General features: G+C 47.0%; 26 protein-coding genes and 1 pseudogene across 36 annotated transcripts; 11 read left to right on the top strand and 16 right to left on the bottom strand.

Moving 5' to 3' along the window:
- Positions 1–5,570: 5,570 nt before the first annotated feature.
- Positions 5,571–10,329, bottom strand: LOC134506600 (transmembrane emp24 domain-containing protein 10-like). Its single transcript, XM_063316843.1, has 5 exons — positions 9,843–10,329; positions 9,541–9,661; positions 8,655–8,728; positions 7,680–7,806; positions 5,571–6,029 (listed from the first exon to the last, which is right to left on the bottom strand). The coding sequence occupies exons 1-5, from the start codon at positions 10,041–10,043 to the stop codon at positions 5,908–5,910; spliced, it is 645 nt and encodes a 214-aa protein (XP_063172913.1). The 5' UTR covers positions 10,044–10,329; the 3' UTR covers positions 5,571–5,907.
- A 1,319-nt stretch (positions 10,330–11,648) lies between these two features.
- DPP3 (dipeptidyl peptidase 3) lies at positions 11,649–36,750 on the bottom strand. The gene is made up of 18 exons (XM_063316657.1): positions 36,692–36,750; positions 33,464–33,742; positions 32,327–32,416; positions 31,959–32,096; positions 31,757–31,831; positions 30,461–30,551; positions 28,345–28,472; positions 26,354–26,484; positions 25,237–25,295; positions 24,812–25,006; positions 23,357–23,469; positions 22,501–22,593; positions 20,855–20,917; positions 19,145–19,269; positions 18,071–18,191; positions 16,368–16,547; positions 13,828–13,990; positions 11,649–12,078 (listed from the first exon to the last, which is right to left on the bottom strand). Exons 2-18 carry the CDS (start codon positions 33,731–33,733, stop codon positions 11,933–11,935), a joined length of 2,181 nt encoding a protein of 726 aa, XP_063172727.1. The 5' UTR covers positions 33,734–33,742; positions 36,692–36,750; the 3' UTR covers positions 11,649–11,932.
- A 3,053-nt stretch (positions 36,751–39,803) lies between these two features.
- Positions 39,804–55,546, bottom strand: PELI3 (pellino E3 ubiquitin protein ligase family member 3). Its single transcript, XM_063317015.1, has 7 exons — positions 55,423–55,546; positions 48,804–48,956; positions 47,574–47,703; positions 46,463–46,564; positions 43,835–44,032; positions 41,350–41,538; positions 39,804–40,511 (listed from the first exon to the last, which is right to left on the bottom strand). The coding sequence occupies exons 2-7, from the start codon at positions 48,953–48,955 to the stop codon at positions 39,945–39,947; spliced, it is 1,338 nt and encodes a 445-aa protein (XP_063173085.1). The 5' UTR covers position 48,956; positions 55,423–55,546; the 3' UTR covers positions 39,804–39,944.
- A 4,304-nt stretch (positions 55,547–59,850) lies between these two features.
- Positions 59,851–80,996, top strand: LOC134506781 (actin-related protein 2-B-like). The gene is made up of 9 exons (XM_063317114.1): positions 59,851–59,996; positions 71,248–71,358; positions 72,595–72,810; positions 73,814–73,886; positions 74,675–74,811; positions 75,685–75,834; positions 76,427–76,572; positions 78,329–78,461; positions 80,076–80,996. Exons 1-9 carry the CDS (start codon positions 59,949–59,951, stop codon positions 80,244–80,246), a joined length of 1,185 nt encoding a protein of 394 aa, XP_063173184.1. The 5' UTR covers positions 59,851–59,948; the 3' UTR covers positions 80,247–80,996.
- Positions 80,997–82,488: 1,492 nt separating this feature from the next.
- Positions 82,489–92,220, bottom strand: DRAP1 (DR1 associated protein 1). The gene is made up of 7 exons (XM_063317115.1): positions 92,080–92,220; positions 87,592–87,664; positions 86,645–86,738; positions 84,973–85,092; positions 84,192–84,282; positions 83,703–83,788; positions 82,489–82,679 (listed from the first exon to the last, which is right to left on the bottom strand). Exons 1-7 carry the CDS (start codon positions 92,119–92,121, stop codon positions 82,529–82,531), a joined length of 657 nt encoding a protein of 218 aa, XP_063173185.1. The 5' UTR covers positions 92,122–92,220; the 3' UTR covers positions 82,489–82,528.
- A 4,383-nt stretch (positions 92,221–96,603) lies between these two features.
- Positions 96,604–101,903, top strand: C17H11orf68 (chromosome 17 C11orf68 homolog). The gene is made up of 2 exons (XM_063317018.1): positions 96,604–96,873; positions 100,517–101,903. The coding sequence occupies exon 2, from the start codon at positions 100,532–100,534 to the stop codon at positions 101,267–101,269; it is 738 nt and encodes a 245-aa protein (XP_063173088.1). The 5' UTR covers positions 96,604–96,873; positions 100,517–100,531; the 3' UTR covers positions 101,270–101,903.
- Positions 101,904–103,230: 1,327 nt separating this feature from the next.
- Positions 103,231–128,118, bottom strand: RELA (RELA proto-oncogene, NF-kB subunit). Of its 2 annotated transcripts, none has more exons than XM_063317062.1 (11): positions 128,026–128,118; positions 120,917–120,958; positions 115,769–115,920; positions 115,188–115,336; positions 114,943–115,034; positions 113,639–113,773; positions 111,793–111,897; positions 110,765–110,977; positions 109,560–109,640; positions 107,332–107,409; positions 103,231–105,280 (listed from the first exon to the last, which is right to left on the bottom strand). In XM_063317062.1, exons 1-11 carry the CDS (start codon positions 128,078–128,080, stop codon positions 104,697–104,699), a joined length of 1,686 nt encoding a protein of 561 aa, XP_063173132.1. In that variant the 5' UTR covers positions 128,081–128,118; the 3' UTR covers positions 103,231–104,696. The 2 variants fall into 2 exon arrangements, with proteins under 2 accessions (XP_063173132.1, XP_063173133.1); XM_063317063.1 differs by having other exon boundaries at positions 107,332–107,406.
- A 1,047-nt stretch (positions 128,119–129,165) lies between these two features.
- KAT5 (lysine acetyltransferase 5) lies at positions 129,166–142,665 on the top strand. 4 transcript variants are annotated; one of them, XM_063316679.1, is made up of 14 exons: positions 129,166–129,314; positions 129,397–129,463; positions 130,680–130,748; positions 131,554–131,690; positions 132,030–132,209; positions 134,042–134,122; positions 134,624–134,698; positions 134,815–135,063; positions 135,674–135,763; positions 137,412–137,552; positions 138,191–138,284; positions 139,809–139,968; positions 140,963–141,044; positions 141,962–142,665. In XM_063316679.1, exons 1-14 carry the CDS (start codon positions 129,303–129,305, stop codon positions 142,094–142,096), a joined length of 1,572 nt encoding a protein of 523 aa, XP_063172749.1. In that variant the 5' UTR covers positions 129,166–129,302; the 3' UTR covers positions 142,097–142,665. The 4 variants fall into 4 exon arrangements, with proteins under 4 accessions (XP_063172749.1, XP_063172748.1, XP_063172751.1 ...); XM_063316678.1 differs by having other exon boundaries at positions 134,812–135,063; XM_063316681.1 differs by lacking the exon at positions 132,030–132,209.
- A 488-nt stretch (positions 142,666–143,153) lies between these two features.
- RNASEH2C (ribonuclease H2 subunit C) lies at positions 143,154–147,154 on the bottom strand. Its single transcript, XM_063316960.1, has 4 exons — positions 146,976–147,154; positions 144,435–144,547; positions 144,198–144,317; positions 143,154–143,603 (listed from the first exon to the last, which is right to left on the bottom strand). Exons 1-4 carry the CDS (start codon positions 147,139–147,141, stop codon positions 143,580–143,582), a joined length of 423 nt encoding a protein of 140 aa, XP_063173030.1. The 5' UTR covers positions 147,142–147,154; the 3' UTR covers positions 143,154–143,579.
- A 1,660-nt stretch (positions 147,155–148,814) lies between these two features.
- Positions 148,815–154,570, bottom strand: AP5B1 (adaptor related protein complex 5 subunit beta 1). The gene is made up of 3 exons (XM_063317058.1): positions 154,114–154,570; positions 153,845–154,005; positions 148,815–151,467 (listed from the first exon to the last, which is right to left on the bottom strand). Exons 1-3 carry the CDS (start codon positions 154,388–154,390, stop codon positions 148,897–148,899), a joined length of 3,009 nt encoding a protein of 1,002 aa, XP_063173128.1. The 5' UTR covers positions 154,391–154,570; the 3' UTR covers positions 148,815–148,896.
- Positions 151,338–394,121, bottom strand: CAPN1 (calpain 1). Of its 2 annotated transcripts, XR_010068829.1 has the most exons (24): positions 394,062–394,121; positions 390,519–390,605; positions 384,119–384,415; positions 383,780–383,849; positions 380,146–380,264; positions 379,477–379,610; positions 378,471–378,639; positions 377,904–377,987; positions 377,277–377,362; positions 376,621–376,695; positions 376,155–376,315; positions 375,160–375,335; positions 375,058–375,069; positions 373,998–374,209; positions 372,719–372,758; positions 371,293–371,358; positions 370,789–370,846; positions 370,038–370,102; positions 368,892–368,960; positions 367,498–367,576; positions 366,382–366,498; positions 365,450–365,508; positions 363,348–364,469; positions 151,338–151,347 (listed from the first exon to the last, which is right to left on the bottom strand). XR_010068829.1 is itself a non-coding variant. In XM_063317059.1 (23 exons), the coding sequence occupies exons 3-23, from the start codon at positions 384,383–384,385 to the stop codon at positions 364,443–364,445; spliced, it is 2,145 nt and encodes a 714-aa protein (XP_063173129.1). In that variant the 5' UTR covers positions 384,386–384,415; positions 390,519–390,605; positions 394,062–394,121; the 3' UTR covers positions 362,592–364,442. The 2 variants fall into 2 exon arrangements, 1 of the variants encoding a protein (XP_063173129.1); XM_063317059.1 differs by lacking the exon at positions 151,338–151,347 and having other exon boundaries at positions 362,592–364,469.
- Positions 171,990–181,948, top strand: OVOL1 (ovo like transcriptional repressor 1). Its single transcript, XM_063316817.1, has 4 exons — positions 171,990–172,087; positions 177,682–177,872; positions 179,591–179,777; positions 181,617–181,948. The coding sequence occupies exons 1-4, from the start codon at positions 171,991–171,993 to the stop codon at positions 181,919–181,921; spliced, it is 780 nt and encodes a 259-aa protein (XP_063172887.1). The 5' UTR covers position 171,990; the 3' UTR covers positions 181,922–181,948.
- LOC134506422 (solute carrier family 22 member 6-A-like) lies at positions 190,008–206,181 on the top strand. Its single transcript, XM_063316627.1, has 10 exons — positions 190,008–190,409; positions 193,510–193,613; positions 195,882–196,036; positions 197,104–197,272; positions 197,814–197,937; positions 200,516–200,631; positions 201,589–201,803; positions 202,504–202,612; positions 203,958–204,161; positions 205,123–206,181. The coding sequence occupies exons 1-10, from the start codon at positions 190,008–190,010 to the stop codon at positions 205,208–205,210; spliced, it is 1,686 nt and encodes a 561-aa protein (XP_063172697.1). The 3' UTR covers positions 205,211–206,181.
- LOC134506412 (solute carrier family 22 member 6-A-like) lies at positions 208,418–221,323 on the top strand. Its single transcript, XM_063316609.1, has 10 exons — positions 208,418–208,831; positions 210,175–210,278; positions 211,719–211,873; positions 212,773–212,941; positions 214,434–214,557; positions 215,865–215,980; positions 216,072–216,286; positions 218,057–218,165; positions 220,173–220,376; positions 221,170–221,323. Exons 1-10 carry the CDS (start codon positions 208,451–208,453, stop codon positions 221,258–221,260), a joined length of 1,668 nt encoding a protein of 555 aa, XP_063172679.1. The 5' UTR covers positions 208,418–208,450; the 3' UTR covers positions 221,261–221,323.
- On the top strand, positions 228,501–240,711 carry LOC134506656 (solute carrier family 22 member 6-A-like). The gene is made up of 10 exons (XM_063316916.1): positions 228,501–228,980; positions 230,408–230,511; positions 230,844–230,998; positions 231,766–231,934; positions 233,195–233,318; positions 233,764–233,879; positions 234,797–235,011; positions 236,150–236,258; positions 238,951–239,154; positions 240,487–240,711. The coding sequence occupies exons 1-10, from the start codon at positions 228,576–228,578 to the stop codon at positions 240,569–240,571; spliced, it is 1,686 nt and encodes a 561-aa protein (XP_063172986.1). The 5' UTR covers positions 228,501–228,575; the 3' UTR covers positions 240,572–240,711.
- On the top strand, positions 244,441–255,985 carry LOC134506748 (solute carrier family 22 member 6-A-like). The gene is made up of 10 exons (XM_063317065.1): positions 244,441–244,839; positions 246,078–246,181; positions 247,734–247,888; positions 249,173–249,341; positions 250,897–251,020; positions 251,386–251,501; positions 252,258–252,472; positions 254,093–254,201; positions 254,890–255,093; positions 255,730–255,985. The coding sequence occupies exons 1-10, from the start codon at positions 244,441–244,443 to the stop codon at positions 255,935–255,937; spliced, it is 1,803 nt and encodes a 600-aa protein (XP_063173135.1). The 3' UTR covers positions 255,938–255,985.
- Positions 258,987–271,058, top strand: SLC22A6 (solute carrier family 22 member 6). 2 transcript variants are annotated; one of them, XM_063317067.1, is made up of 10 exons: positions 258,987–259,604; positions 260,916–261,019; positions 261,671–261,825; positions 262,755–262,923; positions 264,474–264,597; positions 265,071–265,186; positions 265,339–265,553; positions 266,636–266,744; positions 268,635–268,838; positions 270,922–271,058. In XM_063317067.1, exons 1-10 carry the CDS (start codon positions 259,203–259,205, stop codon positions 271,016–271,018), a joined length of 1,695 nt encoding a protein of 564 aa, XP_063173137.1. In that variant the 5' UTR covers positions 258,987–259,202; the 3' UTR covers positions 271,019–271,058. The 2 variants fall into 2 exon arrangements, with proteins under 2 accessions (XP_063173137.1, XP_063173136.1); XM_063317066.1 differs by lacking the exon at positions 270,922–271,058 and having other exon boundaries at positions 268,635–268,887.
- LOC134506455 (muscarinic acetylcholine receptor M1-like) lies at positions 278,338–279,892 on the top strand. Its single transcript, XM_063316661.1, has one exon. The coding sequence runs from the start codon at positions 278,361–278,363 to the stop codon at positions 279,861–279,863; it is 1,503 nt and encodes a 500-aa protein (XP_063172731.1). The 5' UTR covers positions 278,338–278,360; the 3' UTR covers positions 279,864–279,892.
- On the bottom strand, positions 284,373–310,395 carry DPF2 (double PHD fingers 2). 4 transcript variants are annotated; one of them, XM_063317071.1, is made up of 12 exons: positions 310,250–310,395; positions 305,261–305,421; positions 304,705–304,812; positions 301,624–301,787; positions 298,763–298,855; positions 297,454–297,532; positions 296,432–296,473; positions 291,662–291,799; positions 290,801–290,929; positions 290,512–290,624; positions 289,627–289,708; positions 284,373–287,369 (listed from the first exon to the last, which is right to left on the bottom strand). In XM_063317071.1, the coding sequence occupies exons 1-12, from the start codon at positions 310,279–310,281 to the stop codon at positions 287,293–287,295; spliced, it is 1,218 nt and encodes a 405-aa protein (XP_063173141.1). In that variant the 5' UTR covers positions 310,282–310,395; the 3' UTR covers positions 284,373–287,292. The 4 variants fall into 4 exon arrangements, with proteins under 4 accessions (XP_063173141.1, XP_063173138.1, XP_063173140.1 ...); XM_063317068.1 differs by having other exon boundaries at positions 310,099–310,302; XM_063317070.1 differs by lacking the exon at positions 310,250–310,395 and adding an exon at positions 310,032–310,117.
- On the bottom strand, positions 318,213–319,514 carry CDC42EP2 (CDC42 effector protein 2). Its single transcript, XM_063317073.1, has 2 exons — positions 319,316–319,514; positions 318,213–319,172 (listed from the first exon to the last, which is right to left on the bottom strand). Exon 2 carries the CDS (start codon positions 319,159–319,161, stop codon positions 318,460–318,462), a length of 702 nt encoding a protein of 233 aa, XP_063173143.1. The 5' UTR covers positions 319,162–319,172; positions 319,316–319,514; the 3' UTR covers positions 318,213–318,459.
- On the bottom strand, positions 335,030–357,771 carry POLA2 (DNA polymerase alpha 2, accessory subunit). The gene is made up of 18 exons (XM_063317078.1): positions 357,632–357,771; positions 356,332–356,456; positions 355,042–355,127; positions 354,474–354,531; positions 353,548–353,654; positions 352,701–352,882; positions 351,420–351,508; positions 349,561–349,716; positions 349,067–349,129; positions 348,586–348,628; positions 347,547–347,671; positions 346,566–346,604; positions 345,653–345,726; positions 344,508–344,613; positions 340,528–340,634; positions 338,249–338,308; positions 336,801–336,927; positions 335,030–335,271 (listed from the first exon to the last, which is right to left on the bottom strand). Exons 1-18 carry the CDS (start codon positions 357,726–357,728, stop codon positions 335,125–335,127), a joined length of 1,791 nt encoding a protein of 596 aa, XP_063173148.1. The 5' UTR covers positions 357,729–357,771; the 3' UTR covers positions 335,030–335,124.
- On the bottom strand, positions 358,548–359,537 carry LOC134506482 (mucosal pentraxin-like; annotated as a pseudogene).
- A 3,309-nt stretch (positions 394,122–397,430) lies between the features above and the next one.
- Positions 397,431–404,491, bottom strand: SPDYC (speedy/RINGO cell cycle regulator family member C). Its single transcript, XM_063316968.1, has 6 exons — positions 404,267–404,491; positions 403,244–403,302; positions 401,719–401,804; positions 400,573–400,744; positions 399,277–399,559; positions 397,431–398,261 (listed from the first exon to the last, which is right to left on the bottom strand). Exons 1-6 carry the CDS (start codon positions 404,487–404,489, stop codon positions 398,200–398,202), a joined length of 885 nt encoding a protein of 294 aa, XP_063173038.1. The 5' UTR covers positions 404,490–404,491; the 3' UTR covers positions 397,431–398,199.
- Positions 404,492–408,054: 3,563 nt separating this feature from the next.
- On the top strand, positions 408,055–428,634 carry SYVN1 (synoviolin 1). Of its 2 annotated transcripts, XM_063317061.1 has the most exons (17): positions 408,055–408,072; positions 412,377–412,533; positions 412,970–413,062; positions 414,717–414,869; positions 415,127–415,175; positions 416,840–416,943; positions 418,939–419,065; positions 419,289–419,388; positions 419,522–419,587; positions 420,651–420,767; positions 421,359–421,522; positions 421,884–422,036; positions 422,111–422,230; positions 423,028–423,214; positions 423,454–423,590; positions 425,014–425,169; positions 428,185–428,634. In XM_063317061.1, exons 2-16 carry the CDS (start codon positions 412,402–412,404, stop codon positions 425,160–425,162), a joined length of 1,851 nt encoding a protein of 616 aa, XP_063173131.1. In that variant the 5' UTR covers positions 408,055–408,072; positions 412,377–412,401; the 3' UTR covers positions 425,163–425,169; positions 428,185–428,634. The 2 variants fall into 2 exon arrangements, with proteins under 2 accessions (XP_063173131.1, XP_063173130.1); XM_063317060.1 differs by lacking the exon at positions 428,185–428,634 and having other exon boundaries at positions 408,056–408,072; positions 425,014–427,265.
- SLAMF8 (SLAM family member 8) lies at positions 428,553–441,440 on the bottom strand. Its single transcript, XM_063317074.1, has 3 exons — positions 441,119–441,440; positions 430,136–430,444; positions 428,553–429,795 (listed from the first exon to the last, which is right to left on the bottom strand). The coding sequence occupies exons 1-3, from the start codon at positions 441,432–441,434 to the stop codon at positions 429,719–429,721; spliced, it is 702 nt and encodes a 233-aa protein (XP_063173144.1). The 5' UTR covers positions 441,435–441,440; the 3' UTR covers positions 428,553–429,718.
- A 22,824-nt stretch (positions 441,441–464,264) lies between these two features.
- LOC134506857 (V-set and immunoglobulin domain-containing protein 8-like) lies at positions 464,265–474,191 on the bottom strand. Its single transcript, XM_063317221.1, has 7 exons — positions 474,183–474,191; positions 473,173–473,373; positions 472,439–472,640; positions 471,027–471,188; positions 470,557–470,679; positions 467,148–467,394; positions 464,265–464,721 (listed from the first exon to the last, which is right to left on the bottom strand). The coding sequence occupies exons 1-7, from the start codon at positions 474,189–474,191 to the stop codon at positions 464,265–464,267; spliced, it is 1,401 nt and encodes a 466-aa protein (XP_063173291.1).
- Positions 474,192–526,183: 51,992 nt separating this feature from the next.
- LOC134506856 (V-set and immunoglobulin domain-containing protein 8-like) lies at positions 526,184–543,161 on the bottom strand. Its single transcript, XM_063317220.1, has 8 exons — positions 543,082–543,161; positions 540,884–540,972; positions 536,426–536,604; positions 535,692–535,893; positions 533,453–533,614; positions 532,788–532,910; positions 531,719–531,965; positions 526,184–526,654 (listed from the first exon to the last, which is right to left on the bottom strand). The coding sequence occupies exons 1-8, from the start codon at positions 543,159–543,161 to the stop codon at positions 526,189–526,191; spliced, it is 1,548 nt and encodes a 515-aa protein (XP_063173290.1). The 3' UTR covers positions 526,184–526,188.
- Between the last annotated feature and the right edge of the window lie 3,078 nt (positions 543,162–546,239).

Here is a 546,239-nt window from a genome sequence, read left to right as displayed (position 1 = left end):
TGAGCCAAAGAGGGATTATTACTCTGATCACGTGGCCGTGTGGTTTGGGGTTTCCCGACATTTATGGGGGGAGCGGTGTAGTCCTTCATACACATGGGTGGCACTTCGGCACCCATGATCCATAGCTAGCAATGGGTAGCAGCTTAAAAAAATGAAGAAAAAGCGTGCGATAAATCAACTACATCCGCCAGCCCTTCTTCAGGATACCCCCGGGACCCACAGAACCAGCCGTACAAAAACCTTAACCCAAGTCAAAGCAAGCCCAACTTAACACGTTGTGTGGATGCATCTGCTAGGTCTGCCTCGGTGAACCCAGCTGCTCTGTCTTTATGGCCAATTCCTCAATGTTGGAAGAAGAAAGAACACGGAAGGGGACTTCTGTCCATGGGCAGAGTGCCTTCTCCCTCCTTCTGGGGAAAGGCATGTTGCCAGGGTGCTGCACGCCAGACACAATAGTTAATGGTGTCTGGATGCCTCACCTGAATTGTAAGGGGGGGGAAAGAAAAAGCATTCCACCCCAGCCCGTACAGGGATGTTTAGGCGGGTTCCAAGTCAGTGCCTGGCATCTCTTGGTACAAGTGAGAAGCTGAAATCAAAAGTTTTTTTCCTTTAGACAATGAATTGCGGGAAAAGGAGGGGGAAAGGGGGAGAACCCTGAAATGCTTTTAAGAGGTTTTGGCGCAAAACCCCATTTGGGCTTTGAAAGAGCTGGATCCATGTCCTAAATCAAGTATTCTTCATAAGTCCTACATGGGAGTGTATTGAGAATTCCTGCTATTGGGATTATAAGAGCCAGAAACCTCACACATGTATAGCCGATTTCCCCAGCTTTCCCCTTCCAGAGATGGGAACAACTCATCTCCCATTGCTGTCTCGTCCCCAGTAGCAAATACCAACCCTGGTTGGGAATGACGTGAGTGGTAGTCCCAGCACAGTGGTCTAACCAGAGGGGAATCAGTTGGAACTGCTCCTTCAACGCCTCGTTGGTCATCCACTCTTCCCAACATGATATGATAGGCCCTTATTTATTTTTCAGCTTCAACAGCTCATATTCACGTCTTCATATAAATAGGCCTCAGGGCCACAAAACTATAGATTGCTCCATCAGCCACAGGATGGGACCACTGAGAGCCAAGGCTTACCCATGACAATTGGCTGAGTTCACACTTAGCCATAAACCTGTCAGGATCAGGCAAGCATTTGTACTCAGAGCAACCACTTGCCCTTACCTGCCAGTTTTGTTAATATGGTCTAATTACGGGTAAGAGATTACATCTCACGTTGTATTTATACCTGTATGGGAAAAACAAGCAATGCGCGGAAGTGGAAGACAATAGAATAGGAAGGACAAGAGACCTCTTCCAGAAAATTAGAAACATCAGAGGTAAATTCCAGGCAAAAATGGGTATGATCAAAAACAAAGACGGCAAGGACCTAACAGAAGAAGAAGAGATCAAGAAAAGGTGACAAGTATATACGGAAGACCTGTATAGGAAGGATAACAATATCAGGGATAGCTTTGACGGTGTGGTCAGTGAGCTAGAGCCTGACATCCTGAAGAGTGAGGTTGAATGGGCCTTAAGAAGCGTTATTAGCAATGCAGCAGGAGATGACGGCATCCAAGCTGAACTGTTCAAAATCTTGCAAGATGATGCTGTCAAAGTAATGCATGCTATATGCCAGCAAATTTGGAAAACACAAGAATGGCCATCAGATTGGAAAAAATCAACTTATATCCCCATACCAAAACAGGGAAACACTAAAGAATGTTCAAACTATCGAACAGTGGCACTCATTTCACATGCCAGGAAGGTAATGCTCAAGATCCTGCAAGGTAGACTTCAGCAATTCATGGAGCGAGAATTGCCAGATGCACAAGCTGGGTTTAGAAAAGGCAGAGGAACTAGGGACCAAATTGCCAATATCCGCTGGATCATGGAAAAAGCCAGGGAGTTTCAGAAAAACATTTATTTCTGTTTTATTGACTATTCTAAAGCCTTTGCCTGTGTGGACCATAACAAATTGTGGCAAGTTCTTAGCGGTATGGGGATACCAAGTCATCTTGTCTGCCTCCTGAAGAATCTGTATAACGACCAAGTAGCAACAGTAAGAACAGACCACGGAACAACGGACTGGTTTAAGATTGGGAAAGGAGTACGGCAGGGCTGTATACTCTCACCCTACCTATTCAACTTGTACGCAGAACACATTGTGCAACATGCTGGGCTTGAGGAATTCAAGGCTGGAGTTAAAATCGCTGGAAGAAACATTAACAATCTCAGATATGCAGATGATACCACTTTGATGGCTGAAAGCGAAGAGGAACTGAGGAGCCTTATGACGACGGTGAAAGAAGAAAGTGCAAAAGCTGGCTTGCAGCTAAACCTCAAAAAAACCAAGATTATGGCAACCAGCTTGATAACTGGCAAATAGAGGGAGAAAATGTAGAAGCAGTGAAAGACTTTGTATTTCTAGGTGCGAAGATGACTGCAGATGCTGACTGCAGTCAGGAAATCAGAAGATGCTTAATCCTTGGGAGAAGAGCAATGACCAATCTCGATAAAATAGTTAAGAGCAGAGACATCACACTGACAACAAAGTTAACATAGTCAAAGCAATGGTGTTCCCCCTAGTGACATATGGCTGCGAGAGCTGGACCATAAGGAAGGCTGAGAGAAGGAAGATTGATGCTTTTGAACTGTGGTGTTGGAGGAAAATTCTGAGTGCCTTGGACTGCCAGAAGATCAAACCAGTCCATCCTCCAGGAAATTAAGCCAGACTGCTCACTTGAGGGAATGATATTAAAGGCAAAACTGAAGTTCTTTGGCCACCTAATGAGAAGACAGGAGACCCTGGAGAAGATGCTGATGCTGGGGAGAGTGGAGGGCAAAAGGAAGAGGGGCCAACCAAGGGCAAGATGGACGGATGACATTCTAGAGGTGATGGATTCGTCCCTGGGGGAGCTGGGGGTGTTGACGACCGGCAGGAAGCTCTGGCGTGGGCTGGTCCATGAAGTCACAAAGAGTCGGAAGCGACTAAACGAATAAACATGGGAAAAATGGGAAACCATCTTTCGTTTCTTCTCTTTTATAGTTCCTTCTTTGTTCTTTAGCTATCTTTTCTTGCGTTTCTATATTTTTTATACTGTATTGTTAACTATATATGTTGAAACTGAATAAAATTCTTAATAATAATAATAATAATAATAATAATAATAATAATAAAGAACCTTCGATGTGTGTCAAGTCAGACGCAAAGGGGGGTGGAAATGGAGACATTCCAACACTCAGATAGCCGGTTCAGCGTGGGAACCAAGGACATTGCACAGATGGAAACGGCAGAGTCTGGCAGGGAGGGGATGCAAAGCGGAGTTGGGCACGTGGGGCAGAAAGCTTTGGTTAGAGTGCACCAAACTTGCATTCGCAACTTTCCAGTAGACGCATGCTTCTTTCCAAAATAAAAGAACTCTAGTAACTTTTGATGGGTTGCTAGTAGTTACTGTAGTTGGGATTATAGAGCAGCAGTCTTTACACGAAGCTGCGAATCCCCAGACCGCTTATGTCGACCTTACTTGGAGGAACACCTTTACAGAGGAGCCGCACTCTGAGGAAGGCTGATACCCAGGATCACCATACCTTCCCCCATGGGAAGCGGGTGCCCCAGGAGCAAACACGATGGAGGATGTCACCCTATCAACCTCGAAGTCAACGGGGGCAGAGGTCCGTTCAACAGGCAGAGCTGCAGCTGAGCGGGCAGGGCCAGAAACATTGGCGGCGACGGAGCGAGGCCAAGAGGCAGATGCCACAAAGCCGATTAGATCTTTAAAATTTGCAGACAAGGGCGCACACAGGAGGTGGACTAGAGGTGGTGATGGGTTGTCATCAGAGTCCCCGGAACCCCCGAGCAATACCTGCCAACCACCTCCAAAACTGAAACCATGTTGGTCCGTCGGCACAAGCGGCGGGATCAAAGATGAAACAGCCTAAGGAGCGACTGCTGGACGGGGCTCGCTTGCTAGCCGCTTGTCCACGCTGGAGACCCAAAGACGGGGAAGGAGATGGCATCCGTCGGGCAGCAGGTGTCTGCCATGCAAGAGGCCATAAAGGGGTTGCTTGGGAAGTTGGAAAGCGGAGTAACAGAGCAATGGTCTGAAAGGACCCAAACCACATCGGAAGGAGGCAGGCCTTTCTGGAACCAGCCCCAGCGAGGAGGAAGCTCCTGTGTAGACCGGGGCTCCAGTTTTGCAAGCGGGGCACCAGTGCGAGGCACCCAGGGCGGTCCAGAGATCCCATGGGCTGGCGCGCCCCAGGAGCTGAAGGTTAAATTCGACAGGGACCCTGAGCAGTTGGCTCCTCTCATCATCCACGTGCAGGGGTTCATGGAGGAATTTGAAGGCTCCTTCCCCGACGGAGCAAAAGTGTGGTACTGTTGGCCTACCTCAAAGGGGAGGCGTCAGACTGGGTACTTGGGATGTGCAATGCAGATTCCCAAGCTGACAAACTTTAATGATTTCATGGCTGCGCATAGAGAGCGTTTCAGAGACACCCTGTTGAGAATGAAAGCCAAGATTGGGCTGCGAGGCATCAAACAGGGCAGCCGGTCGGTCTCACAGTACGCGTCGGAGTTCAGACGGCCGGCCGGCCAGCTCCTAGATTGGCCGGAATCAGTTAAAGTGGAATATTTTCAAATGGGTTTGAGACACAAGATTTTAGAGATGGCTTTCAGCCAGGGGGACCCGAAGACCTTAAAAGAGTGGATTTACCTTGCCGGGGCAGGAGAGAACTTGAGACTCCAACTGCGTCTTGTGAAACAGATGCAAACGTGCACGGCAGCCGGTCCCACCGGAGAAGGAAGTCCAGAGGTAAAGAGGGGCATCGTGCCACCGACTGTCGCCAAGCACCTTCTCGCCAAGCACCCTCGCAGGCACAGGGCCGACCCAAAGAAAGCAAATCTAAAGCGCTAAGCTCTAAAAACAAGGGGTCAGCGGCAGTCTTCACAAAAGCTGTGCTTCCTAAACCAGGAAGCCATCAAGCCACGATTTTCCCTGGGTTCACACAAGGTCCTAAAGCAGAATCAAACCAAGTGGCATTACCACTTAGGGAGATGCGTGAACCCAGCCACCTTGTGGGTTAACTAATAGTTCTATTTCTCCTCCCCAAAACTAACATTTCTGCCCTTGATGAACTTTCTAATAATTTGTCTATCTTTGCTTCTACTTGGAAACCACTTTTGGACTTTCTGCTTGAAACTGAAAAAAAGTATTGATTTTGGGGTTTGATGACTAGAATTGTATAAGAATATAGAAACAATGTGTTTATTACAGTTAAAAATAGAGTAAGAGGTTACTGTATTTTTATGTTTTTATCTATACTGAAGGTGGTCTGAAGTCACTCTTTTTTGTTTCTTTTTATTTCTGCACTTTTAAGCTTGCTTTTTTCCTTGCTTTCTTTAACCTCTATCTATTCTTGTGTATTCTGCTTTTATTCTGAAATTTAATGAAGTTTAAATTAAAAAAGGGATTTTCTTTCCAACTCAAGTTTCAAAGGAGTTCCCCCCCAACAGCCGCCACATCTAGGAACCAAGATTTATTACTTCCAAAGGTTATCCAGTGTGCTCAAATTACATTAATGACAGTCAGATTAAATGCCTGTCTTCCAAACCCACCACCAAGATGCAGAGATGGTGAGAAAACCACCAGAATTGGTCTGAGAGAGGAAAAAAACACACACCCAAGCAGGGACGGGGGCTGTTTGCCAATTGGTCTGTGGCCAGAAAGAGATCCAGTCCGATTCCCGTGTCGCCCCATTGAGATTTTGGGGCCAATTAGGAGACAGAGCGGTTGTCCCAAGAACTTGGCACAATCAGGCGAGGAGACCAGGAAGGGTGGGATCCTGGAACGGCTCTCCGTCACTCGATTAGTTTCTTGGCCTTGAAAAACCGTCTTAGATAGAACACCTGCCAAGCTGCTAAGCCAACCAGGCAGAGCATGGAGAAGATACTGAAGTAGAAAACACGAACACTGGTGGATTCTGCAAAGAGAAAGGGGACGAAGGATCAACAGCCTGGCGGTGGCAGAGTTGCCAAGACCTCCATCCAACTTCTGGTCCTGAACGTAGCCAACTAGATTCACACATTATGCTAAACCATTGTTGGCGTCGCCACTGTTTCTTGACAACCCCAACTACAAAACTCACCCGACTTGCTAAGTCTAACTATAGTCAACCATCTGTGGGTGTGCTTAGTTTATAATCAGATCAGTTATAAGCCAAGGGGAATCCTGGGAGTTGAAGTCCACGTATTTTAAAGTTGCCAAGGTTGACAAACACTGCTTTATGCAGTGTGCAAAACTTATTATTTTTCATTGTGTTTGAGATTCTTTTGGTGGTTTAGCATGTTACGCAAACCCAGGCCACTCGGTTAATTCCTATGCAAAACAAAACGGGTGAATTCAGGAACGGCGTTAACTGTGCTGCATGAATGCAATCGAGATAGCTCTGCAGTATGTCTGAAGCCAGTCCATGGTTTAACAATATCTGGAGTGTGCAACACACTTGTGAGTTCTCCTTGGCCTGCAATAGTACCGCAACAGGAACAGCAACAACGGCAACAACAGAAATAGCTCAGGAGGCACAAAATGAGCTGATTAAGACTTGGCATTCATTTGTCAATAAGGCTGTGGTTTTTTGCAGGGAAAGAATGTTATCCCTGCAATTTCTGCCAATTATCACCCTGTATGGTAAGCATTAATTAAGTCCATTTTAGAGCAGAAAAGGACATGCCTTCTGATTCCCACACAGCCTTTCACTAAACCTGTTCCCGTATTTCTTCTGTATTTAGCCTGGCCTCTCATTTATTGTTCTGAATATTATTTTCTAGGCTGTTCTTGGCAGGTATTAAATAAATTCAGCATAGGTAAAGGTAAAGGTTTCCCTTGACATTAAGTCCAGTCGTGTCCGACTCTAGGGGGCGGTGCTCATCTCCATTTCAAAGCCGAAGAGCCGGCGTTTGTCTGTAGACACTTCCTCCAGGGTCATGTGGCCGGCATGACTAAACAAAGCAGTACCTATTAATCTACTCACATTTGCATGTTTTTGAACTGCTAGGTTGGCAGGAGCTGGGACTAGCAACGGGAGCTCACCCCGTCACGCGGATTTGAACCGCCGACCTTCCAATCGGCAAGCTCAGCAGCTCAGCGGTTTAACCCGCAGCGCCACCGTGTCCCTTACCAAATTCAGCATAGTAACATCAAATAATCAGAAGCAAGAGTCCAAGGGGGAATTAGAGTCCTAGAGTGGGAAGGGATCTTGGAAGATCATCTAGTCCCACCCCTGCTCACTGCAGGATCCGACAGCGCATCACAACCGAGTCCCTGTTGTGAGATGGGCAGCCGTATGAATCATTTAAATCAATCCCTCTGACAGGGGACCATCTAGCCCCTATTTGAAGGAGAACTGGCTGACAGCTCATATTGACAGCGCCTGATGTCTAATCTGGATCTCTTTGCTGTTTAACCTCAAGTTTACGAGCTAAGTTTTGGTTTGATTGGGAGTTCAGAAGAACTAGAGAAGGCGGAAGTAAAGGGTGAGTGATGGGAATGATGGTGCATATCGCTATTTTTCTTGAGGCCAGTTGTCCACAGAGCAGGGGTAAATCCCCCAATTAGAAAGCCTGGCGCTCACCATTGGTATCACGCATTTCCTCTTCCCGTTGTTTCATGAAGGCAAAATCTCGGACGATGGATTCTGAAAGGTCCTCCAGCCGCCGGAGGTCTATTTCCAACGGTTTCAGCTTCTCCGCCTTTGCAACCTGGCAGAAAGGGTGGGAGGACCATAGAGTTCGGTGGGGAAGAGGGCCGAGTGACATCACGTCTGCAATGACGTCACCCCGCTTGTGATGCCATCCTGGTTTCTCCCAGATGCCCACAGGGAGAAGTTAAGCTAAACAGCGCCACCATTAATGGCTGTCGTCACACAATGCCCCTAACCAAGTTACAAGTCCTGAAAGAGCGTTTCCGCAATATGGTGAATGATGGGTTGTTTTTTCCACAGACAAGCTTGTACAGGTAGTCCTTGCTTAATGACCACAATTGGGACTAGAATTTTGGTTGCTAAGTGAAGCAGTCATTAAGCAAATCCAACCTGATTTTATGACCTTTTTGCAGTGGTCATTAAGCAAATCACCATGGGTGTCAAGCAAACCATGTGGTCGTTAAGCAAATCACGTGGTTCCCCATTGATTTTGCTTGCCAGAAGACAGCCAGGAAGGTTGAAAATGCTAATCATGTTACCACATGATGCTGTGATGGTTATGTGAACTGTTTGCCAAGCGCCCAAATCATGATCACGTGACCACGGGGAATGCTGAAATGGTCGTTAAGTGTGAAGACCAGTTGTACGTCAGTTTTTCCAGCACTGTCGTAAGTCTGAACCATCACTAAACAAACGGTTGTTAAGTGAGGACTACCTGTACTGTGAATCCAGGCTGTTACGTTATTTTATGGTGAGCTGCATTGCGCAAACCCAGAAAATGAGTTAATTGGGTAACCATGCTAAATGTGTTGTTTGAATGCAGCTTTAGAGAACAGTGTACCTCTGAACCTGCCACAGCATGGTCTGAACTTATTCAGAGCTGCACCCAGCAAAAAAACGACTTACATTTTCATAATTCATTGCTTCTACCCCGTGTTTAACATTGAGGGTGACCAGTTGGTCTGGGAGCCGGAAATTCCCTGGAAAAGATAAAAAGTGGAGGGGGGTTGTGTGAAGTAAACCACAGAGTAATCCAGTTAGTTACAGGCAAGGTTAATCCCTCACCCTAAGCCCTGGTTTGTTCGATTGAAATGGCTGGGTTCACACAACATACTAATTTGCAAGTCATGGTTTCTAAATTATAATATTTGGTTTTACTAAACACAGCAAACCCAAACTAAGGAAACCTACTGCAGCTTAGTATGATAAGTGAGGTTAGGTAAATATAATTAATAACAACAACAACAACAACAATGGGGTTCAGTTTTCTGAAACTTCTTTCAGTCCTGAAGCAAAATATGGAACTGAGAAAAAAAGAAGTCTAATCACATTGAATCAAATCGAATTATCCAGTTGTATCCGACCCTTGGCGATTCCCTAAGACACACAAAGCGCCTTTTGTCCACACAAGCAACGATATTTTCAGAGATCAAGGTTAGCTTACTGACCATGTCGGTTAAGCGCTTAAGATTTGCCATTGCACAACATATGAATTTGACTTTTAATCTTCGCTTCGGGGCCATTTAGGGGGCTGCACGATTCACCGTCTCTGCTTCAACTGACAATTCAACCTATCACACTGCAGGAACTCCGACATTTTTCAAAAACTCAACAAAGCGGCTCCAAAGGTTGGTACTTGGGAGTAAGCAACAACGCTTCCCTCCCTAGACCCGTCTCTTACGCCCTCTCTTCCCAAACTAAGACCCATCTGCCCAACTGCGGGCAGGCCCTGGAAGGGGACGGTGGGACCTGTGGTCACGCACCTGAGCAACCGGGCCCCCCTGCCCCTTACCTGGCTGTCCGTAGCTCTGAAAGCAGACCTCGTAGATTTCGTAATCTTCCGTGGTGAAGGCGAATTTCCCCTTCTTGGCCTCCTCCCTGGAGTACAGCAGGTGTCCCGCAGAGTCGGTCACCTGCGGGCAGGAAGAGGGAGAAACCTGAGCAGCTCTGAGCATGTCCAGAGTGCGGAAACACCTGCAAGGAGGGTTCCGACGGCGCGCAGTTTGCCAGGGGGGACCGGCCTCCCCTGATTTTTAACGCCCCCTTGCAAAAGGGTCGGAGAGCCCCGCGGGGGCGGGCGGCGGGGCCTCCCACCTTCAAGTCCGTCCGGATGCCCGGCGCAACCGCTTCGGAGACTTCGTACTCCCCGGTGACCATCACGTCCCGGTGCAGCTCCTCTTTGAGGCACTTGCGGCTCTGCGGGGGCAGGTGGAAGGAGAGCCCCCGGCAGCGGCCGGCGGAGAGGGCCAGCAGCAGCGCGGCCAGGGGGCCCAAGAAGAGGGCGGGCGCCCACATGGCAGCGGCGCGGCGGGGGGCCTCGCCTGCCCGCGGCGGCCTGGGGGTGCTGCCGCTCCGGGGGGCGGACCTCGCCCAGCGCCCAGGCGGGCGGGCGGGCTGGCTGCCTGGCTCGTCCGCCCCTCCTCCGGGTCTCCTCCCCGCCGAGGATCGCCCCCTCGGAGCGCAGCCGACAGCCGACGGCCCTCTCCGAGCTCCCGGGGCGCGCGCTCCGGGCCCGGGGCGCGCGCCTCGTTGCCTCCTGCGCCGCTCCGCCCGCGAGCGACGTGGCGCTCCCTGCAGGCTCCTTCCGGTCGGGGGCGGGGCCGGGAGGAGGACCGCCCCCCAGCCAAGCGGTGGTGGTGGAGGACGAGGGTTGGCGGGTTGCGGGGGGCGGGGACGGAATCCGTCTCCATCGGAGCGGAGCGCGCCCGGGTTTTGGATAGGGAGGGCCGCGGCGGGCGAAAGAAGGGCGCGCACGCTGGTGTTGGACCCCCCCGAGTTGAAACCAAGGGGTGCAAAGCGCAGGGAAAGGGGGTGCCTCACTCCCCCGCGTTGGAAAGCAGCCGCTCGACCCTTGTTTCTTCCTGCGCGTCCTGGTATAGCTTCACTTTAGGGTACCATTCTCGATCGCTATTGGACATCCCCAAACTTAAGGCAGTGTTTCTCAACCTTGGCCACTCGAAGCTGGGTGGACTTCAACTCCCAGAATTCCCCAGCCAGCAAGGCTGGCTGGGGAATTCTGGGAGTTGAAGTCCACTAGTCTTAAGGTTGCTACTTCTCAACCAGGGTTGCATGGCACCCTCGGGTTCCGCAAGAGGTCCCTAGGAGATCATTTCTTTAAAAAATTATTTCAAATTCGGGCAAGAGGTAACTTTCATTCTTTATTTTCAGTTTAAGAACACTTAGCCATGCACAGGCCTAGCCATGAAACAAATGCAATAATTTTGTAACTTCTGGCCTATATTTGAGCCTGAATGCGCAGGGGTTCCCCGAGGCCTGAAAAATATTTCAAGGGTTCCTCCAGGGTCCAAAAGTTGAGAAAGGTTGTTACCCTGATTTAGCCCCTGGGCGAAGATAGGAGCTGCCTTCAGATGTCCATGTGAACCTGGGTAGGGTCCATCTGTTTTCTGCATTCTCACAGTTCAGCTCAGTCTGAACTGGGCTTGTGCGAGCTGCTTGGCCGTACCCACACACACACACACACCCAGAGAAAATCCATTCTAACCCAGGTTAAAATTAACCAAGCATAGGGGGTTGTGTGATGTGGCGAACCCATCCAGGGAAGGGAAGTCCTTGCAGTTGAGACGCAAAGAGAAAAAGCATTCGGGGCGAACTCTGTCCGCTGTCTGGGACAGGAAGAAGAAGAGAGGTTGGATTTATGCATCTTGCCTAGATCCACTGCACACGTTATAGCAATTTCCGCAACAGAGGCATGCAAATCAGGGCCAAATTTCGCCCCCTTGCCTGCCGCTCCCCTTCCCTTCATTTTCAAGCCTTCCCCGTGGGTTGCCACCATGCCCCAAATTTCCAACCACTGGAATCTTGGCTGGGCATGAATTCTGCCCCCTTCACACCCACTGCGAGGTGGTGGTGGTGGGACCAGTCAAACAGTAGCCAGCAAACTTTTAGAAAATTTACGTTTATTGGATTCCTAGCATGATGGTTCTCCCCACAGGTTTGATCACTGGCATGTGAGTTCCCCATTTCTGGGGGTGATGGGGGGAGAACAGACCTGCAGGAGGGCTCACTGGGGAGGGGGAGACCGGGGCCCGCCCACCCTATAGCCCAGCGTTTCTCAACCGTGGCGGCTTTAAGATCGGTGGACTTCAACTGTGCTGGCTGGGGAATTCTGGGAGTTAAGCCCACCAATCTTAAAGTTGCCACGGTTGAGAAACACTGCTGTTGCCTTAAGTTTCCCAGAAATGAGCATCTGCATGAATCAGCTCCAGCAGCTCCCGTTCTAGGACCTCAGCATCTTCGGAAAAGCGGTCACGGAAGGATCGGATCAGCCCCGCTGCGCTGGCTTCGTATTGAATAAGCCGGACTTCACCTCCTGGGGGAGGAAGGCAAGAGTGAGCTAGCAAACTTCACAAAAGCATCCTGCCCTTTCCGATGTCTCCGACCGGATTTTATCCCCCGGGTTGGAAACCTCCTGTTTGTCGGTTGTAGCTGGTCGCTCCAAATTATTGGGAGCCCAGGGCTCGCCCTGAAACTAAGCCACTTCCTGATTTTCACAAAATACACTCCGCCGTTACGAAGAAGAACACCAGGGAGTAGAAGGAGGACCACTGGGTCAGTCTGGGACCAAATCGTGGTAGACTGTTCTTTTGAGAGGCGTAATCAGAAACTCATACTTTGGGATGTGGGAGAAAAAGACAATGGAGTTGGTTGTACCAGCCCTTTAAGATATGCCATGTCAAGAAACCCACACTGCAGCAATTCAAGGAATGCTCCTCTACAGATAGTCCTCGCTTAACAACCATTCGTTTAGTGACGGTTTGGACTTACAACAGTGCTGGGAAAAAAAACACCTGTGACCAGTCCTCACACTTAGGACCGTCGCAGCGTCCCCATGGTCATGTGATCACAATTTGGGCGCTTGGCGACAGGTTCACATTTGTGACGGTTGCAGCGTCCCGTGGTCACATGATCGCGATTTTTGACCTTCCCGGCCAGCTTCTGGCAAGCAAAATCAGTGGGGAACCATGTGATTTGCTTAACAACCACATGGTTTGCTTAACAACCGCCACAAAAGGTCATAAAATCAGGTCAGATTCACTTATGACCGTATTGCTTAGCAACCAAAATTATGGCCCCAATTGTGGTCATTAAGCGAGGACTACCTGTATCGTACTAGGGAAGTATTTCTGAACCTTAGCAGCTCTAAGATGGGTGGACTTCAGCTCCTTCATGCTGGCTGGGGAATTCTGGCAGTTGAAGTCCACCCATCTTAAGAGTTGCCACAGTTGAGAAACACTGTAGTAGGGTATGATAACTTGAAAGCCTGACCAAGCTCTCAATCTTTAAACGAAAGCAGGATGGAATTCTCTGGAATTTCTTCTTTTTTCCTGTTTCTGTCATGAGTAAGGATGGCGAGCAGGGGGCTCTCACCCAGACTGTCAAGCGCATGCGTAGCACTGAGGAAGTGTTCAGCCATTCAAAGAGACACAGATCGGGACCCGCCTTAACCTTTGGGGTTTATATGGCTGGGTTTTCCCACGCTTTCTCAGTTTGTTAGGATTCTTGTTAAGTACTACTAATAAATATTAGAGACCAAGTCCTCGCCTCAGTGTGTTTCCTGGTAATCAGGACAGTTTCTTTCCATTTCTGGACTGTGTAATCCCTTCCTCCAAGTGTCATGAGTACTGATGGCGAGCAGGAGGGGGCCCCTATCCAGGGGGGAAAAGGCAGGCGTAGTACTGAGGAGTTGAGCAGCCATTCAAAGAGACAGAGATCAGACCCGCCTTAACCTTTGGGGTTTATCCGTCTGGGTTTTTCCCACGCTTCTTCGGTTTGTTAGGATTTTCTGTCTAATGTAGCAGTAATAAAGCACTAGAGACCTATTCCTTGTCTCAGCGTGGTTCCTGGCTGTTAGGACACCAAGCTCCTCCAGAGCAGATCTTTGATCCCTCCCTGAGGTCAGCCCTAAATTCCTTTACAGGACAGACAGGATCAAAAAAAAAATCCCTGGAACGTCCTGGGAAGAGCTTTGAGTAAAATCAGTGGAGCTGCACAAGTAAAATCAGTGGAACTGCACAACCGAGAAGCTCGTAAACCAGGTTAAGGGTCCCGGCCTTCTTACCCTCCAGCCGGGTGTTGGCTTGCACAAACAGCTTGCGGGCTTCCTTGCGCAAAAGCACCGTCTCACGCAGGCTTAGAAAGCGTTCTGGTTTGTCATCCGTCACTGCCGAATAGGTTTTGTAAAGCTTCCGTCCCCCTTCGACGTCTGCGGTGGATTTCAGCACCTGGGAAGACGGGCACACTCTTGCTAAAGTTACAATGGCGCACAACTTTTCATCTGTTGGAAATCTCCCCTCATTTCTCCTGCTGTGCTTCCTTTTTTTTAAAAATAATAATTTTTATTAAAGTTTACAAATACAAAGATAAAAAACCAATGCAAACTAAGAAAAACATAAAAAGAAAAAATAAGTGCAGAGGGAAAAAAATGATTTTTTTTGAAGGATATACAGATAGTCCTCGGCTTACAACCATTAGTTTAGTGACCGTTCAAAGTTACAACAGCACTGAAAAAGTCCTCACACTTATGACTGTCACAACAACCCTGTGGACACGTGATCAAAATTCAAGGCACTTGACAATCGGCATGTGTTTACGGCAGTTGCAGCGTCCCAGGGTCACATGATCGCCATTTGCAACCTTCCCAGCCGGCTTCCAACAAGCAGTCAATGGGGCCAGATTCGTTTAACATGATTCACTTAACGACCACGATGATTTGCTGAACGACCACGGCAAAAAAGTTCGTAAAACCAGGTGTGACTCACTTAATGAGTGCCTTGCTTAGCAATGGAAGTTCCAGTTCCAATTGTGGTTGTAAGTCGAGGACTGCCTGTATAATGAAGTGCCTCCAGACTACAAACAACTTCAGTAACGTATCACCTCCTCTAGTATTTCAGTAAAAAAAACCTCTTCTTCCCATATCTTGTCTCTTGTCACTAAACAATTATAGAATCTCATCATTCAGCAAAAGTCCATTAAGAGTTACCAGAAATAACACACAGATTTTAACCTTAATCAAATAAATCAGTTTTCTTTTACTTTTAGCACAGCAAGACATCACTTTCTCTAAAAATACAAGCAAAAAAAAAAAATCCTGTTCTTCCAGTATCTTATCCGTTAACAAATCTTTAAAGCCTTCTCATTCAGCCCTAGTTGGTTTCTCAGCTCTTATTCCAGCTTGCTCTTCTGAATGTGATCTTAAACTGGATTCCTAAAATAGGGAATTCATCGTGTCATGAAGAACATTGGCTCTACCAGCCTTGGGGCTCAGCAAAAGAGATAAATCTTATACGTAAACAGAAAGAAACTTATGAGTCTGTTACCTATGTTTGAAAAGTCTGCATGTTCTAAAAAGAGAGGACAAGGTGAACTAGGTTTTGTGGCAAAGTTCAGGCCTGAATTAATTCTACATTTTAATTAATGGCTATTCTATGGATCTTTTTGTTTTTGATTTGGTTCTTTTGCCCCTGTTTAATTTATTTTAATCACCCCCAATATACATAGGTTCTTTTAAACTTTATAACCTCTATTGGATTTTTTTGTTCTGGTGGTGGGGTAGTTGTTGGTATCTCAGTGCTAAAAAATCATTTAAAAAATAAAACTCATCTTGTTTTTCTGTATCCAAGATTGTTTCCTTACTATTTCATCAATTCAGCTACAAGGTTTAATGCTCAGTCAACTAAAGATGAGTTGATAACCGGAGAAACCGGTTCAAATAGTGCTAGTAATTCAAAGAGCCAAGAGTTAATGGTACGGATCTATTTCTTTTAAGGATATCTGTATCTGTAAATAACACTTTGTTCCTAAGTTTTATTTGTATCAGAGAAATATGTGAATAAAAATAAAACCCAATCTGCTAGGCTGGGATGATGGAAACTGTAGTCCATCTGGAGAAGGCCTAGGTTGTATCATTTATCCCATCCTATTCCCTTGTTTATAATAGGAGCAGAACAGGGCTTACACACTGCACAAAACCATGGTTTAATCCTTGTGTACTGAACAGACCATAGTTGGCTGGGTTCACAAGAGATGTTGATGTGAGTTTAACCCATTCGGTGAAAGACCTAGTGGCCATATTCACACAACAGGCTAACCTTGCTTAGTTTAAACCGGGGTTACTTTGGGGTGACGTGGGCTTGCTCTGCAAACCCGGCCTATTTGCTTTCTTGAGGACTTCTGCCAAACCAGAAAATGGATTAACACAATAACTGGGCTATCTGTGTGGCCGGAACACAGCCACAATGTTGGAAACCATGGTTTCAAGCCCTAGTGACTGGTTCCTGTTAGTGCCTTCCTGCATTTGGGCATTTGTCGCTGTTGCCGCCTGTAATGGGATGCGAGAATAACCCTGAGGGACAGGAGGAAAAGCTGAAACCAAGACAACGGTTGGATAAGAGAAATCTGAGTCTGGGCCAGAACTGCAATCTGAGAAAGCATCTTGACTTGACCCTCCCTAGGTCTGTTGCAGATAAAGGCAGGGAGTGGGGAAGCACCTTCAGACTGGTAAGATTCTGTTCCTTTAAACCTCTAACAAAAGTTGTTTTTGTGTTCCTAACTTCGGCTTCCAAGCCTGGTCGACCTCAAAGGGCCGACAACTTCGCTTACTTGCAGCTTCCGGAGGAAACGTTCCAGAGCGGGTTTTCCCACTGAGGTGATCTTGGTACGGTCCAGCAAGACAACCGCGTTGGGCTTGCCGTCTGTCCCTGTGGTGTGGTGCAGGGACACCAGCCCCTCGCCAGCCTCCAGCAGCACTCTTAAAATGACAAAGCGGGCCTGCATATGAGCCTGGGAAAGAGACAAGGGGACGTGAGGAGGGAAGGCACCGTCGTAACGGGGGCAAAGACACCTTGCACCCTCTCCTATCTGCAAGGACGTAAAAGACAATCAGCATGTGATTTCCCAGAGATCAAAGCAAAATGCCAGCTCTTCTGTAGCGATTCAACAGCTGGTTCAGGGAGTTACATACAGTGTTCCTCAATTTTGGCAACTTAAGATGTGTGGACTTCAACTCCAGAATTCCCCAGCCGTACATTTGTTCTGCCCAAATTTCTACAGGTAGTCCTCGCTTAACAACCATTTGTTTAGTGATGGTTCAGACTTACAACAGTGCTGGAAAAACCAACTTGCGACCGGTCCTTGTAGTTACGACCGTCACAGTGTCCCTACTGTCATATGATCATGATTTGAGCGCTTGGCAACTGGTTCACATTTATGACCACTGCAGCATCCCATGGTCATGTGATCACCATTTTCAATCTTCCCAGCCAGCTCCTGGCAAGCAAAATCAACAGGGAACCATGTGATTCGTTTAATGACCACATGGTTCACTTAATGTCTGCAGTGATTTGCTTACTGACCGCTGCAAAAAAGGTCATAAAATCAGGTAGGATTTGCTTAATGACCACTTTGCATAGCAACCGAAATTCCGGTCCCAATTGTCATTAAATGAGGACTACCTGTATATCAATGTGCCGGATCTTGTTTGCAAACCAACATACTCGCCAACAGCTTTGAGTAGCACGCCACTTCCTGTACTCTGAAATGTACGGGGGCCCAGAGCAAAAGGGAAAAAGGATCAAGGGAATTTAAATCTGCTGCTTTCATGTCAGTTGAATTAAAAGCGCAGCTAACTGAATCACTCCTTGTGCATTTATTAATTTCCTTTTCTGCAGGTTGAGCATCCCTGGAGGCAATACAACCTTGGCCAGAGCAGTTGCAAAATGGGCTATAAAAGATGTTCCTTAAAAAAAAAAAACAGATCAGTCCTTTGTAGAGGGGCGAGTAAATTTTGGAAATACACAATAATAAAACCATAAATCAGGAAGTGATAAAGCCAACATTTAACAAAAGAACAACAAGAATAAACAAACAATAAATGCAGAAAGTAAAACAAAACAGTATAAACCACAATGTAACATTGTGTAAACAAATTATATTATATAATTATATTTGTATTAATTTAATAAATGCCCAAGGAACACGGATTTATTGTGCTTAATCACTGTCACTATATTTTACTCATTTATAAATAAACACAACATTTATATTATTTACAAATAAAACATAACAACAATAACAAACTATCATTAGTGAATGTTTCGGACCTTTGCAGCAGCGACTAGTCAACTTTGGAAACATCAATAAGAAATCAGTACATCAACGTTACAGAATAACATTTATAACAGTTCTGCGTGCAAATAAATACATTAAATAATAGAATTAACAATAATAAAGTCAACATTTTCATCCTTTGCAAACAGGGCACACTGAAAAGCCAGGAAAATACGGTTCCTAAACCAGACACTCACCTGCCGCCACGTCCCAGATTCGGGCGTGTAGAATTCCAGAGCCAGCAACCCTGCCCGGACCATGTTCAGCCAGTTAATATAAATCACATTTTCAGCATCCTCCCCTTTCAGTTCAAAGATCCTGACAAAGAAGAAAGGATAATCATGACTCCAGCCAGAAGGAAAGAAAAAAAAAAGATAAACACACAGAACGGGGATGAATGAAAGTCTTATTCCCATTTTAAAGACAGGTAACACTGAGGCCAAACTCTTCCAAAATTGCATGGGTAGCTAGCTATGGACTGCAGTTTGTTAAATCAATCCCAAATGCTGAGTTTGCATTAGCAGCTGGCCCAATCCAAGGGCTTCAGGGATAACGTTTCAGCCCGTCTGAAGAGTCTGCTGGAGAGCTGAGATGGGAAAAAGCCCAAATATCTTAGATATTCAGGAGAGTCATTTCTATTCCTCCTAAACCCTCCACCCTGAGCTTGCAGCGCACACAGACCCTGAATTCCCCCATGCTAACCCACCCTGTGTGTGAATACAGTTTGGCCCAACCCCAAAAGAAGTCACACAGATGAAGGGTGAGATTAGATATGCAGATCATGGTGGAACAAAAACAAAAAATCATAAAATTAGACAGCTGGGCATTGGAAACTGGTTGCCAAGAAAAGGAATGGGTTCTCCCACCCCTTGCTGGAGGCATTCAAGGAAAGGCTAGGCAGCTATCTGCCGCGGTGGGGTGGGGGCTTTTTAATCTGGATTCCCGCCGAGCAGAGGGATGGACTAGATAGCCTCAAGGAGAACTTACAACTCTGCCATTTATAGTGTCCCACGTGTGAATCCCAACTGCAGTTTGTTCCATCAACTGCAGCTGCGACCAGGCAGAGAAATGTTCAATCTTGAAAGCAAGATGAAATCTTGGGATCTTTTCCCCCCATGGAAAACTGACGGGCCCAGATTTTCACGGAGCAAATGGTCTTGCTCGGACCTTAGAACCCACCTCTTCTTGCCCCACAATGAAGCTTTCCAGCAGCTAAGAGGGTCCCCTTGTTCTCCTGTCCTCCGCCCCCTCCAAAGCCCGTCGTAGCTCACCGTAAGACATCTTTGTTCAAACAGAGGTAGAGACCAACACACTCCGCCCGACACTCTTCGTAACTTGACGCCACGCTTGAGAACTTGCTGTCCCAGGTCTCCCCACCTTGGTACCAACTCCGAATCTGGACCGGGGTGGGGCAGAGAAAACATTAAGGAAGGTCCACCATGACTGGGTTCACCCATCACTCAAAGAAGGCTTAGGTTTACCCTGACACACTTAGCCACATCAGATGTGATCTATGGGCTTGCATTCATCTACAGATAGTCCTCGCTTAACAACCGTTCATTTAACAAGTCTGAAGTTATGACAGCCTCGGAAAAGGTACTTTATGATCTGTGCTCGCACTTACGACCGTCACAAACCGTCACCCCATCTTGTGGTCACGTGATTGCCATTTCAGCACTTGGCAGCCAGCTCGCATTTACGACCAGTTGCAGCGTCCTGCGATCTCGTGATCCTGATTTGCAACCTTTCCTGCTGGTTTCCAGCAAAAATGTCCATCGGGGAAGGTGGATTCGCTTAACAACTGCAGCAATTTGCTTAACGACTTGGGATTCACTTAATGACTGTCCATAAAATGGTCGTAAAATCAAGTCTGGTCACATGGTGGCTCCCTTAACAACTGCACCACTTAACAACCAATTTTGTGGTCCCTATTGTGGTTGTTAAGTAAGGACTACCTGTAATGTATTACACTTGGCTAGCTTTTCTTCTTTGAGGGGGTGGCTTAGAATGGTCCTTAGTTTATGGAGCACACGAGTCAATTAAATTAAGCATGTTAGGCAAATACAGCCAGTTGGCTGAATAAGCTAGAATCGTGTTGCACCAATTCAGCCAGAACAAGCTGGGTCTGCGCAACATCTGGTGCCCTTCAGCCGGGAGGGACTTCAACTCCCACAATCCTTAGCCAGCATGGCCACTTCCCTTCTGAACGGCCCCCCGTTGTGGAAGGCCGTGCCAAGCCACAAAACCTGTTTATAAACCATGCTGGCTTGATTTATAAAGCTAAATCAAACGCACAAAGTGTTTTGATTCCAGCTCTGCTTTGGCTAGGTGAAGCATGCAGGCTGGGTTCACACAACAGGCCAGACTAGACTACCATGGGGTTTGGGTAGTTTGCGATTCAGCAGGGGGTAGGGACCCAGCCCTGTCTCAGCATGTTGGATGAGCAAGGCCGTCACACCAAGTCCCCAGACAACTTTTTTTTCTTTGGACGGTCGCACGAGCACAGCAGCTGTTTCTCAACCTGGGTTTAGGGTGTTGTGTGAATGAGGCCCTAAAGACGCCAATATTTTGGAGTGATCTCATATTATGAGTTCTGCATTTTAAAAAATCCACAGAAGGAAAGAGAGTAATACTGGTATGAAATAGCATTGTAACTTCTTCTGCTAGTCATAATGATAGTCTAAACCCTATTTATTCTCTCTCCTCCCTCCCTCCCTCCCTCCCTCCCTCCCTCCCTCCGTTTCTGACTTTACTTTACTATCCATATGGTCTAGAAATGTACTTTTCCCTTCAAAAGAGATGCCACTGAGAATCTGCAGTATGTTCTATTAAGTTCTGGGCTCCGATGGGACACTTACAGAAGCTCCGAAAATATTATGATAGGGCCATGTTGTTTTTTTTTCAAGGGGGGATAAAGGAATACGTTGCTTCAAAAATGACCCACAGCATGTAAATCCCTTTCTCCAGCCAAAAGGCCTCACCAATTCTCCTGTCTCTGGGTTGATCACTGCAGTCTGGTCAAAGTTGAAAGTTCCTGAGTCATCCTATGTAGGAAGAGAGAAAAAGGCCATTAAAACCCCCATCTGATGCAAAATGCCTTGGAATGTCAAATCAACACGTGGCTTCTGAAGATTTCTAACCCACCGGTCAAGGCCTGCACCCTCCTCGCAGGAAGACAGCAAGGGGAGCATCCCACACCCACTTCCCCAAAGCCCCAATATTGATCAATCAATTGAACATCAATTGAATTTTGCTTTTATTGTATTTTAATCTGTAGTTATTTTAATTTTATTGTAAACCCACCCAGAGTCGCTCTTAGTGAGATGGACAGTGATGAAATACAAAAAATAAATAAATAATCATAATTATCTTAAAATGGCACCTGCCACCCTCCTCTCTCTTTTGATTATACCATTTTGCATCATCATTGCATCTTTATTGTGGCATTTTATAAGCCACCCAGAATCGTAAGAGATTGGGGTGGTCTATAAATCTCATACAAAATAAAATAAGAATCCCTCCCCTCAGTGGTTTGCAATCAAGCTAAAATGACAGTTTGATTAGAAAGAAACAGCAATGAGAAACACAATATAATCTAAAACAATAGTGTGCTATATACAGGTAGTCCTCGCTTAACAACCATTCGTTTAGTGATGGTTTGGACTTATGACAGCGCTGGGAAAAGTGACTTGGAACTGGTTCTCGCACCTACAACCGTTGCAGTGTTCCCCACAGTCACGTGATCGTGATTTGGGGCACTTGGCAACCAGTTCGCATTTACGACTGTCACAGTATCCCGCAGTCATGCAATCACCATTTTTCAACCTTTCCAACCAGCTTTCGTCAAGCAAAATCAAGGGGAAACTGTATGATTTGCTTAACAAGCACATGGTTCGCTTAATGACCGCTGCAAAAAGGTCGTAAAATCGGGTTGGATTTGCTTAACAACCGCATCACTTAGCAACCAAAATTCCAGTCTCAGTTGTGGTTGTTTAGCAAGGACTACCTGTAATAAATTGAGACATGCAAATCAACATTTCTGGAGCAGGGAGCAACCGCTGAGGCCGTTGCAAAGAGAAAAAGCATGCTTCGAACATACCCTAGGAAAGAATGGTTAAATCTGACTTTACATATGGATCCATTCAAGAAAAACTGGACATGTTCAAATAATTTTCTTAGCAACAAGACAGGATTTTTTCCCCCACATTCCCAACCCTAATATCCCAAAGAGGTCTCTCATCCAAATACTCACCATATCTGACCCTGCTTAGCTTCCAGGCAGGCCCGGACAAATTTGAGACACACTCTTAAAAATGCAGGCTATTGTGCAAAGCATCCTCTTTTGGGGGATGCGGTTCAGCAGTTTGAGTGGAGCAGGGGGAAATGGTGGTTGAAGCCTCCCCCCAGCTACACCGGCTCCCTGGGCCCACAGATGCTCTCTCTTCACCCAGCCTACCTCGCAGGGATGTTGTTTGAGAGAGAAAAACTGGGGAAGGGAGGACCTGCACAGGCTTACAGGGGTGGTCCCTGAGCTTCTGAAAGAAAGTCAGCTCCAAGCCTAAAAATAAAAGCAATCGTAATTTTGGGGTGGGGTTAGGCTTGGCGTTGAGAGAAAGGACGGCCTGACCTGGACAAACAGTTTCCCGCTGCCGTGTCCGAGAAGCTCATGGAGGCCAACTTGGACTTCGAAAGAGGGGCCTTTCCACTGGATGTAGAGATCCTGCAAAATACACCGCACCGTTAGCGAAGGAGGCCTCGTTTCCTTTCCTTTTTTTTCCAGTAAATTTAATTAAGCTTCAAGAAAAGGATAAAAACTACAAAAAACCCCACACACGCAAAACTACAAAGAAAGAGAAAAACTAAAAAAGCGCAGAAACACAAGAGAATGTTTTTTAATTTACAGAAAGGAGAGGCTTCCGACTTTCAACAAGGATACACAAAATTTCCACAATCTTACTCCATATTAAACCAAAACGCCCCATTATTTCTGCAAGTCATTCCACTTCACCACATAATAAAAATCACCAAGTACAGTTACTCCTCCCCTTATATTGAAATAAAGGGGAAAAAATCATATAAACCTCCTAGACATCTTTCTCCCCTCCAAAAGATAAAACGTATTGAATTCTTCCCTTCCTACCACTATTCTATACGCTTCTGTCTGCTATAATAAGAATCAGATTAAAAAGCACGTAAGTTGTCTGCTATCGTACAATTTTAATAATCCCAATCTTAATAAACCCAAAAAAGACAATTCAAAACAGTAATCCCGTATCGTTAAAAGGGAATAACATCGATCAGATCCTTAAAGCAAACCAAATAAACGTTCTTTAACCCTAATTAGGGCCTGGTTTCCTTGCCCGATTCTCCACCCATAGCTCGAAATGATTCCTTCTTTCCCGGCTGGTCTTCCTTACATTCAAGCCCTCCTCCCGCTTGGCCCCCCTTTCTCCATCTTGTCCCCGCAAAAAAGCAGGCCATACTTTGTCCTCCTCGGCCAGGAAAGTAAGCTTCTCCTTTTGAGTGGCGTAAGCGACTGCCAGCACATTTCCCAGCGAGACATTTTTGAAGCCGTCTGTCTGGCGGATGTCGTCATCTGGGAAGGAGGAGAAAGGGATGGACTACTGCCACCATCGTCCCCAGACAAGCCAGGCCGTGCTGGCTGAGAAGGGAGAAAAGGGCGTCTTCCTGCCAAAAAGCACTTGCATTTTCAGCCAGCGAAATCTAGCAGGGGTGTGTGGACATCTTGATTACGGAAGCAACCCATTTTCCAGCTTGGCATTCCTACCCTGGACTGTGCGCTCACCAAACAGGCTGAGATTGCACCCCAGGCTCAGCCATCCCCAGATAAAACAATCCACCATTGCACCACCCAGGTTAAAAACCAACCAAGCTGAAGGTGTTGTACGAATGCAGCCCTTGAGGAACGCTGGGACGCTAGAACACAAGCAGGGAACTTAGGACCTTCCTAGATGGAACGTGGGAGTCCAAAATATCTGAAAAAGTCACCTTTTCCTCTAGGAAAAGAAATGGTGCAGCTATGGTGGCTGATGTTTCTTTTAAAAGCAACCCAGATTTTGGCTGGGCTGTTTGAACAAAGCACAGTGCCCAAAGGGAAGTCAAACCAAATGCCTCTAGCTGCTGGTTCTAAAACAAGAGGACTGTGCAATTCCTCCATGGGGAGGAAAGAGCTACTCTGCACATGCCTAGAGGCATTCATTGTTTCTATGCCAGAACTTCAGTTTCATCGCTGCAGTGAAGCTCCCAAATTGAAACATGGCTCGTATTAAGGTTGGATAAGAGGAGGCTGAGCCCGCAGCTGCATAATGGGTGGAGAAAGAGGCTCAAAAGGGACCCTCCCTCGTTTCTCAGGCTGTAAAGCAGACGGTGGGAGATCTGTACTTTCAGATTTGCAAGATTGATGTCAGCCTTCCCAGGTAGACCAGGGAAGACCCTAATAGACCAGATGAGCTAATTCTACTTTATTGTAAGGCTACATTGACAGAATCTTGGAAGTCTGAAAGTACAATTCTCCCCCCCCCACATCTCCTTTACAGCCCGAGAAACGAGGGAGGGTCCCTCCTGAGCCTCTTTCTCCTCCCATTATGCAGCCGAGGGCTAAGCCACCTCTTATCTGACCGTTCCCTTGGCAGCGTCTCTTGGCCCCGTCTCCCAAGGTCTTTCCCACCATTACAGGTGCAGAGCTAAAACTGGGGAAATTCACGTTCAAATCTGCATTCAGCCATGTAGGCTCTTCAGCGACTCTGGGCCAGTTGCAATCTCTCGGGCCGGCCTACCTCACAGGGTTGTGGTCTGGGGATAAGATTGAAGGTGAAAGCATTGCATTCTGCAAGCTCCTCTAGCAAAGACAAGACTCAGTCTAACTAACAAAGAAGTAAAGGGGACGTAACCCAAGTCGGGGCTCAGCGCGGCCTTACAATTTGGGATGTTGATGCCCGCAGGAATCCCACTTCCAGCAAAGGTCAGCACATCCAGGGAGGTGAAATCGGGCTTCAGGAAGTGGTCCTTCTCGAAGGCGCGGGGCCAGGGAAGCTCTTCCAGCAGGTGTTCGGCCTGGGCCACCAGCTGGGCAAACTTGGCGCTCATGGCTTTGTTCACAACCGCTACGAAACCTGAAAAAGGGAGACACCAGATTAGCCAACGGCTTGGACTCCCCACATTTGCAGATCCGATAATTTATGGAAAGCCGAGCCACAGCTCTGGCTGCAAAGAGTGTTGATTCCCCCGCTGGGTTCTTCTTTGGAGACAGTCAAGGACGGTGCTTGGCCATCTCCAACCTTCCCCTGTCGAGTCCCCGTTAACGGCCCAGATTCAAACATGCTCAGGGGGCAAAGCGGGGTACCTTCGAACTCCCCACGGGAACCGTACGGATCTCGGTAGCTTTCGATGAAACCGATGTAGCTGCAAAGGCAAATTCGACAACACAGATCACCATACGAATACACATGCTACGTTTTAATTCAATTTAATTTACTTCATTTTCAGGGTTGCTACAGCCGCCTCTGTCACATCCTGATTCTTGTACGTGAAGGTCGTGGACTTGGGATATCAGTCCCCAAACTTCAGCGATAGTCAGAAGTTAAATCAACTCCTCTCTGCGATTCACAAAGGCCTTGGTGTTTGCAACCACGTGCAACACTAAGCTCTGGCTTGTTTAATCTGAGTTTTGATGAACACAGGTAGTCCTCGACTTACGACCACCATTGGAACTGGAACTTCTGTTGCTAAGCAAGGCGGTGGTTAAGGGAGTCACGACCTTTTTGCCGTGGTCATTAAGCGAGCCACTGTGGTCATTGAGTGAATCTGGCTTCCCCCACCAATTTTGCTTGTTGGAAGCTGGCTGGGAAGGCTGCAAATGGTGATCACATGACCCTGGAACGCTGCAACCGTCGTGTGAGCCGGTTGCCAGGTGCCTGAATTTTTATCACATGACTGCGGGGATGGCCGTTAAGTGCGAGGACTGCTGGCAAGTCACTTTTTCCAGTACCGCTGTAACTTCGAACGGTCGCTAAACGAATGGTCATAAGTCAAGGACTACCTGTAAGCTACAATTGGCTGGGTTCAGACAAAACACTAAGCTTAAGTAAGTCAAATGGAGTTCAGGGTTTTTGAATGGCATGCCACAAGGAGACAGAGCCAGAACAAAATGGGTAGAGCCTGGATGTCCACACCCCTTCTCTTTCACAGGCATACCTCATTTTTATTGCACTTGGCTTTATTGTGCTTTGCAGATATTGCGTTCCAGATATTCTGGAACCGAACCTGCAATATCTCCGAGGTACGCCTGTATCTGACAGCCAGTTCCAGCCGATGCCAAGTAAGCAATTTAAGATGCTTGGGGTGAACGATAAATTCACAAGCTGATCTGAGATTCAGAGAATTAAGCCGTTCGACTGTCTCCTCCGGATGAAGGACAACATCGATTTCTGGGGCCAACCTCAACAGGGCCCAAAACTCACCTTTCCACGATGGGGCTTTTGTCGCGAATCCAGCAGCGAGACCCTTCTTTGTGAGCAGGGATGGACCCCTGCTTGAAGCTGGCTATGTAGTGCTCCAACATCTCCATCTGAATGGGGCTGGCAGTATGTTTCTGGTGGGGAAACAGCAAAGGGTGTAGAGCACTGTTTCTCAACCTCAGCCACTTTAAGATGCGTGGACTTCAACTCCCAGAATTCCCCAGCCAGCCATGAATCCTGGGAGTTGAAGTCCACACATCTTAAAGTGGCTGAGGTTGAGAAACACTGGTGCACAGCATCCGTGCTAAATCTGCCTTGCTAAATAACTCAGAAACCAAGTCAACTCAAAACCAATTCATAAAACAAAAACCAAGTCATTCAAGAACAAGAAAGGGAATTCACAGCTGGGGAAGATATATAAAGACAGGCAGGCAGACACTTTCCCAGCTGTGAATTCCCTTTGTTGTTCTTGAACGGCTTATGTTACACACACATGTGTTGAGTTATGCATTATATATGTCTTATATATGTTCCTTATTATATGTCTTATTTATATACCAAGACTTTGGCGAGGGAGACTTTGGCCCCTTGCTTCATCAAGCCCGCCATTTTTCATCTTTACCTTTTATTGATTTTATTGTAATTTCTTTGTTTGATTGTTGAGCTGCCCAGAGTTGTAGAGAGTCGGGTGGGATACAAGTTTAATACATTATTAGTAAAGGTAAAGGTTTCCCTTGACATGAAGTCCAGTCGTGTACGACTCTAGGGGGCGGTGCTCATCTCCGTTTCAAAGCCGAAGAGCCGGCGTCTGTCCAAAGACACTTCCACCATGGTCGTGTGGCCGGCATGACTAAACAGAACGCCGTTACCTGCCCGCCAAAGCAGTACCTATTAATCTACTCACATTTGCATGTTTTCGAACTGCTAGGTTGGCAGAAGCTGGGACTAGCAACGGGAGCTCACCCCATCATGCGGATTCAAACCGCCGACCTTCCGATCGGCAAGCTCAGCAGTTTAACCTGCAGCGCCACCACATCCCCCATACATTATTACCTTATTACTATATAAGATACATAATATGTGTGTGTATATGTACACATGTTTAGGCATATACACACACATTTATGAGCAGTGCCTGAAATGAATCAATGGTAGGATATCATAAGCAGGAGGTCATTCTACGCAGCAAGTGCCACCAGTGGGCTTGTTTCTGCATGACCACCAAACAAACTGATCTAATTGAAAAATCTGCAGGAATGGAGTCAGCCAGCAGAAGCTGGAATGCAGCAAGGTTAGCCAACTCCAGAATTCCCCAGGTGAGGAATTCTGGGAGTTGTAGTCTTAAGACATCCCTGGATCACCAGGTTAGAGAATTCTAGGAGCAGGAATCCCAAGATAGCCTTAGAGAACATTATTATTATAACAAATCTACACTGCATCTTGTTGGGGAAGACCCTTGACTTCTATTTCTGCCTCAACTGCCAACAGGGGTTGCATTCACACAACACAGCCTGGTGAATCAGCCAATCGCAATTTGAATAGCTGTATTTGCACACGTGCCAAACTGGGTCACTGTTGACCCCTGTCAGTTGGTTGACTTTGCACGTTCAGTGACCCCAGCCTGTTTGGCTAGTCCGCAGTTCCAAATATTGGGCCGATGGCAAAGAGGGTTAATTCAGGGACCCGAGGAAACATGTGTGAACGCAGCCACTCTGCGGCACGGCCCTGCTGAAGCCGAGGTGCCTCCAGATAAAAGATCTGAATACAGCTCCTCTCTCCTTGGCTTAAGAAAAGGGCAGAAGAATTCATGGAAAGCTTGCCCTGTTTGCATTTTTTAAAATACGGGAGGGGAGGATCTGCTTTTGCTTTGCAGGCCTCAAAGGTGGCAGAAGGACACGTAAGCCTCCAAGATCTTCGCCCGAGCCCTTCCGTTCGTAAGGCAGCTGGTAATGCAGGCCAAGAAAAAGCTTCTTCCACCCCAACAAGCTTCTCACCTGTGCCTTCTCCACGTTCTCCACAACCCTCTGCAGAATTGGACCGTAATCGCCTCGCGTCACGGTAAAAATGCAGCCGTCAAACTGGAAGCCCTTCAGTTTGGCAGTTGTCTCATCAAGCTGGGGTTCTGAAGAAGAAAGGGAGAGAATTCGGCCTTTTAAAAGATGTGCTGGCCCTCTGTGGCTTGTTTCCGGCAAAATTACAGGGGGGAGATGGGCGGGGATAAAAACATGATGGATAAATAAATAAATACAATTAAACACTCTGAGATTTCAAAACCGTAATATATATTAGACAACCTCGTGACCCGTCGGCTCATCCTTTGAGAGAAAGGCAGTGAAGTCTGATGGGACCAGAATGAACATTAAATTTTAGGCTGACCATATTTTTTTTACCCCAATGCTGGACAGCCCTGTGATCATCTAAGCAGAGTACATATCAGGGTTTCTCAAGCAGGGTTATGGAAGAGGTCACCAGGAGTTCCCTGGGCCATCACGATTTATTTGAAAAATTATTTCAAATTCAGGCAACTTCACATTAAAGAGGTAAGTTCCATTCTTTATTTTTAGTTTAAGGACACTGTTAATGCCTATATCCAGGCCTATCCATGAAACGAATATAATAATTTGGTAACTTCTGGCCTAGATTTGAGCCTGAAGGGGCAGGGGTTCCCCGAGCGAGGCCTGAAAAATATTTCAAGGGTTCCTCCAGGGTCAAAAGGTTGAGAAGGGCTGGTAGACATCATAAACAGAAAAACAACTGTAGTGGCAAATTAACACCAATCATGTCAATATTTACTTACCTAAACAGAGAAACAAAATGACCACGGGCCGGCAAAAAAGCAGTGGGAGCAGGAGTGACTTCCTGCCGGCTTCCCCATGGACTTTGCTTGGGGGAAGCTGGCAGGGAGCATCGGAAATCACGATCACATGACCATGGGAATGCTGCAATGGTCACAACTTTGCGAATAAAACTGGTCTGAACATCATGGAAATTTCAATTCCACAGGAGTAACGGGTCCCAGATTTTTTATGCATTCTTTAAGCTAGCCGGTTTTAGGTACCTTGATTCAAAAATTGTTGGGGTACAATGCACCGTTTGGGCTGACTTGAGGGCACAGACAGACAAAAAGATTAACACAGTGTGAGTTTTAGTGGTAGATAGAGATTTTTAAAACTGGATGCATTTATTATTTGGCAACCCGGTTTATAATTTGGCAACCACCCATACGTTCTGGGTGGTAAAGAGCAGCATGAAAATGTTGTAAATAAACAGATGGGGATGAGGAATGAGAGCTATCTTATCGTTAACTAATTACGGTCTTCTGGATTAGTTATAAAATTTATATCCTGTCCTTCTTTCCAGCATGTAATTGAGGCTCCTCCATCTAGGCTGGTGGACTGGAATATTTTATCATGGAAAAGCTTCCTCATTCATGTTTTTTTTTAATTTATAAAATTTACACCTTCCTTTCTTCCAGCTTTATTATTCATTTATACTATACCATTTATTCATACCATTTATATCTTGTCTTTGTTCCAGCATGTAGCTGAGTTCCTCCATCTAGGCCTTGACTGGATAAACTCCAGATTTCATAAAGTAGCCATATCTTCTGCCCTGAAATGATTCCTCCCACCCCTCACCCCCCAAAATATCTGATCACCTGGAGTCCATTCTGAATTGCCCCAGGTGACTCAGCCAACAGCAGTTTGTAAAGCCATGATAAAAATATAAGTTTATTTTGAGAAAGGCACCACAAAAGACGTATTAAGTAGCATGATCCAAAAGGCTCACAGCATTACATATTAACGTCTTAGGGCAGTGTTTCTCAGCCTTGGTCACTTTAAGCTGTGTGGACTTCAACTCCCAGAATTCCCCAGCCAGCTAAGCTGGCTAGGGAATTCTGGGAGTTGAAATCCACACAGCTTAAAGTGACCAGGGAGTTGAAGTCCACACAGCTTAAAGTGACCAAGGCTGAGAAACACTGTCTTAGGGGCATGTTCTTAATGTTAATTAATGCCATTAATGCTCCTTAAGGGTCATCATTGGGCCCAGACAAGGAGGGCTAAGAAAGAGAAAGCAGACGGGGGGGCAGGGAGATTGTCCAGCCATTACCATCCTGAAGCACCGAAGCCAGACGGACTTGGTAGTTCATTTTCCCTCCCGCCTCTGTCTTAAAAAGCCTGGTGTTGTATGCGCTGATGTTCTGCAGAAGAAAGAAAAGGCATCGGAAAGACATACAGGAAAAATCAGGAAGGATTTCTGTCGTCCATCAGGTCGGAACCCATCTGCCCATTGAGTTCAATACTTCTTGGTCTGGCTGGAAGCAGCATCCTACAAAGTTTCCTCAACTGGAGATTTCGGGGAACTGAGCCTGGAATTCTCACCTTGGGCCAGCCATCCATCCTTGATTGCAAACCTTCTCCCTAATTTTCCCTACAATAACCCTGTGAGGTAGGTTGGGTTGAGAGAGGGAGGGCTGTCCCCAACTCACCCAGGGATTATTAATGGCTGAGGATGGACTTTAACCTGGGTCTCCCCACTCCTAGTCCATTGCCTTAACCACCATACCACGGTGGCTTTCCAAGGTGTTTCTACCTTTATACAGATTTAGCAAACAAACTTACATAACACACTAGCCTTGGTTAGTGTTAATCATTAATTAATCAATTAATGCTGGGTCTTACTAGTTACTGGGTTTGGTAATGATTTAACACTGTGTCAAAGTTGAACATATTGTCTGAATGCAGTTACTAACTGCCAGCCTTAACCTTGTTACATCTAAGAACCGACTCTGCCCTCCACGGTAGAAAACATTGAGTCACACGGTAGCATCTCCTGACCCAGCTTTCTCCAGCTAGGACATCAATTCCCAGAATTCTCAGCAACAGCCAAGCTGGCTGGGAAATTCTGGGGGCCGAAGTCCGTCCGTCCGTCCGTCCGTATCTATCTATCTATCTATCTATCTATCTATCTATCTATCTATCTATCTATCTATCTATTTTTTAGCCCGCCTTTTATTATTTTTTTTATAAATAACTCAAGGCAGTGAACATACCTAATACTCCTTCCTCCTCCTATTTTTCCACAGCACCAACCCCGTGATGTGGCTTGGGCTGAGAGAGTGGTCACCCAGCCGGCTTTCATGCCTAAGGCGGAACTAGAACTCACAGCCTCCTGGATTCTAGCCAGGTGCCCTAACCACTATAACTGGAAGGCAGTATCAGCTCCCAGAATTCTCAGCAATGGTCTTCCTGGCAGAGGGATTCTGGGAGTTGAAGTATTGGAGGACAGCCAGATTGGAGGAGGCTGGCCCCAATCCACTCATCCTTTCCTGTCTCTCCTTCAGTAATTCTACCCTCCTCCCCAAATGGTACAGTCCAACCCAGAGCAAGAGAATTCTCACAGCACCTGAGAATCCAGGAATTTCTGAGCCAGCTTTGCATCTTCCATGGTACAATTTGCAGAGAAGTACGTGGAAATCCCCTAAAGATAAGGAAGAGAGGGGAGAGGTACCCCCATAGCAATAGGCTTGGATGTCAGAGCCCCATCCCACCACCCAAATGGTTGATTCCCCTTACAAATGGGTCTGGGGTGGGCACAAGGACAATACCTCACCACTGAGCCCTAAATGCCTCCGAAGGGGGTCCAGGGAGAACATCAGGTTTCCGCAGCTGTCCCACAAAGCTGCCATCTCTTCTGGGTTTTGCAAAAACGCCTGGCTTGCCCACACCAGCTGCTTCAGTTTCTCCTAGAAAAATTAAAAGAACAAAAACCATAAATCGAAATAAAAAGGGGGAAAAAATCGAAATAAAATGCTCAGAAATGCCGGGAACCTAGTGGGTGGGGCCACAGTTGAGACTCCGCCCCCTCCCTCGACAGCTCGGCCAATGAGGCCAAAGGAGCTTTCCAATTGGTTGGAAGGCAGAAGGTAAAAGGCTGCTGATCGATCTGGCCATGCATTCTTCTCTTGGCACTCACCTGGGGAAGGCTGGGGACAAATTTGGTATCCCCAAAGGATTTGTAGTTGCCCATGTTGGCATAGACGGCTGCTGCGTAAACCAGAAATGCCTGCAGGGGAGAATGCCATCGAGAATCCCTTTACTTTTCACAAAACCACAGCTGCATCAACAGACAGAAGGAAAAGAAAGACACCACAGAGGACAGCGATGGAAAAATAACACCTGAAAATTAAACTTTTATTTCGTTTACTCATGAATAAAGGCCAGGCCTTGCAGCCTGACTCCCTAGAATGCTGGCTGGGGAATTCTGGGAGTTGGAGTCCACACATCTTAAACTGGCAAGGATGAGAAACACTGAATTAGTAGGTACTACAGTGGGTCTCCTTAGTAGTAGTTTAGTGCTAGCAGCTTTATATATTCATATTTTTCTCGTGCCTTGGAGTCAGTCTTGATTCCCGGCGATTACAGGGACAAGTCCATGCAGTTTTCTAGGCAACATTTTCAAAGTGGTTTGCCTTTCTTTCCAGGACTGAGAGCAAGGGACTGGCCCAAATCCAAGGCAGGATTAGAACTCAGAGTCCCCTGATTTCTAGTCCAGCACCTTTAACCACTATAGGCAGTCCTCAACTTATGACCACAATTGGGACCAGAACTGCCGTTGCTAAGCAGTGTGGTTGTTAAGTGAGTTGCACCCAATTTTACAGCCATTTTTGTCATGGTCATTAGGCGAATCACCACAGTTAAGCAAATCATGCAGTTATTAAGCGAATCTGGCTTCCCCCATTGACTTTGCTTGTTGGAAGCCCTCTGGGAAGGTTGCAAATGGCTATCACATGACCCCAGGATGCTGCAACCGTCATAAATACCTGCCAGTTGCCAAATGCCTGAATTTTGATCATGCAACCACAGGGAATGTTGCAACGGTCGTAAGTGTGAGGACTGGTCGTAAGTCACCTTTTCAGCACTGTCGTAACTTTGGATGGTCGTTTAAACAAACAGTCATAGTCGAGGACTACCTGTACACCAAGCTAGCTTCCTGCTTTATTTAGTGTGTGCTTGTAAGTGCACCACAGGTAAATCAGGATGACATATAACGCAAATCATGGCTTACTGCACTAGCCACCCTGCAGACAAGCCAAACCCCGATCTCCAATACCTGATACTCTTCATCTGTGAGACCGAGAGAACGGGCCACCTCTTCTAACTGACTCGGGTCCTGGGCTCGGAAGATGCGGGAGAGGAGAACGTAGATTGTGGGTGATTCCGGGGAAGTTTGCAACAGGACCACAAGTCCACCATACCAGCAAGCTCGCGACAAGTAGTGAGCATAGCGTTTTTCTTCTGATGACAACAGCTCAAACGCTTCAGCGCAATCCAGGGTCGCAATCCCAATGTCGTTGGGCAGAACGTAGTGTGAGTCCACCATTCCGCCGGCCTGCAAAAAACAGCATGACCGTACGTCCTTTATTCTAAAGAATGGTCCTTTATTTCAGAAAGCTGTCCTTTGGGTTTATTTCTGGGTTGGATTTATTTCTGCAAACCTCACTTCATCCTTGATTTTGGTCCTTGAACAAACGGTACCACTTCACGCACACTCTTTCCCATTCAGGTGAAAAATACGGAAATTGAATTCTCTTTTTAAAATAACTTTACACATGCTGTTTGGCTTCAGACATTTTTATTAGAACATGTGTTCTTCTCAAGTTTTTCTTGGCTTGGCCCTCGAATTTTCCTTTGCAAAGTAAAGTTATAAACGTCAACCATTAAGTTTCTTTATCCTGATGAACCTCTTTCAGATTTTCCCCATTTGTCCTTTATTCTTTCCCGAGAAAAACACAGTCACTGGACCCTTTAGCCGCGTGGATTTCCCAGCTGGCACCCTGGTTTTGGATTACTGGCACCCAAGCACAGCAACCCTTTCTGCAGCGATGGTAGGATGGAAGCAACCTGTCCTCATGCAAAGCCTTGTATGGGGGCACAATCTCTCCCCAATGCTCCAATTCCATCCAAATTTTGCACACTCTGGGTAGGCAAGACCCGGTTTTTCCAATGCCACCAAACACCCGAGCATGCAAAAAATGTGCACCCACCCCGGGAAACTGGCCAGCGATCTTCTGCTGCAAAATCAATTCCTACCTGTGTTCTGTTACTCCCTCCCCACCCCCAGCCCCTCACCTGTTTCTTGCTATGCTCAGCTTCCTGCCACACCCACAATTCTCCCTCATTCATCTCTTTCAAACAGTCAGCCCCGCCCCCGAGGGTCCTGCAGCCAATCCTGCGGGCCCTGCAGGAAAAGTGACAGCCAGAGACCAGGACCTGCCTTTTTCTTCACACTGCAATTGAGGATGAATTTCTCCCTGGGTCTGTCACATCACATCTCCGCTGAAGTGCATAAAACATGCTTTTTTTAAAAAAACAGCTGTTTTTAATGATTTTCGGCATTTCTAACCTGCTTTTCATTCAAACACAATCCTGGCTCAATTTACAGGAGAGAAAAACATTGTCCTTCGTACCCTAAAACCCAAAAGTAAAATAAAAGTTTCCATGATGAAAGGAGTAAGCATTTATTAAGAGCAGACCTGGCTTTTCCTAGCCTCCTTAGGTTATTCATCAGCCAGTGTCAATGTAATGGGCCCTTGCCAGGCTAAAAATAAGAATGATGAGGCAGGATAAAGAGACAGCAAGCTTCAAATATGGAAAATACAATTCAAGGGGAAGCAAGTTCATTATTTCATGGGGCTTAATCTGCCAAAGAAAGATTTGGGTATGAAAGCAGCCACTCAGCCTTGCAGAACAGGGAGGGGGACTGCATCTTGTCTGGGCCGGACTGCAAATCCCATCCTGTAAACCCTACACAGGACTGCAAATCCCATAATCCAATATTCACCCTCGCTTAGAAGTAATACATAGAGGAGCCCTGGATTGAAGGCAAATGCAGATCTACCAGGTTGCCACTTGGCAAAGCAGAGGAACTGACTTGCATTAGATTTTTTTTAAAAGCTTATTGCTAAAAGGGCAAACTGTGTGTTGTTCCTCTCGGCAGCCATCATGGAAACTGAGGAAGGAAAGGGGGCGTGGTCTCTTTTGCACCAGGCTGCAGCCTCACCCTAACCCTGCAGTTCCTCAGGGCTTCCAAGAGAATTAGTCTCTGCCCCATGGAGCCTACAGTCTAACACAGCATTTCTCAACCTCAGCAACTTTAAGCTGTGTGGACTTCAACTCCCAGAATTCCCCAGCCAGCATGCTAGGGAATCAAGCTGCATGGGTGGCTGGGGAATTCTGGAAGTTGAAGTCCACACAGCTTAAAGTTGATGAAGTTGAGAAATACTAGTCTAGCCAATGACCCAGGGAAACAGCCTTAAGGAAGAGAAGTCAGACTGAAATAAATGAGTAATGTTGGGCAACCAGGGATTTTTAAGATGACGAGGGATGGGTGGGGAGGGACAGTGTTAATCCAACCTCCTCCTTTCTTCTCCCTGCATCCAAGGCCAAGGCCACCCCCCCCAACTTTTTCCTTTGAAGTCAACAGCCCAAGAAATGGGAGCATGTCAAGGACCCCCGATATAATTCTCAGGGTTATATCTTAACCAATGTACTTTATTTAGCGTCTTATAACTCCTTTGAGGTTTTCACTTTTTAGATCCTAGGTTTTACATTCATAATAAATATAAATATATTTATTTTTCTTACACCCTTATATTTGTATGCTTCTTTTTAATGGCCATACCCCACCCCCTTCTGCTGGTCGATGACTGTACTGTAAAGATTGATTTGAATGCAATTTACAGCTTCAGATCCAAAGTCTTCAATGTTGCTGCCTTTCGTTCTCTTTCTGTCTCTCCCATTCACCTCCCTTCAAAGCCTATTAAATGCAGAGATTTCTTCCATGAAAACTGGCCTGTTGGCCAGGCACTGCCCCTCCTAATCTACGCCAGCATCTGGGGAGGGTGCAGAGCACCTTGAAGACTCAGCAGAGCACCCAAAGCAGGGGTCCAGCCCCCTGAATTCTCATGCCAAGTAACATGGCGGTGTAAGGGGGATCTGTGAATAAGAGAGAGTTTTGTCCCCCCATGGAGGAAGGGGAATTATTATTATTATTATATTATTATTATTTTATTTTTATCCTGCCTTTTTAATATATAATTCAAGGGGCGAACATACCTAATCCTCCTGCCTCCCATTTTCTCCACCACAACAACCCTGCGAGGTGAGTCAGGCTGAGAGAGGGGGACTAGCCCAAAGTCACCCAGCCGGCTTTCCTGACTAAGGGTGAACTCACACACTCCTGGTTTCTAGCTCAGCACCTTCAGGGCTGCACCAAACCGGTCCTCTGTGAAGGAAAGAAGGAAGGAGGGGCCAGTCTATCCTTAACAGTCCCAAGTACCTCCAATTCTTCCTGAATTCAAGCAGCGACTCCCAGGTATAAAATCTTTTGCTCTGGATCTGGAAAAGAGGAAAAAAAACCAAATCCACTAAAATTGTACCTTTTTATCTGAAGAGGGGCAATCATTCAGGGGCCGTTTTCATGGCTTGCTATGAGGACGGGCAGAGCCCTGCTTTGCACGCAGAAGGTCCTACACCTTCATTCCGTCCCGGGCATTTCCAGGTACGGGCCGGGGAAGGGGGGAACCGCCTTTCCAAAATCCTGGAAACCCGCTGGCAGACGGGGCTGGCAATGCTAAATTAAGCGCTTCGGTGGCAACCAGCTTCCTCTATGGGCAATCGCTCCTTCGTTCAAAATCATGAGGACCAGAACCTTCCTTTTTAAGCGGGGTGGGCTGCCCCCAGAGGGCTCCAGGCGACGGCCCTCCTGAATCTTGGGCGACCGGCAAGCAGCCGGTGCGGGCAGCGATGATGCCCCGACGCAGCTCCCGGCCAGACCCGGAGGGGCCGTGCACGTGCGCCCCCTCCCAAGAGGCTCCCGCCCCCCGCGCCGAGCCCACGTGCCCGCCCGGAGAGCCGCCAAGTTGCTCGAGACTCCGCTGAACCGCCCCCTCCTCACCTGCACCTCGCCTCTGGCGCGACGTCCAACTTCCTGCCACGCCCCTTCTCGCTTCCTCCATTCATCTCTCCGATCGGGCGGACTCGCCCCCGTGACTCATCCGGCCAATGAGGATTATACCTGCGTTGCTGGGAGACCGAAGACCCGCCTCTTCGCTTTTCCCCTTGGCTCAATCCTTCCTTCCTTCCTTCCCTTCTCCCTCTCCCTCTCCCTCTCCCTCTCCCTTTCTTTTCTCTCCCTCTCTTTTCCCTTTCTTTCCCTCCCTCCCTCCCTCCCTTTCTTTCCTTCTTTCCCTCCATCCCTCTTTCTTCCTTTCCTTCCTTCTTTCTTTCCCTATATCCCTCCCTCCCTCCTTTCCTTTCCTTTCCTTTCCTTTCCTCTCCTCTCCCTCCCTCTTTCTTTTCTCTCTTTCTCTCTTTCTCTTTGCTCTCTTTCTTTTCTGTCCATCCCTCTCTCTCTCCCTCCCTTTCTTTCTTTTCTCTCCCTCCCTCCTTTTCTCTCCTTTCCTTCCTCCCTTCCTCCCTTTCCCCCACTCCCATTCTGGCTTTTCTTCCTTTTCCTCCTTTCCTTTCTCCCTTCCATTTCATTCTCTCCTTCCTTGATTTTCCATCCTCCTTGTCTCTTTCTCTGTCAGATTTGCAGAGGGAAAGCAGTCTCTTGCCACAGATCCACCAGGGTCTGGGGATGCCCCAATCTACAGATGTTTTCTGGTTTGGGGGCCTCATCAAAGCTGCAAACGTATGTGGGAAGTTGTGAGTAAGTGTGCCCTTGAGACTTCATGGGTTTTTCACTAATACTGAGAATCATTTGAGACAGCAATCGCGAAGAGGAGAGGATGAAGCAGCAAGGGAGATCCCTGTTGCGTTTTCCGCTTCCTTGGGGTTTAATAATGCGGGAAGCTGTGGGGGCCGCAGACCTCGGAGACGGGAGGGTGCCGAGGCGACTCCTCCGTGGCCCCCTCTGGGCCTCCTCACTGGCTGCGTTCACCCAATAACCAAGTCAACAGAAGCCCCAGCAGAGCTTTCACACAACACCCAACTGCTGGTTAATTTCAATCTCCAGTTAGTTTTTTTCTTTGTAGCATCATGTGTGGTGCAAATGCAACCTCTCCGCTGAGGTTATGATTTAACTGTTTTGCAAGCTTGAAAAAAGGGTTAATCCGGAAGTGTGAAGCAGAGGAAGTGGGTTGGGTGGATGCAAAGAGAAAGTGCAAGAATCATACCACGTGCGTGAGGATTTCTCCCTAATGTCCTCCTTTTTGGGGTGGGAAAACACATTAGAAGGTAAATTCTTCCCTCTCAGTTGGAAGAGAATAGGGGGAGGAACACAAAGGGAGAAGAACCTTATTTCAGGTGATGATTAAAAGAAAAAAAAAAGGCTATTTTGGTGCAGTGGTGAAGGTGCTCAACTAGAAACCAGGAGATGGTGAGTTTTAGGCATGAAAGCCAGCTGGGCCAGTCCCTCTCTCTCAGCCCAACCCACCTCACAGGGTTGTCATTGTGGGGGAGACAGGAGGAGAGATCATTATACATGCCATCTTGAGTTGTACAAAATACAGGTAGTCCTCACTTAACAACCACTCATTTAGTGACAGTTCAGGCTTACAATGGTGCTGGAAAAACTGACTTACAACCGGTCCTCACACTTACGACCATCACAGCATCCCTGCGGTCATGTGATCATGATTTGGGAGCTTGGCGACTGGTTCACATTTATGACCATCGCAGTGTCCCGTGGTCACGTGATCACCATTTTCAAACTTCTCAACTGGCTTCTGGCAAGCAAAATCAGTGGGGAACTGCATGATTCTCTTAACGAGCATGTGGTTCACTTAATGCCCACGGTGATTTGCTTAATGACCGCTGCAAAAAAGGTCATAAAATTGGGTCGGATTTGCTTAATGACTGCTTCACTTAGCAACCAAAATTCCAGTCCCAGTTGTGGTTGTTAAGCAATGACTACCTGTAAAGGCAGGAGAAAAATCTCATACAGTAATTAAATAAGAGAATCCACAGAAGTATGATTGATATATATGTATGTTAGCAACAGCAAAGCTCTCCTGGGCCCCCACAGATCCTAACATGGATCTAGGCTGGGTTCACACAACACCCTAAACCTGGGTTGAATAAATCACAACAGCAGTGTGCATATAACCTACAATGCCCAAGCAACGAATTTAGATTAGAGCTTCCTCTGGCAATTCATGTCCTATTCGAAGATAACAGCTGGGTTTTCGTATCCCCTGAACCGAAAATGACTTGGTCCCATTTCAGTCCTGGCTGTCTGTCATGTGTGAACCAAGCCTCAGGGCCAACTCTACTGGTCCCTTGCCCTCTGCTTCTTGGCAGCAGTGAAGACTGGTTCTAGATGGTAAGGGAAAGAAATTGGCCATTGGGATGGGCAAGGATGGGGAGGGACATAGAGGAGAATCTGTCTCCCCAAATTTGGATCCAGCCCCCCTCCCCAGAATACTTTGATTGGAAGAGATGGGGTTGCCTTCCAGCTGATGCAGATCCTGGTACAATCGGATTAAGATACAGAGGGGTCAACGGTGGCCGAAACTGTTCTCAGATGTTGCGCCTTTATTTTCCAACCGTCTCCCCGCCTGGCGGGCCGTGCTGCCCCCCTCCCCAGCTCAGTCGAGCGGCCCCTGGAAAATGAGCCGGACGAAACCCTGCTGGCCCGTCAGCCAGGTGCCGCAGAAGGGGCAGGCCGCGTGGAAGGCGTGTGTGCCGTGGGGCAGGGGGATCTGTGACCAGTACTGGACAGTCTTGGCAGAACAGACATGGCCGCAGGGGCAGAAGGCATGGGTGGGGCGTCCGGCGTCCAGGTACAACCCTGCCTCGCAGCCCAACCAGAGAGGCACGTATGGGCCCAACCGCCGACACATGGGGCACTCGCGCTCCAGGCCCCCTTTCTCCTTACGACAGCCCCAGTTGTGGAAGCCGTGGACATGGCCGCAGTTGACGTAGACCCAGGGCTGCTGTTTCTCCACCACCCCCCGCTGGGCCAGGCTGGGGAAGGCCAGGGTGCTGAAGCCCACCGGGCACTGGGGCCGGGCGGCGTTGATCTCTTGGCGCAGCACCTCGAGCTGCTGCAGGGTTGGGGTGCGCAGGAGGCCCTCCGAGGTCCGCCACAGCAGCGTGGCGCCACAGAGATCGATCAGGGAACCGTCCTGGAGCACGTTTGACTCCAATTCCACCTGGCGCAGAGAAAGAGGGATTAGGTTGGGCCATGCCAAAACTTGTCCTTTGATTCCCCAAAGGGTTGCAAGTAGAGGCGTGTGCTGGGTTCCCGCCACACTTGTAACCTGGATTAACGGAACACCAGGGCTAACTTTGCAGAATATATTTGAGTGGCTCAGTCAACTAACCCAGTGGACTAAGCTTGCATGCACACTACACCGTAATAATAATATTTGCAATCTTCATAAGAACCCTAACAACATTTTAATCACTGACCTTTAGCAGGCAGTGCAAAGGCAGACCTGGTTTTAGTGTTTTATACAAATGCAGCCAATGTTATGAAAATGAGCCATGGGATTTTTTTTTCTCCCTTTCTCTTTCTCTCTTTCTACCTTGGCTCCTGTTAGCTTCTGGATGGTTTAGCATGTGGGCTCAGCTCTTCAGATGGATTCCTGGAGCATTAGTGATTGGGTTCACACAACAGCTGGAGCAGGTTTGAAATCAGATCGGGTGGGGAGTTTTCAGTTCAGGGTATCCTGGGAATCTGGCTTGTTTGTGTGAATTGGGCCAACACATTAAGGCAGGATATGTTAACTTAGGGTAGCAGAGCAAGTCAGGTCAACACAGCAATTGTGTTTTGTTAAGCTGGGTTTAATTTTTAAGTTTTGTTAAGCTGGGTTTATGTTTTAAGTTAAGTTTTGTTAAGCTAGGTTTAAGTTTTATGTTAAGTTTTGTTAAGCTGGGCTTAGCATCTCATGTTTCTCCTGAGCCTTATGTCTGGAGAAATGTTATTGCTCTGCCCTTGGGTTTTAGTTCCTCTCTTGGATGTTCCTCTCCGTAGCGTTGCCAACCTACCAGCTTTCCCCGCTGCTGTGCTGAGCGACTGTCACGCAGAGCGTAGACGTTCCCGCACACCGAGATCTCCCGCCAGACCCCTGGGGTGGAGTCTTCGCTAAAGCCACCGTTGGGGTGCATCACGAGCACGCCGTTTGTGGTCAACCCATCCATGAGCCCATCCGGAGTCCTCCACTTGGCAGCCCTCTCCTGCCGACGAGAGAAGAGACATCAAAGTCCTGTTTCAGCATCCAGGTTGGTAACTGCTCCACTGCTCAGGATGGGCTCCTAGCACAAACCCGTCTAGGGCAAAGACAGCCCGGCCATTTCTAACTAAGGAATCATGGTTGGTTCCCAGCCACCTTGTTGCTGGATCATAGGAAAGTTGTTGGAAAGAAAATTTTAAAAATCGCCATCCTAACATACATGGCAATACAGGTAGTCCTCACTTAACAACCATTTGTTTGGCGATGGTTCAGACTTACGACGGCACTGAAAAAAGGAACTTGCAACTGGTCCTCACATTTATGACCATTGCACCTTCCCACAGCCACGTGATCACCTTGTTCAACCTTTCCAGCTGACTTCTGGCAAGCAAAACCAATGGGGAACTGCGTGATTTGCTTAACGACCACAGGGTTCATTTAACAACCGTGATTTGCTTAATGACTGCTGCAAGAAAGGTTGTAAAGTCGGGTCGAATTCACTTAGGAACTGAAATTCTGGTCCCAATTGTGGTCATTTAAGCAAGAACTACCTGTATTTTGGTTCTAAATGGGGAAGTCGTTCAGTTGCTGGTCAGTTTCAAAGGCAACGAGTGCGCCATTGGGAGACCAGAAAGAATAGGTTAGGGACGGATCCTCTCAGAGAAAATCTATCTAGGTAGTCGCAAGGAGTCGAAAATGACTTGATGGCGCATAATCCATCAATCAAATAAATTGCTGGAATTCTTATAGCCCAATCTCACTCTTTGCAATAAACCTCTTTAAAGAAAACTTTGCAGGACTCATGCTTGGAAAAGAATCATTTTTGTTATTTGAAACAAAAAGGCAATGTAGTGGATATGGGATCCTGCAGGTTTCCACCCCCACCCAACTTTTGAAAAGTGCCTTTTAATTATTATATTTTTAATCGTTCAATCGTGTCCAATTCTCGGAGACCGCCTGGGCAAGTCCCTGCAGTTTTCTTGGCAAGGTTTTTCCAAAGTGGTTTGCCATTGCCTCCTCCCTAGGGCTGAGAGGGAGTGACTGGCCCAAGGTCACCCAGCTGGCTTCGTGCCTAAGGCGGGACTAGAACTCATGTCTCCCAGTTTCTAGCCTGGTGCCTTCACAACACCAAACTGGCTCTCTCTTCAATTGAACAGATGAATGATAATTTAGGAAGCCCACTGCAGGCATCAAAGTCTGCAATTAATTTAGGGCAGCAATGTCTTTGGGTCCCACAAAGATCCCACGTCCCAGGGGATGTAATTAACCTTTTAGGCCCTTTATGACTGGCCATGCCTGGCTGTGAGAGCCATTTTGTGAACATGCCCCCGACATTCCCATATGCCCCTCTCCACCAAAGCAGCCACTTCCCCCAGTGTAAATGCATTATTTCCAATCAAAAAACTCATTCTCTCCCTCATTTTGCAACTGATTACAAACAGAATTTACACAAAATGCTTTCAATGGTTAAGAAATCAGCTGTTTTCTTAGTTTGCACCAATGTGCAGTTTGCTAACCCTGACCAAAGTTTGCAGTCATCAAGCTTCTCCAGGAGAACAAACGCATCTGCTAGATCTTGACCTGTGTGTGTGAATGCAGTACAAACCTTTAATGAAAATCTTAAACAGGCCTCAAAACCCCCGCCGCAAAAGCGAACCAAACAAGCAATAACAGAAAATATTAGCAAATGCAGGTGTTAGACTGGTTTGGCTGATAGATTTGACCAGGTTGGTGGCTGACCAGTTTAATGGCTAAACCTGTGGTAGGTGTAAGGACATGTACTGTGGTAACCCAAAAAAGGAATCCATTTAGGTACAGGTAGTCCTCGCTTAACGACCACAATTCAGTTGCTAAGTGAAGCGGTCATTCAGCAAATCTGACCTGATGTTACGATCTTTTTTGCAATGGTTGTTAAGCGAATAATTGTACCCGTTAAGTGAACCACGTGGTTGTTAAGCAAATAATGCAGTTCCCCATTGATTTTACTTGCCAGAAGCCGGCTGGGAAGGTCGAAAATGGCGATCACGTGACACTGCAACAGTCATAAACACGAACCGGTTGCTAAGCGCCCATATCGTGATCATGTAACCATGGGGATACTGCAACGGTTGTAAGTGTGAGGACCAGTCATGAGTCGGCTTTTCCAGCACCGTCGTAAGTCTGAACCATCACTAATCGAATGGTTGTTAAGTGAAGACTACCTATACCAGGCTTAATGCATTGTGTGAATGCGACTATGCCAACATGCGTGCACATGTGCGCACGCGCACACACACACAACTACTTGGTGACTCACTCACTCCAAGGAAAATGTTGCGGGAAGCATCAAAGCCAGCAGCGTAAATTCGGGCAGTATATGGAGGGTTCCTCTCGCAGATGACGCGGCAGGCAAAGCGCGAAATTGTACTTTGGGCCGACTGTCCGTCAACGGATGAGTTGGTCCCCGGTGTTGTGTCAGTCACCACAAAATCAATCATGCTCTCAGTAGACCGTCCAATCTGGCAAGAGAGAGATGGTGTGGAGAGATGCTATTAAAAGACTGAAATTTAAACACGAGGTGGACGTTCCTCCTGTTCCCTTAACACTGGCTTTATCTGCGCTCAGATGGATTTTTATTTCTGTCCTTAAATTATTTCTCTGGCTGCCCAGCTCGCTGCAATGGCTCTGGGCGGCGTACAAAGTTAAAAGCAACCATTTAACGCCCCCAGGCCATAAATATCCAAGGTCCCAAACAGCAGTTCCAACTTATAATCAAACCATTCCAATTCAAACGGTTCCAGCTTATAATAAAATGTTAACTGACAGAGCTCACTTAAAAAGAGAGCCAGTTTGGTCTAGTGCTTAAGGCAACAGGCTAGAAACCAGGAGAAGGTGAGTTCTAGTCCCGCCTTAGGCACGAAAGCCGGCTGGGTGACCTTGGGCCAGTCCCTCTCTCTCAGCCCAGCCCACCTCACAGGGTGGTGGTTGTGGGGAAAAGAGGAGGAGGAAGGCGTATTAGGTATGTTCACCGCCTTGAGTTATTTATAAAGATAATAAAGGTGGGATAGAAAATAAACAAATAAATAATAAATAAATAAACATCCTGTCATGAGTGAGGATGGCGAGCAGGGGGCTCCCATCCAGACTGTCAAGCGCATGCGTAGCACTGATGAATTGGTCAGCCATTCAAAGAGACACAGATCGGGACCGCCTTAACCCTTGGGGGTTATATGTCTGGGTTTTTCCCACGCTTCTTGAGTTTGTTAGGATTCCTGTTAAGTACTAGCAATAAATATTAGAGACCAGTTCCTTGTCTCAGCGTGTTTCCTGGTGGTTAGGACATCAATCCTAACAAACTGAAGAAGCGTGGGAAAAACCCAGACATATAAACCCCAAAGGTTAAGGCGGTCCCGATCTGTGTCTCTTTGAATGGCTGCCCAATTCCTCAGTGCTACGCATGCGCTTGACAGTCTGGATGGGGGCCCCCTGCTCGCCATCCTTACTCATGACACATCCTGGCCTAAACACTTAAAGAAATCACCATCTGCAAGATCCTGTTGTATCACTGAAGAGACCAGCCACTGGCGTTTTTCAGGTTCACAGTAAGGCAGTTGGAAAGAATTTCTTTAAGATTAAAGATGGTTTTGTTAAAATAAAATAAAAATTTGTTTAAGGCAGCTGAGAAGAAGTTAAAGAAGTCCCCATCTTAATGTACTTGAGGATACAGTGATGCTTGGCCTGGAAGTAATTCAGTTGGTAGAATTCTTTTTCTAACCAAAAACCAAATACTTTTATTGATCGGTTTTCAAACAGACATGCATTCAGCAATATAAAATCAAAATTAATGATTGACCATACGCAAAAAGAAAGAAAAAGTTTAAACAGCAAGAAAACATAAAAAATCACACAAACAAGCAAAAACTGTAATTACAACTTCATTAATTCATTCATTCATTCATTCGTTCATTATATTTATATAACCCAGGTTCATCTAAATGCTGGGATTCATGGCACGCTATTCCAGTCTTCTCAATCAATCTTGTTAAAGAGTGCTTGGAGAAGAATTACTTTCAGTATAGCCAGAGATTAGAAAGCCAGACAGTTGTTTTCGACACGCACGCACACCGACGCAATAGTTAGATGTGCATAACAAGCTTAATTTAATTAATGAACCATCCCACTTTTCTGGATCTGAACAATAAACAAACTTGAAACTAATTGAGCTGCATCTGTGTAACATGCTAAGCTGCAAAGGGGGGATTCCTTATCAGACCAATATTACAGAGGGCTGAGGAAGCCTCAGAAGGATCACAAATTACATTATAGGGAGGTAGGGTGGAAACAAGGTACACCCCCATCACTGCCGACCATCAAGTCAGCTCAGAAGGATCACCATGCCCATGGAGATGTATGTGGTTTTTTGGGGGAAAAAATATATAAGTGGCTTGCGGTTGCCTTTTTCTGGGATGGCTCCAGTCTAACTTACAGGGTTGCATCTCCTGGTGGTCCCCCATCCAAGTATTAACAAAGACTAATTTGCGAGCTAATAATTGGATGCTTTATTCTCCACCATCCTTGAAGCAATTCTGCAGTGAAGTCTGAAAAAAAAATACATTCCCACTAGAGCAGAACATTACTTTAGTCCAGTGTTTCTCAACCTTGGCAACTTTAAGATAGGTGGACTTCAACTCCCAGAATTCCCCAGCCAGCATGGCTGGCTGGGGAATTCTGGGAGTTGAAGTCCATGTATCTTAAAGCTGCCAGGCTGAGAAACACTGCTTTAGCTGAAAGAGCCGGGAAAATAGATCTGTTCCTGCACACCATCTTCCAGCTTGTGGGTCTTCCCCAAAGATCTGCACAAACGGCTTCCCCCTTGGGCTGTCCCCCATCAGCTTATCTTCAGAGGCCCAGCAGAGTTGCCCCCTTCCTCTGCTCGGCCTGATAAATACCTGGAACATGTCGGTCTCGCTGTCTTGAGTATATTCGACAATTACCGAATGGCTGCGGGAAAGCGTGTAGGAGATGCTGTGTTGACCTCTGTCGCTCAGTGCCTGTTGGACCAGACAGGTAAAAAATGATCAATTCTCCCCCGTTGCAGCCGAGAGATTCACTCTCAAACCGTTGACTTCCATGGCTAAGCTAAACTACCTCCTTGGTTCAGACCAAGGACCATGGCATTCAAATTCTGCACAGTCTGGAAGGAGCTTCTGTTTTGTGAGAAAAATAAGTTTTCGGATGAATGGTCCCATTTAAACCAAACTGAAATGTCAAGATATATGGGAACAACCTTGGAGGCTAGTTCACACCAGCTTCTGCACCTTCTGCTAACTTTTATCAGGACATTCCCATAGCAAGCCACGAATCCCTCTATTCAAGAAGTTTGCTCCCTCCCTTCTTCCCTAAGACGATGGCTTTCTTCAGAGTAGACAAGTAGGACAGAAAGTAATTGAAATCTATTGCTTATGAATATGTATATATGCCAGCATCATCACATGAACATGGATGCTCACATTTCCTTTTCTGTAATGTATAAATATCAGTGATTTTCTTTTGTCTGCAAGGGAGGCACCCACCATCTTGGTGAGGACCCCTCCAGAGCGCACTGCCTTGATTATTTGCGCTTTGTGTCCTGTGTTGATTCCACGGTTTCATTCACAAAGATGCCCTTAAGGCAAAGTTTCCAACTTGGAAGTTTGAATGCAGGCCTGTTGGTGCTCTCACAAAATGGCCCCCACAGTGGGCCAGGCCAGGCAGTGAAACCCAAGGCAAAATGGCAGATACTCCCCACCATCTTTTCTCCCTCCCCTGCTTTTGTCAGGGCAGGTTTCAGAACAAAGCCCTAAGTTTTAGCTACTCCCCTCGTTCTGATCCCCATTCCCAAATTCCACATTCAGAGCAATGGCGGTGGCTCCAGATGGGGGAAGAAAGGAACTTTGTGTGTGCTCAGAGGCACTCTTCTCACCTGGCCCGCGGTTTAAACGGCGGCACATTTATACCTAGCAGTCCCGTTCCTCGGATGGGGGTGACCATTCGGAAACCGGGAAGGGTCTTTAGACTTACTTTGGACATCAGTGGTGTGGAGATATGGTGGATGACATCCGGTTTAACCCCATTGGCTTTGGGCCGCTTGTACAGGGCCAGACGACTGCGGTGGCGGCCCTTGTCTCCATTAGCCAAGGAGCCATTGTACCTGCGTTGGAAGAGACCCAGGTGACAAGGGTTACGTTCCTGGGCCAAATTGAACACAGCAACAACTTTAATGGTGTGTGGGAAAGACCCTGGGATTCGGAGCAAAGAGACGCAGCAAAGGGAACGGTCAGATAAGAGGCGGCTTAGCCCTCTGCTGCATAATGGGAAGAGAAAGAGACTCAGAAGGGACCCTCCCTCGTTTCTCGGGCTGCAAAGGAGTCGGGGGGGGGGAGAATTGTACTTTCAGACTTGCAAGTTTCTCTCAGTGTAGCCTTACAATAAGGTAGAATTAGCTCATCTGGTTGTGTTTCCTGTCTGGTCCACCTGGGAAGGCTGACATAATGGTATGTGAGAAGGACCTTGGAAGACGGGGCAAAGAGATGCTGCCTAGGGAATGGTCAGATAAGGGAGGGCAGAGCCCGCAGCTGCATAATGGGAGGGGAAAGAGGCTCAGGAGGGACCCTCCCTCGTTTCTCGGGGTGTAAAGGAGACGGAGGGAGAATTGTACTTTCAGACTTGCAAGATTCTATTAATGTAGACTTACAATAAAATAGAATTAGTTCATCCAGTTGTGATTCCTATCTGGTTTACTCCAGTGAGGCTGACATCAATCTTGCAAGTCTGAAAGTACATTTCTCCCCCCATCCAACAACAGTGAGAATTAAAACAGTATAACGAACATTAGAAGGCTCATAATCCTCATAAACCAAGACCAAACCATAGATTAAGGCTTTCAGGGAACCTAACACAACAAAATTTCTGGTCCTGTTATCTGGATTTGGAGTTAAGCCAGCCAAAGCCTTCTTTCTCTCCTGGGCTGTGAAAATCTGGATCTCTGGCTGTCGAAGTAGGTTTTAGGTCCCTCTGTCTCCAGCTGGGAATAGCGCATCTATCTGGACGGGGTGGTCACTGCGAATCACAGCAGCAGGGTTTGTGCGACACGCTGAGCACGACCCACCCCACTCTTTTGCAAAGGAGAGATGGTGAGGCGGGGAAGCAAACTGAAATCCAGCCTGGTCCAACTTGCAGAGTTTCCGCTCACACACGCCCCCTCGCCAATCTTCCAGAACTGAGGTGTCTAGAAGAAATGTCTTCACTTACCCTAGGACAATCAACTCCCCGTACTTCACCGGTTTTTTGGTTAACAGGATACTGTCCCCTGCTGAAGGGTAAAAGCGTCCATTCTGGGGACATGCCCGACGGAGGTCAAGGGAATGAGAACTCACCGCTTCAGGACTTCCTTCTAGCACCATCCTGCAAGGAAAAGCAGAGGGTTGTGTGAATCCAGACTGGAACGCAGCTTTGCCAACAAGAGGTCCTGGGGCAGTGGGGAACTACCTTTCTTTCTCTTAAATTCTTCTTCTTCTTGTTATGGTTTTGCAATGTCCAATTTGGCCCAGAGGAAAGAAGAAAAGCAATAAACAAGAAGGAACATTTGATTATCCCAGGGACACGTGGTTTAAAAACTCTCTCAGAATTCTTGGCAGATTCATGGGCACCTCAAAGCGGACTTGGTAATCATACAAAAGTGATGTGCCATTGTTTTCTTCCAAGGTGGTTTTTGATAATATATTCCCGGTTGAGCCTGTGGTCCTGGCTATTCCTGTTGGTCTCCCATCCATATAGGACCCAAGGCCAATCTGGTTCAGCTCCAGGAGACAACCTGGATGTTTGCTACTGTCTTCTTTTGTGATGTGTTTTTGGGCTTCCCAATCCAGCTGCTTTTTCTGGTGGTCTTCCATTCAAACATTAACCAGGTGTGGCCTGGCTTCACGTTTCACACTTAGCCAAGGCCAGTCTTTTAGGTCATATAGGTAGCCTTCATTTAACAATCACAACTGGGCCTGGAATTTCGGTTGCTAAGCAAAGTGGTCATTAAGTGAATCTGACCCAATTTTACGACCTTTTTTGCAGTGGTCATTAAGTGAATCAACACGGGTGTTAAGCGAACCACATGGTTGTTAAGTGAATCACACGATTCCCCATTGATTTTGCTTGCCAGAAGCCAGCCGGGAAGGTAGACAATGGCAATCATATGACCACAGGACGCTGCGACGGTCATAAATGTGAACTGGTTGCCAATGGCCCAGATCACGATCATGTGACCGTGGGGACGCTACAACTGTCATAAGTGTGAGGACCGGTCGTAAGTAGTTCTTTCCAGCACCATCATAAGTCTGAACCATTACTAAACGAAATGTTGTTAAGTGAGGACTACCTGTATGCACTTCTATCTTAACACAGCCCAAGATGTAGTTTTCCCTTGAACAACTACACTCCTAGGAGGTAGGCTGAGAGGGAGGAATTTCCCAGGAATCCCTCAGGAAGCTTCCATGGGGGGTGGATTTGAACTGGGGTCTTTCTGCTCCAAGTCCATCACCTTCTCCACTAGACCAGAATCTGAATGCAATTGGTAGGAAGTCTAAATCCAAACATCTATCTGTTGAACTGGACTGAAATCATTTACTAGCCGGGAAAGGGGTTTCAGAGAGCCCAGCCCAGTCTGGCGCTCTAGACGTGCCCAGAAGCTCACAATATCATCACCCAGCCTTGTTTTGGCTCAGTTCCTCCCTTCTAGGCATGGCTTTGTTGTTTTGCTATATTGAACCTTCCCCCCCACCCACCCACCCACCCCAAGGATTGTAAACACATTTAGCATCTCCGGTATCGAAGGGTTCTTCCCAGTCCTGAAAGTTGCCATGGCGACAGCCCTAAACTACCTCCGCACTGTTACTACGGCAGCATTTCAGATATTTAATGCCTCCCTGTTGCCAAGGCAACACTCTCTTTTCCATCCTGGTCCCCACCAGGAAAGGAAGAGGGAGAGGCTTCAAAAAAAACAAAAAAAATCAAAAAAAAAATCCAACTACCTCCTATTCCAGATCCTGGTTTTAGTTCACAAAACATTGCACCCTCGTTGCTGGGTTCGCACAATCTGCTTAACCTAGATCAGAGAAAGATCTAGCAGCCACATTCACACAAACTAACCCTGAAGAGTTCGAACCTTGGCGTTTTGTTTCGTTTTTTCCCTGTCTTAGAGCATTGTGCGAACGAGCCTGCTTGGTCTGCTTGTGCTTTAGGATGGGTTCCATTCTGGAAAACGGATTAATTCAGGCACAAAATTGCGGGTTGTGTGAACACAGCCGCGGTGGGCCCTCCAAACAGGCACAGGGGCTGGAAATCAACGTTTATTAACCGCAAAAGAATTTTCATTTTGCTCCCCCCCCCCCACCAGCCTGGAACGCAACGAAAACATGGTGAAAGTAGATGTCTTTTCAGCACTCAGTGATCTTAGTCACCCACACCTCTCTGCCCAGATTGCAGAATACGCAGAGTTGCAGCACCCTTATTTTGAAAAAAACAAAAACAAAAACCACAAAGCAACTGAACCAGACCTTCATTGTTTGCTTGCTGGGATATTGAACTTGATTTTTTCTTATTATCCTATATTTATAGATCCCCGCATTGGGACCCAGGCCTTTCCTTAACATTACACACACACACAGACGTCAACTTTGCAGCTGCAAAATTGCTCCCTGACCACAACTGCAACACCACAGCTGGGTTGCCCCAAGGCAAAAACACAAAGATCCTCCCCCCCAACCCCACAATTTGGACTTTTTTCTTTCCCATTCAAGCCTCCATTGGACAGAGACCCCCATTCTGGCTTACGGTGCCAATGGCAAGTCAATTATTCAAAAGGCTAACCTCAACCCCCCCCCCCCGAAGATTTCAACAGCAAAGCTACGTCTCTACCAGGTTCCTGAAAAGCAGAGGATTCTTGTAATAATATCCAAATTAGAGAATCCCCAATCTTTGGTGGTGGGAGGAGGACATTTGTGGGCACTGTCACAAAATGGCTGCAGGGGGGACATGCTGGTTCACCAGATGGCAGCCATGTATTGTATTTTAATGATGATTTATTCTGGTTTTATTCTGGTTTTATTGTAAACCGCCCAGAGTCACTCTTTGAGTGAGATGGGCAGTAACTAAATTTGAAATCCACTTAAATAAATATGTAAATAAATAAATATTTTAATTTTTGAAGGAAGCTTGTGGGGCCCAAAGCCATAATGCTGGAAGGTGGTGTTTTTAAAAAAATAAAAAAAATAATTGAAAGATGCAAAATGTCAGAGAGGAGTCTAGCTTTGTGGGCATCCAAGAAGGTTGGTGCCCTGGGGCACCCCATTGGAGACCCCAACTCTAAAGTATTGCTGAAACAGATTGAGGAAGATAGAAGGCTCTGAGGAAAGAGCAAGGCTGACCTTAATTGAAATTGTGCAGCCCTTAGTTCCAATTTCAGTGTCTTAATGTGAAGTTCTGAATTTTGGAAGTTTTTGATTTTTTAAAAGAAATCTGGACAGTGACAGCCTCTATGTCAACTTTTTAAGATCCATTTTATGTTTTGGAGCTACAGCCTCAAAAACAGAGCCAAACAGAAGGGGCTAGGAAGGATTAAGTTTTAAACGGGGGGCTTTAAGCAAACCTCCCCATCCAGATGTGTGGACTTCAACCCCCAGGATGCTCAGCAACAGCCATCCTAGCTGGGAATTCTGGGAGATGAAGTCCACACATCTGGGGAAATCTGGGGGATGAATACACATCTGGAGGATGGTCAAGTTGGGGAAGTTGGTTCAAAAGATAAGCCAAAGGACCTATCATCATGTACATACCAATAATTCCAACACTGAGGTTCTAACATCAGATTTTTAAGTGTGTTCATATATTGTGCTTAAACCATGGTTTGTTTAGGCATGGTTGTTGAATAAAGCACAACTGATCCAGTCCTCACAATACACATAAACTAGGATTTATAATCCACAATAACTAGGGTTCCAGCCATCCGGCCGAACAAAAGCATCACATTACCACACATCATGCAAATCACACCAATAACTCCAGCCAAAAAAAAAAAAATCCAGATTAACAGCAACTGATTCCTAGTGGTATTTTCCAAACAAGAAAAGCAAAAGCTGGCTGGGTTGCCGTGACCTATTTAACAATAGTTTACTTAATCGTGGTTTATAAGACTAATCTAGCATTCTGGCTTTGGACTATATACTGCACCATCAACTAACCACATCAGCTGGTTTCACACAACCCCTTAGCCCAGGGGTTCCTGAATATAGCAGTACTTCTCTGGCTCCCCCCCAGAAAACTATTAATTGTGTGTATATGTGTGTGTGTGTGTGTGTAAGATGTAGTTTGAGGGGAAGGTATACATTTTTTAAAATATTTGCTGTGTATTGAAAATATGAATTATACAGAACATACATAATACAAAGCAATTTGAAAAAAAAAGACAAGAATTTCGTGGCCCACTAGATAGAAGCCCATGGCACACCGGTGTGCAGTGGCGTGCTAGTTAAGAATGACTGTCAGACTACAGCAAGGATGGGCTGGCATGTGGTTTAGGGTGCTGTGTGAACACAGCCAGCAAGAGATTAGACAGGAATCTAACATCAGCTGCAGCACAAGCATGTTATCCTGCATGCATTTTCACTTCCAATTTTACATGCCACTCCAAGCCCCAAATTTCCCAAACTATCACAAAAGATGAAGAAAAGAAGAAGAAAAAAAATCCTTGATTTCAAACTGCCGCCTTTTAACAATCCAAGCCAACTATCTACCCGTGAGAAGTTACACAACATGAACTACAAAAACACAGTTTTATTTATTTTTTTAATTGTCTGATTGGCTGGTTTTCCTGCCGTCCAGTTCAAGGTGAGAATTCACTCCCTTTTCCTCCCTCCAAATCAGTTTAGGCTCAGATAACTTTTTTCTCCTTTTTTAGGATCGGGAACTAGCTCCGATTTTGGTGCACTGGATGTTTGTGGGAATTCGGACAATTGGGAACGGGGGACCCGCAAGATGATTGTATATTAGAAACCTCCCAGATGAAACTGTCCAGAAAAGTCTGGCTGAAAGGACTTTTAAAAGTATTTTCTACATAGCAAAGGAAAAGTGATGCCCCAAGCTATTAATTTAGGTAGAGAAATCTAGTTTGCATGGATGCATAGGTTAGGGTTCATGGGGAAAATCTTTCTGTGTGGTCGCTAGGAGTTGAAAACGACTTGACGGCGCCCAATCAATCAATCAATCAATCAAGTAGGTGATAAAGTAACCGTGAAAATGAGAGCATCCTGCAGCATGTGCAGAATATATTTCCAAGGAGCCTAAATGCTTCAAGAGTGATTCTCTGTTCTTTCTAAACAAAATAGAGCAGAAACACCCCCCCCTTTTTTTTGAGTTGGCTTTGCTGCTGAAAAAGCAAATCTGATTAGCATTTGGATGGGGGACCAACAGGTAAAGCCCGATGGGGAAGTCAAACAAACACAAAAGCAGTCCTGGAAAAAAATAAGATAAACCGGTTTCATATTGTTGCCAAAAACCAACCAACCAACAAAACACCCACCCTGTATGGACATATCCACCAGGAAGGGGTCCTTAAAAAAGGGGAGGGTGCCAGCAATAGATAGGTGGGTGGGATCTGGCTGAAGGTGCAAGGTTTAAGAAGTGAAGGTGCTAATCTGATTATCCTGGGATGCGAAGAGGCTGCCTCTCCGGATCAGAACTGAGCTGGCTGGTCAACCCGTGGGCATGTTTATTACAGTCCTGGATTCTGTGGCTGCAGTCACAACAGCCGCTGAACCGGGTCAGGGGATCACGTAACAGGTGCATCCCCACGACCTGCCAAGTTTGGTTTGGTTGGGTTTAAGCGGACTTCGCAAACCCAGCCCATTTGCTGAGCGGAGCCTCTGATGTCTTGTGCAAGTCAGAAAATGGATGGCTCGACTCACCAAGTTAGGCAGGTTGTGGGAACGCAGCCGGTGGGACTTTTAAGGGAAGCATCGAGCTCTTGGGAACGGGAGGGGGCTATTGGGACCGGGGGGGGGCGGGGGAAAACCGAATTAGGAGAACAACCCTTTACGATTAACCCAGGCGTCCTTTTCTCCGCCTGCCACCGCCAGAAGTAAACACAGACAGATCGATGTGTGGGAAATCAGTTTGAGGATGGGGGAGGGACGAAGAACCCGGGTGGGGACCGAAATTGGGGGTTCAGAAATATTGGGTGGGTGGGGGAAGCATTAAGGCTCACCCGGGCAGATTGGGGTGTCGGGATTCTGAATCAGAGGCATGAAAAGGCAGCCAGATATATTGTAGGCGAATTCGAAAACAGAAGAAATTCAGTCATCGACTCACCGGATTCCGTTTTGGGGGGCGGGGTGGAATTGGTGTTAGGATTAGTAATCCTTGGCAAACCAGGAGAGTTTGAGGGTGGGCAGTTGGAATCAAGGGGAGCAGGCAGCAATCCGAAAGCCGCCTTGGCCGTCTAAAGAGAAGCAACAGCAACGACCCCCCCCATCCAGACTGGAGGGCAGGGGGTAAAGAACGGGGGGAGGTTAGGAAAATGCCCCCCCCAGGTCAGATTTGGCGATGGGGAAGCAAAGGGGCCAAGTGGCGGCCCAGCAGAGCTCTAATGGGTGGGTTAGGTGAACCTCTGCAGAAAGAGGTAGATTTGGGGCGGGGGGGGCGGCTGCAGAGGGACGGGTCGCCCAGAATTGCAGAAAGTCCGGGATTAGAAGGCCCCCTCCTTGCGAGCCCCCTCCTCTGGCCCCTTTCCTCCCCAACAGGGTAGGGGGTCTGCCTCCCCCGCTTCCCCCGCCTCCCCCCCCGCGCGCCTCCCAGCCCCCTTTTCTCCCCTGCGGCGGGTTCTCACTCAGCATCCGCCACTCGCGCAGGATGGAGAGCCCACCATCGAGCCCGGTCGCCGCGGCTGGTTCTCCAACGCCGGGCGGGATCACAGATTCATCGCCTCCCCCCGCCCTGCCACGCTCCGCTCCCGGCGATGCGAGTCTGCAATCCACGCAGCCGCCGCGCCCCCCCCCCCCATCCACCCCCGCTCCATGAAGCCAGGGAGGAAAGGGGGGATCCTGCCGCCATCCCGCTCCCCATCCAGAGGGGGAAAGGGGCTGGTCGGCTTTCCTGGCGACGAGGGGGGGAATCCATCCATCCATCATCTATCTATCTATCTATCTATCTATCTATCTATCTATCTATCTATCTATCTATCTATCTATCTATCTATCTATCTATCTATCTATCTCCCCCTTCTATGGATGGAGGGATGGAGGGATGGATAGAAAGATAGACAGACAGCCTTCTTTGGAGATAAATAAATATACATGGATGTGTGTGTATACAGAGACATACACACACATATTTTTAATGTTATTGGAATACATAGCATGGCAGTCAAAAAATGTATGTTTCTGGAGGAGGGGGTATTTCATTTCCTTTTAAAAAGATCCCTCCTCTGTGCTTTTCTCCTTCCCAAGCAGTCAAAGCAGCTGATGCTTAATACTCCCAAGAGGAACAAAATGATAAATTCGCTGGATTGGCATCTACCAAAGACTGAGCAACGGGCATTAGGATCCAGGGTTAGGATTTTTAAGGTGGATTTGCACAGTGGGGTGACCTCCCTCCCCTGCAATATTTGGTTAGTTGCATGTAGAACTTGACTTCATGATGGTTGGTTAGTTAGTTAGTTCCCAGAATTCCCAAGCCCTTGCCTGGGGGGGGGGGATTATGGGAACTCAGTTCAAATCCTTCTCCTTTACTGTAGAAATGGGAAGGAAGTTTGGGGTGCAGCCAGAATGGAAAATGGGGTGGATAGATCTAAACTGCCAACCCTGAAATCAAGAATGTAGGATTAATTCTTGATTTGTGAAGAACATGGAGTTGGGAAGGAAGACTGATGATAGGAAGGTTAGATTAGGATTGAAGATGGAAGGCAGGGTGGCAGTGTTTGTAAAACTTGTGGGTCAGCTTGGGGGGTTTCTAGACACCTCCCTGTTGTCTTTCTGGCAACAAGACAGAAGCCTCCTCCTCCTCCTCCTCCTCCTCCATCTGGCTCACAGCCCTGGCTCTCCTGGTGGCCTCCCATCCAAACCTTAATCAGCTCTCCCTCTGGTATTCCTGATCAGCCTAGGTCAGTTTTGCCCAGATTGGAAGATCAGCTCTAACTAGAGCGTGACTCAATTCTTCCTGGTCACTTCAAATCAAATCAAACCAAAACATGGTCATGCTCACGGAACAGAATGTCCTGCTGGCTTCACGGACACAGAACACTTGGCAACGCCACGGAAGGAAGACGTCTGACTTCCCTGCATTGTGCTTAGGCGAGGTGGCGCGCTTTTCTTCGTTCCCTCCCACGCTGCCCGGATCATGCTTGCTAGTGTAGAATCGGTGTACAACAAGCATAGATCCCCCCCCACCCCCCACCCCCCAGCAAGCATTTTGACGGTCTTCTTTTTCAAAATCTAGCTACGTTCACCTGAGTTGCATCCAAAGCAGCGGAAACAGGCTGGGCCAAGGTTGCTTTGGCCAAGAGCTCACGCACTGGTGTGAAGAGGGCTGTGGTTCTCACGAATTCACGTCCTCCGTGGCAGGTCAGGCAAACCTTGTCCAAAGGCAGAGCGGCTGATTCAGACTAGCGACCGAATGCCCCAGTTCCACCTTTCCGTTCCCATCTTGCTTCCGTCTGCCTCTGTTGTCTCATGGCAGGGCCGACCCCGTTAAAGTGCAAGCTGTGGAAAGGCTTGGGTCCTTCACGCTTTTGCGTTCTGGACTTAAACCGCGCAGGGCCAAAGGAATTATATTGGAGGTTGCGGATGACGACGCCGAGGCCGCATCTGGCGAGGAATCCAACCTATCTCTACTAATAGGAACTCGGGTGCCTTACCCGGGAGATAAATTTGAGTTCTTGCAAGATGCTCTATTATTATCATCCCGTTTCTTGCAAGATGTAACGTAGGCATAAAGGAAAGTGCGATGCAATTTCAGCCAAACCTAACACCCAGCACGCTACCGGTACAAGCCGATTCAGCAATGCAACCCCAGTTTAGCAGGCGCTGGCCTGGCTCGCGAGAGGATGCTGAGTTTAATTCTCCAGGTGCTGGATTTGCCAAGTCCTGCAGAGCGAGGACCAAGGATGTCTTCTCCTCCACATTGATTCTGGCTGGCCTGTCGGTTCTCCAAAGGGGATATAGGTAGTCCTTGCTTAACGACCACAATTGGGACCAGAATTTTGGCTGCTCAGTGAAGCAGTCATTAAGTGAATTCAACCCAATTTTACAACCACTTTGTGGCGGTCGTTAAGTGAATCACACAGTTACCCATGGATTTTGCCTGCTGGAAGCCAGCTGGGAAGGTTGAAAATGGCAATCACGGGACCATGGGACGCTGCAACGGTCGTAAATGCAAACTGGTTGCCAAGCACCTGAATCACAATCATGTGACTGTGGGGACACTGCGATGGTCATAAGTGTGAGGACCAGTTGTAAGTTGGTTTTTCCAGCACTGTCATAAGTCCAAACCATCACTAAATTAATGGTCATTAATCAAGGACTACCTGTACTCCAGGCTCTGCCAGTCCAGAAGGCGAGGGGACGGTGGCATGAAAGCAATGGAATATGCCTCCCTGTGAACCCTTCAAGGTAGGCCAGGTCAAGAAGCAGCCACTGGAGGAATTCCAGGAATGCTACTTTATTGGTATGACAAAGTAGGGTATGATAACAGAAGGGTATGACAGAATTTTGAAAGTCTGTCCATGTTTTTCTTGACTCATATTATTCAGGATCAAGATGGGGTTATTTTGAGATTTTTTCTCATGCTTCCTTCAATGTCTGGATTGTGTCATTTTTTGTGTCCAAATCCCTCTTTAATGGCCCATTCCTACTTTGCCCCCTTAACAGCTCTCTCGTGCCTTCCCCGAGGTCGGCTCTCAATGGGGGCTGTTTTAAAAGTTAGCAAGGTCTGCCAAGAGTCATGATGTCTTTAGGGCATTTTTTTCAAATGTGGTTTTTGTGAAACAGGCAGTGATATGGAATTGCAGCAGTACTGTGCAGGAACAGTGGGATTAAATAAATAAGAGAGCATTGAGGATGTATGCGGCGCCCAAGCAAATTGGCCTCATTCTGAACAGGATGGCCCAGTTCGCACATTCCTCTTAATTAATTAATTAATCATTAATAAATGAATGAATCCATTCTGGGGGGTTTTCACCCTGGTCCAGACAGACTGACTGGGTTTGCCTAACAAGGCAGGCATGACAGGTTGGGGATTTGGGGTTCAAGCGAATCCCGAAGCCCTGCCTGTGTGAATTAAGCCATTCTGTTAAACTATTATATAATTTATTTATATTTACTTATATTTATTTATATTTCAAATCTCGTCACCGCCCATCTCACTCAAAGCGCGGCTCTGGGCGGTTTACAGTAAAACTAAAAATAATTACAGATTAAAATACAATAAAAACAGTACTTCTTCAATATACATATAAATTTACCTCTTCTGTGACCACTGTCTTTTGTTAACCTGGGCTTAGCATGTTGAGTGCACACAGCCCGGTTGCTCTAAGGACTGTTTAAGTTTCAAACATGCTTATGGATTGACCTGGATTGCGAAAAAGCTCAACTCCAGGCCCCTCAATTTTAATTACACCGTTGTAAGCTGCCTGAGTATTTATGCAGACCGAAAAGGAAGCTGTAAATGCAAGGGTCAAGGCACCCACAATGTCAAACCCGTGTTTTATTATAGGTGAGGAGGCACCTTCCGCAGACAGATCTGGCTTTGTCCTATGTTAGGATAGGACCGAGACTTTTCTTCCCTCCCCTGAGAAGCTAGTTTGGTTGTTTTTTTTAAGCGCAGGGAGTTATTGTGTTATTTCACTGGACTTGCCCGATTGTGAAAAATGCCTCCTCTTCAGGGGCCGGTAAAGAGGCATCTGCGTCCAAGTCAAGGCCGGGCGACAAGGTTCCTGCAACCGGATTCCAACCTCGCCTACCCCGCAGGGCTGTCGTGGGCGGAAGAAAGAACCCTTTGGCTAGGATGGAACGGATCCATCGGTCATTCTGGCTGCGGTGCCCTGCATGGGGGGCCAGCCAAGGAGGAAGCCCACCCGCCCATCAGCTCCAGGAGTCTGAATGGAGGGCGCCCTTTCCCGGGAAGGGATGCCCAATGGTCACAGTCGGCGGCCCCTCGGCCCTTCCCCGCTGACCTTCCAGCCCAGGATGTTGCATCACGGCCGGGGCTGCTGGCGCGTCCCCGCAGCTCCGGCGCTCAGCCCAACCTAGCCCAGCCCAGCCCAGCCCAGCCTGGAATCCGAGCGGCGCCGCTTCCTGCTCGCCCGAGGCGGAAGAGAAGGCACAGCCGCGGCCGCCGCCCAGCCCCGAACCCGCCGCCATGGACAGCCGGGGTCGGCGGGTGGTGGTCTGCGACAACGGCACCGGGGTGAGCAGCCGCGCGTCCGGGGCGCTCGGGGCGCGGGGCGAGCGCGGCTGGGTTCCCACGACCCGCGGAGGGCTGCGTGGGCGCGAGCGGCGGAGGACCCGCGTTGGTGATCCCGAATGTTAGCACGCAGGTTAAGCGGGTGGCGGGAATGCAGGCTTCAGGGCCGGCCTCCTGCCGGACCTGAAGAGGATGGCCGTGATTTTCTGCCCTCCGCTATCTTTACAACGACCCTGCGGAGTACGTTGGGCAGAAAGGGAGGGAGTTTGTGCATAAACCTGGTGCCTTGTTCATCAGAGTTAGTGTGGAGCTCGTGATTGGTAGTTGCACAAACCATGGTTCGTCTTGTGTGGAGCAGACCCTGATTTATTAGGCTTATATGGGGACTAAAGGGGAAAGATTCGAGGTATCTTAGATGATAGCTCAGTCACTGTGAGGTGAGTAAAATATGAATTTGTTTTAATCTGTTCAATCGTGTCCAATTCTTGGAGACTGCCTGGATAAGTCCCTGAAGTTTTCTTGGCAAGTTTTTTTTGGAAGTGGTTTGCCATTGCCTCCTTCCTGGGGCTGGGAGAGAGTGGCTGGCCCAAAGTCACCCAGCTGGCTTGGTGCTCAAGGCAGGACTAGAACTCACGGCCTCCCGGTTTCTAGCCTGGTGCCTTAACCACAACACCAGACTGGCTCTCAAACTGTGATTCATGTGATCTGTGGACTAGGTCAAACGTTGGTCCTGAGATGCTCAGGGAACTTCAGAACTAAGTGGGGGCTTGAACCCAGGCCCAACATGCCTGTCTCATTCAACCCTTGCCAGGGCCAGCAGTATTGCAAGGACGATGGTCCTTTGTGTGTGCCCTCCTCACAAAAACGTTGTTGAAAACCTGCAACCAAATAATCACGTACACAGATTGCTTTGGAAACTGGCTGGGTAAACTGTCCAGTTATAAGAGATTCATCTGGAAGAATCAACAAGAGTGCCTCTGCGGAAGTGCAGAGCGTCAGCGAGACATGGCAGTCAGCCTCTGGTAGTTTGCAGAAAGACCAGTATCTGGGCAGATTATAAATAGGTCCTACCAGCAAGAAAATGTATGCTGGACACATCGCATGTCGGGTGCTTCGACATCCGTTTTGTTGTGGTTAAATCGTTGTATTGCACAAGCGAGTGCTGCAACACTCCGGTTGTGCCAATGCTCACCAGCGTGAGCAATGCGCCCCAAAGGGCCACACACGGCATTCTGATGCCAGGTTGTGAATTCATCCCAACCGGGAAAGCATTTTCCCCTCCCTGGATTCATATCAGCCAGGTCAGCCCAACACAATGGCTTGCCTAATGTGCGAACCTCATGCTCGGGTGCAAGGGGGTTACTGGAGCAATTAAATATATCTCTAAGTTTTGCACAAGCAAATCTGCACTTTCAGTGCTGGGAAGGCAGGATCTGTGGGTGACTTGGCCTCCCCCTCATGTCCTCTCAGCTTCCCAACACACTTTGTGCCTGAACCCACTTCCTGAACACAGCTTAGATCAGGGTTTCTCAACCAGGGTTGTGTGGTGCCCTCAGGTTCTGCAAGAGGTCAGTTGGGGTTCCCTGGGAGATCACGGTTTATTTAAAACATTATTCCCAAATCAGGCAACTTCACCTTAAAGAGGCAGGTTTCATTCTTTATTTTCAGTTTATGCATGTTAATGCATCTTTACAGGCCTACCCAAGAAACAAATATAATAATTTTGTGACTTCTGGCCTGTGTTTGAGCCTGAACGTGCAGGGGTTTCCTGAGGCCTGGGAAAAATGGCAAGGGTTCCTCCAGGGCCAAAACGTTGAAAAAGGCTGGCTTAGAGAATCAAGTCATGATCGTGCCCAGAGATTGGGGCATAGCTTCTTCTGTCTCCAATCTTTTCTGGGGGGAAAAAAAGAGGAGAAAGGGCCTTGCAAGGAATTTGGAAACGTCCTTCTAACTGAGGCAGAGACTCAGTTTTTTTTCACATGATGCATTAAACCCAGATTAGGGTTTTGTTTGCATGTGTGAGATGGTGCTGTGCAGCAGCTCAATAATATTTGAGGCTGTTCTTTTTTGCCTGCCTGCCTGCTGCTGAATCAGGCCCTTTTTGCAAAATTGGTTTTCTTCCAGAGGAAAATCAGAAACGTATTTATATTCATTCAAAACGCTGATCCAACTTAGTGTTTCTCAGCCTTGGCAGCTTGATGTGTGGACTTCAACTCCCAGAATTCCCCAACCAGCCCTGCTGGCTGGGGAATTCTGGGAGTTGAAGTCCACCCATCTTCAAGCTGCCGAGGTTGAGAAACACTGATCCAACCGATTCTTCCTCTTTTATCCAGACAGGCAGTAGCTGTCCAAGATTTCAGGAAGTTTTTTCCCACCCCTCAGCTTGACCTAGAAAAGCCAAGGACTGTATCTGCAACACAAGAGTGGTCATTCCTTTAAAGTCAAGATCCTAGTCCTCAAGGCTGCCTTATAGTGTGGTGGTCAGTCCCTCCCACCCAGTACAAGAGACAGTCCCAGGTCCAATATCTTTTCTTCTAAGCACCTGATTCTTTTTAGCTGGACTTGCTAAGAACTGAGTCCAACCCTGCTTTAGGCAAAAAAAAAAAAAGATTTTAAGACTGTTGCTCTGCACTTCCGCTCTGCAGTTCTTGAGTCCCGCTTAGACCTGCGTCCTCTCTGTCTCGTAGCTTCCCAAAGGCTTCCAACCTTTGCTACGACACTGTCATTTTAAAACTTCAGCCCAACATTAAATCCTTTGAGATCCCCGACTTAGCAGACTAGCTGTATTGCCTTTTCATGAAACGGAAACAAGATCTGGATTTTGACCTGTCCACTCCCTCGTTGTGGTTGAGTGCTTCATTCCTCCTCCCCTTACAGGCCACTCAAGAGGCCTTTACAGGCGGTCCCTGCTTAACAACCATTCATTTAGTGACAGTTCGGACTTATGATAGTGCTGAAGAAACCGACTTACAACTGGTCCTCACACTTATGACCGTTGCAGTGTCCCTGCAGTCATGTGATCATGATTCCTGCACTTGGAATCCACCACTGCGGTCAAGAGATTGCCATTTTTTACCTTGCTGCTGGCTTCTGGCAAGCAAAATCAGTGGGGAACTGCGTGATTCGCTCAACGACCACATGGTTTGCTAAACGCCCATGGTGATTTGCTTAATGACTGCCACAAAAGGTCATAAAATGGGTCGGATTTGCTTAATGACCGCTTTGCTTAGCAACTGAAATTCCGGTCCCAATTGTGGTCGTTAAGTGAGGACTACCTGTACTGGGAACAATGAGGGCTAGTATCTTATTTCTCCCCCTGGAAACCATGCACGTGCTCAGTGGATGCCTTCTCCCTGCCGCCCAGTTTTAAGATGACGGGAAAGGCTTGGCAGCTTTTTGATTCTTCTTCCCCTGTTTTAATACAGGCTTAAACTTGGGGGGCTGGCTGCTCCCCGGCTTTCCTCAAGTCCCGCCCCCAGCTCCTGCCTTTCATCTTGGGCCCCTCCCCCTGTAAAGGTATAGCCTTTTAACTAAGGAGCTGCAAACTGCCAGTCAAGATTCCTCATTTCATTTCCTGTTTCTCTACTTCCTACGTTTTTTGGGTGGGAAGAGCTGCGCGGCTGCAGGTCTGACGTGCGGCGCAGGGTTGCAGCTGTTTGGACCAGCCGGCAAAGTTGCGGCTTTGAAAGAGGAACGCACAACTGAAATCAGGACATTTCCTTTTGGGAAGGATGGATAAAGCATTGGAAAAAAGTCATGGAACTTTGGTTTTAGATGTGATAAACACAGTGAGATTATTGTATGCACAGAGATGGAAAGATCTGGCAAGATCTACAATGGGGAAATGGTTGGTGAAGATGAGATGGCTAAATTGACCTGTTTCATTAGAGAAAAGAGGGTATCTGTGTTTATTGATGACTGGAAGCCCCTTATGGACTTTTTGCATAAAACAGAAAAAAATGAACTTATGATTTATGGTTTTGATGATTAGATGGGATAGATTATAGAAAGAAAAGAGTCATGATGTAATTTTAGAGAAAGCGGTAAATTTACAATTGTACTTATAACTGCTGTAAAGAAGATCGGAAGCCACTTCTTTATATCTTCTTTTTCTTTTCTATTTTTCTTCTTTCTGTTTTTCTTTTCTTTTTGCACTTTAGCTTTCTCTTTTATTTCCTCCTTTTTCCTTTTTCTTTCTTATTCTCTTTTAGTTTGTGTTAATTTTTACTCTTGTTTTTAAAACTTTAAATAAAATTATATTTAAAAAAAAAGAAACAGCAGGCAACGTTGCATTTGGAAGAAGGGGTCCAGCTGCTCGATCTTTTCCTTCCTTCCTTCCTTCCTTCCTTCCTTCCTTCCTTCCTTCCTTCCTTCCTTCCTTCCTTCCTTCCTTCCTTCCTTTCTTTCTTTCTTTCTTTCTCTTTCTTTCTTTCTTTCTTTCCATCTTTCTGTCTTTCTTTCGTCTCTCTCTTTCTGTTTGTCTTTCTGTCTCTTCTTCCTTACAGTCCCTCCCTCCCCCTCCCATTTTTCCTCTCTCCCCTCCCCTCCCCTTCCTTCCTTCCTTCCTTCCTTCCCATTCCCCTCCCCTCCTCCCTCCCTCCCATTCCCCTCCCCTCCCCTCCCCTTCCCCTCCCCTCCCCTCCCCTCCCCTCCCCTCCCCTCCCCTCCCCTCCCCTCCCCTCCCCTCCCCTCCCCTCCCCTCCCCTTCCCCTTCCCCTTCCCTCCCCTCCCCTCCCCTCCCCTCCCTCCCTCCCTCCCTCCCTCCCTTCCCATTCCCCTCCCTCCCTCCCTTCCCATTCTCCTCCCTCCCTCCCTCCCTTCCTTCCCATTCCCCTCCCCTCTCCTCCTTCCTTCCTTCCTCCCTCCCTCCCTCCGTTCCTTCCCTGCCCCCTCCCCTCCAATTCTCCATCCATCCATCCATCAGCACACACCAAGCTGCCCCCATTTCACCCTGCTTCCATGAGAATAACTTGGCCCTGATCTGCACTGCCCTGGCCACACTCTTGGCCCAATTAAATTGCTGGCTCCTGCACAATACACAGCCGTAACAGTTTCCCCTGAGGTACTAGTTTTCTATCTGCAGGGATATACGTTGGAAAGAGGATCCTTCTGTCATTGGAGTGGGGTCTTGATGGGGTGAGAACCTCTGGATATTTATACACTCAATACAGAAATTGTGTTTCTGCAACAAACTAGGCCTGAGGGGCGCTGATCAGGGTTTGTTTTTCTAACAGGGGACTTGGCTGGTCAGTCCCATCTGATGGTCCCCTTCCCAGAGAATGTGTTAAATCAGCAACTCACTCAAAAGTGCTGCTGCAACCACAAACTCAGATAAATTCTTGTCCCTAATGCATTTGGGCCATTTTAGGTTTCTTGGTTTAGAGGCTAGATTCCCACCTCCCGGTTTAGACTTTTGGCTTGGTTGCAGTTGGTTAATTACAGGAGACCTGGTTAAATTGTGGCTAGTGAGTTTGTGATTTGGTGTGTTGGAAGAACTTACCAGCTTTGGCATATTATGTGAATTTCATAATAGGTGTCCGAACAGCCAGGAACCACGCTGAGGCAAGGAGCAGGTCTCTAGTGTTTATTACTGCTACATAAACAGAATCCTAACAAACTGAAGAAGCGTGGGAAAAACCCAGACAGATAAACCCCAAAGGTCAAGGCGGGTCTGATCTGTGTCTCTTTGAATGGCTGCTCAACTCCTCAGTACTACGCCTGCGTTTTCCCCCCTGGATAGAGGCCCCCTCCTGCTCGCCATCAGTACTCATGACATCGCCCTCCCCTCCAGATTCACATTCCATTTCAGCCCCCTCCCTTCCAGAGGTCTGATAAGAGTCCATCTCTCCTTCCAAGCTCCCATGGGAACTGGGCAACGATGGAAAGTCTTCAAAGGAAAACTCCTCCAAGGACGAATCAGTGCTGCTCTCCAGGTCTGATAACTCTTCTGGCCCAGGTGGCTGCTGCTGGAAAATAGCTACATAATTAGAAGAGTCGTCCCCCCTCCCCCCTGGGAAATGCCAGCCCGAGGTGGAGGGCTGTGGTTCCTCCCCCCCCTCTGTAACTGGTGTCAAGGCTTCAGGTGGGGGTGGAAACTGCAAACTTACGAACTCCTCTGCTTGGGATTCCTCTGCTTGCTCAGCCAAGTGAGGAATCTCTGGTAGAGTGCGAGGCTTGGGTTTGTGAGGGAAAAGCTGATGGAATCGATGAACCAGTGTTGGTGCATGCACATCTCTGGCATTCTCCCACGTGCGCTCTTCCTCAGGGTACCCTTTCCAGTGTATGAAATATTGGATGCCCCTTCCCCTCCTCCTAGAGTCCAGAATTTCCTTGACTTCGTATTCTTCCTCCCCCTCTACAATTACTGGAGGTGGGGGCATTTGCGATCGCAAGGTACTTGGGGGAGGGTCTTTGGCTAGCAAGGCTCTGTGAAAGACTGGATGGATTTTCATGGATGCTGGCAGCTTTAAGCGATAAGCCACTGGATTTATCTGCTGTACCACAGTGAAAGGGCCCACAAACTTAGAGTCCAACTTCTTGGAGGGTCTGGTAGAGGTCAAAAACTTGGTAGAGAGCCACACTTTGTCTCCTACCGCAATCGCTGGCCCCTCTTGTCTGTGAGCATCTGCAGCTCTCTTGTAAGCACCCTTTGCCCTGTTTAGCTGCTCCTTTAACAACTCCTGTGAGGCTTGTTGCTCTTTAAGAAAATCAGCCATGGCTGGAACAGTTCCCTGCTGGGAGGAGGTGGGCAACACCCAAGGGTTAACCCCGTAGAGTGCTTGGAAAGGAGACATCTTGGTAGAGGATTGCACAGAGTTGTTATAAGTAAGTTCTGCCATGGGGAGCAGGGCTGGCCAATTGTCTTGCTGATAAGTGGTGTAACACCTGAGATACTGCTGTAACCATTGGTTAATTTTCTCAGCTTGCCCGTTACTAGCCGGATGATGTGATGATGACAGGTGGATCTGGACCCCTAATGACTGGAAAAGGGCCCTCCAGAACCTGGAAGTGAACTGAGGGCCTCTGTCACTCACCAAGTGATTCACCATGCCTCTATAACTAAAAACATGGTCCATGAACAACTGCGCTGTGGCTTGCGCAGATGGGAGGCCCTTGCAAGGAATAAAATGCACCATTTTAGTGAAAAGGTCCACCACCACTAGTATGGAAGTCAGCCCCTGGACTGGGGGTAAATCAGTGGTGAAATCCATGGAGATCGTATCCCAAGGCCTACTGGGGGTGGGTAGGGGTTGCAAGAGTCCTGTGGGCTTCCCTGGGAGAGGCTTTGCTCGTCTACAGGTATGACAAGAAGCCACGTAGCCCTTTATGTCTGCAGTCATCTTAGGCCACCAGTAGTCTCTCAGAGCTCTATGGAGAGTTTTGAAAACACCTCCGTGGCCTGCCGTTTGATGGTCATGGCAAAGTCTCAGTACTTCTTCCCTCAATGAGGGGGGAATGTATAATCGCCCGCTATGCCAGAGGATTCCTGCCTCCACATTGAATGGCGAGGCAGTGTCTTGCGGGTCCCTCTGGAGGTCATCCATCCTGGCCCTGGCATACGGGTCCCGTTGCTGCTGAGCTCTGACTCTTGTAAATAGGTCCTCTGCTTGTCTGCCTGCTGCTAAAATCTCTGTCTGGTTCCCCCTCATAGACTGCTGAAAGTTGTGAGGTTGTAATATAGTAACCTGTACCTCCTGGTGAGTAGCGGGAGTTGCCTGAATGGATCGAGACAGGGCATCTGCCAAACAGTTCTGCACCCCGGGAACATAAGAAATAACAAAATTGAAACGGGAGAAAAACTGGCTCCATCTGATTTGGCATGGGGTGAGGGATCTGGCGTTTTGTAGAAGCTGTAAATTCTTGTGATCGGTGCAAACTTTCACAGGAAAGGTTGTGTCCTTACTCATGACAGGTTGCACCTTCTAGCCAGTGCCTCCACTCTTGAAATGCTGCTTTAATTGCCAGCAACTCCTTGTTAAAAACATCATAGTTTCTCTCTTCTGGCGAGAGCAGGCATGAAAAAAAGGCACAGGGAAGCAATGTATTCTCGGTTTTGTTTGTATATTGCAATAACACCGCCCCAATGGCAATATCGGAAGCATCTGAATGCATTATGAATTGCTTCGTGGGATCAGGGTGTTTTAACAGCGGCTGGGATGCAAAGAGTTGCTTGAATTCTCGGAATGCTGCTTGCTCCCTCTCCCCCCAAATGAATTTTGATCCTTTCTTCAAAAGCTGTGTGAGGGGTTTAGCCCTCTCACTAAATCTTTTTACGAACTTCCTGTAAAAATTGCAGAACCCTAGGAACCTTTGTACATCTTTCACATTTCAGGGGGGTTGCCAAGAGAGAATTGCCTGGACCTTAGAAGGATCCATGGATATGCCTTCTGTTGATATTTTATAGCCCAGGAAATGTAATTCAGTTAAATCGAAGGCACATTTCTCTAGCTTGGCAAACAGCTTGTTCTCTCTCAGTCTTTGTAAGACATTACGTGCATGGGTTACATGAGTTGTAGCATCCTCAGAGAATATTAATATGTCATCTAGATAAATGACCAGATAGTTATCTAGTAAATCAGAAAATTTGATTCATAAATCGGGAAAATATGGCTCCTGCATTAGACAAGCCAAAGGGCAAAACAAGGTACTCAAATTTACCAAACCTGGTGTTGAAGGCAGTCAGATATTCATGCCCCTCTTTCATCCAGATCAAATTGTACACATTCCTGAGGTCCAACCTAGTAAAAATGCGTGCTTTCTGTAAGCGATCCAGCAGATCAGATGTTAGCGGCATGGGATAATTTTCTTTTATTGTGAGTTTATTGAGGGAACTGAAATTGTGGACCACTCTCATGGGTGCCTCCTGGTTTGCCGGTGCCAACAGGTTAGGCTTCTTTGGTACGAAGAAGGTAGGAGCAGACGCTGGGGAAGTAGATGGTCGGATGAAACCCTTTTGGAGATTAGAATCCAAGTAATCTTTTAAGGTGGCTAGTTCCTTGGGGGACATGGGATATTGTTTCCTTGCTGGAATCCTGGCTCCTGGTATCAACTCAATGGTGCAATCACAGTCCCTATGAGGGGGTAGTGCTGTGGCCTCTTGTTCGCTGAAAACGTCTGCGAAATCCGCATACTTGGCTGGCAACTGGACCCCCCCTGCTTCCGTGACTGTGTTGGTTGCTGGAGAGAGGAGAGCGGCTTGAATCTTGTGGTGCTGGCATTCCTTAGCTGGGAAGGAGATTGCTCCCGTAGTCCAGTTCAACAATGGGTTGTGGATCTTCAGCCAAGGTGTGCCCAGGACTACAGGCACATTAAGTGATGCCGTAACATAAAGTTGGATCCACTCAGTGTGGTCTCCCGTTGTTAGTTGCAAGGGTTCTGTGAACCTTCTAATCGGCCCTGCCTTGAGGGGCTGGCCGTCAATGGTCTCCACTTCTGTGGACGTGGCAATTCTATGGTTGGGATGTTGAGGTTTTGTACAGTCTGTACATCAATAAAATTGGTGGAAGCTCCGGAATCCACGAGGGCCTCTAGCTTGACCTGGTGCTCTGGGTTTATGCGCATTCTGACTGGTAAGTAGTAAAAGGATTGCCTGGAATGCTCGGAATGAGCCCTTCTTAATTGATTGATGGTCTCCCTGCTGAGCTCTGTGGAGGGAGACCGACGGAGTTTCCCTGGTTGGAAGCAGAGGCGGAGGTGGCTCTTGTTTCAGCTGCTTGCCCTGGGGCTCTTACGGAATTTGCTTGGCTTCTCGCTGGGCAAGCTCTCACCATGTGCCCCTGGACTCCGCAGTAGAAACAGAGGGCTCTCTCTCTCCTTCTCTGCCTCTCAGCCTCGGAAGTAAGCCTCCTGCTCGCCCCGATCTGCATCGGCTCCTCTGGTCCTGAGTAAGGAGATGCTGCGGAGAGAGCTGGAAATCCTGGAAGCGTCCTGAGGCCCTGCCTCTCCCCGGCTGCATCTGTCTGAGCTCTTCTAGCCTGGCATCTATGACCACAGACAACTGATATAAAGCTTCTAACGTAGCTGGTGTTCCCTGGCGCACTAATCCATTCTTAATTTCTTCATCCAGCCCCTGTTTGAATTGGTCTTTCAAGGCACTCTCATTCCAGTCCAGATCTCCTGCTAACAGCTTGAAATCAGCAATGTAGATTCCCACTCTCTTGTTGCCTTGCTTGAGCTTCCGAATTTCCCGGCTGGCCGTGACCTCTCTGATCGGGTCGTCAAAGTGTGCTCGGAACCCTGCCAGAAATTTCTGGTAGTCGTTGAGAATCGGGTCGTTGTTCTCCACCATGGGAATAGCCCATTTGGCTGCTGGGCCCTTTAGCAGACTTAGAATGAAGGTGACTCTGGTTCTGTCTGTGGGGAACTCTGCCGGTCTGCTGTCGAAAAACATTGTGCACTGTGTGAGAAAGGTCCTCAACTGTCCTGCTTCTCCTCCAAACTTCTCTGGTAGACTGCCCTGGGATCTCAAGACTACTGGAGGAGCTGCTGCCGCTGCTGCTGGCACCGGTTGTGGGTTAATCGGAGCTGGTTGTTGTAACTGCTGTAGCATGGCAGCTTGTAATGTGTTGATCTGGAGATCTACCTGTTGTTGGTCTTGTTGCAGGGCTGCTGCCAATTGTTGGATGGCGAGCCGAATTTCCTGGTTTTCCAAAGACATTTTCCAAATGTCTCTCCTTTATTTTTGTTTGTTCCTCCCTCTTTCGATGGGAGTAGTGGAGTTTGTTAGGATTGATGTCCTAACAGCCAGGAACCACGCTGAGACGAGGAGCAGGTCTCTAGTGTTTATTACTGCTACATAAGACAGAAAATCCTAACAAACTGAAGAAGCGTGGGAAAACCCAGACAGATAAACCCCAAAGGTCAAGGCGGGTCTGATCTGTGTCTCTTTGAATGGCTGCTTAATTCCTCAGTACTACGCCTGCGTTTCCCCCCCTGGATAGGGGCCCCCTCCTGCTCGCCATCAGCACTCATGACAATAGGACATATTTATTGGGGGAAATATATTATGTGAACCCAGCAAAAACACTTTGCGATCCCTGCTTATGTTATATAAACCTAGTCCTTAGCTTCTTGTTCTTTCTCTTTACCTCTCTTTTCTTCTGATTTTATTGTGGAGAAAAAAAATATCCCTTTAACCATCTAGAATGATCAACTGTCGATAATGTGAATCGCCTCTGCCCATTCGTTCCTCTTGCCATTTCCTCATCTTGCAGGGCCAAAATAAATTTGACTCATGTTCTCCCCATCTTTGCAGTTTGTGAAATGTGGCTACGCCGGTTCGAATTTTCCTGAGCACATTTTCCCAGCTCTGGTGGGACGTCCTATTATTCGGTCCAGCGTTAAGGTTGGCAACATTGAGATCAAGGTGAGTGATACTTAAAAAAGGGGGCAGTCGGGGGGGGGACGTGATTACTTTTCAAACTGCCAAATTGTGCTTTGCGACTTGTGCCCAAAGTGGGCGATTTAATAGCACTTGTGTTATTTATTTTATTCTGCGTTATTTCGCAACTGGCCCCCCGGAGCAACTGGCCCACCGTAAGGCTGTATAAATGCTTTCAGTTTATTACTCAAAATTGGGTGTAATTTGGCTGATGTGTGAGTGGTTTTGGTTTTATTCCCAGTTACTTATGTTTCCTGGTCATGGACCATAATAATCTGATTATCTACCTATACTGTATATCTACCCACTGATTACCTATGTGACAGCCCTTCGAGGTAGGCCAGGTCATAAAATAGACTCCCCCCTACACTGGGACTCTATCAGTGTAGGCCAGTTTTTCTCAACCTTGGCAACTTTAAGATACGTGGACCAACTCCCAGAATTCCCCATCCAGCACACTCCCAAGCACAGATCCCAACATGCTGGCTGGGGAATTCTGGGAGTTGATGTCCACACCTCTTAAAGTTGCCACAGTTGAGAAATGCTGGTGTAGGCTATAGTAACAGAAAGTTGAAAGCCTGACAGTGTTTTCCCTTTCCCTCCCTTTAATACCAAAGAGAGTTAAGGCTGAGTCAGTTCTTTCTACAGGTAGTCCTCAGTTAACAACCATTCATTCAGTGATGGTTCGGACTTATGATGGTGCTGAAAAAACTGACTTACAACCTGTCCTCGCATTTATGACCATCACAGCATCCTGTGGTCACGTGATCGCCATTTTTGACCTTCCTGGCCGGCTTCTGGCGGGCAAAATCAGTGGGGAACTCCATGATTCGCTTAATGACCTTGTGGTTTGCTTAATGCCTGCGGTGATTTGCTTAGCAACCACCACAAAAAGGTTGTAAAATCAGGTCGTATTTGCTTAATGACCGCTTTGCTTAGCAACTGAAATTCTGGTCCTAATTGTGGTTGTTAAGCGAGGACTACCTATAATATCTTCTTCTTGCCCTGGGCTTAAATTAGGTTTTTGTAAGTCCTGTTGCCTCGTTCCTCCAAGATTACTTCTTTGGTTCTCTGCACTCCCTACTTATTGTACTTATCTATCTCATTCTGCCCACATGCGATGTGGGTTCTGCTGTCTGTGTGTGTGCGCACGCCCCATTCGTTCATGCGGGCATTGTTGTAACCTGGAAAACAGACCCACGTGGGTTTCATCCCTGGCAGGACCTCATGGTGGGCGATGATGCCAGCAAGCTGCGTTCCATGTTGGAGGTGAACTATCCCATGGAGAACGGGATTGTGCGCAGCTGGGATGACATGAAATATTTGTGGGACTACACCTTTGGGCCCGAGAAACTCAACGTTGACCCCCGCAACTGTAAGATTCTGCTCACAGAGCCGCCCATGAATCCCACCAAGAACCGAGAAAAGATCATTGAGGTACGCAGAACTGGAGGGGACCATCTTAGAGAAAGACCCAAGCAAGGTTATTTGGATAAATTACGGTCTTTATTCCAGCCCAGCCACCGTTTTTATGATTTTTTAAAAAATCTGTTCAATCGTGTCCGATTCTCAGAGACTGCCTGGACAAGTCCCTGCAGCTTTCTTGGCAAGGTTTTTTGGAAGTGGTTTGCCATTGCCTCCTTCCTGGGGCTGGGAGAGAGTGGCTGGCCCAGGGTCACCCAGCTGGCTTTGTGCCTAAGGCAGGACTAGAACTCACATCTCCTGGTTTCTAGCCTGTTGCCTTCACCACTAGACCAAACTGGCTGTTTTTATGATGCGTGGACTTTTATTATCCAAAGATTTTATTATCCATTTTGTTATCTGCAGAAAAATGTACGACCTAAAATGTTTGTAGGTTAACCAACAAAAGGCGACTTTATATATATCTCACCCTATTTTACATAGTTGCTAATGAATGCACCCTGGAAACCTTTTTTTTTAAATGCATGTTACCTGTTTTTCATTTTTGATCCTATAAATTTACAGTATATGTTCAACTCTTGAACATATACATTTAGACCCCAGGGCAGGTTTTGTAAAATCTAACTGTCCCCAAGGTCAGCTCTTCTTTTCAATGTAATTACCCCTGTTTAGATGTCACTTCTAGAAGTGCACCTTTTTTTTCAGACGTGCTATTTTGATAGGTTTTGATTAGGGAAAGAGAAATGCAACAAGACTTGATTTCATGGTAGTATCTGTGAAGTCTGGTGGGAGCAGATGAGGCCCAACTTTATTCCCTGTAGAATCTGTCTTACACCCTTATTTCATACTTTGTGAATAAAGAACAATCAACAATTCCTGTTTTGATGGGAAAGGATAACCTGGTGGGGTTGTTATTGGCAGCTGCTGAAAGGTTTATTCACGGTTATAAATGACTGTAAAAGATGAATGTGGCTTATTGAGGGAATGCTACCGTCTTGTCTTTCCCCATACAATCCAGGTTATGTTTGAAACATACCAGTTTGATGGTGTCTATATTGCAATCCAAGCCGTCTTGACTCTTTATGCTCAAGGTAAGCCAACTTTGTGGGAAGGCAGAGAGTTAAGCAATTAGCCACAATTCTCGGAGCTGCACCCACAATCATACCCAATCCAGAGTCCCCCATGAGGGGGAGATGGGTGGTGAATAAATTTATAAATAAATAAATAAAATCTGGTGACTGAATTAACCCATTTTCTGGTTTCACACAATACCTGGAACCCATAAACTTGGGTTCACACAACAGGCTAAGCTGCAAAGCAACTAATTAAACTTGCAGTCAGGTTGGTCGAGCCAAACCCCTTGTTGAATAAGTTGTGCGGATGGAGGCCAATGATTTTTCAGTCTGTTTCTAATGAAGCATGTTGGAAAACTTTATAAACTGTTATTTGCAAGCCGCCCAGAGTCACTTTTATACTGAGAGGGGTGGTGTATAAATTTAATAACAAAGTAAAAATAAATAAAGACCTACCTATGAAAGGATTATAATGAACTGGCAGAGGGGGGAAATTTGGACTTGGTTATCATATGCGTGTGCATTCACAAGTGTGCTAACAACAAATAAAATCCTGGCCAATCTATGGCTGAGTTTGCACCCCACAACTTGGTTTGTTCTCCTTTTGGTGTATTTTTGAAGCAGATGGAGCTTGGTGGCTGTGTTCACATGACACTTAACCCGGTTAGGGAAAGAACTGGCTTAATTCAGTAACCAGAGAAAAGTGTTGTGTGAATTCAGCTGGTTTATTTTTTTAGGAGAAGGCAGGAACCCTTTGGATAGCTGAGACACATTGCTCTGTGCTTTTAACATTCTCCGCTTTGTAGGTCTGCTGACCGGGGTGGTGGTGGACTCTGGGGACGGGGTCACTCACATCTGCCCCGTCTACGAGGGCTTTTCATTGCCCCACCTCACCCGCCGGCTGGATATCGCAGGGCGCGACATCACACGCTACCTCATCAAGGTGAGCGCTGGTCACCTTTCTGATCTCCCCCCAGATCCATCACACAACTCCCTTGCAGGGTTGCAAAGTTTTTCAGAGCACAAAAAGCAGTAAGAATTAATAAGCAAGGACAGTGAAGGCGTGTGGGGGGGGGACTGAAAGTGAAAGTGAAAGCCAAGGGGAAGTGAAAGGAAGACACAGAGGTTGGAAGGGAAGGAAGGGAAAGTGAGAGGGACCTAAGGAAAGGGAGGAAAGTGATGTACTGTATTTACATTTATAAATGTAGTGGCGATTTTGCTATTAAGCTCAATCATTTATATTTTCTTTTTTTGATATCATGAAAACGACTCCATCTACTCTGCCTGGTATCTCTTACTAATGTTATATTGAGCATTAATTATACAGCTTCTGTCATTATCTGTCCATCTATAGATAAATCTTTTTTTGGAAATATGTCTTTGTTTTAAATACCAATTTTTTAAAAATTTCCATGCATTTTCCCACTTTTAGTGAGCATTCTACCAACGTGCACACATTTATCTAGTTTTTAGCTACAGTATTTATGTATAATTTACAAATTGTAAGTGAAATTACAAATCGTTCACTTCATTTTTTTTTCTTTCGGATGTAACGACCATGGCCTTTGGTACCTTCTGGTTCTTCTTGTTGCATCATACAATCCATCAAACATTTGCTGAAAATTAGACCGTTCTCAACCAACGACATGGCACTGTCTGCATACAAAAGTACGCGGACAATGCAATTTTTTTTTTGGCGCTGGCGTACAAGACTGACTGGAAGGCAGAATCCAAGGCTGTGTTTGGACGGCTGTGAAAGCGACGCCCAGAAAATCGAAATGTGCAATTCTGTAGCGTTGTCTTTCTGTTCCGCCAGCTCTTGTTACTTCGCGGCTACGCCTTCAACCACTCGGCTGATTTTGAGACGGTCAGGATGATGAAAGAGAAGCTGTGTTATGTTGGCTACAACATTGACCAGGAACAGCAGTTAGCCCGCGAGACAACAGTGCTGGTGGAATCCTATACGGTAATTGCTTTTCTTCTAATCATTAAGGAGTACAATTTGATGCTGGCTTCCCTTTGCAGTGCAAAGATTAGCTTGTCCATCATTGGAATCGGTCCTGGAGTCAGTCTTGACTCCTGGTGACAAGTCCCTGCAGTTTTCTTGGCATCAGTTCTAGAAGTGTTTTGTCCTGGCCTCGTTCTTCCTAGGGGCGAGAGATTGACTGGCCCCGTATCACCCAGCTGGTCTTGTGCCTAAGGCAGGACCAGAATTCACGGTCCCAGGTTCCAGCCCGGTGACTTACCCCAGGGAGAAACTCACACTTATGACGGTTGCAGCGTTCCGGTGTCATGTGATCACCATCTGCAACCTTCCCAGCCGGCTTCCAACAAGCAAAGTCAACGGGGGAAGCCGGATACGCTTAATGACCACAGCAGAAAAGGTTGTAAAATTGGGTGTGACCCACTGAATAACCGCCCTGCTTAGCAACGGAAGTTCCAGTCCCAATTGTGGTTGTAAGTCGAGGACTGCCTGTAAAGACAAGAAGCATGTTGGATGTTCTCTCCAATCTTTCATTGGGGTGGTGACCATCCTTTTCTTCTTCTTCCCCCTGCAGCTGCCAGACGGGCGTGTGATCAAAGTTGGGGGGGAACGCTTTGAAGCCCCCGAAGCGCTGTTTCAGCCTCACCTCATCAACGTGGAAGGGGTGGGAATGGCTGAGCTTCTCTTCAGCACCATCCAAGCTTCTGCTGTGGACACTCGGTAAGAGGCATCAACTTGGGATGGTCTGAAGAGCCTCTGAAGCTAAGGGAGAGCCAATTCTGGCTTCAGGGACCCCCACGTTTGCAGAGCTCTTTAAAAAAGACAAAACTGGCGGTGGGGGGGGGAAGAAAGGGGGAAACCCAGTATTGTAGGAAACTAAGCAGAGTTGGGGGCCATGTATATGTGGGAAGCTGATATAGGACAGAATGGAGTCCAAGCATCTTAGAATGAAACATACTTCATGCTGCAACCTTTTTGATATCGGGTATTGTAATGGTATGTGGGAAAGACCTTGGGAGACGGGGCAAAGAGATGCTGCCTAGGGAACGGTCAGATAAGAGGCGGCTTAGCCCTCAGCTGCATAATGGAAGGAGAAAGAGGCTCAGAAGGGACCCTCCCTCGTTTCTCAGGCTGCAGAGGAGATGGGGGGGATTATACTTTCAGACTTGCAAGATTCTGTCAATGTTGCTTTACAATAAAGTAGAATTAGTTCATCTGGTTGGGATTCCTGTCCGATTTACCCCACAAGGCTGACTGTTATATTTTTTTAGGGGCAGATGGGGTGGGGTAGGGGGAACAAATGAACAGGGGTGGACCTGCTGGTGAGTTTTATTAGTGGAAGCCTCAAGTGCTTTCTGCATCTCAGGTTTATTACTTTTATGATTTGTTAAAACAGTGATTCTAAAAGTGTGGTCCGAGGACCCTCTGGGGTCCCCCAAGACCCTCTCAGGGGTCCACAGAATCAAAACTATTTGCCAGATATTGAAGATATTTGCAAAAATTTAAAACAACGTCCCTTTTCTCATTATTAATTTTTATTTGTTAAAAAAATAAGGTTTTTTCTATGAAAAGTATTTTATTTATGTTAAGATCTAACGAGTTTAATACTGTTATTTTTACGTGGTTCAATTAATAAATATTCTATGAATGCATCAATTCTAATTTTTAAATATCAATAACTATAACCCATACAAACAAAGGTTCTTTTGGGGTCCTCCCTAATTTTTAAAAGTGGGTAGGGATCCCAAGAGAAAAAAGGTGAAGAAACACTGTGTTAAAGTGTATGAAATGAAAAAAAACCCTGCCATAATCAGCTAATACAAAACAACTGATTTCATTAAGCTTTATTAAAACAATAACATGGCTGTCATAACTGAAATCTTTTATAGTTTGTGTATTGAAAATTCTACTCTCCTGATCCCAAGACCCGGAGAAGATGCTGAATTATCCCTGTGCCATGAACCCCCTTGCGAATCAGTCATTGAATTAGTTTCTTAAGGTGATGGCTATGCTATTACAGGTAGTCCTTGCTTAACGACCACAACTGAGACCAGAATTTCAGTCGCTAAGCAAAGCAGTCATTAAGCGAATCCAACCCGATTTAACAACCTTTATGTGGTTGGTCATTAAGCAAACCACGTGGTTGTTAAGTGAATCGTGCGGTTCCCCACTGATTTTGTTTGCCAGAAGCTGGCCGGGAAGGGAAAAAATGGCGATCATGTGACCACGGGATGCCGCAACGGTCATAAGTGTCAGCACTGGTTATAAGTCAGTTTTTTCAGCACCGTCATAAGTCTGAACCATCATTAAATGAATGGTCATTAAGTGATGACTACCTGTAAATGCTGGGAGAGTTACTGAATGAAGCCTGTCTGGTTTATTTCCATTAAATTAACCACGTTTTCTCCTGTCCTTAAGTGGCTGCAGCATCTGATCATTCTCCTCTACCCACCCACCCCGCCCCATCTTTTCACAGGGCAGAGTTTTATAAACATATTGTTCTTTCGGGAGGCTCCACCATGTACCCCGGACTGCCATCCCGCCTGGAGCGTGAGATCAAACAGCTGTATCTAGAACGGGTGCTAAACGGGGATGTGCAAAAACTGTCGGTAAGTGGACAATGCAGATTGGAAAGGGTAGGGCTGAGGTCCAGTCTGCGAGGCGCTGACCTCTCCTGGCATTTTAAACAGTGTCAGGCAGAACAAAAACCCCTCTCTCCCTCCCCTCACTTTCACACTAAGTTTGATGGAAAAGAATGGGCTTTTTGACTTGCCATTTAAAGGGGGAGCAAATGTTGCTGTGCGAGGTCCTTGTCAGCCCCACCAGGTAGACCAGACTATGAAATCAATTCCACAGGATAGCTAAAATTACTTTTATTGAGATTGGCTATACTGGTAGTCCTCGACTTATGATCACAATTGGGACCTGAACTTCCATCACTAAGCGATGTGGTTGTTAAGTGAATTGCACCCGATTTTATGACCTTCTTTGCTGCGGTCATTAAGTGAAACATATGGCTGTTCAGCAAATCCAGCTTCCCCCACTGACTTTGCTTGTTGGAGGATGGCTGGGAAGGTCGCAAATGGCGATCATGTGACCCCAGGATGCTGCAACCGTTGAAAGTGTGAGCCGGTTGCCAAGCATCTGAATTTTGATCATGTGACCATGGGGACACTGTGACAGTTGTAAGTGCAAGGACCGGTCACAAGTAACTTTTTTCAGCACCGTCATAACTTCAAACAGTCATTAAATGAATGGTCGTAAGTTGAGGACTACCTGTAATAACAGAATCTGGCAACGTACTGATTGTGCCGGACCTCCTTCCCCTTCTTATTCTCCGGTGACTCAGGGAGGTGTCTGCCTGAGCTGCTCCCAAACAGTATCTTGTTTCCCAGGACTTTTGCCTAGATAACAGTTCTTGCATATTTCCATCCAGATCACCTTCCTTACTCTTCACAGTTCTTGCCCTTGTTTAAGCCACAGAACAGCCAAGAAGTGCATGGTGTGTGTGTGAATGCCGCATCTCTCCTTGCGCAATTTTTTCTCTCCAGCCCATTCCCGTCTCCCTGGCTTCCCACCCTCCTATTCAATCCCAAGGGGGACCCCTTAGGAGAAAATCCATTGCTTGGGGTTTTTCAGATGGGGAAACCAGATGAGCGCTGAGTTTCTCAGGCAGAGATCCCCGTTCTGTCAACAACCCAGAGTTGCCCACTTGGAGGCTGAGAAAAACAGGCCAAAAGGGCCCTTTCACAACGAGAAGGGTGGGAGGGGGGAAAAAAAGGCAGATTTCAATTGTCCTGCATGTGTACGAAGAGGGGAATTTCACCTTTCTGTTGGCAGAGAGTAAAGTTGAGACCCACCTAACTGGGCTTAAGTAATGTTTCTTTAATGCCAGCCTTGGTGGAAAAAGAGAATCTCAGAGGCCGCAAGAGGAATTTCACAGCCTCCTTTCTTGCGTCTTCATTAAGGGGGAATCTCTTGGGATTTTTCGAAATGCTTCTTCCTGGTGGTCAGGCCACCTGGGCTGGATTTCACGGGGCACCAGGTCTAGACTCTAGGTCCCAAAGTTGGGGAGGGACAACTTGACCAGGTGAATAGCTGACTCGTTCAAGCATCTTGTGGAACCAGCCTCAAAATACGATTCCCTTCCAATTTAAGTTCCCTGGACATCCTCTTGTTTATTCAAAGTAATGCTAGCTGTCTTGTCCCCCACCCCTTTTCAGAAATTCAAGATTCGCATCGAGGACCCCCCACGCCGAAAACACATGGTATTCCTGGGGGGAGCCGTCCTCGCTGACATCATGAAAGACAAGGAGAGCTTCTGGCTGCAACGGTCCGACTACCTGGAAAAGGGGACCCGGATTCTTGAGATGCTCGGAGTGCCAATGCGATAGGACAGGAAGATGGCTCCTCATCCTGGTCTTTCCTTGGACCTTAATGCCCAATTCCAATCCCCTTTCCCTTCTCCTTTCTTTCTTCTTCAGCAATCGTAACGCCGAGTATTTTTTTAAGGGGGTGTTGCAGCCTGACAGCCTGTTTTTGGCTCTTTCCTTCCCCTTTTAAGCTGCTAGTCCTCTGCAAGGGGACAGGGAGAACGGTCCCAAGGAAGCGCTAAATCACCCTCCCTTGAAATTTCAAAGGCTTGCTTTTCTCCAATGCAGCTCAGGCTGTCAACCTTGGCTCCGGGAATTCATTTCTATCCTGTCCTTTAGAGAAAAACAAATTTTTAGGCCTTGCAGACAGGAGAGAAATGAACACACTCCTGTATTTTCACCTAACAACTCAGGGATGCTGGGGATATACTGGTCAGTTTTTTTTCCTCCAAAATAATTCTCCTTTCCCCTCGCCAAGCCCCTTTTTTATCTTCCTCCACTTCAAAGACCAAAAAAAGTTGCTTTTGGCTCAGGACCAAAGATAAACCAGTTCTGCTTGCTTGCAAGGCGTAAGTTCTGCCTTTTTTCTGGATCAGGGTAACTTTCTGAAGAAAGACCTTTGGAAGGGGGGTGTATCGGCAGCAAACCAGCTATGAAAGATAATTTGAGCCCGCCCTGAGAGAGATCTGTGCCCTTCACAAAAGATTGTGTTGCTTGAAATGTAATTCATCCCCTCCCCAGCTTCATTTTTTAAATAAAAAATTAACATTCCTTTGTTTTTTTTTAATCAGATAGAATGTAGAAGAAACAACTATACAGGTAGTCCTCGCTTAATGACTATGAGTTTAGTGAGTTTTTAGACTTATGACAGTGCTAAAACCCCTGACTTATGGCTGGTCCTCGCACTTACAACCGTTGCAGTGTCCCTGCAGTCACACGATCATGGCACTTGGCAACCTGTTTGCGTTTACAACCGTTGCAGCCTCCCAGTCACGCGATCACCATTTTTGACCTTCCCAGCCAGAAAGCAAAATCAATGGGAAACTGTGTGATTCACTTAACGACTGATGCAAAAATGACCGTAAAATTGGGTCAGATTCGCTTAATGGCCATATCGCTTAGCGACCAATTCGTCCAAATTGTGGTCATTAAGCGAGGACTACCTGTAGAACAACGCCAATGAATAAAAGCTCAACCAGCAGATGTTTTTAACAAGGCACTTTTTCTGACCTTACTGATCCATTTGGATGCCAAGAAACAGTCCAGCTAGCAAAGATGGGGTGCATGAAAGCTGTAACGTAGATGTATTTGCAGCATCTATGCAGCTGGCTTAGTTTTCAGGTAGCAAAGTGAGCCGGTTGGGTAAGTTTATGATTCAGTGTATTTGTGAACTTGGAAAAGGGGTTGAACCAGGAACCAGGTTGAACTTGTGCTGATGGAGCCATTATTTGCTAGACCCGCCGGGGAAAACAGCTCCAAGTGGATTTTTGTGGGCTAGACTCCTTGATAAAAAGAGAGGCAGCGTTTTGGCAGAACAACTGGCAACCATCTTGAGCCTGAAAAATTGCTTTCATACTCCTTGTTCTCATTTCTCCCAGCGAAGAAACGAAATAGCCGTTTCTGCGGAGGGTGAAAAGAAATTAAAGATTCCCCCCTGCCCCCCAGGATTTCAACTTGTTTTGAAACCTTGACCACGGCTTCTAAAAGAGGGGAGAAGCATTTGCTTTGAAAGTTCCCAGAAAGCTGACAGCCTAGACCCGTGTTTCTCAACTTTAAGACGTGTGGACTTCAACTCCCAGAATTCCCCAGCCAGCCTTGAATTCTGGGAGCTGAAGTCCACACGTCTTAAAGTTGCCAAGGTTGGGAAACACGGGCTTAGAAGAAGTGTTCCTTTTTCGGTAACAAACTATTTTGCTTCTGTTTTTCATCTCCCCGCCCTCACCTTTTTCTAAAGCTCTCAAAATTGAAATGAGATGCAGCCAGATGGGCAGTTTGGTTCCTTTTTGTCTTTCTATCAACAGGATGCAATATATATATCTATTTGAAAAGAACCCCCCCCGCCCTTTTAATGAACAGACTAGATGCTGGAATGGGAAAATTGGTGGTGGGGGAGATGGAATTGGGGATCTCAGTGCGATTCCTTGTGCCATTTCAAGGTGCAAAGGGAGGGGGGAAAAAACCGCACAATTGCCTGTAAGACTTTTCTCTTTTTTAATAAATTTAAGAACAATCCTTCCAAACCCTGTATTATCCCCTCCCTCCCACCCTCCCTCCAATGGCAGCAGTGAAAACGGAACTGGGGGTTAAGAATCATAGTCGTCCTCTTCATCGGCCCGGACCGGAGCCAGCAACACGGGTGGTAGTGCGACTGGGACAGCTCCTGTTGGTGCCGGTACAGGCAAGGGGACAGCGGATACTGGCGGGGGGGCAAAATGTAGATAGGGTGCTGGGGCTCTGCAGGAGGGAGAGAAAGAGGCAAGGATCAGCCACGCTTTAGGCAGCAGGCCACCATGCTCAAAATGAGTATCTCTCTGCGTGTGTGATTAAAACATTAAGAACATCTGGTTCCACAAGGCCAGGAAGTGGGTTTAGTTGGTCAGCAATGTTAAGGATGTTGTGTCAACCGAAGCACAGAGGGTCTTGTCCAGATTTTCAGTGGTGGGTCTTCTCCCGCTCGCCAGCCCTTTCAGGTTGACCAGACTTGGAAACCAAAGTTATGAAGACTAAAACTAATTTTATTACAGGTAGTCCTCACTTAACGACCGTTCATTTAGCAATCGTCCGGAGTTGCGACGGCGCTGAAAAACCCGACGTACGACTGTTCCTCGCACTTACAGCTGTCGCCGCGTCCCCCGCCGTCACGTGATCACGATTCAGGTGCTTGGCAACGGTTGTGCATTTACGATGGTTGCAGCGTCCCACAGTCACGGGATCGTCACTTTTGACTTTCCCAGCCAGCTTCCGATAAGCAAAATCAATAGGGAGCCACATGATTTGCTTAACGACCACGTGGTTCACATAACAACTGTGTGATTTGCCTAACGGCAGCCACAAAAATGGTTGTAAAATCGGGTCTGGATTTCCCTTAACAACTGCATCGCTTAGCGACCTAAATTCAGGTCCCGATTATGGTTGTTAAGAGAGGACTACCTGATACAGGGTTATATTAACAGTACAGGTTTAGAGTAACAGAACCCTGAAAGTCTGAACGTGCTTTCCCCTCTCCCTGCCATTATCTACAAGAGAATGAGGGAGGGCCAAGTCTGAGACGCTTGCTCAAATTACATTTCTGGCCCAGACTCAGATTTCTCTTATCTGACCGTTGTCTTGGTTTCAGCTCTTCCTCCAGTCCCTCAGCCCATTTCACGCTACAGGGAAAGACTGGCCAGCCATCGTTATTTCTTCTGGCTGCAAATGCCCACGGTTCTTCCAAAACCAGCAGCACGAAAGCGGAGAAAAATAAGAAAGCTCACTTACGTAGAGAGATGCGTAGCCGGTTGCGTAGAGGGGATGGTCTGGAAGACTTCCTCTTCTCCGTTGCTCTCGCTGTCTTCTGAGTCATCCTGTCAACAGAGAAGGAAGACAGGCTTGGCGTCAGCTCGACCTGGCTTTGCAAAGTGGTGGGCTGAAATTCCCAGAATTCCCAGGCTGTGTGGCTGCTGAGAATTCTGGGAAATGTTTGGTGCAGCTCAAAATCCCCAGACTAGGGATGGCTGTTCTGGAGCATCGCCAAATCAGGGAATTGTGAGGAACGAAGAAAGGGAAGATTAACAGGAACCAAGCTGATGGTGGTTAGCTCCTTCCTGGGTTTCTCCCTCATCAACCCAAGCAAAGAGAGCCAGAGCATTATGGGAAAAAAGGCAGGATGCTCTTGGCATCCCCAGTCTGATGCCAGAACAAGTCTCCCACCTGCATCATGCAAGACCTGGTCACCCACTCCTAGCCCAGGCTTTTCTGCCAACTCACATCTTGCTCTGAGTCTGTGCCGGATTGCTTTGGATCCTTTCCCTTTCCTGCCGTGCCGCCATTCCTTCGCCCGCTGCCAGGTTTCCGGCCCCTGCACCAGAAGAGGGGAAAAAAAAAAGATTTTATAAAAGGGTGGGCCGGTGGTTTGGTTTTGATTATCATGGCTAATAGGATGGCTTTCCACTCCAGTTTAATAGTGGGTCCCTACTTTTACAGGTAGTCCTCACTTAACAACCATTTGTTTAGTGATGGTCTGGACTTACAACGGTGTTGAAAAAAACGACTTACAACTGGTCCTCATGCTTACGACCGTCACAGTGTCCCTGCGGTCACGTGATCACAGTTTGGGCGCTTGGCAACCGGTTTGCATTTATGACCATTGCAGCATCCCGTGGTCACGTGGTTGCCATTTTTGACCTTCCCAGCCGGCTTCCGGCAAGCAAAATCAATGGGGAGCTATGTGATTCACTTAACGACCATGTGGTTCGCTTAACGCCTGCCACAAAAAAGGTCATAAAATCGGGTCAGATTTGCTTAATGACTGCTTTGCTTGGCAACTGAAATTCCGGTCTCAATTGTGGTCATTAAGCAAGGACTACCTGTAACAAGAAACAGGCCAATTCAGTAACAATTCGCATCCAAAGGTTTCGTGCAGATCCATCGGCCTTCCGGCCGCACGCTCCGGTTTAATTTCCCCAACTAGCTTGAGGCAATTCTGGAGGGTTCTGGCTTCGCAGATCTTTCTACCATCCCTTGCTACGTGTTGCCTTTCGTTATATACCTCCTGGAAATCTTCTCTCCTTCCATGTGGTTCTCCTCGGCATCACCTTGCATGTCAGGAACCGAAGCAACGAGATCCTTCAGGAAGTCAAACTGTTGCTCCTGTTCGATGCACTGCTTCCTGCAAAATTCACACGGTTGGGTTACCTGGACAGGCTGACCCAGCTGGCAGAGTGAGAAAGCTTCCTTTCACTTTTAAATCTGGAGAGGTATGCTCCTGATTTCGGGGGGTGGGGGGGGGTGGCGGCTTGCGGTATACCCGGGAAACCATTTGTATAAAAGCAGGTCCAAAATCCCTGATCTAATTTTTTTTTTTTTTACAGTAATTTTATTAAGCACTGCAATTAAAAAGATAAAAAGTAATACAAACTGAAAAAAGTAAAAAAAAAAAGTGCAGAAAGTGCAGAAAAGAAAAAATAGAAAGAAAAACAGGAAAGAAAAAGTAAGAATATAGTAAAGAAAAAGAAAAGAAATATATAAAGAAATGACTTCCCCCTTCACAAGTATAAACCATTTTAGCAACTTAACAGTTCTCTTAAAATGCAACAAATGATCTCTCCCTCCCATATCCCACCTCTTGTCTATAAACAAATCCTTAAAGCCTTGTTCAGTCCTGATTGTCAGCAAAGGTCCATTAAGGGTTACCAGAGATAACAACATGCCTGTTTTAACCTCGATCAAATAAACCAACTTATATTCCTTCCTTTTACTTTTAAAAATCTTGATCTTTGATCCTTTCAAATAATGTCCTAGAACTTGATCTCTTTTCATTTTTAATTTGTCCCTTCTGACAAAATGCTTCAAAGCTTTAACAAGTCTCTCCAAACCACGGATTTATAGCTGTGCCCTCAATACAAAACAAGGATCTAGTCCTCGTGGTTAATTCAAACAGGGACCTCCAAAGCCAACCTGCAGAAAGTCAGAGCTTGCTCCAAAGTTGACGTGAGCAGGAGATCCAGGTTGAAGTCATGAGTTTAGTCTGGCATGCAAAAGTTATAGGCTCTATAGCCATCCAGAGGTATTGGACTACTGCTTCCATCATCCCTAGCAATACAGGTTTGAGAGGGCCTGCGGTTAGCCTTACAGGTAGTCCTCGCTTAATGACCATTCATTTAGTGACAGTTCTGACTTACAACGGTGCTGAACAACCAAAACCAGTCCTTGCACTTACAACCACTGTAGCATCCCTGCAGTCACATGATCATGATTTGGGCGCTTTGCAACCAGTTTACAACCGTTGCAGTGTCCTGCGGTCACGTGACTGCCATTTTCAATCTTCCCAGCCAGCTTCCAGCAAGCAAAATCAATGGGGAACTGCATGATCCGCTTAAGGACCTCTTGGTCCACTTAACGGCCCCCGTGAGTCGCTTAACAACCGCCACAAAAGAGGTCGTAAAATCGGGCTAGATTCGCTTAATGACTGCTTTGCTTAGCAACCAAAATTCCGGTCCCAATTGTGGGTGTTAAGCAAGGACTGCCTGTATTCTTAATTCTGGAGATGGATTCTGAGGAAAAAAGGCCCCCATTGCCTTGCTCTGCAGCTAAGCAGCGTCCTTCCCCCAAAGCCTCAGACAAGATTCTAGTCCTCATGGTTATGAAGGGCTGATGCCGAATATGTCAATCCACTGAGCTCAGCAGGGCCTACAACGATGGGCCCTGCAGCCAATACTTACAGGTGAGACGTTGTCATGGTCTTGGCGTTTCTGGACTGGGTGACGTGGCAGGCCGTCTTCAGTAACGATTCCAGGAACAGCTCCAATCCTCGCGCTGTGGCTGAGTTAAGGGCGAGAGCAAGGCCGACCCCATTCCCCATTCCGATCGAGGTGCAGGATTTGAATCGCACGAGACGCTGCTTTGACGCCCCTTTCATCCCTCCCATGCTGTCTGCTCTGGCTGGCACCAGCCGCAGCCTGTCCCATCTCCTTGATCTTTCCAAGCAGGAGATGCTGGGCACACCTGCCTGCAAAGCCGGGCCTCTGCCCGAGCCACGCAGCCTCCCTTGCAGCAGCAGATCAGCCTCTGATGCAGGCCATCCCAATGGCTGCATTTACCTTGGTGCAAAAGGAACGCCCAGGCGCCTCTGCGTTCAAGTCCCCCCGATTTTAGTTTGGCTCTGCGGTGGGGTGGGGTGGGGTGACTAGGGCCTTAACTGTACAGCATGAACTAGGAAGCAAAATCCACACAGCCTGCCTTTAAAGCGGTGTTTCTCAGCCACTTTAAGCTGCGTGGACTTCAACTCCCAGAATTCCAAGAATGCACTTTCAGTTTGGTTTCCTTAGCGTTTCGCAAAAACAAAACAAAACAGGAGCCTGGAAGCACCTTTCTTGATTTTAAGACAGATTAGCAAAAGGCACAAGAACCTGCTGGCTGGGGGAATTCTGGGAGTTGAAGTCGACACAGCTTAAAGTATGCTGGCTGGGGGAATTCTGGGAGTTGAAGTCCACACAGCTTAAAGTATGCTGGCTGGGGGAATTCTGGGAGTTGAAGTCCGCACAGCTTGAAGTGGCCAAGGTTGAGAAACACTGGTCTAACCAGGTTCTCCTCCTACAATGTCTGCAGTCCCACAAGAGGGAAGACATCTTGTCACCCCACCCCACCCCAGGCAGGACACAAAAGATACAAATGATCACGGGGACCGCTGCAGCCACCTTGCCAATTTCTTCATCAGTTTGCATGATTTTCTTGATCCGAGCCTTTAAAATATTGGGGGGTGGGGGGGAGTGAGGGATGGGGAGACGGGAGGGAAATGTTTTAATGACTGGCCTACAATAACCTAGCTTCAGAACATGCTAAGCCGCAATGCCCGGTTTAGTCCAAAATTTAGCTTCAGGCAACATGTCAAGCCAAACCACAACAGAGCTTCACCCAGCCAACGCATCAAGTACAGGACGTCTAATTCTAGATCTAATTCAGAAATACTTGATATTTATACAGTGCAGAGGTGAGCCGGTAGATCTCGCAACAACTTGTGAGGGTTTGCAAGAAGCTAAAGGGAAAAAAAAGTTTGCTCAAACGCAGCTGATTTTCTATCGGAGCTTTGCTTCTCCATCAGGGGTTGGGGAAATTTGTTTTGACTACAGGAACGAATTCCACAGCCTGAGAAAGTTTAAACCCCTGCTGAGTTAAAAGATGCAGGAGTCCAACACCAATCAGCCCCAGCTAGCAGGCCCCACAGCTGTGGATGATGGGTGCTGCAGTGCAAAACACTTGCATATTTATGGCTTGCTGGTCCAGTGATTTGAATCACAGGTAGTCCTCGACTTATGACCACAACTGGGACTGGAAGTTCCATTGCTAAGCGATGCGGTCAATTTTACAACCTGTTGCTGTGGTCGTTAAGTGAATCATGCAGTTGTTAAGCGAATCTGGCTTCCCCCATTGACTTTGCTTGTTGGAAGCTTGCTGGGAAGGTCGCAAATGGCGATCATTTGAGCCTGGGATGTCGCAACCTTCGTAAACACATGCTGGTCGCCGAGTGCCTGAATTTTGATTGTGTGACTGACGGTCGTGTCACTTTTTCAGCACCGTCGTAACTTCGAACCATTGTTAAACAAATGGTCGTAAGTCGAGGACTACCTGGAAAGACCTTCATGTCCATTACTGCAGTTGTTATAACCTTACAAAACAGCAATGTGCTACCCTACTGCCCCCCACCCCCACTTATAAGGGAGAAACCAAGGCCAAGCGACAAAGCTTTCCAGTGGCTTTCTGGCCCAAGTATGTTTGTCAGTTTGTTAACTCAGCCGCTTAGCCACTTCCTTATAAAACCTGTCATGTTTCTACAGCCAAGTTTTGAACAGTACTGGGGGTGGGTAGAGAGAAGTTCTCAAACTGAACCAGGGATGAAGCCCAGCCCAGATGTTTGTCAATATGAAGCCTTTGAGCAGTGTTTCTCAACCTCAGCAACTTTAAGGTGTCTGGACTTCAACTCCCAGAATTCCCTAGCCAGCCATGCTGGCTGGGGAATTCTGGGAGTTGAAGTCCACCCCTCTTAAAGTTGCGAAGGTTGAGAAACACTGCCTTTGAGCATATGCAGGATGCAATTTCCGACTGCCACGCTCAGATCAGGGCTAAGGAACGGGCCTACATCCAAAGCAATTTTTGGTGCCAGCGATGGAGCAAGCAGGAACTCGCCAAGTAAAAAGATAAAAGACACACTACAACTGGATAAAAAATCCACACCCCACTGAAAAGGCCTGTTTTTCTATCAGCCCAACCAGGTTGTCTTTGTTTGTCTAGAATCCTTGCTTGTTGAGGATGAGACTCACGATCCTTGTGGACCCAGGAACACAAAGAGATCCAGGGGCAGGTCCTGGCAATCCAGAGATCGTTCAACTATCCCAGAAACACTGGCCACTGGCCATGCTGGCTGGAGACTAAACCATGATCTGGTTAGCGGTGGTTTGTCAGAAAAGCTCCATTCGATGCACAGCCAATCCACCGAGCCAGGCTTAGAATCCAGCAAGTCACATTGTGGCTTAGTGTAGCGTGTGAACTCAGTTATAGGTTGGGAAAACAACTCCTTGTGAAAAGAAAGATGATTCTTTTGCTTTGGAGAAAGAGCGGAGCTTACAGATCAAGCTTCCATTTTGCAAACAGACAAGGTTGCCCACTTCCCATTTCTCCAGGTAAAAAAGATTTGTTTCAAGAGAGGAGAAACTTTTTTCATAAACTGTGATCTGTGCATCCAGCCAACCAGGCCAAGGTCAACAGACCATAATTTAATCATAGCTTAGCACAACGTGAGAATCCAGCTAGAGCAGGGTCTCTCAACCAGGGTTCTTGGGAGATCACAATTTGTTTAAAAAATTATTTCAAATTCAGGCAACTTCTCATTAAAGAGGCAAGTTTCATTCTTTATTTTTAGTTTACGAACACTGTTAATGCATCGATACAAGCCTACCCATGAAACGAACATAATAATTTGGTAACTTCTGGCCTGTATTTGAGCCTGAATGTCCAGGGGTTCCTGGAAAGTATTTCAAGGGTTCCTCCAGGGTCAAAAGGTTGAGAAAGGCTGAGCTAGAAATACTCACACACACTTTTCTCTGATCATTTAACACAAATCACAATCCTCTGGAAATCAGGGTCCACATTCCTCCACCCAGTCTGTTCCCAAGGCAATCGAAAGCATTTTCACCCTGCCAACCAGCTGTTTGAAACAGCAATGGTGGTCCATCATCTTTGCCATACACAAAATTGGAAACCCAGCTACATCTGTCAACAGCAGAGCCAATTAATATTTCTATTCATTTATTTAATAAGATGCCAAGCAACAACAGATTCTCACCCAAACAGCTCCCTGCCTTTTTGCATAACCTAGTGGTTATTTAACTCCCTGCCCCCCAGCAAGCAGAAATAAAATGCATGTTTTCAATTTACAAGGATACAAGGAGACCCTTTCTAAAGAAAGAAGAAACCTGGTCAAAAGGAAGCTTCATTTGTTTATATATAAAGAAAAGCAGAAACACTGGCAAGGGCACATGAGCTGAGAATAATATCAGCTAGGAAAGAAATCCATAAAAGCTAATAATGAAAATGTTTTCAGTGTACAAAAACAGGAAAACAGTTAAAATGGGATAAGGCTGTTCACTGATGTGGGAAGAGTATTTATTTTAATGCGATGTGTAAAGGGACAAAGGCAGATGAAGAAACAGAAAGAGAAAGAACAGCTTGTCTTAAGAAGAGCCCTGCATCTAAAGGCCCATGGGTTAACCTAGGTTTGTTGACTTAACCACAGCTGGGTGGATGGCACAATACACTGTGATGAACCATGATTTACAAACCTAATTTCTAGCTGGGCACAAAGGCTAAGCCACAAACGAACCACACTATGGCCTAGTACAGGCTGTGAACCCAAGTGATTAGTTTTTGTAATAACCCAGAGCTAAAACAAATCATAGTTTAATATACAGTCATTACGACGTCCTATGGATGGGAAATATGTCTTCCCAATTGGGGAAATGGGACATAAAATGAGGTCCCCCTTTTAAGCTACTTGAAATAAAAATACAGTAGGTCACAAGGATGTCAGCAACGAACGAGAAATGGGCATTTGGATTCGTGGGACAGAAGGATCAAACAAAAATGCCAGCATTATCCGACGGGAGAAATGTCAGGAGTACCACCAAAATAATTTAGCATCCAAATAAAAATATTAGTGTAATGGCATTTAGGCGGGGACTGGAAAGAAATCAGCCCAAGCCACGTGTATAAAATGATCAAATTTATCTAAGACCTTAAGCAGTGCTGGACAACAGTCCTTATTAGCTCTCCCAGCCATCTCAGGCTGCAACACCCATAATCCCCAGCCAACCCCACCCATTAGCCTGCTGTCTAGGAAATGACAGCGGTTGCCATCCAGCACATCTGGAGGCTGCCAAACTGGGCACCGCCCCTTGCTCTGCGCTACCCCCGAAGCCATAAACCATAGTTTGCTGACAAGGCCAATAGAATCAATAAACCAAGTTAAGGTTTTGCAGGAGATGTCAGGCCCATTAATGGGGGCACCGAATGCTCAGCCTGGCCTGGAGGCGGGGAGCCAGGTGTATCCCCCCCCACACTTCCAAGAGAGTCTCCAACATCTGTTTCTACAAGGAGAACAGAGGGAGGGAGCCAGTAAACAGCTGTGGCAAGAAAGATGGTTGCAATGAATCATGCCAAGGCTGGGGAGGAGGATGGGCAGAAGAGTTCATCGGGAAGCTCCATCGGGAAGGGGCATCGCTGCCTGCTTAGGGAGGGGGCGCGTCATCCTGGAGAAGCGGAGAAGCCGAAGGCTTTTGGCAGGCGAGGGAAGCCCCGCGGGATCCGCTGCGAAAGGGGCATCGTGGAAAGGGGAGGAAGGGGCTGCAAAAGGGGGGAGGGGCTGCAAAAGGGGAGGAGGGGCTGCAAAAAGGAGTAAGGGGGCTGCAAAAGGGAGGAGGGGGCTGCAAAAGCGGGGGAGGGTCTCCCTGGCTGCACTCAGCCGCCCAGCCTTTTCCTGCCCCTCCCGGTCGGGGCGGGGGCGCGCAAGGCAGCCGGGGCGCGCCACCCGGCCCGGGGCGCGCTCGCCGGGGCTCCGGTGTCCCCGGGTGGGGGCGTCCGATCGGGGCCCCGGCCGGGCTCTCACCGGAGGGAAGCGCGCGTTGTACTTCTTCTTCTTGCTCGGCATCTCTCCCGTGGCGCCGGCGGCTGCCGCGCCTGCTCCGCCCGGGCCTGTCGCGAGCCGCGCACCGGACGAGGCTCCAGCAGCGGCGGCGGCCTGGGGAGGAGCCGCCCCGGTCGGACTGGCCGCCGCCGCCGCCGCGCGGTCCTAGCGCCGCCCGGCTCCCGCCGCAGGAAGGCGGCGAGAAGGGGCGGGGCGGGTGCGCGCGCCCGAGTCCCATTCATCCGCAGACTGGCAAAGAGCGCGGATTTGGGGGCGGGGGGGATGCCTCCTCTAGGCGTGTGCAGAGTGCCTAGGAAGTCCCAGGAGCGCTGGTATCTGGCGTCAGCTGGTTCCTGCCAGCCCAGATCCTCAGCCTTGGGAAGTTGAAGACGGTGGACCTCAACTCCCAGGATTCCCCAGCCAGCCATACTGGCTGTTGGGTTTGCACAATAGGTGTAACTTGATTATGGGAGTAAAGCTTGCCTGGGTCTTTGCAATCCTTGGAACCATCTATTCATCCAAAAGGCTGGTTTGGATAGTGGGCGATGCTGAAAAAAAAACTAACCAGGTGAAAATGCAGCGACATTGGTATGTCCTATAGATGCAGCTGTTAGGAGTACAAGTAGTCCTCACTTAACCACCAGAACTGGGACTGGAATTTTGGTTGCTAAGCAAAGTGGTCATTAAGTGAATTTGACCTGATTCTACAACCTTTTTTGTGGTGGTCGTTAAGTGAATCACCATGGGCATTAAGCGAACCACACGGTTGTTAAGCGAATCACACGGTTCCCCATTGATTTTGCTTGCCAGAAGCTGGCCAGGAAGGTCAAAAATGGCGATCACATGACCACAGGACTCTGCCATGGTCATAAATGCAAACTGGTTTCCAGGCACCCAAACCATGATCACATGACTGTGGGGATGCTGTAAGTGTGAGGACTGGTCGTTAAGTCAGTTTTTCCAGCACCATCATAAGTCTGAACTGTCACTAAATGGATGGTTGTTAAATGAGGACTACTGTGATCTGTGCAACTGTGATCATTGCAGAAAACTTGGAGAAGGGAAGAAATGATTCTCACATGAAATATTGAGACTTACAGACCTTTACATTGATTAACATATGACACTGATCGTTCAGCAATCATCCCGCAGCTGGAAAATGTCCCAAATCATGCTATTTTCATTAATTTATTGGGTTTATATCTTCCTTTCTATTTCCTTTACACTTTGGGTGCTCATGATGGTCAAGTGAATCAGTCATAGCTATGAAGTTTGGTTACTGCTGTCAGATTGGTAGGAGGAGAGATGAATTAGTCTGTGGTAGCAAAAAAAAAAAATGGGTATGATCAAAAACAAAGATGGCACGGACCTAACAGAAGAAGGAGAGATCAAGAAAAGGTGGCAGGAATATACGGAAGACCTGTATAGGAAGGATAACAATATCGGGGATAGCTTTGACGGTTTGGTCAGTGAGCTAGAGCCAGACATCCTGAAGAGTGAGGTTGAGTGGGCCTTGAGAAGCATTGCTAATAACAAGGCAGCAGGAGATGACGGCATCCCAGCTGAACTGTTCAAAATCTTGCAAGATGATGCTGTCAAGGTAATGCATGCTATATGCCAGCAAATTTGGAAAACACAAGAATGGCCATCAGACTGGAAAAAATCAACTTATATCCCCATACCAAAAAAGGGAAACACTAAAGAATGTTCGAACTATCAAACAGTGGCACTCATTTCACATGCCAGTAAGGTAACGCTCAAGATCCTGCAAGGTAGACTTCAGCAATTCATGGAGCGAGAATTGCCAGATGTACAAGCTGGGTTTAGAAAAGGCAGAGGAACTAGGGACCAAATTGCCAATATCCGCTGGATCATGGAAAAAGCCAGGGAGTTTCAGAAAAACATCTATTTCTGTTTTATTGACTATTCTAAAGCCTTTGACTGTGTGGACCAGAACAAATTGTGGCAAGTTCTTAGCGGTATGGGGATACCAAGTCATCTTGTCTGCCTCCTGAAGAATCTGTATAACGACCAAGTAGCAACAGTAAGAACAGACCACGGAACAACGGACTGGTTTAAGATTGGGAAAGGAGTACGGCAGGGCTGTATCCTCTCACCCTACCTATTCAACTTGTACGCAGAACACATCATGCGACATGCTGGGCTTGAGGAATCCAAGGCTGGAGTTAAAATCGCTGGAAGAAACAGCAACAATCTCAGATATGCAGATGATACCACTTTGATGGCTGAAAGTGAAGAGGAACTGAGGAGCCTTATGATGAAGGTGAAAGAAGAAAGTGCAAAAGCTGGCTTGCAGCTAAACCTCAAAAAAACCAAGATTATGACAACCAGCTTGATTGATAACTGGCAAATAGAGGGAGAAAATGTAGAAGCAGTGAAAGACTTTGTATTTCTGGGTGCGAAGATTACTACGGATGCTGACCGCAGTCAGGAAATCAGAAAACGCTTAATCCTTGGGAGAAGAGCAATGACAAATCTTGATAAAATAGTTAAGAGCAGAGACATCACACTGACAACAAAGGTCCGCATAGTTAAAGCAATGGTGTTCCCCGTAGTAACATATGGCTGCGAGAGCTGGACCATAAGGAAGGCTGAGCGAAGGAAGATCGATGCTTTTGAACTGTGGTGTTGGAGGACAATTCTGAGAGTGCCTTGGACTGCCAGAAGATCAAACCAGTCCATCCTCCAGGAAATAAAGCCAGACTGCTCACTTGAGGGAATGGTATTAAAGGCAAAACTGAAATACTTTGGCCACATAATGAGAAGACAGGACACCCTGGAGAAGATGCTGATGCTGGGGAGAGTGGAGGGCAAAAGGAAGAGGGGCTGACCAAGGGCAAGGTGGAGGGATGATATTCTAGAGGTGACGGACTCGTCCCTGGGGGAGCTGGGGGTGTTGACGACCGACAGGAAGCTCTGGCGTGGGCTGGTCCATGAAGTCACGAAGAGTTGGAAGCGACTAAACGAATAAACAACAAAAGCAAAAAATCAGGAGTCTGACAGCACCTTTTCTGACTGACCAATTTCATTTAATTTTAATACATTTTATCTTACATTTTAATACATTTTATTTAATAAAATTGGTCAGTTGGAAAAGATGCTATTGGATCCCTTGTGAGATAGATAGACAGACATCGATTTGCTGTCAATGTTACAGAATTGACATGCACAATGACACAATACACAATGTCCTTCTGGAGCCAAATGTCTGAGATTCACTTCTGAGTAAATACAGGTTCTCTGAAAGGAAAGAAAAAGCACCAAATTGTAGCCACCACTCTTGAGGGAAAAAAAAGGAAAAAATAACTTTGTGACTCCCACCATGAGGCACATTTAAAGTATTTTTTAAAAATGTAGCGGCAGCATTGACTGGGGGAAACAGATTTACCACAACCTCACAGAGCAGTCTTTTTAAAGTGCAGATTGCAATTTAAATGGATGCTATTCTGATGTCACAAAATGAGGTGCACATAAATTGTGGAGCCACTTTAAAAAATCTGCTATATTCAGCATTATTTTCCTGTTACAAGCAGTCTCTGTGAGAGCTCTACAACAACCTTACAAGATAGCGCAGTCCTGCTGCATCTGTAATATAGCATGCAAAAAAGGATCAGTAATAAGATTTGGACCCTTGATTGGTTAAAAGCCATGAAAAGTATTTGCACAATATATTATGCTTAGCTGGTTTTAACTAGGTTAGATATTTGGGGAGTACTTAATGTGTTGTGCCAATTGAACTTAATATAGTGTGATGTGTGAATCGAGGAAATTAGATGATTTAATAACCAAGTCGAACATACTGTGTGAAGCTGGGGTAGTGAGAATATGCTATTATAATAGAATTGTCCAGTATTTTAGGCATATTTTATTATTTATTTCAGGAAGATATGTTATATCCTCTTTTGCTGACTGTCCAGGATAGAGAAAGAGGTGGTGCAGGGTTTTATCTACATAATTTGTTTTCAAGAGTTAAGACCAGCGTTTCCCAACCATGGCAACTTTAAGTGGCCGGGGAATTCTGGGAGTTGAAGTCCACACTTCTTAGAGTTGCTATACTTGGGAAACAGCGAGCTAGACCATCGCGACCCAGCCCTTCCAATCATTTCCGCTGTGAAACGGAAGTGCCTCCCCCTCTTCCCGTGGAAAGCGCAGGCGGGATGCGTGGGCTACTCCGTAGGGCGTGTCAAATCCTAGAGCGGCAATGCTCCGCGCGCCCCTAGAGACTCGTGAGCAAAATGGCGGCTTCCCGCCATTGACTGGCTTCACGGGCCTTCTTCCCGTTCTTTTATGGCCGAAGATGATAATTCTTAATTATGCGAATTAATTAATAATGAGAACCACCAACAAAGTAACGCTTAGACGAAATAGAAGTAATAAAATAGAGGCGAGGTAGCAAACGCGGATACCCTGCCTCATTTCCGCTCCTTAGGCCTTCTGGTCCCTCTCTAATTCGTTCCCCCGGCCACTTCCGGGGTGTGCCGCGTCCTCCCCAGGCCGTTGCGACGGTAACGTAAGGCGGAGTTGTGAAAGACGAAGCTGCGGCCGGGCTGGGGGCGCGGAGGGGGTCTGACCCCCGCTGTTCGGTTCCCCTCCAGCCGTGAGCCGCCCTGAAAATGGAAGGGGGTCTCACCAGCACGTATAAATGGGTCCTCACGAATGGCGACCGTCGTAATCCCGCCCGTTCGGTAACTCTGCCGTAAAGCTGTGGAGTCTCCTGACCGCTTTGCTTGCGTTGCCTTACCACGGCCTTGCAAGGTAGGACGGTAGCATCTCCGCCCTTGCTGTACTTTTATTCTTGGATTACTCCGCTAGTCCCGAGCAGCAGAAAGAGAGCGAAGGTGGCTTGTCTGAGGGAGCATAAATAAGGGAGACTTTATCTTTGCATGTTTTGAAACGCACTTTAAGGACGTGACGTGATTCCAAGCTGGTGCCTGGGAGGCTTTAGGAGTCATTACTACTACTACTATTATTAATATTATGTTATATTATAATATTTATTTATATTATTATTGTTATTATTAGGAGACTAGCCATTGTTGTTATTATCATTATTATTGAAGACTTTAGGTATTATTAGGAGACTAGGCATTACTACTATTATTATTGGGAAACTTTATTATTACTAATAACTATTATAGAAAGACTACTACTATTATTGGGAGACTAGGCATTACTACTATTATTATTGGGAAACTTTATTATTACTAATAACTATTATAGAAAGACTACTACTATTATTGGGAGACTAGGCATTATTACTATTATTACTGGGAGACTTTAGGCATTATCACTATTATTATTTTTGGGAAACTTCAGGCATTACCACTACTATTATTGGGAGACTTGAGGCATTATTGTTACTATATTATTATTATTATTATTATTATTATTATTATTATTTAATTATATTCTGCTTTATGGGAGAACAGTTTCCACAGAGCAACTAACAAACCATATTAGGTGCTGTCGAGTTCAGCTTGGATTGTGTACACTCTTTGGAGTGTAAGTTGCTATCCTGACCTTGTTTGGTTAGCAGTTTATGGGTGTAACAAACAATGTAACTAAATGAGAAGAAGAAGAAATATGACAAATTCTTTAAAAGCAAACAAGCAGCAAATGTCTAGGGTCTTCCCCGTGACATTTTGGGCACTAATGTCCCAGTTGAAGGGGAGGAAGGAAAAAACCAACTGTAGAATAGTCACTGAGTTTCTTGCCTCGATCTGCAGTCGTCCCTAAGAAGGACACAAATGTTTCCTCCTGTGTCGCTTGGGAAAAGGTGAGGCTTCTAAAGAAGTTGTGCAGTTTGTGCTTGGTGAACTTAGGGATGAGCTTCCAGGGATTAAATCTTTCTGTGTTTGCTCACAGCTTAAAAAAACCAACTCCAATTTAAGATTTAATCTGGTGACTTCAAAGACACGTCCGTACAGTTTTCTTTTTCTTTAAAATATTTATATGGCTGCCCATCTTAAAACCAGAACTCTGGGCAGCTCGCAACCAGATCATAAAACAATATCACGCAAAGAATGAAAACAAACAATAAAAAAAACAAAGCAGAAAAACCTGTTGCCACAGCCAGACTGCATGCAACCCAGAACGCTTTCCTCTGGTTGCAGATTCGCCCTATCCCAGCACTTGGGGGAAAAGCCAGCTCTTCCTGGCTTCCCGGAAGGCTAAAAGAGTAAGGGGGCTGCCAGATCTCAAGGGAAGGGTGTTCCATAGGGCAGGGGCTGCCATGGGAAAGGCATGCTTCCTAGGTCCTGCAAGATGGCAGCATTTAAGTGGAGGGACCTGGAGTGTGCCTACTCTATCTGACGTAGTGGGGCAGGCAGATACCCTCAGGGTATCTCTTCATTGGCAGCTTGTCACTGCTTGCTATGGGATGATTTTTCCCCAATACTTCCTGTCTAAGACACAGCTCCGGAATTTCCTGGTGGTTCCCAGGAAATACCTCCTCTGGCCCTGTTTACCTGTTTGAGATTAGAGAAAGTTGACTAACATCAGCTCATTGCAGCTACAGTTAATAATTAAATATTTGGGTATTGAAAAACTAATCGAAGACAATATTTGTAGCTCCGGGTTGAACTCTGAAGTCCTTGGTGCTCTCTGAGCCTTGTTGTTTTCTTGCAGACATTTCTTTGCCAGGCTAGGCAACATCTTCAGTGTGATTTTTTTTTTCACACTGAAGATGTTGCCTGGTCTGGCAATGAAACGTCTGCAAGAAAACAAGAAGGCTCAGAAGAGCACCAAGGACTCCACATTTGAAAAACTGAACATCCTCCCCAGGGCCGGAAGGTAGTGTGCAGAACTAGGTGGGTGGGAGGAAAGGCCAACTGAAGCAGGCCTCTCTAAATTTTGAAGAACTCTTTGTATTTAATTGTTCTGCCCTTTGCAGTAGTAAGCACGAGCCAATTCACTTGAATGGTACCCATTTTCCTATAATGTTGTTCCCCCCACACTGCCACACACGCACTTCAAGCTTTCTGTTAAATCACGCCAGTCTCAGTTCCATAAGAAGTTAACTGCTGGTACAGGTAGCCCTCGACTTGCGACCGTTCAAAGTTACGACAGTGCTGGAAAAAGTGACTTGTGACCAGTCCTCACACTTATGACCATTGCAGCGTTCCTGCGGTCACATGATCATGATTCAGGTGCTTGGCAAACGGCATGTATTTACGGTGGTTGCGGTGTCCCGGGGTCACGTGATCGCCATTTGCAACCTTCCCAGCCAGCTCCTGACAAGCAAAATCAACGGGGAAACACATGATTCACTTAACAACCGCGGCAAAAAAGGTCATAAAGTCAGGCCCTATTCACTTAATGACTTTGTCGCTTAGTGATGGAAGTTCTGGTCCCAGTTGTGGTTGTGAGTCAAGGATTACCTGTATTTAAGTAAACGTTGCAGGTCTTCAAAAAGTATATAACCAAAACAAAGGTTTACTCCAAACCTTTGTATTATTTATTTATTTACTATCCCGCCTTTATTATTTTTATAAATAACTCAAGGCGGCGAACATACCTGATACTCCTTCGTCCTCCTATTTTCCCCATAACAGCAAGCCTGTGAGGTGAGTTGGGCTGAGAGAGGGGGACTGGCCCAAGGTCACCCAGGCTGGCTTTCATGCCTAAGGTGGGACTAGAACTCACAGACTCCTGGTTTCTAGCCTGTAACCTTAACCACTAGACCAAAAGAAAAACTTCAGAAATGTTTTTACAACAGCTTTCTGCAGATAGGGGTCTTCTAGATGTGTTGGAACTGCAATTTCCATTATTCCAGCCAGTAAGGCTGATTCACAAGCTTCTGTTTTCTTTCCTTGAAACTGCGCCCCCTGCCCCCCCAAAATCCTGTATTACAGTTCCTTGTGGGTGCCCTGCAATTTTGAGCAACTTAAGAAATCCAGTTCCTACCCCATAATTCCATACTGGGCCACAATCACAGATTGATTTTGGCCAGGAATGCAACATTAAGGCAATCCTCTCCAGCAGAGGCCCTTGAGATATTTTTCTCTCTTCGCCGGAGAATTGCTGTTCAGCACAGTTCCCAGGGGAAGATGGTCCCAGCATGCCCCCTGGCTTTCAGTCTTTAGAACAGGATGAGGGGGGCGGAGCTACCAGCCTGATAACACACATTTTTTTGTAGCTCCTGCCCATCTAATTATATTAATAGATTTTTAGCAATTTTTATCAGATTTTTTTCTTGAATTCAACTCACGTTTTGGGTGAGACAAATGCGAAGGCAAAAACACAGATAAATCTGTGTGGACTCTGTGTGGCTTTAAAACAGGGCTGGGCAGAATGCTGTGGAAACCAAGGGTAAAGACCGGGTGCCAATTTGGACTTGGCTACCAGCTGTGGCCTGTTAGTGGATTTATTCCCTCCTGGTTTGACTCTTTCCCATCAGGTGCCTTGCCCAACCATGGCTAGCCAGCATGACGAGGCTGGGAAGGATGGGGCCTTTGCGTCGGAGGATTTGGCCGCTGAAGCCATGGCGGCAGACATGGATTCCTGGGTGGTCTTCGATGCCCGCAAGACTCCCAGGGCCGAGTTTGAGGAGTGGCTGCAAACCTACCAGCCGTCCCACGTCTCTCGCTTTGGCAACCCAGAGTGCAACCTGGAGCCAGTGGGCTGGATTGCCGTCTACGGCCCCGGTTTCTGTCCAGAGGGCGGCGACGTCATCGGGCTTCAGGAGGACTGGGAACGGCTGCAGCTCAGTGGGCGCCACGTGACTTTTGAGTCCGTCAAGGAGCTGGCCCTCAACCGGCGGGTCCTGACGGGCAAGTGGCTGATGCACCTGGACAGCGGCTTCAAGGTAGACCATGCGTGGTGCGGCATTGCCCGGGCGGTCCTCGAAGGGCGCATCGGGGTGGCCAAGGTGAGCCCCTGCTGCCCTGACTCGGCACGCAAACACGTGATCTGCGTGTACACGGATGACTTCACCGACGAGGAGCAGGTGCTGGCAGCCGACTCTGTGATCCGGGCCACGGGGGTCAAGTGCCTCCTGTCTTACAAGCCGGATGCTTATACCTACCTGGGCATCTACCGCGACAATCGCTGGCATCTCTGTCCCACCATCTACGAAAGCAAGTTTGATTTGGAGTGTGTTCCCCGCCGCTCCCGTGTCATCAACAAGGTGAGCAACGCCGAAGTGACTTAAACTCCTGCTTCTGAACGCGTGACATTCCTGGAGGGAACAGCCCCAGTGCTGGGAACTACATATCCCACCGTGCCGTGCTCGCTCGACCCCCTTTTCTCCCAGAGGACACACAAGAAGGTAGAATGGCCCAACGCAGGCAGGCTGGATCTGAGCTCGTGTCGAGGGCGTTTCTGCCCTCAGCCGTTGTGGGGCTCTTAATTCTTGTTGAGAAGCTTCCAAGTCCATCCTTGTGGCGCGACGTGAGTGGCATCTGCATTTGCCAATCAACTGCTAAACTGTGCGCTGCACTTCCTTGGAGGAACCGATAGGCTTTGAAACTGTTTGGCTTTTGATCACAGAAGGTGCCCAATGGAAGATCCCTGCCGATCTTTTTTCTGCAGAATGCTTCACCAACAGCAGGAGGAGCGACTTGCTGCAGCGTCCGATTTCTGCCATCTAGGAAGGCGGGGGGTTATCAGAAACCGAATACAGTGGCCGAGAGGGAAGAACGGTGCTTAGACTTTTCGTAGGTGAAACGGAAACCCTCGGCCACAGACGGAGTCTAGTTTTCCTTACCAGCCTTTGCTCAAAATAATTGGACTTTATTTTTGTGGCTCTTGGCTGCGTTCACCTGTAACTAGGCTGAAAATAAAAGGCATTTTTTCCTCTCTTTGTTCTGAGGGTTTACTTTCTGGAGTTTGGAGATGCATCCAGATTGCAGGAGTTTTTGGGAAGTTCTTGATTCTCGAGTGTCAAAGTCCAGCGCGCTCTGGCTGTTTCAGGAGCAGAGAGAACAGATGGGCCCAAATATTTTGCAGGGAGGGAAGGGAGGTGGATAAGCTTTCTTGACTTAAGCTTTTGCCATTGGTCGTGGGCTGCAGTGGGTAAAACTTTGCAAGAGTGTTGAAGTGGAAACGTGGTCTCTGACTGTCACCTCTGCTGTATGTAGGCAGGTAGTTCTAGAGCAGTGTTTCGTAAGCTTGGCAACTTTAAGATGTCTGGACTTCAACTCCCAGGATGCCCGAGCTAGCCTTTAACATCTTAAAGTCCAGACATCTTAAAGTTGCCAAGCTTGAGAAACATCACTCTGTGCTTCCACATTGATCACACCTTGCCTATAATTTGTATATAGGCTTGCCTTTTCTCCATAAAACGCTACTTCCGGGGTCACACATTCCCCTCTACAGTAATGAGGTTGCATGTGCGAACCCAACCAACCTCCTTCAAAACATTTTGGACAGATATACTCTGCAACTGCAATCTCTACGGTAGAGGTGTGTGAGCTGTTGGCTCTTTTCAACATTAAAGGTGGGTTGGGAGCAGCAGAGCAGAGATCCAGATTTTAATGTGGAATTTGGCTTGGTTACTTTATGTGGTTACTTTAGGGTTCTACGTGTTGTCTGAATGCAGGCACTTGTGTTACCTTTGGGCTAGAACGTTGTGCATCATTTATAACTGCAGAGATCTACTACAGGAGTCCTTGCTTAACAACCACGATTGGGACCGGAATTTTGGTTGCTAAGTGAAGCAGCCTTTAAGCAAATCCAGTCTGATTTTATGACCTTGTGGTGGTCATTAAGCAAATCAATCCAATTTTACAATCTTTTTGCAGCGGTCATTAAGCGAATCACTGTGGGCGTTAAAACCAACCATGTGGTGGTTAAGCAAATCACGCAGCTCGCCACTGATTTTGTTTGCCAGAAGCTGGCTGAGAAGGTTGAAAATGGTGATCCCATGACCATGGGACACTGCAATGGTCATAAATGTGACCCGGTTGCCATGCACCCAAATTGTGATCACCTGACCGCAGGGATGCTGCAACGGTCATAAGTGTGAGGACCAGTTGTAAGTTGCTTTTTTAGCACTGTCATAAGTCTGAACCATCACTAAACGGTTGTTATGTGAGGACTGCCTGTAGAGGCAAGGGTTGACTAAGTAAGACTTTGGAGAATCCCCATTCAGAATCAAAATATACACCTTAATACATTGCAATGGTGAGGCTTTAGTTTATTAGAACCTGCTACAGTGAGGAGAAAACAAAGGAGGAACGGTCAGTTTACATTGCCCAAAAGGAAAGAAATGCACTTGAAAAAGTAAAAGGTTAATTAAGCTTTACAGGTCCACTCTCCCTTTTTTTTCCCTTTTAAATGTAGCATACTGTTTATAAAAAGAAATAAGGCAGCAGGGTTGTGACACAGCTCCTCCCTTTGTACCCTGTGGGACAGATGAGGGGAACATTAGCCCCGTCTGAATCCACAGCTAAGCGGGGGGGATGTATGTGGTTACCCTCCATCTGGCCTAAACCGACTTTTCTCTGCAACTCCCCCTAACTGGGTTTTTGCTCAAGCGCATGAAGGCAGGCAGGAAAAAGCTGCTTATCCCCTGTTCTGATGTCAGCCACACTCACAATGCACTACGCCTCGATAATTTTTGCGTGGCTTTGGGTGCCGTATTAACCCAGCCAGCATGGTGAGCTGATGCTTCCACACGCTGGGTGAACTCCACAAACCCAGGTTCCGGTTAACCAAGTTCTGTGCATTATTAGGTGAATGAAATCCCCCTGGTTTTTCTTACTAGGAAGGAGGAGAACAGAAGCCTGAACATTTCAGCATCAGCCAGCAGAAAGGTGTGAAGACTTGGTTCACTTCTGCGTCCTTCACTCTCTGGACTGGCCTTGTGGCTGATCTCAAGCACAAGTGCACCCTCAGACAGACCCACTCCAGCCGGAAAGCCCAGCAAGAACCATTTTCTCCCCGCTAGCGGAAGGATCCTGTCTTAAGCCTTTGCTTAAAAATGGAATCCCTAGTCCGGGGGGGGGAGAATCCAGGGATTTGCTCTGGCATGTCTTCTTGCAGACGGAGCTGTGACAACGCAAAACTGTTGCAAAAAAAGGCACCCCAATAAACTTTCTGTGTCTTAAAAAAAAAAAAAAAGTAACAGGCACTTCATCAGTGCAATAGCTGACGGCCGCCTTGTTAAAGGCACAGGAATTCTACACAATCTTTTAAAAAGTTGGCCAACTTAGGCCACGCGAGCAGGAAGGAGGCAAGCTGGCGGCAACACAGTGGGGTATTACCTGCTTGTTTTGCACAAATCTACAGCATTTAAAAAAAAAAAGTCTTCAAACACCATGAAGTTTTAGCTTCTTAAAAAACAACTGCGGCATTTTGATAGGGTAGCAAGAAGAGGATCTGCCAGGTCAGGAGGCAGAAAACAGTCAAAGCCAGGCCACGCTCACCTCCCACGGGCGTGCAGCTAGTGCCAGGAAGAGGTGGCACGGAGGGGGGGAACAGAACAGAGGCCAAGCCCCCGCTTTGAAGGCTGCCCCTCCACACCACGTCCCAAAGAACAGCTGGAAGCACAGTGGGCCGAGAGCCCGCAGCGAGTCTCGATTGAAAGGGCAAGTGGGCCCCTTGGAGTTCGGGCCCCTGAGTCCAGAGGGGCCAGCTTACGAGTTGAGAAGCGAGTTCAAATCCAGATCCACCATGGACGAAAAGCTGTCCTCGGCGGGAAGGGCCCCCAGAAGGCCATTGAGGAAGCTGTTGTGGGTCGAACTGCCGCCCCCCCCGCTGTCCCCGGGCTCCCCTCCTGCCCTCCGCTGGCTGACCAGGCGGGTGATGGACTCTGGGTATGTCAGCAGAGTCCCCTGGCTGTCCGGCCCGGCTGCGGGGCCCGCTCCCTCGCTGAGCAGCTGCCGGAACTCGGTGGTGTTGATGCTGTCCAGGCTGCTGTAGGGGGCGTCGTCCAAGATGCCCCCCAGCGCATCCCCGCCTTCGAAGTGGAGGTGCAGGAAGGCGTCCGCAATGGTGGTTTCCGTGTCCAAGGCGGAGGGCTGGACCTGCGAGGAGACGCCCAGGCACGACAGCTCCTCCATGTTGACCGTGCTGAAGCTGGAGATCACAGCCTGTGGTGGCGGCGGGGTGGGGTGGCTGGGCCCGACGAAGAAGCTGGTGGGAGTCTGAGTCACGACCTGGGGCTTCTGGGCCTGCAGCAGAGCCGACTGCCCTGATGCGCCTAGGAGGCCTGGCACAGCTGGAGAGAAGAAACCACGTCTTAATACGGAAACTGGGCTGGGGCCAAAGCTAATGAGAGGCTAAAGCAGCTTTCTCCAAGTCTGAGATGATTAGAGCCGTGTTTCTCAGCTGTGGCCCCTCAAAGAGGGGTGGACTTCAACTCCCAGAATTCCCCAGCCAGCGATGCTGGCTGGGGAATTCTGGGAGTTGAAGTCCACCCCTCTTCGAGGGGCCACGGCTGAGAAACACTGGATTAGAGTTTCAGATCCTACAGGAGCAATGGCTGAAACGTGCTGGGGGTGCTTAAACCTGGGGAAAAGCAGCAACGGAGGAAACGAAGCCCATTTGGGCTCTCTCGTGGCAGGAAAAGAGAACTGGAACCAGGTGGGGGGAGAGAACAAGGAAGCAAATCCTAGAATAGCGTCTTGAAAACAGAACAAGCTACCCCTCTCTTGGAAGGCACCCAGAGAGAGGAAGTCCCCCCACCAGCCAGTCATTCCTTCCGCTGTTTTTCAGGCGTGTGCGCACGTGCGCCCTAAATCAGCCCCGACTCCTGGCGTCTCACTGGACAGGTCCCTGCGGTTTTCTGGACCGCATTTTTTGGAACGGGCCAAAAGGCCTTGCCTCCTTCCTAGGGCAGAGAGAGAGGGACTGGCCCGGGGTCACCCAGCCGGCTTTGTGTCTAAGACAGGACTAGAACTCACAGCCTCCCAGTTTCTAGCCTGGTGCCTTAACCGCTACACCAGACTGCCTCTCAAATTACGATTAACTCTGGCTTAATGTGATCTGTGAACCAGGTCAAACGTTGGTCCTGAGATGACAGCAAACTGGCTCTCTTGTTCCATGCGGAGAAGACGTAACGCCCCCCCCCCAAAAAAAAACAGATGGAAAAGGTGCCTTGGAGGAATGTTCACCAGCTTGGCACCCCCCCCCCCCGCAACCAAACAAGCTTGAGATCAAGACCCACTTTCTCCAAGGCAACTAAATTGGCTACTGGACCCAGAATCCAGTAACTCAGGACCCTTCTGCCATTAAAATGAGTTTGGGGGTTAAGCCTTTCTGTTTCAGGGGTGCCTAAAAGCATTGCAAGGGTTATCTTAGGAGGATGAAAGGAGACAGCTTGTAGGGCATTTCTTGTGGGGGACCCCGTTTCTGCTCTGGAGTGAGCAGGGGAACACAGGATTCCAGGAGAAAAATTGACCTGGAGTTAGGTAACTCAGATATATTTATTTTATTTTATTAATTTAATTTAATTTATCTAATTTGTCCCCGCCCATCTCCTCCCGCTGGGGGACTCTGGGCGGTTTACAATAATCAATTAAAACAACAATAATAAAATCCACAATATAAAATTACAATAATAAATAATATAAATAGGAGTAAAAAATAAAAAGTCCAAGTGGCGAAAGAATCTAAAGCAGTCCAAGTGTGGGAGGAGTGATCTATAGCAGCCATCCCCATGTAGATCTATTCCCCTCTCCGCCCCAGGCGAGGTGGCAGAATATAGGTAGTCCTCACTTAACAACCAAAACTGGGACCAGAATTTAGGTTGCTAAGCAATGTGGTTAACTGAATCCAACCCAATTTCACTTTTTTGCAGCGGTCGTTAAGCGAATCACTCTGGCCATTAAGTGAACCACATGGTCGTTAAGCAAACCACACAGTTCCCCATTGATTCTGCTAGGAAGGTCAAAAGTGGTGATTGCATGACCATGGGACGCTGCGACAGTTGTAAATGCGAACTGGTTGCCAAGCGCCTGAATTGCAATCGTGACCGCGGGAGACGCTGTGATGGTTGTAAGTGCGAGGACCGGTCGCAAGTCGGTTTCCCCACCACTGTCGTGAGTCTGAACTGTCGCTAAACGAATGGTCGTAAAGCAAGGACTACTTGTACAGTAAGGAAGAAGAGGGGCTGGATATCACCAAACCATTTGAAAGAAAGAGGAGAATCTTAGGCTGCTTCTCCACACTTGCCTCCCTAAACCAAGCGGCTGGTTTACAGAGTTTTGCAAACTCTTCCGGACGTCTTCTGCACAGACAGAAAACGTCTGGGAACGGGGAGGAACTTACCACCGGTATTGGGCCGTGCTACTCCACGCTTCGGAACAGCAATGCAGCGTGGAATTTGGGCTTCTGACGCTCCTGCTGCTGAGGAAGGAAGGCACAACAGGTAACTGCGCGTCTCAGCTTCAGAGGTGCCTACCTTTTTGAGAAAGTGTTCTTCCAAAGAGCAGTTCTGGTGGTTCTGAAGTAAAACGGAGGGCTTTTTTTTTTTTTTTTGAAACCGCTGTTCCTTTGATTTGTTTTGGGCTGAACGGGCAAAAATCTGGAATTCTTCAAGGAGTTCTCACGGCCTCTGTTTTGTTGCTTCCTTTTAACACCGTTGCTAAAGCTTTAACAGCAGCATTCTGGCCACGCTACTCCTGAAATCAGTGAGGTCATCGTGCGGCTGTGTTTATTCCTCCCCACGCTAACCTTGGTCGGTTTTAACCTCGGTTCCTCAGCCTATTGTACGAGCCCAACCCTTCAGGATAGTTTATGGTTCCACGTATTGTGCCAATATGAACACTGGCTTAATGCAGTAACCAGTTTACTCAAACCCAGCCTCTCTGTCCAAAGTGTGCTCTGGGGTTCTAGAATGCAGACAGACAGATAATAAATTAATTCAGTAACCAAGCTGAATCCATGATGTCAATTCTCTGTTGCGGCGTCTGCCCTCTGGAGCCATATGCCCCCTGAGGTTTGTATGGCCTGGGAAATTCAGGGTGGGTGTTGAGCCCAATGGTTATTCTTTGGTGCATTACACATCTTTTCCCCCAGACGTACATGAGTTCTTTATTTTATTGTGCTTGCTTTTTTGAGCATAAGCCACCCAGAGTTGCCTGCACTCAGGCAGCCTCTCGGTTTAATTAATAAATCGTACATACATTTGAAAAAAGCTCCGTTCCTGGGTTGACAAGGGCAGCTCGCCCATCCTTATGAAGGCCTTTCAGTGCACAGGCTGAACACCCTGTTTGGAAGGGAATTCTGAATATTCTGGAGCTCCGGACTGAATGGTTTATCCCAAGATTGGCAGGAGGCCTTTGCCCCATTGAGCTGAATATTGCCTACTCCTAAGCAGGGTGGGATTTTCCAGTCCAGAAGATGACTTCCCATCCCTTGCTGCCCGATTGTTTTAACTGGATGCAGGAGGAGACAGATCAGAACTCGCAGGGAGCCTTGGAGATGACCTTGGAGAAGGCGTCCAGAAACCGTTAGGACAACAGGGGCTGAAGCATGTGTTAAGTCTGGAAAAAGGGGGTTATGAGACTGGGTCCCCCCAATTCCCTGGGGCACAAGAGGGAGGGAGGGGAAAACGCACGCCGACCTGCCAGATTCATCCCATCCGGTCTGTCCTGCCTGCCATCTTTTATTGGTTCTGTTGTAATTTGTTTGATGGCTGTCAAGTCTCTCAAGTCGGGCAGCATGCAAGCTTAACAAATCATTGTTATGGTTGGTCACACAGTCAGCCAGATGTTTAGCCTGGATTTGGCATTTTTGTCCCCTAGCGAGTCCTTTCCAAGAACCTGGGATAGGCAGACGGTGTTAAAGGTGTCATCTCAGGATGTCAGCTGTTCCAAGTGAAGCTGCCTTTTGCAACTGACGGAGGGTGATTGTGTCAAGGCCAATGGTGTTCCAGTGGTGCTCCAGCTGTTTTGGGGTTGCACCCAAGGCGCCTATGACTATCAGTATTACCTTTGCCTTCTTTTGCCACAGTTGTTCTATTTGCAGGGCTTGGTATTTTGTGATTTTTCTCCAGTTCTTTCTCTTCTGCCGTCTCCAGGGACCGCAATGTCCACTGTCCTGACTTTTTTGCCTTTCTTATCGACAATTGTTAAGTCTGGGGTGTTGTGTGGCTATTATTATTATTATTATTATTATTTATTATTATACTAAAGCAGAGTTCTAGTTTTTGCGCAGAGTCAGTTTCCTGATCTGGTCTACCTTGGGCTGACAGAACCTGTGAGTGTTCCCCAGTGTCGTAAGAAAGCAGGCCTCCCTGTCCAGCAGAAAAGGACCAGTCGCTGCCCTTCAGAGGTTGGAATGGCGCTTCCACAATTTTAGACAATGGGACATGCTGCCTGAGTGGATGGGCTTTGTAGTCCAAGCACCCTGAAGTTTGCCTGCTCGCCTGCTCAACCCCAGCCAACTCAAAGGGGGCTCTCCTCACCTCCCACGTTAGCTCTTTCAACTGAGGCTGCCCCCTCTACCCCCTTCTCCCCGCAACCGGTTTCTTTCTGCTTCAGCCACCTTTTTACCTGCAAAAGGTGTCTTCTGCACAAAGCTCTTGAAAGTCCCAAGAGTCCGTTTGCGTTTCTCCTCAATTCGATGGAAGTCGCCTGCCAAGGGGAGAAACGAAAGAAAAAAAAGGTTGAGGACAATTTAGTTTGGGAAGGGGTGGGGATAGAAAAGATTTCTCTTAATTATCCTGCACTCGGCAGAAACTCAAAGGGTTGGGAACCTACCGTATATACTCACAGATAAGCCAAGAATTTTAGGTGCCAAAATACACCCCCAAAATTGGGCTTGGCTTATCTGGGAGTATATATGGTAAGTCGTCATACCTGCAGTCCTGTCTCCCAGCTCCTGCAAAGCATTATCCTAAATACAAATAATCTTTTTCTGGGACAAGGGCCACACTTTGAGTGGCATGCCAAGATAGCGGGAGTATATTTGGAAAAGTGGCCTAGCTCAGGACAAATGTAAATTCATTTCCACTTAAATTCAATAGAATTAAATAACTCATATAGCCCCAGCCATAAATGAAATAACTTTGTCCGTCTGTCACGTTCAAAATAATTACACTGGCTGCTTCTCAAAGGGAGGGAGGGGGCGGTTAAGTGGCTCACCTGGGGCCATCACTCCTTAGCTTGTAGGTCCTGGTTGAGATTGTAAATTGGCTCCTTTTTTTAAAAAAAAAAATCTACTTTTCTTTTTAATTCTGCATTTGGGAGCTAAGAGGTATTTATTGAAAGTGCAATTTTATATAAAAAAGGGCCACCAGAACCCATACATGACATTATTTTTTTCTTTCCAGCTGTTGGGGGAGGGGATAATTCAATTCCAAAACTTGTTTTAAGCCAAATGAGATAAAACAAATCATTTTTATAAATCAAATGGACCATCCAATTGTACATCTTTGTACGATCTGCACGTTTCTGCTTATACACAGGAATGTTATTTCCCTCAAATTGTTTTAGATGCCCCAGTCGACGTCCGTATCAGATCGGACTGATTTTCCTAATCAAATTAAAATCAAATCAACAATTCAGAATGGACTTGCCCTGATTAGGGCACTCCTCCTGTGAAGCAGCTGTCTTTTTATTCCCCCCACCAGTGGCGACAGACAAAAGAGATTTTTCTCTGATGTTCCCAGCGGCAAATAAATTTTTTAAAGAAGGGCTTGGAGAAAGGGGGATGCCAACGCGCTCGACTGCTGTTGGCTGAGAAGCCAGAAAAATACCTTCGTCGGGGAGGTAACGAAACTCCATGGAGCCGCTGACTTCCTTGTCGGACGGACGGCGCAGCTGCATCTGGACCGTCACAGGCTCACGGAGGGCCTGATCCCCGTACGGCGGAGTCTTGAAGACGATGGCCACCTGGCGGTGGACGTCGGCTTGAGAGAAGCTGCCTTTCGCTTCCCAGGAATCCTTGAAGAAGCGGACTTCGATGTCCTCTGGAACAGAAGCCGAGATGTTGGGAAGGGATCGACACTTTCTGTTCCGAAGGCACAAAAGGGGACATGGCAAGGGGTAGCCCCCTCCCTGAACTGACAAAACGCTTTCAAAACATGTTCCTGGGCGTCGGAGAACAGAAACGCAGGAGAAAGAAAATGCCCACGTGCATACTTCCTACCCAAATAAAACCTAGCATTTGGAAGACATTTAAAGAACAGGCAGTCCTCGCTTAACGACCATTCGTTTAGTGATGGTTCGGACTTAACGAAGGTGCTAAAAAAACTTACAATTGGTCCTCACATTTACAACCGTTGCAGCGTCCCCGCGGTCATGTGATCACAATTTGGGTGCTTGGCAACCGGTTCATTTATGACCACTGCAGCATCCCGTGGTCACGTGATCACCATTTTCAACCTTCCCAGCCAGCTTCTGGCAAGCAAAATCGATGGGGAACCACGTGATTCGCTTAATGCTCACATGGTTTGCTTAACGACCGCAGCAAAAAAAGTCGTAAAATTGGGTCAGATTTACTTAATGACCACTTTGCTTAACTACTGAAATTCCGGTCCCAATTGTGGTCATTAAGCGAGGACTAACGTAATGCTTTTTTTGTATTATTATTATTTTTTTTATAATCATATTTTCACTTCAACCTTCGCTTTAGCATAACGCTGATTACAGGTGTGCACATGCATTCCTTTCCCTTTCTTTGTTTTTGCTTTTTTTGGTGGTGGTTTGTTTGATCTAATTCCTAAAAAACTAAAAGCTGCCAGCGAGGGACAAAATTTTCCAGGGGTGTTGGGAGACGTGCTACCTTTCTGCACTTTGTCACAGAGAAGGAAGATTTCATCTCCTCCCAGGCAAGTTCCCGAATTGCGGTTCACACGGCAGATCTTCAGCTCAGCGGTATTGGGGGCGCCTGCAGAATGGGGAACAAGAAAAAAAAATCCGTTAGTGGTGCAGAATTAATTGACCAAGTGGCTGCCCTGGTATCTCTTTTGCCATGGTACGATCAAAATATTCAAGCCTGTTTTTCCTGTCTGTGGGAGGCTTTTAAAGGATGAAGGGATACTGTAAATCAGTGTTTTTCAAACTTGGCAACTCTAAGATGGGTGGACTTCAACTCCCAGAATTCCCTAGCCAGCATGGCATGGCTGGCTAGGGAATTCTGGGAGTTGTAGTCCACCCAACTTAAAGTTGCCAAGTTTGAAAAACATTGCCGTAAAGGAATGCTGAATGTTGTTGAACTCTACAACTGTTGGTAAAAAAAAAAAAAAAGGCAGGTTTTTCTTTTTGGAGGGGTTAAGAGGGCAATATGGGACTTTTAAGACACCCCCTCGTTAAGCCTTCCAAATGGCAAAAAGGGAGAGGGAATTTTGTCCTGACCCACTCCAGTAATATCACCGGGAACACATCCTATTGCTTCCCGTATTACAGGAACTGCACCCAGCAGAGGGTGAGTTTAGATGACCTTTAGGATCCTATTTTCACTAACGCTTAGTGAAGGAAAGGAAATGCTGAGCTGGACCTAGAGGAGGAAAGCAAGCTGCTACCCGTTCATGTGAAAACAGGCACTGCTGAAGGCAACGAGGCATGCTTCCAAGGAAGTATATATTTATGCAGTAAATAATCTGGTGTGTGCCTCATCGAAAACCACGGGATGGGATTTTATTTGTTTTAGAAGGTTACTCAGCCACCTGACTGCACAATGGCACTGCCAAAGTGGTTTGCGTGACAGAAATAGAAGAAAACCACACACCAGCGCTGATGGCTCGACTTCCGGCCAACTCAAGGCAGGGAAACCTCAACTGTGCCAAGGAACAAAAGCCACAATTGACAAACCCTTTAAAGGTAGAGTTTTTCAAGAGAATGCCCTCCAGGTATGTGAACTACGATGCCTGTCTTCCAGGTCATGCTGGGTGGGGAAGATGGGCCCTGTGGTGGTTACACCCCCTCCAGAAGGCACCAGATGGGGGAAATACCTTTCGGTAGGGAGTCTACCAGTTCAGACCAATCCGAAGGGCAGGTATGCAAAATGCAGGCTAAAATGAGGCTGGGATTTGGGGCTCAGGATGTCGTCCCAAGGTGGGCGACTCTCAAGCCACACGTGCCTCATTTGGGGTCCCCGGCGTCATGCCACCAAAATTCAGCCAAAGTCAAGCAGCTGAATTTCAGACCAGTTCGGGGTGGGTAGAGTTTTCAAGCCTTCCCACTCCAATCCCCGACTTTAAACACCAAACAAAAGCGCCAGAAACTCTGGTCGAGGTCGCAGCTCCCAACCCTTCAAAAATTTCCCACCCTATGTTAATAGGCTGGTTTTTTTTAAGTGTTCCTTCCTCCATATCCTGCAAGCACAGCCACTGACGGCTTCTTAACCTAGGTTTAGGCTATTAGGTCAACCCAGTGAAATGATGGTGACTGAACTAGAGTCCCTCCCACATCAGATGGGAATGATACGCCACCAAATTTAAGTCAGGATCCGTTTTGAATTCTTGGTTGATGGCCTCCATGAGGACTAGAACCTTTAAGACTGAATAAAATGGAAGTCGTCCCAGAGACCAAGCTGCCCCTAAACAAAACCAGTCATCTCTCAGGATTGGACCTGCAACTCAACCTCTTTCCCCAGACCGAGTGATGCCCCAGTTGTAGCCAACACTCACGATTGTCGTAGATTGGCTGGGAAACCACCAGAGGCAGCTGAATCAAGTGCCCCGTGCCCATATCCCGAATCCAGACCTGGAAACAGAGTCGAACTGCATTCAGGTCATAGTCTCCTTTTAGCTCCTCCATTGGCACTGAGCGAGGAAGAGGAAAGAAAAAAAAATGAAAACAAGGTTTTAGAAGACATTAAGAATTAAGCTGTTGACCCCTGGACTGGGGAGACCCAAGGTCCAGTCCACATTCAATCACGGAACCCACTGAGGAATGGGGGAATTGTCTCCTTCACCCTCTTCCCGGCCCTAATTTGCAGGATGGTTATTGTGCGGATCAAATGGGTACCGTACCCGTCACGCAGTTCCCCATTGGTTTTGCTGGCCGAAAGCCAGCCGGGAAGGTCGAAAATGGGGATCACGAGACCATGGGACATTCTGACAATCATAAATACAAACCAGCTGCCAAGTGCCTGAATTGCAAACAGGTGATGTGGGGACCTGGCAATGGTCCTAAGTGCAAGGATGGTTTTTTCAGTGCCGTTGTAAGTCCGAACCATCACTAAAGGAATAGTCATTAAGCGAGGACTACTTGTACCCACCCCTGGTGGATGGCAGAGACTGATATGCCACTGGTCAAAATTCGAATAATCTTTTTTTTCTTTTAAAACAAAGAGGCAAGGATGCCTTCGAAGCCAGATCTTCCAGACTTGCTTTGTCTATGACATAAATTTCCAAGCTTCTTTTCTATCCCTTCTTTTTCTTTTTCTGACCTGTTTGTACTATTTCACCGTTCCCTTCAATGAGATCGTGTGCCAAATGGGTGTATAACACTGAAATCGGACAGCTGGAGAAAAGGTGGTCTATACTGTTGATGTTTCTTTGGTTAATAGGGCACTAGAAAAAAAAAGAGCTGGATTTGATGCCTGGCACCTCCCACTGGAAAACAGGTACGGAAGGAACATTCTAGCGCAGGGGACTGGTGAAGTACTGAGGTGGCTCCATCGTCATTCACATCTGCTCTTCGCCCAATATTTCTTCTCTTTTGGCGTTGTACTTTTCCAGAGTTTTAAAGTTTCATAATAACGACAGTTGTTTTATACACATTTATTGTTCTTTAGCTCTGTTGCGCGCCGCCCAGTCACTTCTTTGTGAGATGGGCAGCTGTGTAAATTCGACGAACAAAAAAAGCAAAATAGGTTCCCTGCGGCCAGCCAGAGCAGGAGATGTCGGTCCCTCTGAACCAAGGACAGGAGCTGCTACGAGGCCGTTTCCCAGTTTTAGGGCTCCCCCGCCAGCTCGGCCTTCCTTACCGTTGAATGGGTTGTTCCCAGTCTCGATCCGCTTAGCCACGGCCTTGTCCAAATCCCGTTTCCGCACACACTGGATGCCCAGGTTCTGGAAGCTGGGGGGAAGCGTGGGAAACAAGGCATGAATGCCCTGCTCGGGGAGGAAAAGGGGCCACAAGGTGATGTCCTTCCAAGGCGGACCTCCCCAAGTCTGCCTCATCCTCACCCAGCTGTCCAGAGAAAGCTGCAAAGCAGCCCCAGGGACTCACCTGTGAATGGAGCGCTCCGGAGACAACTCGGCCTCGTAGTAGCCTTCTTTGCAATCTTTCCCCACCAGGTCATGGGGGTGAGGCCGATGTGGGGCCTCCTTGGTCACCAGGGAGATGCGGACCTTCCCCGGACCCTGATAGTTGTGAATCTGGGGGCAGAGGACGGGAAGTGTGGGGCAGGGGCCAGCCAAGCGCGTCTCCGGGCCACCCCCCAACTCCCCCAAAGTCTGTTTGGGGAAGGAAAGCTTTGGAAAAGGAGGGGGGGCCATGGCTTTGTGGGGCGCATTCACCAAATGGCTGCCCCATCTGCACCGTCACGGTGAGCACGGCCAGATTGTAAGTGCCCCCCCCGCCCCAGGTCAGAAGGCAGAAAGGATGCCCAGGACGTTCTCCGCCACCCGCGTCTTCAGGGCGCGCATGCTGTGAGGTCACAGCAAGGATCCGTCGGGCCAGGGCAGCCCCAGAGAGGGCTGGATTTTAAAGCGGATGCGATGCGAAGCGAAGCTTCTGGGAAACCAGGGTCTCTCTGGGCAGGCGAGGAGAGGAGAGTCCTCTCCCCGCCAGGGCTGTGGGAGACTGACCTTGATGGTGGGGTGCGTCTTGGTGGTGTCGGTGCTGCGCTCCCCGGGAATGGAGCCAGCCAGGCGGCCCTCGCACTGGTAGCGAAAGCGCATCCCTCGCTGCTTGGGCTGCTCGATTATCTCCACCATGGGGTTGCTGCTGGGGGCAGGTTCTGGAGGGGGAGAGGGATGGGAGAGGAAGGAAGGAAGGGAGGTAGAAAGGAAGGGAAAGAGAGAGAGAGAGAGAGAAAGAAAGGAGGGAGGGAGGGAAGGGGGAGAGGGAAAGGGAGAGGGAAGGAAGGAACGAAAGAGAAAAAGAGGGAAGGAAGAAAGGAAGGAAAAGAGAGAGAGAAGGAGAAAAGGAAGGAAGGAAGGAGGGAGGGGGAGGGGGAGGGAGGGAGGAAAGAAAGGAAAGAAAAAGAAAAGGAAGGAAGGAAGGAAAAGAAAGAGAAGGAAGGAAGAGAGAGAAAGAGAAAGAGAAGAAGGAAGGAAGGAAGGAAGGAAGGAAAAGAGAGAGAGAAGAAGAGAAAGAGAAGGAAGGAAAAGAGGAGGGAGGGAGGAAAGAAAGGAAAGAAAAAGAAAAGGAAGGAAGGAAGGAAGGAAGAGAAAGAGAAGGAAGGGAGAGAGAGAAAGAGAAAGAGAAGAAGGAAGGAAGGAAGGAAAAGAGAGAGAAGAGGGAAGGAAGGAGTATTAACACTCTATGAGGCCCCCCCTTTTCCAGACCAACAAACAGAACTCCGAACAAAAGCAATTATTACATATTTACATACATCTAGTTGTCCTCAGTGCCAGGAGACCAAACGGATTTGGCTTGTCTGGTGGTCTTAAATGCCCCATGGGCGAACAGTCCCGGCTCTGCCAGAAGCCCCGGCCAATGACAGTCAGAAACCCGAACCGAGGAGCATGGCCCAGCCGACGGCTGGCATTCTGGCACACCGGCCTTTGTACGATGAGGGGGCGGTTAGGAGAAAAAAACCACTGCGCGTGGGTACAAATTGCCACTTACTCCAGGTGACTACGGAAGAGCCACGATAATGCCTTGGCCCAGGGAAGAGGGAGTGAAACAGTGCCGCTGAGAATGGGCAGAGTACTTTCCTGTGCCTCAGAGCAGATTTCACCCGTCTAGAAAGCCAGAATCCAGGGAGGTCGGCCAGCGAGTCCTGGCAGCCTGAAGCCCCAAGATCTCTTGGCACCGATTGCCAAAACCCGGCAATGAAGCCGAAGCCTCTTTGAAATGGGGAACCAACACAAATCTCCACATGCATCGGATCATCACCCCCATCATGCCCAGCCTTGCGGATGGGAACCGTAGTCCGACCCACCCAGCGGGCTCAAGATTGCCCAAAGTCCCCCCATTTATGAAAAAACGGTGATGAAAGCATCATCGCTGCGCTAATTTCTTTTCAAACATCAGGACATAAATCTGCGTGGAATTAAAAGGTGTAAAAAGTCCAACAAGGTGCTAAGAATATTCAGAGATACGTATCAAAACTATCCAACAATTTATCAACATAAACACGTATATACACAGGTTATATTTCACCAAGAAATATATCACTCCAAATTTTTCAAACAGAGTCCTCCCCACCATTTTTTGGGGGGCTACAGACTCATCATCCCCAAATTCCTTTGGCTCCAAAGAAAAATAAACCATGCAAACATGTTCTGCTCTATAGGTAGTCCTCAGTTAACAACCACAACTGGCCCTGGAATTTTGGTTGCTAAGCGAATCCAACCTGATATTGAACTTTTTTGCAGCAGTCGTTAAGTGAACCACATGGTCATTAAGCGAATCACACAACTCCCCATGGATTTTCCTTGTGGGAAGGTTGAAAATGCCAGCCATGTGACCATGGGATGCTGCAACAGTCGTACATGTGAACCGGTTGCCAAGTGCCTGAATTGCAATCATGTGACCGTGTGGATGTGGTGATGGCCATAAGTGTGAGGACAGGTCATAAGTCAGTTTTCCCAGCATTGTTGTAAGCCTGAACCATCGCTAAACGAATCATCGTTAAGCGAAGACTGCCTGTTTTGTTATTTATTGAGGTTTCTTTTGGATGGCATTTTTATGTGGCATCACCCACATGGAGTTTCATCAGCAACGTATCCATCCATCAAATAAATAACAAACACATCATGTCACGTCAGTTCCTGTGAATTCCCCAATGTAGAGGGTGAGATAGATGAAGATTTGTGGGGGAAAAAAATTAAGGAGAGAGGGAGAAAGGAAAGAAGAATTTCCCCTAATAAATAAAAAACAGTGTTCCGTCAGGGTGGGGCATGCAAGGAATGTCTACTTGGCCCAGTCCGTGACACCCCTCCCTTCCTTCGCCACTCAAGCACCAGACAGGACACAATGGCATGGTTTTCTAAGGCGGCCAGGCCTCTCTCCCGCTTGAAAACTGGGGATTTCCTCAATCCAACCTTTGAGCAATATGGGAATTTTTCTTTCTCTCTAACAACCTGCCATTAAATCACCAACTCAAGCCTCGGTCCAGCTAGGCTGTGCTGCAAGGGCACCAGCCACATGCTCTTTCTGTTTGCTTTGCTTGGAAGCCAAAAAAAGGAAGTATTGAATCACCCGGGCTGAAAAAAAATAAAACACTAAAAAGCACTCCTGCCAAAGGGAAATCCCCAAGATCTGCTGGATTCACAGCACAAATGGCCATGAATGAGAGACACAGAAACATTTCCTGGCAGGTAGCGGGTGGCCTCTCCACCACTGGAGCTTTTTAAGGATTGACAGGACAGCCACGTCTCAAAGGTGGTTTAATTGGTTTTCCTGCACCTTGCAGAAGGTTGGACTAGATCAGTGTTTTTCAACCTTGGCAACTTTGTGTGGAATTCAAATAAAATGTTTATATTCACCCGGGCAATTCTTTAGGCAGGCAGTGCAATACAGCAACCAGCCTTTAAGACCGACAATGAAAAGACTGAAACGGTGGGGAGCTTCTGCCTTTGAGGATCTACTCTCAAACTTGAAGGAACCAGTTGCCAAGAAATATGCCGCAGGGTAGAGTAGCAATGAAGACTTTGGAAAGGACATCAGATGCCAGGATGTGTCTACAGGTAGTCCTCACTTAACAACCATTCATTTAGTGATGGTTTGGACTTATGACGGTGCTAAAAAATTGACTTACGACCGGTCCTCACACTTATGACCATCACAATGTCCCCGCGGTCACGTTATCATGATTTGGGTGCTTGGCAACTGGTTCACATTTATGGCCAGTGTCCTGTGGTCATGTGATCACCAGTTTTGACCTTCCCAGCTGGGGAACCGCGTGATTTGCTTAACAACCATGTGGTCCGCTTAACGCCCATGGTGATTCACTTAATGATCGCTGCAGAAAAGGTCGTAAAATCAGGTTGAATTTGCTTAATGACTGCTTCACTTAGCATCTGAAATTCTGGTCCAGTTGTGGTCGTTAAGCAAGGACTACCTGTACATCTACAAAGATCAGAATCGTGCAAGCTGTGGTATTCCCTGTGATACTCTATGGAAGTGAAAGTTGGACTTTGAAGAAGCAGGATAGGAAGAGTATTGATACTGTTGAACTTTGTTATTGGAGAAAACTCCTGAGAACACCATGGACAGCCAAGAAAACAAATTGATGACTCATTGAACAAATCAACCCAAAGTTTTCACTCCAGGCGCGAACAACCAGGCTCAAATTATCTTACTTCGGACACATTATGCAAAAACCTAGATCTTTGGAGAAGCCCACAATGCTGAAAAGATGGAAGGAATCCCGGGAGTTGAAGTCCACACGTCTTAAAGTTGCCAAGGTGGAGAAACACTGATCTATGGGGTGTCTAAGAGTCGACACCAATTTGATGGCACTTAATCAACCAAAAACAATCTTGTCTTTCACCTCAGTGACCTCACTTAGCAGGATTTATGGTAGCTGCAAAATTCCGTAAAATGTCAACCCTGCCCAAATAGCATGCAAATAAATGTCCTTACTGGCATAATAATGCAAGAGAAGGTTATGCTGTTGAGCCACATCATTTGGAATGCTCATTATCGAGCTCAGAAAAAGAGGCCCTATTTTGTTAGGGTTCTCCAGCAACTGGGATGCTGCTGTTCCTGGGTATGCAGAACACACTAAACTAAAAAAACACACACGTTATGGCTTAATATGGTGCACAAACCCAGCCACCAAACAAGAATCTGTAGCATTTTTTCCCAACCAATTCTACAACTATGTGGACTAGAAACTTGTACTTTTTGCACAAATCAAATCCAGCTGAACAGACGTGGTAAGCTGGCGTCTAAATCCTCACTCAGGTGGGCTTTGCATGTCATGCCAACCCTATAAATAGTATGTATTATAGGAGGACAGCCTATAAACAATAGTGGAACAAACCATAGTTTGGCATGCTGTGCAAATGAACCATAGAAAACCTCAGTTTCTATACAGTTTCTTATCCCCCTTTTAAAGCATCGATTAGCCACAAGGAGATTCTGCTGTGAGTTTTTTTTTTTCCTTGAACCTCTCACCATTTAACTTCATCAGATGACTGCAATCGAGCTCCAAATGAAAATTTCCAAGTTCTGGCTGTGCCTGAATTATAATCAAACCCCAAACCAACTTGCACTGAATTAAACTACAATTTATTTGCAACTATGCAAATTACACAATAATTGCATAACTTTGCAAAAAACGAAAAAATAATACAATTATATGATTTGCTTTAGTGCCCTCCACAAAAAAGTCAACCACGTAATCATTAAGTGAATCAGAAGCTGGCCAGGAAGGTAAAAAATGGTGATCACATGACTGTGGGACGCTGCAATGGTCCTAAGTGTGAGAACCAGTCACATGTGGGTTTTTCAGCACTTTTGTAAGTCCGAACCATCACTAAATGAATGGTTGTTAAATGAGGGCTACCTGTATAGATTTAGAAGGCCACCTGACTCTGAAATGACTCTGGGCACAAATTTAAATTCACTGAGGTTTACTTTTTAGCAAGCAGCTGCTCCCAACAAGTCAGACTAAAACTCCTATCATGCCACATTAACACCCCCACCACCCCCAAAATTCAGTATTGCCTGTCAAATGCTTTTGGTGACTGACATTTTAAAGGTATATTTAATAATGAATAGGCCTTATTTGGAGGAGGTTTTTTTTTTTTACAGAACAGCTGGGATGTGCAACTTACCGTGAAGCCCCCAGTTTGGTGGAAAAAGCAAAGGCAGAAGATCTGAAAGGAGAAGGGGAAAAAAAGAACAGTTAGTGCCCAAAGTGTTTTCCATGCTTGGTTTGGCCACACTTTCTCTAAACCATAATCGGTTGAATTAAGCCACAATTGCCGTGTTTACAAGTCCCACGACACCACAATTTGTGTTAAGCATGGAGCTTTCCATGATCCCAGAGGGGCATTTCTTGGCCTGATTTCAACAGGTTTGAGGTGAAACAGGCCCTTTGCCAAAGAAGTACCGGCCTTCCCTTTCAAAAAATAAAACAGGAATGCTAGTCCTCATGGTTGTAAATGTGGAACACAGGAATGCCTTTTGCCAAGACAGGCTATCACTCCATTAGTATGTTTTGCATGACTAACAACAATTGCATCTCCTGAGTTCACGTATCGCCAGAACGTTTGCAAAAAAAAATTCCCAGTTTCTTTGACTTTGGGCCATAATATCCACTCCTTCTGCCCCACTATACGGATCTCAAGAGGGCAGAAGTTTCTTTAAGGGATGTTTCTTTAGCCCATTTACCTATCCTGCATTCCCCAATCTCACAAGGCAGCAGCGATGGCTCCCTTTCAGTTCGGCTTCATTTCCTTTGCACAACGTCCCTGCAGTGTAGGCCACCCTGAGAGATGCCAGTTGAGCTCCGAATCACCCATCAAAACAGACAGGGATTTAAGCTAATCAACGAGCGGCTTGGAGGCTGCAAATACGTTTGCTTAACTTGCTTTGTCGGGGAGAGATGAATGCCAGTTTACGCCCCACTCCACCTTTCCGGAAGCAAACAGGAGGCAAGAGGAAACACAGGCCATGTAATGCAGAATGCGAGACCCTGGGCAAGGGGATTTTGAAAGATCAGAAGCAGAAGAGTCGGCGCTGAGCCGAAAAAGAGGAAGTTCAAGAGAAACTGCGCTTCCAAGTATTTCATATATTGACGAGATGGGTCAGACGTGAAGGGAAATTAAAAAACATAGCAGCATGAATGTCTTAAAAAGATTCTCCACCACCACCCCACAAGCTGAGCCAATTTGCTGCCCCAATTTCACTTTTGGAGATTGCCATTATTAATTTGCTTCTGCAGATGCTTTGACACATCTGCAGCAGTGTTTTTCAAACTTGGCAACTTTAAGATGGGTGGACATGCTGGGTGGGGAATTCTAGGAATCGAAGTCCACGCATCTTAAAGTTGCCACGGTTGAAAAACGCTGTCTTAGATACACACCACTCAACAGCTTTGCAAATTTCTGATTTTGTTCTGTTTGCAGAAATGGACTCTTGGCATCAGAGATACTGCCCAGGATGCTGAAGGGTTCAGATTATTTATTTACCCTTCTTTGTAAGTTGGGAAAGAGCTGTTCAAAACAAACACTTGAGTTTGGTAGCGAGATAGGTCAGAAACACACTTTTTCTTTCTTACAGTCACAGGTAAACGGAGACTGTAGACCTTCGTGGGTTTGCGGGGAGAAGGGAAGGGGCCCACATTAAAATGTGCTCAACGGCCCACTGGATGGCATCACGGCAGAAGAGATGGGCTGATGGCGAGGACGAGATCTTCGCCATCATGCGAAGCAACTGTCACAAATGGGAGAAGGTGGTCACCAGACAGAATAAAGTGCACCACTGGTGACCACGGGTCTGCTGAAGCCACAAATTCAAGGAATTTTTAAGAAGCCAAGGCCTGTCTCCAGCTGTCCTGCAGCTGGGCTAACATTAAGCAGACCCATTTAAATCACCAATGTCACCACTGGAATAATTCTGATGTTTCCTGCCCAACAGCATGATGTTTTCCCAGCGGGATCCCCTCCGTAAGCCCGTGCCAAGTCTCCCCACATTTTCCTAAGAAGGCCAGGAAGCTTTGGGGTATTTTGCCCCCTTTCCTCGTCAAAGATCAGCAGTGGTGCTGCACGGCTCGCTCCCTGATCTGTCTAAAGCAGCGTTTCCCAGTCTGGGCAACTGTGAAATGTCTGGACTTCAACTCCCAGAATCCCCCAGGCAGCTAAGACTCTTGGGAGCCGAAGTCCAAAAACTGTGATCTGGATGGATCGGGGAGTGGAGATCCTCCACCCCAGGTTGAGAAACACTGATCTAGAATGACCTCGGAGTGTATATATCTGACTGAAATAGGTGATCTGGTTGAAAGGAGGTGAAATGTTCAACTCTGAATTTCGGGTCACCCCACAGAACGATCCATCAGTTCTCACAAACGCTGTGCTCCAAGATCACAAGAAACCTAACCTGGGTGGGTCTCTGCTGGGATTAAGATCCTACTGGTAGTAAACTCAATGTCTCAGCCTGCAGTTCAGAAGAACGTTATGCCGGTACTTAAATTCCTTTACCTGTTCTGCATCCTGGGAAAAAATTGGGAATTCTTTGAGACAGGGACCTTGCTCTGGCTGTCAATACCACAATAGGGCATTGCTGGGTGTGGAATGTCTCACGCAAACACAAATCAACTGGGGGATCTTAACATTGCAGAACTGCACCAAAAAGGGTTCTCCAGAGATCGGTTTTAACACACGCAAAGTGCAATTCTTCAATGCAAGGTAATACTTGAGTTTAGTTACTTCATTTCAAACTGTCATGCTATCGAACAGCCACCCTTGTACATTTGCCCAGCGATGGTATTCCATTTAAATCCAATTTAAACTTGGCCCAGGCCCACTCACTGGCCCAGCCTACTTAATCTGGGTCGTGAACTAATCCATTTTTCTGGATTTATACAAGACTTGGACCTATCCATTAGCCTGAGCAGCTGCAGGCACAAACCAGCCCAGATTAAACTAACCAAGTGTGCATGTGTCAGGGAAAACACAGTTGCTAAATCAATTAACAGACTCAGTTTATGGATGTTGGGTGAACCCATCCCATCCTGCCAAACTCAAAGACTTCAAAAGAACAAGATGTTGAAGTAGTTCAAAACTCAAAGAGAATCAAAGTAAAACAAAGTATTGAAAAAGATCCCTCAATCAAAGCCCTGACAGTTTAGAACAGTGTTTCTCAGTCTCAGCGCCTTTACGATGTGGGGACTTCAACTCCCAGAAGTCCACACATCTCAGTTACCAAGGGTGAGAAACACTGATTCAGAAGAATGAGGAGGGGGCCATAAATTGAAGATGGAGTGGGGGGGAATATTCTGCTGATTATTCACCCCAATGGTATCTGAGCGTGTGAGCGTGTTAAATAACCAGGATTGGAATCTCTCTGTTGAAATGTTTGATTCTGTCAACAAGCAGGCTCCAGAATTAAGCCAACTTTAGCTCTCGAATTCTGTCCCCCAGCTCTGCCAACCCTGAAACTGGATCCCTCCAACCTTTTTTTCCAATCTGCATTTTCCCCAAGCATGTTACGCCAGGCTTTTGAACTTTCCGTCCTAATTCTCTGGCAACTGAAACCTGGGGCTTTGCTTTATATCAAGGGGCATTAAACGCAGATCAAATCTCTTTTTTTTTTTTGCAAGTTGGTTTTTTTAGCAATGGGGGAAAAGTGACGCCAAGGGGTCATGACGTACGTAGACCTCTCCCTATCCTGGAGACCAAAATTCACCCCAGTTTCAAGCCACCAACTTCCAAACAAACTAAAGGATGTTGACATCTTAATTCTGAACACCAAATTTGCTTTTCCTCCACCTCCACGTCCTCTCCCCACGGTTCCTCTGGTTTTGGAAATTTCAGCAGACCTTGTTCCCACTGGGCTGGGAAGCTGTTGAGGACTAGAAACTGGTTCCAGTCAATGATCTTTGCAAAGCTGACTTGCACACCTGGCTGGGCTATCGTCCACATTCCTGAGATTTCGTAGCCACAGATACCAGATACACACCCCATCATAACAACAATTAGTCCCTTAAACCACCCAAGCTGGCAGACTGGCAGCACAGCTAAGTCTTTTTAAAACATTAACAGAAATTCCGTGGTGGTGGTTTGACAAGGAACTGAGAGAGTACGGTGACTTTAGCCAAACACTTGAGGACTAGAAACTGATTCTAGCCAATGATGGTTGCAGAGCCAAAGCCCACACTTGGCTTGGCTACTTTCCACATTCCTAAGGTTTCCTAGCACGGTCTGGTTCACCAGACACGCTAAAACGAAACCTAAGTTCCACGGCACACCGTACTGGGAATGCCCCCCCACCTGGGAATGCCCCCCCACCTTACACACACAGACACACTTTATGTCTTGTCTAGGAAGTGGTGCAAATTCAACAGTTTCAGACCCAGTGGCAAGAAATTTTGGACTTCACCAAATTCCAACGTTCTCTGCCAAAAATCCAACAGGCTTTTCCAACCAGACAGCTAGTTGGTGGGCTAGAAAGAATTTTCATCACCCTCAATTTGCCGGTCCCCTGAAGGAATCATTGAGTGAGTTTCAGCTGGTCGGTCTCTCTGCCTATCCTACCTCGCTGGGCTGTTGTAAGAATAAAGTGCACCTGTTAGCAAGGTGCCTTCTTTGCACTCCACCTAGAAAAGGTGGTGCATGAATGTCTTCTGTTGAATACTTTGGGTTTTTTTTTTTTTTTGGAAGGAATGTTGTTTGTATTCCTAACTCCCAGGCCTTGCTCCGTATCTGGCGTACTAACAGGCGATGTGTAAAAACATTTCCATTTTGTCTCTCTGCTGCTGTTCTGAAAACTTGGCTGTTCTCTTGCTAGTTTTGCATAAAGCTGGATTTTTAAGGCAGCAATTTATTGCACTGTCATTACTTTGACCTTACTTAGTTACCAATTTAATTTGTTTTACTTCCTAGCTCACCCCATTATTGATGGAATGAGGTCATAAGGTAGATGTTTTTTATTAGAGGCACCACATAAGCATTTGTGTGTGTTGAGGGAAAGCTTTGATTTTAATCTGGGTTTAAAAGGAATCTGCTTCAATCCCCTCCTTTCTGAGGAATATGTTCAATATCATTTTAATTCTTATTATTGCATTTTAGCCCAGAATCGTTGAGCGCTGGGCAGCATACAAATTTAATCTATTGTTGTTGTTGTTGTTGTTGTTAAATTGCATAATCAGCAGTACAAAAATGAATTAAACCATGATGAATGAGGGCTGATACAAACTTGTAGAAAGATGGGACATCATTACTACTGTACATAGATAGATAGATTTTAACTACATATAAGGCACCCAGAATCACTGAGGAGTTGAGAATAGACTCCAACTTCTTTAGGCATTGTCCTAAGCAATTGAGACCAGTAACACAAAAGGAGTTAAAAGAAAAATCACACGTATTCACAGATGTACAGAGACCCAAACCTCAGCAATCACACAGGCCTGAGAGGAATAGAACCCCCATGGTCAGTGTTAGTCTACCTGTTCCAGATCATAATCTGCCATGTAAACCACCATAAACAAAGGGCATGCTCCTTAAGGTGATTTGCAGGCCTGCTTCCTGCTAAGCTGGCTGACTGCCATCATCCGAGGCAGAAAATCAGTCTTCTGGCTTCCTCCTATTTTTTTTATTTTTTTATAGATGTACTCTCTCTCTTTTTATCCAAGCAAGCTCCGAAGGACTCAGAACAGAAAAGAACTCACTGAGGATATAGAAACCTCCTTGCTACAAAAAAATAATAGAAAATAGAAAAGCATGACCTCATGCAATAATGAAACCACGGGATCGAACTAGTAAAACAAAGACATGTTTTGGCCACGCACTTTTACTAACACATTTGCCACTCCAACATACTTGGTTTCTAAAGAGCCAGCAGCTCGAAGGGAATGAAAAGCCGATTCAGACAGCCCAAAGGAAAATTGAAGTTGTAGACAAAGTGAGAAAATACAAGAGTTTCAAACAAGGAAATAGCGAAGACCGAATCTTTGAAAATGCACAGATGCTGTCTGGAGGAAGCCAGACATCTACCACATTTTCAATGCCGAGACCAAGCTGGGTTAAGCAAGGAGGGGTGTGTGTGTGTGTGTGTGTGTGTGTGTGTGTGTGTGGGTGAATCACTCCAGCCTGATTTGAGGGTATTCTTACCTAATATTTTTCATGCGTTACTTCCAAGAGCCACCAAGCCGACGTAGGCCAAGTTAAAATAACAACAAACAACACCACAACCGAACATCGTAAAATCTTCTCAGAAACAGCCCAGTCTGGAATGTTGGACAACTCCCAGAATTCCTAGCCAGTGTGCCCAGTCTTCTGGAAATTCCGGGACTTGCACTTTTGCAGCGCACCTGCGCAGCATCCATTAAGGAAGGTGCATAAAAACCACAGAGAAGCTTACACCGGTTAGAGCTGTGAGAAAATCTTTTGAAGCAATCGAAAAGGCCAAGGCGAGTCAGAGACCCCCCGACATTGTCACATGGTGTCCCTGCCTGATCCTGCTTCACACCCAGCTCCCCAAGGCCTGGTGTCCCCGATTCTCTCCCAAACAAAAATGGAAATAAATTTGCTCCCAATAATGCTCTTCTTGTAAATAAAAGAGGAGAGCCTATCTTTTAAGGCCTCAACCATGGCAGCTTGAAGATGTGTGGACTTCAACTCCCAGAATTCCCCTAGCTGGCTGGGGAATTCTGGGAGTTGAAGTCCACACATCTTCAAGCTGCCACGGTTGAGGAACACAGTGTTTGGGAATACCTGTGGATGTCTGAGAAAGTGATGGAGGGAATAAAAACCTGTTCGTTGATCATTTGCCTCTTTTCTGGAGGGGGGCGATAAAGGAGGGAAGCAAGATGGAGGGATATATGGGGGAGAAGGATAAGGGGAAGAGACATTGACAGAAGCCCTTCATTAAAGCAGAGGCTAGGGACAGCTTGGAGATGTGTGGACTTCATCTCCCAGAATTCCCCAGCCAGCAAGCTGGCTGGGGAATTCTGGGAGATGAAGTCCACACATCTCCAAGCGGCCCAGGTTGAAAAACACGACTCTGGAGTGAAGGACGAAGAACAGAGGGAAGGGGGGCACTGAAATAAATTACGTGCTCAAAATGGGGGGGGGTCTGATGGGGGAACAAGGGGGGAGCGGAGAAGGGGGGGCTAAGAGAGGCCTCCCTCGCAGCTACAGGTGCCCTTTGGGGCCAAAAAGGGAGGGGCGCCGCGTCCTGAGCCAACGGGGCGGGGCGGGGGCCGGGGCCGGGCACTCACCGTCCATCGCGGTCGAGGGCAGCGCGGCCGGCATCTGGGGCAGCGGGTCCCCCATGGCAGCGCCCGGGCGGGGGTCCCGCGGCCTGCGGCGGCAACGCGCAAGCGGCTGCGCGGGCTGGGCAGGGGCGGCCGCCGCCCTGCAGCGCCCGGGGGGACGGGGCGGCCTCGCTCTCTCTCGCCCGGCCGCGGGAAGAGGCGACGGAGGCCGCGGGAAGAGGCGGCGGCGGCGGAACGTCGCGGCCACAGCGTAGCGGCCCGAAGGAAACACCCTGCCCACGTGACGCGCCGCCTGCTGGGAAGGCCCCGCCCCCTGTGCGAATCGCCGGGGCGGGCGGGCGCGCGGGCTTATTGATGTATTTAATTTCCCTCCCGCCTTTTTTTTAATAAACAACTCGAGGCGGGGAGCGTGCCTCTCGCTCCTTCCTCCTGCTTTTTCCCCCGCCACAACAACCCCGCGAGGTGGGCTGGGCTGAGAGAGAGGAGGACTGGCCCGAGGTCACCCAGCCGGCTTCCGTGCCTGAGGCGGGACTCGAACTCGCAGCCTTCTGGTTTCTAGCCCGTTGCCCTAACCACTAGGCAAAACTGGAGCTTTTTTTTGCCCCCCAGCCCGGGGGAAAGCGCGGCCCGCGGCGGCGACCCCGAGTCCGGGTCGGATCCCGGCAGAGCTGGCTGGCTTCGCACGGCGAGGCTGAAGCCGCTCCTTAGCGCCCCTAGTCGGGTCCAGCCTGTAGCGGCCGCCCATAAGGTCTCCTCCCAGGGCGTATGAAGGGCTGCTTCAGTCCTGCGAGGCAGCCGGTCTCCCTATTCTTTCGTTCTCCGTTCAGACGAAGCGTCCTGTGAGACCTGCAGGCTTGCTGCGTTTTTCTCCCCCGAGCCTCCCTCGCAGCTCTGGGGTTCAGCCTGGCAAAGCGCAGCAGCCCCTCGGGTTAACTGCCTGCCCGGCCTTGCGGTCTGCAGCTGCCCTGGAATAGATCGATAAATTATTAATTATACACCGGCGGATCAATTGTGGTACTGGCGCAAACACGCTAGGAATACCAACATCCGGGTCTCACTGTCAGGTGCCGTACCCCTGATTTCCGGTTGGGTAGCCGGCCCTTCCTGGCGAGCTAGGCTTCCTCCTCTCCATGGTCGGCGCGCCCTGACATCGCTTTATGTTGGGCCTCCAGAAACCGGAAATAGGACTCAACGGATACAGGAAATAGTGGTTCCGCTCCCCGGAAGTAGTTTCGGCAGATGCCGGAAGAGAAGGCCCCGGCAAACGGCGAGAGCCCAAGATGGCGGAGGTGGTGAGTGCGGAGCGGAGGGAAGGGTAGCGAGTCGGACGGATCCTGTGCCCTTGGGTTCCCGCCTAATCTCTCCTTTTTGCAGGAGGAAGTGACCGAAGGGTGTCGCCTCCCTGTGTTGCGCCGTAACCAAGAAAACGAGGACGAGTGGCGTGAGTAAGGGGGCGGGCTTAAGGCGGGAGAGGCGCGGCTTAAGGATGGGTGGGTGGGGCCACGGGACGGTGGGAGGGGCTTTTACGGGAGGGCGGGGCCACGCGAGAGGGGGTAAGTTGGGGCTGCGAGTCCCATTCAGATTTAAGGGACCGGGGTAGGAAGTGTTTAAGGGTGGAACGCTTAATGGCGGGGGGGGGCAGTCAAAAAAGTGGGCCCCACAAGCAGGAGGCTCGCACTAGAGAGTCACCAAGATCAAGATAAGAAAAAAGGTAGTGTAGCACAGTGGTCAGAGCACACTTCTCCCTCGGTCATTATTATTTAAATTTATTGCCTGCCCAACTCCAGTGGGGATTGTGCAATAAAGTCCATCATCCCCAGTCAGCATTGCCAGGGTGCATAGCCTATAGCAGTGTTTCTCAACCCCCGCGACTTTAAGCGGTGCGGACTTCAGCTCCCAGAATACTGGGAGTTGAAGTCCGCACCGCTTAAAGTCGCAGGGCCAGATTGACTGAAGACTATCAGATAAAACAGGAACAAGGGGTTTCAGATCTCTCACCCAGCCATTAGACTTGGGTGGCTTAGGGGCCAGGGTTTAGTCCAGCTGACTTCACCAAGTGGTGATTTTCAGTGGAAAGGGATAGGGAGAAACCAAGGATTTAGTGCCTGAGGATCTCCCAACCCTTTCTGACTCGGTAGCCACATCGAACTATGATTCTTTGCCGCGAAGTTTTAAAATGGCAAGTTAAACAAGCATTCTTGAAGTACTAATCTTTCTTTATCCATCTTTGGCTTCCTCTTGCGCAGAGCAGTATTAACTGTCCTCTTTTCACCAGGTCTTGTCAAGAAAAGCTGTCCACTTGATCATTTGGGTTAAATGTCTTAATGGTTCAGCACTTTGTGTGTAGATTTGTACTAGCATGGAACAGACTCAAGTTGAGTCTATGCATACATTGCAGCAAATTATTTGTGATCCTCAGTTGCTGTTTTACATCTTGTCACTTTCCCTCTTAGCCTCTGTTTCAGGCTTGTCTCTTTGTAGTGAACCGTAGTGATCCAAACCAGCTGGATCTCTTAAGCCTGAACTCTGCATGTCCTGACTGTAAAGTGCTTTCTGGGATTCTTCAGAGTTTTGTAAACAATAAGAACCCTGTAAGAGAGATCTCTTTTTTCCCAAAATAATATGCTTTTCAATTTTTCTTCTTTTTGTTTTGACAGCATTGGCTGAAATCCTGAGTGTCAAAGACATCAGTGGCCGAAAACTTTTCTATGTTCACTATATTGACTGTGAGTAGGCTAAGCCAGAGGTGGATCCATTGGATGGCTGGGAAGGAAAATTTTGTCCCGGGCTTTTCCAGAATGAGATGACAGAAGTGGGAGAACGTTTGGGAGAGCGGAGGGCCAGTAGGATCATATCTGGAGCACGAGAAACTGAAGACAAGATGATTTATAATGCTGTGTCAGTCCATTCTTGTCTCAAAAGGGTCTGGTCTGCGGTATATACTTCAGGTTCACAGTAACACCCGTCGCCTTAGCCGGGGTTCCATGAATTCACTTGTTGTAGCAAATAGTCATCTCACCTTCAGCTGCAGTTTGAAAGCATTGGGCGTGGCCCTGATGCTGGAGACGAGAACTTGCCCAGTCCTCATTGGGAGCTGGGCAGGAATATGCTCCAGTGGTTGAGAATGTTGGCTTGCTGTCAAGGCCAGTTAAGACATGTCAGTTCTGGTGCCTAGACCAGCCTTTCCCAGCTGAGCCCCTCTCCAGCTGACTGGCAGTCATGCGAATGGCTGTCCCACAGACCTGGAGGGCTGGGGGTGAGTATCTGGGTTCTTGCATCTTGGTCTCTCCTTGCTGTGGGTGTGCTGTTAAAGTATAATAACTAAGAGCGGGCCCCTGCCAGCTACTGTGAGAAGCACAGAAAGGTTTGGGGAATGGAAAGGAAAAAAAACAAGGTCTTAATAAGCGTCTTGCTGGAGATTTGCTATTTATCGTTCTCTAGGTAGAACTTTGGATTTTTTCCCCACTTTACCCCTGCGCGCCTTTTTCTAAAGGGGGAGAAACATCCCTCTGCCTTGCCTTCACCATACAGTTAACAAGCGTCTGGACGAATGGGTGACTCACGACCGGCTGGACTTGAAGAAGATCCAGTTCCCCAAGAAGGAGGCCAAGACTCCGACCAAGAACGGCCTGCCGGGATCACGGCCCAGCTCCCCGGAACGTGACGTGGTACGATGAGCCGGCCTTTGGGGAGGGGGAGAGGTTTGCGGGAAGGAGTCTTCGGGAGCACTAACCCGGGGAAGCCAGCGCCTTTAGCCATCTCGGGGGCCGATGTTCCACCCCAGTTTCCCAGGCTGTAACAAACCCAGGACCGTGAAGTTTCTGTGCTATAAGGATGGGGGAGTTTAGAAACACTGGTGGTTCTCTTCTGCTTTTCCCCCGCCGAGATCTCTGACTGCAGCTTTGCCTGCAGTATGTGGAGATGGTAGCCTCCCCGTATGCTCCCCCAGAGCAGGACGTGCGTCCTTTCCCCACATGTTGGTAATGCCCGTCTTCCTCCCTACTCAGAGGAAGACCTTGGATCTGTCTCTACAACCAGCCACAACTCCATCCAGCGGTAAAACCCTACCCATCCCGGTGCAGATAACCCTCCGTTTTAACCTACCTAAAGAGAGGGAGGCCGTCCCTGGCTCGCCCGATCACCCCCTCTCCTCCAGCTCCTGCGTCCAGCCAAACCATCGCTCCACGGTACAAACTGGCACTCGGCCGCCACGGCGCGCTCCTTTTACGTCTTGTCTACCTGGCCCGTTCTCAAGAGGCTGCACCAGCTGGGCGGGGTTGAGTTAGGTCTGGGCTGGCGAGGGAGGCCTCCGGGGAATGCCCAGGGGCATTGCGGCCTTTCCTCGAGGGCCCCCTCTTCCCTCCTGAGTCAACCCAGGGCAGGGCAGACCCCTTCCCTCCCCATAACGGAAGAAAACGAGACTAAGAGACAAGGCCTGGCTAAGCCTGGTATTAAGTTTAAGCCACATGTGGAACATGCTTGACCCAGCCTGAGCTCTGATTAAAGAGTTGATGGTCGTAAAACTATGCTCAGAGGAGGCCTCTCGGCTTTGGGTCTTAGATTTGGGAATGGCCTCCTCTAAAACGGTGTCATAGACGGTCACTTCTTCCATTCTTCACTGAAGACCCTCAGTATTTAGTCCAGTTTGAAACTGGTTTAACTGCCGTAGCTTCCACCAGGAATCCTGGGCTCTGCACAGAAACCAGTGCGGCTTAGTGGCTAAAGCGTTGGACCAGAAATGGGTAGACCCAGCTTCTGTCTGTTCTCAGCCCTGGAAGCTCTCTGAGTGACTTGGGGACACTCGCACTCTTTCAGTCTCACCTACCTCGCAGGATTGTTGGGTGGAAAATTTAAGGAAGAGGTGATATATGTAGGCGTTGAATTAAGGACAGGGAGACCCGGCGTCTTAGTCCCTCCTCAGCCACAGAGGAGACTTTTGGTCAGGCCTTCCCTCTCAGCCCAAGAGTCAGGATGGTTCAGTGGGGAAGGGGCTGTGCTAAGAGATGGAGAACCAGGTTCTAGTCCTCCCCCCAATCACAGAAGCTCCTGGAATAACTTTGATCCAGTCACTTTCTTTTATCCCAAACTGCTTCACAGAGTTGTGGGGGAAGATGGGAGGAACGGACACTACTTGTGCATTTTTGAGCTCCCAAAAGGAAGATGGGAAATAAATCTAATAGATATGATTGGAAATCCCTGCTCTGGGGACCCGATTCCTTGAGGCCTGAACCAGTTAGAAACTGGTTCACAGTCCCCAGGCCATCCAGCACTGAACAACACCTTGAACTTGGCTCCAAGTAAGGCGACGGTGTCCCATTCTGAGTGGGCCTGGTACTCCTTGTTTCTCTACCCAAAGCATCTGCGACTCCTGTAAAGTACCTCTTGGCCTTGTTTGGAGAAGGAGACAGTTGTCCCGTATAAAACAGCTTTCAGAGCCTAAGCGACATCTGATCAATCCAAATTGTGGTTGTAGAAGGACTGATGTCTTAAACGTGGCCCGGGGCAGAATCAGAGTCCCTGTCACTCTTCCTGAGGCTTTAGATCAGTGTTTCTCAACCTCAGCAACTTCAAGAGGTGTGGACTTTGACTCCCAGCTGGCTGGGGAATTCTGGGAGTTGAAGTCCACACCGCTTGAAGTTGCTGAGGTTGAAAAATGCTGCTTTAGATCCTAAGAGAGGTGGGGCGCAGTCTCCTTCCCGGAGTTCTTGGCACTCTCTGAGCTTGGCTGTTTGCAAACGCCACAGTTCAACCCCGGCCTACGGATCTTCTGTTGGAATCTCTTTTTTTTCTCTCCAAAGAGATCCATCCAACCAAAGGACTCGTATGACCCCTCTTCTCCTCCCCGACCTTCTTCTCTCGGGCCGTAGTTGCAGGGGCCTGGCGTGACCAACCCCTCCCGCCAGTCATGGGCCGGGTTTCCCCATCTTTTGCGAGGCAACCTTGCTGGTAGAAATTGGGGAGGGGAGGAGGAGGGGGTGCAGGCCACCCTCTAGACCTCATTCGGTCTGGTGTTTTCCAGAAGCGGAAGGTGGAGGTGGTTTCCCCAGCAACCCCCATCCCTGCTCCAACTGAGACAACGCAGGCCTCCGTTTTTCCCCAGGTAAGCAGAAGCCAGCTTTTCACTGGGGTGCACAGAAAGGAATAACTCGGTGTCGCTTGGTTAACCGGGCAGTGCGCCCAAGCGGAAGAGGGCGATTGCTCGATTCAGGGGGCATTTGGAAATCCATCCTTGGGGGACAAAGAGAGTATTTTGCTTTGGGAAGCTGATCCCTTAGGCGAGGAGTGCAGTCTTTCTCAACAGGGCACCCTCCAGATATGTTGACCTGTGTATGTGCTCGCCACAAATCTGGGGAATTCTAGTCTGACCCACATGGAGAACATCCGCTGGGGGAAAGCTGAGCTAAAGGGCAGCTCTCAAGGTGTCTCGTGGCGGTTGTTCCGGATAGCTTCCCCTCCTGTTGCTCCTCTGCTGTGTACCTCCTGGCTTTCAGAGCCGTTTCTGGCCCTGTGGGAGGACCCCAAACCCTTTTGCATTAAAGTGCCCCCTCCAAGTGGCCGACTACCCCCCCGTGATTCCTTCTGTGGCCCCTTTCTTTTCCAGAATGGCTCCGCACGCCGAGCTGTGGCCGCCCAGCCAGGCCGGAAGAGGAAATCCAACTGCCTCGGGACGGATGAGGTACACACCAGGGCCGGGAAGCTGGCGGTGCCCATCTCCCTCTCCAGTGCCGCTTCGGAGGAGGGAACCCGTCTCTTCTTCGAGCCAAAATGTTCCCCCTTGATTCTCGCAAGCAGGATTCCCAGGACAGCTCGGATGGCATCCCCTCGGCACCCCGCATGACAGGCAGCTTGGTCTCGGACCGCAGCCACGATGACATCGTCACCCGCATGAAGAACATCGAGTGCATTGAGCTGGGGCGCCACCGCCTGAAGCCGTGGTACTTCTCCCCGTACCCGCAGGAGCTCACCGCCCTCCCTGTTGTCTACCTCTGCGAGTTCTGCCTTAAGTACGTCAAGAGCCTCAAGTGCCTCCAGAGGCACCTGGTGAGTGCCGTGCCTTTCTCCCCCATTCTGCACGGGAGGCCCAGCAGCCAAGCCTGAGATCCCAGAGGTCTCGATCCCCTCTTACGTCCTTCCCTCCCTTGCTGCTCCTCCGGATCATATGAAGGATCCGCTCTCCTGTCATCCCTGGCCCATGCAACTGCTTTTTCAGGCAAGAAGGGGTGGATAAACAACAGGCATGGGGTGACATCAGGTAGCCTGTCTCACTGCATTTCAGGGTGTGCCTGTGTGTGTAAAATGCATTCAGTGATGCAGACCTCTTTGAACAGATGATGCATTTTGTTAAGATGGAAAACTCTTAAAAGACCCCCTCCATCTCCCTGTTCCCATTTTCCCACCTTGCTTTGATTCCCAAAATCCTCAGGATTCTGAATGCTGTTTAGTCCACACATACACAACCCACCTCCTCTGGCCAAAAGGCACATCTCAGAATTCAGATGATGCTATTCCATGGCTAGAAAGCCCCCCCCCCCCAATGTGACCATGCTGAAGCAGTTCCCCATCCCCTCACACCAGACAAGCATATTGACCCCTCAGGGCTTTTCTTTTCTTCATGGGAAAGGCACTGAGTCTGTGATGATCTTGTCTGCAGATGAAGTGTGACCTGAGGCACCCTCCAGGCAACGAAATCTACCGCAAGGGGACCATCTCCTTCTTTGAGATTGACGGCCGGAAGAACAAGGCAAGAGAAACGCCCTGGGTGCTGTTTTTCATCTTCCCCAGTCTGGAATCTGCCGGGGACTACATTTCCCAGAGTTCCTTGTGGATCCACGGATGGGGAAGACTGTTCTCAGCCATATTAATCAAGCCACTTTCTGTGTGCGTTTCCGTTCTGTGTGTTCCGTTACGCAGCTCTGGTCTTTCCTTGATAGCGTCAAGGCCAGCTTTCTCCAACCTGACAGAGCCCACCAGATATCCGTTCCACGCCCCTCATCCAGTGGTTTTGGGTGATGGGAGCTGAAGTCCAAAACATGAAGAGGATGTCAGCTTGGGGAAGGCTGATCTAGTCTAAGATCATCTATTCTGACTAGCATCTGTTCTGCTCCGATTCCCTGTTCCTTAACCCAAGTGGGCAAGCTGGGGGCTTTGCGATCTTCCGCTGAGAAAGTAGACGACCTGAATCTACATGGAAAAACAGTTATTCTGCTCCTGAATGATAATCCTTGTCAGCTGCAGACTTTCCTCAGAATAACAATAACAAAATGTTCCAATAAATGTGTTGAAGTAGTAAGGGGAAAGGAAAAACAAAACACCTTTGAGATCCTCCTTGTTGCCTTAAAAAAAATATCAAAGCTGCCAGCTGTTCAGGTTTTAAACTTGACCATCAAAAGTTCCATTTGAAGTGGGCTGAGCCCTGGCCATGTCCCACCACCATTCAGTGCTGGAGAAAAGGCATTTCCAGTTTTTCTTTGTAAAACAATTTTCTTGGGGCAAGAACCTCTCCACATTTCCCCCAAGTTTACTAGAATGTCTAGCTCAGCCTTTCTCAACCTTTGGACCCTGGAGGACCCCTTGAAATATTTTTCAGGCCTCCGGGAGCCCCTGCACACTCAGGCGCAAATATAGGCAGAAGTTACAAAATTACGATATTTGCATCATGGGCAGGCCTGTCTATATGCATTCACAGTGTTCTTAAACTGAAAATACAGAATGAAACTTACCTCTTTCATGTGAAGTTGCCTGAATTTGAAATAATGTTTTAAATAAATCGTGATCTCCCAGGGAACCCCTAGGGACCCCTCGCGGGACCCTGGTTGAGAAACCCTGCTCTAGATGCAAGAAGAGAAAAGGGGAATTAGTTTGATCCTGACAATTGCAGTGATGCTGAATTCCCCCCCCCACCCCTTTTTGGGTAGGCTAGTATCTTTTTATCCCAAGGTGGCAAGGCAGGTGGTGTGCCTGTTGACGCCGAGGTGGAAAAAGTAGGCTTTCTGTGTGTTTAAGGTGCAGCAACAACATTCAGAACTCTGATTTAACAGCGGTATTTTCTCCTCCACTCCCTCCCCCCCACCACATTTCTTCGGTCACTTAACAAGAAGAGCGTCGTTCAGTGCTTTTTCTCAAAACGGGCTGCGGTGAGGGGGCTCTAGAGCAGTGTTTCTCAACCGTGGCAGCTTTAAGATGGGGGGACTTCAACTCCCAGAATTCCCCAGCCAGCCATGCACCACAGAGGTGCACGAAGCTGTGAAGACTTTCCTAATCCAGGTTTCAGATTTGAAACATACAAGGTTACTAGTGTTGTATCGTTCTCAGTGCCATGAATTAATCCTAACTGAGCTTCAATGATGTATTCATCCTCTGGCCCTTTCGTTCTTTCTGCTCTCTTCCAGAGCTATTCTCAGAACCTTTGTCTTCTTGCAAAATGCTTCCTCGATCACAAAACCCTCTACTATGACACAGATCCTTTTCTCTTCTACGTCATGACCGAATATGACAGCAAAGGCTTTCACATCGTCGGCTATTTCTCCAAGGTGTGGCTTTGCTCGATTCAAAAATGCATTTTCTGCTTCAGTGGCACCGTTCCCTCTCTGTCTGAGTAGGAAAGGGGATCAAAATTCTAAGGGTGGAAAGTTTACCACCTGTATCTCAATATTAAGCCTTGCTTGGGGTTGTTTTCCTTGCTTTCAGCCTCTGAAATCAGGGCGGCAAAGAATTTGAGATGTATGTACTTTTTTGACGACAAAACTGACACAAAGGGGTAGTGGCAGAGGGGTAGTATTCAAGCGGGTTGCAAGGCAGGGATACTTCACTCAGCACTGCATCTGGGAGCTCAAGAATTCCTTTGCAGCCATAGGGGCTAGAAACTTGGATTCAAAGCAAAGAAGCTTTAAACTCTTGGGGGGTCAGACTAGAAGATCTCCAAGGTCCCTTCCAACCCTATGATTCTATGAAAACCGAGGGCAAGCCAGCGCTAAATTCTAGATGACTTGTGAAATTGGCAGGAGTTGAAGTCACCCCTTCTTTGAAACTCTTGACAGTCAGGATGAAAGCGCAAGATGAAGTGAGGGAATTGGCTGACCAGCTGATCTGCGCGTGCCAAAAATCTTGGGAAGGGCTGAATGCAGGGGGCTCGGGCCTTACATGCGGCTTGTCTTGTTCTTCCTTGCAGGAAAAGGAGTCCACTGAAGACTACAACGTGGCCTGCATTCTGACATTACCCCCTTATCAGAGACGGGGCTACGGCAAACTGCTGATTGAATTCAGTAAGTGGCCCTTCCTGGTTTGAATTAAACAGGTTTTAAGCTCTACTTTTTTTCCTTGTCACCGTCCTGGTGACTTGCTCTGGCTTTGTTCACAGCCGCACTCGATGGCCCCTTTTCCCCCAGACCTTGAGGTCCAGGGGCTCGTGTTCAGAAAAGTTGCAAAGGCACCCAATTTAAATTGTCCCAGGCAGCTTCATGGCTTTTGGCGTCCAGAGTTTCAAGCTGAGCTTTTCTTTTAAGAATGTGCCACCTATTTTTTTTCCTATAGGGCTCTCCAGGCTAAGCCAGGGGAGCATTTGTTAATTCAGTTGCTTTAAAACAAAACCACTTTAGGAGAGGCAACCCTATTCCTTCTCTGTTTCCAGTTTTCTAATCTCCTTCATTTCATCCAGGATGACTGCACATAGTCCTCACTTAACTGCAGTAGGGATCGGAAAATTGGTGTTGAGCGGTGCAGTCTTTAAGGGAATCACTATGTGACCCGACCCGATTTTACGACCATTTTTACGACAGTCGTTAAGCAAATCACCTCAGTCATTAAGTGAATCCAGCTTCCCCGGTGGATGTTTTTTGCCGGAAACTGGCAAAAAAGGTCACAAATTGTGATCATGTGAGCGCAGGATGGTGCAAGTGGTCGTAAATGCAAGCCAGCTGCCAAGTGCCCAAATTGCAATCATGTGACTGTGGGGGTGGTACAGCAGTTTGTGATGGTTGTAAGTGCGAGTGCAGGCCGTAAAGCCCTTTTTCTGAGGCCATCATAACTTTGGACCGTCATTAAACAAGCAGTCGTTAAGCGAGGACTAGCTGTAGTTAGTTAACTTGAGTGCTATACTGAATTTCACTACGGTGGAAAGCAAAATGAAGGCTCTTTAGAGCTGCTTCCTCCCTGGGGGAGAGGGACAATAGATTCCCCCCCTCAAAAAACCCCAAACCCTACTTTTTGTACCTGGAATCCACCCTGAACTGCATTCACCAGGCAAAGCTGCCGTCAAGTGTATTGGTTACACAAGAGCAGCATTTATTCCCAAGAGCAAGCAGTTCTTGAGATGCAGACCTGTTATCTCAGGAAGCCGTCCTTCCATCAAAGTGGATTATTACCCAGAATTGGGATTTGTTTTGTTTTTTTTCAGCCACTCAGAAGTGAGGAGGGATGAGACGGAGTGCAGCTTTCATGCAGCTTTTAACTCCCAGGACTTGGGGAAAAGCTGGCAAGCACCCCTCCGCATTTGGACACGCTTGTTGCACCTTCTGCAATAGCAGGAGAAATGGGCTGTCCTCCGTTTGTTGAACTGCAGCCCCCATCAGCTCCAGCCAGCGTGGCTAGTGCCCAGGGAAGCAGAGAGCCAAGGGGGTCGCCCTTCCTTCTGCCTGTCATAATGGATTTAAAAACCACTAGGTTGGACGTTGAAACCAACAGTCCTTCCACCCGCAAGCTGACTTCAGCCTGTCCCCCCAGCACTCCGGATCACTTCCTTGAAATCCTGGGCGGCTCCAGCTGAACTCTGCTTTCTCTTTCCTCTCCAGGTTACGAGCTGTCCAAGGTGGAAGGGAAGACCGGCACTCCCGAGAAACCCCTCTCAGACCTGGGACTCTTGTCGTACCGTAGCTACTGGTCACAGACCATCCTTGAGATCCTCATGAACCTCAAACTGGAGAACGGGGAGCGCCCGCAGATCACCATCAAGTGAGGGCTAAGTAACAGGCCGTGTGGAGCTATCGGGAGGACTGTTTTGAGAGGGCGACAATCCGCAGGCGCCCCTCCTGAGGCCTTCCCAGACTGTTGGCAAATTGCCGTGTTGGTGACCCAAGGGAGAGATGAAACTTGGAAGAGATGCTCAAGAGAGGGTTGGACCAGATGGCCTCTCTACAGGTAGTCCTCGCTTAACAACCATTCGTTTAGTGACAGCTCGGACTTACGACAGTGCTGAAAAAAGCAACTTACACTTATGACTGTCGCAGCGTCCCCACAGTCATGTGATTATGGTTTGGGCGCCTGGCAACCAGTTCACATTTATGACCTTCGCAGTGTCCTGTGGTCATGTGATCGCCATTTTTGACCTTCCTGGCTGGCTTCTGGCAAGCAAAATAATTAGGGAACTGTGTGGTTTGCTTAATGCCCGCAGCGATTTGCTTAACTGCTGCTGCAAAAAAAGGTCGTAAAATTGGGTTGGATTTGCTTAACGACCGCTTTGCTTAGCTTAGCAATTCTGGTCCCAATTGTGGTTGTTAAGCGAGGACTACATGTAGTAGTCCAACTCTGATCTTATTCAGTCTGATCTGTTGTTTCAACGCAGTGATTGTTTGGTTGCAGTTTGGGCAAAAACAGTTTAATTCTTCCCTTCTCACATTTGCGTGTGGAAAGGGGCATTTTGCCCCAAAATACAAGCAGCGTAATTGCCTAGAAATCTAGACCTCCAATATTCATTGGAGATGGTTCTGGGTTTTTCCATTGCAGCTTTCCCAAACCTCGTATCCTCCAGCTGCGCTGGGCTTCTACAGTTCCCAGACAGAAAAGGCTATGTTGGCTGGGAATTCTGGGAGGATGAACATGTAGCATTCTGGGAGCTTTACATTGTGGAATTCTGGGAATTTTAAGTGGCTTCTATGCGTGGTGGCTTTTCTTTCTGCTCGGCTGGTGTTCCAATTGTATTTCCCCCACCCCTCCTCCTCCTCTCCAGCGAGATCAGCGAAATCACAAGTATCAAGAAAGAAGACGTAATCTCTACACTTCAGTACCTGAACCTCATCAATTACTACAAGGTAAATCAACTGCTCTGGGGCCTAGTTTGGGGGGAAGCGAGAATCGTTTGCACTGATTCCAAACGTGGGGTTTCTTTGCCGTTCTTGAAGGGACATAAGACAGGCTAAATTTTTTTAAAAGGGGGGTGGCGACGGTGAGGAAGGACCTGAAAGTGGGATCACTGTGCCGAAGGTATGGGAAGCTTAGCACCCCTTTACCTTTGTTTTTTTCAAATGATAAATAGTCCAATTTTTTTGCAGCAGGCCAAATAATAATAATAAAAATAGCAGCAGCCACCGTCGCCAGTTTGGAGTAGTGGTTAAGGCACTGGTCTGGAAACTGGGAGACTGATTTCTAGTCCTGCCTTAGGCACGAAGCCAGCTGGGTAACCTTGGGCCAGTCACTCTCTCTCAGCCCTGGGAAGGAGGCAATGGCAAACCACTTCCGAAAAACCTTGCCAAGAAATCTGCAGGGGCTCGTCCAGGCAGTTGCCAGAAGTCAAAAATGACTTGAAAGCACAAAATGATGATGATGATGATGTCAGTTGCAAAGCTGCCTTTTATTGTAAACTGCCCAGAGTCCCCGTTGGGGGAGATGGGCAGTGATACAAATTTAAATAAATAAAAAATAAATAAAAGGCAGCTTTACTTGGGACAGCTTTCATCCTGCGATGATACCTTTAACACCATCAAACATGGGAAGGACTCGATGGGTGGATAAAAATGCCAAATCCAGTCTAAACTTCTGGCTGACTGTGCGACCAACCAACCTAATTTTTATTATTATGTGCCACCCAACTCCCAGGGACTCTGGTGGCTGTTCTGCCTAGCTTAATCCTGTTTCGCTAGCTGTGAGAGGCAGAGATCTCCGGGCAGGGCATATTTGTCCTGAGAACTTAGGACGTGTGTCTGCTTAAACGCCCCCATCTCCTCTCCAGGGCCAATATATTTTGACGCTGTCGGAGGACATCGTCGACGGACACGAACGGGCCATGCTCAAGCGAATCCTACGCATCGATTCCAAGTGTTTACATTTTACCCCAAAGGACTGGAGCAAGAGGGGGAAGTGGTGAATTCGAAGGCCGGGCCTCTTGACTGGCCAAGGGGCGTCCCCGGGCCTCAGTGTACAGCGGTAGCAGGATCGGGCCGGGCACCCCGGACTCTGAAACAGCCCGCGCGTCTCGGATGGCCTTCCCGATGCGGGACTCTGGCGAGCCTTTGTGTACAGTAGTTGAAAAGCACAGCCGGCGTGGGCTCGCACCGCTCAAATATTTATACGTTCAAACATTCCCAGACGCACCCAAAAGGCCGAGGTGTCTAGGCGGGGCAGAGTCCCACGGTGCTCATGTACAGGAGGGGAGCAGATCGCGTGGCGTCCTCCGTCGGAGCAGCCGGACAGAACAGCTTCCCTCCAGCAGCTGACTCTGGGTCGGAGAAACCCGGGGGGGGGGGGGTTCAGGGGAACCCTCCCAACCACGCCTCCAGCTTGGAAGAGAAGGAGTGAGGTCTTCCTTTTGGCTTTTCCATCCAGGAAAAGCCATGAGAGCCAAGGAGAAAAACGAATCCACCCTTTGCAAAAACGAACCACAGCTCACCTGATGTCTCTGATCAGAATAAATGAACAAAGGTTTTTTTTAAGGAACCCCCCCCCCAACTTTGCATTTATTTGTCATGTAACTCCTTCCTTCTTTGCTTCCTCTGCTTCTGTCTCCTTCCTTCCTCTTTTTGCTTCTGTCTTCCTCCCTTCCCTTCTGTCTCCTTCCTCCCTCCCTTCCCTCCATTCCTTCCCTCCCTCCATTCCTTCCTTCCTCTCTCTCCTTCTGTCTCCTTCCTTCCTTCCCTCCCTCCCTCCCTCCCTCCCAGCAGGGATGCTTGGTTTGGGAAGCAGGACCACAGAAAGCAGATTTGCAAGGCCGGCCACAGCCATATCTACCAAAAGGGTTCAATAGCTTTTTTCCGGGTCGTGGCAAAAACCTCAAATTTTCAAGGGAAAGGTTTGAAGTTACAAAATGAAAGAGCTGTGGAATGGCACTAATTTCTCACGAAGAGTTTTCAGCAGCCTGCCCCCCCCCACCCCACCATTCTAGGCCTAAAAGTTCATTGGGGAGCATAAAGTAAGAGCGTCACTAGTTTCAAAATTATCAGAGGTTTAATTATTTTTTTAAAAAACGCAGGTAGTAGCAGGAAACACCTAGGGGACATTCCAGACAGGGTTTTGTCTGTCTGCAGTTGGAAGCAAGATGTGCTCAAACTTTGGTAGGAACTGTGCCCACAGAAGCAAAAAAATTTTTTTTAAAAAACTTAATGTTTAATTTCTAAGCCATTTAATGTTTAATTTCTAATCAAACCAAGATTCATGGAAAGCCACAATTTTTCCAAGTGGCTGTATTATAGCGTAAACTGCAAATTAAGCTTGGAAGGAAACAGAGTAAGCAAAAGGGCAGCACGGGGTGGGGGCGAAGTGTGTTCCATGCTCTTCTTCCCCCAAGTCCACATTTTAAGTTGGAGCCCAATCTATTTTCTACAGGATACGTTCAGGCAACGCTGTGATCTTCCTCACTCGGTCACAGGGGCATGGATCTGCAAGCAGAACCACAGAAATCAATGCATTAACTCTGCAGCAAAATTTGTATCCCACTCCCACCCCCCCGGCTATAGAAACAAGCCAGATGCAAAAGAAGTGCCAAAATGTATAGTCTTTGGAATAGGAATGGACTCCCATCATCCTAATGTAGGACTCAAGGTGAATCTGCAGCAGATGCCTGGTGGACAAACGCCTTCAAGCTTCTAGCCCTCAGTGACACAGATCAGCCTTTGCTGCTTGTTTCCTGAACTAACTTTTACCTTAAAACCAGCACTCCCCCCACAAAACCATTTTGTCTCTCCAAGTGCGTGTTTTTTAACTACGCTGCCAAACCAGTTAAGTCAAAGCCAGAAAATAACCCCACATAGCTTAATGTGGATTGTGAAACCAGTCTTTGATTCTGTCTCAATCCTGTCAGGATGGCACCCTGCTTTACAGTCCAGGGTCAAACTCTGAACCGGTTTAATGAAGCCTGGGTACCTTCTAGCCAGCATGGACTTCCACTCCCAGAATTCTCAGGTAGACTGAGGAATCCTGGGAGTGGTAGTCTACAGGAGCCCCGCTTTGTGCTGAACTCAACTAACACTCACCCCTTGTGCAATTTCTGGCCAAGCCAGAGCCATGATGATTTCATCACTGTTAGTTGGTGCTCGTTCCAGGTTCCATATCATCAGGGAATCAAAGGTTGATTTCACACTCACTTCCCGTTCCTGGGTACAGGGGAGGAGCGAAGGGGATGCTGTTATTGGCGGGGAGCTATTTGCCCACTCCATGGGGATCTATTGGTGGGGATCTATTTGCCCGCTCAACCCCGGTGTGGAACTCACCTTGGGTGTTAGGACTAAGGTGGCCTCTTCCAGCACTAATCCGACATGCCCTTTGGGAAGACGGCTTTGCTTGCCCTTCAGGCTTCTGCCACGGAAGGACACGGAGGCCTCTCCTGGACAAGGATGATAGGTAGGAGAGAAACCCCCGTGATGAAGCTCAAACAGGCTGTGGCCACATTCACAGGACCCGCTATTTTATTCCACAGCTGTTCACAATAACCGCAATAAAATCCACATACTACTGAAGCTTTTGTCTGTTTGATACTTTGTAACCTTCAGCTGGGCAAAACGGTGCATCACAGGCCAACGATTTTTGAACCAGGATATCTCAAATGGGCTAACTTACAGAATGCATCCAAAATCCAGGACCCTGGCCAACTATGAACAAGTCTCTCTCTCTCAGCTCAGTCTATCTCACAGTTGTTATTGGGGAAAATGGCAGAAGGGAACACTGTTTATCCAGGACCCATGACTCCCATGGAATTTGGCAATTTTATGAAACATTTTATGACATAATACAAAATGTCATAAAGCACTTCCTGTGGTCAGCTCCTGATGTTCGACTGCGCTACACAGTTCAAATTTGGCTACTTTCAGGGCAGATACATCTCTGAATATCTCCCTGAATTTTTAAGAACTTTTCCAGTACATTAGAAGCTCTGCCGCTGCTGAAGGCATTGAGGAATCCGGTAGGAAATATCTCTGAAACAACCCAACAGGTCACAGGGTGTCTAATAAAATCGACAGAATCAAAACATCCGTGGCAGAATAGAAATAACAGACCTGCTAATTAAATTGCAAAAAACACCCAAGATAGGAATCATCCTAAGAATAATTGTAATAATACAATGAAAATCAATCCAGTTGGTGAACTTACCATGCTCTGGATTCGGACCACACACAATGACTCAGAAACTAAATAAACCGGATCCGCCAGATGAGTGAAATCACAAAAAATAAACCAAGGTTAACCTGCAACCATTCAGTGTGTTGTGTGAATGCAGCTGCTCCAGTGACCTTCAACTCTGATGGTCCTATGCTTTCTGCTGGCCACCAGATTTTTTTTTAAATGGGGTTACAAAGGGTCAAACCGATGACCTTCTGCATTCACTCCGTCCTGGGAACCCCACTAGATTTTAATTCCAAGGGGACAAATGCCTTTGAACCAGGGACCAGTTTGCAACAAGTGGGCATGCCAAAGGGTCACGTGGGAGAAGGTGGGTCACTTGACAGTATCAGTGCAATGGCCTCATGATGCAAATGCTCTTACGTACTTGTGCTGGGTGTTACGACATGAGTACATAAATGCAGCACTGACGTGACACCATCACTGGGCACCTTCTGGGCCCTTCGTGGTTTGCTGTGGACACAGTAACCAATTGGTTACGATATAAATTTAAATGGGATTAAACTAAACCAGATAGGGACGCAGTGGCGCTGCGGGTTAAACCGCTGAGCTGCTGAGCTTGCCGATCGGAAGGTCGGCGGTTCGAATCCGCGTGACGGGGTGAGCTCCCGTTGCTAGTCCCAGCTCCTGCCAACCTAGCAGTTCGAAAACATGCAAATGTGAGTAGATTAATAGGTACCGCTTCGGCGGGCAGGTGATGGTGTTTCCTTTAGTCATGACCTCGGAGGAAGTGTCTTTGGAGACGGAGATGAGCACCATCCCCTAGAGTCGGACACACCTGGACTTAATGTCAAGGAAACCTTTACCTAAACTAAACCAGGCTGTAGAACAGTTCTCATATTTTTCCCCTCTTAAAAAAAAAAAAAAGCAATCCAGTGGCAATTGGGGGGACTTGGAGCCACTCCCCAAACGTTTTGAGGACACCAGAGGCCCCAGTAAAATTTAAATTAAACCTAAAACCTGCCTTCAAAGAAAAGGTTCTCCCATTAATGAGTTTTTCTCACACCTTGAGACTCCTGGGTCTGGTTCACACAACACACTAATCCCAAATTCACCAAAGACAATGGTGGATTCACACATAAAGGTTGGTGTCCAAACAGCCTGGATTCGCACTTGAGATGGGGGGGAAAAAACGCAGGGGTAGGAACAGTGAATGGCCGCCTTTTTAAATCAGGACTGAGTAGTGGGTTTCTAGACCAGTGTTTCTCAACCGTGGCAACTTTAAGATGGGTGGACTTCAACTCCCAGGATTCCAGGATAGGTGGCCAGGGAATCCTGGGAGTTGAAGTCCACCCATCTTAAAGCTGCCACGGTTGAGAAACTCTGTTCTCGATCCTGACATCATCCTTAGCAGCTATCTTATAATATCGGGGAAAGACTGGATCGCGCCCTTTTCGCCCTCGGCGATAAGCCGGGGAGGATGGGGGTTGCAGTCTCCCTGAGCTGGAGGGGGTTGCAAATTCTCCAAGCTGGAGGCCGCCCGCTGGCGCGAGGCTCCTCCCGGGCATCTTCCCGCGCCCCGCGCTCGACTCGTTCCCGCTGGGCGCAACGGGGGCCCCTCGCGCGCAAAGGAGAAGCGGGGGTGGGGGGGACAGGATCGCAGCCCCGCCTCTGCGCCCCGCGCGCGGACCTACCGTCGGCCGCCCCCGGAGTGCGGCGGACGGCGGGCGCGAAGTAGCGCGCCACCGCGGCGGCGCCGTCGTGCCGGACGGAGCAGGGGAGCAGGTGGAGCGGCGCCCGGGGCGCCCCCGGCAGCGAAGCCAGCGCCAGCCGCGCCGCGCTGCGGTGCTCGCCTGCCATGGAGAGCGTGGCGCGCGCGGCTTCGCGCCGCCCGCCGCGGCCCCGCCCCGGCCTGGGACGCTCCCCCGGGTCGGCGCCGCCCCGTCCCTCCCCGCTTCCCTCCCTCCCCCCTCCCCCCTCCGCTTTCCGTGGCTGGGTGCGCGGCGCGGGGCTTGCGTTGCGCGCGGGCTTTGCGCGGCAAGCGCCGCGGAGCGGAGCGCACGGTTCGCTCCGGGGAACCGAAGCTGGGCCGGCTGAGACTAGCTGGGGGGCCTGCAGTGGCTGGATGGGGGGTGGCTGGGGGTGGCCGGCTGGGGGGCCAGCAGAGGCTGGATGGGGGGTGGCTGGGGGGGCCGGCTGAGACTAGCTGGGGGGGCCTGCGGGGGCTGGCTGGGGTTATCTGGGGGTGGCCGGCTGGGGGGCCAGCAGAGGCTGGATGGGGGGTGGCTGGGGGGGGCAGCTGAGGCTAGCTGGGGGGCCTGCAGAGGCTGGCTGGGGCTACCTGGGGGTGGCCGGCTGGGGGGCCAGCAGAGGCTGGATGGGGCTGGGGGGCCTGCAGAGGCTGGCTGGGGCTACCTGGGGGTGGCCGGCTGGGGGGCCAGCAGAGGCTGGATGGGGGGTGGCTGGGGGGGGCAGCTGAGGCTAGCTGGGGGGCCTGCAGAGGCTGGCTGGGGCTACCTGGGGGTGGCCGGCTGGGGGGCCAGCAGAGGCTGGCTGGGGGGGCCAGCTAGGGTTGAAGACCTGCCCAGGCACCGTGGCAGCTTTGCCCCTGCAAGGCCCTTTCTGGAAGAGATGCGCGCGTCACGTTCAGCCAGGGAGTGTTTCTGACAGAGTTGGGCCAAGCCAGCTGGGGATCCCCAAGCTGGCCAACCGCAGTTTTGCTTTGTGGTTGAAGCCGACCCAGCTTCTCGGTGCGGCAAAGAACGGTTTGGGATCTAATCCTGGGATGGTATTTGGGCCAGTCTCTCCCGCTAAGCCGAAGAGCTTGAGCAGGGTGGGGGGTGGGGTGCAATGGGGAGACTGGGGTTCTAGACCACCTTCATCCAGGAAAGCTCCCTGGCCGACTGCGTTGCTCGCTCTCTCTCGGTCTACCTCGCAAAGTTGTTGTGGGGGAAAATGGTGGGAGGGAGCACTAGCATTGCCTTGAGCAATAGAAGGAACCCCATCTGTTTTTCAAACTTAAGATGTGTGGACTTCAACTCCCAGAACTCCTCAGCCAGCCATGCTGGCTGAGGAACTCTGGGAGTTGAAGTCCACACATCTTAAAACAGCCCAAGTTTGAAAACCATGGCTCTAGGTCAACAAATAGCTTTCCTTGGAACTTATACAGACATGAGTTTGCACAACACATTAATCTGAGAGAGAAATGGGTGGTTTGTGATTCAGCATGTGGTGGGAACGCAGCCCCTATCTATCTTAGCATGTTCTGAATCAGGCCATCCCATTAAGCCACATGGTTAGTTGGTTTGGCCGTTTCATGTCACTCCATTTCCCATTTGCCTATGTCCAATCTTGGTGGTTTCCCAATCAATCAATAATATTTATTCGGTCAACGGCCAGCAAAATGTAAAAAGGACAAATTTTGGTGGTTCCCCAAAGCTAAACCGGGCCTCCCAAAACACCTCCGCCTTCTCTGTCCGGTTTGCCACACTGGAGTTGCAAAAGACAAATTTTATTGCAAACATTTCTGAGGATTTTAGCGTACCATCCAAAAGCGGGTGATGTGGGGTTGTGTCCCCACCACTGCTCCCTTCCCCACCCGGCAGTGTTGCGTGGTCAGCTGGCCTTCACCAGGCTCTGCAGATAGTGATTCAGCGAGGGCAGTAGCTTCCAATTGTCAGTGCGAATGCTCACCCGGGCTGCATCTTCCACACTCTGCACCTGTAACAGGATGTGGTACCGAGGTGGTAAAGTCAGGGCGATGCCATAGCTGTTTGCTTGCTCAGTCAGGATAAATCTGCGAAACTGGTCATGCACCAGGCCCTCTAAGGATCGAGGTGGGAGCGGCCAGACGGTGAGGCTCTCTGCATGGGCTTCTTCGGCGTCAGGGTGCATGCGCTGCCAGAGTGCATCGAAAAGGTGGTGAAGTTTCTCGGAAGACCAGGCAGGGACTGGCAGAGGCAAGAAAAGGTCGGGGAAGGCCACCTCGAGGGTTTCTAGCTGACTCAAGCGGGTGAGTCCATCTTGTGTCGTATAAAGGGCAGAAGTGGTCAGCCGCGTTGGGTACGGGCAACGTGGCTGCAGCGTCAGCCTCACTGTTGGGGACGGGCGATGCGCGGAAAGGCACGGAACGCAGAGCTCGGGCACCGGCTCGTAATGGGGGCTGGCGCACGTGAAACGAAGCACCACGCAGAGGAGGAGGTCGTAGGGAGGCGTGCCAGGCCCCGCATGGACCAGCTGGTACGCCAAACTGAGCCGTGAGGGAGACCGGGTTGCCAGCAGCCACTGGCAGTACCCGTCCACCTCCTGCTCGGCGGGAGGCTCTGGAGGGGTGTCCCCCGAAATCTCGACCCGCTGCAGCCTCAGAGGGGCAGGCTCCACCGGGTGGACCGTCAGGGCGGCCACAAAGCTCTCGCTGTCGGCTACGATGGACGAGGAGAGCGTCCGAGTCTTGACAGGACCTTCTGGGGCCAGCACGGCTCTTAATTTTTCACTGGAAAGGTTGGTGAGCAGCGTATGATAAAAGCAAGCTCGGTCCTGGACATCCACGTCCGTGTGGCCGAGGGAGATGGCATGCAGGAGGGCCGCCAGCTGGGACAGAGCAGGCGACGGGTGAAGTACCATCAGGTTACGGCAAACGCTCAGAAGGATCTGCCCGGAGCGCCAGTCCCCAAGTTTGCCCGAGGCAACCAGTTGAGCCAAGAACTGCATGGTGCTCCCTTGAGGAACATCCTTCTCCTTTGCCAGCCGGGCCAAAATCTTGAGGTGCCAACCCAGGTCTTTCTCTTGCAAGGGGATGCTCACAACAAATTCTTGCAGGGCTCGGGCAAGGGTCCTAGCCCAGTTGGACTCTTCCAGCATCTTCCATGACTCGTCCAACAGATTGATGATGTTAGGGGCCAAGGTGCAGTTCTGACGGTACAGATCCAGCAGGCACTGGATCAATTCTGCCATGGGCTGTGCCCGCGAGCCAAAATACTGGGCAAAAATAAAGGCCGCTCGAAAAAAAAGCCGAGTGGCGTCCAGTCCTCCCCCTCTGGTGACTAGCCCTCCGAGGGCCAGGACGTGGTCCAGAAGGTAACCCGCCCCACGTTCAGCACTGGGTCCCTCGCTTTCTATGCACACGAGGGACAGTAAATTCATCCGGGCCAAGACGGTACCCTGATCTTGGAAGAACCCGGGGAAAAGACCCGACGTTGTGCGGGGCGTGAGCAGAACCGGCAGCCTCTCGTCGGTTCCCGAGACCAGCGGGCGGTTTTCAGGGAAGTGCAAAAGACAATCCAGGTGGAAAAGTTTCACAGGGTCAGGGAGAGCCGGGTGCTGCGCCAACCCCACCAGGTGGCGCAGGAGGAAGGACTCGTCCTCGGAGGTGAAGAGGCTGTCGGTGAAGAGAGATTTCAGCAGCAAGACAGCGTGCTCGAGAGTCACACTGGCCGTGCCAAAGAGACGCACCAGCTGGGCTTTGAAAATAGCGGGCGACTGGGTGCGCACCACGCTCACTGCCTGAGCCAGACGCCACAAGAGATGGCTCTGAGCGGCCGGGGTCAGGAGGTAGCTGCTGTCCAGTAGGGCCGAGAGAACCAATTTCAACTCCTTGAGGTCCGCAGGGCAGGGCAAGAGAACCAGCTGCTCGATGCAAGCTGGCGAGAGCTTGCCCACTTCCTTCGTAGCCTCCCACATCAAGTCCCCGTTGCTCGCGAGAAGTTCCCCGAGGCACCCTTGTCCGCTCCGGGCCAGGAGCAGGACCGCATTGCGCAGCGCCTCGCTGTACAGCAGGGTGTAACCCTGGTGGAGCCCCGATATCTCCTGTTGTTGCAAAGAGCGTAGGATCTCCAGGCGGTGCAGAAGGAACCCGGAGTAGCAGCATTCCAGTTCTCGCAGGCACTCGCAAGCTGCGGCCCGGACGGGCCGCTCGGTGGCCCCTCCGCGGCCGTCATTCAGGTCGGAAACCAGGTGGAGCAGAATGGAGAGCAATTCATGCGAGGTTGGGCAGTCCTCACCGAGGCCGTCGGTGGCCACCAGCACTGTCTCGGCGGCGAAGAGCAGGTTGCACCGGAGGCTGACGTGCTTGGGGGAGAGGTTCAGCTGGGCAAAGAGGGCGAGGAGGGACGCTGCAGCTTCCTGACCCGTCTTGGCATCGGGGCACATCAGGGTGGGGTATTCTAAGAATAAAGCCAGCATTGAGAGCTGCAAGACAGAAGGAATGTTATCTGGGGACGATAGTGGGGAATAACAGGATCAGGTGGTGCTGCAAAACATCGGTTGTGATTTTATTTGAGACGGAGGGAAGCAAAAGGCAGCCTTAGAAAATATTAAGATATTTATTTCGGCATACCTGAAAAACTGGGGGCTCTCTACTTTCTGGGAAGGGTCAAAAATGCCTCCCTTTTCCAAAACAAAACTAAACTGTTTTTTCATCCACCTTCCAAAAGAGCTCAGTCCAAACTTTTCCTTTCTCCAGAAATTCTGACTCTGCTCCGCCACAAACAAATCGGGCAAATTCTGCAGGTCTTTCTTTTAAAAACCGTTTTCAAAACACGGCCCTGTTGGAACTCAACCTGAATTGATCCCCAACCAAGCCAGTTGAAAACCTTGGATCTGCTTTTTGGCCTGGAAGATGAGAATATATCAAAGTACAGGTAGTCTTCGCTTAAAAACATTCATTTAGTGATGGTTCAGACTTACAACGGTGCTGGGAATACTGACTTGCTACCGGTCCTCACGCAACTGTCACAGCATCCCTGCGGTCACGTGATCACGATTTGGGCGCTTGGCAACCAGTTCACATTTATGACAGTTGTAGCATCCTGTGGTCACATGATCACCATTTTCAACCTTCCCGGCCAGCTTCTGGCAAGCAAAATCAATGGGGAACCACATGATTCGCTTAAAGACCATGTGGTTCACTTAACGCCCATGGTGATTTGCTAAACGACTGCTGCAAATGAGGTTGTAAAATTGGGTCAGATTTGCTTAATGGCCACTTTGCTTAGCAACTGAAATTCTGGTCCCAATTGTAGTCATTAAGTGAGGACCACCTGTTTGTGTTTTCAAAATCTGTATCAAGCCTTGGGAGAAACTGGAAAATGCACATAGTGTGTTTTTAAAGCCTTAGCATGGTTAGTTTCTTAGAAGGACCCAGCTCTGCCTGCAAATCATAAAGAACTTCCAGCCATCAAGGTTTTTATTATATTGCTTGTATTACGCATTATAGTGTTTTACAGTTTTATTGTAAACCGCCCAGAGTCCCTTTTGGGAGATGGGCGGTGATAAATTTGATTAATAAATAAATAAACAAACAAATGCCTCTGTGGTAGAGGCAGATAGTTGTGCTTAATAGATTGGAAAATTAGTTGGCAACGATTAGTATCTATAAAAATATTATACAAAAAAATCACTTCAAAGTTTTCCGTGTTTCTATGTAAAAACTCTTAACAAACATTATAAAACAACAAGTTTTCCGTGTTTGTGCAGCTGCTAGTACAGATTCAACCAGGGTTTCTCAACCAGGGTTCCACGAGATGTCCCTAGGGGTTCACGATTTATTTAAAAAATTATTTCCAATTTGGGCAACTTCACATTAGAGAGGTAAGTTTCATTCTTTATTGTCAGTTTGAGAGCACTGTTAATGCATACAGACAGGCCTAAACATAAAACAAATAAAATAATTGTGTAACGTCTGGCCTGTATTGGGTTCCCCAAGGCCTGAAAAATATTTCAAGGGTTCCTCCAGGGTCAAAAAGTTGAAAAAGGCTGGATTAGTGCACGGACATGCAGATTTGGAATTCCTTCCTCTGGAGGTATGATTTTTAAAAAAAAATATCATTGAATGCCCCCTTCTAACAACAGATCAGAAGCCAAATCAGTCAATGCCAGGAAAAAAGTTAATTTTTAAATGCCATAAGCCCTTCCATTAACACTGTCATTTAAAATGTGCTTTTATCAACTGATCACATCAGATGGATTCACACTCAGGGTAAAGCCATCTGACTTAGTCTGCAAAGCACTAAGCCAACTGATCGACAAAGGAACCATAATGGTTCTAAAAGGGCCCATTATACTCAGGGACTGACTGAGAACTTCTGCCATCTAGATTTTTTTTTTACTCTTACCGTATTTATAATTGGCTGGATTTTAACTCCATTTTTATTGTAAACCGCCCAGAGTCCCTCCTTTGCCAGGGAGATGGGCAGTGATAAAAAAAATTGATAAATAGATAAATAAATAAAGCACTGAAGTTTATAAACCATGGCTTAGAGTTCTGTGTCAGCCCAGGCAACTTTCATTTGTTCAACAAGCCCTAATTAAATGAATCATAGCTTAGTGCAGTGTTTCTCAACCTGGGCAACTTTGAGATGGGTGGACTTCAACTCCCAGACTTCCCCAGCCAGCATGGCTGGCTGGGGAATTCTGGGAGTCCAAGCCCACCCATCTTAAAGTTGCCCAGGTTGAGAAACATTGACATGAGAAAAATGCAAGGGCCCAGCTGTAAACAACTGGATCTCTTCCCATAGTCCAGTTCCGGTTCCTACATTTGCAACCTAAATCCAGGGTGTAGCTGTACCTTGATCGGCTCCCCCAGTCTTTCGCTCCGTAGTTCATTCAACAGGTCGGCCGCAAAGGAGTCCCCGGCCCCGTGGGACAGGAGGAACGCCGTGGGGGACAAGCGGAAAGCATCAACGGTGCCAGCCCAGTTCTCCCCTCCTCTGGACCCCATGGTGAAGACTGGGAGACACAAAGACAGTGATAAGATATGGTAACGGAGAGGAATTTTTAATCCTGGCTAAATCCCCAGATGGGAATCAATTTCGATCCGATCCAGCTGATGCCAACCTGGGGATGCCACGGTGTTCCACCTCCACCTGTCGCCTCCTCTCAACACGATTGGATGGCCTAGAGAGGTCCCTCCCCCAATAGGATGCCCTGCTTCGGATTGAGAGAAAAAAAACCTTATTCTGGATTGCGCAAGAAAGAGAATCGACGTCCGCGCGTGCGCGCCGCGGAGAGGAGCCGGACCCCTCCTGGCGCCCGCGGGCGCCACGGGCTTCTCCGGCGCTGCCAAGCCGGTTCTGGGGGGCCCAAAAGGGGCAAAGGGCGGGCACGGCCGCATCCCCCCCTCCCCGCGCGCTACTCCGGATTCAGACCCCTCCCTCGCTTCTCTGGAGCCCCCCACACTCGGGGGGGCCCCCCGAGGCTCTCCAAACGCCCCGCGCGCCCTTGCAATGCAGCGCCCGGGCCGGGAAGACCCCCGAGGCGCGCGGCCGCTCCCCGGGCGCTCGATGCGCAAAGGCGAGGCGGCTGCCCCGCCCCCGGGGCCCCGCGGACGCGCGCCCCCCGCCGCCCCGACCTCTCCGCCGCTCGGTGCCAGCCCGGCCCGGCGCCGCTTCCGCCTTCCCTTCGCGGCGATTCCGCGGCGGCCGCCAGAGGGCGCGCGAGGAGCGGCGGCGACCGGCCCCGCCGGATTTCCCACGCTGGAGTGAATTCGGATTTTAAAAAATAAAGAAAGAGCGGAGGAGCAGAGAGGTTCCCGCCGCATCAGTTACACCTCGGCTTGCCAAGGCATGGTTTTTTGGCATGAACGCCGCCCTACCAAACATAAACCAGAGTTTATGAATAATTGCTTTCTTGTTGCGTGTATATCCTAAATGCCAGGTGCCCCCACAACCATCATCCCAAACTCAAGCCTCTTTCTGCAACGTGGAGAAACGTGGGCAAACTTTGCACAGCCTTTCTCAACCTTTCGACCCCGGAGGAGATCTTGACATATTTTTCATGCCTCGGGGAGCTCCTGCATGTTCAGGCTCAGATATAGGCCAGAAGTTACCAAATTATTATATGCGTTTCATGGACAGGCCTGTATAGATGCATTCATGGTGTTCTTAAGCTAAAAATAAAGAATGAAACTTAGCTCTTTAAGGTGAAGTTGCCCGAATTGGAAATCATTTTTTAAATAAATCGTGATCTCCCAGGGGACCCCTCGGGACCTCTTGTGGAACCCAAGGGTGCCACGGAATCCTGGTTGAGAAATCCTGCTGTAGCGTGTCGCACAAACCCACTGGTGGTTTATGCCAGAAACGGTGGTGATTTAGCGCCGAGCGTGCAGCTGATCTGGAAGCATTCTGAAGGCAAATGTCTACCAGAAGCCAGCTGTTGTGAAGAAGGATTATTACTGATATCATCAGCATTTGATGGTAGTTACAGACATATCTGTAGTTTTGAATAGCATGGTTTATTATTTACGGTTTTATGGATGGATTTTATGACCTTGTGGACACTTGACCTTCTTGTCGGCCACCGAGAATCTGAACAGGAGAGAGCATATACATTTTGGCAAATACATTATTATATGGTAATGTTGTTAGTGTTTCTGTTACTATATCCACCTAGCTGCTGTGGGTGGGCTTTGTAACGGGGGACACAGCAGTATTAGTAGATAAACAAAACTTAGGAAAGAGGCGTACTTGCCACAGTCAAATGTTGGTTTCATACCTCTGAATTTACAGTCAAGTTGTCTCAGCAGGAAAAGTTAGCTAAGGAGGTTTCACTAGGGTTTTCTTTGGATGGGAGACCACCAGGAGAGGCCAGGCCTGCAGGCTACCTTGGGAAGGTGAAAAAAATCTCAGAATGGCAGTGGCAACCCACTTCTGTGGGTTGCCAAGAAAACTGCACAGACATGCTGCTTGAAGACTTTACCTTATATTTCAGGTGGGAGTTACATGAATATTAATCAGCCTCTGTGCAACGTCGTCTTCCTTCAAAAAGGTTTCCCAGCTCATCAAGATGATAATATATATATATATTATGCTCTTTTTGAGAGTCATTTCTATGCTAGCCTAAAACTGTAATCCCTTTATTCATTCACTTCCCAGCTTGTATCACGCAGAAATACTGTTTCTGAAAGCCACACCCCTGTTTATTTGTTGCTCGTTCGGGACTGCAGCACATTCTGCCATATTTTATTCTTTTTACGTTTCATGCCGAGCTTAACTGTGATTTGCAACACAGAAGTCACACATTGATTTTAAACCATGGTCTGTTGAACAACCCACAATTGACTTGGTTACCCTAATCTGCTGGACCAAACTAAATAGCTCCATTTGTCTTTTTTCTTTTTAAAGAGGGGGTTGTTTTTAAAAGTCATTTCAAACATTTTTGCAATAGGAAAGATGAATGAGCTGTTGGAAAGCTTAGATCTGTCATCCTTTTGAAGGGGCAACTACTTCAGCAGGACTTTTACTGTTAGTGTGAATTTTTATATTAGACTGTTTACAGGTAGTCCTCGTTTAACGACCCCAATTGGGCATTTTGGTTGCTAAGTGAAGCAGTCATTACGTGAATCCAACCCAATTTTATGACCTTTTTTGCAGTGGTCGTTAAGCAAATCACTGGTTGTTAAGCAAAACATGTGGCTCCCCATTGATTTGGCTTGCCAGAGGCCAGACAGGAGAGCCAAAAATGGTGATCACATGACCATGGGACCCTGCAACGGTCATAAATGCGAACCGGTTGCCTGTATTACCTGCCTGTCCAATGAGCAGTTTTATTACAGCTTTTTGTTGGATCTCTCAAAACTGAGTTTCCAAGCCTTCAAAAGTGAACCAAGGTAGACTCAACCATCCATTCCCAACGAGACTACAACGCCCATAATCCCCAGCTAGCAGGGCTGTTGCCGGAAAGACCTGAATAACAGCAATGTTCCTTTTCTTACTTTCTAAGTATCAGCTAATGAAACTTTTATAGTGTCAAGCCTTCACATGGGCTTTGGACAAGCGATCTGTCTGGCTGCAAACATTCTGTTTCCTCAACAAGAATACTTGTAAGGGGCCCTGTTTGCCAGATAAAAACAAACCAATAAATGCAGAAAGCAAAACTTGAGCAATAAATCACTGCTCGTTCTCTTTGCATTTTAGGATTTGGGGATTACAGCAAGTTACACTCTGGCTGAGTTCACACAACCTGTACAACTCATTTTCTGGGCTGGCACAATACCTGTGAACATAAATCAACCCCAAACCCCAATACAGACTGCAGTTTAAGCCACACACCCCTACACACACACAAACCAAGGTTCACAGGGAGCTGTACACAGACCACTAAGCCATGGATTATTTAGTAAGACACAGATTGCCGAACACTGAGCCACAAACCATAATCAATAAACTACGATGGTTGACTTGACCCGTGTTGCCAAGCCAGTTGTTTAAAACCCATATTATTAGAGTGGGTTAGTCAATGTGAAGTTGGTTTGGCACTGGGGAGCCCCAGGTTCAAGTCCCTTTCAGTCCCAACTGAAGGGCCAACCCTTTGCTCTTAGCTTAGCCTACCTCGCAGGGTTGTTGTGGGGGGAATAGTTCTATATATGCCACCTTGAGTTCCTGAAGGAAAGGCAGGAGATGAATTTCATAAATAAATGGCCGATGCCTTGTGTGAACCCGGCCCAAAGGGAAATTAATGTTAAATTGGGTTTTGGGTGGGAAGCTACGGTAGACATTTCAAACTTTTTAAAAGACCTCTTTGCAGGCCTGCTGCCGATCTATTGGGAAAGGAAAGATTCACAGAAGGCACCCAGAGCACGTGCAGAGTGCTCATCTCGGCCTCCTGGAGCCAGCCGCCTTTTCGAAGGACGCCGTGAGGTGGTACCGCTTGTCCCCCTAGGGGTGTGGGGGGAAGCAAGTGAAGCGGTTTTGTGAACTGTTAGCAGGCCGCGCTCAACGAAACTGCTGCAAGCCGAGGCTTGTTTCTGCCGTCACCTGCACTCTGGCCCAGGAGGAGTTGCAAGCCAACATCTCCTTAAGCTGTTGCGCCGGTTTTCATCAGCAGCCCAAGCCCGTCTCCCTGGTGTAACTTTTGGGGCAAACGGGACTTTTTCTCCATGCAAAATGGCTTTCTGAAAATCTGGACACAAAGCTGGGGCTCAATCACACAAACGACCCCCAGGGTTGGTCTTTAAAGGCTGGGTGCCGATCCAGCATGGCTACAGGTAGTCCTTGCTTAACGACCACAATTGGGACCGGGATTTCGGTTGCTAAGCGAAGCGGTCGTTAAACAAATCCGACCCAATTTTACGATCTTTTTTGCAGCAGTCATTAAGTGAATCACTGTGGGCGTTAAGCAAACCATGCAGTTGTTAAGCGAATCATGTGGTTCCCCACTGATTTTGCTTGCCAGAAGCCAGCCAGGAAGGTCAAAAATGGTGATCCCGTGACCACAGGATGCTGGGACGGCCATAAATGTGAACCGGTTGCTAAATGCCCATTGTGATAATGTGACTGCAGGGACACTGCGACGGTCATAAGTGCAAGGACTGGTTGTAAGTCAATTTTTCAGCACAGTCATAAGTCCAAACTGTCACTAAACGAATGGTTGTTAAGTGAGGACTACCTGTACTAGCTCGTCCTCTGAAGCCAGCGAATTCTCCATCTTCCCACCAGGACATTGTTTGCCTTAACTGTGAAATAAGCTATGATGAGTGAGATTCACCCAAATCCTAAGCCACGAACCATGTTCTATGAACCACTGGATTTACCACACGCCCCCCGTGCAAGAGCAGAAAGGGGCATTTCTTGTTTGTGACAGCATGACCTCATGAAGCTGTGACCTTTCTTTCTTTCTTTCATAAGCCACCCAACTCCTGAGTGACTCAGGGCGGCTTACAACTAAAAAAAAACCAACATACAAAAGAACACAATCCACCGGAAGAGCGAAATATTCAAACAAACCTCAAACATATTAGGCCAAAACAAGCAAAACAAAACCTCATTTAACCATGCATTCCTGCTTAGCGTGCTGCATAAACCCAGCCAAGGTTAGTATTTGGAGCAAACCATGGTTAAGTAAACCATGGTGGCTCCTGGGCTTTGACGGCTGGGCTCACACAGGACAGAAAGACAGTATAAAGTGTAGTTAGCCCAATGTTTCCCAACCTTGGCAACTTTAAGATGCGTGGACTTCAACTCCCAGGATTCAGCTTTGCTGGCTGGGGAATCCTGGGAGTTGAAGTCCACACATCTTAAAGTTGCCAAGGTTGGGAAACACCGTTAGCCTGGTGGGTCGATGACTTTCCTGACAACCCTGGCTGGTAAAAAAAAAAGAAAAAACTGGCTGTGCACTTGACGTGCCTTGTGAGGGATGCAAGCTGGCCCGAGCAGCTGTTGCAGAAGGAGAAAACACCCGCCAGCTCCGGCGGCTGTTGATTCGAGCCGGCTGCACCCCATCTGACCCACCTCGCTTTCGGCTTCCCCATCGCCTGCTGGCGCGGGACCCGCCTTGCAACTGGTCCCAAGACCAGTTTCCCGAGTGGTCACCACCCATCCTGCCTCCAAGATTTGGCTCCAGGCGAAGGCGAGGATTTCCATTTCGACAAAACAGCTTTGTCCATCAAAACAAATCTGGCCTGGAAAGAGCCAAGAGGGGAGAAACAGTGCTAACGTTTCCTTTCGAGCCCCATCTCGAGGGTGGGGGCCAAGCCCCACCCCCCAAGTTGGAGGAGGAAGGTGTTTGGCACCCCAGATCTTGAGGCTCAGTGTTTCTCAGCCTGGGCCACTTTTAGATGGGTGGACTTCAAACCCCAGAATTCCCCAGCCACCTTTGTAATCTCAGGGGTTACGCAAAACCAGCCATTGAGTTTGTATTACACACTTACCCATGGTTTACTAACAATGGTTTACTCCATAAACGCAACAGCCTGGATTTGCACAACACTAGCCACACAGACTTGGCTTGACAGGACAAGACAAGTGAGGCTAAAATGTGTCTGGCTTGTGGCTTGGGGTCAGGCGTATTTTACTTGTTTCAGGCAGCTGAGGAAAACCGTGCCTCTGAGGATGTACAGAGTGCTTTCTCTTTCAACCACTAATGTGCAAACCCCTAGGATTAGCAAATGGCCTGCTAAGGTTCTAGTGGGTGTAGTATTCAAGAGGATAACATCAAACATATGTTAATGGATGCCAAACCTATTATTCTGCTTGTGCAAGCCAATTTGGAAACTGGGACTGGTGCAACAGACACCATCAGTCCAACAAATGCTTGACACACATTCAGTGGCCCCCTCATCATCACCCAACCAGGAGCAGGGCACACGCTTTGGTTTCCTGCAGATTTAACTGAGCACAGATTCTCCCATCAGAAACAACACATCAGCTCGTTTTCAGTCCCAAGCTTCTAGTCCCTAAGGCAAAAAGAATGTGTACAGCTTGAGAGATTCCTGGTTTTGAGCCTTGCACAAGCTCCAGTTTCTTACTCCAACTGTCCAGAACAGCCTTTCCTCCTGCCGGATGCCTGCTTCCATTGCCCCCGTGGGCCACCCAAGCTGGGGATGATGGGAGCTGTGGTCAAACACCTCCAGAAGGCTGGCCCAGCAAAGCAGGTCTGAAACGGGTAACGATCCAGCCGTTTCCTCGCCAAGCAGGATTTGGGGCTCAGCCAAATGCGCGGCTGTGAAGGTGCTGAGCCTTCATTTCTTTGACCTGTTGTTTTGGCCGCCATTCCTGCCTGCCTCAGTTTCCCTCCTGCGGAGCGAGGCTTAATTGCACACCTCCCGTCCCCAAGGAGGGGGCGGGCAGTTTCACTGGCGAACCCAGGCCAGGCAAGCTGGAGATGAAAGCAGTTGGGGAGACAACAGACACACAGCGGGCTGTTATTAAATTAACATCATCTGGGACACCGGGATTCGGGCTCCTGCCCTCGCCAGCTTCAGGCCTGAAGCATCGGCTGCCGAGGGACGCAGGGAGGTTGGAAGGAGGCCCTGCCCGCTTGCTAGGGGCCAGGTTGGCAGCCACCCTCTGCCAGCTCCAAATCTGGCGGGGGGGGGCAAACCAGTGTGTGTCTGTGGGTGTGGGTGTGTTAGCTTGGAGCAATCAAAGGGCTAAGCAAAGCAGGTTTTACTCAGCATAGCCCAGTTAACAGTACCCAGGGCTAGGTGTTGTATGAACGCAGGAGTTGGTTGGCTTCCCGTTCAAATCCCATGTCCTTCAAGACCTGACCCCACCCCAGCATCCTTTCTCGGTGGGGAAACATGGGAATTGTAGTCCTGGGAGAAGGATGCCACAGCTCCCTATTCTGCCTTGCAACAACATTGCCCAGGACAAATGGCTGTGCGGGGTCATTCAGTTTGGCCTAACACTCCGCACCAAACAAACTGTTGCGGCTTTTCAGAAATGTGTAAACCTAAGCTTTGGCTGGGATGGATCTAAGAGACATTGTTTTTGTTTATTTATTGTTTTTATTTATTTATTTCTATCCCACCTTTATTATTTTTATAAATAACTCAAGGCGGGGAACATGCCTAATGCTCCTTCCTCCTCCTCTTTTCCCCACAACCACAACCCTGTGAGGTGGGTTGGGCTGAGAGAGAGGGACTGGCCTGAGGTCACCCAGCCGGCTTTCATGCCTAAGGCGGTACTCGAACTCACAGCCTCCTGGTTTCTAGCCCAGCACCTTAACCACTAGGCCAAACCTTCTCTCTCTCCCTTTCTCCAGCCTTTCTTGGCCCCGAGGTGCTCGCTGCCCAGAGTCACGCTGGCTGAGTTGGGCAGCCTTCTAACGCTTCTATCTGTTGGGTGACATTTCCCATTGCTCCCAGTGAGCACGCAGGGGATCCTGGCCACCCACTTGAGCGGGCAGATCGTCCTCGGCCTCTTCCTCCTTCTGTCTTCCCCGCTGAAGTTTTGGTAGGATTGGATCCACTCTGCCTCCACAGCTTTGCCAAATGCAGGGGGTCTCCCCAATGGGGCTGCCCACAAAAGAGGGTCTGCCTTGGAGGAAAAGACTGGGGGGCTCCAAGAGCGCTTCCCTTGCTTCTGAGGGTCACCAGGGAATTTCCCCCTTTCACTGGGAGAGAGGGAGGGAGGGGTATTGGACAGGAAAGAGGGAAGGAAGGAAGGAAGGAAGGAAGGAAGGAAGGAAGGAAGGAAGGAAGGAAGGAAGGAAGGGAGGGGAGGGGAGGGGAGGGGAGGGGAGAAAGGAAAAAGAATTAGGAAGGAAGGAAGGAAGGAAGGAAGGAAGGAAGGAAGGAAGGAAGGAAGGAAGGAAAGGAGGGGGGAGGGGAGGGGAGGGGAGGGGAGAAAGGAAAAAGAATTAGGAAGGAAGGAAGGAAGGAAGGAAGGAAGGAAGGAAGGATAATTGGGAAGGAAGGAAGGAAAAAGAATTGGAAAGAAGGAAGGAAGGGAATTAGAGGGAGGGAGGAAAGAAAAAAAGAATTGGAAGGGAAAGGAAGGGAAGGGAAGGGAAGGGAGGAAGCAAGGAGAAAGAGGATCCGGGTGAGGAGGAAAGGGATAAAATCCCTGCGTGCTTCCCATTGCCCTTTCAGAATTTCTACCCCCCCATTCCATCCTGAATGGAAAACTCGCCTAGACAGCAAGCCAAGATTGTGACTGCAGAATCCTGTTAACTTCCCAGCTGTGCCCACAACATAACATGCCAGCCTGTGTCATTCCTGTTAGTTCCTCCTTCCCTCCTCCTCCTCCTGGTATTTGGAAGAACCTGTTACGCTGGTGCCACAGCCAGGCCCGTCGGGTAGGAGCTGTGTCGCTGCTGTGTCCACCACCACTCCGCATTTCTGGCTGACGGGTTGGGCCGGCTGCTGGGGGCCAGAGGGATGGGCCCGGAGGTGGCCAAGCAGACTGGAAGCCAAGCTTCCTCCCTGTACCCTCCACTCCCCCTTGGCACCCCAGGATTTTCATAGCTGTTCCCGGGCCCTTCCTTGCCCACCCTGAATGGATAACCAGAAGTGGGCTGCAAACATCCAGACAACCACCAGAGGGCGCCACCAGAGTGAGCCATTCTGTCTCTCTTTCATGCCATCTAGTGGCCACCTAGAGCTTTGCAGCCAAGATCTGGTGGTCTTAAATTAACAAGAAGACACCTTGCCCCAACAGTAGAGTAACTGGTGGTCCGTCAAAGGGTGGACTACAACTCCCATCGGCTCTGACCACATAGGCATGGGCCTTATGGGTTTGGAAGCCCACGAGGCTCTACTGTACTTATGAATCCTACGGCTGGGATCACACATCACACTAAGCCAGTGTTTCTCAACCTTGGCAACTTTGAGATGTGTGGACTTCAACTCCCAGAATTCCCCAGCCAGCCATGAATCCAGCCCATTGGGGTTGATTCAGCAAACCAGAGCTTTGTGCAATGTCTGAACCCAGATTTGGATTTGATTCATGTGTTTATCCATAATCTGATTTGCTTGACTTTTTTGCATCACGCCAAACCCAGTTCTATTTATTTATTTATTTGTACCCCACCCAACCACTAGGGCGTGGCTTAGTGCAATGTGAGAACCCAGCCATCTTGGCTTATTGAACCAGAATTGAATAAGCCATGATGAGAGGGTGTTTTTTTTTTAATAGAAGCAGCTTAACAACAGAGCTTAAATGGAGATTCAATTCTGCTGAAGTTTTGCCCCACTGGAAATTTATATTTCTCTTTCAAGTGTTGGCCTGTCCTTGCACAGCCCTCTGAATCTGTTCTCTGGGTTCACACAACATTCTACATCATCAGCTACCAACCCGGTTTGAGTTGGCACAGATGTTAAACCACCTGCTAAGTGACCAAATTTCCCAGTGAATGCCAACCCTGAACTGGTAATTGATTCAGCAACATTGTGCAGCTGAAACTTTACTTTAAAAAACAGTTAGAAAAGACTGACATTCCTTGGGTGTTTGAGTAGGATCAACCCAGAACCCTGAGCAATTGGCATTTATTTATTTGGCAAATTTATATAGCCGCCCATCTCGCATATGTGACCCTGCGTGGCGTACAAAGTTAAAACATTGTATGAGGTTTCAAAAAGGAACTCCTGCATGCAAAAGCCATCGTGTGGTACTTTTACAAGTTCAGGTGGAAACTGGCAACAGGCTAGGCCATCAAATTTACTTATAGCCGGCATTTTCTTGCTACATGAGCTGAAGAAACGACTGAACTCAGTTTCCTATGGGCATGTGGGTAGATTCCTTCCCTAGGCAGGAGCGGACACAGCAATGGTCCTTTCTGGTTTGCTTCTTTCTAATCAGTATTCAGAGGTAGACTGCTCCTGAACAAGGAGTCTCGACTTAGATAGAATTATTGAAGGTTCTCGTTCTAAGCAAGGGGTGAGTTCTCACAACATGCCAAACTCTGAAGTTATGGCTAGATTGGCACAGCTTTCAATGCCCAAATAAAACAGAGCTTGTCTTAAGGAATGACTTGGTTCACACCACAGACTGAGATAACGGCTGAGCTGATGCCAAACCACCGACAGCCCAGCCTTATTTTTTTGCTGATCTAGCACGTTGTGCAAAAGCTGGCCTTAGAGTGAATCTTTTGCTGCCTTCAGAACCCACCTGATTTGGTCACCTGCCGCATCTCGTGCCCGTGAGTTCCAAAGATTAACTATGGGATGGGTTGAGGCGTGCCCTCCTCTGCTTACACTTGAGCAATCCAAGATCTACGCCTCTATTCTTGATCCACGTTTAATTCATTCAGTCTTTCCCGCTAAACTAGTTGGTAGCCTTGGAGAACCCTAACTGTGTTTAGCAGCCGAGCTGAGTGTGCCCTGATGAATGACCATGTATCCCCAGAAGGCCATGTTTGCATTTGCCCTGCACCACATCATGAACCATGGTTTATTGAATAAACCACGCTTTAACTCTCTTCCCACAGGCTGCGACGCCACATGCCGCAGTTCCGAACCCCAAAGGGCCCGGAACGCCCCATCACGCCCCCCGAATGGGGAGGCCAATCTTGCAACGCAGCCTGTCCCGGATCAACCTCTCATTCCAAAAAACTCGGACGCTTTCCGTTCGCCCAGCTGGAGGCAACCAGTGCGGGGGGGGCTTTGCAGAAGCGAGAAGGGTTGGAAAAGATGCAGCGCCACCCGCTTTTCTGCAGAATTCCTTCCAAGATAGATTTGTTTGCACAAAGAGGCGGGCTTAGGCTGTAATCACTGCACCAGCTGTCCTTTGCATATTTGATTTTTCAGGAGTGGGGAGAGAGGCGGCCTGGCTTTTTGTCTGTATTTAAAACAAACCAATGAAGGCTAACACTCTGGTGCCTAGGTCAGCCCCTTTTTGTTACCAGACCAGGCCATGCAGGTACGATGCTCCCACATCTCCCCTTTTTTTTTTAATCGTATGGCATAGCAGTTCAGTGTTCATGCTGCTTTTTTTCTTGCTGGGAAATCCTTGTCAGGTCCGGCAGCCAGATGTGTAGACTATTTAGCCGTGACAAGTCATGTTGCCCGGGGTGCCCCACGAGGAAGCTGGTCTGCATTGCACCGAGTTGGGCTGAGAGAGAGCGACAGGCCCAAGGTCACCTGCCGGCTTTCATGCCTAAGGCGGGACTAGAACTCCCAGACTCCTGGTTTCTAGCCCAGCACCTTAGCCACTAGACAAAACTGGCTCTCATCTCCATCTTGTAGTCCCCCAGTACGAACGGGTGGCGGGTCAGGTGAGGACACAGGTGCCTTGCGTGGAATACCTGTCCTTTCCTCTCACATTGCCCAACTGAATCGGTGCCCACGTGCAGCCAGAAATTGGATGTCTCCCTTGGGGAACTTCTGAGCAGTGGCCGGTCTTTCAAAAGCACCCGCCTTGTTCTCGCAAGACACAGTAAACCACAGCCTGGGTTGCACCACACCCCCAAGTCACAGTTTGCTTAATCCGAATTTATCGGCAAACACACAAACGGCTGAGTTCACACAACCGTGGTCGGACAACGGTTTGTAAACCAGAGCAGCAAGATTCAAATGAGCTGCCAAGCCATAAAGGGACGAAGCCCTGATGAACAGCAGTAAGAATAAATCAGGTGAGCAACAAAACATTTGGTGCATCTATTTTTTTTTAACCAAGAAACCCAAGGCCTCCCACCATAAGGTTGGATTCCAACTGCCATCCACCTCAGCCAACTCATCCCACTGGTCAGGATGATGGGAGCTGATGTCCAACAGCATTGGGAAAGAGACATGTCCTCCCTTAACTGCGTGACTCCCTTTCTGGATTTGCACAATACCTTGACTCGTGAACTCACCAACTAGGTTGGGCTTCACACAGCAGGCTGTGTCTCCCTGACACCTAACCTAGGTTAACACTAACCAAGGTTTACAGCCTCCTGCAAATGCAGCTGTTAGGGCTCTTACTGGTTCAGCATTTCTCCCAACCCAATCGGTAAATTATATCATTTGAATTGTAAGCAACTTTCAAGCATCACCATTTTCCGATGGCTTCTATTTACGATAAGAACGAATCTTGTTTGAGATTTCAGAGTGGGGGCGGGGGAGAATTATTTCAACACTGGGGGCAAAATGCTCAGTAAAGTTGAAATAAATGTGTCGGGGAAGGCAGGATGGGAACATTTCAGCTCAATTCACACAATCATAGAGTTTTGTTTTGTTTTTTAATCGTATGGCACAGCAGTTTGGTGTTCATGCTGTTTTTTTCTTGCTGGGAAATCCTTGTAAGGTCCAGATCATAGAGTGTCAGGGTTTGAAGGGACCTCAGAGATCATCTAGTCCACTGTTGCTCATACTTGGCCACTTTAAGGTGTGTGGACTTCCCCCCCCTGGCTGGGGGATTCTGGGACTTGAAATCCACACAACTGAAAGTGGCCAAGTTTGAAAAACGGATCTAGCCCAACCCACTCCACAGTGCAAGAATCCCACTAGCCTAGGCTCAAAGGAACCTGGGACATTTTTAGTTATTTTGTCATGCTGTGTGAACCTGAACATCCCAATAAGAGCTAATATCTGATTAAAGGACAGAAGTATTTAATGGATAAAAAGAAAGAGATCTGAGATGGGAAGAGGCAATAACTAGTGTATCTTTGATAACAGACTTATTCCATTTGAACAAGCTTTGGAGTTCCCCAGGACTTCGTGTCCCCCCCATTTTCACTCTCTAGGGCAAGTGTTTCTCAACTTTGGCATGTTTAAGATGAATGGACTTCAACTCCCAGAATTCCCCAGCCAGCATGCACAAATCTTAAAGTTGCCATGGTTGAAGAACATTGCTCTAGGCACCAGTGCTGTGAATTTCTCTTGATTTTGCTCAGACCTTGATGTCTGGGCAATTGGTCATCTTCCAAGTAACCCTAAGCAAACCAACATTGCCCCCACCTCCAAAGGGAGAAGAATATCAGGGGTGCATGCAAGATGCGATCATCATATCCATGCATCATGATATGGTAATATCATGATGCGTGGATATGATTTTCCCACTTCAGCCTAGCGCGGGTTGCACAAACCCACTTTGGAATCTGCCACCTTCAAAAGCAAACATTCTTGGCTCCAATCCTGGCTTGTTTCCCCACTCAAGGATCCACCCTCTTGGCACTGGCCTTGTGGGCTGTTTGAAGGGTGAGGAAGGTGAATGGGGATGTAAACAGGGCAAGCTGAGCCAGCTGCAAATTAATCCTGCCCAATGCCAGCTAACAGAGCCCAGGGGGCACCCCATCCTCCAGATTGTACAATGGTGCCCTCAAGCCCCCACGTGGCAGATGAGTGCCCCCAGCAAGGAACCCGAAGCTGCACAGGATGTGGGGGCAGAGAAGCTGCTGCTCAGCCCTGCAGTGAAAAATCAGGTGCTCCTTTGGAGCATCCTGCCCAGAGGGACCACCTCAACCCAGGTGCCAGTTTGAGTGGCAGGAAGATTCTGTGGCTTGAGGGGCTGGCAAATTTGCTCCTCTTTTTGGGGTGAGGTGGAAAACGACCCCTCCCTTATCCTCCTTGGTTTTAACATTCAACCCTGCGGCTGAATGGGAGGGCATGAACTGAGACTGGGGAATGCAGCCCTCACTCCGATGAAGTGATGGCTGATAACAGGGACAGCTGGCAAATGGGATAAAAAAAAAAAGTGGGTACATGCCACCCACAAGCTGTGTTTCGGTTTCAGTCGAACCCAGTCATTATGACTGATAATGGTTTGTGGCTCTCTGGGGCTCGGTCCAGAGATAAAAAGTGGTTAACAAACAGAGCTTAGTGCAACGTACAAATCCAAGGCTTTGCAAAGCTGGCACGTTCCCAAATGAAGTGGGCTGGGGTTTTCGATGTTTTGCTCCACTTGAACAGCAGAGCAATTTTGTTAAAGTGGTGCAAAAATGGTTTGGGGCATTTCCCAATCCCAACGTTATGTGTAGTGTGCACATATAACTAGTTTAGGTCAGACACCGAATGGGATTAGTGTGTGTTACCCCCCTCATGCCTGAGTTAATGGGTTGTGTGAACCCAGTGCGAACAGTAGAGCTGGGAGTCAGGCGGCATATACATTTAATACATATTATAGTTAAAGCTGGCTTGCTGCAAAGCTTCAGCACTGTACAGGTAGTCCTCACTTAACAACCATTCGTTTAGTGATGGTGTGGACTTACAACGGTGTTGAAAAGACTGACTTATGACAGGTCCTCACACTTACGACTGTCACAGCATTTCTCCCCCCCAGTCACGTGATCACAATTTGGTGCTTGGCAACCAGTTTGCATTTATGACTGTCACAGCGTCTTGTGGTCACACGATCGCCATTTTCAACCTTCCTAGCCAGCTTCTGGCAAGCAAAATCAGTGGGGAACCACATAATCAGCTTAATGACCACGTGGTGTGCATAATGCCTTCAGCGATTCGCTTAACGACGGCTGCAAAAAAGGTCATAAAATCGGGTCAGATTCGCTTCATGACCGCTTCGCTTAGCAACCAAAATGCAGGTCTCAAGTATGGTCGTTAAGCAAGGACTACCTGTAATGCCTCCATCCTCTTCATTTCTGAACAAGAGAAATAATCTGGAGTCTGATCAAGGTGATGCAACAGCCAAGCCTTCACTTGGTTTATTTGATTGCGCCTTGTGCTTAGGGCAAACCAACTGTGGCTTTTCGGAGTGGCTAAGAGTGTGTGGCTTCTCCACACCCTGCATTCTGACCACCTTTGGAGGCCTCCTGAGACTGGCAACAGGCTTCTCCCATCTGTTCCCCAAACCCCCAGAAAAGTTAACCAAGGCCGTGTCCCAAAAACTATGGTGCGGCAGCAGGAGGGGATATAAAGCGGTGTATGTACTTCTTCCCTCCCTCTTTTGCAAAAAAATGACAAAGATCTCTGTATCCTTAGGAAAAAGAGGCATCCAAGGACCACGCCTAGGTGTGTGAGTGTGCAATAAACATCATTTCAAAGGCACCAGGACTCGCAAACCCACGCAGCAGAAGACAGGAAAGGCCACCTAATTTTTATCCGCCCAGCTGACTTACTCCTGGGATATGCTCTGCCAGACGCCTCCAGAACAATCTGCAGGGCCACAAGCGGGAGAGCGAAGTGGCACACCTCTCTCCTTTGCGTAGTCCCCACCCCTTTCCTTGGGCTGGTTCGCAGAGGTTTGCTCCTTTTTTCTGGGAGGCCCCACAAAAAACACACAGACACACACCTGGGGCGGGCCTGACCCAAACGCTCACCTCAAAGCAGCCAGGGACGCACCTTGGGAGCAGATGGGCAGCCTCAAAAAGGCAGGGAGGGAAAAAAGAAAGGAGGGAAGGAAGAAACTCACCTTTCCAGAAAGATCAGTCCAGCTATTCAAACGGATGACAAAGGCTTTCCGAACACACACACACACACACGCACACCCAGGATGAGAGAGCAGTGGGGAGCGTTGCGTTGTTTGCAAAAATAGCAAACAATTGCTGGGGTGTCTGCATTGGACCTGAAGGTAAACAAGAACCTGTTTCGTCAACTTGGGTTTATTGGTTGTGGGAACACAACCAACAGCCAGATGCAAGAAGATTCCAAGGTGTTCTTAAATTCTGGATTGAATGGTCTTACAACATTTCCCTTTTCTGCCTGGCCTGTGTTCTGCCTGGGTTCACACCATGTGCCAAGCCATGGTTAGCATACCCATGGTTAACAATGATTTACCAATCATGGGGTGGCTTGCACAACTCGGCCAACAAATCTAGTTGTGCAAACGCACACCCAGCCACAGCGATGGCTTGCTCAGTAAACCATGTTAAACAAACGATGGTCCAGCATTTGCACAGCCCAAGAGCTTTAGGAGGCGGCTAAGGGAAAAATTGCAAGACTCATCTCCCTGATTCTGAAAGCTCCTTGTCTCTGCTCAACGATGATATCCCCCGGGCACGGATTGTTTTGGATTTTGGATTTCACGTCCACAAGTTTGCAAAAGTCAAGAAGTTTTTAGAAAAGGGAAGAAGAACAAAGAACCTGTTTCCGCAACAGCCCCCCTCCCCCCGCCCAGTAATCTTGACAGTGGCCATCGAAGGTGGTAGGTTAGAGAACAGAATGGGTCCTGTTGGCAACTGGCAACCCGGACCGGGTTTTCTTCATTCTCTGGCGTTTTGACGCGCTTACCCTTTTTTTTCTTTTTTCGTTTAATGTATATTCAGCCCTTCGGAAGGTGGGGGTGGGGGAATCCAGTGGGAGGGCCGCAGATAAATGGGGGTGGGGGGGGAGGATGATTTATCCCGAGTAGCCAACTCCCGTCCCTTAAGGCTACTTATCAGGGCATTGGGGAGGGGTCAGCTGCCCCCTCCGGTGGGATCGGCACCTTTCCACCAATTGTCTTCCTGCTGGCACCGCCCCCTTGTTTGCTGAAGTTTTGTTTTCTGTGTTTACTAAGTCTCCCATTCCAGGGGAGGGAAGGGAGGGGAGGGGGCAAGTATCAAAGTCTGCCTTCCCTCTTCTGTTCCTTCCAAGGAATCCTCCTTTCTAAATCTATTCAGATCCTTCCCCCACCCCCCAGGGGTGATCAGGAGGATGATAAGGCCCATGTGCCGGATCCTGGGCCCCCTTCCTTACCAGAAGTCCCATTTCCCTCTCAGCTCCTGGATCCCAACCTGGAAAGACAGAGAGAGAGAGAGAGAGAGGAATGGAATGGAAGAGAAAAAAATATATACATACTTCCCCAAATATCCACATTTCCCTCCGATCCCCAAAGAAGGGGTGTGCCCGTTTTCCGAGGGGAAAACAGGAGCCAACTCAGAAGTCGTGGGTGTCAAAACTGCCATCTCCTCCTCCCCCCGCCCCCCCGCCGCCGCTGCCGCCGCCGCCGCCGCCGCCAACCTTCCCAAACCGGTTTAGCAACCAGGTAAGTCAAACGCGCCGAAGTAAGAACACCGTTATTTCCAAACGCATGCGCCATCCGCACCACGCCTCCAAACAGCAGATCTAATTAAGGAGCCAAGGAGAAGGACGAGGTTTCCTGTCTCCAGGCTTTTTTAAAAAAAAGAATCGTTCTCCTCTTTCTGTTTTTTGGGAGCTGGCGCAAGCAGCCGGTTAAATCCGCAGTAAGCGCGCGCGGGGAGAGCACGAGAGGAAAAGCGAGGCCGAGGGGAAGAGGAAAGCCTGCGCCTCGCCTCCTTCCCACCTGGTGGCCGCTCCTCCCGTTCCTTCTTTTCTCTCTCCCCCCCCCCCCCCCACTTTTGAACCTTGATCCGAGTTTGAGCCCCGCGCGGCAAACACCGCTAGGGAAACTGACCGGGACGCCTTGGAACGTTCGCCGAGCCAAGATTCCAGGAGTCGAACGTCGGCGGCGCCAAGGTTCGTTCCGGCGCGCCTCAACGTTCCATCGGCTGAGCCCGGGTCCTTATTGATTTTTCGAAACGCGCGTGATTTGATTGATTATCGTTATTGGGCGCCCCTCTGCGATTTTTTTTCCCCGTTTCGTTTTCTATTCTCCTCCTCGAGGAACGGCGGCTTGGGAAGTTCAACGGCGCCCAGGCAAGCCGACCCCCGAGAGCCTGAAGATGCCCAGAGCTTTCCTCGTGAAAAAAACTTGCATTTCTGGCCGGAGGAACTGGAGCGAACTTCCCGATGAAGAGCGAGGGGAGATTTACGTTCCAGGTAAGTCTCGAGGCGGGCGGGGTCCGGGAAGGGAAGGGAAGGGAGGAAAGGTTGCAAGGGGTCTGGATTTAGAACTTTCGTGGTTGTTGTTACTGTTATTAACAAGAATAAATCGAAATCGCGCTTGGGGCCGAAAAGCGTGATCTCCCTCCTCGCTTTTGCTCCTTGGGAAGTAACTACTGGGGTTGCCCTGAGTTGGGGGAAGCGCGTTTTAAAACCACTACTTTAAAAAAGAGTAAAGCGGATGTCTACAAGTTGATTGGGCCCAATTGGGGGGTGGGGGGAGGCCCAGGTAGCTAGGAGCGGTGCCTTTCTCGCGGCTTGGTCGTCTGGTTCCGGTCCCCGGGCCTGCGAATCGCGATCCTATACCCTCCACCTCATTTTCTACAAGGGGGGGCAGGGGGCGAGGAAGAAGGGATGGGAAAGGTCCGTTACCCAGGCATCTCTAAAAGAGAAACTCTTGACTCTTGTTTCCCCGTCGGGGTATTTTGGGGGTGGGGGAGAGGTGGGAAAGCTGCTAATCACACCTGCCTAGCGATCCCGAGTCATTGTCTCTCTCCTCCCGCCCCCCGCCCTGGGAAGCGCAGTTAAGCGCAGCCTACCCCGCCTCCTGGAATGTTTAAACGCGCCGGCAATTTAGTGGTTGGCTGAATGGGGAGGCCGGAGGCGCAAATGGGAAAAGAAAGAAAGAAAGAAAAAAAAAACGAGAGAAGGAGACGGGGGCTCCGGGGGAAGAGGGGAGGGGCGCGCTCTCCCCCTCCTCTTTTCCAGGCATGAGATAGGATGGGAGGTGGAAGGAGAGGATCATGTGCAAGGAAGCCGAACCTTGCCCTTTCTGGATCGGTTCTTGTTTTCGTTTTTTTGCTTTTTAAAGGGAAAGCTGTTTTGTCTGTGTCACGTTTTCCTTCTTAATAGTAATCATCTCAACCCGAATCCTCAGAAATGCTTTGCGATATTTCTAAAAAAAAAATGCAGGCAATTAGCTGGGGAGAAGTCAGTGGGGGCCAAGTTGGGCTCATCTTAAAAGGGTGGGTGGGTTCTGTGATGATGTTCAAATCCAGCCCCTTTGGTTAAGCTGGCCAAGGAGTACAGTTGATTGTGGGGACGCCGAACGTGGGTCAATTCATTCTGTGCTAATGCGGCCTCTCTGGATGTGTGGGCTGAGGCCAGGCTTAACTGGTTTATTTGATGAATTGTGCCTGGCTGGATTTGCTGACCAGGCTGAGCCGTGGTTTACCAAACACAACTCCTGCGTTGGTCTGATCTCCCCAACCCGTGTTTCTCAACCTTGGCCACTTTAAGAGGGGTGGACTTCAACTCCCAGTATTCCCCAGCCAGCAAGGTAGACCCTTGGGATTGGGAGCCTAGAGGTCATGTCATCAACATCTGGAAGCTGGCAAGTTCACCATTGCCCCGTAAATGCACTTAATTCTCACCGAGGACAGCCAGATGCTTCAGGGTGGCAGGATACCTCTTCATGCTTGTTTACCCTTTGCCAATTTTTTTTTTAAAGAGATCCTCTATCACTGGATTTGAACTTCCCTCTGGCAGTGGGGTTATGGAGAAGGTGCTGGACAAGCGGTGGGGACTTGTCTGGGGCCACGGGGGACCCAAGCGTGTTGGAGAGGCCCCTAACGTTTGGCGTACAACATTCCCTACATCACTTGGCAAGTTGCACTGGCCTTCACTTAGGACTCTGTAATTAGCATCTAATTAATCACGCTGGCAGCCTGGTGCAGGTTTCTGCCATAGATTCCAGCCCGGTGAGTCGAGAGGCAAATTCCAGCGGGCTTCCCTGTGTCTTGCTTTCTGGAGCCGCCCAGCATGCTCCAAAACGCAAAACAGCGTATGCTAATGTTCACGTTAGCTGGGGTGACGAAAAATGTTTGTTGACAAGGAAAAAAACAAAGTTAGATTTAAGTCTTGCCCTTCTTCTGGAAGCTCAAGGCAGACAGTGGCGTGCGTTCCCTCTTGCGGCCTCCCCTTATCCTCCCACCAGCCCTGTGAGGTAGCCTGGGCAGAGAGAGTACCAGGAAAAGTGGATTGTCCTCAAGGTCTTTGTGGCAGAGCGAGGCTGTGGACCAAGGTCTCCGGACCTCTGGTTCGTGCCTGACTGTGCTGTTGAAATGTAGATTGTAAATCCTTTGGGTCATGGACCCGTCGGTCTTCCGTGCGCCGCCTGTATTGTGTGAAGTATTGTGTGTCACTGACAAAGCGGGAACAATGCAGGGTTGAGGGTCTGGGGCCCCCCAAAACAGGGACGTGGCCTTAATTTTCTCTCCTATAAATTTGTAGTTGGTGCTTTGCGCTTAGAGGGGGAAAAACAGGTTTGTGTGGGAAGCTGTTTACAGTGGCCTCCAGATGTTAGACCACAATGCCGATCTTTCGCTTCGCCGGTGTGGCCAGGAGAGGGGGATGATGGGAATTGTAGTTTGCCTGCTCTGTAGGGGGCCAGGTCAGGGAAGCAGCTATTTTGGCTGGCTGGGGAATTCTGGGAGTTGAAGTCGACGCATCTTCCGGCTGCCAAGGTTGAGAAACACTGCTTTAGAGCGTTTACTTTATGGTCCTCTTTGCGCAACCCATTTTCTGGATTCTCCTGGGACATTATTGGCCTGCAAGGGAGCTGAGAACGGGCAGAATTTGTGTGGCACTGTTAAGGCATGTCCTGTACAGACACACATAGACACACACACCCACGAGGTGCAGGTGAAAACTAACCCAGGGCAAACACAGCCCCGCTTTGAAGCTGATCTGGTACAGCGTGTTGTGTGAATCCTGCTGCCGCGTTCCAGGTCAGCAAGACCCATTTTTGCCACGCAGCCCTTTTGCCTCTCATTCTAGGAGTGTGAGTGAGTCAGATCCCCTGCTTAGAGCTTCACGGCAGGGCGAATTTCAACAAGGGGAGGACCCTACTAGTAATCGAGAAAGCTCTACAGGTAGTCCTCGACTTATGACCATTCGTTTAGCGACCGTTTGAAGTTACGACGGCACTGAAAAAAGTCACTTATGACCGTCACAGTGTCCCCCTGGTCACGTGATTGTGATCCCGGGCGCTTAGTAACCAGCTTGCACTTAACGACAGTTGCAGCGTCCTGCAGCCACGTGATCGCCATTTGTGACCTTCCTAGCCATCTTCCGACAATTGGTCGTGTCATGGTCATGTGATGTCTCGCTTAACGACTGCTGGTGACTTGCTTAACGACTGTGGCAAAAAGGTTGTAAAATTGGGTTCAGTCTCATGATGCCTCACTTAATGACCAAACCGCTTAACGCCAAAATTTCTGGTCCCTATTGTACTTGTAGCTACAAAAATTTTGTCTTCCTGCCATACAGCTCTTAAGGGCATTCCCAATCTTTGGACTACGGTTCCCACAATCTTTTGCCACTGGCCAGGCTGAATGGGGCCGCTTGGATTTGAAGTCAGGCATCGAATTCCTAACTCCAATTAAAGATCCGAGAATGCTGTTAAATTTCTCTTTTTCCCCCAGAAATTTTTGGGAAAAGAAAGGAAGTGTGATGGAATAGGACCCCAGATTGTCTGTATGACAAACAAAAGAGGTCTTCTGAGAATGTGCAGAGCTGAACGTTTGCAGACTGCTTTCAAGGCTTCTGCTGTTAACTCCCACAAAAATGTGTTTGGGGGAAAGCTGGTGCTCCTGCAGCTTTTTTTGTTGGAATGCAGTGCAATTATTATTATTACCATTTTTTTTGGCACAAAATGTTACCTATTCGTTTTAATTAAAAAAGGAACTTAAAAGAAAAAGATAACTGCTGACAAATTTGACAGGCCTGTTCCTTGCCAGTTTACTTCAGGCTTCGCAGTCTAAATGAAAGTGAAATGTAATACTAACTCTGGGCAAAGAATGTTGTTTGATGGTGGGAGTGGTGTTTTATTTCTAAATTTGACACCAGAATCTTCTGCTACAGGTAGTCCTCATTTAATGACCATTTGTTTAGTGATGGTTCAGACTTACGATGGTGTTGAAAAAAAATGACTTACAACCGGTGCTCACATTTACGACCATCACAGCATCCCCACAGTCACATGATCACGATTTGGGCACTTGGCAACCGGTTCACATTTATGATCGTCACAGCATCCTCTGATCATGTGATTGCCATTTTCAACCTTCCTGGCCGCCTTCTGGCAAGCAAAATCTATGGAGAACTGTGCGATTTGCTTAATGACCATGTGGCTCGCTTAACAACCACAGTGATTTGCTTAATGACTGCCGCAAAAAAGGTCATAAAATCAGGTCAGATTTGCCTAATGACTGCTTTGCTTAGCAACCAAAATTCTGGTCTCAGTTGTGGTTGTTAAGCAAGGACTACCTGTATGTATTCCTGGAACTTCAGCTTTGGTTTGGGAAATTGCATTAAGAAAAAAAAAATCCATGGATCAGCTGTTGACCAACTATCCGTCAGTTTTTTGCCGGTGGCTGATCAGCCCTTTAGCAGCGGACTTGCTCGATTCTAGGTTTCCTCCTGTCTCGGCGCTGCTTATGCTGAGCTGTTCTTTCTTTACACAACGGAGTTGAGAAGAATGGGAAGTCTTTGTAATGTTCTTTGGATTCATTTAAGGGCAATTGCAACATGTAGCCTCCTACTCCACCTTTTCTGAAGCAGGTGACGGGAGCTTGAAATGTGGCGCCGGCCCGGAAACTCTTAATTAACTCTCTGGGCTGGGTCGCACTTTCCAATAACATCCCAGTGAACCGGTTCTGGGCTGTTTACTGCTATTACAGCTGGCGTTGGCTACTGATAGTTATAAGGAAGGCAGCAGAAGGAGGGGATGGGTTATGTTATGGGGAGGAGGGAGCAAGAACCCCATGTTTGTCCCAGTTGTAGTCATGAGGACTAGCATCCTGACCAGTGTTGTGAAACGGTCCTTTTGCTCAACGACTCTTATTGTGCACCCGCCTAATTTCATCTGGAAGTTCATCTCCAATCTGGACTAGGTTTTCTAGGCTGGATGTGGGCCAGCTCCGAGAGGCAGCTGCAGGGGAAAAAAAAAACCCACGAACGTTCCTAGAGCCACGTTTTCTCAGTCATGAAAAGCAGTGGTGCCACTTAATTCTGTTCTGGTCAGATATTATCGGGAACGCTGTCTCTCCTGCGTGGGAAGAGAACCACGGGGCCTGGAGAACAGGGTTTGCTGATCAGGACATTCCAGCCATCGGGTTTCTTACGGCCCTAGAAAGCTCGATGAAATTTAACCGGGAGATGTGGGTTGTGCGTTCAGGCAACTGTTTTGGCACCCAAAGCCTAAAAACGTTGGGGGTCCTTTGGGGCGTTACCAGGTCGTGTGAACCCAACTTCTCAGGTTTGCAAGCTTTATGGCTTTGCTAGATATTCAGCTCAGCCCAGTGAGGTTTAATCGCAGCTCAGTCGTGGCTTAGCACAAAGGGTGAACCCAGCCAGCAGGAATCGTACCACGGGTGACCCAGCTGGGTGTTGGAATCGTTTTGGAGACCTTCAAGCCACAGGCCAGCTTCAGTCCTAGTTCTGACTTTCCTGCACGTCAGGCAGGGGGTAGTCTGTATGACCCCTAGGAACCCCACCCACTTTTAAAATTCTCCTTTTCTCTCCTCCAGTCTCCCTGGGCGGATACGCCCTCTGGAAAGACCCTGAGCCTTCGGTCGCCGAGCCGCCATCGTTCTCGATGCCGCTGGACATGACGATCCGCAACTCCGTCTACATGGCGGCTCAGCCCCACGGTGCGGCTCACGTCTCCAGCGGGGTCCGGCAAGAGACCGAGTCTGACTTCTCGCACGCCAAGGTCAAGGTACGGCCGGGCGTTCGCTCCCCGGCTCCTCACGAGCGTCAGTGGGGTTCCCAGGCAGGAGGGTGTTACGCACCTAAAAACGAATAACAATAATGAAGAAAGAGGTGTGGTGGCTCAGGAAAGCCGCTCCTAGGCTGCGCTTGATTAAATCAGGGGGTGAGGTACAGATAAGGGGAAGGAAGCTCTCTTAGTCACGTTTAGAAAGCCTCCGGCACCTTGGATGCGTTGGCGATTTTGGTGGGCGCCCTCCCAAAATGGCAGCCGGGCCAAACACCGACTCGTCTCTGCCTTCCCGGGATGTCCTCGGTGGTTGCCCATTTATTTTCTAAGAAATTTCCCAGATCAGATGGGAGGGAGAGGCCCTAACTGGGAAGACATTTTCCACTTTGTCTGAGAGCGTAAGATTTTCCCCTTCCTTCCTTCCCTCCCTCCCTCCTTCCTTACCCACAAATCTTTTTCCTTCCTTCTTCCCTCCCTCCCTCCTTCCCCCCAATTCTCCTTCCTTCCTTCCTTCCTTCCTTCCTTCCTTCCTTCCTTCCTTCCTTCCTTCCTTCCTTCCTTCCTTCCTTCCTCTGCTTCTGTCTCTTCCCTTCCCTTCTTCCTTCCTTCCTTCCTTCCTTCCTTCCTTCCTTCCTTCCTTCCCTTCTGTCTCTCTCCTTCCTTCCTTCCTTCCTTCCTTCCTTCCTCTGCTTCTGTCTCTTCCCTTCCCTCCTTCCTTCCTTCCTTCCTTCCTTCCTTCCTTCCTTCCTTCCTCTGCTTCTGTCTCTTCCCTTCCCTTCTTCCTTCCTTTCTTCCTTCCTCTGCTTCTGTCTCCTTCCTTCCTTCCTTCCTTCCTTCCTTCCTTCCTTCCTTCCTTCCTTCCTTCCTTCCTTCCTTCCTTCCTTCCTCTTTTTTTTTTTGTATTTTTAATTAAAAGAGTGGAATAAAATGATGTCAGGAGGGGCGAGGGACCGGCACACACCCCGAATGAGGAATTTTTGGGCTGGTCCATGATGGTTGGGTCCTGTTGCGGACCAAGGAGCAAGAAAGCGCTAAGTCCACGGACTCCGCGAAGTGCAGTTTTATGGCTGGTTTCGCCGGACATCCTTCCCTTGGTCGTTGCATTCACACAACCACATTAAGTCTGGTTTGGGCTAACCTTGACTAGCATGGCCTGGTGGTTTACTGCGTTGGGCAATCCGCCCCGTGGCTTGCGGTGAGCTCAGGACGAGCTGTTGTGTGGAAGTCAGTGTTTGCCTCTTGTAGGGGGTGTGGATGATGGGTGCTGGGGAGCCCTCTGCAGGGCCGACACAGGGTCCCTTATGAAAATGTTTAGAAATTTGACAAAATATTTCTAACTGGAGTTCTGATGCCGCGGGGCGCTGGTGGCCACTGTGGATGGGAGGGGGCTGGGGCTTCAAAATGATGGCGTGCTGGGAAGGATCTCTGTTTTGAAATCCTAGCAGTTGAAAATAGGATCAGGATTGAAAATGCCAGACTAGATGGGCAATGTCCAACATTTTTTCTGGAGCCATAAGGACTAGAATCTTAACTTTGCTCTGAACAGGGAGGACCGCAGCTCAGGGGTGAGTGGCAGATTAGGACAGCATGCTGGCTGGGGAATTCTGGGAGCTGAAGTCCAGACGTCTTGAAGTCTCCAAGGTTGAGAAACACTGGATCAGGATGTGGCCGGTCAGAGCTGAGCGCCAAACGGAAGCTGTTTCTTTCGTCCTCCACAGGTGACCCAGGGCGAAGGTCCTGTTGAGCAGTTTTCCTGTCCCTTTTGCCAGAAAGCTTTTTCCTATCAGCGAATGCTCAACCGTCACCTGAAGTGCCACAGTGAGATCAAACGCCACCTCTGTCCCTATTGCAACAAAGGGTTTAACGACACTTTTGACCTCAAGCGCCATGTTCGGACACACACAGGTGAGTGTATGCTGGGTGGTGGGGTGGTGGGTCGTCTTTTACAGATAGTCCTCGCTTAACGACCACAATTGGGACCAGAATTTTGGTTGCTCAGTGAAGCGGTCATTAAGTGAATCTGAAGGTTTAATGACCTTTTTGGCAGCGGTCGTTAAGCAAATCACATGTTTCCCCATTGATTTTGCTTGCCAAAAGCCAGCCAGGAAGGTTGAAAATGGCAATCACGTGACCACGGGACCCCGCGATGGTCATAAGTGCAAACTGGTTGCCAAGCGCCCAAATCGTGATCTTGTGACCGCAGGGCTGCCGCAACAGTCGTAAGTGTGAGGACTGGTCATAAGCCGTTTTTCCAGCACCGTTGTAAGTCTGAACTGTCACTAAACAAATGGGTGTTTAGTGAGGACTACCTGAAGTCTGTTCCCTGCGCGCCTGAGATCGATCCAGGAATCATTGTTGCGAGGGAACTGTAAACAGGAAGATGTTCCCCTGAAAAAGCAGGTCTATAACCCGGGGCCTTCCAAGACCCAGAACCATGGGGAGGCAGGGCAGGGGGAGGCTGTGGCTAGGGGGCTGTTCCACAGCTACACCTGGTGTACAATGCCTGTATAACAGTTGTTCACACCAGAGGTGTTCTGCCCGGAAGATCAAAAAAGTAAAAATGGTGGCTGTGCCCACGCGATCGATCCTCTGTTCTGTTTAAATGTGCGTTCCACGCATGACCCACTTAGGAAATGAGCGATGCTTGATCGTACGGGTGCCGTCTGGAGTTTTTTGACCCCCTGGATGCTCCTGAAGCGACTGCCTTTGAGACGATCTGGAAGGCGCGCTTGGTGCAAAATGTCACAGCCCCTACAAAAGAGATGCCAGTCTCATAAGTGCCAGGTCTGCGGGCGCTTCATTGGCTTTGTGGACATTGCTGAGCCCGATTCAAAACACTGGTGTTGACCTGTGGACTCTTCGGCGTGGCAATGGGTTCCTCCCCAGGAGAACCTCCTTCCAGGGGAACTGGCCCATCCGGTGCTTTTGTCTTGAGTTGAGGTGCTGAAAGTGCCCCCCTTTCCTGTGACTGCAGGAGAAGGGGACCCCCAGAGATACATCCAACATCCTCCCTGCAGTTGTACCCAAAAGGAGGTGAAATGGAGACCTCCCGCAGAGTTAGTAAGGGGTCATGGTGTGGTTTTGGAAGGTTTTTATGTTGCTGTTGAGGGGTACAGATATAACCTTGAAGAAAATATGCAGCAACTGTTCGTAAAACACGAGCTTAAGCCCAGGAAGACAGGAAAGGGTGAGAAAGAAGTTCAAGACTGTCCTTCTTGATTTTCTTTGGTATAAGACAGTGTCTCTCAACCTTGGCCACTTGAAGATGGGTGGACTTCAACTCCCAGAATTCCCCAGCCAGCCTTGCTGTGGGTCGAAGTCTACCCATCTTCAAGTGGCCAAGGTTGAGAGACACTGGTATAACAGCGAGAAAAGGGGAAACATCCGGCTTTCAAGGTTTTTTACTACAACCTCAAAGGAGAGTTCTAGGGTTGCTTGTGACATCTGTTTCCTGGCCTGGCCTACCTCGAAGGGCTGACATTTAGATTTACGCTACTCTTAGGTTCTGGCTGTTGTAAACTGCTGAGAGTCCAGGCGGAGTCAGCAGCACAGAGCTGTTGCGGCTGGCTGAACGTAACTTGTGTTGTGGCGATCCAGGCTTCAACGAACGGCGTGACTTGGGCCTTTAAGACAGACTGGGGTCTCTCGAGAGGGTTCTGCGGGCCCCGCCCTTAGCCTCGGGCAACCCGGGTTTAGCGTGTTGTGTGAACTCACCTCCTCCCCCTCCTCTCTCCCCGGCCCCAGGTGTCCGCCCTTACAAGTGTGACCTCTGCGACAAAGCGTTCACCCAGCGCTGCTCTCTGGAATCCCACCTCAAGAAGATCCACGGGGTGCAGCAGAGTTATGCCTACAAGGAACGCCGGGCCAAGCTCTACGTCTGCGAGGACTGCGGATCCACCGCCGACAGCCAAGAAGGTCACCTCCGGCATCTGCAGGAGCGGCACCCCGACAGCCCGTTGCTCCGCAAAGCCTCGCGCAAAGTGGCCACGGCCCTCCACGGCGTCATCGGCGCTCCCACCTTCCTGCGGGAGGGTGGCCCTTGCCTCTAAGCATCCCGGCACCTTTGGGGTGCCGACCTTTCCCCGACGTCTCGGGTTTGAAGGGATCTTCCTTTGCGGCACCAGCTTGGCTCCAGCCGGGATTCGTTCCGAGGGCGTTGCTGGACCGACCGCACGATCCGGTGTTTCGAAGCCAGCGTGGAAAAAGGCACCAAGGAGAATGCTTAATGGATCTTTCATTGGGCACTGGGCAATTTCTCAATATGGATCAGACTTCTCGATAGGATTAAGGCGGCTCTGAATGTTAGAAGGGGCTGTGTTTTGTTGCATGCCAGGGCTAACCTTGGGGGCGGAATGATCCTCAAAGGTCATCTAGACTGACCCCCTCTGGCTGATGCAGGAAAACAGCAATTGACGAAACTTAGCCTCCGAATTCTCTCTTGCGTGGTACAGTAGTGTCTTTGAATCCTGGATTTATTAGAATCATTGTTGCCCTTCTTTGAATCCGTCACGTAGCTGCTCACCTGTTTCCTTGCTGAGGACATTGGTCTTAAAATTCAGGGAAACTCCTTGAATGTAAGGGGAAAATAACTTTCTAAGGGTAAACGTTGTTTAGCAATTGAACCCAGAACCAAGGAAGGGTGGCTTCTCTTTCACTGGATACATTCAGGCAGAGGCTTGTTGTTGGAGATGCCAGGATTTGGATTTCTGCACTGATTAGGGGGGTGGACTAGATGACCTCATTGCATCCCTTCTAACTATATATTTCTATGAATTTTCTGCCTCAGGGCCCAAACAAACTGGTCTGGCTTTGGAGATGAAGTGCCTTGATTTGTTCTTTGGCATCAAAGCCGAGTTTGAATGACAGTCTCCTTCTGAAACAATAGTAATCTTAGGATCAGGGCTAAAATTAGGGGTGGCAGGATGGGATTTTGTGAATTTCCATCATGCAGCTCCCTTTTTTCTCTCCATAATTCAAGCCCTGACACTCTGGAGTCGGGGTGGGGGGCGCTGTTCTTGCAGCAATTTTAACCAATGCAAAAAGTGTATTAGTTATCCAGAGTTGGGGAGACATGGATTTTGAGTTTTATTTTTTTTAAGATATACAGTATTGAATTGCTGATAGGACCAACTGACTCTCTGCCAGAAGGCTCAGCCTTCCTGACACCTGGCAGAAAAATTAGTTATTGGCAAGTGCAATTGTTTCCAAAGACTATAATAGTTGTATTTTTATTTAATATTATGAATGTGTGAAGACAGTGCTGCTCCAGCGTGGTGGGACACTGAAGCCAAATTTGGGCATCTTATGGGATAGAAGCATTAGCCAAACACCAGGGTGTGGATCATGTTTACATATTGGTCATCTTTCCTCTGACTTTGGGGGAACAAGCTGGGCCTGTGAACTTTTAATGTTATTATATTATTCGTAATCTATTATTCTTCCCTCTCCCTGTTAATTAAAATAAAGGAACTGGATTCTCTGTGCGAGGCTGTCACATTGCACGTAATTTGAATTCCAAATGTGTATCTCAGATGGAACCTGAATTGACTTTAGGAAGTTCAGGAAAACAGCTAACTAGGAGCCAATGAGCTGGGGTAGGGTGCCAAAGCAATGCTAACTTTCCTTGGCAAATTATAGCCAAGATTTATTTACATTTCTCGTTATTGGGGCTTGGCCAGAAAAGCTAGTTGCCGACCCCGGGTCTTTCCCTCTTAAGCGTGGGCAGCTAGATAATGCTTGGAAAAATGAGGGCCGTGTCCAGAATCTATCCTGTAGGTTTTCTCGGTCTGTGCGCATTCACTGGATGGATGTGAATTCTCTTTCACACCTTCTTTGAAAAGAGAAATTGCACAGCCAGTGATGGTGAATGAACAATCTTGTCTTGCACGGCCTTCTTTTTAGAAATTGGCAGACTTCCTGGCTTCTGCCGTTCCACTTAATCCCGCGGGAGAATTAAAAGTTTGCTTTTTTTCCAGATCAAGAAATGTGCGTAGTTAGGGAAGCTACAGAGCTGTGGACAACAAACCAACAGTAACCCACGTTCCCTACCGTTTCCGACAACCGGGTTAGAAAGCAAAACAATTATGCACACTGACAGATATGAGATTGAACTGCATGCATATGTGCGTGCATATTAAATTCTACACAACAGTTGCGATATTTTTTTTTTTTAATCTACTCCGGCTTTGAAAAGTGGAGGAAACAGCGTGTCCAGCTTTCTAGGCTCAACAGGGAAAGTTTCAGAAGCGTGCACCCAGGTTTTTGCTGACCTGATCAAACATATTCTGTGAATGCAGCAGCTCAGCCAGATGCAGCCGAGGGTGTGGCTTTTGAAACTAAACACACACAGTGCTCGCCATGGCGTGTTCAAACCCTTTGTTGGGTTGTTGTAATGACAAAAAAGGATTTGCTTGATTTATAGCAGTGTTTTTCAACCTTGGCCACTTGAAGATGGGTGGACTTCAACTCCCAGAATTCCCCAGCCAGCCATGCCATGCTGGCTGGGGAATTCTGGGAGTTGAAGTCCACCCATCTTCAAGTGGCCAAGGTTGAGAAACATTGGTTTATAGCATCCTGAATTTAGAACTATGAAATAACTAGTGGTGATTCGGCACGTACATTCACAAAACAGGAGGGGGCAGTGTTTGGCTTATCGGCAGAGCGAAAAATTGCCCTCTTAAACTGGCTTTGCACAAGCCACTTAACCCGGGTCAGTAATTAACCCAGTGGCTGCTTTTGCACAACATGCTCAGTTTGATTAGCTTTAACTTTTTGTTGCTTGAGGGTGGTTTTGCAAACCCATCTCGTTTCTTCGGTCCTGCTTCAGTGTCTCGTGCAAACTCAGAAAAAAAGGAGATTAATTCAAGAGTCAGATTCAATCCGACCGGACATGGATTAAGCTGGAACTTGGTTTTCAGAGTCAGCAGGGTTTCCTCTGATTGAGAGTTCGTATTTAGCACCACACTGAAAAAGGACAGGGTGGTGAAGGCGTTGGAAACTTGTGTTCTAATCCTTCCTCAGCCTCAGAAGCTCCCTGGGAGACTTTAGGCCAGCCCCGTTCTCTCAGCCCAGCCTACCTTACAGGGTGGTTGTGTAGAAAAGTAGGGAGCCCATCCATGCTGCCTTGTGCTCAATCAACTGGGATGTCAAGCCAGCAAATCAATAAAAAAGTCTTTTTCTGTGTATCCCAAGCCTTCATTTCAGCAGCCAGGTGGGCAAGGTTGTTTTACTGTTATTGCTAAACAACTGAGAGTCAGAAACTCTGGCTGATCCCTGAAACCCTGCACGACTTCCTGCCCAACCAGGGAGAAACTAAGGAAGTTTATTCCATCTGAAGATCTTCCTTGGGGTCAAGATAATCCTTGGCACGCCCAGGATTTGGTTAGATTTTGGCATAAACACATCTAATGAAGTGGAAAGCAACAGACAACAGCTTAGGTAATGCTAAATGTATTCATCTTAAAGGTTAATTAGACTTTTAACAGACTTGCCATCTGAAATATTCATGGCGGCCACCAGGGGGCGCCCAGGGATCGCAGGTCCTATATCCCCAATGGAAATTTTCCATCAGCAGGTCACCATAACTATCTTTAACCTGGTTTTGAAATTGAAGCGTGTATAAAAATTGCAGATCTCGGATGAAGCTAGGAGATGCATGCCGGTCGAAGATCCCCCCTTCTGCGACTGATGCGTGTCAGCTAAGAAACCAGTTTCTGCTTCTAAAATAAAACTGGTTATCTAACAGTTCTTGCAAAGTGTCAGATAAAGATTTCCACCCACCCAAGCACATTTGCAAAAGTGCATTGTGTACATCTAAATCTGCAGAAGCTGGTTAGGAAGAGAAAGTAGGCTAGGAACGATTAAAGAAATAAAGCTACCCCATGCATATCCACTGCCTACAATAGGGATGAGAGAGAACATTCAGCTTCTCCCTCGCCAGACTACAAGTCCCAGCAGCCCCAGCCAATGTGAGCAGACATGAGGATCCTGGGAATGACAGTACACTGAGGAAGACTAATGGAATAGAGTCCCTGCATCAAATCCACCTTCGACTCCCTCGGGCCGCTCATGCCAGTCAGCCTGGCCTACCTCACAGGGATGTTGTGAGGATAAAAGCGGGGAAGAATGGGCTTGCTGCCAGGACAACTTAGATTATGATCAAATTCTTTGCTTTAATTTAAAATTGTCAAGGTAACCTCCAGGAATGCCGGGCATCTTGTCCTAAAATCTTTGGGAACCAAAGACATTCAACCCCAAATCTTTGGGGTCTTAGGAATCAAAGTCATTCTTAGATGGCTCCACTTTGATTGATCGTTCTTGCTCTCTCCGTACCGTTTGTATATGGAAAAAATGTTTGATAATAGTTTTATTTTAACAGTGCCTTTGATAAGGATGGTTTTTACTTATTTGCGGTTTTATTTAATTGCCGGACGCCGCCCAAAGCCGCTTTGTGTGAGATGGGCGGCCATATACTGTAAGGTAAAGGTAAAGGTTTCCCTTGACGTAAAGTCCAGTCGTGTCCGACTCTAGGGGGCGGTGCTCATCTCCGTTTCAAAGCCGAAGAGCCGGCGTTTGTCCAAAGACACTTCCGGGTCATGTGGCCAGCATGACTCACGGAACGCCGTTACCTTCCCGCCGAAGCGGTACCAATTAATCTACTCACATTTGCATGTTTTCGAACTGCTTGGTGTGCAGAAGCTGGGGCGAGCAACGGGAGCTCACCCCGCCGCGCGGTTTCGAACCGCCGACCTTCCGATCGACAGCTCAGCGGTTTAACCCGCAGCGCCACCGCGTACAATATACGTACAATATACTGTACATAGGATTAATAAATAAATGCTAAACAAATAAATAAAACAGGGCAATTATCTCTGGCAGTGAGATGCTCTCCTGTTCCTGAAAGGCGAACCCATTCTTCGGAGATTTCAACAACGCCCTTTGGCTAATTCAGCTGCGATGGGGCAGAAGGCTTCTGGCTTCCGTGCTCCTGACTTTTTCTGAACTTGCACGCGGTGTGAGCTGACTCATTCTGAGATGGGGATGGGGTGGAAGAACTTTCTGTACTGCTGTGAAATTTGGGAACATCTGCATCCGGAAAGAACCCGTTGAACAAGCCAGAAAGTGGGTTGTCTATGAACAGGCGGAGGGGAGTCGATGTGGAATGTAACGGCAAAAGGCTGGGGTTAATCGAAGAGCTGAAATAACAGCCAGGAGCAAAATGTTCTTGCCAAATTCAGCCAGCTTGAACCTGCTGAGAAACATCCCATTGGTTAAGTTCCTATCGTGCCCTTCCTTGGGAATCGAACCAGAATTTGCCTAACTCAGTTTTCAAGGAAGGGACAAAGAGCAAAATCTGAATTGTCTGCTGACATTCCAAGGAAAAGGGTTTAGGAAGGGAAACTGGTCAGGCTGTTGTGTGGCACAAGCCGAGCGCCAAGTTTCTAGTCCTTGGTACTGGTCGGAGAATTTTAAATTGGTGGGCTTCCTGTCCACTCAGTCTGAGCGTACTAAATGTTGGAAATGTGACCAGGGATTTGGCATCCCATGGTGGGAGTCCACCCCAAGCTGATGTGGGTTTAGGACAAACCGGGCCAATCCAGAGCCTTTTCCTTCCACATGCAAAATGTCAAGATTTGCAAGAAAAGCAAGCAGAAAACAAATTAGTACTGGCATGGAGATTTCCCTGTTTCTCTCCCCCACCCCCCAGTTCTCATTCAGTTTGATGAATGAGATTTTGCTTCCAAAGGAGAAGACAATTTTGATGGAAATGTTGTCGGATGAAGTGTGGTGGTTGAGCACTGAAGCCACAACACGGCTGTGTGGTGTGCGTGTCAGTCCTCTTTCTCCTTAATAGTGGTAATAATGCTTCTGTGCCTCATCCTGAGTCATTCAGTTAGACAGCTCATAAATGGAATTAATAATAATAAAATAATGTCGTTTTTCAGAGAAATTTCGGCCGACTCTTTGGACCCTGCGTGAATGACAGTCGCAGTATTTATCGCTGTCGCCTCTCCATATTTTTAAACAATGCAATGCACATTTTAAGCTGTCTTTTTTTTTTTTTTTTTTGCAATAAGCAAGTTTCCACACACCTGTCTGAAGGCAAGGCTCCCCCCAGCCAGATTTTAAAAGTGGCAGATTAAAACCCACTGCTTGGACCCAAGGCACTGACCCAGCCATGTGGCTAAGCGGATGCCCCCTCTGATCTTGGATGAAGGTCACTGAAGTTCGTAACTTGGAGCTCTGTCCAGCCTCTTCCTTGAATTGCAGAGTTCTAGCCACAAGAGCAGAGTCCACATCCTCGCCAGCAAAGCACCCTCCCGCCCCTTGTAATGGCACCACCTGCATGTAATGAGCCTGTCATTGCAAAATGTTGACATTTAATTACCGAGGCGTCTTTGCTGGAGCCAAACGGTGTGCCGACTTGCGGGTTCCTGGCTTGTGCTGTGGATCCCCAGGACGAGCCACCTTGTGCCCCAGGATCACTGGCAAAGCTCATTTTGAGGACCGGGGCAGGGGGATGAGTCTGGGTTGCTTTTCCGGGGTGCTCACGAGCAGCGCGTGGAGCCGAATGCCTTGCAATAATCACACATGTCTGTTTTACCAGAAGGTGGCAAGGATGATAAATGGTGTAACGGTCATCACAACAACAACATCATGCGTTGACCAAGGTCCAGGCCAGCTATCAATGCATGCCACAGAAATGATTTCCAAACCAGTTTGCACCAACTGGTTGTGCAGCTGGAGGAACTCCCTTGCAGTGGTGGTATCCCTGTGCCCTTTTGGCTCAGGATAATGGGAGATGTAATTCAGCATCACAGGTCCTCGGAGAATGCTGAGAGCACCGTCTTAACAGCAAGTCCTGGGGGAGACGTCTGACTGGCCTCTCGACAAAAGTTTTTGGCAACAGCTTTTTGGCACTTATCTCTCTGTTTCTCCTAAAAGTTGAACTGCATTCCTAAGAATAGAACCGATGTGCCCCAGGGGAATTTTTTGACACCTCACTCTAGCCACCAAACCTGGTGGTCTCCCATCCATGCCCCCACCAGGTCTGAACCTGAGGAGCTGTTGAGCCCAGATTGGGAGGTGCTGCCTCCTAGTGGCCTTACTCCAAGGGGGAGTAGATGAAAATACAGGTAGACCTTGCTTAACAACCATTTGTTTAGTGATGGTTCAGACGACGGTGCTGGAAAAAATGACTTATGACTGGTCCTCACACTTACAACCTTCTTCTTCTTCCTCTTCCTCCTCCTCCTCCTCCTCCTCCTTCTCCTTCATTTTGTGCGGCAAGTGGACGGGGTGGGGGAATGCATGATTGACACATTCCCCACCCTGGAGGCGAGCAAACCATAAATTGCATATTTCACCCTTGGCCTCTCCTGGAGCGTCTGCACTTTCTTCTACATTGACCCGTTCTCCCCCCCCTCACTTTTTTTTTCCAGTTGAACCCTCCAAACAAGGGTAAAACGTTAACCAAATCAGCTGCTTCCCCCTTTACATAAATAATCCATCCAGAGAACAATTCCAGGACAATTTTGCTTAGTAGGAACCCAGAGAGTAAGCCCCGTTTGACTTGGCACCAACTGGGCAAAGCGTTTTTCAATGCGGGTGACTTGCAAGCACATCATTTTTTCCCCCCTCCTTCATTGGACGGCAGATTTCTGGAATAAACACTCAGCAAGATCCTCAAATCCCCCCCAACGAGAAGAAGACTGAGTGGTGCATGGGTGAGGGAGGGAGAAAACGGACTTGAGTGCGTGGGACGGTCTCCAGCTTGGCACTGAATTGGCAGGCCGTGGAGAGATGCTCGGAGCTCTTTTGGACCCCAAGTTTTAAGAGATATCGAGACCCTCCCTTTAGCAAAGCGGTTCATTTCTCTCCTCCAGGGATCCGGCAACCAGAGATCCACTGAGTCGAAAAATCTCTCAGTTTTATCCTGGATCCCCACACCTTGTTTGTAGGAATTCCACTTTCCAAGCCACAACCGTTTTCTTAAGCTGCCTTCCTGTTCCCCCTCCTCCCAATCTCTCTATCTGGCCTTTTGCTTTATGCAAACGGAATTTGGTTTTGGAGTGGGAAAAATCGTAGATTTTGGGGGGGACCCCTTTTGGCATCTGACAGATTTTCGGACTCACCATGGCTTTTGGCGAACTCCTGGAGCAAGTTGGTGGCATGGGACGCTTCCAGCTCATCCACACTCTGCTCCTCACCATCCCTGTCTTGTTCATGGCCAGCCACAACCTTCTCCAGAACTTCACTGCTGCTATTCCAGGACATCACTGCCAGGTTCGCGTCACCCCCAATGGCAGTGAGTACCCCAATACCACCCATCTGCTAGGAACTGGCGATCTTCTCAGAGTCAGCATCCCTGTGGACAGCAAGCAGCGGCTGGAAAAATGCCGGCGCTTCACCCATGCTCAATGGTATCTTCTTGACACAAATGCCACCACGGAGAGCCAGATGGAAACGGACACCGAGCCATGCACCGACGGATGGGTCTACGACAGAACTCAGTTCGCATCGACGGTCGTTACTGAGGTGAGTGCCAACCAAGGGGGGAGATGCATTCATGAGGAGTATTATTTAGAGGAATGGAAAACTGAAAGGGTGGGACAGAGAAAGACGCTAGGATCCAAGGTAGTCTTGGATGAAAGGCTTGTTTTAACTCTAGTGGGCTTTCTGATGGCAGCGTGTCAGCTCAGAAGCATCCAATGCATTGGGCGTGAAAAGAGGGCCTCTGAACCTAAGCAGAGTTTTTTTTTCCTTCCTCCCTTTAAAAACCCAAGAACTGCAGGTTTGTTTCAGATGATGATTTCATTGCTAGCCTATGGAGTTTTTTCAAAGCAATGTGTGGAGCCTTTTGAAAAGTATCCCGGTGGCTTAGAAAGCATTGCAAAGGTGATAGAAAAATCAAAGGCCCAGATTTTAATCCCCAGCATCTGCCGGTGGGGTTGGGGAAAACTTCCATTGTAAATAAGCTGGATCAAAGGCAGTCCCCATTGTGCCTAATGGAGTGCATGGAAGGCTATATATTTAAAATATATTTGAAATACTTCAGGTGAGATCTTTAAAGCAGTATCTGAAGATTGCCAGTTGAGCATCTGAATGCAAATTTACCTGATTTTGTAGTTTCACTGCTGTTCCGTTCCTGACCGGATTATGATTTTGCTAGAGAAAAGAATGCCAAATACTTAATTGTAAGGATTGAGATATTAAATTGCTATTCAGTGACTAGATGTCTCTTCGGCTGTTTTTCAAATACGATTCTCCTGCTTTGGCGATTGTTACTTCGAAGCTTTTTAGCGTGACCAATCTATTATTTCCATACCTATTGAAAGAAAAGTCTGCTTCTAAATGCAGATATCCATGAAAACCATGTAGAACAGGAAACCTTTCCAGGAAAAGCAATGTGCAAAAATCAGGTACATAAGGGAAATGTGCACCCTGAAATTCATACCAGTTTTAATGCAAAACTAAACTGACACTTGTATGGGAAGAGGACAGACAAAGGGGAAAAAACTGAGAAACTGCGAGGAATCGGAGTCGGCAAATGAATAAAAATGAGAATCTGCAAAAAAAACAGAACCAAAATGGGCAGAGCTGCAAACAGTGAGACTGAAATTGATAGATTTGTAAAATTAGGAAATAATAATATAATAAGCAGCGTTGTGACCAAGCTGCCAAAATTATTCACTGGAAACTTTGCCAGAGGTTTGGATTTGAATGTAGCGAGAATCACTGAGAGCATCAAGTTGAGAAGGTTTTGGAAAATGAGTGGGTTAAGCTTTTATGGGGCTTTAAAATCCAAACAGACAGGCACCTTGTTCGTAACATGCCTGACATAACAGCCACTGAAAAGAAGAAAGTCTGATTCACTGATGCTGCTATGCAGGGTGATGCTAGGATTGGGAAAAAGCAATCGGAAAAAATTACAAAATACCGGGACTTGCAGATTGACGTTGAACGCTTATGGAAAAAGAAATCCGCTGTTATACCAATTGTGACTGGAGCCCTTGGATCAATACCTAAAGGACTCCATCGATATCTGGAAATTTTGAATTTATTGGACCTGAACACCCTAATTTTACAAAAAAAAAAAAAAACCCTGCTTGGAACTGCCTATATTCTCAGATGCTACCTTAATAATGTTTAGTTCCTTGGTTAGGACTTGAATTATTAAGTGGAAACTGACTGTGAATCTCATTGTAGGAAATAATAATAATAATAATGCCTATCCCAGGTCCTTGGGAAGGACTTGATAGGGGGATAAAAATGCCAAATCCAGTCCAAACATCTGGCTGACCATGCAACCCACACTAATAATAATAATAATAATAATAGCAGCAGCAGCAGCAACAGCACCTTGCTAAGATTTCAACTCAGCCAGAGGATGTCACCTTTTGAACCCAGGACTTCTGGCTTTAGTACACAAGTTAACCACTCTCAAAATCTAGGAAAAAGTTTTTGCAATGCTGCTATTTTCCACAACCCCAGGGAGGAATTGAGAAAGAGAGGTGCAACCAGGCAGTTCGTGGATTTTCCAGTAAATGAAGGAGTTAAATTGCAGGAACCGCAGGGTGTGTTTTGGGTCGGATGGGCAAACGGGTGGGGACGGGTGGGCCTTGCCCCCCCCACCCCCAGTCCTAATGCAATCCGAAGGCCCTGCTGGGCATAGAAAAATCCCAAGTCAGTGGGACAGGCTTGTCTGGCAACAGTTCTGAGAAAAGGACGGCAGATTTTTCTGCAGACAGCAAAAATGTTGTTTCTTCCCTCCTTCCTCTCTCTTCCCAGAGGGGGAATGTTCTACCTCCCCCCAATTTACATTTTTCTTCTCGTTCCCCCCTCTCGCCCCCCCAGCTCCCCAAGCAGAACGGCTTCCAGCGTCAGGTAACCAGGCTGCCGCTCAATTTCTTGCAAAATACAACAGATCCGCGCGGGGCTGCGCTTGGTCCCTCTGCCCCAAAGGGTCAGCCGCTGAATGCTTCACCCGGGAGCGCCCAAAATCTGCCCGTTTGGGTGGAAAAAGCCAGCACATTTCTAGCCCTCTGGCTCCAGAATTGTGGCTGCTTAAACGTTTGGGAAAGTAGCCGGGTAGGGTGGGGGGGGGGCGGGGGGAGCGATCCAAAGGTTTTGAAAAGGAAGACGCTTCTTTTAACCCCAAAGCCGAGGTTGCAAAATGGATTTCGCTGCGCGGGGAAAAAAGAGCATCGTTTCTCTCCCGCGGTACCCAGCCCTGAAGAACCCCACTTTTTAATCATATTCCCTATAATGGGAGGGCCTCCCCCTTCCTGAAATCTCACACACACACACACACACCCCGGAGAGCCAATTCAGAGACCACGTGCTGCCAGAAACCGGGCAAAGGGGAGCCACTGAGAGATTGAGGGGGTGAGACCCTGATTGTTGCAGAAATATAGAGGGGATCAAAAGTTTTTCCTGCCCCCAAACACTTCCTTGAGGTCCAAGTGAATCCGGGAGTCAAGCCACTGAGAAACGAAAAGGTGCGGGGGCTGGGCGGGGTAACATGCGCCCCCCGCCCCCCGCCTTGCCATCCAGATCCTGAACTCCCCAGCCGGCGCTGATTCCCCCCCCCCCCCACACCCTTTTAACGCCACCCAAACGTCTTCTCCTGCGACAGTGGGACCTGGTGTGCGACCGGCGGAAACTCCGGGAGATGGCGCAGTCCGTGTACATGGCGGGGGTGCTGATCGGCGCGCTGGTCCTGGGCGGGCTGGCTGACAGGTACGTTGGTCCGTCGCGGGGCGGGGACGTGGGAGGTGAGGGACGGGTGGACTCTGGCTGTGGATCCGCACGACCCTCTTCCTGAACGAAACAGGCATAAATGAACAGTGGAGAATGCTAATTAAATGTGAAGTAAAAGCAATTATTTGGAATCTATCTATCTATCTATCTATCTATCTATCTATCTATCTATCTATCCATCCATCCATCCATCCATCCATCTATCTATCATCATTTATCTCTGTCTGTCTCTATCATTTATCAGCTATCTATACCTATCATTTATCTCTGTCTCTCATTTATCTCTCTCATTTATTTATATCATTTATCTCTATCTATCTATCTATCTATCTATCTATCTATCTATCCATCATTTATCATCTATCTCTATCTATCTATCTTTCCATCTATCATTTATCTCTGTCTGTCTGTCTGTCTCATTTATCTCTCTCATTTATCTCTGTCTATCTATCATCTATCTATCCTCCCTCTCTCTCTCTCTGATAAAAAATTGGCTCAAATACTTTCTTTCAGCATTTCCCCCCAAAGTGAGTCCCCCATTCCCTGACACCCTACCCCACCCCCTTACTTGCTTCCCACATTCATCTGAGCCCAAAAGTTTTGCACATGGGACTTTGGGGCTGTGTTCACACAACCTGTTGAATCTGGGTTCTGACTTAGCCTATTTTTCTGGATTTGGACTGAATGAGAAAAACAACAAGAAGCAAGCAAATCCATGTTAAAACAGCAAAGTTTAGCGTGTTTACCTAACCTGGGTTACCCATTTTCTGCATTCACACAGTACATAGGACTGAAGATGAACCAAAGAGGATAGGTTTGCAGAACAGGCTAACCATGGTTTGCACAAATCATCCTTTGTATAGATACCTGGTTGTAGAAGGGGCTAAACACAAGCAAGGGAACTCAACTCGTTGATGCGAATGCAGTTCCACTTTTACCACAAGGGGGAGACAAACATGTTGCCATTTTCTAGCAAAGCAAAAGTTGTCATATTCTTTCCTGTTTGGGAAGGTCTGATCAGTGGGTTGGTAGCTAATTTTAGACTTTGTCCTGTCCTCCCCCATTTTTGAGTGGGGCCTTGCTCATCTTCCCCCAGTTTCTGCCTTAATAAGGGCACCATTTGGTGATCAAAATAACTTTTCTAAAAAGTGCAATTTGGGCATTGGCCACAAGGGGATGCCAAATGCTTCTTGTCTCTCAAAAGTGATCCACCCCTGCAGGGAGATTCCCTGCCTCTGGAAGTGGATTAAAGCTTTCCAGATGTTGCTTGATCACTGCTGGGAAACCAAGCCGCCAACACTGCATGCAGTTGGAAAATCTTTCCGTGGGATGTTTTGGTGTGCGAGATTCTGCCCCCAAAACCTTCAGAATCAGCAGCTGAAATTACAGCCTCAAGCATGTGGCAAGAGATGGATCAATTCACACCCTTATAAATGGGGTCATTGCTTCATAGTCCCCAAAGAGGAGAATTAAAATATGAATGTCCCAATATAGGTAAATCTACAAAGCTTGGAATCAAATTAATTGAAATATGAGGAAGATAATGTCTGTGATGTAAGGGCTGATCTCTATTGATGGAGAACTCCAAAGTCCATATTGCTCTCCACTCTGGGGTTCTGAGTTTGTGACCAGACTTGGACCTCCCTGGCCTTCAAAGAAAAGCCAGAAGAACAATTGACATGACCATTGTGTTGGGGCCTGTGTCAAAAAAGTCAAGATGGCAGGAAAAGTTGGTGAATAAGTTGGTTTTTAGTTTCTCGGTGCAAGCTACCCAGAGTACAGGTAGTCCTCACTTAACAAGCATTTGTTTAGTGACAGTTCACACTTACAACGATGCTGAAAAAACCCACTTATGACCAATCCTCACACTTATGACCGTCGCAGTGTCTCCATGGACACATGATCACAATTTGGGTGCTTGGCAACCAGTTCACATTTATGACCATCACAGCATCCCATGGTCACATGATCGCCATTTTTGACCTTCCTGGCCAGCTTCTGGCAAGCAAAATTAATGGGGAACCATGTGATTTGCTTAATGACCACACGGTTTGCTTAAAGGCCACAGCAATTTGCTTAACAACCACCACAAAAAAGGTAATAAAATCAGGTTGGATTCGCTTAATGACCGCTTTACTTAGCAACTGAAATTCCAGTCCCAATTGTGGTTAAGCGAGGACTGCCTGTACCTGCTACGCTTGTAAGGGGCAGGGAGGGCCAGTGATGGTCTCTCTGTTTTTCCTCCAGATTTGGCCGTAAAGCACTCACAATCTGGTCCTTCCTCCAAATGGCTGTGACGGGGATATGCACAGCTTTTTCACCCAATTTTGTCTCCTACTGCGTCTTCCGCTTCTTGAATGGCATGGCACTCTCAGGATTCGGCCTCAGCATTGCCTGTTTGGGTAAGAAACTGGTCCCTCCCGGTGATCTCACAGTGGGCTTGAAGAAAACGTCAGAGCAAATTTAGCTGTCAGTTGGGGCGGAATAACTGGGGCCCCCTGACTGTTAGTTCTGCCTCTCACCAAGTTCAGGAAGACGGGTTTTGACCCCACCATTTTGGAACGGGGGTGTTCGAACTGGAATTGGGAAAGAGCTTTGTGGGTCTTGTCAGGAAATAGTGGCCACGGTGGGAGGAGAATTTGATTTTTCCTAAAATGGCGGCCACGGTGGCTGCGTTCAGGTGCCCAATGCCCATCTGCCAGAAGGCGAATCTGGTGTGACGGGCTGTGAGAATGACCTTGGGAGACAGGAGGAAGGGCCTCAGACTAGACAACGGGGTCTGAGAAGAGACCCCTGAGTCCAAAGCAGGAATTTCAGACTTGCCAGATTCTGTTCCTGCAGCCTTACAGTAAATGCCGTGTTAGTACTCATGGTCTGGACTACTGCAAAGGGCTGACATCAGTCTTGCAGGTCTGAAAGCACTTCGCCCCTCCCCTGCTTTTATTTGTTTATTGTTTATTTATTAATCAAATTTATCACTGCCCATCTCCCAAAAGGGACTTTTACTTTCCAGAGAACGAGGGAGGCTCCCTTCCAGGACGCTTTCCCAAACCACATCCCTGCTTTGGACTCAGGTTTCTCTTCTCAGACCATTCTTGAGGCTGCAGCTCTTCCTCAGTCTCCCAGGGTCATTCCCACATCCCACCACACCTTGCACCCCGTCATTCTTTCTAACCCTCTGGGTGCCTTGCATCGCTTCATTCAGCTTCGTCTTTCTAAGCAGAGCCAGAGTCACAGGCCCCCAGTTTTAGGCTGAAAGGGTGCAGCGATCGGATTTGAAGCCTACCTTGTCGATACCAAAGAACCTGAAAAGCATTAAGACATCTAGTGGGGTTGGGAAACTAGGGGGTGGCAGAGGAGGGAGTCATTAGAACAGTTTTCCGCGGACACCGAATGGGTGAATTGAATCCAAACGTGCAGACAGAGGTTGGGCGGAGCAGTTTCTGAAATGGATTCCTTCCTTTTCCAGTGGTGGAGTGGATTCCCACCCAGTACCGGACGATCACCATCGCTGTCACTGGGTTGTCCTATACGCTGGGACAAATCCTCCTTGCTGGCTTGTCCTACTGCATCCGTGACTGGCGTTGGCTACAGGTGGCCGTTTCAGCTCCCTACTTTCTCTTTCTCCTGTATTCCTGGTACGTGGAGGGTGTGGGTGTTGGGGGGTGGGGGCTGAAGTTTTGGAAAAGAAAAAGCGGTGGAGACAAGTGAGAGAGAAGAAAATGGTTTCTGTGGGTCTGTGCAGAAGAGTACAGAAATAAATTTGAAGGAAGAGTGGAAGAGAAGTTGCATAAACCCCAGTTTAGCCCTGAAAGAGAGGAAGAGGTAAGGAAGAAACTCAAGATTGCCTTGCCTTGAATCTCTTGGGTATAAGAGGGAAGAGAAAGAACACCTTTCAGGCTTCCCAGATTCTGTTATTATACCCTACAACAATAAAGTGGAGTTCCGGCTATTACAGGTAGCCCTTGACTTACGGCCATCCGTTTAGCGACCGTTTGAAGTTATGACGGCACTGAAAAAAGCCACTTATGACCGGTCCTCGCACTTATGACCATCGCATAACATTTCCCTATCTCGAATGATGAAGTATAAAAATTCATCCCACCTTAGCATTCCTCGGTCGGCAGATAGATTTTATGGCCTGTGGAGATCCCGGCCACTTGAATTTCTTTCTTGCAGGTGGTATGCTGAATCGGCTCGCTGGCTGATCCAGTCAGGACAGGCCAGTAAGGCAGTTGGTGTTCTCCAGAGGGTTGCCAGGATCAATAAAAAGCAGGAAGCTGGAACAAGAATCACCACGGAGGTATGGAGGAGTTGAGGGGAAAGGTTCACCCAGCTGTTTATTTATTTATTTGTTTGTTTTTCAAATTTCTATTACCTCCCATCTCCCCCAAAAGGAGGACTCTGGGCAGTTTACAGTAAAATCAAAAATTAAAACCATAAAAAAATGTTATAAATCTTGCCAAATCTTTGCAAACGACTGACAGCCCTTTGAGGTGGTCCAGATCAGGAAACCTAACTGAGCTGACTTGAGCCCCTTCCTAACACTATCTCATTTCCCAGGCTCCAAGTTTTTTTTCTGCCCCTTCTGTTTTTGTATCGGCTTCTGAATATTTCTCTTAAGGTCATCTCCATTTCTCTACACCAGTGTTTCTCAACCTTAGCCATTTTAAGATGTGTAGAGTTCAACTCCCAGAATTCCCCAGCCAGCATGACTGGCTGGGGAATTCTGGGAGTTGATGTCCACACATCTTAAAATGGCTAAGGTTGAGAAATGCAGCTTTACAACATTGGGTTTGGGAGGTGTGAGAGAATGTGTAGACCTGTGCAAGGATTAAAATACTGGGTGGCTATTTTGCACACAAGGCTGGAACTCCAACCCAAAAATGTTGGTTTCCCTTTTGCTCGGATGGATAAGCATCTGTTCTTGCACCTGTAAAAATAAGAGACCTACCCTACAAGGTAGACCAGATCAGAAAATCAACTCCACGTGGAGACTGGAACTAGACTTCACCGAGACAGAATCTGGCAATGTATTAATTGTGCTGGACCTCCCTCCCCTTCTTATACTCCAGTGAATCAGGGAGGTGTCTGCCTGAGCCGCTTCTGAATATTATCTTGCTTCCTGGGACTTAAAAAATGTTTCACACCCCTCACCTTTGCCTATATTTCTTGCATATTTCCATCAAGGTCCTCTTTCTTACTCTCTACGCCAGTATTCCTCAACGGTGGCGACTCGAAGAGGTGTGGACTTCAACTCCCAGAATTCCCCAGCCACCTTGCTGGCTGGGGAATTCTGGGAGTTGAAGTCCACACCTCTTCGAGTTGCCACCGTTGAGTAACCCTGCTCTACATCCCGTCACAAAATGAACTCCTCCATTCAATAAAAGCATCTTCCTCCATGGATTGATATCCGTGATGGCTGATGAATCCAATTGCCACCGATCTGATCAGCTAAAAGGGCTGTGAATTAGGCCCAAACGGCCCCAAGGACTGTTTATTTATTGCTTTTAAATCCTGATTTTTTTTTGTCTGAGAGTTCAGGGGGACATCTCTAATTTTATCCTCACCCCAATGACCCTGTGAGGTAGACTGGACTGGGAGGAAGGGACTGGCCCAAAGTCATTCAACGGGGTCTATCCCCAAGGTTGAATGTTAAATCAAGGTATCTTCAGCCCAAGCTCAACATCTTCATCGTTACTTTACACTGAATTATTTGCTCTGAAACGCTTTCTAAGCGTTCATGGGGAAAACTAAGGTGGACAGGACCATCTTTTTGAAATGACCCAATGTTGACATGTATGAGTCAATATCTGGAGAAGACTCTTGAGAATGCCATGGACAGACAGCCAAGGAAACAAATAAATTTGCCGTCAAACAAATCGATCCAGAGTTCTCTCTTGAGGCACAAATGACCAGGTTCAAATGATCCTACTTTGGACATATGATGTGAAGACCCAGCTCTCTGGAGAAGGCTCTGATGCTGGGAAAGATGGAAGGAAAGAGAAGAAGAGGACAACCAGCGGCAAGATGGACGGACTCAGTTACAGCGGTGATGGGGGAACTGTGTAGGAAGAGCTGATGGACCAGGTTAGGGATAGATCATCATGGGAAAAATCTATCTATGAAGTCACTAAGAGTTGACAATGCCTCAATGGCAGATAATCAACCAATCAATCAAGGTAAACTACCTTTCTCAACTTGAAGTGCCCTTGTAACCATGGAGAGATAGAAACTACAGACCACGTGCTTCTCCGTTGTCCTTTTTATAAAGAGCTCAGGAGTAAACTAATTTTACCTTTGATTAGTAAATGCCCTAGATGGAAAGATATAGATTGTATGCAAATGTTACTTATAGATCAATATCCAACTGTCACGGTGCAAATAGCCAGATTCTGCGCAGCTGCTATGAAGATACGTCAGATTATGATTGGAAAAATGTAGTAATGTATCCCTTGTAGTAACTTTGTGGTCTATATAACACATTTTATATATGATATTTTACTCTTTTTATCACTCCTTTTAATATTTTATATATGTTTTTATAGACACTTATACCTGATAGAATATTAGTCATGATAATGCAAATTAATAAGATTGTTTTTAAACTTGATTAAGGGGCTCACTTACATTGTGATCCAAGTAGGTATTTTAACACCTACTTGGAACTTGTAAACTCAAATTTAAAATTACTTTAATTTAGATGGCTCATATTTTATGGCTAATGGCTAATGTGCATATTTTTATAGAATTGTATCTTGTACTGGTCAGTGACCGTAATAAAATCAATTGAAATTGTATCAGATATATACCCTTTTGGAGAAGAACACCGAGGTAATTAGGGTTTTTTCCACTCCTTTTTTCCTTTTTTTTCTTGGCAGGTTTTGCTTTCCAGCATGGAAAAGGAACTTGCTTCGTGCAAATCCACTTACACTATTTCCGACTTGGTGCGCACCCCGACCATCCGTCGCATCTTCTGCTGCCTCTCCATGGTGTGGTAAGACAGTCAGCCTGAATATCAGTGTCCTAAAGAAACAGTTTCCTGCTGGCCAGCTTTCCAGTATCAGAAAGAAGGAGGGATAGGCTATGCACCCCAAAATCCCACCATTTGATACGCAATCAAAGCAGGAATAAAACAGCTGCTTTGGGCAGCTGCGTGAAAACTTTCCAAGGGTGAGTTCCACAGAGTTCTCTTTTTTTGTTGATTATTCGTTCAGTCGCTTCCGACTCTTCGTGACTTCGTGGACCAGCCCACGCCAGAGCTTCCTGTCGGTCGTCAACACCCCCAGCTCCCCCAGGGACGAGTCCGTCACCTCTAGAATGTCATCCATCCACCTTGCCCTTGGTCGGCCCCTCTTCCTTTTGCCCTCCACTCTCCCCAGCATCAGCATCTTCTCCAGGGTGTCCTGTCTTCTCATTATGTGGCCAAAGTATTTCAGTTTGGCCTTTAATATCATCCTAGTCTGGCTTTATTTCCTGGAGGATGGACTGGTTGGATCTTCTGGCAGTCCAAGGCACTCTCAGAGTTTTCCTCCAACACCACAGTTCAAAAGCATCGATCTCCCTTTGCTCAGCCTTCCTTATGGTCCAGCTCTCGCAGCCGTATGTTACTACGGGGAACACCATTGCTTTAACTATGTGGACCTTTGTTGTCAGTGTGATGTCTCTGCTCTTAACTATTTTATTGAGATTGGTCATTGCTCTTCTCCCAAGGATTAAGCATCTTCTGATTTCCTGACTGCAGTCAGCATCTGCAGTCATCTTCACACCTAGGAATACAAAGTCTTTCACTGCTTCTACATTTTCTCCCTCTATTTGCCAGTTATCGATCAAGCTGGTTCTCTTTAGTTCTCTTTAGCAAGATTTATTGAGAAGAATGAAGGGAGTTACAAGACTTTTGTAAAAAAAACAATTGTGCTTTTAATTTTTCAATTAATATGTTTGTATAATTCAGGTTCTCTGTCAGCTTCTCCTATTACGGGCTGGTCATGGACCTCCAGAATTTTGGGGTCAGCATCTATGTCATCCAGGTGATCTTCGGAGCGGTGGATTTGCCGGCCAAATTGATTGTCACCATCTCCATGAGCTACATTGGGCGGAAGTTCAGCCTCACAGCCTTCCTCATTTCCGCTGGCGTCATCATCATCACCAACTTATTTGTGCCCTTGGGTGAGTATCCACTAATTTCCCCATTGCATTTTCCTTTCCTTCTTATATCAGTCTTCATCATGGCTGAGTCTCAGGAGACTTCCTTGGGTGTCTTTCTCAGAAGAAGAACAAGCAGCCTGCCATGTTGCTCCTGGCCTGGAGAAGACTTGGGCCAAGCCAGGACCATCCTCTCCCCTGAGAATGCTGATCTTTTAGCCTGTTTTTTCAGGGGTGGTCCCATCCAGAGAGGAGAGCTGTTTAACCTAGACATTTCATTGACTCCTCATGATTTTTAATCACAGAACTATGGATTTATAAGGAACCGCAAGTCCAACCACCTTCAGTAGACAAGGAAACCAATTAAGATATCCCAGAGAGGGCCAGCCTTCTCAGAAGCTTCCAGAGAGCCTGGAGATGGAGAACCTCCATGTTCAAGACTGTTCTCCTACCATCAGGATATCTTTAAATGAAATCTAGGTAGCTGCAACTTCTACGCCTCATTTGTGGCCATGAAATCGTCCTTCTCTGTCACTTCCCTTCCCTTCTGCTATCTGTTTTTGAGTTTTTATTAGCAATTACGAAACGGACCCACAAGCTTTGGCATCTATGGTGGTGGCTTGTTAGAACTGGCCAACCTGCATGTTGGGATTGTTAGCAGGAGGGCCACTGTGAGCAAGTCACACTGTTTTTGACCTCTTGGTCCCCCCTTGTCCTTCCCCAGAGATGCAGACGTTGCGCACAACGCTGGCTGTCATTGGCAAAGGATGTCTGTCGGCGGCTTTCAACTGTGTCTTCCTTTTCACAACAGAACTCTACCCAACCCCTGTCAGGTGAGGTCAGCTGCATTTAAAGCCCCCTCCCCTTCCTTTTGAAACTGTAGCTCAGGAGCAGAATCCCCCCAGGTCCTAAGTTCGATCCCCCACATCTCCAAGTAAGCATACAGGTGGGAAAATCCCACTGAAATCTGGAAGTGTGATGACCGGAACACTCACGCTTTCACTCAGTTAAGCCTCATAAGCTGTTGCTTAGAAATCTATTTAATGAAGCGAAGCATTCAGTGCAGGGAAGAAGTTGCGAGTGGCATTTCCCGCGCATCTCTACATTTTAAAATCACAGTAACTTCAAATTCCCCCCCCCCACTGCCCCATTAGGTATGTGCCCCTCCTGCCCATGCCAGCAGATGGCTGGAACGGTTTCTCTCCCGATGACCTTGGGGCAAGGAGCATCTAGCCCAAACAAGATGATTCACACTCCAACCCGGCTCCCACTCCCTGCTGGCGACTCGTGGGTTGACACGGATGCTGGTTAGAATCCACAATATTGGAGAAGATAGAGCAGAGGTGTGACTTGTGTAGGATGCACACACCTGCTACACACACACACACACACTTCCTACATTAGTCCAGAATCCTGAAAATGAATTATCCTGCAATCAAGGGAATTTTGATAGCATGGCGAAGTAGAGGGCTGTTCCCAGGCCTTCTTGGTGATGCCCCCCCTTTTTAATAACCTCCCCCTCAGATATAAGGATTGCCCCCTCCCTATTAAGTTTTCCAAGAGCCTTGAAGCCCTGGCACTTCTAGAGGGCTTTTGAAGAAAGGAGCGGATGCTGAATTATGGGTACCTTTTTAAAAAGTGGACGGAAGAAGGTTTTTTGGCCTTTGCAGTTCTTCACCAGCGTGTGGTCTGTAGGATTTTAAATCTTGTTCCCCAGTGCCGAGGGGAAGCCGCACAGGGTCTCCCGATCAGAGGGGCAGAAAGTTCTGTGTAAATCAATTAAGATAAAATCATCACCGGGGTGAAAATTGGGCTCCTAAGCGCAGCAAGGCGAAGCCGATCTTAAACAAGAGGCAAGCAATGTCAGCCTTCACCTGTCTGAGTTTCTCTCTGCCCCATCTTATGCTAAACAAAATCAAGGCGGGGTCACCTTGAGTCTATTTCTCATCCTATCCTCTTTCTTGGGGCTACGAAATCTTTTCTGAAAATCCACTCTTAATGCCTCACTCCTCCTTTTCCTATCCCCAACACAGGTTTACAAATGTTCACAAATGCGCATTGCAGATATGCGGCTGCTTCTGGCCCACGTTGGGGAAAGGGGTCCAGGGTTTCAGATCCCTGGGAATCCCCAATCTCATGGATCTCTCTTCTTTTCTCCCCATCCTTCGCCATCCCCAGACAGACCGGGCTCGGTTTCGGCAGCACGATGGCCCGAGTAGGGGGCATGGTCTCTCCGCTGGCTAAAATGTTGGAAGACTATTACGCCTTCCTCCCTCCCATTGTATATGGAGTGATTCCCATCTCAGCTGGAATTATTGCCTGCTTCCTGCCTGAGACTTTGAACGTCCCGTTGCCGGATACAATAGAAGACGTTGAGAACAGGTGGGTGGCTATCATTAGGACCTCTCTCGGAGGGGAGAGTGAGACACAGCCACTTGGCTGGATAACAATTTTGCAATTTTAGCTCTGCAAATTCTAACAATTTCTTAGTTTGGGTCTTTAAAGCTAATTCTTTGTCCAAAATTGGGCACAGATTCAAGCTGAACTGGACAGATTGAACTATCTCTTAACAATCGCAACCAGGACTGCAGGGATTGCCATCACTAAGCAAGGCGGTCCCACTTTACAACCACATCTCTTAGTGATGGAAATAGGTAGCTGCAGCTTCAAGCTTTGCATCTGATGATTTTTTTAAAAAAATAAAACCAGTCTTTCCCCTCCTCTCTTACTCAATTTGGCAATTCCAGTCTATGGGAGAAGCCGCTGCGGTCCTTTTTATAATTCCTTAATCTATTTTGTAAAACTGGATGAAAACTCCCCGGCCTGTGTTTTTTTTTTCCCTGGTCTTGTCGACAGCGCACACTTTTGACAACTGCGTCCTGCAAATGAACAAAGTTCAGCTTTGAAACACAGTCTATTCAGCAACATATGAAAAGTGCCAATTGCTTGAAACACCATCAAAAAGTTTTGGAAAAGAATAATTTTTGGAGAGGAAAAAACATAGGGTGAGCAGTTTGGAACACATACCACGTGCCATGTGATACTCTCCTTCCAGATCCACTCCAATAGAAAGAGATTATCTCTCAATGTAAATTACAGCTATTATTTCTAACTTTCCTTCAAAGGAAAGATGCAGTTCTGCGATCCTCCGAAGGTTCAGTTTGAGCCCTGAAGAAATGAAGATACGTTTATTTTACTTATTTATTCGAATTGTATAGCTGCCCATCTTCACATTAACAATCAAAGGTCCCAGCTAGACCAGGAGGGGGCAGTTAATTGAATGACATGATTGGTATGCTTTTCGCTGACCTTTAATTTATTCTCCCCCCTCCTCCATCCTCAGATCAAAAAAGAAGAACGAGGAAGAAATTGCACAAGAGAAAATTCTGCTTCAGAGTCAGGAAAAGTTTTTGTTCAAAGAGACTTGCTGACTTCGCCTGCAGTTTGACTCTGGAAATAAAGTTCTTGGATCTGCATTTACCAAATGTGGAAAATGTGACATTTTTGGACATTTTTCCAAGCACTTAAAAAAAAATAGACGGTTGTTTTGGTTATTTGTTGCCCTTTTCTCGTATTCTACCTGGGCCCTGGATCAAGTATGGGTGGTCTGTGAGCTAAGCCACCCTCACTGGGAGGACTCAGTGCTGTAATAATAATGATGGGGAGTGCCTTCTGAACATGTGCAGAGTATATTTCCAAAAATCAACTCTTTAATTGTCAGGGACTTCTCCTTTTAGACAGGAGCCCCAAGCTACCCGGTTTTTTTGTGCAGACCTATAATTCTTAGCAGTTTTTCTTGTTTTTTCAAACTGAAGTCACGAGTTTAGGAGTTTTTCCTGATCTTCTTACCTGCCTGCAATTAAATGGTTTGTTTTTGCAATGTTGAGGATTGAGCTCAAGAGCAACTTCTAATAACTCCATGGATACAACCATGAAGGGTTTTTTTGGTAAACAAATAGTTTGGTTAATTGTCTTCTTCTTCTCTGTTTTTTTTTAAACTTCCCAGATGGGTCCTCCTGGTGATCTCCCATCCAAGTATTAACTGAGTCTGGCCCTGCTTAGTTTTTGCAAAACACAAATGCCTTCAGTTGTCAAAAGGTGGTTAACTTTTCAGCTCTGGTTAAGTGCCATATCCGGTGATGCCAGCCATAAAATAAACCTACACTTTTGCTAGTTTGCAAACATAGCTTCTAGGCCACTAAGGGGGGATGCCTTCCTCCAGCTCTCCACCATCTCTCCAAGATGGCAGTCAATGGCTCAGATATGCCAAGAAGGCATTGGTCACGTGCCTGCATGGAAATCTCCATCTCCTCTGGCTAGCAGGGAAGTTAATAAATGGCAGAACTTGCTTTGTTGCCTGGGCTGGCAAAATAAGTGGAATAAAGTCCATTTTTCCAATCACGGTGGTGTTGTTGCAATCATGGGTGTTGTGTATGAGGGGGCAGCATGTGGTATAAACCCATCACTTCCGATTAGACGGTGATGCAGGGTATCGTAAAAACCCAGAAAATGGGCGACTGATAACCAAGTTAAATGTGAGGTGTAAATGCACCATCAGTCTTAGGCAGGGGTGGGTGAGCTGCAGCCCCTGTAGGGAAGGGAAGGGAAGGGAAGGGAAGGGAAGGGAGGAAAGATAGAGAAAGGGGAAGGAAGGCAGGCAGGCAGGCAGGAAGGAAGGAAGGAAGGAAGGACAGAGAGAAGGAAGGACAGAGAGAAGGAAGGACAGAGAGAAGGAAGCAAGGATGCAAGGAAGGAAAGAAGTTGAAGTCCAGCCATCTAAAAGTTGCTAAGGCTGAGAAACACTAGTTTGGATTCTCTTGATATCAGAAAAAGCTTTCCTGGGGGCACAAGGGATGCCCACCCAGCATCAGAACGCTGTTTCCTCCTCTTCCAAAGTTAAGTCTCTCTCGGGCCTTGGAGGGAAGCTCGGTGATGCATTTTATATATCCTGAAATAGCCGCCCCCCCCAGAACTCATATTCTGCTTTGCTTCGTTTTCTGTAACTGATCAGGGCCCCCAATTCCTGAGCAAGCTCTTAAGCATCACCGTTACCGACTTCTTGCTCGGTGGTTCAGAGCAAGGGGTCTCAATCTTGTTTCTTGGCTCACGGCCCCCTTCTGAGCCTCAGTCACCTCTGGGGACCCCCCCCCCAACAGTAATTGACTGTAGTCATTTTCCATATTTATGTGGTCGAAATTTGCACAGAGAATCAGATGGGAGGATTATGAGAAATCGATCATACGCCTGGCAGTTCAGTTGGGGGGGCTCAGAAATGTATGATGCCCCCCCTAGAAATATGGTGTAGCCCCTGGGGGGCTTTAGAGCCCCCACTGAGAACCACTAGCTTAGAAAATGAAACCAGGACCATCATCAAGCTGCAAAAACGAATAGAAACCTTAACCCAGCAACAAATATTCAGCCCAGCGTGAGCTAAAATATACAGGTAGTCCTCACTTAATGACTATTCATTTAGTGATGGTTCAGACTTACAAACAGCGCTAAAAAAACTACTTACAACCGGTGCTCACACTTACGTCCATCGCAGCATCCCCACGGTCACATGATCACAATTTGGGCGCTTGGCAACCAGTTCACATTTATGACCATCCCGCCATCCCGTGGTCACATGATCGTCATTTTTGACCTTCCCGGCCGGCTTCTGGCAAGCAAAATCGATGGGGAACCACATGGTTCGCTTAATGACTGTGCTGATTTGCTTCATGGCCGCTGCAAAAAAGGTCGTAAAATAGGGTCAGATTTGCTTAATGACCGCCTCGCTTAGCAACTGAAATTGCGATAGCAGTTGTGGCCGTTAAGCGAGGACTACCTATAATACCCATTTGCACTTACAAGGAAGTTAAAAAAAAAAACAGGAAGTTTTCAAGTTTTTAAACTCTTCTGAAACTTTACTACTTTGGAGGCCAGATGGGCCCCTTTCCTGAGACTGGGGTGCCAATATGAAAACGTTCCTCATCTCCGTCAAACGGCTCTTCCATCATCAATCATTTTCTTGCAAAACCCTGAAGCTCAGTTGTTGCTATGGGGGGTGCGGGGACATCTCTGCATCCCCCTCCTCTTTGCTGGTTAGCAGCAAAGTTGTCCATGACCACCTTGGATCTTCTCCAAAGCCGGTTAATTTCTAACACCCACTCTGTGAATTATACACTCAGCCTGGGTCAGGATGCTTCATCCTCTCGGTGAAGTCGCCCTTGGGGCTGAAGAATCGCACAAGGAGTTTGCTACTCTCTGTCCCTTTTCACACCTTCGTCCGGCCATGCGGTAACACTTTAACCTGGAGAACAATTAGGAGCTGGTCCTATCCTGGTTTGGCTTCTTGGAAGACTGAGAAAAAAAAAAGAAAACCTCTCCCTAAGGAAAGAGAGAAGACCGTCTCTTGCTGAATGGCCCATCCCACCTGAACAAGGGGAGGAAGTGTATTTATACCTTGATTCTAGGACAGAGCTTCCAAACTCCATCCTGGTCCTTGGTGGCTCCATGAAAACACGTTCTGTTTTCCAGGACAGGGAGAAACTGGTTTAAGGTCCTTTCTAAAATGCCGATTGCTCAGTGTTAATGCAAGGCGTTGGCAGACCTCCACGGGAAGGGGCCAGATTGCAGGGTTCACCTTCTCACAGAGCGTCCTCCAGCTCTGATCCTTCCAGCTGACCATCATGGGCTTCACTGAGATCTTGGAACATGTTGGCAGCATGGGACGCTTCCAAATTGTCTACGTGACCCTGATCTCCATTCCGGTGTGTATGATGGCTTGCCATATGATGCTGCAGAATTTCACCGCAGGGACGCCAGATCACCACTGCACGGTCCGCCGCAGTGCCGCTCCTGGGAACTGGAGTTTTGAGGAAGATGCTCTCCTGGTGGTCTCCCTTCCCATGGACGAGAACCAAAAGCCAGCACGGTGCCACCGTTTCCTCCATGAGCAGTGGTGGCGTCTGAACAGCACCGCCAAGAATGAAACCCAGATGGAGACCGAGCCGTGTAGTGATGGGTGGGTGTACAACCGAAGCATCTTCCACCGGACCATTGTGACGGAGGTGAGACCCAATGGAGTCCAGATTTCGAAGTTTTTTGGGCACATACAGGTTCTCAAACGGTGGGTCCCCCAGGCCTTGTGACTTATTTTTAAATGCCATCAGGCTGATGCAGGCAATATGGAAAGATTCTCACAATTTCTTCAAAGTTTTGCTGGTGCAAATCTGCAGTGGGCAGCTGCTACAGGTAGTCCTCACTTAACAACCACAATTAGGACCGGAATTTTGGTTGCTACGCGAAGCAGTCATTAAGCGAATCCAACTCAGTTTTACGACCTTTTTTGCAGCAGTCATTAAGCAAATCAGCACGGGTGTTAAGTGAACCAAGTGGTTGTTAAGCAAATCACATGGTTCCCCATTGATTTTGCTTGCCAGAAGCTGGCCAGGAAGGTTGAAAATGGCAATCAAATGACCACGGGACACTGCGACGGTCATAAATGCAAACTGGTTGCCAAGCGCCCAAATTGTGATCATGTGGCTGCAGGGATGCTGCAATGGTTGTAAGTGTGAGGACCAGTCATAAGTCATTTTTTTCCAGCAGCGTCATAAGTCTGAACCATCACTAAACGAACGGTTGTTAAGTGAGGACTGCCTGTATCCCCCAGTTGGAACTGCCTTGATTAAAAGGAAATTCATTCATTAATTTCATTTGTTAGAGTAATGCCTTGCCTTTCATTCAGGGCTGCCAGGCAACATCCATAGCTCTCCCATCTTCCCCCAAGCAGCAACCCTGTGAGGTGGACTAAGCTGAAAGAGAGAGTGACTGGCCCAAAGTCACCAAGGGGACTTTTCATGGCTGAGAGTGACATAAAGCCGGGCCTCTCCAATGCCAGTCCAACACCATAACCATTACACCACCCTGCCTCTCCCTCACAATCCCCGCTTTACAAAACCCGTGCTCTTTCCCATTCTTTTCTCGTCTTTCGAAAAATGCAAATTATTATTTCACATTTTAGAAGGCTGAGTTACTAACAATAAGTGGCCTAGTTATTTCTTGCCCAACACAACCCCAATGTCAGGGAGATAATTTTTTTTTTCTTGGGGGTTGCTCACAAATGCATTTCTTGTTTTGAGAGGTGGTGGCCCTGCAAACCTGCAAAGTGCGGGGGTGTGCAGGAAACAGGACCTCAATTGCAAATCAGGAGTTGGGACGCTTGGCATGGTGGCGAGAGATCAGTAGCGTGGCAGTTCCTGGAAAATGGGACCTCTTTTTCCTGTCCCTACCTTGAAGAAGAAAATCTATGTTTTCAGCGGGTGGGGGGGAGGGACACAACGCGGCTTTAAAAAAAGTTGTTTTCTCTTTCTTCTTTTTCCTCCTGCATCACCCGAATCAAATCCCTCGGCAGTGGGACCTGGTCTGTTCTTCCCGGACGCTAAAGCAAATGGCGCAGTCAATTTACATGGCCGGAGTTTTAGTCGGTGGCATCTTATTCGGAGGCCTCTCGGACAGGTTAGGGACGGTGGGGGTGGGGTTGAAAATCCAAGCCGAAAATGATGTGGGGAAGCTGCTGTAGCTCAGCTCAGCTCTGTAACGTGCCTCTGGGGCATGTGCAAAGTTCCAGGGTTTTTCTTTGTTAAACGCCTTTAGCGTGGACCAATATCCTAGGTGCACTGCGGGATAAGAGAAGCAATTAATGCTGTAACAAACTAAGGGGATAATTAACAGGTTAGCCTCAGCTTCCCTCTGACCCACCCAGTTTTGCACAATAACGTCTCACTGAATGACCAGGTAAAATATTTCTATTAATATTTACTCCTATTTAGAGGGCCACGTTGCATTGCTAAATACGAAACCTGCTAACTGGGATAAAGCTCATGGAACTCGCAGGGACTGACTCCTGAACAGACGCAGAGAAAATGAAGTAGAACGCCCAAACAGCTCCACAAAGCTGGGCCTTTCCGTCCTCTGACTTTCCAAGTTGCAGCGGAATCAGTCTGGCTGTTTTCAGAGCCCTGCAAAAGAGCCTTCCGTTTTTCTGCTTTCTTCCCAGCGAGCTTGAGGGTTCCTTTCAAATTTCTCTCAGTGGGGTTTTGGCGCCGAGTTTCCCAAGGGAAGCATGATGGTCGGAGCGTCACTTTCTTCCAGTCAATCCAATTCCTTCCTTGGATTGACTGGAAGCCAGGGAGGCTGGAGATCACTGGGGAGAGAAACATACAAAGACACCTTTGTCCACTGGACTCCTTGTTACTAAATTACAGGCAGTCCTCGACTTACAACCGTTCGTTTAATGACGGTTCAGAGTTACGACGGTCTCGGAGAAAGTGCTTTACAGCATGCACTCGCACCTACAACTGTCGCGCCACCCCCCCCTGTGGTCACGGGATTGCAATTTGGGCGCTTAGCAACTGGCTTGCGTGTCCAACCAGTTGCGGCATCCTGCTGTCGCGTGAGCGCAATATGAGACCTTATTTATTTATTTATTTGTATTTCAAATTTAGTCACCGCCCATCGCGCTCAAAGAGCAATTCTGGGTGGTTTACAATAAAGTTTCTGGCAAAAAACGTCCATTGGGGAAGCTGGATTTGCAGGACCACAGTGATTTGCTTAACAAACCCATTATTTGCTTAACGACCATCATAAATATGGTCGTAAAATCGGGTCCAGTCACATGGTGAGTGCCTTACAAGCACAACGACTTAGGATGGAAACGCTGGTCCCAACTGTGGTCAACAAGACTACCTGTAGTGCAAGGGTGCCATCGTCCATCCAGAATTTCACCAAAATTCTCTTTTCCTTTGCAAGAAATTTCAGAAGTCAATTTTCTCGTGCCTGATTGAATGAGAATGGGGAAGGGGGGCAGCATTTTGGGCCCGTCACTCATTCCTACCGTCCTCTTTTTTCCCTATTTCTCTTCTGATCTCCCTCCTCTTTTGCTTTGGTCTGTTGTAGGTTTGGACGCCGGCTGATCCTTTTGTGGTGTTACCTGCAGCTGGCCACATCTGGCACAGCAACTGCATTTTCCCCCAGTTTCAGCGCCTATTGCATCCTTCGCTTCCTGAGCGGGATGGCTTTCTCGGGCGTTGTGTTAAACGGCGTCTCTCTGTGTGAGTCCCTGGGATCCTACCATTGCCAGGCAATCCACCTCGCCTTGTTCGGGCCAGTCTGGCATTTGCCGACCGGCAACCTGTAAATGGAGCCTCCCTATTCAGGAGCAGTAGGCTGTCAACACGTACACACATGCAGAAGTGTGTTTCTGATCTGAAAACAGCAGAACAATCATGAGTTTATAAAAGTGGGAGGGAATTTTTGAGGCCACCGAGATCTCCTCGTCGCTCAGCGTGGGATCTGCAAGAGGCTGATAAGCTTCCCAAACAGATGACAGCCTGTAGGAAGACATCTTCCCCTGTTGAACTTTCAACGAAGCCCTCTCGATGGGTGACTGTAATTCAGCAGTTCTTAAGCTGTTTGACCCCAATTACCCTTTTCCCGTATAATGTCATTACCACCCCCGCAAAGCCCCCAAACTCCGTTGTTTTACACAAGCAGCCCCAAACTGGACCCTTGACTCACAAACCAGCAATAACAGGCAATCCTCGTTATTCATGAGGAGCAATGGTTCAGTACAGGTCGTCCTCGTTTAGCGACCGTTCACCGTTATGACAGTGATGAAAAAGTGACTTTACCACCTATCCTCCCATTGACGACCTTTGCAGGTCTGTAAAACAAAGGAAAGCTGAAGTCAGATTGTTTCACTGGGCGACCGCTTCACTTAACAACCAAGTTGCCAGTCCCAATTGTGGTCACTAAATGAGGACTACCAGTATTTGTGTCGGTTTTATAGAGCTCCACTATCATGAATAATGAGAATTTACTGTGCCAATTGCTGCGTTACCCTCAGGATATGCCCAAATTACTACCAGGACCACTGCGCCAAATGGTAGGTTGCCCATCTTTCTTTTCACCCAGAATGCCTCTGAATGCTGGTCCCACTCTTCCCCAACAGGCGTGGAGTGGACGCCCACCAGGACTCGCGCCGTGCTGGGGACCATCAACGGCTGTGCGTACACCATCGGGCAGATCATCTTGGCTGGCGTGGCGTATCTTCTCCCGGACTGGCGCCAATTGCAGCTGGCCGTCTCTCTGCCTTATTTCTTCTTCTTCTTTTATTCTTGGTAAATGAACCACGGGGAGCCGGTTTGGGGACCAGGAAACGGCCATCTTTCCTTCGTCCCCTGACTCGTTTTCCTCTGGCTGTGCAAATGCATCGACCCCTCGGAGGACCAAGGAAACATTTCACTTTCTTCTTCTTTTTTTTTCAAAGAAAGATTTTGATTCCATCTTTAAAGTCTTAAAAGCAAAAAAAAAATAAAAGCGGGGTGGGGGGAGAAGGTAAACTCAAGAATCTTGGGAACACTCGGGTTGTCCTCAGGGGTATAGTCAAAATAGTCAAAATGGCGTCCATGACAATAGGATTGAAACTCCATTTGGACACCCTTGGGGGAGCCGTAGATATGTCCATCTATTTTTCTCGGCAATAATATAGAAATAGTTTGCCATTTCCTTCTTCTAGCACATCTCAGTCCTAGACATCCTCCAATCTGATTTCCAGTTCTGGAGTGGTGGTCTCCTGGTGGTCTCCTGTCCAATTACTAACCACATCTAGGCTGGCTTAGCCAAGACTGGCCTGGTGCTACCACCTGTTGAAACTAACAAGAGGATACAACTCAGGAAAACAAAGCAAATCTAAAAATAAAAGAATAAAATAAAACTACAGGTAGTCCTCACTTAACAACCACAATTGGGACTGGAATTTCAGTTGCTAAGCAAAGAGGTCATTAAGTGAATCCAACCTGATTTTACAGCCTTTTTTGAAGTGGTCATTAAGTGAATCACTGCAGACATTAAGCAAACCATGTGGTTGTTAAGCGAATCACATGATTCCCCATTGATTTTGCTTGCCAGATGCCAGTCAGGAAGGTCGAAAATGGCAATCACGTGACCACAGGATGCTGTGACGGTCATAAATGCAACCTGGTTGCCAAGCACCCAAATCATGATCATGTGACCATGGGGATGCTGTGATGGTTGTAAGTGTGAGTACCGGACGTAAGTCCGAACCATCACTAAACAAATGGTTGTTAAGCGAGGCCTATCTGTAATATCCAAACTCCGAAATGCTTAGAAAAGCCATTGCTCTGATTTGTTTGCTTATCAATGTCCCTCTGCTTCCCAATTGCCCATTCCAACCCTCTCCCAGCCTTAAGAAGGAAGGCCCTAAATGCTGCTTTTCTGGACATTGGCTTGAATCTGAGAAGTCTGTGCATGCTCAGGAACCCTATTTCATGAGATTTCCAGGCTACCATTTAGAACCCCTTTTTAGATTTTTCTGCTTTATAGCAGGAATGACTGGAGTGTGAGAGGAGAGGCCATTGGAGGCAAGGCCCATATCCTGTCCCAAATTTTAGCCTTCATTATGACACGTGTTAATACAGCAGTCCTCAGTGAGGAAATGGAAAGTGCAATACCAGATGTTCAACTGCTGGCTCATTTGCAAAGCTGGAAACCGTAGTACTAACTGGGAAGCAGCTGTGTAAGGCTCTGTAAGGCTCGGCATGAATCCCCTTGTGGTGTCTTTTCCTCTCCTCCATCCTTCATTCCTCACAGGTGGCTTTCCGAATCAGCTCGCTGGCTGATAATAGCTGGGAAGCTCGAGCCAGCCGTGACGGAGCTCAAGAGGGTGGCCAGAATGAACAGGAAGCACGAAGCTGCTGGAAAGCTAAACACTGAGGTGAACTCACCAAAGATTAATTCCTTTTTGCATAATTGGGTCTTGCCTTCTCCACAAACCTGTGAGGAGGCTAGCGGGAGGAAAATGTGGCTTATGATCACCTGCAGCCAGATGGGATCTAAAGAGCCAGCAGTTCCCTCAGTCCAATCTGATCTGATTTGATTCAGTTTTCAGTCAAGTTTCCTTTTCAAGATGGGTGGACTGTCCAGATTGAATTGTGCAGACTGAATTAGATTCCTCTGAACTAATTTGACTGTTTTTATTGATCCAATATGATGCTTCAATTTTCTGACAAGATCTGAATCAAACTGATGCCTCGATTCAATCAGCGTCAATCTTTATATTCCCAAGTATTTGGTACTGGCCCCAAAAGCAGAAAACCCAGACAGAAACCCTTCTACAGGTAGTCCACACTTAACAACCATTTGTTTAGTGACGGTTCAGACTTATGACAGTGCTGAAAAAACTGACTTACAACCGGTTCTCACACTTATGACCGTTGCAGCATCCCCATGGTCACGTGATCATGATTTGGGCACTTGGCAACCAGTTCGCATTTATGATCGTCAGAGCATCCTGTGGTCACGTGATCTCCACTTTCGACCTTCCCGGCCGGCTTCTGGCAAGCAAAATCAATGGGCAACTGTGTGATTTGCTTAATGACCACATGGCTCACTTAACACCTGCGGTGATTTGCTGAACCACCACCACAAAAATGGTCGTAAAATCAGGTTGGATTCACTTAATGACCGCTTCCCTTAGCAACCAAAATTCCGGTTTCAATCATGGTCGTTAAGCAAGGACCACCTGTAATATCTTGGTGCAAGGCTGACGGTAATTATTTGCTGAAAGCTGATGCCCTGTTAAATCTGCTGGCTGCCTGGAAACTAGGCAAATGCTCATTAAAACCCCAAAGCAAGGTGCTAGTCCTTATGACAATTTTTTTTAAGGACACCGGGGCTGGTTGACATCTTCAAAGGCAAAGCAGCTTCTTAGACTAGAAAGGGCCATTTTGACTTCAAATCCCTTTGCAGAAATGGAATGGCCATTAAGGCAGATATGTAAATGCCTTCCATTAGCGTTGCATAGTCAACTGAGGGCCTCTGGTCTTTTTGCCAGCATTTCCCTAAATGGGTGCTTCTCCGGATGTGTTGGGCTACAAACCCCATAAATCTGGATGGGAACCGTAGTCCTACACACGCAGGGTTTTGCAGCGCCTCACACCAGGCTTCCAAGCTTTGCCCGTTGCACGCCTTAGAAGCCATCAGGATTTAAAATCTCAACCCCTGTCCTCCCCCCCGCAACAGTTCTTGAGATCCAGGATGAAGGAGGAACTGGCCTCCATGAAATCCAAGGCTTCGCTGCTCGACTTGGTCCGGACGCCCACCATGCGCCGCATCTCCCTTTGCATCTGCTTTGTGTGGTGAGTTGGGGCGGAAGACTCCAGAAAAAATCCTCCGCAAAATCTCTGTGCTTTGCTTTAATTTTTTTCCCCCCTTTGGCCCCCTTCCCAGGTTCTCCACCAGTTTCGCTTATTACGGCCTGGTTATGGACTTGCAGAATTTTGGGGGCAACATCTACCTGATCCAACTCTTTTTTGGAGCCGTTGACTTCCCGGCAAAGTTTCTCTCGGTCCTTTCCATCAGCTACGTGGGGCGCCGGTTCACCCAAGCCGCTGCCCTCGTCTTGGCTGGCTTAACCATCCTGGTCAATATCTTCATCCCTCAAGGTGAGAGAGGCCTTTCTTCTGAGTAGCGCCAGGCTGAAGTCGGTCTATTTCCCCAGAAAGGTTTTGGGGGAAACTGGAACAAGGTTTCTGTTTTTCTACCTCGTGCTGAGGAAGCTTTAGAATTTCATATTTGGAGCTCCCTTTGTTTCTGTGATTCGCTGAATTTATCGTTCGGCAGCCCTGATGGTCTCCACTTGCCAGTTTGACAGATTTTCTCCCACTTGGGCAGCTTGGAAGATGTTCCCCACTAGAGAGATGATCATATAACAGAAGACATGTCATTCGCACACAGACTCCTGAGCTACTTCATAAGGACTAGCACCCCTTCCCTTGCCCTTCAGAATCGGAGCAACATTTTCTTCTCCTCTGGGGAAAACAAAGCCACTTCTTCTCTTTCTGAATAAGGATGGCAGTTGTCTTTTCATGCTATCATTTTTATTTCAATATGCATTCTATTTTGGAAACCCTTTAGAGCAGTGTTTTTCAACCTTGGCAACTTTAAGCGGTGTGGACTTCAACCCCCAGAATTCCCCAGCCCACATACTTTAAGAGGTGTAGACTTCAACTCCCAGAATTCCACAGCCAGCATGTTTAGGGGGTGTGGATCAACTCCCAGAATTCCCCAGCCAGCAAGTCCACACCTCTTAAAGTTGCCAAGGTTGAGAAATACTGCCTTAGAGCCTCCTTTGGATTAAAGCAGCATATAAATGAGAGCAAACAATAAAGGTTTGTGACTAAAGATGTGAGGATAATATTCTAATCCGATCGACTGAGGAGGCTGTGTGGTTGTGAGGATGAACAAACAAAAGAAGAACCAGGCATTCTTGCAAACAGAACAGATTTCTTGTCTGAGAACCGGATTTGATGGATCAGCAAATTCAGACCACGGACGCTGCCCCTGCGACACAGCGAGGTGTCAGGGCTGAGCTGCAAATTCAACACTGCCACTAGGACAGGGATGTTGTCTCAGCAACGTTCTGGAGACAGTTGCAGCCTGGAGTCTATGAAAAAAATTGGGAATGTTGACTCTCCCTAACAATGTAGAGCTTGTCTAAAGGGAGCAAAGAAGAAAGGCTCCAGGGGTACATGAGCTGGTCAAAAGAGGTCTTCTTCTGACCGAGCATAACATGAGCACAGCAGGCACGGCATGTTAAGATGCTCAGCTCCTGTGGGAATCACGACTTGGACGGTTCCAAGTTGTTTGGAGCCGGTTCTGATCCTGGACTGCTCCATCTCCATCTGCAGAGCCGTTCCTGAAAAAATGAAAACGAACGCTATCATAGCCCATTCGTGAAGCTGGCCGTTTGGAAGCCAGAGGCTGGGGGGTTCAGGCTAGAGATCTCCAGATCAGGCAGTGAAATATCATAAAGCTTGACCCCCCTGACTGAAATCAGCCCACTGGCCAGAGAGGCAGAAGCGGAGTCTCCCTTTCATTTCAGCAGCAGGGTTTAAATTCGGGGAGAAAGCAGATCTCTGGCAAGGAAAAGTCTCAGCCTTCAAGCTTGCCCCAGGAGGAGCTTGAAAGGGCCTTGCTGGATATCTCCGAGAGGTGATTCTCGTCTGGATCCTCAGCCCTAAACTCTGTTTGATGCAACAGAGGCTAGCTTCCTGGGCAGTAATTCCCAACTCCATGAAAAGATCCCCCAGGAGGAAATGATGCTTGCTCCCGAAGGACGGGTTGGTGGGCATCCACGGGACAACCCTCACCCTGAATGGCCTGGGAGGGGCGGAGCGCGTTGGCCTCACCAGGGACATCTCCTCTTCTCCCAGACTTGCAGACTGTGCGGACCACCGTGGCTGTTTTCGGGAAGGGCTGCTTGGGGGCGTCTTTCAACTGCATCTACTTGTACACCGGAGAACTTTATCCGACGGTGCTCCGGTAAGAGGCAAAGCGAAGGGGAACAAGGCCCTCCCGGCAGGCCGCTGGGAAGGGATAGCTTGGGGTCAGGCAAAAAAGGAAGACGGGGTGCAAGGTGGGTACCTGTTGGGGGGTCCTTCAAAAGTGGTCTTCAGGTTGAGCTCAGCCCCTGCAGTATTTTGGCAACGAAATGGAAATGATTCCTTTGATTTCTTTCTTTTCTAACTTCTCAGTCTAGCCTTCAACTCTGAATTTCCTGGGGAGTTCCCACCCATGCCCTAACCAGGCCCTAACCAGCTTAGCTTTCGAGCCCAGACACTCAGCTAGTTACAGGTAGTCCTCAATTTATGACCACAATCAGGACCGGAACTTCTGTCGCTAAGCAAGGCGGTTGTTAATGAGTCAAGCCTGATTTTTACGACCTTTTTGCCACAATCATTAAGCGAATCACTGTGGTTGTTAAGTGAGTCATGTGGTTGTTAAGCGAATCTGGCTTCCCCCATTGACTTTGCTTGTCGGAAGCTGGCTGGGAAGGTCACAAATGGTGATCACGTGACCCCAGGACGCTGCAACTGTCATAAATACATGCCAATTGCCGAGAGCCTGAATTTTGATCACGTGACCACAGGGATGTTGTGACAGTCCTAAGTGTGAGGACTGATCACAAGTCACTTTTCAGCACCGTCGTAACTTTGAATGGTCGCTAAACGAATGGTCGTAAGTCGAGGACTACCTGTACTGTTATCTGCTGACATTCCTTTATTCCTGTGCTCTGTTTTTTACGTGCATCTTCTCCCCTCTGGCTACATCCACCCCTTACCCAAATGCCACCTTTCTTCTCTTGTGCATCTCAGCTATCTCCAGAGTCCACTTTCTCAAACTCATTTCATCTCTGCTCACTTTGGGTTTATTTGAGCACTGGGGCCAAAATTGGCTCACCTGTTTTTTTTTGAAGTTTCTCAAAAGTTTTCTTCCCTTGCAAAAGAGGATTTTTTCCCCCCCTACCTTGTTCTCTGGGGACTGAGTTTCACTTGGGGATGTTTTTCGGCTCTCTTGCAGCCTCCTCAACTGGAAAAGACAGAAATTTAGACAGAAAGGGGGGGGCAGCTAGGAAAGTCACTAAAATAAGCCAAGAATGCCACCTGCGGCCCACAGGAATTTTTCTCCCAAGTTTTTCTCCTTCTCTTCCGTCACAGACGATCAAAACCAGTTGCAGAAAATGCAAGATTATTTTTATGCAGAGGGCTCCTTTATGAAGCCAATTTCCTTCCTCTTTTTTGTTGCAAGAGAAAGAAACTGCAGCAGCTCCCCTTTATAATCAAGGCAGCCCCGCTAAGCCAGTTTCCCAGACCAGAGGGATTCAAACAGGACTATGGTTTGGACCCGGTGCAAAATCCTGGGTTGAATCAAAGCCGAGCTGTGCCTGAACGTCTCTCATTCCTTTTCAAACCCATTGGCTTGATGCTTCTGGGTTACAGCCGCACCTTTACGGATCCCACTTGGTTTCAAAACCATGGTTTGATGGAACAAGCCCATTTCAGACTCTTTTTTGCCTTCATCTGCCACCATCTACGTTTTTATAAACCACCATTAAGTCACTTGTGGTTGAGCTGACGTAAGGACATATAGGCTAGTTTTGAAACAAAATGGAACAAAGACTCTGGAGTAGGAAGGAAGAGGTGAATCCAGATTGAGCCTTCCCCAAATTAGGGGCATATTACAAACCCCATTATCCCCAACCAGCATTCATCGGCTCTCCGCTTGGCCAACACACCTTTCACTTTCCTCCACTAGCGTGACTGGTGGGATACAACTCCCATAATCCTCAGCCAAGCACGCCGAATGGGAGTTGTAGTCCACGTTGTCCAGAAGGCAGCAGGGGTTGGAGGTAGTTTCATCCTCGAAGGGAAGGATTGAGGTAGGCTAGTAAGAAGAAAGTTTTCCAAGGATAGTGGAAGATTCCCAGGACGGTGCCTCCATGAGGTCGCGCAGCATGACCAATCCTTTTGCTTGGGTCTGTCCATGCAGGCAGACCGGCATGGGTCTCAGCAACACCATGGCCCGCTTGGGTGGCATCGTGGCTCCCGCGGTGAAGATGACAGGAGAATATATCCCATTCCTGCCCCATCTTATCTACGGTGCTGCTCCCATCATATCTGGAATTGTTGCAGCCTTCTTGCCGGAAACTCGCAACATCCCATTGCCGGAAACGATAGAGCAGGTGGAGAACAGGTGAGGGCAAAAAAGTCACCTCAGATTTTTTGCATTGCTCCTGGAACCCTAAAAGATCTCCTCTTTGCCTGCTGATCCAACGACTTTCTTTAGTAAGGAAGTCCATTTATGGGATGCTCATTTTAAAATACAGGTAGTCCTCAACTCACAACCATTCGTTTAGTGACCGGTCGAAGATATGACGGCGCTGAAAGAAAGCGACCTACGACTGATCCTCACACTTACGACCGTCACAACATCCCTGCAGTCACGTGATCAAAATCCGGGCACTTTGTTTGTTTGTTTGTTTATTTATTCGATTTCTATAGCCACCCATCTCAGCAAGTGACTCTGTGCAGCCTGGCAACCAGCGTGTGTTTACAACAGTTGTAATGTCCTGGGGTCACGTAATCACCATTTGTGACCTTCCCAGCCAGCTTCTGACAAGCAAAGTCAGTGGGGGAAGCTGGATTCATTTAATGACCACGGTGATTCACTTAACAACCGTAGCAGAAAAGGTCGCAAAATTGGGCATGACTCACTCAATGACCACCTTGCTTAGCGATGGAAGTTCTGGTCCCAATTGTGGCCGTAAGTTGAGGACTACCAATAATAATAATAATAATAATAATAATAATAATAATAATAATAATATAAAAAGTGAAGGATGCAGGCATCAAGCCTTATCCATTTGAAGGTTAAAACCAACTAAATTTTAGCACTGTTGTCCAGAGTCAACCACCCACTCATCCACTGAGTCGGTGGAGCCCGTTTGCAGACCCGCCAACATTTAATGGCATTTTCTTTTGCACAGATCGCAGAATAAGGGCCAGAAGCTGGACTCACAGCAAAGAGAGGGCCTCTTGGTCCCCAGCATGCCTGAAAACAAGAAAATCACTGCTTAAGGAGAGAAAAATGTTGATCCCAGGGCCTACCTTTGCCAGAAGATCTGTGATGAACCAAGACAGTGTCACACTTTGGAACGATGTGCCCACGTGAGCCACAGTGGCAGAAGCAGCAACGGAGATGAAGGGTCCAATAATATTCTGGATTTCGGAAAAAATTAGATGCTATTTGGAAGATGTTCCCCTCTCTGTATATTCATTCTGTCTGATTTCTTGTTTTAAAACAAGCTTTTTGGTTGCAAAGCACGGCTAGGTTCCCCCAGTTTGCTAGTCCAGGCCAAAATCAGCGTGGCTATTATGTAGTTTAATAATTCGCAGGAAACCAACCCATATCTTAGCCGGTTGGTGAGTGGGGCCATCTCGTTAAACTGGGGTAATGGTCCTGAGCTGCTAACATAAAGATGGTCATGAGGTGGCAGCAGTGAGATGCAGGAAAAACTAACTTTGGCTTATTTAGGATCATTTTAACCTGAGAAGCCAAAATATGGTTTGTCTGGGCACTGCACACTGTGTGGATGTAGCCAAGCGTTTCATTAACCTGGGCATACGTTTACAATGTTTTGTGCACCCAACTCATGGGGTCTACCTTGAATAAAATATTCTAAGGCCCAATTCCTCTCTATAAAATAAATAAAGTCCAGAGTTTGAATGACTGAGTATATCCAGTTTCATTTCCTCTATTGGCCATTTGGGATTCACACAACACGCTTCATCCCATCAATTCAATGCTGGCTTTGTTTTAACCTCCAGGTTAACACAGCCGGCCAATTTATAATTGCACTCATTGCATAAACCCAGAAAACAGGTTCATTCTGTAACCTGGTAAACTGCAAATAAACCCAGCCTGGGTAAAACTGACCATTGCTCTGCTTGGTTAGGAATTGATTTATCCATTTCTGGATTCTGTCAGGATCTCTGGTGTCAATTGGTTGCAGACCGGGTTTGAAAACACAAGCAACTTCCTCTTGTAGATCCAACTGAGGCATTGAAATGAAGGAAGTCTGTATCCTATTGCAACTGGCTTTGTCCCAATTTAAATCAGCCCTTTAATTTAGAACCATGAGGACTAGGACCTTTTTTTATTAACAGGGGAAAACTGGACATAGGTCAGCACAAGTTGGGCTGGTGAATGTGTCCATGCAATTTGGGGGGGAGGCATATCATCTTCTGGGATGTTTTTTTGACTTCTTAGTTGAGCCTCCCATCCTGAGATTTCCTAGTGGCCTCCCATCCACTGCTAACCTGAGCTGACCCGGCTTAGCTTTCTAAGGTCCAACTCCACCTGGGAAAACAAGAGGTTTTTTTCAGTAATTGGATGTAACTTTCTGTTTGGCTCATTACATCTTCAAATTTGCTTCCTCTCCTTTTTTGCACCATCCTTCCAATTCCTTTCCCTTGTTTTCCTTTGCTCTGGTTAGCCAAGAAGAAATAAGTTACAGAGCATATTGGGGCAAAGTTGTTGGCAACCCAGGCAGGGCTCAGTTTTTTGGAAATCTGCCCCCGTCCACCTCCCTGAAGGGTGGAATGGAAGCCCCACCCCTCAATTTAAATATTTAGCCTTTGAATGACTGGGCACAGCTGAGTTAATTTTCTATCAACCCACACCTGGGTCTGCATGCCACATTTAACCAGGGCAGTGAAAAAGCGTTAGGCAGCATTGGCACAAGTTCTGAAGTGTGATTAATTTTAACTTGGGTTAGTGATGGGGTGAGAGCCAGTTTGGTGTCCTGGTTAAGGCATCGGGCTAGAAATTGGGAGGCTGTGGGTTCTAGTCCCGCCTTGGGCACAAAGCCGGCTGGGTGACCTTGGGCCAGCCACTCTCTCTCAGCCCTGGGAAGGAGGCAATGGCGAACCCCTTCTGAAAAACCTTGCCAAGAGAACTGCAGATTTTCCAGGCAATCTCCGAGAATCAGACACAATTGAACTGATTAAAAAAAAAGTGATGGGGTGTCATGTTGTGTCATCAAACACCCTTGGATAATTCGGGGTACAGTAGATGGCACAGATCCAGAAAATGGATTCCTTCCAGAACCAAGTGAAGCTTGTTTAAAACCGGTGTATTTGGTGACTGATTTATTCACATGTCTGTTTCTGACCTTATACAGTAAATGTTGACTCATACCTAGCGAAGATTATGCCATTCTTAAATTATATTGTTCCTAAATAGGAAAGAAAGTTTGGGCTGGCTCAGGAGAAATTCAAAGTTCACAGAACTCAGTCCACATTTCCTTGAAAAAAAGATTCCTTCAGCAAAAAAACCCCTCTAACTTTCTTAGTGTACGGTAGACATTTTCCGAACTGAACTCAACAGTCAGTAGCAAGATAATAGGTCCTTCTCACATGAGGTGAACCGTATCAAGGCTGCCCATATTTCCTTGAGACAAAAACGGGACATTGGGATGGCAAAATGGGGCAGGGCTGGGCCGGGCGACGGGCTGGAAAGGCAGGCAGGAACTTCTCTGGTTTTCTCAGGCTGGGAATCTTCGGATTCCTCCGTTTGCGAGAGGCAAGGCTGGGCTGGAGAGTCCAGTGAACGGTTGTCCCCGACAAGCCGTTCCTCCTCCGGCTGTACTTTTACGTTCTTTTCTTCCCGCCGTTTCAAGGCAGGAGACAATCAGCTCGCCCTTTGCTCACCGCCTATCAGCCGATCCTGTTTTTTCCTTTTTAGGTTTCCCGCCGGGTTGAGCTCTGCGGCTTTTTTCCCACCGTTTCCGCCGAGCTCCCCCTCCTTCCCCTCAAAGTCAGGCTGCCTTCTGACAGGTTCCTGGGAACTTTCAAATTTTTAAGTAAGGTTTTTAAGAAAACGGGACAAAATGGACATTTATATTAAAACGATGGGACGGTCTAGAAATCTTTAAAAAACGGGACTGTCCCCTGTCAGCCTAACCGTATCTCAAACTCTAATTGGAGAGGGATTCATCTATTCTTCAAGTTTGCAGTTTTCAAATGCCAGGTAAAAAAGGAACCCCTTTTTATATATCTATATTTCACTATGGATTCTCTCCCGCTCCAAAATTCTGGGCTAGTGTTTAAGCTGAGTCAGACACCAGAACTGCTGCAGGTCAGGCCTCTTGCTCCAGGATGTGAGAACCAATCCCAGAGAAGAAAATAACTCTGCACGTGGGCAGAGAGTGTACTGGCTGGGTTCAGGACTTCTGAGCCAGATATTGGCTGAGCTCCTTTTGGAAGTTCGAGAGAACAGTGGGCGTCTTTGGAGATGCTTAGCCTGCAGAAAAGGAAACGGTGGGGAGAGATGGGATTTCTGAATGGCTCTTAGCTAGAAGATGGAGCGTTCCGAGTAACTTGTTGAGATGGGTGGCCATATAAAGTAGGAAGGAAGGAAGGAAGAAGGAAGGAAGGAAGGAAGGAAGGAAGGAAGGAAGGAAGGAAGGAAGGAAGGAAGGAAGGAAGGAAGGGGGCAGTGGTTCACGGGTCTTCCAGAAGCCAGGACAAGAAACAAGGGGGTTATTTATTTATTCATTCATTCATTCATTCATTCATTCATTCATTCATTCATTCAATTTATATTGCCAGGGCAGCGGCTTCCTTGTTATATTACAAGGAAGCTGATTTTGGCTGGAGGCTGGATGGCTATCTCTCAGGGATGGTGAAGTAGTAGAGGGGGGCAGGGGCTCAGCTAGATGATCTCACAAGTCTCTTCACACTGGCATTCTGTGATTCTGTCGCAGTTTCCAGCCCTGTGTGGGGAGTTTAAGCAGATGACCTCGAAGTTCCCTTCAGACCCAGGTATTCTAAGTTCAATTACAAGGAAGCAGATTTCAGCTGAACTTCAGGAAGAGGTTCCTAACAGGAAGAGGGATTCATCCGTGGGACAAGAGGTGGTGGGCAATCCTTTGCTGGAGGGGTGTAATGGAGGCTGGGGGCCCCCTGTCTGGATGCTGTAAATGGAGGCTGGGGGGGGGCTGTCTGGATGCTGTAAATGGAGGCTGGGGGGGGCCCTGTCTGGATGCTGTAAATGGAGGCTGGGGGGGGCCCTGTCTGGATGCTGTAAATGGAGGCTGGGGGGGGCCCTGTCTGGATGCTGTAAATGGAGGTTGGGGGCCCCCTGTCTGGATGCTGTAAATGGAGGTTGGGGGCCCCCTGTCTGGATGCTGTAAATGGAGGCTGGGGGGGGGCTGTCTGGATGCTGTAAATGGAGGCTGGGGGGGGCCCTGTCTGGATGCTGTAAATGGAGGCTGGGGGGGGGCTGTCTGGATGCTGTAAATGGAGGCTGGGGGGGGGCCTGTCTGGATGCTGTAAATGGAGGTTGGGGGCCCCCTGTCTGGATGCTGTAAATGGAGGCTGGGGGGGGCCCTGTCTGGATGCTGTAAATGGAGGCTGGGGGGGGGGCTGTCTGGATGCTGTAAATGGAGGCTGGGGGGGCCTGTCTGGATGCTGTAAATGGAGGCGGGGGGGGCCTGTCTGGATGCTGTAAATGGAGGCTGGGCCCCCCTGTCTGGATGCTGTTCCGGTGAATTCCTGCTAGAGGCAGTAGATAGCAGGTACCTGCAATGGGTTAGACTAGATGATCTCCCGCTCCCTCCCAACCCTGTGCAGTGGGCTGTAGGAGTAACCTGGAGGAAGAGGAGGAAGATCGGCTACCAGAACAATAGCCAGATAAGGGAAATCTGAGTCCAAGGCAGAAATGTAATCTGAGGAAGCGTCTCAGGCAAGGCCTTCCCTTGTTCTCATGAAGATAAAGGGAGGGAGGGGGGAGCCACATTCAGACTTGCGAGATTCTGCTCCTGCAACCTCATAAGAAAAGTAGACTTCGCCTGTGTGTCTTTGGTTTCCCAGCCTGGCCTGCCTCAAGGGGCTGACCCCCTGCCATTCGAGGAGCCCATACCTTTTCCCGTGCACTAATGTCACCTCTTCCCAAACTTGGAGCAGAAACGGCTGATTCTTGCTTTTCGTCTCTGGCCTAACCACTGATCCGCAGAGCCACCCGTTCCCCTTGACCAGTTGAGGGTGCTTGAGTGGCAGCCAGCCGGATTAAGCACCGCCGTGCCCGAGGTCGCTGCCCGCCCCCCAGACCTCTTCCTTCCATCTCTTGGCTGACCTTCTTTTCCGACCGTCAAATGCCAGGGGTGCCACCTTGCTGATGGGGCACCTTTGCACACGATCGCCCGAAAAGCAAATGATCAACCCGCTCCGTGGAATTGGGATCACACCCAAATGTTCACAGCTGCCCTCTGGAGCAGGATAGGGCTGGTTTTAGACTTTTTTATATGTAAGAATTTTATTGGGCTGGTTTTAGACCTGAAGGATTGATTCTAGTTTGTAATTGGAGAAAGCCAGGCTGGGAAGGCCCCCCCGCCCCCCCTGGGAGGGCAAGCTTGGATCTGCTCCTGTCCCACACAACTTCCTCAAATTTCAGCAGCGAGAAAATCAAGAACATTGGGGTGGGAATGGAGCTCTGGGCAGCCGTGTAAATGGAATACCATTCCAGGCCTTTGCCACCCAAAAGCTGGGTTTTCTGGAAAGAGTCCTGCACTTATGAATTATTATAGCCACATTAGCACCCCTCAAGGTGATGATTGATTCACTTGGAGATGCAGCTGCATTCTGCAGCCCAGCTTCTGGATCTCCCATCTCCCTGAAAAATGTATTCTCCCCACCCCAGAAGATTTTATAATTAGGATCTTTTCTATAATTATTAATTTTTCTTTTCTTTTCTTTTTATTTTTTTTTCTTTTATATTTAATTTAATTTTTTAATTTAATTTTTAATTTAATTTAATTTTTTTATTGGCAACAGCTGCCAAATCTATCAGGTTTCCAAAGCTGCCATGAAATCAACGTTAAACAGAATAGAAGTGGAAGACTTGCCTTACTTGCATAAAGGGGGAACATTAAACCAGGGACCTCTTAAACTGCATGGTGTGGTTGACTGAGAGGTCCTGAGATTAATTAGATCCGCTGCCCCAGCAAGGCAGCAACGCCATTGATTAAAAATGGGGTAAAATATCAAAGGAACTAGGGAAATATTGAAAGGAGAGGATGAGCTCAGCAAATCCAGAGAATGGGTTAATTCAGCAATGAAATTCAGAGTGTCTTACAAACCCAGCCATGCTGGATGGAATTTTTCAGCCCTGGAAAATTAAAAAAGATGTCCAGGATAAGGCATGAATGTTGGTGAAATCTTTCCTCTTCACCATCCCTGCTTAGCTCACTAAAATCCCTCAACCTGGGATTTTTTTCTTTTTCTAGCAGGCCTCCCGAGAGAGAGGGAGAGAACAAACAGGCACTTGTGACACCTTAAACACTAATTTTTTTTTAACAAAAATTGCCGAAAGAAGAACAGATATGCACCCTACGATGGAATCAATTGAGGATGTGTGTGTGTGTGTGTGTGTGTGTTCTGTCATTTTGTGAGAGTTGAAGGAAACACTATTCTAGACTTTTTAAAAATAATTTTATTAAAATTAAAAAAAAGAACGATAAAAACAAAAGCTAAGACAGAATAAAGAAAAGAAAAAGAAAAAAAAGAGAAAGCCAAAAGAAAAAAGAAAAGAAAGAAAATATACAGAAGTAGCTTCCAATTTTCTTTACAACAGTTATAAGTATCAATTTACCTCTTACTCCGTGGTTACAACGCGGCTTTCATTTTTTCTATGATCTATTTTTTTTTTCGAATCATCCAAACCATACATCATCAGTTGGTTTTTTTCTGTTTCAGGCAAAAAGTCCATCAGGGTGTTCCAGTCAGCAATAAATGAGGATTCAAGATTTTTAATGCTTTGTGTCAAGCCACTTCTCCTGGGAAACTTGTACATTTTTCCACCAGGAACAAGGATTGGCATGTTCGTTCTGCAAAATAGAAGGATATTTCTTGGTGGGGGGGATACAGAGGCCTTCCCCGTTGGGGGTTTCTTTGAGGAAAAAGACAGGGCAATTTTAGGTGACTCTCAAGCCACCCCACCATCTTTTCTAGCTCTGCCCGATGATGCAATCAAAGTCCATTTTCCAGCTCATTTGCTTCTTGCTCCATATACTCAGCATCCCTTCCTATCAAGGCTGCTGGGTAGGAAATTTCTCTCGGAGTAAAAATTTAACTAATGCGGCTGAAGTTTTATATAAAGCTAGGTGGGCCTGACCCAAAGGATTAGGGCTGAAAGGGTGTTCCTCTGAAAAGGGCAGAAAAGCTGGAGGTTTGGGGCTGCAGGGTGCAGAAAACATCGACCAGCAAGGGTCAGCTGGCATCTGTTCGGCACATCTGGAAGACTATAAATTTCCACCCGTGGGGGCCGGTTTGACTCTTCCGTGGATCTTTCCCCACCCCGGTCTCTTCTCTGCTTCGGCTCTGCCACGACACCATGACTTTTGCGGACATCTTGGACAATTTAGGAGGGATGGGGCGTTTCCAGAGGACGCTGGTGACTTTCCTAGCCATCCCACTGCTGATGCTGGCCAGCCACAACCTCCTGCAAAATTTCACTGCCGGGATCCCGCAGCATCGCTGCCAGGTCCGCCTCGCCTCCAATTACACACGCCAGGGCAACAGCACCCTCCGAAACCTGGCAGCCGATCAGCTGCTCCGGATCTCCATCCCGACGGACAGGAATCAACAAGCCGAGAAATGCCGGCGTTTCGTGGCCCTGCAGTGGCAGTTCCTGGACCCGAATGCGACTCTTAGCAACGAGACCGTGTTTGACACTGAAGCATGTTCAGACGGTTGGACCTACGACCGGACCTTGTTCACCAACACGATCGTCAGTGAGGTGAGAAAGGAACCGTTTTTCGATTTGAGGGCTTTTTGGGATGAGAAAGTTGAGATATCCCCAGACTGGCATCTTCTAGTGGGGCTGGGCTACATGTTCCACCATAACGGTTGGGATAAACATATTAATTGTGAAGTTCTTGAGATGTTTGGACTAGGGAATGCTACCAAAGGGTCAGAATTGGGTAGGAAATGATGACTGCCAGCATCCCCACATCTGGTGGCCATGAGTTCCATCATTTATCGAAGCATTAAGATGTTCTGAACCTGCATCTCCTTGGGTTTAATTTCACTGGATTACCTAAGACTGTGAGAAAGAGAAAGGAGTACATACAGGTAGTCCTCACTTAACGACCACAATTGGGACTGGAATTTTGGTTGCTGAGCAGAGCGGTCATTAAGTGAATCATCCTGATTTTACGACATTCTTTGCAGCAGTCATTAAGTGAATCACAGGGATCCCCATTGATTTTGCTTGCTAGAAGCTGGCCAGGAAGGTCGAAAATGACAATCATGTGATCACAGGATGCTGCGACAGTCATATATGCGAACTGCCCAAGCGCCCATATCGTGATCACGTGTGAGGACTGGGCACAAGTTGTTTTTTCAGCACCGTCGTAAGTCCGAACTGTCACTAAATGAATGGTTGTTAAGCGAGGACTGCCTGTACTAAATCCCCATTTTCCTGATTCTGAAGATCTTAGTCATCTTTCCCCTTATCCACTTTGATCCCAAGCTCAGACACCCAACTCTGATCATTGGGGTGCCCTTTTCTGCCCACTTTCAGCTCCACAATCTCCTTTTAAAAGTTCACAAAGTGTGGGTTTTTAAAAGATTGCCTCCTACATTTTCTCAAAAAGCTAAACTGGGTTATTCTGGTGCATCTTTGGATGGGGCACCACTGGGAAATCCCAGGGCCAGAGGTTAGACTGGGAATTTCAAAAAAAATCTTGGAATGTTGAATTATTGCCAAGAAAACTACTGGGGTATATCCATGAAGTGGCCAGGAATCAAATCTGACTCAGATATTTTAACTTTTTTAAAAAACGCATTTTGAGCCCTCCATTGATTGATTGCTGTGATTTGTTCAGGCATTAAATATGGTGTATTTTAAAGCTTTTTGGATGTGTGGGTGGCTCCAAGCGGCTCGTAGCCAAGCAGAAAAGGACATGCTTGTATGCAGAGCTTCTTAAATTGGGGAAAGCCCCAATTTCGTGCCCATGGTCTTCAGCCACAGAACCTCAGAGCCAATCTTTGCCCTCTGCATATGCCCAGAAGCACTCTTCCTGTTGGTTGTCCAAAACAACTTGTAGAAGGATTAAGTGTACTGTTCCAGGCTCAGGAATTGATGGGACTGGAAGTTCACAGAAATTCTCAATGGCTTTAGCTATCTCTTCCCTGTAACCCCCCCCCCCAATTATTTTCCAGTGGAATCTAGTGTGCGAATCCCGGTCACTGAGGCAAATGGCCCAATCCATTTACATGGCCGGCGTGTTGATCGGATCGCTGCTGATCGGAAGTCTCTCAGACAGGTGAGTAGTGAGAGGCAGTGTGGGGTAGGGGTTGGAGTGTTGGACTGGGAGCAGGGAGACCCGGATTCCAGTCCTGCTTCGGCCGCAGAGGCTCCCTGAGGTTGTTTAGGGGCAGGCTCTGCTCCTCAGCCCCGAAGCCAGGATGCTCTAGTGGTGAAGATGCTGGCCAAGGAGTGGAGAAACCCAGGTTCAAGCCTTGACATTAGCCACCCTGAAGCAGGAACAAAAAAACTCACCCAGTCTGGAAAAGCTGTCGCTCCTGATCTCAATGTAAAAAGAAAAAAATATCCAACTGCAGACTGAGGCTGTGTCTAAATGCCAATTTCTTACAGGTTTGGCAGGAGAGCCCTGATCGTTTGGTGCTACCTGCAGATGGGGGCAGCAGGAGCGGGCACCACCTTCGCGCCCAATTTCACCATTTACTGCATCCTCCGTTTCCTGTGCGGGATGGCGATGTCCGGCATTTCCCTCAATTCGGTTTCTCTCTGTGAGTCTCAAGCATCTCTCTTCCCCACCAGCCAACTTCTCCGGGTCTGTTTTCCAGAATGGGTTTTTTCCATTTCACTCTCTAAGTCAGAGGCGCCCAACCTTTTGGGGTCTGTGGCAGAATATTAAATGTAGCAAGTTCTGTGACACTCTGGAAAATTATTAACTATTGTATGTATGTATTTTTAAATGTGTAAGACATGGTTCGAGGGGAAGTTATGGAATTTTTTAAAAAATATTTGCCCTGTATTGAATCTATGATGAGACAGAATATGCACAGTACAAGAAATATTGAAAAAAATAGCTTGCAAGATTGATGTCGGCCTTCCCAGGTAGACCAGACAGGAAACACGACCAGATGAGCTAATTCTACTTTATTGTAAGGCTACATTAACAGAATCTTGCAAGTCTGAAAGTCCAGTTCTCCCGCTGTCTCCTTTACAGCCTGAGAAACGAGGGAGGGTCCCTTCTGAGCCTCTTTCTCCTCCCATTATGCAGCTGAGGGCTCAGCCGCCTCTTATCTGACCATTCTCTTGGCTGCGTCTCTTTGCTCCGAATCCCAGGGTCTTTCCCACATATATTATAGAGCCACACCCACACAATCAAAGCCCTGATTTGCACATGTTGCATGTGAAAAATGAGCAGGGCTTTGATTGTGCAGTTGTGGCTCCCACCTTGACTTTTTTGACCTGCCCACTGGATACCCCTACCAAGCTCAGTAGCCGGAGCTGGCCCAAAATAGTATCTTACAGTGAGTGTTTCTGCCAGGCATGGAGTGGATTCCCAGCAAATACCGGGCCATCGTTGGGACGATCAACGGCTACTGCTACACAACTGGGCAGTTCATCCTGGCCGGGATGGCTTATCTCATCCGCGACTGGCGTTGGCTGCAGCTGACCGTCTCCCTCCCTTACTTCATCTTCTTTCTCTACTCATGGTAGGTTGGCCGGTCACTGAAAACGTCTTCCAAGCTCCTAAGTGCAGCATTTTTCACTTAGGAGAGAGCAGAGGAATCCTTTTTTTTCCCCCATTCTTTTCTTGTCTTTTCTTATTTATATTATTTATACTTTTTATTTTGACTTATTTTATTTTATTTTATTTTATTTTAGTTTATAGTTTATAGTTTATAGTTTATAGTTTATAGTTTATAGTTTATAGTTTATTTTATCATGCTTTATTTCCACTTTAAATTTTCTTTTATCATTTCTTTTATTTATGTTTTGTTATTTTGTTATTTTATCTATTTTATCTATTTTTTATTTTATTTTATTTTTAAATTTTTATTTTATTCTTTATATTTTATTCTATTATTTTTATCTTACTTTATTTTTTATTAGTTTATTGTATTTTCAAATTTTATTTTATTCTTCATTCTTTATGTTTTATTTTATTCTTTTTTCTTACTTTTTTCTCAGCTTATTTTATTTTAAAAAAATTAATTGTATTATTGTATTATTTATATTTTTGTACTTTTTATTTTCCTTTGTTTTATAGTTTGTATTTCATTTCCTTATCTTTATTTTTGATTGGGTTCGATTTTTATTTTTTAAATGAAGAAAGCTGCCCAACTCATATGATGCTGGGTGGTGTATACCATTAAAAATAATAAGAGCAAGAAAAAACAAGGAAAGGACAATGTGCCTCCATTAAAAAAAAAAACATTTCTACTACCCATAAAGCCGTATAAGGGTCTCAGCACCACCCCCAACCCAAGGCCTGGGGAGACAGCCAGATTTTCAAGGCGATTTTAAGGGTGCCAGTTGCTTCTCCCCGCAGAAACTGGTTTTGGATATCCATCTCCTGATTCACTGCCTTCAGTCTGGTTCCTCTTTCACTTGCTCTTCGATTCTATCTGCTTTTCTGAGGCCCAACTCTAACCACTAGGTCTCAGGGCTGTCAGAGAGTATCAACCTTCCCAGGTAGACCAGGCAGGAAACACAACCAGATGAGCTAATTCTACATTGACAGCATCTTGCAAGTCTGAAAGTACAAATTTCCCCCCGTCTTACAGCCCGAGAAACTAGGAGGGTCCCTTCTGAGCCTCTTTCTCCTTCCATTATGCAGCTGAGGGCTAAGCCGCCTCTTATCTGACCATTCCCTAGGCAGCATCTCTTTGCCCCATCTCCCAAGGTCTTTCCCACATACCATTATGAGAGCTGTGGAAATCATGTTCTTAGCCGGGGTTGGTCTCCTGCAGGTTATTCGTCGAATCGGCCCGCTGGCTGGCCATTTCGGGCAATCAAGAGAAGGCGGTAAAGGGGCTGAAGAAGGCAGCCTGGATTAACGGGAAGAAGGAAGAAGGCAATAAACTCAGTGTGGAGGTACGAGGCCAAATTCAACCAGAGCCCACTTCTCCAAACACGATAAAAATTAGGAAGGCCCTTAACCAAAAAGTCTGGGTTATGGATTTCTCACAGAGCTGGCCCTTCAATGCGGCACCAAGGGCAGAGGTGCGGAAAGGGGCCCTTCTGTGCCATTAGCAAAGGATGCTGTTTTTCCAGGGCCAGTGTGCAAACTGTCTTCATCGCCCTTGCACACTCAGACCTCGCAGCCTCGAGCTGCACACGCTTGCCCTCCAGCTGAAAATTCCCCCCTACTTCGTGAAGAGAAAAGAAATGCTGTCGCAACACGGTAACATCCTTTGGGATGACCGGTTTGCCAGTTCCAAACAGCCAAGATTCTTCCCAGTTCACTTTGCTTATTTGGGGTGGGGGTGGGGGAATCTTGCTTGCACTAACCATTGGGCCTCCTTCTCCTTCTCCCCAGGTTTTGAAAGCCAGCATGCAGACAGAGCTGTCCTCCACAAAATCAAGCCACAGTATGGCCGATCTGGTGCGGACGCCTGCCATGCGCAAAATTTCCTGCGGCGTGAGCTTTGTTTGGTGAGCGGCTTTCCTTCCCAGCTTCCTGCTTTTTCCGGATCTGTGGTTTCTTTCCTTCAACCGTGGTTAAAAGGGTGGTGAAGAGGGGTGGGAAAGTTAGCCTCTTCTCTCTCAACGATGCTGGCGACCGTCTGAATCTCTAAGCATCCTTGTTTGATGAGGATTGAAGGAGCAGACCTCTGGAAGAATCCTGAATTGTTTGAGCTGTCAGCCAGTGGAACAGGCTGCCAGATGACGTTGTGACTTCCCTTTTACCAGGGGCTGGATGGCCCTCTGCCAGAGACACTGTAGTGGGTTTTGCACTGAGCAGGGGGGTTGGACTAGATGACCTCAAGATTCTCTTCCAACTCTGGGATTCCACTTTTTTTTTTAGCACCAATGTAGTAAATGTGGATTTAGAGGGAGGCTAGAAATAGATAGATAGAACGTGGCCATGCCGAAGAAAAGCAAGAATTCACTTGAAATCCAAGGTTTGGGCCAGGAATACTGCCAAAAATCCTGGAGTTGTCACTGTGTTGTCAGTGGTGACTGAGGACTCATGAGAAGTTCTTATATAAGCTTCTAAGCTCCTATTTAAATCAGGACCGTGAGATCTAGGAGCTTGTTTCAAACCAATGAGGACTAGTAACTTTGTTTTAAAGCCTCCTCACAGAAGCCACAAATTGTCTGCTTTCTCCCACTGTTAGCAATCCCCCGCCCTGTAGCCTTCTTAGAAAGGCGCCAAAGTGTCTCCATAAAAGAGAAGGAAGCCACTCCCTCTTTTGCTCAGCCCCATGGGTGGGATTGTCCTGGGAACATGGGAGGGGAGCTGGTGAGAAAACCTTAAGCAGGATCGGCAGGCACAAGGGGTCCAGATTCTTTTCAGGCAAACAATGCCTTTTGGGGTCACGCTTTCCAATCCTCTCCTCCTATTCTAGGTTTGCCACCAGCTTTGCTTATTATGGGCTGGCCATGGACTTGCAAAACTTCAACTTCGACATCTATCTGGCCCAGCTAGTCTTTGGGGCCGTCGACATTCCAGCCAAGTTCATCTCCGTCATGACCATCATGTACGTGGGCCGCCGGTTTTCCCAAGCCCTGTCGCTTATCATGGCTGGGGTGTGTATCTTGGCCAACATCTTTGTTCCTCAAGGTAAGGATCCCACCAGGAGTAGACAGGAGCATCGAATTCCTTCCCCCTGTTATTTCATTTGGGGTCACCAGTTCGCGTTCAGTTTGATGGGAAAGCATTGCATTTGACATTTCTTTGCAACAAGAAGTGAAGGTCATTCTGGATGCAGTAGGATTTGGAGAGGGCATGGATTTCATAGCAAGGTGCAAAAAGGGTGTGCAAACACTCTACCTTTCCTTGCACAAGACCAGGCTGCGGTCTTCAAGGCTGCTGTGTGTTCCTGAAGGCAACTTGGATGGAAAAGCTGCAGAGGAACTGAGTGATTTGTAATGCGGGGGGTGACGGGGTGGGCTTGGCACCAGATGTCCCCTGAAAGCTTGCATTCATAAAACTTCAAAAAGGAAATTGGAAAGAAGTTTTAAAGCATACAAAGAATAAGTGGAAAAACAACAACAGGAAAACATTTTTTTGCAAATAAAGATACAGGTAGTCCTCGCTTAACGCCCACAACTGGGACTGGAATTTTGGTTGCTAAGCAAAGTGGTCATTAAGTGAATCCAACCCAATTTTACAACCTTTTTTGTGGCAGTCATTAAGCAAATCACCATGGATGTTAAGCAAACCATGTGGTTGTTAAGCGAATCACACGGTTCCCCATTGATTTTGCTTGCCGGAAGCTGGCCGGGAAGGTCGAAAATGGTGATCACGTGATCGGGGGGATGCTTCAGCAGTCATAAGTGTGAGGACCAGTCATAAGTTGGCTTTTTCAGCACCGTCATAAGTCCGAACCATCATTAAACAAATGGTTATTAAGCGAGGACTACCTGTAGTTTGGGGAAACTATTGATATCAATCAACTTTAACACCAATAATAATTCAGAGACCTCAAATACGAGCAGAGAGCACCAAAGGAGCAATGAAATTATTTAATTCAGGGTGTTCAAAAAAATTTTCCAAGCTAGAGGCTCTCAACACAAAGAAATTCAGTACGTCCAAAGGCAATTTCTCGTTTTTGAGGTTCACCTTTAGGGGCAAACTAAATGAGCAGAACTTTTAAGGGCTTTCCCCGCCAGCTCAGTTTCTTCCAAAAAAAAAATGATCTTCCCTGAAACCAAAATATAAATTTTGTCCCTGATTGGTGAGTTTCCGGTCTCTCTAGATCTGAGCAACCTGCGGATGATTTTTGCCGTGATCGGGAAGGGCTCTCTGGCTGCTTCGTTCAACTGCGCCTACATTTTTTCCGGAGAACTGTTCCCAACGGTGATCAGGTGAGTGATGCTTTCTGCACCCTAAGGGTGCTGATTTTAAGACTGAGAGAGCTGTTGTTGACTTAGGGATTATTGATTTGCGGATCCTGCCTTTCCCCTTTGTGAATTATTGTCCGTTCGTTTTATCCGCGGTGGGCTGCGTTCACACAGCCAAGAGGACCTGGGTTCGTTTTAACTTGGGTCGATCCATTTCCAGTTCAGCGTATTGGGGAAGTGCAGAAAATGGAATAAGCAGATGGCAGGAATCAGCCCTTTTTGCAAGCCGCTGATTCAAATGGGAAATGAAGAGAGATTTCGACAGGCTGGGTGATCTACTGATTAGATCCTTTTTCAACTCCCTGCTGAGGTCATGTGAAGCTTGGTGGGGGGTTTTATAATCTAGTCACTCTGTCTAAACTACCTTACAGAGACACAAATTAAGGAGGTGACATTTCAGCCAGTCCCTCCCAGTTTAACCCACCTTGCAGGGTTGTTGTGAGATTAAAATGATGCAGGAGGCGGCCCCTTTGGTGGCCTGTCAGCACAATCTTCTACAGCTGTGATTTCCATACCAGGCCCTTTTTTTTTGTTCATGTTTTGCAAATGGATTTAAGTGTTGTGGATTTGTAAGAATATTCTATAATATTCTACAGTATTGTTCACTTCATGAATAGGCTCACACAACACACTTCCAGGTCAAATAGAAGCGTACGCATGGTTCATTTGGACCTGAATTAAATTTCTGTGACAGTGGGTCGTGCAAGCTGAGAATTTTTTTTACTTTTCAATATATTTTAATTTTTTTTAATGGTTGTTTTATCTTTTTAGAACACTTGCATTTATTTAATTGTTGTTTTCTATTTGATTGTCGTATGTACGTCAGAGTCGCTTCTTGTGAGATGGGCGGCTATACAAATTTGATAGATAAATTTTAAAAAAATGTTCTTTAATCGTATGGCATAGCGGTTTGGTGTTCATGCTGCTTTTTCTTGCTGGGAAATCCTTGTGAGGTCCGGCAGCCAGATGTGTAGACTATTTAGCCAGGACAAGTCACGTTGCCCGGGGTGCGCCACGAGGAGGCTGGTCTACGTTGCACCAAGTTGGGCAGAGAGAGAGGGACTGGCCCAAGGTCACCTGCCGGCTTTCAGGCCTAAGGCGGGACTAGAACTCTCCTACCACACCTGATTGGCTCTTGGGCTGAGAGAGAGGGACTGGCCCAAGGTCACCTGCCGGCTTTCAGGCCTAAGGCGGGACTAGAACTCTCCTACCACACCTGATTGGCTCTTGGGCTGAGAGAGAGGGACTGGCCCAAGGTCACCCAGCCGGCTTTTGTGCCTAAGGCGGGACTAGAACTCTCCTACCACACCTGATTGGCTCTTGGGCTGAGAGAGAGGGACTGGCCCAAGGTCACCCAGCTGGCTTTCATGCCTAAGGAGGGAGTAGAACTCTCCTACCACACCTGATTGGCTATTGAGCTCAGAGAGAGGGACTGGCCCAAGGGCACCCAGCCGGCCTTCACGCCTAAGGTGGGACTAGAACTCTCCTACCACACCTGATTGGCTCTTGGGCTGAGAGAGAGGGACTGGCCCAAGGCACCCAGCCAGCTTTCATGCCTGAGGCGGGACTAGAACTCTCCTACCACACCTGATTGGCTCTTGGGCTGAGAGAGAGGGACTGGCCCAAGGCACCCAGCCAGCTTTCATGCCTGAGGCGGGACTAGAACTCTCCTACCACACCTGATTGGCTCTTGGGCTGAGAGAGGGACTGGCCCAAGGCACCCAGCCAGCTTTCATGCCTGAGGCGGGACTAGAACTCTCCTACCACACCTGATTGGCTCTTGGGCTGAGAGAGAGGGACTGGCCCAAGGCACCCAGCCAGCTTTCATGCCTGAGGCGGGACTAGAACTCTCCTACCACACCTGATTGGCTCTTGGGCTGAGAGAGGGACTGGCCCAAGGCACCCAGCCAGCTTTCATGCCTGAGGCGGGACTAGAATTCACAGGTTAATGTGGTGACCAAGTTCGACTCAGTGGGCAGACCAAACCATTTTGTATTAACAATCCCACCCCATAAAACTCATGTTTTGTAAACAGCCTGCTGCAACCTTCCCTATTATTGGTGAAGAGACCCATCAGAAAGTGGTTAGAAAAATAATCAGAAAGTCTCCATTTTTAATGGAGATACAGGTAGTCCTTGCTTAATGACCATTCATTTAGCGATGATTTGGACTTATGACAGCACTAAAACCTGACTTGTGGTCAGTCCTCGCACTTATGACCATCACAGCATCCCACAGTCATGTGTTTGCCATTTTTGACCTTCCCAGCCAGCTTCCAGCAAGCAAAATCAGTGGGGGACCATGTGATTCACTTAATGACCATGTAGTTTGCTTAATGACTGCATTGCTTAGTGACCAAAATTCCAGTCCCAACTGTGGTCATTAAGTGAGGACTACCAGTATATGGGTTCTAAATTGAAATGAGATGACTTGCTTGAATTCTTGTAACACCCCTCCTTTCATCTCCAGCAATGGGGCCATGCCACGCATAAAAACAGGGCAAAGCTTTGATTGCACAGTCACGACCACCATCTTGACTTTTTTGACCTGGTTCCACCTGATCCCCACTGAAGGGGCTGGAAAAGGCTGTTCTGAAAGAAGCCAACCCTGATTCAAACATCAAATAAGGGATTTCTATGTCCTTTCTCACAAACAGGCAATCTGGAATGGGCCTGGGAGGAACCATGGCTCGGATCGGCAGCATGACTGCCCCCCTGGTGAGAATGAGTGGAGAATTTTTCCCACCACTGCCTCTGATCATCTACGGAGTGGCCCCCATAATGTCTGGCATTGTCACCTGCTTCCTCCCGGAGACCCGGAATGTCCCGTTGCCTGAGACCATCGAACAAGTCGAAAGACAGTGAGTGCCGGTCGTGGGAAGGCTGGAGGAGCGAGAAAGGGTTGGGGTCCCTAAATAGGAGGGAGGGCCTTTGGGGGAGAGGCAAAATGGGTGGTGGTCACATCAGGGGTGGCAGCTGGGCTGGGGGCTTTTTTTTCTTTTCCCAGATTTTTTTGCGGGGAGGCCATGAGGGTTTCACCTTGTTTTCCAAACCACAGAAAGGGAATGTTGTGACTTACAACAGTCTTCAGCTCTGCCCTGTTGCAAAACGTTAAGGCCACCAGTTTTCAGCCATCACACTGTTGGGTTTTGGAGAGGGTCCCTTGAGCAGCAAAACGGGGCTGTGTGAATGCTTGGGAGAACTGGTGACCCATCCTTGCCTTAGAGCACTTTCCTCCCTTTCTCTCTTTCCCTCCCTTCCTTCCTTCCTTCCTTCCTTCCTTCCTTCCTTCCTTCCTTCCTTCCTTCCTTCCTTCCTTCCTTCTCCTGCTCCTCTTCCCCTTCCTTCCTTCTCCTGCTTCTTTTCTTCTTCCCCTTCCCCTTCCTTCCTTCTCCTGCTTTTCTTCTTCCCCTTCCTTCCTTCCTTCCTTCCTTCCTTCTCCTGCTCCTCTTCCCCTTCCTTCCTTCTCCTGCTTCTTTTCTTCTTCCCCTTCCCCTTCCTTCCTTCCTTCCTTCCTTCCTTCCTTCCTTCTCCTGCTTTTCTTCTTCCCCTTCCCCTTCCCCTTCCCCTTCCCCTTCCTTCCTTCCTTCCTTCCTTCCTTCCTTCCTTCTCCTGCTTTTCTTCTTCCCCTTCCCCTTCCCCTTCCCCTTCCCCTTCCCCTTCCTTCCTTCCTTCTCCTGCTTCTTTTCTTCTTCCCCTTCCTTCCTTCCTTCCTTCCTTCCTTCTCCTGCTTCTTTTCTTCTTCCCCTTCCTTCCTTCCTTCCTTCCTTCCTTCCTTCCTTCCTTCCTTCTCCTGCTTTTCTTCTTCCCCTTCCCCTTCCCCTTCCTTCCTGTCTGACCAACAACATCTCATTCACACCCTATACGTAACCCAAGGCATCCAACTGGGGGCCATCATGAATGGAATGCTGGATTAGGCTGACCATAGATAGGGAAGGGATCTCAGGGTCAGCCAGTCCGATCGGCCAGAGAGGCCTTCTCCGTCCGGGTGCCTTGGCCTTCGGACCCCATAACTGGGAGACGTAGTTGATCTAATTCAGTACCAAGACGCGGCCCGTGTTTCTCTTCCAATGTAAGCTTCAGCCTAGTGGCTCCCTAGGAGATGACATGTTGGCCCACCTTCCTTGCTTCCTCCTCCATATGGATGACCCCATCATCATATCATCCTCTCTCTCCAACCTTTTCTTCCAAAGGTCGCGGCCCAACGAAGAAGACGAACTGCAAATGAAGGTCCTCCTGCCCTCTGTCAAATCTGAGCACATCAGAGACGAACGCTAGGGGGGTGGGGGAATCAGACCGCCTCGCCCCCACGATTGCCAGCACCGCACGCTACTCCCCACCACCAGGGCTAGACGCTATTCTTCCGGGACACCTCAAGCTTGGGCTGCTGACGAGAGCTCACCAAGAGAAACCTCTGAAAGAGGACGCGGGTGTGGCATGAAACTCATGTCTGCGAACGAAGCTGTAGGAAGGCCCACCGTGGCATAGAAACGCAATCTGGTGGAGAAGACTTGGGTGGCGGTGCTGCTTGGGACGATGGCCCAGCATCTGCTAACTACAAAGGGGACCCTTTTTCGGTTCCTCCCGTTTAAACCAGACTTGAACTATCCAGGTCTTCTGAGACTATGCCAGCAAAGCGAGGCCCGTTTTCTGCATAGTAAGACATGCGGACGTCTCGTCCAAAAATTCCTGGCTGTGCACGCAGAAGCCGGGCGGATCTGCTGCGATATGCCTTCATCAGAGGTGTGACTTCATTGGCGGCACAGCAGGGATCAATTTCACGCAGCTCCAAGGGCATAACCTGTGAACTTGTTGGCTGTCCCGGACGAGTGACTATTAACTGCTTGTGTTTACGTGGCTTCTATTACAAAGACAGTACCTTTTTTCTTTCCTCGTGTCCCAGCCAGGATTACAAAATGGATGGAGTACACTCGGTTGTGGTTCGCACAATCCAGGGAATTGTGAATGGACCTGGGTTTGCCCACAAAGCTAAGCCCCACGTGCTCACAGACAAACAGACTTTGTCCAACTAGCCAAGTGGAGCACTTTGAACAACGAAGCTTGGCCGGTCTTACTCTGACCTGGTCCAACGTTGGTGTGAATCCAGCCAATCTGCATATCGGGTTGGCCTGAAACAAGACAAGGGTTAGATCAGCGAAGCACAATTGGTGACTGGAAGCCCCTGGTGGACTTTCTGCGTAAAAATGAGGAAAAAAAAAAGAACTTGTGATTTATGACTTGGATGATTAGACAGGATTGATCAGTCTTTCTCAACCTTGGCAACTTGAGGACGTGTGGACTACAACTCCCAGAATTCTGGGCGTTGAAGTCCACCCGTCGTCTTCAAGCTGCCGTGGCTGAGAAACACTGGGATAGGTTATAGAAAGAAGAGAATCATGATGTAACTTTAGAGAGAGAGAGGTGAAAATGTAATGGTATTTATAACTGCTGCGAAGAATATCAGAAGTTACTTCTTAAATCTTTCTTTCTTTCTTTTCAATTTTTCTTTTACTTCCCCCCCCCTTTCTTGCCCTTTTAACTTCCTCTTTGATTTCTTTCTTTTTCTTCTTCCTTCCTTCCTTCGTATTAGTTTTTATCCTTCTTTTTAAAAGTTTTAATAAAAATATATATATTAAAGAAGATTAGCAAAGCACAGCTGGAAAGCCTGCCAACCACCGTTCGTGCTGCCTGCTTCTTAACTTTGCCTATATAGAAAAACAGCAGCCTGTATTTTTGTTTTGCACTTCTTTCCTGCCACTGGGCACCACCGTTTACAGTTTTCTCTCTGGGTGTATGTATTTGTGCACAACAGCTGACATGTCAGGCATAGGATGCCTTAATAAATTTATTAGTCTTTAACATGCAGAAGACTCCAGATGTTGTTCCTTCATTGTTTGCTGAAAGCTGAGCCTGTCTGGTTCAGTTGGAAGAGGCCCCTGACATTGCTTGATGGGTTTGATGGGACTATTTTAACACACAGTGTCCTCCAAATTGGTTTTTAAAGTTTTAGGAGAGGGGAGGGGGGAAATCACAGCCGCTGACTGGAAAAATTCCAGCCCTCCCTGGAGGCACTGGGCTTTTGAACCTGGATTTCCTGCATACTGAGCAGACTTCTGTTGCTAAACTATAGCCTCTCTCCTAAATGTAAAGCAAGATTCTAGTCCTTATTGGGGCAGGGGAAAGCTCAATGTAGCTTCTATGATGGCACATCCTTGGTCTCACTACCTCACTGAGCCCGGCACAAGGAATTTGGGGGTCCCAACCAGGCTGCCACCCAGAGTTGTCGTGTATGAGATGGGTGGCAGAGAAATTTGATAAATAAATAAATATATCAGAAAACACATTAGCACTCGTGAACATTACACGTTCTCACCCTGATCCCTCCCTCCTGCCTTTGCTGTTATTAGCGGCTATTCCAGGACAGCAGGTCTAAACAATTCCAAGTTACGGAAAGATTATTTTCAGATTTTTTCCCCCCGCTTTTAACTGGAGTGGCCACTGACTGAACCTGCCATCACTGCGCAAACAAGGGCATTATATAACACTGAATTACAGCCTCTTTGCTGTAGTTTGGAGAATGTTGATGCTAATCGCCATTAACCTAAGCTTTCCAAGGCTTTGCCAAGCCATTGCAAAGGGATCCTTCGCATGGGAATGATGACCCGGACAATTTCATCTGGGACTTTCAGGAAATAAAGCAGGGGGTGGGGGATCAGCCCTGTCTCACTTCTAAAAATTGGTTCAATTGGAATCGTTCTGATTCCGAAGGCTACGTTTTTGCCATTCGCACGGAACTGAATGACTGAACTGGATGTGAGTTTCTTAAGTTCAAAGCGATCGGGCTTTCACAACAAAACTTGCACAAAAACGGTCCACGTCAGTCTAAACCCCATTGTCTTTCTTCCTCAAAGATGCGGTTCGGAGCATTGCGTCTGAAGTCCATCAGACTTATACATCTGTTTAATAAATAAATAAAACAAACAAACAAACAAACCAAGTCTTGCTTTTTCCAGCCCCTCAAAATAGAGAGGCTAGACTCACTCACTAGACTTGACTGAGTTCTCCTAACCCATTCTGACTAACACAGAAGCCACTTTCTGGCTTAATGGGAGGACTCGGTTCCCAGAACAAGCTGAGAGCTGGATTTTCTACCACATCGCCTCCCCCCCGCCCGCAAACTTCCCAACCCCATTTTAATCTGGATGAGTTTGTAGTGTGAACCCAGCCTACAAGTTCTTTCCCGCCACTGGCTCCCCTCCAGGCAAAGTTGATGGGAAGGCACTAAATTGGGATAGCCAAGGATACTGGGAGTTGTAGTTCCACCACTCCTGGAGGACCACTTCCCACCTCCTATGGGTCTGCATCTGAAAACACGGCAGAGCAAAGATAGATATTTTAGTTTTAGAGCCCCGTCATGTTCAGCCTTCAATCTGCACCCTGCCAGCATACCTTCTTTCCCGTGCAGCTGGCTTCGAGCCCCGAATGCCAACGATTTAGACAAAAAAAGAGATTTCTTAGCCTTGGCCCTGATTGACCCGCAGTTGCCATCTCACCTACATTCCGGAGAAATAAATCCCCCTTCCCTTTTCTTTCTTTCTTTCTTTCTTTCTTACCTCCCAACCAAGGAAAGCAGCTAAGCCAGGTTAAATCAGCAGGAGCTGATTCAAACTAAAACAATCAAAACCCCACAAGGGCACTAGGCAAATTTCACAACGGAGGCCGGCCCGGCTGATCTGCTGGAGCTTAGCTGCCCTGTTCATTCCTAGAGGTGGGGGGAGAAGAAGGAATTTGGGTGGAATCGAAAGGCACCCCGGGATGACCAAAGTGCGGCACGCCGTGGGCAGCAGCTGAATCTGTTTGCCCACCAGCAGGGGAAACGGGGAACCTTCCCCCCTTTGGGTTTGTATTTCAGCCGCTCAAGCAGATGCAAGCCCCAGGAGCCAAGCTGGCATTGCGTAACCATTTTGGCCCCCTCTGCCAAACTGTCTCTTCTCTTCGCTCCGTCTTTGCTAAGTAGTGCAAATTAGCCCAGGCGGGCATCTTCCCAACTGCAAGCAAACTTTGCACTCCACAGAGTCTCTCAGCTGCTGGCATCCTTTCGCCAGCCCGGCACTTCTCCAGCCTAGCCACAACGTGCCAGGGCTGCCATGACATTTGCTCAACTTCTGGACCGAGCGGGCGGCATGGGATGCTTCCAGGTGACCAACGTGGTGCTGTTGTGTTTCCCAATGCTCCTGATGGCCGCCCACAACCTGTTGCAGAATTTTACAGCTGCTGTGCCTGGCCACCGCTGCCGGGTGGCCTTGAACAACGAGTGTGCCGATGGGAATACCACAGGGAATCCAGACTGCGCATCGCTCCTTAAGGTGTTCATCCCACAGGACAGGGACTGGCTGCCCCAGAAGTGCTGGCGTTTTGTCACCCCCCAATGGCAGTTGCTGGAGTTTAATTCAACAGGACAGGAGCCTGCAGAGGCCGAGCAAGAACCATGCCTGGACGGGTGGACATATGAAGGGCAGGTCTTCACGTCCACCATTGTAACCGAGGTAAGATGGCTGCACATTCACCGGCCTGGCGGGAGAGTGCTAGGTTTGTGCTTGATCCCCTCCAGCATCCAGGGCTGGACTACAACTCCCATCTCTCCCAGGTGGGGTGCTGAGTGCCATAGTCCAGCACTGCTGGAGATGGGGCACCAGGTTTGGCGAAACCAGTTGGGGATGATGGGAATTGTTGCTCCACTCATCTAAAGATGACTAGATTAGAAGGGTATCTGCCCAGGATGGTGAAGACGCCCCCTGTGAGGGCCTCAGCTTGGGAGAAGATTGCTGAGAAACATGGGCACTGTAGTCCCACTCATCAGTACCAGCTTGAGGGAACTTTTGTGCTAGCACAGAACTCGGCAGGCTGTTAGAAAAAGCAACCTTTTTAAATTCAAGGGCAAGTATGACAGTTTTGAATTCTGTCTCCTTCCTCGAAAAGGGAAAGAGCTACTCTCTGTAAAAGGAATGTGGTTGAACCTACCGCCACCATTTTCAGTTGAAAAGAATTAGCGTGAGGAGGTGATGGGAAAATGGTCTTTCTCTGCCTTGATTAATCACCGAAAAAGCCGGCGCGACAGCTCCAAGGTTAGAAGGACTGCCCCCCTTTGGCGGAGGGCGTCACGGAAAGGGGAGCGTTTTTGGAGACGGCTGAAAGGCTGGGAATCGAACTCAGGGCCTTTGCAACCCCAGGAGACGTTGGACCACTCCCAATGGCACTTGGGAAGCAGGGCTGTCGTTTTCCCCTGTGCCTCCCCAGTTCAATGGTTTCCCTTCGAAACTGGATGTAAAACCATAGATTTGTCTGGCTGAAAGGGGTCCCAAAGATCATCAAGCCAAACCCGCTGCAATGGGCAGGAAAAGTATTCAACCCATCCATGAGAAATGGCCTCTCCTTAAAGCCTACGCAGGTGGAGAGCCCCTCGCCTCTGCAGAAGAAAACCCAGTCTGTTGCAACTTCTGCCTATGATTTCTGGTCCTGTATCATCTTCGCCACCTTGTCAGACGTGTTCTAACCTGTCAATGTCCTTCTGGAAATGGGATGGCCAGGAATGTCCACAGCCCCCAGCTGTGGTCTCACCAGGCCAGAGAGAGAGGAATCAGGTCTCCTCATGTCTTGGTCCGATGCTTCTTCTGAACTTCATGGGCCCTTTCAGCAGCTTTCTCCCCCTGATGGCTCATGTCAGCTTGTGGTCAATGACTGTACTGTTCATGGTGATTTTTCCATTCTTCTCACCCTCCTGCAGTGGGACCTGGTGTGTGATTTCCGGAGCCTCCAGCAACTGGCCCAGTCCATCTACATGGCCGGCGTGCTGGTGGGGGCAATCATCTTCGGCGGCCTCTCTGACAAGTAAGAAGTGGGTCTTTATCCACGGGTCTGACTCGGGTCGAAAGAGATTCTTTTGACCATAATTAGAAGGTTGGTAGATGTAACCATGGATCCTTCAAACACGGTTGCCTGATCTGAAGGACGTTAGCCGTGTTTCATAAACTCGGAGTGCAGGATTTTAAGCACACGACACTCAGCAATGCCTTTGTGGAGCTCCTGAGATTTCCACCACTTAATAAAAGACTTTGAGCAGTGAGAACAAATTCAGCATTCAGAGTGGCCTGTTTATTGTCAAAAATAAGAAGATCTTCCGTCAACAAGAGGATATTGATTGGCATGAAATTTTCCATTGCTAATATATATATATTTACAGAGGAAAATGGGGGAACACCATTCCAGCTGAAATCTAACAGTGCAGAACAGAGATCCCATTATTATTTTGCCATTTCCCCCCCTCCCAGAAATCTACCCCTATCTATTTGATTGGCTGGCCAATTTGCATAATAAGCTTAACTGAGTTAATGTGGGGAAACTATCTTGGGATCAGCAAAAAGAGGTTAATTTTCCCAATTGACCACTACTTTTATCCCTAAAGAGCTCCCTAAAGTCGTTGGAGGGGTAACTGGCTGCCCCCCAAAATAAGGGAACGCTGTACCATATGACCCATTGCCACATTCCCTAGGCTGAGTTCGCTCTGCAGTCCGGTGAAAACAACTTGATATCAGATCTGCCGGTTACTAAAACCAGAAAACAGATGGAGATTAGGCCCCCCCACACTTGAAATAGAAAGAGAAGGTTCTCCAGCATACATGGGGAAGAAAAAGAGGTGGAAAAACATGAAATTTGAGTTCATGATAAACAGGACTTCCTTTTGACACGCAGCAGTCCCTGGAATGCTTTCAGAAGAGGCTCTTCACTTCTCGGCAATAAATTTTTTAGCTGGAAGTCCTGCTAGGCACGCAGAAAGTTCTCTGAACACAGCGACTGTACAGGTAGTCCTCACTTAACAACCATTTGTTTAGTGACAGTTCGGACTTATGACGGGGTTGGAAAAAACAACTTACGACCAGTTCTCACACATATGACCGTCGCAGCATCCCCACGGTCATGTGACCACGATTTGGGCGCTTGGCAACCTGTTCGCATTTATGGCCGTCGCAGCATCCCATGGACACGTGATCATCACTTTTTACCTTCCCAGCTGGCTTCTGGCAAGCAAAATCTAGGGGGAACCATGTGATTCATTTAATGACCACGTGGTTCGCTTAAGACCCACGGTGATTCGCTTAACAGCCGCTGCAAAAAAGGTAACATTGGGTTGGATTCGCTTAGCAACTGACATTCCTGTCCCAGTTGTGGTCATTAAGTGAGGACTACCTGTATTCAGAGGCAGCTTGTTGTGTGAACCCAGCTAACCTGTAGCATCTGTATCCATCCGTGCTTTCATAACATCTCCTGTTGCAGAACAGATGTTTTCCTCCGCTCCTTGATTCTTCTTCCGGCCAACCCCCTGCATGCAATTTTCACAGTCACACCCACACACCGGGCTCAGACGGGTTCTTCCTTGTTGTAGATTCGGCCGCAAGGCTTTGCTTCTCTGGTCGTGCTTCCAGATGGCCGTTTCGGGATCCTGCACGGCGTTCATCCCCAGCTTCACCGCTTACTGCGTCTTTCGCTTCCTGACTGGAATGGCTGTTTCCGGGGTTGGCCTGAACTGCGTGTCACTGTGTGAGTTCTCCCCCTCCAGCCACTCCAAATCGGGTCGGATTCCTTCCTGCCCAGCGGCGCACTCGGCCTTTGGGAGAAGCAGGAGAAAAGGCAGTGTGTTGAGCTTTCGATGCCAGTGTCCCAAGACAATCTAAAACCCACAACGTAAATTAGACCAGTGTTTCTCAACCTTGGCAGCTTGAAGATGGGTGGACTTCAACTCCCAGAATTCCCCAGCCAGCCAGGCTGGCTGGGGAATTCTGGGAGTTGAAGTCCTCCCATCTTCAAGCTGCCAAGGGTGAGAAACACTGAGTTAGACACTTGTATAATTTCCATTAAAATGGCAGAATGCTGATTTGGGAGGTTTTGGCTGGTATTGATATAATATCATCAATAGCTTCAGGACATCCATCTTCTCCTCTTTGCCTTGACCCATCAATTGCTAATCCCTGATGGCCTCCTAGGGTTATGGAGATCTGGTATCAGCCCCATTGCTTTTTTCCTTCCGTGGCACCTCTGAGGTTGCAGTGAAGGGAAGGCATGCATTGGGGTGTTGCTGATCCACAGCCCTCCAGTGAGATCTGGGCCCTCAGCAGGTGCCCCATGGATTCTCGCATCTTCTTTTTCTCCGTTGAGTTGAGCAATTCCAGAGAAAGAAGATGGCTTCCGCTAATTCACAGATTTCATTGATTGATTACATGCCATCAAGTCTAGTCCCCGATTTAAGACCACAGTTTGGACCAGAACTTCAGTCACTAAGCAAGGTGGTTGTTAAGTGAGTTGTGCCCAATTTTAAGACCCTTTTTGCCACGGTCGTTAAGCACATCACATGGTTGTTAAGCAAATCAGGCTTCCCCCATTGACTTTGCTTGTTGGAAGCTGGCCAGGAAGGTCACAAATGGTGATCGCTTGACCCTGGGATGCCGCAACTGTCATAAATACATGCTGTTTGCCAAGTACCTGAATTTTGATCACGTGACTATGGGGAAGCCGTGATGGTGATAAGTGCAAGGACTGGTCATAAGTCACTTTTTTCAGCACTGTCGTAACTTTGAACGGTCACTAAACGAACAGTCATAAGTCGAGGACTACCTGTAGATCAATTTTCTCTATGACAATCTGTCCCTCACCTGGTCCCATGGTGCACCCACTGCCACTGTAACTGAGTCCATCCCCCTCGCTGCTGGTCATCCTCTTCCCTTTCCTTCCACCCTTCCCAGCATCACAGCCTTCTCCAGTCTTCGCATAATGTGTCCGAAGTAGAATAATCGAAGCCTGAATTCACAGATCATCTTGCTTTTCCAGCTGTGGAGTGGACGCCGATGCGCTTTCGAGCCATGGTCAGCATGGTGACTGGGTATAGCTACAGCATCGGACAATTTCTTCTTGCGGGCGTGGCATACGCCATCCGGGACTGGCGTTGGCTTCAGTTGGCCGTGTCCGTCCCATACTTTGCCTTCTTCCTGTACGGCTGGTAGGTGGCACTGATTCCCACCCTTTGCAATGGAAGACGCTGCGGCGGCTTAGCGGTGAGCCCCTGCCCTGAAGGGCTTCCATTAGGCAAAGAGAGACAGGAGAAAATTCAGAGGAGTCTGGAGCTGCTGCGGAAAGAGGAACATGTCTTGAGAGGCAGATAAAGAAGGCCAAGTTGCTTTAAGGATGTCAGCTAGAAGCCGGGATGAAATTGTGCCAATAATGACATCATTGCACAAATGGTGATGTCAGACATGTGACATCACTTCTCGTCTCTTCCTCCCTGTGCAGATTCCTATCAGTTTCTCCCTTGAAGGACAAATCCTGTTATCACTCTGCTTTGCTTCTCTTTTCACATGTTGTTGTAACTCAGATATGTCCTAACTTTGGGGCTGGGGCGGCGGGGGGGTGAAAGACACCCATAGCCGTCACAGGACATTTGGAAGAACTAATTCCCAAAAGAGGTGGGTCCCCGACAACAAATGGACATGAAATTTGATTGACTCAAAGTTCAGTGGAAATGGGAGAGCCAGGGTGGGGTGGCAGTGAAGGGGCCGGACTTCAACCTGAGAGCCTCGGGTTCGAGTCCAGCCTAAGCCATGGAGACTCCCTGGAGGACTTTGAGCCAGCCCCTCCCTCTCAGCCCCAGGGGCAGGGTGGTTCAACGGGGAAGATGCTGGGCTAGGAACGGGGTGATTTGGGTTCAAGCTGCCCCTCAAACACAGAAGCTCCCTGGGGGACTTTGGGTCAGTCTCAAATCCCAACCTACCTTACAGGATTGTTGTAATGGGGAAAATTAAAGGTCCCCCTGTTCGGGAGGAGATGGGTGGTGATAGAAATGTGAACAATCAATCAATCAATAGTAGGAGGAGATCGCTCTAATAAAAAATGCTCCATTCCATCTGATTTCTGCCCAGAGTTGCCCTTTGAGTGAGATGGGCAGTGATGAAATTTGAAATATAAATAAATAAAATAAAATCACCCCCCCTGCATTTCAGACAATTTCCCCTTCCGTCCCCCTATGGCTGTATTTGGGTAAATCAGGTTACTAAACAGATCCCTTTTCTGGATTTGCACAAGGTGCTAAACCATCCACAGACCAGGATAACCCTTAACCCAGGATAGAACAAACCGAGGACGTACCCCTTAGGATTTTCACCGACCAGATCCGGTGTGTTGTGTGAGTCCAGCCAACCCCCCCCCCCTGCAGCTTTCAGACCCACAGAGGGCTCCACCTGAGGCTTTGAGGAAGAGGCCACAGCTTGAGCCTCCCTGCTGAAACAGGCAGCTGTTCAACAGGGAAAGTACATCCAGCTTCACCAGCTGAGCTTCTGTTTTCCCTGCAGACCTTAAAGGCACAGAAAAAAGGAAAAACAGGAGAGAATAAGAGAAGGCTGGGGGTTGAGGATTGAGAGTCATAGTGGGAAAAAAAGGTGCTGGATCCCCAGTGGCCACCAGGAGGCGCTTCTCTCCATCAAATTTGCTGGCTTCCCACCCATCCCCCCTTTTCCTTCCACCCCTCTGTCTTCACCGCCCTCCCATTTTCTTTTGTGCAGGTGGTTCACCGAGTCCGCCCGCTGGTATGCCACAGCGGGCAAACTCGATCAGGCGCTGAAAGAGCTGCAGAAAGTTGCTCGGATGAATGGGCAGAAGGATTGCCAAGAACAGCTCAGCCTTGAGGTACAAATCCCCAAAAACGACACAGCTGGGTTGCTCTTCTGTCAGCCATGCAGAAAATGCTTGCCCTTTCTTTCTTCTGGATGCATTTTCAAATTCCCACTTGAGCCTTCCACCCAGGGATCTCCTGGTGGTCTCCCATCCGTGCTTAGCTTAGGAGCCCAGACGAAGTCCGCTAGGAGCAGAATATGCAGAAATTCTGACTTAATAAATCCTTTCCTCCTATACCCTGGCATTTCTGCTCTAGAAAAGAATCCCCATCAGATGAAGAATTGTACAATCATCGATAACTTAATCTGTGCAAGTTGCAGCAAGGGCTCTTTGGGGCACCTTAAAAAAAGCACCCTCTCTTTTGTCTATTTTTGCAGGTGTTGAAAGCCAGCCTCCAGAAAGAGAGCCCTTTGGCCCATGCCAAGTTCCCGGTGGCTGATTTGGTGCGCACACCATCACTGCGCCGAGTCACCGTCTGCCTTTGCTTTGTCTGGTGAGCGAGGTAGAAGGAAAGAGAAATGGGTCAAAAGCAAAGCAGAACTTTAACTCTCCTTTGCTCAGGGACTAGGCAGCCAGTCTGAGATTCTTGCATGATAGCTAAATGGGCACGTCGGGAGGGTGCCAATTGCACCAAATCTGACTCAGCCTTTGGAATCCATTTGGAACATTGAATTAGCTCATTTGGTCTCCCATCTCCGCTTGGAAAATGGGCTTTTGCGCTGCGGCCACCCAGCTCAACCAGATCCAGATCCTGCCACGTCGACTCAGAGGCCCAGATTCAAGTCCACAGGTGTTGTTGCGTTTCTCTCACACACACACACCACAGTTGCATGGCTGTGGATGGATTTGTGCAGTTCAAGCTTCACAACTTCTCTTCCCCTGCAAAAGAGGCTTCTGTTTTTCCACTTTATTCCCAGGGCAGGAAAATTGACTAGGTTTTAGGGTTTAAGCTTCCTTTAGGGGAAACGATGGCCGATGGTGTGTTCTTGTCTACACCTGTCCATGCCTTCGCAGTCTGCAAATTCCTCCTGGGTTCTCCCCTTGGGATTGCAGATTGCTGGAAAGAGGGCAGGGCAAGGAAAGGTTAAACATTCACAGACCTTCCCACCCCCCAGCTGTCTGTAAGTAAGAATTTCCATTGACTTCCTTTCCTACAAGGAATTTCAAAAGCCGAAATGATGGCATGGGAGGGAGAGAAATCCTCAGCACCACATGAGTTTTAATTTCTTTAATCCGTTGGCCACTCCAGGTTCTCCACCAGCTTCGCCTATTATGGTCTGGCGATGGACCTGCAGAATTTTGGGGTCAGTATCTACCTCATCCAGGTGATCTTCGGAGCAGTGGACATTCCTGCAAAGTTGGTGGCTTTCCTTGTGATCTGCTATTTGGGCCGTCGGATCACTCAGGCGTTGAGCCTCATCTTAGCCGGATTATCCATCGCGGGCAATATCTTTGTGTCCCATGGTAAGTTTCTGGGAACGGATTGGCCGATGGTTTCATTTGTGCAAACCAAAATTACTTTTCAATTATATTTCTTCTTGGACTCTACTCCCTTGAGAATCATACGTCGAGGATCTTCGTCTCCCAGACTTCCCTGGATTAACAGAAAAAGCGTATTTACTTCTTGGCGCTTATTTTCTTTGTTGTGGGTATATGCCATCTTTCCATCAAGAAGTTATTGACCATGTTTCCAGTTTTATTTTCACAACAACCCTGTGTGGTAGGCCAGGCTGAGGAATCACTGGCCTGAACTTGCCTGGTGGGAGTCTGACCTGCATGTGCCTAGTTCTAGCTACTACTTCTGAAACAATGAAACACGGCAGGCTGAAAATGGCCTGGAATTATTATGGCAAATATCCTTGGCTAGATTCACACCCAACGAGCTAACCCTGACATCTCAATCACAAATCACAACATAACTTTGGCTATAATATCAGGGCTGCAACTCACTTGATGACCAGCAGATGGCATCCAAGTGCCACAGAAAACTGGGTTTGGCTGCCATCTAGTGTCTGTCTGCCTTTGCGCAACCTAAATCTGAAAGCTATTATATTTCTTTCAAGCAGCTGATTTATTTCAATGGCTTTATATAGTTCAATCAATTTATATAGTTGCAACTGGGCAGCTAGCATGGGATTAAAATTCAAAATGATATATTTGGTCACATGTCCAAATCCAGAAGACATATTCTGGCTTTATGGGATGCCCTGATTGACCCAACATGCTCAAATAAGGGGTGAGTTTCCACGAGTCACTAAGCCACAAAACACACACCCCGGTTTGAGCCTCGCCTTGTGAGCTGTGCAAACCTGGCCCTTGTAGAGCTCCCAGTGCAAGCTCTCGCACTTTGCTGGGGTCCAAAAAAGATGAGGAAGAGATGAAAGAGTCCCTGTGCATGTGTCAAGCGCATCGCTCCTATTCAGCGCTTCCCCCCCAAAACAGGTAAGAAGAGAAGGATCTTCTTGGCATCCTGTTTCCCATAAACGGGGACCAGATGCTTCCACAAAATCTACTTAGGGTCTTCCAGCAGCCAAGTTTGTGTTGAAACCCCCCCTTGCAATTTCTCAATCTGCCCTTGAGAAAGAGGCTCCTCCCCTCCTCCTCCTCCTCCCCCTCCTCCCCTGCTCCCCCTCCCCCTCCTCCTCCTCCCCCTCCTCCCCTCCTCCCCTTCCTCCCCCTCCTCCTCCTCCCCCTCCTCCCCTCCTCTTCCTCCCCCTCCTCCCCTCCTCCTCCTCTCCTCCCTCCTCCCTCCTCCTCTTCTTCTTCTCAGGGAGCCTGAGAATTGCTTTCCAATTTCTCTGGGCCTTCCTTGGTGCTTCTGGGGTGGTGTGCTTCTCACTTCTTTCCATCCCTTTGTAACATCCCAGTCTCTCCGTCCTCCCCCTCCTAGAAACCCCCCTAGGATCCCTGAGCCTCCTTTCTTTCATAGCTTTGGGTGCAAATTTGGAAGGAACAGCTCTTCCTTAGGAGCCCCATAGGGGCTTCCAAAGTAAGAGGAAGTCAGGTGCTGGACTAGAACTCACCTTCACCACCAGGCCAAAGTGACATTACAGCAACACCCACTGAGTTTCTAACCTTCTCTAGATATGCAGATCCTCCAGACCGTCTTTGCTGTGTTTGGGAAAGGATGTTTAGGAGCATCTTTCAACTGTGTCTTCTTATACACTGGAGAGCTCTACCCTACAGTGATCAGGTACCACCAGCTATACCCTGAGATAATGTTAGAAACAGCCCCAAAGGCTGGATTGCCTCTGAACACATAGAGTGACTTTTGCTACAGCACAACCATGGAACTAGAGGGAAGGGAATCGCTCACCTCCTCTCTCTCCAAGCAGGCCGTACTACAACTCCCAAGTGCCCTGGACAGCTGCAAGGGCTGCTGGGAGTTGTAGTTCAGCCGCATCCAGGAAGCTGAGTTCCCCCCTACCCTGCTGTCAGCCTTCCCAGGTAGACCAGACAGGAACCACAACTGGATGAGCTAATTCTACTTTATTGCAAGGCTACATTATTGCAGGTCTGAAAGTACAATTCTCCCCCATCTCCTTTTTTTTAATCCATTCAATCGTGTCCAATTCTTGGAGACTGCCTGGACAAGTCCCTGCAGTTTTCTTGGCAAGGTTTTTCAGAAGTGGTTTGCCATTGCCTTCTTCCTAGGGCTGAGAGCGTCTCCTTTACAGCCTGAGAAACGAGGGAGGGTCCCTTCTGAGCTTCTTGCCCCATCCATTATGCAGCTGCAGGCTAAGCCATCTCTTATCTGACCATTCCCTTGGCAGCACCTCCTGGCCCAGTCTCCCAAGGTCTTTCCCACATACCATGACATCTGCTGAATGACAAAACAAAGGATTAGGCATAACTTAATTCTTTCCTCTGTTGCATGCCAGGCAAACTGGGATGGGCCTTGGTAACACCATGGCACGTGTCGGGGGGATTGTGGCCCCCCTGGTGAAGATGACCAGTGAGTATTCCCCATCCCTTCCCCTTTTCATCTATGCCATGGCCCCCATCATCTCCGGGATGGCAGCCTGTTTCCTTCCTGAGACCCTAGATGCGCCGTTACCAGATACAGTTGAAGATGTGGAGAGCAGGTCAGTCACAAACAAATTCTGCTGTTCCCCTTTTTGTTTGTTTAGCTGCATCTAGCAAATTCTTTTTAGATTACGATAGTGGGAGGGGAGATGGAAATGGAGATGGGAAGGAACTGACTGAGGAGACATTTGGGGTCAAGCTTATCGAAAGCCACGTTTTTGAATCAATAACCCAGGATCAATAACCTTTGGCCCTTGATCTAGTTTAATGCAGTGGCTCTCTAATTTCAAAAGTGAGGGATAATTCAGAAAACTGTATTCTCAAGGGCTCCCGGTAGCTGTGATTTCCTGTGTTTCCTATACTTTCTCAGGATCCCATTTAGGGGGCCCTGAAGAATTGTGGTAAAATTGTGACTTCACACAATTCCCAGTGTCCTGGGGATCCTAGTCACTAAGATTTCAATGACATGTTGGCACATCTGAATTGAAACTAGATCTGGTACACTCCTGAAACCGGCTAGCTCATATTTTTTATTACTCTGAAAGAACATAAGCAGACCAAGTGGATCACTTGAACTGCCCGTTTGATGATCCACTGCATTTAAAACTTTCTTCCTCTTTTAATAAACCCACCGCTGATATTATTACTGAAACTGTAGCATCCTGCTCCACCCCATCTGATTTTGTCCATCTTAGGAACATGGAGAAACAGAAGAGGAAAAGCCACAGAAAAGACGAGGTCTGTCATCGAGGCACAGTTCTCCTGGACATGAGACAAATTGGAGAGGTGGAAAAGGATTCCAGGCTACCAGAAAACACAGAAAATAGAGACACAGGAGGAACTGAGATGGAAGCTTGCTCTGATATCCCCCAAGGAGCCATCACGATTTCCAGTGTGTTATGATAATATTGTTAAACTCAATAATAGTCATTAAAAACCTTCCTGCTTTCTTATGGCATATCCAAATTGAGGCATTTCCTAATATTCTAAATAAGGGTGGGCAACCTATGAATGCTGAACTGCACTCAGCCCAGAGTTTTGTTTCAAAATCTGTCTGCTTTTGGTATGAACAATTGGTCCCTCTTCCTTGCTGGGGAGGGGAAAAGAAGAAAGAAAAAAAGGGGCAATTAATGTCAGCTGGCAACGGGCACCTAGGAATCCAGCTTGAGCATCGAAGTGATAAAATGCTTTAATTTATTAAAAAAAAAAAAGCCAAGTGAGTAGAATCTATAACACAGGATGCCCAAATAAACAGACAACATTTTGGCTTAAAGTGATGGTCTGCTTCTTACAACAGCTTGAGATGACAATTGGGTTCCACACCACCATCAACCACCCAACCTCCATTTTTACCTAGATTGACACGTATGAACCCAGTCCTGATTCCTTTCACAGGTTTTCTTTGGAGAGGTAAATCCAGTTAAAATTTGGGAAGTTACCCAACAGAAATATAGCAACGTGCACAAACATCTCAATTAGCAGGATTGAAGGGGGGGCTGAATAATTGACCCCTGTTTGGAATGAAAACCAAAACAGGGGCTATCTCATGAAAAAGACTTTATGTGTGCAAATATGTTTACAATCCTACTGGGGTGGCTGCTGCTACAGGTCGTCCTCGACTTACGACCACAATTGGGACCGGAACTTCTGTTGCTAAGTGAGGTGGTCATTAAGTGAGTCACACCCAATTGTATGACCTTTTGCTGTGGTTGTTAAGTGAATCACATGGTTGTTAAGAGAATCCAGCTTCCCCCATTGACTTGGCTGGTTGGAAGCCGGCTGGGAAGGCCGCAAATGGCGATCACGTGTCCCTGGGACTCTGCAATGCTTGTAAGTGCGAAAACTGGTCACAAGTCACTTTTTTCAGCACCGTTGTAACTCTGAACTGTTGCTAAATGAATGGTTGTAAGTCAAGGACTACCTGTATTAGAAAAGCAGCTATCAGCTGTTCATGCTATATAATAAGCTAACTATACAGTGACGGAGTTGCCCCACCATATTTAACTGGGTCAATAGAAGGGGGGAGGTTAGTGTGTTGTGGGAACACTAAAAAAGTATTAATTGACCCAGACAACTAATTCCGAGAGAGCTCGGTTTTCAACCATGTCACAGAAACACCAACAAGTGCCTCATTTGTCCTACCCAGTCCTCCAAGACAACGACCTGGAGGGAACGAGAGGCAGAGGAAAGAGGCCTGTCTATCCATTGTAGAACTCTGTGGCCAGGCGTGGCAGCAGAGAACACACCTCCCAAGCTTGGATTGGCTGCAATCATCAAAGCATGCCTACTTCTCTCCGTGTTGGCCAATAGGGAAAAGGCTAGTGATATAAAGAAGGCTGGGCAGTGTTATCTGCATTTCTTGGAGGAAGCTTGTAGAGGGTTTATACTGCTGTAAATGGAGGCTTTAGACCAGCGTTTCTCAACCTTGGCCGCTTGAAGATGTGTGGACTTCAACTCCCAGAATTCCCTAGCCAGCCATGCTGGGGAATTCTGGGAGTTGAAGTCCACACATCTTCAAGCGGCCAAGGTTGAGAAACGCTGCTTTAGACCCAGTTTGTATAGTTGTACGCTACTGAAACAGACCAGAAATTTGACTGGGTTAGCAACTAACCTGGTTATATTCTGGAACCTTGAGCATAAGTGAAGGCAACAACAACAACATCTGGTGAAGACACTGAAAAGCAACAAGTGAACATTTTTGCCAAGAATGAAACATCCCTGAAGAAGTTTTATTCCTCATCTGATACGCCTGAAAATTTTGGGCAAAAGAAAAGGGGTTTCTGTATTTTGTCGGAGTTTAGATATCAAGACAGTCCGTTTGGGGCGATGCAAAGGAGAGAAAATCTGCTCTGAACTGCTGATTTGGTTTGATCCAGGCTTCCAGACTGGTTCAGAGAAGAAGTGTCTGTGCATGTGCAGAAGCCCCCAAATTGGCAGTACCAAAGTTCAAGGATGGGACTCAACTCACCCGTCTGATTCACAAAGCATTCCGGCTTGGAGAACTGATTGAACGGCTTTGAAATCCAAACATCCAGCCAAATCTCCTTCTCCGGGGGGGGGGGGGGGGGGAGAATTATCGCACATTATCTTGACAGCATTCTGCGCGACAGATAAGCTTGGAAAAGCACTGATGGCCTTATACTTCGGCATTTGTTTAACCAGGATGACACTGGATTGTCTGTCCATGCAATTTTTGCTAGTTAATTGTTCACCCGCTTCAGGAACGAGTTTGAGTAACTAAGTTAAAAACAAAAACAAAAAACCAAGGCTATAACATCTCGGCACCAAAATGGGGATTATCGGTTTCAGAAACCTCCGCTATCTTTCCGGTGCCGTCCCCTCCCCTTTGCCCCAGACGGGACCAGCCAATTTTTGCAGCTTCAGAGTTCCCCCTCCCACTGCGCTGAAGGAATTTAATGGAAAAAATTGCCCCCCTTTGTCATCTCTGGGGCATGGGGTTGACAACAGCTCGGATTTCCTCCTTGCTAAGCGTGTGAGCACAGGACAAGGAACAAAAAGTCCCACTTCTGTTAGCCAAGGCTGCTCTGCCAGCTCTCCTTTCTTTTCTACACCCCCCACCCCGCCTCATATTCGTTCCCCACAGCCTCCTGCTCCCAATTTAATGAATGGCTGTATTTTCTGCTTTTTCCTTTCCTGTCCAGCTAATCCTTCAAAACCTCCTTAGAACCTTGACCCCAATGATTAGGACTTGCATAATTCCAACCCAGAAGGAAAGTTGGGCCCCTCCACACCGTTTTGCAACTTCTTTGCCCCAGCATCCCCAAGATCGGAGCAAACACTGAGGCGCCCTCCAACCCCACACACATGGTTTTTGGTGTTCCTCACAGAGCAAGAGGGGGGGAAAATCGCCTTGCCCGCCTGGGGGTGCAGGGCTCAGCCTCGCACACCAGGCTGCCACCACGGCGTGTTTTTAATTCCTCCACCCGTGTGGCCCCCCGAGCAATGTTTTCAGCTGCCGCCAAGTGGGGTGGGGAATAACTTTCCAGGATGCTGAGCCTGAATTAGGAAGAGGAAAGATTTTCCTCCGATGCCAGAAAAAAAGGCTGGATGGGGCTGGCATGATTTCCAGAGAAGCTGGCCTTGAACATTCACCAACTGCTAACTGGAAACCTTGGTCTCCACTTTCCAATCCTTCTCCTTTTTGGCCATGACGTTCGCCGAGCTTCTGGATCAGATTGGGGGCATGGGCCGCTTCCAGATTCTTCAGCTGGCCTTGTTGGTGACCCCGGTTTTATTGACTGCCAGCCATAATCTCCTCCAGAATTTTTCAGCTGGGATACCAGATCATCACTGCCGGATCAGGCTACTGAACAACGGCACCCACCACCAGGCTAACTGGACTCAAATGCCGACCAGCGAGGAAGATCTCTGGTGGATTCCCAAAGATGCCAGCGGCCAACCTGAGAAATGCCGCCGTTTTGTGGCGACCCAGGGGCATCTGCTCAACACCAGCACTGTCAGCGGCAATGAGACCAGGGTGGCGACGGAGCCGTGTAAGGACGGGTGGATCTACGACCGAAGCATTTTCATTAATACCATCATCACGGAGGTGAGAGCGTGGAGGGGGTGAAATGGAGGCTGGATCGGGATTCCGTCAAGGTTTAAAACCCAAATTTTAAACCCAGTGGGGTCCTGCGAAAAGCCAGGCTCCAAAGCTTTGAGGTTAGCCGTGCTACAGATCTTGTTTGGCATGCTCCAATCTACCCCAAACGCTGGAAGATGACCGATTGCATCCTCAGAAATTAATCTGCTTTTTGAACCTTCTTGAATTTCTTTGGATGGGCCTCCAAAATGCATGAAAAAGAAGCTTCCGCAGGTGGAGGTGACCCCAATTTGGGGGGGAAAAGAATCAACTTTTGCAAGGAATATTAAGACTAGGCTTGTGAAAGTCAAGGCTCTTGCAGAAATTTCCCCTTCTCCCCATGCTAAGAAGACCTAGCCAAAATTATCTTGGGGTGTATGTATTTAAGAAATTGGGGGCTTTATTCACCAGTCCTCCTGTTCTTTTTCTAGTCAGTTGGAGCCATTACAAAAAACCAATACTTTTCAATATGTGTTCGGTCTCAGAGCTAAATGAGAAGGGAGTAGGGATCATCTAACATCTTAAATAGGATGCAAGGAGAGAGGTCAGAATCAACCCTTTATGCCAGTGTTTCTCAACCATGGCAGCTTGAAGATGTGTGGACTTCAACTCCCAGAATTCCGTAGCCAGCCATGCTGGGGAATTCTGGGAGTTGAAGTCCACACACCTCCAAGCTGCCAAGGTTGAGAAACACTGCTCTATGCTGTTTCTTCCACTTCCTATTGTATAGATATGATTGCCTTTTTGGTAGCTGTTTCTTCACGGCTCTTCTTACTTTGGATCCGTGCAATTGTTGGGAAGCACCAGGAGTTCTTTGGGATGGTGGCAGCTGGCAAATCTAAGACATCAATAATTCACCAAGTTGACACCCCCCAGGGCCATCTTGATTTTTTTGATTTGCTGGATTTATATCCTACCTTTGGCTCAGGAGCTCAAGCATGCTGTCCTTCCATTTTGCCCTGGAACAAGAACCCCGAAAAGGAGGTTGGACTGAGAGGGAGGGGCTGGCCGAAAGACACCCAAGGGCAGTGTTTCTCAACCTCAGCAACTGGAAGACGTGTGGACTTCAACTCCCAGAATTCCCCCACCTGGCCTGCAGTGATCTGCTTAACGACCACCACAAAAACAGTCATAAAATCGGGTCGATTTGCTTAATGCCCGCTTTGCTTAGCAACTGAAATTCTGGTCCCATTTGTGGTTGTTAAGCGAGGACTTCCTGTACCTGTAGGAGCTTCTGTCTCCCTCCCTCTCTTCTCCCTCTGTTTTCCCTTCCACCAGTGGGACCTGGTTTGCAACCGGAAGACACGGAGACAGATGGCCCAGTCCATTTACATGGGAGGAGTTCTTGCTGGGGCTCTTCTCTTTGGAAGCCTAGCAGACAGGTGGGTGTTTATAACCAGAGCCATTTGTTGGGGCAAACACAGGAGACTGGGGAAAGCAATGGTGATAGATTCATATCCCACTCCTGCCACCAATCTCACCTGTCTAGGCTAGCGGAAGTTACTCTCTTGGCCTCAGCCCTCCCACCCTGCCCCAAATAAGAATGATTGTGGCCTTTCAGAAAAAAAGAGAGAGAGAGGCCTGTCTTCCAGGTTCTAAATAAGAAACTAGTTCTCATTGTGTATTTTTTTTTAGATTTTTTTATCCCAACTTTATTATTTTTGATAAATAACTCAAGGCAGGGAACACACCTAATACTCCTTCCTCCTTAGGCTTTCATGCCTAAGGTGGGACTCAAACTCACAGTCTCCTGGTTTCTAGCCTGTTGCCTTAACCACTAGACCAGTGTTTCTTAACCTCAGCAACTTTAAGATGCGTGGACTTCAATTCCCAGAAGCTATGCTGGCTGGGGAATTCTGGGAGTTGAAGTCCACTCTTCTTAAAGTTGCTGGGGTTGAGAAAAACTGCCCTAGACCAAAGTGATGCAACGGAGATGAATACTGTACGGCTGCTATATTCAGTACGCTGGTGTCTGTAACTCCTGAAGAAAGGAGAATCACAACCATGGATTTATGCAGAATTTTGTGCTGTAGGTTTGGCCGCAAAGCAATTTTAACTTGGTCCTACCTCCAGATGGCCGTCTCGGGTGTATGCACAGCTTTTGCTCCAAATTTTGCAGCATACTGTGTGTTCCGCTTCCTGGTTGGAATGGCGCTTTCTGGGATTGTCCTGAACTGCATGACTTTAGGTAAGACACAAAGGTGCTGGTCAAGCCAAGCCAGCTAGAGATCTCGGGTGAAGACCCAGGTGGGTGGGATGGCAGAAGTAAGACATTTCATAGCATTCTGGCATTTCAAAGCCTACGTTTAGAATTTCTGGACTTTTTCAAACTTGGCAGCCCATTCCCTAAATCACCTTCTTTCTTCTTCTGAGTCTAAGGTGGTAAGAATCCCGCAAAGTTGGGCCATGTGGATATTTCAGAGCATAATTCATAAAAACCCGTCATTTACATTCTGCAGAACTAAGCTGGTTGCTGACTCTCAGAAGTGACACTTCTCCCCGGTGTAGAAATGCGGCTGCGGTAAAGCTGTGCCTGTTGGATTTTGGCCTGGCAGGCCGCCATTGGGAACAAATAACTTGCTACGAGGGACGCAAAAGGGGATTTTGCACGCTTGCACTTTTGCGCATTCCTGGCCCCATTAGCAATGTTTTGCCCTCAGCGTGTTGTGGACCTGTCCAAATATTTATCTCTGCAGTGTGGCATACCTGACGGTTAATTTGATTAATGCCCACTGGGAGGAACAGGGCACATGATATGCAGAGAGTGCAGTCATATGCTGGGGAGAGAATATAATATTCACTCAGTCACATGGAAGCAACTGATGCAAACAGCCTCATTGCATCTCAGGTTGCCAGGCAAGAAAGGACAACATGGGGTGCCGTTGCACTCTCCCATTACTCAGAAATCAGTAAAAAGACTTTTTTCATGATTTGGAGGAAAGTATTATCACCCGCCACTAAACAGTAAGAAGAAGCTTAATATTGGGGTAGAGGAGCATGGGGTTGGAAGTCAGTTGGCAACCGACTTGCAAATCAGCTGCCATGCTTTTCATTGATCTGGGTAAGCTAGTAAGACTAATGCCCATGCCTTCTTCTTTTCTTCCCCCCTTCAATTAGTCCTGGAGTGGGTGCCCACCAATGTCCGCACCATTGCTGGCACCTTGGTAGGGTATTCTGCCACTGTTGGGCAAATAATTCTTCCTGGTCTGGCTTACGGGCTCCCAGATTGGCGCCAGCTGCAGTTCACCGCCTCAATGCCGTTCTTCGCCTTCTTCATATACTCGTGGTGAGCAGGTAGCATCCCCATGTAGATCATTCCTAAGATCCTTATTTTCCGCCGGATGGGCAATGCGATTCCCACCGATGCCAGCCCAGCTTTCTATAAGCGTCGGTGGGCTCCCTGAGATTTTTTTTTTTCCTTTTAAAAAACTTGAAACGTTATTTTAAAAAATCCTCCAGATCTTGCCAGGAGCAACAACTTCTGCCAGCTTTCAGGAACCTTGCAGCGGCTTGTGCAAAATCGTCAGTCAGAGTGCCAAAATTTGGGGAGTGGGATTGGGTGGTGCTTTTGTAAGTTTTCAAAATGGGGTAAGGGCCTCCTAGACGGTTATACAAGGAAGGGCAGCCCGTTGTTTCCAGACCATTTTGCCAGAGAGACAAAATAGTGTTAGCTGATTTATGTTTATTAAACAGGGACCAGGCCAGGGAACTGATTAGGTAGCTCCTTCTGGATCTACAATTGCAGCTTAATTTGGCTATCATTATCTATCATCTATCTATCTATATCTAGCTAGCTAGCTATCGTATCTGTATCTGTATCTGTCTATCATCTATTTATCTATCATCCATCTATTTCTCTATATCTCTAGCTAGTTAGCTATCATATCTCTATCTATCTACCTATCTATCATCTCTATCTATGTATCTAGCTAGCTATCTATCATATCTGTATCATCTCTCTCTATCCCCATCTATCATCTCTATACAGTACAATACATGTCTATCTATCTAGACAGCTATCTCTATCTGCATCCCTTCTATCATCTCTATCTTATCTGTATATCTCTTTCTACCTGTATATCTATCCATCTCCATCCCCTTATGTTTCTATATCTGTCTGAGAGACAGTAGGTATCCACATATTTAGAAGGACATATTTTTTCTCTTCCTCCCTTTCATCAATCCTGTTCTGGGGTGACTTAGATAGCAGAAAGCAAGGAATGTCCCCACTGATGGCCATGGGGAATGACAGTCCCTTCCTTGAGCGTCACTGGAAAAGAGAAGTGGGAACTTGCTCCCCCATGATCTGACGTATCTTTTAAATCCATCTTTTACATAAAGGGCAGCATTAAATGCAGTGCTGTATGTAATGGGTGCATGTGAATGATCTCCAATCCAAGGTGAATTGACAATTAGATTCAGATTCCATTAGACCCAAACTGTCGGGACCATTCTGAAAACTGAATCGATCAGTTGCTTCAAATCAAATCTGCAAATTGGGCCAGTTTGATAAGTTGATTTGAGTTTTTGTTTAAAAAAACAACAACAGGGGAGAAGTCTTGGGAAAACAGTTTGTTTGGGGGATTTCTCAAAGCACTGTCAGAATATAGCTTTGAATCAAAGCTTCCTACAGGCATAGTAGTTAAGACATCATTCTTCCTGGATCCCTGGCAACCGCTATTGATTATTCTGGGATGGATGATGTACACTGTCTTGAGTTGTGTGCTGAGTAGAGCAGCTATTAAATTGGATAAATGAATAATCTACCGTAGAATGCTGTTTCTGGCTAAAGAGGCTAGCCTCTCCAAACTTATGAGGCTGGGCTCTTTGGCACAGGTGGTTTGCAGAATCGGCCCGGTGGCTGGTGCTTTCTGGCAAAGCAGAGCAGGCTGTCGATGTTTTGAAGAAGGTGGCTCAGCTTAACGGGAAGAAAGACGAAGGACAGAAACTCAACACCGAGGTATGAAGGCTAGATCAAAGCCAATGCAGATGAGCGAGGTCAGGCATCGTCAATTCTGATCTGATGGTTGGAACTGGGTCTGTGATTCACTGTTTTGAATGGTGTCTTTTAAAAATGGGAGGCTTCTGATCATCAGTTTGAAAGAAGGCCGTTTGGGGCTTGACAGTTCAGCCTGAGTCGCTGATCCGGTTTCAGAAAGGAGATTCATTTTGGAGAGACAGCTGGTTCCTCTTTCCTACCTTCTGTGGGATCTACAGAACTTGACGTTGTTTGAGAAACCCAGCTGAATTTCTCCTGGGGATGTTTCTGAGCCAACTTCTTCATGGTAGGGGGTGGAAGGGGCCGCTTCTTCAAAAGAAATCCAGAAAGTCAGTTCCATTTTGCCAAAGGAGATGGAACATCGGAAGAAAGTGAAAAAACTCAAGAGAGTCACTCTTGGTGACCCTCATTTGTCCTCTTCGTTTGGGTGGCAGGTCTTGAAATCCAGCATGCAGAAGGAAATGATGCTGGCACAGTCATCCTACACCTTCGCCACTTTGGCCCGTACCCCCACGGTGCGCCGGATCTCCTGCTGCATTTCCAGTGTTTGGTACGCTTTGATGGGGCACCCTTCCTTCCCTAAAGAGCACGCTCTCGGAGCAACCATGAGGACTAGAAACTTTGGGGCAGACCTCCACAAGCCTCAAAGACTTGGGGTGGTCTCCAGGCCAGACCTTCAGCCTACCTCTTCCCCGGTTTTAGGTTTGCAACCAGTTTCTCTTACTACGGCCTGGCCATGGACCTCCAGCATTTTGGCTTCAGCATCTACCTCATCCAGGTGGCCTTTGGCTCCATCGACATCCCTGCCAAGCTGGGATCTGCCATTGGCATGAGTTACATCGGAAGGAGGACCACACAAGCTTCATCCGTTATCTTGGCTGGGCTGGCCATCCTGGTCAATATCTTGGTGCCCCCAGGTGAACCATCCGGAGTCATGCGGGTGCTGAGGGGCAGCTGTCTTTATGCCCCTATGCTCAGCATTAATCTCCTGGCCTGAACGAGGCCAGGTCAGAAAGTGTAATGGTATGTGGGAAAGACCTTGGGAGGCAGGGGGGAAGAGATGCTGCCTATTGAATGGCCAGATAAGAGAGGGCATAGCCCGCAGCTGCATAATGGGTGGGGCAAGAGGCTCAGAAGGGACCCTCCCTAACTTACCAGGCTGTAAAAAGAGATGGTGGGAGATTTGTACTTCCAGACTTGCAAGATTGATGTCAGCCTTCCCAGGTAGACCAGACAGATGAGCTAGTTCTACTTTATTGTAAGGCTGTAGTACATTGACAGAATCTTGCAAGTCTGAAAGTGCAAATCTCCCCGTCTCCCGTACAGCCCTAGAAACTGGGAGGGTCTCTTCTGAGCCTCTTGCCCCACCCATTATGCAGCTGCGGGCTATGCCTTCTCTTATCCGACCGTTCCCTAGACATCATCTCTTCTTCCCCACCCCATCTCCCAAGGTCATTCCCACATACCATTACAGAAAGAAAGCATACTATAGAATAAATTCTTTTTCACAAATGTCTTCCTCCATTGCGGTTTGGGAAGGAGGAACTTATTTAGCTGGCCTCGGCATGGGACCTTCTCTCATTTCACAGCATGACAGTGGCATCTGCGGGGTGGGTGGGTCCAAAAAGTCAAGATGGCAGCTGCCACCAAAGTCCCACCCCTTTTTGCAAAACGTGGGTGGCGTTAGGTGATTGTTCCAGAGCAAAAGCTAAAATAAAAAAAGCACCGTTAAACCAGGGTAAATCTTGTTAAATCTAGGTTGAGGCTTACCTTAAAAGTTAGTTGTGGCTCCCACCTTACAACAGAAGGAAATTATCTCATGATTTTTGACAATGCCTCTAGGGGCCTCTTAACAGCTCACAGGCCCAAGGTCACCTGCCCCTTCTTTTTAAAGAACCAGAGTTTTCTTTAAAAACAGGCATGGAAATAAATATGGAATGCCTTTTAGCGTGGGCTGTCTTAACATTCCTCTTTTCATCTCTGTTCTTCCCCCCCAAAGATTTACGAACACTGAGAACTTTCTTGGCAGTGCTTGGCAAAGGCTGCCTTGCTTCATCTTTCAACTGTCTCTACCTGTATACAGGAGAACTCTACCCCACAGTGATCAGGTAATCAGGTGATCAGGTAATCAGTTCCAGCTCCTCAAAGGCTTTTAAACCTTTGTCTGGTTTTCAAACGTTTCATAACAGGTGTCTTCCCCTTCTCCGCCTTTGGAAGCATTAGTAAAATTCTATCTACCCTTAGACATCTTGCCAAATTAATCAAATGGCCAAATTAATCTCTCTTTGGGTCAAGATTGTGTTATCACGCACCTGGTGCAGACCCAGGCGTGGGAAATGAGCAAAACTCAATCTCTGAAATGTGAATTCAAGGCAGGGGGTGAGATTTGAATCCAGAACCAGGAACAAGAAGCTGTTTTCCTTCCAATACCTTGAGCCTGCAGGCTGGTTGAAAAACTGTGTTTAATTTGCACATTTCTATCCTACCCTGCTTAGGGTAGCCCACTCTGAGATGCCTTAATGGTCAGTGACATCAACTGAAATAACTTGATACTAGATTTTTTTTTTTTTAAATCACAAATCCCAAGCAGAGGGTGGCAAAAAAAATGGTACTTTAATTGTTCTTTGCCAGCAAGGAACTGACTGGAAACAGGATGCAGCTAATTTCTCTGATGGTAATTGCCAGCAGAAAACGGGCAAGCTGCTGGCTTGTTTTCTGCCAGCAAGCAAGAAACAAGATATGCTTTCAAGGCATTTGAGCATACGCAGGGATGTCACTCCGCAAGCCCAACCCCATGGTGTCATCACAATGTGATGCACGGTGACATCATTGCAAGGCAGGGCTGGCCATAACTTGACCCACTTTGCTAGAGACATCCTGGCCTGCTCTAAAGCATCTAATTCTGATGTTAATGTGAAAGAAGTAGCATCATATTAAATAAGTGGGGCATCATCACATGGTGCTGGTGCATGGTGTTCCTTTCATTCAGAATTAAGTAAGGTTTAGAGCTGTAATTGTCCTGACAAGCAGGAACCACACTGAGATGAGGAACAGGTCTCTAGTGTTTTATTACTGCTACAGTAGACAGAAAATCCCAACAAACTGAAGAAGCGTGGGAAAACCCACAGATAAACCCCAAAACTCAAGGCGGGTCTGGGTTTCTTTGAATGACAGTTCAAAGTCTCTAAACTACGCATGCATTTTCCCCCCTGGATAGGGCCCCCCCCTGCTCACCATCAGTGCTCATGACAGTAATGCTATGTGAGAAAGACCTTGGGAGACGGGGCAAAGAGACCCTGCCAAGGGAATGGTCAGATAAGAGGTGGCTGAGCCCACAGCTGCGTAATGGGAGGAGAAAGAGGCTCAGGAGGGACCCTCCCTAGTTTCTCGGGCTGTAAGGGAGACAGGGGGAGATTTGTACTTTCAGACTTGCAAGATTGATGTCAGCCTTGCAAGGGAGACCAGACAAGGAACACAACTGGATGAGCTAATTCTAATTTATTGTAAGGCTACATTAACAGAATCTTGCAAGTCTGAAAGTCCAATTCTTCCCCCGCCCACCTGTCTCTTACAGCTTGAAAAACGAGGGAGGGTCCCTTCTGAGCCTCTTTCTCTGCCCATTACGCAGCTGCAGGCCATGCCCTCTCTTACCTGACTGTTCCCTTGGCGGCGTCTCTTCACCGTGTCTCTCAAGGTGATTCTCAGACATCATTACAAGAGCTAAACTGAGTTCAATCAAATGTCAGCTTGGCTTGGTGGCCCTCCCACTTTGCCAAGTGCTTTATCGGCAGAGCATTGCGAAGTTTATCCTTGACCCAGCGGGTTGTGCACCCTTGCACCCCACAGCATTAGGTCTGGATAAGTGTACAAAGGGAAGTCACCATAGCAAGCAAAGATCAGATACCCATGAAATGCCAGGGGGGGAAAATGCAAGCGTCCTTTTTTGTTTAACCATACTGTGGTTTCTATCCTTTAAAGGTTATTTCTTACCGTTGCAGACAAACTGGGATGGGGCTAGGAAGCACCCTGGCTCGCGTGGGTGGCATCGTGGCACCCATGATAAAAATGACAGGAGAATATTGTCCCTACCTCCCGTCGCTCATCTACGGGACAGCACCCATCCTCTCTGGAGTGGCCGCTGTCTTCCTGCCTGAAACACTCAATGTGCCCCTTCCAGATACAATAGAAGAAGTGGAAGGGAGGTGAGTTCCCTGCACACTCGGAAAAGCCAGGGAAAGGAACGTGTGAAAACAACGAAGCTCCCTGGAGGACTTTGGGCCAGTCCCTCCCTCTCAGCCCAAGCGACAGGGTGGTTCAGGGCTGAAGGTGCTGGACTGTCACCCTTCCCAGGTGGGCCAGACAGGAAACACAGCCAGATGAGCTAATTCTACTTTACTGTAAGGCCACGTTAACAGAATCTTGCAAGTCTGAAAGCCCAATTCTCCCACCGCCCACCGTCTCCTTTACAGCCCGAGAAACGAGGGAGGGTCCCTTCTGAGCCTCTTTCTCCTCCCATTATGCAGCTGCAGGCTCAGCCACCTCTTATCTGACCATTCCCTAGGCAGCATCTCTTTGCCCCGTCTCCCAAGGTCTTTCCCACATCCCATTACATCTGAGGTCAGCCTTCCCAGGTGGACCAGACAGGAAACATGACCAGATGAGCTAATTCTACTTCATTGAATCTACTTCCATGGTCTTTCCCACATACCATTAAATAGTCTAGGAGTGGGGAGACCCAGGTTCAAGTCTCCTTCCTCCTCAGAGACTCACTTTGGGGCATTCACCCGCTTTTGTTCCACAGTCAAAGGGTTGTTGATGCAATGAAAATGTGAGAAAGGGATGATAAATCAGGCATGAAGGTGGTACGGTGCTGAAGGTGCTGGATGGGCAGGGAGGAGACCCAGGTTCTAGTCCGTCCTTAGCCACGGAAGCTCCCTTGGTAGTTTGGGGCTGGCAGCTCTTGCTCAGCGTGGCTCTACCTCTCGGGGTTGTTGTAGGAAAAAACAGGAGCAGAGAGCGTTCGATCTGCTACCTGGAGAAACGCCTCCACCAGCCCGATTTTCAAGACCCAAACACCAAACCATTCATATATTTTCGTTGAGGAACATCTACAAATCTTCCCCCCCCTGCCCCCACTTAAAAGTAGGGGAATATAAATATTGAAAGTTTTAATTGGGCTCTTTCTTCCATTTCATTTAATACAGAAATTCTTAACGGGGTGGAGGCGATATGGGCCTTTCCCCTCCAGACTGTTCAGAAGTCCGTAGTTCAGGGATATCTTAATTTGGGGCAACATACTTAACCTCACTTGATACTCGATCTTCACTGAGTTCGGAAAGCCCACTTTCACATCATGTTGGAAGAACAGAGAGAACCCCTTTTTCTTTACCAGGACATCTTCTCCAAATTCTTTTTTTTCCACTCCAAGATCTAATGATGATTCTTCCCTCTCAATGTTGTCTTTGAGCTCTACTCATTTTAGGCTCGTTAATCAGACCCACCCAAACTTCTTGGATCTTGGGGCCAGCTTAAGGAACACCTTGAAGGATTTTGCAGAATTCAGCAGGCATCAAACGGGTGGGAGCTCTTCTACCCCACCATTTCTCATGGAGGACCCATTCAGCTCAGCCCTCGCTAAAGATATCTTTAAAAAGAAGAAAAACATGGACTACGAAATACAGAATCTAAATCTCCATTGATGTGGCCTGAGAACTTCCAAAAGTTCCCTCCAAATTAGAAATTTTTATAGGGCAGAAAGAGATGTGATTCATATATGGTGAAACCATCTCATCCCCTGTAAAATACCTCCTTCCATTCAAATGGGACCCCTGGTGACTTCATGAACACAGCTATGGTGTTTTCTGGGCAACAGTACAGAAGGAGTGTTATTGTCTTGGGGGAATATTTTTTAAGTGCCCCAGCCCAGCCTCCAGATTTGGGATACCCTGGTGGTCTCCTATCCCATCATTATCCAGGCCTGATCTTGCTTGACTGTTCAAAACCCTCTTAGGTTGACCAAGTGCTGCAAACTTGCTGAGTTGGGATTTTTTTTTTTTTGCAATTCAATTGGAATGTAAATCAAATCCATGCTGTTTTCTCTCCTGGCCCTGCTCTCTCCCTTTTGAAAGACAACTGTTGGGTTACCTCTCAGCTCAGAAAAATGAGACATAATGGCTTAATTTCTGCAGATTTCCTCCAAAAACGAACAAAAAGGGGACTTCCAGATCCGTAGCAGCAGCATCATGAGTTTCCTTGCAATTTTCTGCTTGTTTTTAAATCCTCCAGAACAACCCCAGAGCAACAGTCCCCCATTCAGAGCCAAGAACCAGTTTTGCTCCAGAAAGTGGGCCAAGGGAGAATGCCGGATGGTGAAATTTGCTGAAACGGGGAAACGAGGAACAGACAGTCTACTGGAAACCACTGCAGCCAACACCTTGAATTTTCTTTCATTCTTTCTTTCGGCTGGAGGTGGGAGTTCGAGATTAAGAAAAAAAAATCAACCAAATAAATGAATAAGAACTGAAGATTGTAGTCATTCCTCCCTGATATTTTGAAGCCAAAGACATCCACAAATAGCTTATGCCAGTGTTCCTCAACTTTAAGATATGTGGACTTCAACTCCCAGAATTCCCCAGCCAGCATTAAGGTTGGGTCAAGCACTGACTCGTTCACACATCACACTAAAAGGTGATGTTAGAATTCTGAACAAACCAGAGTTGGGTAGATTTGCTCAATCCAAGATTAAACCAATCATATGATAGCTTTTGCACAATGAACTTCAAAACCCTAGATAAGAAAATATGTATCCCGCTCCAGCCAAGCCAAGAAAACATACGCTGGTTCCCATAACATATGAAGACAATGGTTGGGGTGGAGGGGGGGTGTCTTACAAAACACTGTTATAATTTATCCAACCTTATTTTAGTCTAACTTCTGGGTGGTGCGACGTTAAGACCCCTTTCTCAGCCCCACCTACTTCTTATGAATGAATCACAGAAAAGGGATGGACGAAGGAAGGAGGCCCTGAAGGAGGACAAGTGGAAAAGTAGAATAGTAAAAATCTAACTGTACAGTTTTTTTTTCCCCTTGAAAATGTCACAGCTGGAACATGTCACACCTGCCAAAACAGACATCTGCTGCCAAGGTTCGAAGCACTGGCTGGGACTGTTGCGTGACATCTGGCCAGCCAATGCAGAGATTCTCATTTTTATTTGCCTGGAGCAGAGAAAGTAGCTTGAGCAAAACAAATCCAAGATCTGTGCAACGGCCCTTCTGAAATAAAACCAGTGCCTCTGTTCTCAGTGGTCCACACTGAGATGCATTTATGCTATGGATCTTGTTTCTGGGTTTTTTTTGGGGGGGAGGGAGGATCCATTAATTGGGAACCATTGTACCATCCTGTTCCAGATGTGGCGACGTAGCTGGCATCCTTCCCCACCAGCCATCCAGGCCAGGGCTGGGGTTTGGCAACATCTGGAAGAGCACCAGTTAATCTCCCTGCAAAAAAACCCAAAACCCTTGTGCAGAGCTGGGAGTTCCTCATCTATGTAACCAGCAGAGGGAGCAGAGGAAAGGATCTGCTCTGGGTATTCGCCTTTCCTCCAGTTCTCCTTGCAGGAGCAAAACCCTAAGCTGGGGATGAGGGCTTGGGTTACAAAGGAACTGAGAACCAAGCAGACCTCTGGCCTGAGCAGGTTGTAAAGAGAATCAACTAGGGCAGGTAAGTGAGGCATGGCTATTTTTTAGGCTACCCAGCGGTAAAAAGATTGGGGAGAAGGGACAGAAATTCTTGAATTATGTCCAGGAAAGTGGATCCTACGCCTGCAGGCTGCCTCACCGCTTTAAATCACACGACCTCCATAGAGCAAAATTGCACCCGTGGCAGATTCAAACCTGTGCCAGGCGTTCCACAACATCACTTTTTCAAGAGGTCAATTTTTCCCCCTTTTTTTCCCCTTTTCCTTACGCCCTACAATACGGTGTGTTTCTCGGTTGGCGACCGCCTGCTGTAACAGACAAGCCAGGTTACTTTTTCTCAATATGAAGCTGAGATCAATTTTTAAACACACACACAGACACACTCACACCCTTTAGGGGCAGGGATGCCAGTGGGTTATGCCAGCCTATGGATTTCATTCTTTGACCTCACTTTTAATTCCACTAGCCTGTTACGGTTATTCCTTGGGAATAAGCATCATATTGATATGGGGGGGGGGAAACTTTATTTCTAAAGTCAAAACAGGCATCTGTGGTGGTGTAGATCTGTCTACTTCCACAGCTCCCGTGGCTGTCACATTTTGCAAAACGTGAAACCATAAGATGCGGCAGAATTTATACGTGCTAAACCCAAAGAGGGAGAGAAAATCTATCTATGTGGCCACTGGGAGTCAAAAATGACAATGGCACATAATCAATCAATCAATCAGACCAAAACCACAGATGAACCAAACAACTGCTGATTGTTCACATTTGGGACCGACTGAGCAGATCATATCCTGCTTATGAAGACAATATAGCGGCTTTCAATTCAGAATTCCTATACGTGCCAAGGATTTCCCACGTACCTCAGAGAAAGAGGCATGGGATCTCCCTTGCTTCTTGAAGGATGCAGAAAAATGGTTTTGCCCTTCTAGGCTACTCAAGGGGATCATAGGAAATCGGGTTTTTAATAGCTGTCAAAGGAGAACAGATTCGCTGTGACGTTCTCTTTGAGGGAGATTGTGTGTGTCCTGGTTTTTCCTCAGACAACCTATTTGATGAGTCATAGAAAGACCCCACTGCTACCTTTCAGTGACAGGTTAGGTTTGAATCATGGCAACCTTAGTCAGTGGTTTTGAAGTTCAACATACTGTGCAAAGTCGGTTAATCTATGGTCTAGTGTTTTGTATGAATCCGGAAAATGGGATTATTTCAGTCACCAGGTTAAAAATGTCATGTGGATCCAGGCATGACCAAGGGATGGGTTTGGTATGTCCCATCTTGTACCTTGCAATCCTGTGTCCCATGGTTCCCAGCCTCCAGGCCTTCCCATCCTTCCATTCTAAGATTTATCTGGAATTCTTCAGCTTGGGAAACCTGGACATCCCGTTGCAAAACAGTGGGGAAAATGGGCCACAGGAAACCCAGGCTGTTACCCTGACCACTAGTTCCAGCCATCAAGCTACAGAGAGAGAAATCTGAAAGAAATTCACAAACACCCAGAGAATAGTTGAAAAATTCTGATTTAGCAGAGGGAGGAAACACCAGAGCTGTCGCAAAGCCGATTTCATGGCAAGGACCCGGGTTGGGATTCAAGCCTTCCATGAGCATCAAGGGATTCAGTGGAACGCCAAGCGTGTGGCTTTATGTGGCACAGAAAGGGGATAGAATTGGCACAGGAAGAGAAGTTGGCAACCCCAATTTTCCATTTCTTTCCAGGGAAACTTGGGGGTGGGCGGGCTGGGGGACAAGAACCTTCTTGACTCTTGCTGACACCTCATTCACCCCCTGCCAATAGCAGCAGCATCGTTTTAACTCTTCCCCGTTTTCCCAGGAAAGGCATAAAAGAGATATACTGGGGGAAAACGCCCGATGCCAGAAAGATGAGAAAAGCCCAAAGTGGCAAAATCAGATCAGAACCACCTTCTCAAAACTTCCAGTGGATTCTGCTCCCCCTTTCAAAGACAAAGGCCGCTGAAAACTCATGGCCCCCAATTGCCCTTTATTTATTCCGATGAGAAACAGCTCCCCTTTCCATTCCTCAGTCACCAAGTTTTCAAACCCTCAGTGGTCAAAGGATGGTAAACAGATGAAGCCTGTTAAGGTTCTGCGATTGCATTAAATCTATTAAATGAGCCGGCGGAGGGCCATCGGCTCAGGGACTAGCTTGAGAACAGCTGTGTCTGCGCACAGGACATGCAGCCGATTGGAGGATTCATCCGGGCTGGAGAACACGGGCAAAAATCAACTGAGGATTTTGCTACAGCCCTGTTATTTCCGTGATAGCCTAATCCAGCCCTGGTTGGGTAAACAGCTTCTGATATTGGAAGCTCCATTAGGGAGGAAGGGAGGGAGGGACGGAGGGGAGAAGGAAGGAACTTTAGTGCCATTAATAGGCAAATAGTTGGGGAAAATTTAGCTGTGCAGCCTCTCATGCAGATGAGAAACGCCAATAAAACGTAAATAAAAAGATTAACCCAGTCTTACTTGGCTCTCTCACAGTATTTTCAGAGCGGTGCCAACAGCCATGCAAAGCTATGCAAAGTCAAAGTTTTCAACTTCTTCCTTTTTTCCTCTGCTTGCTTCCGCTTTTTAAAAACAAGCTGATTTCCAGGTCTGCACAGAATGTGGAAACCATCCAACGTAGTGTCAGTCAAGCACCGTGGGCTCAGAAAGAGCTAGTGGCCACGAACGGCCAACGGATTGCACAGCCAGGATGTCCCAGGTGAAAATTTGGAGCAAATAGGTGCAAAGGAGATAGGCAGAATCCTTGACTTTTAATTAACATTTACCCAGAAGGGGAAATTCCCCCAATTTCTCTCTTCCCATCAAAGTTTTGTCTCTCTTTCTGGATCTTCAGTTATTTATTTCTCTGCTTAATAGGGAAAAAGCTAGCAATCCTCACACTGCCCTGACCTGCTGTTTGTTCACTGGAAGGCAGGAAGAGAGAGACCCACAGAGAAATGCCAACACACACAGTTGTTACCATAAATTTTTCTTTTTCTAAAATCCAAACAACATCCTCAATTTGCTGGCAAAGGACTATTCCCACCACTGGTTCCTGTCTACCCTTCCGAGAACAGCCAGCCAAACATCTATGCATGAACCCCAAAAATAGACATGTTTCTTGGCTTCCAGCACCATGTCAGGAGAGGAAGGCAGGTGTGACGATGTACCGCTCTACCGTTCTGCTCCTGTAAACACTGCTTGAAGAACACGCTCCGGCAGATTCCTAGAGGTTCATAATAACCTGGTGTTGAGCGTTCCTGGGAAAGCCAGTCTTTGAGTCATCCCAAGACAGAGAGGACACATCCGCCTTCTTGAAAGTGACTCCTGGCTCTGGAACGGAGCTGTGTCTGCCGCTAACAGGAAATGCATCTTGCCGCACGTACTCAAATCTACCCATGAAATCAATCTCTGGCTCTTTCAGTAGCAGCGAGACAGCGAGTCTTACCTGTGATCTTTCCAGGACACACAGGCTGAGCACGGCGCTGAATGTCTCTCCTGAATTTTGTTAGATCTGTCCTGCCTCGTGTACAGGAGGAGCATAGCAACTGCTCCCTCTTCTAATTTTTCTCCACAACTACAGGCAGTCCTCGCTTAATGACCACAACTGGGACCAGAGCGTCGGTCACTAAGCAATGTGGTCATTAAGCAAATCCAACCGGATTTTACTACCTTTTTTGCAGCGGTAGTCAAGCCAACCATATGGTTGTTAAGTGAATCATTCCCCATTGATTTTTCTTGCCAGAAGCTGACTGGGAAGGTCAAAAATGGTGAGCATGTGACCGCAGGATGACACGAGAGTCATAAATGCGAACCAGTTGCCAAGTGCCCAAATCGTGATCACATGAGCAGGGGGACACCGCAATGGTTGTAAATGCGAGGACTGGTTGCAAGTCGTTTTTTCAGCACTGCCGTAAGTCTGAACCATCACTAAATGAATGGCTGTTAAGCGAGGACTATCTGTGCCACCCTATGATGTAGGCTGGAAGCAACATTCCCCAGGGAGCTTTCATGGCTGAGGCTGGACTTGAACTCAGGTCATCCCAGTGCCAATCCAATCCCTTTGCTAGTATTCCATCCTGGTTCTTCTCTTCTTTGGTGAGAAAGTGAGCTCTGTTTTGTTTCACACAACGCAACACACCCAAAAAAGCAATGGTGCCATCTTTATGGGTGGATTGTAGAGCATTTGCACATTTAATTATGTGGCGAGGAAACAGTCGGAGTGCATCCTTGGTCTTCTAGGGCACAGTCTCCAGCCAATAGTTTGCATGTCTTGGATTTTCCACTTACATTCAAAGCTAAGAGACATTAGGAGGAAAATGTACTTCTTCAGAGTGAGGTGAAACAGGGAAACTGCCAACTTGGCGGGCTGGTTTTTCTGCAGGGAATAATTGCAAAAGGCCAAGGGAATAAACTTGGATGAGCTGCACGCAGAGTTGCAAGAGAAGCATTTTTGCAGAGCCAAATCCCATTTCTATGGAGGTAGGGTTTATTTTAGTCTTTAGCAGAACTCTAAATTCTGAATTCCTTCTCTTTGTTCCCATGCAAAGCCACACCCGCATCAAAGCAGATCTGGAGGCACCAGCTCCAAGTTTCATTTAAGAAAGCAATCAAGAAAAGCAGAGTTGGCAAACTACATTTTTAAGGGTGGGGGTGTAAGACGTATTGCCACCTCAAGAGAGCGTAAATGTGTAAGGAGTCAGCTTGCTCTGCTCCGGTTTCAAGGCCACGATAAATAAGCCATTGCCTTGGAGAGAAAACGGCTTACAATAAATGGAGAAAGCATTTCTCCAACATCTTTTCCTGCCTGCAGGTTTTTGTGATTCCCTTTGTCCACTTGACACCAACCGGGAGTTAATCCGAAGTCTTGCTCACATGGCACTTTTAACCTCCTGCAGCAGAGAGGCATTTAAGCCAACTAACACTGTCAGGGAGTTGCTTGGCACCCAAATGCCACGCCTGGCTAGCTTCAGTTCAAAAGGACCAGGGAGAAAACAAGGGCAGATCCCAGTTCCCAAAGAATTGCTGCCGGGTGGAACCACTGATGCGAAGATGCTCCCCAAACTCGGCTTGTTCTTTGGCTGCTGGTTTTTAAAGGGAGCCACCAAGACAGCCTGAATGCTGTGCTTTGCAAAATACGGGTCCCCATTCTTACATTCTCTTCCACAGTGTCTTGTTTTCTTTTTTGGTAGCTTTGATTGTCAGCCAGAATCAAAGCAATAATATTGCATGTTTTACAAAAGAGGCAGGAGAGCAGTATTATGCATGGATCAGCCTTCCTCAATTTGGGAAGGCTACAATTCCTATGGGTCTCCAGGGACTACGCTGGGTGGAAAAGGGATGGGGAGAGAAAGGAATGAAGGATGCTATCCGCAGATATTTACTTGTGGGAAGCTCTAGTTACTCCAGTAAGGAAGGAAGGAAGGACAAGTTCTTCCTTCAAGCGGCAGTCTCATGGAAAAGTTCAGGAACAGCATGGTGACATAGCCAGAGAGAGATCTGAATCTGTAATGTTTAATACACACACACATCCTTCAAACCCACTGTCATGAAGTCATCACAAGCAACTGTAGGCAGAGCAGTAGCCCATGAACTTGGCTAACCTGGAAAAATTAAGAGAGTCATCTGGTCTAGTACTTGGATGGGAGACCACCAGGAGATCCCAGGGCTGAAAAGAATCCAAAACCATCTCGGAAGAAAGATGGCAAGCTACTTCTGTATCATTGCCAAGAAAGCTATACCGATATTTCTAAATCATCGTTCTCAACCAGGGTTGACTGAAGGGAGCCTCTTGCTTGTGGGCCTGACAAAGGCATCTGGCTGGCCATCAAGTAGATTTTACTGGAAGATTATTTACTTAGGGCTGAACAGGTATTTGGTCTGCTCTTAAGTAGCTCCCTTCTTTCTCCTTTCAGATGGATCCTCCAGGCTGATCCTGGGCGGTTCTGGGTCTGTCTGCCCCGGCTCCATGTCTGCCAGTTTTCTAGCACAGCGGTGGGGAACAGCCCATCTGAGAGACCATGAACTTCTCGGACATACCACAGACTCCCAATGGCACCCTTGAGTCTCCAACACCTGTCCCCGAAAGTGGTCACCCTCTCTGGGAGGTGGTGCTGATTGTCTCATTGAGCGGGATCTTCTCCCTGATCACCGTCGTGGGGAACCTTCTGGTGATGGTGGCCTTCAAGGTCAACCGCAAGCTGAGGACGGTCAACAATTACTTCCTCCTCAGCTTAGCAGGGGCCGACTTGATCATCGGTGCCATCTCCATGAACTTCTACACCACCTACATCGTCATGGGGCGATGGGCAATGGGCGACTTGGCCTGCGACTTGTGGCTGTGCCTGGACTACGTGGCCAGCAATGCGTCCGTCATGAACCTCCTGATCATCAGCTTTGACCGTTACTTCTCCATTACCCGTCCCCTCACGTACCGGGCCAAGCGGACCCCCAAAAGAGCAGCTATCGTGATAGGCCTGGCTTGGCTGGTTTCTTTCGTCATGTGGGCTCCGGCCATCTTGTTCTGGCAGAATTTTGTCGGGGAGCGGACAGTTCCTGAAGGCTTGTGCCAAATCCAGTTCTTCTCCGAGCCCATCATCACATTCGGAACAGCCATTGCTGCTTTCTACCTCCCTGTGACCATAATGGCAATCCTTTACTGGAAGATCTATCAAGAGACGCAGAAGAGAGCCAAGGACCTCTCCGGACTGCAGGGTCTGGGGCTCAGGACGAATCCACAGGCGGGTCTCCCTGCAAATAGCAGCCGCGCAGAGGGGAAGAGCAATTCGGAGCCAAGTCAGCCTCTTGCCTTGCTTGCAAATGGAGTTATGTCTTCCCAGCAAACCTGCTGCTTCGTTGGACAGATGGCCACGGGTACTTCCTTGGACCAGAGCAGCAACAGCAGCTGGAACACAACCGAGGAGGAGGAAGGGGGGAACATCTCCGCTGACTCCTTGACCTCCTTGGAGGACAAGGAGCAAGCCTTCGACGTTCGCCCTATTTGCCCAGCAGTAATCCGCCTGACAGATGTTGTTGCGCACCCGTCACGGCGTGCACAGTGCCGCGATGTCGGAGTGAGGGCAGGGAGGGGCTGGGCAGAAGGCAAAGGGGCGGTGGGGATTCCAAAGCGAGCCCTGGCCAGGGACAAGAGGCTCAAGGGGGCAACAGGGTCCCTGTTGACAAAGTGGTGCCGGACAAAAGCTATGAGACGCGTCTCAAAGAGGAAGAAAAGAAGGAACCCTTTTTCCAAGGGGAAAACCTTCTCGTGGGCGAAGGAGAGGAAGGCCGCGCGGACCCTCAGCGCCATCCTCCTGGCGTTTATCGTCACCTGGACGCCCTACAATATCATGGTGCTGGTGTCCACCTTCTGCACGAGCTGCATCCCCGAGGGGCTCTGGAGGCTTGGCTACTGGCTCTGCTACGTGAACAGCACCGTCAACCCGATGTGCTACGCCTTGTGCAACCGGTCCTTCCGCATCACCTTCCGGCGGCTGCTGCAGTGTTGGTGGCAGCAGAGGCAGTAGCGGTGGCCGAAGAACGCGGCAGACCACGTGGCGAGATACGTACGGTCCCGAAACGCTGCTGGTGAGCGGAGCGCAGCCAAGGGTGAACCGAGAGTGGGATAGCGGCGGATTTACGGCAGACGGGTTTCTTTTTTAACTTACGAAATAAAATCAGCATTCGGAGCACCCTGATGGCGTTCATGGCCAAAAACCCTGGAGACTTGGTTTCCTTTAGGAAACAAAATCAAGCCTCACCACCAACTCCCGCAGGAGCAAAGCAAAGGCCGCAAAGGCGCCCGCCTTAAATCCCTAGCATCTGTAACCTGGAGGGAGACTATTCCTGAACATGACAGCGTTCCGTATTGTTCCTGGCTAACGGCTGCGTGGCATGGCTGATGGCAGTGATAGGATTGGCTTCTGCTTCCGGTATCCCCGTAACGGAGAAGCGGCATCTGATTGTTTAACCGTGGCACTGGCAAGCCAAACGTCTGAAACGTTACACTGGGATATTTTTTTTAAAAAAAATATGTATTTTAAGAGATCTAAAATAATACTTCTTAAAAAAAAAAAAGGCCATGGGCCTGGGGGAATGAGTGTGAATCTGTTGATGCAGAACACACCAGCCTGGCTTTTAGAACAGTGTTTCTCAACCTTGGAAGCTTTAGACTGTATGGACTTCAACTCCCAGAATTCCCCAGCCAGCATGGAGTTGAAGTCCACACAGCTTAAAGTCACTAAGGTTGAAAAATCCTGGTCTACTGTTGTGTGTGTCTGCCTAAGGTCCTGCCCCTCTTCCACACACGTCCCCAATTCGATCCCAACCCCCATGACACCAGCTCTCGACCAAGGACAGGGAGGGAGGGCCGTTTCAGCTGATCTCAGCATTTCGGCTGAATCAAAACAGCCACCAGGCCGATCTGTTCTGCTACAGACAGGCCGTACATTTTCCCTGGCAGATGACAATCTGCTTAGAAGCACGATCCCACGTTAAAAAGACGGGTAATTGGTTTTTCCAGCCAATAATGCTTGTCTTTGCTCATATGGAGACAGCAATGAATCAATAAAGCCAGAGGCCAAAAAAAAAAAAAAGGAACGCTTTCATAACTTTGCAGGGGAGAGGGAAGAAGAATCTTTTCATACTGATCAGCAAGCCCGAAATGCAATATGTTGCTGGCACGTTCCTCGGGTTTTCAAAGGCAAATGTTTTTAAAAATGGAGCCCAAGTAGAGAAGCCAAACAGTTCTTCATACCCCAGCCCCCAGTGAGGAGCCCTCATAATCATCTGTAAAACAGGTCATATTTGCCATCGAAAGGATTCAGCGTATGAATAGTATTAAATTTATTTCCAAAATCCAAACCTGACCAATGTCGCTTCTTTAATTCTGGCAAATGAGCAGCATTCCTCAAGAAAAAGGGCAATTTTAATTTTTTTTTCCAGTGAGGAATCCAGGTGTGTGTATGTATGTACACAAACACACACAATCCATTAATACACTAGGCATTTTATAGGATGTAATTCATTTTACCAATTATAGCTGATTTCTATCGCTTGTTTGTTATGGCTAGTGGTCAAAACAATAAATTGATTGAATTGAATCAAGAGCAATTAGCAAGTCCTTGCAAAAGGTATAGCAAGTGGGTCCCTTCGCACCTTGTTCATGGACTACAAGTGGAGGATTAAAAGTGTGTTGTTGTTGTTTATTCGTTTAGTCGCTTCCGACTCTTCGTGACTTCATGGACCAGCCCACGCCAGAGCTTCCTGTCGGTCGTCAACACCCCCAGCTCCCCCAGGGACGAGTCCGTCACCTCTAGAATATCATCCATCCATCTTGCCCTTGGTCGGCCCCTCTTCCTTTTGCCTTCCACTCTCCCTAGCATCAGCATCTTCTCCAGGGTGTCCTGTCTTCTCATTATGTGGCCGAAGTATTTCAGTTTTGCCTTTAATATCATTCCCTCAAGTGAGCAGTCTGGCTTGATTTCCTGGAGGATGGACTGGTTGGATCTTCTTGCAGTCCAAGGCACTCTCAGAATTTTCCTCCAACACCACAGTTCAAAAGCATCGATCTTCCTTCGCTCAGCCTTCCTTATGGTCCAGCTCTCGCAGCCATATGTTACTACAGGGAACACCATTGCTTTAACTATGCGGGCCTTTGTTGTCAGTATTAAAAGTGTAGCACATGTTAAAGTTTATTTTATGGTTTTACATAGTCCCTTAATGGAATTCAGGGAGCAGACTAACTTCTCAAATCTGCTTTTCACTGTCTCCCAGTCTAGTTAACAGCTGAAAATCCCAAGGGGAATCCAGGGCATTGACACCTTCAGCATAAATGTGATTAGAAATGTATAACATTCTCATTCCTAAGTATGCAAGACCGGATCAAGGCCTTATTGCTATATAGGTTGATTAAGCAGAGCCACTGTGGGATAACCAGTTACTTGCATTCTGCCTGGGGCCTTGCAAATTTGGGATCGCCAAAACATTCTTGAAGGACACATCACATTTTTACATTTATTACCATTTTAACAGCATGTGTGAAAAAAGCACTGCGGTCCCACAGGGAGGCCATACACACTGCCACATCATGGCTTGAATAAAGCACCAGCTCCATGTCACCTTAGTTTAAAATTTTAAAATAAACTTTAAAAGCAGAGTAGCTAATGAGGTAAGCGAAGTTCAGAGTGGCCTATCAGGAGAGGTTTGCAATAGGTAGAGAGTTCCAGGAATTGGTCGTTCGCAGTAACCGGATGATCTGTTCTTACTCTTCGGACAGGACAGTGAAAAAGATTTATTCTACAGTACTTAGTAGAGATAAACTCAAGCAGAGCTCATGAGACCAGCTCGAGCTTTTTAATTATGATGCCAAGTTTGGAAACATCTCCAGAGAGGAATGCAGCTGGAACAGGAATCAAAGCAGACAACTCATCTGGATTCCCAAGTATTCCTGCAAGAGTTTTAACCTTTTAGATGACGCTAGCAGAGGCTGCTATTACGTTTTGTTTCAAGGATGAATAAACAAGAACTGGAAAAACCACAGCAGAAGTGTCTAGATTCGTGGGGAAATGAAAAGCAGAAAAATCTCTCAAAGAATTCCTACTTCAGCATTCCCCAACATGGCACCCTTGATATGGTGAATGGGACTTTTTAAAAAAATGTATTGATGCAAAGTATCTGGCAGGCATCAAATCTCAGCCATCGTCTTTTCAAGTCAAGATACTCCATTCCTGCCACTTCCCCATGTTTATTTTGATTTTTGGCACGTAAACACCAACAGTTTTGATGCTACAAAGCCTGAAGGGCAGCCTCTACTCAATCATCTCACAATCCAGATGCCAAAATTCGCACCAAGAATCCTAATTTGCAATTAGGTAATACTTTTCTGAGGAACCACCAAATAAGCACAAACGGGTGACATGAAACATTTTAACTGCCCATATCTCATCGGGCAAAGGCAGGAGAGGGAAAGGAGAAAATCATGCTCAAGGAACTGCGAAGTGACAGGTCCAGAACTGCCAAAAGACAAGATCTGCAGAGTCTGTGGCTGAAATCTGAGGAAAGGGAAGTGGATTTCAGCAGGTTATTGGACAAATATGGAAGGGTAGGTTGCCCCACAGTGGCTGAAGGCAGATCCTGCAATGTCAGGTAAAGATTTCCATCCCCAGGAAAGGAACCCACAGCTTCCTCTGGGCGGGGCAGGCTCCATTCTTTGGAGAAGACAAATAACCATTCCAGGCAAGAGAAGGCCAAGGGCAGGGAGTGGTGGAATTCCAAAGATCCAGAAGATGGGATGTTCTGCAACAGGCAGCCACATTCTCCAAACACATCTGTGACAGCCTTGTCAAAAGAAACCTGTCGCCTACCACAAGTTGGTAGGTGCAGCTGGGCCTCAGTAATGTTTAAAGAAGAATATTAAGAATATTAAGATGCCCAAGCTTTTGCAGACAGTACTTGAATAATGCATCTCCTGAACAAGTCCTTTAAGAGAGCCAGTTTGGCGTAGTGGTGAAGGCACCAGGCTAGAAACCGGGAGGCTTTGAGTTTTAGTCCCGCCTTCAGCATGAAGCCAGCTGGGTGACCTTGGGCCAGCCACTCTCTCCCAGCCCTAGGAAGGAGGCAAGGGCAAACCACTCCAGAAAAACCTTGCTAAGAAAACTGCAGGGACTTGTCCAGGCTGTCTCTGAGAATCAGACACGATTAAAAAAAAAAAAAGCCAAGCCCCTTACCCTGCTGCCCTGCTGATCCACTTCTAGATACAGACTGGCTGAGGACATTCCGTCTGGTTCTCCCCACCAGGCAGCAAAATCTCTCGGCCAGCTCTGGAACTGCAGACTGGACAGCAACTGTCAGTTCAGAAGACAGTATTGGCCTCTTGCTCATGAGGAAAGGCAACATGACTTTGGAAGGAAGCAGCATGATTTTAGAGACAAGAAAAGGGAGCTTAATCCAAAATGGTGCCACATGCTCAACTGTACCACTTAGGAAAAGAATTTAAATCCACACCCAATTGTTGGACAGACACCACAGGAGTCTCCTTCTGTGTAAAAGCAGTATTTATTAGCTAATGCTTATTACAGACTTAAAATAAAATCGGAGGGAGCCAAAATATATTTCAGCTTCAACTGCGATAAAAAGATGGGTTTGGGGGTATGAAAAGTCTCAGTGTTTACTTTTTAAAGAAAGCCCCAATTTCAAACCTATGCAATAAAAGGAGTACAAATCAAATGCTTGGAAAGGAAGGAGGAAATCAAGCTACCAACTCAACAGAGAACAGGCAGGTACTAGAGGGGGGGAAATTAGGACACAGTGCAGAGGAGGTGCGAAGCTGCACAACTGTTTGTGGGCATCACAGAGAGAAAAAAATGAGGTATCACAGCCTGTTCCCCCCCACCCCGCAAACCGACAGAACTAACCTGAGCATGGAACTCCCACAACGTCGCAGGGCTGAACAGATTTTCAAACTATCCCCCAGCCCAGAGAGCCAGGCTACCATGAAACAGGTTCAAAGAAGCCATTTTGGTTTTTTATTTGGGTAGCAATTTTTCTTTTTAAGACACAGGCGTGATGCTTCGAATGAGGACCTAATGCCCCGGGCTGGAGCTGAGACAAGCAACCCCCAGGGAACATTTCTACAACGGTCTCCCTTTGTTTGGTGCATGGGGCCTGACAGCCAGTCCATCTGAGGGCCCCCACATCCCCCTGGGGTATGGGGAGAGAAATCAAGTGTAAGAGTTTAGTTTATTTTTTAAAAAAAGGCTACAGCTGAGAGGGAATCCGGAGCCAAGTCAGTGCACAAACGATAGCTGTCTCTCCCTTACACGTAACTGAGCTCACAAGACCACACGGACACCTCTTAGCCTTCAAGCCTCAAGTCCGCTTGAAGGACTGACCAGGCGGTGAAGGTGGCTGGGTCAAAGCTTCCACTTGGCTGCCAACGGCCACTTTGTTCCTAGCTCTCCTTGGGCCAAATCTGCCCCGCTAAGGCCCATCTCCATCATTCCCTCCACTGGGTACCTTACCAGTCTGCTGGACTCCAATGTCGATCACCCTGGGCAGCCCAGCAAAGTCTGAGGCACCGAGTCAAAAGGGTCGACCTCTCCTGCCAAGCAGGGTAAGGGAGAATAATGGGGGAAGACTCCTTTGTGGAGTTCAGCCATGCCGCAAGTCAACTCATCCTGGCACCCACGTGCAGACTGTATTGCCACTCCCAACCCGGTGAGAAAGCAGAGCCCGCTCACTTTGGCAGTCCTGAGTCTCTGCCTGCTTTCTGCAAAGACCAGGAGACTTGGGCAGAGGAAGGGCAGACGCATTTGGAGAGGGCATGGAAGGATGCGCGAAGGGGGAGGCTGGAGGTAGGTTTTAAAGACAATCTTAGAAAAATCAGGCACATTACAAGTATATTATTACACAAAAACCCTATTCCAGAGAAACGCCTCTCCTTCTGCAATCTGGATGTTGCAGAAAACTTTGTCATGGTGGGGGGGGGGGAGAGAAGGAGTGGGAATTCAGGAAGTGTTTTTTTTTAAGCATTACTTATTAGCAAGACCAAATCCTCAAACTGGGGGCAAAGGGGAGGAGGATAACCCAAGTGGAAAAAGTAGGTTTTGTTCCTGCAAGAGAAATTCAGCTCCCCGGGTCCCGTTGCGCTTCCATCAGTAAGCAGCAAAGGGGGAGAAAAAGCACATGGAAGAGACAGTGCTCGCTCTATGCCTTGCCTCTGGTGCGTGCACACATGTGGGGCGGGGACTCAAGGAAGTTTCTAACAAAGAAAAGCAGCTCATTTCAGCAAGCCCCAAGGTGCAGAGCCAGCGTCCACCAAAAAGATGCCTAACTCTGGACAACCTCGAGCATCTTTTCCAAAAACAATGAATCGATCTTGGAGTCCTCCACACAATTTACACATCCCTGCAGACTCCCCAAAATGGAGGAAGTGATTAATGCCAGTGTGTGTGTTTTTTTTTAAAAAAAAAGCCTGATACAATTTTAAATGCTCTCTCTCTCTCTCTCACACACACACACACACACACACACACGGACTTCCGAAGAAAGTATTCCGAAACCCACCGCCATGTCGATCTGTGCATATGGAACGGTTACCCAAGCCCATACTTGGGGAACTTGGTAAACGGAGTGGAGAAAGGGATGGGACACACTCTCCCCCCCTGATCTAAAGCAAACTGGATTTTCCTCAACTCACCCAAGATATAGCCCTGTTTTGGCAAGTCAGAGATGATTGCTTTGAATGAGGCAAACCAAGTTACTTTGCTGTTGCGTTTGCCTGTGCCAAGCCTTGGCTCCTAGATGATGCCCAGGGCTGGGTTTCTATGCCACCCGAGAACCTCTCAGAGGCTGCTGTAGTGCCACTTTTGAACCACGTTAGGGACAAAAAGACTTTCTTACAGGGAGGAAGGAAGCTTTGGGGGAAAAGGGGGTCCCAGGCCACTGGGCTGGTGCTGAACAAAGGGAAGCGGACGGAAAAATTAGTAAGGAGTACTCAGTAAGGTTTCTTTCCTTTTTCTTTCGACCTTGCTCATACAGACGGAACCCTCAGTCCAAAAGCATATGAGACAAGAAGGAACATCCGTGCTCCCAAGTCAATGTTGCCAGATCACGGCTGGCTTAATCCCAAGACTTTTTTTTCCTGCTCTATCAAGGCTGCGGACATGATTCCCTCCACTTGGTGCTCCTCAGCCTGCCGCGGATGCTGGGTTTCTTGAGCAAAGGGCCATGAAGTTCTTACTGCAGGGTTAAGGGGGTGGGAAGGGTTTCTAAGCCCAAACTGCCACGGGGGGTGGGGCGGGGGGAATGACAGAAGGAGAGGCAGTGGGGCGTGGGTGTGGGTGTGCGTACGCGTGATCCAACCAATAGGGGAGACACTGACCAAAAGCCGAGGAAAGACTAAAACCAAGAGAAAGAGTGGACAAGCAAAGGCTCTCTTCCAAGACTGAAGAGCAATCAGGAGGCGTTCTGGTTCTGGAAGATCGAGGCTTTCTCCTTCAGCAAATCCAGGCAGAGGTGACAGCTCCAGCTCCCTGCAAGGAGAAAGAGGGGCAGGGGCCGAAGTCCAAGGGCGCCAGGGGTCAGCAACTTTGTCAGGCACCAAGAAATGACATACATGAGCAATTGCAAAATGTCTGGGCAAAAGCAGACCCGCTGTTCACTTCTACGAAAAAGGATCTGTCCCCTGATTTACGTCAGCTGCCTGTCAAACTAGGTAGGCAGCTCTTCTTACTCCACGTTTTCTCCCGCGGCGGCAACACCAGGTTGGGCTGGCCCAAAATCACCCTGTGAGCTTCAACAGCTGGGATCTGGGTCTCTCTGATCCTTGCCCAGCACCTTAACTTTCAATTACTACAACGAGCTGGCTCTGACTGGAAGTTTATAAATAAACGTATCACGCAAGGAAACGATTCAACATACAGTACGTGGCAAAGAATGCCAGATTAAGATGTGAACAGGATGGGTATCTTTCCTGCCCCTGTATGCCCACCCTGGGCTCAACAGAAGGCAAGAGGCCAACATCAAGATCAGTGTTTCTCAACCATGGCAACTTTAAGACGGGTGGGCTTCAACTCCCAGAATTCCCCGGCCAGCACAGCTGGCTGGGGAATTCTGGGAGTTGAAGTCCACACAGCTTCAAGTTGCCAAGGCTGAGAAACACTGATCTAGAATGTCTTTGTGCCCATCTCTTTATATAACTTAATCTCCCCTTCTGGCACCACCACACCAAACATGGACTGCACACAGAGAGGAATTTATGATGTCTGGTCTTAGGCTTGGTTGCTAAACGCCAAATAAGGCAGTCCACATCACGCTGGGAAAAGGTGTGGGGTCCAGGGTGGGCTCGCCTCCAAGAGGAAGGGAGGCGCGAAGTGGCGGATCAGTCAGCTGTTGAGACGGCCTCTTCCCTCCTACTGTATATGGAAAGCAATTCCCACCAACTGCTAAACTGAAGCAACTGGATCACTCTGATTGTAAAGCCTGGTTCACTGCAAGGGGACGCAGAGCAGAGACCATCTGGCTCAGCGGCTGTTAAGAGCTTAGCTGCACATGCCCTTGAAGGAAAAGACTCTCTGGCGTAAGTTTCTCTTCGCTGACTCCCCACAGGAATCACTCTACCTGGCTGCTGCAGACAAGGAAACCGGCTGTCTGTTCCATTGCTCTGACCAAGAGAACTGTTCCTGCATCCCAGAACTGTTTTCCTATTCGAGCTAGAGCTAGTAAGAACTGCGGTGTAATTATGACTAAGTCAGCTTCTCCCCCCTTTCTCTGCTTCTCCTCGTTTCTTTTAGGGCTTTTAGGTCAGACCGGAAGCTGATGGGTGGTAAATGCTGGCTAGCAATCCAAGGTATAAGCCAGTTTGGGACTCTCCTGAGATGAAAAGCAAATCATTACTGCCAAAATTTGGCATGTCAAATTCTCGGGCAGAGGTCATGACATCCTCAAGCCAATGTTTAACTGGAGATGTAAAGATTAATCCCAGGAACTTCTGCACGGGATAACGCACTGGCCCACATCCCGTGGGCCTACGCAATGGGCCTGGTAGAGTTCTGTGAGTCACCTCCTTGTGAGAACGAAGAGCTGCAGCAGAAATGAACACACACACAGTGACCCTCCCTCTGCATCCTTAGTCTAACCAGTCCTGTCACAGTCTGAGCGGTGACCTCACGGTTCTCTTGTTAAGTGATGTAAAAATTAATGGGCTATCTGAAATTAACACTAGCTGAAAGGATCCTCCCAGACCCCTGAGTCAGCTCTTGAAACAAGGCGCTTGCTGGAAGCCACCAGCTTTGCCTTGTCACGATAAAGGAAGGGTTCGCAACCCTTTAAGAGGGCAGCATACATGTATGTGTGCGCGCACGCATGTACCTATCTGCGAATCCTGAGATCTTTGCTTTTTTGGTTGAAATCTCATGTCAGAAGGCCCAAAATCTTGGAAGACAGAGGCTGTAACAAGATTTTGGACTCTGAAATACTGCTATTTAACATCAGGATTCTGGGCATTTCATCCTGGGGAATCACAGGCCTTGAGACCCTGAATGGAACAGTGCTCTCAGTTGCAAGTCCACATTTTGACTTTAAAAAGAACATTATGTGCAATAGTGGCTCCCAGCTTCGACCTTCTTGATGAGCTGGACCACCAAGTCCATCCTGGGCAGCCAAGGGAGGGAAGGAAGAAGATACAAATGAAGGAAGCAGGCTGCTCAACAATGGCAGACCCTCCACAATCCAAAATCTCACACAGGAGGGAAGGGGGAAGGACAAGAAGGGGGGCAGAATAGCACTCACCTTCCGGGGGTTCTGACATAGGTGGAGTGAGGCAGTACATATGATAACCACGGTCACAATCGTCACAGAACAGCAGCTGGTCCTGAGGAAGATGGGGAGGGAGACACAATAAAGAAGAATGCTGGTAATTCCACCTCCTTTTGGGTTGGGGAAAAGGGTACCCTGAGGACTTAAGTACTTTCTCCCTTTCTTTTTATAAATCTCAAAATTAACATCTCATGGCATACAAAACACCCCCTAACTTGGAATGCTCTCCAGAATGGTCAGAACAGCGTTGGGACCCAGCTGGTGAGGTTGGAAGAACCCATTTTGAGCTCAAGGCAACTGTTTCGAATTCCAGAGGTTTAGCAGCTGGCCTTCCATGCCAAAAAGCTCCAAGCAGCTGATATGCTTCCCACTTATACCACGGCCAGGTTCACAGCACGCTCTTAACTTAGCAGCAAATTAAGCGGCTGCATTGGCCCAACATCCTCAGCTTGATCGGTCTTTAGCAGCCTAGCACGATGCAGCACAATTCTAGTTCGTTCAATTTATTATTCTGCGTACAACGAAAACCCAGAAAATAAGTTCTCAATCGTGAGTTTAAGGAGGCTGTGTGAACACCCAAACCCATTCACAGCACCTTGTGAAGTGAGTTAGGCTGCAAACCTGAAGTAATCCAGGTTTTGCAATTCAAACTCAGATCTAACCTAGGAGGACCCACCACAAAGGAGTAGGCTTCAAAGGATCCGGGACAAGAGGGGGAACGGGAGAGAGGTCAAGTCCCAAGGAGAGAAAGGGGGCTGTCCCCAAAACAAAGAAGGCAGAACTAAGGAGACGCCTTCCAAACTGAACCAGGAGGTCAGCCTTTGGAGGCAGGAAGGGAGAGGAAAAAGGTGAACTCACATCGTTCTCAGAGGTGCCACAGATGTTACAGCACTTGCATTCGATACACTGCCAGCGGTAGGTCTTCACTGCGGCCATCATGACTGGGGTGAACTGCAGGCAAGAGGGGTGCCCTGGAGAGTTGAGAGAGAGCAGCAGCTATAAGACGTACCACCTCCCCTAGGAAAGGCGGGTGCGCGGCCTAGCAGATGAATGGCTAAGGCAAAATGGAACCCCGCCTTTGGAGGGCCCCCTGCCCTTTTCTCAAGGGAAGCCAAGTGGGAGAGAGGGTTCCTGCTGGCTCACATACCTGATCGCCCGCAGTCTGAGCACGAAACCAGCTCTTCGGGCTGCCCTGTCTTCTTGTTGATCTTCGAGTCTCCCAGGCAAAAGTCACAGTAATTATTGGGCAAAGCCAAGCCATCGGGGCCTTTCTTGGCTATTGGGAAAGAAGGGGTTTGTCTTTCAAAGCAGAGCAGAGGCCTGTCCAAGCAGCAGCCCAGCTAACCCCCAGACTCAAAAAAGGGTAAAAAAAAAAAAAGCTTTGTGTAGCATAACTAAGAGATCAGACAGACAACTTGGGCTCAGCGCCCTGCTTCCTAATACACATACTCATCGCAAATTATTTATTTTTTTAACCTCTGAAGGCAACCTTGGTGTGTCTCCCTCCTGCCACCATTTAGTTAATTTCAAACCACTGTAGTGAAGCCCGTTTCTAACCGTGGCTAGCAATGATAGCCTGTAAATTCTCATAGTTGGAGGTGGGCCTTGAGCACCACGGCTAGCTTTGAAAATGGAAGGGTGGGGGGAATTGGCCTGCGAACGAGGAGGAGGAAACACCCCGGACTACAGAATGTGCCCGTTGCTAAGCATAATTGGGCAGCGTAGCGCTAGGACTTTCAGAGTCCGGCTGCTGCAGGCAATTCAAAGACAAGGGACCGAGCAAGGAGGTGGGGAGGGAGTGGATATGACGAACACCAAGCCGGACGAAATGCAATCTGACAGCGAGACTGTTCCATAACCTCAGTTACGCAAGGACCAGCAGGGCTGAACAAAGGCATTCTCCCTGGTTCACAGGGATCAGGCTGAATGCCAGCATAGAAAACAGGCGCTGGGGCTTGTCTCCAACTCAAAACAAGTAAAGGGAGGGATACCAGCTCCCCCAGCTTACTTTTCTGCTCCTCTGATCTCTGAGAGACAGGTGTGGGGGGCTGTGAGTCCTCCTTGTCCTCCCCTTCTTCTTCTGCCAGGTGGCAGTGAGCGTAGTGGTAGCTCAGGCCAGGACGGTTCTTGTAGCGCTTCCCACAGACTGAACAGGAAAGAAGTGTAAGAGGCATAGATTGAGGGCCGCACCGGCAGTGAAAGGGCACCCTCCCACATCCCTTCTCAGCAAAACCCACCGCTAGGCTGTCCTCCGCTGAACTTCAGTGCCACCCCAAAGCATGGCACCCACTTCCTCAGCTGTCTACCGGGCCAAACTGTTATAGAAGTGGAAGGGGTGTCCATGGTGGCACGAAGCTGGTAGCAGGGTGACAGAACTATTCTCTGCTGCTCAGAGCAGAATCCGATTCCTTCAGTAGCACCCAAGTTCTGCCCGCAATCCTGTCCTAGGGAACTCTGCAAACTCCCAAGGCAGCTCACTGAGTGCCACAAACAGAACGGCTACTTGCCACAATAATGGAATGACCAACACTCAGCACCGCAATCCAGCATTGCAAACAATCCACAGAGCGCATGCAGACAACGGACGGTGAAAACCACTCTTCTGGTCCTCGTGAAACAGAAATTCTACAGATGTTATCTGATGTCCAAAGAGCAAAGGTTAAGGATATTCAATGGACAGCGCAGAACATTTTTCTGCCCTTCACATGTGCAGGATAATGCCTGTGTCTCTCTAAGTGTGATTATTGAGAAAAATCTAAATGCATGTTTACACAAGACTCCTCCCTTATGCAATTCCTCCCAGGCCCCATGTACCTGATTTGCTTCCTTCCTCCCCAAATCCAGCCTTTCCTATAAGTTCTTTTGCATAAATATCCTGGCCCTAGACTTTATTGTAATTAAGCCTGTATCCCAGTTAGACTTCTCAGAACTGAAAGACTTGCAGTCTTTCAGTTTACCACTGATTCCATTTTCGTTCTCTTCCCCGTGCCAAGTTTTGGCTCATGTGGTGCTTGGAACACGAAGCCACCCCCTTTTTTCTGTAAAGCCTTCTACATGCTTGTGCCAGTTTAAGCTCAGCCTGGCAAAGACGCTTGCAAAAGCTAAACGCTGATAATGATTTTCAGCATTAGCTGGTGTTTCCATGCAATCCACAGAAGAAAAGTTCCCTCTTTTGCACCCAGCATCGATTCTTTAGATAACGCTTTAAAAAAGAAAACAAGCTCCCCATCAAGGCAAAGAATGACATGAACCAACAGACTCACTCTTTGACCCTGATCAGAAATGGAAAGGGTGGGTGTTAGTGGAACAGGGAATCCTGGCACTAAAAGGTTAGGAATCTGTGGCCTGCCACATATTGCTGAATTACAACTCCCAGCATCCACCTTCAAGGCCATGCTAGGAGTGTTGGTTAGCAACATCGCTGAGTCCACAGCTCCCCTATCTATCTATGGAAAGAGGACTGGGTTGCATTTTAGCTGTTCTTTGCTCTCCTTGACAGAAAAGTACCATCCTCCCTGCTTACAATCTTTCTTGGCAAATCCTTGGAACACAGAAGAACTGACAATCCCAGCTTCTAGATTTAGAAGGCACCAGGAACATATTCAGAGGCAAGGGAGGGAAGACAAGTAACCCATCACCATCTTTGCAGCTCAGATGAATCCACCAAACAACATGCTCCAAATTTGGAAACAGCTCAGACCGGAAACAAGGAAACAGACCGTATTTAGAAGGAAACAGTAGAGCTGCTGGTGGACAAAAAGAAACAAATCCTCTCCAAATCCTTTAAGCTGTGCAGGTCTATCACGTACGTGTGTCTGTGTGTGTGTGTGTGTCCAGCAAATGGAGCTCTAATTTGCCAAGAAGAAAAAAGTCACAGCTCTCTTAAGGGTTGTATAAACACAGCGGATTAAGTGTGAACCTGAGCTGGCAGGTCCTGCTCTACGTTGCTACTATAGTCAACAACCAAAGTGGATGTGGAGGAAGATCTCATTCAGAGCATCTGCTGGAGGGCAAGGAAACCACAGCCTTCTTCTCCAAGCGACAGCTTCTCTTTCCACAGTAGAGGAGCAAAGGCAGAAAGGGGAATCTGACAGATTATTTCTGTTAAAACTACCCACCCAGATTTCTCCAGGCAGCGTCAAGTCTGGTGAGGTCGCAGGAGCTCAGGAAGATGGCCATTTTGGGATACCTCGAAGGGCTCCAGTGTCCCTTCGTGTTCCAAGGCAGCCTTTCCAGATTGGTGCCCTCCAAATGTGCTTTCGTTATCTCCAGCCACCACAGCCCAATGCAGAATAAAAAGCATCCGTCGCTCTGTTAGAGATGGGAAGTTCCAGAGGAACAGGAAAAAAAAACCGAAAGGGGTTTTGGGGGTGGAAATGGGCAAACCTTGACGAGGAGCATGCCATTTTCTTATTCGCTAAAGTTGCCTCCCAGGTGGGCAAAAGCTATATTCTGGAAATTAGGACAGACATCCCTGATACAAATAGGTCGTAAAGCCCACCGCACGTCCCCCGCCATCCCCGAGGCCAAGAACTGCTTGAAAGAGAAGGACGCTCCTGTTTTAGAGGAAAACTTACTGAGGCCAAATTTACAAGACTGTATTTTATTATCAAACTCTGGGTATCACCACCTGTGAAAGGCCTTTTTTTTTTTTTCCTGCTGTGCTAAAACGCTTCAACAAATGATGAACGCTTCAAAGAAAGGAACAGCCCCATCTGAAGATCTGGCCATTGGTGGCATAAGCCATCTGTCCAGGCCACCCTTCCCTATGGGTGCTATCCGGATGTACTGGGCTCCAGTGCCTACAGACGGCCCTGGGAGCCAGGGAAGATATGATCAAACACTCCTGGAGGACACTACCTTTGGGAAGGGTGACCTAGACCCCTGAGGAAGAAGGGACCTGTCCAGCAAATAGTTCAGAGGTCACCTAATGGGGGCAATGAAAACTGAAGACTCAGACCCTGGGCTATTATTAACAGAGCTTACAAAATGTGAAGACCTTTTGAACACTGTTCCTGCGTTAACGTGTCATCTCAGCTGCAGAAGGCAAAGTCCCAACTCAGGTGCTCCCCCCACCCCATGGGGCCTGGGGCCAGCAGGGAAGAGGCAGGGAGGGGAAAAAAAACGCCTCTCTGAATGCCAATTAGGACAATAGGTATCTCATACAGATCTTACAGGTTCTAAAGAAAACGAAACCAGATGTCAGCCCTTTCCACATCCAACATCTGGCCTGGCAGACTTGGAAATGGTATCGCTGGTCTGGTCTGAATGACCCTGGGGATTCGCTACCCAACTCATTCCTTGGTTAAGAGAACGAAGCTAGCTTTAACAAAAGGATAAACGATCTCTTCTATGTGGTGCTGGACTACAGATCTCATAATCCTTAATCAGCTGTGGCTGATGGGAATTAGAATCCAGCAAGATGGGGGTGGCAGTGTGCCTTAGAAGTTGGATTTAACTTGGGGAGGCCAGGTTCAAGCCGCCACCGGACCACAGAGCTACCCTCCCTTAATCCAGTCTGCCTTACAAGACTGGGGTTGGGAGAGGGATGGCGTTGGGAAAACCTCTCCTGTGTGAGCTCTCAGAAAAAAGCGGAGAGATAAATGCAGTTTTCTTTAAAAAGTGAAAAGCTGTTTAATGTACCATACTGCATACTTATATTGCCGACACTAATTTTATATTGGTAGTTCATCACAGCACACTTTTGTAGGTGAAGGGCAACTCAGAAACGTGTTTGCATGTGTGTATACTCACAATTCCGAAATGTTATATAAGTAGTGCTTTATACACGTGTGGGTATGTGTACAGTATATATGTATATAAATGCATTATATATCTATGTGTATGTGCCTGTGATAATATCTCTTTCTGTGTGCATGCATGAAAGGAAGGCAGCTAAGGGTCATTGCCAGTTATCCCACCCTGGCTGTAACTCAAAAGTCCATTCCAGCATTGGCAAAGATGTTCCCCCCACCATCCTGTTTCCCTTCCTTCTCCTTTTTCTTTTCTTTGCTTTCACAGCCTTAGAAGCAAGAATGGTATGTTATTTGCATTGAACATACACCACTCTCTTGTGGCACTGCTAATTAGGCCCAATGTCCAGGCACTGAGTGCCACTGTTAACCTGGCCAGGGTGGCACCACCCACCCACCCAAGGGGAGACTCTCAGCAAGACTCAAGGATCCACAGCCCGCCCACCCCCAAGCCACAGAGGGACGGCATGTGCTCAGAGATGATGGAATGTGAAAGGTAAGAGAATGGGATGCATGGCTGATTGGAACACTCACTGGGGGTACACTACACTGCACCATTCTGTTGCAACAACATACTAGCTTTGTTTAACTGGGTTAAGTAATTTCATTAGCCATGGCAGGGGGGAGTGCCTGAAAATCCAGATAAGCACTCCCCAATGGATAAATACAATTTTCTGACAACAAGCATGCCACTTTTACGCCCCGGGCAGCAGAATATTTTCCGTTTGGCCTTACTTAGCCCAGCTTGACACCATCTCAGACAAAAACGATGAATCCTCAATTCAACATTCTCCATCACACTTCAAAAGAATCTGTACCTTTCCCAAATATATATACAAATTTACTTTCCCCCCTTGGTATGCCACATACATAAAAGCAAAGTAGGTATCATAGGAAGGGAGGGATTTTTGGTGCCCTGCGTGAAAAGACCCACTTCAAAAAAAAAGAAAGAGTTTTTAAAACTAACATTTCAGAAGAACAAGGTCAGGAGGAAATTAAACAGCAAGACAGAAAGAATGGAATACCTCGGTCAGGAGGTTTCGAGGTATGCTTTTGTTTGTAACTATCTGAAATACAGAAAGAGAATGAGAGAAAGGTGAAGGCAGTCTATAGGTCACACACATAACATGCACAGAGTCAGCTATATAGAGCGATTAAAAAGGAGGAAAGAAAAATAAAGCTCACTGGTGTTATTTCAAATTAAGAGGGGTAGTATAAAATTCTTACAGGAGAGTAGAGGAGGAGAGAAGGAAAAGTAATTTCAAAAACTCATGATCTGCCCTTTGGAAAGGTCTTGCCAATCGCCCTTCACCCCCAACTTTTCCATTAATCACCAAGGTTTTATGGGCATTACTTTTTTTTTCAGATTGGCATGCAGGGAATAGGTCAAAGATCAAAAAGTTGTGCAAGGTGGAACCAGAGGAGGCACTGCCCACAGTAACTCCGGGGTCTGCCCGCAAGGTACAATAAGGTACAAATATACTAGCAAAACAATTCCAGGGTAAAACAGCTTCTCCTTCCTGTGCTGTGTTGTTTGATCCAATCCTAGGATCTGCCAGAGGAAATGGGTTAGAACTTTTCCCAGCATCCCACTTCCAGGACAGAGAAAGGAACAGCTAAGACCCCAACTGAGAACACCAAGTGAATCTGTTTCCAAGGTCAGTGAGATGCTCTCTTAGGGAGCCAACTTCAGGCAGCAAGGAAGGCGGTCAATGCTGCGTGTCTCCGCGTTTCACCGAACTCTTCACCAGGCAAAACTGGAAAACCTGCCATCTTCCCAGGTCAGGTAAAGAAATTTTATCCCCTTCGCCTCTTGTGATAAAGCAGCATCCCTGTTCGTGACGCAGTTCAGCTCTCCCAAAACAGCCCTCGGAACAGCGCACGGTCAACAGAGGGCCAAGTAAAAGGAGGGGGGTGTAGCCAGCCCATTGCGCATCTTCCCAAGGGACCCAACCAGGGCATTCGTACAACCCCACCCTAACACCATGAGCGATTCCCAGCCTATAAGCCAGTAAGAGCAAGAGAGCACGCTCGCCTTCTTACTCACTGTCACATGCGTAAGGTTTGTCTCTGTCTTCCAAAATGGCAGCATCCAGCTTTTTCCGAGCACTCCCAACTCCTTTACCCTGTAAGCCCATAGAGAAGGAAATTAGGTTTTTAAAAAAAAATTCACGGCTACTCTTTCTTTCTGGTTTGGGGGGGGAAAAGGTGAAATCTAGGATGGCTGGGTCTTAAGGTTTAAATCTCACATATCGTTGGTCCTATTCCTGCAATTCAAACAGACAGAACTGAAGCATGACGCTGGGGCCGCGTTCACACTTCATGCCAAGCCACGCCTAATTTAACATTTGTCGTGGCCGGGTTCACGCTCACTGCACTGAGCTATAAATTAAGGTTGCAAACCGAAAAAAAGAAAACCTTTTTCTTTCTCCCGCCCCCTCGCAGAGCGGAGAGATCGAAGAGGAAGGGATTTCAAGAGAGCGAGCTGTTTGCGTAGCGTGTCCGTGGCTCCCAGCCCCAGGCTGCCACCGTGATCAATTGCTTCCAGTGGGTACAAGACGTTGTACACACTGAAAGGCATTTGAGCATTCCAAAAGGGGGGGGGGAGTGGTTAGGAGGCAAAGAAAAGCTGAAGCTGTGAGACTGAGTAGTCTTGTCTCTTTCCAGCCAGAAAGCACAATCGCAGTCACGTGATTTCCCACTTAGCAACTGCTTCGCTTAGCGGCAGAGTTGCTGGTCCCAATTAGGGTTGTTAAGCAAAGACTACCTATGTAGGTTCAGTGAGCTCCACTAATCAGGAATATGTAGACCAACACTGCCACCCAGTGAAAGATGGGCAAAAAATTGTAACCATTTTAAAATGACTATTTATTCATGTCTCTAAACCACTCTAGGATATTTTTCAGATGGCAGGTAAGAATACTTTAGATCAGGGTTTCTCAATCAGGGTTCCGCAAGAGGTCACTAGGGGTTCCCTGGGAGATCACGATTTATTTAAAAAATCATTTCAAATTCGGGCAACTACACGTTAAAGAGGTAAGTTTCCTTCTTTATTCTTAGTTTAAGAACTCTGTGAATGCATCTAGACAGGCCTACCCATGAAACGAATATAATAATTTTGTAACTTCTGGCCTTTATTTGAGCCTGGATATGCAGGGGCTCCCCGAGGCCTGGAAAATATTTCAAGGGTTCCTCCAGAGTCCAAAGATTGAGAGAAGGGCTTTAGATATTTCCTTGCCTACTGTTGCCTAGACGCCCTCCTTACTCTGCATTAGACACGCCTACGTAAGGTTCAATGAGCCCACAGGTAGAGGTTGAAACAGGAAAAATGTTGAAGCCAGGCACATCAACCATACCTTGGCCTTGCCTTTGCCTCGTCGTTTTGGGGTGTCTTCCTCGTAATCCTCATCGTCCAGATCATCCAAGAAATCATCAGGTTCCAGGATCCGCTAAAACAGAAAGAAAAAGGATGCACAAAGCTATGTGAAACTGATGTCTTGTTTATCCAAGGAATATTTCTGCTAAATCACAGCTCTGCCGGTGTCAGGCTCTGTGACAAGCTGGCTGATAAACAACCCCCCTCATCTCATCACACACTGACAGCTTCGCTGTGAGAACTAGACAAGTGCCGTGCAACAACAAAGGAATTCTGCAATTATGCAGGACAAATGCTAAGGACAACAACGTTCTTGCTAAATCAGTGACCATTTTCAATGCAGATGCTGAATCAAAAGGCAAGTACAACCCAAATGACATAGAGAGGACTTAAATAGGTCACAGGGCGCTGCCACCGTATCTCTAGTTTCTTGTCCTCTAACAAATATTTCACGCTCTCTCAAGTCGAATGGAACCAGCCATTTATAAGCTGTGGTTTTCCTTATTCACCGAGTGCAGTGTTTGTCAACCTTGGCAACTTGAAGGTGTGTGGACTTCAACTCCCAGAATTCCCCAGCCAGCCACCACTCTTTGCACTGAATTTTAATTACCGGCATAAACCAGGGATAAAGGGCTGGTCTGGTTTCCCTCTATGACCCCGAGCCACAGCACACAGAAAGGAACGAGGTGTGATCCCATCTCTGATTCCTCTCCCAACCGGAGATCGATGTCACTGTTCTCAAGGGGAGAGGCCAGAGAGTAGCTGCCATAGAGCCCTCAGCCTGAGTCCCAAGTTATTTATTATAGTATCACAACATATAATCCGTAACACGACAATAACTATTGCATGTATCTAATAATAAATACAATCAGCATATGATAGTCATCAAAAACAGGATGTCTGATAACATCAAAACAGCTGGATTCACCCCAAACCCATTCTCGCCTCAGTTGCCAAGCACACATCGGAAAAGCCAAGTTACTCCTGTTCCTCAGCGTTATCATCTCCCCAGCCCCACATATGCCCTTTCTGTCACACACAGAACTTTTTGTCTTCGGTTGCCTTACCAGGCTCCTAGCTGATGCTGGGATTTGGCCAAAAACCCTTTGGAAAGGCAGCCACCCCCCAAGTCAAAAATGCTGATGAGAAGCAGAGCAGCACCCTCCCCACTTCCTACAGTGACGGCAAAGAACACCGAGGTACGGTTCACATCAGACTCTGTTCTGGTGAAAAAGAAGTATCAACACTTTGTTCTAGAAACAGGTGGCGGGGGAGAAGCAAAACAACATAAAAGAACGGCGCAAGAGACAACTGGACAGGGATTTACAAGACCAAAACAGCAGCGGTTACTTGCGCATCACAGGGAACCATCATGTGGTTGGCTTGCTTTGGCTTGGGCGCATGGTATAAATCTAGCAATCACCGTTTGATAAAGATCATTTATTTATTTGATTTCGAAGCTGCCCAGCTCCAACCAACTCTGATCGTGACTTACGATGACGGTATAACATGGGGACTTTGCCACTGCAGCTAGTTCAGCTAACCCTGAATGACGAGCTGTAACATGTGAACCAAACCAGTGGTGGTATACTCAACAGTGCCTAAGCAAACCATTGTTTAGGACCCAGTGTGCAAATCCAGAGTGCCTGGCCCCAGTTTCCCCATCTTTGAGATAATTAGGCTCAACCCAAGCGAGACGGAGTGGCTTTGGCCGTCTGGACCTCCCGCTGCCGGGGGACTTTCCATCGTTACTCCTGGATGGGGTGGCATTGCCTAAGACAGACCCAGTGCGCAATCTGGGGCTACTCCTGGACTCACGGCTCCAGGTCAAAGAGCAGGTGGCAGCCTTGGCTAGGAGGGCCTTGGCACACCTTTGGGTTGTGCACCAGTTGTGACTGTCCCTTGACCTGGAGGACCTGCTCACTGTCACTGATGCCCCTGCGACCTCCCGTGTGGACTCCCGCAATGCAGTCTACATGGGGCTGCCCTTGAAGAGCTTCAACTGGTGCAGAATGCGGCAGCGCAGGGAGTAAATGGGACTGGTTATTTAGCGCATGTAACACCCCTGCCCCGTGAGCCGCACTGTTTGCCAGCGTGCTTTTGGGTGCAATTCAAGGTGCTGCTTGTCACCTTTAAAGCCCTTCATGGCTTGGGACCAGGTCACCTGAGGGACTGTCTCTCCGCAGTTGTTTCTTCCCATCCAATCCAGTCAGGCAGGCTGGGCACGCTACAGGTCCCGTCGGCAAGGCCTAAAGGACGTGCCTTTTCTGCCATATCACCTGCCCGATGGAACATCCTCCCTCTGGAGATCAGGATGGCCCTGACCCTGCTGGCTCTTCGTAAGTCCATAAAGACCTGGCTCTGTGCCTGGGCCCCCGAGGATGTGCATTTCTTAGTTATTTTAGCGATTATGGTGTGATTTATTCCCAGCTGCTATGTATTATTGTAATTGTTTTCATTTTACTTTTATGGGCTGCCATAATTAATGGAAAAAAGTGAAAGAAAAATAGAAATGAAAGAAAAGGAATATATAAGGAAGTAGCTTCCGATATTCTTCACATCAGTTATAAGAACAATATATTTTAACCTCTCTCTAACAATACATATTACTCTTCTTTCTGTAATATGCTTTTTCTTTGTTTCTCTTCCCCTTCTCTTTCTTACTTTCAATGGTTTAAAAGCTTTAATAAAAAACACTATTAAATTGAATGAATGAACGAAGCCGAGCACAGAAGCAATGTGTTCTATACATGAGCATCTTCCAAAGGAAAGATGTATTACTTTACCACAGCGCTCCCTGGAGAAAGTAAAGACGGGCAAGGCTGCCCTTCTCTACCATACCTTCCGGGTGCGGCTATTGGCAACGGGGAACTCGCTGAGGCTGTCTTCATCGGTGCGAGGATCAGGCAAGCTCCGTTTCTCAAGAGGATCTGTCCTTAAGAGGGCCTCCAAACTGCTGCCATCCTGAGAGATTAAGCCTTCTTTCTTTAGGGCCTGCTCAGTGTCTGCCAAAAATAAAATTGAGATTTCATTGTCTTAATGCCATTAAGACAAAGAATCTAAACCTTCCTTAGCTAGGCCAAATAACACAAACAAAACTGGCAGGGACCACAGCTAAGGCCAATGCAGAAATCTATTAGGTACCAAAATGCAAACGCCATAGCCTAATTGCCAGTCAACACAACTGGCCTGGCAGATACAGAAGGTGGGAAATAAATACAGATAGCCGAGTGGTTAAGGCATCAGGCTGGAAACCGGGAGACGTGAGTTCTAGTCTCGCCTTGGGCACCAAGCCAGCTGGGTGACCTTCGGCCAGTCACACCCTCTCAGCCCCAGGAAGAAGGCAATGGCAAACCCCTTCCAAAAAACCTTGCCAAGAAAACTGCAGAAACATGTCCAGGCAGTCTCCAAGAATCAGAGACAACTGAATGGGTTAAAAAAAAAAAAAGATAGCTGAGCTATCAGATGCAGCATAGGACTCTGGCAACATTATTTTGGAGTTCCACAAAAATTGACAACCTCACCCACCAGCCAGTTTGCCTCATGATGTATCTTGGAACATTCAGTATTTGGGAAATCAAACAGGGCATGAGATATTAATTTTAATTCGCTCTGTATGCCAGGATAATAGCATTCTAATTGTTCAATTACTGTAATGGTATCTTAACCATACTATTTATATTTTGCCTGTATCTGCTGCTTAAAACAACAAATACATGAGCTTTATCCACAACAAATTTATTAGCCTTAAAAATACACAGGTATTCTGCTGATTAAAAGCAAAAACAACAGAGGTGAAAATCTCAAAGGACTGTCAGTGGTGCCAGGGTGAGGAATTTCATAACAACAAAAAATCTACATTAGAAGAATGGTTTACTAATTACTATATAAAATCAGGGACAGTTAGTTCCTTAGAAAGCATGACCCATTAAGGGAAAACATAAACAAATATTTATCTCAAACCACAGAACCACACTTACATGCAGAAGCAAACCATCTTTACATTAAAAAAAACCCACCAGCACTCATTATTCAAACTGTTCTTGGCCTTAAACTAACCCTGCTCCTCACCCATTCATTCCAATAAGCCTCAAAGAATCTGAAATAGGTTTACACGTATACGGATACACATTTATCTGCAATTTTGCCGTATTTTTTCACACGGTATTTTCGGAGGGATGCATGGTATCCAGAGTCTGATCATTCTGGGTGAATGGACCGCTGTAAAACGTCGCTCTCCCCCCGCCCCTTGCAATGCTTTCAGCCCCAGCTCTAAAACATACCCAGCACCCCCTGTGGTAGAGGGCAAAGGTCCTGGAGAAGCTGCCTTTCAAGAATGTCATCAGTGCCGGATCTTCCACTCAGACGCCCCAGAAGGTCTGGCAGAGAAGGCATGCTGCGGATGCCGTCTGTCAGGGAACTGCACTTGGCAGGTCCCGGGAGGCGGGATTCTCTGCCATGACGCCCAGCTTATGGAATTTCCCCGCCCCCCGGAAGTGAGGTTAGCCCCATCCCTTTCGACATTCCGCAAATCCCTCAAGACCTGGCTATGCCATCGGGCCTGGGGGTCCCGGTAGACCGGGGAGATCTTGCGACGGCTCCCCTTTGGCGGCTAATATCATCTTTTCTTGCCTGCGTGCTTTTTATGGTTTTTGAAATGACTTACATGTTTATTGGGTTTTTTAACTGACTGTCGTACGCCACCCAGAGTCACGCTTTTGTGAGACGGGCGGCCCTAGAAATATGATAAACAAACCGCCAAGGTGCTTCTCAGTTTTCCAAAGAGCAGGCCGAGTAAAATTTAAAAGGGTATCTTCCCAAGGCTATCATGGAAGCTTACTGAAGTCAGTAAACCAAGTCGACGTTTACCTCTGAAATAGTGTAAGCTGCAGAGCGAATGGCAGCTTAGTCTCTCCTGACGCTGAAAACCCGATTACGTCATGCTTTATTTCAGCAATGCAACTTTAGTGAGAGGTCGCTGGTCCTCATCGTCCTACTTTAAATGGCTAACAATCTGGCAGGAAATCTGCCTGATGCTTAGTGGCAATCTAATGGACCACCACCTGCGCTTCTTCCCTGATTCTAAATGAGAGGAAGTCTGCCTCTCCACCAGACTACTATGAAAACTTATCTTTAACCATGTGGACTAGGGAAAACCATATGCAGAAATCCAAGTTCTTCCCCCTCTGCTGCACCCCCTTGCGAGCCACAGAAACTAATCAGGCAGGAAGACGGAGTGATCTGCCTCTCTTTTGCCACCCTTACTGTTGATCTGCACAGAATTCTTAGTCGCAACCTGACAACTTGGGAAACACATGGCTGTCCTGTTGGCCCACTAGTACATAAGTAAAAAAGGTAAAGGTAAAGGTTCCCGTTTAGTCGTGTCCGACACCAGGGGGCGGTGCTCATCTCCGTTTCATGGCCGAAGAGCCGGCGTTGTCCGAAGACACTTCCGCGGTCACGTGGCCAGCATGACAGTCATGGAACGCTTTGCGCCGAAGCGGTACCTGTTTATCTACTTGCATTTGCATGCTTTTGAATTGCTAAGTTGGCAAGAGCTGGGGCGAGTGCGGGAGCTCACTCCGTCACGCGGCGCTCAGGTCTCAAACTGCCGAACTTGCAACCTTCCGGTCGACAAGCCTGGCGTCTTGACCGCTGAGCCACCACGCCCCCTAGTATATAAGTAACAGGATACAAACAAAGGTACTTCTCCACGGCTGATTTAGGACTACGGAGTTCTCTTGCTCAGATAGCCCATGCATCTGTGATGGGGGACATTCCAAATACCTTGGAATTTACCTGGACAATTCCAAATTCTGTAACGTACGCCTGGAGGATCATTTCTGCCAGGCAAAAGCTCTGTTATGATTCCATCTGTAACGATGGAGATTGAAATCTTAGTACAATACAGACAAGGCAAACCTGGTTTAACGGTAGGGAAAGAAAGTCTCGGATCCTCTGGAGGGTGAGAGCGGCGTTTTTTCCTCCAGCGCCGAGCCGGATAGGAATAGAGCTGGCCAGACGCCAAACCTTCCAAAAACAAACAAAAAAAGAAATCTATGCTTGTATTTAATTTACATAAAAAGTTGGGGAAGAAAGCATCAGGAAAAGAGTTTTAAGGCAAACGCTTCTAGCAGCTCTCTCTGCAGGGATCAAAAGAGCATTTCTAGTCTAGACTAGCATAATTCAATCATGCTATGCTAGCATAATCCGTTCGGAGGAGACGGGCGGTGACAAATTTGATAGATTTGATAGAATTCACGCTGCTGTTTTGGAATACCCCCCCCCCAAAATCGCACAGTGGTTTCCTACCATGAGCAAATGGGTTTCATGAGAAAAGTGAGACCTGGCTTCAGCCCAAGACCCCACATACATACTTAAGCAGGGAACAACAAGGGAGCTGCTGCCTGAATCTGACATCACGGAACGGGCATCCCTGTTAGAGCCCAGGTTTTCACATGCCATCCTTATACTCAACCTGGTCCCCTGTGCCGCTTCTCCATCCAAATGTAGCAGTTACTCTGCGCCACCCCCGTCTGCGAATCCAGGAACGGCAATCGAACACTCCTCTCGGCACAGAGCCGGGCATTGTAATTATGGCACTGCTCCATTGCATCCTTGTAATATTGTTCACCAAGGCTAGGAGAAAAAAAGGGTGGGAGAGAACCATCAATGAAACACCTTTCGGCAGGACAAGGGCGTGCACTGTTTTTTCTGTCCCAATTCAAAGGGACATGCTGGAAGCAGAACTTGCAAAGCCAGCAAAAATTGTTATTTGATCTCATTTAGCTGTAATTACAACTCAATTAAATATGCTGGCCCCAACCCTTATGTAATGTCCTCTTTCGTGTTGAGAAGTACAAACTAGCACCAACTTTTGGCGGAGTTCTAGGAGAACCTGCATTCCGCCCAGGGAACTGAGTTAGTTCTTTGGGAGCCCCTAAATGGGTTTGTATGTGACATTAAGCTAATTCTTAAAGCATGAGTTACCGTTGAACAAACTATAATATCTTGATTCACCCATCATACTCAGCTGCAAGTGAATCACATTATCACTTACGGGAAGGGAAAGCTGCCTCCATTTAACCTACAGACGGGTGATCTCACTTCCTAAGCATTACAAGAGCCCTTTCCTAGCAGGATAGGTCTTTTGACAGACTTTATGTTTCATTCACACAGCTGGCCCATACTCAGATACTGTTACGTTTAAGTGTGAAGGGGCTGGTTTGAAATTCAAATTATTAGCCTGGATTTCAGCTTTCCTTCTCAGAACAAAAGCAGCACCTGCGGGGCTGGTGTTTTATAGTCCTGCAACTCACTTTCAATCTAGTACATTCACTGAAGAAAGAAAATTCTATTCAATAACTCCATTAGCAAAGAGGCTTAGATGGAAAATTCTAAGAGAAAAGAATGAAGAAATGTCTGAGAGAGAGTACACATATATACACAGCTTGCATTGCTCCCTCGTTCTTTAAAAATCTGTGGTGCAGCAGCAATGAAGTCTCTCTAATTGAACAGTCTATAATTATAGTAATTTCAATGTTTAAAGCTTGCCACACAGACAAAAAAAAGCTAAAGGAGGGTACAGAAACCGATGCATTTTAACTTGCTTGAAGGAAAATAACAATACGATTTTGCTGTCCAGGAGGGGGGGAACTGAAGAGTGGGAGAGAAAATTAAATAATTAAATCAGAATCCCACTCTGTTTAGTGTTTTATATTCAGTCTTGATCATAAACTGTCGATTGAAACAGCTTAAAGAAATTTAGAAACACTAAATTGACCCTGGCTCAGTTATTGCATAAATAAACGCGTAGCATGGTTTTCACCTGAAATTTGTAATAAAACAGCAAAGCTCCTGATTTAACCATCTCTACTGCATTTCTTCACAGCACTCAAAAATACCTGAGTAGGAGGGCCATTTTACAGTTCTGCCCAAACCCCAACTAAGTCAGGCATTCTGAGGATTTCAGTTCCTCTCCTTTGTAGGGCCAAAATGCATCATGGCTTCACCCTTTCAAAAGGGCGGACTCCCCAATTTCCTCCAGTAGTTCTGATTTTTATGGCCACTGCTCTTCTTCTGAAATTTCTATCTTTGGGGCTCAGAACTGGAGCCGTTTTTGGTTACTCCCCTCCCCAACCTTCAACACACCTTCCTATGGGGAAATCACTGCCCTCCCACTTTATCCCTCCATCTGCCATGTGAGAAGTTTTCATTTTTCCTTCAGACCACACCTTTGCTCCAGAGGTGGGAAGAAAGTGAAAAGAAATTTAAATTCCTCTCAAACATCTCCAGTCCACCCCTCTGTTTCCTGGGTCAGGGTTTTTCTCTAGCTTGCACTCACCATCCCCCAAAAAACCTCCAATGAAAAGCAGGGGAGGGAATGTTATGATCCTTTGCTGCCTATAGAAAATATACAGCACCCCCAATCATCAAATTTGATTTCTGAAGATTTAATATCAATCTATTATCCGCAACTCTCTTTCCCTCCCCTAACTCAGTCAGGAATATCTGAGGATCGGGGAGGCTGGGAAGTTGATTATGTTCCTGCAACACATCTTGCAAGTTTATAACACTTTTTCACTGGAAATAAGCTCCCCCAAATCAAATTTAAGCTGATATTTTTAATGAGAAGGATGGGCTTGTTAAATTTGCACAATTTTATTTTTAAGATAGCCACTCTCATCTCTCACTCCACCTTTACTTTGGGTTAATATTGGCTCTACAAGCTGCAACAATTTAAAATCCCGACTCAGTGGCCAGTTTGTCCAGGCAGAACAGAAGAGAGTTTTCACAATGATCCAGCTTTGCCTTTGAACGATGTTAGGGTTACAGAGGGTAAAGCTGGAGCCCTCTCCTGACTGGTTCTGGCGTTCACACAGATCAAGGCAGCTGCTGGCTTGTTCAAGCATAGCAGGAGTTCTGGCAGCAATCCCCTTTTTTGCATGCACAGCCCACCCCAAACTTGAATTGACCTTCAAATTTGCTGGTAAGCTAGTTTGTGAACTGCTGGCTTATCCTTGAAAATTAACTCAATTAACACAGAAAATGGGTTGAATGACTAAACTGGGCATGTTGTAAGAACCCAGTCAATGGCTCTCTTCACAGAACATGCAATGCCCAAACAAATAAACCCCATTTGCTTTGTAATGGCCTAGTTCACACATGTGAAAACAAGAACCAGATTCCCACAACACACTAAACATAAACTCCTTGCGCTGGTTAATGACCACAGTATAGTTATTTATATAAACATAAACTGTAAAGAAGACATGTCATGTAACCAGGTCAGTTACAAAAGTAAAGGTTTATTTATTAGATTTACACCCATCTTTCCTTCAGGAATTTAAGGTAGTATACATCTATTTATTAGACTTATATGGGACCTACATAGTCCTCCCTGTCATTTTTCCAGACAACAACCCTGCAAGGTAGGTTGAGCTGAGAGAAAGCAACTGGCACCAAATCACCCGGGGAGTTTCTACGGATGATGGTGGACTTAAATCCGGGTCTCTCCAAGCCGTTTACCATTAAACCACACTGGCTCTCCCTGTTCAACATGTGGAATGTAGAGAGTAAGGAAGATTATTTTGACAGAGATCTGCAAATCGGTTCCTGAAGCGATGGGGGCTGAAACTTACCTTAAGTCCTCCACAGACTGAAAATATGCGGAAGAGGCTCGAACAGATAGCTCCCTAATCCACTAAGCTCTAAGGGGGAGGAGGTCCAGCGCAATCAGACTTGCAAGATTCTGTTGTTACAGCTACTCTCAATAAAAGTAGTTTTAGCTTTCCTGTGGAGTTGATTCCCTGATCTGGCCTACCTGGTGGGACTGACATCAGTCTCTTCCGCATATTTTCTGCCTGTGTGGGACTTAGAGATGTTCCACCCCTCCATGCTTCGGTAACAGATCTTGCCTATCTCCATCAAGGTCATCTTCCTCACAGGGTCGTTGTTGTGGGGAAAACAGGAAGCAGGAGCCTCAGGTATGTAAGTTGACTCAAAATAAAAATCAAATAAATAAATAAATATAACAGTATGTCACTTATTGACAGGTTAGTACAAGGTTTCTCAGCCAGGGCTGCGTGGCACCCTCGGGTTCTGCGAGAGGCTCCTAGGGGTTCCCTGAGAGATACAATTTATTCAAAAAATTATTCCAAATTCGGGCAACTTCACCTTAAAGAGGTAAGTTTCATTCTTTATTTTCAGTTAAGAACACTGTTAATGCATCTCTACAGGCCTACCCATGGAACGAATATCATAATTTTGTAACTTCTGCCTCTATTTGAGCCTGAATGTGCAGGGGCTCCCCCAGGCCTGAAAAATATTTCAGGGGTTCCTCCAGGGTCAAAAGGTTGAGAAAGGCTGAGTTAGTAGGTCAGGCAAACTCTCTATCTTCAAGGCACTGCCCCAGCCATGAAAATTAGTTAATTCAGCAACCAAACACCGGAGCCCGGATTCTCCCTTTCCAAAGGCTGCCCCTTTTCTTCTCCGACCCCACACCTCTTTCCTCTATGGCTGCAGTTGCTTTAAAGAACAAGAAACACCCCCCCCCACATTTCATTTTCCCATCCCCTACGCTGGGTGCCCAGAGAAGAAATTCATTACCTCCCTCAAACTTGCATTGAGGACTTTGGCTTTTTGGGGGGGGGGGGGTCATTTTCTCCAAAAAGCCATCCCAAATTTGATGACACCCTCCCCGGCCCTTTTCTCCTGGTGAAGTTGGCCAGGAAGAAAGATAACAAGGGCAGGCTGGGGGTGATGGGAGTTGTGATCCAACATTCCTGGGGGTGGGGAGGGCAGGTTGGAGAAGATGCTCCCCAGTCTCTCCATTTTCCCCTTTTTTCCTTTTTCTCTGCCTCCCCCCCTCCAGTTTTCCTTCCAGAAATATATCCCTAAGCACACAATTATATACATATTAAGGGGATTTTTTTGTCGCCTCCACAGGCTCCTCTCACCATCAATTGTTATTTCTTTCAAGTATTGGGGGGGGGGTTCTGCCCCCCCGAAGCTCCAAAATTGGGGTTCGGGTTCTTTTTTATATAAATTGTGTTTTTCTTTTTTGAAAAGCTCGCCCCCCCCCTTTTAAAAAGGCATCTTGAGGTTTCCCTAGTCTCTTTTCCCCCCACATACCTCACTTCTGAAACTTTAAGGTCGGGGGGCACTTTTTCATTCTCGCCCCCCCTCCACACACACATACTCCGTCCGGGGGATTTTGTTCCCCCACCCCTGAGAGGAGAATCACCCACTTTTTAAAAAGGCCACTTCAGTCCTAAGCAATGAGTAGAGGAGAAAAAAAGAGATCCAATAGCTAACCCCTCGCCTTCCATTCTCCCGTCACGAACTCCCCCGCGAGCGGAATGGACTCTTCCCCAACAACCCTCCTGCGCACTTCTTCACGGTTCGGGCGGTACCATTACAACCAACCGGGGGGAACTGGGGGGGAAAGAGGGACAGTTCCACTCACAGCTTCACCACATTCTGTACCACAGCCGCCATCTTCCCCTCTGCCGCCTGTGGCCGCGATGTACGCGACGGCGCATGCGCCGAGCGCCCATTCGCGCTGACTCCGAAGACCGCTCTCCATGAAACCTTCCGCTCAAGCCCGGAAGCTAGCGCATGCGCAATAACCCCAACCCGCCCTCACGCTCCAGGAAAGAGAGGCAGTTACTCCCACGCTCTTCCCGCCGTCGAGCGGGCACGCGCAGGCGCAGAGGAGGCAGAGCGGCCGGAGATCGTCCATTCCATTTAGCCTGGTTGCGCAGGCGGCACGTCCGTAACCGAGGGCGCATGCGTGAAAAGTGGCGGGAAAATGATGTTGCTTGACAGAGATCTCACGTTTTCGATTTAGTATTTTGTAATGTTTAGAAATAGAGGGAGAAAACGTAGAGGCAGTGAAAGACTTTGTATTCCTAGGTGCAAAGATTACTGCAGATGCTGACTGCAGTCAGGAAATCAGAAGACGCTTAATCCTTGGGAGAAGAGCAATGACCAATCTCGATGAAATAGTTAAGAGCAGAGACATCACACTGACAACAAAGGTCCGCATTGTTAAAGCAATGGTGGTCCCCGTAGTAACATATGGCTGCGAGAGCTGGACCATAAGGAAGGCTGAGCGAAGGAAGATGGATGCTTTTGAACTGTGGTGTTGGAGGAAAACTCTGAGAGTGCCTTGGACTGCAAGAAGATCAAACCAGTCCATCCTCCAGGAAATAAAACCAGACTGCTCACTTGAGGGAACGATATTAAAGGCAAAACTGAAATACTTTGGCCACATAATGAGAAGACAGGACAGCCTGGAGAAGATGCTGGTGCTAGGGAGAGTGGAGGGCAAAAGGAAGAGGGGCCGACCAAGGGCAAGGTGGAGGGATGATATTCTGGAGGGGACGGACTTGTCCCTGGGGGAGCTGGGGGTGTTGATGACCGACAGGAAGCTCTGGCGTGGGCTGGTCCATGAAGCCACGAAGAGTCGGAAGCGACTGGACGAATAAACAACAACGTTTAGAAAAATAGTAAAAAAAAATGGTCTTCTACTGCCCTTACATATAAGTGCCTACCAAATAAAAATAAGCATGTTCAGTGATGGTTTTCTTTTGCAAATGCATATGTATAAGGTATAAATAGACATACATTTATGCAAATATACGTGCACGCACACTTATTTCAAAGAATTAGGGTCAAATGCATCACTGGTTAAAAGTTAGGCTATTTTTGAAAGAGAAAATACAAAGCAATCAGGGTGTTCCACCAACTGCTCTGAACAAGCTGCAAATGTCCATCACCGGAGGTGCCAATGCTGGCCTTGTGTGATGGGACTTGTAGTCCAACACATTGGCTGGACCAATGCCACTCATTAAATCAGGGTCAAATGGAATCAGGCATGGGAAGTGATTGTGCCACTAATTTGCTCAGAGGCTGCCTGTGATGCCAGCAAAGCCACTGCTTTGATTTGCAAAATCAGGTTTAAGGATCTGCCATCAAGCTTGCATTGAAAGTGCAGAGAGGAGGCAAAACTATGTTTTTTAAACCTCTGAATAGTGGGAGCATGGATTAAGAGGCATCTAGGAGGGATTCAGTTACTAATTTATCCCACTGCAATCCTTCCCATGCTTTAGAAAGAACCTCACTGAGATTAGAGCTCCCATTGAGAGATAAGATAGTGGTATGGTGCCATGTTCAATTGATTAATCTATTTATCTCCTCCTTTTTCCAGTGAACTGAATGTGGCCACCACCATCTCACTGGCAGGTTTATTACCCATATGACAATTCCACTTTCCTGCACCTTTAATGTTGCTGTTTGGCTCTTCCCGGGGAGCAACGTCATTAAATAGCATTTTACTACTTTAAACGGCACTTTCATCATTGTAAAGCTGGAAAGAAGGATCCTTTCCAGCCAGAAGGTGGCAGACAATAGTCAAAATAAATCTGGTCCCCTGCTATAATTATTGTAGGACAGCTGTGCTAGTCTAGGGCAGCATTTCTCAAAGTTTAGGGGCCTCTGGGGATCCCGAGACCCTTTCAGGGGGTCTGCGAAGTCAAATAGATACTCATTTTAACATTTCTCAGTTTTAATTTCTAATACAGTACCTATTGATAGATATAACCCATATAAATACAGTGATTATATGTCCTTTATTATAAAGGACCGTTCTTTATTTCAGAAAGCTGTCCTTTGGATTTATTTAATGTAATTATTTATTTTCTTGGTTTTGCTCCTGAATTTTCCTTTGTAATGCAAAGTTATAAACCTAAATCATTATTTTTTTTAATCCTTATGGGCTTCTTAAAGATTTGCCCCTTTTTCAGCTTTGTCCTTTTATTTTTCTCCAAGAAAATATGGTCACTGTATGTATAAACCAAAGCTTTTTGGGGTCCTCAATCGTTTTTAAGAATGAAAAGGGGTCCTGAGACCAAAATGTTTAAGAAACGCTGATTTAGAGTAGCCCAAAAGCAGGAGGCTGGGGGTACCTTTCCCAACCAACAAATATTATTGGCAGTTTATCAGATGTAGACTGAAGTAGGATTTAAACTGGCCTAACATTATAGTGTGCATTGTTACCTTCTGAGATAACCTACATCAAAAGTTTGCAGGCTAATTCAGCAATCGTGTGCTCAATTTTGCTAGCAAAGTTTTTCCCCCACCCTCACCCCAAAATGAGTACTTGGAGATCTGCAGTGGGTTTCCTGGAAGGCTGAAACGCTCTAATGTCACTTTGTGCTTGTTTTGAGTCCTGACGTCAAGGTTGCATCCGATAATTAAGGAAAGAGAGAAAGCAGGGATGTAAAAGACCCAGGTTTGTGAGAACGAAGATCTGGGACCAAATTTCACAAGGCCAAGGAGGTGCCTGGATTTCTGACAAAAGGGCAGCTGGGTGAAGAAGGGAAAAATACGCATGAATTGGCGTTTGTAAAATTACAGAAGCCAAAATATCAGATCCTTGCCCTCAAGGCACTTAAAATCTGAAATAGCTGCTGTGAAGGAGCAAAGGCAGAAACAAAGCATGAATGCTGGAAAGGGGTTGTTCAGACCATGACAGTAAAAACTTACATTGTGGATTTGGAAGTTGGCACTGCAAATCCAGGACTTTTCCAATATGAACTGGTCACGAACTCTGCGAGGCTGGTCAAGCATGCACTGCTGAAGGATTTGGGTTTTGTGTCAATTCCAGTCAATCGTTTCTTAAAATTTATAGAGGAGATGGCCAACCCAAAATGTTTGCCTTTTAAATATGCAGCTAGATTGTTCATATGTGCGTTCGGTGCACGGGGAGGAAACAGGCTGCAACATTTAGTTCTGGAAATTTCCTTTTGACTATGCATTGGATTAAAATCAACATTCTTTCAGTAACAGCAGATCCTTTAGGGACTTTTTTCATATCCTACGTTTTCAAGGACCAGCTGCTCCTAGACATTTTCTTGGCATATTGAGCAGAAGAGGAGGGGAGAGGAAAAAATTCCCTTTTTCGTGTTGATAGTATACTTTGTTTGCTGGTAAGAATTTTTAAGAGCCACTGTCTTTGGGGAAAACAAATATTAGAGCCTGGTTTGGAAGCATACGAGTATACCATTTTTTCTTCCATGGAAACACCTATGGGGAGTGGCCAGGGAAAACATTTCTAAGGTGTTTCTAAGTTTTCTATGAAATCATCTGTGTGTTTCTAGGGTGCCTAGGCACAGCTCACAAAACCAACACCCATCCTGCGGTTTGTACGTTTGCAGCAAGTATATGCAGATAGACTGCCCCTGAGCAGGAGGCTCGATTTAGGTGAGGATGGATGAACAGTTGCCAACGGAGCAAACCAGTCCACCATAAAGGTATAACAGAAACTCTGTTAGTCCAGAACAAAGATTCAAATTTGCTATCACTAGCCTGCTGGCATTTAAAACTCATTTACTTACCCTCTTAGTTTTTTTCACTAATATATGTAAGCAGCAGGCAGAGAAGCAGCAGAGTGGTATGTTCCGGTTCTACCATTTTTGCAGAGTTCCTGGCTGGCCTTCACTTTCTGTACTTGGGGTCCTGCACCGTGCGCTCACCTGCACCGAATTTCTGATCACCACTGGCGACCCAGGAGGAGCTGAACCCCCTTTTTTCTAACAACGCCCAAACAGATCTATTTGCAATTAAAAGCCTTAAGAGAAAGTAAACTTCATTGAACTCAGTGTGTCTCAATTAACACTCTAGGATTAGAGTTGTAAAAAAAATAGTTTTAAAATTATCTTTAGATAAACGAACAGAATAAGCCACTCGCCTAGCAACAGATGCTGCTGGGTACTTCAGCCCAAAATCTCAAGCATCACTCACCATTCAGCTCTGAAAGACTGTCACAACAAAACAAAAACACCCAACATTTGCATAGCTAATTTTAGCATGTCGTTTTAATTTACGTTTTTATCCACTTTTTACAATTTCTGTTAGTGTTTAATAGAGTAGAATAGCAGGATATAAATCAAGTTAGAAAATAATAAAAGCCATGTTGGCAGTATGTAGTATTAGCAGCAAAATGGGGGCAAACTGCTTTTAAAATTAATAGCTATTATTTTAATAGCTATTAAAATAGTTATTGTTCCTAAAGTTGAACCTATCCCTAGATACGTACACATTATGCCAAGCCAGAGTTTAACTATTGTTTATTCAAGAAAAATCATGCTATAAACCAAGATATTCAACCCACGACCGTTGGGTTCACACAGCGGCCTAAGCCAAATTAATGGGGGTTGGACTAGATCAGCGTTCCTCAACCTTGGCAACTTTAAATGGTCTACAAGACCCCTCCCACCCTTTAAATGTGATATTACGGCTTAGCATGTTGTGTGAATGCAGACCAGGAGAAAGGAAGAGGGAGGTGCATTGTAGATAAGGAAAAAGGTCTCTCTCCAAATAACTGATGGGTAAAAGTAATTGGATGATCTTAACCTTTCCTTTTATGCCTAACTTGTATGCACCCCTTTGCTGAAGTGCACCCCCTGTACTTTTGTAAATAAATGCAAATATTACAAAAGTCCAGCAGGATTCCTTCTACAACTCAGCAAGCCAACTCAGGACATCTTGCGCCTGAACAAATTCTTTCCTTGGAAAAGTTGGGAGGCAGATACAGATTCTCTGCTGGGACAATTTCGGCGTCTAAAAAGCCTGTGGTTTTTCCTTTGGAAGTCCCCATGATGTGGCAAGGGCGCCCCAGCAGCAACTTTGCTAGGATTTGCAAAAATTAAAATCTTTGCATCTGTGTGTTAGGTGCAAAGACTAAGGAGGAGTGGAGTGGAGCAAATTGAAATTAGTAAAATCACTAAAAGCAGAACCAGGCAGGCATCTGGCTGGGCAGGCATGTTTGGAATTTGAACAGCCTGTACGTGGGCACACTCCCAAAATGTCTGCCAAGGTAGGGCATGCCCAGGTGTAGTAAAACCCTTGGTGAGGGAGCCCCCAGGAGGCCTTCTGCTCTCCTGGTGGGGCCCAAAGGCATTGCTGCAAATACGAAGCTGGTGCTTAGCTTTGCAGCAGGCCAAATAAATCATCATCTAATTATTAGGAGGAGTTTTGAGTCACCCAGAGAAGGGAACCTCGAGGCATTAGGGCAGCATGTCGGGAGGCAGAGGAACACCAAGGAGCACGGGAGGGGGGGCTTTTGAGAAGAGTGTTTGCATCACTTTCAAGAAAAGAGTACAAAATGTGGTTAAACAAACGCTCAGGCTAGAAGTTAGAGCTGATTTTGCACAGTATAGTAATCCTGGTTAAGTGAATTTACCCAACCACCAGGGTTCCACCCAAACTGCAAAGCACTTGGAGCTCTTCAACCAAAATAATGCAAAGCTGCACCCTGGTTTGGTCATTCGGGGAAGCTGAATGGAGGAAAAACCTGGAGGACTTCTTCATATAGCAAGAGATTGCCTGTGGAACTCACCGCCCCAAGATGTAGCAAAGGCCACCAATTATTTTTAAAAAAATATTATTTTGCCAGGGTCATTCCAGGCTGAGCAGCAAGGCTTGAAATAAAAATAAAAATCACAAATAAATCATCTCAGCAGCCAAATTCTCGCTCTGCATGCAAGTCCAGGATTCTCTAGTATTGAAGCCTCTACCTGGCAATGACAAAGAAACCCCATCTTTAGGGCAGGCAGTACCTAAATGCTATTTTACACAAGATGGAAAGAAAGGGTTGCTTTCACACATCGCCCTAAACCGCAGCTGATTTTAGCCCTGTGCGGTGTGAACTCAGCCACTGTGGATAGCAAACTTAGGATGCAGCTTTTCCTACGAACCAAACCCACTGCGGCTCACCCATGATTAAACAAACCGTAATTCATGCAAACTCCAACATTAGTTAAATTGATCTAAAACGGCTCCCTGCTTACATAGAGAGCTCTCATTTTGCTAATTTTTTAAAAAATAACTTAAAACGGGGAGAGATGAGGATAGTCCGACGGTCCCTTCCATGCATGAGCGCATCCGACTTTGGGGAGACAAAGAGGGGAAAATAGAGACGAGCCGACTGGCCACGCACAACCGTTTCAGCTCATCTAAATCTTTATCCTCTGAACAATAAACCAGCTACTGCAGGGAAACAGCAGGGGCTGAAAAGAGAAGGGGGTGCCCAGAAGTTTATTGAGAACCTTAAAACCACAACATTCTTTTTTCCTGAATAAATCCTGAAACAGGGATACCCAGCAGCCTGTCCCTTCCGAATTATGGAAGTTTTAGTTCTGAGTTTTACAGCAAAGATTGCAGATGGCCCTGCCGGATTACTTTCGCCCCGCTGGACACCGTTTCCTCGGCCCAGAGAGCACTGTTCAAATCTCCACGAGAACAGCCGCCTTATGCAAGGGAGATGTTCAGTCTCCATGTAAAAACAGCTTTCACAACAACAGATGGGCAGGATGGAGACCAGGGGCGGCGGGGGGGGGGGGGGACACCCGCTAAGGGACAAAGCCACGCTTTGTGAGTCGGACATTATTTATGCTTCCCTTGCAAAACGCTTAAACAAATCTTTCTGCGCTACCCTGGACTTCGAGCATGATGCAGGATAAACAGTAACGAAGGATGATCCCAAAAGGAGACCAGGTTTCTAAAGGAGAAAATAAATAAATGAGAAAATAAACAGAAAACAGGAGCGCACAGAAACAGTCCATCTAGTACTAACTCATCCATACTAGTAGTAGTTTATTTCTGGCCCTGGATATCATTCTCCCTAAAAATCAGCGCCCCCCCCCGCCCCATTTCAGCAGGCCCAGCAGCTTTTGAAAATCTTGCCCCGAAAGTTGGTACAATGGTGGTACCATCTTCCCGAACTTGCATTTAATTAAGCCAATGACATACAGCGACAATTATGGTTTCCCCGAGGATCACTTTTTCTCTGTCCCATCAGAAATCACAATTTGGCAGCAACAGTTACAGGGGATCCTTGGCAATTGGGAGCATCCGTTGCACATCCTTGCATTCAGCTGGAAATTATGCTAGCTACATTTTGGCTTTGTGTGTTGTGAAAACCCATCCCTCCTCTACGCAAATGAGTGACGTGGCACTTAATTCCTATTGAAAACTTCAGAAACGTAGCCCAGTTCTGACTTTTGTTTATATTGCGACATGGAGAGAGCCTCTTGGTGCGTCACGCTCTTTCACGTGGGGTGTTTCCAAGCTGAGCCAACATTTACTTAATTCCCACCCCTCCTACACAAAGTACCATCAACACAACTCTCGGCTGCTACAATTTTGTTTTCCCCAGTCATCTTTCGTCCTTTAGTGCAGGGTAACTCGTTGATAATCAGGAATTTATTGTGCTGTTTTGATAGTGTGGCAGGGATGAGTGCAGGATAAACGTTCTGGGCCTGGCGCCTTCTGGGTTGGACTACATCTCCCATACTCCTCCTACAGCAGGCCAGGAGGAGGACAAGAAAAGAGCAGCGGGCAAGCAGAAGGCTGTTGCAAAGGGTGGAAGCTTCATAATCGGAAGACTGTTTACTGCTGCATAATGCACGAAAGAAAGAAAAGCTGTTAATTAAATTAATTAAAAAGCCTGAGGTTGGAAGGCAATTGTTCCTTGCATAAGCTGAACCGCTCTCCGCGCGCACACACACCCACACCCCAAACATCCACTTCGCGCAGCCCAGTCCACAACAACACACCCCCTCTTCCACAAAGTGCCCCGTTTTAGGAGTCCTTCCAGCAGACGGCCCCTCATCATGTCAGAATCTCCTGCCTGCCAGAGTCCCGCAAGTCCACCTTCTCCATCTGGTGCTTCTCCATCACGCCCAGAACGTCATCCAAAATTGAGGGGCCCAAGTCCACGTGAAGAGAGAGCAGGGACCCAGCATGGGATAAGAAAGGCTCATCTTTCCCCCCCCCCTCGGCAAAGCCGTTCAGAGGGGCTGGGGCTTCGTGGCTGGAAGTCCAACCATTGTTGGGCAGAGGTTGGGCGTGGACCTCTGTCTGAGTAGCAGCGTGGTCTCTGTCCTCCAGGTGGAGACGGGGTGGCTTGGGTGGGGCCTGGGCGGAAGGCAAGGTCAGAGCCTGGAGGCCACCAATGATGGGCAAAGAAATGGCATTCTTGAGGAGCGGCGACGGGATGTCCGACGACTCAGAGTCGTATCCCGAGATCGTCGAAGTCCGCGAGAACTCAAAAGGCACCACGTAGCGCCTGTTCCCATCGGGGTTCCCGTCGGGATCTGCGTTCTCCGACCTGGGCAGGAGATGAAACTTCCCTTGGAGGAAGGAAATGTCTCCAAACACGTCATTCTCCCCCCGACTCCCGATGTGGATCGTGTGCCGAAAATCTCCCAGAGGCGGGCTGATCATTTCGGAAGAGAGAATGTCTCGCAGTTTCTCCTTCTTCCCCCGGCGGCTTCCTCGCTTCAGGTAGATGGGCACTTTGGTGGTGGCCATCTTGCTGAACGCTAGAAAGGGGGGAGAGGGAAGAAAAGGAAGGTTCAAGGGCCAAGCCGGACCATCAGAAGCAAATCAAGCAGGCGGCTCGAAATGCAGAGACGGGCGGTATCCGTCACACCTGGACCACGCTGTGAAATGCACGCAAACTCACCTTGGAACGACCAATTTTCCCAAATCTTCTGCAGGTTCCCCCTTTGGCGTCTGGGGCAGGGCCTTGAAGACGTCTCTCCTTGCAGATCAGCAGGGGTGGCGCTCAGCAGGAAGGCGTGAGCGTCATCCCGGCCTTCCGCGAATCTCTTGCGCGTGTTCTCGTCTTCGGAAGGAAACCAAACTCGGCACAATCTCAGATGTCCCACCGTCCTGTCCGCATGCAGGGAGCTGAGAAAGAAAGACCCGCGACATTAAAATGTCTGAAGGGGGACAATCCCTAAACAAGGGATTTAAACCCAACCCATTCCCTCTTTGCACTAAGCTGTTGCATAATATCTGATTTCAGGAGAGACGTCAACCCAGCTGGATATCAACTGTAAATCATGATTTGTGGCCTAACGGGCCAGAGAACCCAGCCAACTGGGGTTTAGATACCACGTGCAAAGGCCCCCACCGGACACCGACCCAAACCGCGCATCGAAGCAGTCCGTATACTTTCCAATGCAATTCTGGTTCCGCTGATGTCGGCAAGGGTTGCTAACTAACAAACAGGCTAGACTAACACCTCACACATATCTCTGCGACTCTTACAAAAATCCTTTAGTAAAGCCGCTGAAAGTTAGGCCTGCTATTAGCGGCCACCTCTGTCTCCCATCACCTCCGATGGCACTGCCAATGGAGCAGGCGTCTGACTAACACAGTGTTTTTCAACCGTAGCAACTTCAAGCTGTGTGGACTTCAACTCCCAGAATTCCCCAGCCAGCCATGCTGGCTGGGGAATTCTGGGAGTTGAAGTCCACACAGCTTAAAGTTGCTACAGTTGAGAAACACTGGATTAGCAAGATCCACCACACCATTTCCTTCTCAATTCCTGGAATTACACCACCCAGCATCTTGTCTCCAACAATGAACAGAGAGCCAAGCTGGCTGAGGATGATGGAAAGCTGGACAGCACCCTTGCAAAATCCAGCTATTGGTCAAGTGCACCGCTTTGCTAAGCCATCTGTGGGCTTTTGGCCTCCGAAGGCCTCAGAAAGTCCATCCAGTGTCACTAGGCAGAGCGATGAAAGCGATTTGCTGAAAGAGATTCTTGAAAGCAAATGGACTTCCAGGTTAGTGGTGGGAAGAACTGGGTTCGAATGCTTGCTCGGCCACCAACCCCCAGTCCAGCTTACCTCACAGGTCTGTTGTGACAGAAGGAAGAAGAACCAGTCTGCAATTCCCAGAGAAAAGCTATCCTTATTTTGGTTGTTAATTAAAGTAACTAAGAGTAATAACAAGATACTAGTTACTCTATGAAACCCTGAGCTGACCCTGGGCCAGTCCCATGGCTTCCCGGCTTCATTTAAGCTGCATTAAGTCCTACCCAGCTGTAACCAAGATAATTATGGCTTTTCTTTTCCTTGAATTATCATTAGCATGACTCAGCTCTGGAACTCCCTGGGTGGCCCAGGGCCAGCCCCCGTCATTACAACATCCCTCGCCACTTAGCCTGCCTCGCAGGCCTGTTGTGCTGCAAAACACCAGGAAGGCACGTGGAGGGCATAGCTCCGGAGGCTGGTGTCTTGAATACAGGGGATGCGAAAGGAATGGCTAATTTGGGGCCTGCAGTTTGTCTCCTAAAGCTCCCGATGAAAAGCCAGCTGTAATTGGCAAGATGGAAGGATTTCGCACTACCCACAACGGGGGAATGGTTGGTGAAGATGGTGGAACTTGCTGAGAAGGCCAGATTGACTTCCTTGGTCAGAGAAAAGGCATCCTCTACGTTTGTCGCTAACCGGAAACGCCTTATAGACTTTTTGACTGAAACAGGAAAAAAATGAACTTAAGATTTATGCTTTTGATGATTAGGCAGGATCGATTATAGAAGGAAGAGACCACAGGGTAAGGGGTAAACTTATAATGGTACTTATAACTGCTAGATCAGTAGCTACTTCTTGGCATCTTTTTCTTTCTTTCCTTTTCTTTTCTCTTGCACTTTTACCTTTCTCTCCTTTTCTTCTCGTTTTCTTCCTTTAGGCTCGTTTGCCTTAGTGTGTATCTTCCTTTTTAAAACCTTTCATAAAGTTATATATTAAAAAAAGAAAAGAGAAGCCTGTTGCAATTGGCCTAGAAAGGTGACCTCTGTGCTTCATGATAGCTAATTGAAAGCCTTCTTTAATTAAATCTTTTAATTAAAGGTAATTAAAGCCTTCTGTTACGTCTGCCCGTTTCTCGACAAGTGAGCTTTGGCTTACGTAATAAGGCACACATTTGAAAGCAGCGATGGCTGGAATTACAACTTCTTGCTCAGGGCCAAAGGAACGTGCCTTTTATTATTCTATTTTGGAGAGGGCTCCATCAAAGGGCTGGATTTATTGGGGACCTGGCGGGGGCCACACCCGGGCTAGGGGTCCAGCTGTTCAACTCTGCAGTCCAATTTCCCCTCCCTGCTCCTACACCCTTCCTAACCAGCAAACTGAAGGTGCATCCACTTCGCCTTTCTCTCCTCTTTCGGAAAGGGGTTCAGACCCAGAGGGGGGCAAGCCCCCCACCACGCGACAGGGAAGGGCTGAGCCAAACTCCCAAGCGCATCCCCCCGCTGCAAAACTGGCTTGGCTTTGGAAGCAACAGCAAAGCCATTTTGCAGAATCCGGATGCAAAGGAGCGAAGCGTGGCACACGCCGATTCCCAACGGGGGATCCCCGAGACGAGAGCAAAGGGAGGAAGCTGGCTGTTGTCTGCGGTGTTTGGCAGAGGCTGGTTCTGGTTTTTCTCACACCCAGACACACAGCTCTGACTTCAAAACCGCTGAGAGGAGACAGGTCGGGAACTAGCTAACTAACTCATCTGCCCGCCCGGGCAGCCTTTTTCTCTTACAAAGCTGAGCAGGCATGGCTGGAGAATACCACCCAGGGCTGAAAGAATCCACAGTGTTTCTCAACCTTGACAGCTTGAAGATGTGTGGACTTCAACTCCCAGAATTCCCCAGCCAGCCATGCTGGCTGGGGTATTCTGGGAGTTGAAGTCCACACATCTTCAAGCTGTCATGGTTGAGAAACACTGATTTGGACAATAACCACTCGTTCCGCCATGCACGCAGGTGTCCACGTCTTCCTTTCAAGAATAATGCCATGAATTTTCCAAGGTTGCCCCGCAAATTCTCACTTTGCAAATATATTGATTTATTTCTCCTGTAGCTGCCATCTCCCAATGTGACTCCGGCTGGCATACAACAAAAAAACAACAGTTAAACCCCACACCTCAAAAACCACCAAAACCTGGAACTGTAGATATAAACAGGACTACAAGAGAGTGCGTCACACATGAAATAGCCATTAGCAGCCCCCAGCCCAAGTTTTTAAGAAAGCTGCTAGAAGGCAGCAGACATCCAGCGTTTGCCTTGTCTATTCTCCTCAAAAAGTTTACCCCTGACAACTTTCAAGACTGATTTTACTTCTTGGTCCTGCAACTCAGCCACAAAACACTGCCATGGTTCTGTGCCATGCTCTGGACTCAACGTGGCAGGCTGTCCCAGCCTATGGCGGGACCCCACGCAAGCTATGGCAGGATACACTGGCTAATTGGGCAACCACAGTCAAATTTCTCCAGATCCCGATTCAAGGTTGCGTTACTACACCCTTCCTTGGCACAGCGCCCTCCACAACTCAGACTACAACATCCATCGTCCAAGCTGACGATGGGCCCTGTCATTCAACACAGCTGAAAGAGGCCCGGTTGGCACCTTTGATGTAACCACACGCCACTCCGCCTTGACAGATGTATCATTAACAGCATTTCCGGCGCTGCAGACAGAACGCCAGGGATGCCAGGCGTTATTCCCGCATTTTTATCTGAGAGCTGTGCAGCCTTCCTCCAAGACGGCATGTCAGGGTCACTCCAGCCTGCAAAAATCTCACAACAACCCTGCGAGGTAGTTTAGCCCAGGAGATGCACCAAATGAAGACGGAGCTGCCTCTGAACTTCCATCACTGCAATGTAATGCATCAGGTCCCCTATTAAAGTTAGGTCTGTCATATAATTTCCCCGTTGTTACATCTGTTTTTTAATAGATCCAGATCTTTGCCTATATATAGCCCTCTTTCCCATCCTTCCTTCCTTCCTTCCTCCTTTGTGACCTCTCCTAGTTAAGGCTGCAAACTGTTTGATTGAGAGCAAAGAACATTTTTTTCTTGCCCAGGCAACGAAGGACGCACGGTGCCAAGGCAGCATTATAAATAATCCAGGGCAAACTGGAACCAGCCGGGGCGGTCTGCAACTCCACCAATCTGCCAGGTTAATCTTTCTAGCCGTTTCCGTGTGATCTGGAGACACACCCAAAGTTTTTTTTTGCAGCAGTTGCAGCGCAAAGCCAACCCCGTGTTCCTGAGCTGACCTGCAGCCCTGCAGATTGCCAGCAAAGCGACGGTGGTTTTCCACTGTTATTAGCTATCTCCAAAATAGGAATGGGTGAATTAAAGAGCAAATGCAAGAGTGGAGAAACTAAACTTCGAACCAGGAGCTTTCTGGCCTGATTCTGGCCAAACGCAGGAAGCAGCTTTCGAAAGTCATGCTCTTAAAAACCTCATTCCACAAACAAGCAAACCACATTTCACCATAATCCCAAACTGACAGATTCATAGAGCTCCGGGAAGCATTTATTTATTTATACGACATACTTATGTCTTAAACAATAATCCTAGGCAGCTCCCAGCAAAATCAGTAACACAACATAAAGCTCTGACTTTTGGGCCTGGCCAGGACAAAAGCTAAACATGGTTTTAGTTATATTTCCGTAACATGAAACACAGACTTTCTAATCACTGTTCCTGCAACTTCCTTCTACATTTCCATCTGGAGTTACAGCCCAGAATTGAGACAGCTGATGCTTTGATTGCTAAGCCGCAAACCAGGGTTGGCACACCATAATCAAAACTTCGTGCAACGGGCAGAACGTGGCGAGGATCGGCGTGCCCACGCCCAACTCGACAAAAAGGTGTCAGTCCTGGCGACGTATTCAAAGATCCTCCCCACCTCGCTGCATGGCGAGGATGTCAACGAACTAACCCCGGTTAATGCTTTAAACAGCATCGATTTGCAGCACTGTGTCCAGGGCAACTGTTAGGATAATCCGGCTGACCCGGTTTAAGATTTTGTCGCTATTAAGTCCTGAGCGCGCGTCAACCCGTCTGTTCCTTGAACCCGCCAGGAGGCCAGCTATGCAAAAGGCCCCCTTATTCTACCGCCAACATTTCTGTATGCATTTTAAGAAGAATTCCACCTATCCCCACCCGCCCCCCAGCCCGGCTATATTGCAACCCAAGATAGCTTCAACTAGGATGGGGCAAAGTTGACAGGGTGTTTAAATTACAAAGCCCTTCCCCAGCCAGGTATTGCGAGAGCTCAGCACGGATTTTGCACGGCACAGATTTTGCACACTGCATGAAATGCAGCTGGGGCATTGGCAAGGGGAGGGGGGTCCATTGCAATCGATCACTGGCCACGGGGGGCTGCAAGTTGGAGGGGCAGAGCTGGGGGGGGGGTCCCCAGACAAGGTTTGACGTCATGTTCTTGGGACGTGAGTCACTCAGCTCACACGCTAGTGAGCGTGTTACATTACTTGGCTGGGCCCTGTTGGGAGATCAGAGAAATATCAGGATGCTCCACCCTGTTGCGAAAGGCTCAGCATTTCGACATCTGCAAAACACTCCCCCCCCCCCCAAAGGTTGCTTGGTTGCGCGTCCCAAATAGAGCAAGGGGGGCCAAACACAGCTTGAAACAAGAGGCCTGCTTTGGTGTCCAGCTTCTTTTCTGCTTTTTTTGCCCAGCCATTGTTTCTCTGCAAAAGGCTGTTCCAGAGGCTTCCTGCTCTGAAAGTTTCAAGATCGGAAGGGGCCGAGGTTGCCAACTGCAGGGTCAAAGCCGGCCCGGCCTGCTCTTCTGCTCTTTTAATACCAACCGGCCAGCGTTTCGCAGCATGCAATACACGAGAAAGGGGGAAAAGAAACTTTCAGACTTTTGATTTAGAGCATTTCCCCCAACCTGATATCCTCCATGCCGTGTTTCTCAACCTTGGCAACTTTTAAGGTATGTGGACTTCAACTCCCAGAATTCCCCAGTCAGCAAAGCTGGCTGCAGAATTCTGGGAGTCGAAGTCCACATATCTTAAAGTTGCCAAGGTTGAGAAACACTGCGTCCACGGGTGCTAGACTCCCAGAATTGGCAAGATTTGGGGGGGGGGTGTATTTGAAAGGCACCCAGTTGACAAAGCTGATTTAGAACCCACACACCCCATGGGAGGCAAGATGAAGAAAGAACAGCACGTTTTTTTTCCCCCTCTTCCCCTCAATTTTGTGTCCGTTGGAACTCATGGCTACATTTCCTCTCCCCGCACCTATGGTTTGAAAAAGAAGGCCGGATTGAAACATTGGGGGTGGGGGACAGAGGAACAGGAAAAGCCTACCAAGGGCTGTTTAGCTGAGGCTTCCAAACGGAGCCTCCAGGCTCAGGAGCAGTCTATCTCAAAAAAGTAACCGCCAAGGCATCAAAAGGAGGGCTGTTGAGATGGGGTACTCCGAATGGAAGCTTTTCTGCAACGCTAAAACTGAAATCCTAACAGCATTCCCCCCTTCCCTGCCCCAGTATTTCAGAGAAAAGCTCAATAAATGTGCAACCCCAGTTTCTTCAACTGTGAAACTGCCATCAGACGGGGAAAGGGCCCCCAGGTTGTGTTGGTGCGATGCACCACACCCTGGCTGTGTTCACACAACCCTCTAAGCCAGGATTTCCAAAAACCAGTCCACAGCAGCTCCATTTTCCCAGCAAATTAAGCCCTGTGCCAATCCTGGAGACCGCCATGAATCCGGTTAGCCAATTAAGCAGGGTTGAACTCAGATTAATCCAGCCTCAATTGGTTCGGTTTCGGCACAGGGATGGGGAGCTGGGCTTCATAGCGGCTTGCTGGATTTTCTGAATGCTTGCTTGTTTGCATTTGTTGAGTGCTGCGAGCTGAATTTTTTGGAAAGAGAGAAACAGTTGCGGAAACAGATCGCAAATAAATATTACTACCCGACAGAAAGGGAAAGAGCGCCAGCCCGGGTCCGGGGGGCAGAAAAAGGCGAAAAAAAAGCAAACTCTGAATCGTCGTTTGCACTGGCGACTTCCTGTTTGGTCACCCCGACAGCACAGAACGGTGTCAACGAAGCTGCGGAAAGTCCGCTTCGCCACCTTCGGAAGCGTCCCAGAACTTCCCCCCGCTCCCAAACGGCGTTTCCCTTCCTCCGCGTTCACACGTTCCGACCCGCGCGAACGGGGGAAGAACCGCCGCGGCGCCCGGGCTCGAAAACCGCGGAGAAACGGGAGGGGAAAAAGAGAAAGCGGGAGGAACCCGCTGCGTCGATCGCCCAGAAGACCCCTCCGAGCCTCTGAGCATGGGCAAAGCGCTTCCCTCTGCCCCCCAACCCCAACCCAGCGCCCAATCTCGAAGGCTGACCTAAGATCGGAAAATCTGAGCCCGGGAACCCCTTTAGGAGCGAGCAAAGGACGCCGGTGCCAAAAAAAGAGGATTAAAGAAGGGAAGGGGCCTCCAGAAATACAGAGCAGAGGGGGAAAGCGCCGCTGATTTCCGCGCATGAAGCTTTCCATTTTTTCCCTTGCAAACACTTACCCAGCGCCAAGGCTCCCAGCAAGCCGCGGCCGCGGGACGAACAGCTTTCCCACGACCAACCCGGAGCAAAAAGGTTAAAAGCTTCGCTGGCCAGCGCTCGCCCCCGCCCAAGCCGCGCCCCCGCGCGCCCCAGCCAATCCCAGCTGGCTGCGAGAGAGATCCGGGCCCCGCCCCTCCTTGTAGCCCCGCCCTGGCTCTTTTCACCTTGCAGCTTTCTTGAGCAGCAACGCTCCGAAGGTTGTTCGCTCGATCGTGGTTTATCCGAGGGGCTCCCCCGTTGCTGGGGTCAGCCCCCACAGTTTGCAAAGCAAAGATTGCGGCTAAACCCAACCCGCACCACACGATAGCTTTGCTTTGCCCAGGGCGTTTAGCCTACTCTTTGGTCCCTAGTGAACTAAACCATGGTTTGTGGTTTAACCCTGACTTGCGCAAGACACTGAGCCTAAAATTTTCCAACCCTTTTCGGGCCCACCGCCTTTGTGCAAGCCCAAGTGAGTGCCTATGGTGTTTCTCTCCCAGGTTTGGTGTGCTATGGGAACAAAAAAAGGTCCCTTTGAGACCAAACTGGGTTAACCCTGATCTGATATCCCATCTTAGGCAGGCATCAGTTCTTGGTTCAGCCAAAACCACCTGCAGGCTGTATTAACCTGCATTCCAACGCTTTGCAGGTTTAAAAACGAATCACACTTTTTTTTAAAAAAGTGCTCCTACCCTTGTTACAACAATGGTTTTAGGGTTAACTCAAACCACCCCAAAATGTGCATTTTCAGGACTAACTCCTGGCACATTCCTTTTTCACAGGTGTCTGTGCAAGCATCCAAGGGGCTTTGGGAAGCGGCACTCTGTTATTATCCATTTAAGTCCTAAATGCTATGGAACAAATAAAGTGTTGGGTTCAAAAGTGAGAGATCTCCAGAGTTAAGCTGCGCTTTGGGTGGCCTTGGAGAACAGGCATTTAAGTTTTGCTCGGACCACCCTTGCAGGGTTGTTGTGATCATTAAAATGCCATTAAGGGATCTGGGCAGAACTCTTGGGATTTTCAGCCTGGAAGATTCCTCCCTTCATTGCATTTCCATGTGTCAGCAGTTGCAACTTTGGAAGAATGAGGGGGAAAAAAGAACCCAGCAACATCTCTAGAGACACCGAGTAGAAAACAAACAAATCCAAGATCTGTTTTAAGGAAATGCTGGCTCAGCTAAAAATTCACAGTGTCGAGATTTCAAAGACTGGAGGGGTGTTGGGGTCATAGTCTAAGCCAGCCTGCAGGATGGCATGCTTGAAAATAAACCCAGCTCTTTCATGGGAGAATTTATTCTGCCGGATGGGGCCCTTCGCTTTTCCCACGTTCCCACACATTTACCTAAATAAAGGGGAATTTTAAAATTACAGGCTGGGTTTTGACCAGGCAGTGATTGAATCAGGCAGTTTTTATTGTTTCTGAATCACGTGGGGGGAGGGGGGGAGAGAACAAGGGATTCAATTAAAATGCCCTGTCTTGCAAAACCTACTATTGAATTCATCCTTGGCTGCTGCTGCTGATGATGGTGACCTCTTAACACCCTCAACCTCTCTGTCCAGGATGTGGGCCTCCTAATTTTGCATTGTGTGGGCAAAATTTTCTCCCTGGAAAAAAGTATCTAGATTTCTAGCATCATAAAGCAAAGTTTAGAGCAGTGTGTCAGCCTTTGCAACTTTGAGAATGGGTGAACTTCAACTCCCAGAATCCCCCAGCCAGCACTTTAAGCTGTGTGGACTTCAACTCCCAGAATCCCCCAGCCAGCACTTTCAGCTGTGTGGACTTCAACTCCCAGGAATTCCCCAGCCAGCACTGTAAGCTGTGTGGACTTCAACTCCCAGAATTCCCCAGCCAGCCATGCTGGCTGGGGAATTCTGGGAGTTGTAGTCCACCCATTTTAAAGTTGCTAAGGTTGAGAAACAGTGGCTTAAAGGTGTGAATCCTAAAAATTCACTATTAAGAGAAAGTCATCAAATCTTGGCAAGCTGTAGTTGGCGGCCAAAGCCCATGCCCTGTGGGTGCTCTGCCCCCTCCCTGAGCTTATTCTCCTAGGCATGGCACTTTCTTTCTGTATTCCAACTGTTCCCATAGCAACGGCTGTTTAGTTAAGCACTGAACCCTACCCTGCCCTGGGAGGAAAATTAAACTTCTGAGTTTACCAACCATGTCCCTGGCAAGAGCTAGGAACGCTGGAAGGAAGGATTGTGTGATCTGTATCAACCCTGAGCCAAAATCCGCTTTGCTGTGTTTTCAAGATGTTTCCTTCCCTTGCAAGAGAAGCTTCTGGTTTTCTGCCTCGTCCTCAGGATGCTTGAGAACCTTGGGGTGGTGCACTGCACGGACTTCAGCACTGCAGGGCCCAACTTGGCTCCTGATATTTTCAAGTCTCAAAGGGACCCTGGGAAGAATTCCCACCTGGAGTTTCTCCTTCGGATTGAAGGGGGGCAGAGCTGTACAAGCAACAGGAGGGCACTTTCACACAAACACGCACACAACATTTAGTTAAAGAACTGCCAGGAAACTGTGCTCCCCGCAGGAGAATTTTGCAAGTATTAACTTCTGGCTACGATTTCTGCAAAAATCACACCCCCAGCTTTCCAATCTTGGCCCCCAATTCCGCTGCCCATTTGCTGCATTACTGTCCAGACAAAGCCTTGAAATTTTGGTGGAATCAACCTTGGGAATTTGTGTTGGCTTGCTCACACCAACACACTGCCTGCAGTTTGCAGCCTTATTTTTCTTTGAGCATGTCAAGTGATATACTTGTAGGAGCTGTCCGTGTGCGTGTGCGTGTGCGTGTGTGTGTGAGAGAGAGAGAGAGAGAAAAAATAATAATAATCTACGTTTGTTGTTCAAATTCTGGATTTTGCAGACCATCTGACAGGCTGGAGTTGAGAACAAATCAAGAAACGTTGTGGGTCCTGACGTTTATGCCAGGAATTCTTGACGGAAGCCCTTTCGATCATATTCTAGGTTAGCAGATGCCCTTGGCATCTAAGGCGATTCCTACTGGGACATAGTTTTAGGGCTTGGATGGGAGACCACCAGGAAATCACACAGGCAGCTGTGGACTATGCTGGGAAGTTGAAAACACATCCCAAAGGCTGCCATGGAGAGCCATATGATGGCCAAAAATCTACATGGATGTGCCCGTGAAGGATTGGAGGCAGGCAGCGCGTGGTAGCAGATGTCACCCCCTTCCTTAGAAGGAGCAGGGGATTCTGGGAGTTGAAGTCCACCCATCTTAAAGTCGCTGAGGTTGAGAAACACTGCCTTAGGGTGATGCAGAAACCCAGTCAGGCTCAGAAGATGAAAACCTGCTCACCTTGGCCACGTGTTTTCCCCACTGTGAAATCTCAACTCACACGGGCACGCACACAGGGCTTTAACCAAAAACACATTTCCTCCGCCTACAAACTTTTCTGCAGAAATGCAATTTCACAAGAAGGCCCTGGCAAGGAAAAGCTGGTGTTCGCTTCCTCTTCCGGCTGGGATGCGTCCTGGGCTGGGCTGGGCTGGTGGGAGAAATATTCAGGCTGGGCTGACCTTCACTCTCAGCTCCTGAGATTAAGGCTGGCTGGCTCCTGACGTCTCCGGTATGACTTCAAGATTTCGGCATTTGCAGCAGGAAAAACAGCCCGGGGGGACGGGGGGAGAGAAAGCATTTGCCAGCCAGTCCATGCGTCACTGGAGAAAAGGAAGATGTGACAACCAAAGGGAAAAACCCAGAAATCTTTGGAGAAGTTTGGGGGAAAAATGGATTTTTGTAAACAGTAAAGGAAACAAACCCGTTTTCCCCCCATTTCCCTCCTTTTCCCCCTGGTACTATCACAGGAAACATTTCATGCCCACAGTTTGCAATGGAAATCCCATTTTCTAAGTTTCCAAGATAATACTGAATTGTCAGCTAACCCGAAGAGGACCTCCAGGGCTTGATTATTGATTGAATCAACCCACTTTCTGAGTTTGCCCCGTTTATTGAATGTCAACTAATCGAACAGGCCAGGTTTGGGCAAGATGTTAAGGCCAGAAAAACCTTAATGTTGAATGTCGGACTGAACTTGCACTCGTTGCATGAAGCCAGCTTGGTTGACCCATAATAGAGAAAAATGCATTTCCCCCCCTTTTAAATTATAAGCAGGACAAAACTGGCATAGACAGATCAGCAGACCCTTCCTCCTACAAAGCTATGTTAAAATGGCATGTTTTCACTATATTCTTTGTAAACTTTTCCAAGAGGACTATACCACAATGTCATTTGGGGCTTGGTTCTGTTCTCTGAGAGGACTATACCAGTTACTTATGTGACTTGATCCCATCTTTCTTCCCAAGAGCTTAAGATGGTATAGATTTGCCTGGATGTACCCTTTATGGACTTTGTGCTGAAATTGGGTAAAAATGAACTGGTGATCTCTGGATTTACTGATTAAAAAATCAGTAACTTTTTTTGGGAAGAAGGGAACTACGTAATTTGGGAAGGAAACTACGTAATGCTACATAATTTGGGAAGGTGGAAAAAGTATTAACTATGTAAGTCTTGGAAAGAAGATTGGGAGTCACTTCTTTAAATATATAATTTTTTCCTTTCTCTTTTCTTGATCTATACCAGTGTTCCTCAACCTTGCTACCTTTAAGATGCGTGGACTTCAACTCCCAGAATTCCCCAGCCAGCCATGCTGGCTAGGGAATCCTGGGAGCTGGAGTCGACGCATCTTAAAGGTGCCACGGTCGAGAAACACTGATCTACACCATTGTTCAACTTTTATTCTATTTTTCCATCTTTCCTATTTTCCTCTTTATATCTTTTTCTGTAGCTTTTAACTTTGTAAAAAAATTTCTTCAGTAAAATTTTATATAAAAAGAGTAGAGTTGCCTGTACGTAGATTCGAGTAACTATCTTCACAACAGGTCCCAAGACCCCTGTGAATGAATGGCGTTTTTCTTGTTTTGCAGCAGAAAAATCCTCCAGAGCATCTTCTATTTAGCTGTTGCATCCCGATCCGGTTGAAAGATTCAGAAGAGAAGAGAAACGACAAAGGGAATGCCTGTCCAGAGTTTGTATGCCAGCGGATCAAAGAACAGGCCACGATCTGGCTCCCAAACGATTTTGCTTTTTAAAATGTTGCCAGCTGGGGAATTCTGGGAATTGAAGTCCTCCGCCTTAAAGTTGCCAAGTTTGAAAAACACCGCCCTAAGGAGTTTATCCGAGCATGCATAGAACGCAGGTCTCATCAGATGATTCTGGTGTCCTAAGCTGGTTCCATCACTAAGCCACAGTTGGGTTAACCACGGCTGACTGGAGTCACACCAGAACTGGAGAAGCCATGCCGCGGCTTTATGGGCGGGGCGAACCAAGCTGTGGGTCGGTTTCTTTGAACCCAAGTTTGCAAAACTCTCCTAGATTGGCACAATCTTCTAAACACAGGCTGTGTTTGCATAAAGGGAAGGGCAGGGGCCGAGCCCAACGCACCCAAGCCAAGTTTAGCTTAGCTGAGGGCAAGAATGCAGCTGTCTTGCAGATGTGGCTGCAATCCTGCCTCACTTCCATTTAGAAACTGAGAGTGGCTTTGGCAGTCGTAAAGGAATTAATGTAAAGCAGTCCCAGGCTTAAGAAGGGAAGATGACTCGGGCCGAAAGGAATCTGAGGGTGACCCAACATGGAGAAGATCCTGCAGGCGAGGCAGAGACCACAAAAAGCAACTGGCTTTGCACCGATGTCAGAGGATCCTCATTTTACATGCATCCCCCAACTCCAAAGCCTCGGGGGGAAACGGCAGTGAATCGGGCAGAGCAAGTCTAGCCAAGGAATAAGGAGTTGATGCATTTTCTCGGAAGAGTCAGAAAGCTGAGCATAGACCCTTGTTCCAACCCTTCCTCCCTTCCCTCTTTTCCTTCCTTCCTCCCTTCCCTTTTCCTTCCTTCCCTCTTTTCCTTCCTTCCTTCTTTCCCTGTCTCCCTCCCTTCCTGTACTGATTTTCACCTCTACGAGGCAGAGGAATGCCAGCTAAAAACCAACCCCCCCCTTCAAGATTGCACGGGGTTCAAAGGTGCCAGGGGGCTTTTTCAAAGGGCCTGTCCATCCTGCCCGGTCAGAATGGAGGTTTTGTGGAACTGCAGCCACCATGGTTTCTAAGCCACCATTCACAGCTTGGCACTATCCACAACTCTTGGTTTCAGGGGTGTCCACAAAATTGGCAGCCACCACCATGCGACCGAAGCCCCACCCCTTTTACATGCATCACAATGAGCATAAAAAGAGGCAGGGCTCCAATTGCGTGTTGTGGCCACCATCTTGACTTTTCTGACCCCCTCCTTACAAACACCCTTACTTGGCTTTTTGGAGCTGCCTCTGGCTGGGTTCCCACATCCCACAAAGCCCGTTTGGCCCAACACCATCTGGTAAATAAACCAGTTTGCCCAGTTTGCACCCAGTAGTGAAACAGAACCAAATAATTTACAGTACGTTGTGATGGGGCCCAGCCGCCTATCTCTTAACAGGGGTGGGGCAGAGATGAAATTGGAGAAAGGAAGATGCTGCCTTGGGGAGAAATCAAATTAAATAACTAGGGAAAAAAACATTGTTTTCTACCCCGACCTGAAAAATTTCCCTGCCCAACTTTCATTGCCACAAAATGCAATGCAAGGATTGGCCCTTTGGCTTCATCTGTGCCAAAGGGATTGAACTGATTCATAACAGGAAGGAAATCAAGTTAGGATTCCCACCAAGTTTTCAAACCTGAGTCTGGCCCCAAGACGCTTTTTAATTGCTTCCAGTGAACTTTAATCTGATGGACTCCTCCTGGCTGAAAATAAAACACGCTCGTTTAAAATAGGAGCACCCAACATCTGACAGGCTGGGGGCCATATATCTATAAAATTACTGGGCCCTGCTCCAAAAAATAAAATATAAAATGTGAAGTAAGGGCCAAAAAGTAACACTTTTATGTGCAATCCACACTTCATAAAGGTGCCTGAATTTTGCAGAGATCTCAGATTCAGTCCTGAAGTTAAGATTCACTTTCAAAAGTTACTCAATCATTATTTAAATTTGGGGTTACTTTTTGGGAGTGGGGTGGGGGATCCAAACTGGATTTTTACAAGGGCTATAAAAATGGGTGGGATGAGAAACGATGCAGAAACCAAGCAGTGATTTTACTTAATGCAAAACAGGACACCACCTCCAAAAATTGGCATTTAACTTGGTAATTCTGGGGCCCCCTGATTGCGGGAAGTTTGGGAAACTGTTTGAAAGACTTGGAAGGTAGACAGAATGTGTGTTTTGGCTCACCACCAACTTCATTCTCACCACCAGCATCCTTCAACTATTTTTTTTGCCCGCTGAAGGCAGCTGTCTTGCCGTTGTGGGATTGCGGGGTGTGGGGGGAGAGAACCCCCAAACTACGACTGCACTTTAAAATGAGCTTTCCTGCATCAAATGAACAGCGCCAGTCTGCTTTTGGTGGCAATGAATTCCCTAAGTTATGAAACTCACTGCAGTGCAATGATTAAAACAGTTTTTTCAACCTTGGCCACTTTAAGATACGCGGACTTCAACTCCCAGGATTCCCCAGCCAGCAAAGCAAAGAATTCTGGGAGCTGAAGTCCACCCATCTTAAAGTGTCCAAGGTTAAGAAACACTGGATTGAAGTGTTGGGCTTAGATGGGAAGATTCAAGTCAGGCGAGTCCTCAACCATGAAAATGCGCCCGATGCTTCAAAGCCAGTCACTTTGAGCCCACCCCGCCCCACAGGGTGGTTGTTGCAACAAAAGGTTGGAGAAACCAGCATTCCACCATGCGTCGGCAAAAAGCAGTTATTCGTGGGGCAATTTGGAGGAACTCCGTAACGTCATGCCGCGAAAAACGATTTGAACCTAACCCAAAGTAACGGATTCATATATACAGGTGTCAACAACAGAAACAATACATTTATCCCAGAGGATGCCATCCAGCTGCAAAGAAACCAGCAAAGAAACACCAACAGACTTAAGGAGATTCTGTCCAGATGTTTGGGCTGCCTAGACTTTGGGATCTAAAATGCCGCGTGCCTGCAGAAGAAGCATCTCTAAACTCATCCCCTTGATGGCTAGACGTGTTTTGGCCAGCTTCAGCGAAAGGTCCATAGTTTACGGGAAGGGTGGCGGGACCTGGTTAGATCTTGATCACTTGCGCAGCGATGCACGGGCTCTTCCGCTCGGCCCCCCAGGTCTGGGGCTGGACCCACAGCTGCCCATAGCAGCCCCCCACCTGTCCTTTCGTCAGCCGGCTGGGGTTAATGCAGATGCACCCCAGGATGTCCTGTGGGAGAACGCAAGAGTTTTAAAATCAAGATTGTTCTAAGAACATGTGTTGGATCAATTGCAATCAGATCATGATGGCTTGGCCACACAAACTACGTTTTACAGGCAGTCCTCACTTAACAACCATTCGTTTAGTGATGGACTTACGGCGGTGCTGGGAAAACCGACTTATGATTGGTCCTCACATTTACAACCACTGCAGCATCCCTGTGGTCACGTGATCATGATTTGGGTGCTTAGCAATCGGTTCTCATTTATGACCGTTGCAGGGTCCCATGGTCACACGATCGCCATTTTTGAACTTCTCGGCTAGCTTTTGGCAAGCAAAATCAATGGGGAACTGTGTGATTCACTTAATGACCACATGGTCCCCTTCACTACTGCAGATTCACTTAACAACTGCCACAAAAAGGTCGTAAAATCGGGTTGGATTCACTTAATGACTGCTTAGCTTAGCAACTGAAATTCCAGTCCTAATTGCGGTCATTAGGTGAGGACTGCCTGTAGTCTACTGTTTGTGCAATACAACCCATCTTGTTATTTTATAGTAATTTTCTGGGCACAGAAAATTAAATTATACATACATGGATGAGCTGTTCTGGGTTCAAGTAATACATTAAGCCTCTGTGATGTAACTGAGACTAATTGATTAAGCCATAATCCACTAAAGGACAAACAAACCATGTTGTAGCTTAGTGTGAAGCCTGGAGCTAAGGAATGGTTTCTTCCCCTGTCAGGATATCTTTTGGGTTGTTAAGCAAACCATAGCAGCTTATTTCACTCCTCACATTAAGCCATAAACTATAGTTAAACTAGCCTCAATGTTAACAATATACATTAAACCCAAAGCAAACAAATTACGATTTAGGGCTGAGGCAGTTGGCAAGGTGCCAAATAGAGTAAGAGCTGGTTTGTCAAGTTGGTTCGACCATTTGTATAGCCCCCCCGCCACCTTCTGTCTCCAGCGGAGGACAGCCCGGTGTTTCTGACCAGCAGCCAGCAAAGTTATGACCACCCCCTTTCCGAAAAGGGCCAGCATTTTTTCTTCTAAGATAGACAGCCTCTAAACGTGGAGGCTCAACGGCAGCAGCAGTGGCTTAAGAGACGCCCCCATCGACCCCCACTATTCTGCTCAACGCTGACAAGCGAGCGTGAGGACCCTAACACTGGAAACAGGGAAGGGCGGTAACTCAGCAAGGCACATATTTTGCATACAAACAGTTCCAAATTTGATCCGGGAGATTTCTCTCTGCCTGGCGCCCCCAGCACCCCCGCCCCCCATGTCCTACTACCTCCAACACGGAGTTAAATCAACCATGGAGTGAGATAAACCACCGCCCTTGGTAGCAGTCACCTTCTGCCGCCTCTATCTGAGTCCATCCTTCAACAGGATCATGAGGACTGGAATCTTGGGTTATTTTTAGGAGTGAGGCCCAACCGCTTGGGCGTGCATGCATGAAACCCCCAAGGGTGGGCCTGCTTTTTTTTTTTTTTTTTTGCTCAGCCCATACTTTCGCTTCTCCCCACCTTAATGAAGTATTTCAAGTCAGAGGGAGTGATCAAGAAGTCCGGCGTGAGGGGCAGAGAGGCGTGAGGGTAGAAATGCTCGTAATCCACATTCATGTCCTCAGGGGGTGGGTAGAGAGGATAGTAGCTGTGCAGAATTTAAGAGGGGGGGGGGGAGAAAAGGGATTGAGTTACTCCCCCTGTCCTGGGTCAAGCCCCTTGCTCATATTCACGGACGCGCCCAGCAGCTGTTCCTTCTCCTCCTGCACCCCTCGAGTACCAACGGGATGCCAGGCTGGCCTTTGTGAGGCCACCGCTGAGGCTAATCCCAGCGGCCCCTCCGGGGAGGGTCGGCCGCCTCAAACCGCAGGGCTGGGTGTTCCCAAGGCCGGCCCGCGGCACGTTTTCGCCAAGGAACAGAAGCCCCGCGCTCTCCCGCTCTCCTCAAGGGGGGCTGTGATTCAAAGATCCGGGGGGCACCCCTCTGCCCATCCTGGAACGAATTCCAGACAAACAAGAGCGAGGATGAATGGGGCAACCCAGCAAACCATGGTTTATTTCATGATGGCCCGCTGCAATGGGTTGCAATCATAGGTCAGGTTAAGCCACCGAATCACAGTTTACAAATGGCAAGGGCTGGGTTGGCAAGATATGGAAAGCCAAAATCAAATAAAGTACATTTGAAGTTTGGCCAAGAAGTAGACCAAGAGGTAAGGCCCCGGTCTTGTTTTAGGGGCTCACAGAGATCACATCCTGGCTGTTTCCCACCCACTGGTCACTACAGTCTCACTGATGCCTCCCCACACCCCCACCCTCTTTCCCTCCCTCCCTCCCTCCCTTTTACCTTCCTTCCTCCCATTCTCTTTTCCTCCCTTCCTTCCTCCCTTTTTTCCTCCCTTCCTTCCTCCCTTTTACCTTCCTCCCATTTTCTTTTCCTCCCTCCCTCCCTCCCTCCCTTTTACCTTCCTTCCTTCCATTCTTTTTTCCTCCCTCCCTCCCTCTTTTCCCTCCCTCCCTCTTTTCCCTCCCTCCCTTTCTCTTTTCCCCTCCCTCTCTCCCTTCCCCTTCCCTCTTCTCAACCCTTTGCAGCTTTTTTACAAATAGTTTCCACACCATAAACACCCGTGCATATTTGCATGTCTGAAGTCTTAACTTTTACCTGTCCATCTCCAAGAAAGCCCCCACGCTTGAAACTTCACCAAGTCACAGCTAATTGGGCATAGATTTTTTTTAATCATTAACCAGTGGTTTATTCATAACCAGAATCTAGAATAATTCATAATAATAATCTAGAATTATTATTATTATTATTCACAACCGGACTAGAATCTCCCTTTGTTCCGGGCACTGGCTGGGAATGCGGAAAGCCTCCCTTCAGATCCCAGTCCTCCCGTCGTGGACACAAACGGCCTTTTTAGTGTGTCGGTTTTGTGTATTCGTGGTGGGGTGGGGGGACAGCGCAAACTTACCTCCGCTGAGTCAGGATGTGTCTGAGAATTCGAGAGAAACGGTCCTGGAGGCCGGAAGAGCTTGGCAGGGAAAAAAAAAAAGACAGCAAGAAAACAGTGGAAAAAAGTTTGATAGCTGAATGGACTTCCGGGCTGGCCTACCTTACAGGGTTGTGTTGAGGATTAAAATGCAGGAAGGGGTGAGAAGACCTGACGGCTTAGAGAACTATTTATCAAAAGGAGGATTAAGTTTGGCTCTAAACAAACCCTTGATTTTACCTGACCGTTTAAACCTGATTCATTCAAGCTCCTGAATCCTCATGCTGATTTAAACTGGGAAATGGCAGGGCAAACCCTCAACTCAGCTCAAGATGTGGAAAATGTACAAATCTCTCTATCTTGACTCTGCAAATCAGCTTTCTGAATGGCTCTGATGGTCCAGAAAAAAATGCCGGACCGAGTTGCTGAAATTGAGCTGCAGCGCATCTGAATGGAAGGCAATTAACGCACCTTTACAAGTAGTCCTCGCTTAACAACCATTTGTTTAGTGACAGTTTGGACTTAAAACAGCGCTGAAAAAACCCCCAACTTATGACTGGTCCTCACATTTACAACTGTTGCAGCGTCCCCGCGGTTATGTGATTATGATTTGGGTGCTTGCAACCAGTTCGCGTTTATGACCATCACAGCATCCCATGGTCACACGATCACCATTTTCGACCTTCCCGGCCAGCTTTTGGCAAGCAAAATCAGTGGAGAACCATGTGATTCGCTTAAAGACTACATGGTTTGCTTAATGCCTGCTGTAAAAAGGTCATAAAATCGGGTCAGATTTGCTTAATGACTGCTTCACTTAGCAACCAAAATTCCAGTCCCAACTGTGGTCATTAAGCGAGGACTACCTGTAAAACAAACCAACCCACATGAACACGCACACCCCTTCAGACCTCAGGGAAAATAGGAAAAAACTCTGCTTCTGCGTCCATCTCTAACGCAATCCTGCCGATCGTGATAAAATGCCCACCTTGTGTGAGACCATGAGAACGTAGCCACCGTTTTTTGCAACCCCCCCACCCCACGTGTTAGTCACAGCCATTGCTTGCAGACACCCACGGGTTAGTCAGAGCTAATCACAGCTTTATCTAAAAAAAACCTTAACACATTCCCCTGGATGAAAGGGTTTGTCTCCTTAGAGAGAAAAAAAAAACACCTCCCAAGATTCTAGTCCTTAAGGCAGCTCAGCAAAGGCGGGCAACCTACAGTTAATTGCCGAAACTTAATTCCATTCTCTCGTCACTGGCCTTGCCGTACGGCTGATGGGATCAGAGTTTAAAATATTTGGAGAGTGACACGTGACCCACTCCTGGTACGTTTGAAGGTATCTTTTGGGTAAAGCTTTAGGAATGTCTTAATAGGAAAGGGGAGACCCAGTTTGGTGTGGTGGTTAAAGCATCAGCCTAGAAATGGGAAGACTGAGTTCGAATTCTGCCTTGGGCACAAAGTCAGGTGGGTGACCTTGGGCCAGCCACTCTCCCTCAGCCCTGGGAAGTAGGCAACGGCAAACCACTTCTGAAAATCCTTGCCAAGAAAACTGTAGGGACATATCCAGGCAGTCTCCGAGAATTGGCACGATTGAACGGATTCTTTTTTTTTAAAGAAGCAGGACAGGAACGGCTAAATAAAACTCCCTTGCGGTGAGTAGGTCTGTGGCTGCACCCCCTTAAAGCATTTCCCCAGCCCCTTCATATTTCTTACGCAGCGCAGGCTTTTGGCACCCAAAATAACTTCCCCAGCATATAAAAGCTGGGGAATCTGGACTCCTCTGGCCGAACGGGGCTTGGGGCTCCAGGGCACTGCAAATTTTAATAAAGAGCGTTTGGAACTCTCTGCCTGAGGCACCCATCGCATAAAGCCGAGAAGCATTTCTGAAAGCAATGCAAACTCTCTGACTCTCTGGGGCAGCAGACAATGACCTCAATCTATGGGGTTTATCTCCTTCCCTTCTGAGCCATTCCTGAGTCACTCCTTATCCCTCCTCGTCCCTCTGCAAGGGACTTCATTTTCTCTCATCCTCAGATTAGCAGAGGTGGTGGTTTTTTTTCTTAAGCAACCAGGATTGTGCAAGACCCCGATCCACACAGCATGACATCTGTCCCTGAACCACTTGACTCCCCCTACGGGGACAGGGTTAGCCAGCTTGTCTGCACGGCAGGGGGGAGAAACCCGTCCTCCACCCCTCACTCCCGAGGGCACAACTGAACGGTTTTTGCAGGGCACCGGCGCGCACCTCTGGTCCGTACCGGCTGATTTCTTCTGCTCCCACATGGAACAGCACATCCACCGAAGTTAAGCCGAAAATCACCCCGTCGATCTCTAAAGTGCAGGGATCAGGGACGAAGAGCACTCTCTGGGGTTTGGAAAGAAGATGGAAACAAAAATTAATTGGGCAAATGTTCATAGGGCGGTCCCTGAACCAACCTAGAAGCTATCAACCCCTGTGGACGTTGATTTTCTCTTTTTACGGCAGAGGTGGAAAAGAAACTTAAGGCTGAATGAATTCCGCTACTCCAACCCCAGGGCACTATCCGGGAAGTAAGACTCAGCCAGCCCCTTTTGAGAAGTTTTAATGCGAGGGTTATTACAGAATATTGGAAATTATGACAAAATAAGACCGTTTATTAGCAGGACCATTAAGGTGAAATCCTGCCTTTATTATATATAACTGAAGGTGGTGAACATACCTAGTTTTCCTGCCTAGTTTCCCAACAACAACCCTGCAAGGTGGGTTGGACTGAGACAAAGGGACAGAGGGACTGTCTCAAAGTTACCCAACTTGCTCCTAAGGGAGGGCTAGAATTCAGAGACTCCTGGTTTCTAGCCCAGCACCTTCACCACAACACCAAAGTGACTCTCACATGATGTTTTTAATGGTGGTTTTACTCTTTGCACGCCCCTCAGAGTCACTGCCGTCAGACGGCAGCTCTATAAATGCTTTAAACAAATACGTATTTTAAAATGGAAATGGAAAAGACTGTCAAATGCGGCTCAGGGACGTGAGCTAAGACCTTCTAAACCTGGACGCCAACTACGGCTTTTCCCAAGCCAGTATTCATCCAATGGGCTGGAACTGCAACTCCCAGGATTCCTCAACCAGCATGGAATTCTGGGAGATGGAGTTCCAATCCACCCTGATGGCTCCCCCGGAACCACTTTAACTGCGAATTAAACAGCCACCAGATACAGTTCATTCTGCTGGGGAATTCCACCGCTTGAGCAAATGCTATCTGGGGATTTTCCCCCCCAGGGAAATTAAAACCAAGCAGCCAAGGTTGCACCAGAGGTCTGAGAATGCTTGGCCTTCCTGCCTTCCCTGGATCTTCCACAGAAGAAGGGAATCCCCGGCCTGCCTCTTTCTTTCGAGAAACGGTGCAGCCTTCCTGCTGGGTGTGTCTGGTTGCGTAGCCGGTTCTATTTCTGCCTTTTCTGAGGATTTAACAGATCCCAAGTGAAGCAGCAAGCCCATCTCTTGCCCCACCCAGAATGAAGCTGCCAATTTCCCCTTTTGAGAACAGCTGAGTTTCTATGCAGGTAGTCCTCGCTTAACAACTACAATGGGGACCAGAATTCTGGTTGCTAAGCAAAGTGGTCATGAAGTGAATCTGACCCAATTTTATGACCTTTTTTTGCATAAGTTGTTAGGTGAATCACTGCCCGTGTTAAGCAAGCCACGTGGTTCCCCATTGATTTTGCTTGCCGGAAGCTGGCTGGGAAGGTTGAAAATGGTGATCGTGTGATGCTGCGATGGTGATAAATGTGAACCAAGGGCCTAAATCATGATCATGTGAACATGGGAACACGGTGATGGTCATAAGGGTGAGGACTGGTTGTAAGTCGTTTTTTCAGTACTGTCATAAGTCCAAACTATCACTAAACAAATGGTTGTTAAGCAGGGACTACCTGTAGAGACCATTGGGGTTGGGCAGCTAATAAATTTAAATAAATAATAATTAAGGGGTTTTTTTGGTGCTTTTAAGTCAGCCTTGACTCCTGGAGACTGCCCAACAAGACCCTGCAGTTTTCTTGGCAAGGTTTTTCAGAAGTGGGTTGCCATTGCCTCCTTCTTGGGGCTGAGAGAGTGGCTGGCCCAAGGTCACCCAGCTCCCTTTGTGCCCAAGGAAGAATTGTAGAATCTCTTCTACCACTTCCATATTTTCATAATATAGGAGCCCGTACAAATTCAAAGCTGTATCTTGAGGCTGCTGGCTCTCCAGATGCTTTGGGCTACAACTGCCAGGATCCCCAACGGCTGGGCAAGATTAAGAGTTGTAGCCAAAAGCATCTTGGGGGGGACACTCCTAGCAATAAGGGAATGTACACCCCCACCTTCCCGGCGAAGTCAAGCTAACAGAAACAGCAGTGCTCAGCTCTGCTTTTTTCCTCCTCCCTCCTCACGCCTCTTTCCTTTCATGAGGTGTCATTTGGGCTATAAACTCCAGGGCTAGGAGCTACCTTATGACTGGTCCTTGCAGGTCTCCCAGGGAGTCCCTTTTTCAGCCAAGTGGCTGAGTAAAAGAGCTCTTTAAGCACCCCTCAAATAAAAGCTGGGCCTCCCCATATCTTTTTGCAAAAAGAAAACACCGATCCAGGTTTAGAATGTAGGATAAACAGGACAGCAAACCAAGCAGGGGGAAGGGTTGGTAAAAAAGGAATCCAGCAGAACACAGATGCTGACAACATAAGATTTCTCCCCGATTCAGCTTGAGGCAAATAATAATAATAGTAATAATAATTATTATTATTTTCTCCCTTCCTAAACGTAATGCTTCACAGCTCAGGCCTAAATCACTCTCCTGTCCTCTATCCAACTGGGTTTTTCTGGGAAAACATCTTCAGCTTCCCATCAGAAGGGGCAGGAAATTCCTTACTTTTCTTGGGAAAAAAATGCAAGCTTTTGCAACTCCAAGCCAAAAAGTGGTTTGCTCAAACCAGGATCGCCCCCTGCTGGTCGCCAAACCCTCATCTACTGTCTCTGGGCCTTGTGGGGCTACGCAGCACCTGTTGGGAACACCTGAAACCAACTCCCTTTTTCCAGGAAAAGCCACAGCTGCAATCCAACATTTTGTCCTTTGGATCTGGATTTTGGCCTGGTCCGAGTTAAATCATTTCTTATCGGACTGGATTGGAATGAAACCACCAGACAGTTCTCAAAAGGAGCAATCCAACCAACTCTCTTCTGGATCAGATAAGGGTGGAAGGGAGTAATTCAAACACCCCCAAATTTTCAGAGTAAAGATGCAAGATGTACTTTTGGCAGCCCCAAAGCCAGGCATCAGGGAGTTTCAATCCACCTGGAGCGGTGTTTCTCAGCCTTGGCCAGTTTAAGGTGGGTGGACTTCAACTCCCAGAATTCCCCAGTGCTGGCTAGGGAATTCTGGGAGTTGAAGTCCACCCACCTTAAACTGGCCAAGGTTGAGAAACACTGAATCAGAGAGATGAGAAAAAACACCTCTGTGTGTGTGTATGTGTCTTAACAAGCCTTACATCCTACATATCTGGAGGGGGTCCCTTTTGAAAAGACTGCTTGCTTTTAACTAAGTTTGAGGATGCCAAATAGAAACAGGGGCAAATTCTCCACTCATCCATTCTTCAGCCATGATCTTCCCTTCTGTCTCCATTTTAGCAGCAGGATGGGCAACCTGTGGGCCCCCCTCAGGGTTATTTTGCCAAATCCTGGGCCACCCCAAAGAAATCACCAAGTTTTGCCATGCAGTACAACTTAGAGAAAAAGTACTAAAACTAATGGGTGAAGCTCCAGTCTTCTTAACACATACACACGTTTTAAGTTAGCCACCCAAAGTCAGGAACCTGAGGTGGACAGCCAGAGAAACTGAAATTGTAAATAAATACATGCAAAATACGAAGCAATTAAAATGAGCAAATATTCCGTCCTCGCCCCAAATCCAGGGATGCTGGCCAGGCCCAAATGCTTTTAAAGACAATCTCTAACAGCCAAAAGTTTATTTTGCTTCGAATCCTTTGCACGGCATCACGTTTCCGGCAGATGCTTTGCAAACTGCTGAGTTAAACGTGTGCAAAAAGGTACTCTGAACGGCTCTGACACTTGCAAAGAGAACAGGACAAAGGCAAAGGGAAGACGCCATCCTGAATCCATCCAAGGTTTATCCAAAGTTTCCTTTCGGAATTTAGCCCAGCAAGATTCCTGGCCCAATCAACCTTTATGGAAAGTTGGAATCTCTCAATTGTACCGAGTGAGAAATACCTGTCGGTCCTCTTTGGAGAGTTCGTAGGCAAAGGGTGGCTGGGGATAAATGCAGACGTGATGCACATCTCTCAGCGAAGGAACCACAACCAGGTGGGAGCCGGCACTGTTTTGGATCAAGCAGAGACACGGGTTTGTGTGAACTGGGAACAAGATGTTGGACTGAGGCCCGGAGAACCTGGGATGACACACACTTGCGTTTTTAAATGTATGCAAGCGTGTACATAATCACACACTGAAAACAAGCCACTTTTACAGGTAGTTCTTGCTTAACGAGCATAATTGGGACTGGAATTTCAGTCGCTAAGCGATGCAGTTGTTATGCAAATCTGACCCAATTTTATGACCATTTTAAGTGAACCAATGTGGCTGTTAAACGAATCATGCAGTTCCCCATTGATTCTGCTTGCTGGAAGCTGGCTGGGAGGTCAAAAATGGAGATCATGCGACTGCAGGATGCTGCGATGGTTGTAAATGCGAACCAGTTGCCAAGCACCAGAATCACGAACATGTGACCACGGAGATGCTGCGATGGTCATAAGTGCGAGGACTGGTCACAAGTCAGGGTTTTAACACTGTTGTAAGTCTGAAGCATTGCTAAAAGCACAGTTGTTAAGCGAGGACTACCTGTTAATGCAAAGGGACGCGGTGGTGCTGCGGGTTAAACCGCTGAGCTGCCGATCGGAAGGTCGGCGGTTCGAAACCGCGCGGCAGGGTGAGCTCCCGTTGCTCGTCCCAGCTCCTGCACACCAAGCAGTTCGAAAACATGCAAATGTGAGTAGATTAATTGGTACCGCTTCGGCGGGAAGGTAACGGCGTTCTGTGAGTCATGCCGGCCACATGACCACGGACGGGTCCTTAGGGACAACGCCGGCTCCAAGGCTTAGAAACGGAGATGAGCACCGCCCCCTAGAGTCGGACACGACTGGACTTTACGTCAAGGGAAACCTTTACCTTTACTTACCTGTTAATGCAACCAATTTTTCTTGACTTTTCAGCCCGGGGAATCTCCCCCCACCTCCCAATTCAGCCCCCAGTTTTTCCAGGGATGTGAGGTAACATTCCTTGCCTGAAACTGAGCTGGCAAAGATGCTCTGCCCCAGTGCAAACAGCACAGGTAGTTTGAAAAAAAGTTGGCTCCTTACCTCCTTGTGCCTTCGATGATGGTCTTCAAACACTTTCTGAAGACCTCATCATATGAAACAATGAGCTGCCCTTCCTAGAAGCAAATCAGTTTGGTTGGAAATCAATACAGAACCTCCATTTTGTAGCCTGGAGGTCCGAGTTCAAATCCTGACAGGTTCAGGGCAGGGAAAGACGGACATCCTGCAAGCAGGCTGCCAGGCCAGAGGGGCCAACAGTCTGATGTAAGAGGAAACATGGCCCTCATTTAAATTGTGACAACCATGAGGACTGGAACCTTCCTTCCTTTCTCTAGGAAGACTCATCACTCGCTTGAAAACAACATTGTGCAGGCTTAGTCCCTGGTGTCTTCGGGGTTAGCCCTGGAGAAACTGGACAGATTCGGAAGTACGTAGTGCTGCTTTGACCTGATTTAAAGGGATTTCCCCTGATTTCGCTCAGTCTGTTGAGCAGCTAATTTGAAGTTTGAGTTTTGACTGAAGGCTCTGCCGAGCATCAACCTCCCTCATTTTAATACCCTCCAGATCCGGGGAATGACAATTCCCAACCAGCAGGAAAATGGCTTTTTACTAGCTGGGGACAAGGACATCCAGACAGCACCAATTTGGGGGAAAACAGACTTCTTCTGCTTTTTGAGCTTAAATCCACCAAGAGAATCAAACAGCTTGTTGAGATTTTGCTGCGCTTACTTACAGCAGCTGCGACATTCTGGAAGAATTTGGCCACGGGTGTTTTTCTTTTATTTTACTGTTTTCAACTGAAAAACAACATTCAGGGAGACCAGAAAGAATTCCCTGAAACTTTTAGGCCCCGATGTCCTGGTTTGGAGCCCAAAGCTAGCTCCTGAACTCACAAAACATGCACAATTTCCAAATCCGCCCACTTCAATTTCCATCTGTCCCTCTTCACACTCACCTCGACTTGCTTGTGTTTCGCATCAAGGAACGGTCCAAGCTGGAAATGATGAAAGGAAGCCAGGGTTAATGAGAAGGGAGAGATAAAAACAGCCCAAATCTTGATTAACTGAGGCCACCATTTCCGAAAAATCAAGCAAGCAGTAACAAGAAAAAAAGAAAGAAAAAGGATGAGGCACCAAAGGGAAGTTTTTGCAAAACACAAACTCTGACCAAGCAGAACGAAAAGTTACCTGGGTCCAAAGGTCGGGAATCTTATGGCCCTCGACTACAATTCCCAGCATCCTTAACTCTGGCTGGATTGCAGATTAGCAATACGGGGTGAGGAACCCGTTGCTAAGCGGTGCGGTCATTAGGCAAATCCGACCCAATTTTATGACCATTTTTGCAGCAGCCATTAAGTGAGCCAATGTGGCCGTTAAACAAATCATATGGTTGTGAAGTGAACCACGTGGTCATTAAGTGCATCATGTGGTTCCCCACTGATTTTGCTTGCCAGAGGCTGGCTGAGAAGGTCGAAAATGGAGATCATATGACTGTGGGACGCTGCAACGCTTGTAAATGCAAACTGGTTGCCAAGCGCCTGAATCACAGACATGTGACCACGGAGATGCTGTGATGGTCGTAACTGTGACGGCTGGTCACAAATCAGGGTTTTAATGCTGTTGTAAGCCCAAATCATCGCTAAATGAATGGTTGTTAAGCAAGGACTACCTGTTGACGCAACCAATTTTTCTTGACTTTTCAGCCCAGGGAATCTCCCCCCTACATCCCAATTCAACCCCCAGTTTTTCCAGGGATGCAAGGTAACATTCCGAGGCCGAATTTCAACTCTCTTACCCCGAACTTGGCTAATTTAACGCCTATCAAATCCTTCCCACTCATCAGCCCAAGCGAGGCACCGCGCTGTCAGCTCAGAGCAAAGCCCTGGCTGGGTGGCAAATCCCACAGCCCGCTGGGATTTTGGAAGGATCTTGGTTACCAAGATGCAAACGTCCGGCTTGTCCCTGTTGATGATCTCAAGCAGGTCCACCATGGGCTCGTAGGCAATGCTGTCGGATGTGGTGTAGGGGCCACAGGAAACCAGGACCATCCGCGGCTCTGAATCTGGAAGGGTTACAAGATTGGTGTTCCAGCCAGCCAGATTCTGACAGGGGTTTGAGTTGCTGGCGTGCATTATTGTCAAATTATTATTATTAATAATAACTCAATGATAGTGCAAGCGCATTATTGCACTGTTTATAGTTACTGTAATTTTTTAGAAATAAAAATCATTAACAATAAGTTATTCATTATTAATAATTTGATATTTTATTTTATTTTATTTATTTATTAATCAAATTTATCACTGCCCATCTCCCAAAAGGGACTCTGGGAGGTTTACAATAAAACGTAACTTAAAATATAAACTGTAAAACACTATAATACACAGTAAAATAAATATAATAAAAACCTCGATGGCTGGAAGTTCTTTATGATTTGCAGGCAGAGCAGGGTCCTTCTAAGAGACTAACCATCCCCAGGAAAATGCAAGCAAATATTGCACTGTTTGGTTATTGTAATTTTTTAGAAATAAAAGTCATTAATAAATTATTCATTATCATTAATAATTTGATAGTGAAGCAAACCACTGCACTATTTAATTGTTTTTAGAAATAAATGCATTAGTAATATATTATTAACGTACAATTATATTAGCGTTAATATATGATTATCATTAATGCATTTTTATTTCTAAAAAAATACAGTAACCGTAAACAGTGCAATAAAATTCAAAGCATGCATATATGGGTTAAAAAGGGAGACAAGAAAAACAATTCATAAAACCCCATATTAATAATTCCTTAATATTCCTCCCAGAGGATTGTCTCAGCATGCTGTGTGAACCTGGCCAACTGGGAGTTGTTCCACTAACCACGTTTAAACAAACCATGGCTTAATACAGACAAATCCAGCAACAAGCCAGAGTTGCATTTAAGGTCACGTGCCAGCTGAACCAAGTTGGCTAAAGGGTACCACACCTGCAGCCGCTTCTGTTGGCTTGTGGAAGGGAAGTGGCACCCCCTGAAGAGAGAAAAAATGTGTGTTTTTATATTTATTTATTCATACAGAGATAAATTAAACTCAACTGCCTGCTTTAGTTTGCTGCTCCTGCTTAGGAAATAAATAAGCCCAGGAACAGGGGGTCACTTGTCCAGAAAATAAAGACCAAGAAAAACCCAAGAGGCTAGAAGAGAAATCATACATTCACCAATTTAATTTGGTTTTTCCAATGTCTGGCCAATTGCCCCGCCCCCACGGCAGCCATTTTGAGAGCGCGCCTGCATCGGAGTCTCAACATTCCAAACCTGCCCCCTGCTGGCTGGGGTGATGCCCAAACCGCCGAGGCTTATTTTTAATAAATAATTGCAGCTTAATGTAAAAACCAGGCAACTTTTGGACCATGATGCACTTCAAAGAGCGCGGCGGAGCATTTAAGCCCAGCTTGGGTCTTTTAATCACCTCGTACAGTCTGGATGCGATCAGCCTCTTCCCGGTGCTGTTCATCCCTTCCATGACTACAACCTGGGGAATTAAAAATTGGGGGGAAAAATGATAAATGGACCTGGAACCAAACTTGGGAATTAAAACACAGGGGGGGAAAAAATCTGAAATAAATTAGATTTCTCCTACGACTTTGGAGCAGGGAGAGGCGGCCAGAATTCATCAGTTTCCTTCCTTAACTTTTATTATTGATCTTCATTTTAAAATAATTGAAGAGGGGGTTATTTTTCTTCAAGCGTGGCTTAAAGGGAGGCCCTTGAGATTGTCTTGCCTCTGCGCATTTGGCTGGTTTGTTTTATTCACCGATAAAATATCCATCTCTAAGCAGTCCGATCATGCAAGGGAGAGATGGGAACATGGCTTGGGTATTCAGGCCACAACAAGCCACAGTTTCTGAATAAGCCACAATTTAAAAGCCGGGCTTTGAAATCATTCTCCATTTCAGCTCTCACCTGTCCTGGGAACAGGGAATAGTCCAAGAGCTCCAAAATGTTGACTGGGATCATGGCCCCCGACGAGTGCTCGTGGTCCCCTTCCAGGATGACTGAGTGGGCGTTCAGCTTCCCGTTCGAATCACAGCCAATCTGGCCCAAGACGGTCACGGACTCCTTCCCGTGGGCGTTAAAAACACAGAGAGACACAGTCAGAGATGCACTCTGGATATCTGGCTGACCTTGTCTGAACCTGATGAGGAGTTGGATGGGAGACCACTAAGAAATCCCAAAGCAATTGTGGCTAGGTTGCAAAAGGCCGGGGCACAGCAGTGTATTATTGCTAAGAAAATTTAAGCCGCCCGCCCCAGAGTCATTTTGGAGTTGGGTAGCATCTAAATCTACATCTACATCTAAAAAATCTCTGCAATATGATATGAATGCATCCATAAAGTCACTAAGAATCAGGCTGAACTGGGAGATTTTTAACCAGACTAAGATAACCCTTGGCAGCATCCAACCTGCCCTGGATGAGCTTGAAAAAAAGATTGGTTGTCTTTGGACGGAAGACCACCAGGAAATCCACAGAAGCAGGTTAAGGAGCTGCAAGAGGAGGCAGGGTCACACTACTCCCATATAATGATGGAGAAAACAACCTGGATATGGTCAGGAAAACACCAGGAGCCAGAGTTGGGCACAAAAGAGACATATGCCCTCTAGAGGGCAGCACTTAGTTGAGCTTAAAGGTAAAGGTTTCCCTTGACGTAAAGTCCAGTCGTGTCCGACTCTAGGGGGCGGTGCTCATCTCCGTTTCAAAGCCTTGGAGCCGGCGTTGTCCATAGGACACTTCCGGGTCATGTGGCCAGTATGACTCACGGAACGCCGTTACCTTCCCGCCGAAGCGGTACCAATTAATCTACTCACATTTGCATGTTTTCGAACTGCTTGGTGTGCAGAAGCTGGGACGAGCAACGGGAGCTCACCCCGCCGCGCGGTTTCGAACCGCCGACCTTCCGATCGACAGCTCAGCGGTTGAGCTTAGCTGATCTCAAAATGCTGAACAAGGTCGGACTGGTTAGGGCTTGGATGGGAGACCACAAGGAAATCCCATGCCAATAGGCTAGATTAACAAGTCAAGATAACATACCAGAAAAAGATAAAGGAAACCGCTTCTACATTTTTGCCATGAAAACAAGAATGTGTCTACAAAATGAAGCTCAATTTAAAGGAGACTATATTTTCAGTTGTGAGTGGCCTTCTTTTAGGGTGGAATTAATTTTAACACCACTGTTCTGGGTTTTGTAGCTCCCCCATGTTTGGAAAGTGGCAGGTTGCGGGGAACTACAAAGCCTGCACGTGGAAAGAGGGGAAAAATCAGAAAAAAACAATGAAATGCCACGAACATGTAAAAACAGGGACCTTCCCCTCACAAGGACCTTCGATATGACGCTCTGGAGCCAAGGTTAAACATCCCCCACTTCCCCGCTCAGCTTAGGAGGGTTCAAATTCCCTACCTTTGCAAATTATGGTACTGTGAGAATCCAGGAGAGGAAAAGAATGTTTTTTTGAAGCTCCCCTCCAGCTGGCACTTTATGGGCAGTTGCATTAAACCTAGATCTTACCAATTCTCAGCACTGCTGGATGGGCACAGAAACTGGGCCAGTAAAACTCATTTGGACCAAGGAACAGGCTGATCCTCCCATTTTTTCGCCCTGACCTGAAAGTACTACAGCTCAGCCCTTCTGAAGTAACCTCTGAGCATGTGCAAAATGCTTCCCGACCCACCAGAAGGCCCACAGGCATGGTGTGGATCAGTGGGGCTGCCCCAGTCCTTAAGCCCTCTTATGCCTGTGCTGTAAAATCAAAGCCACGCAACGTACCTGCACCGGCACGATGACAGAGGAAAATTCTTCTATTTTGTAATGCGCCTTTAGAGCATCTCCCAGTTCTTCAATCTTGTAGGACAGCACTTGCAGGAAAAAAAATAATAGAGGAAAATAATAAAAATTAAAAGCATTCTCATAACCTGCAAATGAAAAGATCTGGTTTGTTGCCCTCAGCGTTTTAGGAGAGCAGTTAAGACCTAGTTTTTCCATCTAGACCAAGAGGAGTGGGTGGGTGTGTGTACGTGTGTGTGTACAGGTAGTCCTCGCTTAGCAACCACAACTGGGACTGGAATTTCAGATGCTAAGCAAATCCAATGCAATTTTATGACCTTTTTTGCAGTGGTCGTTAAGCGAATCACATGGCTCCCCATTCATTTTGCTTGCCAGAAGCCAGCTGGAAAGGTCGAAAATGGCAATCACATGACCACAGGACGCTGCGAGGGTCATAACTGAACTAGCTGCCAAGCGCCTGAATCGTGATCATGTGACTGGCAAAATGCCATGATGGTCGTAAGTGTGAGGACCAGTCACAAGTCGGTTTTTCCAGCACTGTTGTAAGTCTGAAACATCACTAAATGAATGGTTGTTAAGTGAAGACTACCTCTGTGTGTGTGTGTGTGTGTGTGTGTCTGTCTGTCTGTCTGTCTGTCTATATAAAATGTCACCCGACTCCTTGAACTCTGGGCCGTTTGCAAATTGGTAAAAACATTTAAAAACAAGGAAACATACTATTATTGACTGTAGCTGACTATACTATGATTTCAGGGCATTTCTTTTTATTAAGGGGTTTTCTTTTATGGTGTTTGTTTGTTAGCTACTCAGAGCCCGTGGGGTGGGCAGCATCTACATATAATAAATGAATAAATAATGTGTTTTATCATTCTTGGCTTAACCATGGTCATTGACTAAACCCCAAATGGCTGGGTTGGCACTTTCTGCCACGCTGCACGCTGAGTTTCCAACCACAACGGTGGGATTTAAACCGGCACTAAGCCCAAGCCAAACCCCGTCATTTAGCATACTGTGCCAACCAAACCAGGGTATAATTCTAGGTTAGTTCTAGCCAATTCCTGCCTCTCGCAAGCCCTGCTGGAATGGCGGAAACGTTCAGCCCAAAATCTTGCCGTCATTTTGGATCCCAGCAAGAGAGGCCAGCTATTACATACAGATGGTCAACCAGGGTTATGTGAGTTTCCTGCTGAACCAAAAAACAGCTGGGGCAAATAGGCTTTAAAACATGCGTGCCCCCCCCTCCCCCCAAAAAATCTCCCTTACCATCACGGTTCTCCATCAGATCCTGGAACATAAATTTGTACGGTTTGGTGAGCAAATGGGGGGCATTGTACACCCGAACCAAAGGGGGAGACCTGGTGCTTCTGGTGCCTGGTGCCGACCCAAAAGAGGCCACCACTTCGCCACGATTCTTCCGGGAGCCGTACTTTTGGGAAGGGGTGGCACTTCCGAAGGGAAGAAGGAAAACATTTAAAAAATCATCCCTTTGGTCAATCAAGAATTAGATTTATATCCTGCCTCTCTTCCAGGAACCCAAGGGGTTAAATTGGAGGTCTCCCTTTGAAAGATCTTTACAACAACCTTGTGAGGTAGGCTGGCATGAGAACACCTGACTGGTCCCAGACACCCCAGGAGCCTCCATAGTTGAGGGCGGACTCGAATCAAGGTCTCCCCAGTCTTAGTCAAACACCTCTAACCCTTGCCATGCTAGCTTCATTTTATTATTTACTTTACTCTATTCAAAAATAAAAGTTAAACGTCCTTCAAGTTGAGATCAACTTCTGGTCACTGTGACAAAGCCATGCAATTTCCAGTAGGTTTTTTGGGTTCCCAGTCCAACCCAGTCCTTATAGTCTCCCTCCCTCCCCTCTTTATTAAACTTTATAGCCCCATGACTATAGCCGGCAAAGTGATTGGCAGCGACAGAGTGGAACAAAGAGATACTAACCCTAATTTTGTTTCTCTTCTTAAACAACTGACCTGCTAAAGTACCAGATTCACACAACACGTTATGCCTAAGCCTGCCAAGTGGTTGTGCGAACCTGGCCTTCCCAAGGCAAAAGGGCAGAAAACAAGCGGGGGTCCTTTGGAAGGGCTCGGCCATGCCTACCTGGGCGAGAAGCTGTTGGGCGAGAAGGCCAGGCGGGGGCTGCGGCCAGAGGGGGTCCGCTTGGAACAGGGGTTCTCCGGCGTGGTGATGGCACGTTTCTGAGAGGGCTGCAAGACAAGGAGAGCCCTTTTTCCTCTCTCCCCCCTTCCTTGGCTTTGTTTTCTCGCTCACAAATATCCTTCTTTCCTTCCTCCCATTTTTCTTCCTTCCTTCCTTTTCTTCCTTCTTCTTCCTCACATAATACACTTCCATCTATCCTCCCACTTCCTTCCTCCTTCTCTTTGTTCCTTTCTTTCCATCCTTTCATTTTTCTTCCTTCCTTCCCCCTCTTCTTTCTCACACAAATTTATTTCCTTCCTTCCTTCCTAGCTCACCATCTAAATAGACAGGGACAAAAAAGGAAAAAGGAGAAAGAAAAGAGGAGAAAGAAAGAAAGAAAGAAAGAAAGAAAGAAAGGAAGGAAGGAAGGAAGGAAGAAAGGAAGAAAGGAAGAAAGGAAGAAAGGAAGAAAGGAAGAAAGGAAGAAAGAAAGGAAGAAAGAAGGAAGGAAAAGGAAAGAAAAAAGAAAGAGGGAAAGAAATATAAATCAACAGCACCACAAAAGAGCTGGTTTTTCAGCAGCGCTGATCAAGGTGCCCTACTTTTCCCCACGCCAGTTAAATGCCGCTGAACCTTTGTTGCTGGGCATGGCCGTGGAAGGGATGGAGAACAAGCTTCGGGGAGCCAGGCCTTTTCCAGCAGGACTTCTCCTAGCTGCAATAATTAGCAATAGAACCTCCATTTTGAGAGGCAGTCTATCTCAGGATTTCAGTTTGTTTCGTGCTTGGCAGCCGGCGCTTTGCCACAGGCTGAAATAAAACCCCGCAGGGAACTCCTTCTGCAAGTCACCCTGAAGGAGATACGAGACCCGACCTTTGCCCGCTTACTTTTGAGGGCGACGCGTAGGCATCCAGCAGGTCCTCGTCTTCCTCGTTGACGTCCAGACTGCCAAGAGTTAAGACCCAACCACCAAATAGAGGCCCCTCTATAAAATCCACAACACCACAAGCTTTCCTCCACAAATCAGGCCGGGGTGGTGGTGCTGGACAGAATCGACATTTCCATGAAATCAAAACTTAACTAATTCCCATTTATTCATAATTTTCCCCTCCAGACATATCCGAAAAAGACAATTCAGTGAACTTTGGGTCTCCCCCTTCAAGTTTTGGGGTCCACGGCGGCCTGATCCCCAGCCAGAAAAAGTTGAGACCCGCAACTCACTCTTTTAGACACCCTGTTCTAGACCCCTCCAATTTCCTCTCTTCTAGACCCCTCCTCACTTTACCCTTCCCACGGAGCTGGTTTAAACTTTCGAAATGTGTCCAATCGTCCACTTCTGCTTTAAAGGCCCTTAGGAAAAGAGACCACAAGGTGTCTCTTGAGCTGCTGGCTTGGGCCAAAATTGTCTGACCACTAGGGAGCACTGCCATGTTCTCCCAGCTTCAGAGAGGATACGGCTCTTGAACGGAGCTGATGTCCCCCAGGCCGGACCACCGGTCCTCCTTCCTCCTGGGCGGCCTCGTGGCTCTCTTGTTTAGCCCCTAAAAGGAAAACAGAAACACAAAAAGTTGCAATTGTGTTGGCTAGTCATTTCTTTGAATCAAACAGGCCCAGGATTGTGCAATCAATGTTGGGAAACAACCCTGTGCAGTGGGACTTCCACAAAGCCCCCCAATATTTTAAGCAGTGGGTCCTGAGCCACACATTGCACCAAGCCTGAATTGCTGGACCCTAGTTTGCTACATAAACCATAATTAGTCAGGATTGCACTGAACAATGCTAACTTGTTACAAATATGTGTTTGGGTCAGTGTTTCTCAAGCTTGGCAACTTTAAGAGGTGTGGACTTCAACTCCCAGAGTTCCCCAGCCTGGCTAGGGAATTCTGGGAGTTAGAGTCCGTACCTCTTAAAGTCGCCAAGCTTGAGAAACACTGATTTGTGTTATTCTCCTTCCAAGCTGGTCTACTTCCTAATTTTATCCTAACCATTTCATTTCCTCTTAACACCAAAACTTTGCCTTTTTGTCTTCCAGCTTAAGGACAGGTGCGGGAGGGATTCTCCTTATTTTAGCTTCACAACAATCCTGCGAGGTGGGCTAAGTTGAGCCGTTACCTAACTAGTCCACCGTCATGCTAAAATTGAGTGAGGAGCGGAGCCCACTTCTCTCCTGTCCCTGCATTATCCCTTATTGGTTAGCCTTACTGAGTTTGGCCTAATTATAATGGAAAAAGATCCATCCAATCAATATCTTTTATTACAACCACCGACTGGAATTTTGTAAACTTCACATCAAGAGTTGTAAAGCAGAGAGAGAGAGAAACTGGGAAAAACAATAAATAACATGGGCTAAAATACAATATAGGTGCAAATAATAACATACTAAGAAAAAAAAAATCCCCAAAATGCTTCAGAACTAAATTACTAGGTACTAATTTAGCTGCTCCCAGATTTTCTAAGCAGGGCCAGACAAATTCCTACTTGTAAAATCTGGAAAACTGTTGCAACCAGCATCGGCATTGCCAATATTCAACTAGAGAGAACCCCTCTCGGAGCCAGCCCAAGAAAGACGTCCCTATTTAAGTCATCCGAACCCTGAGGACTAGAACCTTTGTTTCATTTGAGAGAAAGGCTCATATCTCAGGACGGAGACAGGTGCAGATTGCCTCCTCAGCTATGGCAAAGCTAAAACCAGAGTCACTGATCACAGCTAGACATGAAGCCAAGCCCATCCCCATCTCCTCCTACCTCGTGTTCGAAGGCATATAAGTTCTCCAGAGTCAGAAGAAGGATCTCCTTGCGCATGGCAAAAGCGATCAGCTCGTCCCCTAATTCCGACTGGGTCACCCATCCCGCCGCGCAGCATTCTTCTACTGCGAGAGAGCAAGTAACCAGACATTGAATTGGCCTCGCGCAATTGCAACGGGATTCCACGCCTGCAATTTTTCCCCAGGCCGAACCCTCTCCCATTTCACCCAGTCACAATGCCACGGGCACTGTGGTGAATGCCAAGAGAGAGGCGTGGGGATTAAAGGTGCTGGATTAGAAGCTGTAAGATCCAAATTCCAATCCTGCCTTAATAATGGAACTGTATGATCTGGATTTTAGATTGTTTTGTGTTTTGGGTGGGAAAGGGAATAGTCATTCTTGGGGACGGCTGGTGCCCTAAAATGGCCCTCATATACTCACGAACCGAATTAGAACTTGCATTGCCACCAGGATTTTATTTTATATTTTTATCGTATATTTCATGTATTATTTATGGTTTTATTGCATTTTAAATCTTTTACCTTTATTGTAAACTGCCCAGAGTCCCTCCTCTGGGGGAAGACGGGCAGTGGCAAAATTTGACGAATAAATAAATTATTTATAAATTGTGTGTCACATATATATGTGCGAGTATACATATATTTTGTGTCATTTAGATATTAACGGTGGCTGCTTTCATTTCATTGTTCTATGTTTGTATTATTAACTGCGCCAAATCCTTGAAAACTGGCATAGTGTACAAGCCTAATAAATCATTAATAAATACAATGGCCCCAGTTGGGGTTAACCAGGTTCAGCCTGCCATCCTTGCCTGTCTGGTTATGTTACAATCCCATTTTCTGTGCAAAACTCAGAAACGGGGAGTTAATTCAGAGTTTCGCCCCAAAACCCAGGCTAGGATTTGGGGATCCCGCCACAGGGGTCTTGGGGTGCCCCACTTCAAAACGAACTCTGAATTGAAGGAAGCATAGTTTAACGATCAAGGCAGACCTCTGATTCGCACCCAATCCTTGGCTCGTGCTTGTGGCCGTCATGAAGCCTCCCCATTCAGTGTCAGTCTACCTTGGAAGAACAGCACCCGGAATTCCAGCAGGAATTGGTTTCTCATGGATTGACTGGCTTACTTATTGGAAGGGACGGAAGGCTACCGTAAAAATAGGCAAGCTGTAGGCTTAAACCACGCCTCCTTCCCATTTTTTCATGAGGACTAGCGCCCGGTTTCCACCACTTGCTCTTTACCGCCTTCTCCCCCACCCGCTCCCTTTGCCAGATCCCGTACGTTTCTCGGCAATCGCGTCCTTGTCTTCCCCCTCCGCGAAATCCAGCCCGAAGACCTTGAGGTCGGCCACCACGGCATCCATAATCCCCGGCCCCATCTCCGGCTCCTTTTCGCGCCACTACAGAAAAAGCCCAACAAGAAAAAGGGGCGGGGAGAAAAAATCCCGCGCCTCCATTCGACTATTTACGGCACCGCCTCGGGCTCTGCCACCAAACAGAGAAAGGCAGGAAGTGGGCGGAGCTGCGGCTCCAGCTTGTGAATGGGCGCGCGCCGGAGGGGCGTGGCGGCCGCGCTTGAATGGGAGGCTCAGGGAGGGAGGGAGAGTTCATTCCTAGAGCGGCCAAAATCCGCCACCGGCTCTTTCAAACGCTCAGCGTGCCAGCCTCGGGGTCCTGCAGAACGCTTCGTCGGCAGAATCGTCAATAAAAGAGAAAAAAAGCGTGGCTGAGCTTCATCTTTGGGGGGGGGGACCCTCTTTACAGGGTACCTGCCCATTGGAACAATTAAAATATCTACGAAATTGTTATTATTATTCCCACCTTTTTATGTGTAACTCCACGCAGCAAACATACCTAATACTCCTAGGGTTTTTTTTTAATCCGTTCAATCATGTCCAATTCTTGGAGGCTGCCTGGACCAGTCCCTGCAGTTTTCTTGGCAAGGTTTTTTGGAAGTGGTTTGCCATTGCCTCCTTCCCAGGGCTGAGAGAGAGTGGCTGGCCCAAGGTCCCCAGCTGGCTTTGTGCCTAGGGCAGGACTAGAACTCACGGTCTCCTGGCTAGTCGAATGCCCTGTTTGGCAAGTGGTGGGTTAAAATAAATAGGGCTACTTCTATAGCCCCCCCTTGGATCCTGCAAAGCTGCTTGGAGTGTTAAGACCAGTGTTCCTCAACCTTGGCAGCTTGATGAGGTGGGGAATTCTGGGAGTTGAAGTCCCCACATCGTCAAGCTGCCAAGGTTGAGGAACACTGGTTTAGAGAGGCTAAATGTTTCAGGCCTGGACTGAGAACTTCTCAAGGCAGTTCCTCCTTCCCATCTTTGGCTGAAGGCTTCATAATGGCTCCGTCAGCACATAGCCTATGATTTCAAACTTTAGTGAGGTCCAGTCCGCTAAAGGGGTCAGCGGCGTCTGTTTCTGGACGTTGACTATCTGTTCTGCAGACAGGATGTTGTCCCACAGATAGACGTCAGCCATTTCTCCCACAAACGATTGCCCCACATCAAAGCTGCCCCCATAGGAATCCTGTTCCTGCCCCAGGATCACCACCAGATCCGTTTTGACCTGATAGCCCTTCGCTGCCCCTTTCCTTGGCAAACGCTGCCCATCCAGCCAGAGCTGGATGATCCCAGTAGCAGAATCCCAAGTCATGCATGTAGCTTCCCAACGGAGGGTAGACCTGCTTGCGAGACTGGGCATCAGGAAAATGGCGCACTCACCACCCAGACAAGTGTGGTATTCTTGGGGGTGTCGAACAAGGAGGATCTCGTTGTCGTGTTGCCGGGAAGCAGCCGAGAAGGGGACGAAGGTGCCGGTCAAGCCGGTGAAGAACTGAAGACAGAGGGTGAAGTGTTGCGACTCTTCTTGTAAGTCAGGCTTCAGGAGAACGTAGGAATCTGTAGAAGCTTGGGGAACCCGAAGACCTTTCCTTCCAGAACTGAAGATCGGGGAGAGAAGACCATCAAGGGGTTGGCTTCATGCACACAGCTATTTATGCCCACCTCGCATGAATCCACGGTTCTATCATGGAAGGAAGGCCCCATTTCCCCCTCAGCTTGTCTCGCTCAAGATTCCTGGGACGCAGAGGATCACGAGGAGGACTGTACGAAGCAGTGGGCTCTCCTTCTCCATGATGTCACCCATCTGAGCCACCAGTTTCCGAAGCCTGCAGCTTGGAGGGCCACCAGAGAGATCCTCCAGCTCGGCTGTCTTGGTTGAGTTTAACAGACTCCTCAAAACACCCTCCGAGCTCTGTTTCCAAAGATGGCAAGGAAGTGCCAAAGAGGGAAGACAGATGGCGAAGCAGCTGTGAGATACATACCATAGCCTCGAACGCAAGATAAGGCTGCAGCAGCTTCATGTTTTGGCAGACACTGGTTTGCAGCGGGCTTCGAAATGAACACCTGGGCTGGTTGTTCTCTCAGATGCAAAGAACCCAGTTTCGTCAACTTTAAGTGAAATGTAAGTTTAGTTACATTTAGCGACCAGCATTGGGACTGGCAATTTGTTAAATGAAGTGGTCGCTAAGTGAAACTGCAGCGGTCACTAAATGAGGCAATTGTTAAACGAGGACTACCTGTATTTAATACTTTACCACTATGGTGATCTTAAACATTACAATTTGCCAGGAATTTTGAGAGGATTCAGTATCAGCACTGACCCACATTTCGTAAATGCCACAACAGTTGTAAATGGGTGGGGGATACATAAAATGGGATAAAAATACAGTATCTATCTTGTGTTTGGGGGCACGTAGGGTATCAGAAGAAGGGTTGCCTGGGGCATACAGAAGAGATCAGCTTGTTCCCCAACCCCATTAAAGAATTTCTGATGGCTTATCTTCTGATTGCTACTGGCAGCGGACACGGAAGGGATTCATCTCAGATAGAACTGCTAATTTTTCTTTTCAGAAACTCAAATTTGTCAAGTAAAAGCAAGGCAGGCAGAAAAGAGACTAGATGTGGTTTGAAGATCAGCAGAGAGAGGAGATATATGGTTCAAGATGTCCAAACCTGAGGAAGCCTGCCATAATTCATCCTAGCATAAATCCCATTTAATCATACCCCTGCCCAGCCCTTTTTACAATCTCTGATGCACCCCCTGCCCCCAAGTGCTGAATTTTGGCAGCAGAATGGTGGATTACAGCGGTGCAGCTTTTAAACTACTGTTGTGCTCCCGATCAAATGTTCCCAGAACAGCTTATCAAACTCACATCCATTGTGATCCAACCCATGTCAGCCTGCGAGTCAACCAGCTGGGAGGGGGACCGTGGATGGAGTGGGAATTTTCTTGTTTGGGCTGGCTACGCCTTGCACCAAGGTCATCTGCGAGGAACGGTTACGGACATCTGCTGACACGAGAAGGAAGGGTACATACCTTAGTGGGCAGTGGGGGGGAATTTGAAGTTACTGTGATTTTAAATTGTAGAATGTGCGGGAAATTTCATTCACAACTTTTTTTCTGTACTGAACGCTTCGCTTCATTAAATAGATTTATAAGCAAAAGCTTATGAGTCATAATTGAGTCATCACAACTACTTTTTAAACAATTTAAACAATTCATGGGCTGAGCAGGGTCTGGGGTAAAGCTGCCCCCCCAGCCAATTCCCCAAAGAATGAAATCTTTGCTTCTGCCCAGTTGAATGACTTGCCATCAAGAGTCCCCCAAAGGGGGACTTGGAGGCCCCAGACTCTTAAAAACAACAAAAATAAAATTGCAGCCCTTGGAGAAAAAGGAAGATCCACTTCTGCAGTAGGTAACTTAAAAAAAAAATCAGCCAGGATGTAAAAATGGGAGTGGCCAGGCTGCAAGTGAGGATGACTAGAAAAATTTGCCTTAAGTTCTGATTTCTCAGCATCTTGGGAAATTCAACTCCTCTGCTGAAATTTGTGCCAAGGTCCCACTCTTTTTCACCCTCCAGCAGCACAGATTGCACAGAATGAGGTAAGCAGCAGGTGCTGAGCGACCATGGGAAAACCTTTCATTGGGTGGCCCTTACTGCGATAGAAACCACTAATTAAAAGGAAATTACAAGGGGGGGGCTCAGGACTCCCACAGTGAATGCAAATCAATTGCATGATTTAAAGCAAGCAAGCAAGCAAGCTTGCAGCAATTGTGGGAGACGGGGAATCTTGCTTCTTGCCGACACGTCTCAAAAAGAAAAAAACTAAGACAGGGTGGAGCAGAACAAAAGGAACTCAAGTGACCCTCCCGTGTGAAAGTTTGGGATTTCTGCTGTAAGCATAAAAATAAAAATGCAGAGTAACAGAAAATGCCAATGGCAGGTTTTTTGGAAGGTGCCCTTATTTGTTTGAAAAGGTTAGGGGGAAAGAAACCAAGATAAACAAAACACCCCAGATTCTATTTATTTTTATTATTTTTATTTTTTATTAATTTCTATTTATTTTTTTGAGAGCCAGTTTGGTGTCATGGTGAAGGGGCTGGACTAGGAAGTGGGAGACGGTGAGTTCTAGTCCTCCCTTGGGTACAGAAGCTGGTTGGGTGCCTTTGGACCAACTGTGCTCTCAGTCCAGCCCACCTTGTAGGGTTGTTGTGGGGAAAATAGGAGGGGGGAGCATTACATAAGCCACTTTGAGTTGTACAAAATAAAGGAGAGATATCAATCAGTCAATCAATCAGTTTGATGCCCACTTAAAAAATACAGATATCTGAACTGGAATGAGTGTTCCCAATGACACAGAAGTTACATCCTGCCCTGAGCAGACAGAGATTACAGGCAGTCCTCACTTAACAACCACAATTGGGACAGAATTTAAATTGCTAAGTGGTCATTAAGCGAATCAGACCCAATTTTATGACCATTTATGCGGCGGCCATTAAGCAGATCACCAGTCATTAAGCGAACCACATGGTCATTTAGGGAACCTCGTGATTCCCCATTAATTTGGCTTGCTGGAAGACAGCTGAGAAGGTCAAAAATGGTGATCATGTGACTGTGGGACGCTGCGACAATCGTAAATGCAAACTGGGTGCCAAGCATCCGAATCATGATCATGTGATCGCGGGGACGCTGCAACAGTCGTAAGGGCAAGGACCGGTTGTAAGTCTTTTTTTCCAGCACCGCCATAAGTCCAAACCGTCGCTAAACGAATGGTTGTTAAGCAAGGACTACTTGTACAAGACCTCCCAGATTTCTATCCAAATCCACAATTCAACAAGAAACCTGCCTTTTCTGAGGTGAAACCACTGGTTCTTGGTGGAAAGGACAGGGACATAATACAAAGTATGACCCCAGCTTACTGGTGTTAAGCATACCATAATTTGCTTTATTTTGGCAGGGAAACAAAATCTATTTTCTACAATAAAAAACATGCAGAAGAATATAAACGGTAGTACCCGGTTACATCAAGAGAGCATAAAATCAAATCCCCAACACAGGATATTTCGACGATGTCAAAGCAGTGACTCGGTGGCCTTCAAAGTTCTCCCAGAACGGGATACATCTAGCAACCCTGAAGAGGGTTACAACACAAACTCCGCTCCCATTAAAAATATTTGGCAGCAAGCGCATGAGGCAGGCAAGGCATGTGTAACAGCTGCAGTCTTTAGGCACCAAAATTCCCCAACTGACCTCTGCAGGAAGGAAAGTCTCCAACATGGGCCCGGAAGGGAGGCTGATTAGGCACTGGAATGCTTAGAGGAGCTTCCAGGAAAACAAATTAGATAGATATAGATATTTATATTTATATATAAACACACACATGCATAAGAAAAGGCATGAAATATTGCTTGCTCCGCTGGGGACAAGGAGGAGTGTAATTGCCGGTTGTTAGCACTCCTCGGAGTGATGGCACCGAAGGGGGAGGGATGGCCTGTAACACAAAGCTGTATTAAGAAAAAAATAAGAGGAGCTACAGACAGAAGTGCTCAGCTATAAATTGACAAAGATGCCTGATTCCCCATCACTTCACATCAGCAGCAAGATTTACGATACACATTTTTGTCTGCAATTTTGCCTGACGTGCCCAGTTTCTGCAAACCGGAGACAACTAAGAGATTCATTTTATAGACTATTTTTAGGAATGCATGCACCTTTTGCATAGGCCCTTTCCTAATATGCTTAAAAATATACAGGTGGTCCTTGCTTAATGACCACTCATTCAGCGACCATTCGAGCTTATGACCGGTCCTCAAAGTTACGGCCATCACAGCGTCCCCACAGTCACAGGATCGCCATTTGTGATCTTCACTGCTGGTTTCCAACAAGCAATGGGGAGGCCGGCAGGAGGTCACAGATGGCAACCACGTGATGTTGCGGGATTCGCTTAACAACGGCTATTGGAAGTGCTGGAACTGCTGTCGCTAAGTGGTGCGGCCACTTGATGTTGTGCTGTATGACTGTGTCACTTAGCGACAGGAACTTCAGTCCCAAATGCCGTCGTTAACTGAGGACTACCTGTATATTCTTGTCAAGCTGCGTTGCAAGATTTCCCGAAGTGCGAATCCTGAAGAAAATCTAAGCTTCGTTTCATGGATTGGCTCAAAAATGTGAAATTAGCACTTTGTTTCAAATGTATATACCACAAATTAGCCCCTTTCCTGGCTTCAGATGCAACTTTCACATGCTGCAGCACACTTTGCAGTATTCCCCCACAAACCAACACATCCACAACACAGTTTCAGGAAGGCCAAATCCCGGCTCCCAAAAAGCAGAGTTTTCCAGGCTGTTGTATCCTGCCGAGGCTGAGGTAATCCAAATGATGCTGTTAGCCTGGGGAACGCTGACGTAAACTCCGTGTTAAAGTGGATCGGGATGTCGGTTGCTTGGCAAGGCAGCTTTGTGGCTTTGGCAGAGCGCAGTGTGATTCCTTGGCGGCGTCATACCACGTGTTCCTCAAGACGCGAGTCTGAAATGAAGCTGGATTCAAAAAAGGTCCCCAGGTCTGGTAGGAGCCCGTGCAGGAAGCGGAGTGATGCCAAGTCGGAGGCTGGCATGCGTGTGTCTCCTCTATTTGGAAACAGTGAAAAGCATAATGCAAGGCACTTGTGGGTAAGAATATCCTCAACCCTCAGAATAAAACGTCCAGGGAGAAGGAAAGTCCAGAGAATTGCATGGGACGTTCTTCGTATATTTTTCAGGCAAACATGGTCAGTTGTATCCACTATGGGAAAGACACAGAGAAACAAATGCAATTTTTTTTTCACCATCAATGTTTGTTTTAAGCCACAAAAGACACACACTGTTCCTTCTTTCCAAAATGGTCTTTTAGAGCATTCTGGGCTTCCCTCTTTGGCCCAAAAGGTTCCTCAAGGGGTTATGAATATCCAAGCCCTTGGGATTACAAATGAAACGACACAACACGTGAGGCAAAGGGCTGGGGAGGGAAGAAGAAAACAAACAATAGCTAAAGCCCTTCAAGGATCAAAGCTCAGCTGTCAAGGGAAAGCAGCTGAAAGGCTATTAATATTTTAGCCAGTTTGGTGTCGTGATTAAGGCACCAGGCTGGAAACCGGGAGGCCGTGAGTTCTAGTCCCGCCTTGAGCACGAAGCCAGTTGGGTGACCCTGGGCCAGCCACTTTCTCTCAGCCCTAGGAAGGAGGCAATGGCAAACCACTTTTGAAAAACCTTGCCAAGGAAACTGCAGGGACTTGTCCAGGCAGTCTCTGAGAATTGGACATGATTGAACGGATTAAAAAAAAAAATCTTAGCAGAGGTGATAGAGGGTATAAAAGGAGGAACAAAGAAGGAAGTGTGCCCTGTCTGCAAATGTGCTCCAAGGCTGCAAGGTGTGAATGCACATCCCCACAAATCTTCTCTCCCTGTATTGAACAGATTATCTGCTTCCATGAGAAGCTGGCCTCAGTTTTGCACAGGAAGGAAGGCACGAAGGGGGTGTGCAGCGGTTATAACCTATGAGCACTTCCTGTGACGTGAATGAAGAAGTACATGAAATTTGAAGGAGCCCTCATATTAACTTCGCCCCCAGGACAGTTTTAATTTTGTCTCTGGCACCAGAAGGCCGAAACCGGCCTTCCCCCGGAGGGCAGACCTCCAGAAGGTTTGGATTCGTGGATTTCCCACAAACGCTGGAGAATCAGGGACGCTGTAGCCCAACCCACCTGGACCCCCTGATGGAGTTACCTTAATCAAGTCAAACGTGACGATGCCGTCCTTGTCTGTGTCCAAGGCTTGGAAAAACCCTGGGAAGGGAAGAGAGGGGAGAATGAAATCAATCGCTAGATGGTTATGGATTTCTGCAGGGCTTCGTCCCTGGACTCTCCCTTGCTCTGCCTTTCCAAAGCAAACTCAAAGTGGAGAATTAGGAAGCCACACACGCATGTCATTCTCCATCCCACAGGCCCCGGGAACCCTGCCCTTTTTAAAGACGGGGCCCCAAGCTTCGAAGGCTGGGTCTTTTCAACTGCTGCAAGGCTACCCATTTCCCAGACTTCCAGGTTTCTCCCAGTTTTTCCCCTTGTTTGGAAAACTGCCTTGTCTGGTGTGAGGATCAGAGAATCTTGCCCCACCAGCTTCAACACATAACAATGTATTTTAAAAAATAAAGTAGGAGGACCCACGTCAGATCGCTCTTCATTTTGTAGGGCAGGGTTTCTCAGCCAGGGTTGCATGGAACCCAGGGGTTCCGGCGTTCCCTGGGAGATCACAATTTATTTAAAGAATTGTTTCAAATTTGGGCAACTTCACAGAACAGAGGCAAGTTTCATTCTTTATTTTCAGTTTAAGAGCACTGTGAATGCATCGATACAGGCCTATGCATGAAACGAACGGAATAATTTTGTAACTTCTGGACTATATTGGAGCCTGAATGTGCAGTGGTTCCCCCAGGCCTGAGAAATATTTCCAGGGCTCCTCCAGGGTCAAAAAGTTGAGAAAGGCTGGCTTAGGGCTTCATCTCAGCCCCTTCAGTTGCACAGCAAAACGGGCTAGAATCCTGAATGACCGAAAGCCCGGAGGCCTCTGGGGATACAGTAAGCCGGCTTCATGCCAGATCCTGTGGCTATCCAGCTGTGCCCTGCCCTCCCCAAACACCAGGGAGGAGGAGGAGAACTCACGGAACATCGTTTCCAGCCGCACTAAACAGCAGACAAAGCTGTCAAAGTCAAGGGCCAGATCCGGCTCCGCGTAGCGGGTGATGATCAATTCATAGAGTCGCTTGTTCAGTTTGAAACCTGCCACCATGCAAAGAGCAACGTTAAATTCCCAGGCTATGGACTAAGAGAAAAAGGCGACAAAAATCAAGTATAGTTCGTGCAGAGTGCAACGTGTGTTTTGGTTTCAATCGGGCACCAGCTGAGCAGTTACGGTGTTGGGTTAATAGTGGGGAGACCCAGTTCAAGTCCCCACTTGGTTGGGTGATCTGGGGCCAGACAGACATTCTCGCAACAACTGACATCACAGGATTGTACAGGTAGTCCTCGACTTATGACTATTCATTTTGCGACCGTTCAAAGTTATGACGGCACTGAAAAAAGTGACTTGCAACCAGTCCTCGCACTTACAACGGTTGCAGTGTCCCTGTGGTCACACGATCAAAATTCAGATGCTTGGCAACTGGCATGTATTTACAATGGCTGCAGCGTTCCAGGGTCATGTGATCATCATTTGCAACCTTCCCAGTCAGCTTCCGACAAGCAGTCAATGGGGGAAGCCAGATTCACTTAACAACCAGGGTGATTCAATTAACAACCATGGCAAAAAAAGTCATAAACTTGAGCATGACTCACAACAACTGCCTTGCTTAGCAATGGAAATTCTAGTCCCAATTGTGGTCATAAGTCCAGGACTACCTGTAGTTGTTGGGATGAAATTAGGGGAGATTTTTCTGGAGCTCTCTCAGAAAAGGTGGGGTACAAATGCAATGGATTAAACTAAACTAAACTAAACTAAACTAAACTAAACTAAACTAAACTAAACTAAACCTAAACTAAACTAAACCTAAACTAAACCTAAACCTAAACTAAACTAAACTAAACTAAACTAAACTAAACTAAACTAAACTAAACTAAACTAAACTAAACTAAACTAAACTAAACTGTTGTCCTCCAGCTGAAAACTGGGCAGGGCTTTCATTATCACGTTTTTTTTTATCTCATCTGGAGGATCAGCCTGCCGGACAGGCAGCCAAAAAATGGAAAAAAGCCGAATATTCAAAGAAACGGGCACGCTACCTGAAGACTCCAGAGCCATTCTCATTTCATAGGCACTCATACTTCCTGATTTGTCCAAATCAAATTTCCTGAAGATTGCCTGAAAAGATTTAAAAGGGAAGAACAATGAGAGAGAGGGGGGATGCCCAGCCAGAGAATTCAGAATACTAAAGCTGGTGATTGGTATCGAAGCATGTACGATGGGACGGTGAGAGTCTTCACACCAGGCCAGGCGATAAATCTCAATTTTCCAGAAACTCAACAGAAATAAAGAGGTTTATTGCAGAGAAGAAAGAAGTCATGTATATATGCAAAAATCCGCCCACAAGAATCAAATCCAGAATGTACATCAGCCCCATAGCTTAAATCCCAGGTCTTGTCCTCCCACCTTTCTGAGTCAACAAACTTTTGGCTGCTCTTGGCTCTGGGCATCCAAGACACCTACTCCATCTTTACATAATAGCTCTGAGATGGGAACCAGCTCGTCCCACTTGGCCAACGTCAGCCTTTATTGATGGGGAAAGTAACCTCAACTAATCTCCCACAAGGAGCCTGGGAACAAACTAGGAAGTCACAAAAGATAGGCTATCAAGGGAGCCTGGCCTCAACCAGTCACCTTCCCTCGACAACAGCCCCATCAGAGAATCCAGTGAAGATCTGAAACAAGATTCAAAGCCTGGATCCTAAGGCTGGACACCAACGCTCCCTTTTCAGAATCAAAACTCATTGGCAAATTTCAAAGGCTGATTGTCTGGGCTCTTCAGATCCCATGCTCAGTTAAGATTGTCTGATTTATTGAACCAAGGAATTTAGTTCCCCCCCTGCAGATCAGAAAAACACCTACAACTGCCCACAGGTTGCCCCCGTCAATATTCCCGTGTCGCAAGTATTTACAGCTAAGAGAATGAAGGCCCAGATTGCTGGTGAACAAACAGCAATTTTGTATGCTTGATTCAATGCTATTTGCTTCCTCCTTCTCGGGCGACAAGCAGAAATGACCCACCTTGCATTAGGTCCATCCTTCAGACCTTGATCCGTTGCTCCCAAACTAGCCAGGCTCCATTAGCCAAAAGGAAATTCTGGCTTGTTTGGAAGCAACTAACCAGAATCCTCAATCCAGACGTCAGAATATACTTTGTGTTGTTTCGCTCATTTGTGTGAGCAAATGCTATTTTGTTTAGGATAGATCAGGGATGCCCAAGAATTACGGCTTATCGTTACATGTGAACGACCCATCGTTTATGGCATAAGAAAAAACAAATCCTGTAAAGGGAAGTTCTAATGCTGAATATAAACGTTTTGCCGAAAAAGCCATATCCTGAGAGGCCTATTATTTTAGGAGCATATTAAATGCAAACATGGTTAAGATGCTCCTGTTTGCTCTTTTAACCCAAACCAGATAGATGGAAACTTACCAGATAGTTTTTAATCTTAGTCCAAAGGACATTGAACTCCACCAAGCCAAGTTTCCCATTTCCATCTCTCTGATGGCGGAGGGGGCTGTTAAGGAGAGACACTTGAGAAAATTCACCCACCCCCCACCATTCCCTTACAACACCATGGAAAGAAATTGCTTTGGGGCCTTTCAGCTGAGCCAAGATAGCATCTGTTCTTATCAGAGCAAATAGCCTCCATTCAGGGTTTGAAGATGGTTTAGAATTTGCTGAAGATCCTAAAAACCAAGGTTAGGTAGCCAGTGATTGGGAGAATTCGTGCTTGGAAGGCAAGACGGGAGAACATGCACTGCCCCATTTGCTCTGCCGTCACAGAAACAGATACGAAGTGTGCTGGGCCTGATAAGTTCTCCTATGCTAGCCCTCATTCAATGGATGAAACTGATTTTTCCCCCTGAATTTCTCTGAAACGCTTAAAAAAAAAATCACCAGTGGTGTTCTTACACTTAGTCAGGGTTTCCCAACCAGGGTTCTGCGAGAGGTCACCAGGGGTTCCCTGGGAGATCATGATTTATTTAAAAAATAATTTCAAATTTGGGCAGCTTCACATTAAAGAGGCAAGTTTCATTCTTTATTTTGGTTTAAGAACACTGTCAGTGCAAATATATAGGCCTACCCATGAAACGAATATAATGGTTTTGTAATTTTGGGCCTACATTTGAGCCTGAATGTGCAGGGGTTCCCCGAGGCCTGAAAAGTATTTCAAGGGTTCCTCCAGGTCAGAAGGTTGAGAAAGGCTGTACTTAGTAGTAGGCGGGCCAAAAGTTGTGTGTGTGAATGCACAATTCTCTCTCCAGGGTCTGCAACCATGCTGACTTCTAATCCCCCAAAAATACTCCTCTCAGGAGTGTTTTCAAACAGGGATGGGAGAACAGCCCGGAAGACTGCAGAACAATAGCAAGACAGAAAACAACTCAGGAATGGCATATGCCACCATCTTTCAGGGATAAAGTCTATGCTCAAGAATAGCTTTCAGAGAAATCCGAAAGAAATTCTCAAGCAGCCCGACGAAGAAGTAGAAAGACGGAAGCCTTTTTCACCAGGGAAAAAAACTTTAAAGAAATGATAAACAGGCCTCCCCTTTTCTCGTTGACAGAAATAGGATACATCCATGAGATTCACCATACTTTTGCAGGACTCCAAGCTGAATCCTTTCGTGCGCAGGTCTTTATCTGCAATTTACAATAAAGGGAGGAAAGATGATGATGATTTTATCCTGCATTTTTTATACAGGTAGCTCTCACTTAACCACCACAATTGGGACTGGAATTTTGTTTGCTAAGCAAAGCGGTCATTAAGTGAATCCGACCCGATTTTAAGACCCTTTTTGCGGCAGTCGTTAAGCGAATCACCATGACTGTTAAGCGAGCCATGTGGTCATTAAGTGAACCACGTGGTTCCCCATTGATTTTGCTCTCCAGAAGCTGGCTGGGAAGGTTGAAAATGGTGATCATGCGACCGTGGGATGCTGCAACGGTCATAAATGTGAACTGGTTACCAAGCGCCCAAATTGTGATCACGTGACTGCGGAGAAGCTGCGATGGTCGTAAGTGTGAGGACCGGCCGTAAGTTGTTTTTTCAGCACTGTTGTAAGTCCAAACCATCACTAAACGAATGGTTGTTAAGTGAGGACTACCTACATATATTGGTCAACTCAAGAGGGCGAACAAACCTAATACTCCTGCCTCCTATCTTCCCCACAACAACCCTGTGAGGTGGGTTGGGATGAGGCTTCTCTCCTTCCCAAAGCTCCATGATTTGCAGAAGAACAGATATTTTTCTCCCTTATCCCTGCATTGTTGGTTAAAAAAAAAGGAAGGCCACAGAGACAACTGGGGATCTAAATCTTGGCACTTACGTTTTCCAATTATCCTGTTGAGGATGGTTTGCAGCTCCCGCGCGCTGATCTCCATATCCTGGAAGGAAAAGCAAATTAGATTATCCATTAATTACTCTTGTAATTAATAATTCTGGTCCTTCACGGTAGGAGCAAGTAATGCTTTTATGCTGGCAGAATTTTCAGGCATCACCGAAGGAGATGGGCTCAAAAACGGAAGAAAAAATAGAAGAAAAATTGCATCCCCTCCAATAAGGCACGTGTTCAAAAACACCCAAGGAAATTCAAATGAAATTCTAAAGCGTCCTGGGAGTGAGGCAGAAAAACAGAAGCCTCTTTTATTGCGAGGCGGATTTTACCCCCACATTAGAATTTATCTTGCTTTAACTAGACAATTAAACAACTGCAAATCCGAACAGAGGCAAAATAATCAGTGGGACGGCTCCCCCACCTCCTCCTCTCCTTTTACTGCCAGCTCAATTTTTATTTTCTACTCGTGCGTCACTCTCCTCTTCGCAGACTTACCGCCCCTGCCAACTGCTTAAACAGCTGCTTAAAGCCTTCATCGATCTCACCTTCCGAAAGTATTTTCTAGAGAGGCAGGAAAAAGAAGATGGCATCAGGAAAGGAGGGCTGAACCTCCAGATTCCATAGAGCTGCGTTTGCACAGAATTTCGAAGCCACAGTTTGGTTTAATCGCTGTTTGCTGAACACTCGCAGACTCGGCCTGGCAGCTTCGTTCGCCAAGCAGCTGTTTTAGACAGAGCAGAAAAACTAACTGGGATTTGATGGCAAGACATACGCCCTAGATGGCACAGGACCAGGCTATTTGCAGGATTGTTTCACCCCTATGATAGCTGCCTGTCCCACACCCTCTAATAGGGTGCCACATGGTGGGGCCCTGGAGGCAGTGCCTACCCTCCGGAATGATTTTCCTCAACATACAGCTGGCTCCCACCCCTTAGAAAGGCACTTAAAACTTGTCATTTGCTTAGGGCCAGAATATCTGGAGTTGATGGAGGGTAATCACTGTGAATTCCTGACTGCCTATTAAAGGTTGTGAATTGAAATTAACTGGAATTGTGTATCCTGTTTTTGGGTTAAGGAAAGCCACCCAGAGTTGAGCAGGCATATAAACAAACACTATAAAGAAATACAACAAAATAAAGTAGACAAATAAATAAATTTGCAAATCAACCGCTACAACCAATTGCAAATGAACAACATTGCCTTTCTGGCCCAAACAGTAAATTGTGGTTTCTTGCAGGTAGTCCTCGACTTACGACCATTTGTTTAGTGACCGTTCGAAGTTATGATGGCACTGAAAAAAAGTGACTTGCGACTGGTCCTCGTGCTTATGACCGCCACAGTGTCCCCACGGTCACGTGATCAAAATTTGGATGCTTGGCAACCAGCATGTATTTACGGCAGTTGCAGTGTGTTGGGTTCGCATGATTGCCGTTTGTGACCTTCCCAGCTGGCTTCTGACAAGCAAAGTCAATGGGGATCTGTGTGATTCACTTAACGATCAGGGCAAAAAAGTCATAAAATTGGGTGCGGTCATGTAATGCCTCACTTAACAACTAATTTTCAGGTCCCTATTGTGATCATAAGCTGAGGAGTATCTCAAGAACACATTTTAGCTTAATCTTCTAGGAAAGTCCAGGTCTGTAAAGTAGATTGAGAAACCCCAAGATCATTCCCCCAAAAGGCCACCATTTCTGGATCGTCCCCAACTATTTATTTAGGTCACTAGGAGCTTAACTCCAGAGAAATTTTATTAACTAGCCTCTTGGAAGGTTAGTTAAAAACCTCTGTATTATCTTAAGCAGATCGTTTCGGAGGTATGTCTCCTCTGATGAAGGGAGACATGTATTTTTCCTTTCATCTACAAATGGAGAAGGGAAATCTACATTTCTGCTCCTGGACCCCCAAAAATGGAAGCGTCTACCTCATCTGGAAGGTTGGCTTGGATCTGATCATCCATCTCCCTGCAGAAGGATGGAAACAAAGGAGGAACAAAATGACACTCAGAAATAGCCCTCTGGAAAAACACAGCACGAGCTACTGAACAGGCAGTGAAAAGGAACAGGGAAAGTAAAAAATTGGGGAACAGCAAAATAAACATCACAGTTTACTTTAACCATAGTCTGTTGAACGACCTGGGCAGAAAAAAGAGACTTTGACATCCAGCTAGAGTTTGACCCCCTTGTGAAATTTCCTTTTGGAGTTTCAGCTGGATTTGAGTTCTCCAAAAAAGGCCTAAAGGGTTTAAGTCAGAAAACAGCCTGCCTTCACTGTCCTGCACCCTGGTTCCTAACTTAAGCCTATATCTGCAGCACCAAGTATGTATTTCCATCTCCGATTCCAAAAAGCTGGGCTCCTGGCCCTTCTGTGAATAATAGGAGTCTGTTGGGCTTGGACATAGTGCAGAACGCTAAGCCAGGATTTGCTTTAAACATGGTTTAACCCAGCTGGAGTGAGGGAGTGAGCAGTCTCGTTCTTTGCAGCCTCAAGGGCTAAACACAGAGGGCATGGCTTACAGTCCTGTTTTTAGATAGGAGAAACACAAATTTTAGTGAAAGCCACAAAACAGGGTTAATGCTGGTAAAAGAAAAGAAAAAAAAAAAAACACCCCAAACCAGGGTTTCTCAGCCAGGGCTGTGTGGAACCGAGGGTTCCGTGAGAGGTCCCTAGGGGTTCCCTGGGAGATCACGGTTTATTTAAAATATAATTTCAAATTCAGGCAACTTCACATTAAAGAGGCAAGTTTCATTCTTTATTTTCAGTTTAAGGACACCATGAATGCATCTATACAGGCCTACCCATGAAATGCATATAATAATTTTGTAACTTCCGGCCTATATTTGAGCCTGAACGTGCAGGGGATCCCCGAGGCCTGAAAAACATTTAAAGGGTTCCTCTGGGGTCAAAAGATTGGGGAAGGCTGCCCCAAACCAGAAACCCCACCTTAAGAGCCCAACCCTACACTCCTGTGTGTTAATGTTTTGCCCACTGCATCCCTCCCACTTCCAAAAAATGCCAATATTTAAAAATTAAAATTAAAACAATCAGTTTTTAAAACACTGAGAGTCGACTTAGAGCTAAGACTATTTTATGAGCCAAGCCATTACGGTTTGCCCAAGAAAGCATGATCTGAACCCACCACGGTTCGGCGCAACGAAGGCAAGGCCCGCCCCTGAAAAAAATCCTGGGAAAGGATGACTTACACCGTCCCAGCTTTGTTCTCCGAGAAGACCCGGAGTACAAAATCTCCTTCCTTGTTGGGCTCAAATGTCGAAGGGACCACAATATACTCTCCTGGTGGCAGCCTGAAACGAGTACTGACTTCACGCAGGTTGATGAACTGCTCTGACCGGGCCCGGGAAGAATTGGAGAGGAAGAAGTCACGCTTCAGGTGGACTGAAGGCTGCCCCTTGCACTGCCAAGAAAAAGGGGGATCAGGACCGAAGTAATGCATTTGGCTGCCCTTCCCTCCTGCTGAGATCCCCCAGGAGAGCAAAAGGGTCCAGAATTCAAGACTTGCCTGCAAGTCTGAAGAACGGCAGACCACTATGTTCACCCTGCAGAGTGGCTGAATGAGATGGATCTGACTGCACATTCCTAAATCCGGTCTTCATTCAGGACCACGAGGACTAGCATCTTAGTTGTTTTCTTAAGCCATAGCCCAACATTATTTGGAGGGCAGGAGTCTACCTACAGGTAGTCCTCGACTTAGGACCATTCATTTAGTGACTGTTCAAAGTTACGACGGTGCTGAAAAAGTGACGTGCGACCAGCCCTCACACTTACGACCGTCGCAGCATCCCTACAGTTATGTGAGCAAATCCAGGTGCTTGGCAACTGACTCGCACTTACGACAGTTGCAGCATTCTGGGGTCACGCGATCGCCATCTGCAACCCTCCCAGCCAGCTTCCGACAAAGAAAGTCAACGGGGGAAGCTAGATTCGCTTAACGACCACAGCAATAGAGGTTGGGCATGACTTACAACAACCGCCTTGCTTAGCAACAGAAGTCCCAACTGTGGTCGTAAGTCGAGGACTACCTGTATACCTGATTTAGCAAAGACTGAACTAGGTCTAACTCAGCAACTGCTCCTTACTTAAAGCAAAGAGGCCTGTAATCTTAGAATCCCCGATTCGTTCCTGACATCCCCAAGCTGGGGGGAAGACCTATTGGCCTGGAATCCTGGAAAACCTTTACTGCCACAGGCCCAGCGGCTTGACTCCGTGACCGTTATCGTGCTGAACTGGCTTTTGCAAACGTACCTCCGGGGGCACCTGGGAGAAACACAGAAGAAGAATCAGAGCATTTCAAAAGAGAAGCCATCCCCACCCAAAGGGATGTGGGAGAGCCCCCTCGGGTGCTACCTCGTAGACGGCAAAGCCGATGGTCTCCATGTCCTTGCCTAACCGCCTCTCCCGGCGACGGTGCTTCTGCATCAGGGCCAGAACGAAGCTGCACCCCGGCTCTCTTCGCCCGTCTTCGCCCTCGTGGTCGATCTCATCCAGGCGAACTTTAAACTGCGGGTTAATCCAGAATGTGGCTGAAGGAGGAGATCAGAGGGAGAAGAAGCTGGAGGAAGGCCACAAAAGATTGGTAGTGCCTGTTTTCCTTCTGGTTATCTCAGTTAATCCCCTCGCTTGCTTCAAAGAAGTGAGTGGGCAGTGGATTGGGAAGAGCGAGCTACGACAGCCAGTCTCACCTGCCGTCTTTTTCTAAGCAGCGGCATGGACTGGTTTGCCAATGGACAGTGTGCGCAAACCCTTTATTTCTGCAAGCGGAACAGCCCTTTTTCAAACTATCTTTTACTTATCTGACCTCTGAAATCCGCAGGGGAAAACAGCAGCCAGCCGTAGACACCACGGCTAACCTTTTCCACCCTTTGCATTACATTTACAGGCAGTCCTCGAGTTATGACGGCAAGCGGGACTGGAATTTCCATCACTAAGCGATGAGGTCGTAAAGTGTGATGTCAAGTGACCACGTCACTTAGCAATGGCAACCCTGGCAGCCGTCCCTATTGCCATTGTTAAGCAAGGAATGTGGGTCATTAAGTGAGGACCTCATGTGACCGCGACTTGGGACTTCCTGCTGGCTTCCAACAAGCAAAGTCAATGGGGAAGTCGGCAGGAAGTCACAAGTCCTGGTCACCACAAGCCAAGCGCCCAAATCGCGATCATGTGACCGCGGGGATGCTGCGATGGCCGCAACTTTGAGGACCAACTGTAACTCGATTTTTTCGGCACCGGCATAACTTTGCACGATTTTTGTAAGGCTGCAAAGCAACGTGGGCTGCTCTCCAAGGACGGGCTCAACGGGAGTCTTCTCTTTTAAGGATCACACCTTCCCCAACAGGAGCTACCTGGGTAATTCCTACAGCCACCGGCCGTGCTCCCTCGCCGCCAAGTGCCGTCGTACAGCGTGGTGTTCCATTTCCGGAATTTGCGGGACTTCAGGGCATCTGGCGTGAGGTTGCAGATCTCAAGGCGAGAGAACTCACGGAGGAAGTCCTGGAAGGACATCCTGCCAGGAAAATTAAGCAGCAAATTCAGAGCCGGGTTTTGAAGCATGCAAAGAAAAGAACCTATAGCCTCCGGATCTCTGTCGGGGGGAGGCGGAACTTGGAAGCTTCCTGATAGCGATGAAGAAAAATGGCAAAAAACCCCCCAAAGAACCCAGGATTTCAGATTCCTCCTGTATCTATTTTATTTTTTTTAAAGAACCTTGGAACTTCCCCACCACCATCTCAGCCCTGGTGTCATCAACCCCCCCCCCATTTAAATAGAAGCGCTTCCTTCTGCTGCAACTCCGATAAAAGACAGGCGTACCAAAATTCCCCATCCTCCATTTTAACTCTCAGCTGCTGACCGACAGCCGGCTCCACTACGTTCCACTCTCCCGAACTGTTAAAAAATAAAAAGAGGTTAAAAGGCACCCTAAATCAACCAGGAAATAAACGAGATTTTACGCATGACTGTGGCATGGGATCAGAGTGTGCATTCATCTGTGCAACAAAAACAGCGGAAGCTTCTAAAATTTTAATTATGGGAGCAAACAGGCGTTCCAGAAACAAGCCCCGAATGAAAGTTTCATTTGACCTGTTTTTTTTTTTAAGTGTTTACATATAGGGGTTAAATGGTAAGAGACTGCAGTGAGCTGGGTTCAAATTCTAGCCAAATTAAAATGTTCATTTAGGTGGGATGCCCAGGGTTTTTGGGAGAAAAGGTAGGGAGACCACACAGAACCACTTGATGGAAAAGCCCTGAGCTGGCCTATCCTTTCTACTGCCAACTTTGAGCCTGGAGGACCTCGATGGAATTGAACGAAGTGCACGGCTCGCAGGAGTAAAGTCTGGGTAAAGTCTGCTTCACTCATCTGATTTCCTTTCTCTAGTCCAGGCAAGGGCACCCTATGGCTTCCCGTAAGCTACACGACAAGGGATGCTGGGTGTTGTAGTTCAGCAGCTCCAGGACCACCATTTTACCTGTCACTCCAAGCTCCAGTCCATTCTACCTCTCCCCACGGGTTTCGCATCCGTATCAGGCTGACCCGCTGACCTCGGTAGTTGATCTGATGGAAGAGGCAGAGATTGTCGTGAGACCCCAATTACAGCGAGTTTATGTTAAGGTGGCTTCGGGTAATAAGCCACAGCCAACCAGATTCACACAACACACTAACCCAGTGTTTGTCAACCTGGGCCACTTTGTGTGGACTTCGACTCCCAGAATTCTGGGAGTCGAAGTCCACACATCTTAAAGTGGCCCAGGTTGGCAAACACTGTACTAACCAGAAACCAGCAATGCACAGCTTGGTATCTGAGTGCTGAATCCCTAAAACACACAGCTGTGGTCCCCAGTGCCAAAACAAATTCAGCACAGCTGCTGAGAAAATGTATTACACGGGACTGTATTAAAGGCATCGCGCAGCGTGCAAACGAGGTTTTGCTTTCTCTCAACCGTTAACAATCCCATCGTGTTTATTCTTTTCTTTCAGGCAAAGAAGCATCGTTCTTCCCTTTCTCCTTTGGTTTGGGCCACGTGAGCTGTAAGCTCTGCGTGGCAAAGGCCCTTGCATGGGAGGAGCGTCGTCTTGCGGAGGCTCAGCAGCTCACCTGCTCACCTCCGGTGACTGAGTAAGCATGGCCCTTCACCAGCTTCTTGAAGGTGACCGCTTCCATGTCAAAAGCACTCGTGATCTGGAATTCCAAGTGGGAAAGAAGAAGGGAAGAAGAGGAAAAGCTACGTTACAGGATCTAAATGCCCATAAAGAGGTGGGGTGGAGCTGAAAGAGAGAGAGCCAGTTTGGCCTAGTGGTTAAGGTACCAGGGGAGAAACCAGGCGACTGAGAGTTCTAGTCTCGCCTTAGGCATGAAAGCCGGCTGGGTGACCTTGGGCCAGTTCCTCTCTCTCAGCCCAGTCCACCTCACAGGGTTGCTGTTGTGGGGAAAAGAGGAGGAGGAAGGAATATTAGGTATGTTTACCATCTTGAGTTATTTATAAAAAAATAATAAAGGAGGGATAGAAGATAAATAAAATAAAGTGAAATGAAATGAAATGAAGTAAAATAATAAAAAAATGCTTGCCAAGGGTCCAATGGTCCAGGAGTCAACCCACAGCTGCCAATCTAGTTGGGTCCCCCTCTGTAAGCAAGGGCTAGATGACATCCCGGATATACTCACGTCAATGGAGCATCCCATGAGAGATCCCCTCTCCAGGGCTTTCAAAATGATCTGAAAGAGATCGCTGGGAGGCTTCCGGAGATCGTACCACTCGGTAACACCTCCTGTAAAGTCCTCAAAGCCTTCTGAGGTGCTTCCTCCAGATAAGGCCTCATAGCAGCCATTCAGCCTAGGGAGAGGTAGCACAGTGTCATCTGAATGTCAGACCATCAGGCCGAGCGTTTCGCCCATTTCACAGATGGGGAAAATGGAGTGGCTCTCCAAACGCTAATTCTTGGGAGAGGTGGGGGAAAGCCAAGTCTTTTTTTCGCAATTAAACTTTATTAAAATTGTAAAAGAAAAAGAAAAAAGCTAACAAGAACGTAGACAGACAGAACGCGCTTTATTGTCAACCTCCCAGAGTCTCTCTTCTCGGGGGAGATGGGTGGTGGAAAAAGCTGATTAAACAAATAAATAAATAAATAAATGAAAAGAAATGAAAAAAGCAAGGTAAAGTAAAGGTAAAGGTTTCCCTTGACGTAAAGTCCAGTCGAGTCCGACTCTAGGGGGCGGTGCTCATCTCCGTTTCTAAGCCTTGGAGCCGGCGTTGTCCATAGGACACTTCCGGGTCATGTGGCCAGCATGACTCACAGAACGCCGTTACCTTCCCGCCGAAGCGGTACCAATTAATCTACTCACATTTGCATGTTTTCGAACTGCTTGGTGTGCAGGAGCTGGGATTAACAACGGGAGCTCACCCCGCCGCGCGGTTTCGAACCGCCGACCTTCCGATCGACAGCTCAGCGGTTTAACCCGCAGCGCCACCGCGTCCCTTATGAAAAAAGCAAAGCAAAGCAAAATAGACTTTTTCCGTTTCACACTTTTCTGTAATCAAAGCAGTCAACTTCGCCATCTCAGCCAACTTCACCTTCCGTTCTTCCGTAGGAGAAAGCCAAGTCTTCTGACAGCCAAGACCAACTTTTAAACCCTTTCCTCTTCAAAACAAAACAAAACAAAAGATACTTACTTGGCATAAGCTTTCTCAAGCAGGGCGCTCCAAAACTCATTGCCTTCAGCAGAATGCACAAACACCAGCTTGCCATCTTTTGTCGGGAGCAAATCGTCCACCACCACATCTATCCATTCCCCAAACTGCCAAATCTGTGCCCGGGACAAGAAGATAGAAGGACGTCAAGGATCCTTATTTATGGTCAAACGTACACAGCTGGTGCTGTGTTAAGGAGGGCTGTGATGATAAGCCATGATTATACAACCACGTTAAACAAACTGTCTTGGTCTTTTCAAGAACCTTCCACTCAATAGTAAATATGGATTCCCACAGCCCCCAACTGATAATTTTTAATGGCGTGTGGGAATGTCCTTGGGAGACAGGAGGAAGAGCCAACGGTCAGATAAGAGGCAGCTGAGCCCACAGAAGGAATGGGAGTGTGGAAAACATCCCAGAAGGGACCCTCCCTAGTTTCTTGGGCTGTAAAGGTGACAGCGGGAGAGATGTATTTTCAGACTTGCAAAATTCTGTTAATGCAACCTTACAAAGTTAGAGCTAGTATTTCTGGGTTGTGCTTCTTGTCTGGACTACTTCGCAGGACTAACACCCTGCTTGTCTTTCAGAAAGGAAAAGGAAACGAATCTGTGGTCCCTGGACAAAGGATCACGTGGCAGGACAGTTACTCACCTGGAAGTGGAAGATACCAGCATACCCATTCTGAAAGCATTGCCCATGGGGCACCACGCGATGGAGAAGGGGGTCGTTCAGCGTGAGCGAGGCAATGGCAGCTAAGAGCCAACAGTCCCCTAGGAATGAGAGAACAGCAGCAGAAAATTCAGCCAGCCAGCCATGGAGAGAAAAGTCCATCCTTAAAAATTAAATGGCAGAAACAGTCGCTTCCAGCTTTTTTAACCCCCTTCTTTCTCAGATACCTATTACGAGGCATGAGGCTCTGTATAGCTCAGGGACCAGGTGCCAGGTTCCATACCTGGGTGGGAAACGCTTCTGGTCCCACCTTCTGAAAAAATGATCATTAACTCCCTCTGTGGTGCCCCAGGAGGGACGAGGCTGAAATTTCTACCCTGTGGAGGGCAAGTTTAAAGATGGGCATCTTATACCTACAGCTACGAGAACACCTTTTACGCTTTCTCAAATTGGGCTCATTTTCCCTGTTTTCAGGACGTGTTCGGGACTGGATCAGATGGCTTTCATTTCAAGCTCAAGGCAACTCTTTTGCCTACCAAGTCTCCCCTCAAAGCTGCAAAATTAGGGAAAAAGAGCTCGAAGAGGTCAGCCCCACTTGCCCCTCTGAGGTTATATTGTCAACCAGGCTTCCTGATGGCTGGGGAATTACGGGAGTTGAAGTCCACCCAAGTTGCCAAGGTTGAGAAACACTGCTCTAAGGCAAAGATCCTTATTTACACCATGAAGACTAGAATCTTGATTTATTTTGAGATGAAGCACCCCAGCTGACTTAGTCAACAACCTCTTTTACAGGCTGGCCCTTGCAGGGAAGGCTGGGAAAATCCCTTACTCCAAGCTCAGGGAGTTAATATACCCAATGATGCCGGACAGAACAAATCTAGTTTTCATTTAAACCAGGCCTTTGTCAGACTACCAGGAATGGCATCTTATTTTTCTTTTTAGGAGAGGACCGACACAGGTAAAAAGGCATAATTTTTGCATACAAAAGATACCAGTATAAATTCCTGGCATCTCCAGGAAGGGCTGGATAAAATACTAAAAACCCCAGAGGGCTTCTGCGGATCTGTGTCAAGAATTTTGGGCTGCAAAAACTGGCTTTGTTGCTGTTGCCGTATCTTGTTTCACAAACTTCAATCCTGACAGTCGGCAAGGCAGTGATTGCCATTCTGTGCATTGCACAAACCCAGCCAGCTGTGGCTTCTTGGACAAACAAGGCTGAAGGCGGCCCGGGGTCAGCGCGAGAGGCGACGATCAAGTTGTTTGCAACCTTGCAGGGCCACGATTGGTCCAGAGCGAGAACGGAGGGCTAAACCGGGTGGAAGCTTCCTCGGGCATCTGGGACTAACACAAGCCCCAATCTGTTTCTTAATCCCGAAGTTGGCTTTTCGCCACAGGGAGGGGTGGCAGCTACACGCAGGCGCCGATCAGATAACGGACAGGGCGAGTGGGGACGCGGCAGGAAGAGGTGGGCAGGTGCATTCCCTGCAGCTGCCGGGAATCTCTCCCCTGAGGATTTGCCCAAACTCTGAAAGAGACTGCAGGAGACGGGCTGGAGAGCAAGGAAGTAGCGCACAGCGCCAGGGAGCCATGATGCATTTCATCATCCACCCACACAACCCCAGAAGCAAAACTCAGCTGGAGCGAAGCTTTTTGTCACTCCTGGCCAGGATGGGAACGGTAGCCCAAAGTCACCAGAAGTAGTGTTTCTCAATTTTGGGAACTTGAAGACGTGTGGACTTCAACTCCCAGAATTCCCTAGCCAGCCATTCCCCTGCTGGCTGGGGAATTCTGGGAGTTAAAGTCCACACATCTTCAAGTTCCCAAAATTGAGGAACACTGCACTAAAGGCTGCTGGGTTCTCCCTCTTCCTGACACACTTTTTGCAACTTGTGCCCTTTCGGGAAGTAATCAGCATTCACTGCCTCCTCCCTGTTCATTCCTCTCTCTCCCTGTGCCCAACGTATAGCAATGTCATTGATTTATCCATCAAATTTATACGGCTGCCCATCTCACAAACAAGTGACTCTGGGTAGCATACCACAAAGCTAAAAATCAATTCATATTCCCAAGGCGATGGTTAATAACAGGATTAACAAAAGCTTTGACATGATAAAACACGAAACCGGCAGAAAAAAATAAAATCAATAAAAACATATATATTGAGGTGTTACTTAACAGGGGAGCCACCTCAATATTTCACCAGTCCTCTGGGGTCCACAGGCCTGATGGCACAACCAGGTCTTGAGGGACTTTTGGAAAGTCGGAAGGGATGAAGCCAGCCTTACTCCTGATGGTAGAAGGTTCCATAAAGCGGGGGCCACAGCAAAAAAGTCCTATCCCCTAGGACTGGCCAAGTGCCGCTCCCTAGTTGACGGGATCCACAGCACGCCCTCTCTGATAGATCTGGTGGGGTGGGCAGATGTAATCAGGGAGAAGTGGTCCCTCAGATAACCCCGTCCCATGCCATGAAGGGCTTTAGAAGTCAAAACCAGCACTTTGAATTGGATCGAGAAACCAACTGGCAACCAGTGCAGCTAGCAATATGCCATTTTTTTAAAAAAAAAAGGAGTGCACATTTTCTGCCAAGCTCTTCCGAGATCCCTGTTCCTGTGGCTTTTGAACCTAACCTTTCCAATTGATCCTTACGAGGGGATGGAAACAGAAAGCAGAGCCAGAAAGGGGCGCTGGCATCCAAAATTTCGCATTATCCAACTGTTGCGAGGCTCCCTTTAACGAGAATTAATCAAGGGGAAGCAAAGAACAGCAGATGAACAGGGGAGGACCTGGGGAAACTGGCCAGAGGCCTCCCATGCTGCTATTCAACGCCTTTACAGTTTCCAACAGGGATGCCCCAAATATTTCCAGCTGTACCTTGTGAAGGAAGAGGGGACGCCACCCCAAAGGGGAAAAACAAGGCAAAGCTATAGGGGAGGCTAGCGTTTTAAAAAATCAACTTTATAGAATAAATTTAACTAAATACTGAATCTGGATGGGTTTACCGATAGCCCTTGCTTATTGAGACTGGTTGCTAAGTGAAGAAGTCATTAAGTGAATCCAACCTGATTTTACAACCATTTTGTGGCGGTTGTTAAGCCAATCACCGTGGGCGTTAAGCAAACCACATGGTTGTTAAGCAAATCACACAGTTCCCCATTGATTTTGCTTGCCAAAAGCCAGCCAGGAAGGCCAGAAATGGTGATCACGTGACCACGGGATGCTGTGATGATCGTTAAGCGTGACCACCAGTTGTAAGTCAGTTTTTCCAGCACCGTTGTAAGTCTGAACCATCAGTAAATGAATGGTCATTAAGTGAGGACTGCCTGTATATTGCCAGGTTAAATATTCAAATTCAGGTATGCTTTTGGAAGGGCTTTAGAGGCCATATTCAAGGTTTTGGCAAGGGCGCCCATGGTCCAGGGGCCGCTGATGGCCCTCCCTGGTTTAAAAGATTGCATTTCTTTGCTCCAGGGGATGAAGCTGATTCCTCGCTCGGGAATATTCCTCCAAATGGCAGTGTGGAACCGGCTTTATCTGTTCGGCTCCCTCCAGGCTGGAAAAAGATGGAAAGGAACCCAGGGATGTGAAAACCCACGTTGCTGTAGATCTTGTCACTCACCCAGGGCTCCCTGACAGACATCGGTACGCGTGGCTCCGTCTACAATGAAAAGGGGGTTGCGGCACATTTCCTGAAAGACACAAAAAGGCAAGGGTCTTTCTCATGCTGTTCGTTTCTGAGGATATCCTCCCCTATTTTGCAGCGCAAGGAGAGAGTTAGATAGGGAGGAGGGATTGGAATGAGCTAGAGTGAAAAGAAAGGGGGTCCCGGGAAGAGAATGGGCGGCCACGCCCGTTTTTGGCAGTTGCCAGGACGAGACATTTGCTTAGAAAGGAAAAGACTGAGGTCCTCGAGATGAATTGCACCCTGAAAATCTTCCTTTGGCTGGTCGTGGCTCACCGTTGGCCGTTTCCACTTGACACCGTACGTCTTGGAGGAATTTGGCCCCAGTTCTTTGAAACCCAGCGAAGAGGCTGTGGCGGGGAAGGTTTCGTCCCGGAACAGAGCCCTGCTCTGCAGGCATTCGTTCCGAAGCGTCTCAAAATCTTGACCCAAATGCTTGACTGCATTCTCATGTTTCCCCAGACCCAGATCCTTTGCCCGCTGCTTCTGGACTTGAGCGGAGACTCCGGTGCAGTAAACTGGGACGATGACCTCTTCTGACATGTTGGTCAGTTACCAAAGAAAGGAAATTCCCTGAAACAGGAATGAGAGGAAAGGGATTAAACCAGATGCTAGCGGGCAAGAAAACTGTCTATTGAGCAGTACAATATGGTATCTACAAATATAATGTCAAGCCTCTAGTCCTCATGGTTGCTGGAAAGAAATGGAAAGCAGTAGTTGCACATCATATCCAAAACAAGGACAGAAAGTTTTATAATGTTATAGACAAATAATGTACAAAAAAAAGGATAGAATTTATTATGATCACAGACCAGAGTTGAAAATAAAACATGTTAAAAATAAAAATGAGAATAAATCCACAAAACAGGATACAGGTAATCCTCACTTAACGACCATTCGTTTAGCAACAGTTCGGACTTATGACAGTGCTGAAAAAACTGACTTGCAACTGGTCCTCCCACTTACAACTGTAGCCGCATCCCTGCAGTCACATGATTGTCATTTTTGACCTTTCCAGCTGGCTTCCAGCAAACAAAATCATTGGGAACTGCATGATTTGCTTAACGATCACATGGTTTGCTTAACGACCATAGTGAAAAAAAGGTTGTAAAATTGGGTCTGGATTTGCTTAATGACCACATTGCTTAGCAACCAAAATTCTGCTCCCAATTGTAGTTGTTAAGTGAGGACTACCAGTAAGAATGTTACAACTAGTTGCAGGTTCAGTCAAGGTGTGTCTGATATTATAGGCAGTAGAACAGAATCTGGTTACGTTCAAGGAAGCTAAATCATACTGAACTGATACAAACTGTACATAAACAAAAATCAGTATTTCCTGGATGTTTTTTTACCGGTGAGGAGTTACAAGGTAGGTCCTAGGATCCTTACAGACGGTACAGTATAACAGGACACGAACTGTTGTTTCAACAGCCATTGTCCACAGGGGCACAGTCTTAGCTTTTAGGGAACATTTTTATATAGGCCCTCCAAAACTGCTGTGGAAGAGCACTGGAGCGTGCTAAAGTTAGTGCCCTTCAGAATTTGGGGAATCGGGTGGAGGCATGGTGAGCTGAACACATCTCTGTGGAAAGCGGTGACAATGACCACGGTAAAGTCTGAAGAACCAGTGAGTTCCAGACAAGAAGAGGACGGGAGATCACCCACATGTGCCCCAGACAGCTGCTCCTTGCAAGGAGACCACAGGACAGCGGTCCCCCATGGGTCTGAGTACCAGGAGACAAAGGGATCAATCATCAAGCTCACAGCCATGGTGGAGCCTTTTAAAGGACACTTAGTTTGCTAACCTCACTTCTAATCACTTTTGGAAATTGCCTGTTATTTCACTATCTTAAAGCTATTAGAGATCTTCGGAAAGACAAGTTTGAAAAGCCACCTGGTGAGTCTATCCTCATTCTGAACAAAAGAAAAGTTAACTTAAAAGAATTTGAAATAAATGGCACAAAGCTAAGTAAGATTTTGAATCAGGAAAGTTATAAACGAGCTAAGGGTCCAGACAAATTTGGAATATTGAATAAGCAGATGCCACAAGAATGGAGGAAGGAAAAGAAAAGCCCAATCTTGCCGTACTGGGCAAAGAAATGAATTTCCTTCCATTCTTTCAAGGTTCTGGCCCCCACAATTACAAAGAATGGGCAATGCCCGAGAAAGGAGAGAGAAATAGGGGCATGGAGGACAGCTTTGAAATCATGCAAAAAACACAAAGTTGGTTCCATGTGTCCAGGCTGAGGCATTTATTGTTTTTAAGAAGCAGAACGAGGACAGCCCAGATCTAGTGGTCTTTCAAACCAAGTGGGGAATGCACTGGCCCTTGTTTCTCCCAATACTTGTTAAATGCCACCTGCTCTACCCTTGGCATTCCAGTTCCCAGGCGTCAGAAGCCCAAAAGGGTAGCACAGGGACACACACTCTCTCTCTCTGTATTCCAGCCTGCATGGCCACCCCTGTTGAATGAAAGCCAAGGCAGATCATTTTCCTGCCAGTTCTTAATCTGGCCCAGAAGCTTTTGCATGCATCCAGGACCACTGCAGCATATACTCAGGAGGAAAAGGAAGCATTATCTGCAGATGCTCAGCAGATCCCTGCTTCACACTTTGCAACACTAAGCTAAATCCCTCAATTGTTTCGCAGGGGAAAGATGCCAGATGGCACATTTGAAATGGCCTGGAAGAACAAGCAATTTTAAATAAAGTCACCGGGCCTCTTGTTGTTTATTTGTTTAGTTGCTTCCGACTCTTCGTGACTTCATGGACCAGCCCACGCCAGAGCTTCCTGTCGGTCGTCAACACCCCCAGCTCCCCCAGGGACGAGTCCGTCACCTCTAGAATATCATCCATCCATCTTGCCCTTGGTCGGCCCCTCTTCCTTTTGCCCTCCACTCTCCCCAGCATCAGCATCTTCTCCAGGCTGTCCTGTCTTCTCATTATGTGGCCAAAGTATTTCAGTTTTGCCTTTAATACATTCCCTCAAGTGAGCAGTCTGGCTTTATTTCCTGGAGGATGGACTGGTTTGATCTTCTGGCAGTCCAAGGCACCCTCAGAATTTTCCTCCAACACCACAGTTCAAAAGCATCCATCTTCCTTCGCTCAGCCTTCCTTATGGTCCAGCTCTCGCAGCCATATGTTACTACAGGGAACACCATTGCTTTAACTATGTGGACCTTTGTTGTCAGTGTGATGTCTCTGCTCTTAACTATTTTATCGAGATTGGTCACTGCTCTTCTCCCAAGGATTAAGTGTCTTCTGATTTCCTGACTGCAGTCAGCATCTGCAGTCATCTTTGCACCTAGAAATACAAAGTCTTTCACTGCTTCTACATTTTCTCCATTTGCCAGTTATCAATCAAGCTGGTTGCCATAATCTTGGTTTTCTTGAGGTTGAGCTGCAAGCCAGCTTTTGCACTTTCTTCTTTCACCTTCATCATAAGGCTCCTCAGTTCCTCTTCGCTTTCAGCCATCAAAGTGGTATCATCTGCATATCTGAGATTGTTAATGTTTCTTCCAGAGATTTTAACTCCAGCCTTGGATTCCTCAAGCCCAGCATGTCGCATGATGTGTTCTGCGTACAAGTTGAATAGGTAGGGTGAGAGTAGACAGCCCTGCCGTACTCCTTTCCCAATCTTAAACCAGTCTGTTGTTCCGTGGCCTGTTCTTACTGTTGCTACTTGGTCGTTATACAGATTCTTCAGGAGGCAGACAAGATGACTTGGTATCCCCATACCGCTAAGAACTTGCCACAATGTGTTATGGTCCACACAGTCAAAGGCTTTAGAATAGTCAATAAAACAGAAATAGATGTTTTTCTGAAACTCCCTGGCTTTTTCCATTATCCAGCAGATATTGGCAATTTGGTCCCTAGTTCCTCTGCCTTTTCTAAACCCAGCTTGTACATCTGGCAATTCTCGCTCCATGAACTGCTGAAGTCTACCTTGCAGGATCTTGAGCGTTACCTTACTGGCATGTGAAATGAGTGCCACTGTTCGATAGTTTGAACATTCTTTAGTGTTTCCCTTTTTTGGTATGGGGATATAAGTTGATTTTTTCCAGTCTGATGGCCATTCTTGTGTTTTCCAAATTTGCTGGCATATAGCATGCATTACCTTGACAGCATCATCTTGCAAGATTTTGAACAGTTCAGCTGGAATGCTGTCATCTCCTGATGCCTTGTTATTAGCGATGCTTCTTAAGGCCCATTCAACCTCGGTCTTCAGGATGTCTGGCTCTAGCTCCCTGACCACACCGTCAAAGCTATCCCCGATATTGTTATCCTTCCTATACAGGTCTTCCGTATATTCTTGCCACCTTTTCTTGATCTCTTCTTCTGTTAGGTCCTTGCCATCTTTGTTTTTGATCATACCCATTTTGGCCTGGAATTTACCTCCAATGTTTCTAATTTTCTGGAAGAGGTCTCTTGTCCTTCCTATTCTCTTGTCTTCTTCCACTTCCGTGCATTGCTTGTTTAAAAATAATTCCTTATCTCTTCTGGCTAACCTCTGGAATTTTGCATTTAATTGGGCATATCTCCCCCTTTCACTGTTGCCTTTTGCTTTCCTTCTTTCTTGGGCTACTTCTAGTGTCTCAGAAGACAGCCATTTTGCCTTCTTGGTTTTCTCTTTCTTTGGGATGTATTTTGTTGCCGCCTCCTGAACAAAGTTGCGGACTTCTGTCCAGAGTTCTTCCGGGACCCTATCTACTAAGTCCAGTCCCTTAAATCTATCCTTCACCTCCACTGCATATTCCTTAGGAATATTAGTGAGCTCATATCTAGCTGATCTGTGAGTCTTCCCTAATCTCTTTAGTCTGATCCTAAATTGTGCAAGAAGAAATTTGTGATCGGAACTACAGTCAGCTCCAGGCCTTGTTTTTACCGACTATATAGATGTCCGCCACCTTTGGCTGCAAAGGATGTAGTCAATCTGATTTCGGTGTTGTCCATCTGGTGAAGTCCAGGTATAAAGCCGTCTCTTAGGTTGTTGGAAGAGGGTGTTTGTGATGCAGAGTGAATTGTCTTGGCAAAATTCTATCAGCCTATGTCCTGCTTCATTTTGTTCTCCCAGGCCATGCTTACCTGTAATTCCAGGTGTCATTTGACTGCCCACCTTAGCATTCCAGTCTCCTGTGATGAAAATAACATCTCTTTTAGGCATGTTGTCCAGTAGGTGCTGCAGATCCTCATAGAACTGCTCTACTTCAGCTTCTTCAGCATCTGTGGTTGGGGCGTATATTTGGATCACTGTGATGTTAGATGGCTTGCCCTGAATTCGAACTGAGATCATTCTATCGTTTTTGGGATTGTATCCAAGCACTGCTTTAGCCACTTTACTATTAATTATGAAGGCTACTCCATTTCTTCTGTGGTCCTCTTGTCTACAGTAGTAGATCTGGTGGTCATTTGATGTGAAGTGGCCCATTCCAGTCCATTTCAGTTCACTGACGCCCAAAATGTCTATCTTTAATCTTGACATCTCACCAATAACCACATCCAATTTGCCTGGCTCATCGATCTTACATTCGAGGTTCCAATGGTGTGTTGATCCTTAGAACATCGGATTCGCCGTTCACCACCAGCACCGTCGGCCGCTAGCCGTCCTTTCGGCTTTGAGCTAGCTGCGTCATCATGACTGGGGCTAGTTGAACTCATCCTCTGTTCCTCCCCAGTAGCATTTTGACCATCTTCCGACCTGGGGGTCTCATCTTCCGATGGTATACCGACATATCTCTGGTTGTACTGATCCATTTAGTTTTCACGGCAAGAATACTGGGGTGGGTTGCCATCACCTTCCCCAGGGATCGCATTTAGCCTGACCTCTCTGTCATGACCTCCCCCCCTTGGGTTGCCCTTCACGGTTTAGCTCATGGCATCATTGAGGTGCTCAAGCTCCAGCACCATGACAAGGTAACAATCCTTTGCTGAAGAGCAAAGAACCGGGCCTCTTGGCTACTGGAAAAAGTCTGGAAAATTGTGGGTGCATCTGTTCAACTGCCTCGGAACATGTTTAACTGTGAATTGTTGAGAGACTTTGGCAATTACCTTAGAACACGTTTAATAAAATATATACAGGAAGCCAGCAGAAAGATTTAAAAAAAAGGGGGGGGAGAATATCAACGCAAAGTGTTTCCATCCAAAAAAAAAAAAAATCAAAATACAGATTGAGTTGTGTCATTTCTTGAGAGTCACATTTTGTGAGATGGGTGGCTATATATATAAAAAAAGCATTTTTATTTGTATTTACTCCTATAAAATCCTAACATTGGAAGGGCTCCCCAAAGGCCATCTAATCCAACCCTTTCTAAGAAAGACAGAGGTATCTGCCAGACCGACTATCAAGCATATGATTCTCCCAGGAAGTTCTTTCGAACACTGAATCAAAATCCATTTTTCTTTGAACGCAATCAGATTAGATTCAACCTTCTGGAGCAGTCAAATCAGGAAGAGGGCTTGATGAAGCAGTGTGGGAGACTGACAAGGGCAGGGAAACTACATTACATATTACACAAACCCCTTTAGAGTGGTTTTCAGAAGCCTCCAAAATTGTTCAATCAAATTTTGACACTACACCACAAGGAAGCAGCTGTGTAGCTTCCCATCTATTTTAAGGTCGTGCACTCGTGTGTGAAAGCAGAAGAAAAAAGAATGTGTTAAACTTAGTTAACACTCACCTTGGCTGAGCTAGAAAGTTAAGGCAGGCTGGGCTGGCTAAGGCTTGGATGGGACACCACCAGGCGATTCCAGGGCTCCAGGCTGAGCTAGGAAGACAGGAAGAAACCACTTCCTTATTCTTGCCAAGAGAATTACAAGGATGTGTCCCTAAATAATTAGGAGTCAACTCAAATGGGAAGGAGATTTTACTTTTTACCATGGCAATAAATAAACCTGACAATCTCATTGCTTCCCACTTTGGTGATTTCACTGTTTGCCCTGTCTATCATCATGGTCCTTGGCCACCCCTACACAAAGGAAAAGAAATCGAGAAGAAATCCCAAGCCAATGAGAAGTTACTTGCCCTACTTTATTGCATCTAGGAAAATGTCCTTGTGTCTCTGCATAAATTTTCATGTGGCCTGCAGAATTTACAAAAGGAAAATGCCAGGTGAGCATAACAATGCTCTATTTTGCATCCCCTCCAGCTATGGAGAAGCAAAAGATCTTGGCAGCTGCCCAGAAAAAAACCAATCCAGGCCAACGGTAAGGAATCTGCAGTGGTCATTTCTAAGGTGAAAGAGAGGAAAAAAATGTGTAGCAAGGCTTTTTAAAAAAACAATCCTAGTTTAGGTATCCTCTGGAGTCTTAAGAAGGGATGCTTCTTGCAGCTCAGCATAGCAGCATCCTCTCCATCCCTGTCCAAGTGGAATTTTAAAGTAGCTAGTCCTGTAGGTTGCTAGAGGCTGCTTTTTAAAAAACGAGCAAAACCTGGAATTAAAGGGAACAAATTTGCAGAGATGGGCTTAGTGGCTGACTGCACAGAAGACACCATTTTCACAATACAGCAAAAGGGTATTTTGCAAACCACAGGACTGAACCGCTCTCTGACAAAATCTTAGAGATGATTCATTATATAAGCATCACAAACTTTGGCATGCAAAAAACTGCTGGCAGACTCGCCCACTTCAGGAATAGGTTGAGACTTGCTTGAGTGGTATCAAACAAAGGTGAGGAAAATCCAAGAAACAAATCAACCCATGCTTTACAACGGTCCTAGGTGGGCATCAGTGCAAAGAAAGCCAGCGTTTAAAACACTGACTCAACTTTGGCCTATCTCACAGTGTTTACAAAACTTTTCCTGTTGCAAAACACACCGTATGATAAAGGTGAGCGGCACCTATAACATCATCCCACTTGTCCTGAAACTTGAACCAAAGAGTCAAAGGCACATGTAATCCAAAAAGTTGAAAATGCAAATTTGCAATATACAATCGGCCCAGATCTGGAGTCTTTCTTTCATTTAGCTTATTTGCTCTTTTTTTTTTTTCCTTCCCCCAAGGGCGGAAAGCCAAAGGTGGGATTGAAAACAGAGCTAGCCCAGACTAACTTTCCAGATTTTGAACTTGAGGGTTTTGCTTCCTCTCTCTGCTGGAACGCCTCAAGTGAGAATCGGAGCAGAATAATTGATTTTTTTAAAATTACGTTATGTGTAAATTTGCATTCATGGTCTAGAACAAACCGGGAAACCCACAATCCTCTGCAACTCCATTGCCGATCACTTGCTATGTACGCTATGCAGGAAGAAGATTTGCCGACTGAATTCAGCATGTCCAGTTTAAAAATGATCGGGAAACAGAGGATTTGCTTTGCAACCATCAAAAGCAGCGGCTGCCAAGGAAGCGGACGGACCAGCTGCATAAAAGCAGGACCGTATATTATCCGATCCCTTTAACTAGAGGTGTTAGAATTAAAAGCAAGAAAATTCAGTTATCGTTAAGATTCTATACGCTGCTTTTTTGAATAAGCATGTTTTCGGAGCAGTCTTTAAGAACCGATTAAAAGCGACTTCAAACATTTTACTTTTAAAAAGGGTTAAAAACCCAACCATGTGTCAGCAAAGGCCTCACTAAAGGAAAAAGTAGCCTTTGCTCAGCAGCCAAAAGTGAAACTGAAGAAACAGTAAATGAGGCCTGGAAAGCACAGTATTTGTATCCCCTCACAGAAACCATGCTGGGAACCACAGATCAGCCTTCTCCAACGAGGGAAAGGTAGTCCTCGTTTAACAACCACAATTGGGACCAGAATTTCAGTTGCTAAGTGAAGCAGTCATTAAGGCTGCAGATCCTCCATCCTGCCCTGCAAAAACTGTTTTGCAGAGGCAAACAATGTACTGTATTCCAAAGATGCTCTATTCAGCTCCTGTTTTACGGTATTTTATTCCTCACAGGGCCCGGGGTGAAATGTGCCATTTCCGCAAATGCCACACGCCCAGTCAGCATTCCGCAAAGTTCCCCACCTGGAGGTGTTTCACGAAGCCCTTGGCAAACGGCTGCGCTGAGTTTTGAAATGCATTGAGGCTTTCCAACTTCCTTGAAAGTTTTCTACTCTGAGCGTGGGCTGGAGGCTCAAAACATCCAGGTTGGTTTCCCACCTGGAAGATCCAGGATGGGGCAACTCATGGTTTAAACATTGTGCAGCTTTTCAAATCAGAAGGCACCGCCTCCTTCTTCTGAGAAACTAATAAATCAACGCAACAAAGTTGAGGGGCGAGGGGAGGCTGAGAACCCAGCGGCAGAACCAGGGTCCCTACTCCTGTGGTTCCAGGAACAGGTGTAAAAAATTCCTGCTTAAAAGTCTGGAGAACAGGCAGCAATCCTGAGGACCACACTCAACTACTGCAGAAGGATCAGCTAAAGCCCATTCTGATTTAAATCATCAGCACCATGAGGACTAGAACCTTAATTGGACTATTTAGAGAGCAGACCATGGGACACGAATACGGACCGTGATTTGCATCCAGGAAGTCTAACGTTAAATTCCAGAACTTCCAGACAGGACTTAGAAACTTTCTGCCAAAATTCTGGCAGTCGCTGCCTACAAAACTGGGTTGACTCACTCAGCAGATCGTTTATGCTCCTACCCTTTTTGCCTATAGTTATTTATTTTTTTTACAACACCAACAAAATCCAGCATGAAGAAGTGGCAAGGGGCCCTCTGTGACATTCCCCACCAGCCTCCTCAAATACACTGACTACAACACCCATCTTACCCAGGTTGATGGAACTGCAGTCCCGCACTGGTGCAGGGCAGGCAGACTGGGGGGGAAACTCACAAACGCTTGGCCCAACCGTATTCTGTGGCAGCACGAATAACCAGGCTGGTCTGCTGCTTCCGCCCAGTTGGGTAGAGTTGTACAGTAACCCCTTAGGAGAACGCTACGCTTCTCTGCCCATGCTCAGAAGTGCCCTTTCTTCCGCGTTGAAGCCACGTCGGTCAGGGCTGCAGCCAGCGGGGAAGGAGGAAGAGTCCTGAAGCCGAACTTGCCACGGGACGGGCTCCCCGTTTGCTGCCCCTCCTTGCGCCGAGGCGCTCCGCTTTCCCAAAATAACAGGGCGGGGACGCGCCGAGCCTTTCAGGCGAGGGCGCTCCAGGAGGAGCCGGTTGTGTAATAGGCAGATGCCAATAACATTTTCCGAAAAGGCCAATTCCGGCCGGTTTCCAAAATCCAAGGCTTCTCCCTCCCCGATCCCACCCCCGAGGACAACCGCCGAAGAGTGTACCTGCTCCCGGAGCGCACCTCGGCCCAGGACGGCGCCAGAAGGCCCGCGATCTTTACCGGAGGAGGAGGGCAAGGAAAGGTTTCGGCGCAGGAGCGTAGCTTAGATTCCCCCCCCCCCCCGCAACTCGTCTCCGCCCGTCCGTAGAGGAGCGGCTCCTCCCTGCTGGGCGTTAGCCAGGGGAAGAAGCTCCAGCGCGGCGCGGCGGGGACGCCCTGCGCAAAAGCGCACGGCCCTGGGAGGGCGGTCGGGGGAGGAAGAGGCGCCATCTGGGGGGGCTCCCTCGCTGCTCCCCGATTTACTGGGGGAGAAGGACGGAGTCAGAGGCGGCGCCGCGCTGCGGAGAGGGACGTTTGACGGCCTGTCCCCCCCCCCCCCCCCGCGCCTTGCACCAGCTCCGCTTGCGAGCCCCAAACTCCGCTTCCTCCCTCGCGGCCGCGTTCCGCCTGCAGTGCAACGGCAAGGAGAGGCGCGCCCGGGAGTGGCGCCGCCGAGGAGTTTCGGGAGGGCCGGCTCGCCCTCCCCCCCACACGCCCGGTGCGCGGAAGTTGCTTTTCGTTTCTTTGCGCCAACTCTCGAGCCGGAAACGGAGAAAGCGCCCCGGCTAACGCGCGATCCCCAAAGCGGGCGGACTCCGCCAAGCCAAAACGGCTGGCGTCCCAGAGGAGCGAAGGTCCCCATTTGAGGTTAGCCTAGCATGCGGAAATAGAGCCGCGAAGCTCTTCAGGCAGTCCTCGCTTAACGACCACAATGGACAGGAGTTCTGGTTGCTAAGTGAAACGGCCATTAAGCAAATCAGACCCGATTTTACGATCTTTCTGTGGCTGTCCTGAAGTGAATCACCATGGGTGTTAACCGTGCAGTTCCCCCTTGATTTTGCTTGCCAGAAGCCGCTGGGAAGGTAAAAAATGGTGATCGCGTGACCACAGGCTGCAGCAGTTGTAAATAAATGCAAACTGGTTGCCAAGTGCTCAAATTGTGATCATGTGACCGTGGGGATGCTGTGACAGTCCTAAGTGTGAGGACCGGTTGTAAGTGGGTTTTTTCTAGCGCCATCCGAACTGTCACTAAAGGAATGGTTGTTAAGCAAGGACTACCTGTACCAACTGCATTTCAGCCTGCCTGTTGTGGGAACCCAGCCAGGGCATAGCAACTCTCCCCAACTGGGCGCTGTCCAGTGGCGTCTGACTACATCTCCCATTCCTCTCTCCCAGCCATTAGTCATACACTGGTCCGGCTTAGTGAGTTCTCGGTATTGAAGGCACTTCATTGTTACGGTCCGAGGTTTTCCAGTGACGGGCACCCTGTTTGGATGGACCCCGCCAAGAAAGGGGGATTTCCAAGGAGCCGAGAAGCCCCTTTCATTAGCACCGTCTGAGCCGCCCTCTGTATAACCCTTGACGGTGGCTCCTCCTCTGTATGGGTTTTGGGGAGAGAGAAATGACTTTTTCAGGGACATCCGTCCCTTTGAAAAAAATCAGATGTATCCTATTCTGGCTTGAGTTGTCACCCCCATCCAGGGCCAAGCTGGGTTTCTGTAAGGTGCCCTGCACATGGGTGGCCTTCAACTTGGGCAGGAGCTGGCTAGATAGTTCATGGAGCCAGATGGGTGGAGCAGGTTACACCCACCAGCTGGATTCCCACAACACACAGGTTAACCAAACAACGGTTAAGTTCACATGGCGTATATACTATGCCTGCAGAGTAATACCCTAAACCCAAAATTACCCAACCTCAGGTCATTCTAGTCTACCGTGCTGCACAAAACCCATCATTAATTATACTAGCTGTAATGGCTCTGGGTAGATTTCCAGGACTAATTTAAAGTGCTGTTATCATCAAAGAGAATGGGAGGAAACTGGCTAGCTTTTGAGATAATTCTCAGAGGCCTGGCTTGTGGGTCCCTCTGAGATCCACTAGACTGGTAGATTGTAGAAATAGGCCCTTGTGAAACTTCCTCCTCCCAAGAGCGCACCGTTGAATCATTCTGAAAACCCATTTTCCTGATGCGCTTAGTAGAGTCTAAGATAGATGCAATATGATTAGTGATGCTACAAGATCGAAATTTTTCCTAGCTGGTTTTAGATAAAGATGCCAAATTCCGAAGGGACTACTACATTTCTCCCAGCTCCCCTGCCACCTTATTTTGCAAACCATTTATTGGACAATTAACGTTCACGGCCCCTGCACCAAGCAGGCGGTTCTGGTATGCTGTCTGAACACCCACCAGAAACCGGTCATGTATGTTTAGATCAACGAATGACGTCTCCAGTAAGAAGATGCTATCTAGCTTTATAATGAGTCTCGCTCTAAATTGTGATGGCTGCGCACCACGTGGAACGGCAAACAAGCCACTCCTGTTTTAATTCCACTTAGGATAACACAGCCCAGTGGGATAGGTTTACGGCTCAGCGGCTGCGTTCACTCAACCGGATTAACCCTGTTGCCTGATCCGTAAGCTAACAGGTTGGGTTTGCGCTGCGTAACTCGCCACTTGCATTTTGGCTAGCGTGTGTGTGCGAAGTTAAACCATGGTTAGCCACGGGCGAACACAATGTACAAATGTGGGCTATGACAGAGGATACCTGCCCATGTTCTGACAGCTGGGTGTAGGGTTCCTCAGCTCTTCTGCCCCAGCCTCAAAAGACTACATACGTTCCCAGACAGCGAGATCAATACACCAAGGACGAATTTACGACTTATGTCTATCTTGCAACCAGACTCTGGGCAGGATTCTGATCAAGGACATGTGAATACTGTACCCTGTTACGCCGGCTCCAGTTCATCCCCAACACAATTTAAAAGTGCAGCTATGGCCTAGACCACCAAAACCATATTCTTCAAAAGATAACTTCTCCTTCCCCAGAATGTTCAGGTTTTTGGAGAGGCCTTTCTGTTTCACCCCAATCAAAGCATATTTGTATGGGGCAAAAGCAAAGGACATCCTTCCCAGCTACGGGTAGTCCTCGCTTAACAACCATTCGTTTAGTGATGGTTCAGACTTACGACCAGTCTCCACACTTATGACTGTCGCAGTGTCCCCATGGTCACGTGATCACAATGGACCCATGGCAATCAGTTTGCATTTATGACCATCAGAGTGTCTCAGGTCATGTGATCGCCGGTTTTGACCTTCCTGGCTGACTTCTGGCAAGGAAAATCCATGGGGAACCATGTGATTTGCTTAGTGACCATGTGGTTCACTTAACATCCGCTGCAAAAATGGTAATAAAATTGGGTCAGATTTGCTTAATGACTGCTTCATTGAGCAACCAAAATTCTGGTCCCAATTGTGGTCATTAAGTGAGGACTACCCGTATCTGCTTCTGAATCATCCTACTGGGGGGGGGGGCAGCAGCAAGTACAGGTGTTTTCATTCAGACTTCAGGTCAACTTGTCAATATATTAACATATTTAACTGGAAGGTGCTAATTACCTCTTCATTTTTATTGATGCCTTTATTTATGTTTCTAATATTTTGTTAGCCAGCTTAAGGGCCAAATGAGATACAAAAGTGAGTTAGAAATCCAATAAATAGCAATTGCATTAGAATACAGTTAACAGGAAAAAAAATGGCTTTGAACCCTACCCCTTCTTCTCCCTTCCCATCCCATCCGGCTGTCCAAAAATTTCCATCATAGATGGCAACCACAAGAACTGCATCATTAGTGAACTAGTAGTTGTCGAAATTTTCTCTTCCTCCCTCTTTGCCATTGTGTCTGACAAACCTGAGGACAGGGAGTGCCGTTTTTTTTTAAGTAGCCTGCAAATCATTCCACATGCCTTTGGACTAAAAAGCAGTTTAAAAATGTTGTAACCTATAAATAAATGTGCGATGAACAAACCAGAGTAAAATGTCTTAAAAAGTTTGAAAATATATGCCTGTAGCCTGTTCTCCTAGACATCTTTATTAAGAGTCTGTCCAACTGGCACATCTGGCATTGTACAAGTCACACTTAATAGCTTTTTTTTTTTTTTTTTTGAATATATACAAGCGTCGCTGTGTGTCCTCTCTACGAACAGGAAGATAAAGTGCTTATAAATAGATTGCCGCAGATGCAGATGGAAGAGTAAGGACATCCATTGATACTACTCCAACGGGGAAAATATAGTGTGCGAGGAGATCTTCAGCCATCAGACACTATCCCAAGAACTGCCAATCTTTTTCTGTTCCATCTGTCTCCATGGCAGGTTCCTGCAAGACTACCAAAGATTTATATTGAGACTAGGGCTGCGCAAAGCGTCAGATTCCATTGGGAAGTTGCACTTGAACACTAAAGAGGGTGCAGGTAGCAGCTGCCCGTGATTCATTAAAATGGCTGCGTCCTCTTCCCACATTGTTTAGCTCCAGCAGAGGGCTTCTACTACAGCTGCATGACCCTTGACAGAAACATACCGTTTTAATGAACTTCAGACAAGTCCTGCATCCACACTTCTGTGTGTCCCAGCAGGTCCAAATGGAATCCACAGCATGGCACAATAGCTGAAACTATACTGGGGGGACAGCTGGCAGCTATACAACTGGCTTGAAATAGTCATCAAATAACTTATGAATTCCTTGCATTGGGTGGGGCAAGAGAATGCTGAACTCCTAAGACAAACATGATTAACAATCCTCGCATCTTAAGAGTGGCTCGCTCTTTGATGCCACTTTAGTTGGTGCTAAAAAAAGGAACTGTCCAACTGCGGACTTCATTCACCCCTGTAATTTCATCTTAACAGAAGGATAGAAGCCAATTTACTATGAGCTGGAAGGAACCTCTGCTCCGCTTGTACCAAGGACCCCGGGAAACTGGAGAAACGGTATGCTTCATTTCACCGCTCTGAAGTTTATCAAGAAGCCGGCGCAGGCTTATCGCTCAGTGAATGCCCCAACGCTAACCGTTAGCTTCTTCAACACAATGATAAAAGGATAAGTTCAATCTGCTCTAGATACACACTAGGGTAGACGTACACACAATAAGGATAACCATGAAATGAGCTAACATCTGTGGGTAGAACAGTTATCAGACCCACAAATATAAACAGAACTATCAGGCAAAAAACATGCTTATTTATTAGGCTTATTTCCAACTTTAAACCCTGCCCTATTTAAACCATATTGGGGTGTATGTGTGTGTGCGTAAGAGATCGATTTCAAAAGGATGTATATTAAACAGGAGTGTGTTTTTTTAATTCAAAGCACCCATGAAGATGAATGAGCATGGTTAGTACTTACTTTGCATCATGCCGTAATGAGTCTCTGAATCCAGCATTAGCAAAGGACAGCTTTCCAAATCTTGGTTCAGCGCTTCAGAGGGTAACAGATCACTGGCAGGGGGAGTGATCTGAGCCTCGTCTTCTTCCATATCAAAAACACAGAGAAGGCACACGGGGGGCGTAACACCAGGCCCCCTAGGGAACAAGTCATCTTCATTCTTCAGGTAACTCCTCAGCGCCCCACTGTGGTGAATTGCTCGTTCACGGGACCAGGCCCAGTGAGAGGGCTCTCTCAGCATTATCTAGGTAACAGGAAGCTTGATAGTTACAAGAGATAAGGAGACCGTTATGTCGATAGTCAGGAGCAAATATCTCCATGATCAGGCGAAGAGACCTGCCACCTTGCAGCATTACAAGAAGGCAGTTAGAAAGAAAACCAGTTTTCTGGTTTAACGTATACTGGGATGTACTGGTCCTACATGGTTATGGTGCAGGAATTCTTGTGTAACTCCATCCCTTTTTCTCAACAAATCTTGATCAATTTGGTATTTTGGGTTTTTTTTGGGGGGTGCCTTCAAGTCAGTGTCGACTCCTGGCAACTACTTGGACATGCCCCTGCAGTTTTCTTGGCAAGATTTCAGAAGTGGTTTGCCATTGCCTCCGTCCTAGGGCTGAGAGAGAGGGACTGGCCCAAGGTCCCCCAGCTGGCTTTGTGCCCAAGGCAGGACTAGAACCCATGGTCTCCTGGCTTCTACCCTGGTGCCTTAACCGCTGCACCAAAGTGGCTCTGCTAAAAATCATACTTGTGAAAAAAATAATTTTCCTTGTTAGGCAACCACAAAAGCACCTGAGAAAATAGGAGGAGGAAGGAGTATCAGGTATGTCCGCCGCCTTGAGTTATTTATACAAATAGTAAAGGCGGGGTAAAAATTTAAAAAATAAAATAAAATAAAATAAAAATAATAACTAGTATAGACCTCGTAGAGAAAAGGAAGCCGCTTTATATCTAATCAGAATGCTGGGGCATCATTTTTCCAGAACGTCAGGAAGGTGTCTTTTTTTTCTAGCCCAAGGAGAATGACTTTGGGCATACAATAAGCCCAAAGTCTGTGATTTTAGCATAAATAAGCATACTATACATAACATTAAAATTATTTCCATTCTTTCTTGTTTTCCCTCAGGCATCCTACATCACTCCTCCACCCCGCTACCAAAATCCGTTGCAGGAGTTCCCTTCGAAGATGGGAAATAATTCTGCATTTCCTTCCATCAGGCCACCGGGCTTATTTATCAGATCAAACTAACTGCAGCTGACCTCATCACAACACCGCCGGCTAACGAACGCTCGGTACTTCATTTTAGCCCAAAAGTCATCTCGCATTTTTAAGAATTGTGGAAATAGCTTCCTCCAGTTGTCACCAAGCGCCCAGGGGAAGATTTCGTATTTATAGTCTTCTGTGTCTTCTTCCATGTCATTTGCTAAGTACCTATAATTAAGAGAAAGAGATGGAAGCAGGGAAAGGCCACTGGGATTCCTTCAGTGACGTAATACTGCATGATTTCTCAAGAAAAGCTGGATGACTTTCCCAGTTACACCACTTCTTATAACCAAGTTACAATAGTCACAGTACAAGGTCTGATGCTGTTCACAGCAAATGTATACCCAAGGACAGCTTAGAAATGGGAATAAGGTAGTGGATCACCCATCTTCCACTAGGCATAGGTGAAAGCAAAGAAAGAGCACCAAATGGCCTGAATGTCAGTATATTAGAGACAAATGTTTTCCTTTCCATTTCTACAGGACATCCTTTGCTCTGCATCATCCAAAGATTGGTTCTATACAGGGAGTCCTCACTTAAAAACCATTTGTTTAGTGACAGTTCAGACTTACGACAGTGCTGAAAAAAACTGACTTATGACTGGAACTCACACTTATGACTGTCATAGCATCACGTGATCACGATTTGGGTGCTTGGCAACCGGTTCACATTTATGACCGTCACAGCATCCTGTGGTCACGTGATCCCCATTTTCAACCCTTTCTGGCCAGCTTCGGGCAAGCAAAATCAATGGGGAACCGTGTGATTCACTTAATGACCACATGGTCTGCTTAACGCCTGTGGTGATTTGCTTAACAACCGCTGCAAAAGAAGGTCATAAAATCGGGTCAGATTTGTTTAATGGTGTTTGCTTAGCAACCAAAATTCCAGTCCCAATTGTGGTCATTAAGCAAGGACTACCAGTACACGAATTATTTCTGAACAGGAATGTGAAGTAAATTCTGAATTCAGTGGGACTTTTCCTAGATAAAGGTATAAACTAGCCTTCTCCAACCCTAAGTACTGTTAATATCTTTAGAGGGCTTGACCCTAGAAAATTCTTGAAGTCTAACTAAAACAAATTAATAATTACAGGACAACCACATAGCTCAAAAGATAACAGAACTGCACAGACAACTTACAGAGCTATGAAGAGATTGATCCGCGTGTATTCTCTCGTATGTAGGCCGGCACGTTTAAAGTACATCATAGTCATGGCTATAAGATACTGAATGAGAAGGCTAGCTTTAATATTTTTAAAGACTGTCATTGTAACATGAGGGCAGGGAAGAAGAAATCATCTAGACAAAGTACTTCCATAGAAACAGAAGTGGAGAGTCAAAATACCACCTGCTTTTATTAAGAAAACTGGTATTGCTCTGTGGATTTTGAGATGAGGCTTTAATTGTCCAATTACCTTATCACAGAATGCTATTGAGAGGGAGAGATTAAGTGGCAGCTGTCCAGCTACATCCTTCCTACCAGGCTGTTCTTCATTCCCTTTTACCAAGGAAAGCCACTAAGAACAGAAAGGTGGCATAGCTCAACAACACATGTTGAGTTATAGCATCAGGAGCTCTCTGTTTGGAAACACTTTTTCTTCTGCTGAATTGTTCAGTGTGGTTTGCTGAAATAAGGTTATCACTAAAGCTCAGTACAGATGTAATGTGAACAATCAAGCATGCTGGCCTATGCTGCCTCCTGTTGCCAACAGGAGCTCTTACATAAACAAATACACAATGGACAGCTCTTCCTTGATTTAAGCCCAAGCTAGCAGTATCATCATTGCCAGCTGGCTTTGTGCCCAAGGCGGGACTAGAACTCACAGTCTCCTGGGTTCTAGCCTGATGCCTTAAGCACCACACCAAACTGGCACTAGTTTTGGGTTACCAGTGTCAAATTTAAGAGCAGCTGTAATAGTTTTATTTCTTATGACTATGCTCAGTGCAGATATAAAACAAAGTAACTGACACAATGTATTACAATTTTTTTTAAAATCGGTTCAATTGTGTCTGATTGTCGGAGACTGCTTGGACATGTCCCTGCAGTTTTCTCGGCAAGGTTTTTCGAAGTGGTTTGCCATTGCCTCCTTCCTAGGGCTGAGATAGAGTGACAGGCCCAAGGTCCCCCAGCTGACTTTGTGCCTAAGGCGGAACTAGAACTCACTGTCTCCCGGTTTTTAGCCTGGTGCCTTAACCACGACACCAAACTGTCTCTATAGGACAATTAGTCCTATCATAATATAAAAAAGCCTCTACACTAAAAAACAGAAAAAAAGAGTATAATAAACCTCCTTCCTTAATATATTTGTTTTAGGTGGAGAGGCATTTTGGGAGATAGAATAAGAAAGAAAAGGGATAACCAATATACAGTAACCTATTTTTCTGGAAACTGGAATAATATACTCTGGAAAACTGAGGCAAAGGTCATTGCACCCACTGCCAGCTAAAAACTCTTTTATACATACCCCCCCACACACACATTTTAACAAGAGCTGTTAAGTCTCTATGAAAACAAATAAGCAAAACCCTGTTCTGGAAAATCCTGCCTATTTGTGTGAAAAGTAAGCTTGCAATATTGTCAATTAAAATTGAGCTGTAAAACTTAAGAATACATCATTTCTGTAATAGTAGAAGTGTTCGTAAATGAACATAGCAGAAAGCATACCTTATCTGAGATTCTGTAACACGTGTCCATTGATAGGAAGTCTTGTATCAAGCCATCCTCTGATGAGAAATAAAGGGATCTGATTTAAGCTACACAATTCATTATTTACTGTAGACAATGGTTTAAATTCAGCTAACACAGACCGCCTCATAATATTTTATGCCATTTTTCAGCATCTGAAAAATATTATTAGATAAGCCCAACTCTTGGTCATACACACAATGAGAAAGAGCAGGACATGCTCATACTATGGAATTTGCCATTTTTACATATTTAGAACCAGAAAAAAAAAGATTTGATATAATAGGCCCAAAAAACACAACATCACCCCAAGTTTGAGTGGAAAAGAGGATGTCAAACATTTTTCTGGACATATTTTTAAATAAACATAATTAACCTTAATTTTTGTTGATTTCACATACTTTCCTAGAGGGCAGCTTTTAGCAGCACCATCCAAAGCCCATCTCAAAAGCTGCCTATTTTAAAAAGCTTTTGTCTTTCCCTGACTTGAAATTGAACATTTTGTCACTCTGAAGTGTAGAGGATGTCTTAAAATCACTTAATTGTGCTTTGCTGAAAAAACATACATCACACAAAGCCAAAAACCAGAGGCCAGGCAGCAATCGTTTTGGGTCCTAGTAATCACTGTGCGATCTTAGTGAACGAACCAACTGCCTTTCCTCTAAATCTTGTAAGATTTCAGTGAGATAGGACAATGTGATTGCAATTTTTTTTTTTTATTTGGAGCGGAGGGAGATTTGAGGGTGAGGTGGTGATCTATCGGGCTGCCATAAAGCAAAGCCGACAAACCACAAGCTGCTAAGCCAAAACTGAGCAAATGACACAATGGCTAAACTTTGCGGGTCAATTAAGCCAAAGGTCTTGTTGTAAACCGCCCAGAGTCCCCCCTTTGTGGGGAGATGGGCAGTGGCAAAATTTAATAAAATAAAGCTGCGCTTTGGATACTGTCCATTTCTACCAAGGAGGGCCCAGTCGTAGCACGAGCAGATACAACTAGTAGACCTAGGAGGTGGAGAAATGCTGCTTGCTCTTCTCTGTGTAGGAGGAGGAATGGCTGCTGTGAAATTTTCAAGGCTGCAGCGGAAAGGTCCCTCTCGAGGCCTTGCGTAGCACCACCAGAAACCAAAACACCCTGCGTGCTGTGTTGTCGTCGCTGCTGTGTGTTCCCTGGCTTCACTACAGCAGTGACCACAGGAGGAACACAAGTACTATGACTGTCTCGCATTTTTCTTTGGTGATCGCAGAGGGCCCAAAATGGCCGTCCTGGGAGGGGGGGAAAAAAAAAAAGTATGCATCACATTTAAAAGCAGCCACGCTAAACGCTAGCTTTTAAAACCTTTTCTTCCCAACCCGTTAAACTTCTTTGAGACTCGATGGTTAAATCACACTCTGATTTCTAACATCAGCTTTACCTATTTTGTCTCTGCACGCAGCGTGCCCCAGCCAGAAGGGGAGAAATGGGGAAGTCTCAAAACAGCCCCACACACCTCGCCCATTATTTGCTTAACACAAGATGCACACATTTCTAGTGCTGAAAAGACACAATGGTCATAAACAAACTAAGCAGCGGGTGGAGCAAAACAGAACTCTAGACTGAAATGCAGTAAAAAAGGCAGAATAAAATAATCCTAATGATCAGCCCTGGAGACGGTTAGTGCCCTAAAATGGCCCCTTTAGAGACACACGTGGTATTCCAACTAGTCTCGTCATCTGGATTTTATACGATATTTATCTGCAATATTATATTTGTATTTATTTATCTATCTATCTATCTATCTATCTATCTATCTATCTATCTCTCAAATTTGTCACCGCTCATCTCCTCCGACCGGAGGGACTCTGGGCAGTTTACGATATAGAATATACAACAAAAATTCGAATAAATATACGATAAAATTCTAATAAAATCCCATTCAAACTAAAACAATCTCTTAACTACTATTTATATTTGTTTATGGTATTTTAATGCTTTTATCTCTGTGGTAAACCACCCAGAGTCCCCCCTTTGGGGGAGATGGGCGGTGGCAAAGTGTAATAAATAAACCATCTAATAATCAGCTGAGCTAAGGAGACTCCAAGGCTCCAAAGCAACGTTGCAGCCATTCTGGGTTTGTACAGCCAGAGTTTAATCACAGTTTCCTGAACCGACCCTAATGTCCTACTTTGCACAAAAGTAGGCGAGCCCGTTATAGCCCTGCATGTTGCACATATCTGATGGGACACACACTGCGCTGAGCAAGGATTTGCCCCAATGGTGGCCTACATTATTCAGCTGCCTTTACCAAATGCTCTAGGCTACAAACCATGACTTAACCACAATGGCTGCATGCACAGGCAGGTAATGGGACTATTTCTATAGCATAACTCGATGCGTATCTACAATCCCCCAAAACAGGTCCCATTGAGCATCTTTAGAATCACAGCTTTAAAATCCCATCTGATGGCTGCCCTTAACATGCTGTCCCGGAAATAAGTGGAAGAGGCTCAGAACTTTGCCTGGAGCTCAATTTGATATTTTTGCCGTGCAAATTATAACACAAGAACGGGACCATCAAGGAAGGGGCCCCATCAGCATCGAACAAATAGGTTGCTACCTCCAAAAATACAACAGAGGTGTCACTGAATGTTTGGGAATAAATGGGCTCCAGCAGGAACTAAGATTTACATTTATTTAACATGTTATCATTTCTAACACACCAGCAGGAGCAACTAAGTACTGCATGGATATAGTAATTTTAAAGGCACATTTTAATAGTATTTCCAAACACTCAAAGCTTGCCATGACTGTGTGGTTCTCTCCTAACCCTCCACCCTGCCCATATTACATCCCTGCCATTTTTCCTCCTCTCCCATTTTTTTTTTGGCTGGGCACCCAGCCCTTTAAAAGCCCACAAATGCAAAACACCAAAACAAAACGGAGAAAACAAAACCCTGCTGCTTTGCAACCCTTGAACTCCTCTTAGCTAAAACCATCCCTTGTGTTGCATTTCCCTCTTCCCGTGAACCACCAACAGCTCAATTTCCTTTCCAGCTGGTTTTGCTGCCACCCTGACAGGACCGCAGACTTTAGCAAAAAAAAAACCCCAAGAGAGATCCCTCCCTTATTTTGCTCTATTTCAGGTTTAAGTCGAGCTTCAGCAGGCACACGCACCCTCAAATATTAGGGAGACTATTCAACTAGGGTGTTTTAATACGAAAAGAGCAATGATTAGTTGCAGTCTCGGGGGGGGAGTGAGAGGCGCCAATAGGGGAGAGAAAATGGCAGCGCCTCTTCCTCCTCCACCATCGCCACCAAGCCGCTTCCCGCCAAAAATTTTCCCGCCCTTTTACCCCCTCTTGCCCCCCCCGCCCGGACCTGAGCAGCGCAACAACCACCCACAGAACCGGAGCCGATGTGGGCGGGGCGGCTCAAAGAGCACCGCTAGCCTCGCCCACTCCTTCAGCGCTGCTGCTTATAGGCTCGGGCGCCACCAATCACCGCTAAGGGAAGGCGGGGAAGCGCTCTCCCTCTAGAACGAGGGCCCCTCCCCGGCTGTCGGGCGAGCTGTCAATCAAGCGCTGCCACCGCAGCTGCTCCCTCGCTGCGAGTTTTCAACCAACGCCGAATTGCGCTTTCTTGAGCGATGCCCGCTGCCAAGCAGGGAGAGGGTTTTAAGGTTTTTCCTCTCGCGCTGCAGCGCCCTTGGTATGTTTTCGGCCGGCGCGCCTCTTATCTGCAGGCACCACGGCCATCCGGCTGCAGAACCCATCATCCTGAACCAGTGCGCCCGTTCGACTGCAACCCGTACGGTCCCCCGCTGTCATGGGCATTGAGTCGCAAACCCCATCCTCCCCAACCGGCATGGGCCAGAAGTCTCGACCCGATGGAGCGGGACCGCAAGCGTGGGCTTTTTAGGTTGCAAGTATCTGCGCCGGCCTCGTCCGGCGTGTCCGTTAAGAGCCCACTTGCTCATCCTGCCGGTAAAGGCGGTGGGGCGCTTTCGAGCACGCTTTATTTAGCCGAGCCCATCTGCAGCTCCGAGGTGAGCCGCGGAGTTCTCGGTGCACCGATGAGCTCCCCTAGGCGGGCAAGGAACCGTCTGCAAGCAGGCAACCCGGCTCAGAGAGCACCAGGGACGCCACGGGCAATTGGCTCCGTGCATCGGGGAAGGACGCAATGCGAGTGCATTTGCTGCTGGGATAAAGAGGGGAATCGCGCCGCCTGATGCGCCGGGCGCGTTTTTGTGAGCGGGCTCGCTCCGTTCGCAAAAGGAAGCTGCGGCCCGCACGACGCGCACGCGCAGGCGCAGACGCACGGCCCTCGGGCAGCCGGACCCAGAACCCGGAGCCGCCCCCTGCCAACCAGCCCGCCTCCTTCGCTTAGCAACGGCTATTCCGTCCCAACCGCTCCAACTCGGCAACAATTTTCCCATTGGAGGAGACGCCGGACTTTGGGCCAATCAGCGGGAGCCACGGGACCCTCTGTCGCCTGTCCGGCCTCGGAGGACAGCGCCGCGGGCGCCTCTTTGGGCCGTACCATGAGCGAACTCCGGAGGGGGGGAAGGCGAGGAGAGGGCGAAGGGCCCGGGAGCGGTTCGAAGGGCCTTGGCGAAAAACCATCCTTCCGAGACGCTCCCGGGTCAATCGCTTGCTGAGGAGGAAGCGGGAGAAAAGAAGCAGGAGCGGGAGAAAAGGAAGACGGGGCTCGAGCGCGCGTTTGGTACGTCCCTGGCGGAAGTGAGGTGTCTTCCGAGCGTCGGGGCTTCCGGTTGGGGCAGAAGCGGAGAGTTGGCGGTGCGGGCGCGGGGGCGCGGCGTCTTCCGGGCCCGGTGAGTGGCGAGCCGGGCTGGGCGCGCGGGGCGGCTGTCGGCGGGGAGCGGGAGGCGGGGAGCGGGAGGCGCGGGCGCGGGCGGGCCCGGCCTGGCCGCGACTGAGGCCCCCCAGCAGCTGCCGCGGCTGCGCGGGGCGAGGGTCCGGCCGCCCTCCCTGGGGGATCCCCCAGACCCAGGAGCGCGCCGAGCTTTGTACCGGGCGGGCAGCCTTCGCGCTGTCGGTGATGGGTTAGCGGTAACTCCTGCCCGGAGCGGCCGTTGATTCTGCAGCTAGGAAGGGCCGGCCAGCCAGCCAGGAGTGCCCCTGTCCCGGGTGCCCCATTCCGTACCCGCCACCTCCCCACGAGCCTCGTCGCTGTTTCTCCTTCGCGGAAGGGCTGTCAGGTCCTTCGGCATCTGCCCCAATCCGAAAGCGTTTCGGCGCCGCTCCGGACTCCGGCAGCCAAACTCCGCCGCGCCCGGCAGGCGGTACGGCCCAGTCCTTGAGGCCGGGACCTTTTACGTGCCTTTTTAAGCCTGAATTTGGTAGCTGCCCGCTCCGGCGGACGCTTCCTTGCGGTGTTCTTGTGAAGTGGCACGTTTTGTCCCCGATAACGCAGCATTTTGAAGCCGGGCATTTGTATAACCGTCTCCCTTATCAGCCTGAGGATTAGCAGTATCGTACCTGTAAGTTTCCCTCCCTCCTCTGATCTTTTCTCCCTGGCTCCGGCCGCACCCCCTCCCTCCGTGGTCTCTTCATCCAGAGGCACATACGTGTCAAGCGGCGTGTCAAGGAGCGCAGGCACAGCAAAGTCTTCAGTGTGCCTTGGCCAGATGTTAAGGGACGTGTCAAGTAACACCTGGCTACTTAAGCTGTTGAGTTTAGTGCTGCTTTCTTGCCTGATAAAAAGTGTGCCATCTCACCCTGTCCTTTCTCAGGAGATCCCACTGATTTTTGCTGCCCCCCGTTCAATAGTCGTCTGGCTTTTCAGGGTAAATGTGAAATTCTCGTCCCTGCAGAAATGTGGTGTCCTGCGAGTCTGAGTGTTGTTTTGGGGGAAGTGATGTCTTATTTCCTAGAGACTCTGTTTTGGCTGCACCCACAGACACCCAGCTGAGGCTGCTATAAGCAGCAACTGATGGAATAAGTTACTGGGCTGCACATAGTAGATCATGCAGAACGAGTGATAATATAGAACAGTAGGGCAGAAATAGTTCAAGTAATGTATTGATCATTTCTGGGTGGTATTGGGTGTGTGTTGCTTTATTCTTGCTTTTGAGTGTACCCATTTTTTTTTAATAGTGGAAAAACTGATTAGAAATATGTTAAAAATAAGTCCCTGAAGGAGTGACAGTTTAACACTTTTGCAATATATTTTTCTTCTTTCTCCTCTTACACACACTTGGTTTACAGATTCAGCACATGGCACTGGCTGGTAAATCACTTTTATCAATCCCGTGTCATGTGGTTATATGATTCTGTAAGTCATGTGTCCAGAGTGGGCAGTGTAGACATGTTAAATAAATCACAGTTATGTCGGACAGTGTGAGAGAGCAGGTAAGTCTCTCAGCTGGTGAGCTAGTTCTCACCAGTTCTAAACTGACAATGATTAATATTGATGCAAATCCTTACAATAAAAATGTAGCAATGGAAGAAGTAGGTTAAAAGTGCCATATGTTACTAATAGAACATATCATGGATCTGTCTTATGCATCAAACATATCAAGGACAAAATGCAAAAACAGTAACAGGAGTTTAAAATTGCCGTATTGTGCTCCCTCGACACATAGATATTTGGTTTTACACCCACAAATCAAAGATTTACTGAGTTTAACTATTGCCTGTCTACCTTTCCAAACATCCAGTGTGACTTACCAATACGCTATCCAACAATTTTGAAGAAATAAATATAGAAACGGCAAGTTACCAGAAAGTCGCATCACTACACGTGCCCAGATTTGTAGGATTTAGGGTAAATATGAGTACTTACAGTTGCTTGTTTTTAGAGTGCGATAATGTGTACCCGAGGCTTTCCTTTGAGGCCCTTAATATTGAAAAAATAAAATACAATAGAGGAAGTAGTGAAAGCTGAAGACCAGCTAGTACATTGGAAAGAATCTTGTATTTAGTGATAAATTCTTCAGCTGAATCACAGCAGGAGTGGGTGTGTGGATGTGATGCTTCAGAGTTTGGTGAGAAGTGTGGATTTTGAGGGACAGGCCCAGAAGGAAATAAGGGCAAATGTTTCTCCCTTAGGGGTCTTCAGAAGAATCCCAGGGTATAAGGGTAGCAAACTAGAGTGGGTGAAGTCCTTTTGAAGGAACAGGAGCCCTTGAGTTTGCTGAAAACAGTGGAGCGTTAAGTATGAAAGTGATACCAGAAAGTTGGGCCAGGATGTAAGGGCAAGGTTTTAAAAATAAGGATGGGAATTGCGGGCTTGATTCGGAATCAACCTTTCTCTAACTTCCATATCCTGCACTTTGGGTTGATAGAAGGCTAGGACCCCTTTTCTGTGTGACACCCTTAATGCATTCTTCTGTGCTTTGAAATTCTCTTTTCTCGCTCAACAGTCGTGGTGTGTGCTAGTTGCTCTCTTGCGTGCTGCAAGTTAAAGGGGTTTTTAAGGTCCTCTTAAAAATAGACAACATTGTTTATCTCAGAATGCAACTGGTTGTGCTTATTTATAGGGATCCTGTCTGCGCAGCTCAGGCACATTCCACAGCATTAAGCTTATGTATTTCAAGAATAACATGCAAAGATTTCTGCTTCCTGCAGCTGTTGTGAACTCTTGATTTTTTTGAGTTTCACGTCACACCTCATTGTCCTTCTGTTTGACTTGGAAGGGCAGCTTTTGTTTTGTCTTCTTGCGCATGGGTCGACACAACACAACTCGCCGATCTTCATCTCTTGCTGCAGAGATGTTTGCTGTGAACGTTTTTGAGCAGTGTTTTGTGACCTGGTTGTGTCCTGGGGAACTCCTAGAGGGAGGTTGCTGTGGAACTTTTGCCTAAATAATCTTATGTTAAGGTGTACCTTAACGTAAGTCACTCATTACCAAGTGTCTGGAAGAGGGGATACAGCAGGTTCTATCTTTGGCCCAGTTTATATTTGAGTTTATTCAGCCCTTTGAGGTGGTCCAGACCAGAAGCACAGCCCAGGAGTACTAACACTACCTTTACTGTCAGGTTCCAGAAACAGAACCTTGCAAGTCTGAAAGTGCTTCCCCCCTCCCTTACTTTTACTTTCCAGAACACTAGGGAAGGTCCCTTCTGAGACGCTTCCCATGCCTCCTTTCCTTCTTTGGGCTGAGATATCTTTTGCCTTGATTGTTGCCTAGGCTGCAGCTCTTCCTTCTGTCTCCCAAGGTCATTCGCACAGCCCACTGGAGGTCCCAGTTAGCCCCACAGATATAATCCCAATTAGCAAAGTTATGCGTCTCTCTCTGAGTTATGTTGCATTAGGGAGAACTGAATTAAACATTTAAAATGGTGTTGCTATTCTTGCTTTATATTGCTGCTTTACTTAAGTTTACTTTAGTTTTTAAGATAAACTTTGGCAATGCATAGGTAATACTTGAGAGCCAGTTTGGTGTCGTGGTTAAGGCAGCAAGCTAGAAACCGGGAGACGGCGAGTTCGAGTCCCGCCTGAGGCACAAAGCCAGCTGGGTGACCCTGTGCCAGCCACTCTCTCTCAGCCCTAGGAAGGAGGCAATGGCAAACCCCTTCTGAAAAACCTTGCCAAGAAAACTTCAGGGGCTTGTCCTGGTAGTCTGTGAATTGGACCTGATTGAACGGATTTAAAAAAAAGGCAATAGTTACTGAACATTTATGAGGTGGGATTTAGGGCTTTGAACAGCAGCATTTTCCCCCACGGCTGTTGGAAGTGAAATCGATCTTGTCAGTTAAACAAACAAACTGTTTTCTCTAACCCTGCTTGTTTCTCAGAATTTTCGGCTTTTCTTACTGCAGGAGTTTTAGCACATTCCAATCTTGCAATGATGGCCACGGGAGTGGCTAGCCCAGGAAAAAAAAAGTTTTGAGAGCCTTCCCACCCCTGCCGTTGACAGGATAAGAGGAGAAGCGGGTTTTGGGTTGGTCGCCACAAGAGGCCCTTGCATGCCGGAGCATGCGAACGGGCCAGCCAGACGTGCTTGTACAATAACGGTGCTGCCCGCCGGAGGTTGAGAATAGCAGCATGGGGGCACTGGGCCGTGGCAATGCAAATCAAGCAGCCGAGTCTGTGTTCATTTTTCACCTGCTGAGGCCAGGACCAATTCAGGCGTGTCTCTAACTGAACCCAGCTGTTGTCTCCTCTCGTGCAGGCTGCCGGACGTGGGGGTGGGAGAGATGTTCCGGGCCGCCATCATGATGGCTGCCAGCCTGGCCTTAACCTCCGCCGTGGTGGCTCACGCCTATTACCTGAAGCACCAGTTCTACCCCACCGTGGTGTACCTGACCAAGTCTAGTCCCAGCATGGCGGTGAGTCTGCGCCTCCCCAGTCGGTCCTGGAAATAGCCTGACCGTGGCTTTTAAGGGTGGCTTTTCCCAATTCCTTGCCCTTCAGGTGTGCTACGACTCCCGAACAAAGATTTCTAGGCAGCGTAGGCAGCAGAGTTCTAGCTCCAGCCCCTTTGGAAGATGCTGGCTTAGGGCTCTTGGATGTCCAGTTTGAAAGGAGTTATTGCTCTTTAGCGTCCCAGCCTTGCACCCTTTTGGATTTGTTTGACTGCACGTCCTGTTCCCCCTCCCGATTGAAGGCCAAATATATCCTGCTTAAAAGTATCATCTGGCTAACTAGAGAAAGGATTTGCAAGGAACGTTGTGTTTCTACCCTGCACTCCTCTCCTCCTCCCTGTTTCCCTCTTCGGAATGTGGACTAAACAACGTTATTAATTTTGCTCTCCTGTAATGCCAGGTGCTGTACATTCAGGCTTTTGTCCTGGTGTTCCTGCTAGGCAAATTCATGGGCAAAGTGTTTTTTGGACAGCTCCGAGCGGCGGAAATGGAGGTGAGTGCTGCCAGGGCGTGGAAATGTTAGCCTTGGTGAGATGACACATTTAATGGGCCTTAGCAAACTTTGCTCTCCTTTGCATCTTCTTGAAGCCTTGAGCTCCAGTTGTTAGAATCCCATTTCTCTGTTCCCCATAATGATGGGTCTTTGCTTATGAACCTCAAAAAGACCCAATTGTAAAAAGTTAGTGATGGTTCTCTTTGGCTAAATTTATGTGTGGTGTAATTAACATCCCCCCCTCACCATAATTTGGAGAGAGTTTTGGCTGGGACAGTGTGGAAAAGAGGGAGGTGAAGGCATCCGGCAGGGAAGAAAGAAATCTAGTTGCGTGATTACAGAATATTCAGGATCTCTGGTGTCCAGCTTTTAAGCCTACCTGTTCAGTTTGGAGCCAGAATGTCAAAGAGCACATTTTTAATCCCAGAAAGCCAGGATGTCCCTGCTCCGGCATATGGCTTGTCACTCAACTGGCTAGATTTCCTTTGCCAAATCATTTTTTTAGCTGTTTGCTTAACCAATTTTCTGTTTCACTTCCCTTCTCAACAGACATCTGGAAGGATAATGAGATAAAAGACCACAAAGCGCAGCCATTAAAAGTCTTTAACATTTACTTTATAGCAGCAGTAAAAAAAAAAAAAAAAAGAACATAGCCGTATATCCCAACCCATGTAAAGAGAAGGGATCTTAGTAGATATTTAGGAATATAAGAAGAATCCTGTTTGATCCAGCTGTGGGCTAATATAGTCTGACATTCTGAGCCACACAGCAGCCAACTTTGGCATCTTTTTAGCCTACAAGGGGAAAGGATGTTCGAGTCAGAACAAGGTTGGAAAAGCCTGCAAGATTGCCTTCTGGAGTTATTTCCCTCCCTTCCCAGTGGTGGCCAGAGGAGACGGTTGCATTTTCTTCTGTGTAGCAAAATAATGTGCTCCGTGGGTGTGTGCACTCACATGGACAATTTCTCCCCAGGCGTGTGCATACCTGTTGCCTGTATGGGTGTGTGAGATTCTAATTGGGGTGGGTGCCTAGGTGTTGCCTGTCTTTGTGCCCACCTCCCCTCATGTTGTGCCTCTGTGTGTGGGAAGCATGGGGTGGGCTGTAGGTGCTCCGCTCTGGATCACATGATCAGGCCTTCGAATGCAGCAGCAGTAACCTCCTGTCTCTGCTACAGGGTTGCAATGAGGGGACTTTTTTCCCTAGTTTTTTTTTGCCTTTGGTCAGATCCCATATGTTTTAAAGCATCCCCGCAGTCATGTGATCAAAATTCAGGCCCTTGGCAACCAGCGTGTATTTACAATGGTTGCAGCGTCCCAGGATCACGCGATCGCCATTTGTGACCTTCCCAGCTGGCTTCCAGCGAGCCAAATCAATGGGGAACTGCGTGATTCTCTTAACAACTGTGTGATTCGCTTAATGACCATGTGATTCACATAATGACCGTGTGATTTGCCTAATGACTGCCACAGAAAAATCATAAAATCGGGTGCAGTCACATGATGACCGTACCCCTTAACAACAAATTTTCTGGTCCCTGTTGTGGTCGAAAGTCAAGGACTAGCTATACCGGGCACATAAATTTGGAGGAATGGTACCAGCAGGGAAAGGGATTTGGGATCAGAGGGAGTGCTTTAAATCCATCTTTCACACACAGCATCTGCTTGAGCGGTCATGGTACGCCGTGACGGAGACCTGCCTAGCCTTCACCGTCTTCAGGGATGACTTCAGCCCTCGTTTCGTGGGTCTCTTCACCCTCCTCCTCTTCCTTAAGTGCTTCCACTGGCTGGCTGAGGATCGGGTGGACTTTGTAAGTATGAGCCCTGCTCAACTTTGCCTGTGTGAACCCAGGGCTGTAACTGGGTCAGGGTAGAGCTGTCTTTTTCTGCTTGGAGGCATTAGAATCCGTTGGCGAGGGGTGAAGGCATCTCCTTTCCCAACATGAGAACTGGTTTCTTACAGACCCAGGCATAAGTGAACTCAGCTGCTCGACACAGCCTGAAAGTCTGGTTAGTGGGAAGAATGATTGAGGGGCTGACCCTTAAACTTGCTGTTTTTCTGGTCTAGATGGAGAGAAGTCCCAACATTTCCTGGCTTTTCCATTTCCGCATTGTCTGTAAGTACTTTTTTACTCGCCCATTATCCCTGTCTTTTTCCGGAGCAGCCAAGCTGTTACCTTGTTTTCACTAAAGTTGGTGGGTGTCCCCAAGGCTGTCTCCTGAGACTGAATCCCAATTTGGCTTCTTGAGAATCTAGCAGTAAAATACACCGTCTTCCCATGAGATGGGCAGCTATAAAAATTTGACAAATAAAAGATACATGAAAATAATTTCCCAGAGTAGATTGGCCTTTTTTTTCTTAGGGTTTCCGTCCCCCCACCACAGTTTTATTTACCTTTTATGTGTATAGTTCATTTCATAGCAGCTTATATTTTGTGTGCATAGCTATGGTTAACTGTTCACAGTGTACATAATGTCTTTTCAGTAAATTGGGCTGCGCGTTTTAAAAATTCGGTTAAAGAAAGGCAGTTCTGAGCTGAATGGGTAAAGGATCCGAAGTGAGAGTAAAGCAAACAACTATGCTCCTTTTCAGTTCCGGTTGGGGCAGATTAAGAAGAGCTAGGAACTGCCTGGCTGGATCCTGGTCACTGGATCCTGAGGCCGAAAGGGAGGAAGAGTTGGGCGGAACAGCCCTTCAACGTCTTTCTCAGCAGAAACGCTGCAGTGCCAGCTGCCTTGTTAAAAATACTTTTAGCTGGCCGAGTGACAAGTAGACATTCTACCCTGCTGTCTGCTGTGGTTTTCCCCGAGGTCAGATGAGGGCAAGTGGCCATGAGCAGGTGGCGATACCAGCTCAGATGTTGGTGCTGTTTGAAGTATAGCTGCAAATAAGGCAGATGTTCAGAAAGGCTAATTGTGGATGGTTATTTGCATGTTGAAATTATCTTTCTTGGTTATTTGTATACGAAGCCCTGAGGTGCCCCAGTTGGAGGCCCCCCATAGTCCCCCCATTCAGAGGTGTTTTTGTTTTTTTTAATTATCTGGCAGTTCCAGACAATAGCCATTTGTACAAATAGAATCAAGGGAAACAGAGTGATCTGCTTTGGGTAGGTTCCAAAGCAGTGAGGGACCTCTGACACCTCAACTTTCCTGCTGCCGTGTTAGCTGTAGTCTTCTTTTAGGAACAGGAAGGAAACAGCAGACAGGTAATCCTCAACTCATGACCACAATTGGGACTGGAACTTTGGTTGCTAAGTGAGGCTGCTGCTAAGTGAGGCATCATGTGCCCAATTTTATGACCTTTTTTGCTGTGGGCTCTAAACTGGTCACTGCAGTCATTAAGCAGATCACATGGTCGTTAAGCAAATCCAGCTTCCCCCATTGATTTTGCTTGTCGGAAGCCGGCTGGGAAGGTCGCAAATGGTGATCGCATGACTGGGATGATGATGCAGCCGTCGTAAATACATGCTGGCTGCCAAGTGCCTGAATTTTGACCATGTGACTGCGGGGATGCTGTGATGGTCATAAGTGTGAGGACTGGTTGCAAGTCACTTTTTTCAGCACCATCGTAACTTTGTGGTTGCTAAATGAATGGTGGTAAGTTGGGGATCACCTGTGTACTGCCTGGAGCTCCTGAAGGAAAGGCATGATATAAATCTAATAACTGAATTGCAGCTTTGCAGCACTCCCGTAGCATATTGTGAATCTCAGGAAGCTGTTTTGTGTCTTCTCCACTCCCTTCTGCTTTTCCAGTGACAAAATGGTCTCTCTTGTTCCCTAGCTCTGATAGTGCTTCTGGCCATCCTAGATTTCCTGTTCGTCAGCCACGCCTACCACAGCATCCTGACCCGGGGGGCCTCCGTCCAGCTGGTCTTTGGCTTTGAGGTGAGTATTGCACGGAAGAGGGCCCATGGCAACTGCCTAAGAAACACAGCACTCCAGACTACTCCTCAGCGCCCATCAGATCCTTGTGCTACGTGACTTAAAAAAATAATAAGGACGTACATTGTTGTAGGGGGGAAAAGGCATGGATGTAGGATGTTGTGATGCAGGACCTACTGGGCAGCGGTATCTGGCTGTGACAAAAATCTCAGTGCCTTGGTGGATCACAAGGTGAACATGAGCCAAGAGCGTGTTGCAGCTGCAGAAAAGGCAAATGCAATCCTAGGCTGTAACAATGGAAGTGTAATGCCAAGATCAAGGGAAGTCAGCATTCCTCTTGATACTCTGTGGGTTAGACCAAGGCTAGAAGATTACATTCAGTTTTGACCCTCTGCACTTTTAGGAAGGATCTTGACAAACCGGAGGGAGACAGAGGGAAGCAACTGAGATGACAAGGGATCTAGAAGGACAGGCTTAGGAGCAGTAGTTGGAGTGCCGGGTATGTTTAGCGTGGAGAAGGGAAGACTGCCTTAAATATCTGAACGGCTGTCAGGCAGAAGACGGGGCAGAGTTGTTTCTTTCAGAAGACAGCCAAGAGCTGGTTCTTTCCCCAGGCCTGGATGTTAAAGGAGCCTGTTTTAAGTGGTTTATGTGGTTAGTTGAATATAGGGTCTATTAGCAGTGGATGTGTGAGCTGCTTCTGGCATACTATCTTTTGTTTGCGAGTTTTGTTACACGGTTTCAGGTAGTCCTCATTTAGCGACCACAATAGGGACTGGCAACTCAGTTAAGTAAAGTGGTCGCTAAGTGAAACTGCGACTGTGCTTACAATCTGACTTCAGCCTGCCTTTGTTTTACAGACCTGCGAAAGTCATAAATGTGGGCATTGGCCACTAAGTTACTTTTTCATCAATGACGTAACCGTGAGCGGTCGTGAAGCGAGGCAGTTGCTAAATGAGGACTGCTTATATTAATGTTTGTTAGCTGCCCTGAGTTGCTGGTGGATGCACGGCCATATAAAGGGGAGGGAGGGAAAGAAAGAAAGATGACAAGGAATGAATTTTTGTTGGGACGTTAGGAAAAATCTCCTGATGGTAAGAGCTGTTCTCCAGAGCCCCTGTGGAGATGGTGGTGCTGTTTGAACTGAGGCTAATAAAGTAAAATACAAGCAGGTACTTAAAACAAAAAAGGAAGTAGGTAACTGGGTGACTTGCTATCTCGGTATGTTACGAAGGAGGAGGAGGAAGTCATGAAGATGTTTGCATTTAGGATAGATGCAAAAGCAGAAGTTGGTCAACTCTTCCCATTGTGGCCTTGGAAATTTTTATATCTGTGAAGTAGCGATGTGCAAAATGAAGCGATCCTACTCTGGAGCACTTTGGCTCCCCCCCTCTCCATCTCATTCTGGAATTTTTTTGGGGGGGGGACAACCCACCCAGCTTAAACCACGAGGATCGGTCCATTCTAGGGATAAAAGCCTAGGGCATTCTGGGAGGAAACAAAACATCCAGGGGCTGGATTTCTGCCTCTGAAGCCTCTTTGCTGCGAAGTAGACAAGACGGTAAGCTTTGCTCTGCTGCAGATGGGTTGGACTTCAACTCCCACCATCCCTAGCCAAGTTGAGCTGGGTAAAGATGATGGGAGTTGAAGTCCAGCGCCCCAGAAGAGCATCAGGTGGGGGGAAGCGGGGGAAGGAGGACCCCAAGGTGACTTTCGAGTTTGTCGTCTTTCCTTCCTCTTTCCGCTTGGGTCATCCTACCCCTTGTTCCCCAGGCAGCCAGCTGTGGCGAGTGTGGTTTCCGGTGCCATGCTGTTTCCCCCTCTTGTGCTATACCTGTGGCACCTGAGTGAGATGCCCCTAAGAGAAAGGATTTTGGATGGGCTTTGGGCATTTTTTGATTTCCCAGAAGGCGAAGGCAGAGTCGGGGAGCCCGGCCCGTAGCTGTCTTGTTCTACCCAGTTCCATTTTGTCGTCCTCTTCCTCTCCGCTTTCTGCAGTACGCCATCCTCATGACGATGGTGCTGACCGTCTTCATCAAGTACCTCCTGCACTCTGTAGATCTCCAGAGCGAGAACCCCTGGGACAACAAGGCCGTCTTCATGCTCTATACAGAACTCTTCACAGGTGAATAGATCCGGGGATGGAGTCCCTGTTTTCCAGGACAAAGTCCCCCCAAATCCACTCCCCGTATCCCCAGAAAATAGGAGCCCCGGCTGCCAGGGCATCGTTCTGCCTTCATCGGAAGGGGTGGCTCCAGCAGCCTCTTCTTTTTGGCAGTGCCCTGGAGGTAAAAACTGAATTGGGGGGCCTTCATCCCCCCCTTTCTCCTCCTCCTCCTCCTCCCTAGGTTTCATCAAGGTCCTCCTCTACGTGGCCTTTATGACCATCATGATCAAAGTACACACCTTCCCGCTTTTCGCCATCCGGCCCATGTACCTGGCGATGAGGTGAGGCGGGTGCAGGGGAATTGGGGAGATGCGTACCGACAGCTCTGCACTTCTCTGCAGGTGAAGGGTGTTTCTGGCCCCCTGCCTCCCCACCCCACCCCTTGGGGCCTGACTCTTGCCATCTCTGTTCCAGGCAGTTCAAAAAAGCAGTCACGGATGCCATCATGTCCCGCCGGGCGATCCGCAACATGAACACACTGTGAGTATTTTGCACTGTGAGTGCCCGAGGGGCAGAAATATCTGGTGTTGGTGTGTCTAGTTCTCTGGCGCATCCAGCAGCTTAGAGGAAAGGAAGGAGATGGGCTGTTGTTGTCCTAACAGCCAGGAACCACGCTGGGACGAGGAGCAGGTCTCTAGTGTTTATTACTGCTACATAAACAGAATCCTAACAAACTGGAGAAGTGTGGGAAAAACCCAGACAGATAAACCCCAAAGGTCAAGGCGGGTCTGATCTGTGTCTCTTTGAATGGCTGCTTAATTCCTCAGTACTACGCCTGCGTTTTCCCCCCTGGATAGGGGCCCCCTCCTGCTCGCCATCAGCACTCATTGGCCCGGCAGAAAATGTGACTGGATGGAAGGGGAACTACAGGTAGTCCTCGACTTATGACCACAACAGGGACCGGAAAATTTGTAGTTAAGCGGTGTGGTGGTTAAGCAAGGCATTCTGTGACTGCACCTGATTTTATGACACTTTCTGCAGTGGTCGTTAAGCAAATCACGGTTGTTAAGTAAATCATACGGTTCCCCATTGATTTTGCTTGTCGGAAGCCAGCTGGGAAGGTCGCAAATGGTGGTCACATGACCCCAGGAAGCTGCAATCATTGTAAATATATGCCGGTTGCCAAGTACCTGAATTTTGATAGTGTGACCATGGGACGCTGCAATGGTCATAAATGAGAACTGGTTGCCAAGTGCCCAAATCGTGATCACGTGACTGCAGGGATGCTGCAACGGTCATAAGTGTGAGGACCGGTCATAAGTTGGTTTTTCCAGCACTGTCGTAAGTCTGAACCGTCACAAAACGAACGGTTGTTAAGTGAGGACTACCTGTAGATTAGAAAGCTAAAAAAAATGATATTTTGGAAGAAAGCAATCGATTTCTCTATCGTTGCCAAGAAAAGTATATGAAATCACAAAGAGTTGAGCTGAACTGAATTCTCAGGAGCCTTTATGCTCTTCACAGCTGTTCCGTTCACAACGTCAGCTTCGGACTCATACTGGGATAGGGAAGGAATGTAAGCTTCGGGCCTTCCTTCCTTCAGGTATCCCGATGCCACTCCGGAAGAGCTGCAGGCCATGGATAACGTTTGCATCATCTGCCGGGAGGAAATGGTGACGGGTGCGAAACGTCTGCCGTGCAACCATATATTCCACACTAGGTGAGGGGAAGGTTTTTTTTTTCTTAATCCAGTAGCAGGAGTGAATCTGGGCTGATGTGAAAGCGCTGACTTCTCCGAGGGACCAAAACGCAGCCAGCTTTGGGGTGGACGCTTCCCCTGCTCGCTTGCTCTCCCGTTTGGCTGGGGTCGGGGAGCAAGCCGGCTTCGAAACCCGTGGCTTCTGATAGTCCCACTTGGTGGTCCTGGAGGTTTTAGTGGTGCTATTCCTTCAGAGCCTTTTTGGATTGCAGCAGGATAGAGGCGTGTTTAGTAAACAAACCAGGATGCAGGATTTTGTTTCATTTTAATTGAGGTTAGTTGTAAAGGAAGCTGCTCCGGTCCCCTCGGTTTAAAGTTGGCTTGTTTGGAATGAGTTGTGGTTCTGGTTAACGGAGTTCGGTCGCTTTAGGTGAGAAGAGAGGCCCCTGCTTTGGCCAAAGCCAAAACTTTTCAGTTTTTTTCCGTCCCTTGTCTATGGGTCTGCTTTGCTGCGCTGCGCTGTGTTGTGTGCTTGTGTGTGAGAGAGAGGGAGAATTGGAAGGCGGCTTGGGTTCACCCAGGAGAACTGCAAAGGACTCTCTTCTTCTCCAGCTGCCTCCGATCCTGGTTCCAGCGCCAGCAGACCTGTCCCACGTGCCGGATGGACGTCCTCCGCGCCTCCCTGCCCACGCAGTCGCAGCCGCCCCCCGAGCAGCAGGAGGGAGGGCCGCATCCGCCACCGCACCAGGCCCCGCTGATCCCCCAGCCGCCGAACTGTGAGTCCGCTTCACGAGCCGCTGCGCTCTGCCCCTCTTGAGCGTGTATTCGGTCGTCCGTCTGGAAGGGGCTTCCCAAAGGGTGCATTGTTCCAACCCTCCCCAAATAGTTGGCTCAGTCGGTTCCCACCGTGGTCTTTGTGGAACTGGACGCAAGGCCCGTCCATAACCCTGGGCGACCTTTTCCCGTTGGCACCTTTTCAGCTACGTGTACTGTTTTGCAGGCGTCATCGGGGTGGCCTTTTCCGAATGGGAGAGCAGGCTAAAGATCCTTGAAATAAAGGCAAATTTAAAGACTTGCTGGCTGGGGTAATCTGATACTCTTAGAAGCGGTGCCAACGGCCCTTTTTTCTTTCCGCAGTCCCCCAAGGCCTCCTGCCTCCGTTTCCTCCTGGGATGTTCCCTCTTTGGCCCCCCATGGCTCCCTTCCCGCCAGTGCCAGGGGCCCAGCCCCCGAATAATACCGACGGTGCCTCTGTCGCTGCTTCCTCCCCACCCGGAGCCCAACTGGCAGGTGAGACGCCCCACAGCCGGCTGTTCCGCTGGTTGGCCACCCAGGGGTCTTAACCGGGCCGTGTTTCCCAACAGGTGCCACCAGGCCCAGCGGGGACTCGGCATCCACGTCGGACACTGCAGCCTCCACAGGGACTGTTCCGGGGTTCCCCTTCCCTCCCCCTTGGATGGGCATGCCTTTCCCCCCTCTCTTTGGTACGTTCCAGGGCGCCCATGTGTCATTCACGCGTGTTTTCCCACCGTGGGCTGAGAGATCGGTGGAGGTTTTCCAGCGATTGGTCCCCTTGGCGATGGCTTTCGTGGCTTCGTCCAACTCTGTGGTTCTTGGGGGGGGGGGTGTTCTCAAAAATATGCGGCTGGCATTTGTGGTTAGGAGCCTTTGGTAGCAGGTGGAAGGTATGTAGGTCTGGGGGAGGGGGCTTTTGCCCACTTGGCGTTGGGCCTTGTGGGTCTGGGCGACGGGCGCACCTTTGAAGTGTGCAGGGACAATTGCTGGCTCCTTCGTAGGCATGTATGTATGTATGTATGTAATAGATTTTTATCCTACCTTTATTTTGATTAGCTCAAGGCAGCCTGCATGCCCAGAGTCTCCGCCTTCCTATTTTTCCCACCACAACCCTGTGAGGTGGGCTGGGCTGGGCCGAGTTGGGAGTGACCCAGGGTCGCCCAGCTAGCTTGTGCCTAAGCACGGCCTAGAAATGGCTGTCTCCCAGTTTGTAGGACCTTAACCACTGCACCAAACTTCCTCTCTCTTAAAATGCTCAACAAAGTCAAGAGAAGGGTTAGGGAGTTGTGTGAACCCCTAAACCCCATTTGGAGGGAGGGGAAAAAAAACGAATGAAAGCCCGGGAAGTATGGTGGTTGGGAGGTGTTTGGAAACAGCCCCTTTGCTGTTTGAAGGGAATGATGGCTAACGGGGCCATCAATAACGGCGCAGGCTCCTTTCCGGGCACGTCCACCTTTCCCACGTCCCCTTCCTCTCCCTGCTTCAGGCTTCCCTCCGATGCCGGTTCCACCTTCCGGATTTGCAGGGCTGACAGAGGAGGAGCTGCGGGCCATGGAAGGCCACGAACGGCAACACCTGGAAGCCCGGCTGCAGTGCCTCCAAAACATTCACACCCTCCTGGATGCAGCGATGCTGCAAATCAACCAGTATCTCACCGTGCTGGCGACGATTGGGTGAGTGCCACGGTGCCTTCCCCCCTGGCCAAAGTCAAAAACTAAATGAAATATGGAAAAAACGATAGAGCAGTGTTTCTCAGCCTTGGCCATTTGAAGATGTGTGGGCTTCAACTCCCAGAATCCCCCAGGGGGAAAGCCTAACACGGCCATATGGTGCCCAGGCAGTTGGTGGGGGAGAAGGAATTCCTGAGCCAGTTCTGTGTTCTTCCCACTGGATTGCTGTCTCTCTTGCGTAGGACTCCTCGAGCCACCCCAACGCCCCCCAGTGCTTCAGCCACTTCGGCGCCCTCTCCCGAGACGCCTGGCCCTGAGTCAAATTCCAGTGAACCCGCCCCCTCGGCCTCCCAGCCTGCTGACAGCACCTCTTCACCAGGTAAGGTCACCTCAACTCAGGCAGCTGATCAGCAAGGCAACGAGGGGTGACTTGGAGAGGAATGTGCCTGGAGAAATGTCTTCCAGGCCCCAGCGTTGCACCCAGGGGACGCTCAGCTGGGGTCCTCTGTTCTCTCTTTTGGCCTCGCCATCGCGCGAAAGACTCAGGGCGGTTCAAGCCGAGGCAAGGAACGGGTCCCCTCTCTCGGGTAGGTGGTTGCCAGGAATTTCATGGGGGAGTGCAGGTTCCAGGGTCTGAAACAGGCATGACGGGGGCTGTCGTGTTGGGCCTGCAGCCTTGGAAGTGCAGGAAACGTTCTGGCTGAGGGCCCCAGGAATGGGGGAAGCTGCCCTCTGTTCTCTCAAGCTAAATCTTCCCTGGAGTTTGCATGGATTAGCTGTGTGGGATGGGCCAGGCGTGACCACGGTCTTGACTGATAGCAGAAGGCTTTTAAATCTGCCCCTTCAAAATATCCTGAGGACTAGACCCATGGCGGGTTTCCTGGCTGTCTGCAAAGCTGCCATGTACTGTTGCAGATTCGTTGCTACTTTGGTTTTCTTCCATCTTGCCCAGCCTCATCTGTTTCGACAGGCAGGCTCTCTGAGCACCCTTTTTGCTGATAAAGGCGAGCATGGAACAGGGATCCCTGCTATCCTGCTTGGGCCACTATTCATTTCTGTTGTTGGTAGTTTGATGTTGATCAGCTCTGTGAAGAAGCTCCTCCTAGATTCTGGAGGGAGTAATAAAACGGGGGGCCCTCATGGAAATTCTTGTGCTGGTTGAAGAATGGCCCTGTGGGAAAAGATGAAGCCAAAGGGCATCTATCTGTATTTTTAATTTCCGTGTCCTCAAGCAGAGTTCATGGCAGGTACAGGTAGTCTTTGCTTAATGACCATTGATTTAGTGACGGTTCGGACATATGCTGGTGCTGAAAAACCGACTTATGGTTGGTTCTTGCGCTTATGGCCATTGCAGCATTCCCACAGTCACGTGATCACGATTTGGGCGCTTGGCAACTGGTTCGCATTTTTGACCATCACAGCAGATGGGAGGAGAATAAATTTGATATAGAAATAAATAAATTAATAAAATTTCAACCTTCCCAGCCAGCTTCTGGCAAGCAAAATCAATGGGGAACCGTGTGATTCGCTTAATGACTGTTGCAAAAAAGGTCATAAAACTGGGTTGGATTTGCTTAATGACTGCTTCGCTTAGCAACCAAAATTCGGGTCCCAGTTGTAGTCATTAAGTGAGGACTGCCTGTAATAGTGGACAGAAGATCAGTGTTGTAATGCCAAAAGTAATTTTAAGAAATGCAACCAAGCTGAAAAGGAGATGATAGAAATCAGGCGCTTTAAGAGCAGTTTCCAAAAATAGTGCTGGGGACTCTCTCTGATTCTCGTTCTTTCCTCGGTGTTTTCAGATACGTCTCCAGAGGCAGACAGAGCAGGGGACCCAGCACAGCCATCCAGCCCCATCCAGGACGGGGACCCCTCCTCAGAAGAGCCCAATGCAGCCGAGCTGCGCAGACGCCGACTTCAAAAACTAGAACTCCCTTCTTCCTCTCACTGAGACCCCGGTGAGCCGTGCTCCCTGCCTGGGGTTACTGGCCTAATGGATTTCTTTCCCTCCCCCGTCCCCTGCACAAAATGGAAAATCGCAGCAAGAAGAACCAAGCCCGCCTCCTTGTGGCAGCAGAGCGCAGAGGGGCAAAAGGAAGACGACTTGGCTGTCTTAACTGGGGCCACCAAGCGCTGACGTGACCAGAGGCGATGGGGGGCTGCAGTTCTGCAGGACCGTGGCAGGGACAGTGGGCAGGACGCCTAGGCCTGTACCTTTAAGAGGAATTAGCTGGATCTTCGGCAATGCAGACCAGGCAGGCCTGCCTGGTTGCACCAGGATAGCGCTGCGGCTTGTTTCGAATCTCTCGTGTCTGTGCCTCGGCTGGAGCGCTGGCCCACAAAAAGCAGGGGAGGGCAGAGTCTCTGCCTCTCATTTGGGAGGGAGGAATGTGCTGTTTAAAAGTGGAGACCGATCCTAGCTTTGAGAGCTTCCTTGCCAATTAAGCAGAGGTAGAGTTTCCCCCACACCACGTTTTTGTTATTTGGTCTCCCCTCCTAGGCTGGACGTATAAGGTTTTTGACTGCTCCTTCCTAAGGAAAGCAGCAATGTCCTTTGGCAGGGATAACAAGCTGAAAGAGGAGCTTCTGTTTTTGGAGGGGGAATTGCCCAGCGGATGTCTCTCGATCGCTTCCGCCCCACAAAGCCTTAGTCCTGTTCTCTTCCATTCCTGGTTTCCTTCCTCTTCCCCTCCTGTGCAGCCAGCCTGGGATTGGGGGCGGCGGGCGGGGGTGGGCAGGAGGTATTGCACAGCCTTTGAACGAATGAATGAACGTTCTGGCAGAGCACAGCCTCTCTCTGTGGAGCTGAGCAGTTTTGCACCGCAGTAAACCTGTGACTTGATTTTTTTTTCTGTGCTGCTTTCTTTGGGGATTTTCCTTTTTTTTTTTAAGCCAAAGGCGCAGGACCAAGGAAGGACCTCATCTACTGCAGTGAGTGCTTGGCTTCATCTCATTCAAGAGGAGAGGCGCCTTATGCTGCCTCGCTGCTCTTTTGGGTCCAGGAAGGGCAGGGAGTCCGGGGATAAGATTTTTCGCTGCTCCTGAGCGCCACGGTCCGGTTTGCTACCCTGAGTTGTAACTCTGGATATCTACTCTGGCTGGCAAGGAGAGGTTTGCGGTCCAGGGGGAGCCGCACATGAACCCTGCAGGAATCTGGAGAGGTCCACAAGCGTTTTCCTGGCAGGTTTACATCGTGTCCATTGGAGGGAATCGGCTCAGCTCGCCGTTTCCAGTCCTGCTGGTCTGAGGGCCCTCTTCCTTGGCTCTGGTGCTGGATCGGCATTGCCAAGATGATGCGATTTTGGCCTTACTCCTGGTTTAGTTTTGGTTGCTGGACAGAAAGAACCCCGTCCCATTTTTGGTGTGTGTGTGTGGATTTCCAGTGAGGTGCTGGAAGCTAACGCCTCTGAGAATGCAGGTACGGCTAGGTGTCCGTGGGTGTGTGTGTGTCTCTGAGCCCTACGGTGGCACTTCGGCCCCCTCTTCTGATTAGTTGCTGTCCTTTGTGTTTGACCTGTGAAAGGTATTTGGAAGGACAGAATAGAGACCAACTTTCCAGGGCAATTTTTCTTTCGAAATCTCTGTAGCGATTCTAAACAAACTGACCTCATGACCTCTGTAGGTGTCCCCAAGTCCTGGAAACAGGCAATTTCCTCCCAACTTGTGATTTTTACCCTCCAGATGTTTGCTGCTGTTTGTACCTGTTCCCCACTATCATGGGGGGGATGACTTCTGAGTGAGAGAGGCTGTTTCTACAGAAGCAGTGAAACGCCCTCGCTTGGTAGACTTAGCATTTTCCCCCATTTTTTTCTAAAGCCTGACCTCCTGCTTTTCCTCTGGATCACTTCCAGGGAACTTGTTTTTTTTTGAAATGCTAGACATCCCACTCCCCCCACCCACGACAAATCAGCCAAACATTTGTATTTTGGGGCTGTTGACTTTTTTCCTGAAGCGCTGTCGTTTTAAGATGGGTTGGTGAACAGTGTTATGCTAGATCTGGAGGCAGAACAGGGCTGGTTGAAAACATTGATGTCAATAAAAGACTGTGCTCAAAGCTGCTGTTCAGTTCATCTGTCCGGGTTTCCAAAAGATGTTGGGAGTCCCGTCCTGGGTCCGCCACCATAACCAAACGGGGATGAATTTCGCACAGCTGGCAGGTGAGATGAAATTGGTCCACCTCAGGGCAACATAGGAACGTAACGGCAAAGGACAGAAATCGTGAAGAATACAAGCAGCAATAATCCAGGGGTGGGTTATTTTCCACTCCAAAATAGTCTAAACTGGACAGCGTAAACCTAAATCTCGGTGTATTTAACCAGCAGATAATTAAGAAACCATTTTGCATTTTGAATGTTAACTACGTTGCTTGGCACAAGGTGGATGTGTAGCGTTAGGGTTAGTGCTGGGACATTGGGGCGCAGTAGTGAATGCAACTTCCATTTGCCTCCCCACTTCTTTCTTTCTCTCCCCTACAAAGCCTGGACTTGGCTGATTCCCATTCTTTTCATTCCAGAAATGGCCCTTGGATCATTGCCAGAAACTTGTTCTCTGCCCAGACTTTGCTGTGCGAACGATGCACCCCATTTCTCATCATGCTAGACAGCTGGCTACCTTGAGTGGGCATGGCTATTCAAACGAGGGGAGAAAATGAACATTTTGGGAGAGGAAGCCTCTAAGCCAGTGTTTCTCAACCTTGGCAACGTTAAGCTATGTGAACTTCAACTCCTGGAATTCTCCAGCCAGCCCTGGGAGTTGAAGTCCACACATCTTAACGTTGCCTAGGTTGAGAAACACTGCTATAGGGTGTCAGCGGAGGGCTTTTTAGTACATTGGATATAAACTGGCAGGATGCAAATTTGGGGGAAATGCCCCAGAGGTACAGAGAATAATTGCCTCTTTCGAAACCTGACTGATTTCTCCTTTAGCCCCCAGAAGGGAATTGATTTTATACCCTCTTTGTTCCCGGTGAACAGACCCAGCCACATTCTTCCCTTCTCCAAGCAAACTGAAGTGTCCGCACCAAGCTGAGTCTTCCTTGTGCCGTATTTCATGGAAAGCAGCTTCGCGCAAGCCATTCGAGAGTGGTCTCAAACTCAAATCTCCTGTCTCAGAAAAACAGTATTTTGAAAAATAAGAGTCACCCCCAATAAAGAAGTCGTTTTTAGTTCCAAAGCAAATCTGGAATCTTTTTTTTCCCCTTTTAAAAGTTTCAAAGAATGCTTTTATTTTTCCAAAAGGAGGGAATGCAGTTGTTGGGGAAGAAAGTGTCTCTGGTTCAACTCCATATTACACATGGAGGTGAAAGGAGTATAGGATAATTTAATACACACACACATATATATATAAAAAATGTGTAAATACTGTATAATTTTTAGTAGCTTGGATCTGTGTAAATACTGCAAATAAAAAACCTTTAAAGTTTGCACAGCTTCTGATTTGTAATGTTCTTGAGTCGTCCCAGGACGCCGCAGAAGGAAGAATCTGAATTTAAATGTGTTCCGTGGAATATTCTTTAGTCCTTGCTAAGTCCCCCAAGTGATACTAAATTAAGGGAATATCAGAGGCAACAGAACAGCGACCACAACCTAGTATTGTGCAAACTGCAAGATTCTGCTAGTGATTGCTTGACATTGAGCAAAAAAAAAAAAAGTGGAAAGAAAACAACGGCTGCGGAGATGGATGTCAGAGGAGCAGCTGATGGTTCCAACCTTGGCTGGTTTTGGAAGGTGATACAGCTGTGCTTAAGACACCACGGACAAGCAGTTTTTAGAAACAGGTCGCCTCCCCAATCCAGATGAATACAATACAGGTGGTCCTTGCTTAATTGACCACAATTGGGACTGGAATTTTGACTTGCATGCCACTAAGAAATCAGGTATGATGCAGAAAAGAAAATTTACCAGCCCTCGAGGAAAGACGCACACTTGGCCTTTGAGAAATGTGTGAGAGTGACCGGCCAAGAACATCTGGTTTGAAAAATTGTCACTTTCCTATTTCTGTAGTAACTTTCTCATTCTTTATGCACTTAAACAGTATTGCTATCCAAAATACATGCTGTTGTAGAGCCTTTTTTAGTCAGTTGAGAAAGATACAGCAAAAAAGACGCTGGAAAAATATAAATAGCACCTTTGCCTAAACCAAACATCCAAGTTGCTATTTTCTATTTTTCCTTTTTTTTGTCTCTAAATACCTGCCCATCAGCATCACTGCATGTTGTGATTTTCAAGGCAACATTTCTTCTGGTTCTTCTTCCTAGGTTGAACTTTACTGATATCAGCCCAAAGATGGAGGAACAGCTGAAAAAAGTGGCACATGAGTGAGATGGCTTCAAACTTTACATTTAAGAGGTCCCGAGGTCCTATCCAATCCTCTTTTCAGCTTCTCACTGTATTTTTCCTTTTGAAGAAACTTCTTGAACTTGTTCTACCGGTCTCTGAAGAATAGCCACAGGAGGCAGCCCAAAAATTCAAGATGGGGGGTGCAATTGTGTTTTGAAATTCTTCCCCCTTATGTGTTGCATGTCACACAGACATGAAAACGGGTCAGGGATTTGATCCCACCTGCCATCTTGACTTTCGGGGACCCTGTTTGGGACAGGAAATAGGTGAAAACTGGGTTTATGGTCTCTTACCTTGGGTGTAAGCCACATTTGCAATCTCCAGGATCTGTGTTCAATCTTTGGTTCCCCCCCACATCCTCACTTTCTCAGCCCGATTTGTATATCAAGAACTACCAGCCAGAAGATGGTTTTAGTCAAATTGAAAACCCTTCTGACATAGCTGAGATTTGAGGAAGCGTTTGGGGGCCCCTGTGCATGGCTGAGGATGGGCTCTTCTAGGGCAGGGAGAAGGGGCGGCCTTCGTGCCTTGTGAAGGTGCCAGTTGGGGAACGGGGCTTCCAGGTGCCCCCGTATCTGCCACATACCTGAACGTGGTTGGCAGGAGTCCCGGACCTCGATGGCCGCTGATTTCTGGCTAATGGCGTTAGAAGCCGTGCAGGTGTAGCTCACCTGAAGGTCCTCCTTGGGGTCCAGTTTGACCCGTAGGACTTGGCCCTCCTCCAGGACCCCATGCTTTGGGCTGTGCCCACTCTCGCTCCCCAGCCCTGCCCAGTCGTAGGTGACGTTAGTCCTGCTGGCCGCATTGCAGGTCAGAAAAAGTATGCAGGCTTCGGAGGAGCTATTTGCGTCCCTTGCTTCTGTGAACACCTGGATAACTGGAGTAGAAACCTTATCTGGGAGAAGAGAGGTGTCAGGAAAATTGGCGGAGAAACAACCCTGAGTCGAAGTTACAACTCTAGTTCTTTATTGTTTCTGCCATACACAGAGCCTTGCCAGACCAAAGGTTCCTTCACTGAGCTAAAGGGACAAGGACTCTTGAGAAATTTAGGGTGGGATTAGTCTAAGTTTCTTCCTTGGCCTCTCCACACACTCCAAACGCTTATCAGCCTGGAATGTGCTCTCTTCTGCCCCGCTCCAATCTCCATCACACCACCTCCCCCTCAGGGATACATTCCATAACATCAACCCCCTCCTCAGGCAAAAATTCCATCCCATCAGCCCCCTCCTGATTCCATCTCTCCCTCAGAGTTCTCAGGAGAACTTGGTAGCGGGGGCAAAGATGAAAGCATGTATGCGGTGCCCTCTTCCACATCGAATAGGCCCTCCAGGCCAGGGGGCTCTTCCTGCAAAACAGCTGGATGATTAGAAACATTCTGCCCCCTCCCCCTTGGGAGCTGCAGGCCCGAAGTGGGCGGCCGAGGCTCCTCCGCCTCAACTCCTGGCCCCCTGCAGGGGTAAGGGTTGCCAACTCACGAATTCCTCTGCTTGGAAATCCTCTGCACGCTCGTCTGAATGGGAAATTTCTGGGCACTTATGAGGCCTGGGCTTGTTAGGGAAACGGTTATGAAATTCTCTGACCAGTCTGGGGGCATGTAAGTCCTTCGCATTCTCCCATGAGCGGTCAGCCTCTGAGTACCCTTTCCAATGGATCAAATATTGAATTCCCCTTCCTCGTCTCGAGTCCAAAATCTCCCCAACCTCAACCTCTTCCTCCTTGTCAATTATTACGGGTGGTGGAGGCGGCACCTGAGAGCACAAGGCACTTGGTACTCCACCACCACCGTGCTTGACAGTTGGTATAAGAGGCTTGGGCTGATATTCTGTGTTTGGTTTTCGCCAAACGTGGCACTGGGCATTTTGGCCAAGCATCTCCACTTTGGTCTTGTCTGTCCAAAGGACGTTGTTCCAGAACTCTTGTGATTTGTTCAGATGCAACTTTGCAAACCTAAGCCGTGCTGCCACGTTCTTTTTAGAGAGAAGAGGCTTTTTTCTGGCAAGCCTTCCACACACACGATACTTGTTCAGTCTTTTTCTAATCGTACTGTCATGAACTTTAACATTTAACATGCCAACTGAGGCCTGCAGAGTCTGAGATGTAACTCCTGGATTTTTTGCAATTTCTCTGAGCATTGCACGGTCTGACCATGGGGTGAATTTGCTGGGACGCCCACTCCTGGGAAGATTGGCAACTGTCCTGAATGTTTTCCATTTGTGAATAATCTTCCTCACTGTAGAATGATGGATGTTAAATTGTTTGGAAATGGCCTTATAACCCTTCCCAGATTGATGGGCAGCAACAATCGCTTCTCTAAGATCACTGCTGAGGTCTTTACTCTTTGGCATTGTGTTAACACACACCTGAACGCTCGAGACCAGCCAACTCCTAAAACTTCGGCTTTTCCAGAGGTGCTCACACTTGCTGATGATCAATTAATCAAGGGCATTTGATTAGCAGCACCTGGCTGCTACTTAGCTTAATACCTATGGAAACAGTAAGGGTGTACTTAGTTTTCCACACGTGGCTTCTCCATTTTGGCTTTATTTTTGTAAAATAAGTAATGACATGGTGTAATGTGTCATGTGTCGTTGTTCAGCTGAGGTTGTCTTTACCTGATTTCAAGACCTGCTCAGGACCAGATGATTTTTATTATGTCCTGATACATAAAACCATAGAACTCAAAGAGGGTGCACTTTCTTTTCCACACAACTGTATTTCTTGTCAGTTTTTCCACTATTAAGGCTACACTCAAAAGCAAGAATAAAGCAACACACACCCAATACCACCCAGAAATGATCAATACATTACTTGAACTATTTCTGCCCTACTGTTCTATATTATCACTCATTCTGCATGATCTACTATGTGCAGCCCAATAACTTATTCCATCAGTTGCTGCTTATAGCAGCCTCAGCTGGGTGTCTGTGGGTGCAGCCAAAACAGAGTCTCTAGGAAATAAGACATCACTTCCCCCAAAACAACACTCAGACTCGGACACCACATTTCTGCAGGGACGAGAATTTCACATTTACCCTGAAAAGCCAGACGACTATTGAACGGGGGGCAGCAAAAATCAGTGGGATCTCCTGAGAAAGGACAGGGTGAGATGGCACACTTTTTATCAGGCAAGAAAGCAGCACGAAACTCAACAGCTTAAGTAGCCAGGTGTTACTTGACACGTCCCTTAACATCTGGCCAAGGCACACTGAAGACTTTGCTGTGCCTGCGCTCCTTGACACGCCGCTTGACACGTATGTGCCTCTGGATGAAGAGACCACGGAGGGAGGGGGTGCGGCCGGAGCCAGGGAGAAAAGATCAGAGGAGGGAGGGAAACTTACAGGTACGATACTGCTAATCCTCAGGCTGATAAAGGAGACGGTTATACAAATGCCCGGCTTCAAAATGCTGCGTTATCGGGGACAAAACGTGCCACTTCACAAGAACACCGCAAGGAAGCGTCCGCCGGAGCGGGCAGCTACCAAATTCAGGCTTAAAAAGGCACGTAAAAGGTCCCGGCCTCAAGGACTGGGCCGTACCGCCTGCCGGGCGCGGCGGAGTTTGGCTGCCGGAGTCCGGAGCGGCGCCGGAACGCTTTCGGATTGGGGCAGATGCCGAAGGACCTGACAGCCCTTCCGCGAAGGAGAAACAGCGACGAGGCTCGTGGGGAGGTGGCGGGTACGGAATGGGGCACCCGGGAGAGGGGCACTCCTGGCTGGCTGGCTGGCCGGCCGGCCCTTCCTAGCTGCAGAATCAACGGCCGCTCCGGGCAGGAGTTACCGCTAACCCATCACCGACAGCGCGAAGGCTGCCCGCCCGGTACAAAGCTCGGCGCGCTCCTGGGTCTGGGGGATCCCCCAGGGAGGGCGGCCGGACCCTCGCCCCGCGCAGCCGCGGCAGCTGCTGGGGGGCCTCAGTCGCGGCCAGGCCGGGCCCGCCCGCGCCCGCGCCTCCCGCTCCCCGCCGACAGCCGCCCCGCGCGCCCAGCCCGGCTCGCCACTCACCGGGCCCGGAAGACGCCGCGCCCCCGCGCCCGCACCGCCAACTCTCCGCTTCTGCCCCAACCGGAAGCCCCGACGCTCGGAAGACACCTCACTTCCGCCAGGGACGTACCAAACGCGCGCTCGAGCCCCGTCTTCCTTTTCTCCCGCTGCTGCTTCTTTTCTCCCGCTTCCTCCTCAGCAAGCGATTGACCCGGGAGCGTCTCGGAAGGATGGTTTTTCGCCAAGGCCCTTCGAACCGCTCCCGGGCCCTTCGCCCTCTCCTCGCCTTCCCCCCCTCCGGAGTTCGCTCATGGTACGGCCCAAAGAGGCGCCCGCGGCGCTGTCCTCCGAGGCCGGACAGGCGACGGAGGGTCCCGTGGCTCCCGCTGATTGGCCCAAAGTCCGGCGTCTCCTCCAATGGGAAAATTGTTGCCGAGTTGGAGCGGTTGGGACGGAATAGCCGTTGCTAAGCGAAGGAGGCGGGCTGGCTGGCGGGAGGCGGCTCCGGGTTCTGGGTCCGGCTGCCCGAGGGCCGTGCGTCTGCGCCTGCGCGTGCGCGTCGTGCGGGCCGCAGCTTCCTTTTGCGAACGGAGCGAGCCCGCTCACAAGAACGCGCCCGGCGCATCAGGCGGCGCGACTCCCCTCTTTATCCCAGCAGCAAATTCGGAATTTTGGCACAAAACCAGTGGAAATGTGTGAGCTGACTATCTTGGGCGGGGGGGTGTGTGTGCTGTTTTCCGCCTGTGCCCAGGGAAAAGGAACCGGGTGGAAACGTGTATCCTGGGGGAGGTTGAAGTCGGCTGCCCATATTTCCTTGAGACAAAAACGGGACATTGGGATGGCAAAACGGGGCAGGGCTGGGCCGGGCGACGGGCTGGATCGGCAGGCAGGAACTTCTCCGGTTTTCTCAGGCTGGGAATCTTCGGATTCCTTTGTTTGCGAGAGGCAAGGCTGGGCTGGAGAGTCCAGTGAACGGTTGTCCCCGACAAGCCGTTCCTCCTCCGGCTGTGCTTTTACGTTCTTTTCTTCACGCCGTTTCAAGGCAGGAGACAATCGGCTCGCCCTTTGCTCACCGCCCATCAGCCGATCCTGTTTTTTCCTTTTTAGGTTTCCCGCCGGGTTGAGCTCTGCGGCTTTTTTCCCACCGTTTCCGCCGAGCTCCCCCTCCTTCCCCTCAAAGTCAGACTGCCTTCTGACAGGTTCCTGGGAACTTCCAAATTTTTAAGTAAGGTTTTTAAGAAAACGGGACAAAATGGACATTTATATTAAAGGGACGGTCTGGAAAAGTTAAAAAAACGGGACTGTCCCGTTCAAAACGGGATGTATGGTCAGCCTAAGTTAAAGGAAATTGGAGAAATGGCCTGTCTTCTTTCAGTTGCTGGCAGACGGCACTTTTGGCTGGAAGGCAGCTTACCCACTTAATGTAAATAAGTGAAAGAGGGAGTCCCTCGTTCTGAAATAGATCCAGTTGATCTCTTTAGCGGTGTTCCTGCCCTATGAAGCACTCCAGGTTCTTCCTTGGCAAGGAAACCAATGAACCAGCTTTTGACAAGCCAGCTGGGTTAAGAATTGCACTGGATCACTAGTGCCACCTTCTCTGTAAGCTTGGACTGAGAAATTGCTTTGAATGTTTGCACCATTCAGGACTCTTTTTTATTCTCCAAAACAGGCCAGCTCTGGTAGGCCGTGCCAGATTTAACCACGCAAGTTTCTTTTGAACTATGTTAGGGGGGAAGGGCGTGCCCCAACACCGAAACAGCAAAAGGAGGGGTCCCACCTGCCATCTTGACTTTTGGGGACCGTTTGGGACAGGAAATGGATGACAACTGGGGTTTGTTTATGGTCTCTTATCTTCTCAGGGCGTAAGCCACATTCGCAATCTCCTGGATCTGTGTTCAATCTTTGGTCCCACTCCCAATCCTCACTTTCTACTCAGCCCAATTTGTATATCAAGAACCACCAGCCAGAAGATGGTTTTAGTTAAATAGCATTGTTAGCAAAGATGCCAAAAAAACAATGTTAGAAGCAATCTGAAGCCAGCCTGTTTCGACTCCAATTTTGCAGTCAGATAATTAGGAGTACCTAAAGATAAGGACACTTTATCTCTCTCTTGTTTTTTTTTTAAAGCATTTGTTTGCAAAACATAGCCAAACATCCCTTGTTTAAAGCCGGTAGATGGTGCTATTTCGCAAGAAGGAAATGAGGCTTTTGTTAAAAACTGTTTTCTTCTACCTTTGGAAATAAACATTAATATTGCAGAACCAAAAAAGTGAAACTGAGCACATGCTGGTGATATGGTATGCCTCCATTTCCTTCTGTAAAAGTCCCAAGGTCAGGGACCTTAAAGCAATTTCCCCAATTTGCTAGAGAGAGAGAGTGAGTGTAGCTTCCATTTTTATCCCCTTTAAAAATAACAATTCATTACCCTTACAGCTGATGAAAACAAAAGGGAATTGCTAGAGTTTTTGCCCAGAAATTAAAATGTGAGATCTGTATGTTCAGAGGAACGATCTTTAGCAAATCCATTCCCTTGAAAGGACAGTGCCAAGGCATTTCATTCTGGAGAGAGGAATATTTTATTTACAAGGGGATATTTTATTTTATATACAAGGGGAGCAGGGAAGGGGTTCTAGATTTTAAGGAACATGATTTGCTCCCAAAGCAAACTCCAAGATTTGTCCTGTCTTCACAGGTTATATTCACCTTGCAAATTGGTTTCCTTTGCACATCCAAGGTGGTTTCTCTCAGCTTGCTAGCTTTGACCTGTTTGGGCTTAGTGTGTTTGTTGAATCGACTGCTGTGATTTGTAAACAGGGTTTATAGTCAAGCACAACGTGGGAAGTTCTTCAGACATGTGGACTTCAACTTCCAGAATTCTCAGCAGAGGCAATGCTAGCTGGGGAATTCTGGGAGTTGAAGTTCACAGACCTGGAGAGCAAACCAACTCCCAGAATTATCAGCCGTAGCTGTGCTGGCTGGGGAACCCTGGGAGTTGAGGCTCACACAGTGGACAGTGACCTTCAACTTTCAGAAAGTCATTCTCAGCAGAATTCCAAGCAAATCTTCATCTTTCATCTTCCATCTTCATCTGTAAGGTGCTTAAAATGCCCCAAGAGGGATAGAAGTTCCTTCCCCAAAATGCAATTTTTTCCCACTTCTACGTATTTCACTCTTCTTCACAAAATGCTTTCCATGTTCTCAGCTGGAGGAACTCAGCATTTCCCATCAGCTAAAGAGGGATTGATTCATTTCCTGGAACTGCATACGACATTTTCTTTCCTATAAAGAGACATCACATTTATATTAACCTTAATGATGCTCAGGCTCACCTCTAGAGAGTGCCAGGAACTGGGACTTTCTCCCCAACTTTGGAATGGCTTGTCCCTTGAAATCTGACGAACCCCCCCCCTTTAATTTTTTTAGGAAGCTGGCTCAACCCCACCCCCACCTTTCCATCAGTTGAAATGCCAACCAATACAGGTTTAAAGATTTAAATTACTGGTTTTACAGATGTCTTTAATTTATGCACACTGTATTCTGCTTTAGGGGGCAATTTAAACAATTCTCTCAAGTGAAATGGGGAGGAGTGAAGTCCCTTTCAGAGGCTTTTCTCTTTTGTGGGGAAGCGTGTGGTGGGGGCTCTCCCTGTCCCAAGTATTATCTTTTCCGTGTCTGAATAAAATCTTTCTAATTCCCTAAGCTTTGCAGCTGGAGTTTTAAAAAAAGAGAAAGAGTTTTAATTTTAATTTCCATTAGTTTTGTATTTATGTACTGGCTGTCTCTTCCCACTGAGGCTTTAGCTAAATGTTTCGTTTTGCTTCTGCTTTTCTGTTATATATTTCTGTAGAATCCCTACAGGAAGTTGGTTGGTAGATTTTATTTTAAAACATTAAAAAAAAAACAGCCCTAAAGTAATTTCTTCTCTCGCTACTGAGTAAGAACAGGCTTCAGTTTCTTAGTGCCCTTCCAATGTTAACTTGATTTTGGGCCCATTTCTGAATTTGTTTATTTTTTAAAAAATGTTTATATATTTAATATAAATTAATATAAATCAATTAATTTATATTAAATTTATATAAATTATAAATTAATATAAACAAATTTAATAGAAATAGAATAGAATATATATATCTGCATTTTTACAATTCCTCATAACCAGACATTAATTTGATTTACTAAATTTGATAGCTGTGGCAATCAGTACAGCTCACAATGCCATCCAAAACTTTAAAACATCCATGATAATATTAATAAGATAAAGGCAAAACTTGAAAGGGGATGCATAGAACAAATTCATGAAAAAAAAAACCTATAATAACCATATCAATAAACAGAACTGATAACAAATAAATAAAACTGACAGAGCTGAAGTGTTGTAAACAAGAGTCACTGTGCCAGATGGGCGGCTATCCAAATACGATAAATAAATAAAATTGTGATAAATAAATAAAATTGTAATGAATGAATGAATGAATGAATGAATGAATGAATGAATGAATAAAACCGATGGAGTAGGATGGTTCTGAAAGAGGGAAGGCATTTCTAAAATTAGGCCAGCCCTTCCATGTTCTGGACATGCTGCTTGATGGGATTTGTAGTCCTCTGAAGGATGCCCACCTGAGGAAGACATCCATTCTGACTCAGTTTTTGAAACAGCCCTGCTTTACTCCACGCTTGAAGCTGGCGCCTTGTTAGTTTGGTTTACAGCCATGCTTTGTTCAACAAACCGTGGTGAAAAGAAACCTAGGACTGCCACGAGGGGAATCTCGCTGTAGAAAGGAACCTACCGGAGTGCTGTTTGTAGCACACGCACGAAAGGGCTGTCAGCAAGAGGAAGAAGGAAGCCACGGGGATTACAATCAAGAGGACCTCCCTGAAACTGTGTGCCGTCTTTTCACCTCCTGGAAGAAACAGAACAGTCAAGGAAGTTCAGCTTGGGTTGGTTGTTTGGATGGGCCCAAATTTTTCTCGCAGTTTCTCAGACCGTCCTCCCCCTGCAAAGGAGGCCTCTGTTTTTCTGCTTCAAGCTCAGGGAGCTTGAGAATTTCTTTCAAATTTCTCCAATTTCTCTGAGCGGACTCTTAAGGCAGAGAAGGCCGATTCCTAATACTGCTGTTTTCTTGGACCTCCTTCCCCGTCGCTCCCCAGCCTTCCTACGCTTCCCAATCCGAAAAAGCTCCGTGGGTACGGCGACCCTATTTTCTTGGAAAAAATAAAGGTCAAAACCTGAAAAGGGGGCAAAACTGAAAGAGGTTCCTAAGGGTAAAATTTTTTTAATTGTTTGTGTTTTTAACTTGGCTTTACAAAGGGAAATTCCAGAGCAAAACCAAGAAAACCTCGTATTCTCATATTCTGTTAAAAATATCTAAAAAGCATAACAGGCTATGAAGTTACAAGAAGCAAGTATTAAAAAGGATTCTTGCTATCAGAACGGGCAGTGAGTGGTACCATTTGCACGGTAAAAGTTAAATGACTGAAATAAAGGAGAACTGTGAGATTTGGAAAAATAAATCTAAAGGATTTCAGCTTTCTGAAATAAATAATAAAGGACATATGGTCGCTGTATCCGTAGGAGCAAGTTTCTTCTGAGATCTTCCTTTGCAGTTGAAGGAAAGATTAGAAATCCAGGATGGTTTTCCTGGACCTCTGGAGAAATAGTATGCGGTGAAAGTTGAGACAATTCATCACACCCTTGAGAATTTCACCCCAAATTTCTCCTGCTATGCAAGAATATTTCCCCTGCTATTCACAAATATAAAGTAATCCCAGCATCCTAAATATAAAAAAAGACTGGAATTTAACCGAACAAAAAGTTTCTCCTTTAAAAAAAAAAAAAATCCAGGCACCCATTGAATAAGAACTGCTGAAAAAGAGCAGTGCTGGAAAAGTTTGCTCTGCTGCACTGGGGCATGCTCTTGCACGCTTGGGTGTGGGAATAAATCCCACCACGTTCAGCAAGGATTTATCCCCTTTGACTGTGCAAAGGGTTAAAACTTTAGAAAAAGAGGGACGGGTTTGCAAGGTGACGCTGCAGATCTGCAAGGGTAGGTTGCCAGGCTCAGCACACATCACTGCTTTATTGACATCAACTGCCCGGCCTTTGCTGAGGGGTAAGGAGGGGCCCTTTGCACATGCTCAGAGAAACTCTTCCCAAATGCATTCTTCCCATCTCCACCTCGGAGCACACCAGGCTGCCAGGGTGGCCTAAATGCTAAAGGTGGTTTTTAAGTGTGCGCTTGCAAGAAATGGGGCCGAGGGTGGTCAAGAGGAAAACCCTTCTGAGATAGCTGAGATTCGAGGAAGTGTTTGGGGGCCCCTGTGCATGGCTGAGGATGGGCCCTTCTAGGGCAGGAAGAAGGGGCGGCCTTCGTGCCTTGTGAAGGTGCCAGTTGGGGAACGGGGCTTCCAGGTGCCCCCGTATCTGCCACATACCTGAACGTGGTTGGCAGGAGTCCCGGACCTCGATGGCCGCTGATTTCTGGCTAATGGCGTTAGAAGCCGTGCAGGTGTAGCTCACCTGAAGGTCCTCCTTGGGGTCCAGTTTGACCCGTAGGACTTGGCCCTCCTCCAGGACCCCATGCTTTGGGCTGTGCCCACTCTTTCCCCCCAGCCCTGCCCAGTCGTAGGTGACGTTAGTCCTGCTGGCCGCATTGCAGGTCAGAAAAAGTATGCAGGCTTCGGAGGAGCTATTTGCGTCCCTTGCTTCTGTGAAGGCCTGGATAACTGGCGTAGAAATCTTATCTGGGAGAAGAGAGGAGAAATTAGGGAAGGTGGCAATGTGAGGAAGGGATAATATTTCATTTCCTTCGCTGCCTCCCATTTTTGGGCTACCTTTGTCCTAGAAATGAAATGAAATGGGGTTGGACTGGAAGACCTCCCAAGGTCCCTTCCAACCCCATGATTCTGTGATTGGATGATTCTATGCAATTGAAATTGAAGTCGAAATTGAAATGAAATGAAAAAAAATAAAATAAAATGTAGAATGAAATAATAAAATAAAATGTAAAATAATAAAATAAAATAAAATGCAAGGGGCAGAAATGCCTGACTCTTGTAATACACAGGAAAAGGCTAGAAGAATGACATTATCCACCCGACTCTGTGTTAATGTCTTTTTAATGCCAGGGTAAGATGCCCCCTTCTTCCAGATATTTTAATTATTTTCTTTATCCAATTTGATGCAAAGTAGCCTAGTATCTGTGGTTTTACACCCCAAACTGAAGTAGAAACTAACCCAGCACGGGCTGTTTCCTCACACTAAGACCTGCCCTCCTCAAATACTAACCAAGATTAACTTCAGCCAACCTTGCATATGATATGAATGCAGCTTTGACATTTTCCCACTAGTTAACAAAGTTGAGATCTTTTAAGAAGCTTCAAGCTTCTAATTGAGAAGAGAACTATAATTCTTAAATAAATTTAGAATGGAATAGATCGTAAGCAAAATATTAACAGCAGTGGGATTAGCCCAGGTGGCAGATTCCAGAAGGGAAACGAGAGAAAAGGCAGGCCCGCATTTAAAACCAAAAATAAAAACAGACGAATAAATAGGTGATCCGACATGCCCTTTTTTCAATGGCTCACCGTACCGTAAACCTTCAGCCCAAAAGCTTCTCGTTTCATCTTTCCGGTGGTGTCCACTAGGAGAACCGAGAAGATCCCAGCATCTTCCAGATCCACTGGGTGGATCTCTAAGGTGAAGTTATTGTGGAGTTGAGTCCTTCCGTGGAAACGGGACTGATACTGGATCTCCGGCGTTCCTTTGTATGAAGTGGCCACCAGCTCTTCTGAAGGCGTCAGGGAACGCCAGATGGTTTCCCGGATGTGAAAATTGGGAGGGGGGGTTGCTTTCAAGAAAACAGAGCCCCCTGCAACTGCTAACACCTGCACTGGGGTGTAGGCCATAGACAGGAGCAGCACTACAGGGGAAATGGAAAAAATATATTCACCTCAAGGTACAGGGCATGCAACTCTATTCTGGTCTGTTCTGCTTGGTGAGACCTCATCTCAAGTCATGTCCCCAGCTCTGGGTTCAAACAGGTTGAATGAAGTAGAATGGGTGCAGAGAAAGGTAGAAAGGTATGAAGAGAGATTGGAGGACCTGGGTAAGTTTCACCGGGAAAAAATGTAACCAAGCATGTGAGAAAGACCTTGAGGAACGGGGTGAAGAGATGCTGAAAAGGGAGCAGGCAGATAAGAGGCGGCTTAGCCCACAGCTAGATAGTGGATGGAAAAAGAGGCTCAGAAGGGACCCTCCCTGGTTTCTCGGGCTGTAAAGGAGACGGGGGGGGGCGGAGAATTGGACTTTCAGACTTCCAAGATTCTGTCAATGTAGCCTTACAATAAAGTAGAATCAGTTCATCTGGTCGTGTTTCCTGTCTGGTCCACCTGGGAAGGCTGACACTACGTAGAGATTTTTTTTTAAGTAGCTAAAGATGGGTCATACAGACAGTGGGCTCCCCCTCGCGGGAAGCATTCAGGCAGAGTCAGGACAGCCATCTGATGGGGATGCTTTAATTCAAACTAGCCTCTTGTGGACGTGGCTTTCTAGGACTATCTAGCTATCATTTCTACAAAGCCATGTTCCATAGATATGGGGTACTGTTTCAGAATGATCTTGATAGACTGTTGGTCTGGGAAAAAGTATGCTTGACAGGGTTAAAGGGGAAGGCAACAGGTGTGGTGGATGGCAGAGCTTGGAAGAGCTACAGATTCTCCCGTCAGCCTTCCCAGGTGGACCAGACAAGAAACACAACCAGATGAGCTAATTCTACTTCATTGTAAGGTTAATTAACAGAATCTTGCAAGTCTGAAAGTACAAATCTCCCCCTGTCTCCCTTGCAGCCTGAGAAACTAGGGAGGGTCCCTCCTGAGCCTCTTTCTCCCCCCATTACGCAGCTGCGGGCTAAGCCCTCTCTTATCTGACCTCGGCAGCATCTCTTCACCCCATCTCCCAAGGTCATTCCCACCAACCATTACATCCCTAGAGTCGATCAAGGTGAGTCCTCTGGAGTCACTAGGCATCGTACTAAATCATACCACAAATCCATGGGGCAGGCCATTCTGCCTTCTTCCTCTCCACTCTGTTTTTGTGGGTTTAAGAAGCAGGATTCCTCTTACCTGAAGCTATCCAAGCAAGGAAGATCCAAGCCATTCCAGCCCGGTTCTGGAAGGCAGCAGGAGCAGAAGAGAAAGTGAAGGAGAAAGTAGATCTCACATGATGGATGGGCTGTGCCTGGGTTTTCCACAGGAAATCCCCGTTCATAATTCAAGGAAGAATTAGGGACTCCCACGATATCTTCAATGGCTGCTGTCAGAAGCAGAAGTGACGAACAGCCAAAAAAAAAACCCAACGGAGGCAGAGCTTCAAGAAGACTCTGCAATTCTGATAATTGTTTTTGCCAGCCTGGTAGTTTGAGGAAAGGGGAATTGGGTGATTCCAGAAAAGCACCCTTTTTCTGCACTGAAAATATTGAGAATCAGCCTCATGATTGGGAAGGTTTTTGCCTGGTAGGACAAAGCAATCTAGCAGGATTAGAACCTGGGGGAGGGGGGAATCAGCCCAAATAAGAGTAAATAAAGGGGGAATAAAGTTATTAAAACCTTGTTATTAAGGAAAGTAAAAGGGTCTGGAATTCTGTCTGAAGAAAATACAAATTGTTGAGAGTTCAACATGGGTGGAGAAAACAGCAAATGAGAAAAAAGTGGCTGTATTCTAACACGGGGCTGATGATTTGTTCTGCAGTGGGGTGGATCCTTTGCTTTCAACGGGGTCAGAAAGAAATTGTCTGCAAAAAAAAAATGGACGGGATGGGATGTGCAGACTTCTGGCTTATGCCCCATTTTTCTCTAATGCTTTCCCTTGTTTACATCCCAAATTTCTTAACGCGGTGGCTAAACACTCTGACTGCCCTAAGGGACAGGCTGCCTTCTTCTTCCTAGCAAATACATCTGCGAGAAACGGGGGAAAGTTTGCAAAATTTTGTTCAACGGTAACATCGGGCATCAGTTAGATTTGACGGACTATCCAGTTAGTCATAGATTTGACCTTTTAATATTTTAGTGACCTTATGAGTTTTGGTGTCTGTTCTATTGTATGCAGTTTTGATCGACAACGGTCAATAAATCTGTTCTGATCTGCTTGGATAGGATTAGTGTGATGGTTCTCGAGGTACCTGGATCCCCATGATTTGGGCTTTGTGGGGGTCAAAATCTTCCTTAGAGCTTCTACTTCTGAATATCACTCGGACGATTCTTATGCAAAGCTTCCCTTGTGCCAAATTTCAGCAACTCTTAACGGCTAACTAACTTGAAACAAAATTCAAGTCTTCCACCTGGCTAGGGAGCATGGGACAGAAAATCTAGCCGTACCACCAGCTTTCTTCAAAGTTTACTAAGTCACTTCCTTTTGGCAGGGAGCCTGCTGTGTAATACAGTTTACCACATGTGAATCTGTTGCACACGGCCAGCGAGGAAGGAGGAAAGAAAAAAAGTGGCATCAGCAGGATCCAGTAAAAACTCTTTGTATTCAGAGGAAATGGTTGATATTCAGCGGGAATTGTTTGTGGAACTGCCTCAGTCAGGTGCAGTCTATCTTAGCAGCAGAAGGCATCTATGGGGAAGGGAGCACTGGATCTTGGAGGAGGGGGAAAGGTCGATAGATAGATGACAGATAGATGGTATGATAGATGATATAAATAGTTAGGTGATAGATAATGATAGATGATAGATGATGTTAGTAGATAGATAGCTAGATGATAGATGACAATGGATGATCGTCATCTATCATTAGCTATCATCTATCTATATCTATTTATATCATCTATCATCTATCATTATCTATCGTGTCTATCATGATAGATAGAGATAGATAATGATAGTTGATAGAGATATAGAGAGACAGATACAGATAGATAGCATATATAAACTGGAGATAGAGGTAGATAGATAATAATGGATGATTGATAGATGACAGATAATGATAGATAGATAGATAGATAGATAGATAGATAGATAGATAGAGATAGCATATATATGATAGATAGATAGATAGATAGATAGATAGATAGATAGATAGAATATATATAAACTGGATGTAAATCAAATGCACAACCCAGAAATCAACACAATGGCCCTTTCAATTTGGGTGAGTTGTTGTAAACTAACTGTTCACCCCACCCTTTCCCTCCCGCTCCCCCAGCTTCTTACTTTAAATCTCTTCACCCCTCTCTTCCACGCAGGCCTACTGTACGTGCATTCACACACGTGAAAGACAGGTAGGAACTGAATAAAATACCTGTTTTTCTGCAGGCTGGTTCATAACAATATTGCACCGGAAGAACGTTTGTGTTTGAGAAAGGCTGCGGTGAATGTCTTCCATCAGATTGTCTGGACGCCAACACGCTCTGCGCTGAAAGTTAGCTGAAGTTAAGAAATCCACCCCCCCCACACACACCTTTCTGTTTTGAAGCCTTATCAATTAACTGGAGGTATAAGGGTCCGTGTTCAGCTAAATCAAGAGACCGTCATCCCCTCACCCTGAGAAATAAAGACAGCCATTCTGCTAAAGCCAGCTAAACAGTGTGGAGATTTAGGCCAGCAGCCTTAATAAAAATAATAAGAGGTAGTGATGAGGAACATAATACTAGGTCACGACTGAGCCAAAACCAACAGCAGAGTAAGTACAATAACTAACCCAGATTGAAAGGGCCTCTGTGTTGATTTTGGGTTGTGTATTTGATTTGCATCCTGTTTATATATATGCTAGCTAGCTCTCTTTCTATCTCCCTATCATCTATCCCTCCATCCCTCTCTCTCCATCTCTCCATCACTCCCGTCCATCATCAAAAGTACCGCCTTCTTTTCTCAAAAGCTGCTTCATTGCCCTGGTGTCCCTCCAAGGCTCTATTTCTACTATCCCCCAAACTGATCACGGACTTGCGCAAAGCAGGATAGGAAGAAAGGACCCGTCTCCAAGCTGTGTCAACGCTGCTGACTGTGTTGTTTCCCTTGGCTGCTCTGTATTTTAAATGTTGTACTTAATTTTTGTATTTAGGATGTAGCCGTTTTCATTCTGTTCTTTGCTGCTCGCTGCCCAAAGTCCCTTGTTGAGATGGGTGGCTTTAGAAATTGATTAAATAAATAAAATAAATAAGGGTATTGGTGCATTTGAATTTTGGCGTTGGAGAAAACTCCCGAGACCGCCACGAACAGCCAAGAAAACAACCGATGGATCATTGAACAAATTGATCCAGAGTTCTCTCTCAAGGTACAAATGACCGGGCTCAAATTATCCTACTTCGGACACATTGTACAAAGGCCCAGCTCTCTGGAGGAGGCTCTGATGCTGGGAAAGGTGGAAGGAAAGGGAAGAAGAGGACGACCAGCAGCAAGATGGATGGACTCAGATACAGTGGCCATGGGGAACCATTGGGAGACCTGAAAGACCAAGTTAGGGATGGACCGTCATGGAGAAAATCTATGTGGTCACTAAGAGTCGACAAGGACTTCTTGGCACATCATTAAGTCAATCAGATTGATCAACCAATGTACCTTTGTTTTCTTCCTTCATCTTTTTGGGGAATCCTTCTTCCCTCCACCCAAGACATCATTTTATTTTATTTTATTTTATTTTCTTCTAGGCACTCTGTGCTACATGTTCCAAATGTGAATATTCTCCCCTGGCTTTGCTTCTGGTGAACGTTTAAAACGAAATACAGCAAAAGGTAAGGAGAGTTTAAAATAAAATGGGAAAAAGGAAGAGAAGAGGCCCAGGAATGGTAATTGAGAAGGATTTTTCACACTGCTGCAGCCAGAGTCCTTTTGTGGAAAGCAGCCGCGGAGACGTTTGCACCCCGTTTCCCAGCCAGTTTCCCTGCAAAGAAAATTGATGGCCTTCAGGGAGAGGTGTTGAAGGAGAAAATGGTTAGACAGGTCCCTTCCGGGAGAAACGGTTTCCTCTCCTGCTGCTACCTCAGCCGCCTCCACCCTCCAGCTCAGCCTCCCTCCTTGGGGAATCATCATACAAGCCAGGGAATTAATTGCCGGTTCTACGGCGGAAGGCAAGGATAATTTCCTGCCCGTTTTTGACACAAGGACAGTCATATCCTCTCTCTGCTGGGCCTGAGTGTGCCTCTGCAGAGTTTGGGAAGGAGAAGGCCCGGGGTCAAGCTCAGACCCCCAGCAGACCCCCAGCAGGGGCCAAGAGTAGCCCTCACCTCTTTCCTCTTCCCCTGCCCCTTCTCCCCCACTCTCTGCTTCTGCTTTCACTTCTTCTTCTCCATCCTCCCTCTTCCCCTTCCCCCCTTCCTCTTCCTCCTCCTCTTCTTCTCCCCTCCCCCTCTTCTTCTTCTTCTTCTTCTTCTTCTTCCCTTCTTCTCCCTCTTCTTCTCTGCCTTCTTCTTCCTCTTCTTCCCCTTCTTCTTCCCCCTCTTCCTCCTCCTCAAGTTCAAGTCATCTTAGGTGGGGTCTTCCTTCATTTTATCTATACACACCATCCCAGTGAGGTAGGCTAGGCAGGGAGAGAATGGGATTGGCCCAAAGTCCTCCACGGAGCCTCCGTAGCTGAGGGGAGACCATGAGCTGGGTCTCCCTGGCCCGCATCTCCCCCCTTGACACCTCCCTAGCACACCACACCTCCCTTCTCTCCCTCCCCCTACTTGGAGCAAATGCCTCTCACTGCAAGCACCCCACCCCCCCAAACTAAGGGACTCCCAACAAGTGTGGCTGCCTGGAGGTAGCTTTGCTTGAGGCTGGCTGGAGATTGGGGGAACGGCGGTCCTCTGAGCCATAAGTCGAGCAAGCGTGGGAGAAGCATTCTCCTTCCAGAAGTTTCAGCCCAGTGTATTGACCGGGGATGGACTGGATGACCTCTAAGGCCTCTTCTGCCCCGGTTGTTCCATTCTCTGGGGACAAAAGTGAAGCTGAAATGAAATTGTTCCCCTTCCATACAGTACCCCCTCTAGCCCAGCCTGTCCGGAGCCTCAGGGCATCCATGGTGAAAGGATACCCGCTTGTCCTTTGACAGCTGAGTAAGAACGTGACTGGAAGGGAAACCGGGCGGTGGCTGTGCCAGTTCACCCTCTGGGAGTGGCGTGCTGGCTCTTCAATTCACCCCAAAGGCATCCAAAGGGGGAGGGTGGGTCCGGGCCCGCGGGATGAAAAGCTCGGCTCCCCCAGGCTCTCCCCAGTCCTCTCCCAACCTTGCCAAGTCCAGCCTGGAGCATGACTGGATCCTGGGGCCTGCGGTTCTTCCTCCTGTGCCTGGCACCGGGTAAGGCTGGAGCGTTTCGTTCTTGGCAAGCAGCTAGAGGCATCCCGTCACCGGTGGCTTCGCCCGAGGGCACTGGGCTGGCGGCGGCTTTCCCTGGCTTGAGGGAGGTTTTGAGAAAGCGGCGGTGGGAAACGGTGGTGCTTCTGCCCAAGAGCACACTTTGGAAAGCAGAGGACGGCCAAGTTTCTAGTCCTCCTTTGCTGCCCGGGCAGGCTAAAATCAGAAGGGGGGTTGAGTTACAGTCAGGGAGTGATGCTCTTGTATTGAAGCCTGTTGCCCCTCTTTGGAAAGGAATACGACAGAGCTCACAACTGGGCCAACTGTCCTCTCTCTTTCCATGAGCCATTGCATGGAATCCAGGGAGAGCGGGAAGGGGCCATTGAGGTCATCAAGCCCAACCCGCTGCTGAGTGCAGAAAGCCGGGTTAAAGTGCCCAACAGCCTCAGCTGCTGAAAAGCATCTGTCTCTTGGGGTTGCTGATTCCCCCGAGTAACAACTTCTCAGTTGGGAAGAGTTTCCTAATGTTCAGCTGGATTCTGCCTTTACGTTCCGTGACTGGTGCTGGAATGAGAGAATGTCGCTCTTTGCTTCCCTTTGTGTGGCGTCCATTCAGATTCTTCAAGAATATCCTCAGTTGTCGTACCTTACTCTCTCCTGATAAATTCAGTTTCTAGTCCTGATTGTCCTTCCTCTGTGTCTTTTCCTCCTTTCCTTTCCTTTCCTTTCTCTCCTCTCTCCTTCCTTCCTTTTCTTATATTCTTTCCTTCTTTCCTTCCTTCTTCTCTCTCCTTCCTTCCTTCCTTCCTTCCTTCCTTCCTTCCTTCCTTCCTTCCTTGTTTTTCTTATATCCTTCCTTCCTTCTCCTCCTCCTCCTTCTCCTTCCTTCTTCTTTCTTCTCTCTCTCCTTCCTTCCTTCCTTCCTTCCTTCCTTCCTTCCTTCCTAGTTTTTCTTATATCCTGCCTGCCTTCCTTCCTTCCTTCCTTCCTTCCTTCCTTCCTTCCTTCCTTCCTTCCTTCCTTCCTTCCTTCCTTTTCCTTCCTTCCTTCCTTCCTTCCTTCCTTCCTTCCTTCCTTCCTTCCTTCCTTCCCAGTTTGTTTTCTTATATTCCCTTCCCTCCCTCCTTCCCCTTTCCTTTCTCTCTCTTTCTTTCTCTGTTTCTCTGTCTCCCCTCCCTCGCTCCCACAGTATAGCACTAGGTCTGATCAATGCAGATGATCTGGAAACAAAATCATACAAAACTGATGCAGTATCAAAGGTTGCCTTGTGGGCCCTTCACGATCAACAGTTGACTCCAGCTTTGACTTCCAGATGTCCCATCGTCGTTAAGCAAGCTCGCTCCCCATTTTGGCTTTCTCTCTCCTAAGTGAAGAAGGACTATGCGTTTGTCTTTATTACATTTCCTTTCTGTCGTCATACTTGGGAGGCTGCTACCTTGCTTAAAATAAAAATCCCCACAATCAGTAGTTCGTAAAGGTTTCCCTTGATGTCTAGCTTTCTAGGCGCGAGCAGTAATTTGTCGGCTGGAATATTGTCGGGGAAATCCTCTGAAGTAGCTTGCGCAGCGGGCTAGGCTTGGGCGCTGGGCACGAAAGCTACGGCACATCTGTCTTTGCTTGGCCTCTTAGCTCTTTCACCTGCTGTGAAGATCAAGGCCAAAGGCCGAGAGGTCATCTATCTGGCCAAGGGGGAGTCGGTGAAGCTGGGGTGTCCGTTTGAGCTGGAACCCCAAGATGATGGCCCCAATGACTTGGACATTGAGTGGACGCAGATGAATGCTGATCCCACAAATCTGGACAACGTGGTGAGTTTGTTGAGGTCACCCAGACGCCACACTCTGTTCCAATTTCAAACCTTCCCACATCTTAAAGATGGAACCTTCTTAAAGGTCCACCAAGGCCATTTAATGGATATTATTTTTATGAAGCTGGAGTATTAACCAAGAATCCAGGGAACAATGATAACATAATTCATTGATTTTCTTGGTAACTTGTAAGCTGCACCCTCAGTTCTCCCACTCATTTTCCCCCAATGACTGTTCACCCTTCCCATTTTGGATCTCTTCTAGATGGGGGGGGACTTCCTTTCCCAGAATTCTCAGCAATTCTAGATGGGGGGGACTTCCTTTCCCAGAATTCTCAGCAATTATGATACCAACTGGGGATTCTGGGACTTTTGTTTACACATCTACATCTGGAAAGCACCTATCCTCTTAGTAGCCTGGCTTTTTTTAAAAAAAGAACTTTGAAAGAATATTGAGGAAATAAAAGGAAATAGTTATGTCAAAATTAGCAAAAAAATATTTTTTTTTGGAACAGAGCTTCCACAAATCTTGAAAAACTCTAAGTAATAGTGGACAAATATCCCTTTTACTTTTTACTCCTTTCAGAAATGGTTCCATCAAAACTTCAACCAACCCCACTTTTGACAAGCTTCCAGATGTTTTATTTTTAAAAATTTGCATGGAATAATACTTTGCACTTTTCTAAACCCAGTTTTTTGTGGGACGGGGTGCAAAAATGCTTCTCTCTATACACACCCTACTCTTTTTCCCAATCAGTCCAATTCTGTATGCCGTTGCATTCATATATACATTTTTGCAAGGCTTCATCCTAATAAACCCCCTTTCTGGATACTAACATATGCAATGTTGGGTGCTGTTTTCCCTAAGCAAACCTTTGTTTCTGCATTTCTGGATTGAAGAGCTGTTACGCCACATTTGGAGAAGTGTGAAAATTAAAGGAGAACACGAGGCCCGCTTTGCAGATTAGATGGGGTGATCGAATTGGGTCGGTCCGTAAAAAGGGCGCAAATGGATCACATTTCTCCCTAAGCCAATCCCAAACTTCTCTTTTGGTTCAGCAGTGTTGTTCTCTGCTTCCTGCCCAGCAGATCCTTAGCTACCATGGCCAGCAAGTGATCCACCCCGGATACCCATATTTGCACCCACGGGGGGGATCCGGCAGCCAAGATGCCAGCCGTTTTAGTAACCCCGGATTTCAGCAAGGTGAAAGTGGCCACCGTTTTGGTTCCACCGATTGCTGTTCTGGCCTGCAACAACGGGTGAACTTTGCCATGCCAGATCCGAGCAAGTACGACGCATCCATCAATCTCCAAAATGTTCAGGTTTCCGACTCGGCTACTTACGAGTGCAAAGTGAAGAAGACCACCGTAGCCACTCGTAAATTGACTGTCATGGTGCTCGGTGAGTGCAAGCAGACACTGGGCAGGAGCACAGCTCAGGCGCCGAGTGGGTGTGTGACAAAGGGGCCTTAACACGACTAAAATGTGGAACAACATGCAAGAGAATTGTGCCCTAGTAGGCCAGCTTTCCACAAAGCCACATCTTGCATTGTGCCCTGGTTTTCCTCCCAGCGGCCATCCGTGTTCCCCCAGTTTGTCTCCTGTGCTTACATGTAATGGTATGTGGGAAAGATCTTGGGAGTCGGGGCGAAGAGAAGCAGCCAAGGAATGGTCAGATAAGAGAGGGCTTAGCCCTCAGCTGCATAATGGGAGGAGAAAGAGGCTCAGAAGGGACTCTCCCTCGTTTTTTGGGCTGTAAAGGAGACGGGGGGAGAGTTGGACTTTCAGACTCACAAGATTCTGTCAATTTAACTTTACAATAAAGTGGAATTAGCTCATCTGGTCGTGTTTCCTGTCTGGTCTACCTGGGAAGGCTGACACTAGTTTTGCTAACTGACACAATTTTGTTGTCCTTCTGCCAGAGAAACCCTCAGCCCCACAGTGCTCGATCTCCGGCAAGGTTTTCCTTGGCCGGGAAGTTACCCTCCACTGTGTCTCTCAAACTGGCACCCCTCCGACCTTCTATCGTTGGGCCAAAATGGCAGATTACCCCATAGAGAGTGCGCTACCCCCTAGTACCATAGCAGGTAAGACAAACAGAGGGGGGCCCCCATACTGGCATGACGGGGTGCACAAGGTCTCGTTGGAAAGGGAGGGAGAGAAGCCCTGGGCACCAGAAAACCATAATGAACAACGGTGAGAAACTGATTTTTAAAATCCTTCTTGCATGACTCAGAAATCCCTTTTACAGCACCAATGGAGTGCCCTGAGGATGTGCTGGACTACAATTCCCATCTGCCCTGGCCTAAAAATGGGGTTGTGGTTTAACACATCTAAAGGGTGCCAGGTTGGAGAGCATTATACTGAGGAAAGCAGATCAGTTATTGAAGAAGAAGGAAGACTTGCCCGCAGTTCTTGTACTTTATTCTTTTTCTTTCATAATTTTATTATATTTTCTATTTTGTTTGGCTTTATTTTATGCCACCCAGAGTCAGTCTGGAGTTGGGTAGTGCCTAATTGAATAAATAAAATGGGAAAGAAAGAGACAAAATGTAAATAAAGCTTCTGGAATGGATGGATGGATGGATAGATGATGATGATGATGATGATGATGATGATGATGATGATGATAGATAGATAGATAGATAGATAGATAGATAGATAGATAGATAGATAGATAGATATAGGTCAATGGGTGGATGGATGGATGAATAGATAATCAATTTGTGAATGGATGGATGGATAGATGTGGATGGATGGATGGATGGATGGATAGATGATACATATATACCCACAAAAATATACTTTTATCATTTTCTTGGCATTTCTCTCCTCTGAAGGTTCCAATCCTGGGGATTTGCTCATTCCCAAACTATCACATAACCATCTTGGGGTTTACCAGTGCACTGTATCCAACAAAGTTGGATCAGCTCGGTGTACTCTGGAGCTCTCACCTGGTAAGCGAAAAGCATTTTCTGTCTGTTTCCTGAGCCCCATGATTGAATGATGGACTCAGAAATATAACCCCTTTTTTGTTCCTTCCAAACCAGAAATTCCGAATTGTTTTCTGAGGAATCTGTGTTTGAAAAGCAAGGTTCTAGCCCTTAGGATTGCAAAGTTAGGCATAAAAGAACAGATGTTTTGGGCCATTGCTCCCATCAGCCCCAACCAACATTAGGATTTGGGGAACAGCTTGGTGTGGTGGCTAAAGGTGCCAGGCTAGGAACTGGAAGACTGTGAGCTCAAGTCCTGCCATCAGCATGAAGCCAGCTGGGTGACTTTGGCCCAGTCCCTCTCTCAGCCCTAGGAAGAAGGCAAGTAGCAAACACTTCCAAAAATGTTGCCAGGAACACTGCAGTTGCCAGGATTCTAGACTGACTCGAAGGCCCAACGTTTATTTATTTCTTGGGACGCTGAGAGCAGTGTTTCCCAACCGTGGCAATTTCCAGGCGTGTGCCGTTTAAATCCCAGAATTCCACAGCCAGCATGCCACTGATGAGACTTCTGGAGTTGAAGTCCACACACCTAGAAGTCACCAAGGTTGGAAAACACTGATTTAGGGGATGGGCGGGTTGCCTGTCCATTTAAAATGCATGAGCAAAGCTGGCAACATTGGTCTAGCTTCATAAGTTTGTTCCTGAGTTGGGTTCAAATCCCCACCCATCAATGAAGCTATGAAGTTTGGATCAGTGGTCACCTTTCAGCCTAGTTACCCTCAACAAAAGGTTCTGGGGGAGGGAAGGAAGGAAGGAAGGAAGGAAGGAAGGAAGGAAGGAAGGGAGGGAGGGAGGGAGGGAGGGAGGGAAGAAGGAAGGGAGGGAGGGAGGGAGGGAGGGAGGGAGGGAGGGAGGGAGGCTTTCATGGCTGGCATCAATGAAGGGCTGAATGGTCACAGTCTAGATTTCTTTCATCCTGACGTTTCGCCAGCAGCTGTGGCTGGCATCTTCAGAAGAAAGAAGTCTTCAAAGAAAGAAGACATGAGAAAAACAACTGCAGATTCCCTAGAAAGATACTCAAAATCACAGCTAAATTACGAAATGCAGCCAGGATGTTTCTCGATGTGGTCCATGGGCTCTAACTAGTAGCCACCAGTCATCAAGGCCCTTGGCACAAGCCAGCCCCTTCCAGCCAATGGCGTCCCACTTCGGTGTCCTCAAGCCCCTCCCTCTCCTCCTCCTCCTCCTCCAGATTCCCACCTAGTGACTATTATCGTGGGAGCTGTCCTCGGCTCGCTGCTTTTCCTGGTCCTTCTCATCTGCCTCATCGTTGGACTCGTCCGGTGTTGCAAGAAGAAGCGTTGCAAGAAGGAGTCCAGCCAGATCAGGTGATGGGAGATGCAAGGGGGGAGATGCATCTGGGGGGAGATGGGCGGTGGCAAAATTTGAAAAATAAATACACAAGTCAATAAGGGACAAGTGGGACGGAGTGGTTTCTGGGGGATGCGGTAACAAGGCCTGGAAATAACCATCCCGAGCTGTGTCCATTCTTCCTGAATTTGCCAGAGGACCAATTTTGACCCTCCTGTCCCTTCTCAGAGCCGGGTAAACTAAATAAAGTCATCCATGGGGCCATAAGCCCATCCAGAGCATTTATGCGCTCTGTAGCATCTCCTCTGTGCACCATTTAGTTATTTATGTGCCCCCCCATCTCATATATATGACTCAGGGTGGCTTACAGTTAAAACAAAGTAAAAACACGGACTAAAAACACAACCAATAATTAAAAACATAAATTGCGCATATGCTACTGATGCACGCCCATCCTGGAGTCCTGGGACCCTGCCTCCCAGCATCCCTAGCCATGATGGTTGGGGCTGATGCAAGACACAACTTTTCATCTCTGCTTATAGAATGGATTAGTTTATGTGCGGCTGTGTACGGTACATTGCTTTACATTGATATTTCCTTGGTTAAAGGTCTCTGTGGAAGCTGTGAATTATTTGGTCCTTTTTTATTTCTGTTTGGAGCCTGCCTGCCCGCCTGCCTGCCTGCCTGCTTTTTTCTCACATATTTTCTCTCCTTCCTTCCTTCCTTCCTTCCTTCCTTCCTTCCTTCCTTCCTTCCTTCCTTCCTTCCTTCCTTCCTTCCTTCCTTCCTTCCTTCCTTCCATCTTCTTACATACTTTCTCTACTTCCTTCCTTCCTTCCTTCCTTCCTTTCCTTCCTTCCGTCTTCTTACATACTTTCTCTAATTCCTTCCTTCCTTCCTCTATCCCCTCCCTCCCTCCCTCCCTTCCTTTTTCACACGTCACTTTTTCTAACATTTCCTTCTGCTTCCTGCTTAAAATGAGGAGTACCAGCAGTGTTATCGCAGAAGCTAGGTAGCCATCTGTGCGGGATGCTTTAATTTAAATTCTTGCACTGAGCAGAGGTTACCTGGATGGCCTCGAGGATTACTTCCAACCCCAGGGTTCTAAGTGGGCACAAAAGGGCCTTTCCAAAGGGTCTTCTTAGGCTGCCCTTTGAGCAAGGTTGCTCTCAGCTGGGTTTCTGTGGGAAACTGACAACAGCCGAGCAGAAAAGAGAATAACACAAGATTTTCCCTTCCTCTTGCAGAGTGGACACCGCTCCCCCACGGCCGAGGGGGGAGAGCCGCAACAGCAGCTTACGATCAGTGTTGGGGTACATCCCCCATAACATCAACTTCATGCAGCGCCGGAAATATGAGTCTCCCCGAGATCAAGAAGGTGTCGAGATGGTCTCTCCGAATCAAGATGCAGAGCTGAGACCCTCGGCCCCTGGGGGCAGCCATCCTTCGGTGGTGACCACCAAGGCCCGCGTTCACTACGATCCCAACGGGCCTTCCTACAGCCAGGCGAAGTGTGCCGTCTCGGGGCCTTCTCACCCCCAGGGCCACGAGAGCCCAAAGTCAGGAGCGAATGATTCTGCAGCTGGTGGCCAGGAGGTGGCCCAGGGGAAGCGGGGCCATCCCGGCCAGTTTGGGGGCGTCCCTGTCATGACGCCTGCTAAAACCCGAGAAGGACTTGTCATCTAGGCTCCGGCTCTTGACGTTTTCTTGAGCATTTGCAAACTGCATGGTGGGTGTTCCAAAATGCCAGGGAATAAGGTCTAATCTTGCACCAGATTAAAAAAAAAAAGCAATAATTCACTGTTCGCCAGCCTGGTGCCCTCTAGACTATAATTCCAGGCACACTCACCAGGGATGTATCAGCAGGAGCTGATGGCAGTTATACCTGAATGCCAAGTTGTGGAAAGTGGACGCAATTCTTGCACCTTATTCCGTGCTCAGGCAACACTCCCCCCCCCAGGCATGCAGGAAAACCTCTATTTTTGCTCTTCCCCAACAGCCCTTTTATTCACAGCACTGAACTGGCCACACCTTTTAAAAGAGGGCCGCAAAAGGAGCCCACCATTTTCTTTTCTTTGCTCTCCAGAATTTGAGAAAACTTAGAAGATTTTTTTTTTAATGCGACGCTTTCAACTCCAGCTATGGTTGCGCTGCAGGATTATTTATTTCATTGTAGACGGCACGGTCAAGCGTGGGTTTGACAGGCCGACTGCAGTACAGCCCGTGTTTTCATCTTGTTTAACATAAAATAAATGATTTGTTGCCGCCTGGCCCGTGGAAGGAAAGGGCTTAGAAATCCTCAATAAACGAGATAAAGATATCGTTACCGAAATTCCTCCGGTCCTCTTTTTCCAAACGGCTAATTAAGCATGCACTGACCATTAAAAAGGGCAGTGGGGTGTCTTTCTCTTCCTTGCTGCATCGTGCAGCCAAATGTATTTGAGTTTTGTGAGTTCCTAGCGGACTATTGGCATTTGGGACATTGCAGTTTGCATTCTACATTTTGGAAGTCCGACTTCCGAGAATCTGCAGCCCTGCTCCAGAGCCACTAGGTGGCAGGATGGAGACCACAATAAGCCCTGATGGACCAGATTTTTCTCTGGAAATGCTAGTCTAGTGAGTTGGCCTGCTGGGAACCTCCCAAAGTTTAGGGTGACGACAGGGTGAGTCCTCAAAACAGAGCTAACCTGTTTTCTGGCGCACGTACCCTGAATTGTAAGCTAGCCTGAGGGACTGGCTTCGTACAATATGCAAAGTCACCAAACAAACAAACCCTTCCCCGTTCAGATTGCACCACGTTTAGGAGATGGTGCAAATACGGATGTTGGGGTTTTGCTTTGAAGGGACCCTCCCTAGTTTCTTGAGCTGTAAAGGTGATGGGGGAGTGATGCACTTTCCGACTTGCAAGATTCTGGTAATGTGACCTTACAATAAAGTAGAATTGTTCATCTGGGTGTGCTTCCTGTCTGGACTACCTTTTTAGGCTGACATCAATCTTGCACTTCCCTTTCCTCCCACATGCTGCTGCCTACTTCTGTTTTGTTTAAGATTGCAATTTAACAACTTTCAGGAAAAAACCCAAGTCTGTTCTTCTTCTCAAGGACCAAGGAGATCACCAGCTCACAACTCCTGTGAGAAATCCAAATTATGGGCCCCAAATCCTTAATGCGAAGGTAAAGGGGTGGCATGATCGGTTGCGATGAGACTGAAGCCTTTCCTTCCAGCCACAGATAGAACTGAATAAAAGTTGCAGGTGGAGATGCATGCTTAGAAATAAATCACAACTGGAGAAATTCCTTTTGGTCTAGTGGGAAAGATTGGCTACGTCCACAAATATTTTATTTATTTATTTATTTGTTTGTTTGTTTGTTTGTTTGGCAAATTTACATGGCTGCCCATCTCACTGGACATGCCTCTAGGTGGCATACAACTCTCAATTAAAACAAGGTCACAACCATTACGGCACTTAAAATAATAAACCTAATAAAAATAAATAAAAAGCAAGATTGTGGGAGAATAACAACCATCTAGGCACAATACAGCCATCTCGCAGGCTCCCTGTGGGATCCCGAAGAATGTTGGAAAGTCATGTTTTAAGGGCTTTCTGAACATGCAAAACCTGGTTGAAATAGAATATGGGGAGTTGGTGACTCTGTATTAAGGGGTCCCAGTTTCCTGTCTTGTGACCAGGGCCATCTTAAGCCAGATTTTGGTTGATAATGTAGTCATTGTGGTTTGTTATCTGTCATTTCTGCTTGTCTGAATTCAGCCACTTTATCAAGCCACCGGTGTGACTGCTGTTCCATCTGTGCGACTGCAGGTACTTGTGGATCTGCAACTCCAAACCCTGTTGCTTCCTGTTCCAAGATTCTGTATCTGGACCCCAGATTCGGACCAACTGCCCCATTTTCTGATAGTCCTTTAAGCTGAGGACTGCCCTCTGCAAAGTAGGACATCTCAGTGTCTTAATGGAGTTCAGGAATTCAAATTTGACCAACAACACAGGCTCACTCCCTTGTCCAACCTGGTTGCCAGATAAACTGGTTGCTGACCAAGGATGGAACAGCTAATACAACTGCCAACCATCAATTACAAATGGCTAGATCTGTAAGGTGGCTTTTACTGCCCGATACTGATCTTTATCAATGCCCACACACCTAGGAAGTTAACCTTTGAGGTCCATCAAAGCTTTTTGGTAGCACCAAACACATGAACTCTATGACCCCCTTATAGGTTGGGTTTGTCTAAGCGTCCTCATCCAAGTCAGTGAAAGACTGCATAACATGCTGAGTGGGATTATTTTAACCTGAGCTGATATTTTTTGCTTCTTGGCCTGCTGTATTTCTGTATTTCTACTTTGTGATTCAGTCGATGGTGGAAACAGGAAAAGTATTTGACCTGGAGGCGATTTGACCAAATCTTTCCAAATGGAATTAAATTGGAGGTCTTGCAGTTGATTTCAATGAGTTTGGACTCTGTGCGCACAGAAAGATCTTTTCCCGTGTTGATTGGGAAATCCATGTGGAATTGAACTCTGATTCGAACATCCCATTCAAATGTCAAATCAGATCTATGTTCTGGGGCAATTTCATCTGTTGAATTGGATCAAGTTTCTGTATTCCTCTGCCTTGAAATATGCTTTGCATGATTCACACGTGTGAGAGGTAAAAATTTTAATGTGTCAATAAGTTCAAGCCAGTGAACAAAAGCAACGCCATGTTAAATACTTAAACCAACACGAAGTCAGGAGGAGATAGTGGGGAAAACTCATCAAATGGTAAGGGCTAAACTCATCATCTGGTAATGGCTAAACTCATCATCTGGTAATGGCTAAACTTATCAGGGCAAGGGCTTGAGGTGGAATTAGGGTCAAGGAAACAACAAAGAACTAAAACCCTTTCATCAGGCAATTATCTGTTGCAAGTGTGGTATGTGGGGAAGAGCCGGACAGGCAGATAAGCAACAGGAATGTGTGTGTATTCTGTAGCAGCTAAATGAGCAAAGATAAGGAACAGGAAGGAAGCCCACCAGCTCCCTCCAGGCTTGTTTCACCTGGCATGCTTTTAAAGTTGTATCATATATCTCGGAGTTGACACTTAGTCTATGCTGTATAATCACCAAATGGGGGGGTATAAAAGAAGTAGGACCCCGTACCTTCGGGGTTCAGAATTTGAAGTTTGAGCTTGTCTGAACCTATGCGCATATTACACTCTTTTCCTGGATGAAGACCCGAGCGTCCTAGTCTTGATTTCTACAACAGGCTAAACACATCACCTAATATGATAATGGTTTAAAACAAAGGCGGCCGGAAGATTGTAAGTCTGAGAGTACCCAGCCAATGGGGAAACGGATAAAGAGGAGCGACGGGACAGGAAAATGTATAAAAATAAACTTGAAATATTGTATGGGGTGGCTTTTCTTTTGGACACGTTGCATCATGCCCCTGGAAAGTCCACCACGCTTTGCAAACCGTAGAAGCTCAGAGAGAGAGAGCGAAATAAAGTCTTTTTCTATTTCTAAACTCAAAGACTGTTGGAGTCTAATTTGTTTCGAGTTTTGTCGCTAACACACGGGCCTATTATTTATGACACACTATCAGAAAATTTCATGCTCTCTCCCGAAGGTGTACCCAGTGGCCAGTCTAACAGTTCAGTTCATTTTATGCTGGATGACATATGGAGAGATAAGATTTAAAGGAACAAAACTACATTGGGGAGGAGAAGAAAAACAAAAATCGGAAATTCCTTCCTGTCCCCACCTCTTTGAAGCCATAAAATGTATGGGTGACTTTTGCAGGATTTTTGGCTCACGTCCCTGAAAAAAGCCAACACGATAGCTTTGTTTTTTTCCATAATCAAAAGGTCAAGGGATGTTCAATTTATTTTAAAAAATGAGTGTAAAAACAACCACCTCACATTAAACCCTGATGTTTTCAATTATGGCCTTGGGTTTTGGAATATAATAATAGGTGAAGAAAATAATGTCTCTTGCTCTGGGGAGGTGGCCTTGGGCCTCCAACATGAACAAAGATATGTAGTGATAGCACAAAGCGACGATTACTGAATTAATGTGTCTTGTGAGTTGGCCCAATACATGGAAGCACAAATGGGTTGGCACTAAGCCACAAAATAATTAACCAGGTTAATGCTAACCAAGCTTAGCACGGAACTGTGAGGGATGCAACTGGAAACATTCCTGGGCTATAACTCAGTACATGGATTTGTACCATATCCAAAACCTAGGTTTCTTTATGCATAGAGTTTATAGCAGTGTTTCTCATATCTGGCAACCGTAAGACATGTGGACTTCAATTCCCAGAATTCCCCAGCCAGAAAAAGTTGCTGGGGGAAGCCAGGCAACAGTGATTGAAGCCAACGAAAGAAACGTCCAGCTTCAGCAGTTCTTTACCTAATGTGGAAAAAATGTTTCTGCTGGTGAATAATAGCCACACAAGTTTCGGGGTGTTTTTACCCACAACCCACAAACAACAGGAGGAGGGGACTAATTTCCACACACCTCCTTGAGAGGCTAATAAATGGGCCAGAACAAGATGCTTATCTAAACTTGTGGGCCCAGTTTTATGGGCTTCATGTTGCAATGCAGGCAGAGCATCAGTCAATGCACCAAAGGCCTATATAGGAAATATGTAATCTTCCAGGCCTTGTTCTTCACGCCTTTGTGTGCAAGAGAACAGTGACTCTCTCTCTGTAACCTGCTGGCTTTAAAACAGTAAATGATCAGTTTACTATTTGGTTGGTGATGTTTTGCCACCACCAGTTGATGTCCATTTATGACTCTTGGACCATTGGGGGGCCAGTGAGGACCATTGTTGTCTTTTTCCATATACTGTATTTATGGTTCGATTTTAGTTATTTGGTTCTATGATTGTATTTTGTAGCCTATATTCTGTTTTCACTTCATTGTCTTAGTATTACTATGGATCCAAATATTTATTTATTTTCAGAGAGAGAAGTTTTATGAGATCGTAGTAAGTAACTGCCTGAAGAGAATTGGTTTAGCCTCACTTCTGTTTCTGGCAAAGGCCAGCTCCATGCTGGGGAACATTTTTTTTTAAAAAGGAATTAGTTTATTTAGTTTATACATGTACAATTAACCAGAAAATATTTTAACCTTAAAGAAAAAGAAAATGAAATTTTGGTCTATAGATCTCAGCATTTTAATGCTATAGCATAGAGTTGTAATCGTAGATCTCTTTGACTGTTATTATTGAAATGGTTCTAATTGTTACTGCTTTTATTTTATTTTATTTTATTTTATTATTTTATTTATTATCTGCTGGTTTAGGACTGCAATCAAGATTTAACATTGACAGAGTCAATCAGCTGGGCAATGTGTGCGGGTGACAAAGAGTCGAGATGGCGGCTGCATGGTAGAAGCCCCGCCCCTTTCAGTGACACATAAAAGGGGCGGGGCTTCAATCAGAGAGTTGCCACCGCCATCTTAGTGTCTTTGACTCCCCCAGAGGGCATCCCAGATGAGGAAAAAATAAATAAATCCAGTGGAGCTGGGTAGCTAATAAATTCAAATAAATAAATAAAGAGAATTAAAATAGGCTTCTCGTTTTCAAAACATGGGGGAAAAAAACATTCCTCCCATCCGGAAAACAAAGAGACCACCGCAGTCTTTTTCTGCTCTGCATCCTTGGTCCTTGGTCCCTCATTTTAAAGGGCAGCCCTCACACCCAAAAAATGACGCCTCTCTTTTAAAATTACACCTCTGTTGGCCCAGCCCCAAACTGGGCGGGTCGTTTCAACTAGCGCGAATGGTCCCAAAATCGCACAATGGTGGGTGGGAACGTATTTAAGACTTTATTTCTGTACAAAAATAGAGAACTGACACTCAAGACCAACGTCACAAGGCCAGCGCGCCCAGCTGGCCCTCACGGCAAGCTTATATACCTCCCTCATCTCCTCAGATTACATCAGCAGTTTCCCATTGGTTGACACCGTTTTGGCGGGCTCTGCTTTGTCTCTGGGCGGATCTTGCTCCCTCACTGGGTCCCTTCCCGACCTCGCTAACGTTCGCTCGACATTTGGACTTTCTACCTGCTTCTAGCAGCTTCTTTTATCGCTCTGGGGGTTATCTGGAATTTTAGGCTTCATTATTAGCTTTTTAAGAAAGGTGATATTAGCCTTTAGCTAATTTTAGATTTAGATTTAGCATGACATCCATACCTTCTTTTCAAGTTCGGGAAACCATGTTTTCCTCTTACCCCAAACCATTTCTTTCCTTCTCCGTGCAAAGACTAGCCTTTTCCTCAGCTAAATAATAGCGAGCGTATTCTGAAAGTCCATTTGCAAGTTTTAAGAGGACACAAACCCGGCTGGGAAAGGGAGTGACAGAACCCAGACATTTGCCCCTTGTGGCACATGATCTGTAATCAACGTTTTCTATTGTTCCATTCTTAAGCGTAATCAATGTCTTTTGTCATTTGATTAGCTGCTTTCTGACCTATCCCATATCCCGAATGTAGGTATCATTTGTTTCTGCACCCGGTAAAAAGACTTGACCCATTTAATAAACGACTTGACCCATTTAATAAATGCTTTTCGTGCTGTTAGGTGGGGTGAAAAAGCCACTTTGCAATGTTTGTCTCTCTCCCAAATTCAGGGACCACGTTTTTATCAGCTCCATGCCAAACTCGGGGTGCCATCACCTCCCCTCTTTACTCCATCAGTTTGGAACGGTAGCATTAAAAGGCAACTTAAAAAAAATAATCAAAATAAAACAAAGATGGGGAAATGATTGATCAGTGAAAGCAGATGATTTATTGACATGAAGCAACCCTGGAGGGCCCACAGCATTTTAGGGAAAAGGGCCCTCTGACTGGAAAATACCTCAGAAACAAAGGCAAATACATTTTAGGAGTATTTTAGAGAACACACACATTTTTTTAAACACACACGAGCACAGACAGACAGCAGGTTGATCATTTTTGTTGTTTATTCATTCAGTCGCTTACGACTCTTCGTGACTTCATGGACCAGCCCACGCTAGAGCTTCCAGGTTGATCATAAGTTATTAAAATCCTGATGTGCTAGGCTGTCAAAATGTGGTTAGGAAAAAATCCTTCTAAAAAATATTTTTTAAATAGTCACGAGATAACACAACTGAGAAATGGCTGCTTGCATGTTCTGTCTTGTTAGAGAGTTGCAATCCCTTAAAAAAACCTAGGACAGTATCTTATAGGAAGGAAGGAAGGAAGGAAGGAAGGAAGGAAGGAAGAGGGAGGGAGGGAGGGAGGGAGGGAGTCAAGCTGCACATGTAAATGTTGCACTTTATGAGTACCATTTTTACATATATGTAAATTCTCCATTCTTTTATCTTTGGAGTTGTTAGTTTCGGGCAGCCTTGAAGCAAACAGGATTTTACTCACGCTGAATTTGCTAACAATAGCTGCCTAATTGATAGCTCTTTCACAAGAAAAACACAGGTTGAGGTCTGGACCTTAGATTAAAAGCTGCTTGCTTGCAATTTTTCCAGACTTTGTGAGGGAAAAAGTTCGTTCCTTAGGGGTGTGCTAAGCAGGTAAAAATCCAACATGGTCAGTTCAAATTAAATTTGTGATTCGCTTTAATTTGGATGCCCACCCTCAAATTGGAAAACAGATCCAATTTGGATGTCCCCACTGAATGGTAGATTTAGACTTCTGAACTGATTCAGAAATGCCCATTTCTGCATCCTGCAAATCAAGGAAGAGGTATTCAATAGGAATCAAGAAGGGTCTCCAGATGTTGGGTGAAAGCCTTGTGCTCAATAGGGCACCTCTGCCTGGAATAAATAGTATTCAGTGCAGGCTTACTTTAGAACAGACCTGGATAAAATATGCATGATTTACATTCTCACATGGGAACCATCCGGTGCAATCATTTGTCAATCCTTTAAACATCACCCCAATTGCTTTTTGATGCATGGTTTCCATGCAGCAGGGCTGGTGTTTAAACAATAGCAAGTCTGTTGGACTTCACAGATCACACAGGATCTAAATGACCTGGGAGTCTGGAAGGAGAATGCTGCCAACCCTGCCAAGAATGATCACTTCTTCTAGGAGGCTTGCCCATTCCCCCGGGAACATCAGTCATGGGCAGAAAACTAGGGTGATCCTTAAGGACTCTCATGCTCCAATACTGAGAGAACAACATTTACCTCTTGGTTTTGCAGAGCATAGCTAGGCTTAATCTTCTGCCCCCTTTGCAGCATGATGCGTTGAAAGTCCTAAGATGTCACCCCTAAAAAGCGAAAGGCTGACTTGAATCCTTGTTCATGGGGTTGTGGAGATGTTTGAATGGAGATGAAGAGTTGGCCACAATTTCTTGCCCTCCCCCTCCCCCAGCTCATATCAAAAGACCTTCCTTGATTGAAGACCCCATCATAAGCACCGTCCCCTTGTATTGCCTGCTGTTTGCATCCTTCCAGCAAAGCCCAGTTGGATCTGAGCTGACTGAGGTGAAATTGTGTGGCTCGGAGTAGATGTGAGACTGAGAGCCCTTGGTGCTATCGCCCTTAATCTGGTCGGGGCAGGGGTCTGTGTCTGGGTAGGTGGTGCCCCCTTTCAGGGGGTCGTAGGGTTCCGAGAAATGCCCTTGTTCCAGATTCAGAGAAGAGAGAGGCAGGACGACGCTCATGTTGTCCGGAGGAGAGCTCATCTTGACTTGGACGATGGGAGGGGTGTACTTGCGGCCTTGGGTGTACTGGACGCCCTTCATTTGGTAGCTGAGCAAGGAATGGAGGCTGCTGGCTTGGCTGAATGCCTGGCTGTACCGTCTGCTTGGGGGAGCTTCAGCATCCACACTGGAGTGCGAAGAAGCATGATCAGTCCAGGGAGAGAAAGGAGCAGAAAAACAAGCATGACCAGTCTCAGGAGAGAAAGGGCCATGATCAGTCCAGGGAGAGAAGGAGACATGGTCAGTCCAGGGAGAGAAAGGACCATGATCAGCTCAGGGAGAGAAAGGACTATGATTGGTCCAGGGAGAGAAAGGAACATAGTCCAGGAAAAGAAAAGAAGCAGAAGAAGCATGATCAGTCTAGGAAGAGAAAGAAACATGATCAGGGAGAGAAAGGAGCATAAAAACGGAGCATGATCAGGCTAGGAGTGAAAGGACCATGATCAGCTCAGGGAGAGAAAGGACCATGATGAGTCCAGGAATAGAAAAGAGCAGAAAAAGGACCATAATCAGTCCAGGAAGAAAAAGGACCATGATGAGTCCAGGAAGAGAAAGGAGCACGGTCAGTCCAGGAAGAGTAGAAGCATGTGAGAACTGCCACAAAATATTGCAGTATTATACTGTATATTCTCAGGTTCCAACCAGAGACCTGTGCTTCCTTTTGGGATGTTCCATTACATACCTTGTCTCCCTATCCCCACCGTCCTCTGACACTTGGCATCTATGCCCACTGGGTCCTCTCTTTGAGGTTTCTTCTGGGCCAACTAAATTTTTAAAAAATACATATAAAGAAGTAGAGGTAGTCCTCAACGACCATTCGTTTAGTGATAGTTCGGACTTACGACAGCGCTGAAAAACCGACTTATGGCTGGTCCTTGCACTTACTACTGTTGCAGTATCCCTGCAGTCACTTAATCGCAATTTGGGTGCTTGGCAACTGCTTTGAATTTATGACTGTCTCAGCATCCTGTGGTCACGTGATCAGCATTTTCAATCTTCCCAGCCGCTGTCTGGCAAGCAAAATCAATGGGGAACCGCTTGATTCACTTAACAACCACCGCAAAAAAAGGCAGTAAAATCATGTCGAATTGCTTAATGACCGCATCACTTAGTGATCACAATTTTGGTCGCAGTTGTGGTCGTTAATAGAGGACTACCTGTAAATGTATATTTACTTTTGCAAATCTTGATACGTTCCCCAGATTTTTCAGTGGTGCGCCAGCTTCATCCTGACCACCATGACTTGACACTTGATCTCTCAATTAGTGGATAAGATTCCCTTGCAAATGGAACCTTTGGATGGGCGAAAAACTTCCAGGGTTTTTGGGTAGGGCTGATAGGGGAAAACGCTTGCTCAGCATTCGCTGGCTGGCAGCTCCTTCTCAACGGCCAGAATCGACTTTGTGCCCCACCTGTCTGGGCCCGAGAAGACGGAAATCCCTCTGGAGCTTGCAATGAGCTAAATCAATCTCTTCTGTTCCCTCTTTTTGCAACAGGCTGCAAAACTTGTATAATACTTAAGATTAGGACGGGGGAGACCAGCTTCCACTCTGCCCTTAACCATGGGAGAATGATGGGGCCGAGTTCATGGTCTCTCTTTCCTTCTCAGTCTAACCTACCTCACAGGGGTGTTGTTGCAGACACCCCAAGAGAAAAGGGGGTGCTAGGTACATGCTTTTTGTCCTTCAGTGAGAGTTTAGGATGTACATTGAACTATTAAAGACACTATAGATAGATATAATATCTGTCATGGCTAAAAAAATGAACAGTGCACCTCTCCAGGTACCCATTCACTCTCTCGGAAGAAGGAAATGTAATTTTCCTAATGGTTCCCTTGCTGGAACACAAAAGGGCTTGGAGGAAACAGCAAAAGATTTAGGAATTTGTACCCTGCTCTTCCTCAGCTCTAGGCTATCCAAGGATAATTACTCCTTTATTCATTTGTTTATTCCATCATTCCTTGTTAGACTGCTTAAACTTTTATATTGGAGTGTCCTTCATTCCTTTTGTGCCAATCAACTCTGGATTTTAAAAAAATCCCTCCAGATCCTTATGATTCCTTCCTTCCTCTCTTTGGGAATCCTTCTCCTAACAGCAAAGTCAGGTGCCAGGCACCCGGCCAGCCCCAGGAGGACCACCTATGCCATGCCTGGGTTGGCACACCAAGCTGAGTAAGCAGAGCCTGGTGTGGGAAGATGCTGGGCCAGGTTTCAGTGGGCTCCTTGGCGGCTCATTTTGTGTCTTTGCCATGATCTGAATTAGGTCATTCCTTAGGCCAGACCAGATTTCTATTAGCACTCCCCAAAGTGAATCTAGATGATGGAGGAGAGAAGAAAAAAACTGAGGGAGAGAGAGGGAGAGAAAAGGAGGGAGGGAGGGAGGGAGGGAGGGAGGAAGGAAACTGGGGGAGCAAAGTTCTGGACCCTGGGAAGAGCGGTTTCAGTCCAGTGTAGACCAGAAGTTTGGAGACCCTGAAGTGACGGAGTTGGACATATGCAGGCCCCTCAGCTCTGGGCCATGTAATTGGCTCCCCTCCCAGCCCGAAAGGCTCACCAGATGTCACTGGCCTTGGTCTGGGAATATTCCTGATGTGGCTTGTCATTCGAGCAGCACGAACAGCAGCAGTCCCAGCAGTACTCCTTCCCGCAGTAGCAGCTGGGGCACTGCTGCCCGCAGCACCCGCCACCGCCACCTTTGCCGCAGCAGCACCAGCAGCACCAGATCACACCCCCGATGATGAGTGCCAGGGCCAGCAGCGCGATGATCACGGAACCCGCGATGATCCAGCCTTTGCTCCAACCTGCAGCCAGGGCAAGGATTGGCAGAGTGACGTTGGCAGCAAGGGCAGCACGAGATTGGCTCTCCCATCCTGTCCCCCCACCTGCTATGAGTGGTTGTCCTCCGCCACAACAACCCTGAGAGGTAGGGCTGGGAGGAGAGGAAAGGGGAAGATGTGCAAGTCGCTCTGTCCACCTTTGCACCTCATGACAAACCAGGATCATGATTTAGTTTCAAAATATTGGGGGCGGGGTTTAGCTATGAGGATTCATTGCATTCTGGTAACCCCTAGAGTAGTGTTTCTCAACCTGAGCAACTTTAAGATGGGTGGACTTCAACTCCCAGAATTCCCCAGCAAGCCTGCTGGCTGGAGAATTCTGGGAATTGAAGTCCACCCATCTTAAAGTAGTGGGCGTGGTGGCTCAGTGGTTAAGACGCCAGGTGTCATGACCTCGTTGCAAGGCGCAAAGAGCCTCACAACGTAGATCATGATCATCAAGGAAAAGAGGAAGGAGATAATTAAATCAGGGATTAAAACAAGCACCCAAAGCACCCACATATACAGCTGAAAAGAAGGGCTTCAGATAAGCAGAGATAAGCCGCACCTGGTGCCCGGGAGCACACACCGGAATCAAGAGGACACGGAAAGACACCAGGAAAATGCCCACGCAGCCATCAAGGAACCCATCAAGGGGGATTAGGGGACAATGAAGGGTGGAGGAGCACGGGACCCCGCAAGAGGGTATAAACAGGACGCCTCACCACCGCACCCCCGTTCCCGTTTTTCGTTCTGTCAGCTACCATTCCAATAAACCGGAAATCCTTAATACCCATTAAGTGAGTCCGTGCCTTATTGCGAAGTGAGCCTGACCCTGACACCAGGCTTGTTGACCAGAAGGTTGCACGTTCGGCAGTTCGAGACCCAAGCACCATGTGACGGAGTGAGCTCCCGCACTTGCCCCAGCTCTTGCCAACCTAGCAATTCGAAAGCATGCAAATGTGAGTAGATAGATAGGTACCACTTTGGTGGGAAGGTAGCGTTCCATGACTGTCATGCTGGCCACATGACTGCGGAAGTGTCTTCGGACAATGCCGGCTCTTCGGCCATGAAACAGAGATGAGCACTGCCCCCTGGTGTTGGACACAACTAAACGGGAACCTTTACGTCTTAAAGTTGCTCAGGTTGAGAAACATTGGCCTACAGGACTGGTTTGAATTACTTGTAATTTTTACAGTTCAGATGTTTTTGAAATATATTGATACCACCACCACCATCATTATCTTAGTCTTATGTAATCTATGCTCTTTATCGATGGCATTTTACTTTTTCTTCCAGTCTAAGACTCAAATAAAATTACTCTATTCTAAGCCAGGATCATGGCTTATTGTTCTGGGTCAATGTAGATTGACAAGCTTCTGGACTGCTGCTTGACTAAACACTTCATATATAAAGTGACTAGATCCTTTATAAATAAATAAATATATATGTATGTATGTAAATATACCCTAACCCTAACCGCTTGCGATCACATTTGTGGACTATGAAAAAGCATTTGACAGTGTCGAAGTCAATGAAGTAATGCAAGTGATCAGTGAACAAGAAATAAACTCCAACTACATCACGCTGCTCAAAGAAGCAAATACCAACTGCTTCACAAATATTACTCTCTTTGAAACCGAAATACGAATACCAGTGGAGAAAGGTGTAAAACAAGGTGATATGTTCTCACCTAAACTTTTCAACGCTTGTTTGGAAAATATCATGCGCAAAATGAAATAGGAAGATGGAATTGATATAAATGGAGAGAAGATAAACCATCTCAGATTTGCGGACGTTCTACTGATTGCAAAGGATGCTCAAAAGCTGCAAAAAATGCTTCAACAACTTGACGCCAAAAGTAGGTGGGTCTAAAGATGAATCACACGAAAACAAAATATATGCAGACAGGGAACCTTCCAAAATTCCAAATGAGGCTTCAGAATGAACTTATTGAAGAGGTTGACCACTATGTCTACCTGGGACAGCTAATCAAAATGAACAACGATCAAAGAGAAGAACTGGTCAGAAGAAAGAAAGCTGGATGGGCTAGATACAACTCCATTAGGGAAGTCTTACAGAATGAGAAGATTGATGGAAAACTGTGTGCCAATCTTTTTAATTTGACTGTCTTATTGGCGGTGCTATATGGAAGTGAAACATGGTTGCTAACAAAGGCAGAAGAGGAAGAGCTTTCAAAAGTAGTAAGGGCTATGGAAAGATCCATGCTGAAAGTTTCTCTGAGACCACATCCCAAGCAGCCAGATTAGAACAGGAAGTGGAATAAATGGTGTCATCATCAAATATCAAAAACAGAAGCTACGCTGGGCAGGACATGTCGTGCGCATGTCGGATGGCCGTTGGGCAATAGCAGTTGCTGAATGGTATCCAAGAGAAGTAAAAAAACCTCTTGGATGACCTCCAAAGAGATGGGAAGATCCAATAGTCAAGGACTTTGGCTGAACCTGGAGAAGAAAAGCCAGAATTCGAGACGAATGGAAAGTGCGTTGCAACCAGCAGGACTCTGTCCAGTGACAGTCTGGTCAATCAAGGTGATCAAGGTGATGTAAATATAATTTGTATATTTAAATGCTTCCTGATTTGTGTCAATTGCATTTGTAGTTTAATAATATATATTTTTTAATCCATTCAATCACATCTGATTCTTGGAGACTGCCTGGACAAGTCCCTGCAGTTTTCTTGGCAAGGTTTTTCAGAAGTGGTTTGCCTTTGCCTCCTTCTTAGGGCTGAGAGGGAGTGACTGGCCCAAAGTCACCCAGCTGGCTTCGTGCCCAAGGCAGGACTTGAACTCGCAGTCTCCAGTTTCTAGCCTGGTGCCTTAACCACAACACCAAACTGGCTATCATCATCATCATCATCATCATCATCATCATCATCTATTGTCTTCTCCAAAGGACCATACCTCATGAGCAGATGGCTTGCTCACAGTGTGCTACCCTAAGCCAGGAATCTTGGGTTACAGGGATGATGTGCAAATAGGACAGCAGGTATATGCTTAAGTAGTTCTGTCTCAGACTTCCAGGAAATAAACACTCATCTCAGAATCCTCCAGTTTTCTGCCTCCCCATTATAACCCCAGCAGTCCTGCCTGCTCCTTCCAGCTTTCCAAACTTTGCTGGGCCTTACCTCCTCCTAAATAAATATCCACGGAACAGTAGGCCACCCCAACTCTGTTGCCCACGCTGCACTGGTAGGTGCCCACGTGGTCATCGCACAAGTCGCTGATCTGAAGATCCCCGGGAACAGAGCCTGGTGGACACAGACACAAGAATTACAGGGCTGCCGGAGCTGAGAGGCTGGATCCATTTTTTAAAAAAATCTTGGCATTAAAGCACTGCTCCTGAACATGTACAGACAGATTCAGATTCAGAAGCTTAACTTATCCGTAATACCTCTCCCCAGATGTCTGCACCCTCTGCTATTTTTCTCTCTCCCACTCTTCTGGAATAGCCACCTCATTTTAGCAGCCACTGCCAACATCTAGTGGCAGGGAGTTCTGTAAGCAGAATGCGGCCCTGCCTCTTCTATGGTCACAGCCTATTTCTTCTTGCGTTTCCAGCCACCCTGAGGGTATGTCCTGCTGCAGGCATGGTGACACTCACTTGCTGAAGGCATCCAATCGTGGAAATTATTTCTGTTCAACATGGACCAATGGTAGCTGAGTGGCTGAGAGCCCAGGGAAGTGAAGCAACGAAGAGTGATGTCCTGCCCGTATGCCACCTCGCCAATTATCAAGCACTGAGGTTGTGCTGGTCTTTCTAGGTAGGTCAACAGAGAAAATAAATTACTAACCTTTCCCCTCTGTTTGGGTTTATGTCCTTTGTAAATATGGCTGCCGCACCTACACAAGACACCCTTCGTGCCTTCCCTCCCTAGTTTCAATGCCTAAGTTCCTTTCCTGGATATTGATAAACACACTGCAAAAAGACAATTCTCTGTGCTGTTACAAAACTGAGTACAGGTATTCCTCGACTTACAACGGCAATTGGGACCGGGATTGCTGTCGCTAAGTGATCTGGTCATAAAGTGTAACATTACATGACTGCATCGCTTAGCGATGGCAGTTCTGGCAGTCCTGGTTGCTGTTGTTAAGTGAGGACTGCACGGGTTGTTAAGTGAGGACCTCATGTGACTGTGACTTCCAACCTCCTGCTGACAACCCCAGTGCCTTTGCTTGTGGGAAGCTGACAAAGAATGTCAGAAATCGTGATCACGTGACTAATACCTTGCTTCAACATTGTAATTGTGAGCGGGGCGCTGAGGGATTGCGATCATGTGACTGTGAGGAAGCTGCAACAGTGGACCTCCAAGGACAGGTCAAAAATCCCCTTCGTTCAGCGCTGTCATAACTATGAACGGTTGCTGAACGAATGGAAGTAACCCGAGGACTACCTAGGTAGTCCTTGGGTTATGACAGCAGTTAGGACTGGAATTGCCATTGCTAAGCAACGCGGTCATAAAGCGTGATGTCAGGTGACCATGTCACTTAGTGACAGCAATTCCAGCAGTCCTGGTTGCAATTGTCAAGTGAGGACCGCACAGGTCGTTAAGCAAGGACCTCACGTGACTGCGACTTCCGACTTTTGCTGGCTTCCACAATGACTTTGCTTGTGTGAAGCCAGCAGGGAACATAGGGAAATGTGATCATGTGACCACAGGCATGCTGCGATGGCCAGAACTATGAGGACCCATTGTAGGTACCATTTATTCAGTGCCATTGTAACTTTGAAACATACACTGCCAGAAAACATTCTCAATTCAATTGTGAAACCTACTGCATCAAAACACTCTGGGTGGGCATCTGTGCAATGAAGTCAGGGAAAAACACTGCATGAAAAGAATCTCAAAACATTACTTATGATTCCACAAATGCGAAACACTGATACCTCAGATCGTGGACACAGTTAAAGAATTCTTCTTAGTCAAATAAGCTCTACGTAAAATGATAACTCTGTTTCCTTCTAATCTCAATGCAGCACTGAATGGGGGTTGGGGAGCTGAGTTTTACCTTGAACGTTGATTGTCACTCTGTGGGTAGCTTCAGTGACCTTCTTCACTACGCATTCGTAGGTCGCGGAATCGCTAATCTGCAGATCGCGGAGCTGCATGGAGGCATCGTACAGGCTGGGATCTGCGGAGGTGAATCCCACCCTCTGCTGGAATTCAGGAGGCCCCGGGTAGATGATACGGTGGTCATGATAACCCAGGAGCTGACGAAATATTGGAGGAAAAGGCATAATGCCGGATGTGTTTGGTGATTAGGCACAAGAGGCAAGTTCCTGGTCCTTATGATTCAAAAAAGAGATTCTGGGCAACAGATAATGCCTGATTAAACTTTCAGGGGCTCAGGTGTTTCCAGAAGATTCCCGAGGGCTGAGATAACGCTGGATCCACCCAAGTTTATCATAAACCGCAAAAATGTAATTATACCAGCTGGTTGAAATGGCAGATTACAAGATGTCAGGGAGAAAAGGCTGAAAGTGTCTCATTTCCCTATCTTACCCAGGCGTTAGGGCTCTTTTTGAAAACACTGATTTGCTCTGGTTCCTTGTTCATCTAACCCAAACCAGAGAATCACCATATCTCCTCTTCAGGAGGCCGAATCAGTTCCTGGCCTGTTAGGAGGAACAGACGAAGACTGGGAGCAGCTTTCTGCTTTCTAAAGCAAGAGACGGGAAGTCAGTCTGGCGTGGCCCCCAGTTATGAAGGACTTTAAAAAATAAAATAAAATCCCCAACTCACCGGGTTGTACTGGGAGTATGGACCAGGTTTCAGCTGCTTCCACTGAATGTCCCAGTCGCTATCCGGGGTGTTATCTTCAGGATCGGAAGAAAAGGGGCAGCCCAGTTTCGCTGACTCCCCTTTAGGCAAGTAAATGACTTTATGTCCATCATCCTTAATCCTCACAGCAACGCCTGCACCTGAAGAGGAAGGCATGCAATACTGCAAATCACACCCCACCGAGAAACCCGGTCCAAAATGCAGGTGCGTTCCTAACCTAACCGTCTTCCTGCTTTTCACTTTGCTCAATTCCTTGGACATTTAGAGAGAGAGAGAGAGAAAACACCGCAGAAATAACATGGTTGACATGTTACGTACGACTCCCACAAAGAATTTTTAAATGTGCAGTTGTGCCTGAGTGCATCATAGTCATAAACAAATAGAACAACACTACACTGAAAGAATCTTCATGGCTTGTTATCTATGGCACCAGCAAGATTGTTAGTTTTTCTACTGTTGTAAAAATCGTTTTTCTGTCCATGTGATCACTGGCAGCAGTAACAGACAGGAGAAAAAGATGCAAAGGCGACCAAGCCTGGGACAAGGCAGCACCTGTTCTGATTCTGGGACTACTTAAAGTGGAACTCAGGAGAAGAAGGATGCCTAGTTGGTCCATGGAACTCACAGAGACAAGGTATTGGAAAATCCTAGAGTTGGGAGGGATTTGTTTGCTGCTCACTGCAATTGAACGCACTGAGTTTCTCCTAAGTCTAGTACAGAACCATCTCACCATCTGTTTCCTTCCAATTTTCCAGCCCTGGTCCTCTTCATATCTTCTTGAAGATCTCCAGAGAGGGGTGTTTTTTTTATCCTGCATTTCCTCTTGTGGGCTTGCCAGCAAAATTAAAACCCTATCCAAAATGTGCCAATTATCTTGCTGTTCAAACAACCTGGAAGGAAAGCTCCACACCCGTCCAAATTGTGGTCTGTTTGTCAGAGTGGTGGATCTCTTTCTCCTGTTGTTTGCTCACCTTAGTCATCCTTGCTCCAACAACTGAGATCTTGGGAGAGGAAAATGATAATACAAGGGTTACAATAATTGTTAGCGATCGCTGAATAACTTGTTTCTCTGCTTTGTCTAATAATTAAAATGATGGTAGAGCATCCCCTTCAAAAATCATTGTTTACCAGAACTAATTCATTTTCTTTGCCCTCGTTCTGGGGAAGGTGTGTGGCTTCCAGATGCCAGTCGCACAAGCAGAAGGAAGCGACTGATGGGAAATGTTGCCTCTGCATAGGGACCCACAACTGTTTTGCTCCAGGTTCACAGAATCATAGAGACAAGAATGCAGGTCTGGACTATGACAACAAAACAGAAACTGATTTCACAGAAAGCATGGGAATTAAAGCAAAATGAATGGAATGGACTTCAGGGTGATTGGAGGATGAAACAGCCAATGTTTACATGAGCTCTCGAGTCTTACTTATTTATTTATTTTATAAATTTATCCACCATCTCTAGGTCCCCTTTCCCCAAAAGGGATCGGGTAATCTTGAACAGGGCCGCTGCGCGGCATTCTGCGGACGCAATAAGAGCGGAGAAATACTGGCGTTTCGCCGCTCTTACTGCCACAAGGTAGGCCGTAATAGCAGCTCTAGCTTGTGTTCGGTCAGATTTGGTCTTTGTCTTCCTCCAGCGGCGCTCTAGACGTCTCTTAATCCTCTTCAGAACCCTCAGCTCCTCCGTGAACCACAGGGAGTATCGGGTTTGATGGGATAAGAGGCCGCACAGGCACTATCCTGTCCAAGGCCCTGGCTGCCTCCCTCTTCCAGGCAGCAGATCCCCGGGTATAACCCCCAGCTCCCTCTGAAACCCTGCTGGGTCCATTAGTCGCCGGGGGCGGACCAATCGAACGGGTCCTGCCTTCCTGCAGAGGGGGGCAGCATAGGAGCATCTCAGGCGCACCAGGGCGTGATCTGACCATGACAGTGGGGATAGCTGTAACTCTCCCCTCAGATCACGTTGCCACTGCTCCGACAAGAAAACTAGGTCGGGGGTGAGGCCACTGTCCCGAGTTGGGTCTCGAATGATCTGAATCAGGTCCATGGCCGCCATGGTGGTCACGAACTCCCGAGCTGCCTCCGAGGTCCGTCCCAGGGATGGCAGGTTGAAGTCCCCCAGAACCATAAGCCTGGGGAACTCCACCGTCAACCCCGAGACGGCCTCCAGCAGCTCAGGCAGGGAGGTTGCTACGCAGCAGGGAGGCTGGTACAGCAGCAACACCCCCAACTGTTCCTGAGAACCCAACTTGAAAAACAGGGTCTCACACCCAGTCACTTGTAGACCATGGCCCCTGAAGGCCACAAGAGATTCCTGGATGACAACAGCCACCCCACCTCCCCTGCCCTGAGATCTCGGCTGGTGCCATACTCGAAACCCGGCTGGGCACATCTCTGAAAGAGGGATACCTCCTTTCGGGCCCAGCCAGGTTTCAGTAATACATGCCAGATCCGCCCCCTCATCTGCGATCAAATCGCAAACGAGGGGGGCCTTGTTGGTAACAGACCTGGCATTACAAAGCAGCAGCCGTAGATCAGGGCCTCCATGGGTCTGCTGACCAGGGTCTGGGTTTGAGCACAGAGGGCCAGAACACACCACCAGTAGTAAGCACCGGGGGCGTCTTCCCCGTAGATGGCCTGCCCTCTGGCTCCCATCATAACGTCCCTGGCCCATCACCACCTTGATCCTCTGTCCCGCCCTGCAATCCCCTGAGGCTTGTAATCCATTTGCCCCCAATCCTGGACTCCAAAGACCACTGGTTAAAAATAGAGATTCCTCCATCCAAGCATACAATCACTCACCCCCTCATACGCTCACTCAATCACAAGGCAATGGAGGGCCCTTCAAACGCACCAGCCCAGGCTCTTGGCGTTGTCAGGGCCTCACCATCGCCTACCCACTCATTACTGTGCCCCCCTTGGCTTCTCTCACTAGTTGGTGGGGGGGAACACAACCACTACTCCTCGCCCCCTTTCTCTCACTCAGGAGGCGAGTATTCCCATACAGTCCTTCTCAATCAATAACTTGTACTCCCTTTCCTGCCTCTCACACATGGGAGGGAGTACTCCATTCAACTTGGAGGAATCTCAGCAGAACTGACAGGCTATTGATGACTAAAAGAATGGTGGGTGATCCACAATAAGTCCTGGGGTCTCAACTCTTAAAGCAAAAATCAACACCCGCGGACCAGTTCTTCTACTGGGGAGTCTAGTTCGTCTGTAGGTCGCTGGGCCCCCACTCAGTCTTAGATTTTTAGAGTCTTAGATTTTATTGTATCTACCCTCTTTTGGCTTCAGCAAAGGATCGTTACCTTGTCGTGGTGCTGGAGCTTGAGCACCTCAATGATGCCATGAGCTAAACCGTGAAGGGCCACCCAAGACGGGAAGGTCGTGACAGAGAAGTCAGGCTAAATGCGATCCCCGGCGAAGGGAATGGCAACCCACCCCGGTATTCTTGCCGTGAAAACTCAATGGATCAGTACAACCAGAAATATGTCGGTATACCATCGGAAGATGAGACCCCCAGGTCGGAAGATGGTCAAAATGCTACTGGGGAGGAACAGAGGATGAGTTCAACTAGCCCCAGACGTGATGACGCAGCTAGCTCAAAGCCGAAAGGACGGCGAGCGGCCGACGGTGCTGGTGGTGAACAGCGAATCCGACGTTCTAAGGATCAACACACCATTGGAACCTGGAATGTAAGATCTATGAGCCAGGGCAAATTGGATGTGGTTATTGGTGAGATGTCAAGATTAAAGATAGACATTTTGGGCGTCAGTGAACCGAAATGGACTGGAATGGGCCACTTCACATCAGATGACCACCAGATCTACTACTGTGGACAAGAGGACCACAGAAGAAATGGAGTAGCCTTCATAATTAATAGTAAAGTGGCTAAAGCGGTGCTTGGATACAATCCCAAAAACGATAGAATGATCTCAGTTCGAATTCAGGGCAAGCCATCTAACATCACAGTGATCCAAATATAAGCCCCAACCACAGATGCTGAAGAAGCTGAAGTAGAGCAGTTCTATGGGGATCTGCAGCACCTACTGGACAACACGCCTAAAAGAGACGTTATTTTCATCACGGGAGACTGGAATGCTAAGGTGGGCAGTCAAATGACACCTGGAATTACAGGTAAGCATGGCCTGGGAGAACAAAACGAAGCAGGACATAGGCTGATAGAATTTTGCCAAGACAACTCACTCTGCATAACAAACACTCTCTTCCAACAACCTAAGAGACGGCTTTATACGTGGACTTCACCAGATGGACAACACCGAAATCAGATTGACTACATCCTTTGCAGCCAAAGGTGGCGGACATCTATACAGTCGGTAAAAACAAGACCCAGAGCTGACTGTAGTTCAGATCACGAACTTCTTCTTGCACAATTTAGGATCAGACTAAAGAGATTAGGGAAGACTCACAGATCAGCTAGATATGAGCTCACTAATATTCCTAAGGAATATGCAGTGGAGGTGAAGAATCGATTTAAGGGACTGGACTTAGTAGATAGGGTCCCGGAAGAACTATGGACAGAAGTTTGCAACATTGTCCAGGAGGCGGCAACAAAATACATCCCAAAGAAAGAGAAAACCAAGAAGGCAAAATGGCTGTCTGCTGAGACACTAGAAGTAGCCCAAGAAAGAAGGAAAGCAAAAGGCAACAGTGATAGGGGGAGATATGCCCAATTAAATGCAAAATTCCAGAGGTTAGCCAGAAGAGATAAGGAATTTTTTTTAAACAAGCAATGTGTGAAAGTGGAAGAAGACAATAGAATCGGAAGGACAAGAGACCTCTTCCAGAAAATTAGAAACATCAGAGGTAAATTCCAGGCAAAAATGGGTATGATCAAAAGCAAAGATGGCAAGGACCTAACAGAAGAAGAAGAGATCAAGAAAAGGTGGCAAGAATATACAGAAGACCTGTATAGGAAGGATAACAATATCGGGGATAGCTTTGATGGTGTGGTCAGTGAGTTAGAGCCAGACATCCTGAAGAGTGAGGTTGAATGGGCCTTAAGAAGCATTGCTAATAACAAGGCAGCAGGAGATGATGGCATCCCAGCTGAACTGTTCAAAATCTTGCGAGATGATGCTGTCAAGGTAATGCATGCTATATGCCAGCAAATTTGGAAAACGCAAGAATGGCCATCAGACTGGAAAAAATCAACTTATATCCCCATACCAAAAAAGGGAAACACGAAAGAATGTTCAAACTATCGAACAGTGGCACTCATTTCACATGCCAGTAAGGTAATGCTCAAGATCCTGCAAGGTAGACTTCAGCAATTCATGGAGCAAGAATTGCCAGATGTACAAGCTGGGTTTACAAAAGGCAGAGGAACTAGGGACCAAATTGCCAATATCCGCTGGATAATGGAAAAAGCCAGGGAGTTTCAGAAAAACACCTATTTCTGTTTTATTGACTATTCTAAAGCCTTTGACTGTGTGGACCATAACAAATTGTGGCAAGTTCTTAGAGGTATGGGGATACCAAGTCATCTTGTCTGCCTCCTGAAGAATCTGTATAACGACCAAGTAGCAACAGTAAGAACAGACCACGGAACAACGGACTGGTTTAAGATTGGGAAGGGAGTACGGCAGGGCTGTCTACTCTCACCCTACCTATTCAACTTGTACGCAGAACACATTGTGCGACATGCTGGGCTTGAGGAATCCAAGGCTGGAGTTAAAATCTCTGGAAGAAACATTAACCATCTCAGATATGCAGATGATACCACTTTGATGGCTGAAAGCAAAGAGGAACGGAGGAGCCTTATGATGAAGGTGAAAGAAGAAAGTGCAAAAGCTGGCTTGCAGCTAAACCTCAAAAAAACCAAGATTATGGCAACCAGCCTGATTGATATCTGGCAAATAGAGGGAGAAAATGTAGAAGCAGTGAAAGACTTTGTATTTCTAGGTGCGAAGGTAAAGGTAAAGGTTTCCCTTGACGTAAAGTCCAGTCGTGTCCGACTCTAGGGGGCGGTGCTCATCTCCGTTTCAAAGCCTTGGAGCCGGTGCGAAGATTACTGCAAATGCTGACTGCAGTCAGGAAATCAGAAGACACTTAATCCTTGGGAGAAGAGCAGTGACCAATCTTGATAAAATAGTTAAGAGCAGAGACATCACACTGACAACAAAGGTCCGCATAGTTAAAGCAATGGTGTTCCCCCTAGTGACATATGGCTGCGAGAGCTGGACCATAAAGAAGGCTGACAGAAGGAAGATCGATGCTTTTGAACTGTGGTGTTGGAGGAAAATCCTGAGAGCGCCTTGGACTGCAGGAAGATCAAACCAGTCCATCCTCCAGGAAATCAAGCCAGACTGCTCACTTGAGGGAATGATCTTAAAGGCAAAACTGAAATACTTTGGCCACACAATGAGAAGACAGGACAGCCTGGAGAGTGGAGGGCAAAAGAAGAGGGTCTGACCAAGGGTAAGGTGGATGATATTCTAGAGGTGATGGATTCATCCCTGGGGGAGCTGGGAGTGTTGACGACCGACAGGAAGCTCTGGCATGGGCTGGTCCATGAAGTCACGAAGAGTCGGAAGCAACTAAACGAATAAACAACAACCCTCTTTTGGAGTATAATCTCTAAAGCAAATTATTTGAAAATTAGAACAAAACATAAAGAAATTGGAAGGTTGTGAAATTTGCTACTTAAACTAGGCAGTGTTCCAGGAATATTATAAACAGAGAATTTGCAATTTCAAACTATGATCTTAAAGTAATAGCCTCCTCTTTGTAGAGCTTCTGCAAGTACTTACTGACAGCTATTCACAAACTGAGCTGATGAAGAAGAGGCTCAAGTACTAAAACAATGGTCCTCACTAGAGATGGCTATAAACAAAAGGGGTTATGCCCAGTAAGTGAAGATATTGATGCGTAAAGGTAGTCCTCGACTTACGACCATTCGTTTAGCGACCATTTGGAGTTACAATAGTGCTGAAGAAAGTGACTTGCGACCGGTCCTCACACTTATGACTGTTTGTTTGTTTGTTTATTTATCAAATTTCTCTGCTGCCCATCTTGTAGATGACTCTGGGCGGCCCTTGCATTGTCCCTGCGGTCACATGATCAAAATTCAGACGCTTGGCAGCTGGCATGTATTTAGAATGGTTGCAGCGTCCCAGGGTCACATAATAAAGTAAAGCCCCAGATGAAAACCAAGAAAAGGAAAAGAAGGCACAAGCAGAAAATCAAGTACAGGTAGTCTTCACTTAATGACCATTCATTTAGTGATGGTTTGGACTTATGACAGTCCTAGAAAAAACGACTTGAGACTGGTCCTCGCACTTACAGCCATTGCAGCATCCCACACAGTCATGTGATCACCATTTCTGACCTTCCCCCTTTGGGCTGTTGAATTCTGGGCGTTGAAGTGCACACATCTTAAAGCAGGCTGACTGGGGAATTCTGGGAGTTGAACTCCACCCATCTTAAAGTTGCCAAGTTTGAAAAGCACTGGATTAAACAAATGCAGACATCATGAAGACGTAAAAAAAAAGCCTTACCTAAAATGATGCACCAGATTATAAACTTTAATCCTTTGTTGCTCTCCATGTCCAAACTGGATGGTAGCTGGATCCAAGGCAGATAAATCTGTTGGCAGAGGATCTGAGAGCCCCGCAATGCTCTTACTCCCCCGGTGCAGTCGCTTATGAGCTGGTCTCAAGCAGGGGAGGAAGGACCTGGAAACCTGCAAAGCTGAGCCAGAGAGAGAACAGCCTCAGTTTCCTTTGAAGTGCTGAGATGCTGACAATTAAGCAACACTTTCTGCTCAACCCTTTCCACCCACAGCCCGGGCGGATGCGCCAGGCTCGGATCTTGTGGTGAGAATCACAGCCTGGCCCGGTCTTTTCAGGCCAACCTGGTCCAAGAGACTTCCCGCAGAGGAAAGGCCAAATCCCCTATCTCCTTTGGGGGAATCGGTCAATCTCCTTCCCTCCACTTTGACCATCGGTCAATTTCAGTGTCCCATTTTTAGGACGCGGTCAATGTGGGTCTTCTGTTTTCCCCCCATTTCTCCCATCCCGTTCCCCCATCCAGAATGTCCCTTTTCAAAAGGGCGGGTGCATTTGGCAACGTTTCTCTAAACACCTGCAATCTGCATTGGTAGGCATCGTTCTTGCAAGCCGTTTCCTTTGCACAGATAATATTTTGTTCACTATTTTCAGGAATGAATCAATGCCCTTTGTCCACAGATCTGTATCTAACAGAGGTTTGGGTTGCCTTTTTTTCAAAAGGTCAGGCTGCATGGCCAACCTCAGCAAGCTGCTGTTTGGGGATGATAACTAATTTTGGTTGCAGTACTGCTTGATAAAAAAATGCACAATTAAGTAAGATTGCATTCAAATGCAAATTTCACAGTTTTCCCAGCCCACACCTCCTTGAGGAAGAGCTTCAGTCACACTCCCATCTTTTGAATGTAGTTTCATTTCTGAAGTTTAGACTAAATTTATGAAAAGATTGCTGCTTGTTTTAAGAACGTTGCAATTTCACTCTGATTGTATTTCAAAGCAAAGTGAGCCAATCTGCAATTTCTGTGTCTGGGTGGGTTGGGGGAATGGGTGCAGAATAAATTTTGGGTGATTTAGCAGTGAATGGGTTTGACTTGCACTGGGGAGTCCCAGATCCAAGGCCCACTTCAGCCTTGGAGGGTCCCTGGGTGACTTTGGGCCAGTCCCTCTCTCTCTCAGCCCAGCCTACCTGGCAGGATTGTTGTGGTGGGGAAAATGTTACAAAAAGGTCTGTCTGCGACAGAGACATTCATTATAAATCGAATAAACAAACAAACAATAAATAAATAAATATGAATATACAGAGGCATAGGATCAAATTGCATTAATGACTGAAGCCAAATTCTATCTACCCCTCCTTCTCCACCCCCTTATTTTAAAGAACTACATTTACTTTCTTGCAGAGAACTAAACTGTCTATATCTGGGGCAGACCCGCTGGAATCAATAGTTAAATATGACTAACAAGTCCCACTGAGTTCAACTGACTTGCTCCAAATATTTTCACCCCAACCTGTTTGGGCTCAGCAGAGAAACTCTCCCTTCACTCAAAAGATTACTAATAAAAAAATCCTTGCTTGTAGAAATGTAGAGTGTCAGGGAGAAGACTCGCCTTGACATGCTAGATTCCTACATATACTTGTTGCAAGGAATTTTCAGCAGTCCCATTCCAACTGCCAGTCTCCACACTGGTGCCTCCCCTGGATGGTAGTCGGTACCTTGTTCCACGCTGGCGATGCAGCACGCTCAGCTCTCTGCCTTGCTGTGGTGCATGCGACTGGCCTTCTAGCATCTGCATCACGGAGGAAGAGGGAAAAACATCTGCACCTTGCAATTAGCTCGACACCCTGGAGCTAACAGGGTGGTGACTTTTCAAAACCAAATCAAGATATGGAGCACAGGAAACTGGCATTTGGATTCAGCATAGGGTATGGTGAATGGATAAGGCGTTAGGTGTTTTCAGCAAATTTGGGAGGTGTTTGACGCACTTCTCCATAAAACCGACCCAGCCCAATCAAAGGCACTTGAAATTATCCCATGCACTCCACCAGGCTATATCTTCATTTGCAACAGCCGTAACACGTACGCTCAAATTGCAGTCTGTTCTGCCAAGACTTGGGCTGTGTGAAATTATGCCAGCCTCTGTAGGCTGAAGTCCACTTTATCACAGAGACCTTGGCCCATGAAAATTGACGAGGCGATAAAATCTGCTAAGTCTTCAAACGCCACAAGACCCCCTTTTAGAGTTTCACATCCACATTCTTTTTCTTAAGGACTATGGGTAGTCCTCACTTAACATTCCTTTATTACGGTGCTAAAAAAAACGACTTACGGCTGGTTCTCACAGTTGTGACCATCGCAGCGTCCACGTAGTCATGTCATTACGATTTGGGTACTTGGCAACCGTTCATATTTATGACTGTTGCAGAGTCCCAGGGTCATGCGATCACCATTTTTGACCTTCCTGGCCAGCAAAATCGATGGGGAATCGCATGATTCACTTCACAATCATGTGGTTCGCTTAATGCCCGCGGTGATTCGCTTAATGGCTGCTGCAAAAAAGGTTGTAAAATCGGGTCAGATTCATTTAATGACAGCTTTGTTTAGCAACCAAAATTCTGGTCCCAATTGTGGTCGTTAAGCGAGGACTACCTGTAGTAACTTGCATTTTTAAGGACTAGCAACTTGCATTTGAAACATGCACCGTTTCTCAGCTTGTCAAATCCTATGGATTTCAGCATGCACTCCTTTACTTGCCCAGAGCAATTTTGGGAAGGAAGGGTGAACAAAAACTCATTGTAATCCAGGATGTGTACCGAACAGGAAAACACATGCTGATGGAGTAAGTTAGCATGATTGTTACCCCAGCCTTTGGGGTCCAGAAATGTCCAGCAGGATGTTTTCAGGAAACTCAGAAAGAGAAGCTGAAGACAACATTTTATAATCGGATCTGCAAAGGGACACTGCTCCTGCCAATGGAAGCTCTACCAGCTGTCTTGCCTCGTCCCTCATGCTCAAGTCTGGGCATGGGTTTGCTAGACCCTCTCTGATCATGCAAATAACAGGCAAAGTTCATGTGCAGGGCCACACGACGCTGCCTTTGACGTGCAAGTTTTATTTTAAAAATGTAAAGAGCTTCCATTAGGGAACTGATAATTAACAGCCTCGGAAAAGGCCAAGACAGTAAAATTAGGATAGATTGGCTGGATACTTTGGCTGGAACCCCACTTCAAGGGAGACTTTACTGATTCCTTGTGAAATATATGTAAAATCTCTTTTCTTGTGGTAACACACAGGAACTGCGCAATCAGGGAACTAGGTGCAGTCTTCCGTCTCGTCAGAGGAATTTTAAACACGTGTTCAGTCTTGACGGGAAAGTCCATTCCTAACGAGAGGAGCTTTCTGAAAAAATCCTTCATAAATTCAGCCAGGTTTTATTGGCTTGGGGGGTTTCAATACCAATCGCTTGTAAATTTTTCCTACGCAGTTGTGATTCTAAATAAGTACAGGTAGTCCTTGACTTACGACCGTTTGTTTAGCAACTGTTTGAAGTTATGACAGTACTAAAAAAATGACCTGTCCTTGCACTTATGACCATCGCAGCAACCCTGTGATCACGTGATCAAAATTCAGATGCTTGGCAACCGGCATGCATTTACAACAGTTGCAGTATCCTGGGGTCACATGATTGCCATTCACTTAACAACCATGTGATTCCCTTAACGACTGTGGTGATTTGCTCAATGGCCGCTGCAAAAAATGTAAAATCGGATGTGACTCACTTAACAACCGCCTCACTTAGTGATAGAGGTTCTGGTCCCAGTTATGGTCATCAGTCAAGGACTACCTGTAATTCGTTTATCCAAAATTTGATGACTAGCTGTGTTATGGCCCGGTGGGCATGTAATTGATCTCCATATCTAGCCATTTCTTCTTGCATCTGCTTTAGATCATTTTTAAGCTCAGCCAGATCTTGTTGAATCGGCTTCAGAACTTGTACCTGAGCCAAGATCTCTTTTAACAAGTTCGTCAAAGAACCCTCCTCCACCATCTTTCCTGGCTCAGCAGATAGTGATGCAGTAGGAGTTAAATTAACCGTTAACCATTCACATCTAGTTGCCATGCCAACAGCTCATTAAAAGCAAGATAATATGTAATAAAAACATTTAATTACCCAATAAACAAAGCCTTTATCCCCAAGGCCTGATAATTCAGGAGTCTGAAAGCCCTTTAATCAAGAAAGAAGCATCTTTCAGCGCCGTCCCAAACTGGAAGATTTTACCAAGGATGTGTCTGATAAGAGAAGGATGTTTATAAAAGCTCAAAAGTTTGCTAGATAGATGGAATATTAAAATATTTGACAGATTTGACAGCCCCCTGAATGCAGAGGCCTTTATCCTTCCATAAGGAATGAGGGGTCCAGCAATGGCTTTGTGTCAAGCCCCATTTTAAAAGACCCCCAAGTCCTACTTTTTTTTTTTCTGTATTCCTGCCAACCTCGTGATAATGCAATTCAAGCCTTTCTCTTTATGTTTGGCATGTTAGTTTAAATGATTCATTTGAAACTGTTCTGGGCATTTACCTATAATAAGAAAGATGAACCACAGTTTCACCCTGCTATAAAGCTGTATCTTTCTTTCTATTTCTTTCTTTCTCGGTCTATTTTTAGGGTTCTTTCCAGTTTTTATAATAACGCTACTTGTTCGTTGTTTTATTCTCTTGCACTTAATCACAGTTTTCTTCTTTTAAGGATCGGTTCTGTATATAAGTAGAATTTTTATGACTGTAAGCAGCTCAGAGTCCCTTGTTGAGATGGGCAGCTATAGAAATTAAATTAAATTAATACAGTGTTATTTGAATATTAATTTGAGTTCCTATGCAGGTTCTATGTCTGTGAGCAATATTAGAAAATATGATAAATATTTAACTATAGAAAAGTTCGTTACTAGATATCTGTTAATAAGTAAAGGTTGTAAAACAAATTGGCATTGGGAGAATGAGAGCCAGTTTGGGGTCCTGCTTAAGGCACCAGGCTAGAAACCGGGAGACCGTGAGTTCTAGTCCTGCCTTAGACACAAAGCCAGCTGGGTGACCTTGGGCCAGCCACTCTCTCTCAGCCCTGGGAAGCAGGCAATGGCAAACCACTTCTGAAAAACCCTGCCAAGAAAACTGCAGGGACTTGTCCAGACAGTTTCTGAGAATTAGACATGATTGAACAGATTAAAAAAAAAAGTGACAGGGAAGAAATGTACTTTGAAGAAAATGGTGGGGACTTGTCTAGGCAATCTCCGAAAATCAGACACGATTGAATGGATTAAAAAAAAATAATTGGGAGAATATTAATAAGTGGGCCAAAACAAAATTAATGGATGAAGTTAGTATTAATGTAAAATGGCTATGAGAACCTAAGAAAACAAAATGTAATTTTAGCATATTTAAAATCGCTAAGGGCAGACATTGCTTATTTACAAGAGACGCATCTAATGGAACAGGATAAATATCTATTAATGAAAGATTGGATGGGACAGGTTTACCTCACAGATACCTTGATGGAAGCTAAAGGTATAGCCATTGTGGTTCAAAAAGGATTCTCGTTTGATGTACAACAGGTTATTATTGATGAAAATGACCGTCATTTAATTTCATGTGCTAAAATATCAGGGACTGTCATAACTACGGTTAATGTTTATGGACCTAACTTAGATGTTCCATGAGTGTTTTCAACATCTGAATGAGTGCATCTGTGATGAAGTGATAATAAGAGGCAATTTTAATGAAATACTGGATCGAGAACTTGATAGAAAGACAATGGTTTGAAAAAAACAATAATTAGCGAGGGTAACAATTAAGACCTATATTGACGAATTGAATTTAATAGACCCTTGGCGTTTGATGCATCCAACGAAAAGAGAATATACATTTTATTCAAATGTGCACCAGAATTTTTTTAGGATTGGTTATTTCTTTATATCATTGACTCTATATTACCAAATTCAGGAATGTGATATTGATCTTTGTTATGTATCAAGCAATTATTTTGAATTGTGTGTTTCAGAAACTGGTTAAGGCATTGAGAAATCGGTATTTCAGTGTCTCTTTCTCGAATGATTAAGAAGCTGTACAACAAACATGGGAAAAACTTTGCAGTACTTTGATTTGAATTCAAGAACATCAAGTGTCTGAATTTTTGAATGGGAAGCATATAAATCTTATATCTGAGGTTGAATGATTGCCTATGCATCATATAAAAATAAGATTAAAAATAGGAGGCAAAATAATTTGAAAGATGAAGTGAAACATTTATGGGCACAGATGGTTACAAGCCCATCTATTATTTTGTACAGAGAAATACAGAAGAAGACATATGAATTAAATGCTATAATATCACAGCAGACAGAATTCTTGCTAACATGCTGAGAATGGTGAAAGACCAGGTAAAATTTTGGCTAATCGTTTAAAACAAAAGAAAGATAGGGCAGTGATTCCAATCACTAGAAGTGAAAGAGATGAAATATATAAAACTTCAAAGGGTATAAATTGTCGATTTTAAAATTTTTATTCCGAATTGCAGAGCGAACCAGAGAATATATCAAATACACAAAAACAACTTTCAGTTGCTCCACTATCCGAGGTAGAGCTTAAACAAATAATTTTAAAAACGGCAAGTGGATTGGATGGATTTGTTATAGAATGGTATAAAACATTTATTGATCTTTTGGTGTGAAAACTCTGCCAATTGTATGATGAGATAGTTGATAATGGAATATTATCAGAGGCATTTAATCAGGCACATATTGCAATTATACCAAAATCAGGTAAAGGTCATACTCAATATGCTAATTATCGTCTACTTTCTCTGATGAATATTGATACAAATTTCCTAACAGCAGTGCCAGCAAATAGATTACAACAAGTGATACCGTTTGTCAGATCCTCCCGATCAAAGGTTTCACAGAAACCCTTATGGGAGCATCTACCATCATTTCCTTCTCCAAGGAATGGACTCCGTGTCGCCAGATGGGAGGGGGTGTGAAGTTGGAGTGTGAAGTGGTTTATTATGGCTATGGAGGACATCAAGGACATGGGGTTGAGATATGCCAGGAATACCATCTGGATGGGAGGGGGTGTGACATGGTTTCATGGGAAAGAGGACTAACTAAGAGGATGTAGTTTTTAAGTTAGGTTTGAGAGGGAAATCTTTATTCGCAGCTTGCCTCCTGTACTGTTCATTACGCTTCATTAAAACAGTTAAAGGAATCCCAGCCTCTTGACTGTGATTGTGTGAATGCTCGAATGATCAGGTGCTGACATTAAGCTGCAGCTCCATCTTTTGAAAACTCTTCCTGAGCTAATAATCAGCTGAGAGTTGACGCACTATGCCTAAACACGGAAAATCCCGGGCTAAACAGCCATCGCCTTTACCGTCATCGGAGAGGACAGTGCTGTGTGACAAAGTGGAAGAAGAAAAAATTGAGATGGAGGAGAGCTCAGGGAGCGGGGACAGCGAGTGTGAGATGGAACCCCAGCTCAACACTACTGAGTTGGAAAGTGCCCTCCATTCCCTCAATTTCGTAAGAGAGCCTCAGACGCCGAGCGTTATTATCAAAGAACCACAGATGGGTCCTTCCCAACTTGGTGTCAGAGAAGAAGAGGGAAGGGCTCCTCCCCCCGTGGAGGCACAAGTAAGGGTGCAGAGTCCGGGGTCGCATGGGACCATTCCAGACCCCAGTGGAACTCCACAAGAAATGCAGAACTTGGAGGCGAGGATGTCTGCCATGGAAGTGGTGTTGCAGCAGGTATCGAGAACCCTGGAGACCATGGCGTACCCCTTGGCAGAAATCTCAACTCAGCTATCCAGAGTGGCGTCGCCGGACTCACGAGGAAGACGCTGTACCCTAACCCCAACCTGAGATTTCGAATCCCCAGTGAGGCGCCGGCAGAGTGGAGGCCACCCAGAGAGCCAAGGCAACTGGGGGAGAGCTCTGCCTAGTGGGGCGACACCAACTGCGACCTCTAAAGACATACAAGTTAAGTTCGATGGAGACCCACAACAGTTGGCGTTCTTCTTAACCAACGTGTCCATATACATGAAGGAATATGGGTCTTGCTTTCCCGCTGAGTACAAGAAAGTGAGCCAGGTAGGCACCAGTCTCCGGGGACCTGTGGCTGAGTGGTTTGTGCAATTGCACGATGCCATGGCCCTGGAGCTGAGCAGCCTGTGTGAATTCATGAGGGCACTGAGAGACCGGTTCGAGGACCCACTTGACAAGATGAGGGCGAAGACAGGTATCCAGCAACTTAGGCAAGGGGGAAGAACCATGGCGGAGTATGCCATGGAGTTCAAAGCTCTTGCCGGAAAAGTTATGGACTGGTCAGAAACCACTAAGATTTATTACTTCAAAGGGGGCTTGCAGCCAGAAATCCTGAGATGGGTGTTCTGCTGCAGAGACCCCCCTCACTTTGAAGGAATGGATCTGCCTAGTGGGGCAGGTGGAGAATACCCAATACCAATTCTGTTGGCAACTCCAAGCACACACGATGGGAAGAAATACCGTAGCCCCAGGTCAATTTCCCTTCACCCAGCAAAAACTCTTCCATGACAAGGAGGACCAGAAAGACCGGCCAGGAAAGAGAGGCAGCTGTTTTAAATGCGGGAAGGACACCCACAGAGCAGCAGAATGCCCAGATGCACCGAAAGGAGCAACCAAACCGACTAAAACCCCACCGACTAGACGCAAGGCAGCCGCTGCATCAGCGCTGGCTTGAATGGATCCAGAAGTGAAGTCTCTGATTGACTCCGGCGAAGACTCCGAACAGGAGGAACTGGAGCCGGCAGGAAACGAATTTCACCTGTTCTAAATCGCACCCGCGAGCAGGTGGAAACTCCAGGGCACAACGTGCCTACTTCGGAGATAGACGACAAAGAAGACCCTTTGGTGAGTGATGATTGCCCCACCTTGCTGGTGAAAGTAGAACTAAAAAACTTAAGAGCCTGGCACAAAGCCAATTTGACAGCTATGTTATACACCCCACCCTAATTGACACACTGAGCCTTAAAACCAAGAGACTTAAAAATCCAATTATTTTCACTCAGATGGATGGTTCAGTTGCCCATGGGGGTCCTGTGGGATTCCGGACTGAGACTTTGGCCATGAGGTTGGGGGGGCATAAAGAAACCTTGCAATTTATTGTAGCCCCTATTGCCAACTATTCTATCATCCTGGGACTCCCATGGCTAAAGAGTAGAAAGCCACAAATCGACTGGGACTCAGGTGCTTTATTGTTTAAAAATGGGGCTGGCAACCTCTTTACTGTACCACAACCAGGGCGGAATGTAGCCGGCACCTTCCTCAACCACACCCCTGTGGCGGAACCTGTGGCACAGCCCGACATTCCACCCAAGTATACAGACTTTCTTGATGTGTTTGATGAGAAGGAGTGTGACCAATTGCCTCCTCACAGAAAAACTGACTGTGCCATTGAAATTGACCCAAAGGCTAAACTTGTTGTTGTTGTTTATTCATTTAGTCACTTCTGACTCTTCATGACTTCATGGACCAGCCCACGCCAGAGCTTCCTGTCAGTCATCAACACCCCCAGCTCCCCCAGGGACGGGTCCGTCACCTCTAGAATATCATCCATCCACCTTGCCCTTGGTCGGCCCCTCTTCCTTTTGCCCTCCACTCTCTCTAGCATCAGCATCTTCTCCAGGGTGTCCTGTCTTCTCATTAGGTGGCCAAAGTATTTCAGTTTTTCCTTTAATACCATTCCCTCAAGTGAGCAGTCTGGCTTTATTTCCTGGAGGATGGACTGGTTGGATCTTCTGGCAGTCCAAGGCACCCTCAGAATTTTCCTCCAACACCACAGTTCAAAAGCATCCATCTTCCTTCGCTCAGCCTTCCTTATGGTCCAGCTCTCGCAGCCATATCTTACTACGGGGAACACCATTGCTTTAACTATGCGGACCTTTGTTGTCAGTGTGATGTCTCTGCTCTTAACTATTTTATCGAGATTTGTCATTGCTCTTCTTCCAAGGATTAAGCGTCTTCTGATTTCCTGACTGCAGTCAGCATCTGCAGTAATCTTCGCACCTAGAAATACAAAGTCTTTCACTGCTTCTACATTTTCTCCCTCTATTTGCCAGATATCAATCAGGCTGGTTGCCATAATCTTGGTTTTTTTGAGGTTTAGCTGCAAGCCAGCTTTTGCACTTTCTTCTTTCACCTTCATCATAAGGCTCCTCAGTTCCTCTTTGCTTTCAGCCATCAAAGTGGTATCATCTGCATATCTGAGATGGTTAATGTTTCTTCGAGTGATTTTAACTCCAGCCTTGGATTCCTCAAGCCCAGCATGTCGCATGACGTGTTCTGCGTACAAGTTGAATAGGTAGGGTGAGAGTAGACAGCCCTGCCGTACTCCTTTCCCAATCTTAAACCAGTCCGTTGTTCCGTGGTCTGTTCTGACTGTTGCTACTTGGTCGTTATACAGATTCTTCAGGAGGCAGACAAGATGACTTGGTATCCCCATACCACTAAGAACTTGCCACAATTTGTTATGGTCCACACAGTCAAAGGCTTTAGAATAGTCAATAAAACAGAAATAGGTGTTTTTCTGAAACTCCCTGGCTTTTTCCATTATCCAGCGGATATTGGCAATTTGGTCCCTAGTTCCTCTGCCTTTTCTAAACCCAGCTTGTACATCTGGCAATTCTTGCTCCATGAATTGCTGAAGTCTACCTTGCAGGATCTTGAGCCTTACCTTACTGGCATGTGAAATGAGTGCCACTGTTCGATAGTTTGAATATTCTTTCGTGTTTCCCTTTTTTGGTATGGGGATGTAAGTTGAGTTTTTCCAATCTGATGGCCATTCTTGCGTTTTCCAAATTTGCTGGCATATAGCATGCATTACCTTGACAGCATCATCTTGCAAGATTTTGAACAGTTCAGCTGGTATGCCGTCGTCTCCTGCTGCCTTGTTATTAGCAATGCTTCTTAAGGCCCATTCAACCTCACTCTTCAGGATGTCTGGCTCTAGCTCCCTGACCACACCGTCAAAGCTATCCCCGATATTGTTATCCTTCCTATACAGGTCTTCCATATATTCTTGCCACCTTTTCTTGATCTCTTCTTCTTCTGTTAGGTCCTTGCCATCATTGTTTTTGATCATACCCATTTTTGTCTGGAAAAGGCTAAACTACCTAAGCCTAAAATGTATGCTATGTCAGAAACTGAGAAACAAGTTCTCAGGGAATTTATTGACAGACACTTAGAGAGGGGGTTCATTGAGCCTTTGGCAGCCCCAGTGCTGGCGAAGAAATATGGCTCTCTGAGACTCTGCACAGATTACCGTGGAATAAATGCCATCTCAATAAACAATCAATACCCTCTCCCCTTAATAAAAGACATGCTATCACACTTATCAAAGGGAAAGATATTCACCAAACTTGACCTCAGAGAAGCCTACTTTAGAATTCGAATTTGGGAGGGGAATGAATGGAAAACAGCATTTAACTGCCCTCTAGGTTCCTATCAATACAAAGTGCTCCCATTTGGGTTAGTGGGGGCCCCTGGAGTGTTTATGCAATATATCAATGAGGTCCTCCATGAGCATTTGTACAAAAGGGTCCTGGTTTACTTAGATGACATTTTAATCTATTCTGACAACTGCAAAGACCACGTTCAGCTTGTCAAGGAAGTCTTGCGCAAACTGAGAGATGCAAAGCTGTATGCCAAGCTCTCTAAATGCGAGTTCCACAAGTCCCAGGTGGACTATTTGGGCTATTGTATTTCTTCCAAGGGGGTTGAAATGGATCTTGCCAAAGTACAAGACATCATGGGGTGGGAACCCCCTCGCACCAGGTGTCAACTTCAAAGTTTTCTAGGCTTCACGAATTTCTATAGAAATTTTATCCCCCAATTTGCTCAAATTGCTTTGCCTCTAACTGACTTGTTGAAAACTAGTGGGAGGGGGGAAACCCAGAAAGTTACCTCCCTGGGGGCTAGACCTGCCTGGACTTCTGAATGTCAAGCAGCTTTTGACCGTTTAAAGCTTCTTTTAACTAGAGAACCCATTCTAGCCCACCCAGACCCAACTCACCCCTTTATTGTGCAAGCAGATGCTTCTGACTCAGCTATCGGGGCAGTTTTGGTTCAAAAAGATGAAACAGGTTTCCCCTGCCCCTGCGCTTACCTCTCATGCAAATTTTCTGACTGAGCACAACTGGCCCATTTGGGAAAAAGAGGCTTTTGCTGTAAAAACTGCTCTCACACATTGGAGGCATTTGCTGGAGGGGGCTCGTTATCCCTTTGAGGTTTGGACTGATCACAAAAACCTCCAAGCTTTACAAAGCCTCAGGAAATTGAATGGCAAACAAATTAATTGGGCTCAATTTTTTAGCCGTTTTAATTTTACCCTAAATTTCCTTCCAGGCAAGAGGAACTTTCTTGCTGATGCACTTTCTCACCTCCCTCAGTATCACACTGCCCAAACTCAAATTGTAGACACAGTTTTCTCTCAGTAGCAGCTTGGAATGGCTTGCCTAATGTGCAAACAAGCAGTAGCCGGGAAAGTGAAAGTGCAGGCTGACCTAAAAGAGGAACTGTTTCAGGAGCTCCCTAACCATCCCTGGCTACAATGTAACAAAGCCCAATTAACTGAGATTGACAACGTCTGGTATTGTAACGGCAAAATCTACGTGCCTGAGTCTCTTCGCCAGACAATTTTGCACCATTCCCATGATATTAAATCTGCCGGTCATTTTGCCTTCACAAAAACTCTCCATTTGGTGAGGCACCAATTTTGGTGGCCCTCCCTTCGTGCTGATGTACAGTCCTACGTCACATCATGCCATGTCTGTGCCCAAGTGTAGAGAAAGGGGGGGAAACTGCAAGGACTTTTACAACCTGTAGCCTCCCCCAAGGCTCCATGGAAAGAAATCGCCATGGATTTTATTGTGGATTTACCTGAGAGTAAAAACAATACTGTTATTTGGACTGTAATTGATTTGTTTTCCAAGCAGGCTCATTTTATGCCTTGCGCTAAAATCCCAGCTGCTCAGCAATTAGCCAAGCTATTTCTCACGCATATCTATAAAATTCATGGGTGTCCCACATGTGTAATTTCTGACAGCGGCATCCAATTTACTTCCAAATTTTGGCGGGCATTTTTGAAATTAATTGGTGTCCAGCAATCCCTCAGCTTGTCGAGCCATCCGCCGATGGACAGAGTGACTGAGCAGGCTCAGTCTACTCTAGAGCAATTCTTACGCTGCTACATTAGCTTCCAACAGGATGATTGGGTGGATCTCCTTCCTTTCACTGAGGTTGCTTATAATAATGCAGTTCACCAAAGCACTGGGTTTTCCCCTTTTCATATCGTTTATGGCCAGGACTTCATTCCAATACCTGAACTTCAATTACAATCCTTGCCTGACTCCTCAGTAGCTGACTGGGCTGCACGGATTGCCACTAATTGGCCAGTCATCCGCCAAGCGTTATATCACACTCATGAAATGCAGAAAAAGTTTGCTGACCGTCACAGGCGCCCAGAGTGGAAATTTAAAGTGGGTGATCTCATTTATCTCTCTACTAAATTTTTACACTCCCAACAACCCTCAAAGAAGCTTGCCCTAAAGTCTGTTGGACCTTTCCCCATCACAAAAGTTATTAATCCTATGACTGTTTGATTGCAATTACCCCCCACCCTCAAAAGGCTTCATCCTGTTTTTCATTGCAGCTTGCTTAAACCTGCAAGGGACCGTTCTAAGTGTCACCACCCCGCAGCAACCCCTCCACCCATCATGGTTGATGGCCATCAGCATTTTGAAGACATTCTGGACTCTCATTTTTTTTGCAAATCTTTACACTACTTGATTCAATGGAAGCATTTTCCAGATCCTGAGTGGGTTAATGCATGTCATGTTAATGCTCCTATTTTAACCAAAAAGTTTCATGCAAAGTATCCTTCTAAGCCCTCTCCTTACTAACCTCATTGCTTAATTTTATGTGATATCTGATTGTTTTTTTAGTCTTTCTTGGTGGGGCAGTATGTCAGATCTCCCCAATCAAAGGTTTCACAGAAACCCTTATGGGAGCATCTACCATCATTTCCTTCTCCAAGGAATGGACTCCGTGTCGCCAGATGGGAGGGGGTGTGAAGTTGGAGTGTGAAGTGGTTTATTATGGCTATGGAGGACATCAAGGACATGGGGTTGAGATATGCCAGGAATACCATCTGGATGGGAGGGGGGATGACATGGCTTCATGGGAAAGGGGACTAACCAAGAGAATGTAGTTTTTAAGTTAGGTTTGAGTGGGAAATCTTTATTCGCAGCTTGCCTTCTGTACCATTCACTACGCTTCATTAAAACAGTTAAAGGAATCCCAGCCTCTTGACTGTGATTGTGTGAATGCTCGAATGATCAGGTGCTGACACCGTTCATTATTAAGCATGATCAAGCAGGGTTTATAAAGACTACGAAGCAGCAGATAACATGAGGTTAGTTGTAGACTTAATAGACTTGAATTAAAAAAAAGACCAATTTGTAATTTTATCTTTAGATGCAGAAAAAGCTTTTGACAAAATATATAGACAGTGCACATTTGCTGTACTAAAGAATTTATAAAATGGATTAAGAAATTATGTGAGTCACCCACATCTAAAGTAAAGTTTAATGCTATTTTTTCTGTTACTTTCCTATTATTTACAGGAGCTTGACAAGGATGTCCACTTTAACCCTTGCTTTTCAATGTTTGCGTGGAACCCTTGGCTTGTGCTATTAGACAACATAAGGAGATTTATGAAGTAGTACATAATTCAGTTGACTACAAATTGGTTTTATTTGCAGATGATGTTCTTTTGTTTATTACTAAACCTCATATTACTATTCCAGTGTTGATGCAAATGATAGATACCTTTAGTAAAATAGCAGGATCTTTTGTTAATTGGTCCAAATCTAGTTACCCATCCATTTAAGGAATATCAATTCCGTATTTGTACTGAATCCACTAAATATTTCATCCTGCTGTTGACAGAAAGTACCACAATGGCTTGGATTGGGATGGGTCCTTGGCTAATGACCAGTGGAATTTGCTTAATGGTGGAAATTCCAGTCCCAATTGTGGTCGTAAGTTGAGGACTAGCTGTACATCTTTTGCCAAATGCAACTAACCTCGTTGAGTAAATTTGTGGCAGGATGAAGCCTTCTACACCCATTCATTTATTTAAATTGGCTGTATCTCCTCTGTTAGGGCACTCAAAGCCTAACTGAACTGAAAGGTTGTTGCTTCATGATTCCACGTGGTTTACAAATTGCACAACTCTCTCATCACTGGCTATAAAATGTATTTTCACATGGTTCTGTTCTGCTTACATTTACACATGAATATTGCTAAACAGATGGCCTCACTGATCATAAATTGTTTACTCTACTAGTACCTGACACTTACCAAACACGTCCAACGAACGCTCCTATTTTTTCTGCCTTTTTATTTTACACTCAAATTTACTCCTTTTCTTTCTTTGCCCGCTACAGAAGCCAAGTCTGATGAAATATCTGAAGTCCAAACACAAACCAATGGGATGGTCAAGTGGCCCTGAACACAAAACACAGAGAATGCAGATATAAGATCCTGCCCTGACCAAGATGGCAGGTTGATCGCCTTCTAAAACTGGCCGGTAGGTTTGCGTTGAGCTGCCACGAAGACTTGGTTCGGATTTACGGAATGCAAGAGTGCCGTGCTTAGGTTGTGGAACATTGCCCCAAGAGGTGGCGAGGGTGCCACTGACGCGGAGGGCTTAAAAACGGGATCAGTCAAATTAACGGAGGACCAGGTCTATCAAGAGCTAATGGTCTTGGAGATCCAGGGCTATTGTTGGGTTGCAGGGGACTGCCGATGGGAGAGGAGTGTGTCTCCGGCTCCTGACTGTGAGCGCCCCAGAGGCATCTTCTTCTTAGCATTTTTCCTGCACTATGGCAGGGTCTGCTTGTTGGCATATCCATCTCCATTTGGCTTGGTCCAAGGCATCTTCAGGGTGACATTCATGCATTCCATGTCCTCCTTAATGTGGTCCATCCACCATTTCTTGGATCTACCACGGGGCCACTGGCTGCCAGGGTCCAGGCGCTTGGCTGTTCTCACCACCGAGTCTTCTTTGCCGCTTATGATGTGTCCATACCATCTGAGCCTTCCTGCAATTTTGCCATGATTGGCGTGACTCCCACTCGTCGCCGGAGGCATCTGTACTTGTATAAATCTATATGTGTATAAATTTGATGAAATAAATAAACTAAAATAAATAAATAGATCTGGTTGGAGGGGCCAAATATTGACTAGGAGAACCTTTCAGCTGATCCAAGTGGGCGACTTTTATGTTCCAAGTGGAAGCCCTAAAGTGATTTCTTGTTCCAACTGCTGTGGGCATCAACACCTGGCCTTTTGTGTGTTTCCCTTTGCCTCCAGGTGAGCATTTTTCTAATTTGGGATGAGGGAACCTCGAAAACAGTGGTCCTGCTGTGTTCAGGGTAGTACAAAGCAGGGCTGAGGCTTCGAGCCTCCCAAAAACGTGCCGTGTCTCACCGACGGCTTTCCAGGAAGACCGCATTCCATACTTTTGAGCAGCACTAGGAAGGGCTGGTCCAAGTGACGGCGATGCCAATTGCAACCTCGCTGAGTTCATTTTAATTAACTCCACCTCTAATTAGAGCTTAGAGTCTAGCGAGTCAGATAGCTACAAGCTTGGGTGAGTGACTTGAACGTGCACTTCCCAAAATAAACGGGGTGAGCAACGAAAGGCCCTCCTATGGCAGAAAAAGCTTTTTCGGAACTGATCCGAGATCCGCCAGCCTACTTCTGGAATGGAAAAAAGAAAAAGCGGGGACTCAGTAATCTTGGATCAACTGTGTGGGAGAGGGAAATAGAGATTTTAATTCCACCCAACAGCTTCTCTGTGGAACTTCTCAGCATGGCTAGGCGGAGCATCCAAGGTTGGGTGGCGGAATTGATAACGCCGTTTGGCAAACCGCATTTCCTAACAACTTAATTATGAGCTGGATGGATCAGGCCAAGTTTCATTGACTCAGATGGCCAGTTCCCAAAAAATGGCTTCTCAGGAAATCTGACAAGGAGCGAAATGAATCAGAACTCCGTTGTTTACCAACACTTAATTGCTTTGCAATTAAGATTGTTTGGTTGATGGCTGAGGACTGAATTTATGCATCCTGGCTCCCCACTCCCCTTAGAAGGATTGAGAAGGCTGTGTTGGTGTCTTTACACAACCATAAATACAGACGCACTCCTTTCAAAATGGGCATTTCATTTTGTCAGCAGTGACTGTGGGAGGGTAACCATTGGTTAGTTATGCTGGATAGATCAAGCCAAGTTTCATTGACTCAGATGGTCAGTCCCCCATCCCCCCCCAAAATGGCTAGGTGGAGCATCTGAGGTTGGGTGGCGGAATTGGTAACGCCGTTTGGCAAGCTGCATTTCCTAAGAACTTAATTACGGGCTGGATAGATCAGGCCAAGTTTCATTGACTCAGATGGCCAGTTCCACCCCGCACCCCAAAATGGCTTCTCAGGAAACTCAGCAAGGAGAGAAATGAATCAGAACTCTCTTGTTTTGGAAGTGGTAGCTTGCTTTGCAATTAAGATTGTTTGGTTGATGGCTGAGGACCGAATTTATGCATCCTGGCTCCCCGCTCTCCATAGAATTAAAAGGGTGTGTGTGTGTGTGTGTGTGTACGTTTGCGTGTCTGTGTTTATTCAAACATGAATACAGATGCGCTCCTTTCAAAGTGGGCATTTGATTTTGTCGGTGGCGACGGGGTAACCGTTGGTTAGCTATGTTATGCTGGTTCGAGGGGTGGAGTGGGGGGTTCCACCCACTCCCCCTGCTGCACTCACTGCCTGAGGAAAGGAGGGAAAGGAGAGAACTACCACCTCTCTGCTTCTCCAAGGGCCTGATCCATCTAGGTACCGTTTATCTTATGTTTCATCAGACATCCAGACTTGATTGACCAGGACAAGATAAATAGTTTGTAATTAAATAAATCCAAATCCAGGAGGGTGTTCCCGGGTGTGAAAGCTGAACGGGACTCTGCCCATCTTTTGGAATTCCCCAGGCATTCCTCATTTTGGAAACGCAACTTCGCACCATGGAGAAGTCACTGGCTAAGCTAGAGATGGGCAAGGGGGGCCCACAGGCCATTTACGGACATCAAATTCTAATTCTGCAGCCCTTGGGTCTCATTTGCACCTTTAAATTTCAGAGGAAATCTGTAATCTATACATTACTAAAACTCTTGTCTCTGTCTGTAACCTTCAACTGGGTGAAACAGTGCATCGCAGGCCAACAATCTTTGAAGCAAGGTGCCTCAAATGGGCTCACTTACAGAATGCCAGGACCCATTACTCCCATGGGAATGAAATTTGGGCAAGTCCTGGTCACTTCAGTGCTGCTGCGCTGCCGTAGTCAGCATGATCCTCATTTCCAAAGCTTCCTGACAGCTCCCCACAAGTCAATCGGGAAGCGGCAGGGAAGGTCGCACCGCCTTCACCCACACACCCACCAGCACCCTCCTTTCTGGGCCTCTGCACTTTTATGCACCCTGCGCCCTCTTTCCCCGACTTTCCTGCGCTCCCACACAGACCTGCATGCACAATCAGAAAATGGTGCTGGCCTTCTTTATCCCTTAGTTAGAAGGGCCAGGGGAGGGGAATTAATTAATGCTGGGCCAAAATGGAAAGATCCGGGTTCGAATCCCCACTCTGCCATAGGTTTTCACTGTAACTTTGGGCAGTCACTCTGTTTAAACCAGGGTTGTTCTGAAGAGGAAGGAATTGGGCACCTGCAGGAAAGATACCGTGCAAATGTAAATGGGATGCTTTTTTCAGGGCTCCATTTTCCGCCCCAGCCAGCCAAACTCCTCTTAGAGACCTTTTTATGCCTGAGATGGGATGTGTCCCTGGGGAGGGAGGTGGTGTGACATAGCTCAGGGCTGGGGGAGAAGAGGGTGCATTTCAGGCTGATCAATGTTCCCCCAGTTTGGAATCTGAGTGGGCCTAAGAAGAGAGACAGATTGGATCCGCCTTAGACTGCTTTAGGTATGTTTCCCTTTAGATCAGTTAGAAACCTTTAGTCTGGCTAGATTCTGTTTGTATGGTGAAACACCAGCAACATCCATAACATAAGCAGACCTCATTTATTTTATTTTATTTATTAACTATTTTATTTTGCTTTATCTATCTATCTATCTATCTATCTATCTATCTATCTATCTATCTATCTATCTATCTATCTATTTATTTGATTGCTATAGCCACCCATCTCAACAAATGACCCTGAGTGTTAAATTTGCCCGTTGATTGGCTTCATAGCATCCCCTGGTATCCTTACTTTTTCTTATTTATTTCTTATTCTTTCATTTGTATGATTCTCTTGAAAGAAATTCCTCAAAGTTTGTCATTGCTTTGCTGCTAAGCTGCACAGTATCGTAGGGTTAAAACGCCAATTGTAAGTGAATGGAACCATTTCTTCTAATTTGAGGGTAATAATCACTGGAGCGTGATCTGATCCGCACATTGTTGCTGGAGAAAATTTGAAAAAGTTTTAGATATCCTTATATGGTCTATCCCAGAATGTGATTTATGTCTATCAGAATAAAATCTCTGTGCTTTCGTTGCAGGATTCATAAATGTCCGTGTATCTATGAGTCCATGACTGTGCATTAAGCTTTGAAATCTCTTGTGAATTCCAATCTGAGGTCTTAATGCATCAATATTGGAAGTTCCCTCCTATTATCAAATAATCTGGATTAAAAAAAAATTCTGTTCATAATCTTTTGTAAGTACCTGATCTGACCCTGATTAGGAGCGTAAATTGACACTAGACTTAATGTTTTATTAACGAGTTCCCCTTCTATAAATATATATAATCTACCTTCCCTGTCGTTCAGAATCTTTTGAACCTTGAAATTTATGCCCACTTCAAAAAGAACAGCTACTCCCCTTATTATAACCTTGTGCCAAAAATTGTTTATCAAAATACCTATTATTCAGCCTATTCGTTGTATATGTTTCTTGTTACATAACCACACCAGGTTTAAACAATTTGACATAAATAACAATCTTAATTGTTTGTAAATTTGCTTAATACGATCATCTCAATTTCCTCCTAATAGGATCTCCCAGACTTCTAACATTTAAAGAAATAATTTTACACTGTTCTCCCATCACCTACATTTTTTAGAATGGCTCTTTTTAATTTCTCTGTACGGTCAAGATGATCTTGCATCCAAAAAGTTATTGAAAACTATCTAATTTCTCTGTATGGTTCAAATTAAAAAGATTGAAAGCTTTCAATAACTTTTTGGATGCAAGATAATCTTGATTGTACAGAGAAATTAGAAACAGCCGTTCTAAAAAACGTAGGTGATGGGAGAACAACGTAATTTTTTTTCTTTAAATGTCTATCAAAACATTGGCTGATGTCACAGAAAGGTTATATAACATTAGTATTCTTTCCCCTGCATTAATACCCTCCACCCTTGCTCCCTCCCACATCCCACTTAGACCGATAATGAAAAACACAGATGATCTCCAAAATTTAATTACAATCGTTCCTTAACCACAGTTCTGCCTACATTATTATTTTTGTTTAATTCTTCTTTTTTTATAGAACTTCATTATTTTCAAAATATAGTTAAGGTACAAAAAAAAAAGAACACAGAATAGAAAGAGAACAGAACTAAAGAAAAACAAACAAACTATAAAAGTGTCAATAGAAAGAAAACAGAAACGGAAAGTGACTTCTGACTTTCTCCAATACAGATATCGGTCAGTTTACAAGTCTTATCTCTTACATTAGTTAACCTATCATAACATTAGTTCTCTTACTACAAACCCTTTAATCTCTAAAACCCAAAGTCGAAACATCATTTTTTTCTATGACAAGCAAGTAGTCCAAAAGTGGTTGCCAAGTTAATATAAATGTAGAAATAGAGCGTTCTCTTAGTAAAACTGTTAATTCAGCCATCTGAGCCAAAATCCATTCATTTAACAATCCAATCTTCAATTGTAGGTATTGGTGGATCTTTCCATTGTTGTGCGTATAACAGTCTTGCGGCCGTGATCATATATAACAGCAAAACTCCACGTTGTTTCTCCAATTCCTTTTCCATCCATCCCAAAAGAAAGAGCTTGGTTTTCTTTGTATATTTACTTTAAATTTTTTTTGAATAGTAATACATGCTTGATCCCAGAACTTTTTAGCCTTCTCACAAGTCCACCAAAGGGTTCCCTCACCCTGTATTTTTGTCTTGTGTTTAATTCTTTACTCTTATTTATTTAAGGCCCTCCTTTCCCCCCTTCCTCTAAACCTAAAATTCAAAAAGTATAGTCAACTCCTCAGCTTGGTGCAGCGTGCTTATCGAATTAATCTTTCGTCTTGTGGCTGAGCCTGCATTCAACGGTTCCAAGGACAATTTCCAGAACGCTTCCTTCATCCCTCGTCAGAGAGAGCTCTGCCGACAAGCTGGGCATCAAAGCAGCAAGAACTTTTTGTCCTTGTGGCAGAAAAACAATTAACTTGAAAGGGGATCCCCCTGCATCGAATTTCGTTCTTCGTAAGTTTTTCTGTCCAGGGTTTGAGTTCCTTTTTTCGCTGCAGTGGAGCTACGCTGATAGCTTGGAGGAAGGAGATTCTCTTGCCGTCCCATTTCACCTCCTCCAGCTCATGTGATTTTCTTATAATTTTATCTTTTGTGTTTGGATTTACAGGTCTAACCAAATGCCTGTGTGTTCCTAGGAGAGCGAACCCGTTCAATATCTTTATCCGTTACATTCAGATCGATGCTCAGGTCATTAATTTTAGAAATCTGTGGTCAGATTAGTTCCAGTTTTCTCCGACGCTCCTTTGATCCTTATTTCTCCTGCTACGATCCTGCAAACCTGCCAATTCAATCTTTATTCCGGAAATGCTCTTTTCAGCCTTGCCTATCTCTGAAGTATTATTTGTAGGCAAGGCTGAAGCTGGCATAGGCAACCAGCTGGATTGATAACTGGCAAACAGAGGGAGAAAATGTAGAAGCAGTGAAAGACTTTGTATTTCTAGGTGCGAAGATTACTGCAGATGCTGACTGCAGTCAGGAAATCAGAAGACGCTTAATCCTTGGGAGAAGAGCAGTGACCAATCTCAATAAAATAGTCAAGAGCAGAGACATCACACTGACAACAAAGGTCCACATAGTTAGAGCAATGGTGTTCCCCATAGTGACATATGGCTGCGAGAGCTGGACCATAAGGAAGGCTGAGCGAAGGAAGATGGATGCTTTTGAACTGTGGTGTTGGAGGAAAATTCTGAGGGTGCCTTGGACTGCCAGAAGATCAAACCAGTCCATACTCCAGGAAATAAAGCCAGACTGCTCACTTGAGGGAATGATATTAAAGGCAAAACTGAAATACTTTGGTCACATAATGAGAAGACAGGAGACCCTGGAGAAGATGCTGATGCTGGGGAGAGTGGAGGGCAAAAGGAAGAGGGGCCGACCAAGGGCAAGGTGGATGGATGACATTCTGGAGGTGACGGACTCGTCCCTGGGGGAGCTAATTCAGTTGTTTCTTGTATAACAAGGTGTTTATATGTCCATTGTGTCGTTTTACCGTGACATTAAAGACAACGACTTGTTCTGTGGGGTGGAAATCATTGAAATAACGATGGGATATAACGAGAGATTCCGTTGCATGGGTTCAGGTGACGAAAATGAATCCCAAGTGAAGCAGGGGTTTCAAGGGGTTCTTTCTTTCTTTTTCTTTCTTTCTTTTTCTGTCACCGCCCATCTCCCCCAAGGGGGACTCTTAGAGTGGAGGAAATACTGCCCTGAGCCAGCAGTGACCTTGTCAGCATATTGCGGAGCCATCCAAGTGCCCAAGGCTGGGCCAGTGATTTGTCGGTGCCTGTTGGTCGGTTGGTTTATTTATCAGACTCGATCACCGCCCATCTCCCTCCCAAGGAGGGACTCTGGGCGGTTTACAATAAAAATGTTACTGCCAACGACGAAGTAGTTACCGGTGAGTACCAAGTCACATGGTGCGGTGGCAAGGCACGGAGCAGGAAAAGATAGTTGGGGACAGGTCCGCAACGAGGGTCTGTGTCACCCGGGGCAAACACGGATTCAGCGCCCGTTTTGGCGCCCCCACCCCCCCAGTGCGGTGCCCGGGACACATGCCCAAGTTGCATCCCCCCCTCCCAGTTGCGGCCCTCTTTGCACGACGGATCTTTCGGAAAATGGCAAAAAGCGCGTGGAAGATACTCAGAACTCCGGGCTTAAGTTACTTCGCTGGGCAGGGTCGGGCCACCGCAGGGTCGCCGACGGGGCGGAGAGGCGGAAAAAGCACCCGGGGGGGCGATGGGGAAAAGGCCCGGGGGGGGAGCGCCCGGAGGCCTCCCCCCGCCGCTTTCTCTGCTCCGGCCGCGCCGGCGCAGCTTCGCCCGGTGCAATCGCCCCGCCGGTTCGCGCGGCAGGTCCCTCCCGGCCCGGGGAAAGGCAGCCGGGGCTGGGCGGGCGCGGGGCTGCCCTCGCCGCTGGAGGCTCCGCCAGGCCCCAGGGGCGGCCTCTGCCCGGCCCCGGCCTCGGACAGGGTGCGGGGCGCGGGGCTGCTGCTCGCCCGCTGCTGGCCGGGCCTCCCCGGGGCGGTGGAAAGCGGGGCGGGCCGAACCCGCCAGCGGAGGCTCGTCGGGAGGCGGCCAGGGAGCCGCGGGCGCCGCTGCCGGGGTTGGTCTCCGTCGGGGCCGGCCTGTTTGGGGGGGGGGCGTTGCGGGGGCGGGACGTTGCTGCGGGGGGTGGGGGGCGGGGGCGTTGGGGGCTGGGGGGCTTCCGCAGCTTTGGTGTCTGCTTCGTGGTCCGCGCCGTCGCTCTCTTCGCTGTCGTGGGGTGTGCTGGTGCCCGGCCTCCTGCAGGGCCGGCGGGCCACGGGTTTTTGTGGAAGGGTCTTTCCTTAAATAAGAAAAAACTGATTCCTTAAAAAAGGTGGGTGGACCTAACCCTAATCCCCAGCCCCAACCCGGCATTCTGGTTCTCAGCTGTGCCCTTTCCCGTCCTTTCGAAAGCTCCAGTGCACTTGCATGGACATTATTGTTTTATTGTAAACCACCCAGAGTCCCTTTTGGGAGATGGGCAGTGATAAATTTGATTCATTGATTGATTAATTATCGAAGCAACGGAAGGCTTCATCGTCACCACATGGATCTTTTTAGGCCAGTAGGGCACCTCTGAAACAACAACAGCTGTTATCGCTCCCTAACCCAATGTCAGCTTGGCATTGTATCAAAAACGCCAAGGTCAGCGTTTACTGTGTTTTCATTTTATTTGTCAGGTAAAAGGGAAAGACCAAAGATCACACGCAAACCTTCACAGCCACCGTGCAGGACAGGTGGGCGGAAGACCGGCGGAGGCGCCCACGAGCACCGACTGGCAGTCAGGAGACGCGATGGAAACTCCTCAATCTCACACGCACGGACAGGCTCAACCAGACTTTCAACCGGGAACCCGGGAGCATCCCGGACCGAGCCAGATCCAGAAACGCCAAGGATGGAACTCCTGGAAGCCGGGCACTCGGGCAAGCCGGCTGTCAACAGACGCCCAGAGACAGACCCCATTCCAAAGAGCTAAGAAGGAAAGGAAAGGACCGGAGCGCTTCCTCCCCAGCAGCCGATGCCCCGATCAGCCGGGACCAACACCAGACAAACAGCCAGGCGGGACACACGGCCCTCACCAGGGACTGCCCAGGAGGAAATCACGCCCCTGCCCCTGCTGCACACAAGCAGGGAGCAGACCCCGCCCTCCCTGGCCCTCATGGCCTCGCCTCGCCGGGCGACGAAGCGTCTGCAGGCCAGCCGAGGTCTTCACCGAAGAAGGTTGACGATGACGCCACAACCCCCTTCCTGTCAGTAGAAGAAACGGGAGATGCAGTCGGCCATTGCCCCGGCAGGCTCCAGTCCGACAAGAGGAGGCTGTCCAGGGACCCTTGAAACCACTCGAAGGTCCTCCCCACAGATGCTGCAGATGCATGGGGCAGGGCCGGCCCCGAGCAGCTTTCAGAGCGAGCGGGTTCTACACAGGTCTCCCCCTCCCTGCTCCTCCCCACGCCTGAGGCGGGCGGCTGAGCCTGTCGGTCTCTGAAGAGGCCTCCAGCCATCCCCCAGTCCCCAGAGGGGGTGCCCCTGGTCCGTCCTCCTGGAGGCTCTTGGCAGCTGTTTCAAGCCATAGTTTTGACCTTGGTTGGATGCTTCGGGACTGTCCTCTTCAAGTTTTTTAAAGGCGTCTTTAAGCCATTTTCCCAGAACTGTTCTGGGTGCTTTAGAAGACGAGAGGCCTTCCAGGGATCCTCGAAGCCACTGCGATGTCTTCTCCGCAGAGGCTTCAGGACCTTGCTTCTTGAGGTCATCTACGGGTTCTTCAAGCCACCCAAGGTCCCTTAGGCTGTTTCGGCGCTCTGCCCCAGACTTCTGTAGTTCCTGGACGCCTCCAAGAGATGCCTCCAGCCTCTCCTCCACAGTGGGGTGGGATGTTCCGGGCCCTTCCTGCTGGAGGTGGCTGATGGGCACATCCAGCCACTCCTTCACATCCTGCCCAGAAGCTTCAAGACCGTCCCTTTGAAGATTTATCCTAGATCCTCTAAGACATTCTGCCAGGGTGTGTCTGGATGCTTTGGAAGAATCCTCTTTCAGGCCTTTCAGGGATTCCTGAAGCCATCCCAGTATGTTTTGTTTGGATTCTTTGGAATTTCTGGCTCTGAGACAGTCTGCAGAAGCTTTACGGCACCCCTCGTGCAGGCCACTGACCAGCGACTGAGGTTTCATCTTCTCAAGACCTTCTCCCTCGTCTTCTGGTTTTTTAGCCTCTGCACTTGCTTGCCCTACACACGCAAGGCTTCTTTCGTCCTCTCTGTTCGTATATGATCCTAAATGGCCTTTTTCTCCTTCATCCATCTGTGACCTGTAACTGTCCTTCCTCACTCATCGCAGTCTGTAAAAATCAGAAGGTTAGGAATGTGTCAGGGACAATAACAAAATATTCTTAGTTAACTCTAATGAGAACTGCTTTGATGTTAGGAAACTCTCACTAAAAGCATATAAATGTTTGGTTGTTCGTTTGGCAGGGGGAGTTCCGAAGACCGATCCTATGCGTCCCTATTGAAAGGTCCCGTTGACTCCCACGAGACTTGCTCCTAGATTTGCATATGTAGGATTGCAAGTGCAATCAGCCATAATACATTAATTTATTTCCCTTTTGGGGGAGGGGATATTACTTTCAATATTTGGTCAATTATTGAAGAGCGTTCTATGTCGCATTCAGCTAGGTAATAATTAGTTACACTGTCCTTAAACATCCATTGCAGTTTATCTAAATATTTTTCCTTCTTCTTAGCGTTATTCCCGCGCTGTGGCAGGGTCCGCTTGTCGGCTTATCCGTCTCCATTTGGCTCGGTCCAAGGCATCTTCAGGGGTGACATTCATGCATTCCATGTCTTCCTTAATGTGGTCCATCCACCGTTTCTTGAGTCTACCACGGGGCCACTGGCTGCCAGGGTCCAGGCACATGGCTGTTCCTGCCACGGATTCGTCTTTGCCATGTATGACGTGTCCATACCATCTGAGCCTTCCTTCCTGGAGTTTTGCCATGATTGGCGCAACTCCCAGTCATTGTCGGACATCGTCGTTCATGGCGTGGTCAAATTGCGTTAGTCTAAGGCACCATCGGAGCATTTGCATTTCCATCACGTGCAGGGCCTGCTTGTGCTTTGCTGTCGCTGGCCAGCACTCCGATCCGTAGAGGGCGACTGGGCGCACAACCGTTCTGTAGACCTTTGACTTGAGGCGTAGGGGCATCCGACAATCACACAGGACTCCAGTCACCTGGCGCCACTTCATCCAGGTGGCGTTGACACGGGCGCGGGCATCCGGAAAGCTATCGCCGTCGCTGCATATGAGGGAGCCGAGGTACTTGAGTTGCTCTACTTTCTTCAAGTCTTCAAGTCTTTATCTAAATATTTATAAGATGGTATTGATATTTAGTGATCCTTATATGTTTGTGTCTAGGAACAACAATAGTAACAATATCGTTTTAGAAACTAAGATTCTTTTTGCTCTTTTGGGACATTTTTACAGAATTATGGACGTTTATAGTATAATAACAATTGGTAGTAACTCTCTGTTGAAAGGTGGCCTCCAGAAGTGATGAATGTGACGGCTCTGGGTCATGGGAACTCATGTTTAGCCTGGTGCAACGCTCACCTTGGGGATGCTGACTGGCGTGTAGTAATATGAAAGAAGACAAACAGTTAATCTACAATGGCGCTCAATGAATGGTGGTTCGTTGAGTTCTGGGCATTGTAGCACCCTCACATTTCCTCTGTATCTGAACAGCATTTTCCATTTTTGTGCAGAGAGCGGGGTGGCAAAACGCAGCTGCCAAAGGAGGACTGTCCATCGTCTGGGAGCGACGCAGGGAACGGCCGTCTTCCCTCTGCCCAGCGGGTCCGTCTCGGGAAGCCGGGCCTCTTCCGAGGAGCCGCTCCGGCGGAGGAGAGTCCTTCGGATGAGAGCAGCAGGGCAAGCCTGATCTTCCACATGGGAGACACGCTGCTTCCCCACACTACTTCCATCAAGTGAACTGTCTCTGGAAGCTGCGACCTCTGTTCCCCGTTGCGGCAACAGCAGAGCTGAACCCTGCCGCATTCACTTGATTCTAAAACCCTCCTGGATGCAACTGGATCCAGCTGCAAGGAGGGCGTGGTGATCTGGCCCAGAGGCAGCAGCCTCTTCTCAGTGCCGGACCCTGCGTGACTCCCTTCGCTGAGGAGGAGACCCAGCTCTGGGTCTCTGAATGAGAGAGGACTTGGCCATGAACGTTCCCTGCAAAGGGATTTGTGATGCCCAATGCCCATAATTTTAATTATATTAAAAAATGTAATTTCCCCCAACTTTTTTGTAGGTGATGTAATTAAAACATTTCTCACCTCCTCAGGCTCTCTTTCCACATTTGGTTTTCCCGTGGAGTTCCTGACTTGACTGATAACAGTTCTAAAAAGAGCATCGCCTTTCCGTAAAATATCAAGAGCAGAGTGAAAATAGCCTACTTAGTTGTTTTTTTTACTTGAACCATCAAACCTTTTTTTAAATTAAAAAAGAATACTTTGCATCCATTCTATTCTTAAGGGACTGGATCAGCTGCTTCAGTATCAAGGTTAGGGTCATTATATTGATAAGAGTTTGATTCACTTCAGCATGTCACATTGCGTAAGATATTCACACCACCGAGGAGCCTTTAGATCTAAACAGCTTGTTTCTTTTTTCTCCTCCATACCACAACAGGTGCAAAACCAATCCACAACAATTCCCAGAAGCAACCTGAAGCTTTTTGGATGTGGCGTGGGGGGAAAGCACTCGCTTTGCCCCCAAAGGCCAGAGTGCAGAGGGACTCTGCAAGTGGCTTTTGCAGGGGTTGAGGCAGGACCCTGCTGGCAAGCCAGTGTGAGGTCACAGCTGCACCCACAAACTTGGCCACCCTCATCATCAGGGGCCCCCTTGAAAAAAACTCAGCTGTTGCTATGCCTGGCTTTTTAGTTTTGCCCTAAACTCTCAGCCTTACAGCTGCCAAGAGCTGTGTGGAAGAAAGGGGAATTCCAGGCCCACCACATGGTGCCCAGGATGGAGGAGAGCAGCACACATCCCTGTGCTTGCTTCTGGTAGAGAAGAAGGAAGAGAGGGAAAGGAAGTGGGAGTGGCAACAAACAGCTTCCTCAGAGTTGCGTTGTGGGACAACTCAATTTACATGTTAATTCACATGCGAATGAGGCATGCTGGATTTGCCAGAACTTCCAACAAATAGCACCTGTAGAGGTAAGAGCTAGCTGTGCTACCTGATTCTGGTGTGCGTTCCAGGTGCCTTTAGACTGGAAAGCCACCCCAAGGTATCTAAATGCAGTAACCTGCTCTGATTTGTGTGCCCTTCTACTCTCCTGCATTGTTGGTTGGCGCTCTTAGCCAAGACCAGAATTTTAGATTTATCAAAATTAAGAACCAGGTGATTTTGTCTGCATACCAAAATATTGCATTTTTCAGCCCTATGGGGGTTTGTGAAATTATGGTGGCAGCAGCAGCATAGAGGAGTATAGGGATTTTGTGCCCTGCTAGTTTTATTATTTTATTTTTTCTTTTTAATCTGTTCAATCATGTCTAACTCTGGGAGACTGCCTGGACAAGTCCCTGCAGTTTTCTTGGCAAGGTTTTTCAGAAGTGGTTTGCCATTGCCTCCTTCCTGGGGCTGGGAGAGAGTGGCTGGCCCAAGGTCACCTGGCTGGCTTTGTGCCTCATTCAATTGACGTACAAGCTAAAAAGAGAAGGGTGCTAGAATATATCCCTGTTGCCCTCCTTTCTGAACACTTACCGTGCCAGAAAGGGACCCTTGGGGATTGCACTTCACTCTTAAGGTAGTGTTGGAGTATAATGTCTGTATCAGAAAGAGGAGGCGTCTGTCAGTAGTTGTGTTTTTTTAGTTTTTCCCAAAGGGCATTCCTGGAAATTGAGTCAAAGGCATATTTAAAATCTAGAAAGGCCACAAAGAGGGAGGATTTCTTTCTATGAGTGTATTTTTGTATAAGATGGCAGAGCACCCAAATGTGGTCTGCTGTTGACCTCCCTTCTCTGAATCCTGCCTGATAAGCTTGATTTATTTATTCTTCAAATTTCTGTCACCGCCCATCTCTCCCAGAAAGGGGACTCTCTTATGTCTCTTTTTTCCCCAAATAATTTTATTAAGAATTATAAATGAAAGGAATAAAAGCCAATACAAAATACAAAAAATGTAAACAGAAAAATACAAAAGAAAAATACAAGAAGGGAGGAGTGTGAAAAACGAAGAAAGAAAAGAGGGAAAAGAAAAAAAAAGCAGCTTCCCTTCATCCGAGCAAGTAAAAACAATTTCAATAACCTATCACCATCTCTAAATAGCTCATCTCTTAAGTGAAAAACCAAAATCCAAATGCTTCATCAATCGTTCTTTATCAGCAAAAGTCCAGTAAGGGCAACCAGATATAACTACTGTATTTCCCTCTTTTAGCCCTGATCAAACCAACCAACATTGTATTCCTTCCCAGAATCTTCAAAAATATTCTTTAACCCCTTTAAAAAGAGACCCGGAGGTAGTCTGCTGATCATCTGTGTTTCAAGGCAAAAATCTTTCAGAACTTTAACAGGTTTCTTTTGTGTATCCAATAAGTAAAATTTATCCTTTTGCTTGTCATTTGTAATAAGTCCTTCAAAACCTGAGCAGAGCTCTTTGGTATATCCAAACTCACCTCACAGGGTTGTTGTTGTGGGGAAAATAGGAGGAGGAAGGAGTATTAGGTATGTTCGCTGCCTTGAGTTATTTATAAAAATAATAAAGGGGTAAAAATTGTAAATAAATATGTTAGTATGTATATATACATGTGTGTGTGTGTATATATATATATATACATGTGTGTGTGTGTGTGTGTACACACACACACACACACACACACACACAGTAAGAAAAAATTATGCAAATCAGTTTCCTGTATGTGTCCTTTAGGGAATAAGTCATTCATCAGCTCCATTTGTGTTACATTTAAGTCCTCCTTCCAGGTATTTTCACAGGCATCCGCTGCAAATTGTTCTCTTTCTGTATCTTCATTCCAGCACACTCTGTCCACCTTGCCAAGCATTCTGTTAAGAAGCTTAATAGAGATTCAAATTTTGCCCTAGAGATTTCTGCTCCATATTCTTTATCCTTTACCTCCCTCTAGTGTCCAACCTTCAAGGTCTCCTTCTCATTAAAAAAAAAAAAAAGCCAAAACAGTCTCTTTTATCATAAAAACCCCCAAAACAATCGCCATTTTCTCATGAGAAAATATCTTCTAATTAATTCAAAGTGATAATTCCAAATCCCTCTGGCTCCTTAAGCCATTGTTAACTTTCCAAAATCCAAACACGAAGCAGCCTTTTGCTGCATTCTCCAAAATAAATCAGAGATTTCCAAAACTTTTAGTCAAAGTTACACCATCGTCCTCTAAGGGCAATGTGACCATTGTCCTCTGATCCAGTAGTTCTTCTGAATTGGGCACAATTTGCTTATTGGCTTTTTTTACAGGGCATGTGGCAGCCAGTGTCCTTGACAATATTGCCCCTCTTGACAGCTCCTGGTCTTTTCTGCGTCAGATAAATGTAGGCATGCACCTCCAACCTGCATGTGCTCATCTGTCAAGGTCCCCTCAGGTCTGGGTGCCAGTAAGGAATGGCAAACTTGCTGAACCAGCTTGTATTTGTAATTTCTAGCTTTTCTTTGCTGTAACTGCCACTCTATTGGGAGACATGGCTGTATTAGCCCTTGCAAGGTATCAGGGCATTCCGTTCTTTATTATTCAATTTTAATTATTGTCATTCAAATTTAATCTAGGATTTCATCAGCCAACCGGTCCTGGGACTGGTCAGTCAAGGCTGCTTCATTCCAGGCTAAATCTTGGGCAATCAGCTTGAAGTCACTTACACACGTAGCCACAGGGCAGCACCCAGGCCTCAATTCTTGAAGGTGACAGTTGGCTATTTGATAATAAGGATCGCTGTTGGATACTTGCTGCTTGGTTGCGTCTGTGTCTGTGTTAGTATTTGGTTCCCAGTTAAATTTTCTTGGCTTTGCTGGAGGGGGGTGGAATAAAATTTTATTAAGGTCGTGCTTCAAAAAGTTTGCGTGTATTTGTGTTACCAGTTGGATTTGCAAACGTGTGTGTGGTGTGCACGCGTATTTCGGGCTAAAATTTGCAAATGGTGTTTCTTTAACCTTTACAAAAGGTAAAGCTGTCTCTGGTTTTCACTTCACTTAACCCCTTATTTGAATCCACAAAGGATTAGGGTTGGGCTTAGAGTTCGGTGAATCACTCTGGGGCTGCTTTGGTTGAAAAAGTTCTTTTTTTCTTGCGTTGATTTTTAAAACTGCATAGAAATAAAGCCTTTTTAGAAAAAGGGGGCAAATGCAGGCTGTGGAAACTCTTTGATTGTGGGTTCTGACACTCTTAGGGTCTCCTTTTCCTGCGTTCAAGGTGCTGATTTTAAAACTCCACAAAATTAAAAGCATTGTTAGGCTATTTACCTCACAACGCACAAGTGGGGGTTGCTTCCCAAATACAGCGCAGCCTAGGGTTCTGTTAATTATGCAAATCCACACTGGATTAGGGCTTGGTTCAGGGAGCTAATTACACTGCTTAGGGTTGACTGCCATGCTTTACTTGATGGGACTGGGTTCAATACGTCACGTCCGGCAGGAGTTGTGACCCTGACTCCAGCATCACGTGGGGAGGGGTTCTGCGTGTCATATCTGGTTAGGGTCATGACCTGGTGACGTCTGCATCACATGGGGTGCCTTTGCTTTGATGGCATCAGGGATTAAACCGACAGGAAAGCCACGGTCAAATTTAGTATACGCTATTACTACTCTTGAGACTCATTTAAGATGGCCCCGGGCATTACCTAGTATTATTTTCCTTCAATTCTTTTCTGGTTTTTGATTGTATAGTTTTAGGAAATAACATTACTACTTTATTATTGTTTATTTTCTGATGTTATGTAAATATATTGAGAGCTTTTGCACAAGTCAAATTCCTTGTATGTCTAATCATACTTGGCCGATAAAGTATTCTATTCTATTCTATTCTATTCTATTCTATTCTATTCTATTCTATTCTAATTCTATTCTATTCTTATTCTATTCTATTCTATTCTTATTCTATTCTATTCTATCTTCTTATTCTATTCTATTCTATTCTATTCTATTCTATTCTATTCTATTCTATTCTTCTTATTCTATTCTATTCTATTCTATTCTTATTCTATTCTATTCTATTCTTCTTCTTCTTCTATTCTATTCTATTCTATTCTATTCTATTCTATCTTCTTATTCTATTCTATTCTATTCTATTCTTATTCTATTCTATTCTATTCTTCTTCTTCTTCTATTCTATTCTATTCTATTCTATTCTATTCTATTCTTCTTATTCTTATTCTATTCTATTCTATTCTATTCTTCTTATTCTTCTATTCTATTCTATTCTATTCTATTCTATTCTATTCTATTCTTCTTATTCTATTCTATTCTATTCTATTCTATCCTATTCTATTCTATTCTTCTTATTCTATTCTATTCTATTCTATTCTTATTCTATTCTATTCTATTCTTCTTCTTCTTCTATTCTATTCTATTCTATTCTTATTCTATTCTATTCTATTCTTCTTCTTCTTCTATTCTATTCTATTCTATTCTATTCTATTCTATTCTATTCTATTCTATTCTTCTTATTCTATTCTATTCTATTCTATTCTATTCTATTCTTCTTATTCTATTCTATTCTATTCTTCTTCTTCTTCTATTCTATTCTATTCTTCTTATTCTATTCTATTCTATTCTATCCTATTCTAATTCAAATTCTATTCTATTCTATTCTATTCTATTCTATTCTATTCTATTCTTCTTATTCTATTCTATTCTATTCTATTCTATTCTATTCTTCTTATTCTATTCTATTCTATTCTTCTTCTTATTCTATTCTATTCTATTCTTCTTATTCTATTCTATTCTATTCTATCCTATTCTAATTCAAATTCTATTCTATTCTATTCTATTCTATTCTATTCTATTCTATTCTATTCTATTCTATTCTATTCTATTCTATTCTTATTCTATTCTATTCTATTCTATTCTATTCTATTCTTCTTATTCTATTCTATTCTATTCTATCTTCTTATTCTATTCTATTCTATTCTATTCTTATTCTATTCTATTCTATTCTTCTTCTTCTTCTATTCTTATTCTATTCTATTCTATTCTATTCTATTCTATTCTAATTCTATTCTATTCTTATTCTATTCTATTCTATTCTTATTCTATTCTATTCTATTCTTATTCTATTCTATTCTATTCTATTCTTCTTATTCTTATTCTATTCTATCTTCTTCTTCTATTCTATTCTATTCTATTCTTATTCTATTCTATTCTATTCTTCTTATTCTATTCTATTCTATTCTTATTCTATTCTATTCTATTCTATTCTATTCTTCTTATTCTTATTCTATTCTATCTTCTTCTTCTATTCTATTCTATTCTATTCTTATTCTATTCTATTCTATTCTATTCTATTCTATTCTATTCTATTCTATTCTATTCTAATTCTATTCTATTCTTATTCTATTCTATTCTATTCTATTCTATTCTATTCTTATTCTATTCTATTCTATTCTATTCTATTCTTCTTATTCTATTCTATTCTATTCTATTCTATTCTTCTTATTCTTATTCTATTCTATCTTCTTCTTCTATTCTATTCTATCCTATTCTAATTCAAATTCTATTCTATTCTATTCTATTCTATTCTATTCTATTCTATTCTATTCTAATTCTATTCTATTCTTATTCTATTCTATTCTATTCTATTCTTATTCTATTCTATTCTATCTTCTTATTCTATTCTATTCTATTCTATTCTATTCTATTCTATTCTATTCTATTCTTCTTATTCTATTCTATTCTATTCTATTCTTATTCTATTCTATTCTATTCTTCTTCTTCTTCTATTCTATTCTATTCTATTCTATTCTATTCTATTCTATTCTTCTTATTCTATTCTATTCTATTCTATCCTATTCTATTCTATTCTTCTTATTCTTATTCTATTCTATCTTCTTCTTCTATTCTATTCTATCCTATTCTAATTCAAATTCTATTCTATTCTATTCTATTCTATTCTATTCTATTCTATTCTATTCTATTCTAATTCTATTCTATTCTTATTCTATTCTATTCTATTCTTATTCTATTCTATTCTATCTTCTTATTCTATTCTATTCTATTCTATTCTATTCTATTCTATTCTATTCTATTCTTCTTATTCTATTCTATTCTATTCTATTCTTATTCTATTCTATTCTATTCTTCTTCTTCTTCTATTCTTATTCTATTCTATTCTATTCTATTCTATTCTATTCTATTCTTATTCTATTCTATTCTATTCTTCTTATTCTATTCTATTCTATTCTATTCTTATTCTATTCTATTCTATTCTTCTTCTTCTTCTATTCTATTCTATTCTATTCTTATTCTATTCTATTCTATTCTTCTTCTTCTTCTATTCTATTCTATTCTATTCTTATTCTATTCTATTCTATTCTTCTTCTTCTTCTATTCTATTCTATTCTATTCTATTATTCTATTCTATTCTTCTTATTCTATTCTATTCTATTCTATTATTCTATTCTATTCTATTCTTCTTATTCTATTCTATTCTATTCTATTCTTCTTCTTCTTCTATTCTATTCTATTCTATTCTATCCTATTCTATTCTATTCTTCTTATTCTATTCTATTCTATTCTATTCTTATTCTATTCTATTCTATTCTTCTTCTTATTCTATTCTATTCTATTCTATTCTTATTCTATTCTATTCTATTCTTCTTCTTCTTCTATTCTATTCTATTCTATTCTTATTCTATTCTATTCTATTCTTCTTCTTCTTCTATTCTATTCTATTCTATTCTATTCTATTCTATTCTATTCTATTCTATTCTATTCTTCTTATTCTATTCTATTCTATTCTATTCTATTCTATTCTTCTTATTCTATTCTATTCTATTCTTCTTCTTCTTCTATTCTATTCTATTCTATTCTATTCTATTCTATTCTATTCTATTCTTCTTATTCTATTCTATTCTATTCTATCCTATTCTAATTCAAATTCTATTCTATTCTATTCTATTCTATTCTATTCTATTCTATTCTATTCTATTCTATTCTTATTCTATTCTATTCTATTCTATTCTATTCTATTCTTCTTATTCTATTCTATTCTATTCTATCTTCTTATTCTATTCTATTCTATTCTATTCTTATTCTATTCTATTCTATTCTTCTTCTTCTTCTATTCTATTCTATTCTATTCTATTCTATTCTATTCTATTCTTCTTATTCTTCTATTCTATTCTATTCTATTCTATTCTATTCTATTCTATTCTATTCTATTCTTCTTATTCTTATTCTATTCTATTCTATTCTTCTTATTCTATTCTATTCTATCTTCTTATTCTATTCTATTCTATTCTATTCTATTCTATTCTATTCTATTCTATTCTATTCTATTCTTCTTCTTCTTCTATTCTATTCTATTCTATTCTATTCTTCTTCTTCTATTCTATTCTATTCTATTCTATTCTATTCTATTCTATTCTATTCTTCTTATTCTATTCTATTCTATTCTATTCTATTCTATTCTATTCTATTCTATTCTTATTCTATTCTATTCTTCTTATTCTATTCTATTCTTCTTATTCTTCTATTCTATTCTATTCTATTCTATTCTATTCTATTCTTATTCTATTCTATTCTATTCTATTCTATTCTATTCTATTCTATTCTTATTCTGTTCTATTCTATTCTATTCTATTCTATTCTATTCTATTCTATTCTATTCTATTCTTCTTCTATTCTATTCTATTCTATTCCTATTCTATTCTTATTCTATTCTATTCTATTCTATTCTATTCTATTCTATTCTATTCTTCTTATTCTATTCTATTCTATTCTATTCTATTCTATTCTATTCTTCTTATTCTGTTCTATTCTATTCTATTCTATTCTATTCTATTCTATTCTTATTCTATTCTATTCTATTCTATTCTATTCTATTCTATTCTTATTCTATTCTATTCTATTCTATTCTATTCTTCTTATTCTATTCTATTCTATTCTATTCTATTCTATTCTATTCTATTCTTATTCTTATTCTATTCTATTCTATTCTATTCTATTCTATTCTATTCTTCTTCTATTCTATTCTATTCTATTCTATTCTATTCTATTCTATTCTATTCTTCTTATTCTATTCTATTCTATTCTATTCTATTCTATTCTATTCTATTCTATTCTATTCTATTCTATTCTTCTTATTCTGTTCTATTCTATTCTATTCTATTCTTCTTATTCTATTCTATTCTATTCTATTCTATTCTATTCTATTCTATTCTTCTTATTCTATTCTATTCTTCTTATTCTATTCTATTCTTCTTATTCTATTCTATTCTATTCTATTCTTATTCTATTCTATTCTATTCTATTCTATTATTCTATTCTATTCTTCTTATTCTATTCTATTCTATTCTATTATTCTATTCTATTCTATTCTTCTTATTCTATTCTATTCTATTCTATTCTATTCTTCTTATTCTATTCTATTCTATTCTATTCTATTCTATTCTATTCTATTCTATTCTATTCTATTCTATTCTATTCTATTCTATTCTAGTTTCATTTATGTGTTAGACCCAGAAAGGATTGTGGGCTGTCACCATTTGAACTGTTGTTGGAAAGACCACCAGATACCCCTAAGGGGCTTGACCCAGGTACCCTAACTTTCCCGGAGAGTCGGTGTGTCTTGTCTTTATCCTTATGTTTTCTTCATAGGATCTTTAGATGGTTTTGGAGGAATAGTGCCCTCTTGCAGTCCATCCCTCTTGAAGAGAATCTGCATCCTTTTGTACCAGGTGATGGGGTATGGATCCGGCACTTTACCAGGACTTCCCCTTCCCGACCCGGATGGAAGGGTCCATTCCAGGTTCTTCTAACTACCCCACAGGGCTGTCAAGGTAGCTGAACGGCCTGCCTGGATTCATCATACCTGCCTCAAACCTGCAGTAAGTGACTTCAGCCCAGTGGTGCACAACTCAAGTCAAGTCCCTCCTCTACGTGTAAGATGAGACCCAGATCAGGACCAGGGGAATGTCACCTGCTTGATGAGTGATACCTGGACAATCCACTCAGCTGTGTTGGACATACTTGTTTATCTTCAGTCTCATTCTGTATCTTTATAATTGTTCGTTTGTAATTATGATTGCTTTGTTTAACCTTTGCCTTCCTATCTTGCTGCTTTCTATCTCCCACTTTTGCTATATGCCTCTAAACCCATCGTGTTAGAATGCTGCATTTGCCTGTCCCTTATTTGGCATTCGTCTGGAGTTTAACAGCAGTATCTTCTTTCACTTATATAATTCATCTACAGGTAGTCCACAACTTACGACAATTGGGACCAGAACTTCTGTTGCTAAGCGAGGCAGTCATTAAGTGAGCCGTGCCCAATTTTACGACCTTTTTTGCCATGCTGGTTAAGCAAATCATTGCGGGTGTTAAGTGAATCGCATGGCTGTTAAATGAACCCAGCTTCCCCCGTTGACTTTGCTTGTGGGAAGCCAGCTGGGAAGGTCGCAAATGGCAATCATGTGACCCCAGGATGCTGCAACCATTGTAAATACATGCCAGTTGCCAAGCACCTGAATTTTGATCACGTGACCACAGGGACACTGTGACAGTCATAAGTGTGAGGACCAGTCGTAAGCCACTTTTTTCAGTACCGTTGTAATTTCAAACGGTTGCTAAATGAATGGTCGTAAGTCGAGGACTACCTGTATTACCACTGTAAAGGACAAGCTAATAAATATATAGAGTTGGAATTTGCTGTTGTACTTATGTGGACCAACAACTGAATTCCTTGAGCAAGGAAATACGCATTGTATTTCTAGAACACAACTGTTTGGTATTGATTTATGAGGTCCCTGCTGCCCTACAATCCAGAAAAGTCCCACAGTCTGGGTAGTTTTGGATATGTGAGAAGACAGCATATGAAATTTTACCTTCTACATATTATGGGACTTGCACTCTAGGAGCATTGGTCCAGCTGTCAACAGACAGCCCTCTTCCCATCTTTCAGGTTGGCACCATAATGGCCCTTTTCCCCTTTCCCATACCATACTTAATCCTTCAGCGGAATGGCAATCTCCTTTACACTCTTTGCTTCGATGGTTTATGCCCTCACTAGGGATTGCTGAGTTGGAATTTTCCCTCCTTAATATTCTGGCATCTCTTGAGATTTATGCTAATGCTACAGGAGATACAATTGGTAAGCTACAAGCTGAAGTTACTTCAATTTCACAAGCAGCCATCCACAGCCGTATGGCTCTGGATTTCTATTATTAGCTACTCAAGGAGATATTTGTGCTCTTATTAACTCTAGCTGTTGTACTTATGTGGACCAACAAAGCAAAGTCCTCACTGATGGTTATTCTACAAGAGTTTGCCAACTTTTATACCATCACCCAGACTGATGCTTCCTTATATTCCTTCTCTGATCTCTGGCTGTCTCTCACTTCTTGGCTACCTAATCTTGGGTGGTTGAAATCTCTCTTCGTGTCTATTTTTATTACCTGTTTTATGTTAATATTTTGTAGTAGTTTTTATTTGTTTGAATTGCTTATATTCTCTGAGCCCTCCTGTCCTCAAAATTTTGTTTTCCCATTGGGCTATAACACCATTACTCACTGCTGTGGAAGTAACAGCCATTAGGGCGAAACTGGACAGCAAGTACAAAGGGGAACAACTTCACCAGGCACTAATGAGCCATAAGAAGCTCTGTCTCTATCAGGCTCAAAGTGGGGAATGTTCAAATAAAGATTGGATAGGCAGTAGTAAATAGGCAGTAGTAATGTCATTGTATAACAGCTGGCTTTTCCATTAGAAACAATAGAGACATAACATAGCATACCCATATAAAGGAAGACATACATCTTGTGCATAGCCATGTAAAGGAAGACATATATCTTGTGCATACCAATGTAAAGGAAGACATACATCTTGTGCATAGCCATGTAAAGGAAGACATATATCTTGTGCATACCAATGTAAAGGAAGACATACACCTTGTGCATAGCCATGTAACGGAAGACATATATCTTGTGCATAGCCATGCAAAGGAAGACACATATCTTGTGCATACCCATGTAAAGGAAGACATACATCTTGTGCATAGCCATGTAAAGGAAGACATACATCTTGTGCATAGCCATGTAACGGAAGACATACATCTTCTGCATACCCATGTGAAGGAAGACATATATCTTGTGCATACCCATGTAAAGGAAGACATATATCTTGTGCATACCCATGTAAAGGAAGACATACATCTTGTGCATAGCCATGTAACGGAAGACATACATCTTGTGCATAGCCATGTAAAGGAAGACATATATGTTGTGCATACCCATGTAAAGGAAGACATATATCTTGTGCATAGCCATGTAACGGAAGACATATATCTTGTGCATACCCATGTAAAGGAAGACATACATCTTGTGCATAGCCATGCAAAGGAAGACATACATCTTGTGCATACCCATGTAAAGGAAGACATATATCTTGTGCATACCCATGTAAAGGAAGACATATATCTTGTGCATACCCATGTAAAGGAAGACATATATCTTGTGCATACCCATGTAAAGGAAGACATACATCTTGTGCATAGCCATGTAACGGAAGACATACATCTTGTGCATAGCCATGTAAAGGAAGACATATATGTTGTGCATACCCATGTAAAGGAAGACATATATCTTGTGCATACCCATGTAAAGGAAGACATACATCTTGTGCATAGCCATGCAAAGGAAGACATACATCTTGTGCATAGCCATGTAAAGGAAGACATACATCTTGTGCATAGCCATGCAAAGGAAGACATACATCTTGTGCATACCCATGTAAAGGAAGACATACATCTTGTGCATACCCATGTAAAGGAAGACATATATCTTGTGCATACCCATGTAAAGGAAGACATACATCTTGTGCATAGCCATGTAACGGAAGACATATATCTTGTGCATACCCATGTGAAGGAAGACATACATCTTGTGCACACCCATGCAAAGGAAGACATATATGTTGTGCATACCCATGTAAAGGAAGACATATATCTTGTGCATAGCCATGTAACGGAAGACATATATATTGTGCATACCCATGTAAAGGAAGACATATATCTTGTGCATACCCATGTAAAGGAAGACATATATCTTGTGCATACCCATGTAAAGGAAGACATACATCTTGTGCATAGCCATGTAACGGAAGACATACATCTTGTGCATAGCCATGTAAAGGAAGACATATATGTTGTGCATACCCATGTAAAGGAAGACATATATCTTGTGCATAGCCATGTAACGGAAGACATATATCTTGTGCATACCCATGTAAAGGAAGACATACATCTTGTGCATAGCCATGCAAAGGAAGACATACATCTTGTCCATAGCCATGTAACGGAAGACATATATCTTGTGCATAGCCATGCAAAGGAAGACATATATCTTGTGCATACCCATGTAAAGGAAGACATATATCTTGTTCATAGCCATGTAACGGAAGACATATATCTTGTGCATACCCATGTAAAGGAAGACATACATCTTGTGCATAGCCATGCAAAGGAAGACATACATCTTGTGCATACCCATGTAAAGGAAGACATACATCTTGTGCATACCCATGTAAAGGAAGACATATATCTTGTGCATACCCATGTAAAGGAAGACATATATCTTGTGCATACCCATGTAAAGGAAGACATATATCTTGTGCATACCCATGTAAAGGAAGACATACATCTTGTGCATAGCCATGTAACGGAAGACATATATCTTGTGCATACCCATGTAAAGGAAGACATATATCTTGTGCATACCCATGTAAAGGAAGACATATATCTTGTGCATACCCATGTAAAGGAAGACATACATCTTGTGCATAGCCATGTAACGGAAGACATACATCTTGTGCATAGCCATGTAAAGGAAGACATATATGTTGTGCATACCCATGTAAAGGAAGACATATATCTTGTGCATAGCCATGTAACGGAAGACATATATAATGTGCATACCCATGTAAAGGAAGACATACATCTTGTGCATAGCCATGCAAAGGAAGACATATATGTTGTGCATACCCATGTAAAGGAAGACATATATCTTGTGCATAGCCATGTAACGGAAGACATATATCTTGTGCATACCCATGTAAAGGAAGACATATATCTTGTGCATACCCATGTAAAGGAAGACATATATCTTGTGCATACCCATGTAAAGGAAGACATACATCTTGTGCATACCCATGTAAAGGAAGACATACATCTTGTGCATAGCCATGTAACGGAAGACATATATCTTGTGCATACCCATGTAAAGGAAGACATACATCTTGTGCATAGCCATGCAAAGGAAGACATACATCTTGTGCATACCCATGTAAAGGAAGACATACATCTTGTGCATACCCATGTAAAGGAAGACATATATCTTGTGCATACCCATGTAAAGGAAGACATATATCTTGTGCATACCCATGTAAAGGAAGACATATATCTTGTGCATACCCATGTAAAGGAAGACATACATCTTGTGCATAGCCATGTAACGGAAGACATATATCTTGTGCATACCCATGTAAAGGAAGACATATATCTTGTGCATACCCATGTAAAGGAAGACATATATCTTGTGCATACCCATGTAAAGGAAGACATACATCTTGTGCATAGCCATGTAACGGAAGACATACATCTTGTGCATAGCCATGTAAAGGAAGACATATATGTTGTGCATACCCATGTAAAGGAAGACATATATCTTGTGCATAGCCATGTAACGGAAGACATATATAATGTGCATACCCATGTAAAGGAAGACATACATCTTGTGCATAGCCATGCAAAGGAAGACATATATGTTGTGCATACCCATGTAAAGGAAGACATATATCTTGTGCATAGCCATGTAACGGAAGACATATATCTTGTGCATACCCATGTAAAGGAAGACATATATCTTGTGCATACCCATGTAAAGGAAGACATATATCTTGTGCATACCCATGTAAAGGAAGACATATATCTTGTGCATACCCATGTAAAGGAAGACATACATCTTGTGCATAGCCATGTAACGGAAGACATATATCTTGTGCATACCCATGTGAAGGAAGACATACATCTTGTGCATAGCCATGTAACGGAAGACATACATCTTGTGCACACCCATGTAAAGGAAGACATACATCTTGTGCATAGCCATGTAACGGAAGACATACATCTTGTGCATAGCCATGTAACGGAAGACATATATCTTGTGCATACCCATGTGAAGGAAGACATACATCTTGTGCATAGCCATGTAATGGAAGATATATATCTTATGCAAACCCATGTAAAGGAAGACATATATCTTTGTCATGTTCACTGATTCAAGGTAGTTTATACATCGTAACGTTTCACATGCCATGGCACTGACGCACCTTTCTGTTTGGGAGGGAGCTGCTGTGAGACCTTGTACCAAGCTCTGTATCTGAAATCAGGACAATGGAATGAGTTTGGGTTGTGTTATCTGTTCAAGGCCTTTTCCCGCAGACCATCAGAGACCATTAGGAGCACCTGGGATTGTGAGCTTGGGAAGATTCTACGGGGGGAGGGATTTCATTTGCACTGGGGGTTTTTAGTTTGCATTAGGCGCGCTTTCATCATTCTCAGCTTTCTCTGTTATCCTGCATACTATTCTTTAATAAATCAGATATCTTTGAATTCCTACTTATGAGTCTGATGGTGTTTTAGAATAGGCAACCATTACATAAAAAACAGGAAGGCGCGTCAGCACCATGGCATGTGAAACGTTACGATGTATAAACTACATTGAATCAGTGAACATGACATAGAAAAACACAGTTGTTTCAGCTCCAGAAAAAGAGACGTTTGTTTAGCTATAAATAAGGAAGCATCTGCTCTGTCTCTAAGATAAGGAAAACTTTATTTGTAATAAGCTAATGCATTCCAATCCACTGATGATGATTTGCTAAATTTCTAAATTTCAGAACCTTATAAAAAGAGAAACAGAGAGAAGTGCGCACGGCCACTCACCCAAAGCAACTCGGTAACTTTGGGTGAATAGACATATATTTGACTCTGTACTGATTGTCTGGTGTGCTTCATTACTGGCTTGGAAACATATAACATTACTACTTTAAACACATTAAAACACACCAAGAAGGTGTTTTAATCCTTCTGACACCATCAAATGGAGGCTGGAAGTTTTTGACTGATTAGGAAGCCTAGAAAGTGACATTTTTCCTCTTTCAAAGGCGGCTGCTAAAATAATCCAGCCTGCGCTGGTGTAGGTGAATTTCGCCCTCAGGCCAGATTGAGCTTCTGACTCTGGTTTTGTAAGGGGTGCATGTGTCAGGAGGTATAATTTTGGGTTAATCTAGTTCAGGGTTTTTCAAACTGTGTAGTTCTGCAAAAAACTTTAAAAAGGAGAAATAAATCACTTCAATGCAGCCAATTTTCTATCACTAGAATTTTTCCACTTGATCAGGGCTCCTGGGAATTTTTTTTTTTTTACTAACAGGTATTGAGGCCTGAAAAAGTTTGAAACCCCCTGATCTACTTGCTAGTAAACACCTCCCAATTGAATAGGCCTTCTTAAATAAGCATGTCTTCCATTGCAAAATAAAATATCCTTAGGACAAGATTCCCCTCCATTTCAACCCACCACAGATGCTACGTTTGATCTTCGAATTAATACTGCTCTTTTTCATGGGTGCTATATTGTTTTTACAGAAAGTCTTTTTCTTTTCTTTTTTTTTAAAGTATTGCTAAGATATCCAGCCAAATCTTAGCAGTTCTCTGTCACTCAGGGTTGCCCTTGAAAGATCAGCACATTTAATATACGTTATGTTTCTTGAATGCTTAAATCTTCTTTGAATTCTTGTGGGCAGCCTTGAAGCAAACAGGATTTTACTCACGCTGAATTTGCTAACAAGAGCTGCCTAACTGATAGCTCTTTCACAAGAAAAACACAGGTTGAGGTCTGGACCTTAGATTAAAAGCTGCTTGCTTGCAATTTTTCCAGGCTTTGTGAGGGAAAAAGCTCGTTCCTTAGGGATGTGCTAAGCAGATAAAAATCCAACATGGTCAGTTCAAATTAAATTTGTGATTCGCTTTAATTTGGATGCCCACCCTCAAATTGGAAAACAGATCCAATTCGGATGTCCCCACTGAATGGTAGATTTAGACTTCTGAACTGATTCAGAAATGCCCATTTCTGCATCCTGCAAATCAAGGAAGAGGTATTTAATAGGAATCAAGAAGGGTCCCCAGATGTTGGGTGAAAGCCTTGCGCTCAATAGGGCACCTCTGCCTGGAATAAACAGTATTCAGTGCAGGCTTACTTTGGAACAGACCTGGATAAAATATGCATGGTTTACATTCTCACACGGGAACCATCCAGTGCAATCATTCGTCAATCCTTTAAACATCACTCCAATTGCTTTTTGATGCATGGCTTCCATGCAGCAGGGCTGGTGTTTAAACGATAGCAGTGTGATGCATTGAAAGTCCTGAGATGTCACCCCTAAAGAGCAAAAGGCTGACTTGAATCCTTGTTCATGGGGTTGTGGAGAAGTTTGAATGGAGAAGAAGAGTCGGCCACAATTTCTTGCCCTCCCCCTCCCCTGGCTCATATCAAAAGACCTTCCCTGCTTGAAGACCGCATCATAAGCACCGTCCCCTTGTATTGCCTGCTGTTTCCATCCTTCCAGCGAAGCCCAGTTGGATCCGAACTGGCCGAGGTGAAATTGTGCGGCTCGGAGTAGATGTGAGACCGAGAGCCCTTGGTGCTATCGCCCTTAATCTGGTCGGGGCAGGGGTCTGTGTCTGGGTAGGTGGTGCCCCCTTTCGGGGGGTAGTAGGGTTCTGAAATGTCCCCTTCCGAATTTGGAGGAGAGGGGATTTCGAGAGGCAGGACGACGCTCACGTCGCTGTCCGGAGGAGAGGTCATCTTGACTTGGACAATGGGAGGGGTGTACTTGCGGCCTTGGGTGTACTGGACGCCCTTCGTTTGGTAGCCGAGCAAGGAATGGAGGCTGCTGGCTCGGCTGATCACCTGGCTGCACGGTCTGCTTGGAGGAGCATCAGCATCCACACTGGAGTGGGAAGGAGCATGATGAGTCCAGGGAGAGAAAGAGAAACGGTCAATCCAGGGAGAGAAAGGGCCATGATCAATCCAGGGAGAGAAAGGACCATGATCAGTCTAGGGAGGGAAAGGACCATGATCAATCCAGGAAGAGAAAGGAACATTGTTAATCCAGGGAGAGAAAGAGCCATGATCAATTGAGGGAGAGAAGGGACCATGATCAGGGAGAGAAAGGACCATGATCAGTCCAGGGTGGGAAAGGAACATAGTCAGTTCAGGAAGAGAAAGGAACATTGTTAATCCAGGGAGAGAAAGAGCCATGATCAGTCCAGGGAGAGAAAGGATTAGAAAAAGGGCCATGATCAGTCCAGGGAGGGAAAGGAACGCAGTCAGTCCAGGAAGAGAAAGGAACATTGTCAATCCAGGGAGAGAAAGAACCATGATCAATCCAGGGAGAGAAAGGAGCATGATCAGTCCACAGAGAAAAAGGAACATGGTCAGTCCAGGAAGAAAAAGGAGCTCAAATAGGAGTATGATCAGTTCAGGGAGAGTAGAAGCATGTGAGAACTGCCACAAAATATTGCAGTATAGAATGCTCTCGGATTCTGTCATGGTAAGTGGGAATGACCTTGGGAGACCGTGGGGGGCATGGGGGAGGCAGAGATGCTGCCTAGGGAACTATCAGATAAGAGGGGGCATAGCCTGCAGCTGCATAATGAGCACAGAAAGACACTCAGAAGGGACCCTCCCTCATTTCTCAGGCCCATCCCGCCCCTGGGAGGAGATTTCTATGGATTTTATCGTAGACTTACCACCCAGTCATAAAAGAACTGTCATCTGGGTTGTAAAGGATTTTTTCTCCAAACAAGCCCACTTCATTCCGTGTGCGTCCATCCCATCAGCCCCACAATTGGCCCGCCTGTTTTTAGTTCACATCTACCATCTCCACGGATGCCCCTCCCATTTGGTGACCGACCGCGGGACACAATTCACTTCCCACTTCTGGAAATCATTTTTGAAATTGATTGGCACCAAACAGGCATTGTCCACATCTTCGCATCCCCAGACTGACGGATCTACAGAGGTTTTGAACTCTACCCTTGAGCAGTTCCTTAGAGCATACATAAATTACCATCAGGACAATTGGGTTGATTTATTGCCCTTTGCTGAGGTAGCTTACAACAATGCTGTCCATCAGAGCACTGGACAGACCCCGTTTCCTGTAGTTTCTGGGCACGACTTTGTTCCCATCCCTGAGCTACCACAAGCACCTCCCCAGTCTTGTTCTGCCTCTGACTGGGCTGTTCAGCTGGCTGATTCCTGGCCAGTGATACAGCAGGCTTTGGCTGATGCCCAGGCTGCTTACAAGTTCCAAGCCGACAAACACCGGTCTTTGCAGCACGATTTCAAAATTGGGGATCAGGTTTATCTTTCTACCAAGTTCATAAAGTCCCCGCAACCTTCCAAGAAACTTGCTCCCAAATGTATTGGTCCTTTCCCCATTGTTGGTCTTGTTAACCCAGTTACTGTTAAATTGGATCTGCCCCACAATTTGAAACGCCTGCACCCTGTTTTTCATTGCAGCTTGCTCAAGCCTGTCCATCAATCTTCCCACTGGCATCCCCAACCTCCTCCTCCTGCTCCTATCATGATTGATGGGCAACAACATTTTGAAGTCAAAGAGGTTGTTGATTCTCGCAAGCTTCGAGGCACCCTCCACTATCTCATACGCTGGAAACACTTTCCCCACCCTGAGTGGGTGCCTGCTCACCACGTTCACGCTCCTGATTTAGTAAACCGTTTTCATTTAGCTTACCCTTTGAAGCCTTCTGCTTAGGATTTTTTTTGGGGGGGCGGTATGTCACGTTCACTGTTTCAATGTGCACTGTACGTCGTAACGTTTCACACGCCATGGTGCTGACGCGCGTTGCTGTTGGGAGGGGGCTGCTGGGAGACCTTGTGCCAAGCTCTGTATCTCTGTTCGTTTCAATGGAATGTGTCTGGGTTCTGTGCTCGGCTCAAGGCCTTTTCCACCGCATCCTCAGGAGCCGTTGGGAGCACCTGGGATTGTGAGCCTGGGAAGATTCTACGGGGGGAGGGATCTCGTTGGCACCGAGGGTTTTTTAGTTTGCATTTGGCGCGCTTTTCACATTTTCAGCTTTCTTTGTACTTGCATACTATTCTTAAATAAACCAGATTTTATTAAGCTCTCGCTTGTGAGTCTGAGAGTATTTTAGGATAGGCAACCATTACAAGGAGACAGGGGGAGATTGGTACTTTCAGACTTGCAAGATTCGGTTAACGTAGCCTTACAATAAGGTAGAATTAGCTCATCTGGTCAAGTTTCCTGCCTGGTCTACCTCGCAAGGCTGACAGGCTCCAACCAGAGACCTATACCTCCTTTTAGGATGCTCCATTACATCCCTTGTCCTCCTGTCCCCACTGTCCTCTGTCTGACACTTGGCATCTGTACCTGCTGGGTCCTGTCTTTGGGTTTCTTCTGGGTTTCTTCCCCATAGTATTTCTTTTTGGTAAAAAAAAAATTAGAAATATATAGAAATAAATGTGTATTTACTTTTGCGAATCTTGATACGCTCCCCAGATTTTTCAGTGGTGCCCCAGCTTCATCCTGGCCACCATGACTTGACACTTGATCTCTCAATTAGTGGATAAGATTCCCTTGCAAATGGAACCTTTGGATGGGCGAAAAACTTCCAGGGTTTTTGGGTAGGGCTGATAGGGGAAAACGCTTGCTCAGCATTCGCTGGCTGGCAGCTCCTTCTCAACGGCCAGAATCGACTTTGTGCCCCACCTGTCTGGGCCCGAGAAGACGGAAATCCCTCTGGAGCTTGCAATGAGCTAAATCAATCTCTTCTGTTCCCTCTTTTTGCAACAGGCTGCAAAACTTGTATAATACTTAAGATTAGGACGGGGGAGACCAGCTTCCACTCTGCCCTTAACCATGGGAGAATGATGGGGCCAAGTTCATGGTCTCTCTTTCCTTCTCAGTCTAACCTACCTCACAGGGGTGTTGTTGCAGACACCCCAAGAGAAAAGGGGGTGCTAGGTACATGCTTTTTGTCCTTCAGTGAGAATTTAGGATGTAAATTGAACTATTAAAGACACTGTGAGTCGTAAGAATATAAAAAGCACCCTATTAGGTTGGATTCAGATTCCAGCTAGCTCAGTATCCGATCTTCCCCAGGAAACTTTGACCCAGGGCTTCACCACCTCGTGTCTCAGTGAGTGCCATAGATCCTAATCCTCCAGGGGAAAAGCTTTGTTCCTATCATCCTGCTTTGTTGTCCTTTGGTGTTTTCGGAAGTGACTCAGCTTTAAATGCAAGTTTGTTCCCGTCTGGGGAAGGCTCCTACCTCATTCCACCTTCGTATTTGTGCCAAGATATAATATCTGTCATGGCTAAAAAAATGAACAGCGCACCTCGCCAGGTACCCATTCGCTCTCTCGGAAGAAGGAAATGTAATTTTCCTAATGGTTCCCTTGCTAGAACACAAAAGGGCTTGGAGGAAACAGCAAAAGATTTAGGAATTTGTACCCTGCTCTTCCTCAGCTCTAGGCTATCCAAGGATAATTACTCCTTTATTCATTTGTTTATTCCATCATTCCTTGTTAGACTGCTTAAACTTTTATATTGGAGTGTCCTTCATTCCTTTTGTGCCAATCAACTCTGGATTTTAAAAAAATCCCTCCAGATCCTTATGATTCCTTCCTTCCTCTCTTTGGGAATCCTTCTCCTAACAGCAAAGTCAGGTGCCAGGCACCCGGCCAGCCCCAGGAGGACCACCTATGCCATGTCTGGGTTGGCACACCAAGCTGAGTAAGCAGAGCCTGGTGTGGGAAGATGCTGGGCCAGGTTTCAGTGGGCTCCTTGGCGGCTCATTTTGTGTCTTTGCCATGATCTGAATTAGGTCATCCCTTAGGCCAGACCAGATTTCTATTAGCACTCCCCAAAGTGAATCTAGATAATGGAGGAGAGAAGAAAAAAACTGAGGGAGAGAAAAGGAGGAAGGAAGGAAGGAAGGAAGGAAGGAAGGAAGGAAGGAAGGAAGGAAGGAAGGAAGGAAGGAAGGAAGGAAGGAGAGGGGGAAGGAAGGAGAGGAGAGGGGGAAGGAAGGAGGGAAGGAAGGAAGGAAGGAAGGAAGGAAGGAGAGGAGAGGAGAGGGGGAAGGAAGGAAGGAAGGAAGGAAGGAAGGAGAGGAGAGGAGAGGAGAGGAGAGGAGAGGGGGAAGGAAGGAAGGAAGGAAGGAAGGAAGGAAGGAAGGAAGGTGAGGGGGAAGGAAGGAGAGGGGGAAGGAAGGAAGGAAGGAAGGAAGGAAGGAAGGAAGGAAGGAAGGTGAGGGGGAAGGAAGGAGAGGGGGAAGGAAGGAAGGAAGGAAGGAAGGAAGGAAGGAAGGAGAGGGGGAAGGAAGGAAGGAAGGAAGGAAGGAGAGGAGAGGGGGAAGGAAGGAAGGAAGGAAGGAAGGAAGGAAGGAAGGAAGGAAGGAAGGAGAGGGGGAAGGAAGGAAGGAAGGAGAGGAGGGGGAAGGAAGGAAGGAAGGAAGGAAGGAAGGAAGGAAGGAAGGAAAGGAGAGGAGAGGGGGAAGGAAGGAAGGAAGGAAGGAAGGAGAGGGGGAAGGAAGGAAGGAAGGAGAGGAGAGGAGAGGGGGAAGGAAGGAAGGAAGGAAGGAAGGAAGGAGAGGGGGAAGGAAGGAAGGAAGGAGAGGAGAGGGGGAAGGAAGGAAGGAAGGAAGGAAGGAAGGAAGGAAGGAAGGAAGGAAGGAAGGAAGGAAGGAAGGAAGGAAAGGAGAGGAGAGGGGGAAGGAAGGAAGGAGTGGGGGAAGGAAGGAAGGAAGGAAGGAGAGGAGAGGGGGAAGGAAGGAAGGAGAGGAGGAAGGAAGGGAGGGAGGGAGGGAGGGAGGAAACTGGGGGAGCAAAGTTCTGGACCCTGGGAAGAGCGGTTTCAGTCCAGTGTAGACCAGAAGTTTGGAGACCCTGAAGTGACGGAGTTGGACATATGCAGGCCCCTCAGCTCTGGGCCATGTAATTGGCTCCCCTCCCAGCCCGAAAGGCTCACCAGATGTCGCTGGCCTTGGTCTGGGAATACTCCTGATGTGGCTTGTCATTCGAGCAGCACGAACAGCAGCAGTCCCAGCAGTACTCCTTCCCGCAGTAGCAGCTGGGGCACTGCCCCCCGCAGCACCAGCCACCGCCACCTTTGCCGCAGCAGCACCAGCAGCACCAGATCACGCCCCCGATGATGAGTGCCAGGGCCAGCAGCGCGATGATCAGGGAGCCCGCGATGATCCAGCCTTTGCTCCAACCTGCAGCCAGGGCAAGGATTGGCAGAGTGACGTTGGCAGCAAGGGCAGCACGAGATTGGCTCTCCCACCCTGTCCCCCCACCTGCTATGACCGGTTCAACCTCAGCCACTTTGAGATGGGTGGACTCCAACTCCCAGAATTCCCCAGCAAGCCTGCTGGCTGGAGAATTCTGGGAATTGAAGTCCACCCATCTTAAAGCTGCCGAGGTTGAGAAACACTGCCCTAGAGGATTGGTTTGAATTACTTACAGCATTTTTACAGTTCAGATTTATTTTTTTAATATATTGATTCTACCACCACCCCCATCATTATCTTATTCTTATACAATCCCTCTTGATTGCATTTTACTTTGTCTTCCAGTCTAAGACTCAGATAAAATTACTCTCTTCTAAGCCAGGATCATGGCTTATTGTTCTGAGTCAACGTAGACCGACAAGCTTTTGGACTGTTGCTTGACTAAACAATTTATATATAAAGTAAATAAATCTGTATGTATGAATGTCAATCTAATGTGTACATTTAAACGCTTCCTGATTTGTGTCAATCACATTTGTAGTTTAATAATAATGATAATAATAATTTATTGTCTGGTCCAAAGGACCACACCTAAGGGCTTGCTCACAGTGTGCTACCCTAAGCCAGGAATCTTGGGTTACAGGGATGATGTGCAAATGGGACAGCCGGTATATGCTTAAGTAGTTCTGTCTCAGACTTCCAGGAAATAAACACACATCTCCGAATCCTCCAGTTTTCTGCCTCCCCATTATAACCCCAGCAGTTCTGCCTGCTCCTTCCAGCTTTCCAAACTTTGCTGGGCCTTACCTCCTCCTAAATAAATATCCACGGAACAGTAGGCCACCCCAACTCTGTTGCCCACGCTGCACTGGTAGGTGCCCACGTGGTCATCGCACAAGTCGCTGATCTGAAGATCCCCGGGAACAGAGCCTGGTGGACACAGACACAAGAATTACGGGGCTGCCGGAGCCGAGAGGCTGGATCCATTTTTTTTTTTTAATCCTGGCATTAAAGCACTGCTCCTGAGCGTGTACAGACAGATTTGCATCCACACACACATGCCCAGGAAAGTTAAGAATGCAGAATCTCTGAGTGGATGGAAGGCAAGGAGTCACAGAATCCAGGCTTGAAAGGGACCTCAGAGGGCATCTAGAGCAACCCCCTGTCAGCATGGGATCCACTAGAGCATGCTGGCTGAGGAATTCTGGGAGTTGAAGTCCACACATCTTCAAGCTGCCAAGGTTGAGAAACACTGCCCTAGAGCGTTTCTGACAGGTGAATCTCTAGCCTCTGTGTGAAGACCTCCAGTGAAATCTTCTGGAATAGCCACCACACTTTAGCAGCCACTGCCAACATCCAGTGGCAGGGAGTTCCGTAAGCAGAGTGCGGCCCTGCCTCTTCTATGGTCACAGCCTCTTTCCCCTTGCGTTTCCAGCCACCCCGAGGGTGTGTCCTGCTGCAGGCACGCTGACACTCACTTGCTGAAGGTATCCAATTGTTGAAATTACTTCCATGCAACATGGACCAACGGTAGCTGAGCGGCTGAGAGCCCAGGGAAGTGAAGCAACGAAGAGTGATGTCCTGCCCGTATGCCACCTCGCCAATTATCAAGCACTGAGGCTGTGCTGGTCTTTCTAGGTAGGTCAACAGAGAAAATAAATTACTAACCTTTCCCCTCTGTTTGGGTTTATGTCCTTTGTAAATATGGCTGCCGCACCTACACAAGACACCCTTCGTGCCTTTCCTCCCTAGTTCCAATGCCTAAGTTCCTTTCCTGGATATTGATAAACACACTGCAAAAAGACAATTCTCAGCGCATACAAAACTGAGTACAGGTATTCCTCGACTTACAACGGCAATTGGGACCGGAATTGCTGTCGCTAAGTGATCTGGTCATAAAGTGTGACGTCACATGACTGCATCACTTAGCGATGGCAGTTCTGGCAGTCCTGGTTGCTGTTGTTAAGCGAGGACTGCACGGGTCATTAAGTGAGGACCTCATGTGACCATGACTTCCAACTTCCTGCTGGCAACCCCAATGCCTTTGCTTGTGGGAAGCTTGCAAGGAATGTCAGAAATTGCACAACTGCAGCTCATTGTGATGTAATTGCGAGCTGGGTGTTAAGGGATTGTGATCATGTGACATGGGGACGCTGTGATGGCCAGAACTCTGAGGACCAGTCATAAGTCCCCCTCATTCAGCACCATCATAACCATGAATGAATGGATGTAACCTGAGAAATACCAAGGTAGTTACGATGGTAATTGAGACTGGAATCACTGTCGCTAAGCAATGCGGTTGTAAAGCGTGATATCATGTGACTGTGTCACTTAGTGGCAGCAATTCTGGTAGTCCCAGTTGCCATTGTTAAGTGTGGGTCATTAAGCAAGGGCCTCACGTGACCGCGATTTCCGACTTCTTGCTGGCTTCCCCATTGACTTTGCTTGTGGGAAGCCAGCAGGGAACATAGAAAATCGCAAACACGTGACCACGGGGACATTGCAATGGCTAGAACTACGAGGTCCTGTTCTAAGTACCATTTGTTCAGCGCCATTGTAACTTTGAACGGCCACTGAACGAATGGTTGTAACCTGAGGAATACCTGTACAGGTAGTCCTCATTTAGTGACTGTCTTGTTTTGCAACCATTCAGTTACGATGGTGATGATAAAGTAACTTTGCAACCATTTACGGCCTTTGCAGGTCTGTAAAGCAAAGGAAAGCTGAAGTATGATTATAAACACTGTCCCGGTTTCGCTCAGCAACCGCTTTGCTGAATGACCAAGTTGCCGGTCCTATTTGTGGTCGCTAAACAAGGACTACCTTATATGAAGATTCTCTTGGCGTGAGTGAATTACCATCTAAAACTAGATCCAGAGAAAGCTCTCTGCACATGCACACACAAAGACACAAGTCTGTAGGAAATATTATTTAGTTGGGATTTATTTAATGTATTTCCACACTGCTTCCTATGTGCAAGATGGGCCAGTCCCTTTCTCTCAGCCCAACCCACCTCACAGGGTTGTTGTTGTGGGGAAAATAGGAGGCAGAAACATTTGGTATGTACAACACCCTGAGTTGATTAACCGTCCAGAGTCCCTCCTTGCGAGGGAGATGGGCAGTGATAAATTTTGATAAATAATAATAATAATAATTAAAAGTAAATAAATATATTAGTAATTAAAAATAAAGGTGGGATTTTTTTTAAAAAAAACTATCTAATAAATATTAAATACAATCTCTTTTCTGCAGGTTTGTGGATGTCCAGTAACACACTCTAAAAAACCAATTTCCTTCCAAAGTTCCAAAAAACCCCACGATCCCCTCTAAGACTTTTCCTTAGCTGTGTAGTTCTAATGCGCCTGGGTGCATGTACTGACAAACACACACTGCCAGAAAACATTCTCAATCCAATGCTGAAGCCTGCTGCATCAAAACACAACGGGGGCGCCTGTGCCGTGAAGTCAGGGAAAAACGCTCCGCCAGAAGGATCTCAGAACATTACTTAGGATTCCGCAAAGTCTGCTTTTTTCTCTCACCGTTTTGCAAAGGCAAAACACCAATGCCTCAGATCAGGAATTCAGTTTAAGAATTCTTCCTAGTTAAACGAGGTCTATGCAAAATTACAACAACCTCCATCAACTAGGAGAGGAATCTCAATGCAGGCCTGGCCGGGGGGGCCGGGGGGGCCAGGAGGGAGCTGAGTTTTACCTTGAACGTTGATGGTCACTCTGTGGGTAGCTTCAGTGGTCTTTTTCACTATGCATTCGTAGGTTGCAGAATCGCTAATCTGCAGATCTTGGAGCTGCATGGAGGCATCGTACAGGCTGGGATCTGTGGAGGTGAATCCCACCCGCTGCTGGAATTCAGGAGGCCCCGGGTAGATGATACGGTGGTCATGATAACCCAGGAGCTGGCGAAATATGGGAGGAAAAGGCATAATGCCGGATGTGTTTGGTGATTAGACACAAGAGGCAAGTTCCTGGTCCTTATGATTCAAAAAAGAGATTCCGGGCAACAGGTAATGCCTGATTAAACTTTCAGCGGCTCAGGCGTTCCCAGAAGATTCCCGAGGGCTGAGATAACGCTGGCTCTGCCCGTGTTTATCGCAAACCCCAAAAATGTAATTATACCAGCTAGTTGAAATAGCAGATTACAAGATGTCAGGGAGAAAAGGCTGAAAGTGTCTCATTTCCCTATCTTACCCAGGCGTTAGGGCTCTTTTTGAAAACACTGATTTGCTCTGGTTCCTTGTTCATCTAACCCAAACCAGAGAATCACCATATCTCCTCTTCAGGAGGCCGAATCAGTTCCTGGCCTGTTAGGAGGAACGGACGAAGACTGGGAGCAGCTTTCTGCTTTCTAAAGCAAGAGACGGGAAGTCAGTCTGGCGTGGCCCCCAGTTATGAAGGACTTTAAAAAATAAAATAAAATCCCCAACTCACCGGGTTGTACTGGGAGTATGGACCAGGTTTCAGCTGCTTCCACTGAATGTCCCAGTCGCTATCCGGGGTGTTATCTTCAGGATCGGAAGAAAAGGGGCAGCCCAGTTTCACCGACTCCCCTTTAGGCAAGTAAATGACTTTATGTCCATCATCCTTAATCCTCACAGCAACGCCTGCACCTGAAGAGGAAGGCATGCAATACTGCAAATCACACCCCACCGAGAAACCCAGTCCAAAATGCAGGTGCGTTCCTAACCTAACCGTCTTCCTGCTTTTCACTTTGCTCAATTCCTTGGACGTTGTTTAAATTCTGAATTTCCCCAGGTATGTCTCCAGAGGTCTGATTCTCCCAGGCTTCAGGCCAGAGCATACCACATCCTAGGTATGGGTTCCTCCATACAGGTAGTCCCTGTTTAGCGACTGCCTCATTTAGAAACTGTTTGCACTTATGACGGCAATGAAAAAGTAACTTTATGACAGTCCTCACATTTACGACCTTTGCAGGTCTACAAAGCAAAGGAAAGCTAAAGTCAGATCATAAGCACAGTTGCGGTTTCACTTAGTGACTGCTTTGCTTAACGACCAAGTTGCTAGTGACAATTGTGGTCACTAAACAAGGACTTCCAGTATTTCCTCCCTGCTTTCCAGCACTAGCACAGGAAAAGTTTTGCAATATGGTTGCACTCTTGGTTGTAGCAAGAAGTCCCTGGATGATTTCTGAACAATCTAAAACAATGTTGAGGGGGAAACACCTACAAAAAGTCTTGCAGCTCGCAAGATTACTTTTTTGTAGTGTTTTATCATTATTAGTTTAGAGAGAGAGAGAGAGAAAACACTGCAGAAATAACATGGTTGACATGTTACGTAAGACTCCCACGAAGAATTTTTAAATGTGCAGTTGTGCCAGAGTGCATCATAGTCATAAACAAATAGAGCAACACTACACTGAAAGAATCTTCATGGCTTGTTATCTATGACACCAGCAAGATTGTTTGTTTTTCTACTGTTGTATAAATCGTTTTTCTGTCCATGTGATCACTGGCAGCAGTAACAGACAGGAGAAAAAGATGCAAAGGCGACCAAGCCTGGGGCAAGGCAGCATCTAGAAGAAGGATGCCAATTTGGTCTGTGGAACTCACGGAGACAAGGTATTGGGAAATCCTAGAGTTGGGAGGGACCTTAGAACTCGTTTGCTGCTCACTGCAATTGAATGCACTGAGTTTCTCCTAAATCTAGTACAGAACCATCTCACCATCTGTTTCCTTCTAATTTTCCCGCTCTGGTCCTCTTCATACCTTCCTGAAGATCGCCAAAGAGGTTGACCCCAGCTCCATGAAGCCCTCCACATGCCTAAAGACATCTCAGATCTCCCGTGAATTTCTCTCTTCCTAAACACATCCAGTTTTTCCAACTACTCCTGACAATTTGGTTTTCAGGCAGCCCCCCGCCCCCAGCCATCCTTCTCTGGTTTGTCAGAATTCATCCTAAAATATAGTCCCCGGGACACAATGTCTCCAGATGGACCAGGATTTCAGTGAGAGATGCTATAAGAACTTGGTTGCAATGGCCATGTGCTAAAGGTCAGGCATCAATTTTAGAGCTTTTATGCGAGGGTCATCTGTTTTTGGTGGCTGGGCCAACTGAATTTTCTGAGCAAAGGAAAGACCATAGAGAACACATTACATTCATCCAAACAAGATTGCCACAGCAAACTTTGGATAACTGGGTTCTGGGCATCAAACTGCACATCTGAATCCTCAAGAAGCGGACAAACCCATCTAAAACAGGCTGTATTCCTGCTTCCCAGTAGGCTGAGAACATCTCTGCCTTGTCTGAACTAAGCATCAGTTTCTTGTTCCTGTCCTGTCTACAATGAATATCCACACTATGGATGCAGGGATGCAGTAGATGCCCCTGCTTATCAAACAATACAATCAAATCAAGATAAACTACATTGACCACATTCCCCCAATCTACCAAATAGACAGTCTGTGGAAAACAGAAGCTGGTTTGGCACAGATGGAGTGACCTATTCTTCCTACTTCTTCATAATCAATGCATTCTTTCCCAGAAAATAAACAAGCCAGTAGCCTAATTATCTGTCCTAGAACTCAAGTTAGCACTGATATCAGCCTTCCGGTCTATAATTTCCCAGACATGTCTCCCACCCCCCTGTTTTGGGACATTGTGTGCCCATTTCTGGTCATTTGATATCTCTAAGAATTCTCAAGAAAAGTTATCTTTGTGTGTGTGTGTGCGTCCGTGTGTGAACTTTTGGTGACTCTCTTCCATCCGAAGGGAGTCAAGTGTTGGTGGCTGTTTAATAATTTCCTTTAAGGGTCCCCCTTTTCTCCCCCCCCCCAAATACTCCTTCCTTTTGCTCTCCTCCCTCCCCAGCAATCTGCTCAGACAGAGCATGCATGAGAGAAGGACCGTTCTTTCCAACGTCAGGACCGAAAGTTCCCTAAAGGCTTTTGAAATGAGGCTAAACTGGCTTTGGTTTTTTTATCCTGCATTTCCGTTAAAGCCAACTCTCTTGTGGGCTTGCCAGCAGAATTAAAACCCTCTCCAAAGTGTGCCAATTATCTTGCTGTTCAAACAACCTGGAAGGAAAGCTCCACGCCCGTCCAAATTGTGGTCTGTTTGTCAGAGCGGCGGATCTCTTTCTCCTGTTGTTTGCTCACCTTAGTCATCCTTGCTCCAACAACTCAGATCTTGGAGGAGGATAAAGATAATACAAGGGTTACGATAATCGTTAGCGATCGCTCAGTAACTTGTTTCTCTGCGGTATCTGATAATTAAAATGATGGTAGAGCGTCCCCTTCAAAAGCCATTGTTTACCGGAACTAACCCATTTTCTTCACCCTCATTCTGGGGAAACTGTGTGGCTTCCAGATGCCAGTCACACAAGCAGAAGGAAGCGACTGATGGGGGAAATGTCACCTCTGAATAGGGACCCACAACTGTCTTGCTCCAGGTTCACAAAATCATAGAGACAAGAACGCAAATCTGGATGACAACAATGAACGGAATGTTGTTAATGGGGTTGTAGGTAATCTGTTTGACGATTCCTCCTTCTGTTACATTAAAAATGAAATTTGAGGGCTTTATATAATGCAGAGGGGGGGGGTCTCAGTGCTGATACTATCTTGGCCTAGCTTAATCTCTTAGAGATTTGGGATGCAGAAACCAAGGAGCAGCCCTGTGGGTAAATATTTCAATGTAAACTGTCGAAATGAGGCAGCGAAATAAGGCAGCATCTAGCTAACCTTGGGAAGGTAAACAGGGACAGATGAGGGAAGTCGAACAAAGATCTCGAAAGAAGGGTGAAGAGAAGCCACTTCTGTATGCTTGCCAGGAAAAGAGGAGGAGCGTGTCAAGATTGACTTGAGGGAGGCACAACTTTTTTAAAAAGAAAAAAAACAGGTTAGAAAGATTGGGGGTTTTTTGTTTTGTTTTCTAGTCTAACCAAGGACGAACAAATCAAGAAATGAAATGGAAATGCGTAGATGATGATGACAGATATAACCCACATACTTCAGGTAGGAGGTCAGAAATTGCATCCAAGTAACCACTTAAAGTGGGGGCAGCTACCTCAAATTATTTCTTCATGACTGTCTGTCCAAAGTTTTCTACCTATGGCCCATGGCTCAGCTTGCAGTGAAAAAAGAAACTGATCATAATCATAATTATAATCTCCCCACAATACCCCTGGAATAACAATAACAATATCCTCCGTAACAGTCCTTTGAGGGAGATAAACTAAATCTTTCTCATCCAATACCCTATCCACTACTCCACACTGCCTGTTTCTCTAAAAGTACTCTCTTTTCCATTGCTGTCCTAAGACAGGACCTTGGGGGTGTTGGCCCCATTCCATTGCAACCTTTTGCTCCTCTTACCAGCTTTTGTTTGCAACCAAGTAAGGAAATCAAAGAATTATTAAGCCAGTGTTTTTCAAACCTGGCACCTTTAAGATGGGTGGACTTCACCTCCCGAGTTCCCCAGCCAGCATACTGGCCGGGGAACTCTGGGAGGTGAAGTCCACCCATCTTAAAGCAGGCTGGCTAGGAATTCTGGGAGTTGAACTCCACCCATCTTAAAGTTGCCAAGTTTGAAAAGCACTGGATTAAACAAATGTAGACATCATGAAGACGTAAAAACAAAGCCTTACCTAAAATGATGCACCAGATTATAAACTTTAATCCTTTGTTGCTCTCCATGTCCAAACTGGATGGTAGCTGGATCCAAGGCAGATAAATCTGTTGGCAGAGGATCTGAGAGCCCCGCGATGCTCTTACTCCCCCGGTGCAGTCGCTTATGAGCTGGTCTCAAGCAGGGGAGGAAGGACCTGGAAACCTGCAAAGCTGACCCAGAGAGAGAACAGCCTCAGTTTCCTTTGAAGTGCTGAGATGCTGACAATTAAGCAACACTTTCTGCTCAACCCTTTCCACCCACAGCCCGGGCGGATGCGCCAGGCTCGGATCTTGTGGTGAGAATCACAGCCTGGCCCGGTCTTTTCAGGCCAACCTGGTCCAAGAGACTTCCTGCAGAGGAAAGGCCAAATCCCCTATCTCCTTTGGGGGAATCGGTCAATTTCCTTCCCTCCACTTTGACCATCGGTCAATTTCAGTGTCCCATTTTTAGGACGCGGTCAATGTGGGTCTTCTGTTTTCCCCCCATTTCTCCCATCCCATTCCCCCATCCAGAATGTCCCTTTTCAAAAGGGCGGGTGCATTTGGCAACATTTCTCTAAACACCTGCAATCTGCATTGGTAGGCATCGTTCTTGCAAGCCGTTTCCTTTGCACAGATAATATTTTGTTCACTATTTTCAGGAATGAATCAATGCCTTTTGTCCACAGATCTGTATCTAACAGAGGTTTGGGTTGCCTTTTTTTCAAAAGGTCAGGCTGCATGGCCAACCTCAGCAAGCTGCTGTTTGGGGATGATAACTAATTTTGGTTGCAGTACTGCTTGATAAAAAAATGCACAATTAAGTAAGATTGCATTCAAATGCAAATTTCACAGGTGTCTCAGCCCACACCTACTTGAGGAAGAGCTTCAGTCACACTCCCAGTTTTATTTCTGAAGTTTAGACTAAATTTATGAAGAGACTAGAGAGCCAGTTTGGTGTCATGGTTAAGGCACCAGGCTAGAAACTGGGAGGCTGTGAGTTCTAGTGCAGCTTTGGGCAGCAAGCCAGCTGGGTGACTTTGGGCCAGCCACTCCCTGTCAGCCCTAGGAAAGAGGCAATGGCAAACCATTTCCAAAAGCTTGCCAAGAAAACTGCAGGGACTTGTCCAGGCAGTTTCCAAGGATCAGACACGATGGAACAGATAAAAAAAATATATAAAGAGATTGCTGCTGGTTTTAAGAACGTTGCAATTTCACTCTGATTGTATTTCAAAGCAAAGTGAGCCAATCTGCAATTTCTGTGTCATCAGTGGGGAGGGTGCAGAAGAAATTTGGGATGATTTAGCAGTGAAGGGGTTCAACTTGCACTGGGGAGTCCCAGATCCAAGGCCCACTTCAGCCTCAGAGGCTCCCTGGGTGACTTTGGGCCAGTCCCATTCTCTCTCCAAGCCCAGCCTACCTGGCAGGATTGTTGTGGTGGGTAAAAAGGGGAGGAAGGAACATTATGTAGGCTGCTTTGAATTCCTACATTTTGCCCATCTCAATTCTTCTCAAAAGCAGGTGGGCTATAAATCTAATGAATAAATAAAATGGGCATATTTCCAGTGGTCTTTTTAAAATGTGACTTCTCTTCCATCCCAGCTACATTTTGTCCATCATAATTCTTCGTCCGTTTCCTATTTGGCTTAATTTCATTTTGCTGACCAGTGATTTTGGTTGGGGGGGAGGGAGACAAAAAAAACTATTGGTAGTGAGGGTATAGTAGATGCCCCAAAGAATACCACTGGCACCGAGGAATTCAACTATGCCCCCTGTTGAGATTTTTATTCCATTTGTATAGTATATCCCGCTATAGATGGGCTGGTGAATGGATTTATCACCAAAACTTCAAGCTGGGAAGAAATTAGAGCAAAAATTAAACCAGTTTTGTTTTGTTCCTTACAATGTTAACACATCAGAATCTGGACACCCAGAACAAGAGAACTAGCACACATCTTTACATTCTAACCCTGAAACATCTGTGCAGTTGTTACAAAAAGTTGTGTCTGCGACAAGGACAGTCATTATAAATCAAACAAACAATAAATAAATAAATATGAATATACAGAGGCATAGGATCAAATTGCATTAATGACTGAAGCCAAATTCTATCTACCCCTCCTTCTCCACCCCCTTATTTTAAAGAACTACATTTACTTTCTTGCAGAGAACTAATTTGTCTATATCTGGGGCAGACCCACTGGAATCAATAGTTAAATATGACTAACAAGTCCCACTGAGTTCAACTGACTTGCTCCAAATATTTTCACCCCAACCTGTTTGGGCTCAGCAGAGAAACTCTCCCTTCACTCAAAAGATTACTAATAAAAAAATCCTTGCTTGTAGAAGTGTAGAGTGTCAGGGAGAAGGCTCGCCTTGACATGCTAGATTCCTACATATACTTGTTGCAAGGAATTTTCAGCAGTCCCATCCCAACTGCCAGTCTCCACACTGGTGCCTCCCCTGGATGGTAGTCGGTACCTTGTTCCACGCTGGCGATGCAGCGCGCTCAGCTCTCTGCCTTGCTGTGGTGCATGCGACTGGCCTTCTAGCATCTGCATCACGGAGGAAGAGGGAAAAACATCTGCACCTTGCAATTAGCTCGACACCCTGGAGCTAACAGGGCGGTGACTTTTCAAAACCAAATCAAGATATGATTTATGAGCAAAGGAAGCCGGCGTTTGGGTTCAGCACAGGGCAGGGTGAATGGGTAAGGTGTTAGGCACCTTAAGGAATCCTTGTCATGTCACAAAACTGCACATCAAATTTAGCAGGCGTGTGACACACTTCTCCATAAAACCGACCCAGCCCAATCAAAGGCGCTTGAAATTACCTTGTGTGTTCCACCAGGCTCTATCTCTGCTTACAACAGTCCTAACAGGTAGGCTCAAATTGCAGTTTCCTCTGCCAAATCTTGGGCTTTATGAAATTATGCCAGCCTCTGTGGGCTGAAGTCCACTTTACCACAGAGACCTTGGCCCATAAAAACTGACGAGGCGATAAAATCTGCTGGGTCTTCAAAGGCCATAAGCGCCCCCTTTAGAGTTTCACATCCACATTCTTTTTCTTAAGGACTAGTAACTTGCATTTTCAAGGACTAGTAGCTTGCATTTGCAACATGCACCGTTTCTCAGCTTGTCAAATCCTATGGATTTCGGCATGCACTCCTTTACTTGCCCAGAGCAATTTTGGGAAGGAAGGGTGAACAAAAACTCATTGTAATCCAGGATGTGTACCGAACAGGAAAACACATGCTGATGGAGTAAGTTAGTGTGATTGTTACCCCAGCCTTTGGGGTCCAGAAATGTCCAGCAGGATGTTTTCAGGAAACTCAGAAAGAGAAGCTGAAGACAACATTTTATAATCGGATCTGCAAAGGGACACTGCTCCTGCCAATGGAAGCTCTACCAGCTGTCTTGCCTCGTCCCTCATGCTCAAGTCTGGGCATGGGTTTGCTAGACCCTCTCTGATCACGCAAATAACAGGCAAAGTTCATGTGCAGGGCCACACGACGCTGCCTTTGACGTGCAAGTTTTATTTTAAAAACGTAAAGAGCTTCCATTAGGGAACCGATAATTAACAGCCTCGGAAAAGGCCAAGACGGTTTGGAAGAAGCCGACACTGAAGCTAATGCGGCAAATATTGATTAATGGGAAGAAAAGGAGTGTCTGTTTGCCTCGAATATCCAGTAAATAGCCCCTGATGGCCTTGCACATGAGAAGGCCTAATTTACAGGTATTCCGCTAAGGCAGGTTCTCACATCTATGTGTGTTTTGAAAATCTATGCAAGCCATGAGCGTTTGCACAAGAAACCCATAATCTTCCCTTCCTGCACTTTCATCCTGCTGTTGACAGACAGTACCAGAATGGCTCGGATTCGGGTGGGTCCTCGGCTAACGACCAGTGGAATCTGCTTAGCGGCAGAAATTCCAGTCCCAATTGTGGTCGTAAGTCGAGGACTACCTGTACACCTTTTTGCCAGACGCAACTAGCCTCATTGACAGAGTAAATTTGTGGCAGGATGAAGCCTTCCACGTCCATTCATTTATTTAAATTGTTGGCTGCATCTCCTCTGTTAGGGCACCCACAGCCTAACTGAACCGAAAGTTTGTTGCTTCACGATTCCAGGTGGTTTACAAAATTGCACAATTCTCTCATCACTGGCTCTGAAACGTATTTTCACATGGTTCCGTTCCGCTTACATTTACGCATGAATGTTGCTAAACAGATGGCCTCATTGAGCATAAATCGATTGCTGTACTGTACTAGTATCCAACTCAACACAAACACATCCAGCGGACACTCCTATTTTTTCTGCCTTTTTATTTTACACTCGAATTTACTCCTTTTCTTTCTTTGCCTGCTACAGAAGCCAAGTCTGATGAAATATCTGAAGTCCAAACACAAACCAACGGGATGGTCAAGTGGCCCTGAACACAAAACACAGAGAATGCAGATATAAGATCCTGCCCTGACCAAGATGGCGGGTTGATCGCCTTCTAAAACTGGCCGGTAGGTTTGCGCTGAGCTGCCACGAAGACTCGGTTCGGATTTACGGAATGCAAAAGTGCCATGCTTAGGTTGTGGAACATTGCCCCAAGAGGTGGCGAGGGTGCCACTGACGCGGAGGGCTTAAAAACGGGATCGTCAAATTAACGGAGGACCAGGTCTATCAAGAGCTAATGGTCTTGGAGATCCAGGGCTATTGTTGGGTTGCAGGGGACTGCCGAAGGGAGAGGAGTGTGTCTCCGGCTCCTGACTGTGAGCGCCCCAGAGGCATCCGTACTTGTGTAAATCTGTATAAATTTGATGAAATAAATAACCTAAACTAGATAGATAGATCTGGCTGGAGGGGCCAAATATTGACTAGGCGAACCTTTCAGTTGATCCAAGTGGGCGACTTTTATGTTCCAAGTGGAAGCCCTAAAGTGATTTCTTGTTCCAACTGCTGTGGGCATCAACACCTGGCCTTTTGTGTGTTTCCCTTCGCCTCCTGGCGAGCATTTTTCTAATTTGGGATGAGGGAACCTCGAAAACAGTGATCCTGCTGCGTTCAGGGTAGTACAAAGCAGGGCTGAGGCTTCGAGCCTCCCAAAAACGTGCCGTGTCTCACCGACGGCTTTCCAGGAAGACCGCATTCCATACTTTTGAGCAGCACTAGGAAGGGCTGGTCCAAGTGACGGCGATGCCAATTGCAACCTCGCTGAGTTCATTTTAATTAACTCCACCTCTAATTAGAGCTTAGAGTCTAGCGAGTCAGATAGCTACAAGCTTGGGTGAGTGACTTGAACGTGCACTTCCCAAAATAAACGGGGTGAGCAACGAAAGGCCCTCCTATGGCAGAAAAAGGGTTTTTTTCGGAACGAGATCTGCCAGCCTATTTCTGGAAAGGAAAAAAAGAAAAAGCGGGGGGGGGGGATGTTTAAAATGAGCACCAGCTCACTACTCTTGGATCAACTGCGTGGGAGAGGGAGATAGAGATTTTAATTCCACCCAACAGCTTCTCTGTGGAACGTCTCAGCATGGCTAGGCGGAGCATCCGAGGTTGGGTGGCGGAATTGGTAACGCCGTTTGGCAAACCGCATTTCCTAACAACTTAATTACGAGCTGGATGGATCGGGCCAAGTTTCATTGACTCA

The sequence above is a fragment of the Candoia aspera genome, chromosome 17 (genome assembly GCF_035149785.1).
Source record: "Candoia aspera isolate rCanAsp1 chromosome 17, rCanAsp1.hap2, whole genome shotgun sequence".
Taxonomy (NCBI): domain Eukaryota; kingdom Metazoa; phylum Chordata; class Lepidosauria; order Squamata; family Boidae; genus Candoia; species Candoia aspera.
The sequence above is the reverse complement of the archived record's forward strand: the minus strand, read 5'-3'. Positions and strand labels throughout refer to the sequence as shown.

What these genes read in the sequence shown, in the direction of transcription:
- SLC22A6 (XM_063317067.1), top strand. Translation starts at nt 259,203, where the DNA reads ATGACGTTCGCCGAGCTTCTGGATCAGATTGGGGGCATGGGCCGCTTC. An exon ending in TTAATACCATCATCACGGAG is followed by an intron (nt 259,605 to 260,915) that starts GTGAGAGCGTGG and finishes CCCTTCCACCAG; the next exon opens with TGGGACCTGGTTTGCAACCG. An exon ending in CCTGAACTGCATGACTTTAG is followed by an intron (nt 261,826 to 262,754) that starts GTAAGACACAAA and finishes CCCTTCAATTAG; the next exon opens with TCCTGGAGTGGGTGCCCACC.
- CDC42EP2 (XM_063317073.1), bottom strand. Translation starts at nt 319,161, where the DNA reads ATGGCCACCACCAAAGTGCCCATCTACCTGAAGCGAGGAAGCCGCCGG.
- LOC134506781 (XM_063317114.1), top strand. Translation starts at nt 59,949, where the DNA reads ATGGACAGCCGGGGTCGGCGGGTGGTGGTCTGCGACAACGGCACCGGG. An exon ending in TCACACGCTACCTCATCAAG is followed by an intron (nt 74,812 to 75,684) that starts GTGAGCGCTGGT and finishes CTGTTCCGCCAG; the next exon opens with CTCTTGTTACTTCGCGGCTA. An exon ending in GGGATGTGCAAAAACTGTCG is followed by an intron (nt 78,462 to 80,075) that starts GTAAGTGGACAA and finishes ACCCCTTTTCAG; the next exon opens with AAATTCAAGATTCGCATCGA.
- DRAP1 (XM_063317115.1), bottom strand. Translation starts at nt 92,121, where the DNA reads ATGCCGAGCAAGAAGAAGAAGTACAACGCGCGCTTCCCTCCG. An exon ending in GGAGAGAAGATTTCCAGGAG is followed by an intron (nt 84,283 to 84,972) that starts GTATATAACGAA and finishes CTTCTGGTGCAG; the next exon opens with GGGCCGGAAACCTGGCAGCG. An exon ending in GCACAGACTCAGAGCAAGAT is followed by an intron (nt 83,789 to 84,191) that starts GTGAGTTGGCAG and finishes CTCTGTTGACAG; the next exon opens with GATGACTCAGAAGACAGCGA.
- SYVN1 (XM_063317061.1), top strand. Translation starts at nt 412,402, where the DNA reads ATGTTCCGGGCCGCCATCATGATGGCTGCCAGCCTGGCCTTAACCTCC. An exon ending in TTTCCATTTCCGCATTGTCT is followed by an intron (nt 415,176 to 416,839) that starts GTAAGTACTTTT and finishes CTTGTTCCCTAG; the next exon opens with CTCTGATAGTGCTTCTGGCC. An exon ending in ACCGTGCTGGCGACGATTGG is followed by an intron (nt 423,215 to 423,453) that starts GTGAGTGCCACG and finishes TCTCTTGCGTAG; the next exon opens with GACTCCTCGAGCCACCCCAA.
- DPF2 (XM_063317071.1), bottom strand. Translation starts at nt 310,281, where the DNA reads ATGGCGGCTGTGGTACAGAATGTGGTGAAGCT. An exon ending in CTCGAAACCTCCTGACCGAG is followed by an intron (nt 291,800 to 296,431) that starts GTATTCCATTCT and finishes TTTCCTGTTCAG; the next exon opens with TCTGTGGGAAGCGCTACAAG. An exon ending in CTCAGACTGCGGGCGATCAG is followed by an intron (nt 290,625 to 290,800) that starts GTATGTGAGCCA and finishes TCAACTCTCCAG; the next exon opens with GGCACCCCTCTTGCCTGCAG.
- LOC134506856 (XM_063317220.1), bottom strand. Translation starts at nt 543,161, where the DNA reads ATGCAGATGCTAGAAGGCCAGTCGCATGCACCACAGCAAGGCAGAGAG. An exon ending in CATACTCCCAGTACAACCCG is followed by an intron (nt 535,894 to 536,425) that starts GTGAGTTGGGGA and finishes ATATTTCGCCAG; the next exon opens with CTCCTGGGTTATCATGACCA. An exon ending in GATACCTTCAGCAAGTGAGT is followed by an intron (nt 532,911 to 533,452) that starts GTCAGCGTGCCT and finishes TGTGTCCACCAG; the next exon opens with GCTCTGTTCCCGGGGATCTT.
- RNASEH2C (XM_063316960.1), bottom strand. Translation starts at nt 147,141, where the DNA reads ATGGCAGGCGAGCACCGCAGCGCGGCGCGGCTGGCGCTGGCTTCGCTG. An exon ending in CACTCCGGGGGCGGCCGACG is followed by an intron (nt 144,548 to 146,975) that starts GTAGGTCCGCGC and finishes ATCCTTGTCCAG; the next exon opens with GAGAGGCCTCCGTGTCCTTC. An exon ending in GGCCAGAAATTGCACAAGGG is followed by an intron (nt 143,604 to 144,197) that starts GTGAGTGTTAGT and finishes TTCTGCTTGCAG; the next exon opens with ATCCATGCCCCTGTGACCGA.
- LOC134506656 (XM_063316916.1), top strand. Translation starts at nt 228,576, where the DNA reads ATGACTTTTGCGGACATCTTGGACAATTTAGGAGGGATGGGGCGTTTC. An exon ending in CCAACACGATCGTCAGTGAG is followed by an intron (nt 228,981 to 230,407) that starts GTGAGAAAGGAA and finishes ATTATTTTCCAG; the next exon opens with TGGAATCTAGTGTGCGAATC. An exon ending in CAACATCTTTGTTCCTCAAG is followed by an intron (nt 235,012 to 236,149) that starts GTAAGGATCCCA and finishes CGGTCTCTCTAG; the next exon opens with ATCTGAGCAACCTGCGGATG.
- AP5B1 (XM_063317058.1), bottom strand. Translation starts at nt 154,390, where the DNA reads ATGCGGCCGTGCCCGCCCTTTGCCCCTTTTGGGCCCCCCAGAACCGGC. An exon ending in GAACACCGTGGCATCCCCAG is followed by an intron (nt 154,006 to 154,113) that starts GTTGGCATCAGC and finishes TGTGTCTCCCAG; the next exon opens with TCTTCACCATGGGGTCCAGA. An exon ending in GACTGGGGGAGCCGATCAAG is followed by an intron (nt 151,468 to 153,844) that starts GTACAGCTACAC and finishes TCTGTCTTGCAG; the next exon opens with CTCTCAATGCTGGCTTTATT.
- LOC134506412 (XM_063316609.1), top strand. Translation starts at nt 208,451, where the DNA reads ATGGGCTTCACTGAGATCTTGGAACATGTTGGCAGCATGGGACGCTTC. An exon ending in GTTAAACGGCGTCTCTCTGT is followed by an intron (nt 211,874 to 212,772) that starts GTGAGTCCCTGG and finishes CTTCCCCAACAG; the next exon opens with GCGTGGAGTGGACGCCCACC. An exon ending in CTTTGCATCTGCTTTGTGTG is followed by an intron (nt 215,981 to 216,071) that starts GTGAGTTGGGGC and finishes CCCCCTTCCCAG; the next exon opens with GTTCTCCACCAGTTTCGCTT.
- RELA (XM_063317062.1), bottom strand. Translation starts at nt 128,080, where the DNA reads ATGGGGGACCCGCTGCCCCAGATGCCGGCCGCGCTGCCCTCGACCGCG. An exon ending in GCCCTCGACCGCGATGGACG is followed by an intron (nt 120,959 to 128,025) that starts GTGAGTGCCCGG and finishes TTCTCCTTTCAG; the next exon opens with ATCTTCTGCCTTTGCTTTTT. An exon ending in AGCACGGCCCAATACCGGTG is followed by an intron (nt 105,281 to 107,331) that starts GTAAGTTCCTCC and finishes TCTTCTCTCCAG; the next exon opens with CTGTGCCAGGCCTCCTAGGC.
- LOC134506422 (XM_063316627.1), top strand. Translation starts at nt 190,008, where the DNA reads ATGGCTTTTGGCGAACTCCTGGAGCAAGTTGGTGGCATGGGACGCTTC. An exon ending in CTGGGCGGGCTGGCTGACAG is followed by an intron (nt 193,614 to 195,881) that starts GTACGTTGGTCC and finishes TTTTTCCTCCAG; the next exon opens with ATTTGGCCGTAAAGCACTCA. An exon ending in CCTCAGCATTGCCTGTTTGG is followed by an intron (nt 196,037 to 197,103) that starts GTAAGAAACTGG and finishes TTCCTTTTCCAG; the next exon opens with TGGTGGAGTGGATTCCCACC.
- LOC134506455 (XM_063316661.1), top strand. Translation starts at nt 278,361, where the DNA reads ATGAACTTCTCGGACATACCACAGACTCCCAATGGCACCCTTGAGTCT.
- LOC134506748 (XM_063317065.1), top strand. Translation starts at nt 244,441, where the DNA reads ATGACATTTGCTCAACTTCTGGACCGAGCGGGCGGCATGGGATGCTTC. An exon ending in TTCGGCGGCCTCTCTGACAA is followed by an intron (nt 246,182 to 247,733) that starts GTAAGAAGTGGG and finishes TCCTTGTTGTAG; the next exon opens with ATTCGGCCGCAAGGCTTTGC. An exon ending in CTCTACCCTACAGTGATCAG is followed by an intron (nt 254,202 to 254,889) that starts GTACCACCAGCT and finishes GTTGCATGCCAG; the next exon opens with GCAAACTGGGATGGGCCTTG.
- PELI3 (XM_063317015.1), bottom strand. Translation starts at nt 48,955, where the DNA reads ATGGTGCTAGAAGGAAGTCCTGAAGCGGTGAGTTCTCATTCCCTTGAC. An exon ending in GCGAGACCGACATGTTCCAG is followed by an intron (nt 44,033 to 46,462) that starts GTATTTATCAGG and finishes CTCTCTTGCCAG; the next exon opens with ATTGGACGGTCTACTGAGAG. An exon ending in CCCGCAACATTTTCCTTGGA is followed by an intron (nt 41,539 to 43,834) that starts GTGAGTGAGTCA and finishes TCTCGTCGGCAG; the next exon opens with GAGAGGGCTGCCAAGTGGAG.
- OVOL1 (XM_063316817.1), top strand. Translation starts at nt 171,991, where the DNA reads ATGCCCAGAGCTTTCCTCGTGAAAAAAACTTGCATTTCTGGCCGGAGG. An exon ending in TCTCGCACGCCAAGGTCAAG is followed by an intron (nt 177,873 to 179,590) that starts GTACGGCCGGGC and finishes CGTCCTCCACAG; the next exon opens with GTGACCCAGGGCGAAGGTCC. An exon ending in CCATGTTCGGACACACACAG is followed by an intron (nt 179,778 to 181,616) that starts GTGAGTGTATGC and finishes CCCCGGCCCCAG; the next exon opens with GTGTCCGCCCTTACAAGTGT.
- SLAMF8 (XM_063317074.1), bottom strand. Translation starts at nt 441,434, where the DNA reads ATGGCCTACACCCCAGTGCAGGTGTTAGCAGTTGCAGGGGGCTCTGTT. An exon ending in TTTTGGGCTGAAGGTTTACG is followed by an intron (nt 430,445 to 441,118) that starts GTACGGTGAGCC and finishes CTCTTCTCCCAG; the next exon opens with ATAAGGTTTCTACTCCAGTT. An exon ending in CTCCTGCCAACCACGTTCAG is followed by an intron (nt 429,796 to 430,135) that starts GTATGTGGCAGA and finishes TGTCCCAAACAG; the next exon opens with GGTCCCCGAAAGTCAAGATG.
- C17H11orf68 (XM_063317018.1), top strand. Translation starts at nt 100,532, where the DNA reads ATGGCTAGCCAGCATGACGAGGCTGGGAAGGATGGGGCCTTTGCGTCG.
- CAPN1 (XM_063317059.1), bottom strand. Translation starts at nt 384,385, where the DNA reads ATGTCAGAAGAGGTCATCGTCCCAGTTTACTGCACCGGAGTCTCCGCT. An exon ending in CAGTCACCGGAGGTGAGCAG is followed by an intron (nt 377,363 to 377,903) that starts GTGAGCTGCTGA and finishes CTCTTCCATCAG; the next exon opens with ATCAACTACCGAGGTCAGCG. An exon ending in AAGCCAACCTTCCAGATGAG is followed by an intron (nt 371,359 to 372,718) that starts GTAGACGCTTCC and finishes CTGCCTCTCTAG; the next exon opens with AAAATACTTTCGGAAGGTGA.
- SPDYC (XM_063316968.1), bottom strand. Translation starts at nt 404,489, where the DNA reads ATGCGAGACAGTCATAGTACTTGTGTTCCTCCTGTGGTCACTGCTGTA. An exon ending in ATCAATCTCTTCATAGCTCT is followed by an intron (nt 400,745 to 401,718) that starts GTAAGTTGTCTG and finishes TCTTAATTATAG; the next exon opens with GTACTTAGCAAATGACATGG. An exon ending in TCATTACGGCATGATGCAAA is followed by an intron (nt 398,262 to 399,276) that starts GTAAGTACTAAC and finishes AATCTTTGGTAG; the next exon opens with TCTTGCAGGAACCTGCCATG.
- KAT5 (XM_063316678.1), top strand. An exon ending in AGCCAAACCATCGCTCCACG is followed by an intron (nt 132,210 to 134,041) that starts GTACAAACTGGC and finishes GGTGTTTTCCAG; the next exon opens with AAGCGGAAGGTGGAGGTGGT. An exon ending in TTGACGGCCGGAAGAACAAG is followed by an intron (nt 135,764 to 137,411) that starts GCAAGAGAAACG and finishes GCTCTCTTCCAG; the next exon opens with AGCTATTCTCAGAACCTTTG.
- LOC134506857 (XM_063317221.1), bottom strand. An exon ending in GATGCCTTCAGCAAGTGAGT is followed by an intron (nt 470,680 to 471,026) that starts GTCACCATGCCT and finishes TGTGTCCACCAG; the next exon opens with GCTCTGTTCCCGGGGATCTT. An exon ending in ACCAAGGCCAGTGACATCTG is followed by an intron (nt 464,722 to 467,147) that starts GTGAGCCTTTCG and finishes TTCGCACTCCAG; the next exon opens with TGTGGATGCTGAAGCTCCCC.
- DPP3 (XM_063316657.1), bottom strand. Translation starts at nt 33,733, where the DNA reads ATGGTGGACTCACACTACGTTCTGCCCAACGACATTGGGATTGCGACC. An exon ending in TTGTCCCCAGCCTTCCCCAG is followed by an intron (nt 32,097 to 32,326) that starts GTGAGTGCCAAG and finishes TAATTTTTCTAG; the next exon opens with GAGAAACTGAAGCAGCTGGT. An exon ending in AGAACGTGGAGAAGGCACAG is followed by an intron (nt 26,485 to 28,344) that starts GTGAGAAGCTTG and finishes TTTCCCCACCAG; the next exon opens with AAACATACTGCCAGCCCCAT.
- POLA2 (XM_063317078.1), bottom strand. Translation starts at nt 357,728, where the DNA reads ATGGGGCCGGGGATTATGGATGCCGTGGTGGCCGACCTCAAGGTCTTC. An exon ending in ATCAGCTCCGTTCAAGAGCC is followed by an intron (nt 354,532 to 355,041) that starts GTATCCTCTCTG and finishes AACTCTTGGCAG; the next exon opens with TCTGGACGTCAACGAGGAAG. An exon ending in CTGTCATCGTGCCGGTGCAG is followed by an intron (nt 349,717 to 351,419) that starts GTACGTTGCGTG and finishes GCCCACGGGAAG; the next exon opens with GAGTCCGTGACCGTCTTGGG.
- LOC134506600 (XM_063316843.1), bottom strand. Translation starts at nt 10,043, where the DNA reads ATGTGGGCGCCCGCCCTCTTCTTGGGCCCCCTGGCCGCGCTGCTGCTG. An exon ending in TCAGAGCTACGGACAGCCAG is followed by an intron (nt 8,729 to 9,540) that starts GTAAGGGGCAGG and finishes TATCTTTTCCAG; the next exon opens with GGAATTTCCGGCTCCCAGAC. An exon ending in AAGCAATGAATTATGAAAAT is followed by an intron (nt 7,807 to 8,654) that starts GTAAGTCGTTTT and finishes CCTTTCTGCCAG; the next exon opens with GTTGCAAAGGCGGAGAAGCT.